At 43.0% G+C, this 576716-nt stretch overlaps 9 protein-coding genes, 2 long non-coding RNA genes and 1 other non-coding gene across 57 annotated transcripts; 6 read left to right on the top strand and 6 right to left on the bottom strand.

The window, feature by feature from the left end:
* The first annotated feature begins 101237 nt into the window (after positions 1-101237).
* Positions 101238-108644, top strand: ATP5PO (ATP synthase peripheral stalk subunit OSCP). Its single transcript, XM_081572960.1, has 7 exons — positions 101238-101290; positions 102588-102638; positions 103597-103707; positions 105920-106049; positions 106726-106838; positions 108079-108165; positions 108463-108644. The coding sequence occupies exons 1-7, from the start codon at positions 101255-101257 to the stop codon at positions 108574-108576; spliced, it is 642 nt and encodes a 213-aa protein (XP_081429086.1). The 5' UTR covers positions 101238-101254; the 3' UTR covers positions 108577-108644.
* A 13921-nt stretch (positions 108645-122565) lies between these two features.
* On the bottom strand, positions 122566-359792 carry ITSN1 (intersectin 1). 8 transcript variants are annotated; one of them, XM_081572901.1, is made up of 40 exons: positions 358873-359090; positions 293078-293137; positions 290836-290928; positions 289996-290059; positions 277390-277550; positions 266533-266712; positions 264684-264780; positions 261103-261203; positions 254974-255037; positions 252173-252310; positions 250498-250613; positions 246266-246528; positions 243870-244019; positions 243644-243784; positions 234484-234571; positions 234222-234361; positions 217433-217560; positions 213212-213441; positions 212078-212199; positions 210401-210415; positions 201084-201331; positions 199191-199350; positions 195283-195488; positions 193963-194045; positions 189640-189806; positions 185557-185602; positions 183036-183157; positions 179901-180018; positions 177498-177689; positions 154959-155080; positions 153051-153157; positions 146361-146544; positions 144279-144377; positions 138510-138677; positions 133778-133990; positions 131662-131783; positions 130560-130642; positions 130153-130236; positions 127769-127942; positions 122566-123092 (listed from the first exon to the last, which is right to left on the bottom strand). In XM_081572901.1, the coding sequence occupies exons 2-40, from the start codon at positions 293103-293105 to the stop codon at positions 122944-122946; spliced, it is 5166 nt and encodes a 1721-aa protein (XP_081429027.1). In that variant the 5' UTR covers positions 293106-293137; positions 358873-359090; the 3' UTR covers positions 122566-122943. The 8 variants fall into 8 exon arrangements, with proteins under 8 accessions (XP_081429027.1, XP_081429026.1, XP_081429028.1 ...); XM_081572900.1 differs by lacking the exon at positions 210401-210415; XM_081572902.1 differs by lacking the exons at positions 185557-185602; positions 189640-189806; positions 210401-210415.
* Positions 359416-392590, top strand: CRYZL1 (crystallin zeta like 1). Of its 11 annotated transcripts, XM_081572942.1 has the most exons (14): positions 359955-360003; positions 360247-360311; positions 368206-368277; positions 369874-369951; positions 370477-370549; positions 373770-373814; positions 375750-375818; positions 382301-382434; positions 383575-383686; positions 386090-386188; positions 388137-388258; positions 389125-389222; positions 391426-391485; positions 392023-392590. In XM_081572942.1, exons 3-14 carry the CDS (start codon positions 368212-368214, stop codon positions 392120-392122), a joined length of 1056 nt encoding a protein of 351 aa, XP_081429068.1. In that variant the 5' UTR covers positions 359955-360003; positions 360247-360311; positions 368206-368211; the 3' UTR covers positions 392123-392590. The 11 variants fall into 11 exon arrangements, with proteins under 11 accessions (XP_081429074.1, XP_081429067.1, XP_081429071.1 ...); XM_081572948.1 differs by lacking the exons at positions 359955-360003; positions 360247-360311 and adding an exon at positions 359416-359624 and having other exon boundaries at positions 391436-391485; XM_081572941.1 differs by lacking the exons at positions 359955-360003; positions 360247-360311 and adding an exon at positions 359416-359624.
* A 507-nt stretch (positions 392591-393097) lies between these two features.
* Positions 393098-407053, top strand: DONSON (DNA replication fork stabilization factor DONSON). Of its 3 annotated transcripts, none has more exons than XM_081572921.1 (11): positions 393098-393470; positions 394201-394281; positions 395376-395579; positions 396548-396684; positions 397893-398071; positions 398710-398791; positions 398900-399004; positions 399831-400029; positions 401182-401394; positions 402301-402446; positions 406852-407053. In XM_081572921.1, the coding sequence occupies exons 1-10, from the start codon at positions 393159-393161 to the stop codon at positions 402436-402438; spliced, it is 1650 nt and encodes a 549-aa protein (XP_081429047.1). In that variant the 5' UTR covers positions 393098-393158; the 3' UTR covers positions 402439-402446; positions 406852-407053. The 3 variants fall into 3 exon arrangements, with proteins under 3 accessions (XP_081429047.1, XP_081429046.1, XP_081429048.1); XM_081572920.1 differs by having other exon boundaries at positions 396506-396684; XM_081572922.1 differs by lacking the exon at positions 393098-393470 and adding an exon at positions 393507-393744 and having other exon boundaries at positions 396506-396684.
* On the bottom strand, positions 403167-434218 carry SON (SON DNA and RNA binding protein). 12 transcript variants are annotated; one of them, XR_014077655.1, is made up of 14 exons: positions 434108-434218; positions 430893-431059; positions 423404-429298; positions 421951-422111; positions 419879-420025; positions 419518-419706; positions 412204-412314; positions 410075-411128; positions 409882-409989; positions 407543-407622; positions 406769-406916; positions 404996-405067; positions 404780-404895; positions 403167-404244 (listed from the first exon to the last, which is right to left on the bottom strand). XR_014077655.1 is itself a non-coding variant. In XM_081572897.1 (12 exons), the coding sequence occupies exons 1-12, from the start codon at positions 434182-434184 to the stop codon at positions 404238-404240; spliced, it is 7260 nt and encodes a 2419-aa protein (XP_081429023.1). In that variant the 5' UTR covers positions 434185-434218; the 3' UTR covers positions 403167-404237. The 12 variants fall into 12 exon arrangements, 4 of the variants coding, with proteins under 4 accessions (XP_081429023.1, XP_081429022.1, XP_081429025.1 ...); XR_014077654.1 differs by having other exon boundaries at positions 403167-404297; positions 409886-409989; XR_014077653.1 differs by having other exon boundaries at positions 409886-409989.
* A 214-nt stretch (positions 434219-434432) lies between these two features.
* GART (phosphoribosylglycinamide formyltransferase, phosphoribosylglycinamide synthetase, phosphoribosylaminoimidazole synthetase) lies at positions 434433-465271 on the top strand. Of its 12 annotated transcripts, XR_014077660.1 has the most exons (26): positions 434433-434472; positions 434770-434867; positions 437962-438147; positions 440176-440271; positions 440741-440915; positions 443893-444004; positions 444989-445057; positions 445551-445676; positions 446470-446557; positions 446752-446837; positions 446996-447164; positions 448994-449225; positions 451201-451295; positions 451586-451695; positions 452035-452233; positions 453270-453521; positions 453781-453933; positions 455396-455602; positions 456070-456207; positions 457198-457328; positions 457570-457711; positions 458361-458476; positions 458558-458789; positions 459169-459285; positions 462471-462541; positions 465132-465271. XR_014077660.1 is itself a non-coding variant. In XM_081572910.1 (24 exons), the coding sequence occupies exons 3-23, from the start codon at positions 438003-438005 to the stop codon at positions 458747-458749; spliced, it is 3033 nt and encodes a 1010-aa protein (XP_081429036.1). In that variant the 5' UTR covers positions 434433-434472; positions 434770-434867; positions 437962-438002; the 3' UTR covers positions 458750-458789; positions 459169-459575. The 12 variants fall into 12 exon arrangements, 10 of the variants coding, with proteins under 10 accessions (XP_081429036.1, XP_081429042.1, XP_081429041.1 ...); XR_014077661.1 differs by lacking the exons at positions 462471-462541; positions 465132-465271 and having other exon boundaries at positions 434433-434493; positions 458558-458900; positions 459169-459575; XM_081572910.1 differs by lacking the exons at positions 462471-462541; positions 465132-465271 and having other exon boundaries at positions 459169-459575.
* On the bottom strand, positions 461201-471997 carry LOC145539241 (uncharacterized). The gene is made up of 4 exons (XR_014077662.1): positions 471861-471997; positions 468440-468536; positions 466405-466466; positions 461201-461589 (listed from the first exon to the last, which is right to left on the bottom strand). It is a non-coding gene; the product is annotated as an uncharacterized LOC145539241 (long non-coding RNA).
* Positions 471998-472348: 351 nt separating this feature from the next.
* DNAJC28 (DnaJ heat shock protein family (Hsp40) member C28) lies at positions 472349-476029 on the top strand. The gene is made up of 2 exons (XM_081572936.1): positions 472349-472436; positions 473365-476029. The coding sequence occupies exon 2, from the start codon at positions 473415-473417 to the stop codon at positions 474555-474557; it is 1143 nt and encodes a 380-aa protein (XP_081429062.1). The 5' UTR covers positions 472349-472436; positions 473365-473414; the 3' UTR covers positions 474558-476029.
* Positions 476030-489168: 13139 nt separating this feature from the next.
* On the top strand, positions 489169-526363 carry TMEM50B (transmembrane protein 50B). Of its 4 annotated transcripts, XM_081572956.1 has the most exons (9): positions 489290-489636; positions 490859-491021; positions 494329-494436; positions 506365-506504; positions 508163-508275; positions 509466-509533; positions 518379-518471; positions 521243-521300; positions 524880-526363. In XM_081572956.1, the coding sequence occupies exons 4-9, from the start codon at positions 506406-506408 to the stop codon at positions 524923-524925; spliced, it is 477 nt and encodes a 158-aa protein (XP_081429082.1). In that variant the 5' UTR covers positions 489290-489636; positions 490859-491021; positions 494329-494436; positions 506365-506405; the 3' UTR covers positions 524926-526363. The 4 variants fall into 4 exon arrangements, with proteins under 4 accessions (XP_081429081.1, XP_081429084.1, XP_081429082.1 ...); XM_081572957.1 differs by lacking the exon at positions 494329-494436; XM_081572955.1 differs by lacking the exons at positions 490859-491021; positions 494329-494436 and having other exon boundaries at positions 489169-489326.
* Positions 526364-533755: 7392 nt separating this feature from the next.
* LOC145540044 (small nucleolar RNA SNORA20) lies at positions 533756-533873 on the bottom strand. Its single transcript, XR_014078170.1, has one exon. It is a non-coding gene; the product is annotated as a small nucleolar RNA SNORA20 (small nucleolar RNA).
* A 2604-nt stretch (positions 533874-536477) lies between these two features.
* Positions 536478-543035, bottom strand: LOC145539245 (uncharacterized). Its single transcript, XR_014077666.1, has 2 exons — positions 542819-543035; positions 536478-540179 (listed from the first exon to the last, which is right to left on the bottom strand). It is a non-coding gene; the product is annotated as an uncharacterized LOC145539245 (long non-coding RNA).
* Positions 543036-543124: 89 nt separating this feature from the next.
* IFNGR2 (interferon gamma receptor 2) lies at positions 543125-576382 on the bottom strand. 2 transcript variants are annotated; one of them, XM_081572937.1, is made up of 7 exons: positions 576126-576382; positions 565000-565132; positions 557505-557713; positions 553055-553200; positions 548918-549077; positions 548033-548190; positions 543125-544146 (listed from the first exon to the last, which is right to left on the bottom strand). In XM_081572937.1, exons 1-7 carry the CDS (start codon positions 576202-576204, stop codon positions 543964-543966), a joined length of 1068 nt encoding a protein of 355 aa, XP_081429063.1. In that variant the 5' UTR covers positions 576205-576382; the 3' UTR covers positions 543125-543963. The 2 variants fall into 2 exon arrangements, with proteins under 2 accessions (XP_081429063.1, XP_081429064.1); XM_081572938.1 differs by having other exon boundaries at positions 557505-557710.
* Positions 576383-576716: the final 334 nt, after the last annotated feature.

Here is a 576716-nt window from a genome sequence, read left to right as displayed (position 1 = left end):
AGCCTCATCTCCACAACGTCTGCTTACCTCACATTGGCTGCAACTGTCCCCAACCCTGTCTGGCTGAAAGTATAGAATCTTAGCTGATTCCAAACCTACAGAAAGATGGTGCTCTGCTGCAACTTCCATTGTTTCTCTAGCAAACCCCCTTTGCCAGCATTGGTGAGGCACTATGAATTCTTTAAGATTAAAAAAGTCACGTAGTATCACTGGAGCATTTCTGTAAGCGTGCAGTATGGTTATGTCACAGAGAAGCTCTTACTTATCAGCTGAAGGAAATACTGAACTTCTTCAGAATGACTGATTGGCCCCATGAGGAACAAGGTGCCAAGAACAGCCCATCTGTCAAAATTCATCCACTGATTTCCCAAAGCATAGCCCAAGGCTCTGGGTTTTCACAAAGGGGGCAGGCACAATTCATCCAGGCTCACCGCACCAACCCCTTAAGAGCTGGAAGAACTTCTTTCTTTTTCTTCTTGGAAAGAAGACTCCTCCCCTTTGAAAAAGAGACTAAGAGGAATTTATGCTTCCAGGGAAACAAGATGCTCTTAAATCAGTTCCATGTGTATCTGGAGGGTTGACTCTAATGTGTTTAAGGCTTGATGATAACATCTTGCATTTGGGTGGTCCCTTTATTACAATTTATGAGTCAATGTTGATATATCATTATTAACTGAATTTCATAGTTTACACGAGGGCTCATTCTTTATCTGTACTTTCTGTGCGTTTGGACAAATGTATAATGATACGTATTCACCATTGTAGTACCATACAAAGTAGTCTTTTCAAGGTTCTAAAAATCCTCTTGTGAGCCATATACCATTTTACCCCACACTTTCCCTAGCCCTTGAATACCACTGACTTATTTACTATCTCCATAGTCTTGCCTTTTCCTGAATGTCACACCATTGGAATCAAATAGAATGTAGCCAATAGAATGTAGCTTTTTCAGATTGGCTTCTTCCACTTAGTGATCCGCATTTAGGGTTCCTCTATGTCTTTTCATGGTTTGGTAGCTCCTTTCCTCTTACTGTGGAATAATATTCTATTGTCTGGATGTACCAAGCTATTTATCCATTCACCAACTGAAGGACTTCTTGGTTGATTCCACTTTGGGGCAATTAATGAATAAAGCTGCTATAAACCTACCTGTGCAGGTTTTTTGTGTGGACATAAGTTTCTAATTCCTTGGAGTAAGTATGAAGAAGTGGTACTGCCGGATTGTATGCTAAGAGCATGTTAAGTTTTGTAAGAAACTGTCAAACTGACTTCCCAAGTGGCTGTACCATTTCACGTTCCCATCAGCAATCAGTGAGTGTTTATTTTGCTACAAATCCTCCCCAGCACTTGCTGTTGTCAGTGTCTTGAATTTTAACCACTTCAGTATTTTTAAATTCATTCATTCAATAAATATTTAATGTGCACCTACTCAGCATCATACATTAGAGAGAATCCTCTCTTCAGGTGCTCAGAGCTCAAAACGCCTTTAGTTTTAAGGCTGAAAGTTTGGGAGACTCCTGCATCTTTTTGATCAATGGTTTCTAAGCTTTATCTGGCATCTGAATCACTTAGAGAGCTTGTTAAAACATAGATTGTAATGGACAGGGGCAGGAGGCAAGGCGTACATCCAGGGTGTCTGATTCAGTAGGTCTGGGATGGGACCCAAGAATTTATGTTTCTAACAAGTTCCTAGAGGCTTCTGATGCTATTGGTCCAGGAGCCACATCTTGAGATCACTAATCTAGATGCTTCTTGAGTTAAAGAAAAACATCACGTGGGACAACCGCAGCCTCCATAGTAAGCTCTATTTTAAGACTTTGGAGACACACCTGGTCCCAGGGAAAGTTCATGACATCTATGCTTCACCTGCCCCTAAAAGTTCTCAAGATTCTCTGAAGCACCTTAGTTTAAATACTGTTTTCCTTCCAGAACAGGAAACATTTGATAGGCTCATCATCACTGTCAGGAGAAGCAGCTCTGCGGTGGAAAACCCGAGCATGAAGATTCCTCCTGGAACATCAAGCATACACTGACATCGGAGGCTATGTTAATGCATTCTGATAAGCATAAATCACAGAGATGGGCGTGGGAGAAAGTGGTAGCAGCTGTCTCAAAAACAGTGTCATCTGCAGGACAGACCTTACTGTGACCCCAGGAGTCAGCCTGTTCTGCAGCCTCTACTTGGACTCTGCCTTTACAGCCTGTTTTAATCACAGCCTCATTTGCATCTCTGTCCTACGAATCAGCATCACTCTCAAGGTGATGCTGCCTCCAGAGGGAATCCAGTTTTCATTGTCATTCAGCTCGCCAGCATTTGTTGTTCCTGACTGTGCCAGACACTGTGCCAGGCACTCCACATGCCTTCTGCTGAATCTTCCCAAAGGTCTCTAAAGGTGGGTCCTATTGGCATCACCATCCCCAGTTTACAGATGAAGAAACCAAGGTGCAGTACAGTTTAGACACAGGCTCCAGGCTACATGGCTAATAAGTGACAGAACCAGAATTTAAACTCAGCTCAGGCTGATATAACAGACTATAATGTAGAAGGGCAGATAAGGGCCAAGCTACTAAGATATGGACCTAGAAGATAGGAGGTAAAGTCTAGAATCAAGAATAGAGACTTCTGTGAAATGGATCTCCAATTGGAAATTGCCTTTCACCTCCCGGTTGCTGTGGAACTCTATGCATACCCATGGACAGTACTTCTCTTGGGCCATGTAGTAATAGAATTATTCACTCTTCATTTGTCTCTTCTGCTCTGGAGTCTTGTCCAAAGATGGCACTGGGATGGGTATATGCTTAAGAAATGGATGGATGGATGAAGAGTGGTCAAACTGAGCACATCTAGCACTGATATCTTGGTTTCTAAAGCTGTTCTCCAATATAAGGATCCAAGGCTCCTTAGAGAAATGGCTGACTCTAGGACTACAGCAGGAAATATACAAGATGAGCCTAACACGGGATGCAGTACCAGAAAGTAAGTATGAGCAGATAGGGTAGGGAGTCCCTGGAAAGAGAAATGGGAATAGCTTTTTTGACAGAAGAGAAGCCATTTTTGCCTGAAGCCATTTTGTGATCTAAGCTTGACCACAATGCTTGCCTTGAACAGGTCTCAGTAATTACTAATCAAAGAGGAACAAAAGAATACAGAAATAAAACTACTGGTTTCAGGCAAGAGAAATAACAATAGCAAAGATAAAGTATCAGCTGTAAAGATTCTCTGGCTTCCCAAGTGGCTCAGTGGTAAAGAATCCACCTGCCAATGCAGGAGACCCAGGCTCAATCCCTGTGTCAGGAAGATCCCATGGAGAAGGAAATGGCTACGCACTGAAGTATTCTTGGAAATCCCATGGACAGAGGAGCCTGGTGGGCTACAGTCCATGGGGTTGCAAAAATAGTTAGGCATGATTCAGTAACTAAATAACGACAAAAACTCCCAGTTCTGTTTCAATGCTAAATATTAGCCTGAAGGCCCAACCACCAGATCAGCTGGAACCTAAGGGATGATGGTGTTGGCCTTTACTGACCCTCACGACTTCAATCCACTAAAGCTTGAACTCTGTCAACAGCCCAAGCCTGTTCATGAATATGCATGTACCCTTAGCTTAAATGGAGAAGGGAATGGCTACTCACTCCAGTATTCTTGCCTGGAGAATCTCATGGACAGAGAAGCCTGGAGGGCTACAGTCCATGGGGTTGCAAAGAGTCAGACTCAATTGAGCAGCTAACACTTAGCTTAAAACTTCCCCAGTTTTCTGTTCAGGGAGACAATGCTTTGGGAAAGATCTTCAGTGTTTCCCTTACTTACTGCAAGTAATAATAAATCCTTCTTTGTCCTGATCTTTGGTTTGGTTATGTTTTTTGGCCAAACACCCATGAAGAGGTAAATTCAATTTTGGGGTAACATGGGGAGGAGGGGTTCAGTACAGAAAAAGGAAAGCATTTGCAGTTCACAACATGAATATTTTCCCATGAAGGATTCATGTTACAGATGGATCGTTGCTCTAATAGTTGCTATATTTTCCTGACCATATTACTTCAGTATAGCTAAATAGGATAAGTTAGTACAACTATCCAAAGGCAAACACCTTTCCTTGGAAAGAACCAGTATGGCTTAATAAAGAGTCTCCATCCCAGATTCACAATCCCTGAGCAGAGGAGGATCTCTGAAAGTTGTGGTCTTTTTCTTAGAGGCCCTAGTTCCATTTTTAACCTCTATCAGAACCACCACACTGCCCCAGGCAGCCACAACAGGTAGATGCCAAGTACCGTGGTTATTCCATGCAGTGGGTAAAGGTCTGCATTTGCTTTGTCTGTACTGATGATCATGGCATATCGCACTCAAGCCAATAAACAATTCAGAAGGAGAGTTACCCTACTGTGGCTGGTCAAGATGCTGGGCCAGAGTTCTAACAGTTCAATGAATACCATGTTTGACAGCAAGGAGTCACTCCTGCCGTATTCCCAGCAGAGTGACGCGTCCATCCACTCCTCCTTCCCCTGTATTGATCATATGGAAACTAACCTCTGTCGATTGTGTTTTCCAGGCTTCCTGGTGCAACTGGCTGAAGGACAGAATTGGAAAGACACAGAGGAGAAGGAGGAAGGGAGAACCCAGGGTGCCACTCTCTTTCTCTCTTTGCTTCACAGGCTCCCTCAGCAGCTGCTGCAACTCAGCATGGCTCCAGCTCCCACCAGACATGCCCACCGTGGGTGCTGGGTGACTCAGCTCCTAACTCTTCTAACACCCCTCCTTCCTCTGAGTCCCCAGCCTAGGGGACTGGAGGCCTCCTGCTCTTGCTGATTTTTGGATTCCTTCATTTCCCTTTGCTTGGCTTCTCGGAACTTTCATCAGCTGTGTAATCAATTTCCTGTATTAAATATACTCTGTGTTAAATAGTTAAGAGTGGGACTTCTCTGGTTGTGCAGTGGTTAAGAATCTGCCTGCTAATGCAAGGGGATATGGGTTCGATCCTGGTCTGGGAGGATCCCATATGCCGCAGGGCAGCTTAAGCTCGTGTTACACAACTACTGAGCCCACGCCCTATAGCCTGTTAAGCCTCAATGACTGAGCCCACGTGCTGCAACTACTGAAGCCCGAGAACCCTAGAGCCCGTGCTCTGCAACAAGAGAAGCCACTGCAATGAAAAGCCCGTGCACCGTAACTAGAGAGTAGCTACAGCTCATAGCAACTAGAGAGAGCCCACATGCAGGAACAAAGACCCAGCACGGCCATAAATAAATAAAACTTTTAATAAATAAATTTTTAAAAAAGACTCAGAGTAGATTCTGATTTCCTGATTAAACTTTGCAATGTCCAAGACCTGATATTTTTCATTTTCATCCAGATCAAGAAAAGGAAACACATACATTTTGAGATCACTTTCATCAACCCTCGATACTTTATATCACTTATTTCATAACAGTGTTTATTGGAACGAGGTGGATCCCCATCACTGTGATGGAGTAATAAGAGGACCTGAGAGAAGGGTCCAGAGAAGCATGGCTGGACTTTATAGAACCTCTTGGCCCAACAACTCCAGCAAAATCAATGTATCTCCTCTAAAACTAATAAATTTGTGGGCTATACACTTTCAAGGGCTTCTCTGGTGGCTCAGATAGTAAAGAATCCGCCTGCAATGTGGGAGACCCAGGTTCAATCCCTGGGTCAGGAAGATAACCTGGAGGAGGGCATGGCAACCCACTCCAGTATTCTTGCCTGGAGAATCCCATGGACAGAGAAGCCTGGCGGGCTACAGTCCATGGGGTGGCAAAGAGTCGGACACGACTGAGCGGCTAAGCACAGCATAGCACATGCTTTCAGGGCTCTCCAAAGTCGCACAGTGAAGGAAGCAACATTCTTCTTTGCTTGCTAGGTTGTCCAGGACACCACCTTGGTGTTTCTAGGTTAACTAGACAAACTACAAAGAGCTCCTTGATGGCTAAAAGATTCCTTCATTCATAAGAAGAAAGATGTGGTTTTGTCTTATTGACTCCATGTGGCCGGTCCCTAGATGATATGGCTGGGGGTCTGTTAGAGAAACTAGAGTGGTTTTGCAGTAATTAAGGACTATTTGGTTGAAGATACATTTGTTACTTTGTGGGGGAAGGGTTGTCATTTGTTTCCATTACTGTCTAATGTAATAGGCTTTGCCTAAGGTAACCAGATAGATTAAAACCAAATTTTTCCTACCATAAGCGATGCAGATAGGGCTTCCCAGGTGGCACAGTGGTAAAGAATCTGCCTACCAATGTAGGAGACACAAGAGATGCAGGTTCAACCCCTGGGTAAGGAAGATCCCCTGGAGGAGAAAACAGCAACCCACTCCAGTATTCTTGCCTAGGAAACCTCATGGACAGAGGAGCCTGGTGGGTTACAATCCATGGAGTCACAAAGAGTTGAACACGACTGAGCAACTGAGCACAACGCACACACACACACACAAGCAATTCAGATCATCCAAACTTTATCAAAAAATTTTCGACTCCCTGCTACATTGATCTCACATCAGCGTCCTTTCACCAAATGTCATTCTAGATTCAGGTATAGTGCAAATTCCAAAAATCATGCTTTTTGAGGGCCAGGCAACTCAGACTCTTGGATGATTATATGTGCAAGGATCTGCATATGTATACGCAGGCCCATATCCCTCCTATCATTAAGCTCCTGAACAGTAAGTTTCACTAAATTGCTTTTTTATCACTTGAAAACTGCTTGCTTCAGAAAAATGAGAAACTCAACAAAACAGTTTTATTATCTTTCTTTTGCTTTTATCAACATGTTGCAATCACATATACTGAAGGACAAATTCTTTCCAGAAGACGCACATAAACAACTTCTTAGAAACACTGTATTTGGGCAGATGGTGAGCCATAGCTGAGAAAGGACAAGATACACATATTAGTCAGCAAAAACAAAGACTCAGAAGGATCCCTGTCTTCAAACTTTCCCATCAACGGACACACAAGTTCAAAACGAAACCAATCTCATTCTCTTTACATCCGTGGCTCACAAACTTCAGGGTATATCAGGATCACCTGTGGATTGGCACAGTGCAAATTTTTGGCTCCAGTTCTCACATACTTGGTAATTAGGAGCCCTCAAATCTGTAACTGAAACAGATCCCCAGGTTCTGATGCAGGAGGGTCTCAAGAACATGCTTTGAGAAATGCTGAATGAGGCACCCCTCGGAAGACACAGCCCCAATCCCTGAACATAATGTACTTTTACCTTAAAGTGAATTTCAATTTTAATTGACAGGTGCCACCAGCTGTGCACGCATGCTCAGTCACCAAGTTGAGTCCTACTCTTTGCAACCCCACGGATGGTAGCCCACCAGGCTCCTCTGTCCATGGGATTTCCCAGGCAAGAACACTGGAGTGGGTTGCCATTTCCTTCTTGGGGGATCTTCCTGACCAGGGATCCAACCCATGTCTCCCGCATTGGCAGGCGGATTCTTTACCACTGTGCCGCCTGGGAAGCCCCTGCCACCTGCTGTGCTGTAGTTGAATTAGCTGATGAGGACAGGTATGCTAGGAATCGGACAAAACCTTCTTCACTCGGTTCATGGACAGAGGGTCCTTCCTCTTGTCTGAAACTCTTGTGGGGACACCAGAGGTACACCGTGTGCTTTCACCCCGTGTGCTCTCTCCCAAGCGGGAAGAGGTCATTTGAAGAGCAAACCACTTACCCTCCTCAACCGGATTTCCTCGGGAGACTCGGCAAGTATTTTTTTAGAGCGTGGCTCTCTGCCCAGATCCAGAGGTCCTCTCCTAATCAGTGCCTGGACAAGGTCTGACAGCCTGGGCCAAATTTGGAACAGGTTTCTGAAAGCCAATATTGGAGTGTCTGTGATTGAGACCTGCCAACTCGTGTGTCAGGAATGTCTAGTTCCTTCCCTGTGAAGAGTGACAGTGTTTAATGAAAAAACACAGCTCTGAAAATTGAGACATTCCCTGCATTATCCATATTCATTAAAACTGGAACAAATCCCCAGGAGACGCAGATACCTCCTGTCATCAACACCTCACATTTTTCCAGTGGTTATTTAATATAAATGCCACGGAAACTATTCTACAAGGACACACCACGTGGCAGCATCTGCCAGGCTGCTGTTCCCTTTCTTCTTGTCCAACCTGATCCTGGGAGGTGGCAGGAAGGGGAGGTGCAAATTAAATGAAAACTTTAAGAACAAGATTCTGGCTGGGACCATCTACTGCACAGATTACCCAGGGTATAGGCATTTCATTTGCTAAGTGAAAGGGCTAGTTTTATATCTTCCCTGGATCATTTTCTAACCTAACCGCAGTGAAAACATTCTCAGAAAGAAAGACTCACTTGTCCGCTTGCCCTTTATATCGCCACTGGTCATCCCACTCGTGGAACTTGGGCAGGGATCCACTGGGTCTGCTCGCAGACCCGGCCAGCAAACTCCTCCAGAAGGTGACTGACAGCAGCATCTCATTGTATCACAGTCAACCCAGAAGCCCTCAGCAGCGTCATGTGTGAGGGTAGATGGCGTTCCAAGCCCATCTTTCATGGAGGGACAGGGTTTGTTTCTCTGGCTCCTCTAGACAAGGAATCACAACTAACCCAAGCTGGGCAAATTCTATAGACTGGGTTTTTTGCTTGCTGGTTTGAGGCTTTGTTTTTGCTATTAAGCATCTAGCAGTTTTCCTCTGAAAGAATCCATGAAAAGATGGTTTCCCTATATAGCACAGAGAACTATACTCAGTATCTTATGATAAACCATAATGGAAAAGAACATTTAAAAAAGAATGTATATATATATATATATATGTATGTATGTATAACTGAATCACTTTACTGTACAGCAGACATTAACACAACATTGTAAATCAACTATGAAAGTGAAAGTGCGAGTTGCTCACCCATTTCCGACCCTTTGTGACCCCAGGGACTGTAGCCCACCAGGCTCCTCTGTCCATGGAATTCTCCAGACAAGAATGCTGGAGTGCGTTGCCATGCCCTTCTCCAGGGGATCTTCCTGACCCAGGGATTGAACCCAGGTCTCCTGCATTGCAGGCAGATTCTTAACCGTCTGCACCACCAACTATATTTCAATAAAAAATGAACAAAAACACAGAAGCAAACAACAAAACAAAATGAACAAAAAATAAAGAAAAGATGGCACTCCAAGAACCACAGCAAATCCCCTGCACCTGGTTCGTGGTAGGAACATCCAGGCTTCCTTCTCAGAATAAAAGCAAGGGAGTGGGCGTGGTCAGTGTCTGTCTCTCTCCGAGTCTGATCTGACTCGCCCCTTCTACTTTCCTGCTTCTTCCTCTGACAGCAGCTGAGTGGCAAAAAGAGACCAACCCTAGAAGGCGTTTGCATCCCAGCCCTCCAACCCACATGACTGTTGGCCTATTTCCGAGCTGTTCTGAGCCACCTTGCCTCAACTGATAAAATCAGTGCGGGTAATCCTTCAAAGGATTGGGGAATGAATTCAGTGAGCTAGGGAATTAAAAAAAAGGGACTGAAAGGATGGGTCTTTCTTTCTGTTTTGTCTCTTTTCCATGGGAGGAGAATAAGATTTGAGGGTGGGAGGAAACTGTGGTTGTTCATGGGGTCCTTGGAAAATCTCTTCCTTGCTGACGCATTGGGGTGTCTCTGTTCCAACCACACTACTGTAGTGATGCTTTGGTCATGTCTCTGCAGAGACCTGCCCATCTAGATCCAAATGCACTACACACAGTGTCCAGGGGGGCTTTCCATACAGCCTCTTTGATGATGACGATGAAGAAACACTTTCCTGCCTGGAGGAACACAGTAAAGCTTCTCACTAAAAATGATCTCATTTCACAGGAACATTCTTAGTGTGTATGTTGAGTGTAAATGGAAAACAACCTTTAAAACAGTCATTTTAGAGTTACATAGCTGAGGCTTTAAGGAGTCTTCATCTGTGAAATTATATGAATGTTTATGTGTACTGTGAATAGAATGAAATTTCCAAAGAGAAACCCTACAGCTGTACTTCCAGTGAAAATATACTGTGAGCCGTGTGTGTGTATGTGTGTGTTAGTTGCCCAATCTTTGCAACCCCATAGACTGTAGCCTGCCAGGCTCCTCGGTCCATGGAATTCTCCAGGCAAGAAAACTGGAATGGTTAGCCATGCCCTCCAGGGGATCTTCCCAACCCAGGGATCAAACCCAAGTCTCCTGCATTGCAGCCTGATTCTTTACCGTCTGAGCCACCAGGGTAACCTAATGTGAGCCAAACAGGTAGTTTAAAATTTTCTAGTAACCATGTTAAATAAATAATTCAATCAATTCTAATACATTTTCTTTAACCCAATATATCCAATGTATTATCATTTGAACATGTCACCAATACAAAAAAGTTGTTAGCGAGATTTTACTTATTTCTCTCTTTTTTTCTTTTTACAACAGTTCACATCCTCGTGTGTGTCTCAGTTCAGACTAGATCTATTTCAGGTGCTCTACAGTCATATGTGGCTCTCATACTGGACAGGGCATCTCTATACTTTTTTTCAGCTTTTTACATCCCATTGCTAACAGAGAGCATCACAACACAGCAGTCAACAGCAAAGGATTATGACTGAAAACTCCGAAACTGAATTCTTGGTGGTCCCAGTAACAATTTACATTTCTCCTTACGACCTCAAAAGGGCTTTCAGATAAATGATCTCATCAGATCCTCATAACAACCGATGACATGAACAAGGAAGATGTCATTTCCTCATATTACAGCTGAGAAAACTAAAGCCGTAAAAATATTAAATAACTGGCCCAAGCTCAAAGAACTAGAGGTTGGTGAGTTAGGAACTTGAACTGAGTCTTGTGATTTTAAATCCCCAGGTCTGGCTGAGAAAGAGGCAGCCGCCTCCCTCTGTCATCACACTTCTGTGGAAGGGTCGTCTGTTTGCATCCGTGTCCTAAATTAAGGTCCAAGAGAGCAGGAACTGATAGACTCTCTGTCCGCAGTGCCTGGCATGAAGCAGGCACACAGATCATATACCTGAATTAAATCCAACTGAACCTTAGAGTCTCTTGGACTGCAAGGAGATCCAACCAGTCCATCCTAAAGGAGATCAGTCCTGGGTGTTCAATGGTAGGACTGATATTGAAGCTGAAACTCCAATACTTTGGCCACCTGATGTGAAGAGCTGACTCATTTGAAAAGACCCTGATGCTGGGAAAGATTGAGGGCAGGAGGAGAAGGGGACGACAGAGGACGAGATGGTTGGATGGCATCACCAACTCAATGGACATGGGTTTGGGTGGACTCCGGGAGTTGGTGATGGACAGGGAGGCCTGGCATGCTGCGGTTCATGGGGTCGCAAAGAGTCGGACACGACTGAGCGACTGAACTGAAGTGAACCAAAAGAGTCATCCACACCAGACCCCTCATAGACATCACCCAAATCACTCCATCTCTGGAAATTTGGGTGGAGCCCCAACCACAAAAACCACCTACATGCTAAGGTCCTGAATTGACTTTATTCACCCTGTGATGCCCCTTTATTTTCCAACACACAAAACATGGGGATTTTTTTTTTCTGGGCTTCATGTGGCTCTGTTTTAATTCTCACTTTGTACTTTTAAATGGAAATTTACATCTCTAGTGGAAAACACACCTTGAAAGTAGATTCAAGGTTTCTTAAAAAACTAAAAATAGAAAGAACTACCATATGACTCAGCAATCCCACTCCTGTGCATATATCCAGAGAAAACAGTACCTCAAAAAGATATATGCACCCAACGTTCATTGCAGCACTATTAACGACAGCCAAGTCATGGAAGCAATCTGCATGTACATTGACAGGGGAATGCATAAGAAAATGTGGCACATATATACGATGGAATATTACTCAGACATAAAAAGAAATGAAATAATGCCACTTGCAGCAACGTAGATGGATCTAACGACTACCATACTAAGTGACGTAAGTTTGGAAAAGACATATATCATATGATACCATTTATATGTGGAATCTAAAAAGATTATACAAATGAAATGATTTACAACACAGAAACAGGTTCACAGATTTTGAAAACAAATTTAGGATTACCAAAGAGGAAAGGTTGGAGGGAGTGATAAATTAGAAGTTTGAGATTAACATATACACACTACTAAATATATAATAGATAACCAACAAGAACCTACTATATAGCACAGGGAACTCAACACAACTCTCTGTAACAACATATATAGGAAGAGAATTTGAAAACAAATTGATATCTGTATATGTATAACAGAATCACTTTGCTGTACACGTGAAACTAACACAAAATTGTAAATATACTCCAATAGAAATTTTTTTTTTAATTTTAAAAGAAAGATTAAGTCTGACTTGTGATTTGGATGCCAATCTCTACCCACCCAAGACCACCTGGAGGGACCACCCGTGAGCCTGGTGAGACACAGCACAAAGGAAACACCTCATTGCCCCTCCACATTGCCAGCGGAGCTGGGTTGACTCACACACATTCAGGAGAGTGGTAGAACCGCTGACAAGCACCGTCAGAGGATGGCTTGAAACCGTGGTGGAGACATGAGTCTGTCCCCAGCAGCCTCCGGCACAATCTCCAGCTGGCCCCTGGCTCACATCTATGCCTCTGTCAGCACCAGCCCCCTTCACTGAAGGTCTCTTGCCTGCCTGTGCAGCAGCCTGGCATTTTGGGTGACTGTGCCAGGGTTTCACGGAGACCCTGATCCAGGTGCTGAGAGCTACTATCTTCCCCAAGGTGTTAGGATGTCAGAACGTGGCAGAGATCCAGGATTGACCCTGTCTGCCCCACGCCTTCATCAGCTGCTTCTTGCCAGCTTGCCACTGGGCATGAGAGAGGAACTTAGAGGAGGAGGGTACAAGCAAAAGCTTATTCTGAACTTTGTGTGAGCTCCTTAAATCAGACAGGCAAGCATTCCATAGCTCAGGACCTCACATTCGCCCCTACAAATGCAAACTGGGATCCAACTGAATCCCATACTATTTCTGTCAAATGAGTCTTATTTTTGTAACGCTTCTCCATGAACTAGTTTTCCTGGAAAACGCCCAAAATCATGTTCACATTTGGTTGAAATAATAATTTTTGAAAAGCTTTGTTAAATGAGCAAACCGAGCAAAGTGCACTGAAAGAGTCGTGGTTAATTCCATCAACATCTGAGTACTGTTTGTCAAAGTTGCAGGGACTAGAGAGACCGAGATCATTAAACCATAGAGTCTCTTGTGAAGATTATAATCTAGTGGGGGGGGGCAGACAAAAATAAGAAAACATATCAATAAGATCACTGTAATGGTCATACACCCCATGAAGACAGCAAAACAGGGTAATGGGGCATAGGACCACGCTGGGATGGAGAAGACCACTTAGAAGGGTGCTCTGAGAAAGGTTTTCAGAGAAGGTGGCACTCAGGCTGTGGAATGAACTACTAGGGACAGACAGCCACACGAAGATCTGGGGAGGAGTGTGTTGCACAGAGGGAACAGCCAAGGCAGGAGTGAGCTTGGAGCCCTGGGAGAGGCCAAGGTGGCCAGAGTAGGGTGAAGAATGGAGAAAGTTGTGAAGACTAATGTTGGAGGCTTACTGGGGGCCCCATGATGACAAGTATGGATTCTACTATAAGCAGCAAGCAAAGTCATTGGAAAACACCAAGCAGGGGAGCGATGCAGGCTCACTCAGGCTTCCTGAGATCCACCCCAGCTGCCACTGGGGATGAACGAGGAAGGGGCCAGAAGGAAAGCAGAGAGTGCTGGTGGCTTCCCTGGAGGACATTTCAGTCTAGAGAAGGAACCGGCCCAACATACCGAGAACTCAGGTCAGGGTGAGTTGAGTTTTACAAGAGAACGTTGAGCCAAGTCTGAGAAAGCAGCCAGTGAGAAAAAAGCCATTCCAGCTGAGGAGATGGAGGATTCAGTGGAGTGGCAGCAGGGGCCAAGCCTGACACAGCAGGGAGAACACAGCATGGGTTGATCCCCCTACTGATGTGAATGTCTCAGTTTCTGCATGATATTAGTCTGCTATCAAATGATCATTCTCAATTTCTCCATCCCCACGGAGGGCACAATTAGTGTCTTCTAGAGCCTGATGGAAACAGTGACAGACCTTATTTTCTTGGGCTCCAAAATCACTGTGGATGGTGACTGCAGCCATGAAATTAAAAGATGCTTGCTCCTTGGAAGAAAAGCAGTGACAAACCTAGATGGCAAATTAAAAAGCAGACACATTACTTTGCCGACAAAGGCCCATATAGTCAAAACTATGGTTTTTTTCCACTAGTCATGTATGGATGTGAGAGTTGGACTATAAAGAAAGCTGAGCACCAAAGAATTGATGCCTTCAAACTGATGCTGTAAGACTCTTGAGAGTCCCTTGGACAGCAAAAAGATCAAGCCAGTCAATCCTAAAGGAAATCAACCCTGAATAGTCATTGAAAGGACTGAGGCTGAAGCTGAAACTCCAATACTCTGGCCACCTGATGGGAAGAGACGACTCACTGGAAAAGACCCAGGCGCTGGGAAAGATTGACGGCAGGAGGAGAAGGGGTTGGCAGAGGATGAGATGGTTGGATAGTGTCACCAACTCAATGGACATGAGTTTGAACAAGCTCCAGGAGTTGGTAAAGGACAGGAAAGCCTGGCGCGCTGCAGTCCACGGGGTCGCAAAGAGTCAACACGACTGAGCGACTCAACAACAACAAAGAGCTGATACCCCAGTCACGCGGTAGAGAGTCAACCTTTCCATAGGAACAGTACAGTCGCTTCCATGTGAGTAAGAGCAACAGAAAGACATCTTTGTCTTTCTTTGATGCGGGGAATTCATAAGATGCTGGAAGCCACAAAGGGCATGGCCTTATTTCCTGGTTAGATACTAAGACACATCCTGGGTGGAGCTCACTTTGGTGAGACTGTGAAGCCCTCCCTATCTGCAGGGATCAGACTGTGACACTTGCTCTCCACAGTCCCCTGGATTTTCAGCTTACCAATCCACCCTGAAGATTTTGCACTTCCCAGCCTTCAAAATCACATGAGTCAAGTCTTTATAATAAATCTTTTAAAAGTTCCTTACAATAAGTATAAATATATACACATATAAATCATATAAGATTTAGATAAATCTTCTACTGAGTGAGATATATAAATGTATCCTATAAACTAGTGTGTTAGTCGCTCAGTCGTGTCCAACTCTTTGTGACCCCCATGGCTCCTCTGTTCATCGGGATTTCCCAGGCAAGAATGCTGGAGTGGCATGTTTATCTTAACTTATACAAATCTTATACTTCCTTACTATGTGTAGAATACATGTAAAGGTACACATATATGCATATAAAGATAATGTATATAATTAAATATATAATAAGGATAGTATATATGTATCCTTTCTCTGGCCAAACGAATAGAGCATGGTTGAAGAGTATTCTCCTGTGGTTCCCACTCCTGCCACAAAGGAGCATTCACACAAACCATTACCTGTCTCATTCAGAGTCAACTGAATGGAGATAGGAAACCCCAATTCTAGGAAACAAAAGAAAAACCAGGGACAGCAGTCAGTGTCATTCTAGGAGGATAAAGTAGGAAAAACTGTTCGACTTCTGCTCTTTCCTACAATTGCTTGGAGCAATCAATAGCTGCTCTCCTCCTTCAGAAATTAATAGTAATAGCCCAGACTGCTGGTCTAGGAGCAAAACTGAAGCAAAAAACAAAAAACAGCTCAAAAGTCCTGTTCCAGTGAAGTGTTTCTGAACACAAGTGAAAGTTGAGCAGACTCTGCATTCCGTGCTCTCGCAACCCTGGGAGAACGTTGAGCCAAATCTGAGAAAGCAGATTGGCTGGGATGATCATCTCTGAGTTCCTCTTTCCAGGGCTGCCTCTACCTCAGAATCTGAAGGGGAAGACTGGGGCTCGAGAGTTGCTTAGTGGATTATACCAAATATGAGTGTCTTATCTGGGGCTTTCTCCTGGACTTCCCCCTTTTCTTTTCTTGTTTATGAGAACAAAGTGATAAAAAGCAAAAGTATGGGGAAATATAAGGTATGAAAATTAAATAATGGGAATAAATAACACAGTAAGTCTTCTACGTGGTTAAATGGATACAGCTGGAGAATGAATTAGTGAATTGGAATATTAGATGAGATGTCTCCAGAAAGAAAATAGGGGAAGATTCAGAAATAGAAAGTATAAGAGAATAGTTAAGAAATTTGTAGAAGCACCAGTATCCAGAAAATAGGAGTCATGGAATAGAAGAAAAAAATAAAATAGAAATGGAGAGAAGGAAATATTTGAGGAATTAATGGAGATAAAAGTCCTCAGAATTAAGGAAGACAAAAAAACTTCAAATTAAAAGGGTGTATAGAATTCCAAAAGGAGAGAGAAGTAAAATCCAACACTTACACACACTAGAATGAAATTTAAGAATACCACACTCAAAGAGAAAATTCTGAACACTCTCCAAAAGAGCACATCAACCACAAATGAAAAACAATCAAATGAACATCACATTTTTTAACCACAGTGTTGAATGAGAAAAGATGATAGAGTATCAGCTTGAAAGCACTGGAAAAGATGCTTTGAACTAGAATTCCATTCCTGTCAAGGTTGTCATTCAAATATAAGAATGTAATAAAAATATTATCCAACATACAGGCTTGAGGAAATCAGCCATGCTAGGAGTCACATTAAAACTTTTTGAAGGTGCTATACACAGGAAAAACAAATCAGAAGACAGTGCAAGAACTATGTGAAATGAAAGGGATCACACATCCTGGAATTTTTGTTGTTGTGGATATTAACATGGGGAAAATGTTCAAAGGATGTGAAAGCATGTTTAAGCTATAAAAGATACAGATATGAAAATGTCTAAATAACAGAAGCAGAAACCTTCTATTTTTAATCTTTTTACTGAACTTAAAATTAAGAAGACAGACACATCAAAAAATTAAATAAATATAAATTGTCTAAATTTTCCAATTAAAAAACATAAATTTTTAGATCAGATTTTAAAAACAAAATTCACATATGTACTATTTGTGAGATATATCTAAAGCATTAAAACATGAAAAAGTTAAGAATTAAATAATTTTTTAAAGGTAGCAGACATATATTAGATAAAACATACTTCAAAAGAAAAGGCATAATTAGGACTTGAGGATCACTCAGTAGTGATGAAAGAGTTCTCCAAAAAGACACAGCAATTCAAAATATGATTGCATCTAATTAACTAGCTTCAAAATATAAAGAGAGAGAGAATAGAAATGCAAGGGAAAATTGGCAAATCCACTACATCATAGAGGGAGATTTCAACTATTGATAGGTCTCAATTATTTAAAAGTTGGGGAGACAAAAATCAACAACACAATTAACAAGCTTGACCTAATAACCACAAACAGAATTCTGTACCCAATAATTAGAAAATGCACAGCCTTCTCACACACGCATGAAACACTTTTTTTTTTTAATTTTCCAATAATCAATGAAGGATTCAGTTGAGTTCATAGAAACTCAGAAAAAAAAACTACATTTCCTAGCTTCACTACATACGGTCACACGACTAACAGCAAGTGGGGTATGACCAAAGTGAGATATGTGACTTCCCCAGGAGGCCCTTAAATGGTATCCTACTGCCTGGCTCCAGAAACAACCAAGAGGTATCTTAGATCATGCAAAGGCAGCAAAGCAATAAGACAGAAGGATCCTGGGTTCCTGGACACTGAGGGCTGCTAGACTGCTTATACTCGGGATATTTCGGGAGAAGGAAAGAAAATTCGATCAAGTTGAAATCTCCTCTTGCAGTGGGATGAGGTGCTTTCAGTTTTGTCTCCCTCAGGACCTCTAGCACCGAGTATGTGTTGGAACAGACAAATGTAAAGCAAAGCACACCAAACTCACTCCAGAAAGAGAAGGCATTGATGAGGACGGTAGACAGGAAACCAGTCTTTGCCTTGCAGCAAAAACTTAGATGCTGGTGGAGATTTTGAAGGGGGATCTCCACATGAGATCAGAATCTTTCACCAGTCAGTTCTGGGACACCATCAGACAAGCAGGGCCTGGTGAGAGGAGTCCTGCCCACCCTCATTCCCACAGAGGGGAAGGGCAGAGGGATAAAGAGGAAGGAAGGGAGGAAACACGTGAAGGAAGTGACAGCGACTGGTACGGGAGGGCCACTGTTACTTAAGAGGAGGCAGGCTCGTTATGCCATAACCAAATTTGTTTTGAGGTTGGATTGCAGGAAGGGGTGCTCCTTTATAAAATAAAATAGTTTCTGAATGCAACAGGAAAACGGGGAGGCGGGTGGTAAGCGTAGGCCACAGTGAAAAAATACACCCCTTCATCACAAATCGCTGAAGACGGGTGGACACAAGACTGAAGAGAACTGAAGACGGTGAACGACTCTGAGGAGAAAAACTCTCTGTGGTAGGCTTGGAGTCACGTGATAGGGGGCAGCTCAAGCTTAAAGTCCCGGCAGAGAGCCCCAGTCCTCTCCGTGGTCACGGGGAGGATGTACCAGGAACTCCAGAATCACAGGTCAACTCATGAGGTGAAAAAGTAGCCATCTTTGATGGATGAGCCGTCTTTTCTTTCCAAGGATTTCCTTAGCCGGCTGACGTGTCTCACCCACCACCGGAAACGCGGAGAGGCTGAAGATAAGCCCGCTCCCAGATGCGGGGGCTGGGCATGCGCAGCAAAACCCTAGCAACTGGAGGTATCTTAAGCGCCCTCTCCTCTCCCTTCTGGAACCCCTTCCTACCACCTAGACCTTCTCTACCTAGACCTTCTCTACCTTGTCCCCTTCTTCCTCACCTCAACACACCCAACCCCTTCCAGAACATTCTTTCAGAGCCCTCTCCTGAATGCTCATGCTCCATACCATAAAGCCACATGAATCCTACTGTGTGTCTGGGAAGGCAGCCATGGAAAATCCAGAGCAGCACTACCCTCCAGGGCTATTTACAATTTAAAAAAGAACCCTATAGAACACCTCTTGAGAGGCCCTTGGACAGCAAGGAGATCCAACCAGTCCATCCTAAAGGAAATCAGTCTTGAATATTCATTGGAAGGACTGATGCTGAAGCTGAAACTCCAATCCTTTGGCCACCTGATGCGAAGAACTGACTCATTGGAAAAGACCCTGATGCTGAGAAAGATTGAATTCGAGAGGAGAAGGGGATGACAGAGGATGAGATGGTAGCAGGGCATCACTGACTCAATGGGCATGAGTTTTAGTGAACTCCGGGAGTTGGTGATGGACAGGGAGGCCTGGCGTGCTGCAGTCCATGGGGTCGCAAAGAGTCGGACACGACTTAGTGACTGAACTGAGCTGGAACTGATAGAACACCAGTGGGTGCGTGCCTGCCAAGTCACTTCAGTTGTGTCCAACTCTGTGTGACCCTATGGACTGCAGCCCGCCAGGCTCCTCTGTCCATGGGATTCTCCAGGCAAGAATACTGAAGTGGGTTGCCATTTCCTTCTCCAGGGGATGTTCCCCAACCAGGGATCCAACCCGAGTCTCTCAAGTCTCCTGCATTGGCAGGCGGGTTCTAGCACCACTTGAGAAGTCCCATAGAACACCCATGAGCCTTCAAGTGGGTACCTCAGCCCAGGTGAGCTATCTGAATCCCTGTGGAACCTTACAAAGTACACATTTTGGATGGCCACTCCTCATCTGGGGAAACAGAATATCCAGAAAAGGGGGTAGGAGGGAACGTGCAGTTTTCAGTCATTTGTGGGAGGGATTCTGATGTCTGCCAAGGCTGAGAGCCAGGGGTGGAGGCAGTATCAGAGAGACTTTGGTACTTTGTAGCCCCACCTTCACTGGCTCACAGGGGCTAGAAGGTTAAAAAGAGATTGAAGATGTACCAAGACCTACAGAGAGTCTTCCAACTGTTGTTCTTGCCTATTAAGGGACTTAATTGGCTTGCTAATAGACATTCTCTGTTTAAGGACATGATCCTGAACAATCACACAGACGTAATCAACTTCAAATGCCATTTTCGTTGAGTTACTCGTTGAACTCGACTGTGATCCCGCATCATGTCTGAAGTTAAATTAAAACCAGATTTCCCACGAAGGCTCTCCACCATCAGCCCTCCCCTGCTTAAAAACCTTCTTCTTGTGTCTCTCTCCCCTAATGGATTTCTTCCATTCCCTCTTCCTGGAATCTTCTCCTCACTGTCCTACCACAAGCTCTCCTTCATCCTTTAGGAGGGACACCTACACCTCCACCTTCTCTTTCTAGGAAGCCTTCTATGTCTTTTCCAGCAGGTTTGCATCTTCTTCCTCCAAGCCTGCCTCTACCAGAGCTCAGATATGTTGTCCTGGGATATCTACACCTCCATCCTCCCAAACTTTGAACTCTACAAGTGCTGGAAATGGGGCTTGATCATCACTGTGTCCCCAGTGTCCTGCACAAAACCTGTCTATAGTAAACAGTCAATAATAAAGGCTGGAGAAGTTGAATGAAAGTACAAATGAAAAAAGCCCACTTGAAGCTCACGTACCCAATGCTCACTCTCTCTTCCATCTTCCTTAAAATTTCATTCTTTCGGCATGGAATAACCTGAAAACCACACACCTACCATGCGGGCAGTGATGGTGTCTCCTCTATTCTCCCTCGTATTCTCGGTGCCTAGGACCAGGCTTGGCACATTGTAGAAGCTCAAGAGCTCTCCGTTAACTAGGAGTCAATCCTTCAGACCTATTGCTCTAAATCCACCGCCTCTACCCAACTCTCACCACCCCCTCCCAGCACAGTCCCCAGCGGTACCCTCCTCTTGCTGCCATATCTTCATGGGCGTGACTGAGTCAAACACACCCATGCCTGAGTAAATCAAACATTTCAGGAGCTTCCTGCCCCAAAGCAGACATGATCTGATAATCCACTCACGTACCACTCAAGCAAAGAGGACAGTAAGTGTCATAATGAAAAGCCACCTTCTGTAAATCTCCATCCGTCTTACCATTCTGTCTCCATCTAGAATTATGGTACAAATATACTGATTTGGAGCCTAGGTAAATTTTTTTCCAAGGTGATGCAATCCAGAAATTGACTATGTACTCATTTTCCCCTAGGTACAAAAAAAGAGTCCGTTGTGCAGACTTTATAGGTAGCTATTAGTTATTATTAATAGTCGGGTAACTGTTTGAGTAGGTGGAAGAACGGAGTATTCTGCTCTGTTAAACATGGTAGTGGATTGAAAATTGCTGTTTCCATCTTTCATTCCCTAAGTTTCCAAGAATTAGAACATAATGAAATACACTTCCCAGTAAAAACCTATTGAACATGAGCCAATCTTTCTTCATTGGCTTCTGGACCTATGTGATCCCAGGATCACTCTGAGTGGCCTTATCTTTTTACAAAAGGTACAGAAGTCCTGTGGTTAAAGGACCCATTTGAAAGGGTGCTGTGTGCTTTGGCTGGGCACACACCACCCCCTCCATACACACTGGGTCTGTCTGTGCCTTGGCGCTCACCCTGTAACAGTTTCATGTCAATAAACTCCAGTGACTCCTTGTACTGTCCTGTTTGCTAATGAAATCAGCCACTGACCTCCCCTTCTGGCTCTTGAACTCCCAGGCTTCAGCTTCTTGCATATTCTAATGGGAAGCTCAGTTGTTTTACTTTATACTACTTTTTCAGTTTCCTCCTCCTGACATTTGTATTTGCACTTTGGGTACACCCAACAAGCCATAGCTTTTACGAAACAGCGCTAAAGGGCCCCGTACCACAGGATAAAACAGCAAGAAAAACCCTATGCTTTGAGCTTAGGGTAATCCTTATGGCAGAAAATGAAGAGGAACTAAAAAGCCTCTTGATGAAAGTGAAAGAGGAGAGTGAAAAAGTTGGCTTAAAGCTCAACATTCAGAAAACTAAGATCATGGCATCTGGTCCCATCACTTCATGGCAAATAGATGGGGAAACAGTGGAAACAGTGGTAGACTTTAATTTTTTTATTATTTTTTTTACTTCACAATATTGTATTGGTTTTGCCATACATTGACATGAATCCGCCATGGGTGTACATGTGTTCCCCATCCAGAACACCCCTCCCACCTCTCTCCCCATCCCATCCCTCTGGGTCATCCCAGTGCACCAGCCCCGAGCACCCTGTATCATGCATCGAAACTGGACTGGCGATTCGTTTCACATATGACAATTTACATGCTTCAGTGCCATTCTCCCATATCATCCCGCCCTCGCCCTCTCCCATTGAGTCCAAAAGACTGTTCTATACATCTGTGTCTCTTTTGCTGTCTCGCATACAGAGGGGACTCCAAAATCACTGCAGATGGTGACTGCAGCCGTGAAATTAAAAGACGCTTACTCCTTGGAAGGAAAGTTATGACCAACCTAGACAGCATATTAAAAAGCAGGGACATTACTTTACCAACAAAGGTCCGTCTAGTCAAGGCTATGGTTTTTCCAGTAGTCATATATGGATGTGAGAGTTGGACTGTGAAGAAAGCTGAGTGCTGAAGAATTGATTCTTTTGAACTGTGGTGTTGGAGAAGACTCTTGAGAGTCCCTTGGACTGCAAGGAGATCCAACCAGTCCTTCCTAAGGGAGATCAGTCCTGGGTGTTCATTGGAAGGACTGATGTTGAAGCTGAAACTCCAATACTTTGGCCACCTCATGCGAAGAGTTGATTCATTGGAAAAGACCCTAATGCTGGGAAGGATTGGGGGCAGGAGGAGAAGGGGACGACAGAGGATGAGATGGTTGGATGCCATAACTGACTCGATGGACATGAGTTTGGGTAAACTCCGGGAATTGGTGAAGGACAGAGAGGCCTGGCGTGCTGCGGTTCATGGGGTCACAAAGAGTCGGAGACAACTGAGTGACTGAACTGAACTGAACTGAATCCTTTTTATTAAAACACCTGCGTTTTGATGGCTGTCCCTTTGAGATGAGAAAGTTGAGTTGACCACCTGCGTCCGGAGACACTGGTGAAAAATCTGGAAGAATGATCTAACGAGACCTTGTCATTAAGCCTGGAGTCCATGACAGATGAGTCACCGCATGGCTCTCCTGATATTTCTAATAACATCAATAATGATAATAATAACGGCTACCATTTTATGAGGTAGGTATTATTATTCCCTTTTTACAGGTGGGAAAACTGAGGCTTAGACTGTAAAAAGCCAGGATCGAGAGCTCATAAGAGAGGCTGCTGATACTCTGACCCATCTGTGTGATGCTAAAGCTCATTCTCTTCGCTACTCTGCAACGAGAGGTCATTGCCATGCCCGTCCTGTGTGTGTGTGTGCGTGCACACACACATCCCATCATTAGAGAGTGTCTGTGATTGTTTTGGTTCCCCAGCATCCCTGCATTTGGGGATCCTTCATCCTGTGGATGCATCTGGTGGGAGGCAAGGTCAAGAATGTCCTTGTACAGAAGCTGCACACATGAACTACTTACTACTCCCATTCCTGCTAAAGTTGCCGTGAGGACCCAAGCCCATGGCCCAGGCTCAGCCCATCCAGGATCTGCCTCAGGAGTGATGATGAGGAGAAGCAGGGACCACAGGAAGCCATCCCAGTGAAGCCACAGAGGCCTCCATGCTGCAGGGCAGGGCTGAGAGCCAGTGCTCAGAGTGTCTGTGTGGGCTCCTGGCTACGGTCTTGGCTTCCTTCTCTCCTGTCCACCCTCTTCTGTTTTGCTTTATGAGCTTGGCTTGGAATCAGAGTGGGTTCACAAACGAAGACCAAGCATCTCAACACTGAGGGTATCAATGCCAACCAAGTATGTCACGAGGATTCCTGGGGGTGGAGAGGGGCTGAACAGTCAGCGAGGCCCTCCAGCCCCCACCACGTGACTCTTTAACTCCACACGTGGCCAAAAGTGGGAATAGTGCTAGACAGCCTTTCCAAGCAGAGCAATCCCTTTAACAGTCTGCTTGGGCTGCCATAGACTAGACAGCTTAAACAACAGACCTTTACTGTTCCAAAGCTCTGGAGGCTGGAAGTCCAAGATCAAGGTGCCAGGAGGGTTGGTTTCTCCCAAGGCCTCTTGCTTGGTTTGTGGATGGCCGTCTTCTGGCTGTATTCTCATATGGCCATTCCTCTGTGCCTTTCTGTGTCTTAATCTCTTTTCATAGGACACAAGTCTTATTGGATTAGGGTCCCCCCCCCTTATGGCCTTATTTTAACTTAATCACTTTTTGAAAGTCTTCCATCTGCAAATATAGTCACATTCTGAGTTACTGGGGGTTAGGACCTCCACATAAAGATTTGGACAGGAAACACAATTCGGTCCATTGCAGTGTCAAATACTTTCATTTGTCTTCATTATACTTTTGTGTTTGTGTGTTAGTCGCTCAGTCATGTCTGACTCTTTGTGACCCCATAGACCACAGCCCAGGCTTTGCAGGTGGTGCTAGTGATAAAGAATCCACCTGCCAATGCAGGAGATGTAAGAGATGCAGGTTCAATCCCTGGGTTGGGAAGATCTCCTGGAGAAGGGAATGGCAACCCACTCCAGTATTCTTGCCTGGAGAATCCCATCGACGGAGGAGCCTGGAGGGCTACAGTTCATAGCGTCACAAAGAGTTGGGCACGACTAAAGCAACTTAGTACACAGACTGTAACCCACCAGGCTCCCCTGTTCAGTCATGTCTGACTCTTTGCAACCCCGTGGACTGTAGCCCACCAGGCTCCTCCATCCATGGGATTCTCCAGCCCAGAATACTGGAGTGGGTTGCCATTTCCTTCTCCAGGGGATCTTCCCCACCCATGGATCAAACCCGCATTTCTCAAGTCTCCTGAATTGGCAGGCAGGTTCTTTACCACTAGTGCCACCCGGGAAGGCCATCTATTGAATAGGGGTACGTTAATAAAACATTGAAATTGGTATTTCATTCATCACTGGGACTTGAAATTTGAATTTGAGAAAGTGGGAGACACATTAGTCTTTAGACAACAACGGTGCACAGTCTGGGTCAGCCCCTCACAATGTTCTCAGGTCCCAGGATCTGACACCCAGCGGCTGGGACCTGGTGTCCAGCCAGGGTGATGGTCCAAAATCCTAGCTGGCTGCTGCAGCAAGGAGGCTTCACAGGAACAGCACTCCCTCCCAGCCTGCCTGTCTGGTCATCCTGTGTGTCTCCAGCTTCTTACTGATCACCTGGGGTCTGTAGGCTTGGACTCTGTGCTCTCAGCCCCACATCCATCTTGAGGTCATCAGTTGCTTGGACCCAGACTCCGCCTTGCTCCCTGAAGATGTCACATGGCAGAAACACTCACCTGTCACCAGGCTGGGTCCTCAGCCGCCAAAGTGTCTTACCTGCCACATGAGCCTGCGTTTAAGTGGAAAGAAGTGATTACCAAAAGGGTTTTGCTTTCAGCTTAGGCTAAACAGCACCTGTGGGACTTCCCTTGTGGTCCAGTGGTGGAGACACCACACTGCCAATCCAGGTAGTGTGGATTCGATCCTTGGTCAGGGAACTAAGATCCCACATGCTGTGCAACACTGCCAAAAGATTTAAAAAAAAAAAAAATTTTTTTTTTAATCCACTGTTAAAAAAAAAAAAGTGTTCAAAAGAGATTGAAGGGAGAACTGGTGTGTCCTTAGCTGAATGAGTTACCCACTACCATGAGTCTTGTCTTTCTTCTTTGTTTTAAATGTAATCCACAAATCCTCTCCTCCAAGCTTGAACAGTAGACCCCATCTTTTCCCCCAGAAAAAATGGCTCTTGAGAGAATTGCAGACCCTCCAGGGAACACTGACGCTCTTAGCAACACCCACCCCACCCCTTCCCCTCTCTTTTTTCAGATCAAGCAGCCTCCATGGAGAGTCTTCTCCAAGGATATCTTCCTCTCTGAAAGAGCTGCCTCCATCCAGAGGCCATGTCAGGCTGGGGGAGACCTGGGCTGGATTTCAGAAGAGAGAAGCTTAGTCTCACTTGAAGCTTACTGACTCGGGGACCTTAGGCAAGTCATGGCAGACTCTTTTCCCCAGCTCTAAAAATGGCAACAACAGGATGGCCCAGTCCACCCAGGAAGCTCTTTGAGGAAGCAGACAAGATAACACACCAGAAAGTGTCTGGGAACCACACAGAGCTCTTTAAACGCTTACCCCTTCCCCTATTCTGTCTGCCAAGGTCCTGCCCATCCTACAAGGCCCACATTTGCCTGCAGGTGGGGGGTGGTGGGAGACCTGGGGGCCTGAGATTTTGCTATGGGAACGATCCTAGAGGCTAGAGCCAGCATGACCTGCAGGCACAGCTGCAGATCACTTGCCTCCAAGAATTAGAGGGATGTATGTGGGAATCCTGCCTTGGACGTGCTATGATTTAGAGGGGGATTGAGACATGGGACAGCAAAGGGTGTTCTCACAGAGCCCCGAATCCAGAATGGACTGAGTCTAGCTTGGCTTCATCTTCTGGGTTTACTTGCATTAATTGACACTCACCCAGGCTACCAGGAGAATCTTGCTGAGGGAGGAGAGCTTAGAGGAGAATTGGTTCTGTTGGCCTCAATGACTGGGTTTGCGCTCCAATGGAGAGAAAGCTACAAGAGTTTCTATTTTTGAATAAATGAGGTAAATATGTGACAGTGGGTCTTTTAGTCTCTCTGGACTGCTGTAACAAAATACCATTGGTGGGGCAGCTTATAAACAACAGAATTTCTTTTCTAACAGTTATGGAAGTGGAAGTCCAAGCTCAGAGTGCTAGTGTGGTCAGGTGAGGGCTCTCTTCTGGGTTACAGACCACTCACTGTGCCCTCATACAGTAGAAGGGCCAGTGAGCTCGCCAGGATCTCTGTTGTAAGGGCATTAATCCCATTCATGAGGGCTCCACCCTTAGGGTCTAATCACCTCTTGACACCATCACATTGAGCACTAAGATTTCAACATAAGAATTTGGAGGGTGGCACTAACATTCATTCTCCAACTGAATGCAGAGTTCCAGAGAATAGCAAGGAGAGATAAGAAGGCCCTGATGGCTTCATGGTAAAGTATCTGCCTGCCAATGCAGGAGATGTGGGTTCCATCCCTGGGCTGGGAAGATCCCCTGGAGTAGGAAATGGCAACCCACTCCAGTATTCTTGCATGGAAAATTCCATGGACAGAGGAGCCTGGTGGGCTACAGTCCATGGGGTCACAAAGAGTTGGACACGACTAAACACATACACTTGCCCCAAAGTATCTGCTGCCACTCTTACATGAACATTTTAAAGAGGTTTAGGAAAACAACAGAGTGGAAGGGACAAGGGATCTCTTCAGCAGAACTGGCGATGTCAAGGGAACATTTCATGCAAGGATGGGCATGATAAAGGACAGAAACAGTAAGGACCTAACAGAAGCATAAGATATTAAGAAGAGGTGGCAAGAATACTAAGAATACACAGAAGAACTATACAAAATAAGGTCTTAATAACCTGGATAACCATGATAGTATGGTCACTCACCTAGAGCAGACATCCTGGGCTATGAAGTCAAGTGGACCTTACGAAGCATCACCAAGAACAAAGCTAGTGGAGGTGATGGAATTCCAGCTGAGCTATTTCAAATCCTAAAGATGATGCTGTTAAAGTGATGCACTCAATATGCCAGCAAATTCGAAAAACTCAGCAATGGCCATAGGAAAGGAAAAGGTCAGTTTTCATCCCAATCCCAAAGAAGGACAATGCCCAAGAATGTTCAAACTACTAAACAGTTGCACTCATCCCACATGTTAGTAAGGAAATCCTTAAAGCTGGCTTCAGCAGTACATGGACCAAGAACTTTCAGATGTGCAAGCTGGGTGTAGCAAAAGCAGAGGAACCAGAGATCAAATCCTTTGGATCATAGAGAAAGCAAAGGAATTCCAGAAAAAATATCCACTTCTGCTTCATTGACTACACTAAAGCCTTTGACTCTGTGGATCACAACAAGCTGTGGAAAATTCTTGGAGAGATGAGAATACCAAACCATCTTATCTGTCTCCTGATAAAACTGTATGCAGGACAAGAAGCAACATTTAGAACCGGACATGGAACAACTAACTGGTTCAAAATTGGGAAAGGAGTATGACAAGGCTGTACATTGCCACCTTGCTTATTTAACTTAAATGCAGAGTGCATCATGCAAAATGCTGGGCTGGATGAATCACAAGCTGGAATCAAGATTGCCAGGAGAAATATCAACAACTTCAGATATGCAGATGATACAACTCTAATGGCAGAAAGTGAAGAGGAACTAAAGAGCCTCTTGATGAGGGTGAAAGAGGAGAGTGAAAAAGCTGGCTTGGAACTCAACATTAAAGACACTAAGAACATGGCATCCAATCTCATCACTTTATGACAAAAAGAAGGGGAAAAAGTCAAAGCAGTGAAAAATTTTATTTTCTTGGGCTCCAAAATCACTGCAGATGGTTACCGCAGCCATGAAATTAAAAGACACTCGTCCCTTGGAAGGAAAGTTATGACAAAACTAGACAACTTATTATGAAGCAGAGACATCATTATGCTGACAAAGTTGCATATAGTCAAAGCTATGGTTTTTCCAGTAGTCACGTATGGATGTGAGAGTTGGACCACAAAGAAGGTTGAGCACCAAAGAATTGATGCTTTCGAACTGTGGTGCTGGAGAAGACTCTTGAGAGTACCTTGGACAACAAGGAGATCAAACCAGTCAATCTTCAAGGAAATCAACTCTGAATATTCATTGGAAGGACTGACACCGAAACTGAATCTCCAATACTTTGGCCACCTGATGTGAAGAGCTGACTCATTGGAAAAGACCCTGATGCTGGGAAAGACTGAAGGCAGGAAGAGGAAGGGGCAACAGAGGATGAGATGGTTAGATAGCATCACTGACTCAGTGGACATAAATTTGAGCAAACTCTGGGAGATAGTGAAGGACAGAGGAGCCTGGCATGTTGCAGTTCATGAGGTCACAAAGAGTTGGAAATGATTTAACAACTGAACATTAGCAAACAAAGATTAAGGAAAAGTAAGAGAGTTAGATGTGGTGTGATGTGAGGTGTGTGTGTGTATGGTATGGGTACGTGTGTGATGCGGTGTGTGTGTGTGGTATGGAGGGGTGCATTGGGTATGTGTGTGTGTAGGGGGTACTGGGTATATGATGTATGTGTGTGTGTGAGATGTGTGTTTGGTGTGGGGGTGGTATTGGGAGTGTGTGTGTGGTGTGATGTACGTGTGGTGTGTGTATATATGTGTGTGGTGTTGGTTTAGTGGTGTGGTGTAGGGAGTTGGTATGTGTGTGGCATGATGTGATGTGTACGTAGAGGGTATTAGGTATGTGTGGTGTGATTGTTTGTGTAGGGGTGTGTGTTTGGTATGATGTGTGTGTGTGTAGGGTGTGTGTGTGTGTGTGGTGTGATGTGTCTGTGTCAGGGATGTGTGTGTGGTGTTATGTATGTGTTGGGTTTGTGTTTGTTGTGTGATGTGTGTGTGTAGGGGTGTGTGTGTGGTGTGACGTGTGAGTCGGGGTGTGTGTGGTGTGATGTGTGTGTAGGGGTGTGTGTGTGGTGTGATGTGGGGGGGAGGGGTGTGCGTGTGATGTGATGTGTGTGTGGTGTGATGTAGGGGGGGTTGTGTGTGTGTGTGATGTGTGTGTGTAGGAGTGTGTGTGGGGGTTGTGTGTGTGTATGATGTGTGTGTGTAGGAGTGTGTGTGGTGTGATGTGTGTGTGGGTTGTGTGTGTATGTGTGTAGGAGTGTGTGTGGTGTGATGTGTGTGGAGGTTGTGTGTGTGTGTGATGTGTGTGTGTAGGAGTGTGTGCGGTGTGATGTGTGTGTAGGAGTGTGTGTGTGTGGTGTGATGTGTGTGTGGTGTGATGTGTGTGTAGGGGTGTGCGTGTGGTGTGATGTGTGTGTGGTGTGATGTGTGTGGGTTGTGTGTGTGTGTGATGTGTGTGTGTAGAAGTGTGTGTGGTGTGATGTGTGTATAGGGGTGTGGTGTGATATGTGTGTAGGGGTGTGTGTGTGGTGTGATGTGTGTGTGGTGTGGTGTGTGTATGGTGTGATGTGTGTGGGGGTTGTGTGTGTGGTGTGATGTGTGTGGGGGTTGTGTGTGTGGTGTGATGTGGGGGGGGGTTTGTGTGTGTGTATGATGTGTGTGTGTAGGAGTGTGTGTGGTGTGATGTGTGTGTGTGATGTGTGTGTGTAGGTGTGTGTGTGGTGTGATGTGTGTGTAGGGGTGTGCGTGTGGTGTGATGTGTGTGTAGGGGTGTGTGTGTGGTGTGATGTGTGTGTGGTGTGATGTGTGTATGGTGTGATGTGTGGGGGGTTGTGTGTGTGGTGTGATGCGTGTGGGGGTTGTGTGTGTCGTGTGATGTGTGTGTGTAGGGTGTGTGTGTGTGGTGTGATGTGTGTGTGTGGTGTGATGTGTGTGTGTGTGTAGGAGTGTGTGTGGTGTGATGTGTGTGTAGGAGTGTGCGTGTGGTGTGATGTGTGTGTAGGGGTGTGTGTGTGGTGTGATGTGTGTGTGGTATGATGTGTGTATGGTGTGATGTGTGTGGGGGTTGTGTGTGTGGTGTGATGTGTGTGGGGGTTGTGTGTGTGTGTGATGTGTGTGTGTAGGAGTGTGTGTGGTGTGATGTGTATGTGTAGGGTGTGTGTGTGTGGTGTGGTGTGTGTGTGTGGTGTGGTGTGATGTGTGTGTGTTGTGATGTGTGTGTGTAGGAGTGTGTGTGGTGTGATGTGTGTGTGTAGGGTGTGTGTGTGTGGTGTGATGTGTGTGTGTAGGGTGTGTGTGTATGGTGTGATGTGTGTGTGGTGTGATGTGTGTATGGTGTGATGTGTGTGGGGCTTGTGTGTGTGGTGTGATGTGTGTGGGGGTTGTGTGTGTGTGTGATGTGTGTGTGGGGTGTGATGTGTGTGTGTGTGTAGGAGTGTGTGTGATGTGATGTGTGTGTGTAGGGTGTGTGTGTGTGGTGTGGTGTGTGTTCTGGGGGGAGCAGGAGCAGGGAGGCGCCCTGGTAGCAGGAGGAACTGGTAGGAGCCACAGGCTCCCCTCCAGCCCCTCTTCCCGCGCCCCCCCCGCCCCCCCCCCACCGCCCGCAGGCTCCTTCTCTTCCCCTTCACATCAGCCCAGCGCAGGGAAGCGAAGAGGGAGCAGGAAAGGCACACACCAGTCCTTCCAAGATGCCCCTCCATTTCCTCCTCTCCTCCTGCCCCTGAGACCCTGTGCCCAGCCTCAGCCTGGAGAACAGAGGTGAGCCGACACTTTCTTAGCAAGCAGTTCAGTTCTGGGCCCTGCAACACAAAACAGACCTCTGTCTTCTTCTTTGGCTACGAGGAAAAAAAAAAGTTGGCAAAACAAAAGCGCGCGCGCGCGCACACACACACACACACACACACACACACACACGCACGCACAAAGTAAAAGCAGAAGATGCCAATGACCCTTCCACAGTTGATGTCGCTTGCCTCCCCAGATGAGTTATCTCCAAATATAAAGTACTGTGCAAACTCCACGTCCGGCCTCCGGCACAGCGTGGGAGACGGGACCGGACTCACGGGGGACAGGAAGCGCACACACTGGGGGGCCATGAACGACACCGGCCACGTGTCCGCTGCCTGTGGAATCCTGAGTCCCGCACAGACACCCCCACCCGCCCTGGAGGTGAGGCCAAGGCCAAGAGCCAGGCCTGGAGGCTGAGTCCTGAACACACAGCCGGGCTCTCACCAGAGCCGCGGAGCAGGGGCCCGCGAAAATTATGCGACCTCATGTGTCCAGCGGGGCGGCTCATGCGCCTGCATATTTTGGACCTTCCCTCGGCCAGTGGGGATGGTTTGTGCAGAGTGACCGGGTGCTGCAGGGCCAGGGGCAACTTTGTTTTTTTTGCAAACATCGTTTCCCGTAATAGCTTGGGAAGAACTGAAAACCAAAGTGAAATGCATCCAGGCGCCAGAAACACTCTCCTGCTGCATTCTCCAGACTGAGACGGTTCTCTCCTGGGACGTTACCACCTTCTCAAACTTCCTCCTGCGGCTGCTTCCGGTCAGGCCTCCCTTCACTTCCAGAATGTTCTTCAAAGGACATCCCAGCAGGAACATACAGCAGGCTGTTTGGTCATCCAAGAAAAAAAAAAGCATGGTCAGAAATGGCTCCAAGGACTTCACTGGTGGTGGTCCAGTGGTTCAGACTCCACACTTCCAATGCAGGGGACACAGGTTGGATCCCTGGTCTGGGAACTAAGATCCTACAGGCCATTTGGTGCAGCCCAAAAGGAAAAAAGACATGGCTCCAATCCATCCAGGAAATTAGAAGGCTGCCATGTGAAAGGATTGTTCTCATCGACTCCCTCATGGTGCCCTGGGGGCGTGGTTCCATGAGGGGTTTATCCCCATACAAGAGGAGAAGTGGAGGGGTGACCGGTTCACACTGTCAGACCAAGGGATCCTTTGACCCCACAGTCTTTGCATCCCTCTAGAATACTGAGCATAAATAATACATTTACCTACATAACTCAACCCATTTGGTTGTATATCAATGTTATTGTGAGTTCCCTGTGAGTTGTTATGAGTTCATGGTGTGTGTCTGAATCTAAACTGAGATGCCTTGGGAGGGAGGTGGGAGGGGGGTTCAGGATGGGGAACACAGGTATACCCATGGCTGATTCATGTCAATGTATGGCAAAAACCACTACAATATTGTAAAGTAATTAGCCTCCAATTAAAATAAATACATTAATTTAAATAAAATTTAAAAATTTTTTTAAATAAAACAAAAAAATAAACTGAAATGCCTTTTCTGCTCCCCTAAGAGACAGTAGAATGTTCTTTGAGGATCAAAGAGCTGTAAGAGCCAGCCCATGGTTCACTGGAAGAATAAGGGGCTGGAGTAGAGAGGGCAGGAGAAGAAAGTGTCCAGGACAAGAGGTAACCTGAAGGGGCCAGCCAACTCATTACATCAGAGTAAGGAGTTGTCGGGAGATTTAGACTGGGGGTGAACAGATCCCCTAAGCTTGACTCTTCAGCCAGCAGGGCCAGCCAGGAAGAGGGACTAGATTAAGATCAAGTCCAAGACCAGGGGACTATCACATGCTGGACAGGCCTGTCTTCTGCCCCTCTGAGTACTGCAGAGGTTCTAGTCGGCTGCACCCATATCCTCACTCTAGGATCAGCTCTCTGGTTCTGGAAGATCTGCATGAATGATGGCCGTGAGTGACCTACCAGGAGAGTTCCCCGAGGGGACCAGAGGACGGGTACCCCCCAGGGCCTCCAATCACAGCAGGAAAGACAGAGAAAAACAAGCAACTGGCTTGTCTAGGAGGCATTATTGTGTTTAACAAACCAGATGTTCAGACATTATCTGGAAGAAATTGAAATCCTTATACCTGCTGATGGAAGTGCAAAATGATGCAGACTGCCAGAACAGTCTGGCAGTTCCACCACAAATTAAACATATATACATGCCAGCCGCTCAGTCCTGTCCGAATCTTTGTGGCCCCAAGGACTGTAGCTTGCCAGACTCCTCTCTCCATGGGATTTTCCAGGCAGGAATACTGGAGTGGTTGCCATTTCCTCTTCCAGGGGATCTTCCCGATCCAGGGATCGAACCTGTGTCTCTTGTGTCTCCTGCATTGGCAGGTGGGTTCTTTACCACTAGTGCCACCTGGGAAGCCCCAAAAGAAGGATGCCTACCAACATTGTTTCCGCCCTTATGAGAATCCCATGTGACCCAACAATTCCACTCCTAGGTGTGTACCCAAAAGACCTTGAAAGCAAGTGTTCCAACAAAAATGTATATAGGAATGTTTGTAGAAGCAGTACTCATAAGAGCCGAAAGGTAGAACAATCCAAAGGTCCATCAGCAAATGAACAGATAAGCAAAATGTAGCATATATACACAATGGAATATTATTCAACCATTTAAAATGAAACACACACGCTACAACATGAGTGAGTCTTGGAACCATTATGCTATGGAAAAGAAGCCAGACCCAAAAAGCCACATGTTGGGTGCATCCATTTAAAGGAAATGTCCAGGATAGGTAAATCCATAGATGCAGAAAGCAGATTTGTGATTGCCAGGGGCAGGGGATGGGGCTGAGCAGAAATGGTGAGTTACTGCTTGGCAGAAACAAGGCTTCTGTTTGGGATGACAAAATATTCTGGAACTAGAATGTACTTAATGCCACTGAATCGTACATTTTGAAAATGGTTAAAAAGATAAAGTTTCTGCTATGTCTATTTTACTACAATTGGAGAGGATAAGGAAGGCTAGGAAAAAAAAAAAGTTATCCAGCCATTTTTCCAGTTCGCAAAATTTGATTTATTGGAAAGAAACTTGATCCACGACAGATGAGATGCTAAGTGTCAGGCTTTTAGTCATGCTATGATGTCAGGTTTACTTCATCTGGAAACAACTTTTTGCAGAGTGCGTGCTGAGTCCAGGGCTCAGATTTCCACTCATCCTCATGGTGACACCGAGAGAGAGATGGGGTCGTGGTCATTTCCTTTCTGCAGAAGGAGCTGGGGTCCAAGGGGAGCAGAAACAGTGACTTGCTGAAGGTCACGCAGCCTCGGGGTGGCAGCCGTAGCCTCTGGGTCCAGGGCTCCTTCCCCCACAGTCTCCTTGCTGCCTCTTCCTGTGGCATCTCAGGCCTGACACTTGAAATTCCTGGCAGAAAACCTCTACCTGAAACTCAAGAAACTCCTCAGTGGGTTGCCTGAGCTCACTATGACATCAGAGAAGTTTGTGTTCTTCTCCTGCCCAAATTCTGCCCATGGGGAGGCAGCCACTCCACCCAAAGGCATGAGGGTCATAAAACCAATAAAGGGATTTTTTTTTTCTTTTTTCCTCCCCAAGATCAGTCTCCTGTCTGTGTCCTTCATTTTTTTTTTTTTCCGCTTTTGTTTTTGGCTGCGCTGGGTCTTCATTGCTATGCACGGGCTTTCTCTAATTGCAGCGAAATTTCTCTAGTTTCTCTAGTTGCAAGGCGTGGGCTTCTCCTTGAGGAAGCTTCTCTTTTGCGGAGAACGGGCTGTAGGGCTTGCCAGCTTCAGGAGCTGTGGTGCATGGTCTTAGCTGCCCCGCAGCACGTGGGATCTTCCTGGACCAGGGATTGAGCCTGTCCCCTGTACTGGCAGGTGCATTCTTAACTGCTGGACCACCAGGGAAGTCCTGGCTGTGTCTTTTAAAAAAAAAAACATCTTGAGAACTCAGGCACGCTTCGATCAACCCACGTGACCTCTGTGTGTGCAAGTGTCGTGGGTAGAACGGTGTGTCCCAAAAGGTGTGTTGAAGTTCTCAGCCCAGTGCCTGCGAGTGTGGCCTTGTTTGGAAATCAGGTCTTTGGGTCACACTGGATGAGAAGGGGCCTAATCCAATGACTTGTGTCCTTCTAAGATCACGGTGACACCGAGACACCAGGGAGAAGGCGTGTGAGAACAGAACCCGAGACGGGAGTGAGGCAATTATCAGCCAAAGGATGCTCAAGATCGGGCATCAGAAGCCGAAGAGAAGCGAGCAGGGTCCTCCTGTGGACTTGCTGACACCTCCATTTCAGACTTACATGTTCTAAAATGATGAGAGAACAGATGTTACATTTATGCAGGTTGTGGTCATTTGTTACAGCAGCCTTAGGACATTAACACAGTGAGGAAAACAAGGCTAGACATCAGCCATTTCACATGAAAGTGTTAAGTCGCTCAGTCGTGTCTGACACTTTGCGACCCCATGGACTGTAGCCCATCAGTCTCCTCTGTCCACGGGATTCTCCAGGCAAGAATACTACAGTGAGTAGCCATGCCCTTCTCCTGGGGATCTTCCCGGCCCAGGGATCGAACCTGGGTCTCCTGCACTGCAGGCGGATTCTTTACCGTCTGAGTGCCTTTTGTGGACACTCTGACCTCAGCCATCCAGAAGATGCTAAGTAGGCTTGAATGCAGGAAGTGAGCACCCCTGGCCTTATGGGCCCATGGACATTGCCGTGTTGGTCCCCTGGACTCCCAGGGGCAGTGGCTGACCCTTGACAGGCACTGCCCAGGCCTCAGCCCTTGCCCCTCTTCTCTGTCTTCCCTCTCTCACTCACTCTCTAGGCCAACAACGTAGCCACGGATGATATATCAGCCAATGGACACAGCTGGATACCTAGAAAAATTTATTGGTGAACACTGCCATTTGAATTTCATACAATTTTCATGTGTCAAAAAGTTGATTCTTTTCAACACTTTTTTTTTTCTAACATTCAAAAATGTAAAAACAGCTCTTAGCTAGTAGCCCTTGGTACAAAAAGAGGCAGCAGGCTGGATTTGGCTCAAGGGTGGTAGTTTGCTGACCCCTGACCTAGACAATCTCATTGGGTCCCATGTGGTTTGGGAGATTGCAGATGCCTCAGGGCGACTAAGCCCATGTACCACAACTACCAAACCGGCAAGCTCTAAAGTCGAACAAGAGTAGCCACTGCAAAGGAGAAGCTAAATATCTATCAGTTCAGTTCAGTTCAGTCGCTCAGTCATGTCCGACTCTTTGTGACCCCATGGACTGCGGCATGCCAGGCCTCCCTGTCCATCACCAACTCCCAGAGTTTACTCAAACTCATGTCCATCGATTCAGTGATGCCATCCAACCATTTCATCCTCTGTCATCCCCTTCTCCTCCTGCCCTCAATCTTTCTCAGCATCAGGGTCTTTTCAAATGAGTCAGTTCTTCTCATCAGGTGGCCAAAGTATTGGAGTTTCAGCTTCAGCATCAGTCCTTCCAATGAACACCCACAAATCTAATCCCTATCTTTACCCAGCCTTCTCTCTGGGCTTTAAAGGCCTCAATCCATGCCCTCTTGGATGTCTAACATGCATCAGACTTCCCAAATGTAACATTCTAGATGCAAATTTTTATTTGCATTTCACGTGACTCCCCACTTGAAACTTATCTCCTCCCTCTGGCCCCGTCTCAGTTACTGGGGTTACCACTGCCTATCAGGCCAAAAACCTGTAGTCATCCATGACTCCTTTCTTTTTCTCAGACTCCATGTTCAATTGATCTGCAAAACCTGTCAACTCTGTACTACCTTCACAGTATACCCAGATCTGACAACTTCTCCCCACCTCCTCTGTGATCATCCCCATCCAAGCTATCAGCACCTCCCAATTCATCTCTGGAGTCTCCTACCATCTAATTTGCCACACAGCAGCCAATGAGATCCTTTTGAACTTGAGCATCCTGTTCACCTACCCTCAATCCTGCCTCTCATCCTCCCAATGCTCCCTACCACCCTTAGAATAAAATCCAACACCTGAATATCAAAGCCCCAATGAAATACTACCTCACACCACTTAAGAGGGCGAAAGAGCATCTATACTGTTTTCTAGATTCCAAGTATGTGCATTAATATATGATATTTGTTTTTCTCTCTCTGACTTACGTCACTCTGTGTGACAGTCTCTGGGTCCATCCACGTCTCTACAAATGACTCAATTTCGTTCCCTTTTATAGCTGAGTAATATTCCATTGTCTATATGTGCCGCATCTTCTTTATTGGTTCCTCTGTTGATGGACATTTAGGTTGCTTCCATATTCTGGCTAACGTAAATGTTTGCAAAACAGAAATAGAGACATAGAGAACAAACATATGGACATCAAAGGGGAAAGGGGAGGTGGGATGAACTGGAGGCTGGGATTGACATATATACTCTACTGACACTATGCGTAAAATAGGTAAGTAATGAGAACCTACTGTACAGCTCGGGGAACCTTACTCAATGCTCCTTTTTCATGCTTTCATCAGTTGGCAATGCAAAAACAGTACAAAAAAAAAATTCTCCCCAAGAGTAAACCACAATGACTTATGACTTGTTAAACCTAGATGTCATGGGGGAGGGGAGGAAATGCAGAGGAAAAGGGAAATTTACTGATTCTTGGAAAAGAAGAAGCTTCAACTCAAAACCGCATTATTCACGGTAATATCATTCATCATGACAAGCTGCTGTGTTTTTCATGAGGGTGGAAGATGTGATTCCTCAGGCGAATCAGATGGTATGAGGATAGTGGAGTCCCCTCTCAATGAAAATGGAATAAACTCTATTTTCAGGGTGGCCAGGAGTGGGTCTCAAGGGAGGGATACAGAGGGTGACGCTGTTCTGGGAGCAGTGCCTGGGACTGGACGTAGAGTGCCCCTGACTAGGAGGGTGGGGGACTCCTGGTGCTGGACCCCTCCCCGCAACCTCCCAGCCGACTCCCATCCATTGAGGTGAAACAGGAAGTGGGCGGGCAGGCCAGGCGCTCGGCTTGGGGGTTGGGAGGAGGGCAGCGGGGACTTCCACAGCGAGGCTGTAGGAAATTTACCAAGTGGAACCCGGGGAGGGAAAGAGTGCTTGTGCTTTCCCCAAGAAAAGCCCGGAGGCACTTAGGCCAAAAACAGGTGAGTGAGCATGTGTGTATGTGTGTGTGTGTGTGCATGTGTGAGAGAGTGTGTGTGTGAGAATGTGTGTGCATGTGAGAGTGTGTATGCGTGTGTGCGCGCATGTGTGAGAGTGTGTGTGCCTCTGTGTGTGTGCATGTGTGTGAGAGTGTATGTGTGAGCGTGTGTGTGTGCGTGTGAGAGAGTGTGTGTGTGAGAATGTGTGAGTGTGTGCGTGTGTGTGTCTGTGCACGTGTGAGAGTGTGTGCCTGTGTGTGAATGTATGTGCATGTATGTGTGAGTGTGTGTATGTGTGTGTGAGAGTGTGTGTGCACGCATGTGTGAGAGAGTCTGTGTGTGAGTGTGTGTGTGCACGTGTGTGTGTCAAGTTCTGGTCGTGTACAAAGCAGGCTCTGTAGCTCTCCCGTCCCTAATCCTCCCACCCCCAGCCCTACCCCCGCGCCCCCCACCTCCACCTCTCGGGTGTTCCACGTGTCTGAGCATGCCTGGCAGCGTGTGAGGTGACATTCCACACCCCCACCTGCCGCACCCCCTCCCAGAAGCTAATCTGCAGTGTACCAAGCTGTCAAGTGAGTAACCTGAAAGGAACGGAAAGTTAGGCTGAAAAGCTGGGCTGAAGGCTGAAAAAAACAACTGTCATCAGGGAGCAGGAGGGGCTTTTGTATTTACAGTCTACTCTGATCCCTACCACCAGAATGCATCCCCGTGGGAGGTAGCCAGAGGAATGCAAGTGAGTATCACAGGAGTTGTTTTACCCAAAATATTAAAAAGCCAACCCGAGCAACTTAGGGGCCCACCACTGGCACCCCACCCTCATCACAGTTGCACAGAGAGCCCAGCCCCGCAGGTTTCTGAGAACCTCAGCAGATGAGGAGTCGCTCTGGCCCTCCGAGCATACCTTGGTGTTCCGGCAAAATAAGCAAGAGAAGCATTGGTTGTGTGGGGAAGGGGCAATGAACTGTGGGAGGCAACTTTCACTGAAGGCAAAAATGAGATGATTTCACCCAGCTCTGCAGACCTTGAATGCAACTGAACAGGAGAGGAAGACCACGTGGAACACTGTGGAACGGTGGACAGGTTACCTTCACGAACCCTTGCTGTAGGCCCTCTGGGCATGCCCAGGAAAAAACTGGAACTGGTTATATTCCAAGGCAACCAGGCATACAAGAAAACGTGACACCATGAGTGAAAGCCAACAGACGAGAGAAACACAAAGATTTCAGATACTTGAATTACTAGATACAGACTCAGTCTATTCTGTCAAAGAAATAATCAACAAGATTGAAAAATTTAGCAAAAAACTGAAAACTATATATATAAAAAAAATCCTTCTCCAGGGGATCTTCGTAACCCAGGGATCGAACCCGGGTCTCCTGCGTACCAGGCAGATTCTTTCTTGTCTAAGCCACCAAGGAAGCCCCAAAAGAGTCACAATTGATATTAAAAAGAATTTCTAGAAGTGAAAAATACATTAGTTAAAGTTAAAGACCTACAGGATGACTTTTTTACTCATTTTTGTGAAGATTACTCACCTGAGGCAAATTTTTTAATTTTTAATTTTTGGCCATATCAAGCAGCATGCAGAATCTTAGTTCCCTGACCAGGGATTGAACCCAAGTCCCTTGCAGTGGACCAGAGAGTCTTAACCACTGGACCACCAGGGAAGTCCCCTACTGGATGATTTTAACCACACCTTTAGACACAACTGCAGAATTTGTTTCCCAAAACTACAGCAGAAAAAACTATCAAGATTATATTCTGGAATTACAAAAAGATTAAAAAGTTCAGGTCAGTTCAGTTCAGTTGTTCTGTCATGTCCGATTCTTTGCAATCCCATGGACTGCAGCATGCCAGGCCTTCCTGTCTATCACCAACTCCTGGAGTTTACTCAAGCTCATGTCCATTGAGTCAGTGATGCCATCCAACCAGCTCATCCTCTGTCATTCCCTTCTCCTCCTGCCTTCAATCTTTCCCAGCATAAGGGTCTTTTCCAATGAGTCAGTTCTTTGCATCAGGTGGCCAAAGTATTGGAGTTTCAGCTTCAGCATCAGTCCTTCCAATGAATATTCAGGACTGATTTCCTTTAGGATGGACTGGTTGGATCCCCTAGCTGTTCAAGGGACTTTCAAGAGTCTTCTCCAACACCACAGTTCAAAAGCATCAATTCTTAGGCATTTAGCTTTCTTCATAGTCCAACTGTCACATCCATACGTGACTACTGGAAAAATCATAGCTTTGACTAGACAGACCTTTGTTGGCAAAGTAATGTCTCTGCTTTTTAATATGCTCTCTAGGTTGGTCATAACTTTTCTTCCAAGGAGTAAGCATCTTTTAATTTCATGGCTGCAGTCACCATCTGCAGTGATTTTGGAACCCAAAAGAATAAAGTCTGCCACTGTTTCCACTGTCAGGTATTCCCATCTCTTGAAGAATTTTCCACAGTTTGTTGTGATCCGCACAGTCAAAGGCTTTGGCATAGTCAACAAAGCAGAAGTAGATGTTTTTCTGAAACTCTCTTGCTTTTTCGATCATCCAGTGGATGTTGGCAATTTGATCTCTGGTTCCTCTGCCTTTTCTAAAACCAGCTTGAACATTTGAAAGTTCACAGTTCACGTACTGTTGAAGCCTGGCTTGGAGAATTTTGAGCATTACTTTACTAATATGTGAGATGAGTGCAATTGTGCAGTAGTTTGAGCATTCTTTGGCATTGCCTTTCTTTGGGATTGGAATGAAAACTTACCTTTTCCAGTCCTGTGGCCACTGCTGAGTTTTCCAAATTTGCTGGCATATTGAGTGCAGCACTTTCACAGCATCATCTTTGAGGATTTGAAATAGCTCAACTGGAATTCCATCACCTCCACTAGCTTTGACTGTAGTGATGCTTCCTAATGCCCACTCCACTTTGCACTCCAAGATGTCTGACTCTAGGTGAGTGATCACACCATCGTGATTATCTGGGTCATGAAGATCTTTTTCGTATAGTTCTTCTGTGTATTCTGAGGTTACTGCTGAGTTTTCCAAATCTGCTGCCGTATTGTCTCAAGGCAGGAATACTGAAGTGGTTTGCCATTCCCTTCTCCAGTGAACCACGTTTTGTCAGTACTCTCCACCATGACCCATCCATCTTGGGTGGCCCTACATGGCATGGCTCATAGTTTCATTGAATTAGACAGGTCTAACTCAACTGAATTAGACAAGGCTGCTGCTGCTGCTAAGTCACTTCAGTCGTGTCTGACTCTGTGCAACCCCGTAGATGGCAGCCCACCAGGCTCCCCTGCCGTCCCCGGGATCCTCCAGGCAAGGACACCGGAGTGGGTTGCCATTTCCTTCTCCAATGCATGAAAGTGAAAAGTGAAAGTAAAGTCACTCAGTCGTGTCCAAGTCTTAGTGACCCCATGGACTGCAGCCTACCAGGCTCCTCCGTCCATGGGATTTTCCAGGCAAGAGTACTGGAGTGGGGTGCCATTGCCTTCTCCTAGACAAGGCTAACTGGGAGAAATGTCAATAACCTCAGATATACAGATGACACCACCCTTATGGCAGAAAGCAAAGAAGAACTAAAGAGCCTCTTGATGAAAGTGAAAGAGGAGAGTGAAAAAGTTGGCTTAAAGCTCAACATTCAGAAAACTAAGATCATGGCATCTGGTCCCATCACTTCATGGGAAATAGATGGGGAAACAGTGCAAACAGTGGCAGACTTTATTCTTTTAGGCTCCAAAATTACTGCAGATGGTGACTGCAGCCATGAAATTAAAAGATGCTTACTCCCTGGAAGAAAAGTTATGACCAACCTAGAGAGCATATTAAAAAGCAGAGACATTACTTTGCCAACAAAGGTCCGTCTAGGCAAAGCTATGGTTTTTCCAGTGGTCATGTATGGATGTGAGAGTTGGACTATAAAGAAAGCTGAGCGCTGAAAAATTGATGCTTCTGAACTGTGGTGTTGGAGAAGACTCTTAAGAGTCCCTTGGAATGCAAGGAGATCCAACCAGTCCGTCCTAAAGGAAATCAGTCCTGAATATTCATTGGAAGGACTGATGCTGAAGCTGAAACTCCCATACTTTGGCCACCTGATGCAAAGAACTGACTCATTTGAAAAGACCCTAATGCTGGGAAAGATTCAAGACGGGAGGAGAAGGGGACAACAAAGGATGAGATGGTTGGATGGCATCACCAACTCAATGGACATGAGCTTGAGTAAACTCCGGGAGTTGGTGATGGACAGGGAGGCCTGACGTGCTGCAGTCCCTGGGGTCGCAAAGAGTCGGACATGACTGAGCGACTGAACTGAACTGAACTCTGTGTATTCTTGCCACCTCTTCTTAATATTTTCTGCTTCTGTTAGGTCCATATCATTTCTGTCCTTTATTGTGTCCATCTTTGTATGAAATGTTCCCTTGGTATCTCTCATTTTCTTAAAGCGATCTCTGGTCTTTCACTGTGAGTAGATTTAATAAACATTTAATGTAAGTATCAGTAGAAGTAAAAAGAGAGAAAGGCACAGAAAGAAATATTTAAATATAGGCTGATAGATGATTATCCCAAACTGATGACACTCACCCACAGAATCAAGACCAATGAACTCCCAGCAATAAAAAAGATATCCTTATATTCGGAAAAGAGAAAAAGAGAGAGAGGGGAAAAGAAAATCTTAAAGCAGCCTGAGATAACAGGAGACTGCCTTTAAAGAAGTCATCCGTAATTCCATAATTGCACTGCTATAACACAACCACTGCAAGTAATTAAATGTATTCCCCTCCCCTAATCTAAGGAAGAGAAAAATCATTAAAAGGAGCAAGTGTGAAAGTGTTAATCGCTTAGTCGTGAGCCCACTCTTTGTGACCCATGGACTGTTAGCCTACCAGGCTCCTCTGTCCATGGGATTCTCCAGGCAAAAATACTGGAGTGGGTAGCCATTCCCTTCTCCAGGGCATCTCCCCAGTCCAGGGATTGAACCTGGGTCTCCTGCATTGCAGGCAGATTCTTCATCTGAGTCATCAGGATAAACATTCAACTGACTCCTCAAAACACAATGAAAGCTAGAACACTATGGTATGATGTCTTTGATTTACCAAGAGAAAAACCTAAATCCTCTACCCATGGAAAATATCCATCAAGAATTAAAGTGAAATTCAGACATTTGGGAATAAGGGGAAAAAAAGGCAAAAAAGCATTCACCACCGGCAGACCAACATCTGAAAGGAAAAGGAAAATAACTCCACATGGAAGGTTTAAAGTGCAAGAAAGAATGAGAATTAAAGAATGATGAACACCTTCTTGTGAAAAAGTGACTGGATTGTCATCAAATCAGAAATGTACTTGCAACAACCTAAGCTTGGGTTCCATAGCATGTGAGTCACTGACTTCGAAGAGCCTTGTGTGCATGTGTGCGTGTGTTTAGATGCTTCATTCCTGTTCAACTCTTTGCGACCTCACGGACTGTAGTCCTCCAGGCTCCTCTGTCCATGTGATTTTCCTGGCAAGAACATTGGAGTGGGTTACCATGCCCTCCTCCAGGGCATCTTCCTGACCCAGGGATCAAACTCGCATCTCCCACATCTCCTGCGTTGCCAGAGGATTCTTTTCCAATGAGCCACCAGGAGAGCCCCAAGGAGCCTTGGGCAGACCGCAGAGAAATCAGGCCTGCAGCCATCCTCAGCTGAAGCTGAGCTAGCAGGAGCCGCCTGGTGACTGATCAGGAGAGGCATGTCATGTCCACTGAGATTCAGAGAAAGCAAAGTGGGTGTTCTAACATGAACCAGAAATGGAAAGTCACAAGGACATTTGCCATGGGTAGGTGCTTGTTTGCAACAACACTGATTCTCTTATGACACTCTTCAGTGTGCCCCAGGGTGAGAAACCTCAAGGGTCTGTTTATTCAGGCTTGGTTAATGATCACCCAATCTCTCCAGTAATCAATGAAAAAAACTACACCCAGGGTTAGAGGAAAAATCTGTGTGGTCATGTAAGTTGGAGGGGACTTCCCCGGTGGCTCCGAGGTAAAGAATCTGCCTGTGATGCAGGAGACGCCAGTTTGATCCCTGGATCAGGAGGATCCCCTGGAGGGAGGCATGGCAATCCACTCCAGTATTCTTGCCTGGAGAATCCCACGGACAGAGGAGTCTGGCGGGCTCCAGTTCATAAGGTCAGAAAGAGTTGGACACGACTGAAGTGACTGAGCACGGCACACCAGCTCGCAAGTTGGAGATGACACTGGCTTGGAGTGGAGTGGTGGCCATGCAGGTGGAATATGAAACGTGTTTTGGAGGGATACGAAATCTGGGGTGGGGACCAAGGATCACTCAAAAAACTGAAGAGACCGGGGGTGACTCTGACTGAGATGAGAAAGACACAGAAAAGTACACTTTGTAAATTTTGGGGACAAGAGTCAGGAGAAAGCAGGTTCAAATTTTCCATTTTAGACTTTTACATTGATAACATCTGTGAGACCGCCAAGTGGAAGACATCACTTTTGCAATCGGAGCCCAGAGGAGGGGTTTAGGCTACAGATATAAACCTTCGAATTATTAGCACATTATAGACGGGATTTAAAGCCAGGGATATGGAGAAAATTCATCTGACAAAAATGTGTACGATTTTAAAATACACATAATTTTTAGAAAGAAAGTAAAAATCATCTATCGTCTATGAACAGATATCATCTATAAATGATCTAACCACCTAATTATAAATTTATATAATTTTTTATTGTCCACATACAAGTATATGTATCACAAGGAAGATAATGTTATTGATATTTCATTGGCCTTAGCCACAGTTTCCTTGTACCCATGGCCCCCTCTTCTTGCCTAAAATCTTTATGGGGAGCAGTTGAGCCATCTGAGGATCATTGCCTCAGCAAAAGGATGTGATATTAGACTGTCTTCTAGTTTCTAAGTTTCCAAAGGTTCCCTGGTGATTCAGATGGTTAAGAATCTGCCTGCAATGAAGGAGACCCGGGTTCAATCCCTGGGTCAGAAAGATCCCTGGAGAAGGGAATGACCACCCACTCCAGTATTCTTGCCTGGAGAATCCCATGGACAGAGAAGCCTGGTGGGCTGTAGTCCATTGGGTTGTAAAGAGATGGGTACAACTGAGCAACTATCTAACACAAGCGACATGGAAAGGACCAAGATCGCCATTAGGTGACAGGTTGGGAAGAGTGCCCAGAGAACACGTGTTCCAGGTTAAGTGGAGTTCCTCTAGAATGAGAGGAGAAGGAGGACCACTGGGAAGCAATGGGTCTCAAGGGCTGGTGGGTCCCAATGAGAAGGACCCTCTATCGCCACCCCAAGGCAAGTGCTGGACTGACCTCCATGTGGATCTGATAACAGGGGAGTCCTGTGCCTCTTTGCTCAGGTAGCACCCAGCAAGCAGGGCCTAGACCCCAAAGAGGGAAAAATTGCCAGGTGAAGGGGCCTTGGCCCCCACCATAAGGGAGAAGCAGGGGAGGTTACTGTGCACCCAGGGGTGGATGGCAAACACAGAGCTTCTGGCAGGGGAGGGATCCTTGGCAACCTATGTGGACCCGTGACCATGCGCAACTCCATGGACATTGAGCAAGGACTGGAGGGAACCCCAGGTGTATCTCGGCATCTCAAAGCCTCTTGGGACATATATAACCCCAGAGAAAACATGGAACCCTAAGATGACATGGAATCATGGGGGCTCGAGACAGGAGTTAAATTCTGCTAGGGAAGAATTTCTAAAAGTCATACTTCCTGTGGTGTGTCAATAAACTACTGAAGATGGCCTTTGCAGAGAGGTTGGAGATTCTGCAAGAGCAGGAACAGGCAAAAGTGGAAGAAACACCATCCATTCCTACTTACAATATAGCATCGTATTCCCCAGGGTGATGCGGCTTGGGAAGAGAGGCAGAGAGGAAGGGAAGGATGGAAGGAGGGAGGGAGGCAAGACAGTGGAAGGAGGGAGGAGAGAGAGCTAAGACAGAAGGCGAGCCCTCTCCAGTACCTATGGCACAGATGGTGAGCCTGGGGAGAACGCCAATCACACCTGCTTCACCCATCACTGGCCCAACACCTCGCTCAGTCTTCAGTTCAGTTTAGTTCAGTCACTCCGTTGTGTCCGACTCTCTGCGACCTCATGGACTGCAGCACGCAAGGCTTCCCTGTCCTTCACCATCTCCCAGAGTTTACTCAAACCCATGTCCATTGAGTCAGTGACGCCATCCAGCCATCTCATCCTCTGTCATCCCCTTCTCCTCCCGCCTTCAATCTTTCCCAGCATCAGGGTCTTTCCCAATGAGTCAGTTCTTCACATCAGGTGGCCAAAGTATGCGAGTTTCAGCTTCAGCATCAGTCCTTCCAATGAATATTCAGGACTGATTTCCTTTAGGATGGATTAAGCCTCTAATAAATATTTGTGGAATGACTGAATGGTAGGAACACAATTAATATTTGTTGAATAAACACACATATCATTTATGTGAGATACAGAGTTTGTTGAAGCAACTTATTCATGAGATTGTTGGGTAACAAAAACAGAAGAAAAAACAATCAGTCTCATTTAAATCCATCATCCTCCGAAATCAAAGCATTAACATTTTTGGTACTCCCTCCTGCTGTGTTCTGGATTAAGGTGGAATCAGAACATCAAGCCATGATTATTTTTCAGAAAAAGTTTTCCTTCTCTTGCAATGAGCATTTGCAGTTGCAGCCATTAGCCTCCTAGAGGCAGGAGTTTCATGCCCAAGTCCCTGCTGTCAGCGTGAAGGGCTGGACCTCACGCATTTTGTCTATGCCTTGCAGTCTCCTAGCCCGGTGGTCCTGAGGGCAGAGGCAGGTGATAGGAGAGCCTGACCCAACCTGAGCAGCAGGTGGATCCCATTATGGTCCTGACACTGGCACTGCCATCCCTCCATCAGCAGTCCCAGCTTCTCTTCCTCATTTGAGTGGTTGATCTTAAAGATGACTTTCAGCTTAAATGTTTGATGATTCTCAGCTTCTTTGGTTAAAGCAGCTGATTGTCATGGGGGATTGATTCCAAACCTGTGTGTCAGCACTGAAGCTGTCATATGAAGAAACCTGGACCTCCCCAGGACGGGAATCCCAGGCATGAAGAATGTTCTCCTGACTGTTCCATGAGCAAAGCTTAAGAGATATCTGGAGTAACAGGGAAGTTTGGTCTTGGAGTAGAAAATTAAGTAAGGCAAAGCTAACAGGGTTTTGCCAAGAGAATGCACTGGTCATAGCAAACACCCTCTTCCAACAACACAAGAGAAGACTCTATACATGGACATCACCAGATGGTCAATATAGAAATCTGATTGGTTATATTCTCTGCAGCTGATTGGTTATATTCTTATACAGTCAGCAAAAACAAGACTGGGAGCTGACTGTGGCTCAGATCATGAACTCCTTATTGCAAAATTCAGGCTTAAATTGAAGAAAGTAGGGGAAAACACTAGACCATTCAGGTATGACCTAGATCAAATCCCTTATGATTATACAGTGGAAGTGAAAAATAGATTCAAGGGATTAGATCTGATAGACAGAGTGCCTGAAGAACTATGGATGGAGGTTCATAACACTGTACAGGAAGCAGTGATCTAAATCATCCCCAAGAAAAAGAAATGCAAAAAGGCAAAATGGTTGTCTGGGGAGGCCTTACAAATAGCTGAAAAGAGAAGCGAAAGGCAAAGGAGAAAAGGAAAGATATATCCATCTGAATGCAGAGTTCCAGAGAAAGAGAGATAAGAAAGTCTTCTTAAGTGAACAATGTGAAGAAATAGAGGAAAACAATAGAATGGGAAAGACTAGAGATCTCTTCAAGAAAATTGAAGATACCAGGGGAACATTTCATGCAAAGATGGGCTCAATAAAGGACAGAAATGGTAAGGACATAACAGAAGCAGAAGAAATCAAGAAGAGGTGGCAAGAATACACAGAAGAACTATACAAAAAGGTCTCAATGATGGTGTGGTCACTCACACAGAGCCAGACATCCTGGAGTATGAAGTCAAGTGGGCCTTAGGAAGCATTACTACTAACAAAGCTAGTGGAGGTGATGGAATTCCAGCTGAGTTATTTCAAATCCTAAAAGACGACGCTGTTAAAGTGTTACACTCGTTATACCTGCAACTTTGAAAAACTCAGCAAAGGCCACAGGACTGGAAAAGGTCAGTTTTCATCCCAGTCCCAAAGAAAGGCAATGCCAAATAATGTTCAAGCTACCATACAATCGCACTCGTTTCACATGCTAACAAAATAATGCTCAAAATCCTTCAAGCTAGACTTCAACAGTATGTGAACCAAGAACTTCCAGATATTCAAGTTGGATTTAGAAAAGACAGCGATCAAATTGCCAACGTCCACTGAATCATAAAAAAGCAAGAGAATTCCAGAAAAACAGCTACTTCTGCTTTGTTGACTATACTAAAGCCTTTAACTGTGTGGATCACAACAAACTGTGGAAAATTCTTCAAGAGATGGGAATACCAGACCACCTTACCTGCCTCCTGAGAAACCTGTATGTGGGTCAAGAAGCAACAGTTAGAACTGGACATGGAACAACAGACTGGTTCCAAATTGGGAAAGGAGTATGTCAAGGCTGTGTATTTAACATATTTAAGTTATTTAATATAAGTTATTACATTAAATAATACATTATTTATATAATATATTAAACTGCTTATTTAAACCTGTTTATTTAACTTACATGCAGAGTACATCATGAAAAATGCCTGGCTGGATGAAGCACAAGCTGAAATCAAGATTGCCAGGAGAAATATCAATAACCTCAGATATGTAAATGATACCACCCTAGTGGCAGAAAGTGAAGAGGAGCTAAAGAGCCTCTTGATGAAGGTGAAAGAGGAGAGTGAAAAAGTTGGCTTAAAACTCAACATTCAAAAAAAGAAGATCGTGGCATCCAGCCCCATCATTTCATGGCAAATAGATGGGGAAACAGTGACAGACTTTCTTTTCTTGGGCTCCAAAATCACTGCAGATGGTGACTGCAGCCGTGAAATTAAAAGACACTTGCTCCTTTGAAGAAAAGCTATGACAAACCTAGACAGCGTATTAAAAAGCAGAGACATCAATTTGTTGACAAAGGTCGATATAGTCAAAGCTATGGTTTTTCCAGCAGTCACATGTGGATGTGAGAGACGGACCATCAAGAAGGCTGAGCACCAAAGAATTGACACTTTTGAACTCTGGTGCTGGAGAAGACTCTTGAGTCCCTTGGACAGCAAAGAGATCAAACCAGTCAATCCTCAAGAAAATCAACTCTGAATATCCATCGGAAGGACTGATACTGAAACTGAAGCTTCAATACTTTGAGCACCTGATGCAAAGAGCCAACTCATTAGAAAAGACCCTGTTGCTGGGAAAGATTGAGGGTAGGAGGAGAAGGGGACGACAGTGGATGAGATGGTTGGATGGCATCACCAACTCAATGGCCATGAGTTTGAGCAAACTCAGGGAGATAGTGAAGGACAGGGAAGCCTGGTGTGCTGCAGTCCATGGGGTCGCAAAGAGTTGGACACGACTTAGCAACTGAATGACAACAAAAAAACAATACAAAATAAAAAATGTTAAAGAAAGAAAAATGTCACATCTGATTATTATCATGTTGAGCTTAGAACCAGAAAAAATTTGCATTTGTGAGTTTAAAAAAAAAAAAACAAGAGCTTGCCTAAGGCTGAAATGCAATGAGAAGTTTATAAATGTAGGTTTTAAACAAGTGATGGATGAGATGTGATTTATACTCTAAGACCAGGTACTCCTGAGAAGAGCAAGCATCTGAGGCAAGTTAGAGCAGAGGTGAGTTCTGTGGTTTTCCCTGTGGTGCTGGTAACAAAGAAGGAAAGGATTAGGTCAACCTGGCAGGCGTTTCAGAGCTGTCATGGACCAGACCTGCTGGTGGTTGAGAGGTGGCGGGTGAGTGTTCAGGGAGCAGCCCTGGAGCCCTCTCCGCTAGGCCTCTCGGGCTCAGCATTTCCGGTTCCAGCCAGTCTGTCTTATTTCTTCATCCTCATCCTTCCAGGCTTGGCCCTGACCTCTCCCCACCTTCTGACACCTGACTTTGAACTCCTTTTCCTATGTTTGTCTCTTAACACCCAGTTCTGCTAGAAGCATCTGTGTGTGTCTCATCTCCAGGAGGACAGGAGAACCTCTTTTCTCCGAGGTTCTCAGAGAGTCCTTCCCCCTTGTGTCCTATGCACCTCTGACGACGCCCACGTGAGCATCTCCCGCTTGGACCCCACCCCCTGACTCCAAAATTCATATCTCCAGCTGCCCCCTCGGTGCCTCTGTTGGAACAGCGAAGGGGCATCTCAGACAAAGCCTGTTCAAGACTGAGCTCCTCAGATGCCCCCAAACTGTCCTTCCCCACTTACTTCTGCTCTGGGTTGATGGCATCTTTCGTCTCATTATTCAGGCCAAGAAGCTTGAAGTCAGCTTTGTTCCCTTCTGATGCTTCTCCCTTCGGGCTCTGCTCTCCAAAGGCATCCTCAGCCTGACCACTTCTCACCATCTCCCCATCCCTGCCTGCTTCAAGCTACCAGCATCTGCCATGTGGATAATGGCCATGGATGGCCTCAGATGGAATCTTTCAAAGTCTTCTCTTCTCTGACATCACCTGGTACTGCTCTGCCCCGCTGACTCCCCTCCCACCGTATGTTCTTCCTTTGCCACAGGGAGGTTGCTGCCCCGATCAGAGCCTCTGTTTGCTGTTCCCTTTGCCTGGAAGTCTTTCCCCTACATACCTGCTTGGAGCATCCCTTGTCTCCTTGCACAAATCCCCCTTCTTGGCGAGGTCTTTCCTGATCATCCTAATGAAAATAGAAAATAACCGCCTTCCCTGAGCCCCCTACCCCACTCTCCTGATCTGTGTCCCCCATAGCATGGATGATCTACTATTCTATATGTTTTTATTTAGGGGAAACTTACTAGTTTCATTTTGTTCTCTTTTATGTATTGTCTCCCTCCTCTTGCTGGAATGTAACTCCACAAGGGTAGGAGTGTTTGTTTATGTTGTCACCATTGTGTTCCTGGCTCCTGAAACACTTCCAGCAGAGCCAGCTTGCGTGCAGCCTTGTTGCCCTTGTGCTCAGAGGGCCCTGCACTTGGTTTAAATACTCTGCTGTTCATATCTTGGAATCCTTAATACATTCTGAATAAACCCTCCCCCCCTATTTTTATTTCACATGGAAATTATCCTGCCAGGCATACAGTGGGCACGCCATAGATGATTCGTCCCTCGGCCAGGTGGAGTCCCTTTTTAAGTCATCTCTGAAGAATGAGAGGCAGGGCTCCACCAAGAAGGACTTTATTTATAAACAATAAGGATGACTTTATTTATTCTTGGCCTCACCACACAGCATGCGGGATCTTAGTTCCCTGACCAGGGACTGAATCCGTGCTCCCTGCAGTGGGAGTGTGGAGTCTTAACGACTGGACCCACAGGGAAGTCCCCACCAAGAAGGGCTTTTAAACTTCAGGAAGCAAGTGGTGAGGCCCTGGAATAGGTGGGGACCCCAAAGCCCTGAAGTTACCCCTGAATGTGTCCACACACATGAGGGATGGCCCCAGAGAAAAGAAATGGAAAGATAGTCTTACTTGGGGCCAGAGTCTAGAAAGCTGTGAAAAGCTAGGGAAATCCATTCTGAGTAACACCTTTGAAGAAGAAGAGAAAATGAAAGTGGTTAATCATAGGATGAGCTTTGTTAGACAAAAATGGCAATTCAGGTAGAAAGATACATTTACAGACTCTGAAGCACGCACAGCTGACATCTCATGGGGGTGGGGGTCTGGTGATTAAGTCAGAAGCTACCATCTGCATCCCTGGGAACTTACAAGCTAAAAATGGGGACTAGACCTTATTTATGAAATGCACAGAAAACCATGCTACAGGAGGCAGATGAAAAGATGGCAGTTCAAAATATTTCAGGCTGGTATTTGTGGTTTCATCTGAAAACAGAGTATGCCTGAAATTCTCATAATTTATAAAATTTATGAAACATATAATAATATGATATAGACTGTAAATGTGAAAATAATCAATAAATATATAAACATATCCTCTACATAAGTATAAATACAGTGGTGATTGTTGTTTAGATCACTAAGTCATGTCCGACTCTTTGTGACTGTAGCCCACCAGGCTCCTCTGTCCATGGGATTTCCCAGATAAGAATACTGGAGTGGATTGCCATTTCCTTCCTCAGGGGATCTTCCTACCCCAGGGATTGAACCCATGTCTCCTGCATTGGCAGGTAGATGTTCTACCGCTGAGCCACCAGGGAAGCCCTTATAACTACAGTAAATAATAATAAGTTCCATATATAATGTTATGTAAGAATAAAGATACAAGAAATACATATAAAGATATAAGTATTGAAATTGTGAGCTTGCTTTTTGCACTCAGACCCACTTCCCTATTGTATTAGGAGGCTTTAATTGGCAAATAAGAAAAAGCGAACCCGGCCCAGCTTAGGACAAAGGGAGATTTTACTTATTAATGTAGTATTTCTGCTCGGGGATGAGCAGGGTTGGGAATTTGTCCACCACCCCTTGGCCCCTGAAGCTTGGTCCTCCCAGGCATCATTCCTTCCGGCTTTGGCTGCAGATACTGGGTCCTCAGCCAGAGAAACCTGATGCCTCCCTCCCAGGTCTTCATGGCCTGATGCCTAGAGGGGCAAAGGGAGCATCTCTCTCTCTCCCAGCAGGGACATGTGAATTGTGGACGAGCTGGACGGCTCTGCTTGGTCACATGTCCTTCCCTTGCCCTTGCAGGTTGGCAGGAGCCGTGGGGGCCCCTGATTGGCCAGAGCTGCACCATTGTCACCACCTCTTCAGGGGCACAGAGGCTCAGAACCACACCAGCTTGGGGAGCAGCAGCTTCTCAAAGGAACAGGGAAGGGGAACAGCAATCATAACCTCAGCCCTTTTTCACCATGCTAACAAAAGACATTTTCTCTCCATAACGTTCTTTAAAAGGAACGTTTATGAAACCTTTTCTCCTGGATATTTCCATAAACCAGGTGTTTTGCATTCCGGTCAAAGACTTGGATGAAAAATTCCCCAACCTAAAGATCAACTTATTTCTTATTTTGGGAGCAGTTGATAAAATGTGGGCTCTGACAGTAAACTGAAAAACTTCTGCCCAGCAAAGGAAACCATCAACAAAATGAGAAGGCAACCTACTGAATGGGAGAAGATATTTGCAAATCTTACATCTGATCAGGGGCTAATATCTGAAATATATGAAGAACTCATACATATCAATAGCAAGCAATCTGATTTTAGAAATGGGCCTAGGATATGAAGAGACAATTTTTTCAAAGACAATATACAGATGACTGAGACATAGAAGAAAAGATGCTCAATATCAGTAATCATCAGGGAAATGCAGATCAAACCACAATGAGATGCCATCTCACACCTGTTAGAATGGTTATTATATTGTAAAAAAAAAAAGACAAGAAATAACAAATGTTGTCCAGGGTATGGAGAAAGGGGACACTCTTGCACTGCTGGTGGGACTATAGATTGGTGCAGCCACTAGGGAAGACAATATGCAGGTTCCTCAAAAAAATTAAAAATATAACTATTTTTAATAGTTCCAGCAATTCCACTCCTGGATATTTACCTAAACAGAATGAAAACACTAATTTGAAAAGGTATTTGCACTCCCATGTTCACTGTAGCATTATTTACAATAGCCAAGACATGCAAACAAACTAAGTATCCACCAACAGATGAGTGCATATAGAAAACATTTACATATATACAACCTCATATTTTCTCTATATGTACATAATTAAATATTACTCAGCCATAAAAAAGAATGAAATATTGCCACTGAGGGCATTATGGTGAATGAAATAAGTCAGAGAAAGGCAAATATCACATGATCTCATATGTGGAATCTGAAGAAAACAACAATAGAACAAAGAGAAGATTGGTAGTTGCCAGAGGCAGGGAGGGGAGGCAGCTGGGTGAAATAGCTGAAGGGGATCAAAAGGTACAAATTTCCAGTTTTAACATAAGTCATGGTGACGGATATAATGTGCAGCATGGTGACTCTAGTTAATAATCTTGTATTATATAGTTGAAAGATGTTAAGACAGTAGATTAGAAGTTTTCATCACAAGAAAAAAGTTTCTAACTACAGATGGTGATGGATGTTAACTAGACTTATTATGGCGGTCGTTCTGCAATATATAAAAATATTGAATCATTATGTTGTATATCTGAAACAAGTATAATGTTACATGTTAAATAGACCTCAATTAAAAATGGAACAAAACAAACAACAACAAAACATGGGCTCTGAAGTCAGAGAAACCTAGATTTAAATCTTGTTTCTGCTCTGGAGTGTAGCAACTTGGGAGCATTACTTAGGTTGTGTTGGCCTCACTTTCCTTGTCTGTAAAATGGGGTAAAATTACACCCCTCTTCGTTTTATGATAAAGATTAGATAAGATTACATGTGTTACGAAATATCACAGGGTCTCAGCAGATGTTCTTTTATTTACCTTCCCCCTTCAAGTACTAAATGGGTAGTTCTTTACCCCTTGGGAAGTCTTAACAAAAGTTGATTTCTTTCCCATGAAAGAGTCAGCAGTTCAGGCCTGTTTGGTCAGCTTACTTCCTCTATGGCTACTGGACCATCTCTGTGTTCTAAGGAGCCTGCTCCAATGCCTGTCATCTCCCTCCAGCAAAGGAAAGGTGGAAAGGACTGGGAATGGGGAGGGGATTATCCTTCCAATTCTTTGAGGGCCAGGTCAAGAAACGACTCCCTAGTCACATGACCAAGCCCGCTGCAAAGGAGCCTGGGAAACGCAGTCTTTAGCCAGATGGCCATGTTGCCAGCTACAATGTTACAGCGTGAAAGGATAGAAGAACTGAAATTGGGGGACCATCAGCTGCCTACCATAGCCTCTCAGGACCTCATTAAAAAGGCTGGAGTGATCATTACCTTTCGAGAGGGCTTTTGCTGGATTCTCGCAGCAGCAGGGCATGATACAAAGCCAAACTCCCCACGAAACAGAAGGGAATTTAGGAAATGATTCAAGCTCCCTGGGTGACTCATATATTGAACATCCTGGAGAGAAAAGTAGCCATACACCCATTTGAGGCTTGGGGTTTAGTTTATAATAATAATAATGACTTTGGCACAGAAAACTTCCTGAGGGTTAATGAATGACTGGCTTCGATTAATAGCCCAAATCACTGCCTGAAGTCTATCAACTCCCTCCAGCTTCATTTAATCTACAGGAAATTCTTTGTACACCCAGCTATTACTGCTTCAATCTCACAAAATAAAAATGAATGGATGCTTCATTGGAACTTGGGGGAAAAAGAAAACTTGGTCCCCATTGTGTGTGGCCTCCAGGCTATTATTACTTTTTTTCAGGCACATTTCCTGCTTTTTTTTTCGTTCTCTTTCTGGCTTCCATTTGCTTCAGTGGCAGCAACAGCAGCAGCAGCTGGCCCTCTAGATTAGCTTTAATCCCCTTGCTATTTATAGCACACTCTGTAAACCTCATCATACTTGTGATTCCCTATTTAAACGTGTCTTCCTCACTAGATTGGGAGCTCCGTGAGGTCAGAGGTAAAGAGTAGACTCTGGACTCGGCACGGCCTGGCCACAGCCTGGCTCAGTAACCACCTGTTGACTTTAACCAAGCAGAGTAGTTACTGAATTTTGAACAACTTGCCGCCAGTCCCAGTGCATGCCTCCAAGCCAACCTGGGAATCTCTGCATTTAGCTGGATTTAAGATAGTGCACTTTTAGCCCATCAAAATTTAATCAGAGTTTCCCAAAAGAACAACTTGAAACAGAAAGGCAAGTTTGTAGAAATCGTTGTAGAAGATGATGTCTAATGCCATCAAGCTGTCAACTGTGAAGAGAAACCAGGGACATGCTGATGTAACTGGTGATTCTTCCCACCTGTAGGGATGCCCACTTCTTCCCTGGCCTTGAATTCTCTGCCAGTAGATGTCATTGACAAAATAAGTGTGTTTCCCACGGCAAAGTCCTCTGGTTCAGGCAATTAGAGTTGGGGGTGCCACTAGATTTCCTCTACCATGGTATTTAAACTCCTACCTTCCTTTTTTTAAAAACATGATTTATTTATTTATGGCTGTGCTGCGTCTTTGTTGCTGTGCATGGGATTTCTCTGGTTGTGGAGAATGGGAGCTACTGTCTAGTTCCAGCATTCAGGCTTCTCGTTGCAGTGACTTCTCTTGCGGAACACAGACTCTAGGTGCATGGGCTTCAGTAGTTGCAAGTCTCAGGCTCTGGAGCTGTGGTGCACGGGCTTAGTTGTCCATGTGGGATCTTCCCAGACCAGGGATTGAACCTGTGTCCCTTGCATTGACAGGCAGATTCTTAACCACTGGACCACCAGGGAAGTCCCTACAGTCTTGTCTGGCATGCAGTTGGCATCCATGAGGACCTGCTAAGTGAAAGATGAAGGCCCCGAGCAAAGATATCCCCAGCACATCTTTCCGTTGTCGCTTGGTGAGCTAAGCAAATACAGTGGTATTGGTAGGACCTTGTCTCAGTGGAGGATGGCCACCCAAGTCAGCCATAATCTACCTTGATTCCACACTGGTCCCTCAAAGTGAGCTCCAAACAGCTCTCCACCTCAATCTTCTACTTAAAACAAGTTGGGACTTCCCTGGTGGTCCAGTGGTTAAAACTCCTCATTCCCAATGCAGGGGCCCCAAGTTGGATCCCTGTTCAGGGGACTAGATCCCACATGCTGTAACGAGGACCTGGCACAACCAAATTAAACAATAACAACAACAAAAAAGCCAAGCGAGTCCCAGCTACAGAAAATTCCTGGCAACAGAGGAGGTGTTGGTGGCTTTAAAACCAGCAGTGGAGATTGAGTTAAAGAAACAGGAAGCCTGGCACAGTCAGCCGGGGAGGTTAGGTGGGAATAGGATTAGGGTTTAGAAAATGTGTGTTTCCTTCTGTTGTCCTCTCCAGAGCTGATAAGGGGATTTCAGAGTTTTCGAGGTGGAGGGAGCCTTGGAAAAGAATGAGGGCACTTAATCAACTAAAGAAACCTTCCCAACTTACCTTGCTCAGTGTTTGTTACACGGTATATTTCCCCAAGTTAAAGGTGCCAAAAATAGAAATCAAAGCCCATCACATTATGCTTTGACATGCTGTCACCTTCTGGCTAGGGGTCTTTGACTTTTGTTTTTCTCTACAACCCAGGACATGAAGTGTACTGTGATCTCTCAGATAATACTATGACACTGTGTCCAAGTAATATGCATCCTAGACAGAGAAATCTGGTGTGGTATAGTCCATGGGTCACAAAGAGTTGGACACAACTGAGCAACTGAACAACAACAATAAGCATGTAAATAGACATCATTTGTACATAAACATACAGATTATTAAAGCTAGGTGAGGTCAAAATTTCTGTATCAAAGAGAGTAGGATGTAGTGACGTTTTCATATGTAAAAATTATTGACAGCTCAGCAAGACTTTCCTGATAAATTGCTTTCTCAGATGATGAACCAAGAACAGATAGTTGATTCTTCCATGGAGAGCTTTCAGAAAGACAGAGAAGCTTTCCCCATTCCTTCTGGTAAGCACTGGAGACATTCCTTCACCTCTCTGGGTCTCAGAGTCCTTGTTAATTTAAATGAGATAACTTTCTCAGCCTACCCTTCCTGGGTTTTCAGAAGAGCTACAAATGAAAGAGAAAATTCAACAATGTCAGGTGAACAGGCGTCAAGGCTGGGCTCTGGCACAAAGGTGACCAACATCTATTCATGGATCTGCTTGCCTTCTCATCTCCTTCAGGAAAGGCAAACGTTGAAGCTCAGGACCCCCAAATTGCAGCCTTGGCTGCAATCCCATACTACTCACATTCTGTTATTTAGCAGGACTCTCAAGGATCTTTGCTTTCTTGCAAACCTTTCTTTAAGTCCACTGCCGGAAGTGAGCACATGGGATCCAGAAGGCCATCACGTTATATCACGATACGAAAACTGCACTGTGGGCAGAGAAAAACAAAGCCCAAACCTGAGCTTAATGACACGTTTTAAAAGCTATTGGTCCTAGTCACATTTTTATTTGGTGCTTCTCAATTTTCTATTGGCTATAGTTTGAGGAATGAATGCAATTCAGTGATATGCTCTCTTTCAGATGCTTCCCTCTCCTCCTGTTAGTGGCCTGCATGCCTGTGTGCACGCAAGCACACACACACACACACACACACACGCTCAGTTGTTTCAGTCGTGTCCAACTCTGTGCGAGTCCGTGGACTGTAGCCCACCAGGCTCCTCTGTCCATGGGGATTCTCCAGGCAAGAACACTGGAGTGGGTTGCCATTTCCTATTCCAGGGGGATCTTCCCAACCCAGGGATCGAACCTGTGTTTCCTGCATTGCAGGCAGATTCCTTGCCACTGAGCCACTGGGGAAGCCACACACACACATTTGCATGCTTACTTAATTTATCTGTTTTCCAATTATTGCACCTAAACTGCTGCAGTCTCAGAAGCAGCGTGAAATAGCAGAAAGAATGTGAGGCTTAGAATCAAAAGGCCAGAGTGTGAATTCCAGCTCCACTTACCTGCTGGGTGGCTCAAAGCGACTGGAAGTAAAGCTCTCTGTTTACTCATTTTGTTAGTTTCCTATTGCTGTACATTACCACAAACGCAGGCTTAAAATAAGACTCATTTGTCCTCTTAGAATTCTGGAGATCAGAAGTTCTGCAATTGACTTCACTAGGCTGAAGTGCTCTGTTGGCAGGCCCGTGGTCCTTCTGGGGGCTCTGGCGGGGAGTCCGTTTCTTTGCTTCCTCCGGTTTCGAATGCCATATTTCCTGCATTTCATGGTTTTTGCCTCTCTCCTCCATCTTCAAAGCCAGCAGCTTAACATCTTGCTTCAGCAGTCACATTGTCTTCTTTCCTGTTGAATCTCCTTCTACCTACCTTTTTTTTTTTTCTTTCTGGCCATGCCCTGCGGTATGCGGGATCTTAGACCCCTGATCAAGGATCGAACCCGTGCCCCCTGCAGTGGAAGCCTGGAGTCTTAACAACTGGACCACCAGTAAAGTCCCTCCCTCCACCTTCCTTTTATAAGAAGATTTGTGATGGTACTTACTGCCCATCTGGATAATCCAGGATAATAACTTCAAGATCTTTAACTTGATCACATCTGCAACAGCTCTTTTTCCACGTAAGGTAATAGTCACAGAGTCCAGGAATGAGGGCATGGACATCTTTGGGGGCCATTTCAGTCTTCCATACTCATTTATTAAGATAGTAACTCCTATCCTAAAGGACACAAAAGATCGTTTTTATTTAGCTTTTTATTTTCAGCTGTGCTAGTTCTTAGTTGCGGCACTTGGGCTCTTCCTTGTGGTGTGTGGGCCTTCTCTAGTTGTGGCACGCAGGTTTTAGTTTCTCTGCATCATGTGGGATCTTAGTTCCCCACCCATGAATTGAACCCACGTGCCCTGCATTGGAAGGTGGAATCTTAGCCACCGGACTAGGGAAGTGGGAAGTCCCACTAGGGAAGTCCCAGGACACAAACATTTAAAAAGGCGAATGCACCTAGTAGAAGTCAATAAGTACCATTGAGTTTAGAACCTGAATATTCACTGGAAGGACTGATGCTGAAACTGAAGCTCCAATACTTTGGTGAGCTGATGCGAAGAGCTGACTCATTAGAAAAGACCCTGATGCTGGGAAAGATTGAGGGCGGAGGAAAAGGGGGCAACAGAAAATGAGATGGTTGGATGGCATTACTGACTCAATGGACCTGAGTTTCAGCAAACTCAGGGAGATGGTGAAAGACAGGGAAGCCTGGCATGCTGCCGTCCAGGGGGTCACAAAGAGTTGGATACAACTTAGTGACTGAACAACAACAATGTTAAAGGGTGCAAAAGCATGAAAAAAAAATTTTTTTTTCTAGGACACGTATATAAAGTTATAAAAAAAGAAAAGCTATTTTCACAAGCCCAATTTATCTTCTAAACATACAATGCTACTCTCCTTACCATGGCAGTTAGTATGACAACATTTTTAATGTCTCTCACCCCTATTTACTAATGTTTTGGTCTTTGTTATGGGGTTTTTGGTTGTTTTGTTTTGTTTCATTTGTTTGTAATTTGATTAACAGAAATATATTTATATCTACAAAAAAAAAGGATGACAGAACCAGGACTGATGTGGACTGGGGAGTGTTCAAGGGCTGAGTTGACCATAGATGCCAGTGATCTTGGCCACAGAATGACTCCAGGAGCAAAGTTCAGAGGAAGGCAGAAGATGCTTCAAGAAAGAGACCCAGGGGTTGGTTTCCTTGGTGGTCCAGTGGTTAGGACTTGAGGCTCTCACTGCCGTCGGGTTGGGTTCAATCCATGATTGGGGACCTAAGATCCCATCAGATCCCACAAGCCATGGGCTACCCCCCCCCAAATAAGATAGCTAGATGCTCATGACTATTAAGGTTTTCTGACCTTGTTTGACCTTGATGTGGATTCATTTCTCCCAAGTGGGAAGATTATTATTTCTACTGACTAGAGATCTGCTAGTGCTTTCTTGGTGGCTCAGTGGTAAAGAATCCTCCTGCCAAGGCAGGAGACACAGAAGACGTGGGAAGATCCCCAGGAGAAGGAAATGGTAACTCACTCCAGTATTCTTGCCTGGAAATCCCATGGACAGAGGAGGCTGGCAGGCTACAGTCCATGGGGGGCTCACAAAGAATTGGACACGACTGAGCACACGCACTTGTAGTACCTGGTTATCCTATGATGCTGGGAGGTGTCAGGTTGAAAACTACCATCAAGAAGAGTCTTCATGCATTTGAGGATCCAGCTCCAGCCACATCAGCAAACATCTTCTTCCTTTTCCTTGAGCTGGATGTTCACCAGGCAGCTGTGATGTTATTATACAGGAAGAGAAGACATACAAACATCTTTTGTTCTGCAGAAGGCAGTGTGGTCATGTGGCCAGTGGGCTATTAATTCTTACTTAATCCCTCTTCCCCAGGAAGCTTTATTATCCTGGGGAATTTGAGAACTCCTTAGGCAGCATCCTTAGGGCAGGGGGCTGGGCCAGTGGGTGCAGCCACTCCCCTGGAATTCTAATTGTTGCCATCTTTCTGGCCTCTGGGGCAGAGCTGTCAGTGCTCAGAGACGGAGGTGTGTTGGGAATTCCATGGGAGCGGCCAGGAAGAATGGGATCACAGGCCTATGGTCGGGAGAGGGGGCAAGGCCTGGTGAGGAGCTCCCGTAGGGAACACGTGGGTCCCCCAGGTGCAGTCATGAGATGAGGGGCTGCCATTGGGCTCCCGCCCAAGGCACCTGTGATTTCTGATCACAAGAGCTTGATGCATTTATCGTTTGATGAATTGCCTGAGCCTGACTGATACTGTTTCAGTCTCTGTAAGGAAGAAGGGCTTCCCAGGTGGTGCTAGTGGTAAAGAACCCACTTGCCAATGCAGGAGACAACATGGGTTCGATCCCTGGGTCGGGAAGATCCCCTGGAGAAGGGAATGGCTACCCACTCCAGTACTCTTGCCTGGAGAATCCCATGGACAGAGGAGCCGGGCGGGCTACAGCCCATGGGGTCGCGAAGTCGAGTCAACTGAAGCGACTTAACAGGCACACAGTCGAGGGAGTGAAATGAGGCCCCTGTGTGGCTCTTCCTCCCTTTCCAGGTGCTTCTCCAGACTTCCCTCCGTGGACCCTTCTGGTAACTCAGCAGGTGACTGCGATGCAACGTCAGAGGTCTCGTTCTTTGTTCTTCACTCCGCAGGAACTGGGCTCAGAGAGCTTGAGCGGTTTCTCAGGGTCACACAGCTTTATACAGTCAGCGGAAACAAGACCCAGAGCTGACTGTGGCTCAGATCATGAACTCCTTATTGCCAATTCAGACTTAAATTGAAGAAAATAGAGAAAACCACTAGACCATTCAGGTATGACCTAAATCAAATCCCTGATGATTATACAGTGGAACTGACAAATAAATTCAAGGGATTAGATTTAATAGAGAGTGCATGAAGAACCATGGACGGAGGTTCATGACATTGTACAGGAGGCAGTGATCAAGAGCATCCCCAAGAAAAAGAAATGCCAAAAGGCAAAATGGTTATCTGAGGAGTTCTTACAAATAGCTGAAAAAAGAAGAGAAGCAAAAGGCAAAGGAGAAAAGGAAAGATATACCCATTTGAATGCAGATTTCCAAAGAATAGCAAGGAGAGATAAGAAAGCCTTCCTCAGTGATCAATGCAAAGAAATAGAGGAAAACAATAGAGTGGGAGAGACTAGAGATCTCTTCAAGAAAATTAGAGATACCAAGGGAACATTTCATGCAAAGATGGGCTCGATAAAGGACAGAAATGGTATGGACCTAACAGAAGAAGAAGATATTAAGAAGAGGTGGGAAGAATACACAGAAGAACTATACAAAAAAGATCTTCATGACCCAGATAACCACGAAGATGTGCTCATTCACCTAGAGCCAGACATCCTGGAATGTGAAATCAAGTGGGCCTTAGGAAGCGTCACTACAAACAAAGCTAATGGTGGTGGTGGAATTCCAGTTGAGCTATTTCAAATCCTGAAAGATGATGCCATGAAAGTGCTGCACTCAATATGCCAGCAAATTTGGAAAACTCAGCAGTGGCCACAGGACTGGAAAAGATCAGTTTTCATTCCAGTCCCCAAAAAAGGCAATGTCAAAGAATGTTCAAACTACCGCACAATTGTACTCATCTCATATGCTAGCAATGGAGAAGGAAATGGCAACTCACTCCAGTATTCTTGCCTGGAGAATCCCAGGGACGGGGGAGCCTGGTGGGCTGCTGTCTATGGGGTCGCACAGAGTCGGACATGACTGAAGTGACTTAGCAGTAGCAGACCACTTCTGTCTTTCCATTTGAGAGTGTTTACCTATGGGCCTGGTTCTAATAACTATTTACGATATATACTTAAAGTATTTGTCTGATGATTGCAACATCTGGGCCATCTCAGGATCGGCATCATTAATTGCCTTTTCCTTGGAGAAACGGTGTCATTTTCCTGGTTCTTTGTATGTCAAGTAAGTTTGCACTGTATCCTGGACATTTTGAATATTATGCTGTAAAACTCTAATCCTGTTTAAAACAAGCAAAAAACTTCCATGGAATGCTGACTTTTCTTCTGTTGTGTTTATTCTGTTTACACAGGCAGCCAACCCATTTGGGTTCAGATCATAAGTGCTGTCTTATATTCTGTTTCTGGGGTTCCATTGTCAGGTCAGTGGTCAAAACCTTTGCAGCACTGGACATTCTGCCAGTGTCTGCCCTGGACATTCGCAACTCTGGGCCAAGCTCAAGATTTGCATGGGTTCACACATAGAATTATCCAACTCTCTCCTCCTACTTTCTAGCTCTCTGGACTCCCTTTTCTTAGTCTTCTGGCCAGAAGGTAAGATTTTTTTTCTCAGAATTTATGACCACAGCTAGGCTGCCTTCTAATCAAAGTTGGGACATGAAAGGGAGAAAAATGAGAAATTTACCCCTGAATGAGTCATTCTTCAAGTTTTGTCTCCCCTCCCCAATCTGATTGCTGTTACCTGAGAGTGCTCTAGTAGTGACTCATTTTGTCCGGTGTTTTGGCTGTAATTGTTGCAGGAAGGGGGACCCCTTCCAGGGCCCGAAACTGGGCTCTTGTCTAACACTCGGGAATGAATTGTCCGAGAAGACACATGGGCTGACAAAGCAAGAGATTTTATTAGGAAAGGGCACCCGGGTGGAGAGCAGTAGGGTAAGGGAACCCAGGAGAACAGCTCTGTCACATGGCATGCAAGGAGATCCAACCAGTCCATCCTAAGGGAGATCAGTCCTGGGTGTTCATTGGAAGGACTGATGTTGAAGCTGAAACTCCAATACTTTGGCCACCTCATGAGAAGAGTTGACTCATTGGAAAAGACCCTGATGCTGGGAAGGACTGGGGACAGGAGGAGAAGGGGATGACAGAGGATGAGATGGCTGGATGGCATCACCAACTCGATGGACATGAGTTTGGGTAGACTTTGGGAGTTGGTGATGGACAGGGAGGACTGGCGTGCTGCAATTCATGGGGTCGCAAAGAGTCGGACATGACTGAGTGACTGAACTGAACTGAAATGAGCATTCACCCTTGTAATAACAGCAATTTAGTTTGAAACTGTTGGCTCCCCTCAGAGATGAAATAGACAGGGGCCAAACAGGAGACCTAAGAGGATGGTCATCACTGGCCCCCAGAAACAGGAGGCAACATTTGGGGTGAGGGCTACAGGGTTTGTGACTTTTTTTTTTTGATTGGTTGGCGGTGAAACAGCAGAGCTGTGCTCCAGGAATCTTGTGTTTAGTCTGAAGTTACCATCCTCCACCGGGGTCGGGGCTCCAGTTCTGTAGAAGAACTCAAAGACATTGTTATGCATATTTCTTTGAGTAGGAACCAGGAGCCTGTCTGGAGGTTGTACCACCATTCGATTTTTTTCTCCTCTGTTTCTGCCTCTTCCCTGATTAGCAATTGTTTGAATCCACCCTTTGGAACTCAGGGAAGGTCAAGGAGGCTGAATGAAGCCTATATCCTACAGACAAGAAATGGAGAACACAGAACAGATCTGTACTCCAGAGCCCCAGAGTTCTGCTCAGTTTTAATTTAGGGAACTAGGCAATTATGATTGTGATAACTTCCTGTCAAAATGGGGCATAGGACTGCCTCAGCTTGGGGAATAGACACTGAATTGGAAGTATTCTTGAGTTCCAAGTTCTAGATCTGAATCTTACATGATTAAAATCTCAATTCCTTTGTCTGCCATTTTGGTGTAACAGACCCAGTTAGAAGTATTTGGAGGAGTGATAACTGGAATTTTAATAGACAAAATAAATCTCAATTTTTTTTTTAGAAGAATAGACCTGAAACCCAGTCTGGACTTGGCACTTCAGGGAGACTTGTAGCCAGGTAGCCAGTTGCCTAGTTTTATAAAAAGTAAGGTTGCAGTTACTAGCTTCCAGCAGACATTGTTTTGAGAATGGTGGCATCCAAGCCTGACACGACTCAGAAAACTCAAGTGTTTAGTAATACAAGGTCTAGTCTGAAATTACACCCATAGTATCACCTAGTTATTTCCCAGGATGTCTGAACCATAGCTACTCTATTTTGACTTTTAATTGTAAAATTTTCCTTAATAGCCAAGGCAGATGTCACCATTAATGATGTCAGTGTTTCTCTAGGTATGAGAAGATGCAAGAATTAGGACTCATAAAATCTTCTCCTGAAAAGATCTAACTATCTGAAGGTCTGTTCTGCCAGTTTTTCCCAGAGCACAGAGTGCCTCATTCCTGATTTTCACCCTGAACTCCTTTCAGGGGAGTTGAAGGTCAGCAGTTGCAGTGGCCATGATTTAATCTTTGTAGACATAGATGGCAAGTGTCAGTTTTCAGTTGGCAGAGCCCCCTTTCCCTCATAAACTTGACCATGATTTTGGGGGGGGGGGCATTTCATGACCATTTTATCCCATGGTGCTGAGAATGTCCATTCTCAGGTTTGGCAAAGATTTTGTTGACAGGCCACTCAATGCACTGTTACTGGACTAGGCCATAAAACAGTATCCAAAATTCTCTGAAACACCTCTTACTAGCCTCTTGGTCCAGGAAAACATTCCCTCTTGCTGCTTCTTTTCATATCTAGAGTTATACTGTTACCATCATCTATCTCACATGGAAGTATATATTATTTTATCAGAGGCCTCAGTCACACATTTGGCAGTGTAAGAAACAGCAGTTTTGTAAAACAGGTGAAATACAAAGAACATAGCCAGCAGTGTTAGTAAAGTCACAAGTAAGACTTAAGAGCTTCCATTAGATGTAGCCCAGTATATTCCAAGTCATTTGACTTACTCTACTCTGTAGAATCTTTATCTTCCAGGGAAATTATATATTGGCACTGTCTATAAGGCATATAGCCCAGTTTTCTAGTGTTACTAGACTGATTATCCTTAGTATGATTTAATTGTTTCCATAACAGAGGAAATTTTAAACCTAAATTACTATAGCCTGGTGTTATCTATATAAATCCATCCCATAACTGTGGGAGATTTTTTTCCTCACTTGCTGAAATTCGCCTGTTGCTCTGATTGAGCTTGAATAATAGAAGAAAGCTCAAATTTATGGCCAGAGTCAGAGCAGGCATTATTAATTGGCCCGGTGAGGGGATCCCATCTAGTAACATCACAGTGACCTGAATAAGACTATAATTTTTTTTTTAGGTAAAATTTCTCAGGGCCAACCAGTTAGAGTCTTGTAGTAGGGAAATTTACCAAGACAACCCAGAACTAGACACAGGTAATTGGCCACAAACCCAATAATTGGATTGATTTCTAAAACTAGCATAGGATCAGGCCTATGATAGAAAAGCATTTGATTTATATGCAAAGGTCTAAGAAGTCAAGAAAACATTATAAATGATCATAGGAATCAGGTCCAGCGTCTTGGGCAAGCTGTCTACCTCTGATGTCGTCGTCTTCTCATCCTGGTGTAGGGTAGTTTCTCCTCTGTTTGAGCATCATTTTAAGGTGAGATCAGGTCAGCTGTCTTCTCTATAGACCAACCCAGTGTGGGGGCCTTTGGAAGTGGGAATTAATCGAAGAGTTAATTTCCCTTCAGTTTCACTGTGCATGAGCTAGTTAAGAGTACCTGATAAAAAGTCTTTCCATCCAGGTTGGAGACAGTCCCTTAAATTATGTCTTTTTCCAGTCCTGGTTGCAGGTCATGAGGCATCTGATCTTCATCCAAAGATAGATTACTGAGATAAGCTTCAGAAACAAACTTAGGGTGTTCTTTAAGAATTCAATTAAATTTTACATTAATATCATATAATAGCAAAGAACTAGCCAAGAAATGAGTCTTACTAGATGCAGACCTCCATTAACAAACTGGGATTTAACATTTATTGAAACATCTTTTTCTCCCTAAAATTACCCTCATTTTTATCAAATATAACCAAATTAAGGCTAGTTTGTTTGCAAAATAGGTCTGTTTTCACTAATTTGGGTCTGACTACTTATATAACTATAATTGATAATAGACTTTTTATTTTGCTGAAACAGTTATAGAGTCTCAGACTGAACTTTTACAATAAAACAGGGCTGGGAAACTCACACCAAAAGCTTATCACAGATTTTACCAAACAAATCTAGGTGAATTCTTCTCTTTTTAAGGTCTCAAAAATTCCTTGAGATTTTTGTACCTGTTAGTGAGATAACTTTCCTAATTCATTTGATAAACTTACTGGAAACCTAAGAGTTTCCAATTTCTGGAGGAGTCAGATAGAGAGAAAATATAATTGTTTTGTTTATAATGTATAATTTTACTAAAGTATTGTCATAATTAGTTTGAGAGGAAGGTTTTCCCTACTCCCAGGAAACATAAGATTCAAATTCATAATTTTTCAGACAGAAACCATAAAAGTTATAAGCATATTTGCTGGTTCATTCAGTCCTTTTGCTAACTTTTGTGAAGTCATCAGGTTTTCCATTAGAATACCAAGACATATCAGAATGTTAAGAACTCCATATAATTTCTAGGATATCTGTATTATTAATTTTACCATACATTATAACATGAGTGGATTTATTACTCAGTTGATAATCTTTTTCATGTAATTTAACCAACCAAATAATCACAGTTTAATATCTCTCTTTGAGATGTTTCAGGGGCCCTCTGAGGCACCCCAAAGTTAGCTAGAGGTCAAAAGAACTTCAAAAGAATTTGATTTAGGAAGTTTTATTGAAAAGATCAATTAAAAGTGTTTAGAACATTTGGTCAGATTTAGTCAATGTTGATGGGTATATCATTTAGCTTGTTGATATGTCACAATGGGCATAAATACCAAGGCTCAAGGTCTAGTGAAAGTCAGCTCGCCATCTTGGACCTAGTTGGCTCTAACCAGTTTTCTATGGCTGTGTCATTCCTAACAAAATCCATTTATCTAACTAATTGTAATCCAGTTTTAGAAAATCCTGATCACGCATAACTCTTCTTAGTATTTTTTTGTACCTTTTTTTTTTTTTTTTTTTACTGAAAAACACTTCCTACTTTTCTTTAGGAACCAAGAACTAACTTTTATATTAGCATTTTACAGATTGGTGAGCATAAATACCAGTGATAATTTCTAAAACCCTTGCTTTCTTAGGATGTTTTAGGATGGTACCAAACATTATTCATTTATAGTCCCAAATCTCTTTGTTTCTCTGTAAAAGGAAATTAGTGTTTAGTAGTAAATGTTTCAAAATCTTATTTTATTTGGAAATGACTTAACTATTCAATAGACTTCCAACACTTTGTTTAGCACAACCCTTAGAAATTCAAGTTACGCCCATCTGGAGAGACTATTTTAGACAGATATTTCTAAGGAATATTCTTAATAGAGCTTATCCAAAAGCTCATATCTCATTTATTTTTTTTTTTTTAGAGGTTTCTTCACTCGAGGTAGTTTCCTTGTTGACAAACTTGTAACAGATATGATAATATTTAACTTATATTAAACCTAGGTACAATGAAAATATTTAGTGTTAATTACTCTAAAACATGTCTATATTAGATAGGTCAACAAACAAACATTAACATCAGGCATTTAATACTGAATATTTCCCAGTTCACATGAACCTGGAATTTATTGTTTAATTTAGAATTATTTGATTTGTAAGTGCTTATTTTTCTTTAAGCCAATTAAATAAATCTCATTTACAAATTAACCTCAAAAATATTACCCAGAGACAAAGACATACCAAGACATATTTAGTCAGACACAGAGCAAGATCTAGCTTCATTTTCTAAGCTTAGTCATGAATTACATATTACAAAAAACAATTGGAATAAATAAAATTTTTTAAGGCTTTTTCCCATTCTTCCTCAGTCTCAGGAGTTAGAGATGGTCTAGATAAGCGTTCCTGAGAGCCCTGGTCTCAAAGCACAGGGAAAGTCAAGTTCTAACAAAATGGCGGCAGGTCTAAACCAAATGGTGGCCAGACAAAGCAAAATGGCCATCAAAAATCACAATACAGAACACAGAGTTAAAACACACGTAGAGACCTGGGAGTCCTCATCAGACACTCCCTTATATACAAGAATACAGTCTCTCAGAAAACCTCCTATAAAGACACAGAACTTCAGATTCAAGTACTAACAGAGCAAATGAAAATATCTCAGGTCTTCAAACATTTCAAAGGGAGGAAAGGAAGCCAGGTTGAAAGAAGAAGGGGGAGGAGGCGGGAGAGGGGGGTGAAAGGGGTGGCCTTACAGATGTCTCCTGCCGCTTGCAGATACCCAGGCGTTATGGGACTTTACCCTGGGCCTCCAGAGAAGGGAGGGCTGGAACTCGGCCCTACCAGAAACCAGACCAGAACAGAACCAGAATTCAAGTTCTCTGCCAAGAGGAGGTGATCAGTCTCCAATCCTCCGTTCAGGCTGAGGCCCTTCAACCAGATTCCTGTGTCCAGGACTGGGGGACTAGAAAAAGGGGAAGGATAGGAAAGGTTAAGGAGAAGAAAGAGAGAGACAGGGAGAGAGGTCAATAAAGTCTCTTGTTCCTTACCGGTCGGGGCACTCTGGCCAGTTGTCCACATCAGGAGGAGACCAGGGACAAAAGGGTCCCAGTTGCAGCCACTGGGTCTGGTCCACTGGCAGGCAAGCTGGCCCCTGAGTACCCCGAGTGGTCAGGATGTCAGTCACAGCAAAGAAGAGTCCCGCCAGAGTCACCATTTGTTGCAGGAAGGGGGACCCCTTCCAGGGCCCGAAACTGGGCTCTTGTCTAACACTCGGAAATGAATTGTCTGAGGAGACACACGTGCTGACAAAGCAAGAGATTTCATTAGGAAAGGGCACCCGGGTGGAGAGCAGTAGGGTAAGGGAACCCAGGAGAACAGCTCTGCCATGTGGCTCTCAGTCTTGGGTTTTATGGTGATGGGATTAGTTTCTGGGTTGTCTTTAGCCAATCATTCTGACTCAGAGTCCTTCCTGGTGGTTCATGCCTTGTTCAGCCAAGATGGATGCCAGCAAGAAGGATTCTGGGAGGTGTTTGGACATGTGGTGTCTCCTTTTGACTTTTCTTGAACTCTTCCGGTTGGTGGAGGCTTATTAGTTCTGTGCTCCTTACCAGAACCTCCTGTCATAAAACAACCCATGCAAATGGTTACTATGGTGCCTGGCCAGGGTGGGTGGTTTCCATCAGTGTGCTTCAGCACTGGACATTCTGCCAGTGTCTGCCCTGGACATTCACAACTCTGGGCCAAGCTCAAGATTTGCATGGGTTCACACAAAGACTTATCCAACTCTCTCCTCCTACTTCCTAACTCTCTGGACTCCCTTTTCTTAGTCTTCTGGCCAGAAGGTAAGATTTTTCTCAGCATTTATGATCACAGCTAGGCTGCCTTCTGATCAAAGTTGGGACATGAAAGGGAGAAAAATGAGAAATTTACCCCTGAATGAGTCATTCTTCAAGTTTTGTCTCCCCTCCCCAATCTGATTGCTGTTACCTGAGAGTGCTCTAGTAGTGACTCGTTTTGTCCAGCGTTTTGGCTGTAATCAGTGGGAGAGATAGACTTAAGAGGGTACACTCCAGGAGAGAAATCTGCACCAGGAGAGGAAGCTGATGTTTCTTGCATTGAAGTTATTTTTAAAAGCACTTCAAATACTGTTGGATATACCTAATATATCCTTCTCTCATCCCCTTTTCCTCCTTTCATGTCCAGAAAAACACCAGCTTGAACTTGGAGTTTATTGCTTCCATGTATTTCATGCTTTTAATATGTAGAACACAAAGATTGTGTAGTATAGCCTTACAACTTTTTAAACATTATATAAAATGGCCTCATAATGTAAATGCCTAATATATAGTCAACTTCTATTAATGTTCCATAGTTGCTTAGAAAGAACATATATGCTCTATTGTTGAGTGTAGAATTACATGTATGATTTTCGCTCAAGCTGCTTCATTGTATGGGCCTCGCAGGTGTGCACTGCCTGCCAATGCAGGAGACGTAAGAGACCCAGGTTTGATCCCTGGGTAGGGAAGATCCCCGGGAGAAGGGAATGACTACCTACTCCAGTATTCTTGCCTGGAGAATTTCACAGACAGTGGAGCCTGTTGGGCTACAGTCCATTCGGTGGCAAAGAGTTGGACATGACTGAAGCAACTTGGCACACACACAGGCTTTCATCGCATTGTTCAAATCTCCTAAAATCTTACTAATTTTCTGTCCTCCTGCTTTATTGATTACTATGAAAGATATGTTAAAATCCCCCACCATGGCCATGAATTTGCCAATATTCCCCTGCAATTACGTAAGTTTCGGCAATATATACTCTAAGGTGACCTTGTTAGGTGCAATCCAGGGGGATGTATCTTGTGTGTGTGTGTGTTTATGTGTGTGTGTGTGTCAGTCGCTCATTCATGTCCGACTCTTTGAGATCCCATGCACTGTAGCCCACCAGGCTCTTCTGTCCATGGAGTTCTCCAGGCAAGAATACGGAGTGGGCTGCCATTCTTTTCTTTAAATTTATCTGCTTATTTTCGGCTGCCCTGGGTCTTTGTTGTTGCGCGCACGCCCGCTTTCTCTAAATGCGATATGCGGGGGCTACTCTAGTTGCGGGGCTCGGGCTTCTCACCGCCCGTGGTTTCTCTTGTTGCAGAGCACAGGCTCCGGGGCACATGGGCTTCAGTAGTTGTGGCACATGGGCTCAGCCACTCTGCAGCATGTGGAATCTTCCCAGATCAGGGGTCGAACCCATGTCCACTGCATTGGCAGGTAGATTCTTTATCACTGAGACACTAGGGAAGTCCCAGGGGGATTGATGTTAACGAATTGTTTCTTTTATCATATGTGGTGAGTATTTTTCTCCTCAATAGTGCTTTTATACTTAAAGACTATTTTGTCTCATATTATTGTAGCTACACTAGCTTTCTTTTGATGTGTATTCTATTGGTGGATGTTTTCTCACTATTTTATTTGCTCTTGAGTAATGTATTCTATATATAATACTTACAATGATTACTCATATATTTAAGCTTATTACTATTGCTTTATTTTGTACTTTTCTCCTTCCCCTACGTTTTCTTTTTCTTTTCTCTTTTTCTCCTTCTATTGGGTTGTTGAGTTTTCTTGATTTTTCTTTCCATTTACACTACAGATATATATTTTTAAAATTCTGCTCAGAACTTATTGGGCTTCTTGATCTCTTAGGATTCAAGTCTTTAATAAATTCTAAAAAAATTTTAGCCATTTTCACTTTGAGAACTGCTTCTTCCTCATGATCTGTCTTCTTACTCTTTGCAAATCCCATTATACATGTACTGAAAATCTCTTCCCGTCCTACTTGTCTCTTCAGCTCGGCTCAGCTCAGTCACTCAGTCATGTCTGACTCTTTGCGACCCCATGGACTGCAGCACGGCCAGGCCTCCCTGTCCATTACCAACTCCTGGAGTTTGCTCACATTCATGTCCATTGAGTCAGTGATGCCATCCAACCAGCTCATCCTCCTTCTCCTCCTGCCTTCAATCTTTCCCAGCATCAGGGTCTTTTCAAATGAGTCAGTTCTTCACATCAGGTGGCCAAAGGATTGGAGTTTCAGCTTCAGCATCAGTCCTTCCAATGAATATTCAGGACTGATCTCCTTTAGGATGGACTGGTCTTAACCTTTCATATTTCCCATCTCTTAGTCTCTCTGAGCTGCTTTCTGTGAAATATCCTCTACTCTAAGTTCCCGTTTCCTGATTCTCCTTCAGCTTTGCGTGACGTGTCCACTGACTCTTTGATGACTATATACTTTCCATTTTTTATTAGTGCTATTAGATTCCTTTTTCAGAACTGCCTCATTCTTTTTAATAATGTCTAATTCTCTTTATATATGTTTAATATCTTCTTTTAAGTCTTACTCATTTTAAACATATTTATTTTATAATTTATTTGATGGTCCTATTAGCTTAAGTTGTTGGGATCTAATCTCACAGAGGCTCATCTGCTGCCCCCAGCTCATGTTGGATTGCAGTCTGGGTTTGTGAAATCATATTTAGTGTGCTTCTATTGTAGCAATCTCGAGCTCCCTGGATGGAGGGCATATTCTCCAAGGAGGTTTTTTATTTGCTTCTAACAGGCATTGCAGGGATATTATTACTGCTTGGAAACAGTTTTATATTAATTTCTCAGCTTGGGAATTCCCAGACCAAATATGCAGTGTACATTTAAACCCTGAACCTACATGAGGAATTTACAGTAATATCAATAAAACATCAAATACCTAGGCATTAATGTAATGAAAGTTGTACAAGAGCTTTGCTGTGTTCATACATTAGAAGATTCAAAATTATAAAGACATAAACACTCTACAATTTGATATATTTAGAGTTTTCAAAGTAATCATAATTTTCTAAAAATCCCAGAAGGTGTAGTGAAATCAAAAAGTTGATTTCCATGCATATGGAAATCAAAAAGCTGATTCTAAACTGTACATGTAAATGCAAAGTATCAAGAAGAACCAAGACAAGCTTGAAGAAGTTGGAAGACTCTCTCTACCTGATATCAAGATTCATTATAAAGCTAGGTAATGATATACAATATGATATTGTCACAAGGGTAAACAAATTGATTGCTGCTGCTGCTGTTAAGTTGCTTCAGTCATGTCCGACTCTGTGCGACCCCATAGATGGCAGCCCACCAGGCTCTGCTGTCCCTGAGATTCTCCAGGCAAGAACACTGGAGTGGGTCGCCATTTCCTTCTCCAGTGCATGAAAGTGAAAAGTGAAAGTGAAGTCACTCAGTCGTGTCTGACTCTTCGCGACCCCATGGATTGCAGCCTACCAGGCTCTTCTGTCCATGGGATTTTCCAGGCAAGAGTACTGGAGTGGGGTGCCGTTGCCTTCTCCAACAAATTGATTAGAGGAGGAGAATTCAGAAACTGATCAATGTGTATATGGTCACTTGATTTATGGCAAAGATGACAATGTAGTACAAGGGAGGAAAGAATACAATTTTTAATTAAATGTTGGAATCAACTGGATAACTAGATGGGGAAAAGTAATACCAACCTCTATATATACAAAAAAAATCTATATAAAAAATGAATTCCAGATGGATTATAGATATAAACATGAAAGACAATAAAGCTTCTAAAAGAAAACATAGGAAATATCTTTATTACTTTGTAGAAAAACAAGCATTTCTTAAATAGGTCATATAAAGCAAGTGCTATGAAGAAAAGCCTGATAATTGGACTTTATATTAAACTCAGGGACATCTGTTCATCAAAAAAAATCACCAGGAGAGTGAAAAAGCAAGTCATGGGAAATGATATTTGCAATATATATACCTGACAAAGATCTGTATTTTAAGTATATAAAGAATAATAAATCAAGTAAGAAAGAACAGAAAAATTAACAAAATACTTGAACAGACATTTCATAAAAGCATATACAAAATTACCAAAATACTTATGAAAAAGTATTCATTCTCATTAGTCATCAGGGAATCACAAATTTAGCCAGAATGGCTCAAATGAGGCAGAGAGGAAAAGACAATATCAACTGTTGAGGAGAATATGGAGCAACTGGAGTGCTCATGCACTGGGAATTTAAAATGGTCAACCACCTTGAAAAACTGTATAGAAGTGTCCTCCAAATGTGAGTTTATGAATACCTAAGGTCCAATAATTTTTCTCTTAGATATTTGTCCAACAGAAATATCTTATGTTCAATCAAAATTAATGTACTAGAATATTTAAAGCAGCAGTATTCACAATCTCCCCAAACTGGAAGCTAACACAAATGTCATGGATGAACCTTCAAACCCAAGTGCCTTGATTACCAAAACCAGTATACCTGACTCCCACCCCCTGGGTTACCCCTGCTTCTGTCATGTGCTTGATGTTGTAGTTTGCTACTCCCTCTTCATTTGGCCGCTGGGGATTTCTTTTACTTCCTTATGATCTCATATCTTCACTTAAAAGGCTGTACCTGACAGCTCATCCAGAGCATCAGGTGGATTTGCAACAGAAATGTCACCAGGCTACATAGATCATAACATGCCCTTTCCATGTCCCTACCAACACATGAAGTCTTCCTGACACTGTTTTTACAGTCTACATGTGATGTTTGATTGTAAAGGAAGAGGAGAGAGGAGAAAGCAAGAGAGAACATACTTTCACTTAACAAAAAAGAGACTGGAGAGCATAGTGGGGGAAGCACCTCTTCCTGCATGTCCTCTGCTAAGAGGACCAGGTGTAATACATTCTACATCCTTGCTGCCCCATCTGGCCAGACACCAACTGCTTGACAGCTCTCAGGACCCATCTCTGGTCCCATGGGTTTGGCAGCTATTAGTGGAGCCTCCATCACTCAGATGAGCAACTATTCACCTCCATAAGACCCCAGGGTTCTGTGATCTGGGCTGGAATTTAGGCTGCCAAGCCCTGCTGACAGGTGTGCAAAGAGGGTAGATGCGAGAACAGTCACTCTCACCTTCTGCTCCACCTCCACGGTCCTTGTGAAATCCCCTTCAAGGTCACACCCTCGTGATGGAAGAACAGATTTAGTACCTGGGTGCAGCTTTCACTTCTTGTATCCTAATTTTCAACAGCCCATAAGGCCCCAGTGCTAGGTCCTCAGGTCACCAAAAAGAAGAAAACTGTTGGCAAGCTGGGGAAAGAGTAGTTCCTCCCAGGGAGCTAGACTGGGCCCCAGAGGCCATGATTGTGAGCTTTCTGCAAACCACTTCTCTGTGGTTGAGTGGAAGTTGTTCAGTTGCTCAGTCATGTCTGACTCTTTGTGACCCCATGGACTGCAGCATGCCAGGCTTCCCTGTCCTTCACCATCTCCTGGAGCTTGCTCAAACTCATGTCCATTGAGTCAGTGAAGCCATCCAACCATCTCATCCTCTGTCGTCCCCTTCTCCTCCTGCCTTCCATCTTTCCCAGCATCAGGGTCTTTTCTAATGAGTCAGCCCTCCACATCACGTGGCCAAGGTATTGGAGCTTCAGCATCAAAGGCTTTCATACTTTGAGGTAGAATTGGGGCCTCTTACAATCCACTGTCACTTCTAACTCATAGCAAAAGAAAACATGTGGGTAAACAGCTTCTTTTCCAGAGAGATGCTTAGGCCATAACAACAACAAATGAGAGTTAAAAGTTCTGGAGTATTCTGTGTGCCAGACACTGTCCCAAGAACCTCATTTGTCTCAAAATAATCCAAAAGGTATGTATTATTATCTCCCACTTTTCCTGATGAAGAAATTGAGGCTCAAAAAGGTTAAATAAATAACTTGCTGGAGGTGACACAGACAAGTGACAAAGCCTGGACAGAAAGCAAGTAAGTCTGGCTCATGTTCCTTGACCAGATTTCTAGCTTTGAATATTTTGTCATTGATCCTGGCCTCTATGTCACCTCTACTGCACAAAGTGTCCTGCCTTTGGAGGAATCTTTTCTACCTCTTCATGGTTTGGAGCTCCAAAGCACCCTTGGGTGGGGATGAGAGCAGCAGAGACCCTCCCTGGTAGGACTCCCAAGAGCCCTTCCTCACCCATTTCCTCTGCCTGGCCACCAGGGCAGCCCTCCCCCCCATCCTGATAACCAGGGTCTCCCAGATGCCCAGGCCCACCTGTCTCCTTTGAATTTACTTTGCTCATTAGTCTTCTCCCTCGACTCTGACCTGGAGTAAACCTAGACTGATCCCTTGTTCCTCTTCCCAGGCTCCAAAAAAGGAGTGGCTGCCCCACGAACCGTGGGACGAGGCTGCCTCAAGCTAGTGCTGGGGGGGTGGGGGGGGTAGTCTGTTTGGCTCTTCCTTGTCTGGAAACACCAGATCAGGAAAGCCCCAACTTTCCTTCAAGGGGAGTAGTTTCTCTAAGTGAATGGTTTGGATTCTTGAGGGTGAGAGCTGGAGTCTTTAAATGTAAAAACAAAAAAAAAATCAGAATTTTTGGTAATAACTGAGGAGGACTTACTGGCACTAACCATCTTCAGTGGTTGTGGTTTAAAAGCTAAAATTAGAAAGTCACGTTCAGATAAGGCATCCCACATATTTTCTGTTTAAGAGATCAGCCTCAATGGGGCATTAGACATAGCTTTAATGGCTTCAGAGCAGAGGGAACATAAAGTTTGCCAGAGCTGTTGGAGGAAAACCCAACAAAGTCATCCTCCCAGGTTCCCAGGGAACACCCTTCAGTTTTATTAGACCTCTATCAAATTCCAGGTCTTGACCACCACCAAGATCTCACAGTCAACCAAAGGTTCCTGCCGGCCAACATTGTTCAGTTTTATAAGGAAGAACATTGGTCCAATGTAAGGTCCCCAAAGCCAAGAGAAAACTTTAAGGAAGGTGATAGACATCATACTCAACCCAATCACTAAGTATCAACCTTGGCAATTCAGCTGGATCCTGTCCTGATTATCTACTGGAAAAAGTAGGCGAAATACAATTCCTTGTTGGGCTAAACCAGATGACACCTTAAATTCCTTTTCCACTGAGAATCATCTGTGATTCACTCAATCCTTGTAATTGTTGTTGTGTTGTTCAGTCACCAAATCGTGTCCTACTCTTTGCAACCCCATGGACTGCAGCACACCGGGCTCCTCTGTCCTCCACTATCTCCTGGAGTTTGCTCAAATTCATGTCCATTGAGTCGATGATGCTATCTAACCATCTCATCCTCTGCCACCCCCTTCTCCTTTTGCCTTCAATCTTTCCCAGCATCAGGATCTTTTCCAGTGGGTCAGCTCTTCACATCAGGTGGTCAAAGTATTGGCAGTTTAGCTTCAGTATCAGTCCTTCCAATGAATATTCAGGGTTGATTTCCTTTAGTTTGATCTTCTTGAAGTTCAAAGGACTCTCAATCCTTGTAATATCTGCCCCTTAATAAACCCTGGGGGCCAGAAATATTAATGCATTGACATACTCAACCCTCCCAAAAACCCAGTGCGGTGGTTTTTATTAACATCTTTTTCAGAAACGGGGAGAGAAACTTGCCAGGATGCCAGAGCTGGTTGGAGATGAGAAAGGATTTGAATGTAGATCTGTCTCACCCCAAAGCTGATACTCTTCCTGTCCATCCCTCTGCCTCTAGCATTTAATCAGCTTATTCAGCCTGCTGCCTCTCAAAGGAAGTAAAAGATACAGACAGCTGGGGCCCAGGTGGAGACCCCACCCAGAAAAATGGGCACTTCCGGAGCAAAGCTGCCAGGCGATAGGTCTTGGAATCGGCACCCTCCAACTGTTAAGCACAGTGCTGTCTCCCATGTAGAAAGAGGCTCCCTTTGTCCACACAGCCCTACGCACAAACAATAGCTTTATCACCCAGGAGACCACAGAACAAAGGGAGGGAGATAGGTATGGACAGAACAGGGTATAAATAAGATGCGGTATGGGCAGAGAGAGAAAAAAAAAATGATTTAAAGACAGAACACACCAGGATATTTGACATGCAGGCTTTTAAATTATGCCTACACTCTTTATGTGTAGAGCATACACAAATGAGCCTGTATTTTCAACTACGTCACATGCCTTGCTTTGCAACCAAAAACAATATTTGCGCTTCATGTGCTGCACTGTGGTGTTTTATCCACAGAATCACCTGGCACAGGTCCTGTACCCTAGATGCAAATTAATGCTTTTGTGGGGGAGGGGTGGGAGGGACGGAGGTGGGGGGTGGGGTGGGGTGGGGGTGGGGGCGTGTTCTGGAAGCCACACTGGCTCGCTGACATTGCTGGGCATGATGGATGCTGCCAGCACTGTTGCTTAGCAACCCAGTACCCTTCAAGAAAATCCAGCGGTCTCGCTGGCTCCAAGAAGCAAGCAGGGTTGGTTCAGCATAGCACCGGACATGGAAAGATAATAATGGTTCTGTTCCAGTTATTAATAATCATTGTTTCTGATTTCCTGTGTAGGTCAACATACCTGAGGACACGCAGAGCCCTGCACTAGACAGGAGCTGAAAAAAGCCTAGGGTTCTTCAATGACTTCCAAATCGGCTTCGGAGAGTAGTGGAATTTTACTGGCTGGTCCCATGATGCTCCCTCAATCCTGGTCTTTTCCACAACATAAAGGCAGATCTCCACGCCGTGACTCACCAGCATACCTCCAGATAGTTGTTTGTCAGCCCTGTCATGAGTCATGCTTTCTTCAGCTTTCTTTTTTCTCAAAACTGAAACACTTGACATTTTAGAATAAGGTTGGGGGAAGGTTTTGATTTGTTTTTTTTTTTTCCTGTAAGTCAGTCTGTGGCTTTGTGTGCAAGGTGGGGCGGGGCGGGGGGGGGGGAGGTGAGTAATGGCTGCGAGAACAGGTAAACAGGAGCGAGGTTCTCCAAGCCTCCTGGAAAGCCACCGAGGGAAGGATGCTGTCATCTGTATCACACAGGGACGGAACACCCCTGGGCTGTATTCTAGCAGGAATGGTACCCTCGGCGGCAGCCTGCCCTCCACCCGTTCCTTTCCAGGAGCAGACTGCTCCCTGCATCCCAGACAAAGAGGATGGCTTCACTTAGTGCAGCGTAGATGACAGCGTCACTCTAAGGCTGTTAGCAAAATCCTGCCCGAGTTCTAAGGAACACAGGAAATTGGGATTTTTCAGATGAAAAAGGCGAAGCTCAACTGCCACCTAGAAACTGTGCTGGACGGAACAGACAGCAGAATTCCAGGGTTCTCGTTCTGACACTCACTGGGAATGGAATGAACTTCCATATATTTTGCCTGGCCCAGCACAAGTCTCTCCTCCTCTGTGAAGCCCTCAACCTCGTAGATTTATTCACTTAGTACACCCCCCGGGTGTGACCACCTCAAGGTCAGGCAGTATTTTGTATGTATCGTGTCAGTCCAGCCCCATATCAAGATGTATACAAGGTGTTCAGTGCATGCTTCTTGTTTGGAGGATAGATAACAAAAGAATTAATTAACCAGTCCAATAACTAAATCCAGTTAACCTCTGGCAACCTTTATTTGTTCCCATGCTTAACAATATCCAGTGTACTTACAGAAAAGAAATAACGGTCTAGGAGTAGCAAATGGAAGCATTTTGAACATTACATAACACCATGTTATTACAAAGCATCATTAGGAAAAAAAAAATGATGATCAAAAGTGTCCTCAAAGGTAGGAATCAGGTTCAATTCTGCACCTGATCGCTAGAGTAGGGAAGGAGAAAGTTCAAGTTAATACAAAATACTTCTCCTATCACGTTGGGGTAATGCCTGAAGTTTCCAAAGTATTTCCTTCTTTGGGTTAAGACATTGCAGATCTTTGTTTAAAATGTAAATGCTGGACTTTCCTAGCAGTCCAGTGGTTAAGATCCACTGCAGGGGGCACAGGTTCGATCCCTGGTCAGGGAACTAAGATTCCACATGCCACGTGGCCAAAAAAAAGTAAATTCTCTCTCACAACAATCACATATTAATCCACTATTAGCCTCCGGTGTTGTAGTGATAACGTATTAAATCCACTTGCAGAGAGTAAAGGACATGAGACAGGAAATTAGTTTTTACTCTTCATTATGAAAATATTCAAACATACAAAACTAGAGGCAACCAGTCTAATAAGTCCTTTTTGTGTTCATCAGCCAACTTTAACAACTGTCATCCTAAAACTGATCTTGTTTCATTCATCTACTGCCCAAATTGGAATTATTTAGAAGAAAATCCAAAACCTCCTAGTAGTTCATTTATACATGTTTCAGTATAGAGCTCTAAATATAAGCACTCCTTTCAACATAACCACAAAATCAGTATTATACCCAAGGCAATAAAAATAATAATTCCTTGTGTGTGCATGTGTGTACTCAGCTGTGTCCAACTCTTTTGCAACCCCATGGACTGTAGCCCACCAGGCTCCTCTGTCCTTGGGATTATCCTGGCATGAACACTGGAGTGGGTTGCCATTTCCTCCTCCAGGGGATCATCCTGATGCAAGGACTGAACTCCTGTCTCCCGCGTCTCCTTCAGGCAGCTTCTTTACCACTGAGGAGCCACCTGGTAAGCCCTAATAATTCCCTAACATCATCAAATATCTGGTGAGTAATCGGTGCTCAGAAGTTTCCCTAATAGAACAGTTCAGTAAAAGTAACACTACATTCAGAACATGGCAGAGACTGAACCCAGGGCTGGTCTTACCCAGGGGGAGAAGACATGAATTTCATTACTTTCACTGTGTTGCTTTGTTTTTCAGTTTCACAGTTGCTGAGAGCACTCCACACATAAGGAAAGACATGAATATGTAAACCAAAATATGAATTACTCTCCCTACTGCCAATGGCATTCACCAGATGTTATAAAAATAATAGAGTTAAGTTTCCCTAACCTGGCAGTAGTAGCACTTGATTACTTAATCCTCTTGTCAGCTTCACCTGGTCATAGGTAAGTCAGAGGTTACTTCCTGAGCCTCAGTTTCCTTGTACAATGGAGGTAATAGTAGGACCTACCCCAGAGGACTCTTAAGAGCATTAAAGAACATAATGTATGTAAAGCACTTAGGAAAGCTCTTGGCACAGTAAACCTGTAATGAACATGAACCATCGTGTTGTTATTTCCCAGTCTCCTTGGAAACCAAAGTTTGGGCAAGCTGATGCTTGATGAGGAATATCCTAATGGCCTTCTCTTGGTGGCCTCGTCTGCTTGACAAAATACTGCACCTGAAATATTTTAAGCTAGTGTTCCTCAAAGTGTACTTTTCAGACCACCTGCATCTAAATCACTCTGAACATGTATTTAAAATGTGGATCACCATGCCCAGAGGATGAGATGGTTGGATGGCATCACCAACTCAGTGGACATGAGTTTGAGCAAACTCCAGGAGGTAAAGGACAGGGGAGCCTGGTGTGCTGCAGTCCATGGGGTCTCAAAGAGTTGGACACAACTAAGTGACTGAACAACAACAAGACCCTAGGCAATTCTTAAGAGCACTAAAGTCTGAGAGGGTCTGCTTTCAATTTATGGGCTTCCCATAAATTGATCCCATAGGTGGCGCTAGCTTGAGTTCTTGTAGAATGACTTTCCCAACCAGAGAGGAAATGGAGTGTCTGAAAGAACATGGAGATAGCAGAAGGGACCTGAGATCAGTGGAACTTGCCATATCTCCCTAATGGAGCCACAGAGGGAGCCAAATGGGACCTGGAGAATGGGAAAATATTTTCCATTAACCAACTGATGTATGATGTTACTCGTATTTTTATCCCAATTCCAAGAATCTAAATATAGAATTCCTATTTGGTGCTTCCAAAAGAAGACCACATGGTCTAATGATGTTTGTGACAAAGGACATCATTCATGAGAGTCTCATCCATTCATTCATTAACAAATATTTGTTAAGCGTCAATTCTTTGCCAAGGACTGCGCTGGCATAAATCAGTAAAAGAGCAGTAACATCCCCTGCCTTCTGGAGCACATAGAGGGCTTCAAAGTAACCAAGGACAAAGAAGGGACAAGGAGAAACTTGACACTCACAAGAGCCCGGAGCTAGGAAAGGACCTTAATGGACACAGTCCCTTCACTGACCTGGTGAGAAGACAAAGACTCAAAAAGATGGAAGAGTCCCGTGCCACCAAGTGAGGTGGGGGCTACAAAGGCACTGGTTCCTTAGTTCGTAGAACTCTTTCTGTCTGTTTCACGCCTTCCTGCACCAAGAAAAGCAAAGGAGTAAAACAAATATTGAGTTGCCTTTTCTCCATGTTGTTAGAGTGAGTCATTTGAGCTGAAGGCGACAAAATTCTTCCCACTTAATGCAATGCTTTTAAATGTTCATTTTCATTCAATTTTAAAATGGCTTACAACACAGCATGCAGAGTGGGATCTTGTTCTTGTAAACAGTCTATCTGTGGTGCATATGTGTGCAGAGAAAAATGGCTGTACAAATCAAAGGTTATCAATAGATATTCCTCAGGGGGCTAGGATTAGGGGTGCTTTTATATTTTCTCCTTTATATTCCTAGAACTTTCTCAGAATTTTCCAAATCTTCTACAATGAACACAAATTACTTCTGTAATGAGTAAAAAGGTTATTTCAACAATAATGTTTGGTTCTGTTTTTAAGTCACAAGGTTTGCCTTTTTGGGACTAAACTGATTCTCATGAAGGGTTTCCAGAATCTTTTTGTCCAGAAAACAACTAAAAATTAAACTCATTGTTGGTATCCCAACAGAAGAGACGAGGCACATATTGGTCACATATTGACAGAACTCCTCTGGGCTATTCCTTGGATATGTCTGGGCAAAGATTCAGTGTATGTAGTCTTGAATGCATTCAACTCTTCCATGAGTATTTCCTGAGCCCTCTCAAGTTCAAAGAACTGCACTGTGCCCTGTGCATAAAATGCATAAGACATGATCCCAGTCTTCAAGAAACTCAGGGGTTAGCTGAGGAAGGAAGGCATAAATGTATACAAAGTTTAGTAACAAAACATGAACAACCAAGCGATATTGGAAAGTACACTGTGTGTGTGTGTTGTTTTATAACACACTTTTTTTTAAGTAGTTTTTTTTTTTTTTTTTTATTGTTGGCCGTGCTGGGTCTTTGTTGCTGCGTGGTCTTTTCTATAGTTGTGTTTTTTCTCTAGAGCAGGGGCCGCTCTCTAGCTTCAGAGCAAGGACTTCTCATTGCAGTGGCTTCTCTTGTTGTGGAGCATGGACTCTAGGGCAGAAGCTCAACAGTTGTGGTGCGTGGGCTTAGTTGCTCTGCAGCGTGTGGAATCTTCCCAGATCAGGGATCGAACCCATGTCTCCTTCATTGGCAGGTGGATTCTTTCCCACTGAGCCATCAGGGAAGCCCTACACTGTGTGTTGAACCAAGAGGGCAGTTTCTTTCAGAAGCCAAGTGGCAGAGAGGAGAAGAAGGACAATGGGAAGCCGTGGTGGATTTTTAGCAGGGAGGTGGCATAAGATCTGTGTTTCGGGAATACTAAGGTCTGTGCAAGGCACAACCATTTTTGAGTGGGGAGACTGAGGAGAGGGAAGAAAACAAAAGCAAAAGCGGTCAAGTGAAAAGAAGGCTGGGTTTGGGGATTCAGCCTCTAAAAAGGCAACCTTGAACGTGTCACTTTACTAACTTCCTCACCTGCCAAGCGAGACAGCAGGACTCAACTCTCCAAGGTCCTTTGCAGCTGTCAACATTCTTTAGTTCCACCATTCAGGCAAGAATGATAAAGGCCCGAATGAGGGTGTTTCTGTGGTGAGGGCATGAACAGTTTTACTCCAGCAAATGCCTCACAAAGGGATGGGCTAGTTCATCTTCAGCACAGACACCAGGAAAAAAAAAAAGATCAGATTTTTTCCCCCTTACCCTTGTTTTTAACCCCTTGGGAAGTCTGGCAACAAACCTTCTCTTTTTACTTTTTTTTAAAAAAATCCGAGATATAATTCATATACTATGAAATTCACTATTTATTTTAAAGGATACAATTTAGTGGGCTTCAGTATATTCACAAAGTTGTGTGCAACTACCACCACTATCTAATTTCCAGAACATTTTCATCACCTGCAAAGAAGATATCCTGAGACTTCCTTGGTGGTCCAGTGGTTAAGAATCCGCCTTGCCATGCAGGGGACGTGGGTTTGATCCCTGATCAGGGAACTGAGAGCCGACATGCGGTGGGGCAACTAAGCCCATGTGCCCCACAGCTACTGAACCCACATGCTCTGGAGCCTGAGAGTCACAACTGGACAGCCAGCTGTGCGCTACAATGAAAGATCACGACACAGCAAGATTCCAAGTGCAGCAACTAAGACCCAACACAGCCAAAGAAAGAAAGAATGACTTCCCTGGCGGTCCAGTGGTCAAGATTCTGCGCTCCCATTGCAGGGGGCATGGGTTCGATCCCTGGTTGGGAACTAAGATCTGCACAGCACGCCTAAAAGGAAAGAAAGAAATACCATATTCATCAGCAGTCACACCCCATTTACTCCCCCCCAGACCCTAGCAACCACCAAGCTGCCTTCTGTCTCTATGGATTTGCCTCTTCGTGGACATTTCACATAAATGGAATCATACAATCTGTGACCTGTCGTGTCTGGCTTCTTTCACTCAGCATGCTGCTTTCAAGGCCTCTCTGTGTGGTAGCACATGTCAGTACTTCACTGCCTTTTTATGGCTGAATACTATTTTGTTGTCGGGAGATGCTACATTTTATTTATCTGTTCATCCACCAGCGGACATCTGGGTTGTTTCCACTTTTCAGCAGTGCACTGAATCATATATCCCCTTGTTTATCAGAGGTAAATCTGTCACATAAACTTCCACTATTTGAATTTTAAAAGAAGTGGAAATTTTGATGGAGGGAGCAGAGTCAGTTCTGGACGTTGACAAGACCCACTTCATCTGCAGTAACCGTTGTAGACGCCACTCTGACAAGCTTTTCCATAGATACTGCAGGGGTAAACAACATATTTGTATCTCCAAAGAGGGTGTGACTTCAAGTGAAAATTTTTGAGCAGCAAAGCCATTCCATGGATTTAAAAATGCCGTAGGATTAGGGGATAATCTTTAGCTTTCATGCTCTGCCAATGAGAAGGCATTGAGTTTGGACCTCCCCAGGCATGACAGAAGCCGAGTCTCAGCCTAGGTGTGACCCACTCTTCGCCCTGTAAATAGCCAATCCAGACCCTTGCCTATCCGAGTTTCAACATAACTTCTCCCTTCCCAGAGTCCAAGTTTCCTCACTGTATCTTTATGAGCCAGAAAAACATGAACTGTCACTGAACCGTCAATGTTCGTGTCACATTACAAGACCCAAGATATCTTTGTCTTTTCCTAAATCAAATTGAATTTTTAAAAGTCCAACAAAACATTCATCAGGTTGGCATGAGATCTCTGAGTTCAGGCCTTCATAAATGGGATGGAGAGGGTGCTGGGGGGTGAGGGGGGAGAGCTGCACATTCTCTTCCTCGGTCACTTACTACAATTTTTAAATTATCACATGGGACACCCCTTCAAGAAAAAGAATGGAGAGTCTTAAGGTTGACAGCTTTATCCTCAAGGAAAAAAGAAAATTTACTGAGCACCTACTTTGTGCCAGGAAGAGTGGTAAGTTCCACAGTCTCTTGTAATCCTGTTGAAAAGAGAAAACCATTTAAAAAATCACCATAATTTGCCAGAGGCTGATGGGTACAGAGAATGGGGAGGTATTGCTAAAGGGAATGGAGTTTCTTTTCTGGCCAAGCGAAAATGTTCCTAGATCAGATACAGTAGTGATAGATGCTCAGAGGTAAAGCATCCGCCTGCAATGCAAGAGACTCAGGAGACACAGGTTCGATGCCTGGGTCTGAAAGATCCCCTGGAGAAGGAAATGGCAACCCACTCCAGTATTCTTGCCTGGAAAATCCCATGGACAGAGGAGCCTGGCAGGCTACAATCCACGGGGTCGCAAAAAGTCGGACACAACTAAGCACGCGTCTGATCTGTGAATATACTAAAAAACACTCGTGTGTATATTTTAAAAGGGTACATGAATTTTATCGTATTTAAACTATATTTCAATAAAATTAAAAACTGAGATAATAATAATGCCCCACCATTGTATTACAAACAAGACTGAAAAAAAACATGCCTGGGGGTAGAAGAGAACATAGGTTTTCTTCTAAATGTGAGTTTTGCTACTGAGCAAAAACTGTAGAAAATTTCTCTGCATCCTTGTCAACTGCCAAAATTGCCCAAAGCCCTCCTCTAGCTGTTTCCGCTCCAGGGGGCTGACCTCCCCCAATCCCCAACTTGCCCTGGTTCAGTGGACACCCCTGTCCACAGACTTTGGTGGAAGTTCTCTTAACTGCCTTGCACCCAAGAATGTCTTGAGAGAAGGCTGCCTGACTTACAAAGTGATTTGGAAATATGCTGCTGGCTGTGTTTTATGCATTGTATCAAGTGTTTCTAACTTTGTACTGGCTGGGACCATGAAAGGCACAGTTTTCAAAGGTTGAAGTTAATAATTTCACACTAGAAAATGATCCACCAGGACCGCGGGCTGCCTGAGTTGCGATATTCCTGAGCCCTGGAGGCAGCCTTGCCTCTAGAGGTTACACAGTGGCCACTGGTCGACTTTGAGGCTGGTTGATATAGTAGTTGAGCCCAGGGTTTCTTGGAGACAAGCTAACTGACTGGCCACATAATCTCAGGGATGTTAATTAAGCTCTCTAAAACCTCAGTTTCCTCATCTGTAAAATGGGGTAGATAACCTATGGGTTTTTGAGAAGACTCAATAAAATGCCTGGGCTTCCCAGGTGGCGCTAGTGGTAAAGAACTCGCTTGCCAATGCAGGAGACAGAAGAGACACTGGTTCGATCCCTGGGTCTGGAAGATCCTCTGGAGGAGGGAATGGCAACCCACTGCAGTATTCTTGCCTGGAGCATCCCATGGACACAGGAGCCTGGTCAGAAAGAGTTGGACACAACTGAAGTAACATAACACACACACACACACACACACACACACACACACTAAAATGCTTAGACAAGTGCCCGATGGGCACTCACCACTAACTAAGTGGTGACTGCCAACAGAGCTGCCATGACTTCCCGCAGTGTTGCTCTTCGACTGTCCTACAGGAAGGCATGCATTCGCCTCATCTGAGGACCCTCAAGGAGGCTGGCAACCCGGCTGGGTATATTCTGACTGTCATCCCATCTAGACATGTCACATTCTAAAACAAGGCAGCTAAGGAGCATGGGTCCTTGGACGTCCTGGGGGACCTCAGTCGACATTCCACAATGGAACCAACATACCAGGTTTCCACATTCGCCATTTGGGCTTCCCTGATAGCTCAGTTGGTAAAGAATCTACCTGCAATGCAGGAGACCCCAGTTCAATTCCTGGGTCAGGAAGATTCACTGGAGAAGAGATAGACTACCCACTCCGGTATTCTTGGGCTTCCTTTGTGGCTCAGCTGGTAAAGAATCCGTCCGGGAGACCTGGGTTCGATTCCTGGGTTGGGAAGATCCCCTGAAGAAGGGAAAGGCTACCCATTCCAGTATCCTGGGCTGGAGAATTCCATGGACTGTGTAGTCCATGGGGTCACAAAGAGTCAGACAGGACTGAGTGACTTTCACTCACTTTACTTAGACTTGAAGCTATTTAAGCTCAAGGGTCCACTCCTCCCAGGTTCTCAAAGGGTGGTACCAGAGAGTCTGTCAGAACCCGATGGAGTGTTTGTTTAACAAAGGCCGTTCCCAGGCTCTCCCCAGATCTACTTCACCATCGCCTCCGGGGAGGGAACAGGCCTGACAACAAGCTCCTCACAGCCTCTTCTGCATGCTGGATTTGAGAATACTGAGCTTCTGTCGTCCAAGTGCCTACAACTGTCAATATTTAGCACACAGCAAGTGCTTAAGACATTTCTTCTTAATAAATAGAAAGTGAAAGCGTTAGTTGCTCAGTTGTGTCCGACTCTTTGTGACCCCATGCACTGTAGCCCACCAGGCTCCTCTGTCCATGGGATTCTCCAGGCAAGAATACTGGAATGGGTTGCCATTTCCTTCTCCAGGGGAATCTTCCTGACTCAGGGATCAAACCCGGTCTGCAGCACTGCAGGCAGATTCTTTACCATCTGAGCCACGAGGGAAGCAATAACATTAAATAATATTAATAGAAAAAAGTTAAAGGCTAAGTAGAAATCGTGAATAAGTGAATGAATGAGACAGTCATGTGTATCTAGTTTCTGTGCTTCTTCTCACTACATTGTCCCTAATGGGGAAACCACCAACATTTATTGAAGGAATTTTCCCCCAATGCAAAAGCAATATATGATTGATGCTTAAAACTTAGAAAATAAGAAAAGCACCAAAGAAAAGACGAACAGTGATTATCACCTTGGGTGCATTTGTGTGAGTCCTTCTGTTTTTTTTTTTTTTTTAATAATTTTATTTAGTTAGTTATTTTTGGTTATACTGGGTCTTCATTGCTGTGTGCAGGCTTTCTTTAGTTGCAATGCTCAGGCTTCTCGTTATGGTGGCTTCTCACCTTGGAGACCACAGGCTCTAGGTGCTCAGGCTTCAGTAGCTGTGGCATGAGCATAGTTGCCCCACAGCATGTGGGGTCTTCCTGGACCATGGATCGCACTGGTGTCCCTTGCATTGCAAGGCAGACTCTTAACCACTGGATCACCAGGGAAGTCCTTTTCTGGCTTTTTGTATGATGTATATAAGTGTGTGTTTAACAAAAGTATCATCATGTTGTACACTGAATACTCTTTTCAGCCTGCTTTTTTTTAACTTAGCAATGCATTATGAATATGTTCTCAGCTCAGGGATTCTTCCTCACCATAATGTTAAATGGCAGCAAGGTATTCTTTCAAACTGTGGTGCTGGGGAAGACGCTTGAGAGTCCCTTGGACTGCAAGGAGATCAAACCAGTCAGTCCTAAAGGAAATCAACCCTGAATATTCATTAGAAGGAATAATGCTGAAGCTGAAGCTCCAATACTTTGGCCACCTGATGTGAAGAGCTGACTCATTGGAAAAGACTCTGATGCTGGGAAAGATTGAGGGCAGGAGGGAAAGGGGGCGACAGAGGATGAGATGGTTGGATGGCATCACCGACTCAATGGACATGAGTTTGAGCAAACTCCAGGAGATAATGAAGGACAGAGAAGCCTGGCGTGCTGCTGTCCATGGGATTGTGAAGATCTGGACATGATTTAGTGACTGAACAATAAAATAATTTTAAATGGCAGTGAGGTATTCTATCTAGACATACTACAGTTCATGAAATTCCTATCTAGTCATTGAACATTCTGGCTCAATAATTAATTTAAAATAAAATGTACATGAATATCCTAATTCACATGTCTTCAGTGGACATCTGTACTTTTCTAAATTCCACAACTGATTTCAATCAGCAGCCAGGACTGATGGCTACCACCATGAAAGGCTATTTCTAGGATGTTCTCTCAGGAAACCTCTGGAGTTGTAACATAAATAAGGAAAATTTCCATGCCTCAAGAATGTCAGCAAACCTGGATTAGAAGAATTCTGTTAATTCCAGGAGGCAGTGTCACAGATCACAAGAAGAAAGAACCTTTGTCTTCTTGTCATCATCAAAAGTGGACCAGTTTGATCCAGTGCCACCAAGAGGGTATCAGATTTATTTCTGGTAAACAACCACTTTGAGAAATATACAGAGATGCTCTGCCAACTGGAATGATTTATTTTTATCATTTCTTTCCCCTTCGTTACTTCGGTTAGTTGCCAAGATATGATAGGAGGAGCTTGCTGCCTCTTAGGAGCTTAGATATAGAAGGGAATGCCTACAGATGTAAAGATCTAAAGATTAAAGAAAGCCCAGAGTTTATAAAATCATGTTGCAATTCAGTTAATTTGATTTTTAGCCCAATACCCATATCAATTTCTTCTCCAGTATGTATAACAAAAGTGAAAGTGAAGCCACTCAGTCGTATCCGACTCTTCGCAACCCCATGGACTGTAGCCTATCAGGCTCCTCCGTCCATGGGGTTGCTCCAGGCAAGAGTACTGGAGTGGGTTGCCATTTCCTTCTCCAGGGGATCTTCCCAACCCAGGGTTCGAATCCCAGTCTCCCGCAACGCAGGCAGATAGATGCTTTACCTTCTGAGGCACCAGGGAAGCCCCATGTATAACAAAGGGAAGGTCATTTTTAAAAAGTTAAAACCTGGGAGTTCCTGGGTGGCCTAGTGGTTAGGATTCAGCGCTTTCATTGCTGTGGCCTGGGTTCAGTTCCTGGTTGGGGAACTGAGAACCAGCGAGCCACACAGCACGGCCAAAACTCTTTCAGAAATAAAAATAAAAAGCAAAAAACTGATTCAAAAGGAACTGGCAAGCTCCTTGGCGGCAGAGTCTGTCTTGGTTGCTTCATTCCCTGCAGGATCTATTCATATCTTGATCTCTAACATGCGGCTAATGTTTGTTAAATGAATTAATGCCTGAAAGAATGAATGAAGGCATGGTCTTCTTCAAGCTATACAGTATAAATGATCGAAAGTACTCAGTGTTCCTGGAGATCGGCCTTAATCTCCAAAGACCACCCAGCAATAACTCCCCCACGGCTGAAAACTCAGAAAAACTAGTGTTTTTATTCACTTCACAATTCAAAGGACAGAATCAAAAACCCACACAAATATGTCACCAGTCCCCTTCCCACCCCAGGAGGTACTGTCAATTGATATAATAATAATAATAATAATAATAATAATAATGCGAGATGCTGCAAATAAGAAAGACTTTAGTTGTGGTCTTATGAACTGCAATTCAGGGGGCTACCCTAGTGACTTAGTGGTAAAGAATCTACCTACCAATGCAGGAGACATGGGTTCGATCCCTGGTCCAGGAAGATCCCAAGTGCCTCAGAGCAACTAACCCCATGTACCACAACTACTAGAGCCTGTGCTCTAGAGCCTAGGAGCCACAGCTACTGAGCCCAGGCGCTACAATTACTAAAGCCTGCTCGCCTTAGAGCCCGTGTTGCCCAATAAGAGAAACCACTGCAATAAGAAGCCATGCACCACAACTAGAGAAAGCCCATGTAGCAGCAAGGAGGACCCACTATAGCCAAAAACAAAGAAATAAATACTTAAAAAAAAATAACTGCAATTCAGGAGTCACAGATTCAGGTTACTAAGAAAGCGTTCTGGGGAACAAAGTCAGGGGCTTATAAAGCCAAAAATCACAGGGTTGTTACAAAGTTCCCTGGAGAGAATTATGATTGATTCTGAGGCAAATCAGAAAACATCTGTCCTTAAGGAATCACAATCTGTTTTAGGGTAGGGGTCTGAGAGCACTTCCTTGGTGGCTCAGACAGTAAAGAATCTGCCTGCAGTGCGGGAGACCTGGGCTCGATCTCTGCGTGGGGAAGATCCCCTGGAGGAGGGCCTGGCAACCCACTCCAGCATTCTTGCCTGGAGACTCCCCATGGACAGAGGAGCCTGGCGGGCTACAGTCCACGGGGTCGCAGAGAGTCAGACACGACTGAGCGACTAAGCACAGCGCAGAGGTCTGATAAGTAGACAGGCTGCCATAAGCTTTGGGTGGATGTTCTGGTTGACTTGATTACGTCAAAGGTCAGATTCCCTCCAGGGTGAGACGTCCACAGGTCACCCTGTTCGGTGGCCTCCCGTTCCATTTCAAAGAGCTCTCTTAGCAATAGCAACTTCATTTTGATCTTCCTTTCCCAGTACCTAATTAGCCAAATGAAAAGTCTCGGTATTCCTTATCACTTTTGGGTCACAAGGGCCATCTGCAAGGTCACACTAATTCATTTGCTACAGAGACGGTGGCTGTCTTTAAACTCGGAGGTTGGGGGGGAAAGCCTCCTTTATTCCCAAGTCACATCGTCCGTGCCGTTCCCAGGCGCTCAGCTCCATGAGATTGGCTGCAACCACTGGGCTGACCACTGATCTCCATTTTCCTTCACTAAAATGCACCGCCCCAAACAGAGCTCCAGCCTGACTTATCAGGAACCTCAAGGCAAGCATTCTTCCCTGTGTGCCTCTTTATTGATAAAAACGACAGAGTGGTTGGTCTGCCACCAGGGCTCATCTCCACTTTCTTGGGAGGTGCATCCCACTGTGGGATCCCGGATAATCCCATCTCTCTACCGGGCATTTCAAAATCTGACTACATCACACACTGACCCATGTTCTGGGAGAGCTTCTCCTCCTGTCTGTATACATTTCATTCCCTGATTTTATTTGTCCTTTTCCTATGTTTATTTTTCCTTTTATGATCACCGTGTTAATCGCTCAGTCATGTCCGACTCTCTGCGACCCCATGGACTGTAGCTCGCCAGGTTCCTCTGTCCGTGGAGTTCTCCAGGCAAGAACACTGGAGTGGGTTGCCATTTCCTTCTCCAGGGGATCTTCCCAACCCAGGAATCGAAAACTGGATCTCCTGCATTGCAGGCAGATTCTTTACCATCTGAGCTACAAGTAATTGTGGTGAGAAAAAAAAAAAAAAAATATATATATATATATAATCTTTTTCTTTATCATATCATTTCTTTTTCACACCAAACTCCTACAAAGCCTTCACTGTTCTCACATTTTTACTCGCACCAAATATACATACTCCTTTTTTTAAAAGTAAGCAGTGTTCAGTGCTTTCTTGTTTACCAGTATATCCTGAGAGTTGACTGTTCTAAAACCACAAATCTGGCTTCTCTGTGACCTCCTAGATGAGGAGACAGGTTGAGACACACCAGCTGTGGCCCCTCCCTCTGCAGGCCAGCTCCTTCGAAAAGGGCCTGGTTTTGACAAGAATTGTTTCCCAGCTTTCAGAAGCCATGACAAAGCTCTGCTCTGCTCTATGTTCTGGGCCACCACTCAAGAAGGAGATGAAAATAAGAACTAAAATCCCATAATGAAGAATGACCCAGCTTGGGACTTCCTGGAGCTCCAATGGTTGAGAATCTGCCTTCCAACGCAGGGGCCGCAGGTTCAATCCCTGGTCAGGGAACTAAGATTCCACATCCTTCAGGGACAACCAAGCCTGAATACCACACTGGAGAAGCCACAGTGAAGACTCAGTACAGCCAAAAAAACAAACAAACAAAAAAGAATGACTCGGGTTTGTGCTCCTCCTGCCTCTGCAGAAAGATTACATTTAGAGAAATGATCCTGAGAAAGAAAGGAACAGCTCAAATTCATGGCACACTGCCTTGATGCCAGCACATGGTCAAATCCTCCTCAGGCTTTCAGTCACATGACCTGTATGGTTCCTGCCCCCATTCTCCAGGTGAGGAAACTGAGGCACGGAGCTGGTGAGTGGCAGGGCTGGGATGCCAGCCCCAGGCAGTGGGGCTGCAGAGCGCGACACCACCATCACAGCCCCAGCAGATAACAACCAAACCACAGGGACCCAAGGGACACCTCCCCCCTCACCTCTACCCCCCCACCCCCATCCTGCCCCAGACCCCACCCTCCCCCACCACCCTAGTCCCCAAAGCCCCCCCTCCTCGCAGGATCACCAAACAGAAGCAAGCAGGGAGCTGCAGATTGCCTCCTTACATCCAAAAGGCCCCCAAATATATACTGTTTACTGTGGTCACTGCTCTCCTCAATTTACAGTCGGCATTTTTATCTAATTAACAAACAGAAGAATGCTTTGCATTGATCATTTGCTCGTTTCTTCCGTCATTACCATCTCCCAGAACAGGGCACACACTGAATGTTATAACCTGTCTCTGAACCGACCCAGACCCAGAAAGAAAAAGGGACTTTGAAAAGAAAGACTTAGGTGGGGCCATCCTTGGTGGTCTCATGGTTAGTTCTCCACACTTCCCAGCGCAGGGGAAATGAGTTTGAGCCCTGGTCGGGGAACTAAGATCTCATGCCACCCAGCATCGCCCAAAATACTAAATAAATAAATTATCTATTTATTTATTAAAAAAAAAAAAAGACAAAGATCCGCTCTAGCCCAGAGGTGATGTTCTGGATCTGCAGCGGCAAATGCCAAACCTGCCTGGGGAAGCGTCAGGGCTGAGAAGGAACCAGGGCCAGCTCCAAAGAACACTGCGGGGGGCGGGGGGGGGCGGCGCCGGTGGTCTCTAGGGGATCCTGAGACTGGCTTCCCCCCTGAGGCTCTGTGACAAGAACAAGAAACTATACCTGTCTAAGCCCCGAAACACAAGGAGCCTGGATTAGAGCATCTCTCAGAAGTCAGTTCGTTAGTCAATCTCATAATACTCTGATTCATGCTTGCTTTTGTGAGCGGTGACACGGAGGTTTGAATGGCGAAAGCTCTAGAAAGAAAGTGATGCCAAGGCCAGAGGCGAAATTGACAACATGAGGAGATGGCGCCCCCCAGTGTCCAGATGATGCTTCGGAAACCTAGATCGGGCCGAGCATGACCCGCGACCTTGAGCGCTGAGTAGGTGATGCTTCAAGAGAGGCGCAACCAACCGCGGTGCCTGGGGAAGCCCAGGGGAAAGTGCCTGTGCCAGGGAGGGGGACCGCTTCTCGCAGTACCTGCTTGTCCCTCTGTCACCGTCCAGATTGTGTGCTGCGGACCCACCTAAAGCACCTTTCTCCAAAAACTCGAAAATACCACCAAGCCATGTTTATGGGTTGTTCTTTTTTTTATGGTTTTTGCCATACATTCACATGAGTCAGCCATGGGTGTACATGAGTTCCCCATCCTGACCCTCCCTCCCACCTCATTTTCTCTGTAGTAGATGCATCGGATCCTGAGGATAAAAAATTTAAAATCATATGGTCGCAGCACCTAGGGTCCCATTGTCCATTTTCTGCAACCCTTTTTCTTGCCCAAAGCCAAGTCAATTCCAGCCCAGGGGCCTCTGCCAATCGGCAGGACTCCTCTCAGACCCCCTTTAATGCCATAGGCATGTGTAGAGAGCTGCCAGAGGCGCATTCCCATTCTCAAGGTTTAAGTGGAAAAACAAGCTACATGTGGAGTTCTAAATTGGGGCTGCCAACCTGGGTCCCCAAGACAGCAAGTGGCTCTGGTCAGCTGTCAAGGATCCTTGTACAGTTCTCAAAATAAACTCGGAGGGGAAAAGAACTAAAAGAAAGAGAAAACTGATGCAAAATTCAGTCCAAGATAAACATCCGAACGATGCAAACATTTCCTAGGTTCTTTCGGTGTAACAAAATGCATGGGGACAATCTTGACACCCTTTGCTCTGAAGATACCATCCTTAGATACATTGTGCGAAGCTGAAGAACATGTTCCCTGGGCTGGGGAGTCTAGTTGAAGCTAATCTTGGGAAGAAAACTTAGAAATCCTTTGGTCTAACTTTGGAGCCTGGTCCTGGGTGGAACTCATCAACTTGAAGCGTCACCCTACAGGCCAGAAGCTGAGCCTTGTCAGAAACTAGAGTGGGTGGGTCTCTCCTTCATGGGGCAGATCGTTAAGGGATAGGATCGTGGTGTCCCCCCTCTTTTTTCCTTCTGATTATGATAGCAACACATGCTCATTATAGAAAAAGCAGAGAATGTAGTTTGGAATTTTTCTCTCAGTGTCATTAAATATTTTTCTATGCCACTAAATACTTTTTGAAAATCTCGTGGTAATGGTTGTACAGTGTTCCATTTTAAAAACCATCCTCTTATGCTCAGACATTTGTTTCCAATTTTTTGTCATTTTAAACAGCTCAGTGAACGTGTTGCCCATTAACCTTCATCCAGATTTCTGAGTTTTAGAAGGTTCTTTCTTGGGTCAAGGGGGAAAAATCACTTCATTTTTTTTTTTACACATGTGCAATTGAGGGTCTCGTGACACCATGCTGCTGTCTTTCATGCCAGCATATGGTGCCTTTGCAGAGAAAATAAAATGGTGAGAAATATTTGTTTTGAATTGAAAGTCAGCATGAAACAAAAAAGCTGAGATTTGATGTCTGGGTTTCACTACTGCTAGAGCCCCGGACTGTGGCCTTGGGCAAGTCCCTTTAACTTCATCAGCCTCAGCTGTTAAAATAACTATTTTAAATTTAAGTTTGTACAGGAGGAAAGCAGCCTAAAAGTAAAGTACTAAGTCGTTTCCCTTCTTCTATGGGACAAAATTCTTTTCTTCTTTCAAAGCCTCTACTCTTGCATAGAAGAAGGTTTGACAGTGCCACAGCTGGGAAATTGCTGTCGGGTGGTACCTGGTGGGGACTTCCCAGGTGGTGCTATTGGTAAAGAACCCGCCTGCCAATGCAGGAGATGTAAGAGACTCGAGTTTGATCCCTGGGTTGGGAAGAGCCCTTGGAGATGGGCATTGCAACCCACCCCAGTATTCTTGCCTGGAGAATCCCATGGACAGAGGAGCCTGGCGGGTTACAGTCCAGAGGGATCGCAAAGCAACGGACACAACTGAAGAGACTTAGCACACGTGGTACCTGGTGAGAATTTGCTTCTGGGGCCCTGGTCAGTCATTGCTGGGCTTTGCCTGCTGTGAGAATTCGGCAGACGCCCAGGAATCTAAGAGCAGCGTAGGGCGGTTTGACTGCAGAGGCATCAGGTTCAGAGTTCTTTCCGTGTTTCTCCACTTGTCCACATCACAAAGATGGAAGCAGGATACACTGGCATCAAAATCCCATGCTGAGACTGGGACTTCCCTGGCGGTCCAGGGGTTGGGACTCCAAGCTTCCAATGCAGAGGGTGTGGGTTTGATCCCTGGTTGGGGAACTAAGATCCCACATGCTTCACATGGCCAAAAAAAATCCCATGCCCAGAAGTACATCCTGAGACCCAGAGCTGCCATTTCCTAGACAAGCTGCCTAAACAGGATCCAGGAAGTTTCAGCACATATAAAGCAGGGGAGGAGTACCAGACTTCCTTCATCTTAGAGTTATCCTGAACCTCAAAACAAAAATGAAACCATACATGTGCAGCCACTTGATAAACCCTTAAATTCAAACGACCACAAACTACTATTTTAGCAGCATGCAAAGGGCTGAAATGAGATGGGGATAAATGGAAAGGAGACAGAGGGAATCTCTCTGCTGCTATGCAACCTTACAGCTTACTTCTAATTAATTACCAATGCCATAATTTAGAGTTTTCCAAGTATAGTTAGCCCTAGAACTTTTGACTTGAAGTACATCTAATAAGACCCACACATTAGAAAACATGGGCTTGGGGTTTGGTTCGAGGTAGAACATAAGACCTGTGAAGGCAAGGACTCTGTCCTGTACCCTGCTGTACCTCCAGGCATAAGAGCTGCCTGCACTTAACGTTGCTGTTGTTGAGTCTCTCAGTCATATCCGACTCTTTGTGGCCGCATGGACTGTAGCCCACCAGGCTCCTCTGTCCATGGGATTCTTCAGCAAGAATACTGGAGTGGATTGCTATTTTCTTCTGCAGGGGATTTTCCTGACCTGGGAATCGAACTCGTGTCTCCTGCATGGGCAGGCGGATTCTTTACCGCTGAGCCATAGGCGCTCAATAAAACGTTCTGCATAATGTATACACCTTCCTTTAGACTTATTTGAAAACAGCCTCCCAGAAGAATTTGCAGAGGGAAGTAAAACAAGGGTTTTTATGCACTGCTAGTGCAAGTGTAAAGTGGTTAAAAGTTTTGAAAAGAGCATGCCCTCATTCATCAAAGACTTTTTAAATTATTTACTTACTTATTATTTGGATGCATCAGGTCTTAGTTGCAGCATGCAGGATCTTTGGCCTGGGGGACTAGTTGAGGCATTCGAACTCTTAGCTGCTGCACATGGGATCTAGTACCTTGGTCAATTCCAGGACCGCTGCCTCAAGAGTGCAGAGTCCTAGCCATTGGACCACCAGGAAATTCCCTCATCAAAGACTTTTAAAGTGTTCATACCCTCTCACCAACTTGTGCCATCTCTGGAAATCTACTTGGAAGTTATCCTAAGCATGAAGAAAAAAAAAAGTTTGCGTCTAAAGATGCTCAGGAGATGAATTAGAAAAGTTTGGAAGCACTGATTACCTCTTCATTGATATTCCTCTTCTGTAATGTAAAATAGTCCTGTATAAAGCATTTTGGCAGTGTTACACTTAAACGGCAAGCACTATATTACAACTCCTGTTTTTATGTGGATTTTACACTAAAAAATGCAAGTAACATTTTCTTACTTGCAATGGACAGCTCCCAGGAAAATGTAAACTTTTGCTTTATGATATTTCCTTTGTATAATGTTAGACATGGAATAATTTTAGATCAAGAATTTCTTTGAGTTGAGTAAAATGAAGGAGAACCTCTTACATGTTTTTAAGGAAACCCTGCACACAGATCACGTGTGGGCGTGTTCCTTGTCTTCCAATGTGTTTTCTCAGCCTTGGCTTCCTTATATAACCTGTTCATATTTGTGTGTGGGGTGGTGGGAGTTGTGTGTTGATTTTCCATTGGCCTGGTTGCAGGCTCCTCAAAGGTATAGTATTTTGAGTTTTCTGTCATTGTGCTATTTCTCTTCAAGGCCAGTTGGTTGTAGTGTTTTGGTAGGATTCTCATAAATGGTGATCAATAAAATATGGCATTTTTTCTAATAAAAAAAAAAATAAAGATGCTCAGGAGATGAAGTATTGTTTAAAAAGGGGGGAAAAAAGGCAACGATCTGAATTATGTTCAAAAGTTATTGAATGATTACATCACAGAGTATCTACTTGATGGGTGACTCTGAACATTAAAATTATGTTTATAAAAATCTTATAACTAAGAAATATGATTATATCATACTGTAAACATGTATTTATGAGTCATATATAATTTAGTACACTTTTCTTGTATTAAGGAAAAAGGCAAGATACTAAATTACGTACAGATTGTGAGTCTGTATATGTGATAAAAACAAAAACAAAATAAGGAGCATTATCAAGTGCCAGTCGGTCAGAAAATTGTTCTATATCTTGTTCATTTTCCCTAACAGCCTGTAAGGTAGGTGCTATTATAATACTCATAGATAACAACACTGAAACACAGAGAAATTATATAATTGGGTCAAGGTCAATGAAAGGACCGGGATTCAAGCCTGGGCAGTTCAGCCTACTCTCTGAAAAAATAATGGGAGACAACACACTAAAATATTGACAATGGCTGCCCTCAGGTGGTCCACAAGAGGGCAATTACATTCCTCTACTTTTCTGCATTTTAACAAGTTTTTTGTAATGATGAGAAAACCGCACTCATCATTAAAATTAATGACTTTTAATGTAAATTAATGACTTAATTTGTGTTCCTATAATAGAACTGAGCAGAACACCTTAATTGACCATAGGGCCTCATTACTGCAACCCGGCAACTCCAACCATGCTCCAGCTGCAAACTCTCTTCCCTACAGAAGAGAAAAATGACCAGTCCAAGTTCAATGCATGAAACAGGGCGCTCGAAGCCGCTGCACTGGGACAACCCAGAGGGATGGGATGGGAAGGAGGTGGGAGGGGGGGTCAGGATGGGGGACACGTGTACACCTATGGCTGATTCACGTCAATGTGGGGCAAAACCACCACAATATTGTAAAGTAATTAGCCTCCAAATAAAATAAATTAATTTAAAAAATTACTGTTCTATTTATGGGAAAAATGGGTTGAAAATAAGTTGTTTTTATGAAAACAGAGAAACTAGCCAAAGCTAGTGTTGGGTTCTCAGTTTCAATGTCACACTTTACTCAAACACCAGTTCTATTTTTAGGTCTGCTCCTCAGCTAATTACTCTGCCCTACCCAGAAGGAAGTATTTAATCACCAGAACCTCACGCGTCCGCACAAACCAAGGGGGTCAGTGCTGTACTCAGGAAAGATGGGATGGAGGGGGGATCACGGTCTGCAGGAGCAGTCACGGTCCAAATACTAGGCCTGTAGGGTCCGCTGCTGGAGCTGCTGCTGCTGCTAAGTTGCTTCAGTCGTGTCCGACTCTGTGCGACCCCATAGACGGCAGCCCACAGGCTCCCCCGTCCCTGGGATTCTCCAGGCAAGAACACTGGAGTGGGTTGCCATTTCCTTCTCCAATGCATGAAAGGGAAAAGTGAAAGTGAAGTCGCTCAGTCGTATCCGACTCTTAGCGACCCTATGGACTGTAGCCTTCCTACCAGGCTCCTCCGTCCATGGGATTTTCCAGGCAAGAGTACTGGAGTGGGGTGCCATTGCCTTCTCCGGCTGCTGGAGCTGCAAAGGGGCATATACAGCATATTCACAAAGAGAGCAAGGACCTGCGCTTGATACACACTTTGGCGTGGTAGGAAGAAAGAGTAAACATGCTAATTATGCTAGTGATGAATGTGAAATAGAACAAATGCCACCCTACTTATCTAAATGGAAAGTTAAAGAACTCTATTCTACACTAAGGGCCACTAAGTAACTCAGCAATCTCATTTCCAGGGGCTATCCGAGCCAGCTAGACCCCACCCCCGGCTCTGTGGGTCCCACCCCGACCGCTCGCTTCTGAGGACTACAACTCCCAGCCTGAGGGAGATCCCCGCGCATGCGGCCTGACGACCTACGCCTACATTTCCCAGCAGGCCGAGCGGCTACGCTGACGCACGCGTGCGCTCTCGGTTTCGCTCGCCGACTCGGGTTTGACCTACAGCCGCCAGGAGAAGATGGCCGCGCCAGCAGTGTCCCGGCTGTCCCAGCAGGTGAGAGGACGGAGGTCCTGAAAGCCAGCGGGTAGAGCCCTCCTGGAGTGACCAGCACTGAACCGCCAAGTCCCACAGTTCCAGGCCACACCTGGGGAGCGTAGCGGCCGTTCAAGGTCGTGAAGCCGGGAGAGTGAGGGGTGACGCGGGGCGGCCCTGTTTCCCCCCAACCCCTCCTTTCCCCGGGATGCGCGCGGGACACAGTGGACGCTGGGCGCGCGTTTCTGACCTTGGCGTCCTCCGAGCGCAGCCCCGGGAAGCAGCTGGTTGAGAGACCCAGGAGAAGGGGGATTTATCTTTGTTGTTGTGATCAAACTACTACTAGTATTACTGGGGTTTTGACTGAGTAAGGGGTAGAACTGAGATTCGAACCCACAGAGTCACAGAAAAATTTGTGCTCTTTATGTAATACGATGCTTTATGTATATCATAACACCTTGCAGCTTCCGTAAGTTTTCCATGTTATAGAAAGTCTTTTAACCTTCTCAGCCGTATAGTACACTTTGGTATTATTTGAAGGTGACCTATGCCCTTGCGGGTGCTTTTTAAACTCTGGATTCCGACTCTTGATAGACAAGATACCATTTCAACAATATCAAGGTTAGTATCTTGGTAGGCAACATACTGGGGCCTGTTCTCACATCAGACTGCTGGGGTAGCCAAAGAATTCATCTTTATATTCAGATAGATTTTGGAGTCTTAAGAAGGTACCTCTCTTGCAGATAATGCCTGGAATCCTCCCACTTGTTATTAGAATCATGCTCCAAGGTGGTAACATAAATGCTGAAAATCTTGTCAAATTTTTTTTTTTTAAAGACCTACTGCTTGAAATTTGGGCTTCCTGGTGGCTCAGTAGTAAAGAACCTGCCTGCCAATGCAGGAGACATGGGTTCCATCCCTGGGTGGGGAAGATCCCCTGGAGAAGGGAATGGCTACCCACTCCAGTATTCTCACAGTGGGGGAAATCCCAGGGACAGAGGAGCCTGGTGGGCTGCAGTCCATGGGGTCGCAGAAGAGTCACACACAACTGAGCAACTAAACAACATTTCCTCAAACTTAGTGTTTCCTCTCCCATACTCGTGTGCTAGCCTCATAGTGGGAAGGCAGCTTTCCCACGCAGCCTGGAATGACTCTTCAGTGGGGAAATTTACTCCTAAGTGAAGAGCAGCTCAGCCTCATGTAATCTATGTGATGATACAAGGAAACATAAGAAGTGAATCATTTAGTATTTTTTACTATTAGTGTAAATGCAGAAATCCTTCAGTAATCTCATTCAGTGTCTCTTTTTGTGTTAAAGGTGCGATGCTTCAGTACATCTGTGGTCAGGCCGTTTGCCAAGCTTGTGAGGGTATGTCAGCTTATTTTTCCGTAATTGTAAAGCAAATAAATGTATGTGGTTTCAGATAGCAATATACTTAGACATGAATTTTGTATAGTTAACACTTAAATCTTTCTGCATGATTTGTGGTTCCCCAGATAGGCTGGGGAGTCAGGGGGCTAGGGAACAGAATAGTGTTGAATGCCTGCCGTGGAACAGGCCCACGAAAAAACCTTTTAAGTTGGAGAATTTCTTAAAACACAGTAGCAGTGATGGGAGGTAGCCGGTCTTCTCATTTTGCAAAAGGGGAGGGGTTATTCAGCTTAGTCTTCGAGCTGGACAGAAACTAAATCTTGCTCATTCAAAACCTAAGCTTTTCCAGTACCATCACACAGTACCACTAAGCATATGTAGTCATGCATTGATGATAATGTGATTTTAAAAGCCTTTGGTTCACTGTAAAAAAATAATTCAAGCATCAGGTACTTAGTAAATTGCTAAAGGGCTCCATTAAACTGAACATTTATGGAGATACTCTGTAAGGGAAATTTGCAGTATTGCTATGAAATGTATAAAATTATGCTTGTGTATGTATCATAAACACCTGTTTTCCTGGCTCTAACATGTTCAAAACTGCCTTCTATCAGTTTTTAACACCTCCTAAACTTGGAACTAAGTAGTTACTGAATTCAGAGGAATCCTAAGTTCATCTCAAAATTAGCACAGTTGAATTATCTGCAGAACGGAAAGGGACTTTAGACACCGTGTTTTCTAAGAAGAAAACATTTTAAGAAGAAGAATTGAAAGCTCATAGACGGAGTGACATGGCCAAGGAAACATCCCTTACTTGTTTGAGAATTGTCATTTGGGGTAGCATTTTATAATAATTTTAAAATTATAAATATTTCTGCTCTTGATACCATGATATTGTCTTAACTGATTTTCCTTTTCTCTTCTTCCCCTACTCCACCCTTTTTTTTTTTTTAAGCCACCTGTTCAGATATATGGCATCGAAGGTCGCTATGCCACAGCTCTTTATTCTGCTGCATCTAAACAGAATAAACTGGAGCAAGTAGAAAAGGAATTGTTGAGAGTAGGAGTAAGTAGCTTTCCTGTTCATTGCTTGCTAAGTTCTCATTGTATATTTTTTCCTTAGATCTTTGACTCTGCATCCCTAATGAAGTACATCCTAAGAGGAAAAGAACTGCAAAAAAAGGAAAAGAAAAAACATATTTCCTGTAATCATGTTGATAGTGATAATACTGGGTAGAATTGTTCTGAACCTGTTTGTAATAGGCACATATGAGACTATTAATGTTAGGAACCGAGATTTGGGGCTTCAGAGAAGAAATAGAAAATCTAAATTTAAGAATCAACTGCCATTTCAAAGGAGGGCTAAAAATTACCTTGAGAATTGATGCTTGTATTTCTCGGTATTTCCAAAATAGGCTTTAGGATATATTATGATCTTGTTTTACTGGGAATTTATTTTCCTTTTGAAGTCTTTTCCTCAGTGTCAGTTATTATTTTATTCCCAAGATGTGAGGGAAAGTGAGCAGAGCCCACTGGGCAGCACATTAGTGAAGGTGCCTGAGCTGCAGGACGATAACAGAGAACCGATGAAGGAAGACCGTGAGACTGCAGCGGAAGTTGATTTTTACGTTGTTGTTTTTTTAAACATGAAGAGTACGTGAACTGAGTTAACAGAAGCCTGCAGTGTGACTTAAACAGGAGACTTTAAAGTGCAGGTGCCCTGAGTTGTCTCGTTCAAAAGTTGCTCCAGGTTTTGTCGCTTCCCTTCTCCTTTTACTTTCTAGTCGCCACCTCAAGTTTGTTTTTGTTTGTTTGTGCGTTTCTAATCTTATAAGGGGGGAAAACCCTCACAGACTAGCTGTATAGAACAATGCGTAAGTGTTCTGTGCATTTTTTCATGTTGAGCTTTCGTGGGAGCCTTTGTCCTAAGGGACAATAGCTATAGCTCTGTATTCTTCCCTCTGTCCAGTTATCTAGTGCAATTGGTCTTCGTTGGTGCCGTCACCTATTAGGATCCTCACAGACCCAGCGGCCTGACTTGGAGATACCTGTGGCCTGGGGTAGCTGGAGTCATCAGGGTCACACAGGCTTTTGGGGAGGTGATGGTTCCTGCCCTCTACTGTCGCACACACCCATTGTAAACCCGTGGTGTTCACCACGAGACAGTGCCTGGCTTGGGGGCCTTAGAATGGGGTTAATTAAAACTGAAGTCAGTTAAGATGTGGAGACATACGAAGGAGGCAACCTTAAGACTCTTTACGAAACAAAGTCAGCCATTTTTCAGCACCAAGAGGGAAGCGTGATGCTGCCCAGGTGTTGCTAACTGTCCGTGGATGGTGCAGCAGAAACAGTTAAAAAGAGACGTGAAACTGGGATAGCGCCAACTCCAGAATGCTTGTCGTTTGTATGAACTAGCAGCTTGTAGGGGAAAACGTTGTTTTGGGGGGTCACTTGAGTTGAAGTTTTAACATTAGATGGCAATGTAGGCACGTAGCTAGGATCAGAGGCAGAAATTGTTCAGGAGCCCAGGAGAGGGTACTAACACAACGATCGAAAGGTTAGTGGAGGTGTGCAACTGAGACGTGGCCACATGGAAACAGCGGTTGGTTTGCTGGAGCTCTGGCCTGACGCTGAGGGGAGCAGAGTGCTGGAAGCTGCCCATGGTCACTGACCTGACGTTTGTGATGTAATAGGCTGGAGACAGTCGTCTCCTTGTGGTCATGGCACTCTGATTTTTTTGGCCGTTTTTCCTCCCAGGCCCAACTGCCTTGGAAGCAGCCGAGTTCCCGCCCAGCACTCGGTTGGTTTTCCCGAACTCTGTGAGTGTCCAGAATCCAGATCAGCCTCAGAGGGAGAGGCCCCTCCAAGGGAAAGGCTAAGGGGCCTCCTGCACTCAGTACGTCTCGTTAGGTCTGTGTTGGTGTGTGGGCATCAGTGGCATCGCCTTACGAGGGGAAGAACCAGAGTAATACCCATAGTAGATACATTACAGTGTGCCGCAGATTGAGTCTCATAGCTGCTTAGTTTTTTTTTAAATCTCTCCTGAAAAGCAAAAATAAACTTAAGAAACTTCATTAGAGTGGTCTTAAATATTTTCACAAAATACTGTATCCTGTGTAAAATCATGTGTGGTGCATTCTTAAAGGCAAAAATTTATTTGACGAAACTTTTCTAATTTTATTCGTGAAATACATGATTCATCAAAAAGTGTGTGTACAGCAGCTGGGATCATTTATGTTCTAAAGAGTCTGAAGAAATTATCTTTTTGGTTCTTTCAGCAAATCTTGAAGGAACCCAAAATGGCTGCTTCTCTTATGAATCCCTATGTAAAGCGTTCCATTAAAATGAAAAGCCTAAATGACATGACAGCGAAAGAGAAGTTCTCTCCCCTCACGTCCAACCTGATCAGTAAGTATTAGCTCTTTTATCGAAGTCTGTGAAAATTGTGCTCCTGAAACCGTGATCCCTAGACCAGGAACACCAGGCTTTGGCAGTGTAGAATCCGCTAAATCAGAATCGGCATCTTCACTCACTGCTCGAGTGAGTTGCTTACACCTTATAGTTTGAGGAGCACTGTCTGAAGGATATTAAGATGCAGGAAAGTCTCAATGCATAGTTTTACCCCGTGGAGGAGGCCAGTGGGATTCCTACCAAGAAAATGGTTTATAGCCAGTGGCTGTGTCTCTGTCCTTAAAGACATTTACATTCTTTGGTACATTTGAATTGTTTTTCAAATCCTTTGATCACTTAGAATCCAAAGAAAATGTATAGTGAATATAAGATAATGTGTTAATTTGGGGATTTGTGGCATAAACCTGAAAGTCAGATTTCAAGCTATGATGAAGAAATCTATTGCAGATTCGTTTAAGACACATACCCCTTTACAAATTCAAGCCCTTGTTGATGCAGTCTTTTAAAAAAAAAAAAAAAGTTGAATATTCTTTTTAGATAACAGGTTGCAGCTTCTCCATCCACATTCTTAAGTGACATTGAATATAGTATTTTAAGGCCACATCAGTTTACATTTGAGGTGAATATACTGCTTCATGAACATGATTTAAGTGAAAAATGTTCACTCTCCCAGATTTGCTTGCTGAAAATGGTCGTTTGAATAATACCCCTGCAGTCATTTCCGCATTTTCTACCATGATGAGTGTCCACCGTGGAGAAGTACCATGCACAGTTACCACTGCATCTGTAAGTAATGAGTTGTTGCCACTGCATTTGTCTTGACTTTCCATTTTGTAGAACAAAAAGAAAAAGGCTAAAATCAAGAAATCAGGGGAGCCTGGCATGCTGCAGTCCATGGGGTTGCAGAGTCGGACAAGACTGAGCAACTGAACTGAACTGACTTGTCAGTTGGGAGGTCTCTTCATTTATACCATCTTCTGTGAACATGGCACCCCACTCCAGTACTCTTGCCTGGAAAATCCCATGGACGGAGGAGCCTGGTAGGCTACAGTCCATGGGGTCGCTAAGAGTTGGACGCGACTGAGCCGCTTTACTTCACTTCACTTCTCTGAACCTCCTCTTTGCAAGACCCGGCAGGTGTCTCCCTGGCGCATCCCTAATCAGTGGTTATTCGTAAAGACTGTAGGTTGGGTTAAAATGTGTCAGGAAATACTGGTTTATATTCCAGTACAGATTTGAATTATTTTTTAAACATAATGCTAAGTAGTTTACTGAAATGTAATCTGTTAATCTTTCGTGGTGATGAAGCGGAGAGTATAATGTGAATGGGCCCCACTGGTCTTATGGACTTGCTGAAGTAGAGCATAGTAATAGTCACCATTTATTGAAACACACAATATGCTGGGCACTTTATAATTATTTTACGTAATATCAAAGGTCTGTGTGAAGCAGAGGTGTTGTTTCCTTTATTTTACTAGTGAGGAAACAAGCCCAGGGAAAGTAAGTTGGTTGCTGGAGGTCACAGAAGATGGAGCTGGGATTTGAACCACAGTCCTATCTCCCAGAAGTCGATGTTTCTCAAGTGGCGCTACCTCCCTGGAATTATTTTCATTGTTGTCCAGTGTACAGTGGAATACACTGTATTTCCATTGTATTCTCTTTGCACTGTAGTTCATTGTAGGAGAACAGTCTGTGGGGCTGAGTTACCTACCGAGCATGGTTGAGTTACTTGGGGTACACAGCACCTGTCCTTACCTAGGTGAGTATTTCTAGTGTTTAAGAGATTCTAACTCTCCAAAAGAGCATAACCGGTGCTCTGGTGAGGCAGGCCTTCGCACACCCCGAGAGCAGCGCTGATGAGTGACTCTCGGGGTGCAACTCCAGAATGGGTCCCCAGATACCGAACACAGGAGTTCACACGGCCTGTCTTGGTGAAATGTTCCCAGAGGGGTATTTTTCTCTCCTTCTACTGGAGTAACTTTTGTTTAACTTTATCTGAATTTAAGGATGTTTTGTCCTTTTTCAGCCTTTAGATGAAGCCACTCTTACTGAATTGAAAACAGTCCTGAAGAGCTTCCTAAGTAAAGGCCAGGTTTTGAAATTGGAAGTTAAGGTAGGTTTTTAATTGTGTACAGTACATTTCTTCAGGTTGTTTGACACTTCAAATGGCTATAGAAAGTGGAAAGTGAGATCTACTTATGTAAAACCTTGCCTATAGTAGAACCTTTATGTTTATTTCCAACATAAATGATTACTGAGTCCATCACAATTTAACTTCTTTTTCTAGATGTAATTATTACATGTTACAATTACATAGCACATAGACTTTTCAGAGCAATTTTTTTATCTTGCTTTTTCATTAATGAAATGTCAGGGTATTTTCACATTTCCAACCTATTTTCTTTCCTAGATCGATCCATCAATCATGGGTGGAATGATTGTCCGTATTGGAGAGAAATACGTTGATATGTCTGCAAAAACCAAGATTCAGAAGCTGAGCAGAGCAATGCGGGCGATTCTGTAAAAGTATTGATTTTCTAAAAGTGAAAGTTCTTAAACTTGGAGCAACAATAAAATGCTTCCTGAACAGGATACACTGTGTTTACTGTCTTTTAAAGTGGAAATACAGGGAGCCTTATTTTTTATATCTTTCTCTCAGGATCTTCTTAAAAGTTAAAAGGCCCTTTGAAATTTAGTTTTTTGTCTATTATTCTTAGAAATTGGAAGCTTATATCCCTTAGGAAAAAATAGCCTTCATACCAGGCGCTGTTAAGTACTTCACTATCTTACCTCATTCCTTTGTCTCAGAGCCCAGAGCCTGGGCAGGGGCTGAGCCTGCAGGTGAAGTTAAGGTCGTCGTCTCTTGAGTTTTTCAGCCGTTGGTTTCATCTCGAGTCAGATGCTGGAAGTGGCCTCAGCCCACGCTGGTCAAACGCCGGCCGCTGCTCCTGCTCTGGCGCTTCTCGCTTCTTACAGCTTCCGCAGCACGTGGGCTGACCCCCACGGCCATGCCCCCAAGACCCTGTGTCAGCCACGTGACCGGGCTGCTTCGCACCCTCAAAACAGGGCCAGTTTGTGCTCACCTGAGTACTGTGACAGGTCCGTTTGTCCAGCCTGTGCGTTCTGACTTGAGCCAAAAGTGATCTGCCCTGCTCTCCACTCTCCATGTAATTCTAAGTTTAGAGCCAGTGATGTCTATAAAAGCCTCCAGAGAGATTCTGGCCAAAAACACAGCTCTCTTCTGAAATCAAGAAAATCTACCTAAAAGCAGTGACTGCTAACACCGGGGCAGAGGTCCAGATCAGAGCCGAGCACTCGGCAGGTGGCAGGTTTCTCAGCTTGCTGGGCACCACAGACCCCTAGAGTGTCCTCAGAACCACGGGTGGCCGGGAAGGTCAGCCCGGGATAGAATCTGGGTTTTTTTCCCCTCTTGGGAGCACCAGTCCAATGGGAGGTACACTGATGGTTAGAAGGCACTACTCTTTGGTTGAGCTTCTGCCCGTTGGTGTGTGTGTGAGTCGCTCAGTCATGTCCGACTCTTTGTGACCCCATGGACTGTAGTCTGCCAGGCTCCTAGGTCCATGCAGTTCTCCAGGCAAGAATACTGGAGTGGGTTGCCATTTCCTCCTCCAGGGGGTCTTCCCCACTCAGGGATTGAACCCAGGTCTCCAGCGTTGCAGGCGGATTCTTTACCATCTGAGTGGTTCTGCCAATTAAGGCCTTTCCAGCCGGGCTGGGGGAGCCAAGCACAAAGCAAACCTTGCTTCTCTGATAGTTACAGTTACCCTGAAGTTGCCAGAAGAGAAGACCTCAGAGACTTAACCTGGTACACACTCGGTCACTGCACTTCAGGTTATAAAACATCCTGACAGGACTAGAAGGCTTGCAGCCACAGTAATGTGTTCCTTCGCTTGGATAGTAACCCTCTCCCAGACTGAAAGTGACCTCGCCGGGAGTAGTAATAAGCACTCTACAGAAACATTCGGCAGGAGGTTCCATAAGGGGATATGACACGCCATCCGCAGTGCGTCCCCTGGCCAGACTGTCCTCTCCTCAGCAGTAGGCGTGAGGGTTAAGGATGCATCTTAGAGCCATCTAGGGGGTGTACATGCCGACCTCTGCTGTTTGAACCCCTGAAGCCTCCTGCTTTCAAGGCTCGGCTTCCGCCCTTGCACGTAGCAGCCGTAACATCCCCTTGCCGAGTAGCTGCTACGAGAGTGAAGCAAGATTATGACGAGCTCAGTACTGGGTCTCCCAGACGTAAAGATGTCAGTGAACGGTGTTGGTCACTGGCCTGACAGCCTCTGACTTCTCTGGGCTATCTGACCCCAGGGATCGACTGACTGGCTTCACACAGCACCTGACAGGAAGTAGTCACTTGACCAAGTCCATCTAGAATCGCCTGCCAAAATCTCCCATCTTTAAGGACCTGTTCAGAAATCCTGGTTTCTAATGGATCATCAGGGTGACTGACTCGATCAGTCCTCCAAGAAAAGCTCCCCAGTAAAATGCCCTTAATTTTGACCTAACACCCCCAAACTGAAGGCTGCTCTGTAGTTTCCAAGACTGCTTCATGTTATGTCTTATTTAAGCTTCAGGTGGCTCAGACAGGAAAGAATCTGCCTGCAACGCAGGAGATGCGAGTTTGATTCCTGGGTCAGGAAGATCCCCTGGAGAAGGAAATGGCAGTCCACTCCAGTATTCTTGCCTGAAGAATCCCACGGACAGGAGCCTGGTGGCTTACAGTCCATGGAGATAGCCAAGAGTTGAACACGACTGAGCAACTTAACAGCTTTGTGGTCCAAGCAAGACAGACATCACTCTGCAAGTGAGGGAAGAGATGGAGATTTGCTCAGGGTCCCCTCCCCCAACCTACCCTGTTTTGTGTTTGTTCCCGCTTGCCTCTGGCCACTCCCTGGCACAGGGTCCCCCCGCACTGGAGCCAACAGGCAACGCTAACCTTAGGTGAATCTCTGGGCCCCCTGGCACTTTGTCCCTAAGATACTCTCGATTCACCCTTTAAGCCAGGTCAGCTCTTCCCTACGCTTGCCCTCCTACTGGCCCCAGAGCAAAGAGAGCTATCCGGAGAGCAGCCACCTCAGGTGCCCTTTCCTTGGTCACCCTCCAAGTGTTTGGACAGTGAACAGATTCCCTTCCCAGAACCACCCTTCCATGGGCAGAGGCAGGGCTGTGGCACCTCGGAATTCCTCCAGGGTACTGAGGGAGCCAGGGCCACCCCCTGTGCCCTTGGGCTGGGACCAGTGTGCCCTCCACCTGCCATGACATTGCCCTTCTGGCTGTCATGGCGCTGAAACTAACTTCCTCCTGGTAAAGCAGCTCCACCATCACCATCTGCAATGGACAAACCACTGTGGGCCTCTCGGGCCTCTCCCAGGAGCCAGGAGCGCTCAGGCTGGCGTGCGGCCCCAGTATCCAGTCACCTAGCTGCGGACTACATTTGCCACCCTCCCTGGTGATCCCTGATGCTGGGGCTACCAAGTTCCGGCAGATGAAAAGAGAGGAGAAGTGTCCCTTCCCAAGTGGCCTCATGAGTTCCAGGTCCCTGTCCCTCTAGCTAGATGCGGACACAGTGGAAAGTGAAGCTTTTACCTCTTTACTTCAAGGTAAAAGTCAAATGATTGCAAGGCCCTGCTAGGCCTGACCTCAGACCTCTGGGCTGTTAACGTGAGGGAGAATAAACCTCTCATCGAAGCCGTGGGAGGGTGGGTCTCTAAAGGCTCAGCAGCTGGGTCTGTAACGCGACCAACACTCCTGGTTCCCCAAGACCATCTGTCTTCCTCCCAGCTTGCCTCCTGATGGGCATCGCACACTGCACATGCTAGGCAAACCACAAGCTTTGAAGACATGTAACAGCTGATGAAATATCTTTGCGGGTAATACTGCGTGATCCAGAATCCAACTCAACAACCTCCTTGTTGATTAAGCGCATAGAAACGGGGGGAGGGAAGTGATGAAATGCTTCAAACACTGCCTTGTGTGGTCATCAGAGATGAACCCAGAGATCTATGTACAGGGATAGTCTTCATGGCACTTTTTTTTATCTAGATAAAAATTTTAAAGCAGCCTCAACATGTAACCATTCAGGATTCTTTTAAAAAATTCGGGTAAATATATTCAAGCAATGGGATACTATGCAGTTCTTAAAAATCAAGGTGTTCAAAGACAGATAGATAGATGATAGATACAGCTGTATAGTGGAGGAGAAAATGGCAACTCACTCCAGTATTCTTGCCTGGAGAATCCCATGGACAAAGGAGCCTGGTGGGCCACAGTCCATGGGGTCACAAAGAGTCGGACCTGACTTAGCGACTGAACAACCAAACAGTCTGCTCAGAAAGGAAGTGGGGCAGAAAGAACCCAAAGCAATCCATTGTAACAAGGTTGGTTTTTCTCCTTTTATTCATGAACTATGTGAATTTAAACCGTACAGGTCAAAATGACCAAAGAATTGTTTGGAAGAGATTGTTATTTTTAGATTCCAGATACACAGAAATAGCCATCTGTGTTGATGTTGCTACTGGTTTAAAGAAAACAAAAGTCAGTTACCATAATCTTGATTGGTCAAATTTAACATTTCTTACATAATAAGGTGCCAAAGGAATGCTCAGAGAGCAAACCTAACCTCAGCTTCTTTTAAACAGAAAAGAAACCTAATGTTTTGGCCCTGCTTCATCAAACCTTAGACAAATACAGAATTCTACAATTTATAATAGTGTCTAGTAATTTTTGGAACTCCATTGACATTACACACCAAACAATATAGTCTCCCTTTGATGGGAAATTAAACAGTAGTGTTATTTGGCAACAGAAGTATATTACAGTCAACAGGGTGTCCATCGGGGAGGTGGGGTGGGTTATCCCATCCCCCGGGCAGGGCTGTGAGGGAAGCAACATGTCACCAGCACTGTGACCCATCTGTCGCTGGAAACACAAGGGACTCATGTCAGGACTGATACATTCTTTTCTAAATAGGTGAAGGCTAACTGGAATGGCTTGCAAGTGGTCACTGCTGAGCAGGACCCCATGTTCTCTGGCTTTTCTTGACCCCAGACTTTTTTGGAACAAGCAGGACCCAAGGGGCGGTTGACCAGCTGACTCATCTCCACTTACAGCCCTCTTGCCATGCCAGCCATGAGGACTTGGTGCCAAGGAAGGAGGGCAGGACTTACTCTGGGTAGGTCAACGGGAGCTTGTCCACTTCTGCTGGCTAGCTTTAGACAGCCTTCCCAGGCCGCCTTGGACAAAAAGGTCCCTAAACAGTTCTATGTTTGGAAATGAAGTCACTCACACCCACCCAGACAGTTCCTCAAGGTGATTTTCAGATCACTCCTATGATAACAGATTCCAGGAAGCTCCCAGAAATCACAGCTCCCTGCACCCCCTGAACCCTGAATTCCAGGAGGTCACTTGAATGCCAGCATTTGCCAATTTCAGGTGTATCAAAAAAGGACTTGGACTGTTGGTTGACAGCATTGGGAAGCATACAGCTCGTTGAAAGAAATGTTGAAAACCTAAGGCACACATTCCCCTTACGCCCTTTCGAGCCAGGGCCCTCAATGTTCCACAAACAGCGATCTGTATGCAACACCAGGGGCTCACCAGGAACTTGGCCGTTTTCACTGCTCCATCATTCCCAGCCTGATGAGGGAGGCGGATCTCACAGGACTGCCTCCTCCTGGAAGGACCTCTAAATGCACCTCCTGGGGGCTTGCATCTTGAGTTTCATAGGATTTTGCATTGTATCCATGCCTAGGTGGCCTGTGGGGACATTTCTGGTGGCAAAGGATAAGAAGTCTGTGCCCAAGAAGCAGCCTGAACCTCTGACCCTTTTCTGGGACAGGGAAAAAGAGGAAGGCCTCTTGCCTTGAGGTCTCCATCATGGACACAAGCAACTAGAAGACTGCTCTTCAGTGCCTGTTCTTAACCCAGAAAGCCCCAAACTTCATCCTTCACCCCACAGTGGAGATAGTGAGGACGCCTCCAGGAAATTAAAATGCAAACACCAAAGGGAGGCATTGAATCTATTCAGAAAGAGAACTGCAAAGGGTGACCTGGAAGTTAGGATGTTCAGAACTTTCTAGAAGGATGGTTGGGTCCACCCAAGATTCCTGGCCCAGCCTCTGGAACCCATGGAAGCTTCCAGAGCACATCACACAGATCTGATGGGAACCAGACTCTGAAGCCTCCCATCCCTCCTGACACAAGCACCTTCCCGAACATGTTACCTGTTTAATGAAACACGGGTCTCACCCAAGGTCATGGCTAGAGGACACCCATCATCTTATAACACCACCCATTGCATTCAGCTTCACATTTTCTATGCCTCTCCAAAATGACTTCTTTGAATTTCTAACATATGCAACTCGGGTTTTCTTTTTAATATATGAAATTTAGTTGGGTTGAACCCAAGTAATCTGATTAAGCACTCTCTACTCTTGGAATATGTTTTTTAACCTTTGTTCTATAGTTTTATGCACTTAAATTAGATTCCTAAAATACTTTCATATACATACAGAAAAATAATCTCTCAATGACAAATCACATTTTACAATAACAAGTTAATTATTTATAACTACAGAATCTGCATTAGTTTATGCAACACTTAACAGCATAACCTCTTACACACCATATGTACATTGAGTCATAGACATTCCCATAAACTTACAGCAGAGATTTCTGGACAACCATTGAAAGAGCATAACCTTTTCACTTTATGTAGTGGAATTCTGCATTTTTCTTAGCTGGAAACTATATAAAATGCAGAAAACCAGGAGCTGAGGACTGCTTATCATACACAGGACATTCTGTTGCAGACTCTCATCTGTATACATGTATTTACACATATGCTGACCATCTATAGATGTGAAGGTATACGCTGATGTAGCTAAGGCAACAGGACATGAATTATGAGATCACCAACTTCTCTATCTAGGTAGGACTATGAAAGGGTAGAAGAAAGGGCCCAAAGAGTACAGATCTCAGCCTGCTTGGGCTTCAGCAAAGAAGATCTGAAGTTGGTTTTACAGTTTAAAGACACTCGGGCTATTGGCAATGTATGTTTTAAATGCATGTGTTAAAATAAATATCATTACCAAAGATCTTGCTAGAATATCTACTGTCTGATAGTGAATATTTACCAGACAACATTTTAAGGATGTTGATTTGTAAAATGTACAACAAAACATTCACTCGTGAAAACTAACACTGACACAATATTAATTAAATGCCTCTAGAAAACACTTTCTGAACTTTCAGTAGCCCGGAGGATTGCAATACAAGTAGAAACAAAGCTATAATTTGTTATTTCATTCAAAATGACACAATCAAACCCATGCAAGATGAATTTGATATCTCTATTCAACTTTCTGTCAGTATTTTTACTTAGCAAACTTTATAATTCCAGACAGAATCGGGAAACATAGACGGGATTATTGCTCTGTGTAGGTAGATGTGAAACTGATTCGCAAAGGTCAAGCAAAGGTTTTGGAGCTTCCTGCTGAGTACTAGAAAATGCTAGTGAAAGAAAGTAACAACAAGCATACAGCAGGAGGGGAGACTCCCGTGTCAGCTGCCTGCCTGGCATGTGGTCTTCTAGAACCCGAGGCTACACGCACAGTGGGGTCTCTCCTCCCATCACCCCACTCATAGGTAGGATCCTATGTTGGAGCACCCAGCTGGGAAGTTGCTGCGTCTCAGAAGCAGGTGCTTCCAGACACCTGTGTACCAAGCATCCAGTCCGGGCAGACAGGCAGCTGGCTTCACTCTCTCCAGGAAAAGGAGATGGAGGAACAGCGTCCAGCCCCGTGGAAGGGGCACCGGGCACCACCCACCCCTGCCAGCTCCCTGCTTCTTGTTGCCATCACTCAGATGGTCACTTGGAAGGCAGAGGCCAGAGGAGCCTGTCTGACCTACCAGCAAAGAGGAGAAAAGCCCCTGGTGGATGACTAACGACTAAAAGGACGGGTTTTATTTCCAATCAGTAGGTTAAATGGTAAAGACTTGGAGGCCTCTCAGCACCCTTGGCCCGCCCTGGACTGGGAGACCAGAGACCAGGTTCATCTGTCAACTTGCGGCTTGAGTCCTACACCCTCTGACTGATCCAGATCATTTGTGCTTTTATAAGCAGACAATTTGAAAAGTGTTACCAGCCCAGTTCTCCACAACCTGCCAGGGAGACTTTGCAAAGTAAGAAGCAGAAGGTGAAGCCCCACCTGATTCAGAAACCAACTGAAAAGACAGTGTGACCAGGACCAGCTTCGTGGGCGTCTGACCTCTACAGTCACAGGGGACCCTGTGCTTAGGAGGGCCCTCTCCTGGTTTCATTCTCTGCTGTCATCACCTTGAAATTCTTCACAATTCTGAACAAGGGGCCTCAGCGTTTCATTTTGCACTCAGCCCACAAATTATGCAGCAGATCCTGACCTTGACTGCAGGAAGAGTCAGACCAACCTGTTGACATATCCACTCGTTTCCCCTGGTGCACACTCAAACACACACACACGTGCACACACACACCATGCAATGATCTGCATTGCCCCCATCAGTTCCTTTACATCTGAAATCCCGGATGTCATAGTCTCCACCTAGAAACTCTGCGATCCAGTCCAAGCAGAGGGGACCTGACTTCTCCAACCCTTCTTGGGGACAGGGTGCCTCCTCCTCATGGACCCACCCTGGTTGGCCCAGCAGTAGGGGGAACACCTCCAACTTAACACCTGAGGCCCCTGCAGGGGTGAATCTCAAAGGGACCTTCACCAAAGCAGATGCAGAAAAAGCAAGAAGGCTGAGGACCCGTTATAACCCCAGCCCCAGCAGCAGAGAAAGGCAAGGTGTCACCAGGTACCCCAGGAGTGCTGAGTTCGGGTTCCAGGCTCACCGCTAAGTTGCCTCCCCCACTATCTGACCCAGACCTAGCAAGCTGTTTCTGATGTGCACGTGAGCAATGCCCGGGAAGCTGCAGTAGGTGGAGCCAGCGCCCTGAGAGCCGCCAGTGGGACTGGCTAGTTTCCAACGCGGGGGGTGCGCTCCCTAGCGGTGACAGTAGGTAAAACGGCAGGGGCTGGCTCCTCATCCAGACTTCAGCAAAGCCTCCATCCCCCTACCTCTGGTTCCTGCATCACCCTCTCTGCCCCAGGCCCCCAATCTGTTTAGACGGAGAAACAGGAGGAAATCAAGGCTTTGAGTATGAGAGGGGAAAATGCAAAGGAATATAGCTTTAGAAATAGCCGCACAGGAATGTTCTTTTTTAGTGAAAAAAGTACAAAACCAGAGTTCCTAGAAGAAAAATATGCATTCTTTCCACTGCATAAAAAGAAACCCTGGTTACTGGGTAAGTTCTCAGTAAATATCAGAGAAAGAAGAGCTCGATTTTTTTCAAGGCTGACCACATATGCCCACTTCTGAACAGGTTTATTTGGTGGGCTTTGAATCCTAAAAATAGTCACACATTTCCGATGATTTGAACAATATAGGCTGGTATAGAAAGTAAAACGAAATCCTTTTTAAAAAAACGACTCACAAAACACCCTGACATATACTAGGGGCAAATTTACCCTGAAATCTGACAACCACACATAGTGTTGAAAAAAATTATTATGTGGGCGTTATCTGGTTCCCCAAGGCCAGATTAAAGAGGGTTCCTTTCAGTGCATGAACTAATTGAAACGGCATCTCACTGAGATAAATTTTGGAGGTGGAGGTGAGTTTTTACAAGCACTGGGTGTTATTCAAATGACTTAAAATTAGATCTATAATGAGGCTGTGAAAGCCACAAAGCAGGCCCCCTCCTCACCACCTCCCAGCCCCTTGGATGTTGGTTGGACCCAGGAAAGGGGACTCCCTGAATGAACAATGTACTATTAACATTACTGACGGTGTTACCAAGAGGTCACAACCCAGGGATAAGACTTGCCAGCTGTTGGCATCTGAGTTTTAACACTCCCAAGACAGAGTGCTGTTAGAGGTTTTCTATCTTTCATGTGGAATGAATTTTCCAGGCTTATTAGGAATAGATTTTGGCTCCCAAAGGTAGCAGATTATGCACCTTAGTTGAGCCTGGAGACCTACAAAGATATTTCTGGATCTGACACAATGCAGGGTGAGGAAGTGAAACTTCTAGAATGTTCCTCTCCTCTAGCTCAAAGAAATGGCTGCTTTCCAAGTGCAATAAACATCCCAACCATATTGACACAATACTGAAAGGCCCCCATAAAACATGGCTCCAGGCACTGCCAGCTGAGTCTTGGCAGCTGACCTGAGCCATTCCCTGCAGCCAGGAGAAGCCCCTGGGTGCAAAGAGAAGACAGTTTTCATATAACCAAATACCCCTTAGGGTGACTCAGACCACTCTTCACTGCGGGCTTCACTGTGTCCCCAGTTCACCAATCATGCTTCTGCTGGGTAAGAGTTAAAGTCCTAATCCTAAAAGCCCATCAAGAATATCCAGACTCGTCCGTTGTCACTGCCTCACTTTCCTGCGCAGGAGGCTCTGAACTTGCAAAGCTAGTGCACCTGGAGCAGGCAGACCCCTCGCTAAGCTCACACTAACCTCACGTCTGAAACGACCCTGCCACCTCGAAAGCGCGCAGGCGTCCGTTTCTACATGCTAGTGTCCGTGGTAAAGCTCGTCTCCAGCCCCAAAGAGAAGGGAAAATACGATGAACTGACACAGAATGAAAATCTACTTGCTGTTTCCAATGGAAATTCTTCACACTGTTCCATGCACAGAACAAACATTCTTTCTATGAACCAAAAAAGCCCAGCCAGCTGGGGAAAAAACCATTTGGAGTAGAGAGAGAAGTCTTTTTCTGCTCATCAAGGTACAGGCAGGTGGTGCTAGTGGTAAAGAATCTTCCTGCAATGCAGGAGACCCAGGTTTGATCCCTGGGTTGGGATGATCCCCTGGAGAAAGAAATGGCAACCCACTCTAGTATTCCTGCCTGGAGAATTCCATGGCCAGAGGAGCCTGGCGGGCTACAGTCCATGAGGTCACAGAGTCGGACACGATTGAGTGACTTTCACTTTCACAGTATTGGCAAAACTCTAAACTAGACTCCCAGGTCTCCTTCCGGATAAAACCAGAAGCATTTCACTCACTCCCTTTGCTTTGTTCTCCAGCCCCACTGGATTCTAGAACGCCCCCGCTCCACTGTAGTCAGCGGCTTTATGCTTGCCCCAGTCTACTGGAGAGACAGGAGTTTGGGGTACCAGGTCATCAAGACAACGCAAATGGTAATTTACTCGTTTCTGGGTAGAGATTTTTCCAGTTAAGTTCAATAGTACTAACCAGCTGAAATCAGTTACTTTCCTAGACTTAGGTCATGCTTAAATTGTTCCAAACACAAAGAGCAGAAATAATTCCCCTTTAAACATGAACATTCCTTGGAAGCATAGCTCTCTCCTCTGCCATCAGAGGTCAGGGACATGTAGGATGCCTGGCCCCAGTCTCTCAAGCACGTCTGGAGACCCCAGCCTAGAAAGATCTGTGTGTGTGTGTGGGTGTGTGTGTCAGGCCAGCCCTGGATCTGAATGAACCACATCCTCAGGCTCTGGGGGGTGGGGGGCAGGTCACAGCTGCTCTGGTTCCAGGAGACATGCTGCCCACCTGCCTGCCAGAAAGACCCTGTCCCAGAGGGACTGGGATGTGGGTTGTCCCTTCGGGAGAGCTGGTTGACAAAGGAGCCCCAGCCCCAAGGGCTCCTGTCCTCAGGGCACGGCTCCATGAGCAGTTCCCTTGCTGGGCTCAGACGAGGTCAGGGCAGCTAAGAGAAGGAGGAAACTTGCAAGGGTGTCTGGAGGGCTGGAGTCGATGCCAGAAGGCAGTGGCCGGGGGAAACCCTGTGTGTGGAAAGCAGAGGGCTAGGACACAGAAGGTTATTGGCAAGGGACGTTTCATCTCTATGAAATGCGGTCCAGGCCGCCCAAAAGGTAGATGCGAAGGACTAGTCTCAAAGAATTGGAGACTCCATGCGTCATCCACGTTCCTGAGTCACAGCTGGATCTCATCTGTGAGGAGGATCAGTCACCTTACAGATCACCCTGGTGAGTACAAGGGCACTCATCTAGAATCGCTACCCTGGAGGAGCATCGCAAGGGTCCTCAGTACAGTCACCTGGGAGAAAAGACTCACATATTGCTTCTTCATGCGACATTAATTCCGATAATGGGACTCTGCATGGGTGGGTGAGCTGGTGGACCTAAAGGCAAGATGTTTGTCACTGAGCACATCACATCCACCCTACATGAACAGTGATGCCCAACATTCACACGCAAAGAAAGCCAATGAAGAAAAGGGAGAAAGAAAGGGACTGGAATGGTGACCCAGTATGACTCCGTGTACACAGGTGACCCTTCTTTTTCTACCATAGTCACATGTCCTTCATAAACACACTGAACAAACTGTATTGGGAATAGAAATAGGAAAGCGTGATTGGTAGGTCTATTCATAGATTTCATTTAAAACAGTTTCCCAGCAGCATGGAAACATACATATACACTTAAAGTATCTGAACCGTGCTTGCTTCTGGGAGGCGGTAAATGAACGCATCCTGAAGTTGAACTTGGTCTCCCAGGTCTTCAGCTGAGAGTTACTAACTAAAGGGTAGATCTGTTAGTTCCAAAAAATATTTATGTCTGTTGTTCTTGATACAAAAGTCTACACTATCTTTAATAAATAAATAATAAAGTGTATCCTAAAAGTATGAAATGTAAACTTTGTTGCCCCTTCTGACACACACATTTTAAAAATTGCTTGACTGATGACAGGGCTCGTATGGGAAAGGATGACATGACATATTCGGTTCCCAGCGAAGTGGGTAGTTCACTGTCTTTTTTTTTCCCCCTCTTTTTTGGCCATACCACGTGGCATGCAGGATCTTAGTTTCCCAGCCAGGGCTGGAACCTGCACCCCCAGCAATGGAAGCAGACTTAACCACTGGAACCACCAGGGAAGTGCCAATGCTACCTTTAGAATGCATTTCTACAATCCTAATTAAATTCTAAGGACCTACAATCAAAGAGAACCCTATCTCACCCAGGAAAGCTAGATTCCAGGCCTGAGAGAACAGACAATGGACATTTCACGAAAAAAAGACAAACTGGGGCTATGGGAGCATTAACATGCAAACAAAGTACGATCCACGCTTGTCATGAGCAAATCAAGTTCTTACCTAGTCAACCAGCCTATCTCCTGGCATTTAAGGAGAAAAACTCAAAGAACTCAAACTAGTATTACTCAGCCACAAAAAGGAACGAAGCTGCGGCCATTTGCAGAGATGTGGATGGACCTAGAGACTGTCAGACAGAGTGAAGTAAGTCAGAAAGAGAAAAACAAATATCACATATTAGCATATATATATATACGTGGAATCTAGAAAAATGGTATAGATGATCTTATGTGATAAAGACACAGAGAACAGATGGGTGGATACCCAGGGAGAAGGAGGCGGGGGGATGGATTGGGAGACTGGGATTGACGTATATACACTACCATGGATAAAGTGGATGACTAATGAGAACCTAGTGTATACCACCAGGAACTCCACTCAGTGCTCTGTGGTGACCTACATGGGAAGGAAATCCAGAGAAGAGGGGACATATGAACATGCATCGACGATTCACTTTGCTGTACAGCAGAAACTGACACCGCAGTGTAAACCAACTATACTCCACTAAAAATTTAAAAAATAAAAAAGAACTCAAACCGAACTCGGCACATGGTCGTACGCTCCTGATTCTGGCAACACACCATGGGTTCTTCCATTACTGAGAGGCTGGCTGTGTACGGCGGGGTTTGGGAAGGAGTCTCAGGTCTTCTTCCCCGGAACCGAGGGGCTTGCCTGCTCCTAGCGTCCCTCCCCCACCACAGTAATAGATTTTCTCCACGGATTGTCACGTTTCCTCTGCACACCTTGGGGACACCTTTGGGAGGAAGGTACCAAACACATGTGCTGAAACTGCCCATGACAAGCAGGCAGGAAGGGGCTCTGTGCTGGTCACCAGCAACCACTCTAGTCGTGAAACATAGGGCTTCCAAGCGGAAAGGGAATTTCCAACAAGGCTGGAGATGGGGACCCAATAACATTGTCAAGTAGCCTTTCAGGTGACCTAAAGTGATCTAGTCCTGCAGAGTATAACTAGGCAGACAATCTCTCTTAACCATCTTCCAAGGGTGCTGGAAACCAGAATCAGGCCACCTGATAGTAGCCAGTGATGGTTTTCATTGACAGCTACCAGTAAAAAGACCTGGAGGAAACTGGAAAAACCCTAACAACACGCCTGCTGGAATCTTCCATGGATTAGACCAGGATCTGATCGGAAGACCATCTCCCCGAGTGATCAGACCCAGGGCAGCACTTCCAATGAGGTCCCAGTGGGGAAATGAGATTCTGAAGCAATGACATGATCAGTGTGATCATTTCTAAACACACCAAGGGCTAGGCATCCTGGAGGGCCTGCTTGGAGGTTGGTGGAGGTAAGAAACAGGAGGGCCTCATGAGTTCTCCAAAAATACAGACACCGCATTTATGAACCTATTTTACAGTAACCAGACTCAAGCCTCAGGCCCAGGGATGGGCCAGACACCCCACCAAACGTAGCTGGGGGTGATGGGACTTCAAAGACCCTAGAAGCCACGATGAGCCCCGCAGTGAGGACAAAGGAAAACACAGTCCTGTTTCCTAAAATGGGAAATGATTTAGGGGGAAGGATTGTCGGAAGTATTCCCAGAAGCTTGGAGGGGCCTGTCTTCTCCGTCCTGTTGCCCTGTGGCTGAACACCAAACGCTGCTCCTCGAAAAGCCATGCTATTTCCAGACAGACAGCATCTGCTGCCTCGGGCTGGAGTTCTGCCAAGCACGCCCTGGGTGGGCTCCCTATGGCTCATCAAACAACTGCAGGTCCAAGCGGACCACGATCTCTCCCGTGGGAACTTCGTGCAGCAGGAGACACTTCGTAACTGGACCCTTGGAGCCCTGGTCCTTCTTGATGTCGGCCACGCGGATCTCCGTCCGACCCAAAAAATCTGAAAGGAGAGACACATAGACCCTCCTCAGAGAGGATTCCTTCTCTTCAGTGCAGGCACCTGGCATATTGGGAGTGTCCCATCGAGGTGTTACCCTCTCTTTCTTCAAAAGGGAGTTAGTTTCTGGGAATCCAGGGACTACAGTGACAGTATCATTTTTAAATGGAGTGAAAACAAAAAGGTACTGTGCTGGGGATGAAGAAGAATCTAGAAGAAGCTCAAAATATAGATTTTTTTCCTTGCACCCAGGGGGCCCCTAAAGGGCTGGGAGCTTGCTGGGAGGCAAGGCAAAACCGGGTATCGTATCCACTGCGCAATTTGCAATATATATGAAATTTAAAGAAACCTCCCAGAAGAAAGTCAGCTGTTTCTTTTTTCCTCTCTCTTCACTTACTTATTTGGTGGGGAGGAGGTGACAGCTCAGGAGCTGCAGGCTTCCAGCCACGCTCCCAGGACAATCTCAATACCACTATCTTTTTTTTTTTTTTGGCTACACCATGCAGCATGTGGGATCTTTGTTCCTCGACCAGGGACCAAATCCACACCCCCTGCATTTTTTTTTAATTTGTTTATTTTAATTGAAGGCTAATTACTTTACAATATTGCAGTGGTTTTTGCCATACACTGACATGAATCAGCCATGGGTGTACATATGTCCCCCATCCTGAACCCCCCTCCCACCTCCCTCCGCATCCCATCTCTCTGGGTCATCCCATTGCACCACCCCTGAGCACTTGTCTCATGCATTGAACCTGGACAGGCGTTCTGTTTCACATATGATAATATACATGTTTCAATGCTATTCTCTCAGATCGGCCCACCCTCACCTTCTCCCACAGTCCACAGTGTCCAAAAGACTGTTCTATGCATCTCTGTCTCTTTTGCTGTCTTGCATACAGGGTTACCATTACCATCTTTCTAAATTCCATATATATACATTAGTATACTGTATTGGTGTTTTTCTTTCTGGCTTACTTCACTCTGTATAATGGGCTCCAGTTTCATCCACCTCATTAGAACTGATTCAAATACATTCTTTTTAATGGCTGAGTAATATTCCATTGTGTATATGTACCACAGCTTTTTTATCCATTTGTCTGCTGATGGACATCTAGGTTGCTTCCATGTCCTGGCTATTATAAACAGTGCTGCAATGAACACTGGGGTACACATGTCTCTTTCAATTCTGGTTTCCGTGTATGCCCAGCAGTGGGATTGCTGTGTCATATGGCCGTTCTATTCCCAGTTTTTAAAGGAATCTCCACACTGTTCTCCATAGTGGCTGTACTAGTTTGCATTCCCACCAACAGTGTAAGGGGGTTCCCTTTTCTCCACACCCTCTCCAGCATTCATTGTTTGTAGATTTTTGGATAGCAGCCATTCTGACTGGTGTGAAATGGTACCTCATTGTGGTTTTGATTTGCATTTCTCTGATAATGAGTGGTGTTGAGCATCTTTTCATACGTTTGTTAGCCATCTGTATGTCTTCTTTGGAGAAATGTCTGTTTAGTTGTTTGGCCCATTTTTTGATTGGGTCATTTATTTCACACCCCCTGCATTTGAAGTCCAGAGTCTTAACCACTGGACCTCCAGCAAAGTCCTTCAACACCACTTTTTGTCAAATACTGATTGTCAGGGACTTCCCAGGCTGTCCTGTGGTTAGGATGCAGAGCTTCCACTACAGAAGGCACAGGCTGATCTTTTGTCTGGGAACTAAGATCCTGCATGCCGCATGGCAGGACCAAAAAAAAATTATATATATATATAGACAGAGAGAGAGTCAGTAATGGGCATGAGAATGTTTGAAATTTTTTTAATGCTATGCATTAAAATGATGGTACCAAATGGGCTTCCAGACCATTAATTCCTTCATTTTCTCATGCAGCAATTCAACAATTGGCAGTATACGATGATCCAGGCACTCTTGTGCAGGAAATAGCTTTTCTTCAAGCTTTAAAACCTGGGAATTTTTTCTGGTGGACGATACCAGTGCATGTTGCCCCTGGTGCATTTCAGGAATAATCTCTGAAATAAGAGCAACACTAGGATTTGAAACAGAAACTCCAGTGGCGCTGCCACTGTGTCATGATATTTCACTATTTTAATAAAAAATCCAACCTCAAGTCTTTATTTATCAGAATAATAATTGCCAGTGAAGCACCGTGGTTAAGAGTCCAGACTTCAGTCACATTGTTCTCAGTCAGTTCAGTTCAGTTGCTCAGTCATGTCCGACTCTTTGTGACCCCATGGACTGCAGCACAACCAGGCCTCCTTGTCCATCACCAACTCCCGGAGTTTACTCAAGCTCATGTCCATTGAGTTGGTGATGCCATCCAACCATCTCATCCTCTGTTGTCCCCTTCTCCTCCCATCTTGAATCTTTCCCAGTATCAGGGTCTTTTCAAATGAGTCAACTCTTCACATCAGGTGGCCAAAGTATTGGAGTTTCAGCTTCATCATTAGTCCTTCCAATGAATATTCAGGACTGATTTCCTTTAGTATTGACCAGTTGGATCTCCTTGCAGTCCAAGGGATTCTCAAGAGTCTCCTCCAACCACCACAGTTCAAAAGCATCAATTCTTCTGCACTCAGCTTTCTTTATAGTCCAACTCTCACATGCATACATGACTACTGGAAAACTCATAGCCTTGACTAGACAGACCTTTGTCGGCAAAGTAATGTCTCTGCTTTTTAATATGCTGTATAGGTTGGCCATAGCTTTTCTTCCAAGGAGTAAGCGTCTTTTAATTTCATGGCTGTAGTCACCATCTGCAGTGATTTTGGACCCAAGAAAATAAAGTCTCTCACTGTTTACATTGTTTCCCCATCTACTTGCCATGAAGTGATGGGACCGAATGCCGTGATCTTAGTTTTCTGAATGTTGAGCTTCAAGCCAACTTTTTCACTCTCCTCTTTCACTTTCATCAAGAGGCTCTTAGTTCTTCTTCACTTTCTGCCACAAGGGTGGTGTCATCTGCATATCTGAGGTTATTGATATTTCTCCTGGCAATCCTGATTCCAGCTTGTGCTTCATCCAGCCCGGCATTTTGCATGATGTCCTCTGCATATAAGTTAAATAAGCAGGGTGACAGTATACAGCCTTGAGGTACTCCTTTTCCTGTTTGGAACCAGTCTGTTGTTCCATATCCAGTTCCAACTGTTGCTTCCTGAACTGCAAACAGATTTTTCAGGAGGTAGGTCAGGTGGTCTGGTATTTCCATCTCTTGAAGAATTTTCCACAGTTTGTTGTGATCCACACAAAGGCTTTGGCATAGTCAATAAAGCAGAAGTAGATGCTTTTCTGGAACTCTTGCTTTTTCAATGATCCACCGGACGTTGGCAATTTAATCTCAGGTTCTTCTGCCTTTTCTAAATCCAGCTTGAACATCTGGAAGTTCACAGTTCATGTACTATTGAAGCCTGGCTTAGAGCATTTTGAGCATTACTATACTAGCATGTGAGATGAGGGCAATTGTGTGGTAGTTTGAACATTCTTTGGCATTGCCTTTCTTTGGGATTGGAATGAAAACTGACATTTCCAGTCCTGTGGCCACTGCTGAGTTTTCTAAATTTGCTGGCATATTGAGTGCAGCACTTTCACAACATCATCTTTTTAGGATTTGAAATAGCTCAACTGGAATTCCATCACCTCCACTAGCTTTATTTGTAGTGATGCTTCCTAAGGCCCACTTGACTTCATATTCCAGGATGTCTGGCTCTAGGTGAGTGATCACACCATCATGATTATCTGGGTTGTGAAGATATTTTTTGAACAGTTCTTCTGTGTGTTCTTGCCACCTCATCTTAATCTCTTCTGCTTCTGTTAGGTCCATAACATTTCTGTCCTTTATTGTGCCCATCTTTGTGTGAAACTTTTCCTGGTTGATTGTTCTTGTCATGCTCTAACATTTAGCCAGCTATGTGACCATCTCTGGGCCATGATTAATAGTAACTAACTCACAATGAAATAATTCATATGAAAGTACTATAAAAGACAAAAGCCATGTGGGACAGTTTAAGCCTTGCACAGATCATGTCTGCATTGGACCCTCACTCCTAGCCATCAGTTACCCTCCCTTGACTATCATCAAGTTGAGGACATAATCTGTAAACTTACTCTCTTATTTTTATTGGATTGAGGAAGATAGAGACAAGTGTCTTGGAATCGTTGGCCAGACTCATTTTTTTTCCAGCTTCAACAGGAAATTGATTGAAGGAATGATGCACCCCACATAATTTCATTCCTCTGATTAAGCTGAAATGTCGCCCAAAGGGCATTGATTAATTCTGTCACATTGTTTGTGGACTAATTCTCTTCTTGCTCAACTGGCTAGTTTTATCCATTTTCACCAAAGCTTTTAGCCAAGGACTAAAGAATTAGGCTGAGGCTTTGGGGGTGCAGCCCTCTCTGCAGTTATCTGCTTTAGAGATGCACAGGACCGTGATCTTTGTCCTAGAGCAGCTGGACCATTCTAGACCAAGCACGCTTTGTCCACCTCCTCTGAGATGCTCCGGCATCAGTAAAGCCCTCTTCCCAGGGGAGGCCAATCTCATCTCTCTGGCAGGAAGCCCAGGAAATTCTGCACACCAAGGTTTTCCCCAGGTAGAAAACGCCTACCTGTGAAAGCCACGGGGCAGGGAAAGGGGCAGGGTGCCCAGGGCTGCCGTCTACTCACCATCTGGCGAGAACTGGTCCCTCTCAAACACGGTAATACACAGCACCTCCTGCTCCAGGTCTCTGATGAAGAACTGGCAGTTGGAATTCCACTTGGGATTCAGCGTGTCCTGGATCGTCTTGGTGATGTGGCACTGGGAGCCCATGGTCACCTCGCAGTATGGGTTACTCTTTCCTGGAGGGAACAGAGCCTGCTCGACCCCCGCCATCCGCCTGGCTCTCCTGGGCGCCTGTGGCCGGGTCACAGCCCCGGGGTAACCCTCCCCTCTACAGCCCTCAGTCCGACCACCCTCCAATGCCATGCTTAATACGCAGCATAAGATAGAGAAGCCAGAGGAAAACTCACATAGTCCAGCATCCTACTTAAACTATAATATTAATACTTAAATACTGATCACACTTTATTACATGAGTGGGCTTCAAAACTAAATCTTTCCTGTCTCCTCACTTTAGCTTAGATTGTGACAAATCTACAATCACCCCTCAGCATCTACAGGGACTGGATCCCCACCCCACAGATACACAAACCCTCAGATGATCAAGTCCCTTATATAAAATGGCCTGGCATAAACCTGCCCACATCCTTCATCTACTTCAAATCATCTCCAGGTTATATATAATACCTAATACAGTGTAGGGCTGGGCTAAGTCGCTCAGTCGTGTCCGACCCTGTACAACCCTGTGGACGATAGCCCACCAGGTTCCTCTGTCCATGGGATTCTCCAGGGAAGAATACTGGAATGGACTGCCATGCTTCATCTCCAGGACATCTTCCTGACCCAGGGAGTGAACCCATGTCTCTTCTGTCTCCTGCACCGGCAGGCAGGTTCTTTACCACTAGCACCACCTGGGAAGCCCATGGACAGTGGAGCCTGGAGGGCTACAGTCCGTGGGGTTGCAAAGAATTGACATGATTGAGCGACTGAGCACACACATTGGAGAAGGAAATGGCAACCCACCCCAGTCTTCTTGCCTGGAGAATCCCAGGGACGGGGGAGCCTGGTGGGCTGCTGTCCATAGGGCCGCACAGAGTCAGACACAACTGAAGCGACTTAGCCTGCACGCATGCATTAGAGAAGGAAATGGCAACCCACCCCAGTCTTCTTGCCTGGAGAATCCCAGGGACGGGGGAGCCTGGTGGGCTGCTGTCCATAGGGTCGCACAGAGTCAGACACGACTGAAGCGACTTAGCCTGCACGCATGCATTAGAGAAGGAAATGGCAACCCACCCCAGTCTTCTTGCCTGGAGAATCCCAGGGATGGAGGAGCCTGGTGGGCTGCCGCCTATGGGGTCGCACAGAGTCGGACACGACTGAAGCGACTTGGCAGAGGCAGCAGCACACACACAGATAATTGCTTTACAATGTTATGTTAGTTTCTACTGTTCAGCAAAGTGAATCAGTTATATGTATACATATATCCCCTCTTCTTTGGATTTCCTTCCCACTTAGCTTACCACAGAGCATTGAGTCCACCTGGCTTTAAAATAAATTGGTCTATAATCCTAAATTTCCTTCCAGACCAGGTTGCTCCCATCCACCGTTTTGCTTTCCAGAGAGATCTGAGTGGCTGCCTTTCACAACACTGTCAACCCTTCTGTATGTATAGATTCCACACCTGCAGATTCAACTAACTGCAGAGTGAAAATATTTGAAAAATGGAAATACAGGGAAACTACTATGTAAATAGTTGCTGGTGTGTGGCAAATTCAAGTTTTGCTGTTTTGAAATTTCAAAAATGTTTTCAGATATTTTCGTTCTGCAGTTAGTTGAATCTGCAGGTGTGGAATCCACAGATAACAGAGGGGCTGACAGTGTTGTGAAAGGCAGCCACTCAGATCTCTCTGGAAAGCAAAACGGTGGATGGGAATAACCCAGTCTGGAATGAAATTTAGGATTAGGGGCCAATTTGTTTTAAAGCCAGGTGGACTCAGCGCTCTGTGGTACCCTAAATGGGAAGGAAATCCAAAGAAGAGGGGATAAAGGAATTCATATAACTAATTCACTTTGCTGTACAGTAGAAACTAGCATAACATTGTAAAGCAGTCGTGTGTGTGTGCTCAGTCACTCAGTCACGTCCAACTCTTTGCAACCCCATGGACTGTGGCCCTCCAGGCTCCTCTGTCCATGGGATTTCCCAGGCAAGAATATTGGGTTACCATTTCCTTCTCCAGGGGATCTTCCCGACCCAGGGATTGAGCCCAAATTTCCTGTGTCTCCTGCATTAGCTGGTGGATTCTTTACCACTGAGCCACCTGGGAAGCCCCTAAAGCAACTACCCTCCAGTAAAAATTGATTTTAGAAAATAAAGTAAAGCCAAGTGGGAGGGATGCAGAAAAGGCTTCCACCACTCATACGTGCTGGAGGGGGCTTCTAGGGCCCTTACCATGTGACCGACAAGGTTTCAGCTCAATGCCTTCAACCACGTTCACCATCAACCTTCCGATGCCTGTGGCCCTTTGGGAGCGGACTGTGATGGCAGGAAAAACAACACAAAATTGCTCCTGTGTAGCGTTCGCTGTATTTCCAGTTTGCCTCCTGATTTATTTTATGCCCCTCTTTGAGAACAAGTCTCCTCTTCCTCCCTTGAACTCTTGCTTCCTGCATCCTGGAATCTGCCCTCCACCCCTCACCCCATACCCTGCCCTCCCTTTTCCGCTTGCCTCCACCCTCAGGCTCTGCTCTACCCCCAGGTCCACCTTCCAGCTCTAAGGGTTCTGGGCCCAACCGGATGGCTCTCTGCCCCGCAACTTTGCGGGATTCTCAGGGCCCCGCTCTCCAGCGATACATTACCCAGGTAGGCCTTTTCCCGCTTCTTCTTCTCCGTCTCTATGTAGAGTTCAGAAGCTGCTTTGATTTTCTGCACCCAGGCAGTCCTTGGAAAGAAACAGACAGAACGCTGCCAGACAAAACTCAGGCGTCAGGTCGGTACCAATTCAGTTTCCAGGACTCTGCTTCATTCGTTTGATTTTTACAACAAAGGCTCAGCGTAGAAAATCTGGTCTTATGTCACATGGCCCTAAGGATTATTTCTACCAGTCATAACAAAGGCACGAGTGACTTTTTTATTGATTTGCTCCAAACTTGTGCTTGTGTCCCCATGGAAGGAAATCTATAATGATAGACGCTGTTGTTGTCTTGCTCACAACAGCTCCTCTTCTTTCCTTACTGAAAAACATCACAAATTTGCCTAATCCGAGAAGGCTAGAAGGATCTCTCTCACTAAACCATCCAAAGAAAGAAACAATTTCCCAGATAAGCAACCACTTTCTCTGAAGAAGCAAACATACACTGGGAAAGCATCTTGGCATGATTTTTTCCTTTTCCATTTCTCTGAGAACCATATGCATGATAACTTTAGCCAATTTCTTGCTTGGCACAAATGCTCTTGGAATGTTGTTGGTCTTGTGTCAAGTTCACCCTTCAGAAAAATAATGTGTTTCATTCGGCTCCAGGGCAGAGCCCTGATTAAGGCAAAAATGCCCACAGCTTCTAGGATCCAGGATGTCTGTCCAAGGGAGCCAGACATCAAGGGGGTCAGGGTTGGGAGATCCTTTAACCCCCAAATCGTTTTCCTATTGGTTTCTGCCCCCTGGGAAACCTTGGGAAATGGGAGAGCCTCCATTATCTCAAAGAATACTGAAAATTGCTGTTCAAAAAAATTCTCATGCCAGATTCATTTCAATGTATTTCCTTTTGAAAAGTCAACTTTTGAAAGATGCTGGAAAAATGAACTAAGACCACTTCACTGCATGCCCCACCCCCACCTCCAGCCAGAGGGGATGGCATTGCAAGTGAGGGGATGTTGGCACCCGCTGATTAATTAACTGTCCCGCATCTGTCCTACACCTGGTGGAACCCAGGGGCCCAGGGCCAGGGAGGAGGCGGGTCTTACCTTTCGTTTATGCTTTCTGCTCGGAGGGTGTAGACTCGGTCGATGTGGGAAATGTGGAAGATGGGTTCATCCCCAGAAGGGTCAGTGGGCAACTTTACTAGAACCTCATTTAGGAAAATAGGCTGAAAAATAATGCACGGGCATTACAAGACCAGACTGGGGGCCTGTGCGTTCCAGTGAACTATGACGACGTGTGTGCGCTTAGGTGCACGTGATCCAGTAAACTAAACTGAAGGTGGGGGGGGGGGCATGTTTGTGTCTGGAGGGGGGTGGTTTCAGTAAGCCACACTGAAACAACGAGTTTGTTTGGAATAATAAGGGACTCATTGGAAAAGATCTTGATGCTGGGAAAGATTGAGGGCAGGGGGAGAAGGGGATGACAGAGGATGAGATGGTTGGATGGCATCACCAACTCAGTGGACATGAATTTGAGCAAGCTCCGGGAGTTGGTGAAGGACAGGGAGGCCTGGTGTGCTGCAGTCCATGGGGTCACAAAGAGTCGGACAGGACTGAGTGACTGAGCTGAACTGAATAAGTGTTAATATCAATTTTCAGATAAATGAAAATTATAAATATGGATTCCACCCCCCTCCACTTTGCAGGTACTTTTTGTCCCTCATCATCTGGCTAAGGTATTATTTCCCAGGTTTCTACTTCCCCACTTTTCATACTGAAGTTTTTAGAAGGAAGTCACTATGGGCAGCAGCCCACACGTAAGGAGTGCTCTGCTATAAACATCGGCATACAGGGTTTTATGCAAAGATAAGTTTTCCAATGAGTTGGAGAAGTACTAGAGTGATCAGTAGGCCGGATGGTATTGCAGGTATTTCTAAAGTCCTCCAGAACAAGAACTTATGGGTTTGTTTTTTCCATAGTATATCCTAGTCAGCAAACAGTCTCCATCAACTCTAGATGTATTATGTATTTACAAAGTGTTAGTTGTTCATTTGCGTCCGACTCTTTGTGACCCCATGGACTGCAGCACACCAGGCCTCCTGTCCATCACCAACTACCAGAGCTTGCTCACACTCATGTCCATTGAGTTGGTGATGCCATCCAACCATCTCATCCTCTGTCATCCCCATAGCCTGCCAGGCTCCGTCCATGGGATTCTCCAGGCAAGAATACTGGAGTGGGTAGCTATTCCTTTCGCCAAGGGATCTTCCTAAACCAGGAATGGAATCCAGGTCTCCTGCATTGCAGGTGGATTCTTTACCATCTCAGCCACAACGGAAGCCCCCATCAACTCTACCTCCAAGAAATTCCCTCCAAGTTGTTCATACAAAGCTGCTAGTGACAATCTATGTAAGTACATTGCTCTTTTTCCCAAAAGAAGGCTAACTGCTGCTTCAGAGAAAATTCTTTGTGAAAACACCCCCACAGAGACAAATTTAGAAAAACAATAGCCTATGACATGAAAACACACAAACACAGCCATACACATAGAAGCAGACCAAATAAACAGCTCACGAAAACTGTCTACACATGGACTATTTATATTGGCTTTTGTTGGAAAAGATGAGGGACACAGATGTTCCAAGCCATCTTGAGAAGTTTGGAGGGGGATCTGGGAATGTTTGGGAAGTGGACACTGGAGTCCTAGCTCGAGCTTTCCCACGCCTGCCTCATCGGTACACTGGACTGTGAACCCCATCAAGACAGGACATACCTTAGTCACATCCAAGAGGACCCACAGCAGCCACTTGGCAGCTAATAGATGTTTGTCAACTGAATTGAGTATTGTTATTTTTCTGATGGGTTTCCACAGTGGCTCAGTGGTAAAGAATCCACCTGCCAAGCAGGAGACATGGGTTCCATCCCTGGGTCGGGAAGATCCTCTGGAGAAGGAAGTGGCAACCCACTCCAGTATTCTTTTCTGGGAAATCCCATAGACAGAGGAGCCTGGCAGGCTACAGTTCATTAGATCTGAGTTGGACACAACTGAGCAACTGATCACGCACACACCTTTGCTGATACTGCTGGACCCGTGCTTGTGGTCCCCCTAAATCCTGGCTCACCTCCTCTGTGCCACAGACCCCAAACCCTGCTCAAACGTTGACTCACATTCTCCTCCCCTCAACATCAACCCTGATGTTGCAGCTAGAGTCGGACTTACTGTTTTGTACATTTTATACTGCAGGTTTGATTTGGGGCTGAAGACTTTGTCGGTGCCAGAGGAGCCCAGGGGTTTGATGATCTGGGTCAGCAGCAGGAAGTCGTTGAAAAGGAAGCCATAGAGCTCCTTGTTGCTCTTGGCCTTGTAGAGCTTCCCGCTGTGCAGAAACTTGCGCGGCCCCAAGCAGTTGGTCACGGAATTGAACACAAGTTGCTGAAGAAGGGAAACAAAACCCAAAGAAGACACGATGGAGTGAGGTCGTTTTCTTGTTGTGGTTGTTTTTTTGTTTGTTTGTTTTTCTGCATCTGCAAGTGTGGGCTCTATCAGAATCTGAGGCCCGTATCTTAGGCTCAAACCAAGGACAGCTTTGAAGACCTCAGGCAGGGGCTTTGGGAGCCAAGAAAAAGGTGTGGTTCGGGAGATTGCATGTGTCAGGATGAACCCTGGGTGTGATTCCTAATGCGCTTCCTTGAGGTCTAGAGTCTCAGGGTGACTTTTCTCCCTTTTATTTATCGGGGAAACAGGCCAGCAGGAAGAAAACTCTCTGTCCTCTCCCTCCTTGAAGGGTACATGCTGTGTGCAGGCTGGTCCGCCGGAGGTGGCATGAACCAGCCCCAGCGACGGCCCCACACAGGCTCCGAAAGTCGTGCCTGCTTCTGGAAACAGCGGCCCCTCTCTCTGCACAATTCCACAGGACAAATGGCACTTTCCAGGGTGCAGCGTGAGTCCAGACCCCTACCGCGTGGGTGCACTGCCAAACACGGGGGTGCTGACGGATGCCTCAGAGCCAAGCAGAACGGAAACTGTACTGGTACACATTAGATCTCACCCAGCTCACTGCTCCTGAAGAGGTGAAGGGGACAGCTCTCTTCCTGCCACTTCCCAAACCTTGGAGCCAGCTCTAAGTGCTGAAATGCAGCTCTATTGTTCACCCCTGGGCTCTATGATCTCACACTCTATCAGCCCCCGGGCTCTATCATCTCTTGGTCTGTCACCCACCTGGGCTCTATCACCTTATGCTCTATCATCCCTCTGGCCTCTATCATCTCTTGGTCTGTCACCCTGCTAGGCTCTATCATCTCACATTCTACCCCCCCGGCTCTATCATCTTTTGCTCTGTCACCCACCCTGGGCTCTATCATCTTATGCTCTATCATCCCTCTGGGCTCTATCATCTCATCTTCTCTCTCTCTCTCTCTCTCTCTCACACACACACACACACACTCACCTGGTTCTATTATCTCATGCTCTAACATCCCCCCCGGCTCTATCATCTCATGTTCTATCATTCCCCCCTCCCCTAGGCTCTATCATCTCATGCTTTATCATCCCTCTGGGCTCTATCATCTCGTTCTTTCATACACACACACACACGCACACACGCACACACGGTTCTATCATCTCATGCTCTATCACACCCCCCTGGGCTTTTCACCTCATGCTCTACAGTCCCTCTGGGCTCTATCATATCATGCTCTATCGTCCCCTCTTGGCTCTATCATCTCATGTTCTATCACTCCCCCGGGCTTTTCATCTCATGCTCTATAATCGCTCTGGGCTCTATCATCTCATTCTTTCACACACACACACACACACACACACACACACACACAGTTCTATCATCTCATGCTCTATCATCCCCCCTTGGCTCTGTCATCTCATGTTCTATCATACCCGCTGGGTTCTATCATTTCCTGTGAGCAGGTTCTAAAGGGGCAGAGGGAGACTGTAGAGGATATGACCTCACTAAGGCCCCTCTTTTGGATAGCAGAGGAGAGACTGAGGGAGGGGAAGGCCACAGCTGTGCCTCAGAAGCAATATGATCGAGGCAGGAGTCAGACCTTCAGGGTTTCCACCTGCTCACACTTGGGCCCCAAGGGTACACTCCATCCAGCAACCTTCAAGGCTGAGGCTCTCCACAGCTATGAACCCTACACATCTTCTGAAGAGAGTATTAATGAAGAAGTGACAGAGTTCGCAACACACGTCCCCCAGGAGATGTTGCTGGCTACCTGTCTGCCTCTAGTGTGGAAGAAAGAATCAGCAGCGCCTCTATGACCAGAGACCTACAGGCCTCAAAGGAGAGTGGCCACTCCAGTCCACTCTCAGGCACAAGGAGGACTGAGTGCCAACAACCTCCCACCAAGGTTCTGAGGGAGCCCCAACAACTGAAGATGACACCCCAAAGGGAGCCTTCCAAGAGCGTTCCTCTGAACAAGAGCCTGGGGGTCAATCTAGTCCTTTTTATTTGCCAAGAGGGAGTTCAAGCCACTTGGGGCAATGAATCCAGTGAGTCACTTGGATGATGCAGAGGTGGTGTGGTTTATTCTTACTCAAAGGTCAGAGCCTCCAGTTATTCAGGCTGACACTGAACATATGTGAATTGGAAACCGTCTTTATAGTTCTTGATCTTAAGACAAGAATGTCAAAGACAGCATTTATGTGAAACTTAATCACTGGTGTATGCTTAGATCTGGGCCAGGAAATGGAAACCAATGTGTCTCGTTCCTATGACCATGACCCTTGACCATACAGACAAAACAGACCATACAGAAAGCTGCTGTACAATAGTCAGGAAGGACTGGTCGCTTAAGAAGCACAACAGTCTATTTCAAAGAGGGTATATACACCACAGAAAGCAGATGACAAGAGTTTATTTTATTCTTAAGGTTTTGTGGGGGGCGTTGGCTGTGCCTCAAGGCGTGTAGGAATCTTAGTCCTCCTAAACCAGTGTCCCCTGCAGTGGAAGCATGGAGTCCTAACCACTGGCCTTCCAGGGAAGTCCCTGTTCTTAATGTCTTATAATGAAGACTCAGGCCTCACTGAGTCCTGTGACTGCAGCCATGAGACTCAGGGAAGGGCCCCTTTAAAAGTACACAGCACGGGGAATTCCCCAGCAGTCCAGTGGTTAGGGCTTTGCACTTTCACTGCTGGGGTGGAGTTGGCTCCCTGGTTGGGGAACTAAGATCCTACATTCCGCATGGTGCAGCCGAAAAAAAAACAGAGAGAGAAAAAGAAAAAGATAAGACAACATTTTTTAAAAAAGAAAAAGTGCACAGTGGCCCTTCAGCTCAGCAGATCCAGGAGCAGTTCAAGTCCATCATCTTCAGGATCAACTTTGTGCTCCTTAGAATGATACACAGTCCTACTTTGCCCTGCCTTCAACTTGCCTTAAAGCCTATCACCTGTGACCTTACATTCCTCACCCACGCCCCACTCAGGCTGAGGCCTCCACTGAAATGCCCTCCCCTGGATTCTTTCCTGGGGCGAGATCTTCATCCTTGAACACCTAGCCAAGTGTCACCTTCTCCAACCTGCCCCTGAATCCCCCATGACTGTTCCTGCCTCCTCATCAAGTGTCCAACAGCACTTGGCACCTGAATCTGCCTCATCATTTCTCATATTGCATTGTAAATATTGGACCTCTAAGTGATCCGGGACTGTAGACTTCTTGAGAGGGGGTAGGTCACATCTCATTGATTTTCATGTCCTCAGTGTTTAGTACTGAGCAAGGCACATGGGCCAGGTGCTCAGTAAATGCTTATTGAATAAATGAATGAATGAGCCAACCAACCAGTGACTACCCCTGGATTGCATATCAACACAGTTCCAAACTAGGAAACCACATCCATCACCTTGGTTGCCATATGGCTACTTCCATAACTTTGCTTATCCCACACCTACGCTGAAAGGGGACAGGAGGCAGGGCAGGGAGGCAACAGTTGGGTAACTTCCTCAGGCAGGGAACATCCTTGATGCTTGTAAGAAGAAAAGAGTCACAGGAAGTGTGGGTGAGGGAGACGGTCTGCCTGGGCATTTTGGTAAATCCTAGTGAATTGTGTAAGTACATGAATGTGTGTGTGTGTGTGTGTGTGTGTGTGTGTACAGAGACAAAGAGAGAGAATAGCAGAGTAAGTGAGACTAAAGGAAAGATTAGGGTAAAGAAGAGAATCAAATACTACAAGAGACTATTTCTGGCAGTATTGTGGACTAAAGACTCTCACTCAACCAATGAAAAATGTTCAAGTGGAATAAAAAAATATAGAACTGTACTTTTAAACACAAGTAAGCTGGTAAAAATAAAAATAAAAGCAAAAACAATTTGCAGAATCAGAAAATGGCATGAAAATGTGAACCCTGGAAGATAAACAAGCACCAAAGCTGGGTTTAGCTTTGAGAGTCTTTCTTAAATCTGGTGACCCTGAGCTTCCATTTTAAAGGCTATTGGGGGGTGAAGGAGACAGGAGATATAACTAGTGTCCGCATGAGGTGAAGGACATAACAGGAGATCCCAGAAAGCTAGATCACAGAGCAAGAATGATGAGTAAACTCAGTACAGATGGGAACAGCAAGAAAATGTGCTTGTTTTTGAACTTGGTGTAACCAACCAACCACAAGGTTGGTTGTGATTACTGAGAATTTGTAACCACAATGCAGCTCTCATACAAGTCTAAAAATGGCCATTTGCGAAAGGAACAAGACAAGAAAAACCAGTAGGTTAGAGAAATAACTAGAACTGCTGGAAAGGTAAAAGAAAATTTGAGAAAAAAATAAAGAAAATAATTGAAATTAAAAACTCAGTAGATGGATTAAACAATGGATTAGATGCAGCTGGAGTGAGATTAGTAAACTGGAGGTCACAGAAGAGGATGATTCATGGTATTTCTCGTCTTCCTTCCCGCCGGCTGCCGAGACTCAGTAGAGTCGGCCCAGGTCCCACCTAAGGCATTACCTCCGACAGGCCTTCACACTGCACATGGGCCTGGATCCACTCCAGTCGGTCCGAGTTCTCCTTCTCCCGCACCCCTTCGTTCACCTGGGAGCACAGCTCCTCTGCCTTCTCCAGGGCATGCTTCAGGTGGCTGTGGTCCGGGTGGTTTTCGGGAGTGTTTTCCAGGATCTACATCAGTGAACAGAAGACAGTAGCCTTAGGCGGTGAGTGGGTCCAGGGTTCACTGTTCTGGAAGGCTCGCCCCAGCAGAGACAGGGCTCAGCACAGACCTTTCCTAGACGGTGCCCACGTGTTTACAGCTGCAGCTCTGAGCACCCACCTTGGCAACAACGTGCAGGGAGATGGCCACTCTTTATTGGCATGGGACCCTTATGGGGGCAGGGGCTGCCAGATTATCTCTATTTGGGGTATGAGGAGGGCAGTGGCTGCAGCAAGGGCAGTATCACATCCAATATGGGTTCCTCCTGGGAGAATGGTTCTTCCCGGAGTCCAAGCACAGCTGCAGGCATCTATGTACCTATGGAACTTCATGCTAATGGGTGCATCAGAGCAAAGGTGCATTTTTCTGAATAAATCATTCCAGACCAGCAATCAAGAGTTCCAGTTCTAGAGCAAGACCTCCTGGATTAAAATCCCTGCTCTGCCACTGACAAGCCATGATATGGGTCAGTCACATAAATGTTATGAGCCTCATTTTCTTCATACGAAAAATAGGGATACTAATAGCACCTCCTTTGGGCTTCCCTGGTAGCTCAGCTGGTAAAGAATCTGCCTGAAATGCAGGAAACCCCAGTTCGATTCCTGAGTCAGGAAGATCCACTGGAGAAGGATACTCCAGTATCCTTCTACTACCCACTCCAGTATTACCCACGCCAATATTCTTAGAATTCCCTGGTAGCTAAGACGGTCAAGAATCTGCCTACAATGTGGGACACCTGGGTTTGATCCTTGGGTTGGGAAGATCGCCTGGAGGAGGTCATGGCAACCCACTCCGGGGTTCTTGCCTGGAAACTCCTCAAGGACAGAGGAGCCTGGCAGGCTACAGTCCACGGGGTCACAAAGAGTCAGACACGACTGAGCGACTAAGCACAGCACACAGCACCTCCTTTATAAAGTTGTTGGGAGGACTGCATGGCTTGATGCAAGTAAAGCACTTTGCAGAGTACTGGCCCTTTGATGGTGCTCCCATCAGCTTCTCAAAGGAATCTGAAGACACTGAAAACAGTCATCATGGGGAAAGACACTAAAAATGAAGAAAGATGCTGAGTCCCTTTGCAATGTACCAGGGGTATGTTGAGCACGCACTTGCCCACGCCTTGTCCACATACGGGCTTCCCTGATAGTTCAGATGATAAAGAATCTGCCTGCAAAGCAGGAGACGTAAGAGATTCAGGTTCAATCCCTGGGTTAGGAAGAACCCCTGAGGAGGAAATGGCCAACCTATTCCAGTACTCTTGCCTGGAGAATCCCCATGGACAGAGGAGCCCGGTGGGCTACAGTCCATGGGGTCACAAAGAGTGGGACACGACTGAGTGATTAACACTGTCTACATATAAATAATTCAAGTGGGTTTTACTCTGAATAAGATCTCATCCTCAAGGTATACTTTGGTTTAAGGTCCTAAGTAGGCACTTGATTTGGGAAAAATGTCCAATCTAGGTATTGCGTGTCCCCCAACTTCCCTTGTGGCTCAGCTGGTAAAGAATCCACCTGCAATGTGGGAGACCTGGGTTCAATCTCTGGGTCGGGAAGATCCCCTGGAGAAGGGCATGGCTACCCACTCCAGTATTCTGGCCTGGAGGATTCCATGGATTGTACAGACCATGGGGTCGCAAAGAGTCAGATATGACTGAGTGACTTTCACAATCATTTCCAAACCACAGCCTGAGCTCTGGATGGATCCTGGCTGTACATTCAAATCCCTTTGAAAAGTCCTGACCTCCACTCTGACCATATCAGAATCCCCCGGGGTGGGACTCAGGCATTGGAATTTTCTAGAGCTTCCCAGGTAATTCTAGCGTACGACCGAGTCTGAGGACCACCGCTCTAGACCAGAAGCCCACAGAGCAGATTGTGTGAATTCATTTTTTTAAAAAAAACGAAAATAGGTATATTGCTTTTTCTCACTGTAAAACCACTATGGCATAATGTATGAAATTTAGAAAATTTACAAAGTTATAAAGAGCCTAAAAAACACCTGTAATTGTGCCATCTGGTAATAACCTGTCTTTCCTATTCCCTGACTTCCCAGGTGGCGCTAGTGGTAATGAATCCTCCTGCCAACGCAGGAGACAAAAAAGACACACGTTCAGTCCCTGGGTTGGGAAGATCCCCTGGAGAAGGGAATGGCAACCTCCTCCAGTCTTCTTGCCGGGACAATCCCATGGACAAAGGAACCGAACAGGCTACAGTCAATGAAGACACAGAGATTTGGACACACCTGAGTGACGAAGCACACGTGGAATCCTATGTGTTAACACTGTCTGCCTAGATACACATACATATAATTTTTAAAAAATAAAAATTGGATACACCACCATACTACACTACCATTTTGTACTTGCTTTTTCGCCACTTCATGGCGGTTATAGCATGTCATTTAATCTATATGAATTATAGATCATCATATGATGATCACTTCACATGAATCTAGGTCATTTTTTAAATTTTCTACTGATGTATATTTGTCATCATTTTTAAGGCTTCTATAATATGTCATTGTAAAGATGAGCCACAATGCATAAAACTTCACATTTTTCAGTATTTCTCTGATTATTTCTTTAGAATAAATTCCTAGAGATGGAAATTCTGAGCCAAAGAGAACATGGAGTTTGATGTATACGTCACCCTCCAAAGGCTGAACCTGTCTACCTTTCACGAGCAAACCTGCCAACACTGTGGACTCACAATCCTTTCAATATATGCCTATCTGGCAAGCCAAAGGCAAAGTATTTCCTTGTTTAGTTATGCATTTCTTTCATTATCAGAAAATTTGAATTTTGTGTACATTTAGTGCATAAGTACACTAAATGATAAAGCTAACATTTATGTTAGCTTAGTATGAGCCAGACAGACATATATCCACTCACTTAATTTCTCAGAACACCATGCAGTAGGTACTATTAATGTCTCTATTTTACAGATAAAGGAATTGAGGACCAGAGAGGTAAACTAAGTTGCCCAGGGACACACAGCAGTGGTATGGGAGGTTCAGATCCAAGCAGCCTGGTTCCTAACAATATATTCTTTACTACTATTCTACACCCCTCTCAGAAACATTTAGTTAAAGATTTTACCTATTTTTCTTTTTTATCTTTTTTTAAACCTATTTTTCTATTAGGAAATTTGTCTTTTTCTTTTTGAGCTGTAAGAGTGCTTTAGATACATACATATATACACTGTATATATTTCAGTATCTACGTGCATACAGTTAAAATGTTTATTCAGTTTATATCTGCCATTTGTCTTTTAATGTTCATTATATTTTGTTACACAGAATTTGTTAAGAAAAATGTTTATGCAAATAATACTGTTCTTGATATACAAGATTCAAATAATACAGAATATTGAGAACAGCTGTGCCGTCTCCCTTTTGCTTTCCTGACTCAGAGATAAACATGCCCAGAGAAAAGGGCATCCCTTTAGTTCACTTTAGGTGCTCCACATACATTTAATACTTGTACAAAGTTTTTCCAAAATAGACCCTGCTGGAGGATGGCGTGTAAGAGGTTTGGTCTGTTTGTTTGTTTTACTTAATAGCATTTTCTAGACATCATTCCAACTAATACATAAAAGTCTCTTTCATAGTACAGATTCGCCACTTTAACTACTCTCCTTAATGAACATGTAGTTGTTCCCAGAAGAAAGTATTTTTTTTCAAGTTGCTACAACTCTAAATCCTTTAAAGCTCTGTCTTTGGTGCCATGCTAAGAATTCCTTTCTCCATCTTAGTATTATCAAGAATATTTCATTTCAGTGCTTTTACAGATTTCCATCTGTGTCTTATAACTACCACCTTTTAAAATTCTGTTCTTAGTTTTGCTAGTTTTCCGTTCATTCTTTTGGGTTCTCGAGGGGGTAGAAATCATGTTTCTGCAAAGAATGATAATTTGTTTTTTCCTTTTTAATATCTATGCCTCTCAGTTCTTTCTTGTTTTTGTTTTTCTTCCCATTGACTAGATCTAGAACGCCTATTTTAAAAACTTGTTTCCAACATCAATTTACAACTAAACATTGTGGGAAGTAAACAAAGTTTTGAGTTAGTTTAACAGTAACCATATGTTGGAGAAAAGGAAAGGGTAGATTGAAAGCATCTTTCAAAACTAATTATTTAACTCAGCCAATGTGACCACAGTGTATTCTGTGGGGTGGAACTGGGGTTGGACTGAGGAGATGCTTACATGAGAGAGAAACTTGTGACGTATAAGGGGATTCAGCAAATAAGTAAATACACTGAGGATAATGCGAGCAGGGCTTCTCATAGAGAAGGGAGTTATATACATAGAAAGGGGGAAGGCTAGAATAAAATCTGTCATATCAGATCAGAACAGCAAGTATTGGTGTGAACTCATGGCTTCTAACACATACATTATGTGATCTTAAATATATGTTTATAAATTATGTGTATGTAACTGTGTGTATGGATGTATACACACATATATGTTTCCCAACTCTGCCACTGAGAAAGTCAAGGGGCAACAACACCCCAGAAGCAGTGAGCACACCAGGGTACAGATGTGGGTTTCTAAATTCTCCATCGAAAGGAACCAGATCTAAAAGCCATCCCCCCTCTGCTTATAGAATCACAGGCTCATAGGATGTCTAAGTCTGTTCACTCACTTTAAGGATGGGCACACTGAAACCCTAATTTCTTCTTTTCTTTTGGCATTGGCTTTCTTAAAATGACAGGAGAACAACAATCATCTAATATCAACACAGAGGGTTCTCATGATGGCTTTCTGAGGACAGGTGGTGGAAACTGTATTCCTTACTGTATTCCTCTCTCTCTTTCTTAGAGCTTCCCTGGTGGCTCAGACGGTAAAGCATCTGCGTGCTATGAGGGAGACCTGAGTTTGATCCCCGGGTTGGGAAGATCCTCTAGAGAAGGAAATGGCAACCCACTCCAGTATTCTTGCTTGGAAAATTCCATGGATGGAGGAGCCTGATAGGCTACAGTCCATGGGGTCCCAAAGAGTGGGACACGATTGAGCGACTTCACTTTCTTTTCACTTTTCTCTCTTTCTTATTAGGAAAACCAAGGCATCAAGACTCTGCCTGTATTAGGAAAAGAAGTGAGCTCTCATGTACTGACTTACAAGGTGGAAGCCATGTGTTTGCACAGCTGAAGTGTGTATTATTAGCTCTGTTCACAATAAACCTTTCTGGGGCTTCCCTGCTGGCTCAGACTGTAAAGACTGCCTGCAATGCAGGAGACCCAGGTTCAGTCCCTGGGTTGGGAAGATGCCCTGGAGAAGGGACTGGTTACCTGCTCCAGTATTCTTGCCTGGAGAATTCCACTGACAGAGGAGCCCAGTGGGCCACAGTCCATGGGGGTCACAAAGAGTCAGACACAACTGAGCGACTAACACTTTCACAGTAATTCAGCTTTTCTTTCCGAGTTACCATGCAGACACCTCCTACAGCCTATTGGTATACGGTTTCTACACAACAGATACCAGGTGTGTTGGCTGGGGAACCTGCCCATGACCCCAGATACTGGACCTGCTGAGATAACATTCCTCTGCTTGAAAAGGCAAGGCAGTTGCTTACATTTTTAATGATCAGTGGGTATCTCGTTACTCGTTGCATGGGCTTCAGTATAAAACTAGACAGGGGCATTCCCTTACAGCGTGGGTCCATGGCCAGTCTCTGAAAAAAAAAAAGAGATTTTTTTAATGTACTTAAGAAATCTGCAAAATCCGGTCAGTGACATCACACCGATGTTATTCACGACTCCCCACCCATCACATTGTCTCATTTATCTGGACGACAACTGGGAAGCCTGGAGCTGCAAGGGCCGGGCTGGTTGTCCAGGGCCAGGCGGAGGCATGTTCCAGATGGAGAGTGAGAGCTGACGGTGGGTTGACTCAGTGGCAGGGTTAACCCCTGGTCCCAGCTCCCACAGACCTTCCAGGGGCTACTCGGCTCCTAACTTTCAGAGATGAGATTCTAGCTTTACAGAGAATATCTCCTCTGGATACCTGCCAAAACTCTACAGCATTCCTAGGAACAAGAAGAGTCGCAAAACTCTAGGATCAGAAAAAAGAATGCCCTTGAGTGACAGAGATACCGCAAGTCCCAAATCTCACGGCACCCACAGGTGGGAGCCCCAGGCAGGGTGGGGATGGCGAAGCTGAGACATGATGCTCAGGCCCTTGGGACTTTGGTTGTCTCCACTCTGGACTCCCTCGCCTCTTTCTTTCCACTTTTGTCAACTGGACTGGAGGACAAGAGTCCTTCCACACCAAAAAGGTGACTCCTTATTCTACAAGTCACAGGGGTTATATGGTGACAGCTCTCTGGTCAGGCTTAATGCCTTAGGAACGGGTTTAACACCATGACCTGGGCCCCAAGCCCTAGGGCCTGTCAGCTCCTGAACCCGCTCCACCCATGGATACCCTTATTCCAGGAACTCTTTGCAGCTGCCAAAGGCATGACAAAGTCCCACAGGGATGAGGCAGGGAGAGGTGATGAGGCGAGGCATGAGCAGGGGAGGGGCAGTAGGGCCCCTCCCTGGGCTGAGGTCAGCATTTCCCTGAAGTTCAAATGTGTCCAGTGATGGACTCATTCTGCCTGCGCCCAGGGGAGACCCTAGGCCCTTGGGGGGAACCCCAGGTGGCCCGTGGTACCCATCAGCCCAGCACTACCTCCAGTCTCCAGCCCACTCTAGGCCTACTTCTTAGCAGTGTTTCTCCTTTAGAATGACTTTAGATGTTCCATTCATTGGATAGCAAATCCAAGCATTTAATATTAGAAACAAAGGGAGAAAGAATAAATGAGAACATGTGATGCTATAGCCCAGAAGAGGCGGCACGTTCACCTCTCAGTGATGACGCCACAAACACGGTTACAGGGAAGGTGGGAAAGCCCTGTCCCCCCAAATCCAGGAGGCACAAAGATAAGCTTGTCATTAGTACGATGACTCTGCTGCCCACTCATCAAAATGTGCCCGCTTAGCACAAGTCATTTTAGTCTCCTTTCTCCCCTCTGGGAGAGGTGGGGACTGATGGTGTGGGCTGGCCCGGCCAGCAGGGACCCATCCCTACCAAGGCCGAGTCCCAGGGCAGCAGACCCAAAGCCCGAGGCCTCCAGCAGCACAGGGCCCCCCCTCCCCACAATGTCCTTTGGTGGCACACGACTCTCCAGACCCTGGTTATCCTACAAAGCAGAGGTCCTGTCATCTCACACTCACCTCCGCTGACTTCCTAGGGCTTGAGCTCCCCGAAAAGAACCAACTAGGGGGGGAAATTAAAGAGTCTGTTGGGATTCCCTTTGTCAGCAAAGGGCAGAGAGCAGCAGAGAAATGAGGATACTCAGATTAAACAGACTAGGAGACCTGAAACTTGCTAGTCCTCCTAGGCCTGAAAATGAGACAAAGGATTTAAACCGGTATTGCAATAATACCACTTGCAGCTGGACTGCAGATTGGAGTTTCCAGGTCAGGGCTGGTCCCTCCCTGCCAAGCCCACCCCCATGGCCCCAGTCACACCCTGCCAGTGAGGGACACCCCCTGCTCCTGTGCAGCTGAGACCTCGCCCTTGTTGGCCTTCAGTGCACATGTGATCGCACACCCAGCTGCCTGGAGATGGCCCCTGGGGGGGGCAGGGACTCGGCTGAGCCGGGACTCCTCACTTTGACAAACTCCTTGAAGTCCGGGGCCTCATCAGTCTTCTGCTGGATCAAGGCGGCCCCATTGAGCTGGCAGCTGCAGAAGCGGATGTAGGGCTGCATGTGTGGCAGCTGGGCCGTCAGGATGTCTCCGATCATCTTCACGGGCATCTTCTCCCCAGACATCTTCTTGCGGACCCGCAGCGCTCTGCACGGAAACGCAGCAAGTGAGCACCCCACCTTTGTGCTCTCTGATGGGAACATGGCACACTTCTAGGTGGCACAGAAATGTGTGTGAGGGGCACAAACCCAGGGCCACTAAGCATCTACGTGGGAGACAAGGAACAGAAAAAGAAATGAGTCTAGTGCTACAGAGAGGTATCCCTGGGGCATTTTTGGGGGGCGGCATGATGGTTGTTGGCAGGCTCTTAGAAAGAAAGACTTTAAAAAAAATTGCCAAACATGTCAGTATAAAAGACAATATTTTCTTGTGGAAATACATAGAATCCTTTTAAAAAAAAAAAAAAATTCGGACATGATCCCTGGGTGGATGTCTCGTTTGATGGATGGTCCATCCAGGCTGGTCTGGCCCCAGCCCTGAATCCGTTTCCAGGACCAGTGCTGCCACCCAAGGGAAGCTGTTGTGGCCAACGGCCGCAGAGGCTCAATTTCAGATCAAACAAAACATAATAATGATGGCAAATCAACTGCCACAGGAAAATAATCCCATTATGTTCATGAAAAGCTTAAACGATGGTCTGAACTATCTGTGCTTCACAGCTTCACTCCTCTGGCTAACTTGGAGTTGACTGGATTAAGAGAGTTCTGAAGAGACAAGGCTATTCATGTGATAATGGGGCAATGGACCCAAACAACGTATGTCCTGGAAGTCAAGAGTGGACCAGAGGGACCGGAAAGTGTTCAGGAGTTCACTGCAGTCTGAGTGCTCAGGGCCATGGGAGCCAGCATGGTGCATCTCACCCTCCTAACTTGTATGGCAACTTGTAACCAACATCGATAAGAAGGGCGTGGTACTGAGCTTCTGCACAGCAAGGACAGCAATATACTAGCAGGCGAGGCCCACAACATGTGAGGCCATGGACGTGTTCTGCTTACCCTAGTGATTATGGATGATCAATGGATGGATGGATAGAACAGAATGGTGTAATGCATGATTTCAACATAAGTGTGGGAGGATGTTACTATGAATTCCTCTGGTTGCCTTCATGATTATGGGTAGGGCTATATGATTCCCCAAAGGTGCTACAGTCTTAGTAGTAAAAACTTCAGATTACTTTCTTTCTCCCACCTCTTTGGTTAAAGAAAACATTTAAAAAATCTTTGGACTGGGCAAGCAAGCTAACGAAAGAAACTTTAGGGACAGTGTGTTATATGGTCTAAACAATGAGCGATCCCCCTTCAAGCACATGCCCTTGTGGGTAGAGCTGCTGGTCATTGCTGGTTGGCTGGGGTATGAGGAAGGGCAGGTTGGTACCCCCAGGATGACCAGGTGGCGACTGCCCATTGGGGGGCTGGTGTGGAATCTCTCCCAACATGTAGAAATTTGCTCAAGGGCAACATCGTCACCAATTCTGGGGGACGAGTGAGGTGAATAACCAGGTTATTACTACAAACTTGGGAAGATGGAAACAGGAAGAAATTCCATCATTCCATGATTTTCCAGTGAGGAGTAACACAATCTTTCTGCAAGGGAATCAAAGTGTTTTTACCTGTCCCCCCTCCTTTTTTTTCAATGGTGAAAAAGTGAGAGTTGCTCAGTTGCGTCCAACTCTTTGTGACCCCATGGACTGTGTAGTCCATGGAATTCTCCAGGCCAGAATACTGGAGTGGGTAGCCTTTCCCTTCTCCAGGGGATCTTCCCAATCCAGGGATCGAACCCAGGTCTCCCACATTGTAGGCAGATTCTTTACCAGCTGAGCCACAAGGGAAGCCCTTTCACGGTGTGTGTGTGTTTAAATGATGAGGAGACAAGAAAAAGGGAAAAGGAAAAAGATGACATGCAGATCATCACTGTGTTGAGGAAGTTAAGCCGGTTCCCAGGTTTTGGAGGCCCACACTTGTAGGCTTGAGTTGATGTTGCCAGGGCAGGGGGCAGACCTAGAATCAGGCCCCTGAAATAGACCACCTGTTAGGTTTAGCTGCGGGCCTCCTTCTGGGATGTTCTACTGCACAGGCAAGGCTTTTGAGGACTGGGCTTCAGTGGGTTGAAACAGGGGCTGTCACCAGGCTCAGGGATCACATGACTGCTGGAGCCACAGTCCCGCCCCTTGGGGAGCTGATCTGTAATCTCATAGAAAGCGCTACACAGGCAAGGTCTTGAACTGTGACAGAAATCAGATCAGTCAGTGAATGCATAGGAGTGCTCGCTGTTTGCTGAGCGAATGAGTAACCCTTTGAAGTTCGCGGATCAAGGGAACGGGCAAGAGAGTTGGCTTTCATAAATGTGTCCTAGGTGTCAAATACTGTTTCTTTAACATAGATGACTTACTGGGTTGGCCAAAAATTTCGTTCAGGTTTCTCCATAAGATGGTACGAAAAATCCATTGTGAACCTTTCAGCCAACCCAACAGTTTCCCTCTTGACTGCTGGGGAAACTGAGGCACGTGGAAATCGAGTGACTTGACCAGAGTCACACAGCTCACGGGTGACAGGAAACCCTGGAACTCAGGGGTGGGGGGGTGGAATCTGACTCCAGAGCCCATAGATTATAAGCACCAAGAGCAGCCCCACCTCCACTCAAGCTGCCCTGGGCTCCAGGCCTGTCCTCGCTCTGGAAGCAGCTCCTGCCATGCTGCCAAGAGGGTCTACCCCAGCCCCTCTGCTCTGTCCTCCCTGCCGGCCTTCCTCTCCCCTCCTCCAAGGCACTCCCACCTCCCCTCTCACCCTGTCTAAGCCCAGCCAAAGTCCTTCCTTCCTTCTCTCCATCCTGTCTTTACCCACCAAGGTATCTTTTTTTGGCATATACCTTGGAGTATAGTATACCTTGGGCTTCCCTCGTGGCTCAGACGGTAAAGTGTCTGCCTGCTAGGCAGGAGACCTGGGTTCGATCCCTGGGTCGGGAAGATCCCCTAGAGAAGGAAATGGCAACCCACTCCAGTACTCTTGCCTGGAAAATCCCATGGATGGATGAGCCTGGTAGGCTACAGTCCATAGGGTCGCAAAGCGTCGGACACGACTGAGCGACTTCTCTCTCTCTGGAATATAGTTGCTTTACAATGTCGTGTTAATTTCTGCTGTACAGCGACGTGAATCAGCTGTAAGTATACATATATCCCTTCCCTCTCGAGCCTCCCTCCCCACCACCATCCCACCCCTCTAGGTCATCGCAAAGCACGGAGCTGAACTCCCTGAGCTATATAGCAGGTTCCCACTAGCTAGATAGCTAGTTCAAGGTATGTTTTCTACTTCTAATTCATTTTTCTTTTTCTGCCTTAAAGAAAATCGTGTCTTCTTCTTCTTCTTAAATTATTCTTGTTATCTTCTTCTCATCATACTTAAGTTGAAAAGAAAACTGAATACTTAAAATTTCAGAAGACTTTTTTTTGGAGAAGCTCTTTCATTTGTTTTTATTTCTTCAAGCAAGGAGACAGGAAAAGATCTCGATAAAAACAGTTGCCAGCACTTGGCTCTACACACCCTATCTTACTTCTGCATCCTTTATCCTATCTCTTCTAATAGCCACTACTAAAGGTCTGCATCTAGCTCTTAATTATATGTTCTAGATTCTTCTGTCCTACTCTGCTTTTGAAGGCAAATTTCTAGCTCTCTGCTCACAGGTAAGAGAGCCCAGAAGCAGCATTAGTAAGAAGTCTGAGCACCTCAGGTAGCTCTCTTTTATGTTCATTATGTTTGTTTCTTATTTATCTGTTTGATAAACCCTATGTTCCCCTTTAAGTACAAGTTGTCGCTGGCCCTTGGATCAGGAGTGGCACATATGTGACAGTCCACTGCAGCCCTCCAGGGAATGAAAGTGAAAGTGTTAGTTGCTCAGTTGTGTCCGACTCTTTTCGAACCCATGGACTGTAGCCCACCAGGCTCCTCCGTCCATGGAATTCTCCAGGCAAGAACACGGAGTGGGTATCCATTCCCTCCTGGTGGCTCAGAGGGTAAAGAGTCTGCCTGCAATGCAGGAGACCCGGGTTTGATCCCTGGATCAGGAAGATCCCCTGGAGAAGGAAATGGCAACCCACTCCAGCATTCTTGCCTGGAGAATCCCCATGGACAGAGGAGCCTGGCAGGCTACAGTCCATGGGGTCGCAGAGTCGGACACGACTGAGCAACTTCACTTTCTCCAGAGGATTTTCCCAATCCAGGGATCGAAACTGGGTCTACCGCATTGAAGGTAGAGTCTTTACTATCTGAGCCACTGCCTTAAATTCTCTTCATCCTCAAATGCCTCCCCTAAATCTTCCCATTGCTGGGATTAGTCTTGTGCACAAAGAAGTTAAGTCTATGCAGTGAAATTGTATAATCTACAATATGGGCGCTCACCATACAATTCTTTCCACTTTTCCTGGTATGTTTGAAAATTTTTCATAATAAGATGCTGAAAAGGGAAAAAAGAAGAGAAAGAAAGAAATCAGGTCCCCAGAAAGCTCTTGCTAAATACAAGTATTAATATTTTATCTGGAAGATGAAAAGCTTAGCCAAGCTAACCACACAGGTCATCAGAGATGGTAGAAGGTGGTGCCCAGTGGTGCCATGATTGGCAGGGTACCAGCTGTACACCTGATCTACTTGCTCCTCGGGATAACCTTGCATGCTAGACCGGGCAGGTGCCCTGACTGCAATCCTACAGCTTCTGAAACAAAGGGTTGCGGAGTTATCTGCCTGAGATAACTGCCCAAAATGAATTAGAAGGTGCTGGAGCCCAGATGAAAAATTGAGATGCCTGCCTCCTGGTTTCACCTGCTTTCCAGCAAGGGCAGGACCAGATGGAACCCCTAGTAGGGCCCTGAGTGTCATCCACAGAGCAGCCCGGGGCCCAGATCACCTTCTGTGTGACCTTGGACAAGTCACTCAACCTCTCTGAGCCTTGTTTCCACAGCAGCAAGAGTGCTCTTGATTCCTACCTCTGGGGCTGTGGAGCCCATCGGCGCTAACAGGAGGAAGGAACACATGGGCCTGGCCTTGACAGAGCTCAAGACAGGGGCTTCTGGTTCCCCGTCAGGAGCAGGAGGGAGGGTTAAAGTACGAAGACGACAGAAAAGCAAGGGGATCGCTGAGGTGGGGGTGAGGGGCTCTCCGGAACATCAGACGCATCTCCCCCATCCCCACCCACTCCCACACCCACCCAAGGAGAGCGGTGTTAACGTGTAGGTGTGTTTTCAACAGAAGGTCTTTGTGTGTGTTTCAAAACAACTCGTCCCCAACCCTTTAGGTTTAGTACTTGTAGGTTCAGGGATTAATGAGCCCACCTGCCCCCAAGTGACAAGGCAGCCTCTCTCCAAAGACAAGAGTGGATACTCAGCTCACCCCAAGGCCCAGGCACTTACTCTGGACCAGGCACTTGGTGTCTAAATGCTCCTTAATGAGAACCCTATGTGGTGGTTACTACCCCACTTTACAGATGAGGACACTGAGGCTCAGAGAGCACAGGTGACGATCAGAGCAGGTAGGCAACGGCAAGGGTGTGAGCCCAAGAATCTGACTCAGATCTATGCTAGAAGACTCTGCAGCATCTTTCTCGAGGGAGATTAATGGAAATACCTTCTCTAAACCATCCTCATTCCATCATCTTTGATTATTTGTCTTCTAGAATGTACACAGAGAGGATGTTATGCTTTTGCTTCATGTCCACTTTGCCGCACCTCTCTGTTCATCCCTTCATCCACCCCCAAACACACTCACAGTGGAGACCTGAAATCACTTTAGCAAATCCCAGGGACCACATCCAGGAAAGAGCTGCTTCCCATTTACAGGAGATCAGGAGGAACCATCAGTTCCCAGGGCCTGGGTGCTGCCTCTGGGATCCCAGGATCACCGTGGACCTAATCTGTGTTCTGGCAAGTGATGTTATATGGAGGGCCTGGCAGACACAGATTTGGAAGTTTTTTTTTAGGGATTAGATGATACAATCCAATCCCTTCCTTTTACAGGTGGGAAACTGAGGAAGGGTGGTGAGTTGGGCTCCAAGCTCAGGTCTCGAGACTCCTGGCCCAGTGTTTCTCCCTGGCCCCGCAGCTGTGACTGGGAACTAAAATATGAATAAAATACCCACTGCTTCAGGCCAGCATCTCAGAGGGACATCCTGAGAACCGCCGTGGATCATGGTCATGAACGGTCCCACTGATTCCCGTCTTCAGGAGGCAAGAAAGTCCCAAGAGACCTACGTGTCCCCCTGTGGATCCTGGGTCTGAGAAAAGGCATGGGGGCTGCCCCCCACCCCAGATGGGGCCGGTCAGGGATCAGGGCCCAGGGTCAGCCCTTCTCTGTTCATTCTAGAACCACGGTAAAAGCAGGAACTGGGAGACCTGAGCAGTCCACCCTCCCCAGGGAGAAACTGGGACTGTGTTTTCTAGAAAGCATCACGGCGAGAAAGAGTGATGGTGCCTGTGAGCGGAAATGAGGAAGAGAGGTAGGAAGACACGCAGGGGGTGGCATGCACGGAGAGGACACACGCGTGAAGCCACACAGCGGGGTGCTAGTGTGTGAGCGCGAAGCCAGGCTGGGGGTTAGAGAGGAGAGGCTTACTTCAGTAGTTTGATATTACACATAATCAGCTCCTTCCAGTTAACAAAAATCATAGCACCCTCTTTTTCTGTCAGCAGCTCAGACTCCATCAGGGGTTTCTGAAAGATCTACAGATGCAGAAAACGAAGCAGTTCAGAAAGCAAACAGTTAGCTTGAAATTCAAACACACGCAACGCACCGATCTGTTTGGAGCAACGGGAAGGCCCGAAGCATCTGCAGCCCTGCTTGGAGGCTCAGAACCACCGAGTTTCTGAAGCAGGTGGTCCTCCCTCTGCCTTGGGAGTGTGGGGGGGCGGGCCGGGGTTCCCCATCAGGTCCACACACTGGTTTAGAAGGAGGCCCACTAAACTCTGGAGGACGGGCCTGAACTCGGCCAGGACTCAGCCGGGGGGTCTGGACAAAGGCACTCAAGCTCTCACCAGCTGGCCACGGGCAAGATGTGGGGGCTGAGAGACGCACTGGGGTTGGTAGCGGTGGGGGGCGGCTCCCGCATTCCTGCCCCCAGCATCGGCGGCCCAGACAAGCCTCGGGAGCTCCTGGGGAGCAGGGCTTCCACCCAGCAGCCTCAGGGACAGGATGGACCTCACTGCCCTGCCCACAGCCGGGGCTGGACCTAGGGCAGAGCCAGGGTGTGCAGGCCTAGTCCCGAGGGGGCGTGGCTCCTCTCCTGGGCTCTAGGAAATACAGATGCCTGCCCGAGCCCTGTAGGGGTGAGCCACTCGAGTACATCACGGATCTCAGCTGAGCCCCACATGGAGAGCCCCTTGCCTAGAGAGAGGTGGTTGCTATCCCTGGAGGCAGGCCGCTCACTGGAAGGTTCCTTGGGGACCTAGTTTATTAGGGACCTTAGTTTATTTTAGCCTGTCTTTGAAATAAACTTGGCTGGGCTGAGGCTGGTCCCCGGGAGCCCCTACCCTTCACGGGTCCTTAAGCTGATGTTGAACCGGGCCTCCACCAGGCCACGCACAACGTTCCACATTTAAGGGCATGACACTCACATCCTCGACATCCAAGACTGTTAGTGAGAGTCCCGTGTCTTGAGAAATGGGTGCTTTTTCATCCCAGTGCTTCCTAAGCACTCATGATGGCCTTGAGGGCCATCAACCCACCCTGTGTCCGGGACTCCTCAATACTGGGGGCAGCGAGACTTGTCTTCCTAGGTTCGTTAGGAGAAGATGATCAGAGGAGACGGTTTCATGACTGTTGGGGGTGGGAGTGGGTTCCCACGCTCTCACAGTACTTTGCAGACTACGGGGGGATCCAGACACCTAGCTCGGCAAACCCCTGACCCCTAACACGGCAATGTCCCACGTGTCTGGACCAAAAGCTTCCCGACAAGCAGGGGTTCCCAACTCTGCATCTTCTCATCCGTCTGCACCAGGCGGCCAAGGCCCGTCAAGAGCTCCCTGGGAGAAAAGCCAAAATGAGGCATCTTCCCGGGTGGCAGACGGGGGTGTGTGCACGGGGCCCCGGGGAGGAACTGTCTTCATTCCCTTTAACAGACTTTTCTCGGGAGTGATAGGTGCATAAGGAATAATTCAAGCTATCAGCTCCACTGGCCGCCATTTTGAAATGCCTCCACCCAGGGCCAGGGAGGAGACACTCCGTGGCGTCAGGTAGCTGGTGGCAAGTTCTCTGAGCGGGGCCCCGACTCCCACCTCACCGCCCCAGGCACTCCTCACGGGCTTGTCCGTCCCTAGCTTGAGTGACCTCTGCCCTCTCTGTGGACAGGACTCCCAGTTGGCCGTGGATGAGAAGGAAACCTCTTCTCTCGGGAAAGCGTCTCCTACATGACGTCCCGTCCAGAGGCTCCCACACACCAGAGAGCTTCTCAGACTGGGAAGCAGGACCCCGCCTCCTTGACAGAGGCCGCAGCCACCCCAGCCCGGGACCCCCAGCTGCCCTCACCTCTGTGACCAGCTGCAGGTCATTCACGTAGTTCTCCTCCGTGACAATGAGCTCGTGGATGTATCCCTGTCGCTTTCTCTCAGTTGGGGTCAGCATATCCAAGAGGTGTAAGTCTGAACACCCTGCAAAACACAACCATGGGGACCATTTAGTCCAGGCCTGCGGAAGCCCACGGAGCTTCACGGGGAAGGTTCCCCCAGGTCCTCAGGTCACTGAGCTCTGTAGTCTCGCTCCAGTGGGACAGTCGTTGTCCCCTAAACAGATGGGTCCAAGTCCTACGCCAGCACTTTGTGAAGGTGAGCTTATTTGGAAATAGGGCCTCCAGATGCAATCGAATTAAGATGGAGTCATACTCGGGACTCCACAGGGAGGGCCAGTGGTTAAGACTGTGTACTTCCATTGCAGGGGGCCTGGGTTCAATCCCTGGCTGGGGAACTAAGATCGGTGCATGCCATGTGGCGTGACCAAAAAATATTAATATTAAAAAAAAAAGAAGTCATACTCATTTGGGGAAGGACCTAAGTCAATTTGACTGTTGTTCTTATAGGAAGATGACACAGAGACAGACAAGGAACACCACGGGACAACAGAGGCAGAGACTAGAGTGATGCATCTACAAGCCAAGGAATGCCAGGGATTGCTGGCAGCATCAGAAGCTCAGGGAAAGGCATGGAACAAACTCTCCTCTGAAGCCTTCAAAGGAACATGGCCCTGCCCAAGCCTTTACTTTGGACGTCTCACCTCTAGAACTAGCAGAAAATTAATTTCTGTTGTTTTAAGCCTGCTCAGTTTGTGGGCATCTCTTTTTGCCTTTTCATACTGTTCATGAGGTTAGAAAAGACCCTGATGCTGGGAAAGATTGAGGGCAGGAGGGGAAGGGGGCGACAGAGGATGAGATGGTTGGATGGCATCACGGACTCCACGGACATAAGTTTGAGCAAACTCTGGGAGACAGTGAAGGACCGGGAGGCCTGGCGTGCTGCAGTCCATGGGGTCGCAAGAGTCAGACATGACTGAGTGAGTGAACAATAACTTTGTGGTCATCTGTTACAGCAGCTGCAGGAAACTAACACAGGTGGTGCATGCCTGCTTCAGCAGAACTGCTGAGCATGTTGAGAGTGAGAAGCTGCAGTGACAGCTGGCTGACGTTCCCCGAGGGCTCACACCATGCCAGGTGCTGTCCCAGGAGCTGGATCCTGACAGCTATGTTTAAGTCTCACTTAGACCCTGTAATTATTTCCATTTTACAGACAGGGAAACTGAGGCTTTGAGAGGTTGCCTCACCCAAACTCTGTCAGCAGGGTGATGATGGTGAAGCCAAGACGGGACCCTGGCAGTATGACCAGAGCCTGGTCTCCTACCTCAGATCACTGCTGTTGGGTCCCAGCTACATTAGTGGGGCAGACAGTTATCTCAAGTTTGGTTTTTGGAGGATGAGGTGGCTATGCCAAGGTTCCCAAGGGGCCTGGGGACAGGGCCGATGTGTGCACATCCAGACACTGCTGGGCAAACTCTCCTGGACCAGGCTGCAGCCCTGCACCTACGGGACCTGGGCGGCTAGCATGCAGACAGACTGGAAACCCCAACAGGTGCAGCTGGACGCAACTGTGGCTGCGGGTCCCCAGGGAGTGGGTTCTGTGGCCCTGCAGGGGTGTGGGGTGGGCATGCACAGCAGGTGATGCCTGCCCTGGCTTCTACTCACTTAGCTGGTTATTTGGGGTTTGTCTGCTTTGAATGTTCTCAGGTTACAGTCAGAGGCTGCCCCTAATTTGGGCACACTGGAATGTGGGGTAGGGAAGCTCGATTCTCAGAGGTACCCCCCCATGCAGGTCTGGACCCACCTCTTCCAGGTCAGGGTTCCCCCACCCCCCTTCTTTTTATCAAGGGTTTCTTTTTTCAATCACAGAAACCAGATTTGTAAAGAAGACTGGGAGGTGTCTTGTATGTAGGTGGGGGTGAGGGCACGGAATCCCATTCACTCACTGTTCTCATCCCTCTTTCTCCCACAAGGGGGCACCATGGAGGACAGTGTAAAACCTCCCTACTGGACACCAGTGGTTCTCAAAGTGGGGTCCCCAGGCCAGGAGCATCAGTAGCACCTAGGTGCTTACTAGAAATGCAGATTCTCAGGCTTCTGCTGAATCAACTGTGGAATTGGGGCCCAGGAATCTGATTTAAGAAGCTCTCCAGGTGACTTTTTAGGGACACTAGTTTGAGAGGGCTTCCCTGGCAGCTCAGACTGTAAAAAATCTGCCAGTGATGTGGGAGACCCAGGTTCGATCCCCAGGTTGGGAAAAACCCCCAGAGAAGGTAATGACAACCCACTTCAGTATGCTTGCCAAGAGAAGCCCATGGACAGAGGAGCCTGGTGAGCTACAGTCCATGGGGCTGTTGGACATGACTGAATAACTAACACACACATGGTTTGAGAAGCCTGCTCTGAACTCTGGTTCCTCAGCTTCCATCTTCCCCTGAGGGAGTTTCTAGGTTCATGACTGATCTAGTCTATATGCTGGAAGTTTCTGCAAAAAGAATGATCCTTCTGGGGCGAATGACATCATAGACTTCTTAGTAAACGCTTCACCATGCCCGAGATTGACTCCAAGCTTGGAGTCAATCTCGGGCACTTCCAGCCTTCAGTTTTGTCCCCTCCCCTGGCCAACTTCCCTTTCTAGAATTCTAGAGCATCTCTTCCTAGGATAAGACAATTCCAGGGTGGGCAGATTGATGCTGGGAAAGCCTCATGGATGAGCCATCATCATGTTAACACCTTCCATGCCCTTCCACCCGAGACCTCATTCAAAGCCACCACAGTGCACCCAAGCTACAGTTCCACAGGGCCACGGGCTGACTATGAACCTTTGCTTAGGTCTGCAGATGCTTCTGGACCTTGAGCCCTCTGCTCAGCCACCAGCTCAGCCCAGCTGTCCTTCCTGCCTCAGCGTGTCGTTATTTATTTAAACAGTTGCATCGACAGTGAATTCTCAGGAAGGAAGCAAGTCATGACTACTCCCTTGCTGGGCTCAGCCGCCCTCTGCTAAGCTGCTACATAAACCCCAGCTTACAGGGAGCTGAGTGATATCATCAGTTTCTTTTTCATTAAGAAAGCCACCCAAGAAACATTCCTGAGTTTGGGAATCTCCCAAATATTTATCTCCCTCCTGTCCTCTTCTCACCAAACTTTCCTGTTAGTGAGTCCAAGTGCCCAGCTTCAAAGGTTGTTTCTTGTTAAGGGTAGAATACTGCCCTTGCACTACAGAGACATGTATGAACTTGGGGGAACAGTCTCCTCTGCAATTCTCAGGACATTTCTTTCTGCAAGGGTATCAGGATAATGGTAGAGATCAGTAGTCTAAAGCTCAGCTCACACCCACTGTGCAATGCCGTCTGTAGGGATACAGACATCAGCCTAGTAGTGGACACTGGTTAGACCAACATCCCTGTAGGTCACAATTTCCCTTGGAGAATCTGGTGGATGCTAAGAATCCTTACCCCCGCAGAAAACATATGGATACAAGGAGCACAATATACAGACCCATTCTGCACACAGTTTTACAGGATTCACAGACATTCTTGAAGCTTGTTCATGGATTTCATTCCCTCATTCATCTGACAAATATTTACTGATATCCTAACACAGGTCTGGCACTAACTGTGCTGGGTGCTGGGAATTCAAGATGGAAGAGAAGAAACGCCTGACCCTCAGAACATACGGCCATGAACTCAGGGTCTTCAGCTAAGGGTAGTGCCCTCCCCAGGCTGAAGAGGTACTCTCCCCAACAGGCTGAACACGGTACTGCCCCCACAGGCTGAAGGTGGTCCTGCCCCCCCTACGGCTGAAACTGGTACTGCCCCCCACAGGCTGAAGATGGTACTGCCCCCCCACGCTAAAGATGGTACTGCCCCCCCATAGGCTAAAGATGGTACTGCCCCACCAGGCTAAAGATGGTACTGCCCCCAATAGGCTAACGATGGTACTGCTCTCCCATAGGCTAAAGATGTTACTGCCCCACCAGGCTGAAGATGGTACTGCCCCCCACTAAACTGAAGGTGGTACTGCCCCCCATAGGCTGAAGATGGTACTGCCCCACCAGGTTGAAGGTGGTACAGGCTGAAGATTGTACTGCTCCCCAGACTGAAATTGGTACTGCCCCCCACAGGTTGAAGATGGTACTACCCCCCCACAGGCTGAAACTGGTACTGCCCTCGACAGGCTGAAGGTAGTATTGCTCCCCATCAGGTTGAGAGTTGCACTGCACCCACCCCCCAACTCCAGGCTGAGAGTGAATTCTTGGTTGTCATAATGACTGGACTGAACTAGGGCAGATGACCGGCAATATATGGGACAGAGAAGGGCTCACCTCAAATGTCAATAGCATCCCACTGAGAAATGATGGCATTCCTAGAAACTGACAATTCTGCAGCAAGAATGGGGCACATGACCTGAGATACACAGAATGACTGAGGAACCAGACATAACAACCTGTAAGGAAAGATGACAGGAACTGGCTTGCTTTGGATTTCAGCAATTCATTCTTCTGAGTCATCAAGTTTTACACAGTGTGGTTTGGAAGAAGCTCAGAGCCAGAGAAATAGCAGAAAGTCCAGGGTGGATTTGGGCCATTGAATCCCAGCTGCCGGGGCCAGTTCAGGGTGAACTGACCATCTCCTACTCATGGGGTCAGAGGGCAAGAAAAGGCTGTATAGCCTCCTACTCCAGGCAGCTCCAGCCTTCAGTCAATCTACCCAACAGGCCAAGGAGTTTGGGAGGTCAGTGCTGTGTGAGTCTGGTCTGTTGGCCCCAACAAACTCCACCCCTCACTGGCCCCCTTACCAGCCTGCCTGGAGAGAGAGGGATGGTCCAGATGACCTCTCTAGGACCCAGAACACAATGAAAAGTAAAGATTTGGGGGTGGGTGGAGATTGATCTCAGCATCATGTGCCAACAATGCTGGCTTGGAACAGTCTTTTCAGCTACTGAACCAACCCATAGGATACTCTTTTAAAAATTCTTGCTGGTGAATGCCAGACCAAGAAAACCATTTAAGACTTGAAACAGGCGCTTTGAACTCAAAAATATCCTTCCTTTGAAATTTTAATATTTAGAAAAACAAGAGAGCCTAAAAAGCAAGCCATTATTCAGAGTAGGGTAAGTGGAAAGGACATTTCAAATGAGAGGGTTTTCTTTAGGGGTGGAGGGACGTGGTCCTTCTCTCTTTGGGGAACCAGAATAAACATTCTGTCCTGACTTCCTTTCCCAGTGAAAAATGAGAGGGTAAAACACAGCAAATAAATTTCACGGACATCTCAGTGTGATGGAGGGATTCTTACAACTAACTAGAATCCACTTGCAGCTGAAATAATATTGCAAATGACTTCAGGCAGTTAGAAATGATCCCCAATTACAACCCAATCATTAGGAATTAATGATAAAATTCCTAATCTATGTGCCGTCCCTTATAGCTTCATGTAGTTACACACATTTGCAGAACAGAGAGAACCATGATGCTCCCCCCTCCTCCGGAAAGGATTTAAGTCTGGGCCACTAGAGAAAAGTATCTTACCCCAAAAGATCATCTTGTCCCCTCAATGGGACATTGTTCACAGGGACAGCATAATCTAAATAAATTGCTTTGGTACAAAAGTAATCCATGAATATACGCTTATTGTAAACAGTTCAAAAGACACAGAAGGGTAAAAAGCGAGAGTTGCTCTCTCCAGAACCCAAATTATTCTACTTCCTTTTCCAACAGGGACCAGAATTTTTAAAACCAAACCAGGCCCCACAGCAAGCTGGCCACAGAGCAAAGCAAACAAACAGGCCTCGTTCCTGTTACCAATGGGCCAAAATATACTATGAGACGGTCAATAAATACACATTAAATTCCCCCTGAAGTCCAAGAGACACAGAAATAAGCAAGGCAATGTCCTTGTCCTCAAGGTAACTCACAGTTTCCTGGGGGAAACTTGATGTGAAAATTAAATATAAAATAGCAAGCAATAAAGAATGGCCTGCGGGCTGTGCTGATGGTGGAGGCTGCAGGAACTCAGAAAAGTAGATGCTCTCTGTCCTGTTGGAGGTAGGTTCTATGAGGACCTGATCATACTTGTGCCAGGTTTCTATATAGCTGGGGAGGAGGGGGGCATTATGCTGGGGCATGGGGCCAGAGGGCCAGGTAGATGCAGAGATGCTGCAGAAGATAAGCAGGGGGCAGGGGGAGGGGAGGAAGTAGATGAAGTGGGAAGTGGATTAAAGAGGTCATGATGCCAGAGGGATCAAGCAAAGAGCAACATGGAAGCTTGGGCCCTGGTTTTTCATCTTTAAGGGAAAGGATCTACCGATATCAATGAAGACCTTCAGCCCAAATCCTCTGGCTAAATGGCCCCAAGGAACTTCCCTGGTGGTCCAGTGGTTAAGACTTTGTGCTTCCAATGCAGGGTGTGTGGGTTTGATGCCTGGTTGGGGAACTAAGATCCCACATGCCACGCAACAAAGCCAACAAACTTTTTAAAACAACACCAATAATAAATAAATAATAAATAAATAAATAAAATGCTATTTGTGACCCCACGGCAGCCTGCCAGGCTCCTCTGTCCATGGGATTCTCCAGGCAAGAATACCAGAGTGGGTAGCTCTTCCCTTCTCCAGGGGATCTTCCCAATCCAGGGCTTGAACCCAGGTCTCCCACAATGCACGTGGATACTTTACCATCTGAGCTACCAGGGAAGCCCACCCACTCCCCCACTTTAAAAAATTAATTAATTAAAAAGATAAATAAATGGCCCCAAGGTCAGGAGGATCCATGTTAACCCAGTTCCTGGAGCTGTCATCTACACAGAAGGCTTCTCCAGGGTTGGCCTGAGTATAGGAAGTGGAAACTTTGTGGCCCTGGTATCTCCTGCCAGGTGAGCTTACTCCCCTCAAGGCTACCCTGGATCCTCCTGGGAAAATGAATCTAATCTAATGTCCTCCACCTCCAGGGCACAGTGGCATGTGTGAGGCAGCCTGTCATGTAGGAAAGGTAGATGAAGCCCACAGTGGATGGGTCGAAAAAAGACTCGGTGGTCAAAGACATTTTTCCTCACCCTGCAGCTGATGTCTGCACCCCCTCCTTTCTAACCCACATTCTTATATGTATGTGTTCAGTCACTAAGTCATGTTCGACAATTTGTGACCCCATGGACTGCAGCACGCCAGGCTTCCCTGTCTGTCACTATCTCTCAGAGCTTGCTCAAATTCATGTCCACTGAGTGAGTGATGCTATCCAACCATCACATCCTCTGTCGTCCCCTTCTCCTTTTGCCTTCAATCTTTCCCAACATCAAGGTCTTTTCCAATGAGTCGGCTGTTGGAATCAGGTAGCCAAAGTATTGGAGCTTCAGCGTCAGTCCTTCCAATGAATATTCAGGCCTGATTTCCTTTAGGATGGACTGGTTGGCTCTCCTTGCAGTTCAAGGGACGCTCAAAAGTCTTCTCCAGCACCACAGATCGAAAGCATCAATTCTTTGGCGCTCAGCTTTCTTTATGGTCCAACTCTCACATTTCCGTATATGACTACTAGAAAAACCATAGCTGTGACTGCATTTATGCATTCACGCTATGACTGTAACTGTGCTTGATGCTGGGATTCAGTGATGAAGGAAGTAAGACAGGTGTTCGTCCTGTGGGAGTCTTGGTCCACTAGCAGCTGAGCCATCTCATCCACACTCTGATCTTTGCCAATGTGCAATCTCTTTGTCGAGGGCACCATGAACCTTGTCATCCACGCCTGAGACCTCATAGGTGCAAACCCCTAAGACTGGATTTTTATGGGAGGTTTAGAGATGCCAGGTGGGTATGGAGGCCTGTAGTGATAGTTGGGGAAAATTCCACCCAATAGCACCAAAGCCCCCCGGGATATGTCTAACTGAGATCAGGCACCCCTCTCCAGCCTGTCCTGGGTATCCCCCAGGGCCTTCAACTCAGCTGCGCTCAGTCACAGCCCAGAATCTTAAAAGTCCCAACGTGGTTTCCAGATAAGCTTAATTCTCTCCCAAGAAGGAGAATCCAGCTCCATGGGCTGCTAGGCAGTTTCATGACTGTTGAGAAGCGGTGAAAATCAAATTACTCTCAGGGATAAGTCATCTTTTTATTTTGCATCAAGAAGAACTTTAGTAATTTTTTTTTTAATCAAAGGCATATCAGTCATGGCTTTATAACTAATGCTGGAATTTCTGGCACACCGTCAAGCGCCCCATGGTCTGCATTTGTTAGCTCATTCCTGGCCCCTTTAATGTCACCATCCTTGTTTTTCTTTCTTTCTGAGTTCCTTCTTTCAATGTGCGCCATCATGCAGATGGGGTCATCATTTTAGGGGTCCTTGGTGTTGTCATTGTTTAGTTGTTAAGTCGAGTCTTACCCTTTTGTGACCCCATGGATGGTAGCCAGCCAGGCTCCTCTGTCCCTGGGATTTTTCAGGCAAGAATACTGGGGTAGGTTGCCATTTCCTCCCTCAGGCATCTTCCTGACCCTAGGATCGAACCCACGTCTCCTGCCTCTCCTGCACTGGCAGGTGGATTCTTTACCACTGAGCCACCTGGGAAGCCCCTTAGGGGTCCTTACTAGCCACCTTAAATAAATCCTTTGGGTACACAAGGCAGATTAAGGTATTGGAAGTATAAACACATTTTTATTGCAGTATGATGGAGGAGGCTGTGGTTTTGCTTAGAGGGATCTAGGAATATTTTTCAGAGGAGGAGGAATTCAAATTGGGCTTCATTGGGCAAAAAGGCGGGTGGGTAGGCGTGAGGGAATGCAGAGAGGGAGCCGTCAGAGAAAACAGGGGTAAGCGTGGGGTGGTGGGGCCCGGAGGCAGGTGAGGAAGAGGGAAGCAGAGGCTGGGATACCAAGAAGGAAGGAGAGTTAGCATGGATGCTACTCTGAGCAACACGGTTCCAAGCACAATTCATGGATTCAACGGAATCTTCCCCAATAATCCTATGTGGTAGCTACGGCTGGTATTCCCCATTGAAAAGACAGGGAAACGGAGGCACAGAGAAGTTAAGGAACTTGCCAGAGCCTCTGTTAATAAAAGGCAGAGGGACTCAGACCCCCGTGTTCTTGGTCCTGATCACTCTGCCTCTCGCCATGGTGGAGGGGTGATGCGTCAGTCAGCCGGACTGCTGGGACAACGACTGGGTGGCTTAGACAACAGACATGTGTTATCTCACAAGTCTGGAGGCTGGAAGTCCAAGATCAAGATGTGATCAAGTCTTGGCCAGCCGTGTGTCCTCCCATGGACTTTCCTCTGTGTGCCCTCATCCCTGGTGACTCTTTGTGCCCAAAAGTCCTCTTCTTAAGGACACCAGTCAGATTGGATAAGGGCCCATGCTGATGGCCGCATCTTAATGACCCTTTAAAGGCCCCATCTCCAAATACAGTTATATTCTGAGGCATGAAAAATAAGGGTACAAGCTTCAACACAGGAATTTGGGAGACACATGTCAGCCCCTAATAAGCAGGGAAGTACGGTCCAGGGGGCTTTGAATGACAGAGTGAGGCGTCTGCATTTTGTCGGCAGGGGGGTTGCTGTGCTGGGTCTCTGTTTCCACGCAGGCTCTCTCTAGTTGCGGCGAGCTTCCTCTCCATTGTGATGCACACGCCTCTTGTTGCCCTGGCTTCTCTGGCAGAGCACGGTCTCTAGGGTGTGAAGGCTCAGTAGCTGTGGCACACGGGCTCAGTTTCTCCATGGCGTGTGAGATCGTCCTGGATAATCAAACTCATGTCTCCTGCATTGGCAGGTCGATTCTTAACCACTGGACCACCAGGGAAGCCCAGTGTCTGCATTTTCGTCTTTGGTTGGGGAGCTCAGGAAGGTCTGGCTGTATTTTGGGAGGGTCACTGCAGCAGCTGCATGAAGGATGGAGGGGGGTTGTCGCTCTTGAGTTTGGCTGCACATCAGAATCACCGAAGAGGTGAAAGTGAAAGTCACTCAGTTGTGTCCGACTCTTTTCAACCTCATGGACTGAGGCCCGCCAGGCTCCTCTGTCCATGGCATTCTCCAGGCCAAAATACTGGAGTGGGTGGCCATTCCCTTATCCAGGGGATCTTCCCAACCCAGGAATCGAACCAGGGTCTCCTGCATGGCAGGCAGATTCTTTACCAACTGAGCTATCAGGGAAGCTCAGAACCACCTAAGGAGACTTTAAAAAGCCCAGTGTCCCTGCTGTACCCCAGATCCATCAAATCCTACTGGATGGGGTGCCGCCCAGGTGTCCATAACTTGCGAAGCTTTCAAGTGGTTCTGATGTGCAGCCAAGAGTGAGGACCATGCCACGAGAGGGAAGCTTGCCTGGAAACAGGGCACCTGATGTGGAAAGGGAGCGAGATTCAGAAACCAGATCTGTCCAGGCACATGCAGGATGAGGGTGGCCACAATCGCTGAACTGAATGCAGCCCAAGGCAGGTCACTTGGGGCACTTTGTCCAAGGAGACATGATGGCCGTGACCACAGAATGCCATCTTTTGAGGCCATCCACACGCTGGAGTCCAGAGAACTTCTGATGCTTCTTTCCCGGAGACCACACTGCCACTGCCTGACTCCATCGCCAGGGCTAGAGCTTGAAAGGTCACTCTGCTTGATGCCCTCATTTTATGGATGGGACAGTGGAGTCCAGAGACGGATGAAGATCAGGAATAAAACTTCTGCCATCAGGAATAAAACTTTTTGCTCTTGCTGTCTTGGGAAATGCAGACTCACCAGGAAATCATGAGCTTGTAAAAGAGCCGGTTTGAGGATGGTCCATAACCCGTGGCTCTCCTAGTCCATTCCCAGATAGCCCAGTTGAGAGGACACTCCAGTCCTTGGAGCTGGAGACTTCTGGGAGCCAGTGGCAGCCAGGCTGGGTCAAGGCAGCTGGTCTCCTCTGCAAATGGCCTTGGTTGACCAGTCCCAGGTTGACCAATCCCAGGGAAACCCCAGGCCAGGGGCAGCTCTGGACACCAGACCAGATCAGGGTGCTCCACGGACAGGTGGGGACTTCTCACTGCAACGGAACTTTCTTCACAAGGGTCTAAGAACAGCCTGGTCCCCTGCGGTCTCTCCTAACTTGGCCAACTGACCCCGCCAGGATACAAGAGACCACCTGAGCCCGTGACATCTCTTGCTCATTTGTCAGCAACGGCAGAGAGGCACCCAGGTCCCTGCTTTCATGGAGCTTCCATTCTAGCGGAGGGGAGACAGAAAACCAAACACAGAATCAATACATAGTATTCAGGATGGTGTAAGACTGATGAGTAATAAGTCTCACGATTAAGCAGCTCATTGCCTGGTCGAGGGTCTTCTCCTGCGGGTTTATCCTTTCGACAGTGGTGCCTCCCCAGACACAGCGGGTGCACTGTTCTCAGCCACGTGCGGCAGGAACACTGGACATTGGAGAGGAGGGTTTCCTTTCCTTCCAGCGTTGCTGGGGAGGACGGAGTGAGGCTGCGGAACAACAGGGTGCAAATGGGACTGTTCACCCTGGACACTTCCTAAGCAAGGCACCCTGGGTGATACCCAGGTGGAGAGGTAGGTCCCACCCTCGTTTCTAAGCTGACAGGGAGGACTTGGTGTCACGCAATACTAAATTGAAAGGCAGGTACCATTGCTATTTATTCCTGTTTGTAGGTCTTCATGGGATAGGACCTGGCTCCCGAGAAGCTCAAAGTCTAAGGAGGGAGTGTCTGTCTATGTGTCAGTCTCCATCCACTCAGCTTATTAACAAATAAGCGACTGGGATTCAGCAAAGCGCTCAGACCTGGCGGGTGAGTGGAGCTGGCCAAGGCAGCAGAGAAAGAAGGGGTGGAGGCGGGCAAACAGCTGGGGAAGATGGGGTGTGGGCAGTCAAGCCGAGGCCCACCAGTGGCTTCAGCTTCATGCAAGAATCTCAGAGAACGTGATGATAGAAGGTCTGGTTAGGCGAGACTCAATAGGCAAAAGGAAGGGCCGGATGATGGGAATCCATTGACTCAAGCCTGAGCACCACCTCCCACTGGACATGCAGGCACATGGAGCCCTGGGAGGAAGAAGCAGTTCAGGGAGGTTGACTTGCGCCATCTGCAAGGCAGAGAAAGCCTCTGCATCCATGCCGTCTCCCAGCCAGGATGCCACAGTGGGGACCAGTGATGAAAGCGGACCTCTCCATCATGTAATTTGGAAGTCAGATGAGACAGTTTTCCAGAGAGCCAGCTGGAAATCCACTGGGGCATCAGAAGCCTGGACTTCTGTTTAGGGTTGCTGTGGTGATCCCAAAGGTGGCCGAAAGAGCTAGAAAGAACATTAGACCACGAGGCGGCAGATCAGTCTGAGACTTCACCTCTTTAAGCATCAGCGTCTCTTTCTGGAAGCCAGAGTGGCCACAGCCCCTGCCCCTGAAACCCGTTTTGATGCCAGAAACCTGGAAAGTTTTTAGGTTAACAGCAGCCACCTAATGATGGTCCTGTCAGCAGAACAGAAAGGAAGGCCCTGGTTGGGGAAGGCTGAGCACAAATGGGCAAACAGGCGGGACTAAACGAGGAGAGAGCTGGGCCAGGTAAGGGCTTCACATGGGCGGGAAAAGGAAGCAGGATCAAGCAGGGCCTCACAGACCAAATGCAAGATTTAGGACATCATCCCAGGAGCACTGGGACACCCCTGGGCAATTTTAAGCAAAAACAGTTGCATGCGTGTGTGTGTGTGTGTTCTAATATTTATTTATTTATTTGGCTGCCTCTGGTCTTTGTTGCATCATGCAGGAGTTTTCACTGCTGTGTCTGGACTCTAGTTGCAGCCCCCAGGCTCCGGAGCGCACTAGCTCAGTAGTTGCAACACGTGGGCTAGTTGCTCTGAAGCACTTGAGATCTCAGTTCCCCAAGAAGGGATCGAACCCACAATCCCTACGTTTCAAGGTGGATTCTTAACCACTGGACCACCGGGGCAGTCCCGAGTTGTTGGGTTCTCAAAATAACCCTCTGCCTATGGTATGGAGGGAGAAGGCAATGGCACCCCCACTTCAGTACTCTTGCCTGGAAAATCCCATGGACAGAGGAGCCTGGTAGGCTACAGTCCATGGGGTCGCTAGGAGTCAGACACGACTGAGCGACTTCCCTTTCACTTTTCCCTTTCATGCACTGGAGAAGGAAATGGCAACCCACTCCAGTATTCTTGCCTGGAGAATCCCAGGGATGGCGGAGCCTGGTGGGCTGCCGTCTGTGGGGTCGCACAGAGTCGGACACGACTGAAGTGACTTAGCAGTATGGTATGGAGAAGAGGCTGGAAGACGGGAAGCAGGGAGCAGGTACCAGGTAGAAGACTTGGGCGTCTTTATGGAAGGAGCAGGAGAAATCCATCAGCCCTCAGGGCCTTTGCACCTGCCGTTCCTGGGGCTTCGATCGCGCTCGCCCTTGAGGCTTGCATGCCGACTCTCCATGCCCTCTGATCTTCTGCCGCCTGTCGCCTCTCCAGAGAAGCCACGTGCTACAACCCTGGCCCTCTGGCACGCCCAGCCCACTTCATCCACCACCGGCTGCAGTGATTCTGAAATGAGTCTGCTCCTCCTCCCGTTCCTGCAAGCTTCAGGAGCATGGGCGCCTCGTTGCTGGGGTTCTGCTGAGCCCAGTCTTGTCACCTGGATCTGTATTCCTCAGCCAAAATTCCCCAGGAAGGAGCACAGGAGAGGAGCTGTCTGCTAGAAATCGCAGGCAGGCTGGTCTCACAGGTGGTGTCCTGAGCCTTTGATACAATGGTCGGGAGGGGGCAGAGGACAGACAGATGTCCTTCTGCCCCTTGAGGATGGGGGGGGAGGGGAAGGTTCCTGCCAGAGATCACACCAGCGGAGGATTCAGACTGTGGGGTCCTTCCCACGGGGACCTCAGGACTCCAAGGTAACGCCCCAGAGAGGAGGCGGAGGGGGTCTTCTGGCTGTGCCTCTGCTGCTGGGGCTGACTGTCTGGCTTGCCATCAGCTGGAGGGTCAGTGAACAGGGCAGAGGTTCCCAGGCCCAAAGATCCGGATCCTGAGAAGCACAGGGAGGCAGGAGGGAATTAACCTCCTGTCTTCAAGCGTGCTGGGGGCGGCTGCTCAGGAGACAGTACCGTGGGGAAGCACCCCCTAGGGACACACATTCCTTAGCCAAGCCACATGGTTGCTTTAAAAAAACATCGAGCTTCTGGCACGTTTGTGGGCCGAACGTTCCAGTCTCTCCTGGCAAGAGAACATAAGGCCGCAGAACGCAGTGATGAGAAATAAAGGACCCAGTGACTCAATGCCTATGTGACAGGTTTATTGTGGTGCGCCGCCTGGGCCTGCCAACCGAGTCCACAGATGTGACATTTAAAAGCCGCATGCATTCCACTGGCTCTGTTGGCCTCCCCACTGCCAACCAGCCGTGTGAAATCCGGGGCAGCTTCTCCGCCTCTGCTAGGAGGGCTGCTGAGACTGGGGCCCAGGGCCCGGGTGTCCCTGCACGTTTAGAGAGCATGGGGAGGTGTCTGAAAAAAAAAAAAACTGCTGGCTTTGACACGGGTGGGCCTCCCGCTGACACAGAAGGGGGCCCCCCCCCGCTCTGCACACACATGAATGAGACAGTCTGACAGTTTTCGGGGAAGCTGTCCAAGCTCTTCTCTCTGAAATCCCCATCTGCAAAAGCATGTTTTCTGAAAAGTCTTAAAATGCACACAATCTATGGGCTGCCTGAGTTGAATGCAAGAAAGCGGGAAGTCAGTTAAATGCATTCCGTGATTCTCACCAACCAGGCACAAATGCCTCTCCTCCCAGCAACGGTAACAACGAGGCTAATATCTACCGGGAGCTTAACATCTGCTAGGTGCTATTGTGATCTTTCCATCTGGACATGAGGAAACTGAAGCACAATGAGGGTTAACTAATCTGCCCGCGACCACACAACCCGTATGAGGCAGAGCTGGGATTCGAACACTTGCTCTGACCTGCCATCTTGTACTGCTTCCTAGCCTCTAAAAGGGCCCGGGATACAGTTGTGTGGCTTCCCCATGCTCCCCTCTACTATCTCCCTAGAAGAAAATAAAACGTTCCAGGGAATTCCCTGATGGTGCAGTGGTTAGGGTGGCTCAATGGTAGAGAACCCACCTGCCAATGCAGGAGATGCGTATTCGATCCCTGGGTTGGGAAGTTTCCCTGGAGAAGGAAATGGCAACCCATGCCAGTATTCTAGCCTGGGAAATCCCATGGACAGAGGAGCCTGGCGGGCTATAGTCAATGGGGTCACCAAAGAGTCAGACACGACTTAGTGACTAATCAATTACAACCAGTGGTTAGGACTCGGTGCTTTGATTGCCGTGGACTGTTTCAATCCCTGTTTGGGGAACTGAGATCCCTTAAGCCGCACAGCACAGCCAAGAGAAAAGAAAAGCAAGTTTTCCAAAATTTTAAAAGAAGTGGAGTCAAATATTTCACTAATCTTGTAGGTAAGTTGTGTTATTATATACGGCAGCCAAGGAATGAAAATTGAGAAGCTAGGTTGGGCACAGAGCAAGGAGAGCAAGGCTGTGTCTTTGGAAAATCTGCCTGCAGTTGGGGTGAGAAGGACTAAAGGTTGAGGAGGCCAGCGGCGTCTCGAGCCTGTGTGTTTTAGGGGTTCGAATCCTTCCCTCCCATGGAGCCCCAGCTGTGGGAGGACCACATGAGAAGGGGAACTGGTTCTCCATCTTTCCACAGATGCAGCCCCTGATGATGAGCAGGCAGGCGGCTCTGAGGGCCTGGCAGAGATGGGGCTTTTCTTTCTCAGAAGCACCACGTGAGAGAGGAGCAGACGGCAATTCCGGGAGCTGCCTCTGAGAATGTCACTGCAGCTCCCGGACCCTCAGCGCCCTCAGCTACAAACTGCAGGCTGGATGCCCAGTGCTCTCCAAGATTTCAACTTCGTCAACTAATCTACCCGCCACCACCCTGGCCCTTTTCCTGTGAGAGGAACCTGGACTGCAACAGAGTGGACTTGTGTGCATGAAAGCATGTGGCAGGGGCCAAGGCGGGAAAGCACAGCTTGGGCCTTGTAAGGGGAGTCACGTTACATGATACTCTGGCGTAGCATCGTCCACGAAAAATGGCAGCTCCTCCTCCTGGGTCTGTTAGAAGAAGCTGCATCTAGAAGATGCTCTCATTTTTAAAAACACTGAGAGGGTAACAGGCAGGAAGGCCAGAGGTTCCCAAGTGGCAGGAGGTAATAAACTGCACGTGGCAGATGTATTTTTTTTTCCCCTTCTCTACACAAGATGAAAAGAGGCTTCTTTTCATTCTGTGTTGAGGACACTTGGTTCTGCCTTGAGCTGACAACCAATGAGGTTTTTCTTATGGAAATGTTTTTAAGCTGTGTTAATGAAACTGTGTATTTGCTTTGCAATTTGCCTTTCTTCAAAATGGTTCCACCTAAGACTAATTTTTTTTTCTTTTCTCAAACCTTGGGCTGCTAATGGCTCAACAAATCAGTATTCCTGTCAGTTGTTTTATGGCCGGGGGATGACACATCTCCGTGCCATCCAATCTCAAAAATGCATATTGTGGGCAAGGGGCCTGGTGAAACTCCTTCAGCCTTGAGGTGTCTCTCTTATCTGATTAATAGCTTGCTAACAGACATAAAAGACCTTGCTAAAAACTAGCAAGGGGGCACTCTTTCTGTCTTCTGACGTCTATGTCAGAAGCTTTCCCTATCTTGATTATATTTTAACAAAACTTTGCTACGCAAAAAGCTCCAAGTAGTCAAGCCTCGTCTCTGACCCCGGATCAAAATCCTCTCCTCCAGAGGTCATGAATCCTGGCGTAACACATGGCTCGCAGCAGCAACCTTTCAACATGATGGGCTGGGTCAAAAGGAAGGGACACTTCCTCTTTTGAGGCTCTGACACTATGTGCCAAGCAGATGTGGGAACAGCAGCCATCAGCCTCTGCCAGAATCTTTGATAAAGTTATACTTCTCTGCTTGCTGGTGGGACTGTGACCAAGCTACTGATGTGGGCATTTAACTTATCTGTAAATCACTGTCTCTCCATCTATCTGTCACACACACACATACACACACACAACCAGCCTGTTGACAACATAAAATAACATTGCTGCTGCTGCTGCTGCTGCTAAGTCGCTTCAGTCGTGTCTGACTCTGTGCGACCCCACAGACAGCAGCCCACCAGGCTCCCCCGTCCCTGGGATTCTCCAGGCAAGAACACTGGAGTGGGTTGCCATTTCCTTCTCCAATGCATGAAAGTGAAAAGTGAAAGTGAAGTCGCTTAGTCGTGTCCGACTCTTAGTGACCCCATGGACCGCAGCCTACCAGGCTCCTCCATCCATGGGATTCTCCAGGCAAGAGTACTGGAGTGGGGTGCCATCACCTTCTCCAAAATAACACTGTAGCATGCTTAACAGGAAGCTGTATTGACACAACAATTTTATGGCTGATTCTCATCTTCTATAAACAACACAAATTTTTGTGACTCAAGTTATATTATCTTTTAAAAAATGCCTGAGGAGTTTTCAATTTAAAGAACAGAACCTTCTTAAGAGGCAATGGAAACTTCTGAAATGGAATTGCCACACACCAGGAAAACATTCTGGAAGTCTGCTTTTTATGTGTGGCGTTTTCTTAAAGAAAGGCCCAACAGAGGTCTGGCTGCAATGAAATATTCACATGAAGCTATCGTGATCCTTGACCTTATTATGTTTCTCTATCCTACCAGATCCAAAATATCAGACATTTCTAAGAAAGGGCTATTTTTCTGGGCAGTTTTGGAACCGTTGGCATTCCATGCAGTTTCCATAAAAAATTCTCTTGGGTATTTTGGGAACGAAAAAGAATGAATAGGATTAACTTATCACTTTGCTAGAAGGGAAAATGAATATTCACTTTCTCTCAGAAGTGATTTTCACCCCACCAGGAAGCAGGACTGACTGCATGTCAGGTCCATTCTCCAGCTGAGACCAGGGCTGGCACAGAGACCAGGCAATGCCCCAGCATCCCTGGTCCTCAGCCTCCAGCACTGACCACTGATGGAGTGGCTTTAGGAGTAGCCCCTCCCAAGGAGACTTTCTCTGGAGAAGCTCACACCTAAGGGGAAGGGAAGGCAGACACAGCATGGTCTCCTCTCCAGGGGGGATGGATTGTGTGAGGAAAACCTGAAGTCAGACCTTTCCTCTGTTTCACTAATCCCTGGACCCACCCATTCAAGAGGCATTCTTGAGCACCTACCATACAGTATGCCTGGTTGTATGAGTGTATTAGGTTGAATCGCATGCAATTACCGTTTTATAGGTAGAAGAATATTGGCAAATGTTTCATTGGGTAAACCACTTCGAGGGTCTTCCTAAACTAGGGCTAGCAGGGTTTTCTTCTGGTGGCACCCGAGAAGGTGGTGGTTGCTGTTGTTCAGTGGCTCAGTCATGTCTGACTCTGTGACCCCATGGACTAAAGCATGCCAGGCTTCCCTGTCCTTCACGATCTCCTGGAGTTTGCTCAGACTCATGTCCATTGAGTCAATGAGGCTGTCTAACCATCTCATCATCTCAACCAGAGAAGAACTCACCAAGCATTTGTCTGTTCACCCACTAACAGGGAATGTGAGCTGGGTCTAGACTGCTGTGAGACAGGTTAGTTTTACCCTACCGATGATGTGCTGTTGCTGTAATCCTGCTCAGTTTGAGAGGAGCTGCAGAGGACCCGTTACCACTTGCTAGGGGATCTGGGCCTGCCCATTTTTCTCCCAGAACAGGGTGGACATGCAATGACATAAAGCTCTGTAACTTTACAAGGGAATGAATCCTCCCTTTAGACTGGCTTCTCCCAGACATTGTTTTAAGCAGAGGCAGCCTGGAGCGTGGGCCACGTGGCCACGTGGCCGCTTTCAGCTCTCTGTGGGTCCTGCTCTGCACAGCAGAGGTAGCCAGACACAGAAAAGCAAGTCAGAATCGCAAAATGAAGGCCTTCTCATGTGGTCCATCTGCCTCTGGGGCAAAACTGTACCCAAAGTTCAGTCGTAAAAATATTCACCCAGAGCCACAAGGGGAATATTGCCCACAGCAGCCAGAGGGATGAGAGAGACCAGGGTTTCTCAACCCTGGTACTGGTGACATGGGACCATGTTCACTGTGGCAGGGGGGGTCGTCCTGTGCATTGCAGGATCTTCAGCAGCAACCCCAACCTCTACCCACCAGATGCTGTAATCTTCCTTCCCTCTGGTTGAGAAGCCCAGGATCAGATGGACACTACGATCAAATGCAAACTGCATGATCTGTGAAGGGGAAACAGCAAGATTCCTGGGGGCAAACCTGTGTCAACAGAGCCTAAGAGGGTTGATCTACAGACAGGGGGATGGAGAGAAAGAGTTGTGGAGAGTATTATCGTGGACTACCCACCTTGACAATTGCATCTCTGCTAGCCAAAACTCAAAGCTGGAAACAATGACTTATACGGGTGAAGGGGGCAGGGTGGGGGTGGCCCTGGACAAGAGACAGGGCTTTGCTGACCAAGGGGGTGGGCTGGGGGACAGTGATGGGGATCTCTCCCTGCACCTTGGGGCCCCTGTGTGACATTTCTGCCTCAAACAGCCCCTTCTCTTCCCAGCTTCATCCGGCTCCTTCTCATCCTTAGGTCTCCCTTCTTTCTGGAAGGGTTCTCTGATCTCTCCCTGCAGCTGCCCTTCCTGCCTGCTGGCTTTGGATGTCCTCCACAGGGTCACCTGGCATCCATGAGCTCTCCTGGCACAGAATGCATCACCTTCTCTCTCTCTCTCTCACACACACCCCTCATATATTCATGCACGTATATGTATGCAGCAGTTGGTTTTCTGCTTGTTCCTCCCGTTAGAAAGTGAACTCCATGAGGACAGGGACCGTCTTCACTGACAGAGCAGCACTCTCTGCCCCAGAATCCAGAGCAGCGTCCACACCCGGTGAGTCTCTCCCTGCAACTATTTGCTGAACTGATGAAGGAACTCACTTTTCCACTGAATGGCAGGGGAGGACCAATAAGCGAGGTTCCTGAATGGAATCAAGCCCGTGGGCTGTCGTAGCCAACAGTTTCATCAGGGTGTACACCAGTCTGTTTCTGCAAATTCAACTGGAGTTTGCAAGGCAGATACAGATGGCAAACAATAGCATGGAAGATGTGGAAGTTTCAGTATTTACTTACATCTGTCCGCTCAACAGACCCTTTTGTGATACACCTTTCAGACAAATGTGTGGTGCTCTGAGTCACATCGCTCACCTGTCAATGTATCAATAGCACATACTGAAAGCCCGATGAGAGAGTTAAGCACAAAGTTGAATCGCAGTCTTTTTCTTTTTTTCCCCTATTTTTGGCTGCACCATGCAGCGTGCAGGATCTTAGTTCCTTGACCAGGGATCGAACCCCTGCCCCTTGCAGTGGCAGTGTGATGTCTTAACCACTGGACCACCAGGAAAGTCCCGGGAGTTCTATTCTTCAAAATCAGTATTAGGAAGGGTAACTGCACGTTGATCAGGGAGGGGTGGGTAGCAGGGTAAGAGCGAGGGTCCCCATGGTATCTGTGTCATAAATGGACATGTGGGCAGCAGGCCACCTGCTCAGGTCTAGTCTGGCTGGTTCCCCGTCACCACTGCCACCTTCCAACATCAAGAACACAGAGACATTTCCATCTAACTTTTATATGAAGAATTTAATTATCTATACACATAACTAATTCAAAAGGTTGTATTACAGTTGTTAAAGCCGCAGGTTTATATATTTATATATTTTACATTCATATCCATGAAAATACTGACGCGCCAGCGAACGAGGCGGTGTCCTCGTTCTCGGCACCATGTGAGTGGAGAAGGACCTCTACACAATGGCCAGCACAGAATCCCCAAGGGGAGAGACGTAAAAACAGAAGATTGCTACTGTTAAAAAGTCATTAGTAGAACCGCTAGGTTGTGCTTGAGGCTCCCTGCCCCCCCACCCCGTTTTCTGTGCTGTCAGCAACGGTGTTTTTATTGAGAGCTTCCAACTAGTGTTTAAAAGACACACATGGCTTCAGCTACAACATCCAACACATCAACGGACCATGAGCTCCATTTCATATTAACCTGTAGAAATTCCACAGTCTAGTTAAAAAATGTAAACATTGGAAATTAATTGCAGGGAGACTCCTATACATTCTTTCTTGTCAAGAAAATTACTTGTTTGAAATATGTCATTCCATGAAGTCACTGGAATAAAACTTGGTGTAACAGAGACTAAGGCGAGATTGTAGATACTGTTGACCGTGACAACCTCAAGGGTATCGTCTACGGATTTATGGTATGAAAATATGCAAAATTAAAAACCCCAAACAGAAAACACCAACTCAACCAGATAAATCTGAGACCAAACAAAAACACACATGCTTTCTCATGGGGCTTACAAGGTCACTGTGCAAAATAAAATTAATGCAATATGATTAGAGCATCATACAAGGTAATAGCTTTTGCCATGGAAAGAACTAATTTCATATGTACAGGATGTATTATTACATGCTCAGCAAGGTACATCTGATACACACAAACAAGCACAAAACACCTTCTGTTTAATTGGCCTCATTCTACACGTCTTTAAAACAGATACACTGAACTCCTCTGCACTTCTACAGTAGGGGGCAACAACCCAAACTACACAATTTAGTTGATAACACTGGACAAAATGAAAAACAAAAAATACATCAAGTCTCAGATTTATGGACATTTGGAACATGTTTTTTAATAGCACATGCAGCATTCCTTGATAGTGGGTCTTTTTGCAAAACCAAAATAGCAAAGAAGTCATTCATCTTTTTTTTTATTAAAAGGCTAAAAGATTTATTGAAAAATAATTTGAAAACTATTGAAAGCACCTGTGCAAAGGTGGGGGGAAGTCAATTTGAGTCACTAGGAAAGCCACAAAAGGACCCACTACCCTGTGTATTTTTGTAATTTTTTGCATCTATCTCTGCAAGTAATAACTCAACATTGTCATCACATGCAACTAAGGTAAAATGAGGTAAACTGCTCTGCAGTGAGTTCTTCTACTCAGAAGGCAGTAGGTGATCATGCTGGAAGTCACATGATCAAGGCTGCATCTCCCATCATCCCTCGGGGCAGTGATATGGGATAGTGGGTCTCTTTGAGGACTTTCAAGCCTGAGGGGGGGGTGGACAACATATGATTCCTAGAAAAAGGAGGAAAACAACACATAAGCAAAACAAAACAATGAGCAAAATTCAAGCTAGGAAAATGAGTCAGGCATGTAAAACAGCATGGTGCCAAAATGATTAAAAAGGAAAAAAAAAAAAGGCAAAAGGGGGGGAGGGGAGGGAGGGGACATGCTACAGAAGGAATGAATTTAAAAAACCAAAAAAAAAAAACACCAACGAAAACCCCACAAGATAAAAGTCTTGCATTACGAGGAAGGTCTTCAAAGAGACTGTTGCGAATGCAGCAATGGTCTAGCTAAGTTCCGCAAACAAAGCTCGGCAGAATCAGAGCAATGCTGCATGTTTCACCGTGAGACGCCAGAGAGGAGAGGCAACCGGGCCGCTGGGGCACTTACATTGCTGGCTGGGGTCCGTGTCCGTGGTCAGCTTCACGTAGTTGGACGGGAAGAGCCCCACTTGCCCGTGGACTTCGCCTTTCCACCAGTCGGGGTCCTCCTTGTTGAGGACGTTGATGACCTGGCCCTTGTTGAAGGCCAGCTCGTCGTCGTTCTGCGCGGTGTAGTCGTACATCCCGATCACCTGGCACACTGCAGGAGACAGGCTCGGTGAGCGGGAGGGGGCGCGGGCAACCTGAGGGTCTCCAGGCCTCCCGTGCCCCGTCTGTGTCCCTTCCCGAAGAGGGCAGAGCTACCTGGAGGGCTCTGAGGGGCTTTGTGTAAGTGTGGGCTGTGGAGGAAGACGGAGGATTGGAAACCAAGACAACAGCAAAAATGGCTGCTGCTGCTGCTGCTAAGTCGCTTCAGTCGTGTCCGACTCTGTGCAACCCCATAGACGGCAGCTCACCAGGTTCCGCCGTCCCTAGGATTCTCCAGGCAAGAATACTGGAGTGGGTTGCCATTTCCTTCTCCAGTGCATGAAAGGGAAAAGTGAAAGTGAAGTCGCTCAGTCGTGTCTGACTCTTAGCGACCTCATGGACTGTAGCCTACCAGGCTCCTCCGTCGATGGGATTTTCCAGGCAAGAGTACTGGAGTGGGGTGCCATTGCCTTCTCCGGCAAAAATGGCAGACCTCGCTTTTAGTTTCCATCCCATCTTCCTCTTTTATGTGTTTCGCTGTCCGCAGAAAATGGGCAGGGATAAGGGAGAGCTTCCAGGGAATCATTTCGGTTTGAGGGTGGTGATGTTCCTTCAGGATGCTGACTGGGAACACTAGCCCAACTGCGCACACACACAGCTGTGGATCATGGGGACTCGACCCCAGCTCTTTTTTTTCTTTCTTATTTTTTGTTGTCTGTTTGTTTTTTTAAGGTGGAAGGTGATTATCAGCTGACCTCCAAAAAGTTTAACTCTTGTGCTCAGCTGTGTCCGACTCTTTGCGACCCCATGGACTGTGGCCTGCCAGACTCCTCTGTCTATGGGATTTTACAGGCCAGAACACTGGATGGAGTGGGTTGCCATTTCCTTCTCCAGGGGAACTTCCCGACCCAGGGATCGAACCCGAGTCTCCTGTCTCTTGCGTCTCCTGCACTGACAGGCAGATTCTTTACCACCAGCGCCATCTGGGAAGCTCTTAGTGAATAGGAAAACCAGTGTCTTATTCTGCTGAACTTTTGTGTCTCAAAATCTTGTCTCCAAGATGCAATTTCCACATTCAAGGACAATTTTCTTTTTCTCATTTTCCCTCAAACCTACAGGAGGTTACACTGTTTTTATTCCCTGGCATTTTTACACTTCAGAGAAGTCTGCCTAGCTAGGTGTTACCCCTGTTCATCTTTCCTGACTAACCTGTATACAGGCTCAGGCTTTAATGATGTTCCAGCTAATCCCATCCCCTCGGCAAACAATTTCTGTGGGTTTTAACCAACCTGATGAAGAGCACGCCACTGGGCCTCCCCAAGGGAGAGGAGATCCAGTGGGCACCACACCCCTCTGCCCACAGGAGGCCACAGCTCAAGCACAGGGGCCCAGCTGGGGTCAGGAATCAGTCACAAAGTTGGCCAGTCTTTTCATTTCTTGCAAAGACTGCCAAGTTTTGATCTGATTTCACTGGGGATGTATAGCACAGACATTTAGCCACAAGGTGCTGGAAGGAAAAGCCTTGTTTTCCACAAATACCACCCAAGATTCCATTTATGGCTTAAAGACCCAAAGCAGAAGTCGGCTTCCCTAACCTCACCCTGTCACATATTACCAAAGCATCTAATTTGGTCTCTTCAATCAGAAAATAGCCAACCATCTCAGCTGCGGGGCTCTCTGTTCCCTCTTGGTCCCTTTAGGAGAGCGTGTATAACATCCTGCCCATTAATCGAAGCCCCTCTGTTCACAGGAAATGTCACAGGGGAGCTATTTCGGTCTTTACTGAGCAGCACATGACAACCAACAGACCCCTATGGCCTCTCGGCTCAATCTCCTGACCCATTTAGACCCTGGCCATTTATTTTTAGGAGGCCCTTTTTGTCTCCCCCCACCCCCCTTCACTGCCGCCCCAGCCCAAATCCCACTTTAAATAGCTGGAAGGAAATCAAGAGAAAAATCTGGCTTCAATAGCACAGCATTCAGGGCCTCTTTAGGAAGCCGGTTCCAACAAGGACTCTGTTGTACCCAGCACAGCAAAGCTGCTTAGATATTTGGTCCTTTTGAACAACATATTCCATATCACATTCGTGGGGTGTCAGCCCCACCAAGTACAAGAAGCTGTTACAGCCGACGTGAAAGACAACCTCTGCCACTCCACGAGAGAACTGAGTGGGAGGGCTACCAGGAAGCAGACCATTTTCCGAGCAGAGTGTAAACCGCTCACCTGCTGGGAATGCCATTGGCTTTGGTGGGTCTGTTGGAGTGATTTTGCTCGTCCCAGGGCTTAAAAGTTTGACGTAATTAGCAGGAAACCAGCCTATCTGGCGCTTTTTCCCACGTGCCTAATAATAATAAAAAAATTACATTAAAATGTTTCAAAGGTTCATCTTCTTTCATGGTATAGTTTGCTTCCAAACATGGTGCACTTATGCCAAGCTTATACGTAACTAAAAAAGAAATAACATCAATGGTAGAATCTATGGATTACTATATTACAAAGCGAAAACACCGTAGCTGAACTTCAAATTGTGGCAGCCGTTGGGCAGCAGAGCCCAGAATGTTTTCACACGGGCTCGATTGTGGATCACAGTCAGAGGACGATGTAGTGCTTCTAGGATAGAAAACTCTGCTCATTGATAGCTCTCAGATGTCAATTTCAGGTCATGTGGAGATTATGGTTTATGCCAATGTTATATATGGATTTTAGGAATAATAATAATACAATAATAATAATAATGGCAGCAACATGTACTGGGAGCTTCTTATGAGCTAGGCCTATGCTAAACATCTATGGTATATGTAGCTACACAACAATTCTAGAAGAATATCATAATCTCAATGTTACAGGCTAGTTAATGGCAAGCCAAGAGTCACTCTCGCATCTATGATCTTATGGACATTAACTGTACATATACAAGATGACGGACATGCGCTATATGCAGGACCCAAGGGGGCTAAGCTTGACCTTCAAAAGCCATCAAGCCTGTGTGATAGATGAGTCATGTTTCCCATGGTCAGCCCTTTCTCCTTCACTTACTTGAATCTAATTCAACACAAAATCCATTCATTGAGAGCTTACATGCTGGGAGTTCCTGGAAATGGATAGTATATGACTTGAAGGAACTTATAATAAAGTTGGTGAACCAAGACTTGTAATCCTGACATAATTCTAAGAGACAAAGACTCTAATTAGGGATGGTGAGTGTTGTAACTACTCTTCTGCACGCCACCAGGAGCAGGGAATTCAAAACAATTTACAGGGCACACACGCACACCTACCCTCTACCTACTGCCAAAATAAGAAAATAAAATTCAGAGAAAAGGAAGCTTCCCACACCTTACCCGACCCTCTTATCTGATTCAATTTGTCATGAAGGATACTTCTGGGTTACTTTTAGAACGCAGATCAGATTTCACTTTCTTTGTGGTCTGACAGATTTCATGTGCTTGGCTCAAGGAGTAAAGCTTTTATCTTCACACTGAACCCACCCATGGTTGAAGGCACTTCTTTAAAAGTTCCCCCATGTTCATCTATCTGGTATACACTGCCGTGGGGCTCACAGCAACGCCACCATTTCCTGCATTTGTGCAGTTTCCCAAGGGCAGAACACAGAACTCACTGGCAACGTCTTTTTTTCTTTTAAAAATAATTTCTGTTATTTTTTGGCCGTGCCTCGTAGCACGCAGGATCTTAGTTCCCTGACCAGGGATTGAACCCACGTCACCTACAGAGGAGGTGCGGAGTCTTAACCATTGGACCACCAGATGACGTTCCCAATTTCTTCAGCCGTGTAGTCACAGTAGACAAAGTCTGATGAGAGCACCAGAAGCCCTCCTGGGCAGGACGACTGAGGGTTGTAAGAACCCACTCCAGACTCTTTCGTGTAAGGTACTAGGAGGCAGAGGATGAAAAAATACGGTTTCTGCCCTCAAAGAGTTGATAACCTACATGAAGAAGAAAGAAACATGCATGGGAAGCTCAGTAACAGTACTGGCACCAACACTAAACGCCGAGAGAGGCTCAGGCGCTGGGGCCACCGTGGTTCATGGGAAGATGTCGCCTCGGGTAGGACGGTCATAGAAAGCTTCTGGAAGAAGTGGGATCTGGCCAGCTCTTGGGGAGGTGGGGGGTGGGGAGGGAGGAGGCAGGGAGGACCCCGTGGGGAGATGCTATGAGCAGGAAGGCATCGGGGTCTGAGGGCTGCTGCTTGTTTTTCAAGAGAGTAGATCACCGAATGAGGCTGCAGCAGAGACGTCACTGTGAGAGTCAGACCGGCCAGGCGCAGGGAAGGGCAACAGGGCGCACGTGTGAGCAGGCTGAGGAGGAGGCCAGTGGGGACCCCCTTAAGTCCTCAGAACAGGGGAGTCACCTACGGACGGGAAGCCCACTAGGCAACAACTCTCTACAGGAAACGAGACCCTCAAGGCCTCCCCTACCCAATGAAGGAAGAGACATGTCACAAAGGGGAGGGAGGGAAGCCCCTGGCAGTCCAGTGGCTAGGACACAGTGCTTTCACTGCCACGACCCTGGTTCAATCCCTGGTTGGGGAGCTAAGATCCCACAAGTCCTGCGGCACAGTCAAAAAAAAATCAGTAAATTAAAAAAAAAAAAAATTTTTTTTAAACGATGAGGGGAGTCGATTCCAGGACCCCAGTGGAATCCTGAGCCAATAAACTGTATCTTGTCCGCCTCGCTGCCCACCAGCGAGCTCCCAGGGGAAGTTCTGCCTTTGGCTACTCCAGGCTGTACCTTTTATTCCAGCCAAGATACCTTTCTTTAGTCCACCAGCTCACTCTTCACTCTCTGGCACTTTAGTTTCTAATCTTAACCTGCCCCATATGCACAGAAAGCGCTGTATTTCTTTATTTCACCACAATGTAGATCTTTACCTTCTTGATCAAGGTTTATTTACCTTGACAGACTGATGAACTGAGGACGGGCAGACACACACACACATACACACAGGAACTAAAGCTGTTGAGCCACACAGATGTGGCTCTGCCTACAAAGGCATCACACCTTACAGCACCGTGGAGGGGAAGCTCTGCTCCTGTACTGCTGTGACACTAAAGGATGAGAGACTCCATCATGAGCTCTCACCACTCACTGTCTCAACACAAGAATCCTACAGATACATATACATCTTCAGAAGAATCCTCAGCTCTCACATTTCTGTTCCTGGCTCCCCAAATCTTAGGAACAAAATGGCTTTAGATAACGTGGCATCTCTCGTTACACAAATGCAGGATTCAGACAGTGTGGGGGGTATCTGCACTTTGCCATGAAATAGCATCCCTTTGAAATCTTGCATACTGAAATCTAGGCAGAGTATTTTAAACAAATGGAAAAGACACTAACCTGTAGCTCTCCTTCCCACCATCCACCTGGGTTCTTTTTCCGGATCAGGATCAGCTGACCGGGGGCCAGGGTAAGCTGTTCAGGACCCGTAGCTGTGTAGGAGGCAATGACTTGCGCGATTTCTGGAAAACAAGACCAAACATGGTATAGTGCATCGTTAAGAGTCAGGAGAAGGAGAGCCAAGACACAGCCACCTCCCAGGTTCCCAGGTAAACATCCTCAAAGCCAGTGCACAGGGCCGGTTTTCTACTCAGTGACGAAGACTCAGTGGGCCCCCATTCCCTGCAAGGCAAATGCAGCGCTCAGGGACTGGCCTCGCCTTCTGCTTCTGCCTGGTTTGCCCTCATCTCGTGGAACCCACCAGCTTGCCTCCACAAACTACCCACCCTCCCCCTCCGCCTCAGGATGCCAACAGCTGGGCCTCATTCATCCCCACCCGCCTTTGGCACCCACACAGGGCTTATTATCACATGGTCCACGGAAGGATGGTTGAGTGAATCAAGGAACTCAAGTGAAGCCATTCCACCTGCCAGGTACAGTAGAAAAGACAAATTCTGTGTTCTTGAGAAACCACCAGGAGCAGGCACTAGCTTGACTTCTAAACTATGACTTTCTTCAGCCTCTCTTTTCCATCCACAAGACCATTTCCTCTGTGGCTGACATTTTAAGGGTGATCCCTGAATATCAGCTAGGGATCACATCAATGGAAGTTTACTTCTTTTTATGGCAAGTTAAAGGAGGATCCTAGAGTCAAGAGGGGGATTTTAAGCAAAATAGCAATTCAGCACAGAAAAAAAAAAACATAAACAGTTCTGTACTTTTCCTGACTGAACAGTCTCACGGGAAAAAGTCCAGCAGCACCACAGACCAGGCTCTGAAAAGTACACTTCTCCTGGCACAGGCGGTTGACTACGAAAGGACAAAATCCTTCTCTGACTGAATTCTGGCGCATCCTCAGGGACTGCCTTGTGAACTTCTAGAAGCAAGACGGAACAGACTGTTCCATCCCTCTACACTCTCTCCCCATCATAACTGCTCTCGGAAGAAAGAGATGAAGACACAAGGAATGAAGTAAGACAGAGAGAAGGAAAGAAGTAAGAGGCCCATCTCTGACAGCATTTCCTGCGTTAAGGAACATAACCCGCCCCCTCCCCCCACCGCCGACACTGTTCTGTAATCAGCGGCCACCACGCTAGGAGCACGGGGACGTCCTGGTGCAGGCTGGCCCTGTCAGACATGTCCCAGAACTCATAGAAGCAAGAAAGAGCCCAGCTCACACATGTCTGGGCTCCCCTGAGAGCCCAAGGTGGGAAATCTGTGCTGGGGACAAGAATTCTCCCCCAGCACACCAAGGATTAGCTCTAGACTCCAAAGAGTTTTCAATTCGGAAAACATCCAAATTATTATCCTATTTGGCCCCTGGTGTTCCCGCTCCTCAAAGGACCTGGCCTGGGTAGCTGGTGACCTCCCTCAATACTCTTTTCTGTTTTTTTTTTTTGAGCAGCTCGCTGGTTTCAGTGCGATGTTAAGCACCTCTGGACCCTTTGGAATGACCATTTAAAACGTATAGGGTTGGCCAAAACGTTCATCCAGGTTAGTCTGTAAGATGTGATGGAAAAACCCAAACAAACTTTTTGGCCGACCCCATAGCATACTCAGGGTTAAAACAGAGATTTGACTGGGGTGGTCTGATATCTTGAGTCGGTCTGAAATCCTACAGCTACCAGAAAACCCACTTTTCCTTGTCAGGTGAGCCTGTCTGGAGACTGAGCACCGGGCACAGATACACAAGTCCCTCTCTCAGCGCTGTGGTGACCCTCAACATGTAATTTCTTAAGGCTGTAATAGCCAAAGGGCTCAAATGACCTAGATGAGGAAGACAGGCCATACCAACCGTATGATTTCCCTGCTGCTTCTTTCTTCCCTCATTCATGTTTCTATTAGTAGAACATGTGATTTTTGTTTAAATAAACTGAAACACTTTTGAGTTCAGGGGGATGACTATAATTTTGTGCCTTCACTGTGTACCTGAGGAAAACTACTCAAGCTTCTAAATTCATAGGCCCCACTGTCTGATGATACGTGTGGCTCCTCTAATCTCCTCCACTATTTACATCCTGGGACTGAATATGCTTTCAGGAAAGGAAAAAGTACTGAACCTAATGAGAGGAGGATTAAGTAGCAGCTGACCTCAAATCCTACAGCTTCAAGAGTGACAATGTCCTACCATCTTGCCTGAATTATTTCTGCACATCCCAAGAGAACATTCTGTCTGGTAACGTCCCTAACACCCCATGTGTGAAGCAACAGCCATTATTTCATAACCATGGATACACATTATTAATGGATTCCAAGGAAAGGATCTATTCCAACCACTTTTAGAACAGATTCTTTAGTCTTTACTTTTTTTCCTTTCTTTCTTTTTTTTTCAAAAAGGTTTCTGGCCCTAATAAAACATTGGGAGCAACTATCAATTACATTAAAAACATTGAAAAAATAATCATCAGGGTTTGTCACTTACCAGGTTTTTTTCCTAAACTCCCTGTTTTCCCAGCAGTTCCAGAACCCTTGAAACAGAGCAGAAGGTCTCATTTGCATACTGAAGAGTTTTGGTCAAGCAACTTAAAAAACGATGAATGATGTCACGAACCCGCTTGAGCCCCTAAATTCCTTTTTTTCACTCTGGAGAAACACAGCAGCATTTTATCTCCTGACATTACAGTGTGTACCAAGGAAAACACGGGGCAAAATAAGTACTGTAAAGCACACAGCCTTTACTCTCTTCTTGAGAGAAAAATAAGCAAAGTGAGTGGCAATGTACAGATCCCCGAGGGCTCGGGTATTGACTGTGTGTAACACGAGTGTGGCCTGTCCCTGTGTCAAATCAAACAGGGGCTGCCCTGCCAGGAAGACTGTCGGTCTACATCCTAAACACTAAGCTCATGTTTGATGTCCAAATGGTTAATTATTAAACATTTCGCAGACAAAAAAGTACAGAGATTACAGTAGACATCCATGGGCTCAACACCCTGATTTAGTACGTGAATATATTAATATTTTGGTACGCTTTAGGGCTTTCTTTTTTTTTTTTTTAAAGAAGGAAAACAGGACAGCAGCAATTCAAACACCCCTGTCCCCCATTCTATTATCCAAAGAGGTGGCCACTCTCTCCTGTGAGTCCCTTCTATCCAAACTTTACACTGTTTAAACGCTAAAATTTCTCTTTTAATGCTGGACACACAGCACATAGAAGCAGACCATTTTTTCCCCAACTACTCAGTGTTCCAAAAGTGCTCTAGGGTTGAATTCCTTCATGAATACTCATGGAATTTTAAACTAGCTGAGCAAGCCAAGCCGGCAGAGACTTGGCTGGGACAGGGGCCAGGCCGTAAGCTGTCGTTACAAAGTGCTTTATTCCAAATTAATTTTCACTCATGTGTCACTATCTTCCAGTAAATTAAGTATTCCAATTAAAACAGAACAAAATGACAGGCTTAATTAACTAAATGAGAGTAACTGTAAAATAAAAATATGTAATTTATCTACCAAGAACACAACTTCTCATTGTCCCTTTATTTATACTGAAATTCAATAACCATCTAGCAGGGACAGTTTGAATTAAAATGTTTACTCTGATTATGCTTTCTGTATTAACAAAGATATATAATACCCATCTCCCTTGGAATTTTCATAGGCTACGTATCAACATGAAGGCACACTAACGCTACAAAATTCCAAACAGCCAGTTACTTTCCCATTGCAGGCTTATAATATACTCTCTCTATTCCATAAAAAGAACAAAGCGATTGGCAACCCAGTGATGGAGTTCTAGCCACTTTAATGTGCTCCCTTTTAAATACCGCAGCCAGCACTTAAGCTGAGACAGACTCAGATGGCCACGTTTGGTTCTGGCATTTCTCAAGAATGCAGTAGAAAAGCTGATTCAGGCGACATGCCCCAGCCCTGCTCACGCAGAGAAGGGAAGTAGGCTTAGGACAAACTCCTCTCTGCATCCACGGGTCAATTCCGGCATCTGAGGCTCAGTCTGGTTTTTAAGTTTGGCAGGATATTGCCTTATGCACTGAACTCTATGTCCAAGTAGGATGAAAGATTTTTTTCGGTTTTTTCATTATTATGAAATAATGTAGCTAAATGTTTGCCCCAAAATCGTTAGCACTGCTAGTTCTTCGGTGGCTGCTAATTTAAGACGGCAGTTAAAAAAGCACTTTACAACTCAACTTACCTTTAGAAAATGTCACAGTGCGTTTTTCTAAACTTACTGACTTGTGATGGTTTGGGTAGAAAACTCAAGTTTATTAAAGGATAATACAAGTAATGGCTTTGGTGTTTAATTGATCTCAAAGATAAAGCCACTTTAAGAGTTTATGCATGGGAGCAGGAATTGAGTTTAGTTTATAATGTTTTCCCTCTGCTCTCCTAAAATATCATCTCCATGGTTCTTACTGGATCTAACTAACTGGTCTGGAGAAGAGTTGAATTTTCCCTCTCCAGGTCTTCAGAGGACAATGCAATGACTGTCTTACAGAAAAGAAGTAATTTCATTCCAGCTTCTGCCAAATTCTCCAAGGGGAAGCAGACTTATGCAAACCCCTCCGGGGGAATTTCAAGCTGCTCTCAAGACCAAAGCAAGGGAAAACAAAAAGCCCCCCCAAAACAACAATAATACGCCCTAAAAAAAGAAAAACAAAACAAAACTAAAACAAATAAAAATCTCAAGCAAATATAACTACTTCAGGGAATTGCAGGGAAGCAGAGAAGGCAATGGCAGCCCACTCCAGTACTCTTGCCTGGAAAATCCCATGTATGGAGGAGCCTGGTAGGCTGCAGTCCATGGGGTCATGAAGAGTCGGACAGGACTGAGCGACTTCACTTTCACTTTTCACTTTCATGCATTGGAGAAGGAAATGGCAACCCACTCCAGTGTTCTTGCCTGGAGAATCCCAGGGATGGCAGAGCCTGGTGGGCTGCCGTCTATGGGGTCACACAGAGTCGGACACGACTGAAGTGACTTAGCAGCAGCAGCAGAGAAGGCAAACTGAAGGTGGAATCACCACAGTTTATCACCAGGCCCAGCCTTGCTCCCCAAGCAGCTATGGGTCTGTTAAATGGCTACATTTATAACCTGAAATTCCCACTAACTTGAAATTTGCCACTAGGAGATGGGCTCCCATATGCCAGTAGGCCCGTGCCACTATCTCACTAATTCTGTATCATCTCAGGACTACATTTCATGCAAGTGAATTTTTAGGGCCCCATTAACAACAGTTGGGAGCCACTTCCAATTTGTAAGCACTGAAAATAAACTGAGTTTCTGCTCAATCTCTGATCAGGAGATACTAAGGCCTGGCCAAAGGCCTTAGTGAAATCTTGTGTCTTGCTATTGTGTAGGTAAAAATATAAATTCTAGCAGTAAACATCATTTATATACAAATTGTAAATTTATCCAACTAACTTTTTGAAATAATTCCAACGAATTGGAGCTGCTAGGAACAAGGATATCCAAAATTTATAGTTCTGAGTCCAACCTATAATAGATTTCCCCCTACTATATAGACGGGTGGCTTCCCTGATAGCTCAGTTGGTATAGAATCTGCCTGCAATGCAGAAAGATCCCAGTTCGATTCCTGGATCCGGAAGATCCCCTGGAGAATGGAAAGGCTACCCACTCCAGTATTCTGGCCTGGACAATTCCATGGACTGTATAGTCCAGGAAGTCGCAAAGAGCTGGACACGACTGAGCAACTTTCACTTTCATTTTTCATATAGACGGGATTTCATCAGTCTTGTATTTATGTGGGTATGTTTCCTAAAACTCTACAAATGTTATTAATGCATTTTTAACCTCTGGTAATATGATATTACAAAGCAGTTGTTTTTCTTCTGGTACTGTTCAGCTCAGTCATCTTCAGAAATGCTTAATCCTCATTATCACTTGTGTTTTTTCATTTTCTTCTGTCTTCCCTTCCCCTAGATATATCACTGTGTTTGTTACAGATTTCTAAGAACTCATTTATGACTAAGGATGTTAACCACCTGTTATGCAATGCAAATGAGATACCATATTTTATTGCTTTCGATTCACTATGGTGTTCTATATTTTGGCTGTGTATTCAAGTATAATCATGTTGTGTTTCATGAAAGATAAATAAATTCTAAAAACTCTCTACTGCCCAATATTCTGGGGCTAGCATCACCAAAATACATTTGTTTACATGGGGGAAATACTGCTGTGTATCTTTCTTGGGGTATCCCAGATCAGTGACCATGGAGACTTAATCAAGAATATTTACTCTAAATCCTAAGTCAGTTACATCCAGGAACAGAGAGGAATCCTGAACATTATCCCAGCTGATGTAGACCAGCCTCCACCGAGCCCCGGGGGGTTCTTTTGCTTCTGGAAAGCCAAGGCTGACCCTGCAACACCACTAGGCAAGTTCAAACAATGACACGTCACACTGTATTTGCCGTCACGTTCCAGACCTTAGCAAAACCCAATAACGATGTTCCACCAGCAAACCTCATGACTCCCTGAAAAGAGAATCACTGCACAGAAGGGAAGAGGAAACAGTTAATGTGGGTTTACCTCTGAATCTTTAAGCCTCACATAGTTAGAAGGGAAGACGCCGGACTTGTCGCCCACTGTTCCTGTCCACCAGTCACCATCTTTCTTGGTAACCAAAATCACATCCCCTTGCTGAAAGGTTAAATCTCCTTGCTCAGAACTCTCGTAAGTGTACATGGCAATAAATTCTGGTGGGGAGAAATATTGAGATACGAAGAGAGCTTGATTGTTTACAGAAATCCCAGACAACTTTGCAAAAGCAAGTTTATGAATAAAGGACATTAGGATAAGGTCCAGTCAAGAGAAAGCCTAGTCACAGATTAAAATACAGAGTTGCAGAAACCCCTGGGCTCCAAATTCACCAACCTGCACATAAAATTCAGTAATTGCAGCCAGGGAGACAATTCCTGTGAAGACCCAGCCCCAGAAACAACAACAACAGCAACAAAAACCCTGCATGTCCACCAATAACAGTACAGAGAGTGATCTCCAACTTAATGCCATGTTTTCTTTTTACGTGGCATTTTTATATTTATTTATTTTTTCTTCCGGATTTTTAAAAAAATAAAGTGCAGTTGATTTACAATGTTGTTAATTCGTGCTGTACAACACAGTGATTTGGTTATACATATATACACCTTTTTTAAAATGTTTACTTTGAATTAGCATTTACTGAGTGCCTAGGTTGTGCTGAGCACAGTGTTAGAGGCACTGACATGCAGGCTCTCGGTAAGCTCATCAAATATCTGTAATTCACTTTTTGAAAGTACCAAGTCACCATTTTAGAAAACTTTTAGATGTGGTATATCCTTTATGTAATTAAATAAGACGTTTTTCAAAGTGCCTCGGTGAAAACCTAAGTCCTTTTGTGCCATATTACACAGATGGCAGAAGCTGTTAGAACACACAATTTTAAATATATATTATTTAGCTAAAAATGGACATCTACTTGTCATTCAAATAGGAACAGGTAAAATGGGCTGCTGATAAAAGTAGTATCTACCCAATCCCAGAAAATAATCATGCCTTTCTGAACAAGAGGAAAAGACAAATCACAGTTTCTTACATGTTATTATTCATGTAATTTAGTCTTAAAGGATCAGAATTAAAGTTCTTTACTGTCTTGAAGGTGAAGGCTATGCATTCCAGAGGAAATTTTTCTTCTATAAATCCCTGATTTCACTAAGGCTTAGAAACCAAGTCATAATCTCAGACTTCACACAAAATTCTAGACACTATACTATGTACAGAATAAAAGATTTCTAGAAAGATGAACATACATGTCCTGTTTCCACTTTTTCTCCATTTTATCCCAGGCTTTTGTATATTTTTTAAAAAGCAATTAAAAAGCAACAAAGTTTACCCAAAATGTTTGTTTTATGATAGATGGTGTGTTTCTAAATTTCTTATGATAGTCCTTAAATGCAGAGCTTAATGTCAATTAATAGGCAGAGATTTAGTCTGGAGGACTCCACCGGCTAATTCTAAGAGCCTTTGCAGGAGGCACTAATGGAAACTAAAATAAACACTAGCAAACACAAACTATCCTGATGCTTATGCTAATGTGGGCAGCTCTCCAAGGGGCCACTTCAACCTCAGCTGAGGCCAGCAGACCCCCGACATACAAGGTCATCCAAATGTGCTAGGGAGAACTGAAGCCTCTCTTTCCTTAGCCCTCCAGCACCGGTGACCCACACCTCCACCGTTAAAACTGGCAAAAGGATTTCCCGCACAAGGAAATCAAAGTCTGGCAGCTTGAATAAGGACATTGCTTTTTCATTAATATATTCCTTTTTCTGGTTTCTCAGTATTTTGACCCTTCCCTTTTTATTTTGTTCTGTTACTTGTTCCTTAGCTCATGTTTGGCCATTTAAGATTGGATCTTTGGCCATCAGTCCTTTTCCTAGTGATTCCGGCACTTAAAAGTCACTTTTTAAAAAATGGATCCAAATTTTGAAGTCACTTTTGAAAAACTTAGGAAACTTCAGAAGCATGAACTCTGGCTGAACTTCACACTGCAGTAGAAGATACCAAGGAGACTGGAAAGACTGTGGCTTTACAAGCCCTGTGTGTACACAGGCATCTGTGAGGACCTTCAGGATTCCATGAAAATGGGGAGACATGAGGACGGATATGGGGGGCTCCTCACCACTCAGACCCTCCTCATCAGACATGTAACACAGGGCACTGGCTATTCCCAAGCCCATATTTTAAAAGCTACCCAAACTGACCATCGATTTAATTTGGTTTCTGGTGGCTCAGCTGGTAAAGAATCTGCCTGCAATGCGGGAGACCTGGGTTCAATCCCTTGGTTGGGAAGATGCACTGGAGATGGGAAAGGCTACCCACTCCCATGGGTATTCCGGGTATTCCAGCCTGAAGAATTCCACAGACTATATAGTCCAAGGGGTCGCAAAGAGTCGGACACAACTAGTTGCCTGAATCACTGGTTACTTTCAATCTGATTGCATTTAATACAGTATTTATAAACCCTTTCCTAATATATGTAAGTGCCTTTTCCTAGAATATCAGATGCCATCGTCCTCCCACACCCTTCCAGAGAGCCAGCAATCTTTCCTAATATTTCTAATAGTGAAATCATTGTAAAATGGATGTAATAAATGAGATTAGACATATAACCCTCTGCTGTTGCCCAAGTTAAGGATGTGGGTGGTTCATCTGTGACCTACTTATTGAGGCCTCAAGCGTGGAGGCCTCTACATGCTTCAAAACAAAGTGACATTCACCAGCACTGTTGTCAGATGAGAAACTCACTGCTCTAAGTGGCTCCATCAATAATCTAGGAGCTGAAGCAAAAAAGGAAATACAAGTAGCAGACACTTCCTGACCTTTAAATTCTAAAAGCTTACACTATTGTCTCATGATTCCCATAATAATTTGCTACCTCAAGTGGTGATTATTACATTCCTTTTACAGATGAGAGAGTTGAGGCATGACTAAAATTATACGGTCATTAGGTGAGAAAGCCAGGATGCAAACTTTGGTACACCGCAGAGACTTAGCGGGTGTAACCCACTGAATCTGGGCAGGGGGTAAGGGAGGTACCATAATCTGCCTGTCACAATACTGACTACATGTGCTGTGTTTAAAAGATCTTTTGCCTTGTTCTCCTAACCATGGCTATAAAAAGTCATTAGGATGACAAAAATGTATGAAGAGAACTATCCTAATGATTGTTTTGGTGGTAATGGCAAAAACTGGATACAATAAAAATACTGGATTTATTTAGTGATGATGAAGTTTTTTATAGCTATACCTATAAACTAAAAAATTTTTTATACTTCTGAAATTTCTCCTGAAAAAGTAACTTGGTCACTATTTGAAACATCGTTAAACCTTAACCCTTGCTTTAATAATTCTATTTTTCATAAAGCAAAGTTTCTAAAGAATAGAAGTCTCATAATGGCAAACAAACTAAAGATTCTACAAGTATTCAAGGAAACAATGAAACACTACTACCAAACAGGTTAGACATCTGTTCTCAACAAACACTGTTTCGACTTTCAACACACAAAGCCTGTCTGACTCCAGTCATGCTCTCTCTTCAATTAGGACTCTGGTAATGGCTAGACCAGATGTAGGAAAGACCTGAGATTTCTCACCACTAGAGACTGAATTATGCAGGTTTTGTTCATTGTTAAACTTATGCCATATACTGGCATATATTGGGTAGGCCAAAAAGTTCATTCAGATTTTTCCATATGCTCTTAAAAAAACCCAAACAAACTTTTTGGCCAACTCAATATAATCCAAAAGATGATGTCACGAAGTAAAGATGGGGGAAACAAAGCAATTAATTACTTGTATAAGAAACACTCAAAATAAAATTTTTAGGCCTAAATAATCTGGTGTGGTTATTTCCATGGAACACAGAAATGACACTTCTGTTTCACCTGGGTACAAACGGCACTGAGACTACTGTGACAGCTTTATTGAACTGCCCAGTTATGGTCTTAAACCAAGATACTTACCTGTAAGTCAGAAAAATAGCAAGCATCACAAATAGGCTACAGAGATGCTCAGAGACCTTGATCCTTAGTGACTTTGATGGGCCTCTTTCAAGAGTCAAAGGACTTTTAATTGAACATCATCAAAACATTCGGTTTTTATGAGCAATATACTGATCGTATTTTGAAAAGTCCCTGTAAAGTACTGTGACTTTGTAAGGAGCTAAACCGCATTTTACCTTCAGGTTTAATATAATGAACATAAATTAAGACAGATTCTTTAAACATGAAACCCAACCTCGTTTTCAACGTTCACTGTTTATATTACATAATTGCCGCCATTATCTAAAGACCCTAATTTCACTCAGGTTCTCACCTTCTCCCGACACGGCTGGCTTGGCTGCTGGGGAAGCTACCCTCTTCAGACTTGCGGGACTTTCTGAGGAACCAGAATCCATGCTGGAAGAGGGGGGAAAGTATTTGAATTTTACTTTTCATCCTCAAAGAAAACAGTACCAATAACAATGATACTTTCTTTTTAAAACTGCTTAACATTTATAATTATTTAAAAAAAAAATATTTATTTGTCCAGGTTTTGGTTGTAGCATGTGGGATCTAGTTCCCTGACTAGGGATCACACCTGGGCCCCCTGCATCGGGAGTCTGGAGTCTTGGTCAATGGACCAACAAGGAAGTCCCTGCCTCACATTTAAAACATTGATAATCTACAGCTGAAACAGATGCGCTTTGCTAAGTCAAAACACATCACAAAGGGCCATGGCGGCCCCATTCTAAGCTCACATCCTTGTCTTTCAGCACTTTGCTTTGCTAGATACATAGCCAAAGCACTGGTCTATTTCAAAGTATGACAGACAAGTTCATTCAGTATTTTTGAAGAGCTTTTCTTCTTGAAGCTCTTAATTTATTTTGACCATCTATTTGGTTAGAACAATGAAACAATAACCTTCAGAGTAAGGTTCCACACCATAAGGTTCTTAACGAAAAAGATAATTCACTCTTCTAATAATTCCCCCAATTCTTTGGGCTTCCAAAGATTTGTGGATATCTGTCACAGTACTGAAAGTGAAGTGAAAGTGAAAGTCGCTCAGTTGTGTCCGATTCTTTGCGACCCCATGGACTATGCAGTCCATGGAATTCTCTAGGCCAGAATACTGGAGTGGGTAGCCTTTCCCTTCTCCAGGGAATCTTCCCAACCCAGGGATCAAACCCAGGTCTCCCACATTGCAGGCAGATTCTTTACCAGCTGAGCCACAAGGGAAGCCCAGGAATACTGGAGTGGGTAGCCTATCCCTTCTCCAGCGGATCTTCCTGACCCAGGAACCGAACTGGGGTCTCCTGCATTGCAGGCGGATTCTTTACCAACTGAGCTATACTAAGCATGATGAGGAACAGAATCTCCAACAAACCCACCAGACTGTCCCAGGTCTCAGGGTAGAATTCCCTCTTGCACAAGTCAATGAAAAGCAAGATGCAAGGCTTCTGAGTGAGGAGCAAATGACCATCATCTGCAAGAGGCTCTCTTCTATTGACACATACCCTAACTTCTGCTGTGAAAAGACCCAGAAGACGAAATGATCCAGCAACTCCTATCTATGAATCCTAACTAGTGCAAACAACGGTCAGTTCTGGGCTGAACATGGCATTCACCCAGTGGAAGCAGATGAACACAAACATACCTTGTCGATTTCCTTATGGGCCCTGAAATGAGTTTCACGTAGGACTTGGGGAACCAACCCTTCTGGCCTTGAACTTCTCCAAACCACCACATGTCTTGCTGCTCCAGTACGGTGATGACATCGTTTTTGTTAAAATTTAAATGGTTGTCTTTCTTGGCTCTCCAAGGATACAGGGCTTGCGCCTGTAGCCCCTCCACCTTTTCACCCTTGTGTGGAAGAACATAAAGGACCTCTTGTGACTTTGTGATCTGTTAATCAGTTCAGGTGATGCGAACACCGTCACCTCCCCTCCGATGGGTGCATGCGGTCGCATATGCAACCACAGAAGACACCCCCCTGCCTCCCCCCCCCCACCTTCCCTCCCCGCCCCCCCTCCACGCTGCAGTGCAGCATGGCTGCCACTTGCCCCCTGGTTCTCAATAGCTGTTTCCTTCCCAAAGTGGAGGTGAAAACCTGCCAGCCTGTTCACAAAGCCATCGCCGGGCCATCTAGAAGTCTCTATTTAAACAAGCGAGGAGATCATCTTTATTCTGTTGCACCTGGCTGAATGCCTTTTCTATTTTGGTTCTATTTTTAACTCTCAAGTTGCCCAGGGCAATCCCACTCCCGCCAGTTTCCAACTGGATCTGGATGTTTAGTGAAGGATTAATACTGGAGCAGAAACCTTCTGAAACCTCAGAAGGTAAGCCACTCATATCTTAGTTTAGGTGGACACAGGGAAACAAGTCTTGGGTTAGGTTGGGCTTGTCCTAGTTCCTTTTTAGAGAAACAGGGGCTGGGCAAGCATAAACCCTCTGTAATCCCCATGTACTATACAGCTATATGCAAACTCTGTATGAAGATGAATGCCATCTCTGCCTCCCCAGAATAATCCAGGTCAAAATACTTTATTAAGCAGAAAGCACAATAAAAATGGGCAGTAGGACATGACCAAGGAACTCATAATTAATGAAGAAGAAAGAGATACAAACAACTATGTCTACCACCAGGCAGAAGGAAATATGCTAAAAAGAGGTTGCAAATATTCACTGTGGGAACAGAGAAAAACGAGGGATGAAAGTTGCCTGCAGGCAACAGGGCGAGTTTCACAGAGGTGGCCGTGTTTGAGCCAGGCCTTGAAGGACAAGAAGGATTTTGATAGCTAGGGCTTCGGGGGGAGCAAACTCCAGGTGGAGGGCACGACCGTGAGATGCTTTCCTGCCACAGTTCGAGGAGGAGGAGCAGGATCCGGGGGTGCGTGTGGCCTAGTCTCATGGAGGGGTGCAATAGGAGATGAGGCTGGAAAAGGCAGGGGGAGGCATTTATTATCTTTTAAAAGACTATCACATAAAACTATCACAGTATCTTAAGACAATACTATTATAAAAAAATATGCCAACTTTCAATTATATATGTATTCATAAATGGACAAGAAAAAGGGATAAGGCCCAAAGACAGCTCATTCAGAACCCACCTGGACTTGCCTTCAGAAGATATTTATTTTCATAATGACATTTAACTATGATTATGCCTGATAAGCAGAGAGTTTATGATAGATCAAAGAGTTTCGGCTTTCATGCTGGCAACTTCCAAATCCTGGTCTCCGTGGGTTCTCGACTTCTGAGACCCATGACATCCCCATTTCCTTCCATCTCAACTGTCCATTTGGTCCAGTCTTCAGAACAGAGGAGGGTTCTCTGGATTGCAAACACCCCTAGGACCACTGCATCTCCACCTCCCGCTTCTCCGGTCGTGTTCACAGGGCACCTCCCGCCTGAGCCGGGGAGCTCATCGCTTCTGTGTCCCCTAATCCTCTCTGTCATTTGCATTTGGTCTCTGCCATTTCACCTGGGCCCTCGCTGGTATCTCATAACCTCTCACCCTGAGACATCTTCGCTGCACCTGCCCTGTCCCCATCTTCCCACATGGAGAGCCTGGAAGCAGGCAGAACACCGACTCCGGGTTCAGATCCCAAGTCTGTCCCTTACTAACTGTGTGACCTGAAACAACTGTTCAACTTCTCAGTTTCAGGCCTCTCAGTTCATTCCTCTCAACTGTCCAGTCTCTCAGTTGAGGCCTCAGTTTCTGCATCTCTAAAACACAGACACTTTCTTCAAGAAAATTTAATAAGCTCTATCTGCAGAGTTGCTATGAGAGTAATCATTATAACAGGAGTAGCTTATATTACTATCAGTTCTTCCAAACTATACAGTATTGCTGGAGAAAGCCAAGACAATGTGTGATGACAAGTCACAGACTCAGGTTAAATTCAGCCAAGTCACGTTTCATCCTTTGCTCAATTCCTCTTCTGCATGCCCTGCAGGCCCTGGGGGCCCCTCCTGAGAAAGCTGCCAGGAAGCACAACCTCAACTTCTTCCCCTGTTTTTCCAACCTCTCTTCACCCTTTCTCTCCCAGAAAAAAAAAAAAAAAGCAGCCTGTGTTTTCTCTGGCTTTAATGCTGTTTCCCCTTAGATGCTCGACTTTTAAGTCTCTTTTTCCACTGGCCACATGGCTGCTGCTTGTCCTTCTTCTATGCAGCTCCTTGTCGATCGTTTCAGCGAAGCTTTCCACTTTCCCACCTTTCCTTTTCTCTGTATCACTTTGCAATCTGGAGTATCCTCCTCTTTCTCGGATCACAAATAACGTCATCCTGCCTCTTTGCCTGGACTACCGCCTTTAATAATATAAGAACCACCACCATCCACTGTTGTCCTGGTCCTGCGCTCTCCTCCTCCACCGGACTCACCACCCTGAGCGTGACATGTGTGCTACCTGCCGAGCCGGACAGATGCAAAGGCAAAGAGCACAGCTCCTGTCCAGAGCCGCCCGTCTTTCCAGGTCAGAGAAGACACACCCTGCGTGCAGCTTCCCTCCTGCCCCTGCACTCTCGCTCCTCTGAAGCGCTCACTTCATTTCCTTAGATCTGATCTGTGTTCCCATTCCCCAGACAGGAAGGCCTGACTGTCTCACTCCCCCCTGGCAATCAACACGTCTAAAACCCAACTCCTTCCTCTCACTAAAAGTCAATTTCTCTTTCTGCCTGACTTGTTCCCCCTTAAGGTCAAATCTCTCCTCCATCTTTTCCTTTCCTACTCCCACAGGCGTTGGGGTTCCACCCCTTTTAACTGTTGTCACTTCCCCCTACGTCCCCACGTCGAATCTTTCTGCATACCTCCACGTGAGTCTTCCCAGAGCCTGTGTTCAAGCTGCTTGTTCCCAGAGCAGAAACTGTCCTTGACCCCCAAATGCCTGCCAGATGGGCAATTTCTCTGCTTGATTACTTATAGAAATGTCATTTCTTTTATCACGTTAAGTAGAAATATTATCCTTTCAGCAATTACTTTCTTAATGAGGCACTTAAGAGCTTCCCATTTAATCTGCAGTCAGTCTCTCTTCTCTGATAAATACTCAGTGGTCTAGCCACCTGGATGGACTCCATGACTTTCCCGAATCCCACTCTGGCCTCCTAACGAAAGCCTCTCTCCTCTGGGCAGTTTCTGTCTGCATGCCAGCCCTCTCCACTTTCTAATCAGCTCTTACCCACTGTTCGAGATGGAGTTCAAATGCCATGTCATCAATGAAGCTTCCTTGAACAATCCAGGAGGGAATCCAGTTTACCCTCCTCTGAATAGTCACAACTCCCTCAACTGGGAAAACGTGAACTGGATCCTCGCCTGCCAGCCAACCCAGATGCATATAATGAGGCTTACATTTTTTTTTTTTTTGCCACACTACATGGCTTGTGGGATCTTCGTTCCCCGACTGGGCATCGAACACAAGCCCTCTGCAGTGAAACTGGAGTCCTAACCACTGGACTGCCAGGGAATTCCCAAGGCTTACTCCCAAATGACAATGACGACAAGCATTGGCTGAATCTTTCTGTCTCATACAGCACGCGAGGGCCTCCTGCTCCCAGCGACACTGTTACCTGGCCTAAAACAGGAGACGGAGATGAGCCCGTGGCTGTGGCTGGAGTGAAGGCCGATCTCTGCCTCAACTGCCCGGCGCTTGGCACGGTGAGGGAGGGCTGGGTTGCCCATGCGTCCCAGTTGTCAGTTTCCGGTTTCTCATTCGTGCTGGTGGGCCACCTGGAGGGGACGGCGCAACGCTGTGAGTGGTAGGGACTTACCTCCCACAGCAGACACACACCCGGGATGTGCGTGGGGCTAGTTCAAGAGCAAGGAGGGGGGAAGCGCGCCGGACTTGGGTTTGGGTCCGAGCCTCACATACTAGCAATGGGTCTCAGGCAAATGACAGTAGTTTCTCTGAATTTTGATTTCCTTGTTGATCAAATGGGAACAGTATTGCGCAGGGTGACATGAAATCCTACGTAGGGAAATAACTTGAAGGGAAGTAACTTGAAGGCACCAGAGAAATACCCTCATGTGATCATTATCTTCATTTACAACAACAATGCTAAATCAGCAAAAAAGGAGTTTCACGTCACATAGGAAATCCTGCCAGGCTGGCAGCTGGTGCCTCATAATACCATCTCTCTGTCCCAGCACCACACAGCAGGCACCAGGCCACAAGCCTGGACACCCTGGTAACCCTACAGGTAGTATCCTTAGAGCAACCTGTTGGGCGCAGCTCGGGAACAGTTTTAATTTTGTGATTTTATAATTGCAAATAAAACACATCTGTGCAAGTTGCTGACTGAAATGCAACGGGCTTTTTAGAATCTTTATGAGAGATAAACAAATTTGCAAATCAAAATATTTCCTTTGATAGATGGCAGGCACATCCTGATTCCGGGTTTAGAAATAAGATACCCAGGCATATATATATATATATATATATATACATATATGTGAATCACTTTGCTGTATACCTGAAACTAAAAATCAACTATATTTCAATTTTAAAAAAAGATCAAGAGAGAATTTCAACGTGGTTTCAGTCACGCTAATGGAACACTACTTTTTAGCAGAGATGAGACAGGGAGGACCTTCTTTAGCACTTTCAATCTTTTACGTGAAAATACAAGTATGAAAACTATTGCTGTTCATTGTATCTTTCCCTCTACTTTTTCCTGCTCTCGGTCATTACACGCCTTCTTTGCTCTATTTGATCCACTTTCTCCAGCATTATGCCTCAACTCCTTGCCTTCTATTTGTTTTTGCTGAAAGATGATTAGACTTTAAAACAAATTTAAAACATTTCTTACATCACTTTTTACTTGAAGGGCAGTGTAAAATACTTTTAGACCAACAGCACAGCTGGACCAATCCTATAAGTGGGAGCGTGGCAGCCCTCCATCTGTCCTTTCAAACCTCTGCTTACACACTGTTTTTAATGCCGTTTCCTGATGACCAAGGGCACAGCCCCAGTAGCTGCCAAGCACACACATCTCTCTGCCCTGCTGTCTGCTTATCCAGGACTGATAAAAGAGGAAAACCTCAGAGGAAACAGCCTTCTATCTTACTCAAAACCACATGACAAAATTCAATTTCTGTTTCTGTCCAGCAAAAAAAAAACCAGTGCTATTTCCATGCAGGAAATGACTCTAAATATTTGCTGACATAGGTATCAAGCAAATTATTAGGAAACTGTGTTTCTCCATTTCTTCCACAATAATGAAAGATACAGACAAATGAGTGAATGAAACAAGGGTAATAGGCTTTACTTTATCCTAGGGAAAAATCATTGTTGAGCCATGATATAATTAAATCCAGTTCAGAGAATACAATCCACAAATTGCCAAAAGACCAGTCAGAGAAGAGGCCATGAACAGTACTCAAGAGGTACAACCCAAGGACTGAAACAGCACTTAAAAGATCACTAATGTGGGATTTCCAAAATCATGGCATCCAACACGTACGTGGAGCTGAAGTCAGCCCAGTTGTTAGGGGTCTCGGAGGGCTCTGCGGGGGTTGCAGCCGAAGGGGCGGGGGTCTCACGCACAGCCACTTTGGGTGTAGGGGTGGAGGCCACCTCAGTCGCTGGTTTGACTGGGGCGGGAACCTCGTTTTCTGGGATTTTCTCTGCATAGTTTGCAGGGAACCATCCGGTCTTTCCTTTTAATTCTCCTCCAAGCCATCCCGGTTCTCCAGTTTGGCTTTCGTCCACCTGCGGGAAAGTCATAAAGTTTAATTTAAGTGGAACTAAATCAACCCCTAAAGACACTGAACACTCTTAACAGAACAAAGCCCGCACTTCTGACCCGGTCAGACCAACACACAGCACAGACCTTTCTTCTCCTTATTCTTAGTCTGAGAGCCTGGAAAAATGGTCTCTAAACATTAACTCTAAAGAAACAGTAGGTGCTATAATTCAAGTTCTTACTCTTTTGTGCCTGTTTATCTTTTTCTTTTTCTCCTAATAATAGCAGCTAGGATAAAGTGTCTGGAGTCTTACGAAGTCCCATAATTTAAATATTTTGAGTTACTCTGAATTATAAAGTGATGTGACAGACTTCATCACTCAGGAACTCAAGTAATTATTAAAAAATAATTTGACTTAGGTTTATTATTTAAAATGTAAAGCAAAGGGTACAATCAATAAAAATGTAGCCCTCTAAAAGTCTCTAATAACTAAGCAGTCCTTATTCAGCACACAGACAAGAGAGACAGAAAACACAGTCTTAGATGTTTCTACAGGCAATAAAACTGGCTGCTGTGTGTAGTCTTTTGAAAGTTCCACACATACATGAAGAGAAAATTAAAGAAATGATTATTTGGAGCAACGATTAATTTTATTAAAGTCCTATCGCTTTCTTTTGCATAAATTTTACTGTAACATTCACGAATGTGCACAGGAGAAGACAGGATTCTGCTCTTTAAAAATTTCAGAGGCACTTTATTACAACTGGGCTTTTAATGTTTGCATTTTATCTTAATTATGACTCAGAAGGATTAGTCAGAATCACCAGAATGACTCTAATACTTATCTTTCCAAGTTACCCTCACTATTTTTGAGCAACAGGAGATCAATTTGAAGATAATTACATTCCCTAGTAGAAAACTATTTTCATTACAATAAGTCAAATAAAATTCTGTCAGAGATCTTATTTTATCCCGTAAAACACTGCCTCAGGAGGTAATGCACTGAACACTTCATAGGACCTGAATATTGCTCTTTTGAAATCACAGAAATGAGTGCTAGGGTTTCAACAATGACTTTGGAAAAAAGTGGCAAAAAATCCAGTTTTCTAACCCATTCAAATATTCAGTAAAACAAAACAGAGGGAAGGGACATTTGTATACCTACAGCTAATTCATGTTGATGTTTGGCAGAAACCAAAGCAATATTGTAAAGCAATTATCCTTCAATTAAAAATAAACAAATTAAAAAAAACAGAAACAAAAAACACAAAATAAATAACTATGGAACCACATATTTATTTGTATTCTGTGTAGAGTAATATGGTATGATGTTTATTAGCTTATTTGAATTAAAAAAAGAAAAAAACAAAACCCTGGGATAGGCAGGGAGAAAGTAGACTTCACGGCTTACTGAATTATTTCTACATGTTGGTTATAAAATAATCTGTAGGAGAGCTTCCTTGCTGCTCTACTTCAGGGAAGCCTTACTGGCACGGGTAAAAGCAACTTTTAAAGCTGAGAATTCTCCAAAAGGGAGTTACCCAGAGATAAGGCGCAACACTGCTTCCAAAAGTTCTATTTTTGGCTTTAGAGTTCCCGTACGAACACCCCCACATTGTCTTCTTTCTTCCTCTTCTGGGCAGCTCCACGTGTTTCATGAGATGAGGATTTAAGGTGACATTTTCCCCACTTGGATTTTATTTTCTGCTAAACATAAATGGCTAGATGCCCTTCCTCGCTGGTTGATATTTACTGGTGACACTATGACACACTGTAACTTGCTAGCTGCTTTGTGCTGGAAACATAGCTGTTCGTAGGCCACGCTCTGCCAGGGCCTCCTCAACTTCTCATCAGGTTCAACAGACAAGCTCCTAGCCTTTCCGTGTGTCCCAGGACCAAGGCGAAGACAGCCAGCAGTGAGTGAGGAGCTGGAGTCAGAAACACAAGCACTTTGCCTCAAGACTGCAAAGCATCATGATCAAGGGTAGGGCTCTGTGATCAGACTGCCTCAGTTTTAGTGTTTTGGCTGGGTCTTTGTTGCTGTGAGGGCTTTCTCTAGGTGCAGCCAGTGGAGGCCACTCTTTGTGGCGGTGCACAGGCTTTTCATTGTGGCACACAGGCTTAGTTGCCCTGTGGCATGTGGGATCCTCCTGGAACAGGGATCGAACCCATGTCTCCTGCATTGGTGGGCAGACTCTTCACCATGGAGCCACCAGAGAAGCCCCTTGTTGTTGTTGTTCAGTTGCTCAGTCGTGTCTTGACTCTTTGTGAGCCCACGGACTGCAGCCCACCAGGCTTCTCTGTCCTTCATGATCTCCCAGAGTTTGCTCAGACTCGTCCATCAAGTCAGTGATGCCATCCAACGAGCTCATCCTCTGCTGCCCCCTTCTCCTCCTGCAGCCCCTGCTTCGGTTTTAGGACCACTGCTACAATTTATTAGCTGGCGACTTTGGGCAAGTTTAATCTCTTGGTGCCTTGGTTTCCTTATCTATAAAATGGAGGATAATAATAACAGTACCTGTTTTATAACAGTTATTGTAAGAAGAATCTAGAACACTGCCTGGCATCTGAGATGTGCTTGATGACAGATTTTCTTCTTCTTCTTTTCTTTTTTAAAGATTTTTCTTGATACAGACTATTTTTAAAGTCTTTATTGAATTTCTTACAATATTGTTTCTGTTTTATATTTTGGTTTTTTGGCCACGAGGAATGTGGGATCTTAGTTCCCTGAGACCCTGCACTCAGACCCACACCTCCTGCACTGGAAGGTGAAGTTGTAACCACTGGACCGCCAGGGCAGTCCGACAGACGTTCTAAAGCCATCTCTCCTGTTGCCCAGCTCTGACTCTACTGCAGTTCTCTTTTGTCCTGTAAAAGCCTGGGCTCTGTCTGACCCTGGTTACTTTAGGTAACCAGAGATTTGGGTTTTCTATGGGGAGGTCCCTGCTCTAGAAACCTGTCTGGTACCCTAGGCCCTCTGGGCTGGCCTTCCTGGCTTCCTGTAGGGGCTGGAATGTGATCCCAGATCCCAGCCTATCTGAAACCCCTTACTGGTCTGTACCTAGTTAGACGTCCTTGAATACCAGCTGCTTTACTTAATGATGTCCTATGACCCGCTGTCATTCCCTTGAGACACGGGTCTTACTTGGTTAACCAGACTTTTGGCTGACACCTGGAATTTGATCTGAAGCCCTGAGGGAATGTTCCATCCCGTGGGAAGGTCGAGCTCACATCCTAGTTAATTGCACCCAGCCCTGCCCCAAAGATGACAAAAAACGAGCATCACCACTGAGATGTGCCTGTGTGTACTTAGGAAGAGGAGAGGGTGCCATGCCAGCCCCTTATCCTTGCAGACAAGAGCTTCTGCTACCCTTCAGGGCAATAATGAAACCAGCTTGTCACTTGTCACCAAGGAAATCCATCACTTTTAACCAAGGAAATTGTTTGCTAATTGAACAATCAACAGTCTCAATGAGTTTAATTTATTCTTATAGAAATCCACTAATTTGAACGACCAATTAAATTTTAAGGTTCAAAGGATAAAATAAAAATTCACATTTAACATTAAATTAAATTAACCACTTAGAGAGAGTATAAAGGGTCTTGTACGAAAATGAGAAATATTTTCTCCTGGAGTTGAAAAGCTTTACTCAAAATGCCAACCAATTGTGAAAAAATGTTATATATAGTTAGGACAGAATAAGCACAAACACATAGACTTCTTTGTAAACGTCTATGGCTGGCTATAACGTGAACTTATATGTACATGGGGTAGATTTTTCTATCTGTGGCATGTATCACGTACAAGTGAGGGGATTTTTATGTTAACAATATTGGTCTTAGTACAATTTCGCTTAGCCACCCCACCACAACACCTCAGAGCATCTGGGGTCATTCTAGTGAAATGTCAAAGTGGGAAGCACAAACCCCAAACATTGCTTAAATGTCTGGGAATATGTTAGAGACCTAGTCTACAAACTGTTAATAATTAGGCACTGCATACTAGAGGGCACCGAGATGACAGTATAATGAAGACAGCATTATCAGGTTCAATGACTGAACCCCAGTATCCAATAATATCAGATCTCTTTTCTCTGTGTTTATGGATTCATGACTGCCATCTTTGTTAGGTGACACTAAGATTTCTAATGTCTCTGACCTTGTCACAAAGAAGGGTAACAGAGGTTCTCTCTCTCCTCACAAGCAGAACAAAGACTGTGGACAGTAAACATGTGTAAACTGTGTACTGACTTAGACCTGCTGATGCAGCTGCATGGGATATGCTGGGGAGTGTGGAGACAAGCACGTGCTTCACGCATTTGCCAGTTTGGAAATAAAAGGGTCACCTCTAAACTCTTGGATGAAGATATTAAGACGCAGCCCTAGAGAATGGACTCGTGAACACAGTAGGGGAAAGAGAAGGTGGGCTGAATTGAGCGAGTAGCATGGAAACATATACATTATCTGACGTGTAAATCACTTGGTCAGTGGGAATTTGCTGTATGACGCAGGGAGCCCAACCGGGTACTCTCACAGCCCAGAGGGGTGGGTAGGGTGGGAGACGGGAGAGGGGTTTAAGAGGGAGAAGATGTGTATATACCTATGGCTGATTCATGTTGACATATGGCAGGAGCCAACACAATATTGTAAAACAATTATTCTCCACTAAAAAATAAATAAAATTTAAAAACATCAAAACAAAACAAACAAACAAAAAAACACCTGTTTTCTAAAGTGCTAATCTAGAGGTCAGCCAAAAAAAATTTTTTTTAATATTTATTTGACTGTGTCTGGTCTGAGTTGTGGCATACAGGATCTCCAGCTGAGGCACGTCATGCAGGATCTCTAGCTGAGGCACGTGAACTCTTAGTTGCAGCATGTGGAATCTAGTTCTTGAACCAGGGGCTGAACCCCAGGCCCCCTGCACTGAGAGCTTGGATTCTTAGCCACTGGACCACCAAGGAAGTCCCCTTAACTTTCACAAGGACTCAAGCCTGCAATTGTAGCACAAAAGCAGCTGTAGGCAATATGGAAATGAACGTGCCTGAATGTGTGCCAGTAAAACTTTATTACAAAACAGGCATGGGCTGGATTAGGCTCACTCTTGGAATCAGTGTATACCGGTCCCTCAAAACAGCAACAGCTCAGATGTTAAGGTTACGGAAGTCTAAGAAAGGCAGGAAAGAAACGGTATTGACTACATTAAAAAAAAAATCCTCCATCAAAAGAAGAGAAAAAATGAGTTTAGATTGTTATAAGAGTAACACTAAATTAAAAGATAAATAATTTTCTGAATGAAAGGACTGGTTGATGGCTAAGAACCCCTAAAGAAGTCTCTCTCTTTTTTTTTTGGATGGTTCTAAGAAAATGATATTTTTCAGAATGACTTGGGATTAGTTCTGACAGAAAAGAGATTAGGCTAGATCAGTGGTACCCAAAACTCCCTGACAGAACCACCGGAAAAGATTTTGAATTCTTGTTGAATAAGTGTTAATATCAATTTTCAGATAAATGGAAATTATAAATATGGATTCCACCCCCCTCCACTTTGCAGGTACTTTTTGTCCCTCATCATCTGGCTAAGGTATTATTTCCCAGGTTTCTACTTCCCCACTTTTCATACTGAAGTCTTTAGAAGGAAGTCACTATGGGCAGCAGCCCACACTTAAGGAGCGCTCTGCTATAAACATCGGCATATAGGGTTTTATGCAAAGAGAAGTTTTCCAATGAGTTGGAGAAGTACAAGCGTGATCAGTAGGCCGGATGGTATTGCAGGTATTTCTAAAGTCCTCCAGAATAAGAACTTATGGGTTTGTTTTTTCCATAGTATATCCTAGTCAGCAGTCTCCATCAACTCTAGATGTATTATGTATTTACAAAGTGTTATGTATGTTACAAAGTTGCTCAGTCGTGTCCGACTCTTTGTGACCCCGTGGACTGCAGTACACCAGGCTTCCCTGTCCATCACCAACTACCGGAGCTTGTTCAAACTCATGTCCATTGAGTTGGTGATGCCATCCAACCTTCTCATCCTCTGTTGCCCTCTTCTCCTCCTGCCTTCGATCTTTCCCAGCATCAGGGGCTTTTCCAATGAGTTGGCTCTTCACATCAGGTGGCCAAAGTATTGTAGCTTCAGCTTCAGCAACAGTCCTTTCAATGAGTACTTGGGTTTGATCTCTTTAGGACTGACTGGTTTGATCTCCCTGCTGTTTAAGGGACTCTGAAGAGTTTTCTCCAGTACCACAATTTGAAAGCATCAATTCTTCAGCGCTTAGCCTTCTTTTTGAATCCTAAATATGGATTAAAAGTTCCCAGAGTCTCCAGAAGTGAGTCCTGGATTGGTTTATGTGTGTGTGTGTTTAAGATCCCTGAGCAGGACTGATGCATTCAGCCTTGCACCATTTAAAGCCAGCTGAGATAGATGATCAGCCTGTGTTCTTAAGATAAACTTCAACAAAATGGCAGTGAGCAGCATTGTTCTAACTTCTCATGCTATCATTCCAATACATTGTGGATGTCAAATTGGGCTTTTTCACCCTCCAGGTAATGGGGCCTCCATATCAGAAGACAGGCCATAGATTTTCAAAGTATCTAAGCCTTAGTCGTCAAGGTCAACTCAACTAAGATGCCTCCATTCAGAAGTCTTCCCAGAGCACATCCATTCACTCTGATTCTTTTTCTCTTTTATATTCCTAGCAGCAGTAGTGAGCATGCATTGGGAACTTCATCACACACTGGCTTTTTCATGTGTTTCTCCCTATTTTTCTAAAAAGATTTTAAACATCTGAATGGTAGATGTTACCTTATATTTCTCTGTATTACCAACAAAAGTTAGAAGAGGACTATATATGAAATACCACCTAATTTTTGTTAATCATGAAAAAATACTTTTGGAGAAAACTGAGCTGATAATCAAGATTTTAAAAAGCAAAATATTTTTTAAAGTCTCTTGCAAGACTGCCTGCATTAAAACAGGAAACAGGTTGCTAGATCTCTAAAATATAATACGTATAGTTAGCTATTTTTCAAAGTTTGAGAAATATGACAATCTAATGATGACTATGCCTGCAAAAATAAGTGAACTCCTGATTACTCAACCAAGAGAGATTGCTAAAGATGTTCTACTGTATATTTTTCACAATGGTGTTTCTTAACTACAAAATTCATGAAATGAAAAAAATTGTTACTCTCACAAGTCAATTTCCACTTTGGGTGTCCAATTGTTAGCCTCACAAAGATAACACAGTTGAATGCCACTTGGGGTGTCTTGTTGCGTTCTTTGATAAAAAATGAAGACACCACTCCAGTCCCTTCAACAAGAGAATACAGGATGCCTCACAACAAAGTCCCTTCATTACATATTTGGGATGTCAGAGATAAAGTAAACAATAACCCGGGCCTGGGTAGACACTCTCTGTTATATTTGTCAAAGTCAGATTTATCTTTAGTGTTTTATTAAAAATTACAAATGTTGATACAGTTGTAAATATGAATATAGTGGTGGTGGTTTAGTCGCTAAGCTGTATCCGACTCATTGCAACCCCATGGACAATAGCCCGCCAGGGATCCCAATCCATGGGATTTCCCAGGCAAGAATACTGGAATGGGTTGCCATTTCCTTCTTCAGGGGATCTTCCTGACCCAGGGATTGAACTGGGGTCTCTTGCATACAGGTGGTATAGAAGTACATAAAACTAAAAACAACCACCCCCCCACTACTGCCAAGTAGTAAGCACTATTAACAGGTTGATGCCTACACTGCGAGACTGTAAACTATATACATATAAACATTTACATACACACATACCTGGTTTTTTATTAGCCCCAATGCAATTATACTCTACATATTGTTTCTGCTTTTTTACTGGCGAGTTTATCCGTATCAGGTTGACCAGATCGTACAGAAAAACCCAAACGAACTTCGGGACCAATCCAATATGTGTAAGTCTGTGTAATTTTCGAAAACATCTTTATTATCTTCATTGTTTAGCTGTATTGTAATTTATTTAAACCATCTCCTTACTGATGGATACAGGGCTGTTCCCTTTTTGCTTTTACCAGCAGTGCTGCAGTGAATATCCATGGACACACTTATTTGTGCACTTGCCAAAAACAGCCTATAGAAGGGAGAATAACAGAGTTCCTGGGTCAAGGGGAATGAGAATTTTAAGTCTGAATAAGCATTGCCAAATTGCCTTTCAACTACCTTAGCCAATTCACATGACAATGCTCATGATGTGTGTTATACTCACTTTCCTACGCTCTTGCTGCTGCTGCTGCTGCTAAGTCGCTTTAGTCGTGGCCGACTCTGTGCGACCCCATAGATGGCAGCCTACCAGGCTCCTCCGTCCCTGGGATTCTCCAGGCAAGAACACCTACACTCTTGACAAAGCTGGATATTATCAAACTCGTAAACTTGCTCAGCTGAGAGATGAAAAATGTTATCTCACCTTTAACATTTCCATTTTCCTGATCACCAAAGAAAGAAGCATCTTTTTGTATATTTTAAAAATCATTTATTTTTCTTTATCTGTGCATGTATTTCTTTAAAGCTGTAGGTTTCTTTCATATTAACTTTTCAGTCTTTATGTATCATGGATGGTGACCCTTTATCTCTCATATATTTTGCAATCTAGAGGATTTAATTTTGTAATATTGTCAAATCTTTCCATGTTGGTCATTGATGGCCTCCAGTTTTAACCCAGAAAGTTTTCTTAGACAGAAAATTATTCCAATACGCTTTTTTTTTTTTTTCCAATAATTTTTAAAAAAGAATTTTATCTTTTAAGTTTAACCTACTTGGAACTTATTTTTGCCCATGATCTGAGAGACTTGACCTGATAATTTGCCAATACAGAGCCTTCAAGTTAGTCCTTACATGGAAGCTAGCAATCAGAAACCTGGTACGCAGACTTTTACACCTTTCTTTTCTCCTTTTTCTTTTTTAAGCACAGCCTACTACACAAACTCAAAACATCTTTTTACTGCCACGACAACATCCAAAGATATGTGTACTTAACACAGAATTAAAGTGATTTAAAAGAACAAAACATTCAATAAGATACAGACTTCCTGACAGTGAGAAGGCACTCACCCATTCCCCTTTAACCTCCAGGAAAGCACAGGTTTGAAAGCAAGGCAAAACACATGTTTAATGAGATGTTTCATTCTTACGGTATATCTACACTTTATTCTTCCCAAGGGGCTGGGGCTTAACTAGTCAACTTAAGGAAAAAGGACTCAACATCACTGTAACAGGACTATGTTTCCCTCAAAAACAGCAATATTTACTCATTAAAATATAGATCATCTGTAACATGTCCTGATCGTCACACTTGGTTAACACTTCCTTATCTCAAGAAGAGAATATTACTTTTTCTGCACTTTGTGCTGCAACAAAATCCAGTTTTAAAAATGTTAGGCTTTTTTTTTTTCTTTTGAAAGCAGTGTAAAAAAAAAAATCAACCTTGTAATAAGGTTCTATCTGCTATGGCATTATACCTTCATACTATTTAGATTCCTGCTATTGATTGGTATTTAGATAACTTACAATTCATCTGCTTTAAAAGGCAGCCTGAGGCCATCAGGACAGAGGAGATGGGGAAGAAGCTGAGAAAACCCTCTCTGCCTTGGGTCACCATTCTTGTGTAGGTTGTTCTGTGCAGAATAAGTGAGGCTGGCGCCCAGGCAGTCAAATCTCAGGTTCCATTACTGTTAAGGAAATGTTGATTTTGAAAGGTTCTGGATCAGTAGATGTAACCTCCTTATTTCCAGCCCAAAAGAACTAGAGAAAAAGCTATCAGAAAATAAGGGGGAAGGGGATCGGCTTCTCTGAGAACCAAACACATTGTTCCTTCTAAATATTTTGACCGGTGAAACATCACATACTCTAGATACAGATATGATGCATAAATGCAAAATGAATGTATGAGTAATTATTGTGGCTACATGACATCCTTTATATTTCAATGACATAGGGTCCCAGTATGGGAAGTGTGTTTGCCTCAATTATTAATTTTCACAGTTCCTTGAAAATTCTGAACCATTTCCATCTTAAAAAAAAAAAAAAAGCCAGCAGTGATGCAAAGTTTGACTGCTTCTAAGACTTACATTAACTGGATTGAGGAACTACTGTTTTCTTTTAGGAAAGAATTTAGGTCAACCACATTCCTTTATTCTTTCTCAAAGTGGTTACTATAGCTTTAGTTACAATTACAAGATTATATTTAATTATTGTATTTAAAGAAACAAGCTATAACAAGCAAAATTCTAAACTCTTTCATCTGTTCATTTACAGAGGAGGAAAGCAGATTAACTGTATTTAGTTCATTACTCGTCACACAATTCAAAGTTTACATGAGTAAAGGGGAAAAAAAGATGCTTTGACCCAAAGATACAAAAGTTATCACTGGCAACTGTGATCGAATATTTTGCCTTTAAAACTATTTCTGAAAGACTACTTATAGTATCTAAGTAGGACTCTAAACTCTGAAATAACCAGAGCTTTATAGATTTGAAAATATACAAGGCTGTGTCAGGAACCCATTTTTCTTTAGCAGTTCTATTTTAAGGTGACGCAGGATACATTTTTAAATGCTGTCTCTCATTCAAATAGAAAAGGAAGAAGACTGAGTCAATACTTCAAAAACTCAAATGCTGGATTATTGGATTTCACACTCGCCCACAATTTTACAACTGTCAAATAAAGTACAAGAAGAGGACAGATGCTAACCATCAACAGAAACCACACTTTCGCTGGAGGCTTTCTTACCATGACTATATCTCCCGGCTGGATCGTGATTTCATCGTGACTCCTGGACTCAAAGGGATAGAGTGCTCGGTAATACACCACTTTTACATTCTCCTGTGCAGAAATCGTAAGTGGGCCTTTTTCTGTTTATAAGGAAAGGAGGGGAAGGGGACAAAAATGAAATGTTACGTGGAACAGAAATGCATGACACAAGCCAAATGACTGACATCCCTCTCCTCTGTTGTCTATCTTAACATCTGAACCATTTCCATCTACTCAAGGAATTTCTGGAAGACATTCAGTGAGGATGTGTCTGGTTCTGAAACCAAAGGAGAGCCAAATCTGAAGTCAGCAGCTCCATCCCATCTGAGAGGTCATTAGTGGACGTGAAACAAAGGTCACTGCCGTGCTAACGCCCCGGTTCTCGGCCTCCTGGCTTAGACGCCAGCAGCGCACGTCTGTAAGGTGTCAAGACCTCTCTCCCCCGACGCAGTGTCTAGCAGGATGCAGTGGCTCGAATATGACGTAAATCTCAAACCAGTCAACTCACATGGGAGGGCCAAGAAGCACAACTTTAACTTCCCCCAGTAAGCGATATGGAAATGTTGACGCTGCAGGCCCCAGATGTGGCCATATAAAAGGTAAGTTAGGAGGCCACTTGTGTTCAAAGGGCAAAAAAACATTTCAAAAGGTAAGACCACAACTGGACGCAGTGCAGACCAAGGACAGTGAATGCCACGTGAGTACAGGCTAGGAGAAGAAATGCCACTTCCTGCTGCTGAGACAGCTCCGAAATTCCCAGAGAAAATAACACACTGGAGAAGCAGCAGATTCCTCTTTGGCAGGAAGGGTTATGATCTCCATGTGGAATACAGCTGTAGGAATGGCACTTGGCAATGAAACTTCATGCCACTGCTGTCTGCAAACGACTTCTGGATGCCAGTGTAACAGGGCCAAGGGTTGCCATGGTGCGGGGAGAACTAAAAAGACCTCTAAAATGATGCTAGAGAATGAACATCTGCACTGTCCAAAAAAGGACTGACCTTCTCATGGCTATGAACGTAGCCAAGATAGAGCCTGATCAGATATGGCTACTTCCCAGAAGGACCTGGGAGGAGAGCGCTTATCTGCTAGCCTAATTCTGGTCTCTCATACCTGCAGTGGACCAGGGAGCCTGGACAGCGGGCTTAGCTGGTTCTTGATGCTGATGGAAAAGCCGACTCAGCTTGTCTTGCATTTCCGGTTTGCCCTTCTCCTCACTGTCCTTCTTTTTGACGCTCTCTTCCCTTTTGAGCTTCTCCTCCTCGTGGGCTTTTCTCAGCCGCTGCTGCTCATCCTCCTGGTGCACGCGCTCCAGCCACTGCTGGTCCCTTTCCTGAGCTCGTCTGTCAACAAAACGCCTGGTTACAGCACGGAAGCAACTCCATGTTAACACTGCCGTGAGGTCTCTTTGCACAAAGAGCTCCGTCTAGTCAATGGGATGCTAAGCACCAAGGGATGCTGTTTGTTCTTCAGGTGGAAGATCTGAATCAGTGAAACAGGGGCTCTCAGGGCTCCCCTTCTGGGTAAGACGAGATCACGTGATTTAGAAAGACACAGAAAGAAAATTCCTGATGTCGCTTATAAAGGGATTAGAGAACTCAGGAAAATACTCCTCCATTTAAAAACTGGTATATAACTGCAAAGAAAAATAAAAGACATAAAACACACAGGAATATGACTTCCATGGACAGGAAGTATACCCAACACTGCAAGTGAAAGATTGCTTAGAGAAGTCCATGAACAATTAGATCACGGAGGGCACGTGCCACATTTATGTAGCAGATGAGTAGATCCCCAGAACTGAGACAGAAACCAAGAGGTTATTCTGAACACTGGAGGTAGTAACCATCCCTCACTAAGCAACAGTTTCTATATGTTTTACTGAATTTGACTACTTTGTTCTTCAAAGTAGCCGACACAAAGAGATAAAGTGCAATTAAATCTAGGCCTTGAAAATATGATGACCTCAGTATATGATGACCTCAGTATGAAATCTGGAGAAGGCAATGGCACCCCACTCCAGTACTCTCGCCTGGCAAATCCCATGGACAGAGGAGCCTGGTAGGCTACAGTCCATGGGGTCGCTAAGAGTCGGATACGACTGAGCAACTTCACTTTCACTTTTCCCTTTCATGCACTGGAGAAGGAAATGGCAACCCACTCCAGTATTCTTGCCTGGAGAATCCCAGGGACGGTGGAGCCTGGTAGGCTGCCATCTATGGGGTCGCACAGAGTCGGACACGACTGAAGCAACTTAGCAGCAGCAGCTGCAGTATGAAATCCATAGGAAAACACTAGGAATGATATGTATATATTTTTTTTTACTAGGAATGATTTTTCCTGCATTCCACAACATTTTACAAAATCAGAAAACTCCTTAATCGATCATAATTTATTTATTTTTGTCTGCAGAGTGGCTTGTGGGATCTCAGTTCCCAAACCAGGGATTGAAAGCAGACCACGGCAGTAAAAGCACTGAATCCTAACCACTAGACCACCGGGGGACTCCCTAAATGATCACACTTTACTTTCTTTTGGCCACTGCATGGCATGTTGGATCTTAGTTCCCTGACCAGGGATTGAATGTGTGGCCTCTGCACTGGAAGTGTGGAATCTTAACCACAGGACTACCAGGGAAGTCCCAATGATCACACTTTGAATGAAACTAATGTGCAATAATAAATGATACCATGTTAATAATAATTAGTCTACCACATTTTTAAAAAATATTTATTTTTATTTATGTGGCTGTACTGGGTCTTCCCTGGTGGCTCAGATGATTAAGAATATGCCTGCAATGCAGGAGACCTGGTTTCAATCCCTGGGTCAGAAAGATCCCCTGGAGAAGGGAATGGCTACCCACTCCACTATTCTTGGGCTTCCCTGGTGGCTCAGAGGGCAAAGAATCCGCCTGTAATGCAGGACATCTGGGTTCGACCCATGGGTCAGGAAGATCCCCTGGAGAAGGGAATGGCTACCCACTCCAGTATTCATGCCTGGAGAACTCCATGGACAGATGAGTTTGGGAGGCTCCAGTTCATGGGGTCGCAAAGAGTGGGACACGACTGAGCGACTAACACTTTCACTCTCACTTCACCAGGTCTTAGTTTCAGGATGCAGGATCTGGTTCCCTGACGAGGTAACAAACCTGGGCCCCCTGGATTGGGAGCATGGAGTCTTAGCCACTGGACCACCAAGGAAGTCTCCACATTTGTTACCTACTTTATCTCTCTCACCAGGTGCTCAGTCACTCAGTCTGTCCAGCTCTTTGGGACCCTGTGGACGATGGCCCGTCAAGCTTCCCTGTCCATGGGGTTTTTCAGGCAAGAATACTGGAGTGGGTTGCCATGCCCTCCTCCAGGAGTTCTCCTTGACCCAGGGATCAAACCCAGGTCTCCTGCCTTGGAAGGTGGATTCTTTACCACTGAGCCACCCGGGAAGCCCACCAGGTAGGCAGGTCCTAATCATTCACATTTTACAGATGAGGAAAATGAAGCAGAGGGAGTGAAGGACTTGGCCAAGGTCACACAGCCATACAGGCCCGAGGATTGATCCAGGCCACTCAGTTCCGAAGTTCACAACCTGAATTGCCAGCCTGTGACACAGCCAAGGCACAAAGGTCATTTTGTGGAATCAGGAAACAGCCAAGGGAACATAGCATAAACAAAGAGGACTTTTATTCTCCATTTAAAAATATTATATTTATTTCTACTCAAATAATCATGAAGATTCAGTAGAGTAGAATTCTTGTTAAGTTAAGTGTTAAGCATTTCACTTACAATTTTCAAAACATCTTTTAAGAAAGCATAAAAAACATTTTTTGGAGGGGTAAGAATGTTAATCGTTATTCATAACACACACACAAAAAAACCACAATAAAATTTGCTTCATATATTTCACTAACAAAGGGAGCCATGTGGACACAGTGAGGGAGGAAGATGCTGGGAGGAATTGAGAGAGTATCACAGAAACATACATATTACCATATGTAAAACAGATAATTACCATATGTAAAACAGGGGGAATTTGCTGTATGACACAGGGAGATCAACCCAGTGCTCTGTGACAACCTAGAGGGGTGGATGGGGTAGGGGGTGGGAGAGGGGTTCAGGAGGGAGGGGACATATGAATACCTGTGGCTGATTCATGTTGATGTATGGCAGAAACCAACACAATATTGTAAAGCAAATATCTTCCAATAAAAAATTCAAAATAAAGTAAAGTATATAACCATGTAATTTCTGAAGTTAAATGCTGGGCACTATTTATCATACAATTGTACACAGAAAATTTAAACTTTCCATATGATGACACTGTATCTTTATTTCTACTCTGTAGGGATATAAAATTTTGGTCCAGCATGTTACAAATAATTAACTTTATAGATAAGAGAAGAATGGAGCTAATCAACACATCCAACGGGATAGGTCTAGGGGTATAATCCTACACCTAGCCCCAAGAAAACCATAAAATAGTCCTCTAAATTGGTTTGAGACCCTACCTACTTACCCACTGGCATGTAAAAACAAAACCAAAAACACCAGGTGCAATATATTACTATTTTACTAGTAATTTACCAGATGCAAAATATTACTAGCAGATAGAATCAAAAGACCACAGACACAAATATTCAAACAGAAACTAACAAAAATGTGTCTGGATCTTAAGTAGCAGCAACAGCAAATTTTCTCCTTTGACCTCAAATTTCATTTGCTGTTGAAAAAAGGAAGATGGTGATGCACCCTATTCGCCCCATTGGAGAAACCCTGTGTGGCCAGTGAGATCAGGGACTTTGATTTCAAACCCAAGACTCTGATGGCTACTGTTATTAAAAGGCTGTGAACTGGAAATGTATCTTGGTCACTGGCATGCAAATCGGCATATCAACTGGCCCCAGTCCTTGTGTAATTCCATTTATCTACATAATCATAGCCTGAGAGAGCTCTGGGCACCAACCGAAAACTTCAGAGGTTACTTATATATGCAAAGATTTATATGAATATGTGCTTTTGCTTGTTTTGTGTTTAGCCGTTAAGTCGTGTCTGATGCTTCTGCAACCCCACAGACTATAGCCCACCAGGCTCCACTGTCCACAGGATTTCCCAGGCAAGAATACTGGAGTGGGTAGCCACTTCCTTCTTCAGGGGATCTTCCCGACCCAGGGATCGAACCTGTGTTTCCTGCACTGGCAGGTGGGTTCTTTACTACTGAGCCACACACATTAAAAACCGAGGGCTCTTTCTGGTGCAGTAAGAACTTGGAGAAGTTCAGCAAAGAGTAATGAGCACCTACGATTCCTTCCAGATGGGTTCACAATCCACTGAAAAGACTCACCTTTGGGCCTCTTCTTTTTGTTTTTCTAATTCCAGGATCTTTCGTTCTTGTTCCTTCTGTTTCAGTCGTTCAGCCTCTATGGACTTCTGTTTCTGGAGTTGCTGCTTATTATGTATTTCTCTAAGTTCCTACAAATAATTAAGAAACAGTTCATGTAGCAACATGTGTTCGGAGACATTTCTACTGCTTATCAGCAGGCAACATTTCATAGTGGAGAAGCCTGAACACGTAGGAGATAATGCTTCAGGTTTGAAAGACGTCAACCTGGAAAACTAAAGTCACTCCACACTGACATGACTGATCTCCAGAAGCTGCTCGAGGTCGTATTTTAGGGAGCCATAACACACTGCCCCAAGTCCATGAGGTGCTTTAGAAGGAGCTTACTAGGGATGAGCATTAGAGAAACTATACTGCTCAAGACATAGCAACAATAATAGAACGCAACCAACTTTAAGATACGGTGATGATTATGAATGGAACCTTAAGATTCTTTTGATAATAATCAACACCGACCTTCACTGGCTTGGAAGATACACACACTTCTTCACACATTCCCTCCATCAAACCATGACAAGCTCATCTCCTTCTTATGATACGCTGCTTTAAAACAAAGGGACATCCCTCTCCTCTACAACCTTGAGTCTCCCCCCAGGGTCTATTTTGCTTCAAATCAGACATCTTCCAGAGCATCTTTTCTTACTAAAACCATGTGTGAAATTGTCAGCTGCCCCAAACTAAACCAGCAGTCAGGTGGAAGGTAAAAACCTATAATTTGACCATTCCTTTGGATCTGATTTCCTCATGTGACACTAACACAGGAATAACAGTAATTTCCTCAGAAGGCTAGTGAAAATAAAGTGTATGTTACAATATTGAAACGACTCAGGTCAGAAGTTGAAATATCCAAAAATATGGAGAACAAAGAAATGCCTGTTGGTGAGGGAAAATTCTCTGATTCTATAGGAATCAAATGGTCACTAACAGATTCAGTCACCAAATCTCTTCTTACTTGTGTCAATAAAAAATCAGACATGTCCAAGTGTCCAGTAGAACCAAGAGTAAAGTTTCAGTTGACCTGGTCTGGCCAACGATGCAGGGTGGCCCTGGGCTCTATTTAGTGAGATTTAAGAACGAAGGCCTGCACTGTCTTCTCTTGCTTTGCTCACAGGTAAGTGCATTAGAGGAGGTTTCTTCTGGCCTTATTTCTACCTTTAGATTTCATTCACAGCTCGGACATCAAAGGTAGAAAAGCTCTCTGGAGAAGATCAGTGTAAAATGCATTTATTCCTAGAGTGAGGTAACCTTTTTCCACTAGCTAAACTGTTCTTAAGATAAAGTTAAACTGTATGTACAAGCATGCAGTATACCATAAGTGACAATGAGAAGTCCTAAAAGGGATCCATGGGATATGGAGAAAAAGTTTAGCTGGCAATCAGGAGGTTAGGGGGAGCACATACTGGGGGAGGAGGGAGGGATGGAGAGGAGGAGGCACTCCAGAAAAGGGGAAGGATGGAAAAGAAGGAAGGGGCTTCACTGGAGAACCCAGAGGATGAGCCAGGAAATAACCAGGCAGGATGAGCAGGAAGATGCAACTTTGTAAGGAGGTCAATATTCCTTAGGGCAACAGCCATGGGCATGTGACTTCCAAATTATGACGGGTATCTGGGACAGGGGACTTGCTTCCCCAGTGGCTCTGTGGTAAAGAATCTGCCTGCCAATGCAGGAGACACAAGTTTGATCCCAAGGTCAGAAAGATCCCCTGGAGAAGGAAATGGCAACCCATTCCAGTATTCTTGCCTGCGAAATCTCATGGACAGCCTGACAAGCTACAGCCCATGGGGTTGCAAAAGAGTGAGATACAACTTAACAACTAAAGAACAGCAACCTGGGTCAAGAGTTTAGCTATGGAGGGGCCATAGAAGGCCAAGAGTGGAGACTAGATAGTGATGATGAAGTCTCGCTCTGTGTACAGTTCTAAGAGAAGAAAATCAGCACCAGAAAAAAAGAATTCCATTTTTCACCTTCTTTCTCACGGCCGTACTATGGGATATAACACTTCAGTGTGCTCAAAGTTCAGCAGTATTGCTTTTCATAGCAATTCTGAATCAAGCATAAATAGTAATCTCTAAAAATATGAATGAAAAACCTGGTTAATATTTGGGATTTGATATTTCAGAGACAAGTGGAAAATAAGGGTTAATTCCTGTTAGAGTTATTTGCACTCTCAGTTCAAGTTAATATCTCTACGAGGAAAGGAAAAACTGCAGTGGAGTGCTATTAATTGAAACTCTATATGTCCTAAGAGAAGAATCCAAAAGTCAGCATACAGAAGCAGAAGATATTAAGAAGAGGTGGCAAGAATATACAGAACTATACAAAAAAGTCTTAATGACCCAGATAACCACGATGGTGTGATCACTCACCTAGAGCCAGACATCTTAGAATGCAAAGTCAAGTGGGCCTTAGGAAGCATCACTATAAACAAAGCTAGGGGAGGTGACGGAATTCTAGTTGAGCCATTTCAAATCCTAAAAGATGATGCTGTGAAAGTGCTACACCTAATATGCCAGAAAATTTGGAAAACTCAGCAGTGGCCACAGGACTGGAAAAGGTCAGTTTTCATTCCAATCCCAAAGAAAGGTAATGTCAAAGAATGCTCAAACTACCGCACAATGGCACTCATCTCACACACTAGCAGTAATGCTGAAAATTCTCCAAGCTAGGCTTCAACAGTATGTGAACAGAGAACTTACAGATGTTCAGGCTGGAGTTAGAAAAGGCAGAGGAACCAGAGATCAAATTGTCAACAACTGCTGGATCACAGAAAAAGCAAGAGAGTTCCAGAAAAACATCTACTTCTGCTTATTGACTATGTCAAAGCCTTTGACTATGTGGATTACAACACACTGTGGAAAATTCTTGAACAGATAGGAATACCAGACGACCTTATCTGCCTCCTGAGAAATCTCTATGCAGGTCAAGAAGCAACAGTTAGAACCAAACACGCAACAATGGACTGGTTCCAAATTGGGAAAGGGGTATGTCAAGGCCGTATACTGTCACCCTGCTTATTTAACTTATATGCAGAGTATATCATGCGAAATGCCAGGCAGGATGAAGCACAAGCTGCAATCAAGACTGCCAGGAGAAATATCAATAACCTCAGATATGCACATGATACCACCCTTAGGGCAGAAAGCTAAGAGGAACTAAAGAGCCTCTTGATGAAACTGAAAGAGGAGAGTGAAAAAGCTGGCTTGAAGCTCAACATTCAAGGACTAGAGGTTTACCACAGGGCTTCCCTGGAGGGTGGCCAGCACCTGAAAAATTAATTCTGGAAAGATGGGTCCCCAAAGGCTCAATTTCAGCCCACATGGAAGGGCCCCTACCCTGGAATAGTTTATACCCCCACAGCAGTCAAGGTACCAGGACAAGCCTCCTGGATTCACTACTCTTGAGTCAAGCTGTGGAAGAAAACAGAAGAGGACACTCAATACCCCTGTGAGCCCCTGGGAGGCCTGATACCCATTCAGGACTACAAATGGGTGCCATTCTAATGAACACCCCAAAATTAAGTTTCGGGAACAAGATTTCTCACGATAGCTCTAAAGAGCCAATACAGCTTGGCAGGGGTTGTACTCCAAAACAGACAGAAGATAGATCTCCTCAACCCTGAACAAGGAGGGACTTGAGCCGTCATGTTGTTTCGGGGTACATACCTCCAGCCAAGTTGAAGAAAGTCTCACAGTCCTCAAGAAAAACACTGAGATCCTATGGGATCTCAAAGAACAAGATGGAGAGTTCTCAGGGTGACTACAATCTCTCTTTGGGGGATCCTTCTCCTGGCGAGGGGGGATTTGGAGTTGGCTAACGCCCCTACTAATACCTGTTATCACCATATGGATGATGCTTGTGACTGCTCCCTGTATTATCAATTGTCTAACCCGTTTTGTCTCTGCCCATGTCAACAAGCTACAACATGCAGTGCCAGTTCAACAAGGGTATATAAAACTACACCTGACCACAGAAAATATCACTCACGCGTGGACACCGCTATAACGACTCTGAGGGCTGAGACTAGCAAGAGGGGAGGCCCAATGCCCCTCACCATCCCAGCTCAGCAGGAAGTAGCCAGAGAGACCTCCATGCCCCTATTCCCAAAGAATTGGGCCTCCCATCTCCTGAGGGGTGAATGTTAGGTAGTTAGAACAGGAAAAAGGAGTCCAAAATGGTGGTGGCTAAAAGAGAAAAGCCCACGAAAATGGAACAAAAGAAAATCCACGGACCAAAGTGAGAACTTTAGGTGAAACAAACATGCCCCCTTCTTGGCCAGCCCAATTTGCATAGGGCAGGCTCAAAGGCAGGGGGAGAGAAGACAAATGTATAAAAGGAGGAAGCCAAGATGGATTGAGGTCAGCCTTTGGGGTCAGCCTGCCATCACGCCTCGAGGGTGTACTATCCTTTGTTTGCCGGATAAAACTCTGGGCTGTAACCGACTTGCTAAAAAAAACAACTCAACATTCAAAAAACAAAAATACTGGCATCCAGTCCCATCACTTCATGGCAAATAGATGGGGAAACAATGGAAACAGTGACAGACTTTATTTTCTTGGGCTCCAAAATCACTGCACATGGTGACTGCAGCCATGAAATTAAAAGACGCTTGCTCCTTGGAAGAAGAGCTATGACCAACCTAGACAGCATATTAAAAGGCAGACATTATTTTGCTGACAAAAGTCCGTCTAGTCAAAGCTCTGCTTTTTCCAGTAGTCATGTGCAGATGTGAGATTTTGACCATAAAGAAAGCTGAGCGCAAAGAACTGATGATTTTGAACTTTGGTGTTGGAGAAGACTCTTGAGAGTCCCTTGGACTGCAAGGAGATCAAACCAGTCAATCCTAAAGGAAATCAGTCCTGAATATTCACTGGAAGGACTGATGCTGAAGCTGAAACTCCAATACTTTGACCACCTGATGCGAAGAACTGACTCATTGGAAAAGACCCTGATGCTGGGAAAGATTGAAGGCGGGAGGAGAAGGGGACCACAGAGAATGAGATGGCTGGATGGCATCACTGACTCGATGGAAATGAGTTTGAGTAAGCTTCAGGAGTTGGTGATGGGCAGGGAAGCCTGGTGTGCTGCAATCCATGGGGTTGCAAAGAGTCAGGGACACGACTAAGTGACTGAACTGAACTGAACACAGACAGGGATGGCCTGCCATCTCACTGGCCCAATGGCTGAGACCCTTTAAAAGGAAGGGTAAGAGGTGATGAAAAACAGAATTTTATCCTATTTTCAAAGTTCATTTTCATTGCACAAAATTGTCAAAAAGGTTCAGAAAAAATTGTTTATGGCGTGCATGCTCAGTCATTAAGTCATGTCCAATTCTTTGCAACCCCATGAACTGCAGCCTGCCAGGCTCCTCTGTCCATGGGATTTTCCAGGCAAGAATACTGGAGTGGGTTGCCATTTACTTCTCCAGGGGATCAAACCTGTGTCTCCTGCATTGCCAGGCAGATTCTTTACCACTGAGCTACCAGGGAAGCCTGGGAACGAAGATACCAGGATTTTATTCTCAGGTCCCTGATGTGGGCCAGCAGCTGAAGCAGAGTTGATGATCTTTAGGGTTCTTTTTTGTTTGTTTATTTTGTAGTTTTAAGAACTATTAAATTCTTAGATACTGTTCATCACCATAAAAATGTATTCTTCGTTTATCTCAATGTCTCTTTTATTTATGATTTTATTTTTATGGTATAAGCTAAACATGCATAACTAGGAAGCAAAATAATTCTGAGCTGAAATAAAACACAGAAGAGTAAAAAATGACAGAGGAGGAATAACATTTTAGTTTGATGTTTAGGAATCTGACTGTATATTAAAACAGAAAAGCTCTTATTTCATTCAGGAAAAAAGTACTTTAGGCATAGTGATATTCAGAACATTTAACACGTAAACACTGCAGAGGAGAAGGCAATGGTACCCCACTCCAGCACTCTTGCCTGGAAAATCCTATGGACGGAGGAGCCTGGTAGGCTGCAGTCCATGGGGTCGCTAAGAGTCGGACACGACTGAGCGACTTCACTCTCCCTTTTCACTTTCATGCATTGCAGAAGGAAATGGCAGCCCACTCCAGTGTTCTTGCCTGGAGAATCCCAGGGATGGGGGAGCCTGGTGGGCTGCCGTCTATGGGGTCGCACAGAGTCGGACACAACTGAAGCAAATTAGCAGCAGCAGCAGCAGCAGCAAACACTGCATAAGCAATAGCCAATTAGGATGGACTCCAGCCATGATGTACCAATCCACAAGGTAGACCATAGGCACTAATGAAGATTTTTCATTTTACTAAAGAATTATACTGGTCATTTCTATACTGGGCTCTAGTAATTGGAGATCTGTTAATTTACGGATCAAGAATTACCAAATACAAAGTCAAGACAGATGGGAATAAAGCTAGGAGCATATTATAAGTCATTATAAAATGAAATATGTATTATATAAAATGAAAAACAATCAGAAATACATTTAAAGAATCGATAGGAGAAAAATCACTCTAATGAAACAGTTTGAAAACAATTTTTAAATGTATCAAATACTCGGAAGATATTTAAAAAAATCTTAAAGCACATTTATTTTTGAGTATAAGAGAATTAGAGGACAAGCTGAATCTATCTTTGGAACTGTCTAAGTAAGTTGCAACTTCAAGCACCTCCAAGGAAATGCAGCTTGCAGGAGCCATAAAATAACAGATGTCAAATAAGGTAACAGAAGGCTCTGACATCTTATGATCCAGATTTGAAGACTGCAAAGTTTTTCTGTCATTTCCTTCACCCGAGTCAAATACTGCTGAGATACACAATCAAATGTAAGAAAATCAAGATGCTATGAATAGGAAGCCGTTCTAGATCTTCCTCTTTTTCTTGGACTTGGAAGTTTAAGAAGGCATGAACCAAAACAAGCAGAAAATGAATGATTCTTAAGCTGATTACGTTCTTAAAAGTTGAACTTCTGAGAAAGCAACCTATAGAATGAAGAAATATGAACTAAAAACTAACAATGACTCGCCTTTCCAGGCGTGACAAGGAGCAATGGGTCCTTTCACATGGGAGCAGACGGCTGCCCTGATCATTCATTCTTTCTCAATACTGTTTCAGAAACTCAAGCATAAGTACTATTACTTTACAAGTTGCCTTTTAATTCTTTCTGGGAAAACATTTTCCAGGTGGCAGATCTCATGTCATTACATTCTTGCTTTCCTTAGGAAATGAGAAAGCTACTGGGAAAAGTAGCTAAGAAAAACTTCCCCACACAAATCATATCAGCTATCGGGTGATTAGCCTGGTGTAAGTGATCTTGTAAATTCTATTAAATCTTGTCAGAGTTATTTCTCTATTATAACTAAGATAAATAGAACAAATCAGAAATTACTATGAATCAAAACTCATATCTCACTTGTAGTTCATCCTCAAATTAACCTACTTTTTATCACTTTTTTCTACAATCATGTTTATTTATTGACTGATATTTATCTAGCAGTATCGCTGTATGTGTACAACTTATTTGATCTTTCTTCTGTGTCCTACTCAAAGGTGTATGTTTAACGCTAGATATAGTGATCAATAGCCTAATATTAACTCCTAATAAAGTATGGAGACTTTATTAATAAATAAGAAATGATTAAGTAGCCATTCAACAAGTTCTAACTACGAACAAATATATGGGAAAAAGAAAACTCCAATAAAATCTGTAGTATATGTAAATTAAGATTTTTTTTTCACCAGTAATATCTCCAGAATCCTAAGAGAGAGAGGAGTTTCTTATCCGATGTCTATAAATGAGCTTTGGATCTGTGAACATTATAAGATTACACGCAAACTAGGGTGTATGGGCATTTTTCTTGCTGAAAAGGCACATAGCTGCTTTTATTTGGTTCTCAAAGGGGTGTTGGATCAAGCACAGATATAAATCACAATAAGCAAATGACTGGCAAATAAAGACTGTCTTGTGTTAGTTAAGATAAATGAAAATCAGGTTGCCTCTTTCTTCTTTCAATTAAGGGGGAAAAGTCACTTATTTCCCCTAAGGAATGAAGATATTTGCACCAAAAAACATCTTTGGACATCCTGTGGCAGACAGCCAAAGTATTTCAAAAGCAATATGCTTCACAAATTGAATACTCAAGAAGATCCAATTTTTTGCCCAGAGAAATATGGCTCAATTTCAAGTTCACTAAAGACAGTTGTCCTATTGATATGCAAGTGGCACAGAATCACTGGATTAAAAAACTGTGACTGTTTCTCCTTCATTTAGTATTAGAGACTCTCAAAAATAAATGTATTATGTGACCTGACATTACATGAGATATAGAGAAGTATATACCTATATAATATGAATGGTCTTTCTTTTCATAAACATGACTTTGCATAAAAGTTTGTGAATAGAGGAGGGGAATGAAGTAGCAACAGGGAGCCTATGAAAGACTAGCTGTTTATGGAAATACATTGCTATTTGGTCATCTAACTCTTGAAGGATTAGCCTGCTTCTGTGTTTGTTTGTTTTTTCTCAGACTATCTCTTGCAACAGAAAGACAAAAGCAACTGATTAATTAATAGAAATTCACGGGCTTCCCTGGTGGCTGAGATGGTAAAGAATCTGCCTGCAATGCAGAAGACCTGGGGGGTTCGATCCCTGGGTTAGGAAGATCCCCTGGAGGAGAGCATGGCAACCCACTCTAGCATTCTTGCCTAGAGAATTCCATGAACAGAGGAGCCTGCCAGGCTACTTGCATGGAGTCTTGAAGGCTATACAACTGAGTGACTAACACTTTCACTTTCACGAACTGAACACTACAAATCAACATAAATTGTGGAGGAAACATTTCTTACAACAATCTTGGTGCTGTCAACAATGTATTGACCACAGACTTATTCATATATCTTTTGTTATTCGAACGTTACTGACCACAAATGTTTCAAATATTCAGTTACATAACACATCAGGCATTAGTCTGCAAAAATCACCCAATCAATTATGTGTTAATATTTAATGGACCACATAGGAAACTGATCTAGGTACCAGCATCAGAAATTGCAGGTGTTTGTTTCGTCTAGACCTAATACTTACAGAAAGCTAGAAGTGCTTTTTATTTTTTTTCTCCACACTCTACCCAAGACACTCAGCTTGAGTCTTTTCTGGCTTCCACAGAAAACTTCAATGCATGCCAGAAATCTCAAAGTCTCCAGACCTTCCCTGTCCTTGGGAATCAGCTTAGTAATGGACAGTACAATTGGCAGGTCCTTCTCTAAGCCTCTGTTACTCACCTACAGCAAAGAGAAGGTGCTACAAAGAGCAAACAAATGAATCCACATGGAAAGAAATGCCTTGTAAACTGTCCCATTTCTATACAAATGTTGGGAGGGGGTGTTTTACAGATTTCACAGCTAGGCGTGCTTTTGTATAAATAAACACCACTTTATTTCTCACCCAAGGACACTGTGTAACAGACAAAATCAGAATTTTCAAAAGGATTTGGGGTCTTAAAATACGGTAACTTATCCCAATTAAGTGGTTGTAAAACAAATGGAAAACCATTAAAGAAAGCCAACCAACAAACCTAATGAAGACTAAGGAACTTCTACCGGTGTGGAAAAATCAGAATAATCACTATTTCAAAACAGAAGTTTTACTCAAATCAAGATAAACTGATATTCCATTTCCTGCAAAATTATAAAATGTATTCATTCTTGATGCATGAAAAGCAGGGAATATAAAAAAAATATTGATTGGAAATATATGTTGAGAGAGATAAATAGATTGGTTACTTGAATTCTGAGAACATGCTTAAATATTATTTCTAAGTCTGTGGTCAACATTCAACCAAATAGACAGTTCAACTCCCCACTCCCCACAGCACAAGTTGGCAGTCGATGTGTCATAGTGCCATGGGAGAGTCAAAGAGGGATGAATGGGGGCGTGTGTGTGCGTGTGTATGCATGTGTGCACATGTGTGTGTGTTTGTAAAGGGATGAGAGGACAGATGAACAAAAAAGGAGAAGAGCTATTAATAGAAAACCCTGTCTTTTCTGCAGTAGATATAGCTAACTAAGAATCTTCTCCCATGTCTCCCAAGAGTCTTTGCTAGGTATCCTTATGCTCCCAGAAAGAGAAAACTGACTCTATTTTGTCCTAAAAATCTGAGTTTTCCCCAAACGTCTCAGCTTTATCTATAAAGCAAAACCCCATTATTTTAAAATGCATGTCACTCTTAAGGATCAAATTGTCAAGGAGTTTGGCTAAAAAAGAGAATAAAAAAAAATTTTTTTTCCAAAAAACTGAGTTCTGTGTTTTTTTCCCCTCCCCCAAAACACCTTTTGTTAATTACTTTTTTAAAACCTCAAAAGAAAAATCTCCACTATTACTAAAATACTCAACCAATCAAGCAACAAGCCTACTGGTATGGCACAGAATCTAACACACAACATTTGTTAATTATTTCGAGTCTTGGGAGTGTTTAATTACTTTTCTACATGGAAGGAATCTGTCTCAAGTTTCCATAATCACAAGTACACTGAATGAGAGTTACAGCATTTTATTATTTCTGTGCAAAAAAAGTTTTTTCAAAAGGATCACACAGGTAAAAATAAAATTTAATCTTGAACAAGCCATGAAACAGCCAAACATGATTCTACTAATATGAGAAAACGACACGGTTATTTGAATTCACACCGATTCTCTTGCTGTCTCTGCATCTCCTCTTTCTGGATCTTTTTCTCTCCATCCTTGTTTCCCTGCACATGCATTTTTTCCTGACATCTCGTTCTGCTCTGCAGTTCCTCCTCCAGCTCTTTTCTTCTCTCCCCTGGTTGCTAGACATCGTGCCTTTCACTGCCTTCATAATGAACGGGCCTGCCATGAAAGCAAGTGTCTGAGACCAAGAGCATAAAAGCCTCGGTAAAGCCAAGAACCTTATTTCCTATAACTGGCATTCTCATTTCAACAACAATTCAGTCCCCAGGAGCAATTTTTAGAACAGGTAGCATTATAGGCAGAGTTTATATTTCTAATAGCATCTTGTGTCTAATTTACAAAGCCTGGATTTCCCAAGTATATTAAGGAATGTAATTCTTAACCCCGAATCAGTCCTAAATACTCACATTTTTCTGAGAAATAAAAGATTACCCATTTTTAGAATAGTATACTGACTATACTATCTGCTGATGAAAATATGTATATTGACCCAAATAATGATCAAGTATGGTCTTTCAAATTTTTGCAGAAACATGGCAAATTCAATGATCTAAAGTATGCCTGGTATAAAGACTATAGTATATAGTACCTTATCCATCTCGTAGTTCAGAGCTTCCATCACACACCCACACCGACACACACACCATTTGTCAAGAGGAGAGATTCACTCATACTCCACGATTTATAACAATTAATCATTATTAACTTTTACAAAGAAGGCTTATCAGCACTTCACGGTAAATGCTGCATGGGGGAGACTGAAGCACACAGCTAGAGACGGTTCACCATTCTTAGTCTGAGAGAGATGTGCATTGCCTGAGTAGGGCAGGGAAACCTTTAGAAAGAAGTCTAAGTGGATGACGCAGCCCAGGAGAACCGCCAGGCGCTGAAACACTGCCTCCTCCATTGCCACTGACTGGAGGAAACAAATGCTCTAATATAAACGCCATTCATGTTAGAACTCGGCCAGCACACGGTGCCTAGACGGGGACCAACAAGGACTCGACTTTTCAGCACAAAACACAACATCTAGACACTTTGTATGGACTCTGTTTTGGCTTACAGTAGAGTCCTGAAAACTAGCAGCTGCACTTTATGTTGCTGTTCTGTATCATAGTGAGGATATTAAAATATGGAACTTTAACCTATAAGGGCCAAAGAAAACTATGACAGTAACTACTAACATTGCCAGAGGCAATGTGAGGTCAAGTGCTGCTGTCTAAAAAGTTCCTATTCGTAATGGTATCTGACACTTGCTAGAACCATGATTTTACACCTACAGCTAGGCAATGTAGGTAAGAAAAATAATGATCAGAATGATTCTAAGTGCCCTTAAGGCAAATAGATCCCCCCCCCAAATTGCTTTGATTTTCCTGCAAAATGAGATAAAAAGAGAAAAGTCAAACATAATTGAATTTTAAATTGAGGTTTCGAGAACATGAATATGAGATTATTGATTCCTAAGCATGATAAAATAGTTGCTGCATACAGAATACATTTTAAAAGCAGAAAATTTGATAGATAAATTTGGTCCACTGAAATTTACTGTTCACACAAAAGGCAGTAAGAATAAAAGGCTATCAGTTGGGAATTCGAGCACAAAAGCTTTAATATCAGAGTACTATCATTTCCTCCCTTTTTGATAGACCTACAAAAGCCAAGTTTATTCATTCTTTTTCCTTTTTAAAGTAATTCTTTTGGGTGATAAATTAGAAAGACATTTCTGTTTTGGGATTATTTCTGGAAAACATAAATATCATATCTATAAGGTAGCCGTCTACTACAAAAGGATGCAAAAATGTATGCTCAGTCGCTCAGTCGTGCCTGACTCTTTGTGGCCCTGTGGACTGCAGCCCTCCAGGCTCCTCTCCTGTTCATGGTATTCTCTGGGCAAGCGTACTGGAGTGGGTTTCCACTTCCTTCTCCGGGGGACCTTCCTGACCCAGGGATCCAACTCGTGTCTCCTGCACTGGCAGGCAGATTCTTTACCACTAGCGTTACCTGGGAAACCCACATGGAAAAGTAGTCTTTTCTAAAATGAAAAAAATGAGTCCTCAATTTCCATTAGGTAAAATAGAAATGGAAAGGTCCAAGATTCTAGAGGCCATATGATCCATAGCTCTGACCAGTTCTTGGCCAGAACTGTAAGTATGGTTTATATTTTTAGTAGATTGCTACCAATCTGAAACAAATATCTGTTAATCTAACTGTAAAAGTAATTGATTTCCTTTTTAATTAATGATTTGAGTATTTCCATCATTGGTTATCAGAAACTGGGTGAGGAGGCATAAATGTAATTCTTGCTTAACTGAAGAAAAAAAGGAGAGATTCTCAAAAGAATTAATCTGAACTAGATAGCTGGCAGACAGGACTAAACCAGATTGCATATTAAAAAGAAAGAAAGAAAGGCAAAGGAAACAGCATACCTACCCTCTAAACACTTTCTCATTCAAGAAACTAAACACAATTATACTTCCTGAACACAGTCTTATGCTTGAGAATCCGGGCTAAAACAGGGTACTACTGTTCCCTGTGCTACGTACTGTGCTCAGTCACTCTTTTAGACCCCATGGACTGTAGCCCACCAGGCTTCTCGGTCAATGGGTTTTCCAGGCAAGAATACTGGAGTGCGTTGCCACTTCCTTCTCTAGGGGATTTCTTCTCGACCCAGTGATTGAAACTGCACCTTCCGCATTGGCAGGTAGATTCTTTACCTCTATGTTATTGTTCCCTGCATGCCCTTACGGTAAGGAACTGGACATGACTGTGAGTGTGCGTCAAAAGAAGTGAACGGCTTATTGCAAGTAGTTTTGTACCAAAGAAACTAGGAGAGTTGGATTTTGCTAAATGGAACCCTCATTTATGGGGCTAGAAACTGAATACAGGTTTTAATGTTCTGATCAACGACTTCTTTTTTTGGCCACGCCCCACACCATGTGGCATCCTTGTTTATGGACCATGGATCTAACCCAAGTCCCCTGCACTGGAAGCTCAGTCTTAACCACTGGATGACCAGGAAAGTCCCCTTTGATGAACTACTTTTAAAAGTCTACACTCTGTAGGCATTTCTCCAGTGTCACCATACTAGTTGACAATGAGTGAACTGAACTTTCTTTCTCTGGATGAACAATTTATACGCATATAAAACAAAGCTAAGTCCTAATTTCTTTTCTATACTTTCCAGGCTGGTTTCCCCTGGGGAGAGGAAGGTTTAGGATAGAGCAAATTCACACCATCAAATTTGACATGTGGAATTACTGGACAGTTGAAGTGTTTCGGCAAGGTAGAAGTAATTTTTGCCAACATTAGTGAGGATGCTGCAAAGGTTCTATTGTATCAAGGGATGCATGGAAGAAATCCCAAAGAGTCAGAATGCTGGCTGGCCTAGTTCATCTCATCTTATAAGAAATTATAACTGCTAGTGGTAACAAATTTGCTTGCCAATGCAAGAGACACAGATCCAATCCCTGAGTCGGGAAATTCCCCTGGAGAAGAAAACAGCAACCCACTCCAGTATTCTTGCCTAGGAAATCCCATGGACAAAGCAGCCTAGTGGACGACAGTGCATGGGATCACAAGAGAGTCAGACACGACTTAGTGACTAAATACCAACAACAAAGTGAACAAGCTCTAAAGTAAAAAAAAAAAAGTAAAAAGCTTCACATTCGCCAATGTGATTATAACAAAGAAAACAGACAGGAGATACTCAAGAGGATAAAATCTTAAATCTGCCTCTGAGCTGTCTCAATCAAATTATACATCTTTTTTTTTTGCAGAAGAAGGAAAGAGCGGCTTCACTTCTTTGCCAGGCAAAGGGCTATGGCCTCAAGAACTGTTCCCCTCAAATTATAAATCTTTTGATCTTCAGTGTACCTGTTTCTGTTTTGATCTCACCAGGTTGGCGAGGAATACTAGAAATAACAACTGTCAGAAACATAATACAGTCGGTCACTAAGTCCTCCAAACTCAAAACTTATTTGTTTTAAATAACAAGACAATGTAGCTACATACTGGCTTGTGATTTTTTTTTTTTTAACTCTCTACACTCCACACTGACTTAAATTTGAAGTAATAATGGAAAACTAAAAGAAAAGTTACAACAGAAAGAAATATTTAAAAACAAGTATATTCAGGTTTCCCTGGTGGCTCAAATGGTAAAGAATCTGTCTGTAGCGTGGGAGACCCAGGTTTGATCCCTGGGTCGGAAAGATCCTTTAGAGAAGGAAATGGCGACTCACTGCAGTATTCTTGCCTGGAGAAGTCCATGGATAGAGGAGCCTGGTTGGCTACAGTCCATGGGGTCACAAAGAGTCAGTCACAACTGAGCGATAAACACACATATTTGGAAAAAGGGCCAGTAGAATAAAGGTCTAAAAACTCTCTTAACACTGAAGTCAGCATTAGTCAACTAAACAGTGAGAGTGACTCACATCACATTTTCAGGGGGTTCTCTTTAGCAATGACAACAGTACAACAGCAAAAAGAATCTGCAAATTATCCAGGCATTATCAAAAACCGCCGACGAGAGCCATCTTCTGACATGTGAGCCTTGCCTGGGGCCTAACTTTTAGACAAAGGAAACTTAAGATCAAGGCATAAATCTGGAGTACTGCCTGGGTCAGAACACACCTGAATACTTAAGTTTATATTCCAAGAGGCTATTAAAAAGGACTACAAGGTTGCCACAGCGCCATATTCTTTTTGCTTGAAATAGTGACAGGTAATAGTGAGAGGTAATGTCAGTGTTTCCATTTATTCTAGAGAAGGAGAACTGACAGCTGTAATTCCAATACTTATATAAGATACATAATCATATATGTACACATACCGAAAATATATAGAGCGCACATACACACATACACAAACACATATTCAGTGTAAGCATGAGAGCAATATTGAAAATAAACTCACAACAGTAAGTTGGCTCAAATAATATTTCCCCTAAGATCATCTTCCTGGAATTGCATAATTGTGAAAACCTCATTACTTATTACTCTGAAAACACAGTGCAAATACCTCAAACTCAAATGTCTAGACAAGCTGGCCTAGAATCAAAATTCTAAAGTCAACTAAAAATCTCAAATACGCTTTCAAATTTGTTTTTTGTATTTCTAATAATGAAAAATAGAATAATGAAGAAAAATACTTGAACTTTTTCTAAGTATCAGAAGCTAAACTGGCCAGAAGCAAGTATAAAGGATTTTAGGTTGGAAACAAAAAATACTTGAGAAAAAAAAAAAAGTGTAAAATCCAACTTTTTAAAAGAACATAATTGATTAAAAACTTCAATATCTACTTAAATCTAAAGTATGTGATTGCTGTTAATAGGAAATAAGCTGTTTGAATTTCAAGATATATTATTACAGGATAATAATCATTCTTAGGATGATAAAGCTGTCACGTTAAACCAAAAGCACCAAATCAGAAAAAGGCTGTGATTTCACCACCTGTATCTTCCCTGGGAGCTTTGGCATTTTCCTGAATTATTCTGTGAAAATATAGCAAAACCATGCACCACTTCCACCACAGAGACAAAGGTAATTACTCCACTATACCATAATATTTTAAAGTGTGAGGTCACAAAATAAAGATCTATCTATATTCAAGGACAATCCTGAAGATAAGAAGAGGCAAAAAATGTCTTAGCTGTCAAAGAGAACACAGTTCCTTTTCAATCTTCTTCAAAGAACATAAGAAAGATGTAGCTTTTCGAGCCCAGCTTTTAGCAATTCAACTTGATGGAGTTCTCAACAGACACAAGGATGGAGATGTGCAAAAATGTATTCATGTAAAAGACAGATGTCAAGTTGGGGCCATTTACTCAGCTCTTTATTTAAAGAGGTCAAATTCATTTTTATTTTTTAAAGGGCAAAAATTCAACTTAGATTATTTAATGTTCATCTATAAATGTGAGGGCTTTTATGATGGCTGACAAACCAGCAGAATAAATTTTTCTGCCTGGAGGTCAAATATCAACTAACCATCACGGCCACTTAGAAAAATTAACAAAGGAAGACATACATGTAGGCACACACAGAATAGGTACCTTCAGCTGATTGTTGAAAATATCAATCTCCTGTAATTTTGATCTAGTTTCTTTCTCCACTTCATCCAGTTGGTCTCGTAGCTGCTGCCGAGCCAGTTCTTTCGCTTCTAAGGCTCTTTTGAGTGTGAGAAGTGAATCCCCTATTTTAGAAAAACATGGCAAGATAAGAAAAACAAACTGGCAGTGAGGAAAAATGGTTTTCAGGTTCTCATTTCTTGCCAGTGAGGAAGGAAAATGTCAACTTTAAAAAGAAAACACCTACTGTGCAAACTGTTTTGCTGAACTTGTTTCAATTGGTCATTGAGTATCTGTTTTTCTGGAATAAGTCTTCCAAGCATTTGCTGGGACTCCTAGGAGAGAAAGAGAACACAGCAATGAGTGGTGGAGAAAACTACCATGTTTAGACCCACAGTCCTGGCAGGCAGCGGTCAATTTTCTGCTCCCTCAAAGATTCTCCTAACCTCATCCCAAATCGTCTACAGTGAAACTGCATTTAATCACTAGTCGGGGTTGTTGTTCTTGTTTTCTCGCCAAGAAATTAATTGTTTGCCAAATGCTTTTCACTGAAATAAAGTTTAAATAAGACAGTTATAGCTCCCTTGATATTTCTTACATTTTTACTGACTTATTGCCTATTTATAAGCTTTTAAAAATGAACCACATGTACAACTCAGTGGAGAAAATGGAAAGGAATGATCTCTCAAATTGCACTAGAATCAAATACAAAGGCAGTGACCCTGCTATTTGTAAACTGACTCAGTAGTTTAAACAGGAACCGTTCTGTCCTGAACTTTGATCCTTAATAGGGCTGAACTGAGGGTGACCATACACCTGAAGTCGGAAACAGAATTCAAACCAGGACTTTAATAATTAGAATCTTAGCTGCCGTATGTGGCTCACCACTGAGGATACAGCCACTGTTTTAAACAGCTGCACAGAAACCTTGAATAGACTATTTTTTAACCGACATCAGTTCAGTTCAGTCGCTCAGTCATGTCTGACTCTTTGTGACCCCATGAACCGTAGCACGTGAGGTCTCCTGTCCATCACCAACTCCCGGAGTCTACCCAAACCCATGTCCATCGAATTGATGATGCCATCCAGCCATCTCATCCTCTGTCATCCCCTTCTCCTCCTGCCCTCAATCTTTCCCAGCATCAGGGTCTTTTCCAATGAGTCAACTCTTCGCATCAGGTGGCCAAAGTATTGGAGTTTCAGCTTCAACATCAGTCCTTCCAATGAACACCCAGGACTGATCTCCTCCATGATGGATTGGTTGGATCTCCTTGCAGTCTAAGGGACTCTCAAGAGTCTTCTTCAACACCACAGTTCAAAAGCATCAATTCTTCTGCACTCAGCTTTCTTTATAGTCCAACTCTCACATCCATACATGACCACTGGAAAAACCATAGCCTTGACTAGATGGACCTTTGTTGGCAAAGTAATGTCTCTGCTCTTTAATATGTTGTCTAGGTTGGTCATAACTTTCCTTCCAAGGAGCAAGCATCTTTTAATTTCATGGCTGCAGTCACCATCTGCAGTGATTTTGGAGCCCAGAAAAATAAAGTCAGCCACTGTTTCCACTGTTTCCCCATCTATCTGCCATGAAGTGATGGGACCTGATGCCATGATCTTAGTTTTCTGAATGTTAAGCTTTAAGCCAACTTTTTCACTCTCCTCTTTCACTTTCATCAAGAGGCTCTTTAGTTCTTCTTCACTTTCTGCCATAAGGGTGGTGTCATCTGGATATCTGAGATTATTGATATTTCTCCCGGCAATCTTGATTCCAGCTTGTGCTTCCATAGATAAAAGCTAAACCACATTGTACAGGACTGTGAGGAGTTTTCACGGGTGACTTGAGAAGCAACTGTATTTGCCTAAGTTCAGCTTAAATTATTCAATGTAGTTTCTACATATATTACGAAAAAAGACAGCTTTTGTAGCCTTTATTAAGGAATATTTGACTTTTGTGGCTTCCCCAGTGGCTCAGTGGTAAATAATTCGCCTGTAACGCAAACCCAGGTTCAATCCTTAGGTTGGGAAGATCCCCTGGAGGAGGGTATGGGAGCCACTCAAGCATTCTTGCCTGGAGTATCCCATGGACAGAGGTCTGGTGGGCAACAGTCCGTGGGGTCACAAAGAGTAAGATATGACTAAAGTGACTTAGTATGCATGCATGAATGCATTTGACTTTCTTTTTTACTCTGACTTGAGAAAAATAAATCTCTGTGTATTAACTTTTCCTTTGAAAAAGTAAAAATGTCTTCATGAAAAATTTTCACCAGAGGCTAAAAACCAGTCCTTTCTGGAACAACCACCTTTAGATACTGACTGGCTTGTATGTAAGAAATCTTTGTGTACTATACGTCCCAACTGTAGGGCAATGCAGCTCAGTGGAGAACATTTGGAAGCATCTTCTCACATGAATAAGCCACACAAACAAAAGTACTCTCCCCAGTCCTGCCCAATTTAGACAAAACAGAAGACACAGATCAGACTGTTTCCCCAAAAAGCATAGCCAGCTGAGCTTCTCCTCCTATTTGCCTCACTAAACCAAGGCCACGCCTCTGACCCAACCCCACATTCTCTTTGCTGAAACGGGCAAACAAGGAAGTATCAATATGAAGCCTGGCTCAAAATCACTGAGACGTGGAATCTTAACCAGTGGACCACCAGGGAAGTCCCAACAGTACTTCTAAATGTACAACCTAACTTTCTAATATAGGTCAAGTCAGTATGAAGCGCTACTTGACTCATCTGCATAGCAAGAATCTGCTAATACTTATAAAGAAAGAAAACCAATATATCATTGCCTGCTATGTACTTGGTTTTCTTTAAACCATGCATTATTTTTAATTTCACTGCTTTTTCAGGAACCTTGACTTGTATTTTTTTTTCAAAAACTAAACACACTAAGCATCAATTGTAAACATATGTTTGGATACACAGGATTCAGTGAGATAATAAATAAACCTATGGTTTTCAGTCCTAAATTTTCCAAGGGCATATTTTATGAAACTTCTCATAGTCAGTGAAAGACACAGAGAGTTAACATAGAAAAGAATGTACTTGTGCATGCATTTTAAAATATTTTCAAATAATTTCTAGCAGTGAACTTCTGATACTATTTACATTTTTTGTCATATCCTAATATTTCAAATCTCAAATTGATTAGGATTTCTGTGATAATCAGGAAGCACACTGAAGATATGAACAACATTAAGAACCAACTTGATCGACTTACATTTGTGGGACACCCAACCCAGCTTCAACAAAGTACACATCCTTCACAAGTGACATGGAACATTCACCAAGACAGATCACATGCTGAGCCGTAACATAAGTCTCAATAAACTTAAAAAGATTAAAATCACACAAACTGTGCTTACAGATCATACCATAGTTCAGTTCAGTCGCTCAGTCGTGTCCGACTCTTTGTGACCCCATGAATTGCAGCATGCCAGGCCTCTCTGTCCATCACCAACTCCCAGAGTCTACCCAAACCCATGACCATCGAGTCGGTGATGCCATCCAACCATCTCATCCTCTGTCGCCCCCTTCTCCTCCCGCCCCCAATCCTACCCAGCATTAGGGTCTTTTCCAATGAGTCAACACTTCGCATGAGGTGGCCAAAGTGTTGGAGTTTCAGCTTCAACATCAGACCTTCCAATGAACACCCAGGATTGATCTCTTTTAGGATGGATTGATTGGATCTCCTTGCAGTCCAAGGGACTCTCAAGAGTCTTCTCCAACACCACAGTTCAAAAGCATCAATTCTGCGGTGCTCAGCTTTCTTCACTGTCCAACTCTCACATCCATACATGACCACTGGAAAAACCATAGCCTTGACTAGACGGACTTTTGTTGGCAAAGTAATGTCTCTGCTTTTAAACATGCTATCTAGGTTGGCCATAACCTTCCTTCCAAGGAGTAAGCGTCTTTTAATTTCATGGCTGCAGTCACCATCAGCAGTGATTTTGGAGCCCAAAAAAATAAAGTCTGACACTGTTTCCACTGTTTCCCCAACTATTTCCCATGGAGTGATGGGACCAGATGCCATACCATAAATAAACCAGAAATCAATCAGACAGCTGAAAAAAAAAATCCAAGTATTTGGAAACTAAACTGCATAATTCTAAATAACCCTTCAAAGAAATGACAAAGGAAATAAAAAGCAGGTTCTGAATGGAATGAATATAAAAATACAACATATTAAAATTTGTACTAATATGGCTATGACAATGCTTGGAAGGAAATTTACAGCTTAATATATTTATACATTAGCAGAAATCAAGAAAGGTCCAAATTCAATAATCTAAGCTTCTTAATAGGTTAGACAAAAGCAAATGAAACCTGAAATTAGTAAATGGAAGGAAATAATAAGGAGCCTAGGTAAATGAAATAGAAAACAGACATAGCATAGAGGAAAAAACAATAAAATAAAACATTTATTAAAAAAGAAATCAATAAAGCCTATTAGTTCCTAGCTAGACTATTGGAGAAAAGAGGGAGGTGGAAGAGAAAGGAGAGAACAAAGAGGAGAAGGAGAGTAGGACCTGGGGTGGGAGGTAAATGACACAAATTCCCAACATCAGCCTGCAACATCACTACAGACACTATAGACTTGCAAAGAATAATAAGAGAATATTGTAAACAATTTTATACAAATAAATTTGTTAACTTAGATGAAATAGACAAATTCACTGAAACATACAAATTATCAAAAGAGAATACAGCACAAATAGAAAACTGGAATAGCCCTGAATCTACTAAACAAATTTTGCAATAATAAGTCCTACCACAGTGAAATGTCCAGGTCCATAAGGCTTCACTAGTCAATGCTACCAAAAATTTAAGCAAGAAACAGTAATGCCTTGGTATCCATGAGGTACTGGTTTCAGGAGCTCCACAATAAAAAAACCCAAGGATGTTCAAGTCCCTTACATAAAACAGCTAAGTATGACTGGCATTCTGAATCCTAGGGTTGGTTGAATCCACACAGATGGCCAACTGTACTGAGACTGGACTCTGATAATTGGACTCCGGTATGAAAGGTGGTAAGAGAAAGTTCGTTAGAAATATTTAGGGTTATAATCTTCCCTGGTGGCTCAGATGGTAAAGAATCTGCCTGCAATGCAGGAAACTCGGGTCCAATCCCTGGGTCAGGAAGATCCCCTGGAGAAGGGAATGGCTACCCACTTCAGTATTCTTGCCCAGAGAATCCCATGGACAGAAGAGCATGGTGGGCTACAGTCCATGGGGTCACAAAGAGTCAGACACGACTGAGCAACGAACATTTTCATACAGGATTTTAAGAGAGAAGCTTAAGAAGATTTTAAGAGAGAAGGGGTTAGCTAGCGAGGCAGGGTGGTATCAAGTTAAGAAGGAAAGTGCTGAAGTAACATAAACCAGGTTAAATTTGGATTCTTGTTGCCCAGCTAGAAACTGATTCCGAAACAGAATATTCCTTTTTAGAATCTTCACTTTCCCACTTATGAGAGTCATGATACTGCCATTACCAGGGTATCGTGTAATTCTATTTAATATTCCCATTAAGCTCTTCACATGCCAGGCCTTCAATAAGCAGTAGCTACAACTACAGATAGTCTACCATCCAGTCAATCTGGATTCAACAAGCCTAGGATCAAATTTCAATCCAAGTATGCAGACACAAAGAGACTATCATACTATCCATTTTACATAAAGAACTTGACCATCCATGGATTTTGGTATCCTCAGTTAGCTTGGAACCAGGGCCCCATGGATATCAAGGGAGGACTACCATTTCATATAATTCTTAGAAAATAAAAAAGAATACACCTTATTTACTTACTTATTACCCTGATACCAAAGCTAGATGAGGACATTATGAGAAATGAAACTAATATCCCCCATGAATTTAAATAAAAAGACCCATAATAATAGGAAATTGAATCTAAACAATAATTTTTTAAAACAATAATATACCATGACTAAGGGCAGTTTCATTCAGTTGGACAAGGCTGTGGTCCATGTGATTAGATTGGTTAGTTGTCTGTGATTGTGGTTTTCAGTGTGCCTGCCCTCTGATGGAGAAGGATAAGAGGCTTATGGAAGCTTCCTGATGGGAGAGACTGACTGAGGGGGAAACTATTTCTTGGGGCTCCAAAATCACTGCAGATGGTGACTGCAGCCATGAACTTAAAAGACACTTACTCCTTGGAAGAAAAGTTATGACCAACCTAGACAGCATATTCAAAAGCAGAAATATTACTTCGCCAACAAAGGTCCGTCTAGTCAAGACTATGGTTTTTCCAGTGGTCATGTATGGATGTGAGAGTTGGACTATAAAGAGAGCTGAGCACCGAAGAATTAATGCTTTTGAACTGTGGTATTGGAAGACTCTTGAGAGTCCACTGGACTACAAGAAGATATAAAACCAGTCCACCCTAAAGGAAATCAGTCCTGAATATTTATTGGCAGGACTAATGCTGAAGCTGAAACTCCAATACTCTGGCCACCTGATGGGAAGAACTGACTCATTTGAAAAGACCCTGATGCTGGGAAAGATTGAGGGCGGGAGAAGGGAATGACAGAGGATGAGATGGTTGGATGGCATCACCAACTCAATGGACATGAGTTTGAGTAAACTCTGGGAGTTGGTGATGGACAGGGAGGCCTGGCACACTGCAGTCAATGAGGTCATAAAGAGTCTGACAGGACTGAGCGACTGAACTGAACTGAAGGGCAGTTTACCCCAAGAATGGAAAGTTGGTTTAATATGTAAATTTAAATCAAGGTAAAGCACCATATTAACAAAATAAAGGAGGAAAAAATACTTTAAAATTTCCATAGTTGCAGGTCAACAAAGGGAAATACCGGTAAAAGGATAGATGTAGATCAATGGAACAAAAGATAGTCTAGAAAAGATTTTTACAAATGTGGTCAGCTGATTATCAACAAGCTACTAAGGTTTTTAATAAACACTGATAGAACAAACTGGGTGTCGGTATGGAAAAAAATGACTCTCACTCCCTTACCTTGCATTTCACGTAAAAATCAATCAAAAATGGATCACAGAACTAAATAAGTTAGATAAAAGTGTAAAACTTCTGGAAGAAAACATAAGGGAAAACATCTTCAACCTTGGGATAGTCAAAGCTTTCTCAGATAGAACAGAAAAATCCATAAAAGAAAAAATTAATAAATTGAACTTTATCAAAATTTAAAACATCTGCCCTTTAAAAAACACCATTACAAAATGAAAAGGCAAGCCAGAGACTAGGTGAAAATATTTGCAAAACACCTGACAAAGGACTTCTTATAAGACTATATAAAGAACTTTGATAATAAGATAAACAACCCAATAAAGGACGAGTTACGATTTGTTCACAAAACACACACAGAAGATGCATGTTAATACACATAAGAACCAACACCCACCAGCATTTAGCCTTTAGGGAAATGCAAATTAAAGTTACATGAGATATTGCTACCCACCCACCAGAGATGCTAAAAATAATGACAAAAGGAAGTGTTGGCAAGAGTGAGGAGCAACTGAAGGACTCATACACCGCTGGTGAGACTGTAAAATGATACAACCACTTTAGAAACAGTTTGATAGACTCTGACATGGTTAAGCACATACTTATATAACACAGGAATTCTCCTCCTAAAATTTAACCAAGAGAAATAAAATATATTTCCACATAAAAACATATAAGTAAATACTCATTGCAACTTTAGTCATAAAGTCCCAAACTGGAAAAAACCTAAATGTCCCTCAGCAGGTGATGGGATAAATAAGGAAATACTACTCAGTGATGAAAAAGAAGAAAAGCTATGACCAACCTAGACAGCATATTTAAAAGCAGAGACATTACTTTGCCAACAAAGGTTCGTCTAGTCAAAGCTCTGCTTTTTCCAGTAGTCATGTATGAATGTGAGAGTTGGACTATAAAGAAAGCTGAGCGCTGAAGAATTGATGATTTTGAACTGTGATGTTGGAAACTCTTGAGAGTCCCTTGGATGGCAAGGAGATCCAACCAGTCCATCCTAAAGGAAATCAGTCCTGAATATTCATTGGAAGGACTGATGCTGAAGCTGAAGTTTCAGTACTTTGGCCATCTGATGTGAAGAACCGACTCACTGGTAAAGGAGGAGAAGGGGACGACAGAGGATGAGATGGTTGGGTGGCATCAACCAACTTGATGGACATGAGTTTGAGCAAGCTCCCGGAGTTGGTGATAGACAGGGAGACCTGACGTGCCACAGTCCATGGGGTCACAAAAGAGTTGAACACAACTGAGCGACTAAACTGACTGAACCGATGAAAAGGAACAAAGGACTGATTTACTCAACAATACGGATAAATCTCAAAACCATCAGGCTGAGAAAAAGAAGCTGAAATCAGAGTCACAGTGTCCAAAACTGATCACCTTTTAGGATGGTATGCAGAACAGTATCTACATGAATTGGATGCCCCCCTTAACTCAACACTTGAAACCAAATCAGATGAAATCTTAACAACTTGGTGGTGAAGGCTGAATAGGTAATAAAATGAAAGCAGAACTGCTTAGAGTACTCCATTGTGTCTCCAACTATTCTCTGGAACTCCCCCTGATAAACTTAACTGCACTTCTTTATTGTGGTTATCATGGTAAAGCCAAAGCCTCAGGAGTGGACTACAGGTCCTGCATGATCCAGCCCCCAACTGCTCCAACCATAGCTGTCTTGATGCTGTAACTGGCATCCCAGAGACCAGCTTACAGCCTCAGGTCTTCTGCACAACTGTTGCCCTACCTAGAGCTTGTTCTGCTAGATATCCATCTGGCTCAGCCGTTCACCTCTTTCATGTTTTTGCCCCAACATCATACTCACAGAGATGCCTGACCTGACCACATTACTTAAAATCACAGGCCTCTCTGCTAGAGACTCTCTTCCCTACTCGCTCTCCAGAGCAACTTTCCCTCTTCTAATAGAGAACACGCTTGTCTTATATCCTGAGTCCTTGTCTACCCTGCAAACAGAAGGTAAGCTCCACGAGGACAGGGTTTCTGTCTCTGCTATCCACTGCTGGATCCTCAGTGCTTACCGGTGCTTGCACTAGTTGGCATGCAGCAGTCCCAGCAAGTGTGCTGAATTACCAGACAGCCTACTTTCAGAGGATGAGCTGATTGGATGTCATCACCAACTCAATGGACGTGAGTCTGAGCAAATTCCGGGAGATAGTGAAGGACAGCAAAGCCTGGTGCGGTACGGTCCATGGGGTCACAGAGTCCGGCACGACTTAGCAACTGAACAATAACTACTTTCAGGCAAGTACCCTGCCTACTTCATCTTGGCCTGCTAGATGCTTGATGTTTGCTGAGTGAATAAATGAATGAAATGAATCAAAGAAAGGCACAGAAGCGAAAAGGCTTTCAAGGGACATGTTTTCTCACCTGTAATTGCTGTTGTAGGTGGGTGATTTCTGCAATTCTCAACTCTCTAGATTTGTTTGTGCTCTCAATTTCTTGCCTTTGGGTTGTCAATCGACATCTGATATCCTGAAGTTTTCCTTCTAGTTGATGTTTTTTATCATTCTTAAACAAGTGAAAAATAATAAGAATCATTAGCATTTAACAATTCAATGCAAGTAGGTTCCCAAAGCACAATCAAACTACTCACTAGAGCTTCTAATTCAAATTCCAAAGTCTTTTTCTTTGCTTTCAGCACAACTATGTCTTCTTGTTCTTTGTTTCTTTGATTTAATAGTTCTTGCCTTCGATTCCGTTCCCATTCAAGCTGTCTTTGCCTTTCAAGCTCCCGTTTCGCAGCCTGTGACATACACAAACAGGCAATTTACTAGCCATTCAGTTCTTACACTCTTCAATGTCTCTTAATAAACGTTACATCTAGTAAGTCTTTTCTTTTAGGGATGAAATGGTATTAAACATGATAAGTGACTTTCATTATAAAACAGCACAAAATTTCATACAAGTATGTTATTACTTCCATGTGAAAAAAGCGAATATTCAGAAAGGCTCTTACAGTCACACGGGTTGAGAACAAAGGACTACTGGACCACTGACATTCAATTCCTTAGGCCTTTAAGAACGCTTGGTGTGCTAAGTAAACCTGCTTCCTTATTTACTGACTCAAAAGAAAACAAGGAAAATTATGGGACTTCCCTGGTGGCTAGGACTCCAAGATCCCAATGCAGGATGCCCGGGTTCGATCCCTGGTCAAGCAACTAGATACCACATGTGTCAACTAAAGATCCCACATGCCGCAACTAAGACCTAGAGCAGCCAAGTAAATACAACAAAATTATCTTTTCAAAAAAGGCAAATTAACCTGGGAAAAACCCGAGAACAAAAATACAAAACAAAAAAACCCTTTCTTCCATCAAACGAGTAATTATTATTTCTTCTGTCACAGGAGAAATTATTATTTATCTCAAGCTTTAAAAGTCTGTGACTTTGTCACTTGTCATGTTTAATGTCCTTAATCATTTGTTTCCTTGTTAGCACACAAGGTTCTGTAATTTTTCCAGCAACGTCAGCTCTCTTCAACCCTGACTCTGATGGCTGCGAGGCAGAGGATGTGTCAGGGGCCCCCAGAACTCTTCATTGTATCATAATTGCTTCTTACATACTTGCGTTCCAGCTATACTGTAAGGGCCTGAAGGACAGGTGGGTACCTAGTCGCCACAACATCTCCAGGGACTTAATCAATGCCTGGCACACTGTAAATGCCAATTATATAGTTCAGAACAAACACTCTGATCCCTCATCTTTAAAAGACATTGCATCCACACAAAAGAATCATGGCATTGCTTCTGTCACAACATACTAAAACTGGAAAGACAGACAAGAGATTGGCTTGGCCCATATCCAGGTATGGCACCAAATTTAGGAAGCCTTCCATAAAATACAGTAATGATTACTAAACTTGTTTTCTAAAGTGGAAAAAGATGCCAAACAATTTAACTATTTAGTGTGGTACCATTACAGTGGTTTAAAAAAACAATTTCACTAAACCCTCAGCCTCTCCACCATATGAACCTTTCTATTTCTATATGTGTATATGAATGCAGAAAAAAAGACTAAAGAATACTTAATTGATAGCAATAGTTTGCTATAAGACTCAGTTATCAAAAACTGGTACATGAATGTTCACAGCAACATTATTCAAAATACCCAAAAGTAGAAACAACCCAAATGTCCACAAGTTGATGAGTGGATAAATAAAATGTTGTCTATCCATGTAATGGAATATTACTCAGTTATAAAAAAGGAATAAGTATTGATTCAATCTATACATTGGATGAACCTTGAAATCTATGCTAAGTGAAAGCCAGACACAAAAAGCCACATATCCTATGGCTCTGTTTATTCAAAATGTCCAGAATAGGCAAAGGTATAGAGACAGAAAGTAAACCTGTCGTTGTTAAGGGCAGGGCAGAATGGGAAAGGGAAGTAGTAACTCGTTATGGTTAAGCAATTTCTTTTCAGGGTGATGAATCAGTGGTGATGGTCGCACAACTTTGTGAATAACTAAAACTACTGAACTGTAAAAAGAAAAAAACACGACTGTGTTAATATATTATTGTCGTGTTATGCTCAGTCACTCGTCTCTGACTCTTTGGGACCCCATGGACTGTAACCCGCCAGGCTCCTCTGTCCACAGGATTTTCCAGACAAGAATACTGGAGTGGGTTGCCATTTCCTTCTCCAGCGGATTTTCCCACTCCAGGGATCAAACCCGCATCTCCTGCACTGGCAGGCAGATTCTTTACCACTGAGCCATCAGGGAAGGCCATATTTTTACACTTTCTTAAAATTTTGTTTCTTCAAATTTATTTACTTTTTTTGGCTGTGCCACATGCCATGTGGGCTTCCTGGGTAGCTCAGCTGGCAAAGAACCTGACCAGGGATCGGACCTGTGTCTCCTGCCATCTCCTGCATTGCAGGTGGATTCTTTACCTGCTGAGCCGTCAGGGAAGCCCTGATACACTGCTGATACTTAAACGACTCTAGAAGAGCACCCGAGTCAATGACGGGACTGTTCCCGCCGCTCACCTCCCGCCTCTCGATTTCCTTTCTGCGCTCCTCCTCCCTCTGCCGCTCCAGCTCCCGCTGCTTCTCTAGCTGCTTTTCCAGCTCCAGCTGTCGTTTGCGCTCCTGCTCCTGGCGCTCCCGCTCCTTCCTCTCCTGCTCTGCCCGCTCCAGCTGGGCCAGGCGCTCCTGCTCTTTACGCTGCTGCTCCAAGAGTGCTTGTCTCCGTTTCTCCAGCTCCAGGTTGCCCCGTTCAAAGTTCTCCCGCTTCTTATCTTCAAAGGTTACTTTCAGACAAGAGACAGGATGGTTATGAAAAGCCATATGATGTTCAACAAACATTTTCAAAGGAAAAACTCCACGGCACATCGGCAATGAGTAACGGACCTGCAGACTTGAACTCCCTAGGCTTCCCGCCTGCCTCTGCCCTCACGGATAAGCACCAGGTACAGGCCCTTTCACTCAGGGCCTTGTTTACATACCCTCCCCTGTAGATGAACCACATCACAGCGTTCAAAATGCCCAAAACGTGGTTTCTGGAATAACCTTTCAACAGAACTTCTGCATCACCACCCTTTCTCCATACCGTCCCTGTTACTCTATCCTTTCCCTTTTCTATGACCTTGATTCAGCAACTGACCCACTCTCTTCTCTATACCACAAACTTCTCCCTTTCTGCCTCTTTTTCTTTGGCCACCAGGCATGAGATATCTTAGTTCCCCAACCAGGGATCGAACCCTAGCTCCCTGCATTGGGAGCCCAGAGTCTTAACCACTGGACCACCAGGAAAGTCCTTCCTTTTCTACCTCTTTTTCCTTTGCATAAAACTGTGCCATTCTGTTTTCAATTTTAACAAACAGAACAGTTTCTGAAAATAGAGGTAAGATGATACGTCTCCTCCTGGGTTTCACACTGAAGAGCAGGTTGCGCCCTAATCACTATGCAGAGGACACCCAGTAAACTAGTTTTTCCAACCTATTTTTCAGTTTCCTTCTTTGAAGAATACCAAGGTAATGAATTTTAGACTATCCTCAGGTCAACAATTTTTTTTCTCTGATCCTTGCTAACACTGCGTCCATTTTATTTTACTTAAAAAAAATTTTCCATGCTCCATGTCCCTTCTGTGTTTTCAGCATTGTCTACTTAGTTTTGTGTTTGCCTCACACGCTTCTCCTGGGAGCCAACCCCAGACAGTGGAAGCTCTTGCTGCCAGCCTGTGCAACACGTCATTCCCATTGTTCCCAATCTATTTCAAGAACTGTCACTTCACACTTTGTCTTGAGATACGTAGCTGTGAGCATCCTTTCTTGGCTTCTTCCCACATTCCTGCCTGCCCTCCACTGAAGACAGACTTTCCTTATACACGGCAGTTAGATGAGAGATCAGAAATGGTAAGCAAGTTTTGTTTTCTTGTTCTTTTTGCTCCTTTAGTGGTTTCAGAAGAGGCAACACTCATTTCACTCTGCCACTTGAAAACTTCAAGTCCTCGCAGCCAGAGAAAGGAATGAAGTAATGATACATGCAAACCTAGACAGCATATTAAAACGTAGAGACATCACTTTACCAACAAAGATCCATATAGTCAAAGCTATGTTTTTCCAGTAGTCATGTACGGATTTGAGAAAAGTCAAAGTGAAAAACGCTCAGTCATGTCCGGCTCTTTGCAACCCCATGGACTATACAGTCCATGGAATTCTGCAGGCCAGGATACTGGAGTGGGTAGCTGCTCCCTTCTCCAGGGGATCTTGGACCATAAAGAAGGCTGAGCACTAAAGAATTGATGCTTTTGAACTGTGGTGTTGGAGAAGACTCTTGAGAGTCCCTAGGACTGCAAGGAGATCAAACCAGTCAATCATAAAGGAAATCAGCCCTGAATATTCATTGGAAGGACTGATGCTGAAGCTGAAGGTTCAATACTTTGGCTACCTGATGCAAAGAGCCGACTCACTGGAAAAGACCCTGATGCTGGGAAAGATTAGGGCAGGAGGAGAGGGGGTGACAGAGGATGAGATGGTTGGATGGCATCGCTGACTCACGACATGATTTTGAGCAAACTCCAGGAGATGGTGAAAGACAGGGAAGCCTGGCATGCTGCAGTCCATGGGGCTGCAAAGAGTAGGACATGACTTAGCAACTGTACAACACTGTGGATAAAATCTCAAAACTACTATGCTAAGTGAAAGAAGCCAGACATAAAAGAACACCCACTGCATAATACTGTTTCTATGAAATATTCAGAGAAGGTAAATCCAAAGACACAGATAGCAGACTGATGATTACTAGAGACTGGGGAAAAGGGAGAATGTTGAGTAACTAGCTATGGCCATTGTTTTGGACTGAGTGTTTTCTACCCTATCAATTCACATGTGGACACAGTAACCTCCAGTGGGCTGGGATTTGGAGATGGGACCTCTATACTTCGGGTTAAGATAAAGTCATGACTATGGGGCCTTCGTTATGAATTAGTGGTCTTATAAGAAAAGGGAAAGTCATCTTTCTCTTTTCATGTACACACACACAGAAAAGGCCAAGTGAGGACCTGCTGAGAGTGCAGCCATCTGCAAGTCAGGAAGAGCGCCCCTACCAGGAATGGAATTGGATGGCATCCTGATCATAGACTTTTCTATCCTCCAGAACTGTGAGAAATAAATTTCTGCTGTTTAAGCCACGCAGACTAGCTGACTTAGAATGATCAAAGTTATGTTAAGTAAATTTTACCTCAATTAAAAAAAAACAAACTGAAAGTCCCTGTATACCTTTTTAATTCCAAAATCTGGGCCCATTTCTGATACACAGAGGCACATATACATAGCTGTTGAAAGAAAGAATGCATTAACCAAAAACTCTAATAATGTCACATCCTGTTCAAAACTTGAAATGTCGGACTCCCCTGGTGGCACAGTAGACAGGAATCCACCTGCCAGTGCAGGGGACATGGGTTCAATCCCTGGTCCAGGAAGACTCCACACATCGAAGGACAGCTAAGCCTGAGAGCTCCAGTTACTGAAGTCAGCTCGTCCAGAGCCTCCACTCAGCAACAGAGAGAAGCCACTGCAATGAGCAGCCCGCATACCATAATGTAGAGTTGACCCAGCTGGCCCCAACTATAGAAAGCCCTTGCATGGCAATGAAGACCCAACGCAGCCAAGTAAAAATTAAATATCTTCCACCAACAGAAAAAGAAAATTCCCAATTCTAAGGATTCCTGCCCTTATTTGCTTGAAGACTTTATTCCCATGATTATTAACCTGAAATGTTCCTCCTTCCCACCCCTGTAATGACCCTATTAATCTTCAAATCTCAACTCCACTATGACCTCTTCCACAGAGATTTAACTGCCAGGATATTTGCCAGTCTGCGCTAACCAACCACAAGTAAGCTCTGCTGTGTATCCATACTTCTGCCTTCAGGAACTTATCACAGTTATGCATTGCTTTGATGGCTTTTTATATGGATGTCTTAAATCCTCAGTTGTAGCATAACCTTCTAGAGGGCATGGACCATGTATTATTAATGGTTAGATTCTTCACTCGACTCAACACACTTCCACAAAGAACATTTTCAGGAACCACTTTATCAGTGAACAAAAAGTAATTGAGTTAAGAGGAGAGCGGGAGAGCTAGTAGTGTCCTGAGCAGGTCGATTACCCCCTGAGCACTTGAAATGCAGCAAAACGGCAGTGACAGAGTATTTACCATGAAGAGACTCCATAATAAATTTCATTAGGGCGTCTTAGTATCAATTATCATTTCATATTAATAATTCATAACCACCAGGGAATATTTTAATTGCATGATGAATTTCTCATTGTAAATGAGGATAATTTAAATTAGGTTCCTATTAAACTTAAAATAGCTTCTTGTTATCAAGGAGCTTTCGATTCTGTAACAACATGAGAAAACAACAGTAGGCAACTTTAGATTCTATTTCTGTACTGGTGGTATTAAGCCATCATCTTAAAGGCTTATCAATTTTCAGTGCTTTATAGATAAGATTTATAAAATTTCTGGTAAGTGTTAAATAGATTTCAATTTAAGAGCTAGAACAAAGGTGCATCAGCAGAGTACATAATGTTCTTCATTCTACACATATATTAAAATCCAAAAAGCATATGAAAAGTGTCTCCTTTCTGACTAAGGTCAGTTAAAGAAACACAGCAATAATGTCATTAGCTAAATATATTTTACCTCCATCTTGGCCTTAGAGACAGAAAATCTCTAATAGGCTATAAAATTCAAATATAAAGACTGTCTTACCAGGTAGTTTCTTTTCTAGTTGTTGCTGTTCATCTTCCAAAACTGGCTCCTCTGGTAACCTCTGATCCACCGAAGTTGAACTTATGACAGATATACCACTACCAGATCGAACTCTTCTGCAATTGTGGAAAAAAGAAAATGGCTTCACGTCTAGTTGCCAAGATTGAATTGAGCAAACCGTGAAAAACAACCTTTTAAAGATTATGCCATAGAAAATGGAGCAGATGTCATTTTTGGTGAGGAAAAGATAAAGATGTGCTCTTCTCCACTTATATAAAGAGTTTTTAAAAAATGAATATCTGAACATCATCAGACTCTGAATGTCAAGTTCGTTTAAATATTTAGAACCATCACAAAATTAGGACAGTTTCAAAGGATTAAATCAGTTAATAATCATCAAGTGATTAGAGTAGTGTCTGAGACACAGTTTCCTTCCTATGGAATATTAAATTCTTCCAAGGGAAGACTAACAACTTGGCTAATTGTGAGCATCTCCTTTCCCTTTACAGAATCTCTACATTTGCTCTCTTAATAAACACATGAAATGCCTACACTTAATAGTCCTTAAAACAAATCACTTAGTTTATTGGCTAGTTTCACTTTCCCCCATTCTCTCGCTCTTTTAAACCAGTCTACCTAACTTCTTTCTATGCTTTTTTATGTCAGCTTCCACCTTGCAGCTCAGATGGTAAAGAGTCTGCCTGCAATGCAGGAGACCCGGCTTTGATCCCTAGGTTGGGAAGATTCCCTGGAGGAGGGCATGGCAAGCCACTTCACTATTCTTGCCTGGAGAATCCCCATGGACAGAGGAGCCTAGAGATGGACACGACTGAGCGACTAACACACACACGTACACACAAACATACCCACCAGTGTTAAGTGTCTCTTGTGATTCTTGCAGCTGTGAGATTTTATGAACAAACTGTCCAGCTACTGGTTTCTTCCCACACAGTGTTCTCAGCTTCCCCGTACTTCACATGTGCTGACAGGAATGGTTCCATGTCTCATACTTTTATGGAGACTTTGCCCCTAATCTTTCCCGACACTGGAGGAATTGGGACAGAAATTCTTATCTGGGCTTCTTTTGTTCTTCTTTGCACTTGTAAGAGCTCAAATTTATCTTTTGAGTTAGAGCTTTGAGAGGCAGTTTTCTGAGAGGGCTATGCATACACGGCTGTGTGTGGGTGGGGTCCTCCCAACTGGACTCTGAATTACCCTCTTGACCTCTCCATTGAGACTGTATTTCAGACCAGGATAATTTCCTTTCATTATTTTGCTGATTATAATTTCTACATTGCCAGCATTTTGTTACCTCTGGAATGTGCAGAATTCATAGGCAGAATCTCCGTGATTTATTTTCTATGTGCAGGCTGACGTTGTTTCACTTTAACTGCTAAAGTTATTTGGTGAGTTTTGATTACATGGATTGTCTCAAAAGCACCAATTTTGTGATGTTATACTTGATTGTTTTATTAACAGTCTATTTAAGTACTTTAAAGAACGGAACAGGCAAAGATTAACACAAAAGCTGCCTCAAAAGATTCAGTTCAATACGTGGAGATTTCATTCACTTGCCAAGAAGAAAAAATGACTATAAGACATACAGCCAACAAAGCCAAGTTTGAAACTAACATACCTAGCACACAATTTCTTATGAGAACCAAATATTCCTTACCTAAAGGAAGGTGGAATGTATTCTGGAGGCAGGACCGGTGGCAGTGGTTGACCAGACATAGCTACATCAATGAGGTGCATAGCCAGGATAAATTCTTCCGCTGTGAGTTTTCCATCTTGATCAATGTCAGAAAGATTCCTATTCAACAGAAAGTTCATTGTATTCTAGTTTCTTGAAAATGCATGCTCGTTACTATTCACGAGTGATTTCAATGATCCGTTTTCTCATTCTGACTCTATGCCAGTTGAGTCCCTCTGTACCCCCGTTTATAAAAATTGTACCGACTTCATACCACTGGTACAAAGACAAAATGAGACAACCCACCTCGCTGGGATGGTGTTCAGCATTCAACAGATGTTAACTGTGATTATAATTACACCCTTCTCAGTCCTTGCACCCATTTAAAATATGTCATACTCACATTTCACGTGCGTTTAAACACCACGCTCCACAGACTATCAGGTCAGATACTAAATGTTTAAGCTTTGCAGAACACACAATCTCTATCACACTGAATCCTGCTGCTCCAGCAGGAAACTAGCCACAGACAGTATACAAAGACATGAATGGCACAGCTGTCTTTACAACAAAACTTCACCTACAAAATCAGCTGCAGACCAGATTTAGCTCACTGGACCAACCCCTTATCTAGGACTCCAAGGGTGGATCTTCATGGCCTCCAACCAGAGGCAAGGTGTTTTCTGTTCCTTAACCTCAGGATTTAATCGCCACTGTTTTTTGTAATCCTAATTAATTTAGGATTAGCTAATTAAACAGACTTTCCCCAAGCAAGTCCAAGAATGTGATTTTTAAAAAAAACAACTGGACACCAAAAAGAGAATGCAAGACAACAAAGCTGTTCACTAAAAGGTCAACAAGACAGATGCTACACTGAGCAACTAACTGGGCTTTGCTGATGCCATAAATCAAGAAACTCCTCCAAAGTCTGAAATTTCCTCAAGTGGCATAAACTCTTTTTGTTTTTAAGGTACAACTTCCATAATATCCACCCGTTTTATAGACTACGGTTCTGTGAGTTTTGACAAACACAATCTGTTGTATGGCTACTACAATATACAGAACAGTTTCATCACTGCCCAAATTTCCCTGTCTCTTTACAGTCACCCCTACCAGCCTCCAGAGTTCGGTAAACACATTTCATTATACGCTAGTGTCATGAAAATAACCATCCTCCATAAATGTGAGGTCTTCAGCTTTTATTTCAAAGGGCCCTAGGATACTGGTACACACCCAGACTTCAAGAGGTTTGGATGTGTCACAGAGATAAGATATTTCCTAACTGGTCTATTATTACTCTATTGCAAAAGGTAGACCCTTTAATACAAAATAGAAAGGACCAGGCTGGGCTTGACCTAGAGCTTGACCACTTATGAAACAACCAAATCAACGAGCCTGCAGCAAAATCAGGAACCTAGCAGGTAAACGGTGCAGACTGGGTTTATCTTACCGGCAGAAACAATGAATAATGCATAACTGAGAGAGAAACACTCCTGAAGAAACCATTCTAGTTAATATTTAAGTTTAAAGAATCCTACTGAATTTAGGCAATGTTCATCAATAGCTACTAAAAATCATTACAGAGAATCCCCTGGTGGTCCAGTGGATAGGACTCTGCATTACCGTTGCAGGGGGTATAGGTTTGATCCCTGGTTGGAGAACTAAGCTCTCGTAGGCCACGCAGCACCGCCAAAAAAAAAAATTAATTACAAAATAGACAGAGAGACATTTGTGTGCCTCCTGATAAAAGTACCCAGTATCATCTCTGATGTACTTTGCAAAAAAAGAAAAAAAATCAAATTTGAATCTGACAAGTGGTTCTCCTCAGATCTGCATCAGTGGTTCTCAAACACTGATTGATTTGGTACTGCAAAGAACATCTGTCACTGTCTGGAGACATTTCTGATTGTCACATGTGGGGGGTGGGGATCATACTACCGGAGCTGGCAGAGGCCAGAGACACTACTTAACCAGCAAAGAGTTATCATGCCAAAAATGTCAACAGCACTGAGGTGGAGAAACTCTACCTTAGATCTAATTTCCAATCTACAGGAAATACAAGAATGAATTAACATCACAAGGGTGCGATCAGCTCAAGGTGGGCTGTAAGAAAGCATAGGACAAATGATCTGGGTTTTGTTTTGGTGGGGGTGGGTAAGGGAAAGGGGAGAATAAGACCAGGGGAAATTGATAGGTTAAAGGAGACTTAAAGGTGTATCAACCAACTGTTATAAAATATAGATTTACTTTAGTCCTGATTTGAACAAATCAACTATAAAAAATTATGAGACAATCTAAGGAATTTAAACACCATCTGATTAACTTAATGATAAGAATTCCTATCAACCGTTTTAAGTGGACTTTCAGTATTATGGTCATGTAGAAAAAAAATTCCTATGTCTTTTGAAGATACAGGCTGAAATATTTGCAGATGGAAATGATATAATGACTGAGATTTGGCTTAAAATAATTGAAAGGAGGAGGGGAGCGGGACTAGCCATGAGGAGACATTTATTTAGGCTGTGTTATGAGTTCTTGAGAATTCATTATATTAATCTCTCTGCTTCTGTATTTTTAAAAACCAAAAGGGGGGAAGTAAAAGGGACAACTTTAAATCATTTTAACTTCTGAATCACTGTGAGTTAAAACTCACTGAAAAATTAAGCATACTCCATATATCCCCCTTATAAATAAGGGTGTCAATCTAAAGACTCATGAGGCCCTATCTATTTAAGAAATAAAATTTCCACTTTATATAAACCAAGGAACTTTTCATTCCTTACCATATTGAAGCCAGCTGAGCCTGTGGTAAACTTGATTGCATAAGAATAGTTCTTGCTTGGGGACCTAAATGAAAGCCAGGAAAAAAAAATAAAGATGAATCAGCAAATCTTCACTGTCTAGGAAGATCAGTGTTCTGCACACAGGTACTATGCAATCTCACGCAATCACAGTGCTTTAAACAGTATTTGCTATTACCCAATGGGCTTTTCAATAAGGAAATTAAGTCCCAGTGAAAAAGGGAAAAAACACAAAGCATAGCACCTGGCACACTGCCAATAAACTTTTGTTAAATAGACGTTTAATGAGGAATGAGTATGTAAAAAATTAGAGTTTCAATATATAACCTGCCCTTTGGTCCAGGTGACCATCTCTATTTGTATCTAGTTTTTATTCACAAAGCTGAAATGTGTCCTCTCTAAATGGCTTCCCTGGTGGCTCAGATGGTAAAGCATCTGCCTGCAACATGGGAGACCTGGGTTCAATCCCTGGGTCAGGAAGATCCCCTGGAGAAGGAAATGGCAACCCACTCCAGTACTCTTGCCTGGAAATTTTTCATGGACTGAGGAGCCTGGTAGGCTACAGCCCACGGGGTCGCAAAGAGTTGGACACGACTGAGCAACTTCATTTCACTTTCACTTCACTAAATGCAGTATCATTTGCCATCCCCTGCCACCTCCATCATGATGACTATCAAATTTAGACAAGATTCAGAAAATTTCAGAAGAGGAAGGGACCTTACAGAGAATTCTTCTACCCATTTCATTATACAGACTTAAACAAAAAAAAAGATTTGCTCATGGTTGCATAAATGGCCAATATCACAGCCATTTCCTAGGTTTGTGATAAAGAATTATTCCTGGAATTTCAACTTTCCTCTCAAAATTAGCTTTCATTTCTTAAAATACTTGTGTATATATCTTCATTTCTGGCATGAAACTAGCTTTAGATACCAGGAAGGCTACAATGGAAGATTTTGAATGTTTAAATAAACTAGTGTTAAGAATAGAGAGACAAATGTCTTATGTCCTTTACTGATTTCTGAGGGGTAGGCCCAGGATGACAGGTAATAGGTCAAGGAATGCAAAGTGGTAGCAATTATGCTGGGAAGATTACCACGTATAATATTTTGCTTGGATTTTGGTATACTGGAAAGAGGAAAGTTCACCGATCGTTTTATTTAGTCTCTAACACTGTATTTAGAGGGCTTCCCTGGTGGCTGAAACAGTGCCTGCAATACAGGAGACTGGGGTTCTATTCCTGAGTCGGAAAGATCCCCTAGAGAAGGGAATGGCTACCCACTCCAGTATTCTTGCTTGCAGAATTCCAGGGATAGAGGAGCCTGGCAGGCTACAGTCCACGGGGTTGCAAAGAGTCAGACATGACTAAGCGACTAAAACTCTTTCACTGCATTTAGAATACTGGCAATATTAAACTAGAATCAGCAGAAGTTTAGTGAAAGCTTTCATTCATACTTGTAACAACACTGTGCCCAGTACAGAACTATACAAAAGAAAGTTCATATTTCATTTACTTAACAAAAAATGCAACAATAAATTTAAAAAACTAGTCCTGGACTTGGATACCAGGAGATATGGATTCCACTCTTGACTCTTCTCCTCTCTAATGACATGTGACATTAACAAAATCACTGTCCCTCTCTAAGAGGAAGTTCTTTCGTCTCTGAAATGAGGGAAATGATCTACAACACGGATTGGCAAACCACAGTCCATAGGCGTTCTCTGGTCCTCCAGCTGTTTTTGTAAATAAAGTTTCACTGAAACATAGCCATGCCCATTCGTTTAAACATATTATGGCTGCTTTCATACTGCAATGGCAAAGCTGGATAGTTACAACAGTGTGTGACTGCAAGCCTAAAACATTTAGTATTTTGCTCTTTACAGAAAAGTCTGTGGATCCCTATTGTCTTTTGCAATTCTAATATGGGATTCTGTTAAATCTTAAGGCCAGGTTAAGAAATATTAAACTAGATCAGCAACAGTGAAGACAGTCTCTTAGCATAACAGAGCAACCTCCCGTGGAAGCCTACATTCATGAAAAGAGTACTGGCTTATAAGAAAATATTAAGGATATAAATAAAATCTCAAGTTCACAAAGCCTACAATGGGTATCCACGATTGGGCAGGGCAGCAGGAATGTAAAGGACAGAGATAATTCAGTGAAGTCAAAGGTTTAGTTCAAAAAATGACTAAGACTTTTTAGCTTCTGAGATTAGCATATGAATAACCAAATAACAGTCCCAGTTTCAGAATGCAAGGGGATAATAAAATACCTCTTTGAGAAAAGGACTAGCAAGAATAGCATTTCCAGAATTCTGTGTGTGTATCTTAGTCACTCAGTCGTGTCCAACTCTATGCAAACGCATGGACTGTAGCCCACCAGGCTTCTCTGTTCATGGGATTCTCCACGCAAGAAAACTGGAGTGGATTGCCATGCCCTCCTCCAGGGGATCTTCCTGACCCAGAGATCAAACCCAGGTCTCCTGCATTGCAGGCAGACTCTTTAACATCTGAGCCACAAAGGAAGCCTAGAATTCTAGAGCTACTTATATCAGTTTGATTAAAGAAGAACTCTTTTTTTTTTATAAGAGTGTCTCTTTTAAGAGTATGCAATAGTATATATATCAAGTTGGGAAGGAACAGGGGGGTACCCACCTAAGGAGGTGTATCAGTTAAATCAACTCAGGGAATCATCACCAACTCAATGGACATGAGTTTGAGGAAGCTCCAGGAGTTGGTGATGGACAGGGGAGCCTGGCGTGCTGCAGTCCATGGGGTCACAAAGAGTTGGACACGACTGAGCAACTGAACTGAACTGAATCAGTGGGGTGACCTGTGCCACTGCTCAATATCTCACCTGTGCCTTTTGCCATTCTGAGAACTCTTCTCAGCTGTCTTGATACTCCTCTTACTCTTACCCAGTTCTTAAGCGGAACTGAGTAACTGCTTTGGGGGGTGACGTTATCATGACAACAATCCTTCTATGTCGTCCGTCTCAGCAAACCTCCTCTGCTCCCATGCACAGTCTCATTTAGCTTAAAACACACTCTATACGTGACTCCTCACAAAGGGAAAACAGACTAAATTTCTTTGATTTACTCCTATTTAAAAATTTACTGTAACAAATTATTTTTCATGACTATACAAGGATCTGGTTTGAAAATGAAATTCCGACCTCAAATGTTTTCCAGGACAAAATAGTACTAAGTAGTCCATGGGGTTGTAAAGAGTTGGGCACAACTGAGCAATTAACACTTTCAGTTTTTCACTTTCATACAGATAAACAGTAGCAAAAATCTGCTCATCTAGTGTATTTCAATTTTACTTTCTGTCTCAGATATTAAAAATTCTGAATATTGAAGTACCTCTGTCATACATCTTTTACCTGATATGATACTTCCATCATAAAACACATATCCTACCAAGAAAAGAGAATTTGGGCATCAATGTTGCATCTGAATACTATTTTAAGTAATTCCCAGGAAACACCAACAATGCTGTGAAGAAATGCTTTCAAATTCACAGACTATGCAGGTCTGGGTCTGTATGACACACTGGGGTGAATCTGGTTAAACAGTACTTAAAATGATACCACTGAATATTGGACACTGAAGAAATATGAAAAACCGTACTATGAGAGCTGCTGTTGTAGCAGAGTGAGAGAGGCAGAGAGAGACTTTGTGTATACTTATAATTTGCTATTTCAGATACAAATATACGCTTATTTGAAATGACCACTGAGATTTTTTCATTGGGACAGGGTTCAAGATTAGACCAGAATTCTTCAAAGTCTCACTCAATCCTGACATTTTTTAAACAAGGATGAATTTTTCTTTTGAAGTAAAACTTGCAATTTTAAGTAATAGCAAAAAAAAAAAAGTTAAAATAAGAAGCTTAAAATGTCTTGTATGTTAAATATGAGTGCTTCTCTACCCCAGAAAAATGAACCCATATTCCCCTCCTTTCATATTTGTTAAAGATCAGTTACATTTTTCCCCCTTTTATATGTAATGTTTGTATTGGAGGTCTCTATTTTCCTTTATTAAAATTACACATTTCTTTATAACTCTCTAATCAACTTGATGTGTTTAACCCCTTAGTATTGTCACCCTGCTTATCTAACTTATATGCAGAGTACATCATGCAAAATGCTAGGATAGATGAAGCTCAAGCTGGAATCAAGATTGTAGGGAGAACTATCAATAACCTCAGACATGCAGATGACTGTTTAAAGGGTTCTCAAGGCAACAATACATCATGAGAAATGCTGGGCTGGATGAAGCACAAGCTGGAATCAAGATTGCTGGGAGAAATATCAATAACCTCGTATATGCAGATGACACCACCCTTATGGCAGAAAGCAAAGAAGAACTAAAGAGCCTCTTGATGAAAGTGAAAGAGGAGAGTGAAAAAGTTGGCTTAAGGTTCAACATTCAGAAAACTAAGATCATGGCATCTGGTCCCATCACTTCGTGGCAAATAGATGGGGAAACAGTAGCAGACTTTATTTTTTTGAGCTCCAAAATCACTACAGGTGGTGACTGCAGCCATGAAATTAAAAGACACTTACTCCTTGGAAGGAAAGTTATGACCAACCGAGATAGCATATTAAAAAGCAGAGACATTACTTTGCCAACAAAGGTTTGGCTAGTCAAGGCTATGGTTTTTGCAGTAGTCATGTACGGATGTGAGAGCTGGACTATAAAGAAAGCTGAGTACCAAAGAATTGATGCTTTTGAACTGTGGTGTTGGAGAAGACTCTTGAGAGTTCCTTGGACTGCAAGGAGATCCAACCAGTTCATGCTAAAGGAGATCAGTCCTGAGTGTTCATTGGAAGGACTGATGCTGAAGCTGAAACTCCAATACTTTGGCCACCTGATTCGAAGTGCTGACTTATTGGAAAAGCCCCTGATGCTGGGAAAGATTGAAGGTGGGAGGAGAAGGGGACAACAGAGGATGAGATGGTTGGATGGCATCACCAATTCAATGGACATGAGTTTGAGTAAACTCTGGAAGTTGGTGATGGACAGGGAGGCCTGGCGTGCCACAGTCCATGGGGTCACAAAGAGTCAGACAAGACTGAGCGACTGAACTGACTGATGCAGTGCTGAAGAACTGACGTTTTCAAATTGTGGTGCTGGAGAAGACTCTTAAGAGTCCACTGGACAGCAAGGAGATAAAACCAGACAATCCTAAAAGAAACCAACCTTGAATATTCACTGCAAGGACTGATGCTGAAGCTGAAGCTCAAATACTCAAACCACCTGATGCGAAGAGCCAACTCACTGGAAAAGACCCTGATGCTGGGAAAGATTGTGGGCAGAAGAAGGGGGCAACAGAGGATGAGATGGTTGGATGGCATCACCAACTCATGAACATGAGTTTGAGCAAACTCCAGAAGTGGTGAAGGACAGGGAAGCCTGGTGTGCTGTGTCCATGGGGTCGCAAAGAGTCAGACATGACTGAGGGACTGAACAACAACAACAACCCCTTATTAGAAAGATTTCTGGATAGCATCATAAAATCCTTTGAGTCCTTCTGATGTAGACAACAGAACTTTTTTTTTAAATCCACAGAGACCATGTAACTTAACTCTGGCCTTTTATACATGAAGAAATAAGATCCAAGTAGGTAAATTGACCTCCAGCTGGTAAGTGGCAAGGCCAGGTTCCCAACTCCCCAGTCATTCCCCTTTCACCCTGCCGCGGCCGTCATCCCTGATCCTTTGAGTAGGCAGTTTCAAGTTGACCTACGAAGCTGGACTTCAGAAGGTGAATCAGGTTTTGTTCACAGCAGTGTTCCTTTGCTAGTGCTCTGATTTGCATACTAGTGGCATTTGGGGTGCTGGGGGATTCGTGGTGTGGTCTAGGTTCTATTTTCCAAGAAGCAAAAGCCTGAGGCAGTAGAGAATGAAGTAACTATGGCCTTATCAGTTGATGAGAACTTATCAGTCAATCAGTGATGAGATAAAAGGAACAATGAAAACCCTGTTTAGAAAGAAGTACAGGTAAATAGAAGAAAGTCTGGAAAATCTTTGGTCCAATATCTAGAAACAATTTACATTTAGAATGGAGACCATATTTCACTAAATTAATTCTTGTGTGTAAATACCTGTTAGGTGTCCACTCATGGTTTTGTCGTGACTATTGAAGAGCTGTCTGTATTTCAGCCTGGATGACTGAGGAACGGCCCACTCAGCTGCAGGAGGGACACTGTGGGCGGAAAGACAGGAAAAAAGGGTGAACAGGAAGGACCTGCACATTTTAGATCTTAAAAAACTAAGAACTTTCTAGAAAACTAGCTTTAACATTCTATTCCCTTTCTGATCACTATTTCAGAATTTTCCATCATGATTTTTTTCATTTCTTAGGTTACAAACCTTTCTCTGCATACAGATAAGCTCATTATTTTGAGCTTCCCATTACTTTGAGTAAACAGGACAGACCCAGTGGCTGGTTCAAGTTATACATACAATTAAACTAATTTAAAGGTTCTACAAAAGGATGGAAAATCTCCTCGGAACTTAGGTGATCACAGTAACATCTAGTCTTTTGGTTTAAAAGGCCATGTGGACAGCAAACAAAAGCAACTGCCTTCAAAGGTATTAATTTTTTAAAATGTTTAATGATCTTACACCAAAATACAGGATGGATTTCTTAATGAAGGGAAGTTATTTCATTCTGAGAATTTAAATGCCCACACGTGGAGTTTCCAAGAGAGAATAGAACACTTCTCAGCAGTGTTGAAAGGAAGGAGTTCTGCTTCTGACTGCAACCCAGGGCTGGTCTTTCCTGCCAATGTGTAGCGCCCCTGACCTCAAGAAACCCCTTACCAGCAGCCAGCTTGGGTGTAGATCTCCCTGATGATCAGTTCCTTAGATCAGTTCCCACACAGTATCACGCTGGTTGTACCCACAGTTTGTTAAGAGCCCGCTGTTTGTGTCGGGCAATTTAAACATGATGATTGAGCTGACAGTAAAAAAAAAAAAAAGGCATTCCACTTCCAGGACAGATTACAACTAAGGCCCCATGTGCAACGTCCTTTCAACAAAAATATCTATTTCTCACATGTTAAAGTGAACTTTTAATCCTCATTTATGTACTTTATCTGTGTCCTTATTCTTACTATGTACACTGCTTAAAGCACAGAAACTGCTCCCAAACGCTTCAAAAGTACTTATAAAAATTTACCGTTTCAAGTTTTATGTACTTCTCATTAAAATCATTCACCGGGGTCTATTCTGCTACGCCTATTTCTGCAAGAAATCTCTCGTTTTAAACTAATATTGTGCAGATTTCAACTCTTCCCAATTTGTCAAGAAGTCAATTATCTCTCCCCTCCACCCCAGGAATGTAGGATATAAAACACAAAGTGCCCAAGACTACACTTATCAAACCGTAGTTTTCTGCCAAATTCCCGAGAACGTAAACAGGTCTAAAAATGCATTATCCAAAAAGTTAGATGCTACATCGTACAAACTTTCTAGAAACTTAAGATATTGAAGGGTAACTATTAAAAAAAAAAAAACAAAAAACCAAAACAGTGTTTTTATAACCAAGCAGGACACTGTAGGGTCTTCCGAGGACAGACCTCTCCCCTCATGTTCTCTGCCTCTCTCTCTCTTTTTCCCCTCTGCCTGTCTCTTGTTTGTAGAAAAGCTGTGGTCTCCCAGGCCTCGCTTGAGTCACAAAAGTCTGGCTCAAGAATTAATGATAGAAAGGATGTGAACATGTAGTGACAAAAGTCGCAGTTGGGCCAGGAGAACTGGTAACAATTTAAACAGCAAATGTGCCATATGGCAGTCACAGAATCCTTAGTTCCTCCCTGAAGTACCTAGATAACAGGGTCTGATGCACATTCCTGACTTGTTTTACAGATGCTAAAACTCCACCAAGGGAAGCTGGAGTTTAAAGATTGATAACATCAACCCTTGTTGCTGTTCAGTCGCTAAGTGGTATCTGACTCTTTGTGACCCCATGGACTGCAACACACCAAGCTCCCCTGTCCTTCACTAGCTCCCTGAGTTTGCTCAGACTCATGTCTGTTGAGTCAGTGATGCTATCCAACAACCTCATCCTCTGCCATTCCCTTCTCCTTTTGCCCTCAATCTTTCCCAGGATCAGGGTCTTTTCCAATGTGTGGCTCTTCACATCAGGTAGCCAAAATATCAGAGCTTCAGCTTCGGCATCAACCCCTATGGCATTGCCCTGGCACCTCACCATCAATCAGAGAGGTGTGCAGAAGTTGATTAAACACTCTGTGACTCCCTTCCTTCACCTGGCCTTTAAAAATGCTCCCTTGTTGGGAGTTTGGGGTTTCTGAGCGTTAGCTTCCCCAGACTCCGTATCTGATGCCTTACAACCTATATTCAACAATTAACCAAAGTTACTAGGGCAAATTTTAAGAACATTTGCCTTAAAATCAGAAAGACCTCAGTTCAGTACTTGGCCCTATCATTTACGAGTTACCTTGAGCAAGTCACTTACTCTCTGAGCCTCCTCATCCATAACACAGAGATAATCACAGTCATCTTCTCGAGAAGATGGTGAGCATTAAAAGGGTTACTGTGCATAAAGCATTTGACACAGTGCTTTGCAGCTTATGGATTTTCTTTATATTAATTTTTAAAAGGTAATGAATTTTTGAGTTATATTCAACATGCTCTTCTCTTTAAAGAGGAAACATGACTTGATTCACTTAGGAAAGATTCGTAAAGAGGACTGAAACAAGAAAAGATGCAATCATGTTCATCTACATCTTCTCACTTCAAAAGTTTTGAGACAGTTTATCAAGAGACTTAATTTTTCATTTTAGTGCACCATTATGCAAGGGGAAAATATGGGTAAAATAAAAATCTAAAAGATAATGGGAACCAAGTCTGGCCAAAATACAAGGCAGCAGGTCATGTAAGCTTTAACAAAATCGAGCCACATATCCAGTTAATAAGAGCTCTTCACTAACTTGAATAACTCATTTCATAAAAACTGATCTGAAGTTTTACTAACAATCCACACAGGCTTCACAAGATGATTTGAGATAAAATTACAGCCAGTTTTGACTCTAAGTTTCATATAAAATATTTTATACATAAACCTTTTTATTTTACAGCGTGAGGTGCTTCAAGCGATAGTACTTACTCTATGGCACACGGGCTTAGTCGACCCGAGGCGCGTGGGATTGAACCGCTGTCCCTTTCACTGGCAGGTGATTCTTAACCACTGGACCACCAAGGGAGACCCGATACATAAACTTTCAAATGACTGACACAAAATAGCTAACCATGGACTGCTGCTGCTGCTGCTGCTAAGTCGCTTCAGTCGTGTCCGACTCTGTGCGACCCCATAGACGGCAGCCCACCAGGCTCCCCCGTCCCTGGGATTCTCCAGGCAAGAACACTGGAGTGGGTTGCCATTTCCTTCTCCAACCATGGACTACTACATATTTATCATCCTCATGGAAAAAAAAAAAAACCTAAGTTTTTTTAAGGAAAGTAGTGTTTCTGATTCTGTCATTGCTACAACAAACAAATAATAAAATCTAGAACATTATCCAGAATTAAGACAAATAATATTAGCATGCTACAAAATAAAAGAAGATAAGTAAAGAACACATAGCTAATTCATTTTCAAATTTATGAGTCAATCAGACAACAGTTTCAACCAAACCACCCATTTGAAAACATGCAAACTTACCTGGCCACGTCAAATGATTGTGCCTTCTGTAATTTCGTGTTTAACTGCGACCCTGGGCCAGATCTACTAAAGGAAGAACTCTTTGGCAATGTGGCAGCTGTAAAAATAAATAAATGTTGAATGAATTTAACTCTACAAAAATAAGAAATGTTTCCCTTTGACAAAAATCAAAATGCATAGTTATCAAAATTTTTTTCATCAAATAATTTCTAAGGCAGAAATTATTCCTCCATTCTGACCATTCTAGACTCAAAAACAGTCATTCCCTCCTTGCTTCCTGCCCTCTAACCAAAAATGTTTTACTTGTTCCTCATAAAACTACCTTACTAGGTAGTAATGTTTACATCCAGAAAGTTGGGCTCTTCATTAAACATTTAGTATCACATTTTATAGTATCTGTTCCTACAGTTGAAGAAGTAACAGCTTAAATAGACAGCTGGCATATTCTTAACTGCACTGAAGCAGCTGAAGTATCAGTTCCAGATGTCAGAGCCAAGAAGTCACAGGCCTGTCTCGGCCAGATGACATGTGATGCCAGGAAGGGCCAGCTTTTGCATCTGAGTCTTATTCAGGCTGCGTGTCGGGAGAAAAACTCTGAGCTTTAACCAACATTTCCCCCAACCTTGCCTACAGTCTTGCAACAACTGCCATTCGACACAAAAGAAAAGAAGACACAGTGTGTGGATTCACTGCTACCACTGGAAAAATAATCACAAGCACTTTCTCAGCCGCCATCACACCTACAGTCATGGTCACCTATGAAAGACAAGCTACCTGTGACAAGAATATCTTAAAAACCAAAGGTCCATTTAGATTCTATGACTATAACATAGAGACACATCCTGACAGATGTAATAAATGCAGGGGTGTAGGCAGATTCACATATTAGGCTCAAACCCACACTGTCAATCATGATTGAATGTACAGACTCATCTGAAGTACTTAAAAAATAAAACAAGAAAAAAATTTCCATATTGATATGCACCCACTCAGATTCGTTAGACTACGGCTATCTACATCTACACTTTATGCTTTTCTCTGTTGTCACTGTTTAGTTGCTAAGTCACGTCCAACTCTTTTGCGAGTCCATGACCTGTAGACCACCAGGCTCCTCTGTCTATGGGATTTTCCAGGCAAGAATACTGGAGTGGGTTGCCATTTCCTCTTCTGGGGGATCTTCCTGACCCAAGGACCAAACTTGAGTCTCCTATAGGCAGGTGGACTCCTTACTACTAAGCCTCCTTTTCTTTAAAGGGAAAAAAAGACTTTGAATAAAGTCTCAAAGTGCAATTAGCTAGGCCAGACACTTTGTAATCCTTTGTTCAAGTAAGCAAGCATGGAATACTATAACCTTAATATAGTCATTCATTAGATTTCCTTCCCCCTCTTTGCCTGATTCACTACACCTCTTGAAAAAAAAAAAAAAAGGCAATGTTCTTTTTCATCTCCCACATAATTCTACTCCTAAGGGATTGGCTTGTTTATTAGCAGTTCATGGCAGCTGAAGAAAAGTAGTAAGTGATACATGGAACTAAAAAGTGCTAAATGCTGTTCAAACTTGAGCTGCTCTCATCAAGCCCTTGAAAGGAAATTATGCTCTTGATTTTAGCTGTTGAGTTCACCTTTGTGCATAATGGCAGCCAAGGGTACATAATTTCATGCCCTCTCTCTAGCCTAGCTCTTCCCCAAAATGAGACATTAGGTGGAAAAAAAAGAAAAGAAAAGATTATTTCTTCTGGAATAAAATACTATGTAAATATAATCCGAGTGTGAAAACAGAAGCCTTAGTAAGAATGACGAGTAAAATACATATAGAACTTCAGCCTGTGGCTTTAGCAGGTTCACATACCAGGATGAGCAAATGCAGGCAGAGGCTGTATGACCGGGGGTGCCCCGTTAGCCAGGGGGGGCACCCCTGCTGCAGGAACAGATGATACTAGAGGGGGAGACATCCCGACAACAGGAATGGAACCCATTGGCACAGGAGCAACAGCGGTCAGTGGCGGCATGCTGGCGATACCTCCCATACCTATGAAGGGAAAATCCCAACAAAATTCACATGGAACCACATTTCAACATTCAACAATAATTAATCCAGGAATGCATGGAGAGGGAAACCCTTTCCCAGTCATAATATACTCCTATTTAAAATTTGAATTCAGATGAATCCTTTTGAAAAGTATTAAACATTGTGAATGATTGGATGGAAAGGGCTCAAGACCCTGACTTAAAGACAGATCTACTGGCCGATGTTGAGGACCAATAAGAATAATAACCACAGTGGACTGAAAGCCACCAAAGAGAAATCAATTCATAAATTCACAGTGAAGTACTTTTTGTAAAAAATTCCTAATTGGTCACCACAGGAAATCAATTTATTTTGAAAACTAATAAATAAAGGCAGAAAATAAACATTTAATCCACCTTCCCTTTACATACTGAACCTCAGAGTAATCAAACATTTGATGAGAAAGTTTCTCTTTATAGAAGTATTCTAACCAAAAAAAAAAAAAAAAAAAAAAATGAAGAAATGATAGAACTAAATTAAATGTCTCTATTCTTTTTCATTTTTCTACCCTAACTTGTGATACTGTGACATTTTAAGAAATATAGATCTGATCTTTGGCCCCAGGTCCTTATTCTTTACAGAGCTCTGACGTGCATGTGTGGTTGCTCAGCCATGTCCGACTCTTTGCGACCCCATGGACTGTAGCCCACCAGGCTCCTCAGTCCACGGGATCCTCCAGGAAAGAATACTGGAGTGGGTTGCCACATCCTTCTCCAGGAGATCTTTCCGACCCAGGAGTCGAACTGGCATCTCCTATATTGCAGGCGAATTCTTTACCGCTGAGCCATCGGGGAAGCCAGAAGAATTCCTAAAATCCTTTTAATTTCCTGACTGATAGAACATCTTCTGCCAAAATATTTGATCTTAGTTGCTGGTTCATGACACAAGAGCTTTTAAGATCCTTGGAATCTCTGGAGTGGGAAGACTGTCATCTTGTGTTTGATGAGACATCAGGGGAGAATAGACAGGGGAAAGTGAGCTAATCAAAGGCTGATGATTTCATCAATGAAGCCTCTGTTATGAAACTCCCATAACAACTCCTACACGATGGACCTCATTTCTGTACTGTAGTGGTTATCACATTCGCCTCACAACTCCTACACAACAAGGTATGGAGAACTTCCAGGCTCCTGGACAACAGAAGCTCCTGCATTCAGGATTCCTTGGGACCTCACCCTACATACCTCTCCATCTTCCTGTTCATCTGTATCCTTTATAGAAAACCAGCAAATGTAAATACAAGTTTCCCAAAGTTTTGGGAGCTATTCCAGGAAATTTAAAAAGTGGGAGAAGGGTTTGCAGGAGCCTCTGACTTGAGTCAATCTGAAAGGATATCAACCCTGAATATTCATTGGAAGAACTGATGCTGACGCTGAAGCTCCAATACTTTGGCCACCTGATGCAAAGAACTGACTCATTGGAAAAGACCCTGATGCTGGGAAAGATTGAAGGCAGGAGGAGAAGGGGGTGACAGGATGAGATGGTTGGATGGCATCATCGACTCAATGGACATAAGTTTGAGCAAACTCTGGGAGATAGTGAAGGACAGGGAACCCTGGCGTGCTGCCGTCCAAGGGGTCGCAGAGAGTCGGACATGACTTAGAGACCAAACAAGAACTGACTCTGTAGTCAAGTCAGACAGTACTAGGGCCCAGTACTTGTGACTCAAGTCTAAAGTGAGGGCAGTCTTGTGGGACTGAGCCCTTAAGCCCACGGACTCTAACACTAATGACCAGAGTGAGCGTCAGAATTGAATTTACTTGTAAGATGTAAAGTCAGTGTCCACAGGGTTAGAAAGTTGGTTGGTGTGGTTTTTCTGGACACAAAATTCTTGGGTGATTCCTTCGTTGCAAATCTTAAATATGTCACTCCATTTCCTTCTGGCAGGATGAAAAGTCAGAAGATGCTCTAATTTCTTTTTTTTTTTTAGTTTATTTTCTATTTTTTAACTTTACAATATTGTATTTGTTTTGCCATACATTGACATGAATCCACCTTGGGTGTACATCTTTTCCCCTTCCAGAACCCCCCTTCCACCTCCCTCCCCATCCCATCCCTCCAGGTCATCCCAGTGCACCAGCCCCGAGCACCCTGTATCATGCATTGAACCTGGACTGGCGATTCGTTTCACATATGATAATTTACATGCTTCCATGCCATTCTCCTATATCATCCCGCCCTCACCCTCTCCCATAGAGTTCATAATCCTGTTCTATTTATCTGTGTCTCTTTTGATGTCTAATTTCTTTCTTGTGAGCCATGTGCTTTCTTTTTGCTTGTGCCCAAGTGATTTTCTTGTTTTACTAGACTGGATCTTAGTCTTGATCTCTCCAGGTCGATATTCCTAGGCACATGCTGTATTTGTTCAAATTCAGTTTCACACCTGCCGTGTCAAGAAAGCTGTCTTGAAGTAGCTTTTCTCATTTGCTCCCTTCCCTTGCTCTGGTATTCTTCTTCAGAGGCCCCAACTAACCAGCTAGTCAATTCTCTTCACCTTCATCATTTGGCATTTGTTCTCAAATTCTTTTCGTCTCTTTTGTCATTTCCTTTTAATGCTCGAAACTGTCTTCTTTTTTTTTTTTGCTCTCTGTTTCTCTTCACTCTCTCTTGTGCTGCCTCTGGTTCACTCTTCATTTCTGAAACAACTTTTTCTTTTATGTCTGATTCTTTGCCGTGTGGTCACCTGATTTCTGGAGTTTTAAAATATTCTGATCAGTCATTCATGACTTGCATCATTTTCTTAGTGCCTCTCGGCTTGTTTTGAAACAGCAGGTCACTGGTGTGCGGTCATCACCCACGGGGGCGTTGCTCATCTCTTCATCCTCTTTTTTCTAATAATAACTTTGTGTGGGATTTGACCCTGCCTGATACTGCCTGTTGCTCCTTTTGATGTGTGAGCCTGGCTTCCTGGGCGGGTTCGATCTCCTCCCCCACTTAGGTCTGGACCTTCTCATCCTCCTGTCTCTGTGTCCCTGCCCTGTTTAATCTTTATTCCACTCCCAGTCATTTCTCCTTGGTGTGGGATCCAGTCATCAAAGGCAGCCTTGTCGGTCAGTTTGAAGAATCCATAGGGACCAGATCTTGCAAGTCTTCTAATCCAGGGACAACCCTCATCATTATTCTCTTAACACCATGATTTGTCCATTTCAGTTACCTATTCAGCTTTTAAATTGTCCCTCTTACCAAGTGACCACTTCTTCTGAATGAATGGCATTTTCTGGATACCTCTAAACAAACACATCCCCCAGAGGCAAGGTTTTAGATGCCATCTCTCTTGACGGTGCTAAGTCTCCATTCATGAAATTTTCCACTCTCTCCTCAACCACTGAGTTTTCCACTTGACTCTAAAAACATGGGAGCCTTTTCCAACCATCAACACGCTATCCTTTAGCTGACAGGCTCCCACTCACGGTTAAACTCTCCGCCCTCCCAGGCCTCCAGCAGGCTTTTGTCCCTACCACTCCAAGGAAACTGCTCATCAAAGTGAAAGTGAAAGTGTAAGTTGCTCAGTAGTGCCTTTGCAACCCCATGGACTGTAGCCAGTCAGGTTCCTCTGTCCATGGGATTTCCCAGGCAAGAATACCAGAGTGGGTTGCCTTTCCTTTCTCCAGGGGATCTTCCTGACCCAGGGATTGAACCCAGGTCTCCCACATTGCAGGCAGATTCTTTACTGTCTGAACCACTAGGGACGCCCAAGATCAGGCCCAAACCCATCTTATCAAATGTCAAATCCAATCACTCTTGCATCCTATTCTTACTCAGTCCCTCAGAAGCAACTCTTCCCTGGTAGCTCAGCTGGTAAAGAATCTACCTGCAATACAGGAGACCCCCCCCGGTTAGATTACTAGGTTGGGAAGATCCCCTGGAGAAGGGATAGGCTACCCACTCCAGTATTCTTGGGCTTCCCTGGTGGCTCAGATGGTAAAGAATCTGCCTGCAATGCGAAAGAGTTGGGTTCAGTTCCTGAGTTGGGAAGATCCCCTGGAGGAGGGCATGGCAACCCACTCCACTATTCTTGCCCAGAGAATCCCCATGGACAGAGGAGCCTGGTGGGCTACAGTCCATGGGGTCACAAAGAGTCATACACAACTGAGTAGCTAAGTACAGCACAGAAGCAACTCAAACATGGAGCACCCCCCCACCCCCCGCTTGAAACAAGGTGTGATCTTAAATGTTCTGCCTACTCCAGCTACACTCTGTCAACCTAAACAAAGAGGAACACTGAATCACCAGAAGTTGAGCTTATGCAGGAATAGCAGAAGAAGTGCAATTCTGATGTCTTTCTTTTTTTTGTCTCTCTTGGTTGGGAGGCATGTGGGATCTTAGTTCCCCAACTACAGATCAAACCCGTGCCCCCTGCATTGGAAGTGCTGAGTCTTAACCACTGGACCACGAGGGAAGTCCCAAGAATTGCAATTCTAGACACACCAACTGTAGTAAGCTACAAGTGAGTCCTTTGAGGGTTTGGAGTGAGCTGGATTTATGGGTAAGGATCATAAAGATGGGGGAATTCAGTTAGAATCCAAGCAGTAAGTTCACTGGCTTGAGGAAGAGGAGAGACTCTTGGTGGAGGTTCATCAGTCAACAGATCAGTTTCAGTTTTCTGTAATGCCTGATCAGTAGTACCTCTGTTCTTAAGTTTCATTTTCCTGAGGATTCATGCATAAGATTCTCCACTGTATATCCTCTGGTTCCATTTAAGATTGAAATCCTCTCACAACTTTCTCTCTAAGATCCTGTATCCAGTCCCAGGGCTTTCAATGCCATCCGTATTCAAACTCAGCAGAGCTGAGAATCCCTCCTGTGTTGCAGACATACAGATTTATCTGCCTCCCTAACATCTCGACTTCGAAATCAGCAAGACCCTTCAAACCTAGTATGGTCAAAATCTGATTTACTTTTCCTCCATAATACAGGATATGATGAAACTAATTCTAAGCTCTTTTCCACATTGATTATCACTGGCCAGATCTAAATTACCATAATCTCTTGCCTATGGAAACAGCCTCCTTACTGATGTCCCTGATTTTACGCTTGTCCCCTGTAATCCAGTCTTCAGATAACACAAATGACAAAACAACAACAACAAAAAAAACCCACACAAAAAAACTAAAACCATCTTCAGATAACATAGATTATATTTTTCTAAATGTCTATCAACCATTCACACCTTGTTCAAATGCTTTCAACTGAAGTTACTTAGAAAAAAATGCTAGCTCTTTAGTGGTTTCAGAGGTAAAGAATCCGCCTGCAATGTGGGAGCCCTGGGTTCGATCCCAGTGTCAGGAAGATCCCCTGGAGGAGGAAATGGCAACCCACTCCAGTATTCTTGCCTGGAGAATCCCATGGACAGAGGAACCTGGCAGGCTACAGTCTATGGGGCCACAAAGAATTGGACATGACTAAGCGAATTTCAGTTCACTTAGTGGTTTTATTAGGTCCCAAGCCACCTGGCTCCTACTTCACCTCCCCGACCTGAAGCCCTAAGGATGTCAGGTGCAAGTCTCTCATTATTATGAGAAATAATAAGCTCTGACACACCAAGCTTTGCCTTAGGACCTGTTGTTTTTGCCAGGAGGGTTCTCTCCCCCTAAACCTAAGCCTGCTCAAAAGTTATTGCCTGGGTAAATTCTCCCTAACAACCTGTCTCAGGAGAAATAACAATAACCTCAGATATGCAGGTGCAGATCTGCCACAGGCACCCTTATGGTAGAAAGCAAAGACAAATTAAAGAGCCTTTTGATGAAGGTAAAAGAGGGGAGAGAAAGAGCAGGCTTAAAATTCAACATTCAAAAAATGAAGATCATGGCATTTGGTCCCATCACTTCATGGCAAATAGATAGGGAAATAATGGAAACAATGACAGACTTTATATTCTTGGGCTCCAAAATCACGGTAGATTGCAGCCATGAAATTAAGACACTTGTTCCTTGGAAGTAAAGCTATGACAAACCTAGACAACATATTAAAAACCAGAGACATTACTACATTACTATGCCTACAAAGGTCCGTCTAGTCAAAGCTATGGTTTTTCCAGCAGTCATGTATGGATGTGAGAGCTGGACAATAAAAAAGGCTAAGTGCCGAAGAATTGATGCCTTTGAACTGTGGTGCTGGAGAAGACTCTTGAGAGTCTCTTGAACTGCAAGGAGATCAAACCAGTCAATCGTAAAGGAAATCAACCCTGAGTATTCATTGGAAGGACTGATGCTGAAGCTGAAGCTCTAATACTTCGGCCAACTGATGCAAAGAGCCAACTCACTGGAAAAGACTCTGATACTGGGAAAGACTGAAGGCAGGAGGAGAAAGAGATGAAAGAGGATGAGATGGTTGGAGGGCATCACCGACTCAATGGACATGAGTTTGAGCAAACTCTGGGAGATGCTGCAGTCCATGGGGTCACAAAGAGTCAGACACAACTGAGCGACTGAACAACCACCGCCTGGTCCTCTCTGTGTCTCTCCTGAGTGTATGTGTGCCAAGTGGCTTTAGTCTCTGACTCTTTTCAACCCTATGGACTGTAGCACGCCAGGCTCCCTTGTTCACGGGATGCTCCAGGCAAGAATACTGAAATGGGTTGCCATGCCCTCCTCCAGGGGATCCTGACCCAGGGATGGAACGCAGGTAAGTTCTTTACCACTACTTCCACCTGGGAAGCCCTGGTCTCTATCATATCACCCTGTTTCACAGAACTATTTGTCTATTTGTTTTCTTCCCCTAACTTGCCAACAAGTTCCATAGCAACTGGAGTCATGATGTCTTACCACCCCATTCCCAGCAACTAGGACACACAGTCAGGGCTTAAAAATATTGATTGGTTTGACCCAGTAAAACTATGGACTCTGGCAAAAAACAGAAACAATCACAACAACCTCTCCCTGAAACAGCTGAGTCCAGAGTCAAAGAAGAATGATGGTTTGTGCAAACACACTGAAGAGAGAAGATATGAGGCATATTCGCAGAATGTCCTAGAATATGGCCGGGCACCCTTAAGCAAATCACAGTATCACTGCACCCCATTTTCCTCCAAAATGACTATTCAACCTCTAGCCAGCCTAAATTTCACAGTGCGATAACATTTGCATTAACCTTGGGAGAGTGATGAAGCCCTGTGTTACTCTGATGATCTGGTGATAATGAAGGTGGGAAGAGAGAAGGAAAAGAGGAAACCAAAGTCCTTGAGGAAAACCGAGTTTGAAGAGTCTCTGCCTCCCTTTCAGAAACATGAAAGAAAGTGTTACTCATTAGTTGTGTTTGACTCTTTGCAACTTCATGGGCTATAACCCTTCAGGCTCCATGAGATTCTCCAAGCAAGAATACTGGATTGGGTAGCCCTTCCCTTCTCCAGGGAATCTTCCCAACCCAGCGACTGAACCTGGGTCTCCCACACTGCAGGCAGACTCTTTATCGACTGAGTCACCAGGGGAGCCCCTTGAAACAGGCTTATGTGTTCAACTTCTTGGCATCTCAGTTCTCGCCTTTGCATCACAGGATCAACAATCCCTTGCACACTTTTAGTGTTACTGTTGTGACCAAAGAACATGCTACATATGAAGACAGACCACAGGGCTAGAAAAACCCATGGTGAGATAAAGTCTCACACTAATCAGGAAATACTGATAATAGTAATAAGTTATGTTTTCAAGTAGCCAGAAGATTCATAAGAAAGAAATTACTTTGGCAAAGGCCAGATTTTTTGAGTAAACTTGGGCAAAAGTGGATTGGGACCGTGTACTTTTAACTTCTCCTTATCATCTGTTATTCCCTCACGATTAATCCTCTGGAAAAAGAGTTTCCTGAGCAGGTCGATGTGACGAGAATGATGAGAGGAACAGCAGTGGAGAAGCCAAGGGGAAGAGCTAAGGTCTGAGCGGCAGGAGGGCAGCTAAGAATTTCCAGCTTCCCAGGGACTTCCCTCGGGGTTCAGTGGTTAAGACCACACTTCCACTACCAGGGGCATGGGTGTGATCCCTGGTCGGGGAACTAAGATTCTGTATGCTGCGAGGCATGGCCAAAAACATTTTTAAAAGCCTTTTTTTTTTTTTTAAGTTAAAAAAAAAAATCCTCCATATGTATACCTGTGGCTGATTCATGTTGATGTTTGGCAGAAACCAACAATATTCTGTAAAGCGATTATCCTTCAATTAAAAAAAAAAAATTCTGGCTTCCTTTAGAGGCTGGGCAGGTTACTTAAGTGACTATAAAACCTTCTGTACAATGATGGCACTGCTCCTGAAAAGAAATCAGCAATATCCCTAGAGCTGAAATTCCTACAGCAGAATGGAATAAGAGAAGACATATCACGTGTCAGAGGAAGAATTACCGACACCTGGGTTTGAGGGAAAAAGAGGAAATGGGATGCCTGTGGTTATCTGACCCTTTCTCCATGCCAAGGTTTCTTCTTGCAGCCCCGGAAGGGAGGCCAAAAGCAAACCAAACACCCTTTAGTGGTTTTAGCTATAAGCACCGTCAGGGATTCAGAGCAACCTCCACTTTGAAATAAGCTTGTTAACGAAGGGCTCAGAACTGGGAATACGTGGTGGAAGATGGCCAGGGAGGGCGCTGGTCCCTTGGAGCAGCCCACGGCACTCTCACCTCTGCCCTTCCACCCTTAGCTGTCATGTGACTTTGAGTTTTTCCTCCTTCTCTTGGATCACCGTCCTATTTGCCTAACCCAAAACCTGGACCTTTCCCCTTAAAATACCCAGACTTGTGGCACAAACTAACCAAAAGACAGGCAATGCATATTAAAAGGCATGCTTTTAATAGTGAACCTCTTAAGTACACCATTTATTTATCTCAGCTTATCATTAACTGTGGGCTTCCCAGGTGGCTCAGTGGTGAAGAACCCGCCTGTGGATACAGGAGACGCAGGAGATGCCGAGTTCAATCCTTGGGTTGGGAAGATCCCTTGGAAGAGGAAATGGCAAACCACTCCAGTATTCTTGCCTGCAAAATCCCATGGACAGAGGAGCCTGGCGGATTACGGTCCATGGGGTTGCAAAGAGTCAGACACGACTGAGTGACTGAGCATACACACATGGTTAACTGTATCGGGGACAACCTGAACGACTACGATTGCTCCCTCCCAAACCTCCTTCACTACATCACCTGTCATCAGATATATTAGGATGAAGGGAGAGAGCGAAACTCTATCCACCATTTTTCTGTTTTGTTTAAACTGTCTAAGAACTTTCCCAAGAATCACATGTTGGATCTTATTACTGTAATCTTTAAATCAAGCTAAATAATTAAAGCCTAGGGTGAGAACAGAGAAGAAATCAGAACTGTTGGGGACTTCCCTCATGATCTAGCAGTTAAGACTCTGCTAGCTTCCACTTCCCTGGTGGCTCAATTGGTAAAGAATCCGCCTACAGTGCGGGAGACCTGGGTTTGATCCCTGGGTTGGGAAGATTCCTTGGAGCAGGGCATAGCAACCCATGCCAGAATTCTTGCTTAGAGAATGCCCATGGACAGAGGAGCCCAGCAGGCTGCAGTCCATGGGGTCGCAAAGAGTTGGACACGATTGAGCAACTAAGCACAGCACAGTACAGCTTCCACTTCAGGGGGCACAGGGTCAATCCCCGGTCAGGGAACTCAGATCCGACATGCCATACAATAAGGCTCAAAAAAACAAAAAAGGAAAAGAAAAAGAAAGCAGGGTTGACTGTGATCTTAGTTAACTAATTATCATTTAATTGTCTTTTTTTTTCTTTTTTTTTTTGGCCATATCATAGGGCATGTGGTATCTAGTTCCCTGACCAAGAATCGAACCCATGCTTTCTGCATTGGAAGCTCGAAGTTTTAACCACTGGACCACCAGGGACATGCCTACCAATTAATTTTTAAGAACAACATCTGACTAAAAGACTGCATTTTATGGAATTATGTTTTAAATTGGGATAACTCCCCCCTCCCCCCCCCCGTGGCATTTTGTGCTAAGAAGTAACATAATGTAACCAAGTGCCTCAACTATTATTAAAAAAAATACATTTTTCTTGATACTATAAACAAAAGCAGCACAAGGAAACAAAATGATGCTCTAGAAAACAAAAACCCAAAGGGAAGTATGTGAAGATGTGAAGAAGGGTCAAGAATCCAACAGGAGCAGGGAAAGAGACAGAAGATGCAACAGACACTGCAAGTTTACTCCTTTTTCCCTGACAATCTACACCTTTGCTTTCATTTCTTTTTTTTTTTTTTTTGCTTTCATTTCGATTACTCTCATCCTAGGGTTAGAATGAGACCATGCGTCTCCCCTTCCATCACTATCTTTCTGCACAGGGCCATCATTTTTCAGACTGAATGTCTACTAGAATTTCAGTGCTACAAACTGAGATGGCAGGGAGAGGGAAATATTTATTTTAAAAACATACAATGAACACGGGGCGCGGCCGGAAAGGCGGCCGCCCCCTCGCCCGTCACGCACCGCACGTTCGTGGGGCACCTGGCGCTAAACCATTCGTAGACGACCTGCTTCTGGGTCGGGGTTTCGTACGTAGCAGAGCAGCTCCCTCGCTGCGATCTATTGAAAGTCAGCCCTCGACACAAGGGTTTTTTTTTTTTTTAATTTAAAAAAATAAATAAATAAATAAAAACATACAATGAGATATAGGAACCGATTCCTTTTAGACTCACCAAACGCTGGGGCACTAGAAATAGCAACTGGTTGCTGTTTCATGACAGGGGGAAGTGCAGACGGGAGCTGATATCCTTGGAGCTTCAGCTTGATGAGTTTCATAGCAATGGAAAACTCCACTTGATCCATCCTTCCATCGTTATTCATATCAGCGAGCGCCCTGCAGAACAACAGCATGGGCTCAGAATGACCGTGACCTTAAAAGAACCCTTCCCAAACCACCAGTCCCACCCACGCAAAAACTAAAGAGTCAGCTCCCTTGGTCCCAGAGAAAACAAAACAAAACTTGTTTACCAAGCTGTAGGGAAAAACTGACAAGGCTTTACATAACTATGAATTATGTTTTACTGTGTTAGTCTTTACTCAGATGCATGCATTACTTATATGATATACAAGGTAATTTTCAGTCTGAATGTCAGGACATATACTATCGACATCAAACAGAGCTTGTTTTTGGAGTGATAAAATGTTCTCAATTGGACAGTGGGGATGGTTACACAATCCTGAATGGACTAAAAAACCACTGAACTGTACACTTTAAAACTGCGAATTTTGTAATATGAATTATGTGACAATAAAGCTATTACAGGGGAAACAAAGGTATTTGGAAACAAGAGTTTATTTCTAGATTCTTGATTAGATTGCATCAACCCATCTGTGAGGTTCTACAAACCTCACCAAGGGAATGTGACATGCTATGCTCTACTATAACGTAATACTGGCATACTTTTAAAGCCGTGAAAATTAATTAGATGAGCTTACAAACATGCTTACTACTTGAAAGCAGCACTCAAACAGAAATGGTCAAGTGCAACTTTCAACAAGCTGTTATATAAAGTATATTTCTCAACGAAGAGTAACCAAATGGAAGAACAGAGTTTAGACTTGCAACCGGAAACTACATTTTGGCAAACTGAAACTGCATGTGACTTAACCTCTTCTGCACAAAAAATGGTCCTTCGTATTTCATTTGTTGAAGTCTAGATATCAAAGGCCTAAGGATTTATTTTTTTAAACAAAATTTTTATTTGAAACTTCAAATGTTAAGACCAGTTACTCCAATTAAAATGCTTAATCCTTAGCCGTCTTTTAAATGAGACACACACAATGAGATTGTATCCACAAAAGAAAATTACATTACATAGAAAATAACCCTACATGGCTGGAGTTAATGCAAAGTAGTAAAACATGAGGCACCGAGAAAAGTGTCATAAAAAGATTACAAACCTTTAAAAATGTGAAAAATTCTAAAAGTCAACACTATCTCTCAGGAAAATTTTTAAGGCTCATAAAATCATAAAGGAAACACTATGGCCACAGGAACCATCCTTCTGCCTCAGATAGGAGCTCCCCTGCCAGCAATGAGCCCTGCAGCAAACTGCACCATGGAACCTGAATTCCTCTCACTGCTAGCGGGCTTCAGCATCGCTTGCCATGTTTCTTGAGCATTTGGACTCATGCTTCTATGAATTGCTCATTCATATCCTTTGCCAAGTTTTCTGATGGATTGCATGTCTTTTGCTTGTCAGTTTAAAAGAGCTCATTGTACACTACATATCAACTGTTTATCTCTCAGTTGCTGAAATAATTTTTTAAACTTTGTCCATTTTGTGTAATTCTTCAGCATACAGAAATTCTACTTTTTTTATACATGTAAAATATTTCTTTGATCATATAGCTTGCTTTTCTAAGACTGTATTACTTTATTACATTTCAACCTTTAAACCGATTGTAATTGCATATATGTGTGGTATGTTACCCCAGCGTTCAACCAGATTTCCATCAGGTAGATGGATACCTAACTTTCCCAGCAATATTTAGGAACCAATCCATCCTTTTCTCACTGAAGCAGAAAAATATTTTTGTGGTTTATTAAATGTTTGTATGAAATGAGATCTATTTTTGGATTATCTACTCTGAATAATTTCCAGGTCAACGTGACAATAATCTGATTGCACTGACTCTGGTATCTGGCAAAGCTTATTTTTAAAAAACTTGTGTTGATGTTTGGCAGAAACCAACACAAACCTTTCAATTAAAAACATAAATAAATTTAAAAAAAAAACTTGCTGGATGAACCTAGAGATTGTCATACTGAGTAAAGTAAGTCAGAGAAAGATGAATATCACATGACATTGTTTATATGTAAAACAACAACAACAACAAGAATACAAATGAACTTATCTACAAAACAGAAATAGAGTTACAGATGTAGAAAACAAACTTATGGTTACCAGGGGGTAAGGCAGGGAGATATAAATTGGAAGACTGGGGTAGACATACACACACTACTATGTATAAAACAGATAACTAACAAGGACCTACAGTATAGCACAGGGAATTCTACCCAATACCCTGTAATGGCCTATATGGGAAAAGAATCTAAAACAGAGTAGATATATGTGTATGTATAACTGATTCCCTTCACTATACAGCAGAAACTAACACAACATTGTAAATCCCAATAAATTTTTTTTAAAAAACTTGCTTGGCTATTCAGACATTTCTTTTTCCCTGTGGACTTTAAGATAATTTATCTATTCTACACACAAGTCTCTTGAAATCCAAGATGAAACTGCATTAGATATATTAATTTTTATAGAATTGACATATTTATGATAGTTTGTCCAAAGAAAACAGTACATTCAGTTCTCCTAATGTTTCCTTTAAAAAGATTACATCACTTTCTCCATATAAGTAATTACTATTCTCGTTAAATGGGGTCTGAGGAATTTTATCATTTCTGTCACTCAAACAGAACATGTTCCTCATTTCCATATTTAGATGCTTATTTCAAGCACAGAGAAAAATTTTGCTTTTAATAATCATTTCTGCTGGCTGATCAACCTTACCAAACTTCTGTGAAACTTACACAATCACATAACCAGCAAAAGAGTTAGCTTTCGTTTACTATAGTTATACCATTCCTCTTTTTCACAGTTCTTACTGTTTCCATCACGTTACTGAGTGAGCATTCCAGCTTAGTTCTGAGTTTAAGTTAAATGGCTGCAGTGTTTCACTGTTTAGTGTAATATTTGGTACTGATTTTTAGAAAGTAATCTGACATATTTAAGCGGTTCCCTTTTCTACTTATTAGAAATGCTTGCCATACATTTTATCAAATGTCTAATCAGCATCTGATGACCTGATCACACACATCTTCTTTTTCTTTTTATCTGCTGATATAATATGGGCTTCCCTGGTGGCTCAGACGATAAAGAATCAGACTGCAATTCAGGAGACCTGGGTTCAATCCTTGGGTCGGGAAGATCTCCTGGAGCAGGGAATGGCTACCCACTTCAGTGTTCTTGCCTGGAGAATTCCATGGACAGAGGAACCTGGCAGGGTACAGTCCATGGGGTCGAAAAGAGTCAGACATGACTGAGTGAAATAACGTTGAGAGAATTCCTTGATCTTGAACTAATCTTGCACTCCTGGGATAAACTCAAGTTGGTCATAGTTTTGTACATTGTAGAATTCCATTTGCTAAGATTTTGTTTTCATTTGTCTGTGTCTATGATCATAAATGAGATTGGTCTTGGTTGCTTTATTTTTAGGCTGTTTTTCAGGTTTCATAAAGTAAGTTGAATCAATAAAATGAAATGGTAAGCTTCCTTTTACCAATTTTTCTTTTTTTGGTGACACTGTGCAGTACACGGGATCACAGTTCCCTGACCAGGGATCGAACCTGTTGCCCCGCATGCAGTACAAGCATGGAGTCTTAACCACTAGACGGCCACAGAAGTCCCTCGAATATTTTTTAAAAGACATTTAAGTATTTCAAATGGTTTTCATGGATATAGTAAAGGTTCCCAACAATCAATACTGATATGCATACTTTACAAAGCAAAAAAAAATAGGCAGATAGATTCCCACTTTCTATTCCCCACACTACTGCTCCCAAAACACATTTTCTAGAGAGAAACAAAAATATCTAGTGTGGGATAATGAGTGGGTTAGGGGAAAAAGACTTTCTAGTAATGACATAATTAGCAAAAGCCTCCATGGGAGAGGAGAGGAAACATGTAATGCTCAGGTTCTAAACATCCACTAAAATCCCAAAACATTTGTAACAATTTTGTGTAATCTTTTTAAAAAAGTTCTTCTGCTCAACTAACATAACATAGCTGTTGGGATTCCTTAGTAGTAAAAATTCAAAGGTCTTTTTAGAATTATAGAAGTTACTCCTACAAAGCTCAACTCTCTCCAATCCCTCCTAAGATACTGGAAAAGAGTCGGAATTCTATTTCTCAAATTTTCTCTGCAAAAAATGATTTCAGCTCTGCTATCTACTTCATCTCCTGTGTGTGTGCACGCTCAATCACTTAATCTGACTCTTTGCAACCCCAAGGACTGTAGCCCACCAGGCTCCTCTGTCGATGGAATTCTCCAGGCAAGAATACTGGAATGGGTTGTCATGCCCTCCTCCAGGGGACCTTCTTGTACCAGGGACTGAACCCCTATCTCCTGCATTGAAACGTGGATTCTTTACCACTGAGCCACCTGGGAAGCCCACTTCACGTATTTATAGTTATTTCTCAGTTTACTCAGTTCTAATAATCACCCCAGAAGACTAACTAAAAGCCTGAGAATCCTGAAATTAAATTCACACAACTTCCAAAGTTAAAAAAAGTATGATAAAAATATTTTAATAAAAAGTAAGTGAAACATTATTTATGACTCTTGAATAAAAACTGATCTTAAACACGATGTTTAATCTGATATTAGTATCTATATATAACAACAGGCGTGGTCAAGATGAGAAAGGGTCCACAAGTATATTGAATACCAAGGGTAAGTTTTTTGTTTGGTTTGTATAAATAAACCACACATTGCTCATATCCTTTGGGAAAAAGTGCTTCAACTTCAAGTGTAGGAAAATCTGGCAACACCTGCAGAACTACATATGGATTTCCTCTTTGATGCAGCAATTCAATCCTATGAATTTACCCTGAAGGTACACCTCCAACAATACAAAAACACATGCTTTTGCTCATTCTTTGCTGCTTTATTTGTAACTGTAAAATATTAGAAATAACCCAAATGCAGAAAACATAGGAGACTGGTTGAATAAACTATGGTATACCATCCACAATAAGTATTACATAACTATAAAAAGAAAATAAAGATCTCTATGCAATGATATGAGTGATTTCTAGGATATGCTGTTAAGTGAGAAGAGAAAAGAACAAAAGAACATTTACAGGAGGTTCCTTTCAAAGTAGAAGGAAGAGGAAATAATTTAAATATAAATTCTCATACATATAATGGACATGCTTTTTCCCACAGAAATAAATAACGAAAGGATAATAAGCTTTTGGAACCTTGTCAATGTGTTACATATTCAAAAAATAAAATGAAGTCCACAAAGATGAGAGCAGATCCCTAAACTGAATAAAAACTAAACCAAATAAACCTGGGGTCGGCGGGGGGCGGGTAAGCTGGTAGATTGGGATTGACATATACACACTACGATATATGTAACAGATAACTAATAAGGACCTGTTGTATATCACAGAGAACTCTACTCCGTACTCTGTAATGACCTATATGGGAATAGAATCTTAAAAAGAGTGGATGTATGTTTATATATTAACTGGTTCACTTTGCTGTATAGCAGAAACTAACACAACACTGTAAATCAACTATATTTCAATAAAAATTAATTAAAAACAAAACAACAACAATAACAAAAATATAAATAAACCTAGTAGCATTTTGAATGAGTACACGTCCACAGAGGAGGAAAAAAACTTATTCAAGTAACTTCTGAACACAGTAGTTCACACATCCTCAGTCTGTAAACAAAAGAACTATGACATAACCTTGAACGCCACTGAATAGCGTTGGGGTTTGTGGCGGACAGGCATATAGCCCTTCTGAAACTTACCTTGTCTGTATCACAGGATTCGGGGGAAAGAAGGGCCTGACTCCGATCCATCTTATTCACTGCTTCAGACAGTTCCTTTAGGAGGCCACCTCATCCACAAAGGCTCATCGCAGGCTGCTCACCTCCCCCATCCAGATTAATCTGGTCCAGTCACTCACCATCTCTTTGCTTATTCACCCAACAACAACAAAAAATTTTGGCCTCGCAGCATAGCTTGTGGGATCTTAGTTCCCCAGCTAGGGACTGAACTCGGGTCACTGCAGTGAAAGTGCACAGTCCTAACCACTAGATGGCCAGGGAATTTTCAAAAAAATATTTTTTGAAAAGATCACTTACTAAGGTCTCCATTCAGGAACTGGGCTTACAACTAAGGTAAAGACAGGCAAAGTTCCTGCCCTTGTTTCAGTGTAAGCAGACACTCCACAAGAAAACCAGTCAGATTACTCCACATATTGCTAAGTGCTATTAAGAAATAAAGCCAGGGGACTTCCCTGGCGGTCCAGCAGTTAGGACCTTGCCTTTCAAGATAGTGGGTGTAGGTTCGATACCTGGCTAAGATTCCACATACCTCGTGGCCAAAAAATCCACCAAAACATAAAACAGAAGCAATATTGGAACAAATTCAATAAAGACTGGCTCACATCAAAAAATCTTTAAAAAAGAAAGAAAAGAAATAAAGCAAAGAATTGGGAAAGAGAAGATGCTGGCAGGAACAGGTGGGGAGAGGGAACCATTTTATTTGTTTACCTTTTTAACTTTTTATTTTGTATCGGGGTATAGCTGATTCAGTAACAATGTTGTGATAGTTTCAGGTGACCAGCCAAGGAACTCAGCCATGCATATACATGTATCCGTTCTTCCCCAAACTCGCCTCCCATCCAGGCTGACACATCCCACTGAGCAGGCTTCTCTGTGCTATACAGTAGGTCCTTGCTGGTTGTCCATTTTAAGTGCAGCCCTGTGTACATGTCCATCCAAAACTGAGAGGGAAGTACTTTAGACAAGTGCTCAGGAAGCCCTTCTCAGGGAAGGTGACCCATGAATCGAAACCTGATGGTAATCAGCCAGAGATGCAAGGATCTAGAAGAGCTGTATGATAGGAAGAGGAGATGCCAAGTGCAATGACCCTGAGGCGTTTAGAGAACAAAAAGAAGGTCAGTAAAACCGGAGTGCAAAAAATTAAGACGGAAATAGTACAAAATAAGAGAAGAAGGAAACAGCCAAGAGCCCAGTTCACATGGGCCTATGGCTTTGGTAATGACTTTGGGTTTTCTTGTCAATGAAGAGTTTTCAATGGATTTACCTTTTTTTTGGGGGGGGGGGATTTACTTTTTTGAAAGATTGTTGCGTTGCTGCTTGGAGAATGGAATCTAAAGGGACAAGTGTGAAAGAGAGTCGCCAGTCAGGACGGTCAGATCCTGGGCACAGTTATTCGGCCCACTGTGACAAATTAGGATGGCAGCAAAGGAGACAGAAAGTCAGGGGCCAGATTGGGGATACAGTCTGTAATGGGGTCAAAAGTATACGCTGATAGACTCGTTGTGCAGGGTAACGAAAGGAGAGCAATCAGGCATGGCTCCCACCAGCTGGAGAGAGGCTCATGGCCATGAACTGAGATGGTGAAGACTTAGGAATGTCCTCGATGACTTTTGGGAGGGCCAGGGACATTAGCAAACTGATCTTGCTGGGGGCTGAAGGCCCTCCCGACATATGCTTAGAGGTTCCTAACATGGTATCCTAAAGGGTATTTGCCCTGATCCCCGCCACTAATTTCTGCCTCTGGCTTCCTCCTCCTCTCTCGGGGCCCGTTTCCAAGCAGTGCTCCCTCTCTTCCCCTCATTTCGCTCCTTAACAGCTTCTACCCCCCCTTTCCATGGCCCTTACCACCTCTGATTCCAAAGCCCTCATTCAGTCTCTTTGTCCTCTACCTTCCTTCTGTTCAAGGCTCTTGTCCATTGTTCTCTGCTTTGTTCTTTCCTGTCTCTGCACCAGCCTAACGTTGGAATGATGTTAAGCATTTAAGTTGCCAAAAAGATAAGAGGATGTTGGTGGCTTTCCTTTCAGCTCCTTAGTAGTAAGGCAATTTCTAGGGAGATGAATCATCTTTGCTAACTGTTATAATTTGGCTTTAAACACAGTGACTTGATTCCGTCCTCTGAGGGGGAATTCAGGATTTCCTGTATTCTTAATTAGCAACTGGACTGGATGGATACGTATCTCCAAACAATTAGTAGGTTATAGTTCCAAAGCTCATAAATAAATTAACTGGAGTACAGTTTCTACATGAATTCTAAGAGATATTCCCCAGCAGTCCCCATCACCTCTACATTCCAACTGTGGTCTAGAGCCAAGAAAGAAAGGCGCAAAGAGAAAGAGAAACTAGAAAAAGTTCCTAATTCTCAATCCAAAAATTTTCTTCTCCAGAGGAGTGGCACAGGGACTGCCTAAAACTCTAGACTCAAAGCCACTCCTCTACCAAAAGGGGGGGGTGCCTTCCCCTTGACCCCATCAGAAAAACCCTGTGAGAACACAAGATTCGTATCAAAGATAGGGAGGAAAACCTACTTCATCAGGTCAACTGTTATTTATAAACTTAAAAACCGAAATATGAAGAGCTGAAGTACTGCTCAGGCTTACAAAGGGAATAAGCATTTTTACTGTGTATGATCAGTTGCTCAGTTGTGTCTTGACTCTTTGCAATCCCATGGACTGTAGCCCGCCAGGCTCCTCTGTCCATGGGATTCTCCAGGCAAGAATACTGGAGTGGGTTGCCATTTCCTCCTCCAGGGGATCTTCACGACCCAGGAATCAAACTTGCGTATCCTGAGTCTCCTGCATTGGCAGGTGGATTCTTTACCCACTGAGCCACCTGGGAAGCCCTGAAGAAGCCGGTGCTGAAAGACAGATCTTCCTCATACTCTGCATCACACCATTCCAGCAGCTTAGCAGGACATCTGTGACTCATAAAATTTATAATGACCTTTCAAAGATATTTCTTTTGGGAAAAGACACTTAGAGGTGTGTTTTTTGGGTTTTTGTTTGGCCAGGAGGGGTCTTAGTTGCAGCATGTGGGCTCCAGTTCCCCAACCAGGGATCAAGCCCCAGCCCCCTGCGTTGACAACGTGGAATCTTAGCCACTGGACCACCATGGAAGACCCAGTAGGTGTGTAAGTGTGTTTTGTTTTGTTTCTTCCCTCTAGTAGTAATTCTTGATGAAACTAAAATAGGCCATCACAAATTGAACAAAATGTCAGAAAAGAAACTAAAGATAAAAAACATTCTGTATTTAACCTAAGTCTGCCAACTCATTATCTTCACTGTTAATACAATTTTTCACAATGAAAAGAAAAAGTTGGCAAAAATTGAGCGACTGAACTGAACTGACCTGACTCTGGTAAACAAAACAGAAACAGAAAAAAACAGTTTTGTTTTGTTCTTTTTTTTTTTTGGCTTGTGGCACCTCAGTCCCCTGTTCAGTTCAGTTCAGCCGTTCAGTTGTGTCCAACTCTTTGTGACCCCATGGATCGAGGCACACCAGGCCTCCCTGTCCATCATCAACTCCGGTAGCCCACCCACACCCATGTCCATCGAGTTGGTGATGCCATCCAACCATCTCATCCTCTGTCGTCCCATTCTCCTCCTGCCCCCAATCCTACCCAGCATTAGGGTCTTTTCCAATGAGTCAACTCTTTGCATGAGGTGGCCAAAGTATTGGAGTTTCAGCTTCAACATCAGTCCTTCCAATGAACACCCAGGACTGATCTCCTTTAGGATGGACTGGTTGGATCTCCTTGCAGTCCAAGGGACTCTCAAGAGTCTTCTCCAACACCACAGTTCAAAAGCATCAATTCTGCGGTGCTCAGCTTTCTTCACCGTCCAACTCTCACATCCATACATGACCACTGGAAAAACCATAGCCTTGACTAGACAGACCTTTGTTGGCAAAGTAATGTCTCTGCTTTTTAATATGCTATCTAGGTTGCTCAAAACTTTCCTTCCAAGGAGTAAGCGTCTTTTAATTTTATGGCTACAATCACCATCTGCAGTGATTTTGGAGCCCCCAAAAATAAAGTCTGACACTGTTTCCACTGTTTCCCTATCTATTTCCCATGAAGTGATGGGACCGGATGCCATGATCTTAGTTTTCTGAATGTTGAGCTTCAAGCCAAAATTTTCACTCTCCTCTTTCACTTTCATCAAGAGGCTTTTTAGTTCCTCTTCACTTTCTGCCATAAGGGTGGTGTCATCTGCATATCTGAGGTTATTGATATTTTTCCTGGCAATCTTGATTTCAGCTTGTGCTTCTTCCAGTCCAGCATTTCTCATGATGTACTCTGCATTTAAGTTAAATAAGCAGGGTGACAATATACAGCCTTGATGTACTCCTTTTCCTATTTGGAACCAGTCTGTTGTTCCATGTCCAGTTCTAACTGTTGCTTCCTGACCTGCATACAGGTTTCCCAAGAGACAGATTAGGTGGTCTGGTATTCCCACCTCTTTCAGAATTTTCCACAGTTTATTGTGATCCACACAATCAAAGGCTTTGGCATAGTCAATAAAGCAGAAATAGATGTTTTTCTGGAGCTCTCTTGCTTTTTCGATGATCCAGTGGATGTTGGCAATTTGATCTTTGGTTCCTCTGCCTTTTCTAAAAGCACCTTGAACATCTGGAAGTGACCAGGAATCAAATCCAGGCCCCCAGAAGTGGAAGTGCAGAGTTGTAAGCTCTGGACTTCCAGGGAATTCCTCCATGTCCCACCCCAATCCCTCCACCAAAAAAAAAAGTTTGGAAAACTAACTGTCTTAATTGAAAGAAGTGAAATTTATTAAATAATGCTTTGTTTTTCTCCATTACACTTATTAACATGTGACACTTTTTATGCTGTTATTGACCATCTCCTTCCACTGGATTACAATCTCTAGGAAAGCATAAATTGTGTCACTTTTGTTCACAGCTATGTTCCCAGCACTTGCAACAGTCATTGGTCCACAGTAGACATCTGAGAGATACTTTTCCACTGCTGAGTGAACAAATGTTAAGTGAGATCTCCTTGCAGAAGAGTATTCATCACAAGCCTGCTTCTTGAATGAACCTTCACAGATTGTAAATACAGTATAGAAGCAGAATTCAACGAAAGAAATTAAATCTGGAAAAAGAAGAGTCTAGTGAGTGATCTTGGCTGATGGTATGAAATGCAACCACCAGAAAGAACACAGAGCAGAAGTTTAACGTGGACGTCACAAGTCTGTCGCATTTAGACTTAGGCACTTAGCAGGGTTGCCAGTGCAGGAGACAAGAGATGCAGGTTCGATCCCTGGGTTGGGAAGATCCCTTGGAGGGGAGCATGACAATTAACTCCAGTATTCTTGCCTGGAGCATCCCATGGACAGAAGAATCTGGCGGGCTACAGTTCATAGGGTCGCAAAGAGTTGGACACGACTGAAGTAACTCAGCACATTTTACCAACATGTCAGTGACCCTGTGTTCACACATACATGAGTGTTCTGTCTGTCTACCTCTCTTTGTGTGTTTTTCTCTCTACTTGTTACTTTACTTCATTTCAAAAACCTTGTTTGATTTTTCTGCTTCAAATAGATGAGAACTTAGTACAAGAAGGGTATAATGGTTAAAAAGGACAGTCTGGCAGCCAATATGCTGACAACCAGGAAAAAGAAAAAAAGGAGACACCCAAAAAAGGACAGGAATCTGGGTATCATTTAGTTTCAATTCAAGTATATCCACACAGAAATAATACATAATTTCCCATGTAAGTTTTGTTATGTCAGAGCACAGTAAATCATGTTCATACTGATGATACTTATAATCAGGCTTATGTATTGTAGACTCCACTTAAAGGCAATAAGGAACTACATCAACTTCATAAATTTCCATAAAATTAAAAATATTTTAAAGTTAATTAACTAAGGGGCCAAGCAATTAGTTGGATAATTCAGTCAACGTGGAACACCCAATCCCTGATGATGACAGCAGGTACCTTACTGAAGTTTTGTTTTGAGGACCAGCAATGTGCCAGGGCCCACACTAAGGTCTTTGTATACAGTTTCTCGGCTAAACCACTACATACTCCTATCAATAAATATGCATCTTCCCATTTTCTAGATTTGAAAACTGAGACTGACAGGGAGAGAATAAATACATGTTCCAAACTTTGCCATTCTTTTTCATTCACTCTCTTTCCTATAGTTTCAAAAGACTGAGTGCTTATTTGTGCCAGTTAATCAAGGGATTCACCAATATGTATTATGTGCTCACCTTGTACAACATTGTAATAAATACTGGGTTTTTTCATTCTTTCATTGGTTATTTCCCTATTCAGCCTCAAATATTTTCTTTGCATTTTATTCAATGAAAGATACAATACCATCACATTATAAACCAAGAAATGTGGGCCACTCAATTGAGTATGGGTGATGTGAAAGAAGCCAAAAAAATTGGTGAGAAAATATCAAAATGTAGATTTCTCAACTGGGAAGTCAAATTTACAACAGTGTTATCTTGCAAATGTCACCACTTTTTCTTTTTTAAGTTCCATATCAGAAAGATACTTTTCGGAAGTATTTCTCTGGGGAGGTGGGAGCATATTTCCGACTAGAGATACATGTTTTCCTTTTATAATTTAAGAAATTAAGATTAGATATTACTGAACTATTTTTTTTTTTTATAACCTTCTGTATATATGAAGCTCCAACTTACCATATCTGTGCTAAAACAGGTTGAGGTAACCCAGATTGAAAAAAAAAGTTTCTAGCTTGATCACCTGCAAATTAAATGGATAAAGTTTTAGAAGAAAATAGTGGATGACAGAAATCTCCTGTGTCAAAATTACAAAAATGAAAGACGCTAATAATCTAGTAAATAAGAAACTTAATACATTTTAAAAGCCAGATGGTAAGTTTATAAGTAACAATAAAATGAATACATCGGCATTGACTTTAGAACGTAACACTTAAAAAAAAAGTGTCTACCATTACGTAAGGGTAGACTGTCTATGTTAATAAACCTACTAGTAATTAAAATGGTAACAGCTACATATTATGACAAAGTATACCTACAGGAATCCCCAAGAAACTGATGACCCATACTTCTACTTTACAAAAGAGTTCTTTTGTTATTCCCATTTACCTACACTTCAAATATTTGGTACTGATAACATATTAATGGAGAATGAGTAACAACGATTATTAAATGTTCATATCTCTTAATTTACTCAAGTTTCTCAAGCCAAGTTCAAGGAAGTGTTGTTACTCAAGGACCCACTCCAATGCTACAATTACTTAAAGAATGTGATCCATTAATTTAACCAATTCCCACCAGTGGTATGTCTAAAACAGTGACTTGGCATCCATTAAAAATTGCAGAAAGGCTTGAGTGCATTGGAGGAAAAGTAACTGTGAAAATACAGAATCCAGGTTAAGTTAAAATAAGTAAAGTATACTCTTGGTCACAGATGCCCACCTTCACTCTGCATAATAGATTTTCCATAGATATATGCACTATGGTAAGTAAAAATGTAAAAATACTGACTCCAATTACCAGTAATAAATCCAGATATTGGCTTTAAACTATGGAACTGTTGATCATGCTTTGCTCTTTCCTCTACAGTTATGGCCCAAATATCCAGGCTACCTACAAGCCAAAGAAAAGACAAAGGAATTATTCAATGGAAAAAGAAAAACAACGTGCTCACACACAGTTTCCACAGCACTTATATGGTCAGTATATTATAAACCATTTGAAAAATTACCATCTGTTTGTCCTTGGAAGTTGTGAACATAAAGTGAGAAAACAAAGAGTAGATATATACATGGCACCACATGTATAATAGACAATAATAAGAACTATACGGCACTGGAAACTCTACTCAATACTCTGGAATGTCCTATACGGGAAAAGAATCTAGAAAAGAGTAGATATAAGTATATGTGTAACTGATTCACTTTGTTGTACAGCAGAAACTAACACAACACTGTAAATCAACTATATTGCAATAAGATAACTTTTTAAAGAAAAAAAAGAGAAAAGTAAAGAGTAAAGCAAGAAAAAAAAAGATATTAACACACATTCTTTGTGAAAGTTATGGAAAAATTGAGTTTCACTAAATTTGTATTCTAGTTGATTCCATGAAAATCTTTTTGGAGTGATAAAAATACTCAAATACTAGACTGTAGTAACTTTTACAGAATGTAGATTATAACTCATGGAAGCTGATTTTAAAAATGGGAAATGGGTATCCTACAAAAAAAAAAGAAACAATGACGAACCAGAGGAAACAGGGTTAAGTTCTTCAGTTTCAACTCTTGGACTGACCAGATGGCCCCTCATTTATGAGACTGTCCTCACTTTAGGGCTCCACCGGGCTCCTCTGTCCATGGGATTCTCCAGGCAACGATACTGGAGTGGGTAGCCATTCCCTTCTCCAGGGGATCTGCCCAATCGAGGGATCAAACCCACGTCTCCTGGATTGGAGGCAGATTCTTTATCATCTGAGCCACGAGGGGAGCCCACTTTAGTACGAGGTCTCCTCACAAGAATTCACCAAAATAACTCTCGATTACATAGGAAAAAGGCTTTCAGAAGTTCAGACGTTTTCCCAAATAGTAGGAACAGACAATATGTAAAGGTGCAGGTCTGGTATGACAGTGATAGTCAGAGCAGCAATTCACTCCGCCACTGGAAATGTACTTGCTGAATGTCTTGTATGCGCCAGGCACTGTGATAGATATCAGGGATGAGAGGGTGACCCAGACAGATCCCTCACAGATCCCAGACCCCTCACAGGTCCTACAGTCCTCAACATCTGGGGCCCTGTCAAAACTCATTAAGTAAAGGCAAACTCCAACAAACAAACAAACCAAAAATGTGCTCAGTGATTAAGAAGGGGGGCAAAGACAAAACAAAAAATAAAATAGCAACACAAATGGTTTTGAAAAGATTGCAGATTTCTGCACTTAAGAATCCCACAGAGACTTTTCCTGATGTGATCACAGGAATGAGGCTTTGGGCTGCCTTACTCTCTTCATGGTGACCGGGTGTGACAGCTGCCAAGAGATACTCAGTAATATGGCATGCACTCTTTAAAACAAAATAAAACATGGCCAGTAAGTGAAACCAACATTTGACACTTTCCTAATAATCTTAGGAAAGATTACCTGAAAGACAAATTTTGTGCAGATTGATGTTTCAAATAGATAAACTAAAGTAAAACAAAAATTCCATGCTTCAAATCCGATCTTCCAAACAAAGTACAGAATATAAATGACCCTGTCACCTAAACAAATAAATTGCAGGGGAAAAAAAAAGAGAGATGAGGGGGTTCACTAACAAAGCAACTAAGGAGACACATGAACTAATTTTACTATGTGTTGTTCAGATCCTGAGTTGAACCAACCAGCTGTAACAAAAAAAATAATACCTAAGGAATATCAGGGCAATTTTTAACAGTGACTTGACAGTTGAGGACATTATGGAATTACTATAAGTTTCACAGGAGTGGTAACAGTATTGTAGTTATATCTTTAAAAGTGTTACCTTTTAGAAACGTCCACTAAACCATTTGTGGATGAAATGATGTGATATCTATGCGAGGTGCTCAAAAGAATCCAGGTGAAACAATACTGACCGTAAGTTGACTGATAATCACTAAAACTATGTGACAGGTTGATTATACTACTCCCTCTACTTATGTGAATATTTGAAATCTGCCGTAATACTAAGTTTTTAAAAATACAGTTCCAAAGTACGTTAAAAAAAAAAGGAAAAATCTTTGAAAACTTACCACCAAAAGGTGTGGGAAATTGAGCCATGGTTCTGTTACTTTCACCTTGCTAATCGACGCCTGTAATTGAAACGCAACATTTAAGTTTATGAAAACTTCACTTCTAGGTACTTACAAACACACTAACAGGCTAACTTTAATGAACTGAAGACTGACGCTGGAGTTAGGGGATAACACTGCAAATGAAGGTTACAACTAAGGGTTCATTCATTCATTCCTTCTCTGTACATTTCTTAGTTCCAGGTGCAGTGATGAGCACTAAGGAATGTGGATGAAAGCCTCTAGGGCAACAAGAAAGTTTCAGTCTGGTGAATGTTCCCATACTATTACCCCACTCATTGCATTGTTATATTTGCTATTTTTTAAATCTATCTTTTCCCTAACCATCACATATACTAGCCCATCTGCTTGATGGTTACAACAACTGCTCTTTTTTATTAACACTAGTACATGAAGTGCACTGTCTTATCTTCTCTTTTTTTGGTGACTCTGCGACCCCATGAACTGTTATCATCAGCAACAAATCCTGGCAGTCATTTTTCCTGAAGCAGTAGGCCCACTTCATTTTTGAGAACACACACACACAGGATGTTCTCAGTCCTGTCTGACTCTTTGCGACCTCATGGACTGTAGCCCACCAGGCTCCTCTGTCTGTGCAATATTCCAGTTAAGAATACTGGAGTGGCTTGCCATTTCCTCCTTCAGGGGATACTGCCGACCCAGGGATCAAATCCACGACTCCTACACTGGCAGGCAGATTCTTTACCACTGAGTTACCTGGGAAGCCCAAGTACATGCTGTGAGGAGTGAGGGGAAAAAAAAAAAAAACCTAAAACAAAAAAATCTGAACACAAACTATTAAAGAAGTTCCATTTTTAGGACTTCCCTGATGGTACAGTGGATAGGAATCCAGCTGCCAATGCAGGGGACACAGGTTAGATCTTGGTCTGGGAAGATTTCACATGCCTTGGAGCAAATAAGCCTGGGCACCACAACTTTTGAGCCCTGGTGCTTAGAGCCTGCGCTCTGAAACAGGAGAAGCCATCGTAATGAGAGGCCTGTGTGCCACACTGAACAGTAGCCCCTGCTCACCTCAACTAGAGAGTGGCCCCGCTCATTACAACTAGAGAAAAGCCTGCGCAGCAATGAAGACCCAGCATTGTCATGAATAAATAAATAAAGAGAACTTAATGGAACATTTGCGAAGTAGTTAGCCTGGAAAACTAACCAGAGTGAAGCTGGGGGGGTGGGTGTACTGTCCCAAACAATAAACGCACTGGTAGACAAAAAAGACCACAGAAGGGAAACCAGCGGGTTTGTTGTTTTAAAGTGTCAAAGCAGACCACAAGGAAACTGAATGTGGGGAATAAGCTCAACAGAATTTTGCAGATAAGTCCAAAAAGCTTTTATTTTTGTACAAAAAAGTCAAGTGTAAGCATTTACCAAATGGAAGTTGAAAGTCTTATATTCAAAAAAAAAAAAAAAACTAACAGTGTGGTTTAAAAACACAAAAAAGGAGTGAGTGAAGGCAGAAGTTCAACCCATACAATGGGATTTCAGCAGCTAAGGTGAGCTATCTATAACAGGGGTTATACAGCTATCTATAATCCCTCAGCCAAAGACTGATACTGTGAGCAGTGGGCAAGCAAGCCAAGCTTCATCTGTATTCACAGCCACTCCCCATCACTCATATTACGGCTTGAGATCGCAAATGACCGTGGCCTTAGAGGTATGTTTGAGACAACTTGAACTCTCCACATGTTCTGGATTGAAGTCAAGGCAGAATATCCTGAAATTGCCATAAAAGCACTGAAAAGCCTGCTTCCATTTCCAGCATCCTATCTTTGTGAAGCACGAGATTATGGAGTAGACGAGACATAAGCAAGGACACTTCAGATGTCACTGTCTCTCATTATCCCCAGATGGGACCATCTAGTTGCAGGAAAACAAGCTCAGGGCTCCCACTGAGTCTGCATTATGGTGAGTGGGATAATCATTTCATTATATATCACAATGTAATAATAAAAGAAGTAAGAATTATCCTGAAACTATTTCCCTCTGTGGAAAAACTGTCTTCCATGAAACTGGTCCCTGGTGTCAAGGTTGGGGACTGCTGATCTACAATGAAAACACACAGGAACGTAGGCATCTACATAAAGGAAATCAGGGATGGGTGTTCTTCTCCCTAAGGAAGCAGGGATGCAGGGCCATTGTCTCAGAACAAGTGCAGAAAGCTCACCAGCTGATGCAATACTTCTGGGGAAGATCTGTCCTTCATCAGAGAAGGCAGGACCATGACACAAGTCTGTCCGCCCAACTTTATTAATACTTAGCATTTCTATTTCCTGTAGCCTTTTCTCTATAAATATAAACTGTTTCCTTCTCTTGCACACTTTACATTATAATACATACTTTCCCCAAGTTGGGCTTCCCTGGTAGCTCAGCTGGTATAAAGAATCCTGTCCAATGCAGGAGACCCCGGTTCGATTCCTGGGTTGGGAAGTTCCACTAGAGAAGGGATAGGTTACCCACTCCAGTATTCTTGGGCTTCCCTGGTGGCTCAACTGGTAAAAAAATCCCCCTGCAATCCAGGAGACCTGGGCTCAATCCGTGGGTTGGGAAGATCCCCTGGAGAAGGGAATGGCTAGCCACTCCAGTATTCTGGCCTGGACAATTCCATTGCAAAGAGTTGGACATGACTGAGCAACTTTCACTTCCCCAAGTTATTAAAAATCTTTCAAAAACACATGGCTGGTCTTACTTATATTTTTTTAAAGTGAGGCAAACATTCCTATATTTACATATAAAAAATAGAAAAACACTCGGAGTAAATATTGAGCAATCAAGAAATAGTAAATAGTAGTTTGAAAAGTTTGGCTAAATGTTAGAATATTTAAGCCAAAAGCTAAAACATGTTTGAGAAAAGTCTTTAACCTTTCTTCATTTCAGCTTCAGAAAGGGGAGCTAATCACAGAAAGTTACAAAATAAATATGATTCTGAATTTCAATATTTACATTAAATTCAAATTTTAATGTATTTAAAGTAGAAGATACTTCTGTAAATGTATATTTATAAAAGTGGTAGGTCATCCTTAAAACAGTATTTATTAAAATGTCATTTTGCATAAAAACTGTTAAAATATATTTATTATTTGATTCAGTATTTTGCTATCATAAGGGGAGATTACTCAAAAAATATTAAATGACTTCAAAAAACAAAATACAAAACATGCATAATTGGTCTCTAGCACACTAAAATACTAAAAAAAAAAAAGGTAAAATTAATCATGAGGAATAAAAGTTCTAAACTCAATCACTGGCATAATTTAAAACTTTTAACTTTATATTAAATAAACTTTGTAAAACATCTTTAAAAATAGGTATGTCATAAAATTCTTCCTAACTTCCTGGAGGTTTGCAAATTTTCTAACATGTTATAAAATTAAAGGGGGGGAATAGGTAAATATAAAAACAAGTATTGAGATGAGTTAATTCAAATGTATACTCATTCACAGAAAAAGAAATCCTCACAATTACACAATTCCAGTAATTAGCACAATTCTAATCACCAAACCAGGACTTAGTTAAGGATTAGTGATCGAAAGACCAAAATGAGATTATGAACATACAATATCTGTTTTTACACTTAATTAATGCCCACGCTCTCACAAAATCTTAGAATCATCTTATATTAAGAAGCAAAACGGGTGAGAGGACTTGGGAGACTGGGGTTGTACATATACACTATTCAACTATGCATAAAATAGATAACTGATGAGAATATACTGTATAGCACAGGGAACTCCACAGGACTGGAAAAGGTCAGTTTTCGTTCCAATCCCAAAGAAAGGCAATGCCAAAGAATGCTCAAACTACCGCACATTTGCACTCATCTCACATGCTAGTAAAGTAATGCTCAAAATTCTCCAAGCCAGGCTTCAGCAATACGTGAACCGTGAACTTCCAGATGTTCAAGCTGGTTTTAGAAAAGGCAGGGGAACCAGAGATCAAATTGCCAACGTCCGCTGGATCATCGAAAAAGCAAGAGAGTTCCATAAAAACATCTATTTCTGCTTTATTGACTACGCCAAAGCCTTTGACTGCGTGGATCACAATACACTGTGGAAAATTCTGAAAGAGATGGGAATACCAGACCACCTGACCTGCCTCTTGAGAAACCTGTATGCAGGTCAGGAAGCAACAGTTAGATCTGGACATGGAACAACACACTGGTTCCAAATAGGAAAAGGAGTACGTCAAGGCTGTATATTGTCACCCTGCTTATTTAACTTATATGCAGAGTACATCATGAGAAATGCTGGGCTGGAAGAAACACAAGCTGGAATCAAGATTGCCGGGAGAAATATCAATAACCTCAGATATGCGGATGACACCACCCTTATGGCAGAAAGTGAAGAAGAACTAAAGAGTCTCTTGATGAAAGTGAAAGAGGAGAGTGAAAAAGTTGGCTTAAAGCTCAACGTTCAGGAAACTAAGATCATGGCATCTGGTCCCATCACTTCATGGGAAATAGATAGGGAAACAGTGGAAACAGTGTCAGACTTCATTTTTTTGGGCTCCAAAATCACTGCTGATGGTGACTGCAGCCATGAAATTAAAAGACGTTTACTCCTTGGAAGGAAGGTTATGGCCAACCTAGATAGCATATTTAAAAGCAGAGACATTACTCTGCCAACAAAAGTCCGTCTAGTCAAGGCTATGGTTTTTCCAGTGGTCATGTACGGATGTGAGAGTTGGACAGTGAAGAAAGCTGAGCACCCCAGAATTGATGCTTTTGAACTGTGGTGTTGGAGAAGACTCTTGAGCGTCCCTTGGACTGCAAGGAGATCCAATCAATCCATCCTAAAAGAGATCAATCCTGGGTGTTCATTGGAAGGACTGATGTTGAAGCTGAAACTCCAATACTTTGGCCACCTGATTCGAAGAGTTGACTCATTGGAAAAGACCCTGATGCTTGGTAGGATTGGGGGCAGGAGGAGAAGGGGACGACAGAGGATGAGATGGTTGGATGGCATCACTGACTCGACGGACATGGGTTTGGGTGGACTCCGGGAGTTGGTGATGGACAGAGAGGCCTGGTGTGCTGCAATTCATGGGGTCGCAAAGAGTTGGACACGACTGAGTGACTGAACTGAACTGAACAGGGAACTTTACTTAATGCACTGCGGTGACCTGAGTGGGAATGAAGTCCAAACGGGAGGGGATACATGTATATGTATGGCTGATTCATTTTGTTGTACAGTAGAGACTAACAGGGGCTTCCCTGGTAGCTCAACTAGTAAAGAATCCACCTGCAATGCAGGAGACCCTGGTTCTATTCCTGGGTTGGGAAGATCCCCTGGAGAAGGGATAGGCTACCCACTCCAGTATTCTTGGGCTTGCCTGGTGGCTCAGACGATAAAGAATCTGCCCACATGCAAGAGACCTAGGTTCAATCCCTGGAGGAGGGTTGGGAAGATCCCCTGGAGGAGGAAATGGTGACCCACTCCAGTATTCTTGCCTGAAGAATCCTATGGACAGAGGAGACTGGTGGGTGGGGTCGCCAAGAGGAGTCTGGTCCACGGGGTCGCAAAGAGTTGGACACGATGAAGCACAGCACAGCAAAGAAACTAACAGAACACTGTAAAGCAACCACACTCCAATAAAAATTATTCTTTTTTTAAAGCAAGAAGGAAAAGTCCCAACAACTAGACAAGCAAAGCCTACAGAAGAGGCAGAGACTTGAACTATGCTGTGAACACACCACTGACCTATGTTGGTTGCTACATTCCTAACCAGAGAATACTTGGTATAGAGAAGGTATTTTAGGTACTATGGAACATTTATAAGCAAATTGGCTTATATTCTCCCTACTATTCTTTTTGTTGTTGTTTTTGTTGTTTAGTCACTAAGTCCAGTCCAATTCTTTGAGACTCCATGGACTGTAGCCCGCCAGGCTCCTCTGTCCATGAAATTTTCCAGGCAAGAATACTGGAGTGGGTTGCCATTCCCTCTTCCAGGGGATCTTCCCAAGTCAGGGATCACACTCTCATCTCCTGCAGTGGCAGGTGGATTCTCTACCAAACACCAAGTCTTAACCAAATCACTGAGCTTTACCAAACACTGAGCCAAAGAGTGATTCTTTACCAAACCAAGGGAGCCTTAAATTTACAGTATTCCAACAGTTCTAGATTGCAGGCAACTACTTATGCTGCCAGAGAAAGGCAAGCTGGCTGGAAGGTATCAGAAGCCACAGAGGTAAGGAAACAAGAGACCTATTCTTCCTCATATTTAAAATAACTTTATCGCTGGCCTGCATTTTCACAGGTCTATTGCCTACATGCAGTTCACAGTGTCCTTTTCCAATATTCAGGCTAATTTATTTGAAATAGAGTTTCATGGCACTAAGGCAATAAATTTTAAATTCATTTCTTATAAAAAATTATTTTTAAAATTCTGTTGTAAAGTTGCTCAAAAGGCTTAGTTTTATGTTAAAGGATCTACAGGACAGCAAGTTACGGAAGAGAAATTTTAAATTTCTGGAAATTTGACATCAATGAAACATTGAGAAAGAAAGGAAAGGAAAACTGTCAAAATGTGAGACAAAAATGAAAGTATAAGCATCAATAAAATATCTTGTAAGGTACAAAAATATTCTCAAGAATACACAGAAGTACATAATATATCATGATATTATCTGGTATTTGAGAGTTGTGATGGTCTGGTTTTAGGCACTGTTCTACTCATACTCAACCACTACCACCACCACTATCCCACCCCATCCCACTCCCACATTCTAGAATAAAAATGGAAAGGAATCACAAAAGTTAAAATTAAAACAAAAACTACTCCCCCCATATCTCTTACTTTTGGAGGCCATTATATCTCTAAGAATTCAAAATTAGAAAACCTTAATAAAATGAAATCTCTATTATTTAAAAAAAATAAAAGTCTGCAATGAACAGAAAACAACTAGAAGAGTCTATAACCCTGCATTTTAAGCAAGCGTTACACCAAATTCCACTCCTGTGAAGAACGAGCAAGAGACGAACAAAAGGCAGAAAGTTGCCCTGTAAGATTACACATAAAGGCAGGATGTACACAAAGGTCTTTTGAAATAGAGAGAAAAGGTACCGAAAGCCACACAATACGTGGACAAAGGAACTGACAAATCCCAAACATACAGCCAACCTGATCAATGCCGAATTGTCATGTCTGAAGTCATGGGCCTCAAATGCAGCTTCTAAATGTGCCACTGTTTGAAGTTGAACAAGATGGCCTGTAAGGGATGTGCAGCTTGTTCACGAGTAAGAGAAGAACCCAATAAAAGAGAGAACTGAGTTCAAAGAGACAATGTCAGTGTTCTACCTGAAAAGCTGGAGTGAATATTCAAGCTGTCCTCTCAAAAGAGAACAGGCATGCCTCCCAGATTTCCGTTGTTGGGGGAAGGGGTGGTGGCAGGGGACCGAGGTGAGAAGGGGACGGGTCAGGAGCGACCAGTGGTCAGCAATCACTGTCAGGCCCAGCTGTCAGCACATCTCTTGGCAACACACACTGGCATTTCAGACGACGCGTCCATTCACTCCTGCTTACGTTCCACAAAGAGAAATGCCAAGGAATCTTGCCTGTGGAGCTCATGGAGCAGGTTTTAACCTTAGTGCTCCTAAATCACCCTTATTTTAATATTTGCAATAGGAGAGAATTCAGCAGGGAGCAACAAAACCAAAGCATAGCTACAAGGTTGAAAAATGAGGGACAGAAAGCAAAAAGACAGGATAAAGGCATTCTTGTTTTAAGAGAGAAATGGAAATTAACCAGCCCCTCTTTGAAGCTTATTGGCACCTCCAGACCACCAACCAGCTGCCAAGTCACATCTGAAAAGTAAGTCATTAACTTACAGCTTGTCTAATGTTTTTAAGAAATCAGATTCTAGAACACTAAGCTGCAGATAGGATAACCATTCACAAAGTTTCCATAAGTGAGGGACTTTATTTCTTCCAGAAGGTCCCATTTTCAAGAGGGTTATTAAGAATCAAACAGTTATCACTGAAAAAAAAAAGAAACCAGTATCACTGAAAGGCACTAAAAGCTGAAAAAGTAATTCCTGGAAGAAAGCAGATTACCCCAAATCAAACATCATAATCTTAAGAATCAATGAGTGGATATGTATATATATAGCTGATTCACACTACTGTAGAGCAGATACTAACAAAACACTGCAAAGCAATTATATGCCAATTAAAAAAATAATTTAAAACATAAAATTAAAAACTATACTAAGATACCATCAAAAAAAAATCAATGAGTGGGAGACAGGCATTTCAGACTAAATTTTCTTTTAAACATAGATCTTTTGGAATTTCAAGATTACCTGCCAATTTAATGAGATTATATAAATTTAACCTATTATCAACTCACTTTTCAGTTTCTTCCCAAATAAAAATAAGTGACAAAAAATTGAAAATTTCACAGGTAACTGTACACACTTATCACATGGGGGAAAAAAAAAACTAATAAACTTGGTAATGGGAGAACAAAACGTTGTCCTCTGTGTCATGTGGATAAATCCGGTCACTAAGAAGAGACGATCTAAAGCTTTTCTTCCAAATAAAAACTGAATTCTCAACATATGCCAAGGCACAAGCACATTTAAAAGAAAATATTAATAATAAAATAACCTTCCATGTTGTATCACCAGAAATGATATCACCCTGTCTTAAATCAACACATTGTACTGGTTAGCTACTCTCACCTTTATCACTAAGGTAATTAACCTATAAACCTCTAAATACAAGCAGCAACCAGGAAGGGTCTTATCAGTTCTGCTTCAGGAACAGTGATCAAAGCTAGGTAGAGAAAAGTCTTAGAGGAAGTCTCAGTTTTGGAAAAGAAGTCAAGAAACTATCCAGAAAGCATCAATTGTGCAAAACAGTGCTGTAACACTGAAAAGAGCAAGAAAGCAGAAAGGCCTCCTGCCAGATTTTTAAGCCTCATTCCACAAAAATAGTGCAACAGCTGCAATCAGATAAATTAAATATGAGTTTATAGAGCACAGTAAAAGAAGAAATGAAACATACGCATGCTGTACAAAAAACAACCATGTGTTAGTATTGCTAAACAGCTCTACATCTGAATATACTCATCAAAATGAAGTTTGGCTACATGGAAGCCTTGATAGGGCTTTCTTGGTGGCTCAGTGGTAAGGAATCTACCCGTCAATGCAGAAGACTCGGGTTCAATTGCTGGGGTCGAGAAGATCCCATGGAGAAGGAAATGGCAACCCACTCCAGTATCCTTGCCTGGAGAATTCCATGGACAGAAGGGCCTGGTGGGCTACAGTCCATGGGGTTCGCAAAAGTCAGACATGACCTAGTAGCTGAGCATGAGCACAAAGCTTTAATAATGAAGCCAGGGAGCACTTCACATCTTTGATATCTGCACAGATGCAGTGCACAACACCTAGACCAACTAACTGTCCTGATGCCAGCAAGTGGAAAACTACAGGGCGATTTGTTTTAATCTCTTATTAGAGTCTTTGCTAAGGACTGGTAAGTGTTTACCCAATCAGGAGATTAAGGAAATCTATTGGACAACGCATTAATAATCTCATCCATGCATAGATGCTGGCTGGCTCCTGCTATAGCTGAACATTATTTACCAATGGGTAAAGAACAGCCATGAAATTAAAAGATGCTTGCTCCTTGAAAGAAAAGCTATGACCAACCTAGACAGCATATTAAAAAGGAGAGACGTTACTTTGCTGACAAAGGTCTGTCTAGTCAAAGCTATAGTTTTGTATGGATGTCCATCTAGTCAAAGCTAGTCATGTATGGATGTGAGAGCTGGACCATAAAGAAAGCGGAGCACCAAAGAATTGATGCTTTTGAACTGTGGTGTTGGAGAAGACTCCTGAGAGTCCCTTGGACTGTAAGGAGAGCAAACCAGTCAGTCCTAAAGGAAATCGGTCCTGAATATTCATTGGAAGGACTGACGCTGAAGTTGAAGCTTCAATACTTTGACCATCTGATGCGAAGAACTGACTCACTGGAAAAGACCCTGATGCTGGGAAAGACTGAAGGCAGGAGGAGAAGGGGATGACAGAGGATAAGATGACGGGATGGCATCACTGACTCGATGGATAGGAGTTTGAGCAAGTTCCAGGAACTGGTGATGGACAGGGAAGCCTGACATGCTGCAGTCCATGGGGTCGCAAAGAGTCAGAAACAACTGAGCAACTGAACTGAACTGAAAGGACGAGCGATGCCCAAAGGAAAAGCCTTACTGCAACATCAATGAAAAGTGACTGAGTGTCATGAATGAAAGTAAAGGACAATACAGTCATTAACAAAAGCCAACTGCGCCCTGGTAGGTGACCTAAAGGACGTCTATGCAGGACAAGATTTATGACACAAGGAACTTTTAGGACTAAAAAACTGTTCAGTGACATTAGCATCACTAAACACTCAGCAGACTGCAGCGAAGAGAAAACCAGAGTGTTTCAGGAGACAACAGATACATGATTCAAATCTTTTAATTTCACTTTATTGACTGAATTACACTGAAATATATTTAAGCCTGAGGGAAAAAAGACAAAAGCTGAAAAGAACTCTGCTCATCATTTACTAAGGATTTCACTCAATTTAAGTGGAGGTGGCTAGCTGTACCATTAAAGTACAGAAAAGAAACTTAGAAGTTTCTGTTAAAAATCACAATTACACTGTGCTCTGGAATAAAATTGAAAAAGAAGAAAATTCCAAGTTTTCTCAATTTCATACTTTCTTTAAAAAGGTTCAACTTCTCATAATACGAAAAACCTTAGAGAAGCCACTTTTATTCTCAAAATGCGAATTCCAGTTCAGTTTATCCAGAATTACAATTTAAGCATGTTTCCACATGTAAAGTTGACTGCATTTGATTTAAATGTTGTGGAATCCAGTAGAGCTATTTATAATTCCAAATAACATTCAAAAGATTTTGAAAAGATAACTATTGTTACTGAAGGGAAGAAAAGTTAATTTATCCAATATGCAGTTCACTGATTAACATTCATCTGTGTGGACATTATTAAACTAACCCTTTTATTTCCTCTCTGACAAAGCTTTTCTTATTTCCTTTACACCCCAACCTTTAAAATGGACCTTACAAAGTTTTTGTCAAATGGAAATTTTACTTGAGAATTTGAGCCAACTTAATTAAGGTCAATCCAGCTTGAAAAGTTCACCACAAAAGAATGAAGTAAAACTTCAAAATAAGTAAATTTATTGTTGCAGATTTTCAATATTAATAACAACTAGAGCCCCCTATCCCACTGCTGGTGGGAGGACGAACTGTTATAACTTCTTTGGAAAGCAATGTGACAATAATGTTCCAAGAGTGAAAAAAATGTTCTTTACCCATGTAACCAATAATTCAACTCCTGGGAATGTGCCCTAAGAAAATAATTGAAATGCAAAGATCTATGTCCAAAGCTGTTTACTGTGACCAGTTTACTGTGGTCCAGTGGTTGAGAATCTGCCTGCCAGTGCAGGGGACATGGGTTCGATCCCTGGTCTGGGAGGATCCCTCACGCCATGGAGCAACTAAGCCCAGGTGCCACAGCTACTGAGGCCACGCTCTGCAAAAAGAGAAGCCGTCACACAATTAGAGAGCAGTCCCCGCTTGCCGCAACTAGAGAAAGCCTGCATGCAGCAACGAAGAGCTAGGGCAGCCAAATATAGGGAAACAAAACTTTTGATAAACTGAAAAATTATCTTTTATGTTCAGAACATCTGAACATTAATGTTTTCTCCCTTCTATGGCTGTATTTCAATAGGTGAGATACAGGAATTTGACTGAAGAATGTTATTCTGCTGTGTATAGAAAAACAGAATTGTATATAGATAGATAAATGGTCACACCATCTATCTGGAATTCTAATAAAGCTGCTAACATTTAAATCTACCTCCTTCTTGCCTCCTGAGTATGTTGCTGCAGTGGGATTCATGGCCCTTACAACAGCGCTGGCAGCAGCAAGGCCAGGAGTGATTCTCAAAGAGAGGCAGATTTCTACTGACTGTCAGAGTAGGTTAGCAAGAATTAACTGAGCCATCACAGGCACAGTCCAGTTCAGAAAAGGATCACCAGCTTCAGGTCTTCAGATGGAAAGCATCCAGCTCTGGTACCTACTGGCCGTGGACCTTGTGGAAGTTATTTAGACTATTTCTAAGCTTTAGAGTCTTTATCTATAAAATACAGATAATAACAGTACCTAGTTTATTGATTAAAAAAAAAATCATCATGGCAAAGACTCTCTCCCTGATCAAACTTTAATCAGGCTCCTCTGAGCCCTCTTCTGGATGAGGGATCTGCCTTCACCCTGTCCTGTCCTCTCTCCCTAGATCAGTTTTAGCAAGAATCCTCTAGTCAGTTTAACAGAGCATCCCTACCCCTGATATCTGATTACATCTGATAACTGATCAAGTCCCTCAACTCCACCTTTTGATGTACCAGTCCTGGGCTTGCCTTTTGCAACATTCCTGTTAGGTCAACATAGCAAGAATCCCCCTACCCATGAATGTCTCCTCTTAATAAATTTCCATCCACTGACCTCCCTTCATCCTGCCCCTTGACTACAGATCCACACTCATCTTTGTTGTACTCAGAGTTGAGTTGCAACTCTCTCCTCTGTTGCAATAGTCTTCAATAAAGTCTTCCTTGCAATTTTAACAAGTGTCAGAATAAGCTTTTGTTTAACAAGGGGAAATCAGTGTGAATGTAAATAAAATGATTGGAACATTAACTTACGCACTTTTGTTCAGTCATGATTATCACCCAGTAACTATAAAAGACTAACTTAATGTTTAAACGCTAAACTGTTCAGCTTAAACCAAGTAATAGCTACTTATTACACAACGGTTTTTACTTTTTTTGGCTGTGCTGTGTGGCATCAGGGATCTTAGTTCTCCAACCAGGGATTGAACCCGTGCCCCCTGCAATGGAAGTTCAGAGTCTTAACCACTGGACCTCCAGAGAAGTCCCACAAAACCGTTATTGTGATAAACATAAAGATCCATAGAGACCAACATCTAGGTGCTGCCTCAGAAAGCTCAAACTTAGAACAGGAACAGAGAATCACTCTGAGCATGCTTCATACAACAATGGACGGCAGGTCAGGGTACAAACTCAGGAGAGAAGAGAAACGGATGAACTGAATGTAGTGGAAAGGTCACCAGACAGGCTCTGAAGGAGGAACACAAGTTGCAGAATCACTATCAAGGTGGAAGATGAACACTCAAGAGGAAGGAAGCCACCCCAAGGGCAAAGGTGTAAACGTGGAGCTGAGACTAGACTATGCCCCACTGGCAACACCTGGGCAAGGGAGCTAATGAAAGATTTAGCAGGAGCGAGCCAGGATCAGATTTACCTTTTCCAATTTACTTTTTCCGGTTTGTGCCCCTCTGGCAACTAAGAAGTGGGATTGGGGAAATGGCAGTTGGAATCCAAATAAATGCATACTATGGAATTGGCAAGAAAATGTAGACACTGCCCACTAACAAGAACAAAACTGACAAGGAAAAAAAAAACTGAGCACAGACACAGTTTGTAGAAATGCACCATGGGAAAAAAGATCAAAATTAATACGTAATCATTAGGCATCCTTAAGGATTTTACTTGTGGTACAGCTATTATAGACCGGTAACTATTAAATACTGAACTATTCTTACAAAAGAACTGAATTTATCCCCTGCAGAACTCTACCCACACAACCTCTCTGTCTTCCCTTCTTGACCTGGCTTATTCTTCTTGATATTCTAAACTCGGGCCACATGCCCTGTTTGAAAGTTAGAATGGTTTAAGTGGACTTCCTCTATTGTTCCTGAATGCTCTAAGCTTAGGACTAAATCCACTGTAAACTGTTTGTTTAGTGTGTGTTCCTTAGACAAGACTTTGGTCCCTTGAAAACAAGAACCTGTTTCTGCATTTCTGGCCCTGTTACATGGTTCTAGCCATGTAATGACACGGATGACACACAATGTATACTGAATGAACGGGTCTTAGAACAAATGAATAAAGACTGAGAACTCCATGGCGTCACTCTTCCACCTTCAGTGGTCACCTGCATAAATTGAGAACTAAACAAGGAGTCTTTCTGCAGTCAGATTCCTGATATACTGAATAATCCTGCAACTCTTAGGAATCAAACTAATTTCAATTCTCCAAAGTGCATAAAGAAAGCTGAGTGCAGAAGAATTGATGCTTTTGAACTGTGGTGTTGGAGAAGACTCTTGAGAGTCCCTTGGACTGCAAAGAGATCAAACCAGTCCATCCTAAAGGAAGTAAGTCCTGAATATTCAGTGGAAGGACTGATGCTGAAGTCGAAGCTCCAATACTTTGGCCACCTGATGCGAAGAACTGACTCCTTGGAAAAGACCCTGATGCTGGGCAAGATTGAGGGCAACAGAAGTGGGCAGCAGAGGATGAGATGGTTGGATGGCATCAGCTTAATGGACATGAGTTTGGGCAAACTCCAGGAGAGAGCAAAGGACAAGCAAAGCCTGGTGTGCTGCAGTCCATAGGGTTGCCAAGAGTCAGACACGACTTAGTGACTGAACAACAACAATAAAGCAAAAACCAAATACTGATTTCAAAAGTTTCAAGGAATACAAAATATTCTAAGAAAGACAACAGAAATGAACTTGTTCCCTAAATTTAACAGTACTACATTAGTCACTCTAATTTTCAAATCAATTATCTGAAATTAAAACAAAATCACATAAAACATATTCCAACTAATGAAGCTGACGCTTAAACATATGCCTTTTCAAGAAAAAAATAAAGCTATGAATGAAAACACTGATGACTTTTTACTTTTTTTTAACTTAATATTTTAAGAGAGGTGAAGCAGCTTCTTCTTCTTCTTTATTAAATAAAACAGGCAACCATGCTCTAGAAACTTGCTATTTTGGAAGCAACAATCAAAATGCTCCCGAGGTTTCTCTTTATCTGCTCAGAGCACAAGTTTCTCTTAGAAAGTCTACATTGATTCGGCCCTAAAATCAAATAAATTCAGCTTAACATCAGAGGCTTCCTCTGCTTATTTTATTTACTCAGTAGCAAAGTACATTGTCGCTGCTTTTTAAGGACCTTTTCAAAGCCAGGCAGTTGTCACAGGATGCAGACAATTCAAGTTGTAGGACACAGTGAGGGCCACTGACAACCACCCTGTCTATACACTTATGCCTCCTGAGCAACTCTTCTCACTTGTTCTCAGAAGTTAATTCATTTCCAAATGAAATTAAAAGACGCTTGCTCCTTGGAAGAAAAGTTATGACCAACTTAGCATATTAAAAAACAGAGACATTACTTTGCCAACAAAGGACTGTCTAGTCAAAGCTATGATTTTTCCAGTAGTCATGTATGGATGTGAGAGTTGGATTATAAAGAAAGCTGAGCACCAAAGGATTGATGCTTTTGAACTGTGGTGTTGGAGAAGACTCTTGAGAGTCCCTTGGACTGCAAGGAGATCCAACCAGTCCATCCTAAAGGAGATCAGTCCTGAATATTCATTGGAAAGACTGATGCTGAAGCTGAAACTCCAATTCTCCAATACCCTGAAGAGCAAGATATAAAATATAAGGTGAGGGGAGGGAAGAAGACACACATTGCATTCAAGATTGCCAGGCAGCAGGCACCCTGATTGAGACTCCCCAGTCCCAGACGAGACTGGAACTGTAAACAGTAACTCTACCCTGAAAGGGGAGAGGCTGGAGGATACTGACGTGGGCACTTGGTGCAGTTCAACTGCCTGGCCATTAACCAAGCCATCTATCCACACTCGTCACTGTGCACTAAAAACAGGACACAAGATGGCTTTTATGGTATCCCCAGCTGCTAAAAATGTTAAGAGAACCAATTTCAAAACACGCAGCAGAACCTGTATACCAGGAAGAAAGAAAAAGCAATATGTGCATCTAGTGTCAAAAACACAAATCAAGAAAGATGTTCATAATAACACCTCACTTTTATATAGCTCTGATCTGTGAAGCAGCTCAAATATTCTTGCAAATTAAAGAAAAAAAATCAAATTATAGGACTTCTAACCACATCCCTGTGAAATAGGTGGAATGCAAATATAATTACTTCTGTTTGGCTACTGAAGACAAGTAGACACATATTTAATCACACGCAAGTCATACTCCTGATCGAACTCAGTCCAGGACTTTCAGCATCCCATACAGCCAAGTTACCAATAACTTGAGGGATCTTAATAAAGTAAAATATAAAAGTGAAACCCACAGTTTTCTATGCTCAAGAACTAAACTCTAAGAAATCACAATTAAGTCAAAATTGGTTTTAGTTTTAGAAGGAAAACAGTTCAAGAATTCTATTTAACCTGTTGAATCTACTTTTTAAAACTTTCTTTGCATCTCCTTTTTTAGGAGTCAAGAAACATTATGATAATGATTACTAAAGCCATTTAAATTTAGAAATCATAGAGAAAAGTGAAAACTCAAGTTTCTCATACTCACCAATATAAACGTAACAGTTTTACGCCTCCTTCAAAGGACAAAAGGTATTCAGTTTAAAGTGCAACGTCAAAGTATACAAAAAGACTTGCTGGCCTGGGAAACCAATAGGTTTAACAACAAAAGATGAGTCAACCAATACTTGCAGATCTCAGGGTACTTGAAAGAATATTTTATTTTGACCCAGGAAAGGAATTAAATTATCCCACTGATGGCTAGGAAAAGAGATCAACTCTAAGTGTTTCATTTGCGCTTTTTTAAAAGCTATTATTATGAGGTGCTTTTAAAAGCTAGTATATTATTACAGCATTAAGGGGCACTTCCTAAATATATCCAATACAGCTAACTCCTCTCCAAGCCAACTCCTGGTGAAATAATTCTTTCTTCCCTCCAATACTGTTTAGATAAGGCACAGACAAGGCAGTACAGGATAACTAAACCTGAACTTGTTACAGGAATTTCCAAACAGATAAGAACTTAAGAACTTTGCAAATACCTGCCTATTTGAAAGACAAGAGAAACTTGAAGAAAGTATCCAGTGAAAATATGAGCTCCTTTCTCACAAGGTAAGCTCGTCAATGTCGAGTCTGTCTCCTTATAAATTCTGTTCAGCCCTGAGAGACTATGCCAGTGCCAAGAAGGAAATGGCTTCCACTGTCCCTATCAAAAGCAATTCACTTTAATGAAATGATATGATGTCTAGAATCTATTTCAAGATAATCTAGAGTTGGGATGGTGGGAAAGATGAAACAACACTGACCAAGAACTAACACTTACTGAAGCCTGATAACAGGGGTGTACTACTTACCCCCACTTCTTTAGTGGTTGGAATTTTTCATAATAAAAGGTCAAACAGAGAAACAGAAGAAAGCTAGCTTTAGAAAGCAAATACCTCTCAGCTAACCTATTTGTGTAAGACCAGCGTATAGAAATGCATAACTGAGAACTGAAAAGGAATATATTATGTCAAAAAATTATTTAAATTCTTTGTAGTTATAAAACAATTAGGATGACCTATGGTTTTTCTATTATTCACACAAGTGTTAAAGGATGAATTAAGAAATTACCTGTTTCTACATTGCTATGTTTTCTCCTTTATGTCACTGCAGTTAAGCCTGATTACAAAGAATGACTGATCTTTTTTTCTCTTCATTCTGACAAAAGATGCTCTAAAATGAAGGCAATTGAGATACCCTGGGGAAACTGTTTCTACCCCCAATATAGACTTTTAACAAAGCTCATCAAATTTTAAACTATCCTTCACATCAGTTTCTAGGAGTTAAGCTACAACTAAATTAAGCTGATTTTTAACATATTACTTTAATCTTGATAAATATTCTCATAAATCGTGTTAGCACATATTTGGAAATTTTCATTCTTTTAAGTTCTGCTCAAAATTGCAACACAAAAGAGACCAAAGGCCTGATGTCTTTTATTCAACAGAATCAGTACTCTACGATGAGTGCCATCAATTCCACTTTCGCCTCCAGAGTTGATTTCAGACACTTGACAACCAAGATTAATGTCTGACCTGTGAGCTGACCTTAATAATGGACACTTTCTATGTTTTTTAAGGAGATAAATGTTAGATAAATAATCACATGGAAACTCAAAGTTATCACTGAATCCTCTTTCTTTAAGAAGTTATCAGCACTCTCTTCATACCAAATTTACCAGGATACCTTAATAGATACCTTAATACCTTAATAGAATGGAAAATTAAACTCTAGGATGAGAACCCAAGAATCACTTGCAGGGCTCACATTCCTCTCCAGCAGGTGTCACGTGGAGCTTCATTCTCCTGCTCTTCCCTCTTTGCTCCTTTGGATCTGGAAGCCTGACTTAGAGGCATCTGCTTCAACAGCAAACATTCAGATTATTTAAACTGCCCCTCTCCAAACATTCCTAACTTATCTGGTGGAGCAGGCATTTCAAAACTAAACAGCTGTGAAAATTAAAACAGAACAATTCACCAAAATTCAAAAACTGGTCACTGACCTCCCTGAGGCTACATTTGGTATTTCAAAATATTTGCAAATTACATCAAGTACAGGAAGTTTGGAATCATGTCATCTATATGGTAACTTTAACAGGCCTGATCAGATCCCTATGTAAAATGGACACAAACAGTATCTTTTAGTTAACATATAAGGAATTCGGTCCACACATTTCAAGAGACAAACCTGACCTCAGATCTATACTGAGACAACAAATATTTCATGCATGTACCTCAGCAGGGTGGATCACCAGCACTGTGAAGGGCCAGATGACTCAGGACTCAGCCATGTTTCCAAAGCTTGGACGGAAGATGATTAATGATACTGAAGAACAAGCCATGGTGAACTTTTACAATGGGTTGCTTACAAAAGCTCAGTTGCTAACTAAGTGCTTTGACCTCAGATAAAGAGGGTACTCAACACAGAGGTTCAAGCAGGGGCTACATTCTGGAATGACTCACATTAAACTTATCTAGTACATTACAAAAAGATAACAGGACTCAAATCAACTTATTAGCAAGTTTTGACTTTTCAAAAGATTGTGAAAACGTCAAGCTATGAAAAAGTTATTTCATAGTAAACGAAAAAAAAAAGAAAAGATTAAAAAAGAAAACAAGCCTGATGCTCCAGAAACTGACAATCTGATCTTTGAACCACCTTCCCACCAAATTTTCCAGGCCTCTGGTCTACTTTTCACCATTCTTCTGCTCATTTCCATGCTTGCCTCATGTGAGAGAGAAAAGGAACAAGATGTAACTTTATTGAGTGAATAGTTCATGTGGATGAAAGCAGAAAAGGGAAAGCTATAATTAATTTTATGACTCCTTTATTTTATCTATGACCCTTCCAATTGTTAATTCATGACCGCTGCTGCTGCTGCTAAGTCGCTTCAGTCGTGTCCGACTCTGTGCGACCCCATAGACAGCAGCCCACCAGGCTCCGCCGTCCCTGGGATTCTCCAGGCAAGAACACTGGAGTGGGTTGCCATTTCCTTCTCCAGTGCATGAAAGGGAAAAGCGAAAGTGAAGTCACTCAGTCATGTCCGACTCTCAGCGACCCCATGGACTGTAGCCTACCAGGCTCCTCCGTCCATGGGATTTTCCAGGCAAGAGTACTGGAGTGGGGTGCCATTGACACTATGTGTTAAACAAGAGATACTGCAAAAAGCAGAATAAGCGATCACACTATGACTATAAATATGGACAATGTTCAAACACCACATGGAGAAAGAAAGGAGGCAAAGGAAACACAGTGCAATATACAATAAGCATTATCAGCTGTGGTCCTGAGCTCCCAGACAGGAGACAGTCCTTTCCTCAGTTGCATTTAATATAAATTTTGTATAATGGACATGTGGGTGATTAAAAAGCAATTTCTTTTATGGTAAAAATGACCCCTGAAGAATCATTTTTCATATAATAAACAACAGGCATAGCTAAGCTGCAAAAGGCACTAAAGATAATGAAAAGTATGGCTTTCCTATTATTGTTAGAAGTCATTGTCCACTAATCCAACAAATGTTTACTGAGCTGTTATCATGTATTAAATCCAGGGTCTACTGAGATCCCCAAAATGGTAATTAAGATCGACAATTCACACTATTAAGGTGCTTGAAAATACAGGTTGCAAACCTTCCTTCCCCACCTCGAAAAAAATACCCTTAAAAAAACAACAACCCTAGGAGACTTCCTTGTAAAGTCACTACATCCAAAACTACACTGCAACAGATAGGGTGATGATCAAAATATTTGCTGTCCTTCCCTTGCCAAAGGCTTCCCTGGTGGCTCAAAAGGTAAAGTGTCTGCCTGCAATGCAGGAGACACGGGTTTGATGCCTGGGTTGGGAAGATCCCCTGGAGAAGGAAATGGCAAATCCACTCCAGTGTTCTTGCCTGGAGAATCCCATGTACAGAGGAACCTGGTGGGCTACAGCCCATAGGGTCACAAAGAGACACGACTGAGTGACTTAACCCAATCCTCGCCAAATCCTTCCCTACCTGCTCATCCCTGGACGGCATTACACTTCTTGGACCCTGAGGCCATGTTTGACCACATGACTTGCTTTGGCCAATGAAATATGAGTTCACTTCAGTTCACTTCAGTCCCTCAGTCTGTGCGACTCACTCTTTGCCACACCCTGCCTGTGGCATGCCAAGGGCATTAATATGAGAAATAAACTTTTGTTATTGGGAACTCTGGGGATTGTTACAACATAATTTAGCCAAAGTTGACTAATTCATATATTCCTAACTAAACTCGGATACATTAAAGGCATACCAATGGGCAGGAGGAAGAAATAAGTAACCTATAATTTCCAACTTAATCTTGCAAGAAGTAGATAAGATGTGGCCCCCAACCATGTAATCACTACCATACTGCATGTTTTGTTTTCATTTGTTTTCTTCCAAAAGTCTGGAAAGGCCAACCTGTTGTACTTCAAGCATTTGCAGGGACTTGCCTGGTGGTCCAGTGGTTAAGAGGTCACACTTCCAATGCAGGCGGCAAGGGTTCGATCCCTGGTAAGGGAACTAGGATCCCAAATGCCACATGATGTGGTCAAGGAAAAAAAAGCATTTGCAGTTCTTCTCTCATTCAACACTTCAGAAATGTACGAAATTCCCTTCCCTGAAGAAAACCCTCAAAATACGATACAATGAGAATATTCCACAGGACACAGAGAACAAGAAATGTCCAGAAGAATGAAATCTACTACTTTTCTTTGAAACAAATTAAATATAAGAATCATTGCTGTACACCTGGAACTCACATAATCTTATATATAGGTCAATTATATCTTGATTTAAAAAAACTTAAAACATGGCCCACTGCAGAAGGCAACGGCAAACCACTTCAGTATTCTTTGAGAACCCCATGAAGAGTATGAAAAGGCAAAAAGATATGACACTGAAAGATCAACTCTCCAGGTCGGTAGATGCCCGATATGCTACTGGAGAAGAGTGCAGAAATAACTCCAGAAAGAATGAAGAGATAGAGCCAAAGCAAACAAAACACCCATTGTGGATATGACTGGTGAGGGAAGTAAAGTATGAGGCTGTAAAGAACAATACTGCATAGGAACCTGGAATGTTAAGTCCATCAATCAAGGTAAACTGGAAGTGGTCAAACAGGAGATGGCAAGAGTGAACATCGACATTTTAGGAATCAGTGAGGTAAAATGGACTGGAATAGGCGAATTTAATTCAGATGACCATTACATCTACTACTGTGGCCAAGAATCCCTTAGAAGAAATGGAGTAGCCCTTATAGTCAACAAAAAAGTCAGAAATGCAGTACTTGGGTGCAGTCTCAAAAACGACAGAATGATCTCCATTTGTTTCCAAGGCAAACCATTCAATAACACAGTAATCCAAGTCTATGTCCCGACCAGTAATGCTGGAGAAGCTGAAGTTGAATAGTTCTATGAAGACTTACAAGACCTTCTGGAACTAACACCCAAAAAACATGTCCTTTTCATTATAGGGGACTGGAATGCAAAAGTAGAAAGTCAAGAGATACGTGGAGTAACAAGCAAGTTGGGCCTTGGAGTACAAAATGAAGCAGGGCAAAGGCTAACAGAGTTTGGCCAAGAGAACGCACTGGTCATAGCAAACACCCTCTTCCAACAACACAAGAAAAAACTCCACAGATGGCCATCACCAGATGGTCAATATCAAAATCAAACTGACTATATTCTTTGCAACCAAATATGGAGAAGCTCTATACAGTCAGTAAAAACAAGACCGGGAGCTGACTGTGGCTCAGATCATGAACTCCTTATTGCCAAATTCAGACTGAATTGAAGAAAGTAGGGAAAACCACTAGACCATTCAGGAATGACCTAAATCAAATCCCTTATGATTTTAGAGTCTAAGTGACAAATAGATTCAAGGGATTAGATATGATAGAGTGTCTGAAGAACTATGGACTGTGGTTCATAACATTGTACAGGAGGCAGTGATCAAGACCATCCCCAAGAAAAAGAAATGTAAAAAGGCAAAATGGTTGTCTGAGGAGCCTTGCAAATAGCTTTGAAAAGAAGAGAAGCTAAAGGTAAAGGAGAGAAGGAAAGATATACCCATTTGAATGCAGAGTTCCAAAGAATAGCAAGGAGAGATAAGTAAGACTTCCTCAGCAATCAATGCAAAGAAATAGAGGAAAACAACAGAATGGGAAAGACTAGAGATCTCTTCAAGAAAATTAAAGATACCAAGGGAACATTTCATGCAAAGCTGGGCTCAATAAAGGACAGAAATGGTATGTACCTAACAGAAGAAGAAGATATTAAGAAGAGGTGGCAAGAATACACAGAAGAACTATACAAAAAAAGATCTTCACAACCCAGATAATCACGAAGGTGCGAACACTCACACTCATCTAGACCTGGACATTCTGGAATGTGAAGTCATATAAAATAAAATATACATCTTCCCTACCTCTACTACTACTACTGGCTATTAGTTCAGTTCAGTTCAGTTCAGTCACTGAGTTGTGTCCGACTCTTTGCGACCCCACTGATCGCGGCACGCCAGGCCTCCCTGTCCATCACCAACTCCCGGAGCCCACCCAAACTCAAGTCCATTGAGTCGGTGATGCCATCCAGCCATTCCATCCTCTGTCATCCCCTTCTGCTCCTGCCCCTAATCCTTCCCAGCATCAGGGTCTTTTCCAATGAGTCAACTCTTCGCATGAGTATTGGAGTATGGCCAAAGTATTGGAGTTTAGCTTCAACATCAGTCCTTCCAAGAACACCCAGGACTGATCTCCTTTAGGATGGACTGGTTGGATCTCCTTGCAGTCCAAGGGACTCTCAAGAGTCTTCTCCAACACCACAGTTCAAAAGCATCAATTCTTCGGCGCTCAGCTTTCTTCACCGTCCACCTCTCACATCCATACATGACCACTGGAAAAACCATAGCCTTGACTAGATGGACCTTTGTTGGCAAAGTAATGTCTCTGCTTTTTAACATGCTATCTAGGTTGGTCATAACATTCCTTCCAAGGAGTAAGCGTCTTTTAATTTCACGGCTGCAATCACCATCTGCAGTGATTGTGGAGCCCCAAAAATAAAGTCTGACACTGTTTCCACTGTTTCCCCATCTATTTCCCATGGAGTGATGGGACCAGATGCCATGATCTTAGTTTTCTGAATGTTGAGCTTTAAGCCAACTTTTTCACTCTCCTCTCTCACTTTCATCAAGAGGCTTTTTAGTTCCTCTTCACTTTCTGCCATAAGGGTAATGTCAGCTGCATATCTGAGGGTATTGATATTTCTCCCGGCAATCTTGATTCCAGCTTGTGCTTCTTCCAGCCCAGCGTTTCTCATGATGTACTCTGCATATAAGTTAAATAAGCAGGGTGACAACATACAGCCTTGACGTACTCCTTTTCCTATTTGGAACCAGTCTGTTGTTCCATGTCCAGATCTAACTGTTGCTTCCTGACCTGCATACAGGTTTCTCAAGAGGCAGGTCAGGTGGTCTGGTATTCCGATCTCTTTCAGAATTTTCCAGTTTATTGTGATCCACACAGTCAAAGGCTTTGGCGTAGTCAATAAAGCAGAAATAGATGTTTTTCTGGAACTCTCTTGCTTTTTCGATGATCCAGCGGATGTTGGCAATTTGATCTCTGGTTCCTCTGCCTTTTCTAAATCCAGCTCGAACATCTGGAAGTTCACGGTTCACATACTGCTGAAGCCTGGCTTGGAGAATTTTGAGCATTACTTTACTAGCGTGTGAGATGAGTGCCACTGTGCGGTAGTTTGAGCATTCTTTGGCATTGCCTTTCTTTGGGATTGGAATGAAAACTGACCTTTTCCAGTCCTGTGGTCACTGCTGAGTTTTCCAAATTTGCTCGCATATTGAGTGCAGCACTTTCACAGCATCATCTTTCAGGATTTGAAATAGCTCAACTGGAATTCCATTCACCTCCACTAGCTTTGTTCATAGTGATGCTTTTTAAGGCCCACTTGAATTCATATTCCAGGATGTCTGGCTCTAGGTGAGTGATCACACCATCGTGATTATCTGGGTCATGAAGATCTTTTTTGTACAGTTCTTCTGTGTATTCTTGCCACACACAAATTACTCAGCCATTAAAAAGGATGAAATAATGCTCTTTGCAGCAACATGGATAAACTTAGAGATTGTCACTGAGTGAAATAAGTCAGGCAGAGAAAGAGAAATATTGTATGCTATCTCTTATAAGCGAAAGTGTTAATCACTCAGTCTTGTCTGACTCTTTGCAACCTCCATGGGCTGTAGTCCATTGTAGCCCACAAGGCTCCTCTGTCCATGAGATTTCCCAGGCAAGAATACTGGAGTGCGTTGCCATTCTTTTCTTCATGGGATCTTCCCGACCTATGGATCAAACCTAGGTCTCCTGCACTGCAGGCAGATTCTTTACCACCTGAGCCACCAGGGAAGCCCCCTTATCTTACATGTGGAACCTAAAATGAAATGATACAAATGAACTTACAAAACAGAAAGAGACTCACAGACATAGAGAACACACTTATGGCTGCCAAGGGGAAGGGAGTTTGGGATGGACATGTACACACTGGTATATTTAAAATGAATAACAAACAACGACCTACTGTATATAGCACATGGGACTCTGCTCAGTGTGATGTGGCAGCCTGGATGGTATGGGGCGGGTGGGGGAAAATGGATACATGTGTGTGTATGGCTGAGTTCCTTCACTGTTCACCTGAAACTATCACAACATTGTTAATTGGTTATACTCTAATACAAAATAAAGAAAAAAAATTCTTAAAAAAAGGGAAGAGTTACTGAATTTAATATAGTATCATTTCAAGAAAAAAACTACGTGATAAAAAAATAATTTTTTATTTTCATACAGTGTATAATCAACGATGAAAACAATAGTAATAAAACTTTACACCCCCAATGCTATAACATGAAAACACATAAGGCAAAAACAAAAGGTAATCTCTTTGAAATTACTGGTTAAAATGTGGCAGGCAGTAACATAAAACACAATTGATATGAGTTTGCAATTAACAAGAATAGACAGAAACTAAAATACTGAAATTGTCACAGGACAACTGTTACAAAAATCAACTAATATTTAGGGAGTAGCCACCTGGTACAGAGTATACAGTGAGGAGTTAAACAGGAAGTCCAGAAGTCATAAAGTATACAACCATATAGATATAGGTCAAGGAGAAGATATGTTTATATGTATGAATAACACACCCAGAAAATAAATATTTACACAGTAAAGCTGTACAAATGCTTTGGCTTGAGATTCAGGAAGCACTCTTTTAAAAGGGTAAATATAAGATTATACAATATCATAATCATCCTAATTATAGGATTAAAAACAATCTACGCTAAATAAATTTTTTTAAAATCTATGGTATGCAATTCAGTATGTAAAGAAAAAGTACCCTCAAGCAGGAAATGTTTAAAATCAAGCTGTACTCATACCTGGCCTTCAGCCCAAAAACGTCAGGAACCTTATCACCAATATACTTAGGAAGTGACTGCAACACTGACAGAAATGTCAAATTAAAACCTCTTCTTTCTATACATCTTCAGAGCAAAGTCCAATCTTCTAAGGAAATTATCTTCAAACTTCTGTTAACCAAGAAAACTTTTTGTAAATGAAGCCTCACCAGCTTGAGATTGAAAAGCTAGGCTGCTCTGATTCAAGTGTGAGTAAGGAAAGGCCACTGGACCATTCAGGTATGACCTAAGTCAAACCCTTTACAATTACACGGTGGAAGTGACAAATAGATCCAAGGGATTAGATCTGATAGACAGAGTGCCTGATGAACTATGGACGGAGGTTCGTGACATTGTACAGGAGGCAGGGATCAAGACCACCCCCAAGAAAAAGAAGTGCAGAAAGGCAAAATGGTTGTCTGAGGAGGCCTTAGAAATAGCCGAGAAAAAAAAGAGAAGCTAAAGGCAAAGGAGAGAAGCAAAGATATACCCATTTGAATGCAGAGTTCCAAAGAATAGCAAGGAGAGATAAGAAAAGCTCCCTCAGCAATCAATGCAAAGAAATAGAGGAAAATAATAGAATGGGAAAGACTAGAGATTTCTTCATGAAAATTAGAGCTACCAAGGGAACATTTCATGCAAAGCTGGGCTCAATAAAGGACAGAAATGCTATGGACCTAACAGAAGCAGAAGATATTAAGAAGAGGTGGCAAGAATACACAGAAGAACTATACAAAAAAGATCTTCATGACCCAGATGACCACAATGATGTGATCACTCACGTAGAGCCACACATCATGGAATGGGAAGTACAGTGGGCCTTAGGAAGCATCACTACGAACAAAGCTAGTGGAGGTGATAGAATTCCAGCTGAGCTATTTCAAATCCTAAAAAATGATGCTGTGAAAGTGCTTGACTCAATATGCCAGCAAATTTGGAAAACTCAGCAGTGGCCACAGGACTGGAAAAGGTCAGTTTTCATTCCAATCCCAAAGAAAGGCAATACCAAAGAATGCTCAAACTACCGCACAGTTGCACTCATCTCACACGCTAGTAAAGTAATGCTCAAAGTGTCCAAGCCAGGCTTCAGCAATACGTGAACCGTGAACTTCCAGATGTTCAAGCTGGATTTAGAAAAGGCAGAGGAACCAGAGATCAAATTGCCAACATCCCTTGGATCATCAAAAAAGCAAGAGCTCCAGAAAAATATCTACTTCTGCTTTATTGACTATGCCAAAGCCTTTGACTGTGTGGATCACAATAAACTGTGGAAAATTCTGAAAGAGATAGGAATACCAGATGATGCTCCCTGCCTCCTGAGAAATCTGTACGCAGGTCAAGAAACAATAGTTAGAACTGGTGTGGAACAACAGACTGGTTCCAAATAGGAAAAGGAGTACATCAAGGCTGTATATTGTCATCCTGCTTATTTAATTTATATGCAGAGTATATCACACGGAATGCCAGGCTGGATGAAGCACAAGCTGGAATCAAGATTGCTGGGAGAAAAATCAATAAACTCACATATGCAGATGACACCACCCTTAGGGCAGAAAGTGAAGAAGAACTAAAGAGCCTCTTGATGAAAGTGAAAAGAGGAGAATGAAAAAGTTGGCTTAAAACTCAACATTCAGAAAACAAAGATCATGGCATCCAGTCCCATCACTTCATGGGAAATAGATGGGGAAACAATGGAAACAGTGAGAGACTTTATTTTGGGGGGCTCCAAAATCACTGCAGATTATGACTGCAGCCAGGAAATTAAAAGATGCTTGCTCCTTGGAAGAAAAGCTATGATCAACCTAGATAGCATATTAAAAAGCAGAGACGTTACTTGGCCTACAAAGGTCCATCTAGTCAAAGCTATGGTTTCTCCAGTAGTCATGTATGGATGTGAAAGTTGGACTATAAAGAAAGCTGAGCACCGAAGAACTGATGCTTTTAAACTGTGGTGTTAGAGAAGACTCTTGAGAGTCCCTTGGACTGCAAGGAGATCCAACCAGTCTGTCTTAAAGGAAATCAGTCCTGAATATTCATTGGAAAGACTGATGCTGAAGCTGAAACTCCAATACTTTGGCCACCTGATGCGAAGAACTGACTCACTGGAAAAGACCCCGATGCTGAGAAAGATTGAAGACAGGAGGAGAAGGGGATGACAGAGGATGAGACGGTTGGATGGCATCATTGACTCGATGGACATGAGTTTGAGCAAGCTCCGGGAGTTGGTGATGGACAGGTAAGCCTGGTGTGCTACAGCCCACAAAGTCACAAAGAGTTGGACCCAACTGAGCGACTGAACTGACTGACTGAAGGCAAGGCCACAGGCTGGGAGTGGATTCACAAACGGCTACGTCCCACCAGGAAGGAGCACAATGAGCCAGGCCCTGGACCAAGCACAGGGAATCGGAAACAAAACAGAGTCTCTGACCCCAGGGAGCTTACACCCAAGAATGGCAAGTAAGCTAACAAGGAAAATAAAACATATGACCATTTCACACATAGAGAACCACTCCAAAGAAAATGAGGTAGGGGAACAAGGCTGATGATGCCTGGAGGTGGTATGTGGGATTTCTTTGTGTGCTTGGGTAGTCAAGCGGAACCTCTCTTAAAGGAACTGGGGTCGTTTCTGAGAAGGTTCAGTCAGTGCAAAGATCCATGGAAGGAAAAGAACCTATCCAAGGAATAGAAAGAGGCCAGTCCAGCTGGAGCAAAGGGAACCAAAGGAGCATAGAAACAGAAGAAATTGGAAAGGCAACGGAGGCCAGAATACAAGCATCTCCTAAAGCGAGGCTTGGATTTAAGTGTAATGGGAAGGCTTTGAAAGGCTTTGAGCAAGGGAACAACTTGACCTCATTTACAGTGCAGAAGCTGCTGTGTGGAACAGATTCCACACAGGCAGAATGGAATCAAGAAAACTAGCGAGGAGACCATGGCAGATATTCATCTGAGAGGCAGTGGTGGCCAGGAGTAACATTTTAACAGTGGAAACAAGAGGTGTGGTTGGATTCGGGATATATTTTAAACAGAAAGCCCACAGAAATTAACAATGGAATAGATATATAGAGTACATAGAAAACAGAGGAATCAAGGAGAGCTGTGATGTTTCTGGGTGTATAACGGGGTGGATGAGGGCACCATTTACAGCACAGAAAGGTCTAGAATGTACAGATTAGACTGGGGACAGCATCAAGAATTCTGTTTTTACAGATGGTCAGTAGGCATATAAAAGATGCTCAACATTTCTATTTATTAAAGAAATGCAAATCAAAACCACAATAAGGTACCACCTCACACCAATCAGAATGGGCATTATTTAAAAGTCTACAAATGACAAAAATGAAGAGGATGTGGAGAAACGGGAACCCTCCTACACTGTTGGTAAGGATGTAACTTGGTGCAGCCACTATGCAAAACAGTATGGAGGTTCCTTAAAAACCTAAAAATAGAGCTACCACATATCCAGCAATCCCACTCCTGAGCATTTATCTAGACGAAAAGATATTTGTACCGCAGTGCTCACAGCAACACTACTTACAATAGCCAAGACATGGAAACAACTTAAACATCCATCAGCAGAAGAATGAAAATGTGGTATCTTTATGCAATGGAATATCACTCGGCCATAAGAATGAAATGCTGATTTGCAGCATGGGTGCAACTAGAGATTATCATAGCAGTGAAGCCAGGAAGACAAATACCACATTACATCACTTACACGTAGAATTTAAAATATGACACAAAAGAACTTATCTACAAAACAGAAACAGACTCACAGACATACAGTACAGACTTGTGGTTGCCAGGGGATGAGGGGAGGGAAGGATAGATTGGGAGTTTGGGATTAGCAGATGCAAACTATCATATATGTATATAACTGAATCATTGTGCTGAACACCAGAAACTAACACAATGCTGTAAACCAGCTATATCTCAATAAAATGAATTTTTAAAAAAAAGAACTCTGTTTTGACCATGTTAATTTTAAAGAGCCTGTAATTAGGTGCCCAAGAAGATCTGCCCAATAGGTACCTCGTTGGCCATTGACGTCTGTATATTTTGGGGAGAAGTTGGAGCTGGAAATACTCACATACCTCTATTCCTATGGCAAAGACTTCAAGTCTTCTCTGAAATCCCAGTGCTCCACAGAGCAGTATGAAAACTCAATGCTCACCTCCAACTTAACCTCAATTTGACTAACTTTGCATAGTGTGGCCAAAAAATCAAATGAAGAAAATGTAAAATGCATTTGCCCACACTAGAATTTGTTGACACCAAAACAAATTACAGATAGGTTAAAGATTCTAGTGGAAAAAAAAAAAAGAAACCATGAAAGTATGCAAGAAGAAAATACAGGTTAACATTTATAAAATCTAAGTGAGAGAGGGCTTCCTTATTTGACCAAGGGCAGAAATTCTTAATGTATAATTAAGACAATGGCAGATTGAGGGGAGAGAGGTTTAAATACTTCTAGAAAAGAAAATATCACAAATTTTAAAAGGAAATGAAAAACTGGGAATAAGGAAATATCCTTGCATATTTATATAAGAAATTAAGAAAAAAAAGATTAACCCCAAAAAGAAACTGTGAGAAGCAAAAGAGAAAATTCAAAAGAGAAGAAATATAAGTGAACAATTAACACATAGAAAAAAAGTGCTAAACTTCTTATCAGTAGAAGGAATTAAAACAAGGAGACAGTATTTTTCACCTATCAAGCTCATAAATATTAAAATAGCAATGAGTGTAGACTTGGAGTCTGGACAGTAATTACTAAACTCTTTGTGAAGACAACTTGGTAAGTGAAGTCACTCAGTTGTGTCGAATCTTTGTGACCCCAAGGACTGTATCCTACCAGGCTCCTCTGTTCATGAAATTTTCCAGACAAGAGTACTGGAGTGGTTACCATTTCCTTCTCCAAGCGATCTTCCTGACCCACGGATCGAACCCGGGTTTCCTGCATTGCAGGCAGATGCTTTACCATCTGAGTCACCAGAGAAGCCTTAGATTTTACATGCTCTTTGATCTACCAGTTCCACTTCAGGGAATTCATCCAAAAGGCAGGGGTATCGGAGGGTTGATGGGAAAGATTTAGGCACAAATTATATTTATCAGATGCTTATCACATCTAATGACATGAAAAGATATTGCACCTTAAATATGGGTTTTAAAATCATATGGTCAGAATAATACATAGCAATAAGAATATTCATATAAAGAAATCACTAACGATAAATTATAGGAAATTAACACTGGTTGTGTCTAGAAAACTTACATGCTCTTTACGATCTTTTTCTTTCATTACAATGAGCATATAGCTTTCAAAAATAAAAGCTTTGTAGTTTGGGGGGAAAACAAAACTAAAAACCCTATGTGTAAAAGATAAATTCAATAAAAATTACCAAAAAATTAATAGGAGATATTTTCAAATGATAAAATATAATTTGGGGAAAATTTTCCTCCCTTCTAGAATAGAAAATTCTCTGTATTTACATACGTTTCATTATGAACATGCACTACTCTTATTTTTTTTAAAAAGTAAAGTAACCAAAAATGATTTTCCAATCTTTTGTTATCTGAAGTTAAATAATCATTACAACTATCACACAGTATTTTAAAGGGTTTATGTCCTTTTTCTTCATGTACCAAAACCACTTTTTCTTTGTAATTCCAACTAGCTTAGAGGGCACAAAGGGATTCTCCTGAAATATGAAATACACTGCATCTCATACCTCCTACCCAGTTATTACCTTTAGTGGACTTCAAAGCCTCAGCTCCATGGCTCTCAAAGTCTGGTCCTAGACCTGCAGCTCCACCATAAACAGGGAGCTGGTAAATGCAGATTCTTAGGCCCACATCAGACCTAGAGAATACGAAATAGGGTAGGGGGCTTCCCTGGTGATTCAGTGGTAAAGAATCTGCCTGCTAATGCAGGAGGCACGGATCTGATCCCTGGTCCCGGAAGATCCCACATACCACGGAGCTACAAATCCCATGAGCCACAATTATTGAGCCTGTGCTCTAGAGCCCACGTACTGCAACTACTGAAGCCCACCCTCCAGAGCCCTTGAGCCACAACCAGAGAAGCCACCACAATGAGAAGCCCGTGCTCTGCAATGAAGACACAGCACAGCCATAAATAAATAAAATTTTAAAAAAAGAAACAGGCTAGGACTCAACAATGTGCTTTATCAAGATCCTCCCACTGACTCTGATGTGTGGTCAAATTGGAGACTCAGTTTCAGCCCGTACTGCTTTGGGCCTTCAGCACGCAGAAACTGTCCTGTGTGTGTTGCTTGCTCAGTGGCTCAGCGGTCTCCGACTCTTTGACCTCATAGACTGCAGCCCACCAGGCTCCTCTATCCACGGAAGTGTCTATGCAAGAGTACTGGAGTGGGTTGCCATTTCCTCCTCCAGGAGATCTTCCCGACCCAGGGATCGAACCTGCGTCTCCTGCATTGGTGGGCTGATTCTTTACCACCCGGGAAGCCCTCCAGAAACTCTCCCAAACACAGTCAAATAATTTTTCAAATTTACATCTTTCGGAATCCTAATGGTAACACGTTAAATCATTCAAGAGGACTGAGCTGCTAGAGCTCAAATCTTAACAGCTGGAAACATTTAAGAAAAATAAAAAGATAAAAAGCAAAGAAAACCATACCTGTAGAGATGCCTTAAAGGAACCAGTGAGTCCTAGAGACATCACTTCAAGCCTTCAACAGCCTTTGAGGTAAACACACTAGGCCTCCTCAAGGAACACACTAAATTCAAACTCATTTAATTATACGTGTCAGTCAGGGCCTCACAATCAATCAACCAGACTCCTGCGTAATAACAACACTGAAGCCATACCTAGACATAAATACAACAATCAGGTGTGCCAAAAATATGCGAAACATTGATACTTGAATTGACTGATGAGCCCACCTGGGGCAAGATCTATTGGCATTTGATATGAACAAATGTTAATATAGTTGCTTATCTGTGATGGAGCATGATAGAAATGAGACAAAGTCTAACCACAGCCCAAGGAAGTACCAAGTTTTTTGCCACATTCATCAGTTCAGAGAGTCAGGTAGTAAGCCAGTGCCAGAGACAAAATCGTGTCTAAAATAGCCCTCCTGCCCTCCAGAGGCCTGCGGTCCACTTGGAGATTGGTAAGGACTAGACTGCAACCTCCACTCACCCTAGGACAGAAACGTCACATACCTTACCTCTAATACTTGCGGTTAAGTCACTTGGTCAAGGCCACCCAACTCCCCACGAGTCCATGCTCTGCTCTGGCTTCTCCATACACGTATAATGTCAGCGCCAAAGAGATATGAGTATGCACTATCGCATGTTACATGAGATTGTGCTAAGAACAGAGCTTTCCAGGTGGTGCTAGTGGTAAAGAACCCACCTGCCAATGCAGGAGATGCAAGACAGGAGATGTGGGTTCGATCCGAGTCAGGAAGATTCCCTGGAGGAGGGCATGGCAACCCACTCCAGTATTCTTGCCTGGAGAACGCCATGGATAGAGGAGCCAGGCGGGCTACAGTCCATGGGGTCACAAAGAGTAGGACATGACTGAAGTAACTTATGCACATGCTAAGAATAAAGCCAAGAATAAAAATGATTTTGTTGCTACTAAAAAAGAGACATCCAAGTTCAGTAAAATCAAGTAGCGTCAAGCCAAGTAAAACAGTTTATAAATGATACTGTTTTTGAATGGGAAAAATTACCCATAGAAGAACAACCAAGGGCAAGGCCAATATGGAACAAAATATCAATACTAATTATAGTGAATGCAGAGATTATAGGCAATTACTGTCTCAATTTAAAGTTCTTTTATAATGCAAATTATTTTTTAAAATGATCATCCAACATTAAAAAAAAAATGTTTTGGTTTTTTTTTTTAACCCAGCCAAGATTCCATTAATCAGCAGTTCTCAATAAGTATGTTCCGCTCCTCGGGAGATGTTCAGAAATATGCGGGGGTATTTTTGGTTGTCACATTCACTGGGAGGCACTACTGGCATTTAACAAGCTACTCAGAACAGTCTCATACAAGGAACCGTCCCAAGTGACTCAAATGTCTGTCTAGACATTCCTGTAGGGGGAAAAAATCCATTTATAACTATCTGGGCCTAGAACCAAACTCCATTTTACATATAAAGACAAAAGACATTTTGCAAGTTTTTACTATACACCCTAACTCTAGTAGGGTACTAGTAGTGTAAAATACTTTGATTTCTTCTTTAGAAAAAGTTGGGCAACACGTTGAGAGATTTGAAACTATGTGTATGTTATTGATGAATTTAACTTGATGAAAATAAAGTTGTTGTTTAGGCACTAAGTTGTGTCCAACTCTTTGCGACCCCATTGACTATAGCTCCCCAGGCTCCCCTATCCATGGGATTGCCCAGGCAAGAATACTGGAATGAGTTGCCATCCCCGTCTCCAAGGGATCTTCCTGACCCAGGGATAGAACTCCTGTCTCTTGCTTTGCAGGAAGATTCTTTAGCATTGAGTCACTTGGGGAGAATAAAGGAAGCATTACAAAAAGGGAATGCTGGGTCTGACAAGGTTGAGAGCTTGCTGTGATGACCCAGGGAATATGTACGCAGTGAGGAGAATCCAGCTGACTTCTATTAAGCCAGACATAGAAAAGATCTGCACAAATGCAGAACTAGGCCATCCTCCTCACTACAATTCTTTGTTGTGAAAAATAGAGTTATTCTCATTAAAGAGTTATTTATACTAACTTCATTGAGTTTTAAATGAATAAAAATGTTAAAAACAGGTAAATTTTCAGTTTCAATCTTAACATGGGAACATCAATAAAGAGAACAACCATAAGCAAAAGCTCTCTGATAGCCTTTGGTACATTTTATGTGCATGCAGGGATTTAAGATGAAAATGTTTGAAAACTGTTGCGCTTATAGAAAAAGATAAGGAAGAAGGGCTTAGCTGGCTGGAGAGATACCAGGTCACAGACCACAGCAGTGGCTGGGTAGAGTGGGGAAACTTGGAGAATGAAACCAGATCAATAGGGCTGGATTGCAAGCGGTGAAAGGAGAGAGGAATTCCGGATGAGCCAGAAGCCTCGATTCAGGCAGCTGAACACACTGCCCAGATAGATTTTAACATCATAAATATTTTGTGTGTCATAAAAACAACTTTTCAGTAGAAACTAACCCACAAACATAAAAGTTTAAATGAAAAAAAAAAACCCAGCACAAACAGCCCTTTTCCATCCACATGCAAAAATAGTCAAAAATACCTTCTTCTCTCCCTGCTTCTGATACATGTAAACAAACCAGAACGTTTGGACTCTAGTCATGAATCTGAGTCCACTCCTGGGTATCAAGGGTGGAACCGGGCAGTGTCCGCCCCCATCCCTGCCCCGGCCAGCATCTCCCCACCTCCACCCCCACCAGACCTCCTTCAGCCAGCATCTTCAAGGAGTCCACCCACTATTTCTTTAAGGATCCAGCTTAAAAAGCCTTTTAAAGCAGAGATGTTCAAAGAAGCAGGTACGAGGGACCACCTGCGGCCCCATGGCAGGTTTCTGCAGGAACTCCTGGGCAGGCTGGGCCTCTCACTGGCCCCCCAAGGACTGTGCTGTCCCTCTCAGGGCTCCGGACTGAGGAACGGATGTGGCCACGCAGCAAAGAAAGTCCCTTAAGGAAATGTCCAATCACACCCAATTTTTAACACTCATGGAGCCTTCCCGTCACATGAGCTGCCTGGAAGATCCTCAGGCCCCACCCTACTTCCCACATCACCCCGGTATGGATGTTGGACCTGGAAAGGGATCCCGGGCCACGGGACTGAGAGTAGGGAAGAGAAAATGGGAGGAGGTGGGAGGACACACCCTTGAGCCCCTGGGGAATTCTCTTGGCGACGTTCCCCTCCTAACCCGGAGCGGGAGGCCTGGGTTATTCTGCCTCTCCCAGCCCCAAGATGACAAGCCTGGAGAAGCCCCAGCAAGGTAGGTGACATTCTCAGAAGCTAAAGGCTTTTATTTTATTTGAATCCCAAGGACCCCCACCACCACTAATAGCTATACCGCCTATTTCCAAGTTTCTTTTTCAAAGGTTTTCCTAGGGATTCCCTGGTAGCTCAGATGGTAAAGCCTCTGCCTGCAACACGGGAGACCCAGGCTCAATCCCTGGGTTGGGAAGATCCCCTGGAGAAGGATATGGCAACCCACTCCAGTACTCTTGCCTGGAAAATCCCATGGATGGAGGAGCCTGGTAGGCTACAGTCCTTGTGGTCACAAAGAGTCCTATACAACTGAGTGACCTCATTTTCACTAAGGATCCCTACCACTACTAATAGCTATACCATCTATTTCCAAATTTCTTTTTCAAAGTTATCTTTAACACCCTCCCCCACCACAATCGTTTCTCTCGTTTCTAGCTGGTAGTAAAAAGCCTCTGAATAATTCGAATGGAGTAAATGCAGGACTCCATGACAGAGATTAGGAGAAAACTGTGAAAAATCTAAGTTATTTCAAAGAACTGCAGAAAAGGGGAGAGACGCCCCTGTAAGCCATAATCTGAGGCAATCCCTAGGAAGGAAACATCCAGCTAGAAAACTGGACCAGGGGTGTTTAGGGGAGAAAGGATACATGTATACATATAATTGAGTCTCTTCGCTGTTCACCTGAAACTATCACAACACTGTCAATCGGTTATACCCCAATATACAATAAAAAGTTAAAAAAAACAAAACTGGACCAGAGGCATCCTGGGGCAAGGAGTCTGGCCCCCTACAGTTCCCCATCCTCCTATCCAGGCTCCCCACATATCAGCAAACCACATCTTTGCTGGAGCCTCTGCCCGAGGCACTAGATCCAGGCTTCCCAACCCCACTACCGCCCTCACACAGTACTACAATAAGGGGGAAGTGTGGGCAGGCCTTCCAAGTGGGAACTGTCTATGTATAGTCCCAGAGAGCTTTTATTATACAGTATGCACACACAGACATAGTATACAGTGCTAACAGTGCAGATTTTGGAGTCAGATGGCATAGGTCCTAATACAAGATTAGCAGCTTACCAGTTCTGGGATCACAGGTTAGTTACTTCACCATTATAACAGTACTTTCTCTGCAGAAAGTGGGGAGGATGAGATGAGTTATCACATGGGGAAACACCTAGAACACTGCCAACACATAGCAGGCACTCAGGAAACATCAGCTGTGATATAAGCATATAAACCATTAGCCACTAAAGGAACAATGTCATCAAGTGCATACAGCTACTGGAAAACTACACTGAACACAGGAAGAATGAGAGTAAAAAAGGGAAATCAAATCTTAACTATCATTACAAAAATAATCTGAACTTACAGACCCTCTGAAAGGGTCTCAAGGAACCCCAGGGCATCCACACTCCACTTTGAGAAGCCCTACACTAAGGAATCCTGGAATATGAAGTCAAGTGGGCCTTAGAAAGCATCACTACGAACAAAGCTGGTGGAGGTGATGGAATTCCAGTTGAGCTATTTCAAATCCTGAAAGATGATGCTGTGCAAGTGCTGCACTCGATATGCCAGCAAATCTGGAAAACTCAGTAGTGGCCACAGGACTGGAAAAGGTCAGTTTTCATTCCAATCCCAAAGAAAGGCAATGCCAAAGAATGCTCCAACTACCGCACAATTGCACTCATCTCACACACTAGTAAAGTAATGCTCAAAATTCTCCAAGCCAGGCTTCAGCAATACGTGAACCGTGAACTTCCAGATGTTCAAGCTGGTTTTAGAAAAGGCAGAGGAACCAGAGATCAAATTGCCAACATCCGCTGGATCATCGAAAAAGCAAGAGAGTTCCAGAAAAACATCTATTTCTGCTTTATTGACTATGCCAAAGCCTTTGACTGTGTGGATCACAATGAACTGTGGAAAATTCTAAAAGAGATGGGAATGCCAGACCATTTGACCTGTCTCTTGAGAAACCTGTATTCAGTTAGAACTGGACATGGAACAACAGACTGGTTCCAAATAGAAAAAGGAGTACGTCAAGGCTGTATATTGTCACCCTGCTTATTTAACTTATATGCAGAGTACATCATGAGAAACGCTGGGCTGGAAGAAACACAAGCTGGAATCAAGATTGCTGGGAGAAATATCAATAACCTCAGATATGCAGATGACAGCACCCTTATGGCAGAAAGTGAAGAACTAAAGAGCCTCTTGATGAAAGTGAAAGAGGAGAGTGAAAAAGTTGGCTTAAAGCTCAACGTTCGGAAAACTAAGATCATGGTCCCATCACTTCATGGGAAATAGATGGGGAAACAGTGGCAACAGTGTCAGACTTTATTTTGGGGGGCTCCAAAATCACTGCAGATGGTGATTGCAGCCATGAAATTAAAAGACGCTTACTCGTTGGAAGGAAGGTTATGACCTAGATAGCATATTTAAAAGCAGAGACATTGCTTTGCCAACAAAGGTCCGTCTAGTCAAGGCTATGGTTTTTCCAGTGGTCATGTATGGATGTGAGAGTTGGACAGTGAAGAAAGCTGAGCACTGCAGAATTAATGCTTTTGAATTGTGGTGTTGGAGAAGACTTTTTTTTTTTTTTTAAGTAATTTTATTTATTTATTTTTTGACTGTGCTGGGTCTTCGTTGCTGCATGGGGTTTTCTCCAGTTGCAGTGAGTAGGGGCTACTCTCTCATTGAAGTGCACGGGTTTCTCGTTGAGGTCATTTCTCTTGTTGCTGAGCACAGGCTCTAGGGTGCTCAGGCTTCAGTAGTTGCAGTAAGTGGGCTCAGTAGTTGTGGTTCTTGGGCTCTAGAGCACAGGCTCAATAGTTGTGGTGCACGAGCCCAGTTGTTCTGTGTGGAGAAGACTCTTGAGAGTCCCTTGGACTGCAAGGAGATCCAACCAGTCCATCCTAAAGGAGATCAGTCCTGGGTGTTCATTGGAAGGACTGATGTTGAAGCTGAAACTCCAATACTTTGGCCACCTCATGTGAAGAGTTGACTCATTGGAAAAGACCCTAATGCTGGGAAGGATTGGGGGCAGGAGGAGAAGGGGACGACAGAGGATGAGATGGTTGGATGGCATCACCGACTCGATGGACATGGGTTTGGGTAAACTCCGGGAGTTGGTGATGGACAGGGAGGCCCGGCCTGCTGTGATTCATGGGGTCGCAATGAGTTGGACACGACTGAGCAACTGAACTGAACCGAACTGAACTGACACTAAGGAAAGAACAAGCATCAAAATTCTCATCGCTTTCATTTTCTAACTTTTCTAGCTCTACAAGAGAATAATTATGATACATTTTACTGAACTATATATGAAATGAAAATGATCACATTCTAAAATCACCAAAAAATCATTCAATATTCTGACAAAATTGCCACTAGGTAAGCTAAAATGCTATTTTTTTTTCCTTTTTTAAAAACAGAAAACTTACCATTTAAATCATCTTAAAATGGACAATTCACTGACATGTAAAACATTCACAACGTTGTGCACCAACACTTGGTTCTAGAACATTTCACCATCTCCGAAAGGAACCCCATATCCAGCCCCTAGCAACAATCAATATTAACCTGCTTTCAGTAGATTTGCTGGTTCTGAGAATTTCATACAAATGGATCTTATGGTACATGCATGGCCTTTTCTGTCTGGCTTCTTTCACTTGGCATGTTTTCAAGGTTCACCCATTTGTGGCAGGCACCACTGACTCTGCTTTATAGCTGAATAATATTCCATTATAAGAATATACCACATTTTGTTTGTCCACTGACAGACAAAAGTTGATGGACGTGAGTATTTCCACATTTTGGCTGCTGTGAATAGTGCTGCTATAAAAATTTCAGGTACATTTTGGTGTAAACACCTGTTTTCAATTCTTTTGGGTCTTTTCATACCCAGGAATGGAATTGCTAGGCCATGTGACTGTGTATTTAGCTTACCAAGGAAGAGCAGTAGCACAATTTCACATGCCTACTAGCAATTCCAATTTTTTCACATCTTTGACAAAGCTCTATTTTCTGTTACTGTTGCTTTTTAACAGCCATTCTAATGAGAGTGAAGTGGCAGCTCATGCTGTATATTTCCATTTCCTCTAAAAACACTTAACATTTCCTCATGTGCTTGTTGGGCATCTTCTTTGCAGAAATGCCTAGTCACGTCTCTTGCCCATTTTTTAAATCAGGTTATCTCTTTTTCTTCTAGGATTTTAAGAGTTCTTATTTTTTTTGTCAGTAGATGAGAGCACTTTAAACCTACCATGCTTAAGAGGTCCTTTCCTCTCTACCAGGCTTAAGACAAATGCCAACCTTCCAGATGATGGAAAGAGCAACTGAGAAGTTACAAGAGGTCACAGAATCAATTGTCGATAATACCTTCATTTCCGTCTTAAAATGTGAGTCCAGGATTGGATCACAGATGATGATAAAATAATAACAGTCATTTCTCAAAAAGTGCTTATTATTTAATGAGACACCATCCCAAGTGCTTTAACACCCTCACAGCAACCCCACAAGAACTGTGACCTACCTCATTTTATAAATGAGGAAATAAGTACAGAAAAGTTAAATAGCTGGCTTATGGTCATACAATCAGTAGCTGGGGCAGGCTGCCTTCAGAATTTGTGCTCTTAATCCCTTTGCTATACTGCCTCTCAACCATGAAATAACACGCCTTGCCTGGATGCCTAACTGAAGACTTTTTTAGAAGCTGCTAGTAGCTACATTTTTGATCTGTCACTTTCAAGTTCTAACCTCCAATGCCTGCACAAATCTGGGTTCCAGAATTCTTTCACTGGGTTTAAGGAATGTCACAAAGAAGGAAGCCAAAAGCCAGAGGGGTGAGTGTCATTTTATCATTCCAATTTAGATCTTTTCTAAGATTTTTGAATCCGACAAAGCCTATTCATAGGATAAATGTGCCAATAGACTATTTCCAAGAGCATCTGGCCTGCATCTTGACTGTGATTATCAGAGGTTTCAGTTACTACAAAGCCAGGGCTGAAAGGTCCATCTAACTCAAACCCATAATTTGCAGTATAATTATATAGCTGTAAATGGGTTTGTAAACTGAATCTCAAACTTGGGAAGAAATCTAAAAGGTAATTAATATGTTTCATAATAAAATCAATACGAACACAATGCCGGAGTTAACAGATTTCATTTTCTGAGCAATAATTACAGGCATCACTGCCTGATACTTCCAGCATTGCTGCAACTGCCTGAAGTTGTGGGACCTCAGGATTTGAAAGAACTTTACGGCATATCTAAAATAATCCATCATGAACAATTACTGTTTCCTCTAGAATTAAAAGCTGGACTAAAGCCCTGAAGTGTGCCTATCTGATAAATGGTCGTGTCATAATGTTACTCTCCTATTTACTTCCGTGGTAACTCAAGAATTTTTTAAGTTCAGCTACCCAATACGCCATTTGTAAATATTTTCATGACTACAAAGGGTAGTAAATGTGAGGTTCTGTTTTCTCATCTGCAACATAGGTATTTATCATCTATTTACCACTTACCTCACTGAAGGGCTTCCCCTGTGGCTCAGCTGGTCAAGAATCCACCTGCAATGCAGGAGACCTGGGTTCGATCCCTGGGTTGGGAAGATCCCCTAGAGAAGGGAAAGGCTACCCCACTCCAGTATTCTGGCCTGGAGAATTCCATGGACTGTATAGTCCATGGGGTCGCAAAGAGTAGGACACGACCGAGCGACTTTCACTTCACTTCACTTTTTCACAGTACGGTGGGAAACACATTTTAGATGGGATATGTGAAAGTGCCTAGCAAAATCCCAGAGCAGAAACAGGTGCTCAGTAAACACTCCTCTGCGTGTATGTGTGTGTGTGTGCGTGCACGTACACACACGGGTGGGGTGGTAGGGGGTGAGGGGTGTGTGCATCAGGGGTGGGGCGGGGATGGGTGTAGGTCAGATCACCAGAAGTCTTCCAAAGCATACTAGCATACTTTACATAAGCTAAACACAACTCAGATAACTTATCTAAAGATCACTTATCTGACGAACTTAGCTATGGTTCAGTTAGTTCAGTTCAGTCCCTAAGTTGTGTCCCCATGGACTGCAGGCTTCCCTGTCCTTCACCATCTCCCAGAGTTTGCTCAAATTCATATCAACTGAGTTGGTGATGCCATCCAATCATCTCATCTTCTGTCATCCTCTTCTCCTCCTGAACTTAGCTGTATATAACCCCAAATCTACATGATGCCAAAAGACCTTACCATTTAATAATGAGGAAAATGGTGATCGTTTCTGTAGTTATTAAAGGAAATCAGATTATTCATTGGGCAGGGCAGTCTATCATACCATTTCTGATAGAGCAGAAGGCGCTAAACAAATATCTCACCACCTGGTTACTCAAATGTTTCTCTGAATTAGGGCTAAGAAGGTTCAACATGCAAAACAGCAGGCATGAACAAAGCTTAAATCACAAGAGGGATGTTTCCTTGTTATGATGGCATTGTGAAGAACTGTAAATCCAAGGCGTCCCTGGCGGCTCAGTGGTAAAGAATCTGCCTGCCAGTGCAGGGCACACGGGTTCAATTTCTGCTCCAGGAGGATCCCACACGCTGCTGGGAGCTCCGGTGCCACAGCTATTGAGCTTGTGCTCCAGAGCGCGTGCTCCACAACAAGAGAAGCTACCGCAATGAGAAGCCGCAGCACCACAACTAGAGAGTAACCCCAACCGCTGCAACTAGACAAAGCCTACGCACAGCAACAATAACTCAGCACAGCCCCAAATAAACTTTAAAAATAGCCTACATCAAAAAAAAAAAGTCTTAAAAAAAATTGTAAATAGAGGGATCTAGGGAATAGATGGAAAGGGTCAAAATTTGGGAAGTGGGATGGGAATCAGAAGACGACTAACAGCTGGGGTAGGACCTTCTACTTCAGGGAGACCCAGCAGGCCCAGAAGGGTATCAACCAGAGGGGGGGAGGCAGAGGGGAAAGGAACATTCTGGGTTGGGGGAAATGAAATGTCAAGGCAAGTGCCTGTGACAAAAGGACCACTTTGTGAGATGCAGGTGGCCGGAGTCAGGGAAGGTGAGGTACAGCTGGAGAAAAGGAAAAATCAGAAAAATCAACAGGGACAGAGCACAGAGCACTCTTGAGACCCTGCGTAAAGGTTTAGACTTTATCCTGTGAGGTAACAATCGGTGTGGTCCGGGGAATCCCTGGAGTTCCCAAGCCCCTATCAGGGATTCAGGTCAAAATCATCATAGCACTCAGACATCACTTTCCCTTTTCACCGTATTTATGTCTGCACTGATACAAAAGCAGGGGGGAGAGAGGACCACAGCCACCTTAACAGAGGCACCGAACTGAACTAGCAGTCACTGTATTCTTTACTCCCACACAATCACATTTAAATAAATTTTCTAAACATTTAAAGACAGAATGTTCATGTCAGAACATCCAATGAGTTATTAAAAACATTATTATATTAAACCTTGGTCCTTGAGCATGCGTGTTTAATATCAGTGCGAATAAAGGGCAGGAGTCATGAAGCATTTCTTTTATTTCTGTAATTTGTGGAATGTTAAGCTTCCCGAACAAGGACTGAACCACTGCCCTTGGCAGTGAAAGCAGAGTCCTAACCCTTGGATCGCCACTTCTACAGCACACCAAGAAACACACTTATGCAAATGAGTTACAAGCTGAACTAGCCACTTTTTTTCATGAAACACAATGTTTATTTGGCAGAATGACAACAGAAAAACTACGGTTATTCACACTTGAGTACTTGGCAGATAGTTTCTCAAAAATGAGAGCTTCGCAGGTGACTCAGTGATAAAGAACCCTCCTGCCAATGCAGGAGATACGGGTTTGATCCCTCGGTTGGGAAGATCACCTGGAGAAGGAAATGGCCATCCACCAGTATTCTTGCCTGGAAAATTCTATGGACAGAGGAGCCTGGAGGGCTCAGTCCACAGGGTCGCAAAGAGTCAGACAAGACTGAGCACATCCTGTGTGTGTGTGTGTGTGTGTGTGTGTGTGTTCTCAAAAATGAAGTGGGCCTGCTGCTTCAAGAAAAATGACTGGCAGTATTTGATGCTGATGATAAAAGTTAAGCTTCGCGTAAAAATTTAAAACTTGGAAAACCAGTATCTCCCATTGTGAGTCAGACAGCTTTCCCCAAATTTAGAGAATTTTCTAATAAGATGGGCAGTAAAGTTAACCAATGGGCTTTCGTGATATTGCTTAATGAAACATATCCACATTTGGAAGATCCATATTACTAAGTGAAGCAACATTTTCCAAATGACCAACACGTGATGGTACAAAATCACAGAGGAGTAAAACAGCCGTTCAGATTGCAAGACAGATCAACAGATTTTATTGTAACAAAATATGAAGAGTTTACTAACATAACTTCAGATTCCACGCAACCACTAACCCTTAAAAATCCACCATTGCTAAAAATTTGGTATAGTATCAAAGAATAACCACAGTTTTCTGGAAGTGACATTAAAAGACTCCTGCTTTCTCCAACTGCGTATCTATGTTAAAAACAGACTTCCATCAACTACTTCAACCAAAACAACATTTCACAACATTCCTCTACAGAGCAGATACGAGAAGCCAGCTGTCTTCTATTTAGTGAAACATTAAAGAGATTTACAAAAACGTAAAATGGTGTCACTCTTCTCACTAAATTTTTGTTTAAACTGCTTTTGTAAAACAATTTTCATAAAAATCTGTTTTTTATGTTAAGTGTGTAATGGATTTATGACAGATATTTTCATTAAGTAAATTAGTATTTTTAACATTCTCAGTTTTAATCACTAACCTGACAAAGAGGGATAAAACTCATGTAAAGAAAAGCTCCTTGGGGTCTTCAGTAACTTCTAAAGAGTATACAAAAGCATTTGTTGTTCACTCACTAAGTCATGTCCGACTCTTTGTGACCTCGTGGACTGCAGCACGCCAGGCTTCTCTGTCTTTCACCATCTCCTGGAGTTTGCTCAAACTCATGTCCATTGAGTCAGTGATGCCATCCAACCATCTCATCCTCAGTCGCCCCTTTCTCCTGCCCTCAATCTTTCCCAGCATCAGAGTATATAAAAGTATACATCCCAGTATACTACAGCACAAGTTTGAAACCCATCCCTGTAAGAGATGAAACCCCAGGGGAGCAGCATGTGTACCAATACACTTCTCTGGCAGCCTCGTGCAGGTGAGACCCAGTGGATAAGGGAAGCCAGACCAGTCAGGAGGTGGCAGGCAGTAAGAGCAAAGCAGTGGAGGGAAGAATGCTAACTGCCAGGACTAAGACAACAGTGGAAATAAGAGAGAAAAGGGTGAATTCAAAAGATATTGCGAAGGCAGAATCAACAAAATCTAGCAACTTCAGAAGCAGAAAGAGACTTGGCTGCTGCTTGCATGGCTGGATTGTAACTGACTGTCCACCTATCTGGCTTAGGGATAGGTACTAAGTCTATGCCAAATACAGTCAACCCTCCACATCCATGGGACCCTGAGCTATGGATTCAACCACGCTTTAGGTGGAAAATTTCCAGAGAATTCCCAAAAGCAAAATTCAAATTTGCTGAGCACCAACAACTATTTGTGTAGCATTTATACTGTATTAGGTGTGTGTATGCCTATTCGCTAAGTCATGTCCAACTCTTTTGTGATCCCATTGACTGTAGCTCACCAGGCTCCTCTGTCCATGGGATTCTCCAGGCAAGAATGCTGGAATGGGTTTCCATGCCCTCCTCCAGAGGATCTTCCCTACCCAGGGATCAAACCTGTTTCTTTTACATCTCCTGCATCATCAGGCAAATTCTTTACCATTGCACCATCTGGGAAGCCCATGTATTAGGTATTATAAGTAAACTGGAGATGATTTGAAGTATTCAGGAGGTTGTGCATAGGTTTTATGCAAACACTATGCCATTTTATATGAAAGACTTGACTATCCAGGAGTTCTGGTATATGTGCAGGCCGTGAAACCAATTCCACCACCATGCAGATACTGAAGGACAACTGTATAGATATCTACAGAGACTATGGTCCAGATATGTGTGCTAATGACAGTTCTCTAACACCAACTGGGTTTCATACAATTCAATTTAGGCAGACCCCACAGATTCCCTGGAGGCTCAGATGGTAAAGAATCTGCCTGCAACATGGGAGACCCAAGTTCAATCCCCGGATTGTGAAGATCCCCTGGAGAAGGGAATGGCAACCCACTCCAGTATTCTTGCCTGGAGAATTCCATGCACAGAGAATCCATGGGGTCACAAAGAGTGGGATACAACTGAGCAAGTAACACTTCCCACAGATTAAGGGCTCAGTCCCACCTCAGATGCCCAAGTCTCAAGGATCCCCAAGCTACCAGCACTTCTGCCAGGCAAGCTACAAGTTCACAGGGTCCCACAACCACACCCAGCCCTGTTTCCCCAGGTTCAGTAATTCACAACTCACACGACTGAGGAAATCGCCATACTGGTGATTACAGTTTTATTATAAAGGATATGACTCAGGAACAACCACTTGGGCTAAGAGGGTAGAGTGTGGGGGAAAGGAGGTGCAGAGACTCCACACCCTCTCCTCCTCCATGGAACACAGGGGACCACGTTCCCACACAGCTCAGTGGTCTCCAAACCAGAAGCTCCCTGAACCTCATCATTCTAGGAATCCTGGATGGGATTCCGTCACACTGGCATGACTGACTAAACACCTGGCCATGAGACTGAACTCAGTCTCCAGTTTGTCCCTTCCTCTTCCTCGGAGGAAGTGGTGGTGGTAGTGGGGAGCTGAAAGGCACTGCATTAACACAAATTCAGGTTAAGGTCCAAAAAGTTTCTTTTTAAGATTTTTTTTTTCACATGGGCCACTTTTTTAAAGTCTTCATTGAATTTGTTCCACTATAGCTTCTGTTTTATGTTTTGGTTTTTTGGCGGTGAGGCATGTGGGATCTTGGCTCCCCTACCCTGGATGGAACCTGCATCCTCCTCCACTGCATTGGAAGGTCAAGTCTTAACCACTGGACCTCCAAGGAAGGTGTTCATTTTGAATAACAAAAGGCATTCCTAGCAACTCAGGGACGTCCAAAGGTTGTAGGAGCTCTGGAACCAGAAACAAAAACTATCTTTTTCTTTTTTTTTATTATACTAGAGCATGGTTGTTGATATATGGCAGGTACTCAATAAACAATTGCTAAGGAATGAACAATAGGACAGATAGCAGCATCATTCACCAGAATGGGAAATACAGGCAGAGAAAAAGGTTGTCAGAAGAAAGGCAGTGGTGGGCTCTGAGTTGGACCCTCTGTGTTGGAAGCCCCCAAAGATCACAGGCGGAACTCAGATAAAGGGTTAGACCTTAGAAGAAAGGTCAGAGCTCCAGGTATGAACATGCAGAGATAAAGGGACTTAGTCTTGGCAGCCAGAACTGAGTGGCGATATGACCATTACAGAGGACAGTTCAGTTCAGTTCAGTTGCTCAGTTGTGTCCAACTCTTTGCGACCCCATGGACTGCAGCATGCCAGGTCTCCCTGTCCATCACCAACTCCCAGAGCTTGCTCAAACTCACGTCCATCGAGTCGGTGATGCCATCCAACCATCTCATCCTCTGCCGTCCCCTTTTCCTCCCGCCTTCAATCTTTCCCAGCATCAGGGTCTTTTCAAATGAGTCAGTTCTTCACATCAGGTAGCCAAAGTATTGGAGTTTCAGCTTCAGCACCAGTCCTTCCAATGAATATTCAGGACTGATTTCCTCTAGGATTGACTGGTTGGATTTCCTTTCTGTCCAAGGGCCTCTCAAGAGTCTTCTCCAACACCACAGTTCAAAAGCATCAATTCTTCGGCGCTCAGCTTTCTTTATAGTCCAACTCTCACATCCATACATGACTACTGGAAAACCATAGCTTTGACTAGACGGATCTTTGTTGGCAGAGTAATGTCACTGCTTTTTAATATGCTGTGTAGGTTGGTCATAGCTTTTCTTCCAAGGAGCAAGTGTCTTTTACTTTCATGGCTGCAGTCACCATCTGCAGTGATTTTGGACCCAAGAAAATAAAATCTGCCACTGTTTCCATTGTTTTCCCTATTTGTCATGAAGTGATGGGACCAGATGCCATGATCTTAGTTTTCTGAATGCTGAGTTTTAAGCCAAATTTTTCACTCTCCTCTTTCACTTTCATCAAGAGGTTCTTTAGTTCTTTTTCACCTAGAGGACAGGGTAGGACCAAAGAGGGTAGAGAAAACAGCCTTGGGGACAATAAGGTTAAGATAAAGAGCCCTCAGAGGAGACTAAGAAGTCCTAGATGTAAGAGACGAGAACACACAGAACAGAAGATAGAGAAAGGCAAGGCAGAAAAGTGTTCCTGCAGAACATGCTGAATGTCACGGAAAGATCGAGAAACAAACTGACAGAAGACGGTGCAAGGAAACAAGATACAGGAGGCAGAGGCAGAACCAGACTGCAAGACTGCAACACGCAAACAGGAACAAGGCAGACACCCAGCACGGACCACAGCTGTGAGAGAAGACAGAGAAGAGAGATGCCAACAAGGCAGCATTGAGGGGTCAAAGCTAAGCGGGTGTGAAGGAGGGAGCAGAGGACCGGAGGGCATAGAGGACCCAGGAGGCAGAGAACAAGCAAGATTCAGATTGGGACTCCCAGATGACCCTTCTGTACATGTCTGCAAGGCCCTGTGTGGTCTGACCTCACCTCCCTCTCCAGCATTCCCCACTGCAACCACAGTGGCCTTCTACTCATATACACTGTGCCCCTTTATGCCACAGGCTCTGTCATGCGCTGGTCCCTCAGCCCAACAACTTCTTTCCTTCCCTGATGACCTCCTAGACATCCTTCAGATGCCAAGTAAATGTCACATCTTCCCTACACTGTAGGACTACGTTAGGTCCTCTTGGACACTTTCATCACAGCATTTCAAACAGTGAGGAATCACTTCTCTCTGTGACTGTGGGGGCGGGGGGGTATGTATGTCTGTCCTAATTAAAGACTGATGACAGCAACCTGTCACTGCTGTCCCCCTAGCTACTACCACAGCATCTGCACACAGCGGTCACACACGATGGGGTTCTGGCACTAATGAGGGGACTTCCAAGCACCAGCGTGAGATAGAGTCTCCGAGGAAACCAAAGACGACAGCATCTAGAACCTGGGGAAGGGAAGGCGACATCTGCCTCTTCCTTTGCTCTCTTAAGAGGCAAAGTGTGGATCAGACAGATTTACAAGATCTGCCTGGGAAGCGGGCACCTGGACCAGACAGGAGGAAGAGCCTCGAAGGTTCTGAGACATCCGGGGAGGGGTGGGGAGGCCTGAGGAAAGGGGCAGGTCTGGAACAACGTCTACGAGGAAAGGAAAGAAAGGTGAGGAAGAAACCTATTTGCAGGGAAGGAACAGAGACACAGATGTGGGGAGTGGACTTGTGAACATGGGGTGGGAAGGGGAGGGTAGGACAAACTAGGAGACTGGAACTGATGAATATACTCTACGGTGGCAGGGGGTGGGGGGGTGGCAGTAGGGGCATGGTGCTTCCCTGGTGACTCAGATGGTAAAGAATCTGCTTGCAGTGCAGAAGACCTGGGTTCAATCCCTGGGTCAGGAAGATCCCCTGGAGGAGGGAATGACAACCCCCTCCAGGATTCTTGCCTGGAGAGTTGCATGGACAGAGAAGCCTGGCAAAGAGTCAGATATGACTGAGTGACTAACACACACATGTGTAAAACAGCTAGTGGGAAGCTGCTGTATAACATAGGGAGCTCAGCTCGGTGCGGGTACATGTATACATACAGCTGATTCACATTGTTGTACGGCAACAGTGTGAAATGAACACAACATTGCTGCTGCTGCTGCTAAGTCACTTCAGTAGTGTCCAATTCTGTGCGATCCCATAGACGGCAGCCCACCAGGCTCCGCCGTCCCTGGGATTCTCCAAGCAAGAACACTGGTGTGGGTTGCCATTTCCTTCTCCAGTGCATGAAAGTGAAAAGTGAAAGTGAAGTTGCTCAGTCATATCCGACTCCTAGCGACCCCATGGACTGTAGCCTACCAGGCTCCTCCGTCCATGGGATTTTCCAGGCAAGAGTACTGGAGTGGGTGCCATTGCCTTCTCCATTAAAAATATATATATATGTGTGTGTGTGTGTGTGTGTGTGTGTGTATATATATATATATATATATATATACACAATATTGAGAGTGAAGAGGAAAAAAAGAGTTCTTAGCAGTATACAAGCTGAGGAAGAATAAAGCTAAATGGGTAAAGACAAAGTCTGCAAGTTTTGTATGGTCTTCTTTGGCTGATTTTCTTTTTTTTTTAAATTAATTTATTTTTTATCGAAGAATAATTGCTTTACATGGCTGATTTTTAATATCACAAATACAGGAAACAGAACCCAGAGAGTTGAGCTGGTCGAGTGAAGGAGGTCGGCAGGTTAGAAGTGACAGAAGGACAACGGGGTAAGGAACTAGCTGGGGTGACCCACTCTGAGGTCCCAGCTGCAGGCGGTAGGAAATGAGACTAGGAGGAAACCGACATCTGAGATTAAAGGAAGAAGGTCCAGGAACCAGTTTTTGAGTGGAGTTGTTGTAATCAGAATGTGGGAAATAAATTACACTGCAGATACATAATTTAAAAAACAAGTGCAACTTTTCTCAAGGTACCATAAGCTCTTACTACCTACTGTCATCAGTCTCATAGGACAAAACAAAACAATTGTCAAAAAACAGGCCTGTGCCCTTCTGAAAAAGGTCAGGTTGCTATCTTCCTTGGAGTCTAATCTAAAAAAGCAGACACTTTACGAAATAATACCCCTTTCCAGCTCCAGCTTTTTCCCAGTATACACATTTCCCTGGCAGTTCCAGACAAATCATAAGTTAGAAAGCCTTCAGATATGAGCCAAGAGAATGCTAACCTACCTTCAGGCATGGAAAAAAAAATCTGTCATTATAGTAGTAGTCGAACTGATAAAATAATGCCCACAGTTCTAAACCAAAAGTGATCTAGCTACATTATAGATAAGCCGCCCAAACTTCATTCTATCTAGAGCAATCACTGGAGAGGAAAATATATTTCATTTTAAAATGAATGAACAATACAAATTCTTGGGCAGCACAGTCAGCATTTAAATTTAAAAAGTAAACTTTATTGAGAGAAAAGTTCATGCATACATTGGGTTGCTTTGATGTCTTTGTATTATAGTTTTACTAAAGACTATCATTCAAGGGGGAAGATCCTCTGGAGGAGAGCCTAGCAACCCACTCCGGTATTCTTGCCTAGAGAATCCCGTGAACAGAGGAGCCTAGTGGGCTACAGTCTATAGTGTCACAAAGAGTCAGACACGACTGAAGCAACTTAGCAGCACACCATTCAAAAGGGAAAAAAAAAGAACACCATCAGGCCCTTTCCGTCCGATCCCTGTATGTGATGAATGTGTTAGGTATGCATTTAGCCTGCCCAGCATTCTTTCTTCTTGTAATTGATCCACTTTCCCTCCTTCTGCTAATTCCAGGAGTCTAGCTACTGACTTTACTAGCTACTCTACTTTATACTGGTACAAAAGGTGGACCCAAAAGCCCAGGATAGCCAATGAGAGTCTTGCATTCCCTTGGCCATGGTGACTGGTCCAGGCATGGGATCATGCCAGGACAATCAGAACCCTTGGACCTAACAGACAGATACGTAACTCTATAGCTGTTGTTCATTCGCTAAGTTGTGTCCGATTCTCTGCAACCCCATGGACTACAACACGCCAGGCTTCTCTGTCCTTCACCAACCCCCCCGGAGTTTGCTCAAACTCATGTTCATCGAGTCGATGAGGCCATCTAATCATCTCATCCTCTGTCGTCCCCTTCTCCTGCCCTCCATCGGTCCCAGCATCAGGGGGTCAATACATTTCCCTTTTTCACTTAAGACAGTTTGGGCTTCTTCCACTTGCAAATGAAAAAATTCAGACAAATACAATTATGATTAAGGAGAATTACAGCACTGAGTTAGCTTTCTTCTACTACAATTTTTTCTTACTCTTTCTAGCATTCTTTTTTTATACATATTTAATTTATTTATTTGGCTGCACTGGGTCTTAGTTGCAGCATGTGGGATCTAGTTCCCTGACAAGGGATCAAACCCGGGACCCCTGCATTGGGAACATGCAGTCTTAGGTCACTGGACCACCAGGGAAGTCTCTATCATTCCTTTTTTTTCCCCCTTCCCATCCAACTTCTTCATGATAGCAGACTACTTAAATTTAGCACTGAGTACTTATGACGTGGCTGAAACAAAAAGCTAATTTAAGAATAAGCCTAGCCCCAGGTAAATTCTTTACCATCTGAGCCACCAGGGAAGTGGTAGCTCAGACATTAAGAATCTGCCTGCAATGCAGGAGACCTGGGTTCAATCACTGGGTCAGGAAGATCCCCTGGAGAAGGAAACAGCAACCCACTCCAGTTTTGTTGCCTGGAGAATGCCATGGACAAAGGAGCCTGACAGGCTACAGTCCATGGAGTCGCAAAGAATCAGACACAACTGAGGGACTAACACTACCACCCACCAGGTAAATTACACTGTGATTCAATTTCTTGATATTTAGGCACCCCACTCCAGTACTCTTGCCTGGAAAATCCCATGGACAGAGGAGCCTGGTAGGCTACAGTCCATGGGGTCGCTAAGAGTCGGACACGACTGAGCAACTTCACTTTCACTTTTCCCTTTCATGCACTGGAGAAGGAAATGGCAACCCACTCCAGTATTCTTGCCTGGAGAATCCCGGGGACGACGGAGCCTGGTGGGCTGCCGTCTACGGGGTCGCACAGAGTCGGACACGACTGAAGCGACTTAGCAGCAGCAGATAGTAAAGTTAAGAGTCTTCTTTCAGTTTCTGGAAGAGTACATGCTTAAACAGATGCAGTATCATTTCTTTCATGAGGTCAAAATGTTATATGTATATGAAGGGAAATTACTCCACTGAAATTCTAGGACATTTGGAAATAAATTCAAAATCTCTTCCTTTTTGTTTTTCTTCACAAGAGATCTGAACTGACTTAAGAAAGGTCACCAACCACATGTGCAAAATGGGCTTTCTAATAAAATTGTAACTGTGTGAATTAGCTTAAATTTGTGCACTTCTGCTTCTCTTACTAGCCTTAGTTTTTTAATTTAACTTTTATGTTATACTGGAATATGGCTGATTTACAATACTGTGCTGGTTTCAGGTGTACAGTCAAGTGATTCAGTTATACATATACATACACTCAATCTTCTTCAGATTCTTTTCCCATATAGGTTATTACAGAATACTGAGTCGAGTTCCCTGTGCTATACAGTAGGCTCTTGTTGATTATCTATTTTATATATACTAGTATATCCTTAATTTTTGATGTTGCCGTTATATGGAGAAAATAGTAATAAATGCACAGCTTCCTCAGATGATAGTCAAGAGATACAAGAGATAAGGTAGGATTATAGAAAGAATATAGGTCTGAAAATGAAGAGAAGGCTTAAACAACCCAACCTCAGCTGGCTTCAGCTAAAAGGTGTATTGAGGGTGGGGGTAAGGGGGGGGGGCACTGTTAATATTAAGAATACAGGAGGACTTCACAGAACTTCACAGACTTCCCAGAACAGGAAAACACCCAGCCCCAGAAAGGACTGGAGGAGAAGGTTTAAAGTTATCTCAGGTAGTATTCTCTCTTCCTGCTTCTCTATACTTATTTTAATCTCTCCATCCATAAATCACCTTTCTCTGTCCCCAGACACAACAGCAGAACACAACGGCCTAGAACTCCCAAGTTTTTACGTTAGGCCCTGTGAACGCAGTGAGGTCGAACCCTCTCTTGGGCCCAGTGTCAAATTTCCGAGAAAGGGACACTGATTGGACTAGCTTGGGTCAGGACTGAACTAAACCTGGTTCAATCCTCTGTGTCTTCTGTGGGAAGGAAGAAGTATGCAGGGGAGTGGATGTCTAGGTCTGAGGACAGTTAAGGGATTTGTGTTGAGTTAGACAGACACTTCAGAAGTTCCCATTACACAGTCCCAGCACTGTACCCTGGTTTTCTCATCATCACAATAAAGGAACTGCTCACCAAAGTCCACTTGTGACTTTTTGTAGCAGAGTTTAATAGAACTCAAGAGAATTAATGGAATTTAAGAAATTAGAGGCTGACTAGCATCCACCACTGTGTTTCTTTTTTTTTGGGGGGGGCGGATTTCATGTTAACAAGAAATAAAAGCCAAAAAATTATAAATTCTGGAAATAAAAATTATCTTTTATAAATATGATGGTCAATATGATAAACACAAGAGAAATAAAAAAAATCACGAGGTCTTGGAGAGCTGAGACCGCTCTCATGGTTCAAGGCTGCACAGCCAGAGCAATGCCAGGCACAGAGCCCATGCTCAAACATTCCCACTGACCAAAATCAGAACTTCTCAACCGTAGTTCTTTAACATGGGTTACAGGTATGCTCCAGGTACCAGTGTCCTCAGGTTTGGGGGATGACACCTGCCATGAGTACTATTTACTGGGACTAATGGGGTGCAAATATTATATAATATTACAAAAGTTGAGATGCACTGAATAAATGACCAAAATACTACTGGAACTCAGAGTTCTAGCAAGGTGGCTAGTTACCAAGTAAATCTGAGAAAGGTCAATAAACGTTTAATCAATGTTCAACTCATTTTTGCTGTGCAGTCGCTAAGTCATGTCTGACTCTACGATCGCATGGACTGTAGCCCACCAGGCTTCTTCTGTTCATAGGATTTCCCAGGCAAGAATACTGAAGTGTGTGGCCATTCCTCCTGCAGGGGAGCTTCCTGACCCAGGGATTGAACCTGAGTCTCCTGCATTGCAGGCAGATTCTTTACCACGGAGCCACTGGAAGCCGCCAGGAAACCCAGCAACTCAGTAACTGTACCAAAAAAATGCAAGTTAAAACAAACAAAACCGGCTAGGATTTTTTTTTTTTTTTTGAGATGGCTTTACCCAATGCTAGTAAGGAAACAGGAGATTGGAACACACTGCCAAGGCAGCATACCCTTAAGGCTTGGGAGTATACTCCAATATACTGAGAGAGTTGGAATAGAGATTGCCAGGAGAAATATCAATAACCTCAGATATGCAGATGACACCACACTTATGGCAGAAAGTGAAGAGTAAATAAAGAGCCTCTTGATGAAAGAGGAGAGTGAAAAACGTGGCTTAAAACTCAACATTCAAAAAACAAAGATCATGGCATCCAGTCGCATCACTTCATGGCAAATAGATGGGGAAACAAGGGAAACAGTGAAAGATTTTATTTTCTTGGGCTCCAAAATCACTGCAGATGGTGACTTCAGCCAGGAAAGTAAAAGACGCTTGCTCCTTGGAAGGAAAGCTATGACCAACCTAGACAGCATGTTAAAAAGCAGAGACATAACTTTGCCACCAAAGGTCTGTCTTGTCAAAGCTACTGTTTTTCTAGCAGTCACATATGGAGGTAAGAGTTGGACCATAAAGAAGGCTGAGTGCCGAAGAACTGATGCTTTTGAACTGTGGTGTTGGAGAAAATTCGTGAGAGTCCCTTGGACTGCAAGGAGATCAAACCAGTGGATCCTAAAGGAAATGAGTCCTGAATATTCATTGGAAGGACTGATGCTGAAGCTGAAACTCCAATACTTTGGCCACCTGATGTGAATGGCTGATTCATTAGAAAAGACCCTGATGCTGGGAAAGATTGAAGGCAGTAGAAGAAGGGGACAACAGAGGATGAGATGGTTGGATGGCATCACTGACTCAATGGACATGAGTTTGAGCAAGCTCTGGGAGTTGGTGATGGGCAGGGAGGCCTGGCATGCTGCAGTCCATGGGGTCGTAAAGAGTGGGACACGACTGAGCGACTGAACTGAACTGATAATGAGAGAGAAACACAGGCTACACAACTATATGTACCTGAGGTTATAAGCTGGCAAGGCAACAAAGACTGAATGCAGCCCTAAGGTCTGCTCTGCTTGAATCCCAATGTGTTTGAGGCTCACATAAAAATTGGAGATTTCACATTAAATCCATATTTCTAAATTTTCAACTTCTCTTAAAGACCTAGAAGGTGTAGCAGCACCAAGACACATGCTCCCAGGGCCACGAATGTGTGGGCTGACTGACCCTGCCCAGCCCCACCAGGTCCCAGAGTCCCAAACAGGCCTGCGTGTCTCCCAGACTGAATACACCTAAGCTTCTAGGCGATTTGAGCAAGCTGACCCCTCCCAGTGTATGGACAGGCATCATTTCCGGCCAGGGAGATATGGGGTATGCTTTTTTACTCCCTTATCTGTATTTTCCAAAGCTGTCTTCAATAAACATGTATCATTTTGGTAATAAGAAAAAAAATGTTATTTTTTTAAATTCCCAAATCACAACTGCAATATCACTTCATCTAACGAGATCACAACAACTAAAGATAACAGATAATGACTATGGTTTAAAACTAATTGAACTAAGGGAGTAACGTAAGGTTACAATTACGGCAGTATTTCCCTTCCTTTGATACTGATTAAAACACCAGATTGGACAGACAATATTAGCACTTTACAAACTGGATCTTCCTCTGAGTGCATAGCTTCTATAGACACTCAATTCACAAAACCCTATTCTAAGGATTCGTTTCCGTATATTAAGTTTCTTTCACCAAAAAATGCAAACAGAAAAATCTGTCCTACCAGAAATCTATAGCTATAACCTCAACTAAATTAATGGTTAAAAAGTTAAATAATTCCCGATCTTTATTTTACACCGTTTTGTTTTATTTGATCCATAAGAATAGTGATTTTACGGGGTTCTCTTTTCCTCAGAGAACTTCGAAAAGCTTATACAAATCGCCATTCATCTCACCCCATCAAAAAGTAAATCACACTACCCCCATGGTAAAGAAAAAGTACAAGGACAGGTAGAAATGTCAACTTTCAGGTAACTGACAGTGGGGGGGGGGTGCGGGGGGGAGGTGTTAATTCAACATTTCCCTTTCACTTTCCTCCAAGCCACTCCCACATAACATCCAGAGGGATCTAGTCAAACAAAAGGGTCTTGCCTGCTTAAAACTGACATCAGCATCCTACCTCCTTGCACTCTGAATAAAACCCAAGCCAGCACCTGTCTGCTTTATCCCTCACCTGTCTCTCCAGTGCTCACCTCACCCAGGTGACTTAGGTGTCCAGGTAAACAGAGCCTCAAACACTAATCTATTCAGTATGCCAGCACATGACTGTTGAGTGTCCACCGTACACTGGACCCTGTTCCAGGTCATGAGGACAACCCTTCCTCTCTCGTGGAACTCACCCCTTACTCAACCCCTCTACCAAGTTCTCCTCCTCCTCAGTTTCTCTGAGCATCTTTTTTTAATTTCTTTTTTTTGTTTTGAGAGCGCTTACATTTGTTTATAACTTGATTTATGTATCCATTTTCAGCCATGCTTGGTCTTTGTGGCTCAGAGGGCATTTCTCTAGTTGCAAAGAGCAGGGGCTACTCTCCTGCTGCGGAGCACAGGCTCTAGGGCGTGGAGGTGTCAGTAGCTGTGGTACGTGGGCTCAGCAGTAGCGGCTGCCAGGCTCCAGAGCACAGGCACAGAGTTGTGGCACACAGGCTTAGCTGCCCCATGGCACGTGGGATCTTCCCAGATCAGGGATCGAACACATGTATCCTGCGCTGACAGGAGGATTCTTCAGAATACTAAAACAGCAATTTTATTAACTATCTCAAGGTATCTGAAAATAAGCAGTACTACCTATAATAGACTTATTATTATTGACTGACTTCATTTAACAATATTTCTTGTAAGTGAAGAAGAGAGGAGGAGGGAATTTTAATCATTGAAGCCTGGTATATATACCAGGAATATACCACTAATTTTTTGGTCAACTTTTCAAGGTTTCTCTAATTACTAGCTGTACGGCTTTTATATGTCAATGATCCAAATGGGATACTCCAATTCTGTAAGAATGGAGCAGTTGACTTTCAAATGATTCCAGAAACTGAAAGGCTACTTGCTTCTAAAATCTATTATCTTAAGATTACAGGAGAAATGAATTGATTTTTATAAAATACTGGATGCACAACAAATACTCTTATAGACAATGCACAGGAATGGGTACATGTGGGTGTTTATTCAATGGCTTATAATACAACACGGAGAAGGCAATGGCACCCCACTCCAGTACTCTTGCCTGGAAAATCCCATGGACGGAGGAGCCTGGTAGGCTACAGTCCATGGGGTCGCTAAGAGTCGGACGCAACTGAGCAACTTCACTTTCACTTTTCCCTTTCATGCACTGGAGAAGGAAATGGCAACCCACTCCAGTGTTCTTGCCTGGAGAATCCCAGGGACGGGGGAGCCTGGTGGGCTGCCGTCTATGGGGTCGCACAGAGTCGGACACGACTGAAGCGACTTAGCAGCAGCAGCATAATACAACACATTACCCTTGTTATAGGGTTTCCCTGGAGGCTCAGTGGTAAAGAATCTGCCTGCAATGCGGGAGATGTGGGTTCAATCCTTGGATAGGGAAGATCCCCTGGAGAGGGAATGGCAACATACTCGAGTATTCTTGCCTGGAGAATCCCATGGACAGAGGAGCCTGGTGGGATCGCAAAAAGTCAGACACAACTGAGCAATTAACGCTTTTACTTTCACCCTTGTTAGAACAAAGCTGCTCAGAAAATTTGCCTCAGAGAGGTGAGTAGGCCTCTACACAAACACAACAAATGGCTCTAATGGCATCTTGTCCCCAAGCTTTTATCACAAGAATCAGTGTCCTCCTTAACCAGGCTGGTGAAAACATGGCAGAAAAGCCAGTTGGCTTCGCCCATTTCCTGCAGCTGTATCCACTGGTCACCAGGGGGACCTGCAGACACAATGCAGGGATGAACATAACCATCCCTGAGAGAGAAACCAGTCAAAATGCTCCCCAAGGCACAGAGGATCCAAAGCTGGCCCTCCTGCATGAAGGAGAGGATGTTTAATTTTAACCACCAAGAATAAAAAAAAAAAAAATCTGACCAACTGCTGTGACCTTGTAATTTTCACATTCAAATTCAGGTGAGTCTGAAACTATCACATCCCTCCGTTCAGCTCCTGGCTCCACCACTGGATGAGGAGTTAAGGGGCCTCAGGACCACTCCCACCTGGTTGGGTGGAGCCCTGGCCCACAAAATGCTGAGAACGGGTTTTGATGACCAGCCTAACACTGAGCCGGGGCGGTCCTGCCTCGCTCAGCAGCCTAAACTCAGGCCAGAGAGCTGAAGCCAAAACGATTTCACCAACCCTCTCTCTGGGAGATAAGCTGGCAAAGTAATCTGCCAATCATTAATCCTACTAGAAAAACGGTGAAGAGAGCGATGGTGAATTCAAACAGATTCAGTTCAGTTCAGTCACTCAGTCGTGTCCGACTCTTTGTGACCCCACGGACTGCAGCACGCCAGGCTTCCTTGTCCATCACCAAGTCCCGGAGTTTACTCAAACTCATGTCCATTGAGTCGGTGATGCCATCCAACCATCTCATCTTCCATCGTCCCTTTCTCCTTCCGCCTTCAATCTTTCCCAGCATCAGGGTCTTTTCCAAGGAGTGAGTTCTTCGCATCAGGTGGCCAAAGTATCAAACAGATTAGCTTACTGGAAATTCACCTTGTTAGCAGGCTAGGTGAAGAAGGCAATGGCACCCCACACCAGTACTCTTGCCTGGAAAATCCCATGGACGGAGGAGCCTGGTAGGCTACCGTCCATGGGGTCGCTAAGAGTCGGACATGACTGAAGTGACTTAGCAGCAGCAGCAGCAGCAGGCTAGTCATTAGCAAGAAAACTTCAATCATCTTCTACCATCACACTTAAGAATAGCAGGGTTTTTTAAAAAAAACAATCTCCCAGTGGATGGGTGACATCTCTCTATAGACAGTAAGGCCTTCGCATTCCTGAACTGAAGTTCCACCAGACACTTCAAATCTCCAACCAGGCTGACGTGGAAATGTTTGTACAGGCTCCGGCTGCCTCCCTAAGCCCACTTCTGTCCCTAAGCCCACTTGTCTTGTGTTTCCAAGGTAAGTCCACACCAAGTAAACTGCCTCTTCCAACTGTGCTAGTCTCCTCTGTCACTCTGATCCATTTCTCATATGGAGGTGTTTTAGGAAAACTACTACAGAGTAAAGAGTAGCATACTGCTTTCAAAGGTAAATGCTAGACAGGACAGGAGGCTTATTTGTGAGCTAAGTTATGAGACTAACTCCTCACAGAGAGGGCTTTGAATCTGTGTGCCACCTACTTTATAAATGAATACATGCCAGGAAACTGCTAGGTTATTCTCAAACAGAAATCAGGAATGCAAAAAGTACCCCAACACCCGTACAACATTTGCAGGCAAGAGGCAGTCCAGCGCTGTGGAATTTGGGCTCTAGAGTAACCATTCTGCAGAGTCACTTGCTGGCTCTTGTGACTTAACAGAGGGTATTTTGGTTTTCAAGTCACATTCATCTAAAAAACTGAGAATTTGTCAAAATTAAGCGAGTTTATGCTTACAAAATGCTGTAAATGGACTTGTTAAGTGTTAGCTGTTATTCTTACAGGTGTATGAATTTCTAGTTTCCAGATCACATCACCAACATGGTCACAATAACAACCCATTCTTCTTTCTAAAGATAAAACAATTCCCTAGGTTGGTCACTTATTAAGTCATTCCTCAAAAAAAGGAAGGGGGAGGGAAATGGAACTCTCATACAACATGCTGAGTGTAAATTGCTACAACCTTTCTAAATGACTAACTGAAAGGATGTATCAAAAACCCTTAAACCATACATGTACTTTGATCTTACAATCACACCTCTAGAAATTTATCCTAAAGGGAAAAATAAAAAACTCAAAGGTATATATAGAAACGCATGGAGGACAGTTATTGTGGAGACAACGATAATAGCAGTGGGAGAAAAATAACGTTTAATAAAAACAAATCGGCTGGGGACGTTCCCTGGTGGTCCAGAGGTAAAAACCCACCTTCCAATTCAAAGGATGCGGGTTCAATCCCTGGTCAGGGAACCAAGGTCCCACATGCCTTGAGCAACGGAGGCTGTATACCACAATGAAGACCCGATGCAGCCAAATAAATAAATAAATAAATAATCATAGATCCGTAAAATGGAATATTATTCAGTCAATATTACAACTGACTACATAGAGAAGATTCATAATGAGATGTTAAGAAGCACAGGTTATGAAACAACCATATGTATACCAGGATCCCATATTTGCTACCCAAAATTATATATATTGACAAATAGCACAGAGAAAAAATGGTTTGGAGAGAAATGTATTCAGGTTGTAGACCTCTAAGTATTTTGTGGTTTTCTACTCTTTACTTTCCTGTATTTCAATTGTTCTACCACAAACATGCAATTCTGTAAAATACAAGGGATCATCTAAACTGATTAACAGATTCTTTCTGAAATAGTACTATTAAGCTGAGAGGGATGACAGGCTTATCTTTACTTAAAAAAAATCTGCATAGAACCTGATGTTTTATTACATACTTTTAATGTTTAGTTATTATTGTAATTTTAAAATTGTACATATTCAGTGCCAGGAAATTAGCAAGAGACTTCTTTTTAAGCAATGGATTTCTACTTACTACCATAAAGTGCTGCTGCTGCTGCTAAGTCACTTCAGTTGTGTCCGACTCCGTGCGACCCCATAGACGGCAACCCACCAGGCTCATCATCATAACATTTATTAAATGAATGTGTCTCAAGAACTTAAGTGAGAACTTAGAAGTATTAAGTTTTTTAAATAATTTCCTTTTTTGAATTTACTTTTTAAAATTTTGGCTGTGCTGGGTCTTCCGTGCTGCTTTCTTTAGTTGCGTGAGCAGGCGCAACCAGGGCGTCCCAGGTGGCTCCAATGGTACAGGGTTAGGGCTAGGATTAAAGCACAGCACAGCACTGCACAACTGTAGTTGTGGTGCGTGGGCTTCTTTTTGCAGAGGCTTCTCTTCTTGCAGAGAACAGGCACTAGGGCATGTGCGCTCAGCCGCTGCGTCACACTGGGCTTAGCTGTGCCGTGGCATGTGGAATCTTTCCGGACCAGGGATCGAACCCATGTCCACGGCATTGACAGGTGGATTCTTAACCACTGGACCCCCACGGAAGTCCTAGAAGTATTACATTTTACTACAACAATTCCCATTTTCAGCTGAGAAAACTGAGGCACTGAGAGGTCAGGTGACTAGATCAAAGTCACAGACCATGCTGTGTGGTGCTTAGTCACTCAGTCGTGTCTGACTCTTTGTGTGATCTCATGGACTGTAGCCCTCCAGGCTCCTTTGTCCATGGGGATTCTCCAGGCAAGAATGCTGCAGTGGGCTGCCACGCCCTCCTCCAGGGGATCTTCCTGACCCAGGGATCCAACCCAGGGATCCTGCATTACAGGCGGATTTTTTTTTTTACCATCTGAGCCACCAGGGAAGCCCAAGAATATCGGAGTGGCGTAGCCTATCCTTTTTCCAGGGGATCTTCCCCACTCAGGAACCCAACTGGGGTCTCCTGCATTGCAGGCGGATTCTTTACCAGCTTAGCTACTAGGGAAACCCCAGGTCACAGACTATGTGTGGTCAAACCCAATATTCTCTAGAGGTTACACTCTTAACTATCCATACTCTCAACTACACAGCAGAAGCTGTTATTTATGGGGCCTATGCTGGGCTCTGACAGAAAGGTGTGAAAGTCATATATTAGGAGCATAAAAATAAAATTGGAAAATTACCAATTTATTTTGGGAAAAAACAATTTTTACTGCATTATGTTGGACTTATCATAGGTTATAAAATGGCATTCTGATGTACTGATAGCAAATAATTTACCATTACACTGTGACTTAAATTTACATTTTGAGTCTAAGCAAACATTTTGCTCGGAGAAGGCAATGGCACCCCACTCCAGTGTTCTTGCCTGGAGAATCCCAGGGACAGGGGAGCCTGGTGGGCTGCAGTCTATGGGGTCGCACAGAGTCGGACACAACTGAAGTGACTTAGCAGCTTAGCAAACATTTTGCTAGGAGCCTTCTTTCCAGCTTATCATCTTGAGTAGTTATGCTTGGGAAAGGTTCTCTCCTTTCAGAGCCAACCAAACTTACAGAAATGACTGGGGTGTGGTACTTATGGCTCCCAGTTTATAAAGTGACTATGAAGTGATAAGATTAACTTTACAAGTAAAGGTTTAAAGGCGTGGCCTCACTGTGATGTAATTCACTCAAATATTTCATAGAGTTCCTCCAGGCACTACTCTAGGAGGTACAGTGATCTCTGCCCTTCTGAGATGTATTATTACAGGTGCCTTACATATCTGAAGGTCATGGTTTTTTATTAGATGTCCAAGGTATGAAAGTTATTCTGTCACTTGAAAAACATGCCATCCTCTTCAGGACATGGCCTGGCGACACACTCAGTGAGAAGGAGGCACAATGCCAGTGGTTCTCCAATGCTACTGTGTAAGAAAACTTCCTGGAGAACTTGTTGGAAATCAGATTCCAGGAGTCTCTACTTTTACTGAGAACTTCAGGTTATGTTGATGTAAGTGATCTGAGGTCTAGACGTTGAGAAACCTGCCGGTAAGTGGAACCATTCAGAAGAGAAAGATCATTCACAAGAGAAGAGCCCTGCGGCAGTGGAACGTAATATAAACCCGACCGACCTGTAATTAATTCCCTATAATTCACAAATCCACATTAAAAAGCTGAGTAATAGTAGAGGGATTTAAAGGCACCTCCTCCTTAACCACCTTTATGGAGATTTGAGTTTGCCTCAATCTAGTTATTTGGAGAAAACATTAAGCAGAGTTTTATTTCTTTTATTTATTTATAATAGGGATAAGCATTAAGAAAAAGGAAATTGCTAGTCAATCGCAAAAAAAAAATAGCTAAGAGAGACAAACATTTCACGGAACTAACTTGCTACCACTCATTTTATGCCCTATTTCACAATGCTTAGTATCTGAACAATTCACAGGGTTCCAAAGTACATCAAAAATGTGTTCATTTCCTCTCTTACTCAGGCAGAATAATAATAGACTTTTGTGAAGGTACCATGTGCCTCAGAAATTTCAATAGATAAATTCTTAAATAAATAGCCTTCAAAACAATTCTATCAGAAATTCACCCTACTGGAGCTACTTATAGAAGTCTTAAATAGCTTTTGGACCATCACTAAATTAGTGTCCTTCATTTCTGAATTTGGATTACCTAAAGTTTTTGGGTTCTTTACAACTGTCCTACAGAAAGAACTCAATATTGAAAAATGTTTTTCTTCTTTTGTTATAAGTAAACAATCATAAAAATAACATAAATGTTTCAGGTGAACTATTAAACATTTAAAAACAAAACATAGCATTTTGTTTTTAAGAACTAGAAATCATAAGTTTAGGGGGAGTACTAAGCTTCTGCACCTTAAGTCATATAAAAATAAAGATAGCCCAACAAATATACTCCTATTTCAGACGGTAAGAGTAGCACTACATAAACCAGCCGGCCTGTTGGCTCCATGGTCCCAGTTCCTACCCTCAGATCCTATCCACTACATAAACTCTGAGCCTGGTCTTCATCCTTTCAAAGGGATTAGTAAAAACTGCCTCCCCGATGACAGAATTGAGATTTTCCAGATGCATTTTTGGCACGGTACTTGTTTTTTATTATCTATACTTTTTACTGCACTTGTTTTTATTATTTGGAAGTCCCGACCACGTAAACATTAACAGCAGGATGCCAGCAGATAAAGCACAAAGAAACGCATCTATTCGGAGTCGCATCTATTTAAATTTTCAGGCTGGTGCTGCCTCCAGCACAACACTGAGGATGGCAAAGTTCTAAAGGAAACTTTCATATTAAGGGCTATCAAAAAAATCTCCAGAGCCTCCAACTCAACACAGAAGCCCCTAATTGTTTTCTTCAAAAGCAAAACCTTTAGTATGAATCACAACAAAAGATGCCCATAGGAAATGTAATCTACGAAGGTGCTTCCTAATCCAAAAGGCAAACAAGAAGTAAGAGGGAAAGGCGCAACCCCATTCCTCGTCGATTTCCTTTTCCTGGGGATTCTGATTGCATTTTCCTCGGTCAAGCCAGAGCCTGGTAACTGTGCCTTCGGTCCACACCGTAAAACCGTGTCAGCGCGTAAAGAAGGGGAAAGGCAAGCGGCCGACACCAGGGACGCGCTCCCCCCTTGAAAAGGAAGAGCCGCTTTCTGTGAAATACCACCGGAGTCAAGTCAGTCCCAGTAGGGACGCGGGGCCGAAACGGCATTGACTGCCCTTCACTGACAGGGTTGCTGGGTTTTGTTTTTTTTTTTTTTGCGGGCGGAGGAGAGAGAAGAAGGGATGAGCCGAGGAGGAGAGGCCGGCATTCCCGATCTCCGGCAGGCTGGCGGGGCGGCCCGCCCCACTCAGGCGACCGCGGGCAGCGAGGTCAGCCCTGCAAGAGACCCCACCGCCCCGCATGCCCCTGGAGAAAGGACGGAACCTCCCCCCGCTCGGCCGGCCACGGCGACCGATGCCCATTCAACCCCCCGAAGCCCGTCCCGCGGCCGCCGCCCACCCCCCAGCCTCGGCCTCCCGGCGCGTGCCAGCCGGCCGCCACCACCACCACCCACCCACCCAGCCGCCCCCGGCGGCCCGGGAGGATGAGAAGGACGAGGCACAGGGGCGCCTCCCGGGCGCGCGGCTCAGGGTGAAGGGCGCCGGGAGGGACGCGCACACCGGCCCCGGGGTCGGGGGTGGGGGGGATGGACGGGCGTCCCGGGCGGCCATCGCGCCCACCCTCGCCCCCGCCGCCTGCCCAGTGCAAGGCAGGCCGACGCGGTCCAGCCCTCTCCTCACCTCATCTCCAGGCGGGTCCACGCTGCCGCCTCAGGGGGACAAAAAAAAATCAGTGCAGCTCAGTCGCCGCGGGAAGGGGACGCAGGAGCCGCAGCCCCGCACACCATCCCCGCCCGCCTCTCGGGGCGTCCCGGAGTCCGCCCGGGATTCTCCCTTGCGAGCCGCCGTACTACCGAGCAACCAAGCTGCGCGCCCTCCCGTCTCCACCTTAGCTCTCTGCCTCCCTTCGCTCCCCTCCCTCGGTCCCTCGCTCCCGCCTATCTCCTCATCTCCCCGGGGACCTGCCTCCCCCGCGCCCTCTCCGCCCCTTCGTCTCCGCCCACGGGGGGTGGGTGGGGACAATGAAAAAACAACCAATCAGAAGAAAGGGTTCACACCTCCTCCCGCCCCCTCCCTCTAGCCCCGCCCACCGCGGGGGAAACTCAACTGGAAAAAAAAAAAATCTGGAAGAGGAAGGACTGGCAGCCGGATCGGCAAATCAGCAAGCTAAGAGGGGGCGGGACCTGGCTGCCCCACCCACCCAGCCGCCCCGCCCCCTTTCCCGAAGCAGGCGTCTGGCGTAGGGTTTCCCGACGTGCCTAGAGGCGTCCAGTGTGGGGCTTTGGCACGTTTTGTTCCACGGTCTCGGTGCCATCTGGCCGTTGCTGTGCGAGGCGAGGTACAACTTAGGACGCCTTCAACTAACTAACGGCAGATGTCACAGGAGAGAACAATGTGGAGGCACAAGGAGAGCGTGGCACAGTCCCAGGAAGGTGATGGGGATACGGTTGGAATGAGGAAGGGTGTGGTCTTGAACAAATTTACATAAAGCTGAATCCATCGGCCCCTAGGACTTGGCGAATTGATAGGTAGCCCCAGGCGCGTCGCCTTGGAGCATGCCGGGAGATGTAGTTCCGCGTTCGGTTGCTATGGCGTTCCGCGCATTAATTGGTAGCCCCAGGCGCGTCGCATTAGAGCATGCCGGGAGATGTAGTTCCGCGTTCGGTTGCTATGGCGGTCTCTAGAGTCCGAGACTGACGAGCGGCCTGACCAATGGGAACAGGCCCTGGCGCTTAGGGGGCGGGTCCTCTGCTCAGGGGCTCGAAGGTGGCGGAGGTGAAGCTGCAGGCCGTTGGAGCCGCTCCGAGGCTGGTGAGTACTGAGAGACGCGCTACGTGTCTTGGGAAACCGGGCTTTGGACGGCAGCTCGGGAGACGCCACGCGGGACCGTCCAGCCCTTGGGCGCAGGGTGGTTTCCGTCGCACCCCAACCTTATTAACACCTCTCGGGCTCAGGCCTAGCTGGCTTAGCTGAGGCCGCTGAGGGGCAGGAGAGACTTGATTTGCCTGACGATTTCCTGGTTTTTACTGGTTTTGATGGTGGTTGTTATTTCAGTTTGCATCTTCCTCCACTTTCATGGAAGCAAAAGTCTGGAAGTTCCCTTCCACCGAGACTCCCAGGTTGGATTTTACCCGCTCCCGCGTCTTGTTGTTTCTATACTTTGAGATTCTTTTTCTTTCTGCCTTACTGTTTCTATACTACTGCTTTCTCCTCCGTCACTGTTTTTTTCCCCCGGTGAACAATTACTTAAAGCAGGGGAATTCGGGTTTATGGAACTCTAGGGCCAGATTTGCTCTCCAGATTATGCTAAACGGAGGAATACTCTGGAGCAACGCGTGAGAATCACCTCAGAACCGTTTTGAAGTGCAGACGATGATGCTGTGGGTGTGGGCGGGTCCTGAGACTCTCCATTTCTGACAAGCTCTCAGGTGCTGCTAGTCCAGGTTATGGGCAGCAAGGTTTTGCAGATTTAATGGGAGCCACTTTTTAAATAAAAAAAAAATGAAGAGAAATATGTGAAATTAATGCTAGAGTTTTATTTAACCCGGTATATCTAAAATATTATCATATCAGTACGTGATCAACTGTTTAAAAATCGAGATTTTGTACATTCTCTCATTCTCACGTTTGAAGAAACCTGATGGACGTCTTATGCTAACAGTACATCTCAGTTCTGACTAGGCACAGTTCAAGGGCTACTGGATGATACAACTCATTGCAGAAATTAAAAGATGTTAAATCTTAGGTTGCCCCTGACAAAACCCCTTACTGCTCTGTGAGATGGACTTTGGAAGTACTTTACCCTTTACCAGGTCTCCACTCAATGTACAGAAATAATTGTAAAAATAGCCAGCATTTATTCAACACTTCCTTTGTGCCAGGTATTGTACTGAGTGCTTTGCCTGTATTATTTAAGCCTTACTGTTACTATTCCTGTTTTACAGGTGTGGAATTTAAGGTCCAGATGGTTAAAATTATGTAGTGTGTGTAGGTCATACACTCAATAAGTAGAAAAGCCAGGATTCAGAGTAGGGTCACTTAGGACTTCTAAATCCTATCCATCAATCACCGCAGTGTATAATTATTACATTTTGTCACTAGTTTCAATTCATTGATGCCTCTGCTCTAGTTCATGGCTAATCCTGAGACATTCAGATTTCAAACAGAGGGAGTTCACCATACAAGGCAAAGTTCCCTCAGTTGTAGTGAAATATTTTGGTAGTCTTACAACTCTCTGTGCTGTCCATTCAATATAAAAGTTCTAAATTGAAGAAGAGTGTTCCAAACCTCAAGGAGATATATTGGCTTTTGAACCAGTACTATACGCTGGACAGTAGTGTGTCTTCGTTCATCTGTGTACCGCCTTGAAGGAGGAAAGTGGGAAGGCTTGGAAATTCTTAAAATGTTTCACCTTGCAATCACAATGTTTTGAGGGTTTGTTTTTGGTGAAATCTTTCATTCATTGATAAAAGTGAATCTTTTCTTGCTCATGTGAACTTCACTTAAAATAGTTCAAATACATCTTTATTTAGTATTTTTGCAAAATGATTTTCTTTTTGTCCATTGTAAAGATGACATCTCGTGAAATTATTTTCCCTTGATGGTGAATTTATTAGTAAATATTTAATCAAAAGTACAGTTCCTACTTTGCATCTGAAGTAAGTAATGATTAAAGACCCTATAGTGATTTAGAGAATTAAATAAATGTTGACAGACTGCAATAACATTGGTCTATGGAGAAGAAGATCCCTTAAGTCAGTTGGAGAGGAGGGAGAATGTAGTAAAAATGTAGGGAGGCTCCCTCGGTTTATCTTCCTCATCCCTTGCCTTGTCCCCGTGTCACATGATTAAGCCAGCAGGAAGGGAAGACTGGCATTCATGGCGCCATTGGCTCCATTGTTCCCCAATAGTACAATATGGAAAAATAGGGTGCTAACTCAGAAATATAAATGAAAGTTAAGTTTCTGTCGTTCTGAATCTTAGTGTATCAAATGGCCCTACATCAAATAGAAACTGGAGCAATGGCTTCTAATCTGTGAATTAATGACCATCCCACTTTCCCAAACCACCCACTGCCCACTCCCCAGCAGTACTGGCAAGGGGGTCCACTAGTAAGAATTCTTAAGTGAAAAGGTATTTTGTAAATCAGCAAATAACACAAGTTAAGCTCTGTTGGAGGGAGGAGAATTAATCAAAAATTCTTTTGAGATTCAGAAGAGGTCATTGTTGGAAGCCACTTGTTGCATGGATAGGCAACAGTTTGACACAGCTGATTAAATGCCTCTTGCTTCCACCTAAAGCCTTTATCAAAAAATTATTTTCCTTTCCTATTTCTTCACTTATCTTTAAATCTCAGGTTACGTGAGATGTAAAGAGGATGCCACACTCGTATAAAAATTCAGTCAAGTATGTCTTGATAATATCTATATAAATCTAGACTCTCATAATCAGAAGAGACTTTGATATGGTCATCTCATCCCTGTCCCCCCAACTGATGCTTTAGTCTCTTTTATGATGCTGCTGTAAATGTGTATCCAGACTCTAGTTTAAATCCATCTAATAATAGGGACCATGTCACTTCATGCATTTTCCTAAGTTTTAAACTGTATACCTAAAATGTGAAAGTAAAAAGTTCTTATGATGTGTGCTACTCGCTAGAAATGCTTTCCAGAGTTTAGCTAGGTGTGAGCCACTGCCACAGTGTTTCCCATGCCCATCTTGTCACAGGCATAGGAGAGCAGTACCGTGTATAACGCCAGTGTATTCATTGTTTATGTCAAGTGTCCTTGGAACTTACGGATTTCTGGAGACTGTCTCCAGCACAATGTAGAGACGTCCCTCCCTCTTTAAGAAGCAGAGCTGGCCTGTCCAGTTAGGACTACCAGTCTCCTCTGCAGCCTGCAAAGTATATGATATTTGAACCAGACCTCCAGCTAGTTACTGTGATTTTGCTGACCATAATAGGTTTTATGGGTACATGGTTTAATATTCTTTATCGGATATGTGGATATGTATGAAAAGTCCCACAGGTGGGTAAGAACATGGTTAAAACTTAAGCACCTCTTCAATATAACTGAAGATTTACCCCTAACAATCCGCTATTATTGTAATGCTGTCCACTCAGCCCGGCAAGATGATGAGCATATAGGGCCACATTTCAGAGCTGACTTCATGTGTGTTTTTTTTTTTTTTTCAGTAGCCCAACTGCTTGACAGTTTGCTTTCCTTAAAATAAAAATGAGGGTGGGTGAAGCATAATACTTCACCGTATTATGAAGTTTGTGTTGAGAATAATGAAAATTTGAACACATAAGAAGAGTCTGGACTTAGAAGTTGTCCACAGGTGTGTTGTCCACAGGGAGAGAAAGAAGCCGTGCAGCAGCCTGTGGCCGTAGCCCAGGCCTCAGGCATCACAATTTTGGCCTATCATTGTGCTAACATCTAAGATGAGCACTTAAGCCAGGAGATTGTAAAGGAAAAGGAAGCCTAGAGGAGGGAATTACGAGAGATTCTAAGATATCCTCGATGGCTGAAGTTGGCACAACAAAATCTTGTTTGGGGGCAGGAAAAGTGAGTCTAGTTTTATGACTGTTGAATTCGAGATTGAGCTGATACCCAGAACACTTTTGGTCCAAAAGTATGGATAAGAATTGATCTGTAAAAAAAAAAAAAAAAAAAAAGAATTGATCTGTAGAGGTTTTACTTACAATTATTAATAGATGAGCTCCTTGGTGGGGGGGGGTAAATATAGCAGAGGAAGAGCAAGTGAGGTTCGTGTTGTTACAACTAAGATGAAACCATTTGAAATGTCTTCCCGTTGATTTTTTTTTTAAGAAATCCTTTAAAAGATTAGTACTTTCATTAACTGCTTTCTTGGTATTATTTATGGTAAGTGTTTAATTTATGCAAAGTCCTTAATCTGCTTTATACCAAAAATTATTTAAAACAGGTATCTTAATTTTTGTTTCTCCAGGTCTATAATAGGTTTAATATGTTGATATTATAAAAACTTAAAATATTATAAACATAGTCTTCAATTTGTGGACTTATGTCAAATATATTTAAAATTGGATGTACCTGAAGAATTTAAAATTTTTATGCTTTTTATGGGGCTTTTTAGGGCTCTTTACATCAACCTACATTTTTTAAACAGGTTTATTTTCATGTAAAAGTTTTATGTAGGACTTTTCTGATAAAGGCAAGGTTATAGTAGAATATATAATTTTGAGGTTAACGACATTCATTTGTGGAAATAGCATGATAAATAATATATATTTCATTTATGTTTTTATTTTATGAGGTATTCAGTTATTTTATTTCCTGTGTGCAAATATCTTTATGTTCAATAAAAATTTTATTAAATAACGGATTAAGTGTTCCGTTTAATCTGGACCACTGCCTAAGAAATTAAGTGGGTGTTGAATACCATTCATTGTACCATTTTCTCTGTGTTAAGAACTCAGTACTCCTTTTTGGGCTTGCAAAACAAATAATATTTCCTCAATTTTCTTCTGGTCACTTTTATAAAAATACTTCTTTTTCTTCACTTTGTAACTTTGAGAGGTGGTTTTTGTTCCCACATGGTTCCTTATTGAACCAACAACTAAATGTTACTTTTTTCTACCAGCCAGGCTGATTGTAACCTAGTTTGGAGGAACTATTTAGATGATCTGACCAAAAATATGGGCATCATTATGTATATAATAGTCATCTTAAGGAACCCTACGGGTACATACAAACAGCTTCCTGGATCTTTGAAGTCGGGGTGCATACAGTATGAGATTCTTGTGACTGCTGATCTGAGAGACATGCCTTATGTTTCAGATGCAATGGACAGAGAAGACAGTGGCTTCCAGAGTTACAAAGGGGTTGAAATCAAGGTGTTGATGTGTAATTATTTCATTTCTCAAAAAGGCAATTCTAGTAGCTCCAGACTGAGTAGAAGCAGAGTTTTATTTATTCAATAATAATGGATATTGATTCTTCGAAGCTGGGAAAACCCACTAGTTGAGTGAATAAAGCAAGGTTTTACTTGTCAGTATGTAATGAAGTCTAGAAGTGTGGCACAGATGGAGTAGATGGCGTGTCACTGGGAGATGATTTCAGAGAGGGAGTAGGACTTGAGCTTTGTTTACTTCGCAGACTCTGTAGAGTAAGTACAGCACAGTCTCAGAGAGCAAGCAGGGCCTGGAGCCTGGAGACAGCAGTGGCCATATGGTATGAAGTCACACTGGGCTTCCCAGGTGGCACAGTGGTAAAGAATCTGCCTGCCAATGCAGGAGACGCAGACCCTGGGTTGGGAAGATCCCCTGGAGAAGGAAGTGGCAACCCACTCCTGTACCCTTGCCTAGAGAATCGCGTGGACAGAGGAGCCTGGCAGGCTGCAGTCATGGGATCACAACGAGTCAGACATGACTGAGCACACGTGCACGCATACTGCCTAGATCAGACGGGTGTGTTGGACAAATGAAGGAGTAAGGTAAACTAGCGACGGTGGGTATGCATTTTAGATGGCCTTGACAGCGAGGAAGAAGAAGTTAAATTTCCGTCAAAGGTAATATATAGCTGCTGTTCTATGCTTAGGCTCTTTCCCTCTCCTCTACCACCCTGACAAACTTATTGATGTATGTACACACACACACACACACACACACACACACTCACACTCACACACACACACACACACACACACACACACAGACCTTCCTTCACCAGAAGGCTAGAGTTACTCCTTAGCAGAAGGCTAGAGACACATAAATTCTCTATGTGTCTGGAATGTGTACTCGTTTCTGTTAGTTCCAGCACTTGATTACTACCTTCTGGAAAGTAGCAACCATTACTGAACTGCTCAGTAAAAACTCTTTATAAAGATCCTTTAGATTCACTAAGATTCAGCTTACAGGGCCAGCTTCACGAGCACAGGACCTCTGCAGTCATACTGGACCCCACAGTCAGAAGGCACTCATACTTGGTTTGATGCTTGGCTGTCACCATCCTGAAATTTTAATAATTTCTGAACAAAGTTCCCCACATTTTCATTTTGCAATGAGCCCTGCAAATTATGTTGCTAGTTCTGTCAACAAACACTAATTATCAGTTCAGTTCAGTCGCTCAGTCATGTCTGACTCTTTGCGACCCCATGGACTGCAGCACACCAAGCCTCCCTGTCCATCACCAACTCCTGGAGTTTACTCAGACTCACGTCCATTGAGTCGGTGATGCCATCCAACCATCTCATCCTCTGTCGTCCCCTTCTCCTCCTGCCTTCAATCTTTCCCAGCATCAGGGTCTTTTCCAGTGAGGCAGTTCTTCACATCAGGTGGACAAAGCAGTGGAGTTTCAGTTCAGCGTGAGTCCTTAAAATGAATATTCAGGACTGATCTCCTTTAGGATGGACTGGCTGGATCTCCTTGCAGTCCAAGGGACTCTCAAGAGTCTTCTCCAGCACCACAGTTCAAAAGCATCAATTCTTCGGCGCTCAGCTTTCTTTATAGTCCAACTCTCGCATCCATACATGACTACTGGAAAAACCGTAGCTTTGACTAGATGGACCTTTGTTGGCAAAGTAATGTCTCTGCTTTTTAATATGCTGTCCAGGTTGTCAATCCTGAACTAAAGGAGATAGGGTTCTAGTTTCATATCTAATGTTAGCAGCTCAGTAGAAACCATTAAGTATAACAGTTAAGATAGATGACTTTGGAGTTGGTAGCATCTGATTTGTCTCAGCTCTGGCCCAGCTGGTACTTTGAGACCCTAGGAATGTGCCTCTGTAAGTCTCAGTTTCCTCGTTCATAAAATAAATTCAATAATACTATAGTACTTTCATCAAAAAATATGTATAAGAATGTTCTTAGCAGGATAATTTGTAAAAGTGTTAAACTGGAAGCCATTGGATGTCTGTCTTTAGTGCAACGGACATTTAGTAATTCATACAGTGGAATACTATGTAACTGAATGAAATAAATACAACTGCAGGCAACAGCATGAGTGAAACTTATGAACATAATACTGAAAGAAAGAAGGAGCATAATCCATTTATGTAAAGTCAAAAACAGACAAAGCCAGTCTCCGCTTGATTATCAGGATATTGAGTATCCTTAGAAGGGGAACAGGGAGCTTCTGGAATTCTAGTGACGTGTTTCCTGCTATGACATGACCATGTTCACTTTGTAAAGTTCAGCAAGCTATATACTTAGGATCTGTGAACTTTTCTCTGATTTTATACAGTACTTCTATAAAATTTACGTTAAAAAATAGTCTTGTCATACAATTACTATGGAAATGAAAGAAACAACTGTGGAATTCTTAGAGATGCTTCAAGATGTCCACAGAATACAGGTTTAATTGAAGGCAGGAGGAGACGGGAATGACAGAGGAGGTGGTTGGATGGCATCACAGACTCGATGGACATGAGTTTGAGCAAGTTCTGGGAAATGGTGAAGGACGGGGAAGTCTGGTGTCCTGCAGTCCATGGGGTCGCAAAGAGTTGAACACGACTGAGCAGTTGAACAATGACAACAAATGTCTTATAAATGGATACAGAGGAATTAGGGACACAGAGGAATTAGGGACACAGTTTCAACAACTGTCTTGATTGTCCACCTTTTCCTGTCTAATGGACTTTTTTAAGACTCCGAAAGCCCTTTAAATGACACTTCTGGTTATTAAAATTGAGCCCTTTGGCCTGTACAGTTTTTTTTTTTTTTTCAGGTACATCTCATCATAATTTTTGTTAAATAGTGAGATGAAGTTAAGCACAGGCTCACCTTGGTGTGAAAGGCTGAACTATAATCCCATTCTCAAATGCATACCTGAAGTTATTGCATATTCTCTGTTTGATTGCTTTCCAGAACTATTACCTAAATTCATTTGAAGACTACACTTATAGTTGTCATTTTATTTAGAACTTTTTTTTTTTATTTAGAACTATTTTTCAATTTATGCTTTCACTTGATCTGGCATACGTTTTGTTGGTTAGTATATTTCATGTCTGTTTTTTCTTTTATTGTTTTAGGTGACTATGAAAGGCTTATATTTTCAGCAGAGTTCTACAAGTGAAGAAATAACATTTGTGTTCCAAGAAAGGGTAAGAAAAATGGCTTAATCTTTAGATGGAACAAGATAGTGTATTTTACGAATATGACAGACCTAGTTTTAAATGCCCTGTTACAAATTATTTTTGAATGGCACCCTATAAATTTACTTTAATCTTATGTGAAAACAGTGGTCAATATTTATAACTATATTTTTAAAAGAGTTGCTACAAAAGAGTTTTTAGTTCCTCAGTGTGGTAGTACAAAACATATAAGAAACTGAACAAGTTTAGTAGTCTTATGTGTTGCAAAATTAACCCAATTTATTCTGAGTACCACAATAAAATGAGTTTTTAGATTGTAGCCATATTTCAGAAAATACTTTCATATTGTGAAATGAAAGAGGTGGAAAAGCATTGTTTTTCACAGTAACTTCTGAGTGTTACAAAGTTACTTCATGCACTAAGCTTTACAGGTTTTCAGTTTTTTACCACTTTAAGGATAGAGAGTAGAATTGTTATCTATTAGTGATTGAAAGGTTTGTGGCAGGCCAAAGTCATTCCACTGTTGGTTTAGGGACAAAAACTAAATGCTGTATGTATTTCATAGTGTATGTGTATTTCATAGTAGTAATAACTTCTGGATCATGAACACAATTCACTTTTTCTGTTTCATCTTTCAACAGCTCCAAAATCATTTAGATTAGGAGACTAATCAGACAGCTTGGTTTCTACCATTGGGTCAGGATGGAGGTCTAGGAGGTTTGATTGGCTCTCGGAAACAGTTATCGTCAGGTTCACACAATCATGAGTATAAAATTATCGATATTGCTGAATATCTTTGTATAATCACCAAATATTATCAAATCTGAGTTTTAAAAAGGGATATCCCAGAATACTGTGTTCATGTCAGATACAGTGATCACTTTGATAGAACACAGGAGACACTGTGCAGGTAGCTGTTCTAGCCAACTAGCCAACTCTTCATCTAATTTGGGGGCATATCAAGGATTGAAGAAAGCATTTTAATTACTGGTGTCATTGGTGGATGACACTAAATACCTCAGCTTGAAATATCTTTGCCTTTGAAGTTATATCTAGCTATGGAATATGAGGGGTAAATTAAGTTCCATTAAGTTTGTATTTCAACCTCAGAGTCCCATGGGGCACGCTGAAATGTCCAAGACAGATGTTAAAGAAGGTAGAGATCAACAGATGACACTAACAAACTCTATATAAAGCATTAAGAAAATTCCATAATCAGTACAGTGTATCTATTATGAATATATGTGTTTAAGGACATCCCCACATGAAGGTTTGATGCTTTGAGATTATTTAAATTGAACTGATGCTTACACAGTATTGATTGCTCTACTTTGTTATCCTGTGTTCATTGCCTACACATATATTCTTGTCCATAGCTTGGAAGTACATTTTCAAAGTGGTACCCTAAGACTTTTGAAATTTTTTTTTACCCCCAAATTCCTTACATTCTTTTATATTATGTATTATAAAGTAATTGTTTGTAGCTTTTTCACTTAGGTGTAAGATTTCAAGTCTTTTTGATTTTGTTCAGTTATATGAAAATATTTGCAACATGAAGGCAGTATTCTCAAAGGAATGTGTAATTATTTTATCATTTGACTCTAGGAAAGTCTTCCTGTTACAGAAGATAACTATGTGAAACTTCAAGTTAAAGCTTGTGCTCTGAGCCAGATAAATACAAAGGTATGAATACTAAAATATTGGTGCTTTGATTTGGCCAAAAGTCAAATATATTTGGTATACAAAAATTATAATAATAATAACTGACTTCTGAGTACCAAGAAATTATTCCTAGAAGAATAGAACAGCTAGGAAAAAAACTTATTGTGTATTTCTATATTAATGTAAATTGTCAATCTAATTGAACTCATGTATTTTATAATATTATATGAAAATATTTTATATGGAATTGTGTTAGATGGTAAGTTTACAGATATAAGTATCTGTATTTTCTAAGATAATGGAAATTAAATGGTAGCTAATTGATTTGCTGACACATTAAAATTATACATATCAACTAATCCCTTAGCAAACCTGGTTTCCTACTCCACAGAGGAACCTATTTTGTGAAGATACTTGCTATTTGATGCCAAAAATGGAGTCGTATTTGCTTTATCTGTGGTTTGATTTTTGCTCCTGCTTTTCTCCTGTATGAATAGAGGTTAGAATTTATTCTTGACAATAAGTTCAAGCCCTGTCATTATTTAGCTTCTAGCAGAAATGAAGATGGAGAAGGAATTCTTTCCTGTTGGGAGAGAAGTTGCTGGAATTGTGTTAGATGGTAAGTTTACAGATAGAAGTATCTGTATTTTTTTTCTAAGATGATGGAAATTAAATGGTAGCTAATTGTTTTACTGACACATTAAAATTATACACACTTCTTCAATACAAAGAAACTGCACAGAAATGTTTTTCCTTTTTTAATTAAAAAGAAAAATAGAGCTTAATGGTAATTTGTAATTGAAGAGCTTATTACAGTTTAGTAAATAAATATTTAGAGATTATGTATTTAAATCCATGAGTAAGCTGGTTTTAGAAAAGGCAGAGAAACCAGAGATCAAATTGCCAACATTCACTGGATCATCGAAAAAGTAAGAGAGTTCCAGAAAAACATCTATTTCTGCTTTATTGACGATGCCAAAGCCTTTGACTGTGTAAATCACAATAAACTGTGGAAAATATTGAAAGAGATGGGAATATCAGGCCACCTGACCTGCCTCTTGAGAAACCTGTATTCAGGTCGGGAAGAAACAGTTAGAACCGGACATGGAACAACAGACTGGTTCCAAATAGGAAAAAGAGTACGTCAAGGCTGTATATTGTCACCCTGCTTATTTAACTTATATGCAGAGTACATCATGAGAAATGCTGGGCTGGAGGAAGCACAAGCTGGAATAAACATTGCTGGGAGAAATATCAATAACCTCAGATATGCAGATGACACCACCCTGTGGCAGAAAGTGGAGAAGAACTAAAGAGCCTCTTGATGAAAGTGAAAGAGGAGAGTGAAAAAGTTGACTTAAAGCTCAGCATTCGGAAAACTAAGATCATGGCATCTGGTCCCATCAGTTCATGGAAAATAGATGGGGAAACAGCGGAAGCAGTGGCTGACTTTTTTTTTTTGGCTCCAACATCACTGCAGATGGTGATTGCAGCCATGAAATAAAAAGACATCTACTCCTTGGAAGGAAACTTATAACCAACCTAGACAGCATATTAAAAAGCAGAGACATTACTTTGTCAACAAAGGTCCATCTAGTCAAGGCTATGGTTTTCCCAGTAGTCATGTATGGATGCGAGAGTTGGACTATAAAGAAAGCTGAGTGCCGAAGAATTGATGCTTTTGAACTGTGGTGTTGGAGAAGACTCTTGAGAGTCCCTTGGACTGCAAGGAGATCCAACCAGTCCATCCTAGGGGAGATCAGTCCTGGGTGTTCATTGGAAGGACTGATGTTGAAGCTGAAACTCCAATACTTTGGCCACCTCATGCGAAGAGTTGACTCATTGGAAAAGACCCTGATGCTGGGAAGGATTGGGGGCAGGAGGAGAAGGGGATAACAGAGGATGAGATGGTTGGATGGCATCACCAACTCAATGGACATGAGTTTGGGTGAACTCCAAGAGTTGGTGATGGACAGGGAGGCCTGGCATGCTGCGGTTCATGGGGTCACAAGGAGTCGGACATGACTGAGCGACTGAACTGAACTGAATCATTTTGAATATTTTAACCAGTATTGTCCTTTTTATGATGTCTACAAACCAGCATAAATTACTTGTGTAACTTGGCTTTGGGTCAAAATTTACATAGTGGTCAGTAACTGCACTCACATTAAATTTTTAAGGTGTGCCTAAAATTGAGTATTTAAAAGGTAAATAGGGACTTACTTCCCTGCCAATCCAGTGGTTAAGACTCCAAGCTTCCACTGCTGGGGACACAGGTTTGATCCCTGATGGGGAAACTGAGACCCTGCGTAAAGTTCTGGGCAAGAGTCATAGTCAGGATACTTGGCAGAAGAAAAAAAAAGTTTGTCAAGAAAATTCTCCTTCAAAAATTGCAGAATAAAAGATATCTAACAAAATCTTTTAATGATGATATGAACACTGATTCCTTCCCCCGCCTCCCAAAAAACGAGGCGGGAGGATAGGCAAGGGCCAGATCATGTTGAGTCTCACCTCTCAGATTGGGTTGTAGAGAACATATTAGGGTGGCCATATGAAGAGTGGATTTGAGGCAGACCAGGCTGTAGGCAAGAGCACTATTTGAGCCATAGACCCAACAAGCAAAAAATGACCAAGTCCATAACCTAGACAGAGGTGGCAGAGGTAGTGGATACAGTCAAGACATACTAGGAAAGTCGGATCAGCAGAACTTAATAATTGACTGGAACAGGAGAATTCAAAACAAGTCAAGACAGGAAATGATTTACAAGATTCTCGTTATATTTGAAAGTTGTCAGCTTATCGGTTGTGTTTGAAATCATAGAATGGTGATGAGCTCGTGCAGGGAGAGAAAGGAAATGAAGGAGACACACAGATTGCATGGAACCCTTGGCAATGCCACTGTTTGAAGGACAATCATTAATAAAAGGAGTATGGAGGACACCATGAAGAAAGGATCAGGATGATTTCAGGAAGATAAGAATCTGCAGCAGGAAGGAAAGAGAAAAGCACAGAAAGCAAAAATATTAGGGGATGGTGGCACAGGCAGGATCCAGAGACGCAGCAGATGGGGACCCTTCCACAGACAGAGCCAGCTAGAAGCGCCACTCCCAGATTGCAGGCTTGTGCCTTACTTCTCTGCTGCACCTCAGTTTCCTTGTCTGTTAAACAGGCCTAATAATACCTATTTAATGGGTGTGCCCTGAAAATTAAATGTGAAAACACACTAAAATGCTGGGCACAGGTAGGCATTCAATGAGGTTTGGGTTTTTTCCTGTATCCTCTTGTAACTATTAGAAGAAAAATATTCTACAGAATTGACTGATGGTGGAAGCCTCTTCTCTACGTAAGGGGAAGTGTAACTTATCACTTCTGTATAGTCCTCAAATTTCTTGGCCCCATTCTGAATTTATTTCCATAATCCCAAATCAAAGTAACTGCATATATAACTCTAGCCAGAATTCCCATTGCGTGTCTGCGATTCTGCAGCTAAAATCATGACAGATTGGACTGGCCACAGGAGGAGGGGAACCCAGTGTACCCAGTGTAATCATCGTAAGAGCTGTGAAATGGATTATTTTTCTTTATGCCTTCATCCTTAGCTAAATAGAGAGACATCTCGCTTCATGATATCAACATCTGCACGGCCCAGATTTTGCAGAGTATCCACATTTGAAGTGTTACATCCTATGGTCCCTTGCAGACTGTCAAAATGTCCTAAAAGTTCTTGACCTTTTCTCTGAGTCAGTGACTTTTTATCAATCTATGGCTTTTGAATTTTAATTATTAGATTATATTTAATAACTTCATAATAATGATTATTAATTTTCTCCACTTTTTAGTTGGAAGCAAGGTATCATTCTTTCAACCAGATGATGAAGTAGTAGGTAAGTTACAGGTCATAGTCTTATTTCAAGTCGTCTGCCTTACTGTTGTCTCTTCTTTCTTCTGTACAATTGCTAATGTTTACTGTGACCTTGCTTCATATACAAGTACTTACCTAAGTTTTGGAATTTACTCTCAAGTATCCATTGATGAAGAGGATTGGCAGTTTGATCTCAAAAGCAGAACATTTAAAACTTTTCAGTATTTGGCTGTAGATAGATAGGATGGAAAGAGATTTCCCTGGTGGCTCAGACAGTAAACAATCTGCCTGCAATGCAGGAGACCCAGGTTTGATCCCTGGGTCAGGAAGATCCCCTGGAGAAGGAAATGGCTACCTACTCCAGTAGTCTTGCCTAAAAAATCCCATGGACAGAGGAGCCTGGCGGGCTGTACTTCATGGGGTCACAGAGTCAGACGTGACTGAGTGACTGATACTTAAGGGCTTCCCTGGTGGTTCAGATGGTAAAGAATCCGCCTGCAGTCCAGGAGACCTGGGTTTGATCCCTAGGTTGAGAGGATCCCCTGGAGTAGGGCATGACAACCCACTCCAGTATTCTTGCCTGGAGAATCCCATGGACAGAGGAGCCTGGCTGGCTACAGTCCATGGGATCACAAAGAATCGGATACAACTGAGCAACTAAGCTCACAGAGGATAGAAAGATGGCCACAGTTGTTGTTATCCTTGGTGCAGCCCTTCCGTGGCAGGACCTCAGTCTATAATTAGACTGACGACTCCAGAGAAAGGAAAAGTCACAGTCCATCTATGTGAAGACTATGACTAACTTGGCTATGCAGATGCTCTTCTGTCCACATCTGAATGAATTGTATGTAGCTGCTCCCTTACTGCCCTCATAAAACCAAAAATTTGCTGGAGACATTTATTCTTTTTAGTCTATGGTTAATACCATTTTGCAAATACATTTCTTTATACTGTGTCCTAGATATTGCTACAAACAACTATAAAGTAGCTAAGAAGTAGCTTTTGAAGTTGCCATTTCTCTGTAGAAAGTATTGATAGGAGACAGTCTTATAAACTCAGAAGATATATAGCTTTACAGCATGCTTGAAGCTGTTAAGAATAAATATGTAGGAAAGTTTTCATCAGCTTTTAACAGAATTGCCTTTGATTTGGGTATTTTCTTTGAGAATTTATTATTTCTATCTTTATTGTCTGCCCAAGAAGTCAGGTAAGGGGCTTCCCTGGGGGTCCCATGGATAAGACTGCACCTTGCAGTACAGGGGACAGCAGTCTGATCCCTGGTCTGGGAAGATCCCGCACTCCGAGGGGCAGCTGGGCCCAACTGCCACGACTACTGAACCCTCACTGTAGAGCCCGCAAGCTGCAGCTCCAGAGGCCCATGCACCGCAACTGAGGAGTAGCCCCTACTCACCGCAGCTAGAGCAAGCGCACGCATAGCGGTGAAGACCAGTGCAGCCATAGATAAATAAAATTTTAAAAAGAACAATGAAGTCAGATGACATTGTATTATTCAAGATTCTGTTTGTAAGAGACCAAAAATTAAATCCAAGTAGCTCAGGAGAAAATGGGATTTTATTGGAAGCGTACTGAGGAATCCTATAGAACCAAACTCTGGGAAGGTTAGCCATACGTCAGGGGCCAGTTTAATGAGGAGCCCAGATGCCCCCGACTCTGACTTGGCCCTGTATGTCAGCCATCATCTCTATCATCATTCACGTGAAAGAGGAAGAAGAAAAAGAAAGAGGTGGTATAGATATTACAGTGCTCATATCAGAAAATAAACTATCCACTCTGCTTCCTTATTTCTGAAATCTCTCCTTAGTAGTACTGGAACCTTCCTCAAAATTCCACTGAGGAAAATTTAGACTAATGCTTAGTCTAAATGAGAGACTAACTCTCATTAGGAGTGAGTTCACTTTTAGATAGTTGTCCTTAGGTTTCTCGTTTTAATTTTCAGGAATTCTGCCCCTGGATTCTGAAGACTCTGGACTTTGTGAAGCTGTTCGAGTCCATGAGCATTACTTGGGTATGTGGTTGTGCAGTGTTTTGGAGCTCATAAGTCTTACTTCCCAGGTGTGGTTTTTATTAACAACATGATTGCTTTGCATCTGCCGTGAGTGTACCTAGGAAATAACTATTGGGTAGTCATTTGACTACTTCTAGCTTAAATTTTATATCTATAAACTTTATTTTGAAACTGAACTGTGTTCCTACCTCTACATTTCCCTTACACTGTTCATGGTAAGAGGTCTCTGAAATTACATCAGTAAATCAGAATTTGTGTACTTCTTTTTCTTGGTTATTAAAATTTTCAGATGTATAAAATCTAGATAATACCTGTAGAGTCTGAGTCAGGAAAGACTCAAAACACTTATTCTTGGTTTCTGTTGCTAATATCCTTTGGCCGATATTCAATTTAACTCAAGTGCTAATTTTAAAATTTTCTTATCAAGTGGCCAAAGTATTAGAGTTTCAACTTCAGCATCAGTCCTCATTGGAAGGAGGAGTCCTCATTGGAAGGACTGATGCTGAAGCTGAAACTCCAGTACTTTCGCCACCTGATGCAAAGAAATGACTCATTGGAAAAGACCCTCATGCTGGGAAAGATTGAAGGTGGGAGGAGAAGGGGATGACAGAGGATGAGATGGTTGGATGGTATCACCAACTCGATGGACATGAGCTTGAGCAAGCATCGAGAGTTGGTGAAGGACAAGGAAGCCTGGCGTGCCGCAGTCCCTGGGGTCGAAAAGAATTGGACACAACCGAGCGACTGAACTGAACTGAATTTACTTCTTAAATATTTAAATTAAAGTGAATAAATTATATAGACACACAACATGCTGCATCTCCTTAAGAATCAGGGGAAAGCACATTAAAACCACTGTTACGCATCCTTGAGCCTGACAAAGTCATCAGGTTTGACCATCCCAAGTGCTGGCGAGGATGAGGAGCCACAGAATCTTTTGAGCACTGGGAGTATAAATTACTACAAATGCTTTAGAAAAATAACTTGATCTGATCTAATAAAGATGACAATGTATTAACAGCTCAAACCTGGTAACTCTGCTGGTACTTTTCATGCCCTGGAGAGGCCTGATGTGCACCAGTAGACATGCACAGGAGTCCATATGGTAGCATGGTTTGTCACGGTGGAATAAAAAGAGAAGCAGCGCAAATGTTCATCTCCAGGAAAATGGATAACCAAAGATATTTCTAATTAACTCATCAGTAAAAGTGTATAAATAACAGTCAAATATATCAAGATGGATGAACCTCACAAACTGTGCTGAGTGAGAAAAGTTGCAGAAGTATACGATAGTGTGACACTATTTTATTTCTATAAAGTTCAAAACTGCAAAATTTAATGAGGCATGTCTCATTTAAGGATATAAGGAACATGTAGGGAAAAAGTCATGTGGAAGTTACCTTTGTGGGCGAGATCCAGGGGCCTGCAGTGGTGCTGCCAGTCTTGTTTCTTACGCTAGGATTCATGTTTTCTTCATAACTTACCTATAAGTCATCATACATTCTTTTGTATTCTTGAACTATTTCATGAAATTTTTTCCTAAGTTCTTTCTTGAATAATATAACTGGTAATCAGACCATGTGGGGCCAATTTTGGACTCTTAAATTTGGATTCTGGACTATTAAAAATAGTAAATTTATACACCTCCTACCAAGTCTGTTCTTCCACCAAATCAAAAAACTAGGTTCCAAACAACTGCCTGAAGATGTCTTATTAATCCTGTTGCAGAATATTGAGCATAGAGATAAAAAGTGAGTAAATTCTTACAGCTCTTATGTGCTTTCAATCCTCAAGCCATTTAAAACATAAAAATTTTATTTTTTATACAAACAGTTCATGCAGCTCAATATAAAAAAAGAAAAGCCCAATCAAAAAAATGGCCAGAAGATCTAAATATACATTTCTCTGGAGAAGACACACAGATAGCCAAAAAGCACATGAAAAGATGCTCAACATTGCTGATTGTTAGAGAAATGCAGATCAAAACTACAGTGAGGTATCACCTCACACCAGTTCAAATGGCCATCATTAAAAAGTCTACAAACAGTAAATGCTGGTGACAGTGTAGAAAAAAGGCAGCCCTCCTACATTGTTGGTGGGAATAAAGTTAGTAAAACCACTATGTAGAAGAATATGGAGGCTCCTTAAAAAACTAAAAATGGAACTACTCTATGATCCAGCAATCCCACTTCTGGGCATATATCCAGAGAAAACCATAATTCGAAAAGATGCATGCACCCAATATACTTTGCAGCACTATTTACAGTAGCCAGGACATGGAATCAACCTACATGTCCATCAACAGAGTAAGTGATAAAGAAGTTGTGGTACATATATGTGATGAAATATTTCTCAGCCATAAAAAAGAATGAAATAATGCCATTTGCAGCAGTGTAGATGGACCTAGAGATTATCATACTAAGTGAAGTAAGTCACACAGTATTAAGACATAATATTATGTCACTTACACGTGGAGTTTGAAAAAGCAGACTCACAGACTTAGAAAAAAACTTATGGTTACCAAAGGGGAAAGAAAGATAGGGGGGTGAAATACATGAGGAGTTTGGGATTAACATATGCACACTGGTGGTGGTGGTGGTTTCATCGCTAAGTCATGTCTGACTCTTGTGACCCCATGGACTGTAGCCTGCCAGGGTCATCTGTCCATGGGATTTTCCAGGCGAGAATACTCGAGTGAGTTGCCATTTCCTTCTCCAGAGGATCTTCCCGACCCAGGAATCAAACCTGGGTCTCCTGCATGGCAGGCAAATTCTTTTACCAACTGAGCTATGAGGGAAGTCCATCATATGTGCACACTACTACATATAAAATAGATGATCAGAGAGAGACCTACTGTATAGTAAAGGGAACTCGTTCAGTATTCTCTGGTGACCTATATGGGGAAAGAATCTGAACAAGAATGGATATGTGTATATTTATAATTGAATTCCTTTACTGTACAAACTAGCACAATGTTTGAGTCAAATATACTCCAGGATAAAATAAAAATTAAATTAAAAAAAAATTGGCACATATTTTCAGCATTATTCCCTTGGACTTGTAGTAGAAAGAATTGAAATGATAATTACGAAGAATTGTAACTGTAGCACTGTTATTATTGATCCATATATGGCTCTCTTAATAATTTTCTTAGTTTTTATAACACAATAAGTACTTGTGGACCACTTAATACAAAAGCAAGGATCTCAACATTAAACCACATCTAACCGTGTAATTTTAAAGCCTCTGCAATCTTAAATGTAGTTTTATTACTGTTAGCATTATTTTTATCTGATAAAGCTTCTTAAATTTATTTTTAATTGGAGGATAATTGCTTTACAATGTTGTGTTGGTCTCTGTCATACAACAGCGTGAATCAGCCACAGGTATACATATGTGTCCCCTCCCGCTGGAACCTCCCAGCCCTCCCGTCCAGGCTGTCACAGAGTCCCCGGTTGAGGTCCCTGTGTTATATAGCAACTTCCCACTAGTTACCTGTTTTACATACAGTAATGAATATGTTTCAGTGCTAGTCTCTAAATTTGTCCCACCCTCGCCTTCCCCGTGTCCCCAAATCTCTTCTCTATGTCTGCGTCTGTATCCCTGCCCTGCCATTTTTTAAGCACTAAAGTTTTTATTTCTTAATGAAAGTGTAGGTAGTACCAATTCTTATAATGGAAGATAATCTCAAAAATATAAGTAAGTTGTACATAGATTGAACATGCACTGTTAGAGTAGATGGGCTTTAGAGTCAGACTTTCAAACTTGAGACATCAGATAAATTATTACCCTGAATGCCATTTTATAATCAGTAAAATTGGGAAAATTGCCGTCTCAAATTTGGTAAGGATTGAAGTACTGTGTGAGATATCCCCTCGTGCTTCATATGTTTTACTGCTTTAATGCCTTGCTTGTCTGTCTGAACGTTTTCATCATGTGCTTGGATGCTTTGTGTCCCCACTAGATGGCACTAGTTAGTCAATTTAATGCTAACTGTCCAACCCATCTGAAGCGTTTGCTTTAAGAGGAAAAATACTTATGTTAAGTATTTTCTTCAGTAAGACTATTGAAAGTGTTATACTTATGTAAGTATTTTCTTCAGTAAGACTGTTGAAAGTGTTATAAACTCGATTTCAGGTACAATTAGAAAGGATTACCTATACTGTGGAAAAAGTCATATTCAGTATACACATTCGTAAAAACAAAATAATTGAACATACTAAAGAACAGCTAATGGTCAGAAAATACAGAGCTAGTATGGCTTAAACTATACTAGCAGGTTACATTTTGTTCCAAAGTACAATAGAAAACCATTGATGAATTTTAAGCAAAGAAATGTGAGGATGTTATTTATGTTTTTAAAAGATCATTCTGACACTGCTGTGTTTCAAAGATACCACTAAAGAGATTGAAAAGAGATGCCATAAAGTTGAATATAATATTTATAACACATGAGCAAGCAAATGACTTAGCTAAAATATGTTATGAATTCCTGCAAATAAATAAGAAAAAAGACAACAACAGTAGAAAAACTGGTAAAACACCTGAACAGTCACTTCACAAAAGGAATTCTAGGGCTTTCCCGATGGCTCAGTGGTAAAGAAATCACCTGCCAGTTCAGGGGACGCGGGTTCGATCCTTGGTCCAGGAAGATCTCACATGCCAAGGAGCAGCTAAGCCCAGGTGCAAAACTATTGAGCTTGTGCTCTAGAGCCCAGGAACCACAACTGCTGAGCCCATGTGCTGCAACTACTGAAGCCCGGGTGCCCTAAAGCCCGTGCTCAGCCACAGGAGAGGCCACCACAGTGAGAAGCCCACTGGCTGCATCTAGACAATAGCCTGTGCAGCACCAAAGACCCAGCACAACCAAAAATAAATAATAGAGAAATAAAATAATTTTTTAAAAAGGAATTCTGTATGGCCTGCAAACATGGAAAGGTGCTCAACTTCATTAGTAGGTTGGGGAAAACAAATTAAAATCACAGTAAGAAACTATGACACATCCATATCATGGGCAAAAATGTGTAATACCAGGGTTGACAAGGATGTTCACAGCAGCAGCTGTGGGAGAGTCAATTCATATGCCACTGTAGAAATGTTCAGTGACATCGAAGGCAGAATTCCATTCCTCAGTAAATACCCTGTAGAAAACCTGTGTACCGGCACAAGAGTACTTCTCTACATGAGCATTCTTAGTTAAGAATACTTAACTACCAAAAAATGGGGGAAAAGAGAGATGTTCCTTGACTCGAGAGTGGATAACGAATCCATTCTATTAAACTAAATGTCGCCATAAGACATCAAAATGAAAAGCACTATAGCCTAGTAGGTTTTCCCCTGCTCAGTGGTAAAGAATTCACATGCAGTGCAAGAGCGACAGGAGACACAGGTTCGATCCCTGGGCCAGGAAGATCCCCTGGAGAAGGAAATGGCAACCCATTCCAGTATTCTTGCCTGGAAAATCCCATGGACAGAGGAGCCTGGCAGGCTACAGTCCATGGGGTCCCAAAGAGTTGGATACAACTGAAGCAACTTAGCATGCGTGCATAGCCACAAGTACCAAAAAAAGATGGGTCTTAAAAAATGATGAGCCAAAAAAGAAGATAGAAAAAAATGTGTATAGTACAGTTCCATTTAGATAAAGTTCAGAAACAGGCAAAACAAAATTATGTTGTTTAGGAATGGATATGCTGAATTGATGCTTTTGAACTGTGGTGTTGGACTACAAGGAAATCAAACCAGCCAATCCTAAAGGAAATCAACCCTGAATATTCATTGGAAGTACTGATGCTGAAGCTGAAGCTCCTATACTTTGACCACCTGATGCAAAGAGCCAACTTATTGGAAAAGACTCTGGCTGATGCTGGTAAAGATTGAAAGCAGGAGGAGAAGGGGGCAAAAGAGGATGAGATGGTTGGATGGCATCACTGACTCAATGGACGTGAGTTTGAGTTAACTTAGGGAGAGAGTGAAGGACAGGGAAGCCTGGCGTGCTGCAGTCCATGGGGTTGCAAAAAGTCGGACACAACTTGGTGATTGAACAACAACTTGAGTTTGTTAAACTAGAATGGTTGTGACCTCTGATGTCAATTATACCTCAATTTTTTAAAAATGCCTTTGGTGGGAGAGGCAAGTCTGTCGACATAAGGGCTGTGTTCTCTTTTTCAACCAGGATGGTAGTTACTCATGTACTTGCTTTATATTTATTCACCCAGCTATACTTTGTTTCATGTTCTTTTCTGCATATGTTTTACTTAAACCATAAAACATGTAAAAAAAAATGCACACACTGACTCCTGAATTCAGAGTGGAGTGTGCATGGGCAAAAATGGCAGTAGAGAAACCATAATATAGGTGAAAGATACTGGGAGTAGAGGCTTGGACCAGTGCCATGGTGGGAGCAGAGATGGAAGCAAACAGATCCAGGAGGCAGGTCTAATGGGCCTTGCTAACAGATTGTTTCCTCTTGTTTTTTGTGATAGTTCACAAACCAGAAAAAGTCACATGGACAGAAGCTGCTGGAACCATCCGGGATGGATTACGAGCCTATACAGCCCTGCATTATCTTTCTCATCTCTCTCCTGGAAAATCCGTGCTGATAATGGACGGAGCAAGTGTAGGTGCTAATAGTTTTGTTAACAAACAGACCATCGTGTCAATGTATGGCAAAAACCACTACAATACTGTAAAGTAATTAGCCTCCAACTAAAATAAATAAATAAATTTTTAAGAAAAAAGACCAAAATAGGATAAACTTAGGAGATTGAGAAACGGGCCATCCACTTACTAATACATTGTATTGCCAATTGACTTATTCACTGATTTCCTATACCAGACTCCCATTTTCTAAAATAAGCAACTTTTATCAATAGAAGATAAAAGTGTTTAGTTTCTTACTGCTTTGAATCTAGTACTTTAAAAAAGCAGACAAGCCATTTTTATTCATGCCTGTTACACAAAATTTGAAATAGCTCCTAATCTTTGAAGCTAGACCCCAGGTCTCCCTGCCAATTTTGTGTCATATCTCTCATACTTACACTTATGTGATTAAGGTGTTTCATTTATAGATATATCACACAAGACCAAAACTGTACCAATTTAAACATGTTACATACATGTAGTGATATATAAACATCATGTTTATACATGATATGTAAACATCAAAATATAAAGACACTGAAAGATTACATAAAAATATAATTTAAAAATGTTATAGATTTTATGTTATATCTGTTGATGAAAATGCTTTTTCTTTGGAAAAAAAAAGGCACAACTGTTTTCGTTCGCTTCAGCCCTGTGTCCAACATCAAGATAGTGGTTATTTCCCTGAACTTACCCACAGGTCAGCAAAAGGATGGAACTTTTGAAATGCTTTGATTTTCAAAGAGAGGTTGCTAGACTTGTATATATACTATGTAATTAGCTTAGTACATTATGCTGACAAGGCCCTTAATGGCCCATTTTTCTCGTTCCAAGGCCGTGTTCTGACTTCCGCCTGCCTCTGTCCTTGAGATTATGCGCTACAGTCAGACTGGCTGGGAGCCTGTAGTGCACACAGCCTTTCCTTGAGGCAGAGTCTATCAGATGTTTCCCTTTCTAATAAGCTTGTATTTTTTTTCTTTGTATCAGACAACATTTTAAACTATACTGAAGTAGCACTAAACTGTTACTCTTTATTAAAAAACAACCTAGAGGATGAATTAGACACAGCCTCCACCCTCTATCTGTAAGCCCATTGTGTATTTCTCCCACACAGGCACTTGGAACAATAGCTATTCAGTTAGCACACCACAGAGGAGCCAAAGTGATTTCAACAGCAGGCAGCCTTGAAGACAAGCAGTTTCTTGAAAGATTTAGGCCTCCTATAGGTGAGTAATAGTACTCAACAAGACTTTAATACATAAAATTTTGAAGAGATATCATATCACCTTGAAAACTCCACTTGTAAAACAAACTGCAAAATGCCAAATGCGTGTCATTTTTAAAATGCACTAAGTTCCTGTGCTAAGTCCAAGATTACTTAAGTTTAAATTGTAATTATTTGGGTTTTTCTGTTGTTGTTTTCTTTTGGCCACAGTGTGGCATGTGGGATCTTAGTTCCCTGACCAGGGAGAGAACCCACGCCCCTCTGCCATGCGAGCACTAGACCCCTAGGGAAGTCCCAGTTATTTTTCAGAGTTTCTTCTTCTTTGCCTGGTTGTTATCAATTTAGTCAAGTTTGAATTAGGTGAAACTTGGACACAGTTCAGAAACACCTGATATCTCTTTGGTTTTAGTCAGTAAGTCATTATATTTTTGGAGAAGGAAATGGCAACCCACTCCAGTGTTCTTGCCTGGAGAATCCCAGGGACGGGGGAGCCTGGTGGGCTGCCGTCTATGGGGTCGCACAGAGTCGGACACGACTGAAGCGACTTAGCAGCAGCAGCAGAAGCATTATATTTTTGTATCCCTTTTTATGTTTCTCAACCTCTTTTACCTGGTGACATGTACCTAAATGGGCCCACAGAGAATGAGATGGTTGGATGGCATCACCAACTCAATGGACATGAGTTTGAGGAAACTCTAGGAGATGGTAAAGGTTAGGGAAGCCAGGCATGCTGCAGTCCGTGGGGTTGCAAAGAGTTGCATACAACTTAGCGACTGCACAACAAATGTCCCTAAAGTTGCCTGTTTCCTGTGATTCACTGGGACGAGAGATGAGCCACTTAAACAGAAACCCAGGTCAGATATAGTTTAGGATAAACAGGACATGGCAGAGGCTGGGGAGCTCATGAAAGGACTGAACCTATCCCAAAAGCAATGAACACGGGAAAGAGAAAGAAAACAGACTGACAAAATAGAATGGAGAGATAGGAATGGAACTTAGTAGACTGGAGTTAACAGATGAAGAGAAGAGCAGAGTGTAAGTGAAGGGCCGGTGGGAAAGAAAGTAAGATTCACTGAGTGTTAATATGAATGATAGTTCCTTAAATCCTCAACAACCCTGTGTCAAGTAACTGAGAAACAGCATCTCAGAATTTAGCTTGTCCAAGGATGTGCCAGGGTGTGTACCACTAGGCCTGGAATGGGATTTGCACCCAGCCCTGTCTAACAGTAAAGCCTGGGTTATTTCCATGGTTATGTTATGCTTTGGGCAGATAACCAAGAAATGGAAAGAAGGTTGAAACAGGGATTGAGAAAGCAGGGAGATAAGGAAAAAGGAAAAAAAGAAGAGATTGAAAATGGAGGGGAGGAGCATAAATAGTACTGGGACAAGGAGCAGTTAGTTTCCTCTTGGATAACCCTGCCCCTCCCTCCTGTCTCCCCACCCCCACGCCCAAGGCTTCAGTCAGTACTGGACTACACCTTGATTCTGAGCAGCTCTGAGCAGAATTCTCTGTAATGAGAAGGTATTCAAAGATAGAAAAATGAAATTGAAACATATCTTCATTTTCCAATTCAAATTCTGAGATTTTTTAAAATATATTTATTATATTTGGTTGCATCAGCTCTTAGTTGCAGCATGTGGGATCTAACTAGATTCCTGACCAGGGATTGAACCTGGTCTCTCTGCTTTGGGAGCAGTAGTCTAGCCACAGGACCACCAGGGAAGTCCCCAAATTTTGAGATCTTTTAGTTCTCATTGGCTTGTTCTCTTAATATAGTACTTTAAAACAACCAGTTAAAGTTAGTTTTATTTTCACTAACTCTGCTTAGAATAATCCTGTTTTGTTTTGTTTTTTCACCTTCAGGATTTTTTGTTTTGTTTTGTTTTGGAGGGCAAGTCAGGGGATGCCATTATGGGTTGAGATTTCTGTGACTGAGAAAGGATAAAACTGCCTCTAATAGAAAAGTACCAAACCCATAATAGATCTTTGTACTTTTGAGCTCTGAACTCTATTAAATCTGAACATACTTAAGAAATTGTTTAATCTTTCAGTTCACATCTGAATATATAGGTACATTTGCAGTTTAGAGAGTCTCAGTTCTGGCAAAACACCTTTTAGCTATAAAGAACAGTCCTCTGTGTCAACAGATCAACCTTGGAATATGTTATCTATAGAATGCTCATATTTTAATTTATTGACTATACCAGTTTCTTCGTTTAACTTGATCCTTACCAACACTGGGTTAGATGAATGAAAAACACAGTAATTCGGATTCAATAACTGCTTCAACCATTTAAATCATTTCAGAGACGAGATATTTATTTGCTTTTCTTTCTCTTCTTCTGGGAGCTGTGTTGATCACATAGAGAACAGTACAATCGCCTGACTTCCTGTCCTTTGCAGCTCGAGTGATCGATGTGTCTAATGGGAAAGCCCATGTGGCTGAAAGCTGTTTAGAAGAAACAGGTGGCCTCGGAGTGGACATTGTCCTAGATGCTGGAGGTGGGTACTTTACTAAATCAGAGGTCTCTGTCATGTTTTTATTGTGATGGGTAAATTTCTGGGAAAAAATATCACCAGGAAGTAATTACTTATATATTTATTAAGTTGAGGTCAAGAGTTTTTTAAATTTTTTATCTTTTTGAATTGGAGCATCTTCATTTTATTCCCATTTTAAGCACTGTCAGGAGAGAACACGCTTACCTTTTTAAAAAGTACGCATGCGTGCTTAGTTGCTTCAGTCATGTCCGACTCTGTGACCCTATCGACTGTGGTCCACCAAGCTCCTCTGTCCATGGGATTCTCCAGGCAGGAATATTGGAGTGAGTTCTTAGGCCCTCCTCCAGGGGATCTTCCCAACTCCGGGACTAAATGCTTGTCTCACGTCTCCTACATTAGCAGGCCGGTTCTTTACCGCTGGGGGGCTTCCCTGGTGGGCTCAGTTGGTGAAGAATCTGCCTGAAATGTGGGAGATTTGGGTTCAGTCCCTGGGTTGGGAAGATCCTCTGGAGAAGGGAATGGCTACCCACTCCAGTATGCTGGCCTGGAGAATTCCGTGGACTGTATATAGTCCATGGGGTCTCAAAGAGACTGAGCGACTTTCATTTTCACTTTTTTACCGATGGTGCCACCTGGGAAGCCCTTCAGAGTCTAGGCATGGGAATTTAAGTATCTCTACAAGAAATCTGGGGCCTCCCTGGTTGGTGCTTGTGGTTGCTGTGCTCACTCCCTCGGTCGTGTCCAGCTCTTTGTGAGCCAACGGCCTGCAGCCCACCACCCTCCTCTGTCCACGGTATTTTCCAGGCAAAAGTACTGGAGTGGATTGCTATTTCCCAGAGGGCTCTTCCTGACCTAGGGATTGAACCCGCGTCGCCTGTATTGGCAGGTGGCTTCTTCATGGGTTCAGAAGTTCTTGGATTAGTTCAGGTCTCAATGGCAAGCCACTCCAGTCCTCTTGCCTGGAGAATCCTGTGGATGGAGGAGCCTGGCAGGCTGCAGTCCATGGGGTCGCTAAGAGTTGGACATGACTAAGCGACTTCACTTTCACTTTTCACTTTCATGCACTGGAGAAGGAAATGGCAGCCCACTCCAGTGTTCTTGCCTGGAGAATCCCAGGGATGGGGGAGCCTGGTGGGCCGCCGTCTATGGGGTCACGCAGAGTCAGACATGACTGAAGCGAGTTAGCAGCAGCAGCCAGTCGCTTGTTCAGTCACTTGTATGGCTGCCCTCTGTGGGATGGTGAGCTTCTGCAGTTCCTTTTTGGAAAATGCACAGAATTTTTTTGCATTTTACCTTCCTTGAACTTTTGTGGTTTAACCAATAGCTATTTAACACCTAATCTCTACACACTTAGGTAGTGCCACTGCACCTTAAGAATGGGTTTCACAAGCCTGCCAAGGGATTCTATTTATATTTTGTTAGAATTTATCTTCTAAGATCATAACAAATGGAGCTATGGCCGTAGCTGTTTCTTTTAGCCAGTATTTTCAAGATTTGAAATTAACTCAGAAAAATCTTTCAGTGGAAGTGAATGTATATTTCGTTAACTTTTCAAACAGATATTTCAATAATTATGTCAAAGTATGACATTCTTGAATCTAGAGTTCCTTACTCAGAAGTCAACTTTTCCCCAAGTATTAAGCTATCAATGGCGTGATTAAAACGGTCAGACTTAGTTGTGTGTTATCTTGTCTGATTTTCAAATTAAAATAGACGTTTTTATCTTTAGTTACCTCATTTATAATTAAATCTAAAGTAAATTTTATAAAGTTTTAATGCAGAAGTGTATTTTAAGGTGTCTGAATACATCGTATGCTACCTTGTTCTAAGAAAAATGCCTCCTTATTACATTAAAAGTAAAGACAACTAGTTTGAAGAATAAATTTTTATCAGACTACTATAAAATATATGTTCTCTCCCTCTCTTTCTTTTTAAACAATTCCTCTGTAAGTGAGATTATATAGTAAAGATGACGAACCAGCTGAAAAATTACAGCTACTACCACATAAACATGATATCATCACCCTTCTTGGTGTTGGAGGCCATTGGGTAACAACAGAAGAAAACCTGCAGGTATTGTCAGAAACAATAAAGCATTACTGTTCCACCAATAGGATATAATTAACAAGGAATAATGCCTAAGTCTTTTAGCATGGTGTGGCTAAATTTGTATAAATTTTTAATTTTTTCCTATTTTTAAAGAAATACAGCTTTTATTTTTTTTTAACTTTAGCTGTTGGCCAAGATGTTCAGATATAGTTGAAATATAGCAGAGGAGTTCATTTAACTTTTATTTAGTGGCTTGGAAATAATGACTTCTAAATTTTTTAATAGTATTTCAGATAAGATTTTTTTTCCCTAGTAACAAACATTCATGTTGACATATACTTAGCAAAATATTTCTATATAAAATGAAAATTTCTTAATTATTCAAATTAGAATTTACTATGTGTGTGTGTGTGTGTGGATAGTCTTCCAAAGTTATATTTCTTAGCAAAATTCAAGGTTTTTTTATTATGGTTGATATTCACATACCAGAATTCTCATGTTCCACTCTTCGATGATTTTCTAACATCCTCATGAAAAACGACTGGTGAGTAGCAGCTAGAAATCCGTCTCACACACACAATGGTGAGTAGCAGCTAGAAATCTCACAGACACACGCACACACACACATACACACACACACACACCCCTAATACCACTTCATCACCTCTGGATTGGCCTTGCATTTTGACCTTGCTGTTTCATAATTTCGGACAATGAATTAGAAAAGAAAACATTACAGTGTACATACTGTTACTAAAGTCTGTGTGCCTGAGTACCTGCGATTTGGGTGTTATTTACTTTGTGTAAAAATTTTTCTGATCTAAGATACCAATCATTCTCCTGCTATTAAACTCATAGTAACTGAGCGTTCTTTGTGCATTTTATCCAAGCTGGATCCTCCAGATAGCCATTGCCTTTTCCTCAAGGGAGCAGCAGTGGCTTTCCTTAATGATGAAGTTTGGAATCTGTCAAATGTACAACAGGGAAAGTATCTTTATATCCTTTTTTTCTACCAATTTGAATTTCTGGCTTGAAATGTACCTTGTATTCTCATCTTTAAATTCTTTAATAATGATAATAGTCAATAATAATAGCAGCTAACTTTCATTGAACATGCCAAAGTTCCAAGTGCTTTATAGATATTTATTTACATATGAAAACAGCCCTGTGAAATTTAAGTACTATTATTATCCCTCTGTCACAAGTAAAGAAACAGAAGGATAGAAAGGTTAATACACACCCAAGGATACAGCTGGCAAGTGGCAGGACAGGAATCACACCCAGGCTGTCTTGCTTGTTTCTGAATGAGAAATCAAACTATAGGAGACGTGGAAGAATTTACTTCATTTTAATATGGCCTCGAGAAAATCAGAGGTCACCTTAAGAGGCTACATCCATACTCCTATGGCAGCACCACTGCGCAAAACATTTCAGAATAGTCATCTAAATTAAAGAGTTGGGGGGGGTGTTTTTAAGAATATCAGTGCTAGGAAATCTATCAAAGAAAGATGGATTTGATTATTTTTAATGGAAGTGATTCAGTAACAAATCGAGTATAAAATTGAATCATTCCATTTTAGTAAAAGTAATCAAGTTTTCTTGAGACTCTGAAAGCAGTTCTGAAAGAAAAGTCCAAACCTCTTTAGAACAGGGTCAATTTAAGAATAAACATTTTGTTTCTGAGATGCCTGTCTTAAAGGCAGCTGTACTTGGTAAAAATGTTAATATTAATATATTGGATAAATATTAATATGTTCTCATTACTTAATAGAGTATAACTGTGCATGAAGAGACTTGCATAACTGTATGTCTCACTGAATATCATTATTTTTATCAAATGAGCATTGTTATGTATGCATGCTATGTACAAAGGCCAGCCGCCTTTAAAATCTATGGCAAACTTATTTCAGAGCTTTCAAATAGTAGTATAATTATTAATTAGTATGTTGCATATTTTGAGTTTGAGAGAATTCATTTCAAAACCAGAACATCCCCTTAATGTAGTGAATGTGTGTGTTTAAAGTATTTTTGATTAAATATTTTCCTATTAAATTTGGAAAATAAACTTAATTTTTAACTTTCTAAAAGAATTATTTAAATTTCAGCTTTAAATAATGAAATGTCTAATAACACTGTAATTCTCAAGAATACCATGGTATGTTAATTATAGAGATACTGTATTAAAAGTAACACAAGTTAGCATGTTTTGAATCTTACACGTCAGAAGGCAAGCTGGTGGCTCTGCCTGCATTACTTAATTCTTTCAACTGCTCTCCTTTCCTCCACACCATAAGAAGCTTTTAACCTATCTGACAAACTCATGGACCAATTTGAAATATGACCTGTTCATAAGAAATGTTAAATTTTCAAAAAGCAGAAATACACATTTTTATATATATACATATATATATACACACACTTACACATACCATTGGCAATTTCATTAACAGAAAAAGAAAGCGAATTTGCAGTAACAGAGTGAATCAGTATTTAGGTCCTTTTAAAAATATCTTTAAAGTAGCTTATGTTTGTATTTTCTCCCTTACATTTCCTAAAGTCCTGAATCAAACTTTAGTCCTCACTTGTGCAAATCCCCCTCAATTGTATCACACATGAGCCAGTTGATGCTTAGACGATTTATATAGAGATCGCCTTCCAATTGTGTGATTATACATCATAAATAATTCTCCTGTAGTAGCAGTTATATAGACTGTCAGCTCTAATATTATCATTTCAATTAAATGACTAGTTTTAAATTTTATACTGTTCGTTTAATTCTTAGCTGCATATATTAGACACAGACTATTAACTTTCTTGCATACATATATGATCAGCTAGCTTAATAAATGTGCACCTAAAGTAAGAAATGTAAGTATTAAAGTTTTTAACTAAAAATACCATATGTAGCGTTAAGAGGAAACCCTGACCCTTTCCATTATTAATACCGTCCACTTGGGATTACACTAGTTATTACTTAAGGAGAAACATTAGGCTTCTTTCATCACTTGTCATTTGAAGTTTATGCTCTATTATGCCACCATCTCTCTCAAATCACTTCCTCCATTTTCCTGGTTTAGAGGTAGACTTGGACAGCTTACAAAATTTCTGTTACAAAAATAGGTGACCTGCCTAGCATCCTCTGCTTATCAGATAGTTTTATTTACTCCTCCTTTATGTTGTCACCTTAACAGTCTTTTCCAGCTACGTATCTTAAAAGATGTGATGGAGAAGTTATCAACTGGTGTTTTTAGGTATGCTGAACAACAAATGATTGTTGTTGTTGATTTTTCTATTCTCCAAGAGATAAAATGGGCATTCCCATTTTTGTTTCAGCTTTCTCAGTACACTTGTTGCCACCATATGTTACATTTTGCTTAGATAAACAGCTGCTCCTTAATATTTCTAAAGTGTATCCTGTGATACACCAGTGAGTATTCCCTAAGATCAGAGTGGTTCATGAGTTTTCTTTACTCCATTCCATACTATACCTCCCCCTTCGCTTATCCACATCACCCAAAGCAATTTGAAATAACCCACAGGTAGACAGGAGGGAAAAGTACAATTTTTTTTCAGCTGAATCTGTTTATCAAAAAAGGAATTTTTAAAAAAAGGAATGGAGAGAATCAGTATTTTCCCCTTTCAAAATCTAACCACTTTTAATAGTGCAAATATTAATGGACAAATTTTATTTAAAGAAATAGAGTTGAACTACAGCAATTGTCAACTACCCTGCTGTGTACTCTAGTCATCCTTAACTAGACATTTCTAATAATTTCATTCTTCCTCAGACCTCAGTTGGATGAACCCATTCCACTATACGAGGCAAAAGTTACCATGGAAGTTGTTCAGAAAAATCAAGGAAGAAAGAAGCAAGTTGTTCAGTTTTAATGTTCTCTCTCAGACCTCAGTTGGATGAACCAGTACCAGTATTTGAAGCCAGAGCTTCCTTGGAAATTGTTCATAAAAGTCAAGGAACCTAAAAGCAATTTTTTGTGTTTTTAAGCATATTTTCCTGCTGAAACAAGATGCTCATTTTACTTGAAGTATTTGAAAAGTATCTGAAAAAAATTATCGTACAGACGGTCGAGACAGTTGTAAAATTTAACATCTAAAGGGAATATGCTGAAAGCCTTTTAAATTATTGTCCCTATATATTTGCCTCTTATAAATTCTTTACATGAAGAAAAACTGCTGTCATCGGAATCCACACTATGTCGACAAAGCTGTTGGGAGTCTTGCTGTGTCAAAATACCGTTATTACTTTTCTAATCGGCTCCCTTCTCAATACCTACCTTCTTTAAACATCCTTTGCTGTCGTAATTTAATACTTGGAATACATTTTCAAGTCTCAAAGGATCTAGCCCAGAGAAAGCTAAATTTTTTTTTCTTCAAATATTCATTCACTCCAGGGTTTCCTGAGGATGGAACCAGAGCATCACGGTAACGCGCCCGTGACCGCTGCAGTGTTTGCGTGGAAGGCTGCAGCGGCGATGCCGGCTGGGGCCGCGGGCGGGAGGCGGCGTGCCGTTTTAGCGGGGGGGTCGGGAGGGGAGGCCCAGGCCCCTCTCTGCAGCCCTGGACGTCGCCGCTGAGCTCCGGAAGGGGACCGAAGCGGCAGCTCTAGTGTGACGTTTCCTTTCTTCCTGGCGCCTCGCTGCGGATTTAAATAGCACTCAGCTCTCCCGGCGTGCTTCCCAGCCCTAGCACCGAGAGGTCAGGCTGGCGCGCCAAGGGAACGTCCTGGGACACACGCGACAGCAGCGCAAGTCCCGCCGCGGGAGGAACACGGTGGGGGCGGGGCCGCGCGAGCGCCCCACCGCGCACGCGCCGTGAGCGGCTCGGGGGCGGGGCTACGGCGAAGGCGGAGCCCGGGCGCGCGGGAAGGGCCTGCCGGGCCGGCCCCCCTCGGCCTCCGCCGCGCGTCATGGCCCTGTCGGTGCCCAGCTACTCGCCCAGTTTCAAAAGGCCGCCCGAGACACTCCGGCTCCGACGGAAAAGGGGTCGGAGCCTCGGCGCCACCTCGGCGCCCGCGGAGCGGCCCGAGCCGGCCACCCGCCGCGCCGCCCGAGCGGCCGGGCTGCCCCTCCGCCCGTTCCCGGCGGCGGGCAGAGGCGACGGCGGCAGCGGCCCGGCCGGGGCCCGAAGGAACCCCTTCGCCCGCTTGGACAACCGGCCGCGGGGCGCCGCCGAGCCTCCTGAGGGCCCGCCCCGCGGCCAGCAGGAGGCGCCGGGACCGGTGAGTGTCCTCGCGCCTGGGAACCGAGGGGCTCTCATAACAGTCCGGGGGTCGATTCGGCCGTGAAGTAGGGTTGACGGGCTCTCGCGTCCCGAGAGGGAAATGGGCGCCAAGTTGAAGCCTCCCGGGGGTGGGGGGCGGCGTGAAGTGCGCTCCGCGAGCGGCCGCGGGGCGTGCGGGGCCGGCTGGTCCCGAGGAGCGGACCCTGCATCTCCCGCGCCCCCGTCCGGTGCCCGGCCTGCGGAGCCTGGGCGGCCGCCGTCGGATGAAAAGGGTGAGAGGTCAGTGGGCAGGTGGCTCCGAGTCGTCCTTGAGCCACCCGGGGAAGGCCCCCGTTTGAGGGGAAGAATACAGGAAGGACCCACTTCCCTGCGGCATTCAGTGCCTCCCTTCTCCCGCCCTCCAAATTATTCTGGGTTTGGAGGAATGGTAAGGATTCATCACGGGGTCAGAATTTACCCCGTGAATGATTTGTCTTACTCCCAAACCTTTTGGATCTTTTGAGTTGAGATTATTGAGTTATCAGTTGTGCAGACCACCTGCCTTCTTCCCCGTGCATTTTGATGGTTAAAGTTCAGACACAAAGCTGAAGTAACACACTCCACACTGATTTGGGCCCCTGTGAATTCCTGGGCTTATTGAGAAACTTGTACGCCAGGTGAAGCTCTGCAGGTTTAAAGCGAACTCCAGCATCATTTAGAATTTAAAAGGAACATTTTTTTCACCTCAGTTTTTAGATTCTAATCAAGAAAATGATTTGCCCTGGGAAGAGAAGGTTCCTGAAAGAACAGCCATTATTGAATTACACCAGGTAATACTTTTGAAATGTCATTAGAATGTGTATTTTTATAAATTCAGACTGCTGAGAAGCGTTTTACTTGGAAAATCGTTTACCAGAGAGCCCTGTGTGATCATTTCTACTAGACTTGAAAGGACGGCTGGCATCAGCCTTGGTAAAGGACTTTGTATGTAGTAGTAATAGTTTATCATGGCACCAGTGCTAAAGCAGGTGTAGAGGGGAGGTTTCTTTTTCATTCTTTGATAGGTAGTGACAAGTCCAACACATCACTCAGAACCAGTGCCTCCAGGCTTATCCCACCCTGAATCTTAAAACCAAATCCCCAGATTAGTTCCACAGCTGGTGGCATATCACTGAACCTCCGTCCTCCCCTCTCAACACCACACACTCCACTCGACTCCATTCCTCAGCTACTTCCTTGGTGATAGTTTGTCCAGAGGGGAGCAGGCTAGAAGAGTTCCCCCAAGACCCAGTCTCCTTTCCTTGCAAGTAAATGGCCTTCAGGTCCCTTGGAAATAGTCCCCCTTCCCTATTATTTTTAAATAACATCACTTAAAAGAATCATTGTAATATGGAGAATAGTGACTTGACAGCAGACAGTTGGGGAGGAATTTTTGAGGTCAGCAAATGCTTCTTAAATCAGCCTTAGAGGCCAGGTTACCTGCAAGGAGGAGCTTAGCCCTGGTTCCAGAGTTTTGGAAGCTAAAAAGTGCTTTTGAAAAAATGCTTGGAAGATTTATGCTTTGACAGCAGTATCAATAGCTGATTTCTTTTTTAATTATTATCATGAAAATAGTATTTCTCTTGTGACTAAACTATGTAGAACTATAATAAAAGGTGAAAACTGCCTTTCCAACACTACCACCACCTCCCACAGCAACAAATTTCCACTTTCCAGAGATAACATCACTGTTAATGGTTTAGTGTACCTCTTTCTGGATGTTTTCACAGTATGTAATTAATTTTCAGTGTTATTTATTGTACAGTTCATACCATTTTGAGATTTCAGTAATCATGAGCATGTTTAGTAAATGACGTCTGTAGATTTTTTAAGGGTTTTTTTCCTTGGTACTCTACTAATTTTTGTGTTCTTTGTTTTCTAAAAGACTCCTCCTGTATCATTCTCTGAATCTGATGTTCCACCCTCAGAAAGTACTGAGTTACCTGTGGACTGGAGCGTTAAAACACGACTCCTTTTCACCTCTTCTCAACCCTTTACCTGGGCAGATCACTTGAAAGCCCAGGAAGAGGCTCAAGGTATCATCCAGCATTGCAGGGCAACAGAAGTTACTTTGCCTCAAAGTATACAGGTAATCCTGTGAGAAAATAGCTATGCTTTAAAGTAACAAATGAAATATAAAAAGTACTTCTCTGCAAATGGTCAGCAATATTTCCTTCCATTAAGTTTTTCTTTGGACATTTAAAGACACAGAGGCGTGGGAAATTTTTTTATTTTCCAAATGCTGCATTCATATACTTTTTAAAATCATACTGAGTAACTGTCCGTTAAACTTACAGACCTGTCCTGAGAATTACTCATTGTTGCAGGCAAGAATTGTCTGAACTAAACTATTCTTTTTAAGGCCTTTTGTGAAAAAAAATAGAAGGAAATGAAAAGCAATTGAGGAATAGAATTGCCAAGACAGATTTTACTGGTTTCCTCATATAATGTATACTGTGTTTTTTAAATGCGCTAACTCTTACCCACTTGGGCGACAGTCTGTTGTAAATTTAGTAGAGATAATGAGTTCTAGAAAGGCTTTCAAGAGTGTAATTACCATTACTTTCAAGGAGCTCATCAACTCAAATTAAGTTAAAAGAGATTATCTTGGTTACCTCTTTTTTAATCAATAGATCCTGGTGATTTGTGATTATCAGTTTTTTACTGGCTACTTTTGAAAGAGTTTTGAGGCAAAGGAGTTGAATATAGTGTTACCTACACACACACAACCCTGCCCCGGTGGTAAAAAATGATCGTCATTGTTCTCAAGGATGGTAGAGACAGGCGAATGTTCCTGTCTATGTCCAGGTGTCCTTTCTGATATGTGAGTTAACAGACTGTAATTGCTGGCAAGGAAGGTTTTCACAAACAATAATAAACTACACTTTAGCCTCTGTAACTGTTATTAACACTTTCTTACAGAAGAATAAATGTTTGGTATATTCAGTGTGTTTTTAATTAAACTCTGTGTTTCTAATGGGGCAAAAACTGTCCAATATCATCTTTGGATTTTAGGATCCCAAACTCTCCACTGAGCTCCGCTGTGCTTTCCAGCAGAGCCTCATCTATTGGCTCCACCCTGCCTTGTCTTGGCTACCATTGTTCCCTCGTATCGGAGCTGACAGAAAAATGGCTGGAAAGACAACTCCATGGTCAAATGATGAGACCCTGCAACACATGTTAATGAGTGACTGGTAAGATGAATAAAAATCTGTGAATCCCATAGTGAATTTTCATTTTAGGAGTATTCTTTCCTCATTTATGATGTGTAATTGGGCATTAGTAGATGGATTTCTCTGTCCTTCTGAATTATTTTATTAAAATGTTAATGATTAACTGCTGGAGAAGACTCTTGAGAGTCTGTTGAACAGCACAGAGATCAAACCAGTCAATCCTAAAGGAAATCAACCCTGAATATTCATGGGATGGACTAGTACTGAAGCTCCAGTACTTCGGCCACCTGATGCTGAGAGCCGGCTCATTGGCAAAGACCCTGATGCTGGGAAAGACTGAAGGCATAAGAAGGGAGCAGCAGAGGATGAATTGGTTAGATAGCATCGCTGACTCAATGGATGTGAATTTGAGTAAACTCCTGAAGATAGTGAAGGACAGGGCAACCTGGCATGCATAGTCCATGGGGTCACAGAGTCAGACATGACTTAGCGACTGTAAAACAACAGCCATGACTGGCAATTGAAACTGATTTAAATTGTTTACTTTCGGGGAATTCCTTGGCAGTCCACTGGTTAGGACTCATAGCCCAAGTTCAGTCCTGGTCAGGGAACTGAAATCCTGCATTTTCTGTGGTGCAGGCCACTCCCCACCAAAATTTCTTTTTCTTAAATTGTTTACTTGTTTAGCTCTTATTCACTCCTTTTTTTTCCCCTCTGGCTGCATTGCAAGGCTTGTGGGATCTTAGTTCCCCAACCAGGGTTAGAACCCATGCACCCTGCAGTGGAAGCAAGGAGTACTAACCACTAGGCTGACAGGGAATTCCCAGCTCTTATTCTCTCTTTATGTAGTTATGGAATGTATATAAGTGTTTGATGAATATATAGAGACATAATTCTTTAATGTTACTTCTTGTTAATGGCTGTGTCCCTTCTCATCAGTAGAAGCTGCTTATTAAATGTCAGCAACCTGATATCAGCTGTTTTGTCTCAAGAAAAAATGGCAAGCATTTAAATGTTAAACGCTACTTGTTAAAATATTTAGAATTCATCAGTGAGTCCCATGACCAATTTCAGTCCTTTAAAAAGCCAAGTTCTATGTCATGGGAAAAATTCAGACCATTACCTGTAATCATTGTGTTTAAAATCAGGTGAGGATCAAGTGATATAAAAATTTTCGACATTGAGTTGACATTTTAATAATGCCTAAAGAAAAATATTTTTCTTCATAGGTCTGTGAGCTTTACTTCTCTATATAACCTGCTGAAGACAAAACTTTGCCCCTATTTCTACGTTTGTACCTATCAATTTACTATCCTGTTCCGTGCAGCAGGATTAGCAGGAGATGATGTTATCACGGCTCTCATATCTCCTACAACTAGAGGTATAAGAGAAGCTATGAAAAACGAAGGTAAAACTATACCTTTAAAGTGAAAATACCAAACTGTATAGTAAACACCTTAAAAGTTAAAATTTGAACTGTCTTCTAACAGTTGAATTATCTTTTACCACTTTTATTTTGTTACTTTAAGAATTACTTCATTTCTTCACTTCTTTTGATTTTTTTTTCTTAGCATTGAATTGTCATCCATTGTACATAGCTTTAAGTTACATTCCCTTCTCTAGTCTCTAAACATATGTCAAGCTGGAAAGTCCCAATCTGAATATACTCCCATAGAATTTCTTTTATAGTACAAATTATCTACACTCTTCTAATAACTTGATTTTTAAACTTTGTCAACACGCTAGTAGATCATGAAGTCTGTTCAGTGGGCTTATTCAATGCACTTTTTAAAAAAAAAATGAAATAGAGTAGTATATACTTGATGAAAAATTACGAAGTGTAGTAAGAATATGTACTGTCCTGAACCATTTGTTTCAAGGAGATATATGTGTGTTGTGAGCTGCTGTCAAGAAAGCATAGAAAACACTGCTTTAAAGATCAAGTGTAGAAACTCATTTTCAAATACTCTCTACAAGTCAACAAGACTGTTAAATTCTTTCAGAGTATATTAAATAAAACAGTTACATTTTTCTTTTCTCATGTAGGTATTGAGTTTTCTCTGCCTTTAATAAAAGAAAATGGCCATGAGAAGAGGAAAGCATCTGGAACAGGCTTGGGACACAGGGAGTATGTGATTAAGATAACCTTTTACATCATCCATGTGACTTACAGATTCAGTGTAAAGGAAACAGCTTTATGAAATGTGAACCCTAACTAACTGTAGCAATGTCCTAGGGAGCAAGCTGTCAGTGATGAGGATGAAGAAGAAAGTTTTTCCTGGCTGGAAGAGATGGGTGTGCAAGATAAAATTAAAAAACCAGACGTACTTTCTATCAAGCTGTATCCTTTCAGTTACTGTTAACTCGAATTGATTTTCATTGAATTCAGTTAGTGAGCAATGTAATTTTTTTGTCTGTTTTTTGGATAAGGATGTAGAATCTTAGTTCTCTGATCAGGGATTGAACCTATGCCCCCTGCAGTGGAAGGTCAAAGTTCTAACCGCTGGACTGCAGGGAATTCTCTTGAGCAATGTAATATTGACTGGTAGTTTTCTTTTACTATAATCTTAAATTATCCTTAAGATCATATTCAAACTGATTTCCCACATGACATTAAAAAGCAAACCCTTAAGAGCAGTAAAACAAAAATTAAAGTTTAAGTAAAAATTCTCCATTTTAGTTAAATTTGGGGAGGGGAATGGAATGGAGTTTTGACCAGAGAAGAATTTTGTTTTTCCCAGGAATTAATTTCTAGCAAATTCAGATGGTCATAAAGAAATGATTTTGCTTATTGGGATGCCTTATAATTGCAAGGGCTCCCCTGGTGGCTCAGATGGTCAAGAATATGCCTGTAGTCAGGAGACTTGGGTTCAATCCCTGGGTCAGGAAGATTCCCTTGGAGAAGGAGATGGCCACCCACTCTAATACTCTTGCCTGGTGAATCCCATGGACAGCGTAGCTGGCAGGCTACAGTCCATGGGGTCGCAAAGAGTCAGACCTGACTGAGCAGCTAACACTTTAACTTCACTTTCATGGTTGCAGTGAAGAGAATTAGCAAGAGCATTTCATTTGGAGTAGGGAAAAGGGTTCCTGGTGAGTCATAAGATAACCACTGTTACTGTTTGTATGGGATTTGCATTTGTAATTTCCTTGATTGTCATGTTCAGGCGTAAAGAGATACGTGAAGTACAAATGGATCACAGACCAGAGTCTGTTGTGTTGGTGAAGGGAATGAATACCTTTACACTGCTGAATTTTTTGATCAACTGTAAGAGTTTAATTGCTACCTCAGGTCCACAGGCAGGACTTCCACCAACCCTCTTATCTCCAGTAGCTTTCCGAGGTGCCACAATGCAAATGCTTAAGGTAATAAAAAGGAAAGAAATTCTGTACTGATTGCCATCACCTAACTTCTAAAGACATATTTTCCCCTTTTTTGATAGGATAAATTCTTGGTTGTTTTAATAGCTCAACTTCTGTACAGGGGCTTTCCTGGTAGCTCAGTGGTAAAGAATCTGCCTGCAATGCAGGAGACACGGGTTTCAATCCTTGGGTGAGGAAGATCCCCTGGAGGAGGAAATGGCAACCCACTACAGTATTCTTGCCTGAAGAATCCCATGGACAGAGGAGCCTGGAGGGGTCGTAAAGAGTCAGACACAACTGAGTGACTAAACCACAACTCTTTTACATGGTGCACATTTTCTTTCCTGCGAGTAAAAAAATTCCTTGATATAAAGTTGTTTAAAAGGAATTGTATGAACTATAATAATTATTTGAAATGTTGTATTTGAATTGTTGCCATAGGAAAAGTTGCTTAATTTCATCTTTCTGAACCGCTGAAAGAACAGAGCCAAGAATGTTAGGTTCAATTACATTGTTGTTGTTTAGTCACTAAGTTGTGTCCAGCTCTTTGTGACCTCGTGGACTGTAGCCTCACCAAGCTCCTCTTTCCATGGGATTTTTCCAGGTAAGTATACTGAAGTTGGTTGCCATTTCCTTCTCCAGGGGATCTTCCCAACCTAGGGATCTAACCGACATCTGCCTTGGCAGGTGCACTGAGCCATGGGGTAAGCCCCGTGTTCAAATTATAGGAGGTCTCAAAAACTGGATCATGGTTAAGTGAAAAGAATCTCTCTCCATATTGTTGAAGAATTACACATGCAGTTTTGCTTTGAATTACATGGTGAATGTAACAGCAACAGAATCTTAATTTTCATTTTCCTAATATTATGCATTGAATGTGCATTAATAAATCACAAAGGATACCATTACTAGAAGTTATTTTCCCTAGAACTGGTACTTCCATTGACAATCTCATAATTTGGAGGAGATAATGCTGGAAGCTGAGAATTTCTGAACAGGTTTACTCACGAAACTTTCTTGTGGTGGACCTTATGAACTACTTTTGTTCCCTGTTAAAGAGAGGAATGCCCAAATGAGAAGTTATTGATCACATTTTTAGCTGGGGACAAAAGCTTGAGAGATGGTACCATAACTTTCTTTAAAATTTTCTTGAAGGCTCGAAGTGTGAATGTGAAGACACAAGCTCTTTCTGGATACAGAGATCAGTTTAGCTTGGAGATTACAGGCCCCATTATGCCTCATTCTCTACACTCTGTGACGATGCTACTCCAGTCTTCACAGAATGGGTCGTTTTCTGCAGGACTGTATACACATGAGCCAACTGCTGTATTTAATATCTGCCCACCAAAGGATAAAGTCCTGGATAAGGTAAGTAGACAGCTGGTAAACATTTAGTTGTAGTCTTCTCAAACTACGTAAAAGTGAAAGTCGCTCAGTCGTGTCTGACTCCTTGTGACCCCATGGACTATACAGTCCATGGAATTTTCCAGGCCAGAATACTGGAGTAGGTAGCCTTTCCCTTCTCCAGGGGATCTTCCCAACCCAGGGATCGAACCCAGGTCTCCTGTGTTGCAGGCGGATTCTTTACCACCTGAGCTATCCCTCAAACTACATGGATGGAAGAAATCAGTCATTTGTGATGAGCCAAACTGGTGTTCTAAGTTATTAAACTGTACTAATTAATTAGCAAGAGGAAGGGAAAAATGACTTTTTAAAGTTTTTTTGAGAAGATAAAGTCTATGAATTCACGCTGTTGTAGGAAACATTTACTAAAGAACTTCCCTAACAAAAGGCACGTTATTTTCGTTGTCCTTTCGGATACAGAACTGAATAGTACCTGATTCCTTTTATAAATTATTATTGGAAGAGTAATAATTTTGGATGTTATCTAACCCCCATGCCTTTTTTCTAAGTTTTTCTTAGATGCAAGGGGGAAGAGCTACTTGGTAAGTTTCAGGTGATACAGACGTTTCTAGATATGTATCCACACTTTTTAAAAACAAGTATATTTGCCTTTAATTTTGAACATGTAGATTTTTATTTATGAGACCTTTTAAACTTTTTATCTGTTTGCCAGACTTATAAAAATAACCGAAATTAGTATTTGGGGATGCTGTCATTGTGTAGAAATTCTCAGGGTGAGCTTCTATTGATCATGATAAATTTGCCTTTATAATCATGCATGAGGCATCTGTGAAAGATCCCATGGTAATTTAAAAAACTCATCAGTGTTTAGACTCATGCTTTTTACTGATTCCTCACAAATTTTCACAGGAGGCTGTTCACGAGGAGCTTGCCAACTGTGGATTGCACCCTACAACTCTGGACCACCTTTGTCAAACACCGATACTGGGAAAATTGTCCTTACGGCATGTGGAAATGAGGGACTACATTTATAATTGGAGATCCTGAACACCAAAGTAAGCCTAAAAGGAATCTGTGAGGAAAAAAGCCTTCTAGCAAGGAAATTCAAGATTCTTATACCTTTGGCTTTTAAAGTTCACTTTGGAAGTTACCCAAATGTTTACAAGTATTAACCTTTCACAGTAACTTTTTATTACATGCACTAAGCATAAAAGTAGGATTAAGGTTTTAAAATCAGTATTTTTACTTTTGATTGGCTATTCAGATATGAAGATAAAACTTTTTTTTAAAATTTGAATGAAAATTCTACATCCATTAATCCAATTATATACTGGGTAGAAAAATGAGTGTTTCATTGCAAATGGAAATTGAGGCTTAGTATCAATTATCTTGAGACATTGTGAGTTAACAGCATCAGGGCAAAATAGTTGACTGAGGAGACAGCTTATCTACTGAGCTGATTGATGGTGCTTCCACCTCAGTTGTTTTCCTGTTTATAATTCCTCTGTTCTCAAATACTTGTTTTAATGCATGTTCATTCCGATTAGGGTATTTTGTATTCCATATAGAATAGGGTCAAGAGTTGTGAAGTTCGCTCAGCTGTCATGACAAAGCAGTATTTAATATGTTCTTGTAGGTTATTTGTGTGTGTATATACATATATAATTCAAATTTTCTTAAATAAAAGTGCTTAGAAATCAAAAGCATTGGGTAAAGAAGTAACAGCAGTGAAGGAGTATGTGTTCACTTTGTAATCCAGAAAATAAAACACCACATTTATTCCAGAGAAGTTTATATTTGGGCCTTAAGCTTTTGAAAATAAAGTTTAGAGACATAGCATATGAATACCACTGTAATACACATGAAATATTCTATCAGACCCTAAAAATTAACATAAACTTAAACTTTCTCATAGTCAACAAAATAGTGGCTGGGTGCCAATTTTATTAGATAAGTTGGTTACAGCATTTTAATTATCATTTTACGTCTATCTAGGTGTAGCTGAAATTCAAAATGCACATCAAAGTAAAACTATATCACAACTCAATGCCATACTAAATGTACTTGGCCTCTGCAGTAAAATTCTAGTCAGACTTCATTTTGACTCCCTTCTCATTCATGGCCCAAGTGGCTTTGACAGAAACGCAGGACTTAGTGCTGATCATCACACAACATACCACTGTCTTTTTTTTTTTTATAACCTCTACAAAATTTGGAAGGGGAGGTGGTGGCATTAGCCCTGTGGAACAGATCTTGCTTAACTCAATAACACTGGCCCAGTATCTGTCCAGCAGAACCCATTGTGAACTAGTACAAGGTGCACAGCCCTTCACTGATTACAGGCAAGTGTTACAGCAGCCTAGCCATAAGGAAGGGGAGTTACATCATAGTACAAAATACAGTATAAAAGCGTTATTTTTAACATTCCACACTGAAGATTACGGATGCCTTCAAACAATCGTTTGGATGTTAGCCACTTAAACAAATACATCACTAAGGTAAACAATATAAACATACCAAAACCCTGTATGGTTAAATACAATTTCCATGGTACAAAAATCAAAGCCTGGAGATGTTTGTACAGATTGCTTTTTTACACAATGTCTTAAATTGCCAAATATTTACAACATTAAAGAGGAAATACATTTTGATGCAGAGTAAAATTATCTGAAATGATTAATATAAAACCTCAATCTATCTACGTGAGGCACTCCTGAAGCAAGTGGCATTAGCCATGAGGTCCTTTGGTACAAGGCCCATTGCTTGAAGAACCACAGTAGCTGCTGTGGCTTTAGCATGCTTCTTATTAGGGCTGGCAAAGCTGGGCTGGTAAGCGCTTCCATTTATCAATACCTATTCAAGAAAAACATACAATTGGGCTGGTAAGGGCTTCCATTTCTCAATACCTATTCAAGAAAAACATACAATAAGAACAGCATCAAACTTTAATATCTATTAGCTTTGTATTTTTTTCACTAAATGCTAGAAAAATAACTTACAAAGATATAAAACCCATACTATGTGAGTCAAATTAATCTCAACCCCAAAAGAAGCAAATCATTTGGGAAAACAGACTGCAAATTTAAGAGCAGGTCTCCAAATTGAAGGGAAAGAAAAACTCTGATTAAAAACTACTTAATTCCCCACGTTCCACTAGAAAAGGTCAACAAATTGTTCACCAGATTGTGCCCGCATCTTTCCCTCCAATATTGAAAAAATAGGGAAGCATACTTAAATGTTTAAAACTTCTACCACTCTACCCACACATATTCACACTCCCAGCCCACAAACATTAACCCTGTGATCACAGAATGCTGATCCCTCACCCTCTAACATTAAGTTATCAAATTAATCGATGTATACAATTAATGCAAAAATTCATATTTACCCTAAAGAGAAAATGTTTGCGATGGTCAGGGCCACTATCATGGACCAAGAGAAATTCAGGTGGTTGCCACCTTCTCTTATTACAGATTTCCATCAAGGCAGACACAGGATGTTTGCCTGAAGAGAAAAAAATAAACAATTATCTCCACAGCTGTGGCAACAAATTATGAATTGAAGGGGAGGGTGGGACAAGAGGAATTCAAAATCGTACTCTCACCTGATAGATCTTTCATTGCAGCAGAGAAGTTTCCAGACCTCTTTTGTGCTCTTTCTCCTACTGCAACAAGACCTTTAAAAAAAAAAAAAAATCAAGGATCACTGAATAAATTTCAAAACATTTAAAATTATAATATGGCAAAACAACTACTCCCTCTGTAGGAAACTTAATCTCAATCCATGCCCTCAAATAAAATATTCAACAGACACTCCCTACTCTAGATTTCTATATAAATCTGTTTTGACATTTCTATACATATATCCAAACTTCGTTTATCTTATTGGAAGCTGTATAAAAATGTTCAGAAAAAACAATATGTGAATACATATATAAATTGCCATAATTAACAACCACTCTAGATCTGTTTAAAAACTAGTGGCAAAAAAAAAAAAGTGGCTATTTGCAAATGATTTCTGAAGGTTTCTCATCCCTTAAAAAATGATGCTCAGTTTAAGTATGCTCCCCCAAATTCAAGGATTTTAGGCCAAAACAAAGAGGTAAAACTGAAAAAGGCTCTCCATTTCTTTTTCCAGCAAACAAGCCCTTTCTGACTTTAAATGTGAGATGTACTCAAGATGCCAGCCTCGGCCTCCCTTTCCAAAAGGGGCTTAGCTATATTACTATCTAAAATCAATGCTTTCCATTTAGCCTAGGGAGAATTCTTCACAAACTCTGCCACTATGCTTTCCCAAAACTAGGCCATGCTGCACAATTCCGAAGGACTATTCCCTAGAATTATGCAATGTACCCACAGATGCTTTCTACCAATAAACTACCCTCTGTTAACAAAGAATCTATTCAACTTGTATAAAAGCAGTACAATGTCAGTGTGACATTCAATTTCTCTTTGTAAATTAATGTTTGCACTAGTACTACATGATAGGATTGTGTTATTTCTAGCCTATTTTTGAGTAACAATATTACAATAAATTCACTCCAATATGGAACAAAATGCCAACATAATTATCTTTTGGATGACAATGTAGAGATTCTGATACAGAACATTTTTATTTCTATTTTCTTTTTCACAAAACACTTTTTAAAATATATAATTTGGTCAGAGCCAGTTGGTTTCCAAATTCATTAGCATGACAATTTAACTGCATTAAATAACCTCAACTTAAACTATCTGATCACGAAGATAAGAAAAATAAATTTCAGTTTTAAATTTTCCAGTTTTTAAAAATCTGGTTTAAACAACATCTCATTTAGGTGGCAGCCCCACATGATTCTACAATGGACATTATTCCAAGTATAAAAATGCAGTGTTAAAGAGGTAACACTTGTCAGCAGGTGGTCTATTCTCCAGCCTCAACACTCAATTACTGAGTTTGATAAAAAGGGACATGCAAAAGGGTTTACAAAGTGAGGACTAAACAGAACTCGAATAGGAAATGAGAAGAATAATGTGGAATAAAAATCTTAGAAATAATAAATTCTAGAAACAGAATAAATCCTAGCAGCATATGTTCCCTGTCAAAAGAACAAAAAAAGGAAATCCTACTTTCTAAATATGAAATCTAATTAAAAACCTAATCATGTATTACACGTAACAAAGGCTGCCTTTTACCCTCAAATTAGTGTCTCCACCTATTATGTCTACCAAGCTTTCAAAATAGGTTAAACATTTTTTTCCTAACTCTGCATATGTAAAGTGCCTCCAGTTCAGGGTCACAGACATCAGAAGAGTTTATGAATTTATAATAGTAATGAAACCGTAAATGTTAAAGGAGGTATAATAAGCATTCTACAAAAAAAAAAAATCAATCTTACCTTTTCGATCTGTCTTAAAATCAACTAGGATAGGTTCCTTATTTCCTTCTTTGTTTTTTCCTAATCCTTCTCCTTCTTTCCAGCCCATTTTTCTCATCAAAACGGCTCCCATCCCTCCAGTTACTGGGGCTGCTCTTAAGAACTGATCCTATCCAAAGAAAGAAAGGTAAAATATCCCCATTTTACAGTTAGAATTTGACTACAAACTCAGTGTAACTTTTTAAAGAAAGAAAGCTTACTTTACTTCTAGATCTGTTATAGCAATTAAATGCTTCTATACTTATATACATACTGTAGTGTGTATGTTCTAATTATTTTCACATAAACAGCAGTATTTTAAAAGTCAAATAAGTCAAATGGCAGTTTTAGAACAGTGGCCCTTGTGCCCCCCTCCAAAAAAAAAAAAAAAAAAATAGAACACTCCTGTTTTCGTCCACTATTTAGGTTCACTGGTATCTCTTCTTAGCTTGCAAAATAAAAAGAAGGCAATGTTAAAACAGTCAATAATATTAATTGTCCCAGGTGTACCTAGTTAATGAATAAAGCCCAGCAATCATTTAGAAATAGTTTGAACACTGAAGAATCATACTGTTATCATCCAAAGCTTTTTCCCAAATTCTACCGTAAGTATAAATATTTTACTTAGAAAATCCCTATGAAGCAAAAAGATAACACATACAATACCCTGTAATTAAACCAAACTGAATTTGAATTCTTTTAAAACCTAGCTTGATGTTAAAAGACTTTTAAAAAACTCCTTAAACGTTTACATACCTAGGCCTCGGTAGCAGCAGTGTTGTGAATAGTAGGGCTGGCACTGACCGGGGCAAGAAGACAGCTACAAGGATTTGGCCCTGAAACAAGTTTCCATACAGAGGGGTGAAAGTTCACAGGTTATTCTGTGAACAATCATCTCTCTTGTATCCAACCCACTGAACCATAATTTCCATCAAAGCAGCAAACCACTTAATGTCATAAGATGCACAACACTATATACATTAGCATGGTCAACAGTCAATTGTTTTCACACATTAAGAAGTAAGTGATGCCTCTTTTTAAAGGCATCTGAATGAATGCCTTTTTAAAGGCAACGACTGAATTCTGTTGATCTTTATGATCATTTTTTAAAGATTTAAAATATAATCTCCAAATCATGTCTTGTTTCCCCTTGTTATTAAGTATTTTACATTTACATTCTCTAGCAAATGTCAGCAAAAGTCATTTAACTTATCAACAGAGGGAGTCAAAAATTTTGGTAGCTCTGGACACAGTATAATCACTTCCTTTACTGATAAGTTACTACTAAATTTTTAATTTTGGTTTTACACAGTAGTAAAACTGTATACTTTCTTTTTTTCCCCCAGCTATTTAATTACAAGCTGGGGAGAAAACACGCCAATGGTATGACATGCCAATGGTATCTGACTAGACATTAAGTTCAACAAGGTGCTCTGATGGAAGGAGGCAGCTGTGGAGGTAAAAACATAGCCCTGGTTCAGTTCCTTATGTGGTGCAGGCCATGCAGTGTTGATGTATAGAGAGAAAAGTTAGCTGATGCTTGGGTACCAACTGCCTTGTTTCTACACACCTAGGATGACTTTTACTTACTTTCAGGTTCATCCGCCCCTCTTTTCCAGGAAACACTCCTAAAAAAAAGGGCAACTGTGCAGAGTATAACACAAATCCCCAAATAACGCAGGTTTCCGATTCTGTTTCCGTTCTCTAGTATCTTCAAATGTTTCTTTATACCAGGGTGTATATACAGTTCAACAAAAAGCTAACTAATCTAGTAAGACTACAATAGTAAACAATATTCATCAGGGCATGTCCAAATCATTTCAGAAAATAAAGGTTCTTTCAAATCAATAACCATTCGAATTTTTTCTTACTACTAATAAAACTCATTCCTTTTCAACCAAGAGTATACTGCAGCAAACTAAACAAGAATATAGAGAATGCTGGCATTCCCTGTAGTCCTCAACATTAAGAGCGTGTTGCCCTACAGCAAGGCAAGGAACACCATATGAATGAACATTTGAAAAAGTTTTCTAAATGAAACAAGTAGTTTGTGATATTTGACCACAAACATGAATATTATAGTTGCCTAATGACTCTGTCCATGTTTTTGCTCATTTTCCTGAGTAAAATGTTCCTGCCTTAATTGATATTAGCAGCATGTATTTTTCAGCAACACACAAATAGAAGTTTCCTGAAAGCACCTTCTGAAATTATTCAAAAATTTGGTGTGAGGAATGAACACATCTTTATCTTGTGATAACTTATCAAATATGATTTACAGCTACATTTTAAATGATGTAAATTATTTAAAATCTGCCAACTGTCTACAAGGACTAGCAATCAAAAAGAAAAAGGAAAGTTTATGAGGAACCCAATTTAATCATTTTTAAAAGTTATGTGATGTTTAGAAGTCTTTAGCAATATATATGTATCAGAACTTCAATGTACAAATGAAAACCAGCACTTTGCAATGGAATCACATTCTTAATTTTCTACCTAGTAATGTTCATGACTATTTAATTATGTGCCTAAACACACACAAAAGCTTCAAGTCTAACTTTCTGAAACATGGAGTATTCAGCTTCACCATTAGATAGTATTAAATTAAAATTGTTAAAGAAATGTATGTACATTTATAATTATTCCCAATGAGATGAAAGCCATTTTTCAAGCACTACATGAATCACTTTCATATTTTAAATACTGTAACTAGTCCAAAATTAATTTTGCTAATTTTCTTTTTCCAACACCAACCCCTAGTAAACTACATTCATTTTTTAACCAATCTGACTATGTACTCACAGTATATCATACATAATTAGTGTAACTATTCTGCCACTCCAAAAAAGGGGGGCAGGCAAAGTAAAGGTATGCTTCATATTAATTTGTTAATAAGATCACCAGAGATAATGCTATCAAAATTGAAAAATGTTATGAGATTAAAAGGTCCAAAGCAACCAAAAATCTGATTTTTCAGAAAAAACCAGCTCATTCACTGGCACTCAGCAGTTTTCTATTACCCATGACATTACATCGATCACCACCCCACGAGGCAGTTAAGAAGGCACTTGGAAACTGAAATTCCAAGTAATTACTTGCCACGATCACAACAGGAGTCAGGAGTACAGCACGATTAAGAAACCTTCCCAATCCGTTAGACCAGGCAGCCTCCCTGTTTCAGCACTGCTATGCTGCCAGTACTCCTGAAACAAAGTTCCCCATCACCCATCCAACCAAGCCACATCCCTTCGCCAGAACCCGTTTCTTCAGAAAGCCCTTGGTAACCACCTAAGACTCCCCCAACAATGAGGCAGCCGTAGGTGGAGTTCACACGTCTCACTGCAGGAATCTGAAACCAGGAGCACCTACATCTTCACAGCACGAGGCGTCCGTCCTCTCCCTTGCATTTACGTCTTACATATCCTGTTTTTTCACAGAATCAGTAGTTCTCAAACTGAACCTGTGGATCACCAGAGGCCACCAGGGCCTAAATGGTGGTCCACAGATAGTATTCTCCACCCCCATCCCACCCAATTTCGCCACCCTTCAGCACCACCCACCCAACACTTCAGCCATCCTCCCCCATCCTTCTAGTCCCCTGGCAAGATCACCACATGCAGTGCTAACAGGGGGGCCTCCCAACCACTTGCTGTAACCAAGAGCTGATAACCACATGGACCTGGGGCTGGAGATCACAACAGGAATGAGGACTAGGGGCCAAGTGGGCGCTTACAGGAGGGCACGGGCACTAAGGAAGGGGGAAAGAAGGGCAAAGGAATAAATGAATGGAAAACCAAGTGGCAGAAGGTTCTTGGGGGCAGTGATTCACCAAAAATGAACCTGTAATAAAGTATCCCATGATGAGAAAAAATCTGAGAACCACTGCTTTGAAATCATAAGATCAGTTGTCCAACAGGAACTGTAGAGTATTTTGAACAGCAGCTGAGATACACTGTTAACATTCAAAACAGTTTAAAAACCACCCCCACAAAACCCAGGAGCAGCAGGATATAAACTGAGTGGCTCTTGAGCCGTATTTATACATTAGCCATTGTCTCAGGGATCAATCCATCTTCAGTGTCCATCCTGGAGTATATACACACAGCAAATTTACTCATGAACTTTAGTTAAATTCACTGGCTTCTTTGTGCATTTTTAATAAAACATTTTCTTAAAAATTTTAACTTTGTACATGGACACTTTTGTATGTGCATATGTTGTGTACCTTTTTAATCCAGGCTTGGGCACCAGTATTGGCCAACTGTTCTTGTGTCAAAACCTGTACTCCTGTACTTCCTGTGAACTGGCCGGGAATAGAGTTCAGCTGAGCCCAGGCATCAATCTGAAGAAAAAAAGCCTCAATTAAGTAAAATTACTTCTCTAGTTAAAATGCCACTGGTATTAATTCTCTAAATGAAATGGTTTATTTGGTTCCCAAAGACTAAATAACAGACTTAAATATTTAACTTGAAATATATATATATACTGAATTTACATATATCTTTAAAACTGTTTTCTTAAACATTCCAAAGCAGCTCAATAACTGTTCAGTGGATCCCATTAATAACAACAAAATTTAAAATATATATCTAACAACTGAAAAGCATGGCTATGATACTTATTCTTCAAAATATCACAGATACATGAACATATACAGAAAATTGTTCACATGGTCAAGAATCCTCGCGCTCCTTACACATCTCATAAATGCATGATAATAAATGTTGATAGCCTCAATTTTTAATTACTTTCTCGAAGTGTTATAAATCAAGAATCAATTCAAGATACATGCTTAAAACATAATATAGGAAACTGGTCCCTCAAACACTATGATGGTTAAAGAATTAGTTGTCGTTCATTCAAAGTCTATTTACTGAACACCTGGAACTGTCAGGCAGTATTTTCTATTTGTCTGAACATGTACTTACTGTCCCCATGTATTTACCATAGAAAGAGATGTATGGAGCAGCTGTCCACTGTTAAAAACACGGACTGAATTCAGACTGTCTAGGTTCAGATCCCAGTTCCCGACTAATTTTGTGACCTTGGGCCTCACTTAGCCACTCTTTCTAAATGCAAACTCAAATGTCTCACAAGACTATTTTGGGCACTTAGCTACTATTTTTATATATCTGATTACAAACTCTATGAGGGCAGGTAATTTTTTCTATTTTTATTCTCTCAAATAGTTCTGCCCCATAGTACATGACATTTACTGAATAATCAAGCCCCAAATCACTTTCACTTAAAGAAAGCTTGCTATACAAATGATTTTCAAAGACCTACATGTCACCAGCATGCCACAGTTTACTTATGTCACAACCCCCTAGTTAGTGAAATATCATTTAGACATTAAAACCACTACATACCCGTTCCCCTAAGTGAAATATCATTTAGACATTAAAACCACTACATACCCGTTCCTGAGCACGATTTAACATGCTCATAGCTTCAAGGTCAAATGCATTCTCGCTGAGTCTTTTCTGAGCAAGTGCCCGTTCACTCATTGCTGTAGAGATGTCCACAGGCTAAGGAAGAAAACATAGATAATTATCTCAAATAACCAAAGACTCCCTACATTGTGAAAAATGCTCACATCTTTAGTTGCTTCATGTCAAAAACAAAAGTGTTATATAGAATTCTGTACATACAAATATATAAAAATGTGTATATATATAATTTTGTAAAGCAGGGAGAAGACTCTAAAAGGTAAAATAACCTTGGAAAATAGATACAGATTGTTTGAGGTAAGTTACAAAGGCAGCAGATGAACTCAATCCAAAATCCAACTGCTTTCTTATTTTCTACTACATCAAACTACAATCATAGGAAGTTTCATGAAGAACTTAAAAATCTCTCGCCTTCACTAACGAAATAATCATTGGAGTTTTCATTTTATCCTGCTTCTCAGCACAGCCCTCAGAGGCAATAAGCAAGGTTCTTAAATAAGCAAGCAGAAAGCCACTGCCATGTCAAAGACTGTTCCTTTACTGATGTCTGCCCTTTTTCACCTACTTGTGGTTGTTCATTAAGTCTGATACAAAGAACTCAGCTTCTTCAAAGAATATATTCATTATATACGGTTTTCAATTCATGAATATGTACACTGATGATCGAAGTTAGAATATTTCTGTAGGGATACACAATTATTAAATTGGAACACTTAAAGTATGTTTGAAATGCCTTAAGTCCTCCTTTTCAGTGCTCATGTTCTACCTGTTAAAAGCTTATGCTAAGCAAATGCGACTTAAACTTTTTAAGAAGTTTCATAATATCCAGGAAAACTTCAAGGATTATCTTTAGACCAAATATCCTATCTGCCAAATTTGAGGAAGGCTCAACCATAGAAGGAAAAAAAATCAAGTATTTGATGCTTTTTAGTTTTAACATTAAGAGCTCAGGATGATTTCTGTCAACTCACCAATTCTTAATACTTGTTTTTCTTCTAAGACTACTAAACCCATTAATATTTTCTAGTATCTCACCCAAGAAAATTCATTTTTGGAAAATGGTTAACTGACATGGGAGGATTTTCCTAAATTCATATAAAAAGAATAACTAGTAGTAACTACATAGATGTGACAAATATAAGGAAGTCAGTTACAATAAGTTAACAAATAAAAGCTTTTTTAAAAAGCCAACTAAGGCAACCTGTAATTTGACTATATAGTTGAATATGAAATATTTCTTTTAAAAATAAGACCTATAAAATTAAGAGTAAATGACTATTAGAGAATAATTCTATCATGCATAACGATTACTAACCTTTTTTCCTATCTTCACTATTCTTAGTTATCTTGCTGAATCACCTAGTTAACATTCCTTTAGCAAAATTAAAGTTTTCTTCCACAAGATACCAACAAGTACAGGTTTCTATATATCTGCCTTCTTAAAATGAAAGCAGAATTAAACTGAATTCATTCTGTAAACAGACTGCTCACAGATCTCATTAATAAAAGGTTTTAATTTCTTAGTTAACTTAGTAAATTATCCACACTAACTGAAATATTTCTAGGGCTACAGGTAAAATCAGATTGAAACACTAAAAAACACAGTATGTTCACTTTTTCACTTCTATTACAACTGTGAGCACCTGCTGTGACTTTTTAAGTGGGAATCCAGATATTTTAGATCAGAATCACATTCTTTTTTGGCCTCTGATATTTCATAAACCTGTCAGGTAAGACATAGATATTTCATAAACCTGTCAGGTAAGATGATGAAGTAATTTTTGGAGGTCCATTAAATATGTGTGAAATACTATTCTTTAACTCTCCCAGAACTACTGTGGGTTTCATATTCATCTACAAATCTAAGCATTAGGGTATTTAGGTATAAATAATAGGTTTTTATTCTAAAAAGTTGAAATTCAGAGGAGATACTAGGGAAAATGTACCTACCCACCACCAAGCCAAGCTCTGATCCCCCAATTTCTAACTGTAAATTAGTCATAAAAATGTAGTTAAGATGGCTCTGAAAATCCAACTTTTCTAAAATAAAATTACTTCTTCCCAAATGGAAAGCAAATTAACATACCTATCTGTGACTTCATCCTTCTGAAGACACTTTATATAATTTCATACCTTTTTCTCTTTTAACCTTTATTAAGCAAGCAGGTAACCTAAATACCTCATCATTTATCCTCAGGATGAACTTCATTCAAATCTCAGTATTTTATGTTAAATTCACATCTCACTCTGAAAGGAACTTTTATTTATTTAAATAGTATTTAATATAGCAACATTGAGATTTAATATAAATTTAAATAAAATTACTAGTTTTTTTCCTAAGGTAATACAACTTCATTTATTCTTCAACAGGCTTACCAAGTGAGTTGTTAAGTTCATGTCAAAACTTTATTAATAGTAATTTGACTATTCATTTCATATTCATACTTTTTAATGTGAAGAAACATACCCAAAATAGGATCAATCAGGATTAGCTTAATCTCTTAAGAATCCTCAAGAGTTTTGTATCAAAAAGCACATATCCAAGTTGCCAGGGTAACTCAGGATATGCAATAAAAAACCAACTATAATTCTCAAAACATTAAGTCAAAGATTAGACCAAAGTTCTGAATCAGTATTAAAAGACTCATAAAACACCACAGCTATCCTTTAGAACAGCACTGTCCAACAGAACTTTTACAGTGAAAGCTAATGAGCACTTGAAATGTGCGTAGTGCAATTAAAGAACTGATTTCTCAGTGGCTCAATGACTACTGTATTGGACCGCATAGGATTTGTATGTGTATATATAAAGCATATAATAGATATACTACTGGAGAAGGAAAATGGCAACCCACTGCTGTATTCTTGCCTGGGAAGTTCCATGGACAGAGGAGGCTGGCAATGTGCAGTCCATGGGGTCGTTAAGAGTCATACACAACTGTACCACCACTACCAGACTATAATATAATACATAGCCGAGTTTGAGTCTTGACTTAAAGTTGCTCAAAAACAGTCAAGTGTGAAAGGTACCAAAATGATGCTAGAAGTTTTAGAATGCTAAAAAGTCAGGGGCGGGGCAGCAATTATCTTAAACCCTGCAGAACATTATTATCAAGCTATCATCAACAAGGCAGATTTATTTCCACTAATACACAATAGACCTTCTGTGTAATGTGCAGTAATATTCTAGGTGTCATGATAGGGGGAAATGTTTTATTTCCTTCTCCCTAGGGCTTGTTCTAAAAGGTGAAATCCACATAAAAAGAGTATCCTGAATTATTATTCCAGTTCTCACATCAATAAAAACCTGTCCAAGTTATCTCACCCCTCTACTTCAGCAACACAGCAGATTACTATTTCTGTAACCTAAAATGTTGTCAGGACTAATAAAACACTAATGTAACTGACACTGTAATATGCATTTCACAACCAAAGTTATTAACTGTGCATCTTCATCTTCCTTATTTTAAAAATCCTTCTAAGTCAATTTACTTTCCCCCTGTGTTAACCCAAATGTTTATATAAATAGAACAATTATCTTAAATAATTCTTAAAAAGTCAATGAAAGGCTATAAAAGAACTAATGAGAATTATTAAAGGTGGTCATTCAGGTAAGGAAAAAATAGTACCTGTAAAAGGCAAATTACTTTCTACACAAGAAATTGCAGGTATCTCCAATTAAAAGATGATATAAAAGGAAATTTTTAAGAGAGTTAAAGAAAAAGCACCTAGCCTGCATACAAAACATGATTATATTTAGCAAAAATTCATAAAATACAAAGTAAATGACAGCTATATATACAAAAGCCACACTCAATATAGAATGCCTCAGGAGTTATGTGGCTTGGTTTTAAAAACTGATTTATGAGTCTTTTTATTATTTCACATAAAATTCTCTAATGAATTTTTAGTTTATTACATTTAAATGAATTACAGTAATTGGAGGATTAGATAAACCATTAAATGGTAAAGAAATTCCATGTTAATAACCTGGGAGAATCTAAAGAGAGAAGAATGAATAAAAAAGCTGTACTTAACACATTCTAGCACTGCCAAGACCTACCTGTGTGTTTCATTTTCAACTAAAATTTTCATTTTACCACAAGAACTCAGTTTTCTTAAACTTCAAAAATACAGAGTTCCTAACCATAAGGGAATTTTAGCTCCACTGGGCCATGAAGTATGGAAATTTTATGCCAGAGACTACACTTATATCTACTACCCAGTAAGGCTTTGCTATCTTTATTACCGAGAATTAATGCCCCCAAAGGACAAGTTTTAAAATGTTTTCCAACACTTTTGGTTTCATTGTTTATAAATCAAAATTCACACAAATATGATCAAGGTTCTGCAGTCACTCTTTACTGAGGATGACGCTGGTTGGCTTCTGGGTAGGAAGACGATGCTATGGCAGCAGAGCCCACAGTGTGATGAGTTGGTATTTCCATAAGATACGGATTTATGTTGATCCATCCACGTCTATCCACTCTTACTTATGTCAAAGAGCACTCATGTGCACAATTGGTGGGATTAAGGATCATATAGCAAAGCTGAGATCAAATCTGTGATCTTTGCCTGAATGTTTTATGCTCAAAACTAAAGAACCACAAATTCCAATTATATTTATTAAAATGAAAAAATAACAGGTAGAAAAATTCAAAGCACTATTCAATTAAAATATTGACCATTTAAAAAGAACTTTCCTTTTCTATATAAAATCTTTATTTCAACCCCTGACAGGGAATCAAGACTCAATGCTCCCATAAAATGTCACCAATAGTATTCTACAAACATTAGAATATAGAACATTAATCTAATATATTTGTAAGATACAGCTAAATAACTAGAACTAAACATTTCATACAGTGAACACTTCCTTTATATGTTTAATATTACTTCTAGGTAAAAGGACACAGACCTGAAAACAAAAGCAAATTTCTGTCCCTTCCTAAAATTTTGGGATTGTTTTACTTGAAATTAAAGTTAACACATACATGAAAACAAAAGCAAATTTCTGTCCCTTCCTAAAATTTTGGGATTGTTTTACTTGAAATTAAAGTTAACACATACATATTTTTTAGTCTAATTGTCTAAGAAACTAACTTAGAGTTCTGATATCAATAGTTGTATATAATCTCCCCCAAAGGAGAAATCTGCTTCATGAATAGAACTTTTCTTGTCTCCTGCTTTTTAATAAAAGGCTCCTTTACTTATTATAAAATCTTAATACTCACCTACTCCCCCCTCCCAGATGTCTTTGGAGTAATTCCCCCAACTTTTCATTCAAATTTGACAACCACTATTGATGACAGACAATGTAAGGCACCACAGTTTCAGTGTTAAGACTGAAAATGGCTAAATACTGCAATATATATATACACACCCATGTTTATATATAAACTCTTAATCAACAAGAACCGTAATCACCAGGAATTCACTAAGCATCCTCCCCATGTTCCACTGAAGTTAAATAGTTATAGTCACTTATCTTCCCAGGAAAAGCATTTGGAATTATGCAATATTTATAGGGCTTCACCACGTTGGGAAAATTTTTCACATAAATGTCTCATGTTTTTTTCTAACTCTGCTAAACGCTTAATGTTTAAGAAATTACCAAAAGCATGTGTATTAGAATTTCTAAGTCAGTCAGTTCAGCCCTCTTACCATGGTTTATACTCAGCTACTACTAGATTCAAGACAGCTATAAATGTCAGTTAACCTTTCCCTCTTGAGATGTGCAGTAGCCTGATATGGGAATCAGCAACTGAACTACTCAACTGGCTTCACTAAAAACTGTCCAAATAAGCTATCTCTCTCCTTCACTGGTGATGGCATACCTTGCTTCAGTTGTTGAACCTCATGTAAATATCAACAGTGACTGTAAGTTGCACTGGCTAGTTATGTCCAGTGTCATTGTACAGAACGTGCTCTCTTTTCCAAATACCACAGGTCAAAAACAAACAAAAAAAAGCAATGTCTCCTGTGAATACCTCAGGGGAAAAAAATACTACCAAAGTTTCTGATTTGGGTTCTGTTCACTTTTAACTTCATAAACAGAATTCGTTTAGTTGTATTATCAGAGGTGTTTATTGGATGATGATGATATGGCCAGTAAGGGGAACCTGTAGGTGAAGAGTACAGGTCTCTCTGGATCCACATATCCCAGAATGGCAAGGATAGGAACTGGGGAAGAATCCCTACACTGTACGGGCATCAGATATCTAGTCCAGTCCTTGGACAAATGTCTGGGTTTTGGAAACCAAGGGCAAGAGGTGATGACTAGTCTACTGTATCATTTAAAACTCCCACCCCCCTAGTAAGTCTCCACCCTCCCAGATCCCCCAAGCGTGATTTTGCACAACAAGTTAAATAAAAGTAAACTGTTTATTAAAAGATACAGCAAAGGTACAGATACAGAGATACATACAAAGATACAGATATATATATATATTTACATATATATACAGTCTTGCTGTTTTCATGTGCACTATATTTAGCAGCACATTATTTAATTAAGCGGCATTTTAATGGGGCTGTTTTGACACTTGGCATTATTACTGCGTCATTTTGACAAGATACAACTATAGCCTCCTGGAAATTTCAAGGTGTGAATTCCACTTCTCCAACTTTTAATAGTAGCAAAAAGGGGAAGGAGAAGGGAAATGGAGTACTAAGGCTGAGCATTAGGTTAAACACAAGAATTCAAAAAGGACCAAGGTAGCACACAGAAGGGGAAAATGATTAAAATTAAAGGCTATCTGACAAACAACCCAGAGAAATATAGTAAGAAACCATTATTTAAAGGGGAACAGGCTATGTATCCGAGATGCTCACATCAGCCTACAGGGACCTTTTCCAATCCAGTTCTTGTGTTGAACCTGAGGATCTGCCTCTCTCTGCTCAAATCCCTCCACCCAATAAATTTGCTACCACCAAAATCTAGAGCTATAGAGCCTTGAAGCAAAACGGGAAGCTAAATAGTTGTACCTTGGGCTACCTTCCCACAAGTGCAAGGAGGGCCCAATGTTGGGTAGGGATGTGATAACACTGTTCTCTGCAATTCGATGCTTTTCACTTTGTGGCTTGGTTCCACAAAGTGAATTGCATCGAGTTACTGTCAAATGAGAAGCTGCGGGTTGTTTCATCTGTCGTCTAACCCGGCCCTGCCGTTTAACCCGGCCCTAAGAAGAGTGAAACAGAATCCAAATCAGATATAAAATAACAATGAAATGCAGATTCAGGTATATAAAAGGAAAAATACATAATAGTCCTCTTACTTACCTCAGAGGGCAAATTGCTGCTGAAAACATTATCATCATCTTTGTTTTCTTCACCGTTTTTCTCTACAGGGACCCACTCTCCATAAACACTATCTGCTTCTTTTTTCCGATGTTGGGATCCAGATGATACAGGGAATTCTTTTGTTAATGTTACCTGGCTTTTTGGTGGAGTTGGCTTTGCTGCAGCAATCTAAAAACATAGTGTTTTTCTTAATTAAAAGTCAACAGATTTTCAACATAATCTGAAAATGACTATTTCCCACAATATTTAACCTAAATTAAAAACTAAATACTATTTCAGTTTTACTTAAATAGTTCTACAAGTTGTGCTGTTTCACCAGTTCAAAAACACTAATACTCACATTCAGATTGAAAAAAATGGGTTTGGGTTCACTGAGTTTAAAGGGATGATGATAAAAAGGAGGTTCTTCTTCCTCTTCATCCGAAACATGAGGCTTATTCACTATTACATCATCATCTTCTTTACTCTGTGCAATCTGTTTGCATTTCTTAAAAAGTAAAAACAAACAAAAGATAAATCTTACGCTTTATGTAGAATAACACGTAATTTCTTAAATTCAAAACCACATAAAATCAACTTTCAAAAGTAAAACAAGATTAGTGATACATTACAGCTGGGTAACTTAGCTCACTACTTATTTAAACACACTCTAGCTGGTCAGTCAGTTAACAACATTTATTGAGCACCTACTATGTGCAGAGCACTGTACTGGGCACTGTCCAGGGAATACAAAAAAATAAAGTAAAAGACATGGTCCCTGCTCTCAAGGAGCTTACAATCTAGTTCAAAAGACGGAATACATACACATGAGATAATTGAGGAACGCTTTTACAGAGCAACACAGTTAACAAGTGCAAACTGATATAATACAAACTGAGTACATAAGTGCTCAAAGAACAAAAGCTTAAGAGAACAGAATCAGGCAGAATCTGATAATCAAGGAATATTCCTTGAAAGTTCTAAGCCAGATTTTCATAGTTAAGAAAAAGGATTAGCAGGAAGAGGAAAAGAAAGTCACTCTAGACAGGTAGTGGTAAAGAAGTGAGAGAAAACTTATTAAAAGGGATAAGAGGGCTGAAGATGAGGCTAAAATATATAGGGAATCACTAAGTGTTCGTAAGGTTTTGGATAAGGAGCTTGGATTTGATAAGCAAGCAATAGAAGCCTTCACTAGGTCCTTAAACATAAAAAAAAAGTTGTAATTCATAGTGTAGTAAATCTAAGTAAGGAAATAGATTAAGAAACTATGCAATCCCCAAATGTATGGCTAAATAAAATTTGAAACACTTGCAACTGGGCTAGATAATAGCATGTCTTTCCATAAATGTTTTATAGGTTGAGTCTCTAAAGTAACAGAACTCAAGGATGGAATATAAGGCATGATGGAGAGGGTGCAATGATGAGGTCTGACACATAAAGCAAAGTCAATTCCTCCTTGAGAAGCAAAGGAACAGACTCCCATTACCTGGCTTTATAAAAAGGTCAGAGTAAATTTGGGTGGACTTGTCTCTATACAAGCAGTAGAATTTATCATATCCCTTATCAATTGAAAATATTTTAATAGGATAAAAAGCTCATTTAGCCAAAAACACAGAGTATACCAAGCCTGTAACCAAGGGGAACAGAATATATTGACACTGGCAGGCTGGCATAAGGCTAGCCAATAACAAGTTTCAATATCTGAAACAGTGTGGTATTTCTGGATCCTAGCAGCAATATTTCAGCGTCCTCCAAAAAAAAAAAAAAAAAAACAAATTTTAATAAAACAAAGCCAAAAGACAAAATAAAAGCCTCAATTGAAAAGATAAAATTCTTAAAAACAAAAATAATTGTGTTTAAAATATATATGTTACTGCCAAAACCCGAACCGCAGGAAGAACTGATAATGGCCGGCCATTATCACCAATGGCTGGTACCAAACAGCCAAAACCCGAAATGTTGATGCGAAAGAAGTTCCTTTCAGGCAATGGCCAGCTATTCTCATTAATTTCCAAGCTCCGGTGGCAAAAGATCATTTCTGAAGATTGTCTGTGTCTTTGCGTATATGCAGTACACTCGTGGCGATCAGTGAACGCGTCGTGAATGGAAACGAAACTGTAGGCGAGCTTCTGCGTGTTGCTCACTCAACACCTCCTCCATTCAAACGAACCGTCCCACTCCTCAGTCAGTTTGGCTTCTAAAACTGGAAAGCAAAAGTAATGGGAAGTAACTTTTAGCTAGCGGAGCTTAGCCATCCCGGATAATGGCCTGCTAAACAGAGCTTCTGCCGCTGCCACATCTGTATTTCGGGTTTTGGCCACTCGGTGCCAGCCATTATCAGTTCAGCCCACAATTCAGGTTTTTGGCACGCTCCAGAGTCAACATCACTGGAGTAATCCACTTAAGAATGAAAACAAATTCTGTCTAGCTTACCTCAGTTAGTTCTTCTATAGTAGCTCCTCCCGACTTTTTAGCAACTTTCTCTTCTATTGTAGGTGGAGGTGCAGGCTTTAGATTTGGTGGTAAAGGAACACCAGCCTTAGCACACATGGCAGCTGCATTAGCTTTGGCTATTTCAAGCAACTGAGCCTTATCTGCAAGAGGAAAAATACAAAAAGCAGTTTTCCTGAAAGGCTATACATTTTATATTATCTAATGTTTTACATGCTAAAAAAATTAAAGGCATCAATTTTCTGCCCAAACTTACAGCTGTGATGAAATCACTCTTTGGCTCAAAGATTTAAAGAAATAAAGAAAATGCCCCATATTTAAAAAGGAATTAAGTCCGTATTTAGCTTCCCACTCAAACACTATACGAAACAGCTAAACTACACAACTATAATAATCACCCTGCTACACACGCTAAGTCACACACCTGCCAAAGCCTACTTTATTTTCCAAAACTATGGTGCCTCTTATATTACTCTCCTTCTAAATCTCTTAGTAACATTTTAAATCACTCTCTGAGCCCAATTTCAAAACTGCCAACGTTTCAAAATAACAAGTCTTAGGTCAGAATTTAACATTCTTCTCCACCGAGCTCCCAAAGTACCTAATCTGTACCAGTAATTACAGCAATCATCACATTCTGCTCTCAGGCAGTTTCACTACTTGGTAAAAAGAGACATATATGCATTTTATCTGTGTCTCTTCTACTAGCTTGTAATCTTTATGTTTTTTAATGAAAAAGAACTCAAAAACCATCTGTTGAACTGAATCATTCTCCCTTAGGGTTCTGTCAAGGGCTTTTTCTTTAGACTACTCTGACCTGGAAATGTCCAATCTACTGGGATAATGACAAATTGTCCATTATTATTAACAGTAGTCATACATTATCCATCAAGTTTTAGTCACCTCTGCACACTTAAAAAACCAGGAGATATTAGAACACTTCATTTTGTAGAAGTAAGGCAGACTGAAATCACTAACTCCCCACATGCAAAATTCCCTACTCACTTAAATTACCCATTATACCAATCAGAATTATCTTCACAACCATTTAACAGTTCTATACGCCATTTTAAGACATATAACTATTTAAAAAAGAAATGTTTGATTTTAGGCTTATTTGCAAGAACCTATGTTGGAATAATTACAGTAACAACACTTAACTGAACTTCTACTTGCCATTTTTAGTTATGGTATATGGTTCAAGCAGAAAGAAAACATTAAAGTATGGAAATACTTTAGTTCTAATATACTCCAAAGCAAATCTTTTAAAAGCTAATTATAAATGTACTTATTCCCACATTTTCTAAACAGAAGCTAATTACAAAAACTTAGAAATATTTATCCTAAACCAATAATCCCTGATACTTCATTAAACTCAGAAAAAAATTCAGATTCAAATCATTCTTTAATACCATTAAATTTTTAAATGACTCACTCAAATCTGTGAGACGTTTAGGTGATCTGCCTCTTTCTGAAGACCTGGATCGTTTGCGACGGATTGGAGACCTGCTAAACCTTCTTCTCAAGGGTGTTCGTGATCGCCGTAATCTGACTGGTGATATACTGAAGCTTCGTCTTCTTACTACAGATCTTGATCTTCTCCGACGGCTCGGGGTACGGCTCCGTCGACTCGGGGTACGGCTCCGTCTGCTAGGGGTGCGGCTCCGTCTGCTAGGGGTGCGGCTCCGTCGGCTTGGGGTGCGGCTCCGTCGGCTTGGGGTGCGGCTCCGTCGGCTTGGGGAAATGCTAAAGCTTCTTCTGCCCCCAGATCTGGATCTTCTCCTACGACTCGGAGTGTGACTCCGGCTCCGACGACTTGGGGTACGACTTCGAGCTCTACCTGTTTTCCGGTTATCCCTGGAGCTTGATCTTTTTCTTTTTCTTTCCCTGGACTTGGATCTGTGCTTTGGAGATCTTTTGCGCTTCTCTTTTGATACAGATCGCCTTCCTCTAGACTTTGATCTTGACCTGCTGCTCCTCCTCCTGCGTCTTGATCGTGACCGCGAACGTGTTTGAGAGCGATGAGACTTGGACTTAGATGATCTCTTCCTTGCCCTAGAACGAGATTCACTGGTGCGCTTTCGCGATTTGTGTTCAGAAGACTTGGAACGTTTACTTCTTGACCTTAATGAAGAGTCTCTTTTCTTCTCCTTCTCGCCTTTGTCACGGTTCTTATTTTTCTTGCTTTTTTCATGTGTGTCCTTAACTTTTACAAAAATTTCATAATCATCTTTTTCCTCTGAAGACGACTCTGAAGCTCTTTCTGGTATACTAATTACAACTGGACTGGCAGCAGATTTGTCCCGTTCCACCTCACTCGAAAGTAAAGTTCCTTCAATACCAGCTCTAAGGCTTGTAAGACGTTCCATGTCCTTAGGAAGCAATGGTCTCACTAAATCAGCTTCATTAATATCATCAATGCTGGCAGGAAATCCTGAATCAGACAATATCTCTTTAGTAGAGAGAGATACTTCTTTATCTTCTCCACTACTTTCTTTAGGACTGACAGCAGCTGCTAATGTCTGGTCACTCTCCTGTACAGGTAATGATCCTTCTACATCCTTATTGATAAAATTATTAGATAAATCAGGGTGAATGTCTTTAGCAGGCAAAGGTCCCTCTATGTCAGCTTCACTACCACCACTGGGGCTGGTGGAAATTACCATGTCATGTTCAGTATCTTGAGTAGTTAAAGATACTTCAACATCATATTTACTAACTGAACTGAGAGCAGATGCTGTGCCAAATTCAAGATCCTTACCAGTTCCCACTGCTTCAGGTTCAAGGACAAGGGGACCAACAGAAGACAGAGTTCCTCCTAGCTCAGTTTCACTAATACTAGGACAGGTATCCAATACTGTGCACTGTTTAGTCTCACTGGTAGGCAAAATTGTCTCTTCACCAACAGCAGCAGTGCTGGCAGCAGACACTGTGCTATATTCCACCTCTTGAGCAATTAAGTGATTATTTATATTAAGGTCTGTATTTATACAAGTTTCAGTTTCATTAGTGCCACTCTTCAGGTGTCCTTCAGCACGTGGCTCTTCATCTGAATGCATGGCTATCTCCTGCATGCCAATCTCTGAAGCAATATTTTGATCACCAGATAGTAAATTCATTCCTTTTATAACACTAGACTCTAATATTACTGGTGTAGACTCTACAACTGTCTCAGTTGGTATTACTTGAGTCTGCTCTGAGACAGTGACAGGAGGCTCTGCAATTGTCACAGTGGACCCTTGGACACAACTAGATGGTTCCGAAACAATCACATTAGGTTGAAGGATGGACACCACTGATTCCAGGATAGGCACAGTAGGCTCCAGGGCAGAAACAACTGGCACAGGAACGGTAACATGCTCTGGCTCAGACAAGGCCAGGAGCTCTGGGACAGCCTCAACTGGTGGGTCCAGGACAGCCGCAGCTGGAGGGTCTAGGACAGCTTCAGCCTGTGGCTCTGGGACATCCATGGTTGATGTCTCTGAAATAGTCCCAGCTGGGTGCTCTGGAACAGCCACAGATGGCGGCTCTGAGACAGCCATAGCTGGCAGATCTACAGTGCTCTGTGATGGCTCTGCAATAGGTACTGCTGGCTCCAGCAGGGACACAGATACTTCTGAGGCAGTCTGTCCTGAGGCCCTCATGGAGTCATAAGTTTCTGCTGTCTCTGACATAAAGGAAGGCTCTGATGTTAACACAGTTGGTTCAGCTGATGTTGTGGGAGTTTCAGACACCATGTAAGTCACTGGTCTCTCTGCAACAATTTCATGCTCTTCTGCTACAACAGCAGACTCTACAGGTGTTGACATAACTGAAGACTCTGGCTCTAGCGGTGGATCTGGAACAGTCACGGCAGCCTCTGATGCTAACACTGAAGGCTCTGATACTGACACTGAATAATTAGCAGTCACTGCCAAAGGCTCCGCAATCTCACTTTGACTCACAGGAGGTTCAGGCAGCGATACAGACTCTTCAGGAGGTAATGCTGGCACCTCAGCAGACCATGTACTTTCAGCTGTTAATGCTGACTGCTCAGTGGCTAACGCTGGACCCTCTGGTGGTTCCTCAGGAGGCAATGGTGGTGTCATTGGTGGCTCTTCAGGTGGCAATGGTGGCATTGTTGGAGGCTCTTCAGGAGGCAAAGGTGGCACCATATATGCCTCCGTGTATGTATCAGTATAAGAATCGGTGTAAGAATCAGCTGCCATAGACATCATTGAACGATCAGCAGTATAAGATGACATCATAGATCGGTCAGCTGCAGAGTACGATGACATCATAGACCGGTCAGCAGCAGAGTATGACGACATCATAGACCGGTCAGCACCCATGGACATCATAGATCGGTCAGCCATTGGGGACATCATGGAGCGCTCGTAGGCTGACATCATAGAGCGTTCATAAGCTGACATCATAGAGCGCTCAGCCATAGGGGACATCATAGAGCGCTCATAGGCTGACATCATAGAGCGCTCGTAGGCTGACATCATAGAGCGCTCAGCCATAGGGGACATCATAGACCGCTCATAAGACATCATAGAGCGTTCATAAGATGACATCATGGAACGTTCTGCAGCATAGGACATCATCATAGAACGTCTAGATGCTAACATTAGGGGTCTAGGTGCTAACCTATATGGCCTGGGAGCTATTCTATAGGACCTGGGTGCTATCCTATAGGGTCTAGGTGACATCCTATAGGGATCAGGAGTTAGTCTGTAGGGATCATGGCCTAATCTATAGGGGTCCTGCCCTAACCTGTAGGCATCATGACCTAGCCTGTACGGGTCATGACCTAACCTATACGGATCCTGAGCTAACCTGTAAGGATCCTGAGCTAACCTGTAGGGATCAGGAGATTTTGAACCCAACATAGCAGAATCTTGGGTACTAGACGCTAACATCTGGGCATCCATGGTACCAGACGCTAACATCTGAGCATCCATGGAGCCAGAAGCTAACATCTGAGAGTCCATAGTGCCAGATGCTAACATCTGGGAGTCCATAGAGCTAGTGGCTAACATCTGGGAGTCCATGGTGCTGGTTGCTAACATCTGGGAGTCCATGGAGCTGGTGGCTAACATCTGGGAGTCCATGGAGCTGGTGGCTAACATCTGGGAGTCCATGGAGCTGGTGGCTAACATCTGGGAGTCCATGGAGCTGGTTGCTAACATCTGAGAGTCCATGGAGCTGGTTGCTAACATCTGGGAGTCCATGGAGCTGGTTGCTAACATCTGGGAGTCCATGGAGCTGGTGGCTAACATCTGGGAGTCCATGGAGCTGGTGGCTAACATCTGGGAGTCCATGGTGCTAGAGGCTAACATCTGGGAGTCCATGGTGTTGGATGCTAGCATTTGAGAGTCCATGGTGTTGGACGCTAGCATTTGGGAGTCCATGGTGTTGGATGCTAACATATGGGTCTCCATGGTGTTAGAAGCTAACATATGGGATTCTTGGGCCATCAAGGGATCCACTCCTACTGTTACAGAAGTCTCCCCCACTAATGTAGTAGGCAGCTCCTGTGCTACCGTATTATAGGACTCCAGCGCTGTCGTCGAGGGCACCTCCAGGGACTGCGACACGGTCATCGTTGACAGCTCCGTTGTCACCACAGACTGAACAGAGATCTCCAGCGCCACAGTTGCCACAGGCTGCCCAGGCAACTCTGGCGCCCCAGGTTGCCCTGGCAACTCCAGCACCCCTGTTGCCAAAGGCTGCCCCAGAAGCTCCAGTGCTCCAGCTGCCCCAGACTGCCCCGAGAACTCCAGTGCCCCAGCTGCCATGAGCTGCCCAGGCAACTCCAGTGCCCCAGTTGCCACAGGCTGCCCTGACAACTCCAGTGCCCTAGTTGCCGAAGGCAGCCCTGGCAACTCTGGCACCCCAGTCACCGAAGGCTGCCCTGACAACTCCAGCGCTGTTGTTGCCACCGGCTGTCCTGGCAACTCCAGCACCATTGCTGCCTCAGGCTGCCCCAGCAACCCTGTTGCCGTTGTCACCTCAGGCTGCCCAGGATGTTCCACCGCTGTCATCCCCACAGGCTGCTCCAACTCTGTCGTCGTCACAGGTTGTTCGGTCAACTCCATTGCTACTGTTACCACAGGCTGCCCTGGCAACTCTACTGCTGTTGTCACCGCAGGCAGCCCTGGCAACTCCTGTGCCATCACAGGTGGCTCTGGTACCTCCTGTGGTGGCTCCAACCCCATGGATGGTGCTGGAAGCCCTGACAATTCCTGTGACAACTGTGGCACTGATGTCACAGAGGGCCCCGCCAACTCAGGCACTGCTGTCGCAGGGGGCCCTAGCAACTCAGGCACTGGGGTAGAAAGGGGCCCTGGCAACTCTGGCGCCGGGGTAGCAGAGGGCCCAGGTAACTCCAGCACCGGAGTCACAGGGGGCCCCTGCAACTCCGGCATGGAGGTCGCAGGTGGCCCCGGCAACTCCATCACTGAGGCCACCGACGACTCCTGCAGCTCCAACGCAGTGGTCTTGGGCAGCTCCAGCATCTCCTGCGGTCGTGTCATGGATGAATCTGCAATCTCTGATGGTCCTTCTACAGGTTGCTCTGGCAATCTTAGCACTTCAGTTGCTGACGACTCTGGAAAATCCATTGTTGTTGACGTGCTTGGCTCAGGGTGCACCTCAGTAGGTGTCTCTGATGACACAAGAGTTTCTGATAGCTCTAGCACTTTTGCTACTGGAGGCTCTAGCAACATGATCTTTGATGGCTCTGGAGGTGTGCTCTCCAAAGATTTCTGCACAGATTTCACCTGACACTCCATTGACATTGTTACCACTGGCTCAGATGACTTTAGCACTACTGTTGTAGTAGGCACTGGTGTTGTTGCAAAGGAATCCAGAATCTTTGTTGTGGATGGTTCCAGCATTACTGCCACAGACTGCTCTGACTGCACTGAGACTACTGATGTAGATGCAACTGACAGTTCTGTATGTTTTGTAGCTGGCTTCAGAGTTTCTAAGGTGTGTGGCTCTGAGACCTCCATTGAAACTACAGGAGGTTCAAGCACACCTGCGGGAGATTCACTGGTGTCAGATAGGCCAAATGCTCTTACAGAATGCTCCAGTGCCATCTCTGAAGGTTCAGAATCAAACTTCAAAAAGGAATCCGATTCTATGTTCCCATCGTGATGTGATTTCGGCTTTGACTCGGATTCTTCTGACTGTCTTTTATACTTTTTCTCCTTTTCTTTCTTCTTTTTCTTCTTTTTATTTTTGTGCTTTTTATGCTTCTTCGACTTTTTGGTAGGAATTTCATCAGTAGGATCTGTTTGTACAGACACACATCTACTTTTTCTGGATGCCTCCTTCAAGTCTGAAATCAAGGAAAATTAATTATGTCAAATATCCCCCAAGATAGATTTAGATAAATCATATAAACAATACCTTACATTCCATGTTAAGACACCATAAAACATCTCCTGTTAAATAATTTTCCATAAACCAGCTATCTGAAGACTGGCACCTTTGCAACACTTCTACAACTAAAGCCAGGGTTAAAAACAAGTTAATTTATTACAAAAGTTTTTAGAATTACATAAAAATGTATTTTTCCTAAATTCATTTAAAACTATTATTTTCTCTAGCTCTTAATATACAAGTTACTTCTAAACTACACTTACAGATAAATATCTTTCATGTTATTAACTATTAGAATTCCTAAAACTACATATGTTAAATAATTTTTGTGACTATTTCATAACCCCTATTTACTTATACAAGAAGCAATGTGGCACTGGCTTTGGAACAAACTGTCTGCTTTTGCATACTGAATCAATGCACCACTCAATTGCTGACACTGTCTTTCAGAGGCAGAGGACAAACTGAGTTTAAACATGCAAAGTACACTGAATAACGTCTAGCATCAAGTGAATCCTCAGCAAATGCTAGGGAATGCTTTTATAAAGAACGCAAAGGTCTGAGCAACAAATGCAAAACATGGAACCTAAATTTTCACTCATGCTGCATTCTAATAAACACCTCTTCCTTTCATTACTCTTCTAAAGTTATTAAGAAGTTAACTTATAACCCTTAAGAGATTAAGAACATTTCAATCTGCATATCTAAGCAAAAAAATGGCTTATACTTTATTACTAGATGAGATTTACTCTAATGCCAATATCAAATCTGATAAACCTTAGTGATCTCAGAAAAAGATCATCAGAAATCCAAGTCATCAAGATTATGGACAAAGTGAATCAACACATGACAAGACCTGTTTCAAAGCAAAACTAATCATTTTCTACTAATTGCTTACATTATGTACCCAATCTACATTATACTTCAAAAAAAGTTGCTCAAGTCATGAATCTAAGCATGGCCAGTCTATGCTGTTTTTTTAAACCATACTCTATACTTAAAAAAAAAAACAAACCATAATGTCTCCCCCATTTCCAAAACTAAAACATGGTTGATCATAAGTCATTTCTAAGCACCAATTATTTAATCAATTCCCCAAATGCTCAATATCCAGCAATGCTTCCTCCCCATTATTGCACCTTTAAAAGTAGATGCAAAAACAAGGTAATCTCTAAGCGTGAGCTTTAAAATAAAACTTTCCAGGGTTTTAAATTCATAACAATTTGGTCCAGACTCCTGTACCTTCCAAAACTTAACATTTACACAATTTTTCAATGAAAATCCATATTCAAAATCCTGGCACTGAGGCACTGCAAGACTGAACCAAATACAGTTACATTCCACCAGTAAAGCAAACAAGTGCAACTGTATTTTCAAAAAATGGACATAAAAACAGTCTTCAGTAAATCAGTTAAATTAAAAATTCAACTTACTGACGTTTTAGAACTAATGAACATCTTAAATACCCTGCAATCAAGAAATACTATTATTTAACTATTCACTATTTTTAAAAATTTAGCTTTCAAGACAGATAATTATCTCCAACTTACCTGGCTTATACCGTAATTCTGTATCTAAGACCCCAGAAAGTACTTCCTCTATCTTCTGAACTATGTCTTCATTTGGTAGGCTCCTGGCAGAGGCAGCTGCATCACCTGCCTGGTTTCCTTCAATAGGTGTGTTTGTTTCACCATTGAGCTGTCCTTCACTCCTTCCACTTGACAAGAAAAGTTACCAAAATTCGTTAATAATTCTATCGAGACATATAAATATTTGTAACTCAACTTATTAAAAAAACCTATTATTCATATGTTTCACCATTTTATATTTAATTTTGGATGATATTCTCAACTTCCCCATCAACGGTGCTTCCTTAACACTACTTATAGCTGGCACATTTTTATTTTCACACGATTTCTTAAAGTTTTCAGAGGTGTTAAAGTTAAAATCTTTAAAACAGGTTTCCAAGCTCTTTAAAAAAAAAAATACTCCCCAACCAGCATATTTCTCTCAGGGGAAAAAAATTACTAAGATCACAATCACAAAACCGAAGAAAAACACATTACCTAACATTATGGTAAATGCTATAGTGACAATAAAGCTACACCTTTGGATGGATCACAATCACCATCAGCAATATGAAGGAACACAAATTTAGCCACAGACATTTAATCAAAAGTATAACTGGTAGCTTCAGATCAGGTTGAGACTGTTCAGTTACTGAAATGCCACGATGAAAAGAAAAAATACACTTGTATAATTTTCACCCAGTTACCAAAAATCATGTAAACCAATTCATTTATGTTAACAGTAAATGAATGAATCATTTAACATATTTTCAATTCACAGGAACAGAAAATCTTGACAGAGGATACATTTTTATGTATCATTTATTTTTATCATTTGTCACTTGTACTATTTTGTACAAACTTTAACAAAATTGTTCTGAAAAATACTTTCACAACAGCATGTCTGACTTAATGTAACTTAAGTTTTAACTACAAAATGGGTCAACAATTATGCTCCACAACCTGATGAAAGTCTACATGGTCAAAGAACAAAAAAATTCAGTAGCTTTCCATGTTATTAAATATTCGGTTTTCTCATACAATGAATCACACAATAAATATTAGTTAACATTTATTAACTATTAATTAGGTTCACATGGTTCTACATTTCTAAACTCATTTATCCCCACAAACTCTGAAATCAGCACTATTATTCTGATTTTTCAATGAGGAAAATGAGGCCCAGAGAAGACAAAAAAAAAAAACCTAGCTGAAGGTTATGCATCTATTAAGCAGTAAAGCTGGCATTCAAACCCAGAGCTCTTACTCCTAACCATCTATATATAAAAACTTAAAACTATTGAAGTATCAGTCTCCTCACTCAAACCAATATACATAAAAAAATAAATGAGAAAAAAAAACTACAGCTCGCTAAAACAGCAAATAATCTTGACACTGATAATGTATAACGTTACTTGAAAAGAAGCTGAATATTCCTCTAGTAACACACTGCTTTATCTAATTTTCTTTTTAGACTTTCTTTCTGGACTTTCTTTCCATTTTTCCTAAGCACTTACACTGTGTTTACCTTACTAAAAAATCCACGGATTTAAAAATCAGAAAAGTAGGGATTAAAAAATACAAAACCAGTCAGTCTATAAGAAAGTAATCATCTTAAAGCTACCGGGATGTTCATTCAACTACTGAAAAAGGGTGGAAACTTCAAGGCACCTAAATATCAATTCAGTCCTACAATAAACAGAATTCTATGGAGCCTGGAAAAATGTTCCAAAGCCTACTGAAACCATGATAAAAGTTCACAATATACAGGTGAAGAAACCAACCAACACAAAACAAGATGATCACATTTCACAAAACACGTGCATCTGTATGCACAAGAAAAAAAAAATGAAAGAACATAAAGATCAATAACCATGTGTTTTAAAATTCGTTTCTCTATTTTTTCTAAACATTCCACAACAATAAAACGTCTAATACAAAATCTAATTTTTAAAAAGTACAGAAACAAGACATTACAACTAGCAAACACAACTACTTATTGCACGCAACTATTAAAAAGTTTCCAGGAAAATTCTATTCCCTTAGCTCAGGTCGTTTCTCACCATCCTAAAAATAACTAGCATATAACAAAATTTCAGAAAGCAACTAAATCAACGAACAGATATATTTCCCACTTAAAAAACAATGTATCACGCAAAGAGTTCCAGCAAATCTATATCATTGCCCCATAACCTTATGTTAATTGGAGCGTTCAGTTTACAACTGCGTTTCTGGCTAATTTTCAAATTCACCTCACGTCTGATTCTAGCTCTCAACTTTTATAACACAACTAACAATGCATTTGAACTCGGAACAAATGTTTACGTTATACAAAGTAAAAATACAAAAAGACAACCATTAAATAACAACATGACACACGCGATTTTCCCTTCTGAGTAAGCAATTATTTCTTTGAAAGTCTCTTGAACCAAGGGTAAACTAGTAGCGATGACAAAAATAGCGTGTTGGTCAAATATGTCAATTGGGGCAGAGGGAGCAAGAATATTTAGACCAACACACGAACTCCACTTTCCGCTTGCTAAACTTAGTAATTACTAGTAATTCAAAGTTTCCTTGCATCCTCGCCTTGAATAGTCTGTCAAAATAGCTAACGCTAACTTGAACTGTTTTAATTTAAATTTCTAATCTACCAGACTATTTAGAATGCTACCTGGTGGAAGCCACAGGACATTAGGACCCAAATAATCTTCTCAAAGGATCCCGACTCTCAAATGGTCCAAATCTTGAAATAATAAAGCGTATTTAAGATTACTCAAGAAACGGCCGTTAGACCCCTTTCCGGTCAAAGACACCGGCCGGCGAAATCCGCGGAGGCGGAGAGGGGGAGGGGAAGCGCGGCAGCAGAGCTGAGGAAAGAACTAGGCCCATCCCTGGTGGACAAGCAGGCCTACAGTAGCTAGACGGTAAGGGATGACCAAACAGAACAGAAGCCTGAGCATCTTAAGTCGGTTCTAGAAGAGAAAGCCTGGGATTACCTCGGAAAGGGCGAAGTTCCTCGCCGGGAAGGGAGGGAGCGGATGGGGGTGGGGGGGGCCGGAAAATGGATCCCAGGCCCAGGCGGGGCTGTAGCCGGGCCTGAGACGAGGAACGACAGCGTCTCTGAAGAAAGGTTCCATGGAAGGGCCCGTGGGGTCCCAGCGGCCCTTTGGGAGCAGAAGAATCTGGGGAACGCTTACCTTGAAAGCTCCTGTTGAATTTCCCGGAATTTACTGACCACGAAAGACCTAAAAATCTGCTCGATGTTGGTCGCCATGGCGTCCGCTCCGTTCTCTCAACTCCTCCTCACTAGTCCTCCAGGCTCCCAGCATGCCTCGGGAGGAGGCGCAGCGGCCAATTCCGTCTCTCGCCGTCCTGATTGGCTCCTGTGGGAGAGCCCAGGCCCGCACGCTCCGCCTCCGAACCTATCAGCGAGCACGGCCCCGCTCTCCTCCGCTGTTTCTGAGCGTCTGGGGTAGAGCTGCTGACGTTTGCGCCGCGCACGACTGTGTCCGCCATGTTAGTGACTGACGCAGGCGCCATTACAGGAGAAGTCGCTTTCGAGGTGGCTGTGTCAGCTTCAGTTGTCAGTCTTCAACAGCGTTCGGGGGAGGGGGCGCTTTAAGAGGCTTGTTTTAGTCACTAACTACCCGAGATTAAATTCCGTGAGGAAAGGGAGCGGGGAGGGCAACAGGGTGCTCCAGCATTCCTGGATGTCTCCGCGTTTCGGCAGGGGAGATTCATCCGGGAAAGCACATTATCAGCGCCTGCCCACAGTACGAAGAATAACGTTTTCATCCCCCCCTCCCCCGTCTCTCTGCCATAGCATCCTATAATCGGCTTTTTTTTTTTCCCATTTTAGCATTGGGTCAAAGGTCACGAGCCAACCGAGCTCAAACCCTGGTGCATTCTAATCTCGTCAGGAGCCAGGCGCGTCACGAGACTTTTGCACAGTAGCCGGTCAGTTCTGATTCCTAAGCAACACACAAGTAGCTGAACATGGGTTTAGCATTCTGGCGCTCCCCACCCTCCTCAGAACTCAGGAGGTTCTGGGGGGAAAGAATAGAGATTTTATGTGGCATCTGGTACCACAGAATTAAACACTGTAAACGAGTAGGGTTTTAAGAGATTTGCTCCGGAGGGGAGGTTCAGGCCGCGCCCGAGAGCGGGAGGGAATCGCTCTTGATTACCTCGGGGTGGGGACCACGGGCCGCGCCAGCCAATGGGGAGGCGAAGCCAGTCGAGGGCGGGGGGCGGGGGCCGCGTGCGCGCCGGATTCCGCGCGCCCAACTTCCGGCGCGCGTGGCGGGCGTTCAGATCCAGAGCTCTAGGCGAGGGTCTACGCGTGTACCCTGAGGTCGCCCTGTGTCGCCAGGTGAGTTTCCTCCGCCTCTCAGCGAGGTTGCTTTACGGTTTGGTTTAGCAGAGTTACTCTCAGGCATGAGATGAAACTGTCTGAACCGGTTTGGCTGTCGGAATTTTCATCTTATTTCCACATGCCATGGGTGAAGGTTGGCCATGTGCTTTTTCAGTTTTAACTGAGATTTACAACGGGTCTGTCGTTTTCTCTGCTTTAGATGTCAGGGCTCTTTTTGTACCTTTATGCTTTTTTTTATGTCATGCACAAGAATTGCATATTTTCTTGTTAATTCTGTCCTTTGTCTCTAGCAGGTTATTTAACCCCATTTTGTGGTTGGTTTCTATTTTGTGTTATTCGCCAAGTCTTTTGAAATGGCTTTTCTTGGCTCTCTAATTCTCTGTTATGTTATCCACTTAGAGACGACTGAGGCCCAAGAAGGTTAAGTCCCTCCATGTTTCCCAGCTAGTAAGTCTTAACCCAATCCCAGGTCCTCTGACTGAAGGGCTCCTAGCCACTCCTGGATGTACATTCCCTCACTCTGAGTCCTAAAACTATTTCAGAGATCTACTGCAATAATCCCCTCACTGCCCCTGTAATTCACACTAATGTCTTCTCTAGACTGAAAGGTATATTTATTTCAAATATTTCAATACACATGGCAAGTCTGTGTTTTCCATTAGCCATTTTCCTCTCTGAGATAACTTAGTAACTTTTTTCCCTCTTCATATTTTCAATTCTACCTGAAGCAAAATTGCTTCTGTTGGAATCTCACCCTCTGATCTGTGTGACCTGCAGCAAGTTACTTAACCTAACTGAACCTCAAGTATGTTTATCAGCAAAGTGGGCATGGTAATCCTATCTACCTCATAGAATTTCAAAATTAAAAGCATTTAGAGTACCATCAGCAAGAAGTGCTCAAGAAGTGTTTTTATATTATCAACTTAGAGTATTCCTAATATTTCATAAGTAATTGATTTCAGTTTTTCCTCTTATCAGTTTGTGTTCTATGTAATTAGATGTCTTCTGAAAATTAGTAAATAAATATGACAGATTATTCATTCTTTTGGCTTTGTAGAATTTCTATCCCCGAAGCATCAGTTTAGACAAAAGGAATCAAATGTAGCATGTTAGCATTCTTTTACTACTGAGTGTATGTAATTGTACTAATTACTTATAAATAAATGGCATTTCAATTCTCACTGGCCTCATAAGGCACATTCTTAATTCCACCTTGTAAGATGCAAATTGAATTGCAGATGGTAAGAGCTTAACCAAGGTCACATGCTAACTTGAGCAAAGAGATAGTTGCCCATCCTGCTCAGGATCAGATGCCAGAACTAAGGGAGATGTGTTTTTGCCTTCTCCACCAATTTCCTTTGGGAGGAAGGGGCTGCTGCATCCCCTGGGCTTAGCTGCCCCTTGGCACTTGGGATATTGCCCAACCAGGAATGGAACATGCATCCCCAGCATTGGAAGGCAGATTCTTCACCCTTGGACCACCAAGGAAGTCCCTTTGCCAGTTTTCTAGCATATTGCACTTTTTTTTTTTAAGATTTACTTACCTATTTGTATCTTTGGCTGCACTGAATCTTTTTTGCTTTGCTTTTGCTTTCTCTAGTTGCAGAGAGAGCAGGGTCTACTCTTTGTTGTAGTGCATGGGCCTTTCATCGTGGTGGCTTCTCTTGTTGTGGGGAAGGGGCTCTAGGGTGAGGGGGCCCAGAAGTGCTCCCAGTCTCTAGAACGCTAGCTCAGTGGTTGTGACACACACGCTTAGTTACTCCGAGGCATGTGGTATCTTCCCATACCAGGGATCGAACCTGTGTCTCTTGCATTGGCAGGTAGATTCTTAACCGCTACACCACCAGGGAAGCCCTGCACCAGCTTCTTAAATGGGGATCAGCAGACTATAGCTCTTGGTGCCAGTGCTTCCTACTATCTGTTTTTGTACAGTTCACTAAATAAGAATAATTTTTATGTTGTTAAATGGTTAGGGGAAAAAAGGAAAAGTGATGTTTCTATGACAGTTATGTAAAATTCAAATTGCTATGTTCATAAATAAAGTTTTATTGAAACATAGCCACACTTAATTCTTTATAAACCTCTTATAGCTTCTTGTTGCTTAGAACAGAAATAGGCAAACTATGACCTACAGCCTATGCCTGTTCTGTGTAAGTTTTTGCTGAGCATAACTGGACCACATTTGTCTCTTATCCAAGGCTGCTCTTTGTGCTGTAATGGCAGAGTTCAGTAATTGCAACAGCGACTATATGGCCATCAGAATTTATTTATTTGGCTCCATCCGGTCTTCTTTGTGGTGCACAGGCTTCTCTCTAGCGTGTCGCGTGAGCTGCAGCACCGTAGTATATTGTGCACGTGAGCTGCACGGCATGTGGTGTCTTAGTTCCCTGGCCAGGGATCAAACCCATGTCCCCTGCGTTGGAAGATGGATTCTTAACCACTGGAAACAACATTAAGACTCATTTTTAACTGAGGTTTGATGATTATTAAATCTTCTGAAAGTGAAGCCCTAGAAAGGGTGATTGTTCATAGTTTTTTGTTTGTTTTTTTAAATCAAGCTCTCTATGCCAGTCTGCCTTATTTCTAAAGTACCACGCTAATCCTTAAGAGTACAGTCATATTTCTTAAATGATGAATCCCAGTTTAAAACGGTCAACTGTGGTTTTCTTTCTGCAGCTTTCATCTTCCTGCTGAGTTCCTGCTTTGTGGATAGCCCAATGGCAGCCCGAGTGCTTGTCATTGGCAGCGGGGGACGGGAGCACACTCTGGCCTGGAAACTTGCACAGTCCACTCATGTCAGACAAGTGCTGGTTACCCCGGGAAATGCAGGCACCGCCTGCTCTGAGAAGATTGCAAATGCTGGTAATCACTTTTTTTTAAGTAAAAGTGAACAATTGCAAATGATAAACTGTCGACCACATCTGTTCTTTGTAAGGGTCAATCGCTGTTCAGATTTGAATGCTTTGCTTAACCCAAAAATGTATGTGGTAATTTGAATAATTGCCATATGTCATAAATTTAAGGTATTCTGTTGTTCAGATTATAGCACTTCCTTACCTTAAATTAGTTTAAACCTTTAAAACATGTCTAATAAGAAAGTCACAAAGCAGTACCTAATACAGATTAAAGGTATTTGGGTATATATTTTGGGGAATGAAAAATTGAGCAGTGCTATTAAATGTGAGTTCTGCTAATTCTTACTCCATAAGAGATCTCAGCCTTTATCTCTTCCACTGGTAAATATAAGAAGGTGATCAATTCTTATGCTGCATTAAACTCTCCAGTAACTTCTCATAGTAATTAGCATAAAACTCAAACTCCTTACTGTTGCTTACAAAACTTGTTGTGATCTGCCCCTCTCTGCCTTTCCGCCTGATCTTTTGTATTCTTTGTTTTCTTTTCACGGTGCTCTATCCATGTGGTCCTGGCAGTTTCCCAAACAGAGCTGCCTTGCACTTTGTTCTCACCCCCAGCACGACTGGCTCCTCATCATTCAGGTCTCAACTTACGTTACCTCCTCAAAGAGGACTTTCCTAAAGTGAACTGTTACCTGTGTCTTCTTTTATTTTTCTCGTCTGTCTCTTATCTTCACTTCCCTCCTAGAACAGAAGCTCTAAAATGTAAACTGCATGAGGGCAAGGAACTCACCTGTCTGATTTTGCACTGTGTACACTGTGCCTAGTACTCTGCGTGGCATATAATATTTACGGGGAGAACATAGATCCGGTGAGCCACAAACTGGGAGAAGATAATTGTACACGAGACCACAAATAAGAGATGAATGAGAAACTATCTGCTTCCCTGGGATCTTAGCTTTGGGACTGAGGTTTTTTTGTTTTTTTTTTTTAAGAATTGGCACATTTTGTCTAGCTGCAGTTGATGTTACACAGACCAGCCCATGAAAATCTCCCAAGATTGTCATGAGACTTCCATCACTTGTATTGACAGATTAGGTGTGTCACCTTCCTTTGCTGTGCTGAGGTACTTGGCTCTGCTCAGCCCAGTTGTGTTTGCACCTACTAACCCAGAGTTCATGGTACTCCATCCTTATCCTACTCAGGCAGTTTCTGTACGTTGAGATCTCTACCTTTTCTGCGCTTACTCCCTACACATCACAAACACCACATACATGCAGAGTAATTCGAGACTTCAGCCAGATTAGGAATGGTGGCCCAGATACAGTGAAGTGAAAGAGTGCCTATAAAACCAACTCATACCCAGTATATGGTTGATACCACTACTACTTAGAACTCCATTGAGATTTACCTTGTTGGTAGGTTGGGAAAGTGAGGAAGGTCATAAAATCACCATTCTGTTCTTAGCTTAAACATCTTTGCACAAAGAGCCCCTGCCTCCCAATTTACTTCACATCAGATTTGCCTAACTTTATTAGTTTGCTTGGATGGTCATAACCCAGCATTCCCATAGTGAAATATAAGTATTCTAAGTGTAGGGACCCTGTTTGTGTGTACATCTTAACTCAGTGACTAGGACAGTTATCTAGCACATAGTAATTTTTAGTAAATCTTGAATGAATGACATTTCAAAGGCCAGTTTCTGAGTATATTCTCTGGTACAATGTTTTGTTTATAATCAACACTAGTGACGTGAACACTACAGTCAAAAGAGTACAGCTCTTGGGAAACTTAGACTCAGTTTTCTGTCACTGTGGTGATAACAAAATAGAGAACTCAGCTTTGTTGGTTAGCCTAATGTACTCTGCTCTGAATTTCTCATGGTGAAACTCTACTGCACCAGTAAAAGAAAATCAACAATTAATAGGCATACCAGAGTATAGTACTTAGACTTCAGCAAGACACTTATTTATTATACCTTAAACAAGTATGTTTATATAAACAAGATGGGTGTGTTTCTTTTCTCTTTTCACAGACATCTCAATCAGTGATCACACGGCCCTTGCTCAGTTCTGCAAAGATGAGAAAATTGAATTCGTAGTTGTTGGACCAGAGGCACCTCTGGCTGCTGGTAAAGTTCATTTCTATTTATTGTGACGATATATATACTGTGCCAACAGGATCTTAGAGATCATCTAATCTGATACATTTTACAGATGAGGTTTCCTGATATATTGGAAAAAGTTTTCGCCCTCTTGAAATTTATGGATTCTAGGATTTTTTTTCTCCCAAGCATTACTATTGTGGATAATATAAATAATAATATGAGTAAATTTGAATGAGAGATCAAATTTGCAGCCATAAGAAATATTTTGTTTTTATTCTGCTCTATCCATATATTTGAATATAACGTAAATTTTTGTTGTACTTGAACCATGTGCAAGTAGCATTTTGCTATATCCTGTAGAAAACATGAAAAATGTTCACGTGTCCTACTCTCTGCCATCTGCCTTATCTCAGTGTAGCTTTAGTCAACCCTAATTCTTCAGAATGAAAAGGCCCCGCAGAGACCTGACTTGGCTGCTTGTTTCCATCACTAGGAATTGTTGGGAACCTGAACTCTGTGGGAGTTCGGTGCTTTGGCCCCACAGCAGAAGCAGCTCAATTAGAGTCCAGCAAGAGATTTGCCAAAGAGTTTATGGACCGACACGGAATCCCAACTGCAAGATGGAGAGCTTTCACTAAACCTGAAGAAGCCTGTGACTTCATTATGAGGTAGATAGAAGACAGCCTGTGAAGGGCAGTTGTCTTGTTATCTTGTTATGATATTGGAATGTATGAGTCACTGTTACAAGTTTATACTAAGGTAATTCTAGGGGAAAACTCATAGAATATAGATTGCCTTTTTCCAACATCAAAATAAAATGAGGTTCACTCCTGTGGCCTTGCAGAACGATAAGCTTTTTAACAATTCTGCTGGAAAGTTTATGGGGGGAAACGATGTATCTGGTTCTGTAGTCGTGCACTGTCAGCCAGATTGACACAGTGGCCTCTTACAACGTAAAGGGTATGGATTTTTTTTTCATAAATAATTAACTAGAGAGAAGAATCATCACTTGGCCTTCTGCCACCACTGTTCAATCCTAAATCTTGAATTAAACATCCTGTTCTTTATTATATGGAAAACATTGAGCAATAAATAAATGTTGGAAGATACATGACTTTGCCCTTTTTTGTTGACACATCTAGCTACATGGTATGTTTTCGTGTTCAGTGTAGTCGCTCAGTCATGTCCAACTCTTTGCGACCCCATGAACAGCAACATGCCAGGCCTCCCTGTCCATCACCAACTCCCAGAGTTTACTCAAACTCATGTTCATTCAGTCGGTGATGCCATCCAACGATCTCATCCTCTGTTGTCCCCTTCTCCCACCTTCATTTCTTTCCCCGCATCAGGGTCTTTTCAAATGAGTCAGTTCTTCTCAGGTGGCCAAAGTATTGGAGTTTCAGCTTCAGGATCAGTCCTTCCAATGAGTATTCAGGACTGATTTCCTTTCGAATGGATTGGTTGGATCTCCTTGCTGTCCAAGGAACTCTCAAGAGTCTTCTCCAATACCACAGGTCAAAAGCATCAATTCTTCAGTGCTCAGCTTTCTTTATAGTCCAACTCGCACATCCATTCATGACTACTGGAAAGACCATAGCTTTGACTAGATGGACCTTTCTTGGCAAAGTAATGTCTCTGCTTTTTAATATGCTGCCTAGGTTGATCATAAAATTTCTTCTAAGGAGTAAGCATCTTTTAATTTCATGGCTGTAGTCACCATCTGCAGTGATTTTGGAGCCCAAGAAAATAAAGTCTCTCACCGTTCCCAGTGTTTCCCCATCTATTTGCCATGAAGTGATGGGACCGGATGCCGTGATCTTAGTTTTCTGAATGTTGAGCTTTAAGCCAACTTTTTCACTCTCCTCTTTCACCTTCATCAAGAGGCTCTTTAGTTCTTCTTCACTTTCTGCCATAAGGGTGGTGTCATCTCCTTATCTGAGGTTATTGATATTTCTTCCGGCAATCTTGATTCCAACTTGTGCTTCATCCAGCCCAGTGTTTCTCATGATGTACTCTGCATATAAGTTAAATAAGCATGGTGACAGTATGCATCCTTGATGTACTCCTTTCCCAATTTGGAACCAGTCTGTTGTTCCATGTCCAGTTCTAACTGTTGCTTCCTGATCTGCATACAGATTTCTCAAGAGGCAGGTCAGGTGGTCTGGTATTCCCTTCTCTTTAAGAATTTTCCATAGTTTGTTGTGATCCACACAGTCAAAGGCTTTGGCATAGTCAATAAAGCAGAAGTAGATGTTTTTCTGGAACTCGCTTGCTTTTTCGATGATCCAGCAAATGTTGGCAATTTGATCTCTGGTTCCTCTACCTTTTCTAAATCCAGCTTGAACATCTAGAAGTTCACGGTTCACTTACTGTTGAAGCCTGTCTTGGAGAATTTTGAGCATTACTTTGCTAGAGTGTGAGATGAGTGCAGTTGTGCGGTAGTTTGAGCATTCTTTGGCATTGCCTTTCTTTGGGATTGGAATGAAAACTGACCTTTTCCAGTCCTGTGGCTACTGCTGAGTTTTCCGAATTTGCTCGCATATTGAGTGCAGCACTTTCACAGCATCATCTTTTAAGATTTGGAATAGCTCCACTGGAATTCCATCACCTCTACTAGCTTTGTCCATGATGATGCTTCCTAAGACCCACTTGACTTTGCATTCCAGGATGTCTGGCTCTAGGTGAGTGATCACACCATCAGGATTATCTAGGTCGTGAAGATCTTTTTGTATAGTTCTTTTGTGTATTCTTGCCACTTCTTAATATCTTCTGCTTCTGTTAGGTCCATACCATTTCTGTCCTTTATTGTGCCCGTCTTTGCATGAAATGTTCCCTTGGTATCTCTGATTTTCTTGAAGAGATCTCTAGTCTTTCCCATTTGATTGTTTTCCTCTATTTCTTTGCATTGATCACTGAGGAAGGCTTATCTCTCCTTGCTATTCTTTGGAAGTGCATTCAAATGGGTATATCTTTCCTTTTCTCCTTTGCCTTTCGCTTCTCTTCTTTTCATAGCTATTTGTAAGGCCTCCTCAGACAACCATTTTGCCTTTTTGCGTTTCTTTTTCTTGGGGGTGGTCTTGATCCCTGCCTCCTGTACAATGTCACAAACTTCAGATCCATAGTTTTCATTTCAGTTATTCTTATTTATTCTTTATCCTACATTGAAGTTTATTGTTTCCTAGTAGCCAGATTCCTTGGACGTAACAATTTAGTTAGTTACTTTGGGTAAGTCTCCTAGATCTCGAGGTCTACTCAACAGAAAAAACTACCAACAACAGTTTCTTACGTGTACTTGGAGAAATTATGTATCCGTGCTTATATTGGTCTATGAGTCACTACTTTGTATCTTAAAGATCATTCCTTATCCATGCTATACTGCTGCTATTTTTCCCCCAAGGTTTGTTGATAATGCTCTCAGGGTAGGTGAGAAAAGCAAAATTGTATGTACCATATGATCACAGTTAACTACAGAGGAATACAGAAGAAAAGAATCCTGACAGGAAGTACATCAAAATGGTGTTAGCTGTTTTTTTTCTTCCTGCTTTTTAGTTGTTGCTATAGCATATCATCACAAAATCTGAAAGTGTTTTAAACTTTTGACTCGTAAGGATTTACTGAATATTGAAATTTCCTCTGTCTTCACAGTGCAGACTTCCCTGCTTTGGTTGTGAAAGCCAGTGGTCTTGCAGCTGGGAAAGGGGTAATTGTTGCCAAGAGCAAAGAGGAGGCCTGTGAAGCTGCCAGGGAGATTATGCAGGTAAGTTGATCCTCCTGAAAAAAGTTCATAATTTTCAAGTCACACTGGATAACTACTCCCAATTTGGCAAATACTTACAGATTCTTATCCTCAAGATGAGGAAAATGCATAGTAGTTACTGTTCATAATACTATGCATTATAATCCATTTCTGTAAAAAAAAAAGAAAAAGTATCTGTTCTTGGTGTCTCAGGTCTTAAGAAAAGTGAAACAATGTTAACATATATTGCTTTTTATTTTATTATGTTTTGCTTTTTTTTTTTTTAAGAAAAAAAAGGTTTTATTTTTGGCTGCGCTGGGTCTTCACTGCCATGCACAGGCTTTGACGGTTGGCAAGTGGCCCCTCCTCACTGTGGGGCCCGGGCCTCTTACTGCAGTGGCCTCTCCTGCTGCAGAGCACAGACTGCAGGCGCATGGGCTTCAGCAGTTGCCGCACGTGGGCTCAGTAGTTACAGCATGGGGGCTTAGCTGCTCTGTGGCGTGCAGAACTCTGCCAGACCAGGAATTGAACCCCGGGACCCCCACACTGGCAAGCAGATTCCCAATCACTGGACCACCAGGGAAGCCCCTAATGTTTTGGCTTTTATGATCCATCTTGGTTGTTTTGGGTTTCTCCATCTTTTGGAAATCTGCTTTCACAGACAGTATGGTATAATTACTATAACCAAACATAATTGTAATCGGAAATAAGAGTTAAGTAATGATGAAAACATCTGTTTCCCTGTTGCCTTATTGAACCTGGAAAGGTGGCTCCCCAGGAGGGTTCTAATGATGTATTCATTACTTCTGTACCAGTGCTAACTCTACATTGTTGTCACTTTAAAAATAGAAGACATTCATATATATGTTCCTATGCAGCTTTCAGAAAGGGAAAGAGAAATTATAAACTAGTGCGTTGGTTCATCATACAAATGGTACAGAATGATAGCAGCCGATTAAGTAATGAAAGCTTATAATTTCTCTTTGTTTTTTATCTCCCAATAAGGGTAAAGCTTTCGGAGAAGCGGGAGAAACAGTTGTCATTGAAGAACTTCTTGAAGGAGAAGAGGTGTCTGTATGTATATCCATCTTTTGAACTTGTATAGAGTATACACTGTGTTATCTGATCTATGATCCCCAAACAAAGCTTGATTTATTCTGGTTGCTTCATCCAAGAGCATAAACTGAGCAATACGAAGGAATTTATATGTGTTTAGTATTTTGGATACAAGTGAAAAAGTAATTTATCTTCTTTTAATCACCCCTAGTGTATCAGTAGGGGAACTGGACTTATATCACACGTTATTTAAAGAGGGGGAGGTTGAAATATTTTACATTTGGGAGTAGCTTGACCCACCCCTTGACCAACCTAGCTCAAAAATTACAGATCCTTCAGAAGTGAATATACAAAATCTTTTTGATACTTGATCTACAAAAGTTATTTATGTTTTAAATCATTTTACTTAAAAAAAAACTCTCTTTCTCTAATTGGAGTTAAGGTACGTATAGTTCTCCTTATTAAATTTTTTTTTTTAACTTTTTGGTTAAGTGGACTGTTTTTTCTGCAGTGTCTGTGCTTCACTGATGGAAGGACTGTGGCCCCCATGCCGCCAGCACAGGACCATAAGCGATTGCTGGAGGGTGATCAGGGCCCCAACACGGGGGGAATGGGAGCCTACTGTCCAGCCCCTCAGGTAGTCATCCTTTGGTCTTTGCAAAGAACTCTTAGACACTTTTCCTTATTCTGGTTTGTTTTTGTTTTTTTCCTGTAAATGACATTACTAATCATCAAATTGGTTTTCCTGGTAAATGAAAAATATCTTTTATGGTCTCACTCTAAAACTAACCTTTTCTAAAAGCCTTTGAGGAACTAACTTAGATGGGGATTAAACAGATCCTTCCAGCCCCTCCTTTCTACACCCTGTTTTTACCCCTTGAGCCAGTTATAATCTGGAATTATCTCTTATGCATCTTTGGATATCCAGGGCCCAACAATAAGTGCTCAGTAAGAGTGGGTGTGTTGTATCAAGAAGCAAGTCAGACTGTCACATTTGTTCTTCTCTTTCTACTATAGTGGATAAAGTATGTTTCCACACAATTCTTGGACAGTTTTATGAAAAATCTGCATTGAGCATATTATAAATAGCACTTAGAAACTCACACTTCCTTTCACTGATGATAGTTATAATTGTTTGTGCTAATAACGTGGTGCCTTTTTGATATTTTTCTTAATTAAAAGATTAAAAAACAAACATGGTTTACTTTAGACTTTATGTATTAAAACTACCATTTGGTGAAAATGATTTTAATATAAGAACTAACTCTAGCTCTGATTTCTATAATTAATTTTATAAACTCTAGATTTTCAACTTACAGGCTTACGAGGTGTGCAGGCTATATTGGAAGTATACAAAGGAGCCTTATTGTGGGTGAGGACGTTTTTAGTTTAATGCCAATTACATTTAAATATTTCTCTGTATTCCCCAGGTTTCTAAGGATTTGTTGCTAAAAATTAAAAATACCATTCTTCAGAGGACAGTGAATGGCATGCAGGAGGAGGGTATGCCATACACGGGTAAGCACATGGATGTCATTGTGGACATGATTCATGGAGGAAGTTTACAGCATTTTCTCTTTTTTTAAACCACCTTTTTATTGACCACTTTGGTAACATTGGTTATGATCATTCCAAAACATTGAGTCTATATTCTAAATTTCATAGTCACAATACAATGTCTTCATTAAAGTTTTTTTTTTTTTTAAATGAAGGTGTCCTCTATGCTGGTATAATGCTAACCAAGAACGGCCCAAAAGTTCTGGAGTTTAATTGCCGTTTTGGTGATCCAGAGTGCCAAGTGAGTAAAAAAGATGTGTGCTATTTTAATATTAGGATTTTTCAGCCTTGAAATAATTACCTTTGAGAAATATAATGCAAGTTCTGCTATCTCAGTGAATAAAATATCCCAGGAGAATTGAAATTTCTCAGTTGTCACATTGATTGTGTTTTATCCAGGTGATCCTCCCACTTCTTAAAAGTGATCTTTATGAAGTGATTCAGTCTACCTTAGATGGCCTGCTCTGCACATCTCTGCCTGTTTGGCTGGACAACTGTGCTGCCGTAACTGTGGTCATGGCAAGTAAAGGTTATCCAGGAGACTACACCAAGGGTATAGAGATAACAGGTGAACATCAGAGAATGCAAGGTTGAAAGACAATGTGAACAGTACCACAGTAGGCCTTTGTCCCATGCAAAGCTCCCTGTAAGGGTGTGAGGCCATCAGTAACTTTTCAGGGGTTCTTAACATAACTCGTTGCTTGTTGCTTGGATATGGGTGTCCAGATATCTAAAATTGCTGTATTTAGGAACTGCCATCCATTTCCCTTTCTGCACAATGAACACTTAAGTGGGCCTAGCCAAGTTTCTGGAGAATCACCCAGTCCGGCCTTTTTCCTCCATCCTCCAAGAGCCAGGAAGATAATGGGAATATATGAGAGTCAGAGGAACATTAGTATAAACTACATCAAGGATGTTGTAAATTTGAAATGTAAGTTTCAGATTTCAGGGCGTGATCTCTGGTCACAGATTAACCCTTCCCCCAGTTTGCAGTATACCTCGTAGTCACTTTGATGGCAGAATTAAAGCAGTTTCAGAACTATAGCCTTCTCTTCTGTTTCTCTTTATAGGAGGTGAGGCATCTATTAACAGTTAAATGATTGTAACCAATGTATATATAACTCAGTGTTTTAAAATGGTAAATAAGTTCCAGACCGCCTATTTACTGTCTTACCCAGACAGGAAGTCCATTGCCCTGTAAATACCACACATGGTAACTGGGCAGTTAGGAACTGATTGCCTTTTAAAACAAAGAAAGGAAAGGGTTAGAATCAAGATCTTTGTATCAGTGAAATTTCCCTAAAGTTTTAGTGACAAGTGTAATAGTTTCTGATGCCCCAATATTAGATGTTACTGATACCACCAGATATTTGGGTATCCATGACTAAGTGCCCCTATCTTACACAAACACCAGGAGAAGACACAATATTATAAACCACTTTACTTCAGTTAAAAAAACTTTTTTTTTAATTGATACAGAAAAAATTTAACAGATTACCAAATACGGTACTAAAGGAAAAGGACAAACTGAGGATATAAAAAGTTTTCTTAATAGGTTATCTTTGTATGGATTGGCCATTGCAGAATTTAGAAAATACAATTTAATAATATTTAAAAAGGAAAAGCAACCTTATCTAGTTGGCTGTGGAAAAGCAAAAAATTCTTTTACTCTTGAGTAAAAAATGATCAGGATTTATTCATTGATGTTTAAGTTTTTACTTTTCAGGAGAAAATAACTACACTTCTAGTACCAAACTTCAGAGCTTGCCTTTTTTTTCCCTTCATTGAGATAATCATTATTACATGAGATCTGTGTAATAGATCTTGTAATAACACAAGGCTTTAGTGTAATACAGTTGTCATCCTAGAGCAGAACAGGCTGTTCTTAGAGGAAGAGTCGATTTACTGTTATATCACATAATTCCTTTCTGTTAGGATTCTTGTGAAAATTCATTTAAGTGAAATAAAGATTTTATTTTTAAAAAACCCTCTCAATGGAGAAAGAAATGGCAACCCACTCCAGTATTCTTGCCTGGAGAATCCTAGGGACGGCGGAGCCTGGTGAGCTGCCATCTATGGGGTCGCACAGAGTCGGACACGACTGAAGCGACTTAGCATAGCATAGCATAGCATAGTCTTACTTCCCCTCCACCCCAAATACTGCCAGGTGCTGTTGTTTAGTCCTTTCTTTTCCTGTTCAGTTAGGGAGTGGTGCTCAGCTGTGGAATATATTGTGTGTGTTTTGACTTTTAACATTTGGTACATAAATCCTTTATAATAGACAAAGCAAAAAATAAAATACCTGTTCTAAAGAAAAAAAAAAAAACCCTCTCAAAATGAATAAGCCACAGTGTATAATATTATTGTAATTGATGTGTCAAATATGCTCTCTTACAGGGTTTCCTGAGGCTCGGGCTTTAGGACTGGAGGTGTTCCAAGCAGGCACTGCCCTAAAAGATGGCAAGGTGGTGACTAACGGGGGAAGGGTCCTCAGTGTCACAGCCATCAGGGAAAATCTCATCTCAGCCCTTGAAGAAGCCAGGAAAGGACTCACCGCTATAAAGTTTGAGGGAGCTGTTTATAGGAAAGACATCGGTTTTCGAGCCATAGCTTTCCTCCATCAGCCCAGGTAAACTTGCAACCCAGGTGATCACAGCACAGCTTTAGAACTGGCAGGTGGCAATGTAGAAAACTCCACTGAATCTGAACTAAGGCATTCTGTATTTTGAACTCTGAAACTGATCCAATTTTGATTTGCATTTAGTTTGAATCAAAACTACTAGTTATATTCAAATGAAATGGAAAAAACTTCATGGTAGCTCATATTTGAAATGTGCTGTTAAAAGGTTTTTTTCACATTATACATTTTAGGTGTATGCAATCAGCTGTCAATTATTCATCAAGAAAAATAGGGGAAGGGATTTTTATTCCTTGACGTATCATATATTTACATATTACTGTTATATATATCTTAGTTATCCTGATTTTATCAAAAGAATTTGAGATGAAAATATTGGTTATCTTAACTTTATAGCTTTGATTATACTATAAATTTTACCATCTCATTTGGTCACTGCAGTTATATTACTGAAGTGTATTTTATAACTTCACTTATTGTCATATACAGCTATTCCTTTGTAAAATATCAATGAACTATTAACTGCAGATGTGAGTGTCTTGATCTTATCACAGTATGTTCATTGAGTTCATGTATGATAAATACTTGTTTTAGGACAAAATGAGAGACAGTTAGCAACTTAATTCAAGCTGTACTGTTACTGATAGGCAAATAACTTTATATAATTGAATTGTTTTAATTGAACATTAAAATAACATGCTAAAATTTTATTTTTTTAACTTTTAAAATGAGTAGATTCTGGGACTTACCTGGTAGTCCAGTGGTTGAGACTTCACCTTCCAGTGCAATAGGGTGTACAGGGTTGATCCCTGATCAGGAAGCTAAGATCCCACATGCCTTGTGGCCAAAAAAACAAAAACATAAAACAAGCAGTATTGTAGCAAATTCAATAATGACTTTAAAAATGGTCCACATTTTAAAAAAGAAATTCGATCCTATTGAAATGATCTATTTCTAATCAGTAGAACTTCATTTCCTATCCTAGTGTGACCCTAGACTGCCAGCTTTTTTGTAGTTAGCTGCCAAAAGTCTCAAATCTGTTGGTTCCCTGGCATCTTGTTTCTAATAAAACTGGAGGTATTTCTTCCTATATCCCTGAATCCCACTAGGCCAGAGTTGTTGTTTTTGTAAGGCTAGACTACCAAAGTAACAGTGCCATTTAACATGACTGGGCTTCCCCAATGGCTCAGTGGGTAAAGAATCTGCCTGCAATGCAGGAGACATAGAAGGCACTTTCAATCCCTCAGTCAGGAAGATCCTCTGGAGAAGGAAATGGCAACCCATTCTAGTGTTTTTGCCTGGAGAATTCCATGGACAGAGGAGGCTGGTGGACTGTCCATGGTGTTGCAAAGAGTCGGACAGGACTGAGCAAATGAGCACTAAATGGAATGCTCGAGCTTGTTGGCACTATTATAAAGATGGAAATGATGCTTTGAATAATCATTACCTGGTTTTGGTGGGGTTTTGGTGTGGGGTTTTTTGTTTTGTTTTTTTTGAGTTTTTAAAATCATTTCTTATAGTTTTTATAAGAAAACTGATACAGTTCTCTATTACTGCAGTAAGAGTTCAGTTTCATTATTAAGGGATTTCTTTCTAGAGTTCTTATCCTAATTTTCACTTTTTTGACTCAGTTTTAGTACTCTTTTCCTTCCCGTACGAAAATTGAACAGAGAAAGGTTGTGGTCAAATGTTGATATATTTACCTGCCTATGGCAGGTACTTCTGGAAGAAATAGTTAAGTTAGAGAAGTAGTTCCAAATAGTGATTATCAACTGGGGAGGTTGTTTAAACACATTTCGATTCCTAGGACCTGCCCTAGACCAGCCAAATCAAAATCTCTGGATGGGGCCAAACACATTAGGGGATCTGAAAAATGCCTAGTGAATATCTTCTGCTTTAAATAATATTTTAAGGTTAAAATAATATTTCCCTGGTGATGTCTTAGTTTATTTTTTGAACTTTTTAGGGGCCTGACTTATAAGGAATCTGGGGTAGACATTGCAGCTGGTAATATGCTGGTCCAGAAAATTAAACCTTTAGCAAAGGCCACCTCCAGACCAGGTAAGTCAGATCCTGTCCTTTGCTAGTTCATCAACCATAGCAAACATTGTGTATTGATTTGGGGCTTTGTAGTTAACTGAGGAAAATGTTCCAGACTAATGCCAACTTGCTATGTCTTGTCCTCTTTAAGCCAAACTCAGTCTTCTGCTTTCTTATCTCTAATAGTAGGGAAAGCATTTCTTATCCATGATCTTAAACTCAAAAGGATGTGTCTGCCCCTTTAATACCTGCTTTCTTTATCAATCCTTTGCTGTTGAAATGCAGCAAGAAATAAATTTTCTCTCCAACAGGCTGTGATGTTGAACTCGGAGGTTTTGCTGGTCTTTTTGATTTGAAAGCAGCTGGTTTCACTGATCCTCTTCTTGCCTGTGGAACAGATGGCGTTGGAACGAAACTGAAGGTAATCAGACACCTATGTGAATCAAGGCCTTTTGTGAAAGATATGAATTTACTATGTATCAAATATCTTTCTCTTGATATATATGCACTAAAGAGAACCATACCAAATATTATTTTGCTACAATGGCTACATGTTTCTAATAACACAGTGTCTTTGAGAGTATATCTAGGACAAAAGGAAATAATTTGGGACCAAATAGCTTATCAGAATTCAGTGTTCTTTTGTCTTTAGATGTTCACAGCACTAGCCAAAAGTCATTATTTGTCAGCCTTCTCTGATAATTGACAAGATATAGTTTGGAACTTACTCTCTAATGTGGATGTTTTTACTCTTTGGTAGATTGCCCAGCAGTGCAGTAAACATGACACCATTGGTCAAGATTTGGTTGCGATGTGTGTAAATGATATTCTGGCACAAGGAGCAGAGCCGCTCTTTTTCCTTGATTATTTTGCCTGTGGAAAACTTGACCTCCATACGACTGAAGCTGTTATTGCTGGGATTGCCCAAGCTTGTAAAAAGGCTGGATGTGCTCTCCTTGGTATGCTCTTCCATTTTAATCATGCCCCCTTACTGCATTTCAGCCCTGCGTATAAGCCTGATTGGTGACCAGTATAGCTAGCAAAACAAACTGTTTGCCACACAATGAGGCAAACAAAATATAGACGTACCAGCTAAGGAAAACTTAGACCTCGGTGCCCCCAAACCCTCCCCTCGAGGGTTGGTCCCCCAACTCAGACTCACACTTCTATACCAACAGCCAGGGCTTGTCTGCCTCCCTGCTCCTTGGCCACTTTTGACGCCCACGTCTCTCAGTGGCCTCCTAGACAGACAGGGTAGGGGCTTGTTTCCTCCTTATGGCCCTGCAGCCGAGGCAGGTCAGTTCCTGGTATTCTGACTCTTTAAGCCTTAATTTCCTACACAAATGACACTAAGGATAAAATTTACCCAAGATTTATAGAACTATTGCTAGAGTACATATGTGAGGGTTTTAACAAGATAAATTTGTAGGTTGACCAGAGACTAAAACTACCTTTTTTACATCCCCATTTCTGTGGACAGGCCTATCCCAAAAGCCAAAATTGCCTTTCAACCATCTTTTAGAACCATTCCTGATTTACTGCCTGCCTAGACCCTGTATTTATATGATATGGTGGTAATGTGAACTTGATGTATTTTTTAGGCCAGGGCATTTAGAGTTAGGCGGGCCTGATTAAATCACTTCTTCAAGCCTGTACCATTATTGGAACATGGGGTGATTATAAAGATCAAATGTAGGTGAAAGTATTTCTGAAACTAAACTGCTAGAGAAATGGCGTTAAGTCCAACTGAGCGTTCATTCTGTAAAAATAACGTTGTTTGGGGGCTGTATTCACCTTTTGTGGAAATTAGTGCTACTTCCCCTGAAATCATGCTTGGTTGAGAGTTCTGTTAGATAGCCCTTAGAGAACATTTTACTGAATGTTTGCAGAATACAGCTTCTGTTTAATTGTCCATATGAAGAGTAGCTGGTGTCACTACTTCCTAGACAAGTGTATAAACCTTCAATGATTTCTTTGTTTTTTTCTTTCTGCCAGGAGGTGAAACGGCAGAGATGCCTGACATGTACCCTCCTGGAGAGTATGATCTAGCCGGTTTTGCCGTTGGCGCCATGGAGCGGGATCAGAAACTTCCTCACCTGGAAAGAATCACAGAAGGGGACGCTGTTATTGGAGTCGCTTCATCTGGTCTTCACAGCAACGGATTCAGCCTCGTGAGGAAAATTGTAGCAAAATCTTCCCTCCAGTACTCTTCTCCAGCACCTGATGGCTGTGGTGACCAGACCTTAGGTACACATACTCAGGTTTAAACGCTCCTGCTTGGAAATGTCTGAGCAACCAGTCACTGGGGTTAGGCTGCTTTTGTTACTTAAAGTTAGAATGGAACAAATTATAAATACTTACCCTGTGGTTTGGCTGCTTAGACATTGTTATAGAACAGGTGTATCGGACAGGGTCACAGTCATTCTCTATTTCAGAATTGTTTTTTATGTATGCTTTGGTTTCATTTCATAGACTTAAGTTTTTATCTTATCTTCCCAATATACAGGTGACTTACTTCTAACCCCAACCAGAATCTACAGCCACTCACTGTTACCTGTCCTGCGATCAGGACGTGTTAAGGCCATTGCTCACATTACTGGTGGAGGATTACTGGAAAACATTCCCCGAGTCCTCCCTCAGAAACTGGGGGTGAATTTAGGTAAGATCACTAAAAAGAAATTTTGCTCAGAAACCTATTAGAAGAAAAAACACATTATGGAAGGAAACTCTTTGGGTAGTTTAAATACACATAGAATTATACCCAGAAATTATTCATCATTGGGACTTCTTGGGGAAAAAATAGGACTGACCCTTTACTACCTCTTTTCACTTTATTGGCGATGTTTGTAAGGCATACAGCCCTGTGATTGACTTATATCAGATGATATTTTCTAAGCAGATTCTCCAGGGGGTTGGTAAGCTTAAGCTCTGTCAAGATGGAATCAGGAACTTGCTGGGAGGGAAACAGAAGTGGTAGTTATTAAATAGTCCATGTGGCAGATAAAGAGGACCCAAACAAAGGCATCGGGAAGAGAGAAAAATCATTGTGTGCTTAGCATGAAAAAAGAAGTCACAGGTTTCTGGTTTAGTGGGTGCATACGTGGGAACGTGCATAGCACAGGAGGAAGAATAGATTTGAATAGGGAATGAGAATACAGTGTTTTAAGTCTTTGATGTGTTCATTGCAATATTTCTGTGGAAAGTTAAAATTGGTGCTCATATGCCAATAGACACTGGTTAGCAAAGTCAAAAAGCAACTTGAGAGGGTAGATTTCCACCCCCTAGATAATTGGCACGAGGGATTATAGCAGAGATACAGAGACAATGAGTGAAGATTGATGTTTCAAGAAACTTATTGGTTGAGAATTCCCTGGTGATCCAGTGGTTATGAGTCAGCACTTGACTGCGGTGGCCTCGTTTCGGTCCCTGGTCCAGGAACTAAGATCCCGCTAGCCATGCAGTGGGGCCAAAAAAAAAAACAGTTTTTTAAACAGACTTAAGTCTAGCTTGTTTGTTGTTTTTGTTTTATTTTTTGGCCCCACTGTGCAGTTTGCATGATCTTAGTTCCTTAACGGGAATTGAACCTGGCACGTCCTAACCACTTGGACTGACAGGGGTTCCCTAAACTTTAAAATAAATGCAGAGGGGCAGAGTATTGCTCTTAAACATTCTATATAGCATAAGTTTTCTACAGTAGTATCTGCATTTCCAAGTCTGTAAATAAGCCACTAGTTTTGCATCAAACTTAGGGTGCATTTTGGTCGTCATTAAGACCCAACTAGACATTCTCAGAAGGGTAGTATGCCAGCCTTTGCTGGAATTCAGCCCCATCAGAGCATCTGATTCATCAGGGGATTTCTAAGGATCTAGTTAGTTAATTCAGCACAAAACTAATTGAGCAAAAAATTTGCTCAATTGTAAATACTGGCCAAGTGTGACACAAAAGTATTCTTAATGCCTTAGTACAGATAGATACCCAGAAATCTTCTGAAAGGCCAGTTAGTAGTTTCACCTTATATAAAACAGCTGTCCTGGTTTTAATTTCCATAGCTTTGTAAATGTGCGTGGTTTTATACTTTGGGTCAACAGTAGATTAAGGAGCAACTCTTGCCTGCTTGCAGATGCCCAGACCTGGAGGGTCCCCAGGATCTTCTCATGGTTACAGCAGGAAGGCCACCTCTCTGAAGAGGAGATGGCCAGAACATTTAACTGTGGGATTGGGGCTGCCCTCGTGGTATCAGAGGACCTGGTGAAGCAGACTCTGCAGGATATTGAGCAGCACCAGGAAGAAGCCTGGGTGATCGGCAGAGTGGTTGCATGTCCCGAAGGTAACCTGTTCCTTACTCAGTGCCTCTTAGATCTATAACCTTCAATATAACTGTGCCCTGCCTTAGGAGCTCTGCCCACCTTTTATTCCGAGCCATTGCTATAGCAACTATCTTTACACAACTGTCACATGGAAATATCCCACACGTCTCTTCATTTCTGCCTCAGGGTCTGACACGTGTGTGTAGCAATCACACACACAACCACACCCTGCAGGAAGTAACTCTTGATCAGTAGGGTGAGAGGTAATGAGTCAGCACCTATTTGAGAAACAGAAGGAGGGAGTGGTTCTGGCTCAGGCTGTCTGCATGGCTCCTTTGAGGGACCCAGTGGGGTCAAGCCCAAGTTGCCCACAGTGGTGACCAGCTGAATAACACACTCGGTATAGTTTTTAAAACACTTCTCTTTCCATATTATTGTTAATTCACAGTTGTTCTTGATTTACTTATTGGGTGTGTTTGCACCAAAGGTTCTCCTCGTGTGAAAGTCAAGCATCTGATTGAAACCATGCAAATAAATGGAGCAGTATTGGAGAATGGAACCCTGAAAAATCATTTCTCTGTTCAACCGAGAAAGGCAAGAGTAGCTGTCTTAATTTCTGGGACAGGTGAGACGTGGCTCCCTCTTTACTACAGAGCTGTAGAAATGCTCTTCCTTTTCTCCCATTCTTCACCCTAAAAAAACCTCCAACTGTGAGAACACTGTTAGTAAAGTGAGGCTGGATATTATTAAGGAGTGTTAGCTTTTCTGCATCCTCAGTCCTTCTACTTTTCTCAGGCATTTTAGACAGCTTCTAAAAGAAAATTAGAGGGTGTTGGGAAGATGGTTGAAGAGAGAGAAGCTTTTCTAGACAGAATGCAAATTGCAACTTTTTGATTGTAGCTTTATAGTTGAAAAGTTTTAAGACAGTTGAGGCTTTTTATAATTGTCATCAGTAATTTAATACAAAATTTTCATTTGCCTCTTGTGGGCAGAGGGGTAAAGTAATAAGAGTGTTGTTTTCTCTCATGGATGGATACAGCATGATTTTTTGGCTTGTGGGGTTGAACCCAGGCCTTTGGCAGTAAGAGGACAGAGTCCTAACCACTGGACCACCCAGCAGTTCCTGCCACTGTTTTAAGTGACTTTGCTATGAACATTCTTGTAAATATACAACAGGTTCTTAAGCACATAGTGGATTCTTTCTTTAAATTACATTCTCAGAAATATAAATGCTTTACAAGTCCATTTTAAGGTTTCAGTATACTTTAGACCCAAGTTGATGGTAAAGCAAAGAAATGATTGTAAGGGGTCATAGTGGTTTATTCTTGAAAGTGTTGGGGTTTTTTTCTTGTTTGATTAAGCAGCTTGTTCCTCATCCTTCAGTTTTAACATGTGTTAAACTGTTTCTACTGCTATGCTAAATCATATTTTGTGCTCGTGTTTTCATGAGATACTAATCCATTATTCCAAGAGGAAGGAAATGTAAAATCCTCACATATTTTGCCAATCTTTTCCAAGACATTTTTATTCAAAAATCTTTGACCATTCCCTATTTGAAGTATATAAACCTTTTAAAGAAGTATCCCTTCACCTCTGTTTTTCTGCCTTTTTTCAGGATCGAACCTCCAAGCTCTCATAGACAGCACTAGGGAGCCAAGTAGCTTGGCACACATTGTTGTTGTTATCTCCAACAAAGCTGCAGTGGCTGGCTTAAATAAAGCAGAAAAAGCCGGAATTCCCACCAGAGTAAGTTACTTTGAAAAGTATCTTTCCAGATTATTCAAGTTTATAATCTGCTCCTAAGTGTTCTTAAGACATCTGGATTTGGGGTGGCTACTAGGCTTGCCTTTCCATTCTGGTTCATTCCTTCATTCTTGACATCACATGTGTCTTCAGATGGTCAGTGTGGTCTATTTGTAGGTTGGATTTTAAATTATTTTTGGTTAATTTGTTGGAAACAGATGGTACTTACCTGTTTCTCTTCTAGGTAATTAATCATAAATTATATAAAAATCGTGCAGCATTTGACACTGCAGTTGATGAAGTCCTTGAAGAGTTCTCCACAGACATAGTCTGTCTTGCAGGATTCATGAGAATTTTGTCTGGCCCCTTCGTCAGAAAATGGAATGGTAAGCAAAAAACTGATACCACATTGAGAAATCAACTGAAAATGACTCTAGGGTGGTTAACTTACCAAACCATCCCAGTCATGAGAGATCTACTATGACATTTTATTTTGACATACATAATAATTGAATTTCCTTTGCCTTTAGCCCAGAGAATGACCCAATGGTGACTTATCCTCCTTCATCAGTTTTCTTTGGTGTGCTGTAATTATGTTTTCTAAGATAGCTTAGGTTGCTTTCACATTACTACAAATATAATATTTCATCTTCTGGATAAATACCAGGAGGAGACTTTTTTCCTTGTTTAGAAGTGTGAACCATTGCCAGAAAATGGCAAAGAAGGCACTGTGGTCAGATTACACAGGATCTGCTGTTAATGTCAAGAGCCCGCTGAGCCAGAGTAGACCCCTTCCCACCTGGCTTTAAGTCACTGCCGGCACCTGCTCAGAGTCCCTCATTGTATCTTCATCTGTGCAAGGCAGAAACCTGCTGCCAGGGCCTCCTTGGATGAGAACGTGTGTTTCACTTTTCCTCATTTCTGTCTTTGACAGTGAAAACACCCAACCGAGAGAAAGCTTGATCCTGTTGACTCCTGATTCTAGACAGGAAAGTGTACATTGCAGATTCTGACCACGTTTTAATTCATTTCCAGGGAAAATGCTCAATATCCACCCGTCCTTGCTCCCTTCATTTAAGGGTGCAAATGCCCATGAACAGGCCCTGGACGCTGGGGTCAGAGTCAGCGGGTGCACCGTGCACTTTGTAGCTGTGAGTATGGCTCGTGATGAGTATTTCAGTGCCAGCTGCACTGCCAGAGGTAATGTTCAGAACCTCTGCTTTCTTTTCCAGGAGGACGTAGATGCCGGGCAAATTATCTTACAGGAAGCCGTTCCAGTGAAGATGGGTGACACTGTTGAAACTCTCTCTGAGAGAGTAAAATTAGCAGAACATAAAATATTTCCCTCAGCCCTCCAGCTGGTGGCCAGTGGAGCTGTACGGCTTGGAGAAAATGGCAAAATCTGTTGGGTCAAAGAGGAATGAAGCGTCATCACCCAGGAATGGAGACAGCTTTGAGAGCATTGTAGGTGCTGCAGGGTGACTGTTTATCATGGACTCAGCCTAAAAGATATATGAGACATCTATGTCTCTCTCGTTCACTGTAGTCAGCAACTGCCATCACGTGATGTTCTAGGTACATAAGTTCCTATAGGTACCTTTGCTGCAAAAACAGTCAATTGATTTTTTTCTAGTGAGTTCACTCAACATAATTAAGTGCCTACTATGTACATGCCAAACACTGTCCTATGAAGTTTTTTAGAAAGTTGGAAGATACAAAGCAAAATGTTATTAGTTGATAAAATCACATGCTATAATAAAAGCAGAAGCTAGTACCAGGATGTAAATTAGAAAAACCAATCCATTTGTGACTTAAGAAATATAATTTTCCAACCCTTATTTAGACACTGCTGCTGCTACTGCTGCTAAGTCGCTTCAGTCGTGTCCGACTCTGTGCTAATCCCCACAAAAAGGAACCTGGACTCCATGGAAGGCAGCTGATCCAGTATCTTATGAAAAAGGTAGTGCATAGAGGCAATGCATAGAAGGGTGAAAACAAGATGTTAAAATCTTCTGTATATTACCATATGTGAAATAGATCACCAGTCCAGGTTTGATGCATGAGACAGGGTGCTCAGGGCCAGAGCACTGGGATGACCCTGAGGGATGGGATGGGGAGGGAAGTGGGAGGGGGGTTCAGGATGGGGGACACATGTACACCCATGGTGGATTCATGTCAATGTATGGCAAAAACGACTACAATATTATGAAGTAATTAGCCTCCAATTAAAATAAATAACTTGAAAAAAAATCTTTTGTTAACGAAATATGGATGTTTGTCTTCAGTGTCTCTGTTTCTATTTGTGTAAGCAGGATTAAAACAAACAAGCCCCTACATTGTGTTCAGGTATAAAGATATGAGATAGGTAGGGGCAACAGGGTTTTACTTTCAGTTGTGTTGGTTACCCGCAGTAGTCAATGCATTCATTAAGTGTCAGTTCCAACATGTTCAGTAAGCAAGATATTCTAAAGAGGAATGTTATTAAAAATAAGTACAAGGAATCCCCTGGCAGTCCAGTGGTTAGGACTCTTCACTTTTCACTGCCAAGGTCCTAGGTTCAGTCCTTGGTTGGGGAACTGCAATCCCCCAAGTTGTGCTAAGTTAAGTAATGTGCCAAGTTGAGTTAAGTAGCTCAAGTACAGTGTGGCATTTCGTAACTGGTATAGCTAGTCCCTCATTACTTATTGTCACCAGAGTTTTCTTGGCTACTCTCCCATGCTAAGCAGTCAGAACCACAGCCAAACTGTGCCCAGGGAAGACTGGCAAGGATGGATGCCATGGCCAAGGCAGGCTCCCTCGGCCTCGCTTCAGTGAGCACTCACTTTGTCACTGCTTCCACGACTGACATGCACCCTGACTTCCTCTATCTGGGTCACTTGACCAGGCAGGATCATCTGACTGGTCAAGTCTAGGTCACTCACCCTGCTCTAACGGCCTGGGGTAAAGAGACTAGGACACAGCCTTTGGGTTGCCTCACATGATGGTGGATGTCCCGCATGACAAAGGATTCCCATGCTCAGAGGCCCCAATTTGATAAAGGCCCAGCTCCAAAGGTCATGTGACGGATGCAGCTGCAAGAGGTTTGGGAAGGTTAATAACATTCCATTGGTTTTTTGAAGTTTACATTATGCTGACATTTCCTCTTACCTTTTTTATCTGCCTGAACTGCTTTTTACCAATTAATTATCTGATAGGTAATTTTTACCTCCTCCATCCCTACGCTCTTTTAGACAGTCTTTTAGCCATTCTTTCTCAAGCCATGTAAACCTTATATTAACCACAACACAAGGCTGTAACCAGAAATAAGCTAAATGTCCATTAGACAACGAATCAAGCAAATGTAGACTATCCCTACAATGAAATGTTACCCTGCCATAAAAAGGAAATAAGTACTGATTGCAACATGGGTCAACCTTGAAACATACTAAGTGAAAGAAGCCAGTCACATGACTGCACATTTAAGATTCCACTTATGTGGAATGTCTGGAACAAGCAAATCCTTAAGAGACGGAGGAGATGAACAGTCTCCCAGGGCTATGGGAATAGAGGTCTTTGGGGATGATGATCTCTGCAGTGTCTCTTGGGGTACTGAGAACATAGTAAAATCGATTGTGTGAACATGTTGCACCACCTCGTGAACACACAGAAACCACTGAACTGTACTCAAAAATGAATTGTGTGCCATATGAATTATAGTCAATAAAACTATTCTCCCAAAAGATACAACTCCTGTTACCATAAAAAGATGAATTTGTAGTTTTTGGAATAGATCAAGATTACTTTTCATCTTAAAAAAAACATCAAACTTACATATAAAATACTTCCACATAGAGCAAGAAGTCACTTAAATGAGTACAGACAGGACTTGCCATGCTTTGTGACAGGATGCCACCCGCTTTATAATGCCCAAATCTCAGCCTCTGCACCAGTGTCAAAGCAAATCTCAGAGTCTGGGTGAAATAGAAAAGGAGAGCCTTACTGCTCTGCCAGGTAAAGATGGGCACAGAAGGCTCCTGGCTTGAAAAACTATGTGTCCTAACCCAGAAGGATTTGTCGAGTTTTATAAAAACACTTCAAGGGTGGAGTTGCTGACAAGGTTGGGGTGTGTGCGGGGTCACAGGTGGTGGGTCTCCTGGCCTTGATGAGTTTTCCGGTCCCTTTAGTCTTGCCTCAGCTGGTTTCTTGGCTGCTCCTCACTTTGATTAGCAACTGTGCAAATCCACCCTTTGGAACTCAGGGAAGGTCATGGAGGCTGGAGTCTTGCCTACAAGAAATGGGGGACAGAAAAGGTTTCCATGCCCAGGAGCTCACAGGGAGCCCCTGATTTCAAAACCATACCAAAGACTATCCACCTGAATATCAATTCTAACCTAAAATTGTCTGTTAACCTGGTAGTTCCCTGGCTAAGCTTCTTAAAAGTGCCCCACCTGAGCCCCACCTGTATTGTGAGCATTGCAATAAAGCATTGCATGAATACTTCATTACAAATGTGCTCAGTCACTCAGTCATGTCTGACTCTTTGCGAGCCCATGGACTGTATCCTGCCAGGCTCCTCTGTCCATGGAATTTCTCAGGCAAGAATACCGGGAAAAAAAAAAAAAATACCGGAATCGGTTGCCATTTCCTACTCCAGGGGATCTTCCCAACCCAGGGATCAAACCAGCGTCTTTTGCACCTCCTTCATTGGCAAGGTGGATTCTTTACCACTAGCACCACCTGGGAAGCCTAATATTACAAATAGATTTATTTTTTAAAAGGTTCATGAATTGAAATATTTGTGGACACTGAAGTCAAACTGCATTTTAAATGTTTCTGCACCACAAACTTCCAAAATTAATAGGAAGAAAGTTTTCTGGAGCAATATCACTCAATCCCTTGACTGCTGTTATAAGCAAAAACAAAACAAGGTCTATCATTAAAAATCATTTGTAATTAACTATTCAGCTGAGGGACTTCTCTGGCAGTCCAGTGGTTAAGACTCGGTACTCTCAATGTAGGGGGCACAGGTTTAATCCCTGGTTGGGGAACTAAAGATCCGTATGGAGAAAAGATCAGCTGACAAATCTATTAGATTGTGTTGAAAGCCAAGTATTGGAAACCCTCCAATTTTGTAAAGAATTTATTTCCTCTTCTCCACCTCCGCAGCAAATCAGCCTTTTCAACCATGCCTTCATTTGGTGCCCTGAGGGTGTTCACAGCACCCTGTAAGATTTAAGGTAAGTGTTAGGTGTGCCTTTTGCAAAATAAAGGAAGAATAAAGTTCAAAGGGCTTCCCTGGTGGCTCAGCAGTAAAGAATGCACCTGCCAATGCAGGGGACACAGGTTCAATCCCTGGATCAAGAACATCCTCTGGAGGCAAGGGAGAAAGGGGAAGATACCCAACTGCATGCAGACTTGGGTGAAATCTCAAAAACAACAGCGTGATCTTGGTTTGTTTCCAAGACAAACCATTCAATATCACAGTAATCCAAGTCTATCCCCCAGCCACTGATGCCAAAGAAGCTAAAGTTGAACGCTTCTATGATGACCTACAAGACCTTCTAGAACTAACACCAAAAAAAGATGTCCTTTTCATTATAGGGGATTGGAACACAAAAGTAGGAAGTCAAGAGATACCTGGAGTAACAGGCAAGTTTGGCCTTGGAGTACAGAATGAAGCAGGGCAAAGGGTAACAGAGTTTTGTCAAGAGAACACACTGGTCATAGCAAACACCCTCTTCCAGCAACACAAGAGATGACTCTACACATGGACATCACCAGATGGTCAATACTGAAATCAGATTGATGATATTCTTTGCAGCTGAAGATAGAGAAGCTCTATACAGTCGGCAAAAACAAGACCAGGAGCTGACTGTGGCTCAGATCATCAGCTTCTTAATGCAAAATTCAAACTTAAACTGAAGAAAGTAGTGGCCATTCAGGTATGACCTACATCAAATCCCTTATGATTATACAATGGAGGTGATGAACAGATTCAAGGGATTAGATGTGGTAGACAGAATGCCTGAAGAACTATGGACAGAGGTCCATAACACTGTACAGAAGGCAGTGACCAAAACCATCTCAAAGAAAAAGAAATGCAAGAAGGAAACGTGGTTCTCTGAGGAGGACTTACAAACAGCTGAGAAAAGAAGCAAAAGGTAAAGGAGAAATGGAAAGACATTTCCAACTGAATACAGGGTTCCATATAATAGCAAGGAGAGATAAGCATCTTTTAATGTTTTAGTGGTTACTTGTACGTCTTCTTTGGTGAAATGGGCTTCTATGGTGGCTCAGATGGTAAAGAATCTGCCTGCAACACAGGAGACTTGGGTTCAAGCCCTGGATAGGGAAGATACCCTGGAGAAGGGAATGGCTACCCACTCCAGTATTCTTGCCTGGAGAATTCCACAGACAGAAGAGCCTGGAGGGCTACAGTCCCTGGGGTCACAAAGAGTTGGACATGACTGAGTGACTAACACTTTCAATTGGTTGAATGGTATTCAAATCTTTGCTCATTTTAAAACTGAGTTAAATTTCTTTTTATTAATGAACTTTAAGAGTTCTTTATATATTCTGGATATCAGACTCTTATCAGATATGTGATCTGAAAATTGTTTCTCACATTATGTGGTGTGCACTTCCAGTTTCTTAATGGTGTTCTTTGAAGCACAAATATTCTTAACTTTGATGAAGTCCAGTTTTCTATTTTTTATTACTTGTGCTTTTGGTATCATATCTAAGAAACCATTGCCAAATGCAAGGTCACCAAGCTTTACACCTGTTTCCTTCTAAGAGTTTTATATTTTTGTGTGTGAAGTTGCTTCAGTCATGTCCGACTCTCTGCGACCCTATGGACTGCAGCCCTCCAGGCTCCTCTGTCCATGGGATTCTCCAGGCAAGAATACTGAAGTGGGTTGCCATGTCCTCCTCCAGGGGATCTTCCTGACCTGGGGATCAAACTCGTGTCTCTTACGTCTCCTGCGTTGGCAGGGAGGTTCTTTACCACTAGCACCACCTGGGAAGTCCTTTGATCCATCTTGAGTTCATTTTTTAATATAATGTGAAGCAAGGGTTCAACTTCATTCATTTGCAAGTGGATACACAGTTGTTCCAGCACCACATACTAGAAAGTCTATTTTTCCCATTTGTCTTGACACCCTTGTCAAATATCAATTGACCAAAAATGCATGAGTTCATTTCTCGACTTTCCATTACATTTCATTGATATCCTACCTTCATTGTCTATCCTATGCCAGTACCACAAAGTCTTGATTACAGTAGCTTTGTAGTGAGTTTTGAAATAAGGAAGTGTGACTCACTTTTGTTCTTCTTTTTCAAGACTGTTTTTTATATTCTGTGTTCCATTTTATATATATATTTGGCTGCATCAGGTCTTGGTTGTGGCATGTGCAATCCCTGACCAGGGATCAAACCCGGGTCTCCTGCATTGGGAGTGTGGAGTCTAAGCTACTGGACCACCTGGGAAGTCCCTATTCTGTGTACCTTGACTTGCCATGTAAAGTCAGGATTACCTTGTCAACTTTTTTCAAAAAGGCTGAGATTTTGAAAGGAATTTAACTTGTAGATTAATTTGGAGAGTATTGCCACCTGAATAATATTGTCTTCCAATCAATGAATACAGGATGCATTTCCTTTTATTTGGGTCTTCATTTCTTCCAGCAATATTTTATAATTTTTGTGTCTCCTACCTCCTTGGTAACATGTATTCCTAATTGGGTTTTTTATTTTGATACTATTCTATTTAATTTTTTAAAAGCTGATTGATTGTTTTTTTGTCACCCTGCTTATTTAACTTATACGCAGAGTACATCATGTGAAAGGCCAGGCTAGATGAAGCATAAGCTGGAATCAAGACTGCCAGAATTTTCAACAACCTCAGATACGCAGATGATACCACCCTTATGGCAGAAAGTGAACAGGAACTAAAGAGCTTCTTGACAAAAGTGAAAGAGAAGGATGAAAAAGCTGGCCTAAAACTCAACATTCAAAAAACTAAGATCATGGCATCCGGTCCCATCGCTTCATGGCAAATAGATGGGGAAACAGTGGAAACAGTGACAGACTTTATTTTCTTGGGCTCCCAAATCACTGCAGATAGTGACTGCAGCCATGAAATTAAGATACCTGCTCCTTGGAAGAAAAGCTATGACCAACCTAGACAGCATATTAAAAAGCAGAGACATTACTTTGCCAACAAAGGTCCATCTAGTCAAGGCTATGGTTTTTCCAGTAGTCATGTATAGATGTGAGAGTTGGACTATAAAGAAAGTTGAGCGCCGAAGAATTGATGCTTTTGAACTGTGGTGTCGGAGAAGACTCTTGAGAGTCCCTTGGACTGCAAGATCCAACCAGTCCATCTTAAAGGGAATCAGTCCTGAATATTCATTGGAAGGACTGATGCTGAGGCTGAAACTCCAATTCTTTGTGAAGAACTGACTGAATGGAAAAGACCTTAATGCTGGGAGAGGCTGAGGGCAGGAGGATAAGGGGATGACAGAGGATGAGGTGGTTGGATGGCATCACCGACTCCATGGACATGAGGTTTGAGCAAGCTCTGGGAGTTCGTGATGGACAGGGAGGCCTGGCGTGCTGCAGTCCATGGGGTCACAAAGAGTCGGACATGACTGAGCAACTGAACTGAACTGACTGCCCTGGGTCTTTGTTGCTATGAGCAGGCTTTCTCTTCTTGTGGTGATTGAGGGCTACCCTTTCGCTTCTCACTGCTGTGGCTTCTCTTGTTGTAGAGTATGGATTCTATACGTGGGCTTGAGCAGTTTTGGAACATGGGCTCAGTAACTGTAGCACACAGATTTAACTGCTCCACAGCATGTGGGATCTTCCTGGACCAGGGATAGAACCTGTGTCTCCTACATGGGTGGGCAGATTCTTTACCACTGACCTAGTAGGGAAGCCCCACATAGGACTTTAATTGCTGTTGAACAAACTCAATGCATAGGAGAAAAAGAAGATAATGGACCTTAACTCCAGATAAAAGTCTTTTTCCGGCCCCCTGCAGTGGAAGTGCGGAGTCCTAACCACTGAACCACCAGGGAATTCCCTTATTAAAATTCTTTACCTATAAATGAAGTCCTAAGTTTCCCAAGGACTGATGAAGGCTCTCCCTCCTGCAGTTGGAATCTCAAAAAAAGAAAAGGAAAAGATAGCAGTAATCATGTGAGGTGATGATATGTTAATTTGTTAATCAGTGTGATTGTGATGATTTCACACTTGTACATATACCAAATTGCACACTGTAAAGGTAAACAATTTTTGTCAATTACAGATCAATAAAACTGGAAACAAATTTTGAAGGGTGAGAAAAAACAAGAATGGGGACTTCCACGGTGGTCCAGGGGCTAAGACTCTGTGTTCTCAGTGCAGGGGTCCCGGGTTTCATCCTCAGTCAGGGAACCAGATCACACATGCTGTAACTAAAAGATCCCTCATGCAGCAACTAAGACCCAGCGCAGCCAAAGACAGAGATAATTTAAAAAAAAAAAAAAAGAAAGCAAACATAGAATAGCTGTGCTGTAAAACAGTGATTTTGATAAACATGTTGGGTAAATGTTATATGGGCTGAAAACAATTCAAATCTTGATTCTCAGGCTACTGCTGTGCAGTTGTTTTCCCCACTATTAGCCTACAACTGGAAGTATATACATTATTCACTGTTTCAAAGAATAGAAACATTCAGTTCAGCTCAGTCACTCAGTTATGTCTGACTCTTTGCAACCCCATGGACTGCAGCACACCAGGCTTCCCTGTCCAACACCAACTCCCAGAGCTTGCTCAAACTCATGTCCATGGAGCCAGTGATGCTATCCAACCATCTCATCCTCTGTCATCCCTTTCACCTCCCATCTTCAGTTATTCCCAGCATCAGGGTCTTTTCAAATGAGTCAGTTCTTCCCATCAGGTAGCCAAAGTATTGGAGTTTCAGCTTCAGCATCAGTCTTTCCAATGAATATTCAGGACTGATTCCCTTTAAGATGGACTGGCTTGATCTCCTTGCAGTCCAAGGGACTCTCAAGAGTCTTCTCCAACACCACAGTTCAAAAGCATCGATTCTTTGGCACTCAGCTTTCTTTATAGTCCAACTCTCACATCCATACATGACTACTGGAAAAACCATAACTTTAACTAGACGGACCTTTGTTGGTAAAGTAATGTCTCTGGTTTTAAATATGCTGTTTAGGTTGGTCGTAACTTTTCTTCCAAGCAGCAAGCATCTTCCAATGCAGAAAATGCAGGCTCAAAGGACAATAAATCCTTATGTTGATTCAATACCAAAAATGAAAACTGGCATCCTGGGTTGGGGAGGGTAGTTTTTCATTAGCAAATTTCCACAAATCCTGTGTGTGGCCCTTACTGACCACCTTAGGATGTTAGATAACTGATTAACCCACTAGGGAAGATGAAGAATGGAAAAATATTCAAATGAGTGTGAATCTCCTCTTTTTCAGGTTACCTTTTCCCAACCCTTCTAGATTTTCAGTCTTATTATGCTAGTTAATTAAGTTCATCTACTTCTTTCTTTTAAAGTTGACACTATCTACAACAAACACTTCCTTGATTAGAGTAAAAAAGGAACTGATATAACCAAACTAACAATACTGTTCCTCAATTCTATTTCAATAAAATAAACCAAAAACAATGAATTGAGATGGCACCCAGAGGAAAGCAGATTCATGGTGTTTCTGGAAATTGTAGTTTCAGAAGATACAACTCGCAAACATCATTGAACAAAATGTGACTCTAGAATTCAGATGGAACCATCCATCAATCTGCAGGGGGGTGTGATTTTGGTTACTATGGTACCACAACTTACTGGAAATAAATCAACTTCTTTGCAGTTACCACAGAACCAGCAAATGAAACGAAGGAAGGAAGGAAGGAAGAGGGGCCTCTCTGGTGGTCTGGCAGTTAAGAACCCATGTGCCAATGCAAGGGACACAGGTTCGATCCCTGGTCCAGGAAGATCCCCATGCTCCCCTGCAACTAGAGAACTAAATAAAGCCCATGCACAGCAACAAAGACCCAGCATGGCCCAAAATAAATGAATCTTTTTTTAAAAAAAGAAGAAATAGATGGAATTAAAACACAGCCCTCACCTGCTTTAGTCAAAGCCTGAAACTATATCCAAGAACAAAAAACAAGTGTTACTTTTCCAGTGCCAAGCTTCTTGCAGTAGCTCAGTATTTAATGTAACTATAAAGTAGGAAAAAAAAATTTAATAACTTTTTTAAAGTATCACATCTATTTTCCACCCACTCAGAAACACAATTAATGACTAAGTTTAATGCTAATGGAATTCTTGCCAACTCTCTACCCTCCCTGGTTCATGGTGAAATTTGTTTCAAAATGCTCAACTCTATTGTAAGAGTACAGAATTACGAAAAAGATGTTTCAAACTAGGACATGTTACACACATGAAATCCAATAGACTTTAATTTAAAACCAGCCCTTTTGTACAACATCATACCACATTTCAGTTGACAAACTTGAAGTGATTAATTAAGACTTTGTGGAAAAGAACAGACTGAGGTTCAAGCATGTTGATTTGAATTATGACATAACTTTAAAGTAGTTAACAATTTAAACTGAAAATGAACAGGTTTAAAAGTCTATGGAGTTTAAATAAGCAAGGTAGCAGATCACATAAAAAATGATAGTTAACCAGGTGTCCATGGTGGCCCAGTGGTTAGGATTTGGTGCTTTCACCGCCATGGGCCAGGATCAGTCCCTGGTCTCGTGAACTGCCCAAAGAGGCACGATCAAAATTCAAAAAAAGAAAAAAAAAAAAGCTAGTCAACCTATGTTTGGTTCCGACTTTAAATCTGATCCTCTGACCACATCTTATAATCACTAGGACTGTTGACTACAGAGTATGCAGCCACCCTTTAAAAGGAAAAGAACTACAGTTTTCTTTTCTTTTTTAATATTTATTTGGCTGCACCGGGTCTTACTTGAGGCATGCAAGCCCTTGGTTGCAGCATGTGAGGTCTAGCTCCCTGATCATGGATCAAACTCAGGCTCTCTGCATTGGGAGTGTGGAGTTTTAGCCACTGGACTACCAGGGATGTCCCTGCATTTTTCTCTTTAAATGGGAACTATATTTTCGATGGTGAACTCTTTCTGCCCGTAACTAAACTGAGAAATAATGCTTTGGTTTATCATTCATTTGACCTGCTGATTTAAAAGACTATGGGTTGCTCTCACAGACATCATCAGGACAACTGTTGAAACTGGAATACAAAACTGTACATTAAATAATATTTTCTCTATGTTAAATCTGTTGAATTTGTTAACAGAGGTATGACAATATAAGAGAATGCCCTTTCTTTGATGAAACAAATACTGAAGTACTTTGGAGTAAAGGAACATAATACATGCAATTACTTTTAAATGATTCAGAATATATATATGTATATATATATATATATATATATACACACACACACACATATATATATAGAGAGAGAGACAGAGAGAGAATGGTAAAGCACCTCTTGGTAGCTAAACCAATGCCAGAAACTGCCTACCTCCAGGTTTCATATACATAAGAAAAATAATCTCCTAGGTCAGTTAGGTAATTTACACTTTGCAGTTGAGAGTGTGCTTTACTGATTACTCAGCTGACTTCAATTCACTTTCTACATGTAAAGAATCATACCACAAAGCTGACATTCTGAAAAGAGCAATGGACTTAAGAGTCCCAGTAACTTACAAAGTCTAGTCACTTAACCAAATTACTTAACTACTTGGACTAAAGTATAAGTTACTTATAAGATGCAAACATCAAAATCACATTTGTGACTAGTGCATTGTATTGAATAAAATACAAAGTGCTACATAAGTATGGGTGGTTTCTAAAACTGTGTGCTTTCCCCACTTTTACAGCTGTGTTTAAAATACTGACTAGAAGAATTCAAACTTGTAGAAACATTTTCTTTCACACTGGAGTTCTTTTATGTTCATTGTTTGCTTGTAAGGAAATCCCTCTGAATCAGAATTTAAACCATTTTCTGCATACCTAGTAGAAGGTAGCAAATTATAGTCAAAGCTATGGTTTTTCCAGTAGCCACGTACCAACGTGAGAGTTGGACCATAAAGAAGGTTGCACACCAAAGAACTGATGCTTTATCGGTGCTTTCGAACTGTGGTGCCAGAGAAGACTCTTGAGAGTCCCTTGGACTGCCAGGAAATCAACCTTCATTGGAAGAACTGATGCTGAAGCTGAAGCTCTGACACTGTGGCCACCAGACGCAAAGAGCCAACTCACAGGAAAAGACCCTAACGCTGGGAGAGACTGAAGGCAGGAGAAAGGGGCAACAGAGGATGAGATGGCTGGATGGCATCACCGACTCAATGGGCATAAGTTTTAGCAAACTCCGGGAGATGGTGAAGGACAGAGAAGCCTGGGGTACTGCAGTCCATGGAGTCACAAAAAGTTGGACACGACTGAGCAACAATTACTCAGAAGCCTTTCTAGGTTAGTACGTACCTATTTCTGGCTTCTTTCAGGAGACATCGTCATAACAACTACAACAACAAAACTGAACGTGCCAGGCAGACACAATGAGAAGAGGCTTACATACATTGTGTAATTTTCACAAGAAAGCACTGCATTTGATGCAATTATTATTTCATCATAAGTAAAATGGGGGAAACAATAGCGCTTACCTCAGAGGGCTGTTGTAAGGATTTTAAAGGACTATACATAGCGCATTTAGTACTGCTGCTGCTGCTAAGTCGCTTCAGTCGTGTCCGACTTTGTGCGACCCCATAGACGGCAGCCCACCAGGCTCCGCCGTCCCTAGAATTCTCCAGGCAAGAATACTGGAGTGGGTTGCCATTTCCTTCTCCAGTGCATGAAAGGGAAAAGTGAAAGTGAAGTTGCTCAGTCGTGTCCGACTCGTAGCGACCCCATGGACTGTAGCCTACCAGGCTCCTCCATCCATGGGATTTTCTAGGCAAGAGTACTGGAGTGGGGTGCCATTGCCTTCTCCGGTATTTAGTACAGTGCCTGGCAAAAGGAAGGGCTAAATACACGTTTATCATGTGCTGGTACAATCATTTGACAGATAAAAACAGAAACCCAAGTGTAAGCAAAAACGATTTTCAACTCAGGTCTGATTGCCCAAGGTTCTGCCTCTTTCTTTAAAGAAAAAAAATTATCTCCCTGTACAGGAGAGAGAAATAGTAAATCCCCACAACAGTGGCTGAACTTAAAGCCAGGAAACACACCTAATTTAATTTTGTCCTCGACTGTTCTCACCCACTACCGACGCCTGGCTAAATGAGCTGCTCGCTACGTTCCTGAACTAATAAAAAGACCAGCTTTCTAATCTGGGTTAACTAGATCTTTCTGAGGTAGAATTTCCTGAGAAATTTCGGAGAGGGTGTCCCCGGCTGCAAACCCGAAGAGGCTGTCCAGGTCCTGTTCGGGGAAACGGACTGGTCTCCCCCTTCTCCAAACAATTTACTGAGGGGCGTCGCCCTCCAAACCACTCGGACTTCAAAGGTCCCCACCTACACCGGCCACAGGCTACGAGAAGCCCCACACCTCTACAGAGCCGCCACAGCGTCCTTTCCGCCGCCTCATCTCCCCCACCCTCCCTCTTCCCTCCTCCCTCCTCCCGCCTCCCTCTTCCCTCTTCCCTCCTCCCTCCTCCCGCCTCCCTCTTCCCTCTTCCCTCCTCCCTCCTCCCGGAAGCAGTCTTGCGCGCGCCGCACTTCCGGGCGAACTACATCTCCCAGAACCCCCCTCGATCGATCCATCTTCCACTCCCGGTGGGGGCGGAGGCGGAGCTAGTGCCCAGGACGGGGCGGGGCCTCCCAAAAGGTCCTCCTGTCCTCTTGAGAAGACTAGGGCTTCAAGGAGATTCTGGGGTTCCCTGGTAAGGTAGGACATCTGTCCCTATTAGGTATACTGCCCGCCGCACCCGAGGGTTCCCTCTGTGTAGAACGCAGATGGTCTAGTCCAGCGGCGACGCTTGCCGCGGGCCCCCAGCGGAGACGCCTGTAGCGCGAAGGGCAGATGGCACACGCATGCGCAGTGGCGTAGCATGGGGGCTGGAGCCGCTGAGCCGCTGAGCCGTGTCTGAGGTGAGTAGGGGGCGGGGCGGGGCGTGTCCAGCGTCGGGACTGACCGCTCCCCCGCGACGGCCACCGTGGGCACCATCACCGAAGTCCCAGTTAACCCTGGAAGTCCTCGATCATAGCTGTCCAGAAATTGGCGTCCCCGGGAACTCAGTTTTAGCATGTGTACATCAAAGTCCTATTTTCAGTGAAACCATTTCCAGCATTTCATTGCCGTTACCTTCGTACAAGACTGCCTTCCTCTTCTGTACCGTGCCTTTTAAAAATAATAGCTAACGTGTTGAGAGGGCTCACCCTTTCATCTTGGTTTTTTGGCTTGCAGCGAATAGCTCCTTCCTAACAAGCTGCAGAGCTTAAAGTCTTTTTTGGACATTTGATTCTATTCAATTTAGTGTCAGACTAGGTACATACTTTGGTGTGTTCTCTGATTATTTCACATAAATCTCCTCGTGAGAAGACTCCTTGGGACAGTAAAGACAATGATATATTTGCTAACTAAAGAAGTAATGGTGTCGATGAAGTTCATGATCTGCTGGGGATACAGACAGTTAAACAAGAGGCTTATTGGGCCCTAACCCTAACCATTTTGCTTCCACCTTGTTATTGGATTTGGTTATGTTGCTTAACCTTCTGGGTCTACATTTTCTCATAAAACGAGAAGGTTGGATTAGATGATCTCTTGAGAACTTGCCAGCTCTAACATTCTGGGGATAGTTAGTGAGGAGTAGAATCTAGATCATATCGCGATATATCAATGTAAGACATCATCAACTTCCATTTCTCTGCTAACACAAATGAATCGTGGCTCTGAGAATTTTAGCAGCAGCATTAGAAAGAACTGCCCTTATTGTATGCGTAATTTTATCCATATTGCTGAAAATATGAATTTAGCTGATAATACAACTTTCTTCATCCTATATTTGTTGTTTTGTAGATCAGTGCTAGGGAAGAACTCTGGGTGCCATAAGAAACACAACGTATGTGATGATGGCTCAGATCTTAAGATCTCATCTGAGAAGTGCTTCAGTGATTCCTAATCGAATGAAAATGGGTCCGTATCTTGGTGTCATTAGAACTAGAATGATGTCAACTCATAAATCCAAAAGGAATATGAGAGAATATTATGGGCTGTTGAATCTGGATGAAGGCTGTTCTGCAGATGATGTCAGGGAATCTTTTCGTAAGCTTGCCAAGCAATACCATCCGGACGGTGGCTCTAGTACTGCTGATTCTGCAACGTTTATAAGGATCGAAGAAGCTTACAGGAAGGTACTTTCCCACGTGATAGAACAGACAAATGCCAGACGGAGTAAAGTTGAAGACACAGAGGAAGAAGAAGAAAAATTCAAATATAAAACACCCCAACACAGGCATTACTTAAGTTTTGAGGGTATTGGTTTTGGGACTCCGAGTCAACGAGAGAAGCAGTACAGGCAGTTTAGAGCAGACCGTGCAACTGAACAAGTGATGGAATACCAAAAGCAGAAACTACAAAGCCAGTATTTCACTGATAGTGTCACTGTTAAAGATGTAAGACACAGTAAGGAACGAAAGATAACTCAGGCAATAGAGCGTTTGGTGGAGGATCTCATTCAGGAATCAATGGCAAAAGGAGACTTTGACAATCTCAGTGGGAAAGGAAAACCTCTGAAAAAATTTTCTGGCTGTTCATATATTGATCCTATGACTCACAACCTGAACAGAATATTGATAGATAATGGATACCAACCAGAATGGATCCTAATGCAAAAGGAAATAAAGGATACCATTGATCAACTCAGAGAGGGAATTTTAGTGTCGAGGAAAAAACTTGGGAATCCAATGACATCAGCTGAACAGAAACAGTGGAACCAAGTTTGTGAGCAGTTTCAAGAAGACATCAAAAAGCTAAATAAGCGAATTGATGATTTTAATTTAATTGTTCCCCTCCTGACCAGGCAGAAGGTCCATTTTGATGCACAGAAAGAAATTGCCAGAATCCAGGAAATATACAAGACCCTTATAAAAACAAAAGAAGTCAGGGATAAAAACCCAAATAACACTGATCCGGGAGAAGGAGAGAAAACACCTGGAGTTAAGACAGGTTTCTTTAACTGGATGAATGTGTGGAAATTTATTAAAATATGACCATCTCAATGTTCACAGTACTGCCCCAGATAATTTTCAGTAGTATTAACACCACACATAGAGGCTGAGGTTTGTTTCTATAACACAAGAGTCTGAGAACTGTGCACCTCTGTACTTTTCACAAAACAACCCACATCTCCAGTGATGTGTAAGTGAGTGAGAGAGCTGTAAGAAACTGAGTCAGAGAACTATTCAACCAGCTTTGTTCTGAGGACATAGCAAAACGAGGAAACAATACATTTCAGAGCATAAATCTCAGTCATCAGGTGAAGGCAGTTAGGGCAGGAACTCAGGCTGGGAATCAAAGGGTATTCCAAAGTCTTCGTGCAATTTTAAGCTCTAGTAATTAAAAATAGTTGCTGTTTCCCATCTTCAAACAGATACTTCAACAGCAACAACTACAGTGTATTATGAAAAGTCGAAAAATGAAAGAAGTGTGGACTTTAGGCAAGTAAACCCCCAAATGATATATGTTTTTTGCAGGTTTGCTGAATTTATACACTTGAATTTATTAAAGCACAAAACTAGTCAAGACTTTTGGGACATTCTCTATATGGTTGGAAACGTTAAGACAGGAAATTGGTGTAATGGAGTTCTGGCACTCTTCTTTTCTTTTCTTTTTTGTAAAGACCTTCTCTGTGGGTACTGAACAAAGAAACCACCAAACATCTAGGTTGTACTTTGTCCTGTCTAACTTCATGAGCCATTGGCAGCAAAGATCCTTCAGCCAAGCTAACTGATTTAGCAATTCTAGAAATAGACTCCAATGGCCACTTTAAAAAGTTAATTTTCTGACCTCTCAGAGGTGGGTTCAATAGAAACAGTTTCACTTATGGCTTCATCTCTAATCAGAGTCAAAATGTTGGCTTTACATAAACCTATCTGAAGCCTCTCTCTTATGTATCACACGTCTCAGGGGCTTTTTCAGTGAGAGGAATACATCAGTTTACCGTCTTAGGGATCCAGTTACCTGTCTTAGGAACCCTTTAATAAGCAACTACAAGGTGTCAGAATTCTGTGCTCACTTGCAGCTTTGGCAAATGAGAAGAGATTGACATCCATGAGACTGTGTCCCATCCACTCTCAGAATGATCTCACTTTTTAAGGTCTGTGTAATTGCCTTATTCACAGAATCAGGCAACTAGAAGGATATGGAGACTGGTCAAAAGGAGCTGGTCTGTTTCCTTATTTAATTCAGAGTGCTGTACTATGGAAGTGCCTCAGAAGCATGTCACTTGCCCCTCTGATTTTGGAAGAACAAGTTATTTTGTAAAGTGTGTGATAGGTAAAATTACATCTTCAGAAGGAAATTTCAGACCTTTCTGCTTAGATGATAGGGCATTAATTGGTATAATATGTGATTATTTTGTTGAATGAGTTATCACTAGCTTCTGCAATGATACATTACTCTATATGCAATTGTGACCAGTGTGAAATAAGAGCTTTACAATAAAAACTATTGTTCCAAAACATTTTAGAAGATGATGCTTCTATGAATCTTGTTAAATATTAGAATTAGATACATGATACCTAATTATGGGGCTTCCCTGATGGCTCAGTTGGTAAAGAATCCGCCTGCAATGCTGGAGACCCTGGTTTGATTGCTGAGGTGGGAAGATCCACTGGAGTAGGGGCAGGCTACCCACTCCAGTATTCTGTCCTGTAGAATTCCATGGACTGTATAGTTCATGGGGTCACAAAGAGTTGGACACAAGTTAGTGACTTTCACTTTCACTTACCTAATCACATTACCACAACATATATAAAGGAAACCGTTTTTTTTGGTTGTGCTGGGTCTTCATTGCTGCTCGCAGGCTTTCTCCACTTGCGGTGAGCAGGGGCTATTCTTCATTGCGGGGCTCAGGCTTCTCATTGTGGTGACTTCTCTTGTTGCAGAGCACAGGCTCTAGGATGCGTGGACTTTAGTAGTTGTGGTGTGTGGGTTCAGTAGTTGCAGCTAATGGACTCTGGAGTGTATACTCAGTAGTTTTGGTGCACGAGCTTAGATGCTCCATGGTATGTGGAATCTTCCTGGACCAGGAATCGAACCTATGTCCCCTGCATTGGCAGGTGGATTCTTACTGAACCACCAGGGAAGTCCAAGGAAATCATTTTTCGTATTAGCTAATGAAAAGGTAAGGTTATCAGAAAACTCTAGTAATTCCTAATTTCAGCACAGCACTTTATGTTTGTAAATGTCTAAATAAATTTAATCAATAAACTTAATTTTAATGATTATTCAATGGTCCAGTGTTCTCTAAACAACTAACAGTAATAATAAACATGTTTTTGTCTGACCATCTAAATGTTTATCTTCTTACTTGATGATGTCGAAACTGACAGACGTGGACTCTTCTTGCTAAGAAAGCAAGTTCACTATGTACAAACGGAGTCACTTACTGAAGTAACTTCCAGGCCAGAAAAAAAGATTTTGGCCAGTTCATTGGCATTTGTGGAATCGGAATCTGACACTTAGGCTCTGTTTTGATGCAGCATTGACCTTTTTCTGTTGGTTTATTCACTGTGTAACTGTCAGCTTTTCAGATGTAGTCATAATTTTTTGAGATCTCTGAACTCATTAATAGGCACATATCAGACTCTTGTCTGGTTCCCAGCCTTTTCATGGCTCCTTTCTTCAAACTGTAGGATGAGGACCCTGGCCCAGCACCATGAGGCTAGAACCTCCGGATCACAAGTGACTTTTGTCTCTGTGTCCTTGTTCTGTATGCCCGAGGTTTGGCCTCAGTCAGTAGTCTGGTCTCTCAGGACTATAGTTTTAAGTTCCTTGATAGAATGATTGCATTTTTTTTTTCTCTTTGAGTAACTCTGGCCCTTTAATTTGTTAATTTAGTGATAGGCCAGTTACAGTTGTTTCTTTGAAGAACGGAGGTTAATCAAATTTCTCGGTGTAATGTAAACTGAGCAACGAATGCACAAAATCTAACACTCCCACGTAGGGTAATAAAGCCTTTGTTGGGTTTGTTTGTTTAATTGAAGTATAGTTGATTTACAAGGTTGTGTTAATTTCTGCTGCACAGCAAAGTGATTCAGTTATACATATATACACATGCTTTTTAATATTCTTTTCCATTGTGATTTACCCCAGGATATTGAATGTAGTTCTCTGTGCTATACAGTAGGACCTTGTTGTCCATACAACTGCACTGTCATTCATTTTCTTCACTGTGCTCGCAGGCTGTAGCCCTATTCTTGGGGGTTCCCATCCCAGAGATGGGAGTTCCCTGTAGCCTTGACTGTATGACTGGGGCCATACTGCCCTGTTATACTAACCGCCTGGAGAGCCATCCCTGGGTCCCAGCCACCTTCCGGGACATTTCCAATACCTCTCAGGCACAACTCCTGCTTATTTGCCTGTTCCTAGAAGTACTGCCTTTCCTGTTTTCAACAAAGTTCTATTCATTCAACATACAGTTACTGAAGTCATACAAGGTAATCCACCATCCCATCATCCGGATTCTCAGAAATCAGTGACTGGGGTGAGGCGCTGTGAAAGGACCCCTTACCCCCAAAGGTGGATCCCACTGCTACCATCAAAGGGCGAGCGGGGCTTCATTCCTTCTGCAGTTCTAGGGAAGAAGCCGACTCCTGGCCTTTTCCAGCTTCTAGAGGCTGCCTGTGTCCTTGGCTTATAGCCCTTTCTTCTTCAAAGCCAGCAACAGCAGGTGGAGTCCTTCTCATGTCTCATCACTCTGACTCTTCCTCTTCTGCTTTTCAGGACCTTTGTGGTGACCCTGGGCTTCCTAGGTGGTGCCAGCGGTAAAGAACCTGCCTGCCAATACAGGACGATGTAAGAGACTTGGATTCTATCCCTGGGTGGGGAAGATCCCCTGCAGGAGGGCATGGCAACCTACTCCAGTATTGTTGCCTGGAGACAGAGGAGCCTGGAGGGCTACAGTCCATGGGGTCGCACAGAGTTGGACACGACTGAAGGCACGCACGCACATGTTGACCCTGGGCCCATCCAGTTTACCCAACATAATCTCCCCCGTTTTAAAGTCAGTTTAATATACGCACACTAGTGAAAGTGAAAGTGTCAGTCACTCAGTCGTGTCCAACTCTTTGTGATCCCATGGACGGTCACCCACCAGTCTTCTCTGTCCATGTAATTCTCCAGACAAGAAGACTGGAGCAGATAGCCATTCTCTTCTCCAGGAGATCTTCCCAACCGAGGTATCGAACCAAGGCCTCCCCCATAGCAGGCAGATTCTTTCCTGTCTGAGCCACCAGGGAAGCCCATACATACTACTACATATAAAATAATCAACAAGGACCTTCTGTTATATCACAGGGAATTCTACTCAGTGTTAGGTAATAACCTATACGAGAAAAGAATCTGAAAAAACAATGGATATTCATATCTGTACAACTGAATCACGTTGTTGTACACCTGACACTAATAGCATTGTGAAACAACTATACTCCAATATAAAAATTCAAAAGAAAAAAAGTCAGTCAACAGCAATCTTAATTCCACTTGCAAATGTAGTTTTCCTTTGCTGTGTAACATAACATGTTCAGAGATTCTGGGGATTAGGACATATTTGGGGGGGAGCGTTATCCTGCCACCACAATTGTCCAGTTGCTAAGTTGTGTCTGACTCTTTGTGGCGCCATGGACTGCAGCACACCAGGCTTCCCTGTCCTTCACTATCTCCCAGAGTTTGCTCAAACTCATGTCTATTGAGTCAGTGATGCCATCTAACCACAATATCCTTTCAAAAATTTATTTTTAAATTTTTGTCTGTGCTGGGTCTTTGTTGTGCCATGCAGGCCTACTTGCCACGTGGTATGTGACACCTTAGTTCCTCAACCTGTGTCCTTTGCGTTGGAAGGCGAATTCTTAACCATTGGCCCAGCGGGGAAGTCCACTTTGCAAAAAAAATCTGTACATAGTTGACCCTTAAATGACACAGGTTTGAACTGTGCAGGTTCACTTATTTTTTCTAAATTTTGTTTATTTATCTATTTTGGTTGCACTGGGTCTTTGTTGCTGTGTGTGGACTCTCTCTAGTTGTGGCCATGCAGGGGCTATTCTCTGGTTGCAGTGTGAGGGCTTCTGACTGCAGTGGCTTCTCTTGTGGAGTGCAGGCTTGAGTTTCACGGGCTTCAGTAGTTGCAGCACGGGGGCTCAGGAGTTGTGGCACATGGACTTAGTTGCCCTCTGGCCTGTGGGACCTTCCTGGATCAGGGATTGAAACCGTGTCTCCTGCATTGGCAGGTGCGTTCTTTACCACTGAGCCACCAGGGAAGCCCTGTGTAGGTTCACTTATATCTGTTTTGTTTTTTTTTCAATAAATGTGTACTACAGTACTGCCCTAGCCAAGTTGGTTGAGTCTGGGATGTGAAACCAGGATATGTAGGGCCAACTATAAAGGTATGCTTGGATTTTGGACTGAACAGTGGGTCAGCACCCCAACCCCTGAGTTGTTGAAGGGTCAACCATATATGATTTATAGACACACACTGTCTCTCCATTGCTTTCTCAAAAATACACGAATGTGAGCACATTATACATGTTCTTATCTTTGTCTTCACCTGCCTTTTAATGTATCTTCAGCATTTTTCCAAATCAATACATATAGCTCTATCTCATCTGTTAAGCCATCATGAGATTGCGACATGCGCTCATGGAAAGTAAAACTAATCAATACTGAGCAAAGGAAATAAATAGCAGTGCAAGGTGACATAAAGACAGACCACAAGGCATCGAGAGGGCAAATGCAAGCTGAAGTTATCATAAAGCAGGCATGAGATATGGTGTAACAACGAGTCATAAGCTGTGAGCGACAGAGAAGGCGACAGAAGCTCACACTTATTGAACACCTTCCTCGTGTTAACTAACTTAATCTTCACAACAGTCCTACGACACAGGTACTATTATTAACTTTTTTGAGAGATGGAGAAACTAAGGGACAGATTAAATAACCTGGCACACAGCCAGGAAGTGGCAGTGCTGGGGATTTGAATCCAAACTGACTAGAGTTGGTCTGATTTCAGACCCCTGTTCTTATCCACGCACCAAGCGCTGGGGTTGGCAGAGAGGAGACGGAGCAAATCACGTTACTGAGTGAAGATTTTAACATTTAGTTATTTAGGTTGTACCGGGTCTTAGTGGCAACATGTGGGAATCTAGTTCCCTGACCAGGGGTTGAACTCAGGCCCTCTGCATTGGGAGCATGGCGTCTTAGCTACTGGACCACCAGGGAAGTCCCTGAGAGAAGATTCTAGAACTCCATACACTGAGGTTCCCAGGAGCTACCTTGGATTCAATGGGGTTTTTGTTTGTTTTTTTAAAATTTTTATTGGAGTATAGTTGATTTACAATGTGTTAGTTTCTGCTGTACAGCAAACTGAATCAGCTATGCTGCTGCTGCTAAGTCACTTCAGTTGTGTCCGACTCTGTGCGACCACATAGACGGCAGCCCACCAGGATCCCCCATCCCTGGGATTCTCCAGGCAAGAATACTGGAGTGGGTTGCCATTTCCTTCTCCAATGCATGAAAGTGAAAAGTGAAAGTGAAGTTGCTCAGTCGTGTCTGACTCTTAGCGACCCCATGGACTGCAGCCTACCAGGCTCCTCCGTCCAAGGGATTTTCCAGGCAAGAGTACTGGAATCAGCTATACATGAACATAAATCAACTCTTTTATGTTTTATTTAGCCAAATATATAAATATTTGACTGCACTGAGTGTTCTTGCAGCATGCGTGATCTTTAGTTGCAGCATGTGGGATCCAGTTCCCTGACCAGGGATCGAACCCAGAGCCCCTGCATTGGAGCTCAGAGTCTTAGCCATTGGACCACCAGAGAGGTGCGGTATATCAACTCTTTTTTTAGCTTCTTTCTCCATATAGGTCAATATATGTATTGAGTAGAGTTCTCTGTGCTATACAGTAGGTAGGATTCAGTGTGCTTTATAGCTGTATTATTATTCTTGTCCTTTATTTCTCTTGAGGTCCCTGCCTCTCTGACTGCCTCTAATACCAGTGAGCAAGAGAAAATGTGATGTAGGGGAGAGGAAATGAATGCGCTTCGGAGTTCGAGAGACTTGAATTCAGATCCAGGATTTTCCAGTCGCTAGCTATGAGACTTTCCTAGGCATCTGTCTTCTCTTTTAAAATGAGTATCATTAGACTCAACTTGCAAGATAGTTGTAAACCTTTGAGATGATGAACACGAAACCCTGGATGTTTGAGGGGGATGGGCGTGTGAGCGTACCTACGTGCTCAGTCGTGTCTGACTCTTTGAGACCCCATGGGCTGTAGCCCGCCAGGCTCCTTTGTCCATGGGGTTTCCCAGGCAAGAATACTGGAGTGGGTTGCCATTCCTTCGCCAGGGGATCTTCTCTACAGATATTCGACCCTGTTGCTTGCAGGGAGGGTGTGGTCCTCAGCTGTAAATCAGTGGTTCTTGGCAGAGGCATTACGCCCCCCAGAGGACACTTTGGAAAGTTGGGGGAGAATCTTCAGTTGACAAGATGCGAGGCACTGCTTGGACAGCAAGGAGATCCAGCCAGACCATCCTAAAGGAAATCAGTCCTGAATATTCATTGGAAGGACTGATGCTGAAGCTGAAGCTCCAATACTTTGTCCCCCTGATTTGAAGAACTGACTCATTTGAAAAGACCCTGATGCTGGGAAGATTGAAGGCAGGAGAGGGAACGACATAGGATGGGATGGTTGGATGGCATCACTGACTCAATGGGCATGAATTTGAGTAAACTCTGGGGATTGGTGATGGACAGGGAGGCCTGGCGTACTGAAGTCCATGGGGTCACAAAGAGTCGGACACGACTGAGCAACTGAACTGAACTGAACTGAACTGAACAGACAGCCCGTTTGGACCAGTATGTCACGCTATGTGTATTTATGTGTGTGTGCTTAATTGCTAAGTCATGTCTGACTCTGTGATGCCATGCACTGTGGCCTGCCAGGCTCCTGTGTCCATGGGATTTTTCAGGCAAGAATACTGGAATGGGTTGCCATTTTCTTCTCCAGGGGATCTTCCTCACCCAGGGATCAAACCTGAATCTCCTGCATTGGCAGGTGGATTCTTTATGTGACTCAGCTGGTAAAGAATCCGAGCGCAATGCGGGAGACCTGGGTTCGATCCCTGGGTTGGGAAGATCCCCTGAAGAAGGGAATGGCTGCCCATTCCAGTATTCTAGTCTGGAGAATTCCATGGAGTATATAGTCCATGGGGTTACAAAGAGTCAGACATGACTGAGTGACTTTCACTTTCACCTGGGAAGCCCAGTTTGTCATGCTGGCTGGCATCTATTGATTGGTTGATAAGTCCATGCAACCCTAGTTGGTAAATATTTTAAACATCATCCCTGACCACGGGCACTTAAGAGATAGGGCCAGGGACACCGGGTGTTTCACAGTGTACAGGGTACTTGACCAAAATGAGGAACTGTTCCTTGTCCCACTCAGCATTCAAACATCCCACCAGACATTCATGTGGGTGAATACTCTGCTTATAGTCATCGAAGCCTAAAATGGGATTATATTTTACATATAAATATGTCAATTTTGCATGATTTTAAATACACTATTTTTTCCCCCATAAAAGCAACTACTGTGGAAATTGTACTTCATTTTCTTGGGAACTTACCAAGAACTGTACCTCATTTTAGAAAAATGTTACTGATGGCACCATGGCCTGTGACATATGGCTTGCCAATACTATATGTCTATTGGAGTTTGCATTTGTAGTGCTGAAGATAAATATGTACCAGAGGAGATCAGACACCTCCGTTTTTTGTTTTTTTTTTAATTTTTAAATTATTTTTTGAGATCCCTTTTAATTTAGAAGTAAATGTTATTTTAGTAATAATTAATCCAAAATTAAATTAATGGAGATCACAGCCAGCATCCAAGACGACCCCTAAAGATCCCCACTTTCTGATATTCACATTTGTGTGTGTGTGTAGCATTCTCCCACAATTGGCTTCCCAAGTGGCGTTAGTGGTAAAGAACCTACCTGCCATCGAAGGAAATTTAAGAGACATGGGTTCATCCCCTAAGTTGGGAAGATCCCCTGGAGGAAGGCATGGCAATCCACTCCAGTATTCTTGCCTGGAGAATCCCAAGGACAGAGGAGCCTGGAGGGCTACAGTCTGTGGGATCACAAAGAGCCGGACACAACTGAAGCAACTTAGCCCACAAGCACTCCCAAAAGAAGCAAACGTCATGGTATGCTCTGTGTGACCAACAAAATAGAGCAAACGTGCTGGTCTGTCTCTTCTGAGGCCAGAAGCTTCCTGCTGTCTCTCTCAGATCAGTCACTCTGGGTGAAGCCAGTTGCCATGTCTTGAGGCAGCCTTGTGGAGAGGGCGCCCGTATCCAGGAATCCAGGCCACCAGCCACCAGCCAAGTGAGTGAGCTTTATGGGAAGCAGAGCCTTAGGTGAGTATTCAGATGTTTGCAGCACCAGCTGACAGTTGGATTATAATCTCGTGAGGAATCCTGAGCCAGAAACAAGTCAGCTAAACTGGTCTCCGATTCCTGAGTCTTACAATTGTACAAGATAATAAATAAATAAATGTTTTAAGTTGTTAAGTTTTGAGATAATTTAGCAGTAGATAACTAATAAGACATACATGAAACTCAGTAATCTCATTCATTTCATCGATAAGCATTGTTTTAAAAGCATTTCGTATGTGCTAGCCTTCCAGTATAATTAAAGTCAATCTATATTATAAAAATTGGAGAAGGAAATGGCAACCCATTCCTGTATTCTTGCCTGGAGAATCCCATGGACAGAGGAGCCTGGCAGGCTACATACAGTCCATGGGGTCACAAAGAGTCGGACACGACTGAGTGACTAAACAACAAATATTATAAAAATTACACGTTGAAATGATTTATTAATTTTGATGTCACTCTTGTATTGTCTTATACTGTCCCCAGAGGCCTTCTATCTTTTTTTAAAAAAAATATTTATTTCTTTGGCTGCACTGGGTCTTTGTTGAGGCATGCTGAATCTAGTTCCCTGACCAGGGATTGAACTCCGGGCTCCCTGCTTTGGGAGCATGGAGTGTTAGTCACTGGACCACATAGGAAGTCCCCCACCTAACTTCTTTATGGCTTCTTGTACTTTTATAGTACTGTATGTTTTTCTGACTCATTCTTTGTTCCATGGTACACATTGAAGAATTTGTCTCCGTATCAGTATTTTAAACACTGGTGTCTGAATATATCCCTGACATAGAGTACTTGTACTATTTCATCACCACCTTTTACTGTACAGGTGATTATTTTAACATGGCACATAAAAAAGCGTGACTCATTTGTGAGAGTATCATACTTCTCGTTATCTCTATTTTTTAAAAATTGGAGTATAATTGTTTTACAATGTTGTGTTAGTTTCTGCTGTACAACAACATGAATCAGCTGTATGTATACATATATCCCTTCCCTTATGAGCCTCCTTCCCACCTCCCTGACATATCTCTATTTAAACTGAGATCATATCCTCTTTTTTCTGTTCTAAAACTAGTTTTTTTTTTCTTTTTACTATTCTAAAAAGCCAGTTTGAGATTGTTTTTTCTGTTATTTGTAACTGAAAGAAAACCAGCTGATAAATGTATCCAGTGTCATCAGAGTCTAGACTTGAGAAAGAAATGTTTCCTCTTCTGCCTGAATCAAACGATCGCCAAGTTTTGGTATCCTATTTCCGCTCTAAAAGACCATCTTTTCACCTTCAACAGAAACACTGGTTACCACCATGCTTCATGTTGGTACTGATCCTTTAATTGTTGTAGGCAGTAAATGTTCCAGTTTTGTAGACTACAAAAAACAAAAAGGCTGTCTTTTACTCAGATGACTGTCACTGCATATCCATCCTTTCAGAAGAGGGTCACTTGAGGTCCATAGGAATTTGATCTGAATTCTAAGTCCAAATACAACTGTTCTAATGGACTAACTAACATGAAGTCTTTCTGTTTCACAACCCAATAAGCTTATGGTGAAAGACAATATATATATACATATATATTGTTCTTGTTGTTTAGTTGCTCAGTCATGTCTGTGTGAGCTCATGGACTGTAACCTGCCAGGCTCCTCTGTCCATGAGGATTGCCAGGCAAGAATACTGGAGTGGTTTGCCATTTCCTTCTCCAGGGAATCTTCCCAACCCAGGGATTGAACCCGTGTCTCCTGCAAGTCTCTTGCATTGCAGGTGGATTCTTTACCACTGAGCCACTGGGTGAGCCCCAATGTGTGTGTGTGTGTATATATATATATTTTATATTTATTTATTTGCCTGTGTCAGATCTTAGTTGCGGCACATGGGATGTTCTGTTAAGGCACACAGACTCTAATTGCAGCATGCAGCCTAAGTTGCTCTGAGGCATATGAGAGCCTAGTTCCCCAACCAGGTATCAAACCTGGGCCCCTGCATTAGGAGCCTGCAGTCTTAGACATGGGACCACCAGGAAGTCCCAGAAAGACAATAGTTTTAGAAGTCCACTATGTTTTACACAACCTAGCTCCTGCAGTACTCTTTGGTGTATACTTTTAAAAGATGGGAAATGAATGCCATCCATTCAAGTAAATTCATGAAGCAAGTAAATTCAAAAAGTAAAAACAAACCAGAACCCACGGGACCTGGTGTGAAGAACAATCTAGATTGCTCCTTTCTCTTAGTAGGCTTGAACCAACTGGACTAGATTCTACCTGTCTAGGTTTAGGTGGAGTAGGCCTTTTAGAACTTGTCCTGGCCCAAACTTGAAAATGGTTCTGAAGTCACAAAGACTCCAGAATCTAGGAAGGTAATAGAATTTAAGAAAACATATGCTTAGGTAATTGTGGAATTGAATACCACCTGATCAGGGCATAGGTGGAGATTTTTTAAAGCTGATTTGCTACTTTTTTGTTTTTTAGTTGTTCATTGGTGTCTGACTCTTTGTGATCCCAAGCACTCCAGCACTCCAGGCTTCCCTGTCCTTCACAATCTCCTGGAGTTTGCTCAAATTCATTCAACTTTACTAAAGATTTAAATAAGTACATTTGAAATGCAACACTGAAATGTTGACATTAGTAACTTAACCCCAATAGCTTTCAGCTGCCTGTATTTATGAAAGCTCTATACATGTTTGACTTTCTGTGAAGTAAAAGCTTACAGGATGATAGAGAAACAAGCTGCATTAGTGTGAGTACCCTCTCATGTCTGGGAAGGCAGCTCAAAGCATGTGCATCTTAATGGTAGGTCAACAGTAACATCTTCATAGATAAGCGTTTGCTCACAGATATTCCTCTGTAATCAAGTTTAAAAATCTCGAGGAATCTTTTCTTTTTTTTAACATTTATTTATTTGTCTGCTCTGGGTCTTAGTTGCAGCATGCAGGATCTTTAGTAGTGACATGTGGGATCCAGTTCCCCAACTAGAGATCAAACTTGTGCTCCCTGCATTGGAAGCACAGAGTCTTAGCCAATGGACCACTAGGTAAGTCCCTCAGGGAATCTCAAAATACTTAGAAATTTTGACAGTGATGAGACTTGAGACCATGGTAGAAGCTTTTACTTGTCCCCCAATTACTCTTCGTCCGTTTCCCCTCAGTACTGAAACTGCATGTTCTAGCTTCCCCTATAGTTTAGTGTAGCTAGGAGTGTAGCTAGGTGACTAAGTTTTTGCCAGCAGGATGAAAGCAGAAATGGTATATGTAAACTCTGGGAAAGGTTCTTAAAGAGGGTGCATGTTCCCTTTGCCTTCTCATCTGCTGGTAGGAATGTAAGCATAATGGCTAGAGCTCCAGCAGCTCTCTTAGACCATGAGGTGACATTGGGAATGGAGGCTGGTATCTTTCAAATGCCCATGTACTTGATAGCATAAATAAATACATGGGTGACTTTCTTGTCTGGAACAAGGAGGCTGCATCTGTCTCCATGAAGTACCAGAGCAGCTCTAGACTAACTTTGGACTTCTTAAACATGAGAGGGAAATAGCAATTTTTTTTTAAGCAAGTGTTATTTTGTGATTGTTTTCCCCTGCTTCTTTCAGCCAAATCTGATACTAATACAATAATCAAAAAAGAAGCAAGACTTAAAAACATTATAATAATTTGGCCAATTATTTGGCCATAATGCATGGCTTGTGGGATCTTAGTTCCCCAACTAGGGATGGAACTCAAGCTGGCAATGAAAGCACTAAGCCCTAACCATGGGACTGTCAGGGAATTCCCTAAAAACTTGTTTTTAAAAGTCTACTTTCATAGATCAGCAATTCAACTAGTTTTAAGGTTGCTGCTGTTAAGTCTCTTCAGTCGTGTCCGACTCTGTGCGACCACATAGACGGCAGCCCATCAGGCTCCCCCGTCCCTGGGATTCTCCAGGCAAGAACACTGGAGTGGGTTGCCATTTCCTTCTCCAATGCATGAAAGGGAAAAGTGAAAGTGAAGTCGCTCAGTCGTGTCCGACTCTTAGCGACACCATGGACTGCAGCCTACCAGGCTCCTCCGTCCATGGGATTTTCCAGGCAGGAGTACTGGAGTGGGGTGCCATCGCCTTCTCTGGTTTTAAGGTTGCACATATTGTATTGTATTTTATATTCTGTAGGAAATTTAGAGGGACGGAGCTTGCAAAGTCTGTTGAAATTACACTGAAAATTCAAGATGTAACCTCTTTAAAGGAGACAGTAGGAAGAGACCTGACTGTAAGAAAAAGAAAAATCTGGATGGCCGGTTAAAGCATCAGGATAGAATCAGAAGACTAGTCAGTTGTTTTGGTAACCATGGGTAACAGTACCAGTTGGTAGCCTCGGACAAGTAACTTCACCTTTCTAGGCTTCCATTTCTGAGTGGTTGTCGTTGTTCAGAGGCTAAGTCATGTCCGACTCTTTGCGACCCCATGGACTGCAGCACATGTCCTTCCCTGTCCTTCACTGTGTCGAGGAGTTTGCTCAAACTCATGTCCATTGAGTCAGTGATGCCATTCAACCATCTCATCCTCTGTCGTCCCCTTCTCCTCCTGCCTTCAATCTTTCCCAGCATCAGGGTCTTTTCCAATGAGTTGGCTCTTTGCATCAGGCGGCCAAAGTATTGGAGCTTCAGCTTCAGCATCGGTCCTTCCAAAGAATATTCAGGGTTGATTTCCTTTAGGATGGACTGGTTGGATGTCCTTGCTGTCTAAGGCACTCGCAAGAGTCTTCTGCAACACCAGGGTTCAAAAGGATCATTTCTGAGTGGTTGGGATTAGAAAAGGACATCTCTACAGACCCGTAGTTTCCAGAGAATCCTTCAGGACCACGTGCCCTACACTGGACACCTGTGGCCAAAGCCGAAGGGCCTATAGGCAAAGAGAGCCCCTGCCCCCGGGTCCCGGGGTCCCCTCTGCACGCGATCTCATGGATGCTACACTGTGAAGTTCCTGAGCAGAGACTCAGCTGGGCTGCCACCCAGAAGCAGATGGCAGGACCGGCCAGGTCTACTCATCAGCGAATCAGAGGACGCGGAGCCCGGCGGTCGGCGCCCTCGCCCCGCCCCCTGGCGTCCGGGCCCGTCCCCGAGCCCCGCCCCAGAGCCCCGCCCCGCCCCGGCCGGCCACTTGCTGCGCGCGGATTGGCTACCGCGGTACGCACGGCGCCGCGCCCCGCCCCGCCGGCGCCCTCAGCCTAGCGCCGGTCGCCGGCTCCCGAGCGCTTCCCTCCGGGGGCTGAGGTGGCGCGGAGGACGCTGGATCGGCCGCGGCGTGGCCGCCTCCGCCTCTGCGTGCGCGCTTGGGGGGTCGGCGTGGGCGTCGGGGAAGCCTGGTGAGTGCGGACGGCCAGTTCCGGGGCGCGCGAGGGGACCAGCCCCGCCGCCGAGGCGCAGGGAGGCACCCTCGGCCCGCCCGGGGCCTCCCCGGTGCGCGGCGCTGCCTCCGGGCGGAGCGGGGTCCGCGGGGCGTCCGGGCGGCGCCGACCCTCTTCCTCACCAGCCCGTTCCGGCGACCGTGGCCGGCACTCGGGGGTCGGGGTAGGGGAGCGCCGCGGTCTCTCGCCGTCCGGTTGCTTCCTCTGAAAGGTTTCCACCTCGGAGCCGTCGGCTTCCCGGCGCTGCGGGCGGGGAAGGGAGAGAGAGGTGCGCCGGCGCGGGGCCCCTGGCCCCGCGGCCCCTCAGGGGCTTCGTCCCCCGTCTTCGCGTTGGCTCTGAACCCTTCCTTGCTGGGAATGTGGTCCGTGTTGGGTGGACTTTTCCGACTCTCTGAACAGAGGTGTGGCGTGGAGATGGAGGAGGATAGACATTCTTTGGAGGATTGATCGTACAGGGTTGGGTGTCTTTTGAGATACAGAGCAGCCCGTGTCGCAAAGGTAGTTGCACTGGGGACGGCCGTTCTGGTTTTTAAGCAATAAATTGACTCTCGAGTTAATCACGGGAAGGTGCTTAACTTGAAAGATAAGTACGTGACCTTCTAAAGCCAAAGCGGTGATGATGAGAGCCACTGTGCTCGCTCCCGCCCCGCTGCTGACTCTGTGTGTGTTTGCGTTGGGGAAGGATTCAAGCCTCGGTGTGTGTGTGTGTGTGTGTGTGTGTGTGTGTGTTGGGGAATGATTCTAGCCTCTGTGTGTGTATGTGTGTTGGGGAATGATTCAAGCCTCTGTGTGTGTGTGTTGGGGAATGATTCTAGCCTGTGTGTGTGTGTATGTGTGTTGGGGAATGATTCAAGCCTCTGTGTGTGTGTGTGTGTTGGGGAATGATTCAAGCCGTGTGTGTGTGTGTATGTGACAAGGATTCAAGCGTCCGATTGGAGTGAATGTGTCGTCAGCCTTGTGCCTCTCAAAGACCTTGATTTCTCTTTTCGGCATGCCACCTCTTCTCTCAAACTCTTCACCTACCCGCCGTCTAACACCCCTTAGCTTCACAATTCCCAAGCCTCTGACTCTCAGGTTGTCACACTTCTTTTCCATCATCTTCAGACACTTGTCTTCTCTTTTTGCAAACATAAGTTTTCAGACGCAGAACAAACATTTGACTTTTTTTTTTTTTAAGCCGATAATACTGTTGTAAGCCTCTTTGTCCTTAAAAAGAAAATCCGAAGTTATCTTGAGTATCGATGCGGCAGGAAAGGCTGGTTTAATGCGAGCAGGGGGAGGGCGCAGTGTTCCTCTTCCGGAGACACGCCTTCCCCACCTTCATCCTCCTCCGCCCACTAGGATTAGGGCAGCCTTAACTGGCTGGTCATTTCTAAATTCACTTCTGGACTCCAGGGTAAAGAATTTATCTTATTTTATCCTATCGACTCCTTTTAAATGATTACCGTAATACATTCAGGTTGTGAACATTTTTTTTTTTAATGTTACAGAAAAATATCAAGTAAAAAATGGAAACCAGGAAAATCCGTGGCAGTCCAGTGGTTAGAGCTCTGCGCTTCCCCTGCAGGGGGCACGGGTTCTCGTCCTAGTCTAAGAGCTAAGATCCCAAGTGCCAAAAAAAAAGAAACAGCACAGAAGTGTATCAACTAAAAGGTTAGAATAAGTTAGAACTCCTTGTTTCTTTACTTTGCATCCTCAATTCCAGTCCCTAGGAGGGGATGTGCTGTGTTAAGTCACCTCAGGCTTGTCTAACTCTTTGTGAGCCAATGGACCATAGCCTGCCAGGCTCCTCTGTCTGTGGGATTCTCCAGGCAAGAGTACTGGAGTGGGTTGCGCTGCCCTCCTCCAGGGGATCTTCCCAACCCAGGGATTGAACCTGCAACTCTTACATCTCGTGCATTGGCAGGCAGGTTCTTTGCCACTGGTGCCACCTGGGAAGCCCCGGGAGGGGATAGTACCATAATACTGCTGGGCAACCTACTTAATATAAGGACATAATCATATCGGTGTGGACCTACCTCATTTTTAAAATGCTGTATAGCATGCCACTGTTTAGAAGTACTTTAATATATTTCATTGGCCCCTTACTGGTGAATGTTTTGGTTGTTTCTGAGTTTTAGCCATTAAAAGATTTACTATGTGGATATCTTTGGAAATTGTAGGATAAGTCTCAGGTAGATAGTTTAAACAGATTATTGTATTTTAGAGTATAATTTTCATGCTCTTTTCACGCAGAATCTTTTTGTAACTTGAAGGACTTTACAATTTAAAGACAGTAGCTAATTTGTTTGATTTAAAAGCATTTCTTAGTATTTGTGTGTCTTTTAATATTTAGAGACTGGATCAAAAAATTTTTGAGTACCAGGTTAAATTATGGTGAATTTTTTAATCTTGTTACCACTTAGTGGTGTTGACTTTAAGGTTATATTGACTCACTTGATTGGCTTAGCAGGAATGAATAGAGGGCCCTCACCGAAGAGAAAATGTGAACAGGCATGTTGTGTAATACCCTCCTGTGGTAATCCCCCCGGAATATACAACAGTAACTGGAATTCTTGTTCTCTTTTGAAATAACTTCCTTTTGTTGTGAAAGGTATCTCAGGTATGGAGAAGGTTGTGGGGAATAAATACTGTTGCAGTGATCAGCACTGTATCTACACCACATTAAGAAAGGAAACATTTACATCTTTCTTCCAGAGGGAGCCTCTATCCTGATAGAAGTTCATCTTTCTCTTGCTTTATCAAATAAGCATTACACATGAATGCATAAATATACACATATACATATATGTACACACGTGTAAATATTTACATCTTAAACAGTATATTTAGCTTGAGTGAATAGTGTTAAAAACATATTACATACAAATAGCATGTTTCAAAGTTTTATTTTACTGTTACTGAGAGTGCTGCCAAGAATTGGTTTTTTAAGAGCACTTAAGAAACAGATATCTATGTAGTCCCTAGGGAAAGGACTGTGTCAATAAAAGTGCTGAGTTAAATATAATTGGTTAATGTTCCAGAGGGCAACAAAATCATAGTACCTTTGTGATGAATCATTTCTATAAGGCTATAATGATCTGCCGCTGCTGCCGCTGCCAAGTCGCCTCAGTCGTGTCCGACTCTGTGCGACCCCATAGACGGCAGCCCACCAGGCTCCCCCGTCCCTGGGATTCTCCAGGCAAGAACACTGGAGTGGGTTGCCATTTCCTTCTCCAGTGCATGAAAGGGAAAAGTGAAAGTGAAGTCGCTCAGTCGTGTCTGACTCTTAGCGACCCCATGGACTGTAGCCTACCAGGCTCCTCCATCCATGGGATTTTCCAGGCAAGAGTACTGGAGTGGGGTGCCATTGCTCACACCTTATTAATTTCTGCAGTTAAGCACAAACCTTATAGGATGATAAACTGTGTCTTTATTAACTGTGGATTGTTCATTAAATAAACTGGGATAAGGAAATTATTTCCCCCAGAGCACAGATGAGGTCCAAACAGGCTTATTAAAAAATATTCTAGTGCTTTCTCCTTTTGAGATTAAAATTTTGTTTCGTAAATGCAAGCACAATCCTGACCGTGTAAGGAAAGGACGGTATTGTCACTTCGAGATGAAGCCTTCCAGGAGAGATGAGGGAGCAGAATGGCTTCAGCTTCCTTGACTTTTCCTGACAGGGGCCCTTTCTGAAGAGGTCAGTGGGCAGTGTTTTGGGTGAGTCTTGGGAGACGTTCACTACCGTCAGGGGATCTGGGAGGCTCTAGTGTGAACCAAACACTGGACGGACAGCAGAAATACGGTCAGAGGAAGTGGACTGCTCTCTGTGGCCTCCCTGCAGTAACCAGGGTAGGTCAAAGCAGAACCTTCTGTAAGGGAAGTGAGTGTCCTTTGCTGATGCTGGCTGCAGGACTCGGAAGAACAGGAACTGCCTCAGTGTATGACCAGGATCAAGCTGAGCCCAGCTGAGGACAGATTAGTAGGAGTCTGGGCCAGGTTCATGGGGCATTCAGTCCTCAGGTGAAAAAGCTGGCAGAGCAGTGGGACCCTGCTTCATTCCGGCCGGTTGTCCTCGTCGGGGGGCCCAGCGGGGCTCTCGTTAGCTCTCCTGTGTGGGGATCTTTCCTGTATTCTCTTTGTTGCTCTTTCCTCGCTCTGACGGCACTCAGACACCAGTAGTTTCCTGACAAGGAGAGTTATGGTTATGACTCCTGATCCTTTGTACGTGAACCTTTTTTTTGTTTGTTTGTTTTTTAATTTCCGCAGACTGTTTTCTGCTGTGGCTTCAGTGATTTAGGGGTTTCCCCAATGGCTCAGTGGGTGAAGAATCTGCCTGCAGTGGAGGAGATGCAGGTTCGATCCCTGTGTCAGGAAGATCCCCTGGAGAAGGAAGTGGCAACCCACTCTAGTACTCTTGCTTGGAAAATTCTATGGACAGAGGAGCCTGGTGGGCTACAGTCCATAGGATCTCAAAGAATCTGACATGACTGAGCATGCGCACACACATACATTTTCTGCTTTGACTTCAATGATTTGAAATTTAAAATGGTCTGTCTTAGTGTGGGTCTATTTTCATCCATTATTTTGAGTATTTGATGGGCCCTTTAAATCTGAAAATACAGTTCTTCGTATTCTGGAGAAGTTTTCCTGAATATTTTGTTATTTTTCTCCCTCATATTTTCTCTGTAGTTCCTCCTGAAACACCTGTTACTTGGATGTGAGCCTTGTAAAGGTCTCCTCATTTTCTTACCTGTTTTCTGTTTTCTATCTACTTATGGCTAGATTTTCTTAACTTTTACTTCCCAAACTTTATATTTGGATTTAAGAAAACCCCACAGTTATACTTTTAATACTCAAAGGCTATTTTTTAGTCTCTGAATGTTTCTTACAATAACATGCTGTTCTTGCTTTAAGATGCAGTATGTTCTGTTGTTTCTGAGGTTGTAGTGATTTTAAGTTTCCCTTCTCTGCGTAGCTTTCCGACTCCTGTCTGGAAGGGATCTAGCTTCAGTCTCCTGCACCAGAACAGAGGAATGGCAGTCCCTTCTGTCCAGTTTTCAGTGTGATGCCTGAGTCTACCATTGTGCGTGGTATCCCTCAGTCCAGAAGGCCAGATGTAGGGGAAAACCTCAGCCTTCTGTCTGGATACGGACGAGACAGTTGCCAGTCCATGGAGGGCATGACAACCCACTCCAGCATTCTTGCCTGGAGAATCCCCACGGACAGAGGAGCCTGGCGGGCTACAATCCATGGGATCGCAAAGAACCGGACATGACTGAGCACCTGAGCAAAGAGAAAAGGGACAGGTTCTGGACCCTAACTTGTCTTCCTGCCTCCCTCAAGTCTTTACTGTGTTGGTTCTCAGCTTTCCTGGGCATGCTCAGTCAGTGACCATGGTCCATCTGCTCTGCAACTTTCAAAATTTTACTGCTCTTGTCTCCTCTTCTGTTCTCCCTATCATTGTGTTCACAACTCCTTTTACTGATTGCAGTTTTAGTGAAGTTTCAGGAGGGAGCAAAATGAGATGCTTAGGCACATCTTCACCCAAAGATAGTAACAGTTGTTTTTGACTCAGTGGTAATGGCAATACTGCCATAAACAGAGGGCTGTCTTCAAAGCAGTCCTATGTTTGTGATGTTTGCAAACCCTCCTCTTGGTGGGAAGTGGTTGATAGCACTGAGTGAGCCCATGTGCTGAACACTGCCTTTCTTCTTAGTTCTCACTTATCGAGGGATGTGCTGTCATATCCCCAGTTTACACATCAGAAGACCACAGCCTGGGGATATTTAAAGCTTGAACTGTTGTGGACTCCGCAGGGGAAGCAGAGGGTGGGACAAATGGGGAGAGGAGCATTGACATATATACACCTCCATGTTTACAATAGACAGCTGGTGGGAACCCGCTGTATGGCACAGGGAGCTCAGCTTGGTGCTCTGTGATTACCTAGAAGGTGGGCTGGGGCGGGGGAGGTTCAAGAGGGAGGGGTTATATGTGTACTTAGAGCTGATTGCCATTGCCATACAGCAGAAATCAACACAACATTGTAAAACAATTATCCTCCAGTTAAAAAAAGAAGAAAGCCTGACAGTGCCAGTCACATAGCAACTATTCCATTAAAAATGAAATTAAATGAGCCCAGCCAGGTAAGCACAGCTGGGAAGAGGCTGATGTAGGCAAGGGCCCAGGCTGGTGCTAACTCCACAGACTGTACTTTCAGCTGCCTGAGTGGTGGCTGACGCTGGAGGAGGGTAATTGGTATCTAGGCGTCTACTTCTTTGTGCCCTTGGAAACATTGTTACTCAGGTCTTTACCTGCCCATTACTGTTTGCCAGGTGGGTTCCCTTTCACCTACTTGGGTTCAGAGCTGTGACCTGGGGCCAGTTTCCCTGAACTGGGGAGGAGGGCACTTTCTGAGCAATCCCAGAGGACGCAGAGATGCTCAGGCAGGGCTCCTGCGGGGAAACCAGGGGAAAGGTGGCCTCCGAGAGTGAGTGATGTTTTCCTACGGCTAGATCAGCTCTGGGGTTGTGTAGCGGTCATCTTATTTAGGTGGCAGTTCATGATAGTCTGCCGTTCTATTTTTTTCCAGCTTTTTATTTAAAAAAAATTTTAAACATACAGAAAAAGTGAACAGTAGATTTAACATTTTGCCACATTTGCCTCATTTTTTTCTTTTTCTTTGCTGAACCATTTGATCATATGTTGCTGACACTGACACCTCACCCCCAATAGTAAGCAAGCATCTCCTAACAAGGTCCTTTATATAACCACAATTCTGTCATGTTCTCTGACCTGTATTCTGATTTCCCCAGTTGGCCCAGACTGCTTTAAAAGTTGTTTGTGTTTTTTTTTGGAAACCAGGACCAGTAAAGGCTTACACGTTTCCCTTGGTTTGTTAATTGTATGTTTTGTCATAGATGAGTTTAATGATGAAACCTTTTGAACCTTCTAGCTCGTATTGCTTTTGGAGACTACTTCATGACTGGAAAGATGATGGTTCTCAGAATCTTCGCAATGAAAGGACCCTTGATGTCATCTGGTTCAGTTATTTCCAAACTTGGCTGATGTGTGTCCTAAAGGTTGAATTGGGAGTTTGTCTGTAGACAGATGAAGAGCCATTCCAAGGAGACAGATACATAGAAATAGATACAGAAATACATAAGTAAATATATTGAAAATATGTAACAGTTTGCCTAACAGTTGGTGTTCAGTAAGTATTGGCTGCCTTTTCCCTTTTATTTCTTTGTGACTGGAGTGAAGAGTGGCTCAGGGTAGTAGGAGATAAGAAACCTGTATTAGGGGGAGACTGTAAGTATTCTGTGTCATTTGACTTTGTCTCGGGCCGTTGAAAGTTTTAGAATAAAAGGCGTAATCCCACCTGAGTTTGTTTTTAAACTACACTTTTTTTTTTCTTGGCCCTGCCACGCAGCTTATTGGATCTTAATTCCCCACTGAGGGAGCAAACCCATGGCCCCTGCAGTGGAAGCAGGGAGTCTTAACCACTAGGCCTCCAGGGAAGTCCTCCAATCTGAGTTTTAGAAAGTTCTGGCAGAATATGAACATGAGAAAGCACAGAGGATGGTTTTAAGAAATAATATGCTTAAATATATTGTCATGGCAAGATTTTATTTCCTTCACTGAAATAAAGCCTCTTATTACCAGTGTTTACAAATTATCAGTTTAAATAAACCTAGGTATAAAGCTAATGGCACCCCACTCCAGTACTCTTGCCTGGAAAATCCCATGGACGGAGGAGCCTGGTAAGCTACAGTCCATGGGGTCGCTAAGAGTCTGACACGACTGAGCAACTTCACTTTCACTTTTCCCTTTCATGCACTGGAGAAGGAAATGGCAACCCACTCCAGTATTCTTGCCTGGAGAATCCCAGGGACTGCAGAGCCTGGTGGGCTGCTGTCTGTGTGGTCGCACAGAGTCGGACACGACTGAAGTGACTTAGCAGCAGCAGCAGGTATAAAGTAGACTCTTCTTTTTTTTTTGGTGATGGGATAATGAGACATGTATTGCATTTCAGAGTTTGAAAGACAGAATAGTTAGATTCAGTCATTCAGCAAGTATTGGAGTGCCTTCTTTATGGCATGCACTGTGCTAAGCTCTGGAGAACCACAGTGAGCAAAAACGGACGTGGGTGTCCTTTGTGGAGCTTACTTTCTTCAGAGGAAGGTAGGTATTGATCACATAGAAGATTAATACTGAAATGCTAGGGGAATTAGATCTGGCCATGGAGTCAGGAGATCATGGAAGCTGTTATTATCTTCCACTTGGATTATTTCAACAACCTTTTAACTGGTTTCGCTCCTTCCAGTCTTCCACCGGCAGTCTGTTTTCCCCACAACAGCCTAAGGGATCCTTTTAAATATAAGTCAGACTTCTCAGACTCCCTTAGGGCTCCCAGTTTTAATCAGTAAAGACTAAAGTTCTCACAGTATCCTATGAGGCTGCCCCGTTACCTCTCTGGTCTACTTTCCCAGCTCACTCACTCCACTGCAACCTCGCCTGCTTCCATGTTGCTCCTTGAATAACCCGTCCTGCCCGGGGGCCTTCTCCTTGCTCTTGTCCTCCCTGTCTGATACTCACCTGGCTAACTCCACGCCTTCAGGTGTCATCTTTTCGAGGTGGCCTGCCTTGACCACCAGTTTGACATTTCGACTGGCCCCATTATCGTCTGTACTCCCAGTGCCCCTGGTCTGCTTTGTTGTTTCCCGCATGGCATTTATCATTTTCTAACATGGTATATAATTTACTATTTAAATTACATTTATCATGTTGTTTCCCATCTCCCTTCTTTCCCACTGTCAAAGCTCCACATGGCCAGTGCTTTTTACCTGCTCATTGTCGTATCTTAAGTGTCCACAGCAGGGCCTGGCATGTAGCCGGCACTCCGTAAATAAACCTTGAATGAATGAAAGGAAAGCTGATGTTTGAGTGGAGAAGTCACAACTAAGGGGACATCTGGCATTATGAGTAGGAGTTAACCAGATGAGCTGGGGGTGGAAAGGTAGGTATTACGCGGAGGGGGTGTGGTTTATATGGGGTGATTTAGCAAGTATAAGGCACTAAAAGAGAAACGAGGATCACTGGAGGAGAGAGGAGAAAATATTTCAAGAGCAGGTTGAGGAAAATAAGTGCTGGGCCATTCTATAGCATCTTTGTCTTTACAAATAGAAAGACAGTGAAAGGTTTTAAGCAGGAAGGAGATGCCAGCTTTGTGCCTTTTAAAAACAACAACAACATTCTAGCTGTAGTATGGGGAACATATTGATGAGGACAGGAGTGGATGAGGCTGGATCAGTTGGGAACCTGTTGTCATGGGACAGGTGAGAGAGGGACCTCTCTCCATCACTCAGGTGAGGGTGGTGGAAAGGAGACGTGGAGAAGTTAGACTTGAGAGAGTTAAGTGAAAGTTGCTCAGTCGTGGCTGACTCTTGGTGACCCCATGGACTATACAGTGCATGGAATTCTCCAAGCCAGAATACTGGAGGGGGTAGCCTTTCCCTTCTCCAGGGGATCTACCCAACCCAGGGATCGAACCCAGGTCTCCTGCATTGCAGGCAGATTGTTTACCAGCTGAACCACAAAGGAAGCCCTGAGAAAGTTAAAGGGGGCACAAAATCAGGTGAGGGATGTGAGAGGTAAGAAAGAAGTGATGAGGAAGACAACTGCATTTCTGGCTTATGTAATTGAATGACTGGTGCTTCATTAATTGTAGCGAATCCTGGAGTAGGATCAGATTTGGAGGAGGGGACTGTGAATTTGCATATGTGTTTGGATATGCTGATTTGGCAGTGACTTTGAGACAGCCAGATGGTGTCAGGCAAGTAGTTGGATGTGTGGGAAATTAAATCTGCGAATCAACTGCATAGGGAGGCAGTATAGGGAGAGGTTCACCATTTTGAATAATTCATGTTTTGAATAATTAAAAGTTGTTAAGGATATTACTGGGGCAAGTTGTGTAGTTACAGGATTAGAGTTTCCTTAAAAACCTAAGCTCCCTGTCCTTTACTTTGGCTTTTAGTTTTAAATCTTTTACCAAACTTGGCGCTACTTCCAAAATTTTATTCTTGTTAACAGATGATTTATAGGTGAGAAGGCAAAGAAGCATCCTGAGATTAAGTATGTAAAATGTCTTTTCCAAAAGTGCTTTAGCTCTCTTGAATAATTCATACTGTTGGATCTTAAGGCCTATAAAATATTCACACTGTGAGTGCCCAGAAACCAGGTTTATAGCAACCCAAGAAGAGAACTTGTATTCTCCAGACTCGCTTGGCAAGATTTGAATCAACAGTAATCACTACTGTCATTGTGGATCTCCTCGGACGGCTTTCTTCTATTCCTAGGTGGTCACAGGGTTCCTGTAAATTGGGGCCCTTTCTCTTCCATCTTGTTTTTCTTGGTCTCTTCACCACAGGCAGTAGGATAGTAACTTTCTCCCCAAGAAACCAGAAATGAGAGAAATGCTGTGAAACTGTCTGGCATAGTACAGTGTCACGAAACAGGTTTTGGAATCACTGGAATCCTGGCTTCAGTGGAATCCTGGCTCTCCTTCTTGCTAACTGTGTGACCTTGGGCCAGTTCTTCTCTAAACCTTTTTTTTAGTAATACCAGAGAATCATAGTAATTGCCTTAGAGTGTTTGTGAGGAGTCAATGGAATAGTCAGTGAAAAGAGTTCCTCTGAGGATGGAGTGGAGTGGTCTGTAACCTATAGGCACCTTGTAACTAATAGCCAGTAGTAGTAGTAGAGGTAGGGAAGATGTATATTTTATTTTATATAACTCTTATATATTTATTTTGACTGCCTCGTGAAGCTTGTGGGATTTTAGTTCCCCAACCAGGGGTTGAACCCAGGCCCTTGGCATTTGAGAGCACAGAGTCCTAACCACTGGACCACCAGGGAATTCCCATAGATTTTATTTTTGTTTCATTTGAGTCAGCTGTCTGATTATGTAGACCTGCTATCTTGAACAATATTTAAATTTTGTTAATTTCCTGATGGGGGGGTGGATAACAGACTTTTTTTTTTTTTTTTTTTTTACAAATTGTAACTTGATTTAAAAAACATCTCAGTTGATTTCTCTGCCAGTTTGTACATCTCCTGATGATGGGTGCCAAGTTTTATTCATCTTTATTTTTCCCACAGTACCTTGCTTGTAGGACATGTTCTGTAAGTATTCCATACATGTTCTACAGGAGTTTTGTGCTGGTTAAGTTCCATTGTATGCATGAGTCCACTGTAATGCCTGGCGCACGGCAATGCAAGGAAGAAAGGAAGTGAGTCAAAGATGAGCACTGAGTCAGTGCTCAGCCCTCTTCCACGATTTCTCCTCGAGATACCCTAGCTGCGCCCATGACTTCAGCTACCACTTAATTACTACAAACCTCCAACCTCTTTTTCTGTCTTAAATCACTGTTTCATCTGTGTATCTGTCTTTGGTACTTCTCCACCTGCATGTCCTTCATCATTTCAAGCCCATTATGCCCAAACTCTCCTATTCTCCCTTCCCTGTTTTGGTTAGTGGTGTCTCGCCAGGCATTGGGCACCCAAACGTAGTCATTCTTAGCTCTTCCTTGCTTGTGGATAATACCATGCTATTATTTCTCAAACGAAACCCTTTTCTTTAGCCTGTACCAGTCTGGCCTCAGCTCATATCCTTATTCTCTTTCTGTCTAGAAGGTGTCTTTAACATTTTCCTTCAGTCCCTCCTCCATACTGCTGCCCCCAGAATTATCTTTCTAAATCACAGCACTGATCTTGTCACTTCCCTGCTTACAGGCCTCTGGCAGTTCTCTAGTTCTCAAAGCAGGGGCCTGCAGACTCTGAGCTGTGGGCCAAGTCTGGTCTGCTGGCTGCTTTGTAAATTAAATATTATTGGGATACAGGCATGCTCATTTGTTCACATAGTGTCTTTGCTAGTATAACAGCAGAGATGAGTAGTCCTGACGGAGATGGTTTGGACTGCAAAGCCAAAAATGTACATTGTCTGGTTCTTTACAGAAGAAGTTGGCTAATCCCTGGCTTAGAGGGTAGAGGTCAAATTTGCATAGGCTGAAAAATTCTTCATAATCTTGTCCCAAACAGGTTAATTACCACCACTCTTTGAAATACCATAAACTCTACCCTGTTTTCTTGTGTGCCTATATGATTTCACGTATTTTATTCCTTCTTTTTCATCTATCACACTCCTATTGTTGCTTCAAAACTCAGCCAAGTTTATTTTTCCTTTGTCAAACTTCCCTCAACTCTTCCTGGCAACTCTTCAGTAACACTGTTTTTATATTTCTATTATAGCGCTTTTATGTTATGGCCCATAGTTTATGTATATTTATAGCACATTTATTCTTCTGAAAATGTCCCCTAAATTCTTTACGTTGATTGTGGTAATCATTTTTGTATACACAGCACCTAACATCATTTGGCAACTAGTGCAAAGATAGATGAACAAACAGATGGTAGTATGAAAGTTTGGTCAAAGGAAAGAATTTTGAATTTTGAGACTTGGGTGTATATGGAAATTGCTCAGACCATGTTTATATATCATTAAAGTGTGTGTTGTTTTCTCCTCTTGCTTTTTGCACCTGTCCTTTGGTTTCTTAAACTAACTGTTTGGAAATGAAATTTTCACAATACAATCATTTTAAATGCCCTCTAAAAACAGCTCATTTCTGGGAATTCCCTGGTGGTCCAGTAGTTAGGATTCCGAGCTTCCACTTAAGGGGGCGTAGGTTTGATCCCTGGTCAGGGAACTAAGATCCTGTATGCTGCGTGACACAGGCAAAAAAAACAAAGAAGAATCATTTCCTTTTATAAAGAGTTACCTCTATTAAGAGTGGGAATAATGACTGTCTAATGTATTAGAAAACTTCCATTAGTTCAGTTTAATAATCTTGTTTTTTAAAAATTGCTACCAGGATCAGTTTTATGGGAGAACATACCAGTAATTTCCTTGACCTCAAAAAAGTTTGTTTATTAAACATAGTTATAGACATAGTACATCATATAAGAGGTTTTTCAACAGGCAAGAAGAATCAACAATTCATAGTGTTAATTACAGTAATGTTAAAAATCACTTTGCATTAAAAAAGTGTAATTCATGCTCAGTGCAGGAGACTTTGAAAATAGACTAAAAAACACACACCATCTTATCATCCATATGTATAATGATATTATGGAAGTACTGGTGTTTGTCCTTCTAGCATTTTTACGCATGTATGTGTTTATATATACTGCTGATTATTTTTTCTAAAAAGGAAATAATGCAATAGACAGTTTTAATAACCTGCTTCTTTCACTTAGTATTACTCATTACCATTTATTTACTCATGCCATTCAATGTTTTTCAGAAATAAATATAAAAAAAATTTTTTTCACATGGCATGTGGGATATTAGTTCCCCAACTAGAGATTAAACCTGCATCCCTGCATTGGAAGCATGGGGTCTTTACCACTGGACCACCAGGGAAGTCCCTCAAAAATACTTTTTTAAATGTCTGCATTAACGCCAAAGCCTTTGACTGTGTGGATCACAACAAACTGTGGAAAATTCTTCAAGAGATGGGACTACCAGACCACCTTACCTGCTTCCTGAGAAATCTGTATGCAGGTCAAGAAGCAACAGTTAGAACTGGACATGGAACAGTAGACTGGTTCCAAATTGGGAAAGCAGTACATCAAGGCTGTATATTGTCACCCTGCTTGTTTAACTTATATGCAGAGTACATCATGCAAACTGCTGGGCTGGATGAAGCACAAGCTGGAATCAAGATTGCCAGGAAAAAATATCAATAACCTCAGATATGCAGATGACACCACCCTTTGGACAGAAAGTGAAGAAGAACTAAAGAGCCTCTTGATGAAAGTGAAAGAGGAGAGTGAAAAAGTTGGCTTAAAGCTCAACATTCAGAAAAGTAAGATCATGGCATCTGATCCCATCACTTCATGGCAAATAGATGGGAAACAGTGCAAACAGTGACAGACTTTATTTTCTTGGGCTCCAAGATCACTGCAGATGGTGACTGCAGCCATGAAATTAACAGATGCTTGCTCCTTGGAAGAAAAGTTATGACCAACCTAGACAGCTTATTAAAAAACAGAGACATTACTTTGCCCACAAAGTTCTGTCTAGTCAAGGCTATCATTTTTCCAGTGGTCATGTGTGGATGTGAGAGTTGGACTATAAAGAAAGCTGACCACCAAAGAATTGTTGCTTTTGAACTGTGGTGTTGGAGAAGACTCTTGAGAGTCCCTTGGACTGCAAGGAGATCCAACCAGTCCATCCTAAAGGAGATCAGTCCTGGGTGTTCATTGGAAAGTCTGATGTTGAAGCTGAAACTCCAATACTTGGGCCACCTGATGCGAAGAGCTGACTCATTTGAAAAGACCCTGATGCTGGGAAAGATTGAGGGCAGGAGGAGAAGGGGACAACAGAAGATGAGATGGTTGGATGGCATCGCCGACACAATGGACATGAGTTTGGGTAAACTCTGGGAGTTAGTGATGGACAGGGAGGCCTGGCGTGCTGCGGTCCGTGGGGTTGCAAAGAGTCGGACACGACTGAGCGACTGAACTGAACTAAACTGATGCCATTTTATGTAAGGGACTTCAATATCCACATATTTTAGTATCCGACGGGAGTCCCGGAACCAAACCCCCTGTATATACTGAGGGATGACTGTATGTTTTCTGAAATGAATTTAAAAAAAACTGTTTATTTGGCTGTGTCGGGTCTTAGTTGCAGTATGCGGGACCTACAAGATCTTTCATTGTGGTGTGTTCTTTCACTAGCTGTAATTCCACAGGCTGTGGGGCGAATGGGCTCAGTAGTTGCGGCATGCAGGCCTAGTTGCCCTGAGGCATATGGGATCTTAGTTCCCTGACCAGGGCTCAAACCCACATCTTCTGCATTGAGAGGTGGATTCTTAACCCCTGGACCGCCGGCTAAGTCCTGGGAAATGAATTTTACAATAGGAAGTACAACTTTTGTTTTAACCTTGAGACATTGTCTTAAATTCATGGTGACCTTCCCCTAAACTTGTTTTTAACTAGTTAATACTTAATCTTTGATAACAGTTCATCTCTATGTCTGCAGACTGTCTTGATAACGTGTACCCGTAATGCATACAGAGTAAGTCTTTAGTGCAGCTAAAGCATATCTAAATGATAAAATTAAAAAAATTTTTGTGGGTAAAATTTACGTAGTGTAAAATACACAGATCTTAAGTGTACACTTCAGTAACTTTTGATAAATAACATGTACCTGCATAATCAGTATCTCAACCGAGATACAGACCATTTCTATCACCCTCACCCCCAAAAAAAGTTCCCTTGTTGTCAGTTCTCAATCCCTATAGGCAATCACTGTTTTGATTTTTGGGAACATTGGTTAGTTTCACCTCTTAAGCTTCATTTAAATAGCATCATACAGTATATACTCTTTTGTGTCTGCCTTTTTTCACATAAATCAGGTTTTGGGGTTTTTTTTCTGTGTGGTTATATGTATTAGTCATCCTTTTTTGTCACTGAATAATATTCCATTCTATGGATTGATCATAATTTGTTGATCCATTTGTTCTTCTGTTGAGCATTTAGGTTGTTTCAGTTTGGAACCAATATGAATAAACCTGCTATAAACTTCCTTGTTTTTTGTTTTTTGTTTTTTTTTTTTTTAAGTTGCCTCATTTTTTTTTATTGCATATATTGTTATATACATACCCACAAAATTTACATAGCTTATGTCATAACCACTGTAAAAGTCTTTTTGTGTATGTGGACATATGTTTTTACTTCCCTTGGTGAATATTTAGAAATGGATTTGCTAGGTTATAGGAAGGTTTATTTTTAACTTTGTAAGAAATTGCAACCAGAAATGTATAAGATTTCCAGTTGTTCTACCACCAACAGTCAACCTTTTAAAAAAAAATCTTAGCTCTTCTAGTGGATGTGATATTTCTTTAATTTGCATTTCCCTGATGACTAATGATATTGAATGCTTTTTAAGATACTTTTGTTCATTGTATTTTAATTTAATTATTTTTGGCTGCAGTGGGTCATTGTTGCTGTGTGAGGACTTTCTCTAGTTGCAGTGAGGGGTTAGTCATGTATTTAAGAGAGTTTATATTGCAGTGTTTGGGGCTAGCTGTTGGCTGGGCCGCCACCTGGACCTGTGGGCCAGAACACCTATATGTGGACTCCTCACAGTACCGTGGCCTTGGATTTTTCATGAAGGAACCAGGACTCTGGTCCTAGTGTTCCTTACCTTGTATGATCTAGTCTGAGAAGTTACGTGGTATTACTTTCTCTACTTTGTTGGTCAACCCACCTTTGCTGTGCTGTGCTTAGTCACTCAGTCACATCCGACTCTTTGCGACCCCCTGGACTGTATATAGCCTGCCAGGCTTCTCTGCCTGTGGGGATTCCCCAGGCAAGGATACTGGAGTGGGTTGCTGTGCCCTCCTCCAGGGGATCTTCCCAACCCAGGGATCGAACCCAGGTCTCCTGCATTGCGGGCAGATTCTTTACCATCTGAGCCACCAGGGAAGCCCAAGAATACTGGAGTGGGTAGCCTATCCCTTCTCCAGGAGATCTTCCCGACCCAGGAATCGAAGCAGAGTCTTCTGCATTGCAGGTGGATTCTTTACCAGTTGAGCTACCAGGGAAGCCCTCAACCCACCTTTACTGTTGGCCTCAATTCAAAGGAAGGTACATAGATCCACCTCTTCAGTGGGAGAAGTGTCAGAGACTTTGCAGACACGTTTTAAAAACACCCTGCTCGTTTAACAGATACTGTTAGTGAGTGCCCTCTTGTGTCCTAGCACAGTTTTAGGTACATCTCAATAGATAATTCATTGTAGTTCTGAATTTTTCTTCTTACCTATAGGAGATAAAGACCCGAAGTAAGTTCGTGTTTAAAGCTTTAAGTAAGAAAGGAGTAGAATATTTCACTTCTTAAAAATATTTCCTTACTTGGATTTTTTTTTTGTCTTTTTTTTTTTTTGTAGAATATAGTATTTAATGAAAAATCCATGCTTAAGTGGTGAAAATGGCGGGCTTCCTAGATAATTTCCGTTGGCCGGAATGTGAATGCATTGACTGGAGTGAGAGAAGAAATGCGGTGGCTTCTGTGGTTGCAGGTATATTGGTAAGTAAAAAGGCACGGTTGGCGACATTTATGCCTCACCTTTCCCCCTGAAAATCAATCTCAATTCCTTTGAACTGTCAATACCCAAGATAATACAGCTTTTGTAGGCAGTAGTCAAAGATACAAACAAAAATAGAATGGTATAAAGAGTCCCTTCTCACCCCCTGAACTTAATCATTGAGCTTCAGAAAAAATTAAATCATGGACTTCTCTGATGGGCCAGTGGTTAAGACTCCACGATTCCACTGCAGGAGGCATGAGCTCGATCCCTCGTCAGGGAACTAAGATCCCACATGCCACGATGAAAGTGAAAGTGAAGTCGCTCAGTCGTGTCCAACTCTTTGTGAACCCGTAGACTGTAGCCCACCAGGCTCCCCTGTCCACGGGATTCTTCAGGCAAGAATACTGGAGTGGGTTGCCATTTCCTTCTCCAGGGGATCTTCCCAACTCAGGAATCAAACCTCGGTCTCCTGCATTGCAGGCAGACTCTTTACCCTCTGAGCCACTAGGGAAGCCACATGCCACAGGGCACAGCTCCCCCCCACCCCCCAAAAAAATCAGATCATGGCCAATCTTGTGATGGAAATCAAGCATTCCCTGCCCTCATCTAATAAGATACTTGCTGTATTTTACATGTTATTCAAGAGCTTCTTTATGATACTGGCATACTCCATCATGAAGTTTTGCATTAGTTTTCTTGGTCTGAACACTCTTGTAATAAAACTTGTCATTTTGAAGCTAAATGTATTCTGGTGCCTCCAAGGCCTGGAGCGAGTTACGTTCCCTTTCAGGGAGCTCATCATTGAAACCATAACCACCTTGAGCTGGGACCAGAAAGATCCTGTTACACTTAATGTAAATTTCTCTTTTTCAGTGTATAGTTCTACACCTGAAGTCCAATAGAAAAAAAAATAAGTAGAACAAGAACTAAAGATAACTGTGAAGCAGTATGCATGCAGATATCTTTTAGGTGTTTCTTAGTTTTTCTTGCTCTCTGTGGTCATCTCGCCTGCACTTAATTTGCCTATGAAATTCCTTAGTAACTTTTCTACTTTGTCTATTCAGCCTAGTTTACATAGAAACTTTACATTTTACAAACTCATATTTAATCAGTTTTACAGTATTTAATCAAATTGCATATTAATTAAAATCATAGCAAGCTTAGATGTTTTCTTGGAGGCATGGCAACTCATTTGTGGAAGCGAAAGTGCTTGGTCACATTAAAAAGGAATGTCCGAATGCTTTTTAATATGAACAAGAGAGTGAAACCAGGTAATCAGGGAACTGGTTAGTTAAGAGAGCTTTGGTTGTATATGATTTTATGGTGCATTTATGGTGTATTTTATGGTTGTATATAAATTTATGGTGAAAGAAGCAGATAATTCATTCCTAGATAATAAATTTTTCATCTTGCACTGAGAGCAGAACATCAGAATCGTACAGCGATTTGATTAGTTGGATTTACCTCATATGCTATAAAGAAGTAAACAAGGGATTCTTATTGTTTATATTTCAGCATCAAAAACTCAAAGTAGACATATTTCATTGTATGTTTCAATTATATGGTCCATAGAAAACATGAAATGTTAAGGAACAGGTAAGCCAAAGTGTTAGTGTTAGTGCTGTTTTAACGACCTGGGCTCTTTCTCCTTCTCAAGTTTTTTACCGGTTGGTGGATAATGATTGATGCAGCTGTGGTGTATCCAAAGCCAGAACAGCTGAACCATGCCTTTCACACATGTGGTGTGTTTTCCACGTTGGCTTTCTTCATGTAAGTATGAAGTAACTCAATTCAAGATCATTTTTCTAAAAACTTTTTTTTTCTCAAAAGTTTAATGCTATCTGGAATAACTTCAATTGATTCTTTAACATGATAAATATATGTGCATATACCTATATTCCCATTTTATTAAAATATTTTTTAAATAAAAGATGACTGAATTTAGTCAGATAATCTTTTTATCCTCTATAATGATTCAACATGTGATTTTCGATCTTACAGTCTTTGGTATCTTATAATTCATAATTTTTTCCCTTGGCAGCTTAAAAAATAATGGTGCATCTTAAAAATCATCGGCATTTTAGATTTAATGAAGTATGTACATTTGTAGATTTTTTGATAGGGAGTAATCCTTGAATATTCTCATATATTCATCTTTTACCATAGAGCATTATTTAATGTATTACTTGACTGTATTTGCCAGTATTTGGGGGAGGACAGGATTAACCTTAAATGAGATTGATCTATGGCTTTTCTTTTTTATTAAATCATTTTCAGGTTTAGCCATTCTCTCACTTCCTAAGAGTTTGGAAGTTTATCATGGATGTCTTTTAATAATTTAAAAAATATGTTGAACATTAAGATTATGTAATTTTATTATAGTCAGGAGCTTTAAAAACATTTAAATTTGTAGAAGATGGATCTACTTACATTCATTCAGGATGTTGAGTAAAGACAGTTCCTACTGCAAATGAGCCTGCTCTGACAAAAGTGGAAAGAGAGGCTGAATAAAATGGGCCTATTTATTATACATAAACCACATGTTCTCTGAATTTGAGAAATGGATGAGAGAAAGTCACTTGACTTTTAACACAAAGAGAAACTTTTGAGTTCTTGGTTATAGTGAGAGCCTTAAAATGGGGTAACACACAGTACGTCACTCATGTAAAATAGGCATGGAAATCAGAGAACAGGAGTCTCTTTCATAGTCTCTGGAGACAAGTGATAGTAATCCCTGAAAATTAAATCTTTTCTGAGTGTATTTTAGTAAAGTAAGACTACCATTATATTTCTGTCCATTAGGACATTTAAATTAAAAGATACAATCAGTTATTCAGATGTTGACTTTAGTTAGAAAATGTTTCTCTTCTAAATGACTTGTGAAGAAGATATTCCCTTCTAAATATCTGTGACTATTTTAGCAGCCTGAAAGCTTATTGGATGCTTTTGTATTGTTCTAGGATAAACGCTGTGTCCAACGCTCAGGTGAGAGGCGACAGTTACGAGAGTGGCTGTTTAGGAAGAACAGGTAAGGCCCTTTTGAGTGGTTATTGTATGCTGGTGAAAGAGGGATTTTATCAGTAAAAAAAAAACAAAGGCTCTTGTGAGTCTTTATTTAGGAATGGTAATGATTATGTAGAATTTTTAAAATTTTGCTTTTAAAAAAAGTTTTTGTTATTTAAAACTTTAAGGGCGTTGAAGTTCCTGGGTTTTGTCATGTTATATTGCCGATAGTATATAGATAAAATATACCATTCAGAATCAGTGGGTCTTGGCTCCAGGTTGTTCTTCCTGTACTAATGATGCATTTATTCTTATCCCAAATGTTGACAAATAATGTTACTTACAATATGGCTGATCGTGATTATTTAGCAAAGTACAAACACATTAAGAGATCAAACCTAGGGTTACAATGTTTTTCACATTTAGTTCTGATCACCTGAATAACCAACCCATAGACTACAATGAAAGTATGTAGAAGAATCATGCTGTCTACATACACATTTTTTTGTTTGAAATCTTTTGATTTGTCATCCAATAGTATTTTTCTTTTATTCAGACTATAACACATTCTATTAGAATCCAGGGGTTTGTTGTGAGTGGAATTTTCTTGCTGTATATGAAAAGTGCAGGACTAGACATCCTGTTTCCAGCCTTTAAGGATGAAGGAGGGTAACTTGTAATTATAGTCAGGAATGGGAGTACATGGGAAAGGAATTTTGAGGGATGATTAAGAATAATAGCAAGCACTTGTAGAATTCAGTTCAGTTCAGTTGCTCAGTCGTGTCCGACTCTTTGCAACCCCATGGACTGCAGTGCGCCAGGCTTCCCTGTCCATCACCAGCTCTCGGAGTTGCTCAAATTCATGTGCATCGAGTTGGTGATGCCATCCAACTAATCTCATTCTCATCCTCCCATCTTCAGTCTTTCTCAGAATCAGGGTCTTTTCCAGTGAGTCAGTTCTTTGCATCAGGTGGCCAAAGTATTGGAGTTTCAGCTTCAACATCAGTCCTTCCAATGAATATTCAGGACTGATTTCCTTTAGGATGGACTGGTTGGATCTCCTTGCAGTCCAAGGGACTCTCAAGGGTCTTCTCCAACACCACAGTTCAAAAGCATCATTCTTCGGCGCTCAGCTTTCTTTATAGTCCAGCTCTCATATCCATACATGACTCCTGGAGAAACCATAGCTTTGACTAGATGGACCTGTGTGGGCAATGTCTCTGCTCTGCTTTCTAACATGCTGTCTAGGTTGGTCATAACTTTTCTTCCAAGGAGTAAGCGTCTTTAAATTTCATGGCTGCAGTCACCATCTGCAGTGATTTTGAAGCCCAAGAAAATAAAGTCTCTCACTGTTTCCACTGTTACCCCATCTATTTGCCATGAAGTGATGGGACCGGATGCCATGAAGTGATGGGACCGGATGCCATGACCTTCGTTTTCTGAATGTTGAGCTTTAAGCCAACTTTTTCACTCTCCTCTTTCACTTTCATCAAGAGACTCTTTAGTTCTTCTTTGCTTTCTGCCCTAAGGGAGGTGTCATCTGCATATTTTAGGTTATTGATATTTTTCTTGGCAATCTTGATTCCAGCTTGTGCTTCATCCAGCCCGGCATTTCACATGATATTCTCTGCATATAACTTAAATAAGCAAGGTGATAGTATACATCCTTGACGTACTCATTTCCCGATCTGGAACCAGTCTGTTGTTCCATGTCCAGTTCTAACTGTTGCTTCTTGACCTGCATACAGATTTCTCAGGAAGCATGTAAGGTGGTCTGGTATTCCCATCTCTTGAAGAATTTACCACAGTTTATTGTGATCCACACAAAGGCTTTGGCATAGTCAATAAAGCAGCAATAGATGTTTTTCTGGAACTCTCTTGCTTTTTCGATGATCCAGCGAATGTTGGCAATTTGATCTCTGGTTCCTTTGGCTTTTCTAAAGCCAGCTTGAACATTTGGAAGTTCACAGTTCATATACTGTTGAAGCCTGGCTTGGAGAATTTTGAGCACTACTTTACTAGCATGTGAGATGAGTGCAATTGTGCGGTAGTTTGAGCATTCTTTGGCATTGCCTTTCTATGGGATTGGAATGAAAACTGACCTTTTCCAGTCCTGTGACCACTGCTGAGTTTTCCAAATTTGCTGGCATATTGAGTCCAGCACTTTCACAGCATCATCTTTTAGGATGTGAAATAGCTCAACTGGAATTCCATCACCTCTACTAGCTTTGTTCGTAGTGATGCTTCCTAAGGCCCACTTGACTTCACGTTCCAGGATGTCTGGCTCTGGGTGAGTGATCACACCGTCGTGGTTATCTGGGTCATGAAGATCTTTTTTGCATAGTTCTTCCGTGTATTCTTTCCACCTTTTCTTAATATCTTCTGCTTCTGTTAGGTCCATACCATTTCTGTCCTTTATTGAGCCCATCTTTGCATGAAATGTTCCCTTTGTATCTCTTATTTTCTTGAAGAGATTTCTGGTCTTTCCCATTCTGTTGTTTTCCTCTATTTCTTTGCATTGATCACTGAGGAAGGCTTTCTTTCTCTCCTTGGTATTCTTTGAAACTCTGTATTCAGATAGGTTTATCTTTCCTTTTCTCCTTTGCTTTTCACTTCTCTTCTTTTTTCAACTATTTGTAAGGCCTCCCTCAGGCAACTATTTTGCCTTTTTGCATTTCTTTTTCTTGGGGATGGTGTTGATCACCGCCTCCTGTACAATGTCATGAACCTCCGTCCATAGTTCTTCAGGCACTCTGTCTATCAGATCTAACCCCTTGAATCTATTTGTCATTTACACTGTATAGTCGTAAGGGATTTGATTTAGGTCATACCTGAATGGCCTAGTGGTTTTCCCTACTTTCTTCAATTTAAGTCTGAATTTTGCAATACGGAGTTCATGATCTGAGCCACAGTCAGCTCCTGGTCTTGTTTTTGCTGACTGTATAGAGCTTCTCCATCTTTGGTTGCAAAGAATACAATCAATCTGATTTTGGTATTGACTATCTGGTTATGTCCATGTGTAGTCTTCTCTTTTGTTGTTGGAAGAGGGTGTTTGCTATGACCAGGGCATTCTCTTGGCAAAACTCTGTTAGCCTTTGACCTGCTTCGTTTTGTACTCCAAGGCCAAATTTGCTTGTTACTCCAGGTGTCTCTTGACTTCCTACTTTTGCATTCGAGTCCCCTATAATGAAAAGGACATCTTTTTGGGGTGTTAGTTCTAGAAGGTCTTGTAGGTCTTCATAGAACTGTTCAACTTCAGCTTTTTTAGCATTAGTGGTTGGGGCATAGACTTGGATTACTGTGACATTGAATGGTTTGCCTTGGAAACAAACAGAAATCATTCTGTCATTTTGAGATTGCATCCAAGTACTGCATTTTGAACTGTTTTTTTGACTATGATGGCTACTCCATTTCTTCTAAGGGATTCTTGCCCACAGTAATAGATATAATGGTCATCTGAGTTAAATTCATCCATTCCAGTCCATTTTAGTTCAGTGATTCCTAAAATGTTGATGTTCACTCTTGCCATCTCCTGTTTGGCTGCTTCCAATTTACTTGATTCATGGACCTAACATTTCAGGTTCCTATGCAATATTGTTCTTTATAGCATTGGACTTTACTTCCAACACCAGTCTCATCCACAACTGGGTGTTGTTTTTGTTTTGGTTCCATCTCTTTCTGGAATTGTTTCTCCACTGATCTCCAGTAGCATATTGGGCACCTACTGACCTGGGGAGTCCATCTTTCAGTGTCCTATCTTTTTGCCTTTTCATACTGTTCATGAGGTTCTCAAGGCAAGAATACTGAAGTGGTTTGCCATTCTCTTCCTGTAGAATAGTTGGTGTGTACCAAAGACTACCCTGAATTCTCTACATATATTAACTGAGTTAATTTGGCAATAGTCCTTGGAGATAAGTGCTCTTGTCCTCAGTTTTAGATGAAGGAGCTAAGGCACAGAGAGCTCAAGTAACTTGTTCAAAGTCAGAAAGCAAGTGGTGGGGCCGGGATTTGCACACTGACAGGCTGGTTTCAGAGCCCATGCTGTCAGCCACTGTGTCATGCTTGTATTCAGTCGAGAACCATTAAGTTTCCTTGTCTGTTAACGTTTGCCTCAGTGTAATTGAGGATAATTTTATGTGAATAAAAGTTCAGTTTAAGGTGTATAGTTTGAATTTTGACAAATGTACGCAGTTGTGTAACTACATCTAGCATCATGGTATAGAATATTTCCATTACTCCAGAAAGTTTAATCCCCTTTTCCTTACCTGGCCACCACTGATCTGCTTTCTGTCACTATAGTTTGGCCTTTTCTAGAATGTCATGTACCCATTGAATGAGTCCCACTTTCCCTCTTCAGCCCCTGGCAACCACTATTGTATTCTCTGTTCTGTGAGCTTGACTGTCTTAGATACCCCCCATAAAGGGAATGGGCCTGGAAGAAAGAAATCCTGCCGTATGTGACAACAGGGATGAACCTGGAGGACATGATGCTAAGTGGACTGAGCCAGTTATAGGGGGACAAATAAGCTTTCTTTTGCACCTGATGCCTTAAATGCTGATACAGATTTTATGATTTCACTTCCATTGTGATCCTTGAAGGATTGGAGAGACTGGGGATAGTGACAAATGACAGAGAAACCTAAGTTAAGAGTGCATTGCGGGGGCTTCCCTGGTGGCTCCATGTTAAAGAACCCACTGCTGACGCAGGTTCGATCCCTGACCCAGGAAGATCCCACATGCCATGAAGCAATTAAGCCCGTGAGCTGCAGCTACTGAGCCTGTGCTCTAGAACCTCTGAGCCACAACTGCTGAAGCCCACCCACCCTAGAGCCTGTGCTCCGCAATAAGACAAGCCACCACAATGAGAAGCCCCCACACTGCAATTAGAGAGGAGCCCCCACTCGCTGCGACTAGGAAAACGCCCACAGAGCAACAGAGACCCAGCACAACCAAAAATAAAAATAAATAAAAATTATTTTTAAAAGTGCACTGTGTGTGTTTGTGTGTGCACACTCACTTTCATGTCTTGTGCCCCAGCTTTGGCAGGTAATGTCAGGAGTGAATGAGAATGAAGGATAAAAGAGCATGTATTAGCAAGTGAAAATGTTGTACATAGAGCACACATTAATTTATTTGATCATTAAAAGTATATTCCACAGACATTGCTGTGGATTCAGTTCAGTTCAGTTCAGTCTCTCAGTCGTGTCCGACTCTTTGCAACCCCATGAATCACAGCACTCCAGGCCTCCCTGTCCATCACCGACTCCCGGAGTTTACCCAAACCCATGTCCATCGATTAGGTGATGCCATCCAACCATCTCATCCTCTGTCATCCCCTTCTCCTCCTGCCCCCAATCCTTCCAAGCATCAGGGTCTTTTCCAATGAGTCAACTCTTTGCATGAGGTGGCCAAAGTATTGGAGTTTCAGCTTCAACATCAGTCCTTCCAATGAACAACCAGGACTGATCTCCTTTAGGATGGACTGGTTGGATCTCCTTGCAGTCCAAGGGACTCTCAAGAGTCTTCTCCAACACCACAGTTCAAAAGCATCAATTCTTAGGCGCTCAGCTTTCTTCACCGTCCAACTCTCACATCCATACATGACCACTGGAAAAACCATAGCCTTGACTAGACGGACCTTTGTTGGCAAAGTAATGTCTCTGCTTTTAAATATGCTATCTAGGTTGGTCATAACCTTCCTTCCAAGGAGTAAGCATCTTTTAATTTCATGGCTGCAATCACCATCAGCAGTGATTTTGGAGCCCCAAAAAATAAAGTCTGACACTGTTTCCACTGTTTCCCCATCTATTTCCCATGAAATGATGGTTCCAGATGCCATGATCTCAGTTTTCTGAACGCTGAGCTTTAAGCCAACTTTTTCACTCTCCTCTTTCACTTTCATCAAGAGGCTCTTTAGTTCTTCTTCACTTTCTGCCATAAGGGTGGTATCATCTGCATATCTGAGGTTATTGATATTTCTCCCGGCAATCTTGATTCTAGCTTGTGTTTCTTCCAGCCCAGCGTTTCTCATGATGTACTCTGCATATAAGTTAAATAAGCAGGGTAACAATATACAGCCTTGACGTACTCCTTTTCCTACTTGGAACCAGTCTGTTGTTCCATGTCCAGTTCTAACTGTTGCTTCCTGACCTGCATACAGGTTTTTCAAGAGACAGGTCAGATGGTCTGGTATTCCCATCTCTTCCAGAATTTTCCACAGTTTATTGTGATCCACACAGTCAAAGGCTTTGACATAGTCAATAAAGCAGAAATAGATGTTTTTCTGGAACTCTCTTGCTTTTTCAGTGATCCAGCGGATGTTGGCAATTTGATCTCTGGTTCCTCTGCCTTTTCTAAAACCAGCTTGATGGAGAGGGTGTGGAGAAAAGGGAACCCTCTTACACTGTTGGTGGGAATGCAAACTAGTACAGCCACTATGGAGAACAGTGTGGAGATTCCTTAAAAAACTGGGAATAGAACTGCCATATGACCCAGCAATCCCACTGCTGGGCATACACACCAAGGAAACCAAAATTGAAAGAGACGCGTGTACCCCAGTGTTCATCACAGCACTGTTTACAATAGCCAGGACATGGAAGCAACCTAGATGTCCATCATCAGACGAATGGATAAGGAAGCTGTGGTACATATACACAATGGAATATTACTCAGCCATTAAAAAAATACATTTGAATAGGTTCTGTTGAGATGGATGAAACTGGAGCCCATTATACAGAGTGAAGTAAGCCAGAAAGAAAAACACCAATACAGTATACTAATGCATATATATGGAATTTGAAAGATGGTAACGATAACCCTGTATGCGAGACAGAATAAGAGACACAGATGCATAGAACAGTCTTATGGACTCTGAGGGAGAAGGTGAGGGTGGGACGTTCTGGGACAATAGCATTGAAACATGTATATTATCATATGTGAAACAGAACACAATTCCATGTTCAATGCATGAAACAAATGCTCAGGGCTGGGGTAATGGGATGACCCAGAGGGATGGGATGGGGAGGTAGGTGGGAGGGGGGTTCAGGATGGGGAACACATGTAAACCCATGGCTGATTCATGTCAATGTATGGCAAAAACTACTACCATATTGTAAAGTAATTAGCCCCCAACTAAAATAAATAAATTTATTAAAAAAATAAAATAAAACCAGCTTGAACATCTGTGGATTATGTTACTATTATCTATTTTGTACAGAAAATTGCACTGTAACTTACCCACAGATTTTTAACTTAAAGATAGAACTTGCATTTGTCTTGGGTCTGTCTAGTTCCAAAGCCCATACTTTTTACTCTTAGTGACTGTTGCATTTTATTCCATGATTATTCTCTACCCAGTTAAAGTTCATAGTACAGTTTATACATGGTGCCTTTAGTGCAAGTTCTGTCTAGTGCCTCAGAAAATAAGGGCAAACTGTTTTAAAGGTATGCTCAGTTATTGCCACACTTTCATACTACTTTAACAGTTTATTTGTAATTTATTCCTATTTAATTCCCAGAGTAATTTGCAGGAGAGTGTTATCAAAGTAATAAATATTACAACAAATGGAAATGTTAAATAAGAAGGAACAGGAACCAGGTAGAAAGAAGATCTTGTACTTAGAATATAGGACAAGATGGATACTCTTATTAATTGTTTATTAACCTGACTCTGAGTTTCCTTGTAGTCAAAGCAAAAAAGGGAAAATATTTTTTATTTTTTGCTAAACAAAAGCATACTCATTTTTTAAGGGAAGTTTTTTTTTCTTATTCTATCAGAAGAGTTTTGTGTGGTCACATATAAAGGACATGAAGGAAAATAATTACAAGGAGTTTTAGAAAAAAGCTGTGATTGAATTTGGAAGGTGTCTTTCTCCAAGGAGCTAAACATTACTGTATATTTCTGGAGATCTGCTTAGTATTATAATAAAATTGAGATAATCTAGAGACCTGTTTTTCTCAAATATCAGCTGTTCTAGCCATGCTGAGCTTTGAGCTTCCTGCTTATCTGGTGTCCAAAACATATGAATTTCTGTTCACTTAGTAACAGAATATCTGCAATGAAGGCAAATTTAGCTTTCTATTATGGAAATTGGCTTGGGTTTTATTTTCATTCCAGTGGAGTTTTATTCCCCTTCCACAGGGTGACAGGCTGTCAATATACCTGTGATCAGGGTCTGGCACAAATGCTAACTTGCTTTCCTAAAAGTGTGTTAAATCTACTCACGTGTCCAGATGATCACTGTATTGAGATTCTGTGCTGTATAAATTCAAAAATTCTACATAGTGAGGGGTTGAACAGATGCTTTTGTCCTTGAACTTTTTAAGGATACGTGGCACAAGTTGCTGCCTCAGCCATAAGAGAGACTGATATATGGCTGCTGTTAGTAACATATTGAGTAGTAACATGATATTAATACTGATGAAGAGGGGACATACGGTCTTTATTCATTTGCAGTCTCTCATTCCTGTATGGTAATGGCTGTCTGAAATACATTTGTTACTTCTAATAGAACAATTACTTTGATAATATATAACAGGGTAACTTTTTAGTTAGGGTTCAATTAATCAGTTTAGTCAAGTAATTACTTATGAAGCCTGCCTACTTTAATTTACTCAGCTGTTAGTTTTTTTAGCCAGTAGAATGGCAACTTACCCTTTTCCCCTTTCCAAGTATTGCTTTACCCTTTTTAGTTTTAGTTTATTTTTTAAAGTCTTCATTCAGTTAATTGTTAAAGCTGCTAGGTGTATATAACTATGTAACTGTCTTTGAAGGGCATGGTGTTTATTAAGTTATGTGCTCTAGTGTTATGTATTCCTGAGACATAGAGCTGCAGAAATGAGCAAAATCATAAAGCCTGTTTTTCACACAGGTGCTCGAGTTTGGCTCTTCATTGGTTTCATGTTGATGTTTGGGTCACTGATTGCTTCTATGTGGATTCTCTTTGGTGCCTATGTTACCCAGAGTAAGTATTTATTCCTCTTCTCTTTCACAGGAGAGATTCAGATATGTCTTGTCTATTTGGCTTAGTCTGTTATCTCCCCATGGAGTAAAATTTAGTATAATTACCCAGCTTCAAGCTAAGACTCTGTGTAAAGATATAAATTGTTTAATATAACTTCCCTGTGGGGTCATTGAGTGCAGTTGGGTAGACTCGTTGGGAAATCCAAGCCACTGACAAGACCAGGTGACTCTCAACCATCTCTCGAGGTTCTCATTCCTTTCTTACCCCAGGCAGCCAGGCTCTGTACTAGAGGCCTTTTACTCAGTAAAAGGTCATGGTCTTAAAAGTGAGAACCCTGTACAGGGCTACACAGCCCCTTATACACAACACGAAAACCCATGAAGTGCTGAAGGTCAAGAATTTCATAACCAGCTTGGCAGCAAAACCTGACCTAAATTGACCTGGGGCTCATTATTATCTTTATTCGCTTTAATAAGTATTCAAATGTTTTATTAGGGAATGTGGTTGTATTTGATTGTGGGATACTGGTCCAAACCCAGTTGCGGGTGCTATGTAATATTATGCCCTGTGCTATCATTCTTAAATCTGAAAAATTCTGAGTTCTAAAACATGTCTGGCCCCAAGGATTTCAAGGTAAGGTGTTATGGACGCCAGTGTCTTTCTGTGCAACTGATACATCTCCTCTCCAACCCCAGTCTCGAATTTTTCATTCATAGGTACAAGGGGAGTCTTTTAAGTGCACGATAGAAGATGTGTGTAGCCTTCAGGTAGAAGCTGTCGATGCAGTGGAGTGAGCTCTTAGTACACCATTCTCAGTCTTGGGACTGTTTCAGTCACCACAGCTTTTCATCAGGGAGGTGGTGAGAGGTTTTGAAAAGCAGGACGCAGTTGTACCCTGTACTCCTGGAAGCATCAGAAGAACCTTTCACTGGCTCTCTCCCTTCACTCCAAAGACAGCATCAGTTTCCAATAACACTTTATTCATCATCTGATGCCTCTGTCATTGGAATCTCTTTGTCACTCTGCTTAACTGCCACATCTCCTTGTCCTGACCCCCAGCTGACCTTTTAATATTGTGATACGATCCCTTTCATATCATAGATTGATCAGTATTAGATTTTGGAATACCTTCATCTTTCATTTTGTACAAAATAAATAGGTATAAGAGGTCAGTGGTTGACTAATGTTTAAATAATACCACTCACCAAATATATCTAAAACGTGTTATTTTAATTAATAAAAAACACTATGGAGCTTGCGGTTCTAGCACAAAGTGCATGTTGGGCTGCACCATGTAGCTTGCGCCATCTTCGTTCCCCCACCAGTTCAAGTGCAGGATCCTAACCACTGGGCCACCAGGGAATTCCCGTTAGTGATTGTATCTTAATCTTTAAAGATCCAGTACATATTGAGAAATGTCTTGATAATGGATCTCATTTTCATATTCCTACAGCACTGCTCATTACATATACTTAAAGTGTTTTGGCCAAACCACACAGCCTGTAGGATCTTAGTTCCCTGACCAGGGGTTGAACCCCCACTCCCTGCAATGGAAGCTCGGAGGCTTAACCACTGGACCACCAAGGAATTCCCTATGTCTACATCTTAGTTTGCAAACTGAATGTGCGTTTACTTCAGAGAGCATTTCTAACACATATTTCAAGTCTTTTACTGTACAGATTTTCTGAAACTGTTAATAATAGTAGCAGCTAACAGTTATACAGTACTTCATGAGCAAGTACTGTTATGAGTGCTGTGCATAGTCTACACGTCTCACACTCTGTGGGATAGGTGTGGTTACAGTGCCCATTTTACAGATGAGGAAAGTAAAGGATAATGGGTTAAATAATTTGCCCATGATCATACATTTAGTCAGTGGTAGAGTTGGGATTCAGATCCAGGGGTGCAGCTCAAACTTGGAGCTTTTAACCATGTAGCTATGTTGTTTGCTGCAATTTCAAAGGCTACAAATTGAATATTTCTTCATCCTATCTAGTATTTTTAATCAACATTGATTGTTTTATAGAAGTTAAATATCCACAAAAATTTGAGTCATTTCCAATGTTTTCTTCCTTCTTAGAAAGATAGTGACTCTTTTCTCCAGGAGAATATGATGATGAATTATAATGATTCTTTTTCCATATGTGTCAGATTTATGAAATAAAACTCCTAAGTTCATGAAGGAAAATAAGCTGAACAGACAGTTAGATCATCAAAGATGTAATCTGCATCTTTCTAACATTGCGTTATTTCTAACATTGCATATTTCTAACGTTGGGTATTTCTATCATTGTGTACTTCTAACATTGTGTATTTATTGGCCATGGGAGTGACGGATGAGATGCTGCTTCCTCAGCAGTTCAGATGTAGCTGAAACCATACCAAATACTTAAGACAAAGAGAAAATCTAGTAAATTCTTTGTCTTTTATCCAGAATGAAAGTAATCCTTTGTTTTGAGAGAATAAGGTTGGCATTTTCTTATTTCAGTTTCGTTGTACATTTCTTTTTTCTTTTCTGTTTTTGGCTGTACCATGTGGCTTATGGGATCTTAGTTCCATGAATTGGCTGCACCCTGAGATTGAACCCTGAGAGCGAAAGCACGGAGTCCTCGCCACTGGATTGCCAGGAGATTCCCTCATTGTAGATTTCTTAGAGTTAATGAATAATAGTAGTATTTTATAATATACAGAGCATTATAAATGGCATGAATACTTTGTTGCTCACCTTTGCCTTTTGTAATCTTCTGATCTGTTTTACTTTGTATGTGCAGATACTGATGTTTATCCAGGACTAGCTGTGTTTTTTCAAAATGCACTTATATTTTTTAGGTAAGTTGCCTAATTTTTAAACTATATGTGTATGGCATTTACAGAAAAATCATCTTTATTATAAGAGCAGCGTATGTAATGAAACATGTATAAATCTACAATGTATAAAACTACTTTTAAAAAGTGATAGTTCTACTGTTGCATGAAAGCATTTGTAAACCACTTAATTAGGGGCCCTGCTATGTGCCAAGACCTAAGCTAGATGCTTTATGTATGTTACTTTTTAAATTCCTGTGTAATTGTCTTAAGTATGTAAACCAGATAGTGCTCCTATTTTATCAATGAGAAAATAAGACTCAGAGGCTTACTTAAGTTCACTTGATAAGCAAATGAAGAACAGGGATTTGGACCCATCAGACTGCTGTTTCCATAGGCTGTGTTTTGTTAAGAAGCCGTATCATGTGCCTCCAGTTAAAAAAAAAAAAAAATTAGAATTAATACATAATATGCATGTCATGTACAAAACCTGATTGAGGAATTAAATTTTTTTTAGTAAGTTTTTTAAGATAATTTAAGGAAATGGCAACCCACTCCAGTGTTCTTGCCTGGAGAATCCCAGGGGCAGGGGAGCCTGGTGGGCTGCTGTCTGTGGGGTCGCACAGAGTCGGACACAACTGAAGTGACTTTAGCAGCAGTAAGTAAAATAATAAAATGATCAGAAGTGTTTTTTAGGGGTAATCTTCTATGAAGCTTCCAAAATGAAGCCTGTACCCTTTACTTTTTGAGATGAAAATGTCTTTTAGTGTAAAGATAGGTAGGTACTTTAGGCATCATTAATAAAATTACACCCCTTACCCTACACCTCACTCACAGAAGCATTAAGATCTAAGCCTTGAAGAAGTTTATTTTCTTCATTCGTTTTAAGGAATTGGATTATGGAGTGCTATGGTGTTGTTTCCTTCATATTTCTTCTGTTTCGGGTTCACTGAGTTTCTTGGATCTGTGGATTTATAGTTTTCACCATACTTGGAATCTTTTCAGACATTATTTCCTCAAATATTTTTTCTGTCCACCTTGCCCTCCTGGGTTCCAGCTACACACGTACTAAGCTGCTAGATGTCATTCCACGGCTCACTGGTGCTTAGTTCTTTGCGTGCTTTTTTTCCTACCTCTCCATCGCTGCTCTTCTGCCCACCAAGGATTCTCTTTTCTTGTTTTCTCTCTCTGTTTCATTTAGGTTAGTTTTCATTGTTATATCTTTAAATTCACTGATGTCTGCTGCTATCACATCTAATCTGCTGTTACTCCCATCCAGTGTGTTTTTCGTCTCAGATATTGTATTTTTCATCTCTGTTAACTTGATTTGGGCTTTCCCCCCCCACCCCCACCATTTCCATGTCTCTCCCTAACATGCTTATGCTTTTCCTTTGTCTTCTTGTACATATGAAGTATGTTTATAACTATTTCAGTGTCCTTGTCTAATTGTGTCAGTTCTCAGTCTGTTTCTATTGATTACTTCCATTTTCTTTTTTCATTCTGGGTCTCTTCCTCTATTTGCTCTTTGCTGGCGGCTGACTGGGGGCTGGACTTTTGGGTGTTCTTATAAACGTTTTTGAGCTGACTGCAGCTCAGTCATTTGGAAACGGGTTGATCCTTTGGATCTTGCTTTTAAGCTTTGTTGGGCAGGCCCAGAGCAGCTTTAGTCTGGGATTAATATGTTCCCCTTGCTAAGGCAGAGAGCACTTCTGAGTGGTCTTCCTGATGCCGCATGTGTTCCGAGGTGTCCACTCTGCTGAGGTTGTGAGGCATTCCCAGCCCTTTGGGAGCTCTGGGAATGGTTCTTTCCAATGTTTCCTTCCCTTTTCTTTGGTAGTGTCCGCACGTGCATCTCCTGTCAGGACTCAGCAGAAGCCCTTGGGGCCTTCCCCTCTAGCTCTCTGTCCTCCACCCTGCACACTCTAGCTGCCTGGCCTCCCCGACCTCTCCACACTGTCTCCTCACCTCAACAGTCCACTGTGCCTGGGTTCCCTCTTACTGCACTGCAGCTGGGACACTCTTGGCTTTGAAAGGTGTGTGACTGTTTCTGCATCTTGTGATTGTATTTCTTGGCCCATGACTGACAGCCTTCTGGGAATACACTGAATTTGCATAGAGACATCTTAGGCACTGTTTCGAGATCAAATTTAAATTCAGATTCAGCCCTTTGCAGGGGCAGATGAGCATATATAAAGAACAGTTGGATGAACAGAAACGTTATGTGTGTAAAGGCCTGTGCTCACGTGGGCAGTGGCTGCTGCATCAACTGTGTGCTCTGCCCAGAGGCTGGCAAGTTATGCAGCCAGCCACGTGCTTCCTGTGTGCCGGGCCTTTTCTGCGTGCCAGAGTGCAGTTCCTCCTCCTCTGTTTGCTGTGCTTGCGGGTGTGCCACACCCTGGCCACTCACTGTTGAAGTTTCTTAAGGTTCTGCTCTAGGCCTCTTCTTGACTCATTCTTTCTCTCGATGGGGTCCTTTTGGCTGGGGACTTCAGTTAGTACCTGTGTGCCAGGGAACCACAGATGTCTATCTCTGTGTCAGAACCATGTATTGGATTCTTACTTACCTGTCCTGAGTGGCTGATGTTTCAAATCTAACAGAGCCAGTGTACCCAGAGCTCAAACTCCTGTCCCAGAGTGTCCCATCTTTCTGCCCTTTCCTTCTTCCCCTTATACCTTGCTGAGATAATTTCTTTCTTCCTTCCCTCTCTCTCCTCCCTCCCTTCCTTCCTCCTTTCCTTCCTTCCTCCCTCCCTCCCCTGGGTCTTCAGGGCTGTGGGCAGGTTTTCTCTAGTTGTTGAGAGTAGGGGCTGCTCTTGATGGTGGTGTGGGGGCTTCTCACTGCGGTGGCCTCCTTTGTTACGGAGCACAAGCTCTAGGTGTGTGGGCTCAGTAGTTGTGGCCCACAAGCTTAGATGCCCCGTGGTATGTGGGATCTCCCCGGACTGAGGATCGAACCCGTGTCGCTGCATTGGCAGATGGATTCTTAACCACTGGACCACCAGGGAAGTCTCCCACTCCCTTTCTTTTAGATCTCAGTTCAGTCATCACTTCCTTAGGAAAGCCTTGACCTCTAACTAGGTCCGATCCTTGTATTTCTCTTTCTCGGTACCATGTGTATTACTGAGTTGGGGTTTGGTTTCTCCCATTGGTGAGCACATTTGTCTAGTTTTGGCTCACAGTTACATTCCCAGTGCTTAGCCAGGTGCCTCGTGCCCAGCCAATACTCTGTACAGTAACTTTTTGTAAATGAATGAAGAATTGTGTCATGGTCTGTTTTAGGATGCTTTGGTTTTTGTAGCTCAGATATTGTAGAACCCTAGAGATGTGAGTGACCTTATTGCTGGCCACGATGAGAAATGTGCTCTTTCCTTGCCAGTGTCCTATCCAGCAATTTCAGGCTTTAAGAAGATATTAAACTCAGCCATCAGGTCAACAGACTGCTTTGTAAAACAAGCAAATTCAGACCAACACCACCACAGTCTTTAATTTTAGAAATTGATAAAAAGGATCAGTGAGGTACCCATCAAAGTATGTTTAGAAAATGAATTCTCTATTGTGTTTCTCTGTGATTTTACCTCACGATTTATTTTAATATCTTTGCAGCACTCTGATCTACAAATTTGGAAGAACTGAAGAGCTGTGGACCTGAGATCACTTCTCAAATCACATTTTCCTTTTGTTATATTCTATCTGTAGATAAGTTTTTATCTCAGTATAATTTACACATTGCCAAATGGAATAGATTGTGCATTAAATGTTTTGTTTCTTTATACTTTTAGGCCCTGAGCTTTTAAATAGTTTTATGAAATTTTTGTCCTTTTTTTTTTCCATTGAATTAGATTGTTAATATGTACATAGTACAAGAGTATGTAGATGAGATGAGGAGTGTCAGTTTTTTTATTCTTGAAGACTTAAAGCTTAATATGTTCCCTGAGCCAGGATTGTATCATCATGATCATTGTAGCTAACTACTTTGCCTACTTTGCCTGATTTTCAAAGATGTGCAAAAAAATACAGCTCCACATATCTGAAATAAGCACTGAGCCATTAAAAGGGGTATTTTAGCAAGTTGTAATTTATTTTGGCTTAAAAATGAGATTTTTTTTTTAAAGGAAAAATGTTTGTTCTTATGTATAAAAGAAGTGGACTTTTATATGAAGATTTTTTAAAAATGCCTGAAGGACTAGTTTGAAAACCTCTTCCAAAAAACAATTCCTCTAATAAGACTTTATTTGAGAAAGGGTAATACATGATCGGATAAGCTCAGTTTTACATGGCTGATGTAAAAAGACTGTTAGGCAGCTCAACAACATGCTTCTTAACAAAAGCAGCTTAAACGGTTGTCTTTTGATAGCCTACTATTATCTGATGTTACAAAATTCTATATCAAGCAAATTTGAAGACAACTGCAGTTTAAAAGCATGAACCATATAACAAAAAATGGAATAATTAGATTCAGGATAAAAGCACTCCTTCCCAAAGGGTATCATTATGACCTAGTGAAAAATTAGGCATTTCATCCACTCAGTGACTTGACTGCAAATCTGTCTTTGCTCTAGCCCTCAAAGATTTAGGTGAACTCTTCCTGCAAAATACATCTTTAAGCTGAAAGTTCTTACTCCAGTCAAAAGCTTCTTTTGCTGAATATGAAATACTGTATTTGCACTGGGTGTATTCCCCTGAGAGATTTCAAAGGGAGAGCCGGGTCTTTATTTCTACTTTGGCTTTCCTTTGTTTTTTCGTTGCACTTTTTTTCAACAGGTTTTTGTTGTGTTATTGCACTTTTTCCTCCAGAGGGACTTTTCTGGAGCCTTTTGTTGTAAGACAGGATAATATTAGTGATACTATACGCAGCTTCTAACATAAGCCGTGTTTTGCTTAACATCTCTCCTCTTTGAGGTTTTACCGCGCACAGAGTATGAAGCAGTTGTGGAATGCTGTGCCTCTGTCTAGATACCATCTTGTTTAATCACTTTCCCTTTGTTGGTTTTTCCTTCAAAAATACTGTCTTTCTTCCAATGAATTGTAAGACTAATTACATGTTTCCACTCCCTCGTAACTTGTTGCAATAAATATTATTTCTCACACATTGTAATATTGTTAAATCTGTTGGAGAAAACGAACTCTAAAATTTGGTTTGCTGTTCAGTTTTCAGTCATTTCCATTGGACCTGGTCAAAGAAGTGGTTTCCCTTTATAAAATCAATATATGTAATTCTTCTTTTTTCCCTGTTGGGGGCAGGGGACACAACTGTGCAGCTTGTGAGATTCTAGTTCCCTGACCAGGGCTCAAACCCGGGCCCTCGGCAGTGAAAGTGGGGAGTCCCATCCACTGGACTGGCAGTGAATTCCCAGGAGAAATGTATTGTACTCAGATTTGTGAAATGCTAGTGTGAAGGCAATGGCACCCCACTCCAGTACTCTTGCCTGGAAAATCCCATGGACGGAGGAGCCTGGTGGCTACAGTCCACTGGGTCGCGAAGAGTTGGACGACTGAGCGACTTCACTTTCACTTTTCCCTTTAATGCACTGGAGAAGGAAACGGCAACCCACTCCAGTATTCTTGCCTGGAGAATCCCAGGGACGGCGGAGCCTGGTGGGCTGCCGTCTATGGGGTCGCACAGAGTCGGACACGACTGAAGCGACTTAGCAGCAGCAGCAGCAGCAGTGTGAAGGCAATGAAGGGAAGGCTGACTGAAATAGTGGCTGCTTTTTCTATTTTTGACTCTGTCATGAATTTGTTTTTTAATTGGGAGCAAATCACTTAATTTCCCTGTTTCCTCATTAAAAAAAAAAAAAGATACTGTTAGTATCCACTCCTATCAGACACTGTGAGTCAGAATAGAGTCCTTTGTAAACCTTTAAAGGTACATGTGATTCCCTTAAAATCTCCCTGTTAACACAGGTTCAGTGGCTATTGAATCCAAGTGTCTTTTGGTGTTTTGTGTAGGACCAACATTACCAGAGCATTATATTTTATTAATTACACTGTTTCCGAGATCCTCATTGTATACTTTGTGTCGTTGCTGTAGATGTTGCATCTTTCCATTATATAAATTTTTGATGTGTATCAACATAATGAGGTAGCGGAGATTGCAGACTGGAAGATCAGTGCCATATAGCATTTGCTGCTTGTGCAAGAACCCCCGGGGTGTTCGACATGTGTGTTAGTCACTCAGTCATGTCTGACTCCTCGTGACCCTATGGGCTATAGCCTGCCAGACCTCTCTATCTATAGGGTTCTCCAGGCAAGTGTACTGGAGTGGGTAGCCATTCCCTTCTCCAGTGGATCTTCCCGACCCAGGGATCAAACTTTGGTCTCCTGCATTGCAGGAAGATTCTTTCCTGTTTGAGCTACATGGAAGTCCTTTTTTTTTTTAGTGTTTGACACAGATGCATTGAACTCAGGTTCGCTGCAGTTTTCCATGGGTTTTCAAATGTAGTGTTAACTCTGACGCCCCCCCTTTTTTTCCTATTGCTCCACTTTTCTTTTTTTTAAAGCAATTCCATTGCTCTATTTTATATTTAACTGGCTCATATCAAACATCAAATCTCTGCCAACCTTATAGATTTATCCCATTTTTTTTCCTGTACTCTCTTGTCACCACACACTCATTTTGATTCTGTTTAAAGTTTATAAAAACTAAAAACGAGGAGCTACTTTTAGACAGTTTCATCTCAAATAACACCCTGATAAATCCTGAGGGAGAAACATCTGATGCTAATTTTGTCCCTCTCTAACAGTCACATTTGGTTTTAACACCTGTGCTCTTATTTCAGTGCACTCTCTTCACTGTATCATCTATTCAGACTGGGAGGATTGAAGTAGAAATTATTATTTTACTCCCTTTGTTGATCATTTTTCTTATTTCTTTGAAAAGAAAGGAGTAGCCTAACATGGATAGGTTGAATGCTTTTCTGAAAAATTACTGAGGAAAATCAGAATATGCTCATTTAATCCCAGGATAGTTCTTTTTTAAGGGAATTGTGATGCCATCTTTGTTTTCACAGTCCACCCCCATTTTCCTGAAAATAGCCTTTATTATGGTTGCGTTTTATTTAAAATGAACTATATATCCATCCTGGTTCTTTCATACCTAAAGACAGTGAACTCTTCTATTCCCCCCCTGCCCTCAATTTCATTTGGACCAAGCCCAAAATATTTCTCCACCTCTTCTTTGCCCTTCCCCCATCCTTTAAGCTGTCAAGCTTTCCAAATCCAGTCAATTCTCTTGCTTTAAAAATAATTTTTATTTATTCGCTTTCGGCTGTGCTGGGTCTTGGTTGCTGTGTGGGCTTTTTCTACTTGCAGCCAGCGAGGGCTCCTCTCTAGCTGCAGAGCAGGGGCTCTAGGCGTGTGGACTTCACTAGTTGAGGCTCCCAGGCTCTAGAGCACAAGCTCAATAGTTGTGGCACTGGAGCTTTGTTGCTCCATGGCATGTGGGATCTTCCCCGATTACGGATCAAACCCATGTCTGCTGGATTGGCAGGCAGATTCTTTACCCCTGAGCCACCAGAGAAGCCCCAGTCAGTTCTCATTCTTTGCTGTAGGTGAATCGGTAAAGCCTCCCCAAGACCGAATTAGTGAATTCTGAATCTTTGCTTCTGATGGAAATGCTAGGTTAGGTGAACTTTCGGCCACAACATCTTCCTCAGCCATCAATACATAACCTTACTTCATGTGTGTGTCTACTTAAAAACACCTTGTTTAATGTAGTTAATTCACAGCCTTGAGCTCAAAGCAACACTATACCTTATGCCTGAAGGAAGCTTCTAACTAACGCAATTTTTCCTGGAAGGCCCATCCCAGTCTTGGGTGCCATTTTTCACAGTGAAATCAGTAATAAGACACAAAACCGAAAAACGTGGCACAAAATAGGTCACCAAAAGGACAGATATTACAGTATGAGAGCTGAAGCAAGATGCAACGCTTCATCTTATTCCACCTCCGCTGGGAATTTGCAGGTCAGGCAACTCCAATTACCACTTGACACGTGTCCACAAATGACCAGGACATGCCACCAGGATTGACTTGGAAATGACAGATATTTTAAGTGAACTGGCAAATAATGAAGTTCAATTGCAGTTAATAAACACTCTGACTTTATCTTCCTTTGGCTTAGTGATAGTTTCTCACCATCATTTCTATCATGGTCCATTGTTTCTTGCCTCATTCAGTACTCTACCACCAGCTAAATCGTCCCACTGTAGAACTGTGTTTCATTATGTCATTTTTCTGCTCAACACTGATTGCTAACATGTATGGGGTTTCCTTGGTGGCTCAGACTGTAAAGAACCTGCCTGCAATGCAGGAGACCCGGGTTTGATCCCTGGCTTGGGAAGATCTCCTGGGGGAGAGAATGGCAACCCACTCCAATATTCCTTCCTGGAGAATTCCATGGATAGAGGAGCCTGGTGGGCTACAGTTGGTGGAGTTGCAAAGAATTGGACATGACTGAGTGACTAACTCTGATTGCTAGCGTGTGTGGAGAACATTCTATGCCCTGTGTATGGTCTCATTTCATCCTCACAGTTGGAGATAGGAACTTTTATTGGAGAGGTGAAGGGACTTGCCCACAGATCGGAGTCATGGCTCACACCCGTTGTTCCTGTGTTTGAAGTCCTGCTCTCTTCAGCCAGCATTTCTGAGCTGCCCTAGAACCTTGGCATTTCGTTAGCAAAAAATGTACACTGGTCAAAGAAGCTTGGAAGACCTTTGGTTGAACTAGGTTAAAAAAATGTTTTTTTCCTGTAAAGTTTTTTTTCTTAGAACATTTTATAAAATGTGTCCTATATTTTTTTAGGAAGGATCTATCAATTCTATGGGCTTCCCTGGTGGCTTAGTGGTAAAGAATCTGCCTGCCAATGCAGGAGACTCAGGTTCGATCCCTGGGTTGGGCAAATCCCCTGGAGAAGCAAGTAGCAACCCACTCCCTATCCTTAGTGGATAGTCCCATGGACAGAGTAGCCTGGTAGGCTACAGTCTCAGTTCAATTCAGCCGCTCAGTTGTGTGCAACTCTTTGCAGCGCCATGGACTGTAGCATGCCGGGCCTCCCTGTCCATCACCAGCTCCTGGAGTTTACTCAAACTCATGTCCATTGAGTCGGCAATGCCATCCAACCATCTCATCCTCTGTCGTCCCCTTCTCCTCCCGCCTTCAATCTTTCCCAGCATCAGGGTCTTTTCAAATGAGTCAGTTCTTCCCATCAAGAGGCCAAAGTATTGGAGTTTCAGCTTCAGCATCACCCTCAGTCTATGGGGTCACAAAGAGCTGGACATGACTGAGTGACTGAGTACGCACTCCCCCAGTAGCATATTGGACAGCTTCCGACCTGAGGTGGGGCTCATCTCTTGGCGTCATATCTTTTTGCCTTTTCACACTGTTCAAGGGGTTCTCCGGATGAGAATACTGGAGTGGTTTGCCATTCCATCCTCCAGTGGACCATGTTTTGTCATTCAGTTCAGTTCAGTTCAGTCACTCAGTCGTGTCCGACTCTTTGTGACCCCGTGAATCGCAGCACGCCAGGCCTCCCTGTCCATCACCAACTCCCGGAGTCTACCCAAACCCATGTCCATCGAGTCGGTGATGCCATCCAACCATCTCATCCTCTGTCATCCCCTTCTCCTCCTGCCCCCAATCCTTCCCAGCATTAGAGTCTTTTCCAATGAGTCAACTCTTCGCATGAGGTGGTCAAAGTATTGGAGTTTCAGCTTCAACATCAGTCCTTCCAATGAACAACCAGGAGTGATCTCCTTTAGGATGGACTAGTTGGATCTTTTTGCAGTCCAAGGGGCTCTCAAGAGTCTTCTCCAACACCACAGTTCAAAGGCATCAATTCTTCGGCACTCAGCTTTCTTCACCGTCCAACTCTCACATCCATACATGACCACTAGAAAACCATAGCCTTGACTAGACAGACCTTTGTTGGCAAAGTAATGTCTCTGCTTTTAAATATGCTATCTAGGTTGGTCATAACCTTTCTTCCAAGGAGTAAGCATCTTTTAATTTCATGGCTGCAATCACCATCAGCAGTGATTTTGGAGCCCAAAAAAATAAAGTCTGACACTGTTTCCACTGTTTCCCCATCTATCTCCCATGAAGTGATGGGACCAGATGCCACGATCTTAGTTTTCTGAACATTGAGCTTTAAGCCAACTTTTTCACTCTCCTCTCTCACTTACTCTCCACTATAACCCATCTGTCTTTTTTTTTTTTTAATGTTTATTAACACCAAAAACATTTTGCATTGGGTTATAGCTGATTAACAATGTTGTGATAGTTTCAGGTGAACAGTGTAGGGACTCAGCTGTACATACACATGTATTCCATGTCTTGGGTGGCCCTGCACAGTATGGCTCTTAGCTTCACTGAGTTCTGCAAGCCCCTTCGCCACAACAAGGCTGTGATCAATGGAAGGGGGTTTAGATTGCTTTACTTTTCCCTAATTCTGCCACTGCCACTTACTAGCTGTGTGACTCCCACGCTGTTTGTCTTTCTCTAAGTTTGAGAATTAACAGAAGGAAATGCCTCGTGGTGCCTGGAAACAGTAAATGATCAATAAAACTGGGTCCTTCTTTCCCTGGTGGCTTTGCCTGAAGGCATTTTTCCTTTGTCATTTGATGGCTTTTTAGCCTTTGGTCACAAGGTGGCGTGCTACCTTAAAAAAAATTAGGAGATGGTTTTTGTTTTGAGCCTGCCAGTGGTTTTTTTTTCTTTCTTTCTTTCGTAGCAGATTTAACACAGGTTAAGTCATTTTACATAGGGTTTTAGATGCTAGTATATGCCTCTTCAGTTCTTTTTTTGTTTGTTTTTTGGCTGCCTTGGGTCTTGGTTGCTGCCTGCAGAGAGCGGGAAAGTGAAGTCGCTCAGTCGTGTCCGACTCTTTGTGACTCCATGGACTGTAGCCTACCAGGCTGCTCCATCCATGGGGTTTTCCAGGCAAGAATACTGGAGTGGGTTGCCATTTCCTTCTCCAGGGGATCTTCCCCACCCAGGGATCGAACCCAGGTCTCCCGCATTGCAGGCAGATGCTTTACCCTCTGAGCCACCAGGGAAGCCCCAGAGAGCGGGAGCTACTGTCTAATTGCGGTGAATGGGGTTTTTACTGTGGCTTTGCTGGTTGATGAGCCCAGGCTCTAGGGCACGAGGCCTTCAGTAGTTCCTGCCTGTGGGTTCAGTAGTTGCAGTTCCCGGGCTCTCGAGTGCGGGCTCAGTTGTGAGTTGCCCCATGGCAGGTGGGATCCCTGGTCCAGGGATCGAAGCTGTGTCTCTTGCATTGCAAGGCAGATTCTTAACCACTGTTCCACCATGGAAGCCCCCTCTTCAATTCTTTAAGCTTCAGCAAATAGGATATTTTAAATTTCTACAAGTAAGAGTAGCAAGGCAAGCCTTCTGAAACCCTGTGGATTATGTCAGGGCAGAGATCAGCAAATCTTTGACACGGGAGCACCTTGTCCAGGTGACAAAGAGGGATTCAGTATGAGGCAAAGTATATTTACTTCCTGTTATGAAAGTTACAAGTGTAGAGATTGACTGACTTATTTTGAAACAGCTTCAGACTTACAGGAAAGTTACAAAAATAACTCAGAGAATTCCTGTTTAACCTTTGGCTTCGCCAGATGGTAACATTTTACCACAATCGCTTTAGTCTATTTGTTTTCTGAGACATTTGACAGTATGCTGCAGACAAGATGCCTCTTTACTCCTGAATACTTACATGTATATCTGCAAATCACAACTGTTCTACAATACCAGAATCAGGAAGTTAACACTGATATAGCACTAAGCACTTCATTTGAATTTTGTCAAGTGCCCCACTAGTATGCTTTATAGTAAAGAAAAATAAGGTTTTTTTTCCTGTTCCAGAATCCAGTCTGTGATCACACATTGCATTTAGTTGTCATGGCCCTTTAGTGGCTCTTTTAAAAAAAATAATTTTATTTATTTATTTTTGGCTGCACTAGGCCTTCGTTGCTGCGAGGGTTTTCTCTAGTTGCGGAGAGCAGGCTTCTCATTTTGGTAACTTCTCGTTGTGGAGCACGGTCTCTAGAACACCGGCTCAGTCGTTGTGGCGCTCAGGCTTAGTTGTTCTATGGCATGTGGGATCTTCCCGGATCAGGGATCGAATCTGTGTCTACCGCATATGCAGGCAGATTTGTTACCATGAGCCACCAGGGAAGCCCTCTTTTGCTGTGCTATGCTTAGTCGCTCAGTCATGTCCGACTCTTTGCTACCCCATGGACTGTAGCCCACCAGGCTCCTCTGTCCATGGGGATACTCCAGGCAAGAATACTGGAGTGGGTTCCCATTTCGTACTCCAGGGGATCTTCCCAACCCAGGGATCGAGCTCAGGCGGAGTTCGATTGCAGTCAGATTCCTTACCAGCTGAGCCACACGGGAAGCTCCCTTTAGTGGCTATTAACTTGAGACAACTTCAGCCTTTGTCATTCATGACTAAGTTTTTGGTTTTTGGTTTTTGCAATGTCTAGACCATGGGGATGAAATGGTGACTTCACTTCCATTTATAATGGCCCAGTATTATTTTATCCCATGTGTATAACTGCTCATATCACTGAAAGACTAGTATTTTTAAAAATTATTTATTCACTAGTTTTGGCTGCGCTAAGTCTTTCTCTAGCTGGTGTAAGCAGGTGCTACTCTCTAGTTGTGGTGCCTGGACTTCTCATTGCTATGGCTTCTCTTGTTGTGAAGGAAGGGCATGCAGGCTTCAGTAGTTGTGGTGCATTAGCTGAGTTGCCCCCAGGCATGTGGGATCTTCCCACACCAGGGATTGAACCCGTGTCCCTGCAGGATTCTTAACCACTGGACCACCAGGGAAGTCCCTGACTGGGTATTTTTGAAGAATGCAGACCAACTGTTGTGTAGAATGCCCCTCAATTTTGGTTTGTCTGACGTTCCATTGTGATTAAACGCAGGTTATGCATTTTTGGCAGGAATAACACAGATGTTACATTTTCGTGACATCAAAGCAAACATATACATCTGTCCCCTTCCTGGTGGTTTTAACTTTGCTTGCCTGCTCAAGGTGGGGTCCACCAGGTATCTCTACTGTAAAGAAGCTATTTTTCTCCTTTATAATTTTTAAAGTACTTTGTGGGAGGAGAGACTGGTTAAGTCAAATAGAACAAGTTCATTGTACTTTTTACTAACAGCATTAAGTAGACTTGAACTAAAGTGGCCCTGTGATATGACAGAGGAGATAAATAATTTGTATCTAACAAGTTATAATCTTTATAAATGGTACTTGTCTGGTTGAAGAAAAACCAAGATGCAGCAGGGAGAGAGGATTTAACCTCACCCTGAAATCTGCCTGTTTTCCGTCTCTTCCATCCCGGTGTCTCTTGGGCCAGAGCACTGAGCTTTCACTTTATAAAAAAATTCCTGATATTATTTTGTTATAAAAAGAAATATTCTCCAGAAAATGCCTGGAAAACATACAAGTAAAAAGAAGAAATTCACATTACTGTCTGAAGTCTACTAATGGCTTTTGGGTGTGTAATATGTTTTAAATCTGATTTTGCAAGTTAGCATGGAAACACACCATTAATTTTGACAGTTTTTCAAGAAGAAATTCTAAGTCTCAAAGGAACCAAATACATTTGTGTTCTGTGTATGTAAATGGCACCCTTGGGGTTTTGCAGTGCACAATCTATACAAATGTACACATGGCTGAGATTATTGGTGCTATGTTCATCTTTCACTTGTAGCGTGGGGCTGGCCACTTCAGAAGGGTTTGGGTACCTAGAGTTACACACAGTCATACTGAGGTTCTCAGCAACACTTCAGAAAGGAGTCAGTCAAGAAGCATGTCAATTTAATTGATGAATTAAATTTTATGCCAGGCCCTTTACTTGCCTGTTGGCAAGGACTCAGAGTCCTATCTGGGCTCATCAACTCTTGGAGGGCCTAGGTCTTCTCACTTGCTCTCAACTACAAACAGGACGCTTATTATCTGCAGGGATATGATATCAAATAGTTCTTGTCGGGAGCCGCGTTAGGCATTACTGACAAAATGGAGGCACGGCCCCAACCCCTTCTCCTCATCCCGCAGGCACTGTCCCGGGATGAAGGAGTTAGGTCTTGTGATTCTGACTTGTCCTTTCCTTCCTTCGGTTGAGTTGGCTGGAAAGTATGTTAAGGTGCTTATTCTTGCATGAGAAAGCACAAAGCCTTCTGCAGTTGCCCAGGAAATAATCCACAAAGTTACATTTGTTCAAGCACCTTTACAAAGAATGTTCTAGGATGAGCACATAGGCCGCAGCTTGAGGCCATGGGAAACATTGTTATCTGAAACCTGCTTGTAAGGGAAATGTTTATGGCAAAAGCACTTTGCTGAGTTTAGGGGTTAGGAATAATTAAGAATAGTTAGAAGCTAAAAGTTTAAGGTATGTTGTAGTGTTGGCATATTTTACTATAGCTTACAGAAACTAGGAATTTTAGAGATACTAATAGCTAAAAGCCTTTTTAGGAGATGATGAGCTTAAGTTACTAGGGGCTAGCAGGATTTAGAAAGATAAGAAATAAACTGAGGAATGTGGTACACAGCCCAGAGACAAACTTGAGTTACAATGTAATCACAAGGACACTTAAGAGGGAACTCTGAAGGACAACAATGATTTATGGAGACAGTAAATATGGGTGAGGGGAAACTGAAGATGTCATACCTCTGACCTAATGCTTTTGTAAAAGTATAAAAGAAAACCTGATGCTTAAAATAAACATGCAGCCCAGTGCTTTGAGTGAGAGGTTGCATCATTTTTTTCTCTGCCGACCCCGTTCATCCCTTCAGCATTTCCCTGGTTGTCGGAGCTGGACTCTGGCAAGTTCTGTTCACCTGAATGCAAAAATGAAGTAAGTCTAATTTATGTATGTGTGTGTGCTTAGTTGCTCAGTCATGTCCGACTCTTTGCGACCCCATGGATTATAGACCACCAGGCTCCTCTGTCCATGGGGATTCTCCAGGCAAGAATCCTGGAGTGGGTTGCCATGCCTTCCTCCAGGGGATCTTCCCAACCCAGGGATTAAACCCAGGTCTCCAGTATTGCAGGTGGATTCTTTACCATCTGAGCCGCCAGGGAAGCAGTCTAATTCAAGCTCATTATAATTAATTCATACCACTAATTAATTAAAATGTGATATAATTACATTAATTGATTATATTAATTTCACTAGTTAATATCTTTTGCAAGTGATTATGTTTTATTTTTTAACACATTTTGTATTGGGGTGTAGCTGATTGACAATATTGTAAACACTGAAGGGACTCAGCCATACATATGCATGCATCCATTCTCCCCCAAACCACCCTCCCATCCAGGATGGCACATAAAATTGAGCAGAGTTCCATGTGCTTTATAATAGGTCCTTGTTGGTTGTCCATTTTGAATATACTAGTGTGTACATAACCTTCCCAAAGTCCTTAACTATCTCTTCCCCTCCGGTAACCATGAGTTCGTTTTCTGTGAGTCTCTTTCTGTTTCTTAAGTAAGTTCATTTGTATCATTTCTTTTTAGACTCCACATATAAAGGATGTCATGTTACATTTCTCCTTCCCTGTCTGACTTAACTTCACTCAATATGAGACTCTCTAGATCAATCCATGTTGCTGCAAATGGCCTTATTTCATTCTTTTTAACAGCTGAGTAATATTCCATTGGGCAAGAATCCCTTAGAAGAAATGGAGTAGCCATCATAGTCAACAAAAGAGTCCGAAATGCAGTACTTGGATGCAGTCTCAAAATCGACAGAATGATCCCTGTTCATTTCCAAGGAAAACCATTCATTATCACAGTAATCCAAGTCTATGCCCTAACCACTAATGCTAAAGAAGCTGAAGTTGAACAGTTCTACGAAGACCTACAAGACCTTCTAGAGCTAACATCCAAAAAAGATGTCCTTTTCATCATAAGGGACTGGAATGCAAAAGTAGGAAATCAAGAAATATCTGCAGTAACAGGCAAATCTGGCCTTGGGGTACAAAACGAAGCAGGGCAAAGGCTAACAGTTTTGCCAAGAGAACGCACTGGTCATAGCAAACACCCTCTTCCAACAATGCAAGAGAAGACTCCACACATCATCATCACCAGATGGTCAATACTGAAATCAGATTGATCATATTCTTTGCAGCCAAAGATGGAGAAGCTCTATACAGTCAGCAAAAACAAGACCGGGAGTTGACTGTGGCTCAGATCATGAACTCCTTATTGCCAAATTCAGACTTAAATTGAAAAAAGTAGGGAAAACCACTAGACCGTTCAGGTATGACCTAAATCAAATCCCTTACGATTATACAGTAGAAGTGACAAATAGATTCAAGGGATCTGATAGAGTGCCTGAAGAACTATGGGTGGAGGTTCATGACATTGTACAGGAGGCAGTGATCAACACCATCCCCAAGAAAAAGAAATGCAAAAAGGCAAAATGGTTATCTGAAGAGGCCTTACAAATAGCTGAGAAGTGAAAGGCAAAGGAGAAAAGGAAAGATATTCCCATCTGAATGCAGAGTTCCAGAGAATAGCAAGGAGACATAAGAAAGCCTTCTTAAGTGAACAATGCAAAGAAATAGAGGAAAACAATAGAATAGGAAAGACAGAGATCTCTTCAAGAAAACTGGAGATACCAGGGGAACATTTCATGCAAAGATGGGCTCAATAAAGGACAGAAATGGTAAGGACCTAACAGAAGCAGGAGAGATCAAGAAGAGGAGGCAAGAATACACAGAAGAACTATACAAAAAAGGTCTTAATGATGGTGTAGTCATTCACATAGAGCCAGACATCCTGGAGTATGAAGTCAAATGGGCCTTCGGAAGCAACACTACGAACAAAGTTAGTGGAGGTGATGGAATTCCGGTTGAGCTATTTCAAATCCTGAAAGATGATGCTGTGAAAGTGCTGCACTCGATATGCCAGCAAATTTGGAAAACTCAGCAGTGGCCACAGGAGTGGAAAAGGTCAGTTTTCATTCCAATCCCAAAGAAAGGCAATGCCAAAAAATATTCAAACTACTGCACAATTGCACTCATCTCACACGCTAGCAAATTAATGCTCAAAATTCTCCAAGCCAGGCTTCAACAGTACATGAACCGTGAACTTCCAGATGTTCAAGCTGGCTTTAGAAAAGGCAGAGGAACCAGAGATCAAATTGCCAACATCTGCTGGATCATCGAAAAAGCAAGAGTTCCAGAAAAACATCTATTTCTGCTTTACTGACTACGCCAAAAGCCTTTGACTGTGTGGATCACAACACACTGTGGAAAATTCTTCAAGAGATGGAAATACCAGACCACGTTACCTGCCTCCTGAGAAATCTGTATGCAGGTCAAGAAGCAACAGTTAGAACTGGACATAGGACAACAGATTGGTTCCAAATTGAGAAAGGAGTATGTCAAAGCTGCATGTGGTTTAACTGCTTGTTAAACAATGCTTGTTTAACTTATATTCAGAGTACACCACGTGAAATGCCAGCTGGATGAAGCAAAAGCTGGAATCAAGATTGCCAAGAAAAATATCAAGATATGCAGATGACACCACCCTTATGGCAGAAAGTGAAGAAGAACTAAAGAGCCTCATGATGAAAGTGAAAGAGGAGAGTGAAAAAGTTGGCTGAAAACTCAACATTCAGAAAACTAAGATCATGGCATCCAGTCCCATCACTTCATGGCAAATAGATGGGGAAACAATGGGAACAGTGAGATACTGTATTTTTTTGGGCTCCAAAATCACTGCAGATGGTGACTGCAGCCATGAAATTAAAAGACACTTGTCCTTGGAAGAAAAGTGATGACCAACCTAGACAGCATATTTAAAAGCAGAGACATTACTTTGCCAACAAAGGTCCATCTAGTCAAAGCTATGGCTTTTCCAGTAGCCATGTATAGATGTGAGAGTTGGACTATAAAGAAAGCTGAGCACAGAAGAATTGATGCTTTTGAACTGTGGTGTTGGAGAAGACTCTTGAGAGTCCCTTGGACTGCAAGGAGATCCAACCAGTCCATCCTAAAGGAATTCATTGGAAAGACTGATGTTGAAGCTGAAACTCCAATACTTTGACACCTGATGCGAAGAACTGACTCATTGGAAAAGATCCTGATGCTGGGAAAGATTGAAGGCAGGAGGAGAAGGGGACGACAGAGCATGAGATGGTTGGATGGCATCACCGACTCAATGGAGATGAGTTTGATTGAGTAAACTCCGGGAATTGGTGATGGACAGGGAGGCCTGGGGTGCTGCAGTCCATGGGGTTGCAAGGAGTTGGATACGACTGAGCAACTGAACTGAACTGAATATTCCACTGTATATATATACACCACATCTTCTTTATCCATTCCTCTGTCAATGGACATTTAGGTTTCAACTAGATATATCTTTGTAAAGAAACCCTGGGGGTCTACCTTACCCCTTTTCTTTAATAAGTAGGGGAGGGGGCCCGGAGAAGCCCCTCCTGCCTGTATTTTGTTTGCAGGATGAGATTTTAGGCAGCATCCTTCTCAGTCTTCCTAGAGTGCCTGTGAACACTGCCGACCAGCTCCCTCCACCAGCTGGGTGCTGCTCCAGGTACCCTCTCAAACCTGTGGGTCTGCGCCCTCCTGATGCAGCTGGCCATCCTCAGTCACCAGAAACCGGAAGGAAGGAGGAAGAGGTTCTTCCACCGCATTCCCATCAGAGGGCCGGAGGGCTGACTGCTCCACGGGAAGATGCCTGCGTGGATTTGCAGTGTCACCAAACAGTCGGGACGGTTTAGGAGGTTCTTGCCTAAAACACAGGCTTTCTGGCATAAAGCACCTTTATCCTGGAGAGCCCTGGAGCCCCTTAGGGATACACAGTTGTTTTCCGGTAGCCAAAAGCAGTGTAACTTTGTGGCTATGCAGACTTTTAAACACCCTATGAACAGAGATAAATGATGGTGAATGAAATTAAAGGCACAAAGGCAGACGCCCCAAGCACAGGCTAAGACCCGAGCTGATCTCCACGCTGGCAGTTTCTGAGCAAGAGGGCAGCTGTGGTTTCTGCAGTAAGCGAACATCAGTGGGTGACCTACGGATACAGAAAAAGTCTGCCTTCTCTGCCCGTGCCTCACCCCCATGTCCCACCTGGAGTTCTCCCCTCTGCACCCTCATGCCCATCAGCTCCTCATCCTGCTGGCCTTGGTACCACCCAAAGCAAGAGGGGTCTCCCATGGCCTCGAGGTGTACCCCCCCACCCCCACCCCCATCTGCAATCTGCATGCTGAGCACTGCGGGACCCTCAAGGGGCCCTATTCACAATGAAGGCACAGGACATCCTCAGTTCAGTTCAGTCGCTCAGTCGTGTCCGACTCTGCGACCCCATGGACTGCAGCACGCCAGGCCTGTCCATCACCAGCTCCTGGAGTCCACCCAAACTCATGTCCATTGAGTCGGTGATGCCAGGACATCCTATGTTGACTTAAAATCCGTGGCACAAAACAAAGGGCCTTGAGGGACTGGGTCTCTATCTAATGCACATAGCAGTCATGTATGGGCTAACAGTGGCCTTGATCCAACTCTCCAGTCATCTCTGGGTGACCTAGTATTGATCTAGGGTCTACATTTCTCCATTGATCTTCCTACTCCTAAATGACCTCCAGCTTTTCCTAGTACATATTCCATAATGTACTTTATAGAATACATGCAAGCCTCAAATACCCCTCCTCCCATGTAATATATGACCCTTGAATTAAACAGTCTCAGTATCAAATGGGGTGGGATCTTGTAGGGACTTTTCGTAACTGTATGAACTTAAATAATGGGAGTAAGTCTGTTTCCTCCTATACAACGTACACTTCATTGTACAGATCAGAGGTCATCAGACTCTTTCTGTAAGGCTTCAGGTAGCAAATATTTTAGGCTTCGCAGGCAAACAAGCTCTTGCAATGATTCAGTTCTGCCTTGCAGCACAAAAGCAACCACAAACTATACATAAATTGAATGAGTGTCACTGGGTCTCAATAACTGTTTACTTATGGGCTTCCTGGGTGGCTCAGCGGGTAAAGAATCTTCCCGTGATGCGGGAGACCTGGGTTCATTCCCTGGGTTGGGAAGATCCCCTGGAGAAGAGAAAAGCTACCCACTCCAGCATTCTGGCCTGGAGAATTCCACGGACTGTATAGTCCACAGGGTTGCAAAGAGTCGGACACAACTGAGCGATTTTCACTTTTACTTTCACTATGGACGTGTGTGCATGCGTGCTCAGTTGCTCAGTTGTGTCTGACCCTTTGTGACCCCATGGACTGTAGTCCATCAGGCTCCTGTGTCCATGGGATTCTCCAGGCAAGAATCCTGGAGTGGGTTGCCATGCCCTCCTCCAGGGTATCTTCCCGACCCAGGAATCGAACCCTGGGTCTCCTGCACTGCAGGCAGATTCTTTACTGTCTGAGCTGCTGGGAAGGAGTGTCTTAAATAACTTCTGTCCTCTCCTTCTGCATAACAGGCCAGCCCCACGCTTACTGAGGAAGGACGGGGAGGCCCCGAGAGGCCCTCCTGGGTAAACCCAGTTGGGTTGAGTGTAGCCCCTCCCCTACGCGAGCCTGGCCCCTGAGAGGCACCTGGTCAGAGCGCTGGCCCTGCACTTGAACTCTGAGTCTGTCACTCGCTGAAGCTGCCGCCTTCAACCAAGAAGGGCCCTTCCGGGCCTGAACCCCACCCAGTCTGTCCCAGGACGTTGGACTGTCTCCGCCCTGAACCCAGTGCAGCCTCATCAGAATCTAGTCTCCATGACCAGCCTGCCTGCCCCTGACTCACTGGCATCTCCTTTTATGGAGGGTGGCACAGAAGAGCTTATTCCTAACAGAGCATATCTGTCCCCCTTCCTGCTGGACTCACTCTTAACCAGTTTTCTTCCTGCTGTACACACGTCCTCCCCCCACCACCCAGCTGGATCGTATGGCCCAGCAGAGGAAGCGCTCACATCCTCAATTTCCTAAATGGTTTGAGGGCGGTCTTTACAATTGCCCTCTACTGACTCCGGGAGTTGGTGATGGACAGGGAAGCCTGGGATGGACAGGGAAGCCTGGCGTGCTGCAGTCCATGGGGTCGCAGAGATGGGACACGACTGAGCAACTGAATGACAACTCTTTCTCCAACCCTCTCCCAGCTCAAGGTGAACCTGACTGATAAAGTAGACATCTCATAAGGGGACTCCCCTGGGGGGGGGGGGCAGCTGTGGGTGGTTGTCCTTTCCTCTCTTGTCACCCTGGATGGCAGGGGTCACAATGATTGGTTAGAAAGTCAGCCCAAGGGCCAATTCCTCACCAGAGGTACATGGCCCACCCGAGACAGCAGGCGCTTCCATCAACCAGTCCTAGGTACTTCATGGACCTACTACCATCAGCCTCTCTACTTCCCATTGTCAAGATTAGGCTGCCCATGGGGGCTTCTTTCTGAAGCAGAACTTACAGCAACATGTCACTTTCTATGTGTGTTGGAGGGGAGGTGTGAAGCTCCGCATCCATTTCCTAAACCTCAGGAATCAGATAAATGGATTTTTAGCCCATCAATACTTGCCCCATGAGAAGACCAGCAGCCCAGTGGATACACCAGCGGCCACAAGCTCATTCCCTTTACACTCCTTGCTCGACATATGCGACACATCATGTATGAATGCAGTGCTGATGCAGCTTCTGTAAAACCCTCTTCCTAACTTTTCAAGCAATCAAGTGACACAAGTCAGAAGTTCTTGCTGGGAGGCCGTGAGGCCTTTGAGTGAGTCTGCTGGCGTTACCTAAGAAGACAAAACTTTAGATATCGTCATAGCAAAAAGCTGAAACTTTGCAGAAAATAGGCTAAAATAAAGAAAGTGAAGAGGAAAGCTTTCACACAGACTTTCAAATGTTTATTTATTTATTTATATTTTTTGGCCATACTGTGCAGCAATGTGGGATCTTAGTTCCCCGACCAGGGGTTAAACCCACCATCTCTAGCACCAGAAGCACGGAGTCTTAACCACTGGATCACCAGGGATGTCCCTGCACAGGCTTACAAAAAGTTAATCAGTCTTTTATTTCTAGTTTGGAAAAAAAAAAAAAAAGTCCCTTAAATTACAAGAACACTATTTACAGGGTTAATCACATTTTAAGCCAGGAGACTTGGTGTCAAGGACCACTCAGTGTCCCTTGTTGGGAGAGGCTGGGATGGGTTATATGACCTGCCCAAAGGGTCCTTGCCAGAACCAAGGAGAGGACCTCGTCTCCTGACCACCTAGCCCAGGCAACAATGTCCAAAATATCACAGGGGTGTCACAGCCCATTTGCTAACAAATTACATCCTTTTTAGTGTTTAAGCAAAAACTTTTTTGTTTTTTTGGTATGCAGAATCAGTCTAGAAACTTGCAGGATTTAGGCCTTGTGGCTCAGGTGGTAAAGAATCTGTGTGCAATGCAGGAGACCCTGGTTCAATCCTTGGGTTGGGAAGATCCCCTGGAGAAGGGAAAGGCTACCCACTCCAGTATTCTGGCCTGGAGAATTCCATGGACTATATAGTCCCTGGGGTTGCAAAGAGTTGGACACAACTGAATGACTTTCACTCGTTAAAATAAGTTTGTCTCTCCCACAACTGACTTCTTCCCAGGCCCCCCCGGGGTCTTTTTGTGACGAGACTAAGGAGTAAGAGGCTCCATTCAGTCCCGACAGGCACGACGCAGCTTTCTTGGCTCAGAGAACTCCCTCCGTGGGCTGATGGCTTGGATCAGCGCTTTGGTTCAAAGTGCTTTGGAGACTCCCTTCTTGCTCATTCTCTGGAAACGTCACGATGGACACAGAGTCCCAAGTGTCATCCTTTGGCGAGCTGTCCTTGTCCAGGGCATCTAAGATGGGCTGAGCCGGATCCTTTAAATACTTGAAAAATTGAAAACCATCACCATAATTAGTCTGTAAGTTCCAAATACCAGACCTTTTGACTTTAGTTTGAGTTGGCACAATCCTATTTCATTTAGGTATAACTTCCACTTCTGCCTATCAACGAAACAACTTCAAAAACCTGAAATCCCCTCCATGCCCCTCATCTCAGTAGCTTTCACAAGAATCCAAGGGCCAAAGAAGGGGATACTCTGAAGGTGTGTAAGGTGTGTAACTTGGGAAATGAAGTTCTGACTTCCTGCACTGGATGAGGGCTATGGATTTTTCACCTGGAATGTCTCTGGAATTCTAACTTTTCAGGGAAGGAGGAAATGAAGCCTCCTGGTCACCTACAAGGTGAAGGTGAAGAGGGAAAGTTCACGGGCGTTTTCTTCCTCAGCTACCCCACCCACTAGGTGTTTCTGCTTTATATAACGCACGCATGGGTGCGGAGGATCTGCAGTGGGCAGCCATGGGCGAATGAGAACGTGCAGGTCCTTGATGTGACGTGCTGATCCACACCCTTAACGTGCTGTGTCTCTCCTGCCTCTGCTTTGGGCTTAGGCATCAATTACCAAGTTACCAAGGGCTTCCCAGGTGGCTCAGCGGTAAAGAATCCGCCTGCCAAAGCAGGAGACGCAGGTTCGATCCCTGGGTTGGGAAGATCCCCTGGAGGAGGGCATGGCATCCCACTCCGGTCTTCTTGCCTGGAGAATCCCATGGACAGAGGAGCCTGGCGGGCTACAGTCCATGGGGGTTGCAGGGAAGTCGGACACGAAAGAGAGACTGAACAACCACCACCACCACCACCAAGTTACCAAGAACTGACTGCGTGGCTCTTGGAAATGCTGAAAGCTACTGAAGTGCAGTCAGCTTAGAGCTGGCTGGTGAAAAGAGGAACAGCAACGTACCATATCTACTTGCGAAACCTCAAAAATACAAGTGAAAAACATGAGTCACTTCAGTGACCTTTGATACAGACTTTTCACACTTTCCCAGGAAAGCGAATCGAAAGACTCTGTGTTTTAGGTTCAAGCCCTGAAGGAACAAGTAGCAGTAAATTCACTTACTGGGGCCCTGCTGCTAGTTCTACTGAGAGACAGAGTTTTTTCTTTTTTGGTTTTGGTTTTACAGTTTTTTGGCTTCGTCACATGGCATGCGGGAGCTTGGTTCCCTGATCAGGCACTGAACCTGCGCTCCCTGCAGTGAAACCGCAGAGTCTTAACCACTGGACTGCCAGGGAAGTGCCGAGACAGAGATTATTAATGCAAGTAAAACTCTGAGCTGACAGCTGTTCTGTCGTGACAGTATTAGCCGGGAAAATTGGTGGTTGTTGTTGCTGTTATTGTAGTTTTGTGGTAAGAACACCTAACTTGAGTTCTACTCTCTTAACACATTCCGAAGTGCACGCGTGTGCTTGGTCACTCAGTCGTGTCCAACACTCGGCAAGCCCACGGACTGTTGCCCGCCACGCTCTTCTGTCCATAAGATTTCCCAGGCAAGAATACTGGCGTCGGTTGCCATTCCCTTCTCCAGGGGATCTTCCCGACCCAGGGATCGAACCTGAGTCTCCCGTTCCTCCAGCATTGGCAGGTGGATTCTTTACCACTGAGCCACCTGGGAAGCCCCTTTAGGGGCACAAGTACTATTATAGCACGATGTTGCACAGCAGAAACCAGAGCTTATTCATCTTGCATAACTGAAACTTGCTACCATTTGAGAGCAACGCCCTGCTCCCTCCTCCCCTCGCCCCTGGTAACCACTCTGTCACTCTCTGCTTCTAAGAGTTTGACTATTATTCCACGTAGAGTCTTCATAGAAGCAGAATCCTACAGCATCTGTATGCAGGTCCCAACAGGGAGCTCAACATGTACTTCTCATAATGTCTGTGTCCTTTAAACACCTCATGACATACGAAGGAAAACAAGTGCCTACAGCCCTTTCTAGACTTTGTCTTTAAGATGTGGTATAACAATATGAGATTCTGTTTTTAGTACTTTTATTCTGATTTTACTGAAGAATGATCAACCTCCAGAGGCAAACAGTTTTCAGTATTCTTCTCTCAGCTAGCTTCTGATCCCAAGAATGTCTCAATGGTTCTATCTTCAGAGGACCTGGCTGCCTCACTGAGCCTCGGGTTGGGTGGAGGCGGGGGGGGCGTTGCTGGGCAGGAAAACAAGACTTTCTGTAAGACCCACTGGACTACAAAGAAGGCTGAGCACCAAAGAATTGATGCTTTCAAACTGGAGTGCTGGATATAACTTTTGAGAATCCCTTGGACAGCAAGGAGATCAAACCAGTCAATCCTAAAGTTGGAAGGACTGGTGCTGAAGCTGAAGCACCAATATTCTGACCACCTGATGCAAAGAGTCAATTCGTTGGAAAAGACCCTGATACTGGGAAAGACTGAGGGTGAGAGGATAAGCTGGTTGGATGGCATCACCGATTCAATGGACATGAGTTTGAGCAAACTTGAGGAGACAGTGAAGGACAGGGAAGCCTGGTGTGCTGTGGTTCATGGGCCCGCAAAGGGTTGGACGTGACTTAGCAACTGAATAAAAAGGCCCACCCATTCTATTTATCTGCTTAAATTCTTTAAAGTAACATGGCCTGTGCTCTAGGCATGCAAGGCTTTGAGCTCACGGCTCTGGGTGTGTTTACTCTAGAATCCTCCTGCGTGCACACCGTCTGACCCAAAGCTCATGCTCTTGACTGCAGCCTCCACTGGTCCACGTGCTTCATCCAGGCTCCCTGGGGGCAGTCTCCAAAAGCCTGGGATTGATGTGTTGTCTCCACTGGGACCTACCATGGCCGATCTCCTGGCTGGGCCAGACTAGGCCATCTTTTTGCCAACTTTGTGCCATTAAAAAAATTTTTTTTTTTAATTGTGGAAAAGTACATATAACATAGGGGCTTCCCTGGTGGCTCAGTGTAAAGAATCCACCTGCCAATGCAGGAGACACAGGTTCGATCCCTGGGCGGGGAAGATGCCCTGAAGAAGGAAATTGCAACCCACTCCAGTATTGTTGCCTGGAGAATCCCATGGACAGAGGAATCTGGCGAGCTACGGTCCGTGGGGTTGTAAAGAGTCGGACACGACCGAGCGACTAAACAACAACAAATACATAACATAAAATTTACCGTCTTGACCCTTTTCAAGCATGCAGTTAAATAGTGTGAAGTCTATTCACATTGTTGGGCAACCATCACCACCATCTGTCTCTAGAACTTTTTTCATTTTTTTCACAGTAAAACTGAAACTGTCCCCATTAAACATGAACTCCCCATTTCCTCCCTCCCCCCCAGACCCGGGAAACCTCTATCCTACGTTCTGGTTCTGTGAATGTGAGTACTCTTAAGTGCTCAAATATGTGCAATCATGTTGTACTTGTCATTTTGTAACTAGCTTATTTCCCCGATCGTAATGTCCTCAAGGTTCACCCTATCGTAGCATGTCTCAGAATTCCCTTCTTTTTTAAGGCTGAGTAACATTCCATTCATATATATATACATACCACATCTTTCCTTTTCGGTGGGTGGGTGGGGCGAGGGGGTGAACCATGAAGCTTGCAGGAATCTTAGCTCCCTGACCAGGAATGGAACCCCAGGGCCATGGCAGTGAAAGTGCCAAGTCCCAACCGCTGGACTGCCAGGAAATTCCCACCACAGTTTATTTATCCATTCATCTGTCAATGGACATTCGGGGTGTTTCTACCTTCTGGCTCTGGTGAATAATGCTGCTATAAAAATGGGTGTGCAAACAAGCAAGCACCACTTTTAACTCCAATCTCTGTGTCTGTGGCTTTGTCCACTGTCCTACTCTTAAGTGTCACTGGGGGGGCAAGAAAGACTGACAAGTCACCCCTGTGGATGTGTACACACATACCTCTTCTATCTGTGATGGAATGCTTGGTGGAGAGTGAAACCAGTGCTTGACCAGGCCTCTGTATTTCAGAACCAAGAAGAGACAGGACCCGACCACCACTGACAGCACCAAAAAGGTTGTTGCGGCGGCCAGGATGTCTTGTTGAAGCTTGACAGAGGCTAGAGAGACAACAGAAAAGTGAACAAGATGACCCACACACGTTACAAACATCAGGGAATTTCTCATCCACCACTGCATAAATACAGTTGATGTCCCAGGAAAATGAATGGATACTGCCTCTCTTCCACCCAACCCTGTATACTTTAACTCTTGAGAGTCTCTTGGACAGCAAGGAGATCAAACCAGTGAATCCTAAAGGAAATTAACCCTGGATAGTCATTGGAAGGACTGATGCTGAGGCTGAAGCTCCAATATTTTGGCCACCTGATGTGAAGAGCTGACTCACTAGAAAAGACCCTGATGCCGGGAAAGATTGAGGGCAGGAGAAGGGGACGACAGAGGATAAGATGGTTGGAAGGCATCACTGACTCAATGGACATGAGTGTGAGCAAACTCCAAGAGATAGTGAAGGACAGGGAAGCCTGGCATGCTGCAGTCTATGGGGTCGTAAAGAGACTGAACAACAGCAACAACTAAGGCAATCCTAAAACTAAGCAGGTGTTACCTGTCTGGCAGGTGTTACCCGTCAGGTGTTACCCGTTCTTGTTCTGGAGATTCCAGCACAGCCTCATTATATCAACTGTGAATTGCTGTTTTAGCCCGTCCTCTCTGGGTCTCCCTACACTCACCACCAGCCTTCCCCGAATAAGCAATTCCTGATTGCACTATTTTAGGAGTGTTCTGTTCCCAGCTCAGAAAGCAAGCACTTAGGAAAGCATACGTTACCATCTGCTGCTGTTTCGGAGCAAGATATGTTGCTTAAATGTCCAGGTCGAGAGATGTTTTCTTTGACCAAAAACAGTTCTGCCTTGACTTGAAAACAGTATACTCTTAAGGGTTTTAAATCATTCAGTGTGATGAAGTTGCTCCTGAAAGGGCCTGTCACCTGTGTAAAAAGCATCAACAACCGCACATGAAAATTACCCACACAGGTGTGGTCAAGCCCCGTCCGTCTCCTCCAGTGCGTCCCCAAATTCACACAGAATACAATAACCAAAGAATAAGGCAATCCTGCTTTTAAAGAGACAGAATACCAATTTTATACGTATAACGCTTACAGCCAACAAATTTCACACGTGAAAACGGGAGGAGTGTTGGGACACATGCTGATGGCGTTAGAGCTGTGTTTCTGGTTGTGAGAGCTGAAGCCCCATTGCAGCAACAGAGGGTCCAGAGCTGGAACTTAGCAAATCCCAGTTTCCAGGACGAAATTTTCTCCTTTGAAATGAACACTGTCTATTTCATGGTTAGTCTTGTCTACAGCTTCAAGTCAGTCAATGAACAGAGGGGAAAACGGCATTCTAGGAAATAATGTTCCTTGGGTTCTGAATCTGCTTCTGGTTTTCACTTCATTGTGCTGATTCCTTTTATCGTTTTGGTCAACATGGTCTTAGAGAAAAGAGTCGGGTCCCAAATTCTGAGAGGCTCTTGTCTCCTCTCTCCCTCCCTGCTGCTACCCTGCCTCCAGTTTATCACCTCCACATGTTTGGTCAATGGCCACTCTCTCATTCCGGACAAACTGTCACTGTCCCAAAGGGAAATGAGGAAAAGATACCGCATACTATGGCAATGCGGGATTTCTCCTAAAGGACTGCTTTTGTATTGGGAGATACTAGAAAACGCTAGGGCTTCCCTGGTGGTGCTAGTGGTAAGGAACCCGCCTGCCAATGCAGGAGACACAGGAGATGCAGGTTCGATCCCTGGGTCGGGAAGATCACCTGGAGGAGGAAATGGCAACTGACTCGAGTATTCTTGCCTGGGAAATCCCATGGACAGAGGAGCCTGCCAGGCTACAGTCCATGGGGGCTGCAGAGAGTCGGACATGACTGAGCACTCACAAACACACACACTTACACACAGAATACGCCACAACCATTTGAAGTGGTGGCATGTAACACATGCTCCAGAATGTGGAGATAAAACGGCTTATTATATATGTTGACTGAAGAAAAGGCAGATCATTCAACAGTATATAGGACGTGATCTTATTTTTAAAAATACAAATGATCATACTATATTTGAACAGTAGGATTACAGATGATTCAAAACTTTTTTTCCCTCCTGTTTAACAATGTTGACTGCCAGGGCAGAGAAGACCAATGTTTACTCATGACACTACGTAAAGCAATTTCAGGGGAATTCCGTGGTAGCCCAGTGGTTTAGGACTTGGTGCTTTCACTGTCACGGCCTGGGTTCAATCCATGGTTGAGGAACTAAGTTCCTGCAAGCTGTGTGGCACAGCCAAAAATTTTTTTTAAATAAAAAATAATTTTTTTTAAAAAGGTAATTTTAAGGACAATATGCTTTTCTTAAAAAAAAAAAATTATCTATTTATTTGGCTGTGTTGGGTCTTAGCTGCAGCACATGGGATCTTAGTTCCCTGACCTGGAATCGAGCCCAGGTTCCCTGCCTTGGAAGGCCGATTCTTAAGCACTGGACCACCAGGGGAGTCCCAACACTATTCTTTTTTGAGTTTATTTCAGCAGCCAGTTGGCTTTTCCAGAAGAATCACAGACTACAGAGAAGAGCCACTGTTCAGGCCTGAGACTGCTGTCCTTAGAAAGGTCTTGTCTGCAAGGTTGACCCAAGGCTGGCATCTGGGAACTTGGCTTTGAGGAGCGTCCCACCGATTTCTAAGTGATAAGGGTGTTTTAATGTATAAATGATGCTTCTGATGCTGAATGCCTGCTCTCCTTCTGGGAGTCTGGAGCTCTGGTGTCTCTGCTGAGCCGAGGGTGCCCATGTAACGAGCCCCCAGTATGAGCCCTGGGCACTGAGCCTCTCAGGAGCTTCTCCGGGAGATGCGATTTCACATACTTGATCACACTTGTTGGGGGAATTGAGTGTAGCCTCTGTGACGAGGAGAAGACTCCTGGAAGCTTCTGCCTGGACTCCTTCAGGCTCTTCCCTTTCCTTTGCTGACTCTGTTCTGTGTCTTTTCTCTGTAACAAGTCACAGCCTTAAGTACAACCGGACGCTGAATCCCCAAGGATCCTTGGAGCAAATCTAGGGGTTGGGCTTGGGGACCCTTGACATATGGACTCACAGCTGAAATCGAAACCCTATCAGGGGCTTTCAGAGTCACTTTAGCCCCAGAATCTTTTGCTCACAGAAGTCCAAAGCATAGATGCTCTGGTTGAAAGGGGAATCCCTCTTGGATTCTTCCAGACCTCCTCTGTTCCACTTGACCAGACCTTGAACTCGGATTTTGGGAAATGATTATTTCTTTCTTCCCTATTTGCTGAAAGTCTGTCCTTCAGTGAGTTTTGACTTCCTCGGTGTTTTTACACTCACCATAAAGTAACAGGGGCTTCCCTTGTGGCTCAGCTGGTAAAGAGTCCGCCTGCAATGCAGGAGACCTGGGTTCGATCCCTGGGTTGGGAAGATCCCCTGAAGAAGGGAAAGGCTACCCCACTCCAGTGTTCTGGCCTGGAGAATTCCATGGACTGTATAGTCCACGGGGTCGCAAAGAGTCGGACACCACTGAGTGACTTTCACTTTCACTTTCAAAGAAACAGAGCAAGCGCAAACGACAGCAACGTGGGAGAGAAACAGCAGCGAGAGCCGGGGCCCTGAGGCCGGGCGTCTCCTCTGCTAACCCTGGGCAGTCCTCACACTCGCTTTCCCTCTCCGTGAAACTGGCGGGTGGAAAGGTTAAACGAAATGATGTATCCAAAGTGCCCGGCCCGGTGCCGGACACAAAGAAAGCTCCAGATAAACATACAATTCTTAAAATTCTTACAAAAATTAGAGTAATGTTGAACTTAGGAAATCAAGAAGTTCACACACGTAGTGAAACATTAAATGTAGCTTGAAGGGACTTCCCTGGCAGTCTAGCGGTTATGACTCTGGGCTTCCACGGCAGGGGGCACAGGTTCAATCCCTGGCTAAGGAACTAAGACCCATCCCCCCCACCCCTGCTGTCACACAGCGTGGCGAAAAAATAGGAAACAACAATGCAGCTTGGATGATCAGACACTGGAGATGACTAAAAGCCATCAGCTTTTTCTTGTGCTACACCCAGGGCTGACCAGGCCCCTTTGGTCTGACCCCTCCTTTGTCAATCTTACCCTGCCTGAGCCCCTCACATGGCCCCATTTCTTTTTTTTTTTAATTAATTAATTTATTTTTATTTTGGCTGTGCTGGGTCTTTGTTGTGGCGCACGGGCTTGGTTGCCCTGCAGCTTGTGGGAATCTTAGCTCCCTGACCAGGGACTGAACCTGTGTTCCCTGCATTGGAAGGTGAATTCGTAACCACTGGACCACCAGGGGCATCCCAGGCCCACATTTCTGATGGATCCGGGCATGTGCAGCTCTCCGATGTACCCAGCCTTCTCCAACCTCCTGGCCCTTCTCCTTGGAACATGCCCTCTTCGCGCCTTCACTGAGACTTTTCACCTATTCGCATCACCTTCTTTGAAAACCACTCAGATCAGAGATGTCACATAGCTTAACCTTGCAGACTGCAGGAGTAAAAATTCTTTGCTGTGGAAACAGGCCCATGGGACCTCCCCAAACACTGAGTGTGGCAAAGACTCCCTGGGCACCGGCTGAATCCAGACCCAGACCATGGGGACTGTGTGATATGAGGCAGAGAGGGCCCTACAGATGGGTCTTGGCCTCTAAGGGTGCATTGGGATACCCTGGTGTCCTTGGCCATTTTATTTTCCTTTTTTGGGGGGCTGAGTAGTGCAGCTGGGTGGGATCTTAGTTCTCTGACCATGGGTTGAACCCACCAACTGCAATGGGAGCTCAGAGTCTCAAGCACTGGACTGCCAGGGAAATCCCCTTCTTGACCTTTCATTTGCTACCCAGAAACTCCAAAGAAAAGAACATCAAAACCAAAGAAGAACATGCGCTTGCCTGTTTGCCTCCTGCCTTCTCCCAGTAGTAGACATAATACACAAAAAAGGCCTCTGAGGCGGAGACATCGAAGGGAGAAGAAAGTCTGATGATAAGGGAGCCTTCTTCTGGCGTCACCCAGATGTTTTCTGGAGGTCCGATGGTCACTGAAATAGAATTACAAACGAGATCAATCAACCTATGTAGATACATGTGTGTACAGATATGTGTATATATATATACTGTGCAGTGCTGAGTTGCTGTAGTTGTGTCCAACTCTTTGCGACCCCATGGACTATAGAACTAGCCCACCAGGCTCCTCTGTCCATGGGATTCTCCAGGCAAGACTACTGGAGTGGGTTGCTATTTCCTACTCCAGGGGATCTTCTCAACCAGGGAATGAACCTGTGCCTCTTGCCTCTCCTGCACTGGCAGGCGGATTCTTTACCAGAGGTCTTTCTGCCATATGTAATGCTAATAACATGCTTTATACGCCAGCTTTATCAGGTTTCCAGAGAGCTGGAAGGTTAATCAAAGGTCAAATTTTCATGCAGAGAGGGAAAAGATTTTGTTAGCTGTTACCTACTATATATATATTTTTTGTTGTTGTTGTTATTTTCTATATAAATAAAAGTGTTTACAAACTTTTAAATACATTGTCTTTTAGCTTTTTCCAATACGACACTTAAACATAATAACTGAGAAACACTGCTATCATAAGGGCTTCCCCAGTGGCTCAGGGGTAAAGAGCCTGCCTGCAATGTAGGAGACTTGCAGGAGACGTGGGTTTGATCTGTGGGGTCAGGAAGATCCCCTGGAGAAGGAAGTGGCAAGTCACTCCAGCCTGGAAAAACCCACGGACAGAGGAGCCTGGCCGGCTACAGTCTAGGGGATTGAGGACTGAAAGCAACAACAGCTGCTGTTTTTTGACTAAAAAGCAACAACAGCACCATCATAAATCTATTTGTTAAGACTTTTCATGTACTGGAATTCATATCACTGGACAGCTGAGTACTGTGATTCTGGTACACTGTAAAAGAAAGACTATAGCATTTATTAAGGAAGCATCTAAACTGTATAATTAACCAGAGGAACTCAGATTAAAGAACAGGTTGTGTGCTCCAAGTTCTTAGGGGCCTGTTTCTGCACATTTGACACACGCAGATGATTATATCGCTGTGAACAGTCACCTGTTCACGAGAGTGGGGCTGGCTTTCTCTCTCGCTTCCATGCCCCACGCTTGGGCTCTCCCGGGTTGGGGAGGGTTAGGCACGTGGTCTGGCCACCTTTCCCTCTGGGTAAGAGTAACTGGTCCCCGCAAGGCCTGCACCCTTGCCCTCTCACCTCCTTTGTCCTGGTGGAGGAACTAAGTCCAGACAGACACACTGTTGGGCGGGGCCCGTCTCAAGCCCCAGTGCTGTTAGTGGACTGGCCACGAGGAACAGAAAAGGCTTGTATCACACCCGCTCACGGACGCTGGCACGCACATCTTCAAGCTGCCCTTTAGATGGCGAAGTGGCCAGAGCACTGGGCAGCCTGCCTATGTGCAGGGCCAGGCCCCCCTGCTGAGCAGATTCTCTAGACTTTTCTGTGACTTACCCGAGGGAGTGGGTGTGTATGCCTGGATGACTAAATCCCTTCACTACTGAAAGGTCAGTACCCAGGAATCTGATACCAACATGATGAGTCTATCTCTCTAGGGTGGACAGTCTGCCTTCTCTCCAGGCCCAGAAGGAGGACCTGATAGATCTATGCGGTCACTACCGACAGCGGCATCCACAGCCTGAGCGATCGCTCTAAAGCTGGCAACATGAATTTTACATGCGTGTCTGCACGGATCTGCATGTAGCAACCGTGGAAGGCCTCCCCATTTCTCAGAAGGGGCAACTGAAACCCAGAGGGCTATGACTTGCCCAGAGTAACAGCCAGTTAGGGGCAGTGTTGAGATTTGAACCCAGGTTTACGTGATGCTAAAGCCTGCCCCCTTCAGTCACCATCCCAATCCCTCTCCCCTTAAGCCCTCGGTAAAGCATCGTCATGCTGTTGACCCATCCTGACTTGACCACAAGTGCTGAAAGCAGCAATGGGCTCTGCAAACACCACCGGCTCGAAGTGACACTTTGCCAGTAACTTAACCAATGACACGGCCTCCCAACTCTGGCTGGGAAGACAGAGAGCAGCAGCTGGCAGACAGGGGACTGGTGACATCACGACAGGTAGGTCCTGCTTCTGTCGCCACCATTACTTTGCTCCCTACTAATCCCACTGAGGTGATGTTTCACAGCTCAGATGTCTGGCGGTGCTCCATTCAAAGACAAAGGACTGGTCCACAGTAGATGATCAGCTGGCAAGAACCACACTGCCTTCTCATCCCATCCTCAAACCGCTAGCAAAAACCACTGATTTTTTTCCCCCTTAGCTTCTTATTGCAGGAAATTTCAAACACACAGCAAGTAGAGAGAAGACTGTAGCCAAAGCTCACGTACTCATCACCCAATTTTACAGCAACTGTCGAGGCCCAGCCAGTTTTGTTTCTCCTTCACCTTGCGAGGACTACCTTGACCCTCTCACTCTCCGGATGGTTTGGAGCAAATCTCAGACATCACATCGCTGCATCTATAAGATACGTATCTTGAAAAGACCAGACCCCTCTCTTTAAAAAAATGAACAAAATATCACTATAACAACCTACAGTATGTGAACAACAATTGCTTAGTAAGTCATCAACTATCTAGACAGCGATCACATTTCATCAACTGTTTTATACTTCTGTTGAGCTTGAATAAAGGTCCCAAGAAGTTTCATACTTTGCATCTGCATAGATGCGGGAAAATCATCAGGCAAAGCTGACCATGTGAAAAATGAATCACTAAACCTGATGCCAAGAGTCGACTCACTGGAAAAGACCCCGAAGCTGGAAAGATTGAGGGCAGGAGGAGAATGGGACAACAGAGGATGAAATGGTTGGATGGCATCACAGACTCAACAGTGATGAGTTTGAGCCAACTCCAGGAGATGGTGAAGGACAGGGAAGCCTGGTGTGTTGTGGTTCATGGGGTTGCAGGGAGTTGGACACGACTTAGTGACTGAACAACAACAAAAGGAACAATTCTACAAACTAGTGTTTGATGACTCTGATGCCCCCTTCCAATATCCGGGAGCACGTCTGTTCATTCAGTCATTCCACAGGTATTTTTCTGCTATGCGACAGGTACCAGTCAAGGCTGGATTAAGATCTTTCCTGAACATAAAGGAAGTTGTGCCAGGTGACGGTGACCAGTGAAGCCAATATACTATTAAAAGTATCCCACTCAGCAGAGAGGTTGGCCAACTTTCTCAGTCAAGCGCCAGGGTAAACTTAGGCTCTGACAAGTCAGACAGCCCCCAATGTAACTGCTCAGCTGGCCTGTTGCAGCATGGAAGCAGCAACAGGCAGTACATGAATAGATGGGGAAACTGTGTTCTGATAAAACTTTTAAAATTGAAGAATAGTTGATTTACAATACTGTGTTAGATTCAGGTGTATATGTGTGTATATATATATATATATACCTTTGTGTGCATGGTGCTAAGTCACTTCATTCGTGTCCAACTCTGTGTGACCCTATGGACCGTAGCCTGCCAGTCTCCTCTGTCCATGGGATTCTCCAAATGAGAGTACTGCAGTGGGTTGCCATGCCCTCCTCCAGGGGATCTTCCCAACTCAGGGATCGAACCTGTGTCTCTTATGTCTCCTGAAGTATCAGTGGGTTCTTTACCACTAGCATCACCTGGGAAGCCCGTATATATATTCTTTTTCAGATTCTTTTCCATTATAGGTTATTTAAAGTACCCTGTGCTACAGAGTAGATCCTTGCTATTCATCTATTTTATATATAGTAGTGTGTATCTGTTAATCCCACACTCCTCATTTATCTCATTTATCATTTACCTCATTTATCCCCCTTTTCTACTTTGGTAACCTTAAATTTGTTTTCTATGTCTGTGAGTCTGTTTCTGTTTTATAAGTCAGTTCATTTGTATTATAGATTTAAATTCCCCATGTAAGTAATATCATATAATATTTATCTTTCGCTGTCTGGCTTACTTCATTTAGTCTGATAATCTCTAGGTCTACCCACATTGCTGGAAATGGCATTATTCCATTCTTTTTTTATGGCTGAGTAACATTCCATTATGTATGTGTATACACGCACACCACAGTTCTGATAAAACTTTAGTTACAAAAACAGATTGATGGCCATATTTGACCTGCAGGCTGTGGTTTGGCGGCTCCCTAGTGTAGCAAATCACCCTCCCCTAGCCCCAGCCTCTGAGGACAGTACTCTGGTTTGACCATCACACCCATCTGTGTGCTGGTTGTCTAGGCTGAGAGGCAGGACTTAGAGGCATGGAGTCAGTACCACTTAGCAAACAGCAAAGTGAAGAAAACCTGCAAACGTTAAAGGAATTTGTACCCAAGTCCCCTTACCATTCCGATAGTGTTCGAACCAAGGCGCTGTTGCCCAGGCAGAAACGAGGCCCCCCAGCTTAGCTCGAACACGTAAAGAGATGTTGAAGCGCCGTGGGAACCCCTCCGAGAGGCTGTTTGCAGTGAAGTCACACTCTGTCCTGATGAGGTTCGTACAGTCCACCTTGCTATCTTCTTTGTTGACGTCATACCAGTTACTACTGGTGCTGCTGCAAATGGAAAAAAAGATTTCACTTGGCAGAAACCTCTCTTTGATCACATATCACAGTTCCCCCAGGGTTGAGTTTTTAAAACGATTTTTTTGTTGAAATATTCCTCACATACCACACACTGCACTCACTTAAGGGGACAGTTCAATGGCTTTTAGTATATGTGCAGGGTGGTGCAACCCTCCCCACACCTACTTCAGAATATTTTCATCATCCCCTAAACAACCTCAATGCTTAGAGCATCACTCTTGATTTCCCTCAATCCCTAAACCCTAGGCTACCACTGATCTATTTCCTGTCTCTAAGGATTTTCCTGTTCTGGACATTTCGTAGAAATGGGATCATAAACAATGTGATCTTTTGTGATTAGTGCCTTTCCCTTAGCCTGTTTTACTTAGTATGTTTTCAAGCATGATACATGTTGTAGCGTGTATCGGTACTTCATCCCCTTTTATGGCCAAATTAATGTCCCATTGTGTGTACATTCCACACTTAGTTTATCCATTCATGTGCTGATGGACATGTGGGCTGTCTTGGCTATTTGTCTTTTAGCTTATTCACTTTTTGGCTACTGTGAATAAGGCTAAGAATATTCACGTATAAATTTTTGTGTGAAATTATGTTTCCAGTTCTCTGGGGTATATACCCCGAAATGAACTTACCAGGTCATATGGTTACTCTCTTTTTAACTGTTTTCCAAAGCAGCTGCATCATCTCATGTTCCTGGCCACAATGTATCAGGGTTCCAATTTCTCCATATCCTCACCAACACTTGTTCTTATGACTTTTTTATTGAAGCCATTCAAGCATCTGTATTTTCTCTGGTGGCTAATGATGTTGAGTATCTCTTCATGTACTTACTGGCTATTTGCATATCTTCTTTGGAAAACTGTCTACTCAAATCCTGTGTCTCTATTTTAATTCGGTCATTTGCCTTTTTAATTGCTGAGTTGTAAGAGTTTTTTTATATGATATATTCTGGATACAAGTCCCTTATTAGATAAATGGTTTGCAAATATTTTCTCCCATTTTGTTCTACAGACAATGTTAATGCTTCAAATTCAGCCTATGTCTTAGCCTATGTCTTAGGAATAATACTGTGTTCATACAACCACACCCCAGCTTCTCGCTGGTGTCGAGTTTTGTTTTCACCCCATAGCTGCCCATTTAAAAAGAGTCATGGACTTCCCTGGTGGTACAGTGGATAGGAGTCTGCCTGCCAAAGCAGGGGACAAAGGTTCGATCCCTGGTCTGGGGAGATTTCACAGGCTATGGAGCAACTAAGCCTGTGTGTGCCACAGGCTACTGAGCCTGTGCTCTAGAGCCGCCAGTCTCAACTCCTGAGCCCACGTGCTGCAACTACGGAAGTCTGCAAGCCTACAGCCCGTGGTCTCCAACAAGATAAGTGATCACAATGAGAAGCCCACGCAATGCAACCAAGAGTAGCCCACTGCTTGCTGCAACTAGTGAAAGCCTGCACAACAACGAAGAGCCAGTGCAACCAGAAAAGAATAAGTAAACCATTCCTAAAAAATAAAGAGAGTCCTGCCCACAAGAAAACCTTGCTGCCTATAAGGCCATGCATCCTTGTAAGTTGGAATGTACCCCCTGAATTTCGATACCACATGCCCACGCCAGATCCTACTAATAATCCCCGACTCTGAGCTCTGTCCTTAGGTGACAGACTTGAGAAAAGGCAGACAGGTGGCTCCAGAAGCCTCAGTCGGGGGGGGCAGCAGGCAGTGTTCCCCCTCGAGAGACAGGCTGTGCCCTGGACAGCAGCTCTGGTCTACAAAGCAGGGCCAGGGGAGACAGGAGACATGAGGCTGGGGTCACAGCCACCGGCTCTCACACAACACGTGGGCTTCTAAGGGTCTCTCTGACCCAGATTGGAGACTCAGCTTCTGCTAAAGTGGCAGATAACCCGATGAAAGTGATATCAATATGTGTGGCCAAGGCTTCCACGGAAGATGCCCACCAGACTCACACACCAGCATACCCTGGAGTCCTGGGACCTAATTGGGAAAGGGATCACAAACCACAAGTCTGAGCTCCCTCTCAGACTCGGGGCTGCGCTACAGAAGCACGTAAGTGATTTTGTTTTTAAAGTTCTACAGATACTTAAAGGTACTCTAACCTTCTCCCTGCCAATTCCAGCTGTTGAACTAGGGCAAAAGGCCCCCTCTGGGATTAGCTGGGGAACTGACCTACCATGTTCCACCTCCTCCCCTCTCCTCCAAACTCGTCCCTTTCGGATTTACCCCAGGGATGCAAGGATTTTTTCCAGTATCTGCAGGTTAATCAGTGTGATATGCCACATCAACAAACTGAAGAACAAAAACCATACGATCACCTCAATAGATGCAGAAAAAGCTTTTGACAAAATTTAACACCCATTTATGATAAAAAAAAAAAACTCTCCAGAAAGTGGGCATAGAGCGAACATATGGCAACACAATAAAGGCCATTTATGACAAACCTACAGCTAACATCACATTCAGCGGTGAAAAGCTGAAAGCATTTCCTCTAAGATCAGGGACAAGACAAGGATGTCCACTCTCGCCACTTATTAAACACAGTTGTGGAAGTCCTAGCTACAACAATCAGAGAAGAAAAAGAAATAAAAGGAATCCAAATTGGAAAAGAAGAAGTTAAACTGACACTGCTTGTAGATGACATGATATTACACACAGATAATCCTAAAGATGCTACCAGGAAACTACTAGAGCTCATCAATGAACCTGGTAAAGTTGCAGGTTACAAAATTAATATACAGAAATCTGTTGCATTTCTGTATATTCAGAACTACTTTTTAAAAGCGTTTCTTAAAAAAGGGGTTTAAAACGGCACAAACGATCCAAATTTAAATGATAGCTGACACTGTTTGGCTTCCCATCTATTTGCAAAGGGTAAAAATAAATTGCTGTGGGCCCCATTTAAATGTATAATGCAATGAATACAGCCTCACGGCATGACACCACTCAGGCCTGGACCCCCAGCCTCTTGCCCAAGCCTATGATGAATCAGCCAGTCTGAACATTACCAGCAAGTGGTCCTGGCTCCTGGCAGTGTGTTCATATGGACAGCATCTGTCCCCAGATTTGTCTAATTTTGAAAGCAGCCTCAATCATGAGAGGGAGCACAGCCTTGTAATTAAACACATGGACTCTAGAGCCAGATTATCCAGGTTCAAACCCAGTTACTTCACTTCTCTCCTCAGTCTCCTTATCTATAAGATGGGGATGAGCTATAGCATCTGATTCTTAGGGTTGTCTTGAAGGTTGATCTGGTGGACAACAGGAAAATGCCTGGACCAGGGCCTGGGGTGCCTACTCAGTTCAGTTCAGTCACTCAGTCATGTCCGACTCTTTGCGACCCCGTGAACCACAGCACGCCAGGCCTCCCTGTCCATCACCAACTCCCGGAGTTTACCCAAACTCATGTCCATTGAGTCGGTGATGCCATCCAACCATTTCATCCTCTGTCATCCCCTTCTCCTCTCACCTTCAATCTTTCCCAGCATCAGGGTCTTTTCAAATGAAAAGGTAGGGGTGCCTACTAAGCACCATCTAAAAATATTTATTAAACACCTGAGCAACCAATGATTTCTCTGTTCACCTTCTATTACATCATTTCCAGAAATGATTAAGTAAGTCTGTCCCCTGTGAGCCCAGCAAGTCCTCTTCCAGAAATGGATGAAAACAATCATTGATGATTTTGGTTTGAGGACATTACTTATAACGGTCACAAACTGTCAATTACACCACTCGCTGAGTGGAGAAAAGTTAAAAAAAAAATCATGAGTGATACATCATATAACAAAACATAGAATAAAAATGTTCACACTGAAATAATTGTATGAAAAAAATGTTCACAAGCTTAACTACATTAAGTTAAAAGGGGAAAAAAAAAGGAAGCAGGACCCAGACGTGTGACTCCAGTCTTATTTCAGTCTTAAGCAGATGCTGGTATATTTGCAAACAAGTCCATGTATTTAGAAAAAATGTCTAGAGAGAAATACACTAAAGTGAGAATAATCATTTGTCTTGGACCCCAGGTTGTTTTGATTTTGTACTTTTTACTTTCCTGGGTTTTCCAGATTTTCTATAAAGAAAATCTATTGCTATTAAAATAAGAAAAAAGTGAAGTTAAGAAAAAAAGGGTTGGGAAGACTGGGGTGGGCAGGCCCTGGTGTGGCAAGAGGACAGGTGGGGTATGACCTAGAAAGGGCCCCGCTCTCTGCCTGCCTTTTTCAAGAAAAAACAGAAATTCGGTCCTTTTTCTTAAAGTGACATCTCCAGATATGTAAATGTTAACACTAATTAGAAAAACAACAACAACAACAAAAAGCCATTGTGGGCCAAACACAGACTCTAGGCCAGAGGACCTGCAACCTCGGATTTAAACTTAAAAATTTCCCACAATGTGTTCTATGTAATTTTGGCTTTGCTGGCATGACTATCAAAAAACAGAGTGGAAAGTTTAAAGTTCCACGAGCCTCAGAATTAAATTACTTCATGTAACTAAAAGGTCCTAAACGTGTGAAACTATCTAAAAACAGACCAGCAAAAAAAAATCAAAGGCCCTCTTCCACAGTCAAGTCTGTCATTTGAAAAGAAAACATAAAAAGTAGCCTCTGTTTGAGTTTTCATGACCCCTCAGCTTTTCCAAACAGGGATGATGTGTGTCCAGGCTAAGTCGCTCAGTCATGTCCGATTCTTTGTGACACCACGGACTCCAGCCCACCAGGCTCCTCTGACCATGGGATTCTCCAGAAAAGAATACTGGAATGGGTCACCATTTCCTCCTCTAGGGGATCTTCCTGACCCAGGGATCAAAGCCAGATCTCTTAGGTTACCTGCATTGGCAGACGGGTTCTTTACCAGTGGAGCCCTAAACAGGGACATTCACATCCAACTCTGTCTCCTTTACCAAAACCAACCTCTAACCTGAAAAAATATCTTACAAAATGCTTTCCCAATAGAAAACAGAGTGAAACAGGTTAGTCTGTGATGTGAAACTGTCAAAGGCTTTAACCAACACTTCTAGTGTCTAGAGGCACTCTGCCAACTCATAAATGTACTTCCCCAATCAAGGCTAACGAATGCTAGTCAGTAGATCAGTTGTGACTTCCTCTAACTGAAATCTTCTTGCAGGGCTCTAGGAGACTCTGTTAACTGAAGGTTGAGCAGGGCCAGTTTTAGGCATGTGACCTGTGCAGTGGCACAAAGTTGTACTCCTAAGAGGGCACCTGATTTGAAGCTCTGCTGTTGCCATTCTAAATTCCTAAAAGTTTTTGAAGCAGGAGCCCCACGTTTTCATCTGATACTGGGCACAAAATGAAGTAGCTGGTTCTCATGGACTGGTCTGTTTATTACAGATGATCATGTTTGAAATTTATAATTACTTAAGAAGTAGATAGGGATTTCCCTGGAGGTTCAGTGGTTGGGACTTTGCCTTCCAGTGCAGGGGAGGTGGGTTAGATCCCCAGTCCGGGAGCTAAGACCCCCAATGCCTTGAGGCCAAAAAACCAAAACATAAAACAGAAGCAATATTACAACAAATTTAATAAAGATTTTAGAATACTAAAACCACCTTAAAAATCTCTCTAAAAAAATAGAAATAGACAAATGCAATCTAGAGATAGGCCTCAAATCTCAGTTTAGAATTCATTTTTATAACATGCTCAGTCATGTCCGACCCTTTGTGGTCCCGTGGACAGTAGCCTGCCAGGCTTCTCTGGCCATGGAATTTTCCAGGCAAGAATATTGGAGCTGGGTGCCATTTCCTACTCCGGGGATCTTCCCAACACAGGATGTCTTGCATCCCCTGTTCTGGTAGGCAGATTGTTTACCGCTAGTGACACCTAGGAAGGCCATCATTTTTTTAAGCAAATATTATTACACTGAACAGTTAGAGATGAAAAAGAAGTCATCTGGAAACCTACTCCTCTAACAAATTAACTACTTGTAATTTTTCCACATTCCCTACCTGTTCTGACCATATTTTCATTCCAAATTGGATACAGTTGCACCTGCTGTCATATGACACATAATTACCCTTTTCAGTGGCCAAGGGCTCATTCACAAGTTAACTTGACACAATTTGTCAACTTCTAGCCAATGGACATGAATAGACACTTTAACCTACATCTTCATGAATATAAGTTTGGTTTCTTTTTTTCTGACAGAGGAGGTTGTATTGTCCGCCTAGGATAAAAAAGTAGTATGGACATTCCCACAATTCTAAATGAAGAGTAGAATTGACTTTTCAAGAGGGCTGTGCTCATAACATTCTGATTCAGCGTGGATCCACCAGCCACATTCTCACCAGCACTAGGCATTCCCACTCTTAAAACTTTTATTTATTTAGTAATCTAAAAATGACTTAGCCAATATTTTTTGTTTGTTTTGGCTCCACCTCAGGGAAGGTGGGATCAGTTCCCTGACCAGGGATCAAATCTCTGCCCCAAGTATTAGAAGCATGGAGTCCTAAACACTGGACCACAAGGGACGTCTCACAATAATTTTAACTTGGTCTTCACTTAATGCATCTACCAAGGTAAACAAGGACTTGGGTTTTGCCTTTTTTCCTTCCTCTGTGTGTCTATACTGTAAATCAAGTGATGGCCAACTGTAGGAAGGCTTGAACAGGAGGTGAGAGACAGAATGAGGGGCCAGAATAAAATGCAAAATGGATCACCAGCTTAGAAACTGGGAATTAATTGTTCATTAAATGAATAGCTTTCTTATTAGGCCATATTTGGCCCAGAAAGCTAAATAAACCAGATTTTGAAACCTGAAGATGATGAAGAACAAAAGATGCCTCCAGCCGTTTCCAGACAGGAAGCACTTTCATACAATCTCTGCCTTAAACTGATGAATCAACTTCTACCCAACTAAGCTGCCCTGTGGTTAGACAGCTGAGCTCCCTGAAGGTCAACGTCCTTTCAGCCTTTGGATGAGTGGAGGGGTTGGAGGGGAAGTTGTGAAATCTCTATCCTTGGAGATTTAAGAAGTACAAGAGAGGGACTTCCCTGGTGGTCCAGTGGTTAAGATTCTGGGCTTCCAATGCAGAGGGTGTGGTTTTGATCCCTGGGCAGGGAACTAAGATCTCACATGCTGCACAGGGTGTGGCCAAAAAATAAAAAGTTCAAGAGGACCATCTGCTTCTGATGAATTTGCTTACAATCCTGCCAAGGAGCAAGAACAGGCAGCTGGCCTCAGGTTTCATAACAATCCCCGCTCCCAGCTCCCAGGAAGAAGGCCAACAGAAACATCGCTTACTATTTATACTGCACCTGGTAGACCACCGGCCTCAGATCGCTGTCCAGGGACACCGGCTCCCAGCTCAGCGCCTGCTGGGCGTTGTACAGGTGAACCTTCAGGTTTTGAGGAGCAGGCAGCTGGGCTAGGGAGTCTTGAAAGGGACAGAGAATAAGAGAAGCGGGGAGACCAGGGAGAGACAGGGAGGGTCAAGAGGAGAAAAGTCAGTTACAAAAATATGTAATTCATATGGCTGGGGTTTCGATATTATCCGTTCTCCCCACATGTCCCCTATGCCTTTAGCCTTTGACTAAAGACAGCCCTTCACCCCAGATATGGCACATGGGGGTTCCCTTGGCTCTCTTCCCCGGAGACTGTATGAAGGGTCCCCTCAACTCTCTAATCTTGGTTTAACAATCTGTTAATCCCATGATTGATGCTTTCAAACTGTGGTGTTGGAGAAGACTCTTAAGAGTCCCTTGGACTGCAAGGAGCTCTAACCAGTCCATCCTAAAGGAAATCAACCCTGAATATTCATTGGAAGGACTGATCCTGAAGCTGAAGCTCCAATACTTTGGCCACCTGATGCAAAGAGCTGACTTGTTGGAAAAGACCTTGATGCTGGGAAAGATTGAAGACAGGAGGAGAAGGGGACGACAGAGGATGAGATGGCATCACCGACTCAATGGACAGGAGTTTGAGCAAATTCTGGGAGATAGTGAAGGACAGGGGAGCCTGGTGTGTTGCAGTCTATGGGGTCTCAAAGAGTCAGACATGACTGAGTAACAACAACAAAAGACGGCGTGGTTGACACAGTCTGTGGGAAAAAAGGAGCTTCGGGCTGCCTTTCCACCTGCAGGTTCCAGTTCCATATGAGCAAGTCCTAGGTGAGGGGTCTGGCTGAATTAGAAAACCTGTCTACCTTTAGTAGTAGTAGTGTTAGTCACTCAGTCATGTCTCTTTGTGACCCCGGGGACTGCAGCCTGCCAGGCTCCTCTGTCCATGGGATTCTCCAGGCAAGAATACTGGAGTGGGTTGCCATTCCCTTCTCCAGGGGATCTTCCCAACCCAGGGATTGAACCCGGGTCTCCTGCACTGCAGGCAAATTCTTTACCATCTGACCTACAGGGAGGTAGAGGCTGGTATGGTCCCGCAGGGGAGGTTGGTAGGTGGCAGGGGGAGAGGAAGGAGAAAGGCTTCCCTGACCCAGAACTGAACCTGGGGCACAGCAGTGAGACCGCCTATAGTAAGTGGGGGGTAACATAAGAGCTTGGACCTCAGTTTCTGCTTCAGGAATAAGGAATAAACCATAGTACACTGGAGAAGGTTCTGGAGAAGATTAATTTGATGGCTACTGGACAAGCATGAGATCCTGACTTTGATATAAGGAATATTTGGGAAACCTCCACAAATGTGTACACACACACACACACACACACACACACACACACACCCCAAACCAGGTGTGCAAATCCCAAAGACGCCTGGGAGGGTGAGGATTTGTCTTCTGGGCTTCATGTGTTTCTCAAAGACTCCCCCAACATCACAATCACTGAGGCTAAAATACAGATTCCCACGCCCCACCCCAGACCAGGAACTCTGCATATCCAACAAGCTTCTCAGCTAATTCTCGCACACATTAAGATGTCTGAGAACCGCAAATGACAGAACACCTTCTGCAGGGAATCACGGCCAATATTAGAATCCCCTCTCCTTGGGATGACCCGTGATTTACAGGACAGGACTAGAGGCCACCAGCGTGGAAGACTTTTCTCTTGTGAGGAAACACATGGTAATGATAAGACTTGCTCTGAGACTAAAAGATTAATGAGAAACACCCAGAGCTGGAAAGTCTGAAAAACAGGCTGTTCCAGAGTTCCGAGCAGGAAATTCAAACCACACATTTCAGGTAAATGCATCCAGTCTTAAAGAAGGATGCCCATACCAGCTGAGAGCCTGGTCCACTGCGCTTCTGCTGGAAGAAGTTGTGGCCTGGAGTCTGTGGCCCCTTGTTTACTTACAGAATGCCCATTATTTTCACAGCTAAGGCCTGGGGCTGACCTTCATTCCAGATCTTAATTCAACCAGCTACCTTGACACTCTGGCCAACTCATGCCAGGCCTGATGGAAGCCGGCCCAAAGGCGCAGCATGGTGGGAGGCTGGTCTTCTAGACTGGCCCACCCTACTCACCGGGGCTGCTATGGCCCAGTGGATCCCAAAGTGAGCTCAGGAAATGAAGTCCTGCTTCTAGGAAGTGCTATGCAGGGCCTCAGGGGGAGAGGGCTTGGTTAGGGCTGGGCACCTGTCAAAGCATCTCAGAGACTGTCTCTCCTGTCTATGTTGAAGTGAAGTGAAAGTTGCTCAGTCATGTCTGACTCTTTGTGACCCCATGGACTATCCAGTCCATGGAATTCTCCAGGCCAGAATCCTGCAGTGGGTAGCCTTTCTCTTCTACAGTGGATCTTCCCAACCCAGGGATCGAACCCAGGTCTCCCACACTGCAGGCAGGTTCTTTACCAGCTGAGCCACCAGGGAAGCCCAAGAATACTGGAGCAGGTAGCCTATCCCTTCTCCAGGGGATTTTCCCAACCCAGGAATTGAACCGGGGTCTCCTGCATTACAGGCAGATCCTTTACCAACTGAGCTATCAGGGAAGCCCCCATTGCCCTGTCTATGTTAGTTTCCTACTGATGCTGAAATAAATGACCACAAATGTAGTGTCTTAAATTTTATCTGTTTATTTATCTATCTATTTCCTTTCGGCTGTGCTGGGTCTTTCTTGCTCTGCACGGGCTTTTCTCAAGTTGTGGCAAGAGGGGGCTACTCTCTAGTTGTGGTGCCCGGGCTTCTCTCTGTGGTGTCTTCTTTCGTGGTAAAGCACAGGCTCTAGGGTGCCAGGGCTCAGTAGTTGCAGTAGGTGGGTTAAGCGCTCCACAGCATGTGGGACCTTCCTAGAGCAGGGACTGAACCCATGTCCCCTGCAAAGGCAGGCAGATTCTCAACCACGGGACCAGCAGGGAAGTCCAATGTAGTGTCTTAACCCAGATTTATGCTCTTACTGTTCCTACAGGTCTGACAACAGGTCTCACAGGCCAATGTCAAGGTGTTGGCAGGCCCCCTTCCTTCTGGAAGCCAGGGAGAAACAGTTCCTGCCTTTTTCCTTGCTGAGAAGCTGCTCACATTCTTTGGCTCCTGGCCTCCTGCTCCAGCAATGCTGGGCTGAGCCTGTCTTGTGCAGCTGTCTCTTTGGTTCCGACTTCCTCTTCCAGCTTCCAAGGACCCGTGTGATTGCACTGGGCCCACTGAGCCCAATAATCCAGGAAAATCTCCCCAGCTCAGGACCCCTCATTTAATCACATCCGCCAAGTCCCTTTTGCCACATAAGGCAACATGGTCACAGGCTCCGGCAATCAGGCTGTGGACCTCTTTAGGGACCATTATTCTGCCTGCCTCCCCCTCCACCCTTCTCTCTCCACCCCACTCCCTGCCCCCCACCTAGACAGTCAGCTAAGAAGGGGAGCACCAGGGACCATGGATGTCTTCCAGCCCACCAGGCAGGCAGACCAGAAGGCAGCCTTCTCAGTAAAAGTCGGGAGTCTCCATCAGAGCCTTCGGCTTTCTTCACCTTTCATTTCATGGAGGTGTAGCGAGGGGACCTGTAGGCTTGCTCTCATATTTGAGTTTGTTGGCATCCCCTGTTTCACTGCATTCAGAGAAGAAACTGCGTCTCGGGGCTGTGGGTTTCATGGTGAAGCACCAGAAGCTGCCCACTCACTCACACCAGCGGCCTCAACCCCGCCTTGCATGCATCATCTCGGGAGGCTCATCTCGGGAGGCGGTTCCTGCCTGGCCTCCCCTGGCTGCCTCCTTTCTCCAGGGGATCACCGGCGGGGGTTGGGGAGGGCCCTTGCACCTCACCCTGCCCTTCTCTGGAGCCTTCTTTCTCCTTGTGCCACTCTTCTCCCCCACTCCCTTCAGTACTCTGCTTAAGTGCCACCCTATCAAAGCGCTTTCCTGCCTCCCGATCCCCCCTTTCCTTTTCTCCTGGGTTTCGCACCACCTGGGTCCTGTCTTATACCCGGGGCGGGGGGGGGCAGGGGTGGTAGTGAGGAGGACCAGAACTTGACTGCCTGGGTTCAAAGCCCGGCTCTTTGCAGGACCTTAGGCTGCGAAACCTTCTGCTCTTGGCAGAACCTTGTTTCACTTCTCTGTGCCTCGGTCGGCTCATCTGTGAAACAGCAATGATCACCGTGCAGACTTCAAAGGGTTCTTAGGAGGAGAGAGCGGGTTAATTTCATGTGTGCTGCTGAGACCCGCACGAACACCACATGACCGGTTCCTCTTCCTCAGACGCTAGAGTGGGAGCTCCAGGGAGGCTGGGTGTTGCCAGACTTAGGGGCTGTCCCATCCCCAGGGGCTGGAGGAGCAGGCTCCTGGGACCTGGGGAACGACAGGGCTGCAGCCCAGTAACCTGGCTTCTCTCCTTCAGGGACTAAGCAGCCAGTTTCTGCATTTGTCCAGGAGAAACCCAGGCTAAGCTCAAGCTCTCTTTCTTGCTTTATGTGTAAGTCCTGCCTTTTATCTGGTCTCCGAGAGGCTGGGGCAGAGAGTGGGTACAATTCTGCTTGCCGTTGTTCGCTCACTAAGCTGTATCTGACTCTTTGTGACCCCACTGACTGTGGCCGCCAGGCTCCTCTGTCTTCCACTATCTCCTGGACTTTGCTCAAACTCATGTCCGTTGAGTCGGTGATGTCATCCAGCCATCTCATCCTCTGTCGTCCCCTTCTCCTGCCCTCAATCTTTCCCAGCATCAGGGTCTTTGCTGATGAGTTGGTTCTTTCCATCAGGTGGCCAAAGTATTGGGGCTTCAGCTTCAGCATCAGTCCTTTCAGTGAATAATTGGGGTTGATTTCCTTAAGGACTGACTAACTCTGGACTTATCTGGATGGCTCTAAAGGGTCCATATATTTAGGGCCATATCACCTGCAGTCAATGGTGTTAACAAAGGGTTTGTAGGAAGAGAAGAGAATTTCTGGACAAAAGGCTTCAGCTGGAATCCTGATCCTGCCACCAAGAACCATGGAATCCTGCCCCAACACACCTGAGCCTCAGGTGTGAAATGATACCATCTCTCCTAGAGATGGAGTGAGGGGCAAATGCAGGACCACAAATGAAAGGCAAACCAGACACCAAACCATACACTGCTGCCTAAGTGTGATTTTTAAGACGTGCCTGGTGGCTCAGACAGTAAAGAATCTGCCGGTAATGCGGGAGACCCGGGTTCCATCCCTGGGTCAGGAAGATCCCCTGGAGAAGGAACTGGCAACCCACTCCAGTATGCTTGTCTGGAAAATCCCGTGGACAGAGGAGCCTGGTGGACTATAGTCCATGGGGTTGCAGAGAGTCGGACACAACTGAGCGACTCACACACACAGCGTTTCAGGGTGGGACTTCCCAGGTGGCGCAGTATAAAAACCTGCCTGGCAATGCAGGAGATGATGTAAGAGATGCAGGTTTGATCCCCTGGAGAAGGACATGGCAACCCACTCCAGTATTCCTGCCTGGAAAATCCCATGGACAGAGGAGCCTAGTGGGCTACAAGTCTATGGGGTTGCAAGAGTCACACATGACTTGGCAACTAAACAACAACAATTTCAGGGTGTCCTGATGGATGGCTGCAGGTGGTGGGCTGCAACCTGTTGCCCAGACCGAGCCTCCAGTGACCACCAATAGAGGGCTCAGCCCCGTGCTGACCGCTTTATTCAATGGTCTGACCCTGCATGAGGCAGAACGGTGCCCTCCCCCCAAGATGTCTGTGTCTTATGAACATATTAGGTACATGCGGATTGGAGTTGCAGATGAAACTTAGGGTCCTACAGAAGATCTAAAGACAGATTATCCTGGAGCATCGGGGTGGACCCAGTGTCACCACTGTTTCTCTAGGAGCTGGAAAAGGCAAGGAAATGGTTCTCCCGCTAGAATCCTCAGAAAGGAACACACCCCTAGGACACCTTGATTTAGCCCAGCCCGGTCTGCATCTGACCACCGACCTCCAGAACTGTAAGATGCTGAATTCGGTTCTAGGTATCAAGGAAGTGGCAACCCATTCCAGTATTCTTGCTTGGAAAATCCCATGGACAGAGGAACCTGGCAGGCTACAGTCCTTGGGGTCACGAAGAATCAGACACGACTGAGTGACTAACATACATCTTCACTGTAAGCTTCTTTACCACAAGCATTTTCACTGCAAACATTTTCACCGAGTAACTAACGGGCCATAAGGCAATTTAGCTTATGTAAATTATAAGACATAACATTGGACATAATGAAACATGAAAAATAAACAACAAAGTTTAAAAGACTATTGCGAAATGCAAAATATTTGAATACATTTAAAATGTGTGTAGATTCATAGCAATACTGTGCAAAGAACTGATTTTATTTTATGAAGCACTGATCTTCAAAGTCTTTTGTTTGTCATATTATATATACATATATATATATTTTTGCTTATTGATTTGTCTCATGCTTTTTCTTTTTCACTGACATTTCTTCTTTTATTAAGCAAGGTGTCAGCTTTCAAATACTAGGACACATATTTGTAACTGAGCTTTGGACTGTGTGTTTTGGCATACTGTCACATGTCTGCTGATAAATATTTAGTTCTACGGGAAGCATTGGTTCAACTCTGCACCTTTAATGAAGGCCATCGGCCTCTTTCTCTTCCAGGGTAGTGTGTTTCACAATAAGAAAACCAAGTCATCATCATCTGTCAGTTTGAAAAAGCCATCAGCAACTTCACTAAGAAACGCTTTTGCATTTCAACCACTTGAAACCAAGTCAAACCAAGCTGTCAGCCAGTTATTTTATCTATTACGCAAAACTGCCTGATGGCCAATTAGTTATGCAGCAAAAATGTCTGAGGTTGAAAATGCTTGCGGCAAAGGTATCAATGGCAAAGAAACTCACAGCAAAGATGCCAGGCGCAAATAAGTTTGTGCTATATTAAGGCACCAAGTTGGTGGTCATTTGTTACAGCAACAAGAGGAAACTAGTACAGTCCAGGGAAGTGGACACCAGGCTTTTAATGGCACTCTAACTCCTACAAGATAAAGCTCACAGTCCTAAGGAGGGTGTACAAAGCCCCACTCAGCTTCCTTCTCCATGGTCTTTGGGGCAATGGTTCACTAACTGTTAATGGTAAGAAGAGATACCCTGTGGAGATGCCAAATGTATCTTCCGTACAATCACTGTACAATCACGCCTCCTGTTCCACCTTCCTGCCCCAACCTGCAATCTACCCTGGATCCAGGTGTTTGAGATTTTATACATTTTTAAGAACAGGCTCTTCTGGGTCTTAATAGCATAGTTTGATTAACACATATCACACACAGATAATAAAGTACTACTAATATCAGAATCAATCATTTAATCTTGACAATCGAAGACCCCTTCCCATCTGAAGCCCCCTTCCCCCGAAGGGTGACTGACTTGCGTTGTTGTTGTATGGCAGAAACCAACACAACATTGAAGCAATTATCCTCCAATAAAAACATGCAAAAACAAACAAACGAGACCCTTCGGGATCCTTCCATGGATGGGTCATTATGATGAACATCAGTGATCCCATCTCCAGTTAATACCTTGCAGGTGAGGAGAAGTGAAGAACAAAAACAAAAACCTCCCTGAATTCTCACCCATAACCAGGAAGTTGGTCTTGTCTGTAAATACTGGATATCAGCTTATCTACCTAGACCATTTGTCTCTTCCTGAAAAGAATGGTTTGGTTTCCTAGGGAGCAAAATGGGGCTATTATCTACTTCAAAAGAATGGTTGAGAAAATTAGGAGAGATAATGTATATAAAACATTTAACAGCTTGTCTGAGTTAAAAGAGTAGCCCAATAAATGGTGGCCACTGTGGTCCTTTTATAGAGTTTGCCCCCCAACATTCCTGTTATGTATTACTTTCCACTGTTGAGGTTATGGACAAACAGGAGTTACTTAATATACATTAATTTGCAATGGTTTTTTTTTCTGTGGTTGGGGATTTACTGTTTTTCTCAGTGGTCTCTAAGCTCTGAGAAGCTTCGGATATTCAAGTCAGCAAGTCATAGTAAGAGAATTTTGTGGCCTAAGTACATTCAGATCCACTAGAAAATAAGCAGCAACTAGAACCGTTACAAACAGAAGCCTTCATTCTTCAACACTAGGGTAATCAAATTACTAAAAAGTGTGTTGACTTACTGTACTTTAAATGCTATCTAAAGCAAATGACCACCGTTTACTACAAATTGGGTCAGGTCTGATATTTTACATATGTCATCCTTATAACAACTCTTTCTGTTGTTGTTCAGTGACTAAGTTGTGTCTGACTCTTTGTGACCCCATGGACTATAGCATGCCAGACTTCCCTGTCTGTGGAATTCTCCAGACAAGAATACTGGAGTGGGTGGCCATTCTCTTCTCCAGAAGATCTTCCCGACCCAGGGAATCAAACCCAGGTCTCCCACATTGCAGGCATATTCTTTACTGTCTGAGCCACCAGGGAAGCCCATAACAGCTCTAAAGGGTAGATATCACAAGTCTCCTTTAAAAATTTTTCTTTTCAATACTTGTATTTTTCTCCCCTCTGACCATAAATGCGATTACATGCCTACTGAAGGACACAGAATTAAGATACGGAAAGGTCTGGAAAATTTTCTGCTTAACTATCCTTTTACTGTATAATCGCTGTTAATATTTTCACTTTGTGTTTGGGCTAACAAAGAGTTCCTCTTAAAAATATCCCAGTTAGTTTTTAACTGTTTATTATGCAAAATTTCAAACAGACACAAAAAACAGATTAGTATAGCATGGTGCTGCTTTGCAAAAAGATGAAGGACTAGCTTATTTCCAGTGCATCACAGACCCAAAAGTTCGCACAATACAGTAAAAGATAATCACTAGCAAGATGGACCTGGGACTTCCCTGGTGGTCCAGTGGCTAAGACTCTGGGCTCCTAGTACAGAGGGCCCGGGTTTAATCCCTGGTCAGAGAACTGGATCTCACATGCTGTAGTTAAGAGTTGACATGCTGCAATTAAGATCCAGTGCAGCCAAATAAATAAATAAATATTAAAAAGAAAGAAAGATGGACCTGTCTGTGGGTGTTGTGGCAATATTAAATTATAAAGTTTCTAAATACTTCTATCAACCTCTGGACCCGCAGCAGACAAATCACAAACAATTCACAGGCTAGTCAGGAGCAGCACAAGTATAGAGGACCACCCTGGGCAATTACCAACGCCCAAATCTCATCTGAGGGCTTCCCTGAGCTTTCCCTTTACCTTCTCATCTGAGCAGTAAAGAATCTGCCTGCAATGCAGGAGACAGAAGAGACATGGGCTCAATCCCTGGGTTCAATCCCTGGGTTGGGAAGATCCTCTGGAGGAGAGAATGGCTACCCACTCCAGTGTTCTTGCCTAGAGGGTTCCATGGACTGAGGAGCCTGGCAGGCTACAGTCCATGGGGTCACAAAGGGTCAGACACGACTGAGCGGCTAAGCACTAATCTCATCTGAAGGAAGCCCAGGGAAGGAGCAAATGTAGGTTGTTCAAGACTCAAAGCTTGAGGAGCACAGATACAAACCCATCTGTCCAGCTCCCAGGAGAAACAGCCATTTAACTAGAAGCACACAAGGGGACGACAGAGGATGAGATGGTTGGATGGCATCACTGACTCAATGGACATGCGTTTGAGTAAACTCCAGGAGTTGGTGATGGACAGGGAGGCCTGGCGTGCTGCAGTCCACGGGGTCACAGGGAGTTGGACAGACTGAGCAACTGAACTGAACTGAACACACTCCCTTAGTGCTCCCCAGATGGCTTAGCAGTAAAGAACCTGCCTGCAATGCAGGAGACACTACAGTCCAAAAGGTCAAAAAGAGTCGGACACCAGGGAGCGTGCATGTACACACACAGACACACACACAGACACACACTCTCCCTTATGCAATGCTTCCCTTATCCAGGATCTATGGAATTTAAGGGCTTTGCAAGGGATGCTGATAAAAAGAAACAAACCCAAACAACACCTTGAGAATCCAAGGCAGAGGAAACTTCTAAATTTTTGAGACTTTTAAAGTGTTACCCAAACTATGATATCGTTCACTCCATGGCAAAGAAGCCAGCAAAACAAACGCACAGACATGCACAGAGAGAATGTTCTCATACAACCACCTCTGTCATTTCTCTCTGTCTCTCTCTCTCGGTAGTTTGTCTCTGGCTCATAGGTATGGTCAGTCAGTGTAAGAGGTAAGCAGGAGGCTGAGCTTAGGTAAGGGGCTGGCTAGATGGGAAGAGAGTTAGGATTAAAAGTCTGACTCAGCTGACCCCCTGCCCACCGCAAGGCAACATTTCTGGGTCCTACGCCCCCGCCCCACTCCCCTACCTCTGCCGGCCAGTCTATCCGATCCCGGGGGAATGACCATCCGCTAATCAGACACACCCGACCCCAGTTAAGACTGAGGTACAGTCACGATCCCCAGGGACTTCACACCCGCTAATCAGACACACCCGGCCCCAGTTAAGACTGAGGTACAGTCACGATCCCCAGGACAGAGGTCCCTGCCGGTGGCCGGCCTCCCCGGCACGAAGCTGCGAGGAAAGTAGGCCCGGGACCTGGTTCTGGCTGCGGTCCCTCCCAGGGAGGACAGGCCAGGCAGCGCTACATTCAGGCGGTCGGGAAGAGGAATCTGTGGCCGGCGGAAGCGGCCTCTTCTCGAGCCCTGAATCCGGTTTTTCCTCTGCTTATTTGGAGACATTCGGAGTGGAGCCGCGCCAGCTTTGGGGGAAGCGGCGCGGGGGTGGGAAAGAAGGAGCTACAGAATGTCCAGATTCGTGCAGGGGCAGCGCGGCCCGGGGCCCCGCGGCTCCTCCCGCCGCTCCAGCTCCCGGCCCGAGACTGCCTGGAATTCCCCCCCACCCCCACCCCCGCGACCATCCCACACGCTTCGGGCTCCCACGCCCCGCGGAGCCCACCCGATCGGGGCGGACCCCACCCGATCGGAGCAGCCCTGAAGCCCCTCCACTGATCCTGGCTCCCCGCGGACTCCCACCCGCGAGACGCCGCCTCCGGCCGGCCTCAGGGGGTCTCTGGCCCCGCTTACCTGCGGGGGGCGCCGCAGCGCCGAAGCCGCTGAGCAGCAGGAGCAGCGGCGGTAGCAGTGTCTGCGGCGGCGGCCGCATGGCCCAGGGCTCCGGGCGCCGCAGGCTCCGCGGCACTAGGGGCACAGCCCGGCCCCGGCGCGGGGTCGCCGAGCCGTTCACGTCGCCGCCTCGGCGGCCATGGCGACCGCAGGGCGCGCGCGGGGCCCGCCTCTTCCCGAGCAGCGCCGCCGGCGGCGGCTGCAGAGCGTCCCGGGGCGGAGGAGCGCCCCGCGCGGGCGCCGCGCCCGGGCCCGGCCCCTCCCGGCGCGCGCCCCGCCCCTGCACCCCGCCCGCCGCGGGGACTTCCCTGGCGCCCCCTACCCGCGCCGGCGCTCCGGGGAACCGCGGCCCCGGGGGTCCCCGGGCTCCCCGCGGCCCGAGCGGCTCCGCGCAAGCCGGGGTCTCACCGAGGGGCCGGCGTCACCCAGTGAGCGCAGAGCCGGCCGGCCCCGACCTTGGCTCAGAGGAGCCCGGGGGAGAGGGAACCCCGCCACCCGCCGCCTTCGAGGCGGGAGACTGGGGTGGAGGGGCGGCTTGCGATCCTTCTGGAA

The sequence above is a fragment of the Giraffa tippelskirchi genome, chromosome 2, assembly GCF_054371585.1.
Source record: "Giraffa tippelskirchi isolate mGirTip1 chromosome 2, T2T-mGirTip1v1.2.pri, whole genome shotgun sequence".
In the NCBI taxonomy this organism is placed as follows: Eukaryota; Metazoa; Chordata; class Mammalia; order Artiodactyla; family Giraffidae; genus Giraffa; species Giraffa tippelskirchi.
Note: the sequence above shows the minus strand (reverse complement) of the source record. Positions and strands in the feature narration are given on the sequence as shown.

Excerpts from the sequence above, each read along its gene's own strand:
- SON (XM_081572896.1), bottom strand. The coding sequence starts at position 434,184 with ATGGCGACCAACATCGAGCAGATTTTTAGGTCTTTCGTGGTCAGTAAA. Across the intron at positions 420,026-421,950 it reads CTATAGAAGAACTAACTGAG|AAATGCAAACAGATTGCACA; the intron begins GTAAGCTAGACA and ends TTACTTTTTAAG. Across the intron at positions 406,917-411,011 it reads CCCAAGCCTGGATTAAAAAG|GATCAGTTCTTAAGAGCAGC; the intron begins GTACACAACATA and ends TTCTTTGGATAG.
- ATP5PO (XM_081572960.1), top strand. The coding sequence starts at position 101,255 with ATGGCCGCGCCAGCAGTGTCCCGGCTGTCCCAGCAG. Across the intron at positions 101,291-102,587 it reads TGTCCCGGCTGTCCCAGCAG|GTGCGATGCTTCAGTACATC; the intron begins GTGAGAGGACGG and ends TTTGTGTTAAAG. Across the intron at positions 108,166-108,462 it reads TTTTGAAATTGGAAGTTAAG|ATCGATCCATCAATCATGGG; the intron begins GTAGGTTTTTAA and ends TTTCTTTCCTAG.
- CRYZL1 (XM_081572941.1), top strand. The coding sequence starts at position 368,212 with ATGAAAGGCTTATATTTTCAGCAGAGTTCTACAAGTGAAGAAATAACA. Across the intron at positions 368,278-369,873 it reads CATTTGTGTTCCAAGAAAGG|GAAAGTCTTCCTGTTACAGA; the intron begins GTAAGAAAAATG and ends ATTTGACTCTAG. Across the intron at positions 370,550-373,769 it reads TGCTGGAATTGTGTTAGATG|TTGGAAGCAAGGTATCATTC; the intron begins GTAAGTTTACAG and ends TCCACTTTTTAG.
- DNAJC28 (XM_081572936.1), top strand. The coding sequence starts at position 473,415 with ATGATGGCTCAGATCTTAAGATCTCATCTGAGAAGTGCTTCAGTGATT.
- DONSON (XM_081572920.1), top strand. The coding sequence starts at position 393,159 with ATGGCCCTGTCGGTGCCCAGCTACTCGCCCAGTTTCAAAAGGCCGCCC. Across the intron at positions 398,792-398,899 it reads ACAGGCTTGGGACACAGGGA|GGAGCAAGCTGTCAGTGATG; the intron begins GTATGTGATTAA and ends GCAATGTCCTAG. Across the intron at positions 399,005-399,830 it reads GACGTACTTTCTATCAAGCT|GCGTAAAGAGATACGTGAAG; the intron begins GTATCCTTTCAG and ends TGTCATGTTCAG.
- IFNGR2 (XM_081572937.1), bottom strand. The coding sequence starts at position 576,204 with ATGCGGCCGCCGCCGCAGACACTGCTACCGCCGCTGCTCCTGCTGCTC. Across the intron at positions 565,133-576,125 it reads CGCTGCGGCGCCCCCCGCAG|ACTCCCTAGCCCAGCTGCCT; the intron begins GTAAGCGGGGCC and ends GTCCCTTTCAAG. Across the intron at positions 553,201-557,504 it reads GTTCGAACACTATCGGAATG|TGACCATCGGACCTCCAGAA; the intron begins GTAAGGGGACTT and ends ATTCTATTTCAG.
- ITSN1 (XM_081572901.1), bottom strand. The coding sequence starts at position 293,105 with ATGGCTCAATTTCCCACACCTTTTGGTG. Across the intron at positions 261,204-264,683 it reads CAATCATTTGACGTGGCCAG|TGTCCCTCCTGCAGCTGAGT; the intron begins GTAAGTTTGCAT and ends TTCCGCCCACAG. Across the intron at positions 212,200-213,211 it reads GGCTCCCTGGTCCACTGCAG|AAAAAGGCCCACTTACGATT; the intron begins GTATGAGAGACC and ends CCTTATAAACAG.
- GART (XM_081572910.1), top strand. The coding sequence starts at position 438,003 with ATGGCAGCCCGAGTGCTTGTCATTGGCAGCGGGGGACGGGAGCACACT. Across the intron at positions 440,272-440,740 it reads AGAGGCACCTCTGGCTGCTG|GAATTGTTGGGAACCTGAAC; the intron begins GTAAAGTTCATT and ends TTCCATCACTAG. Across the intron at positions 445,677-446,469 it reads CCTACTGTCCAGCCCCTCAG|GTTTCTAAGGATTTGTTGCT; the intron begins GTAGTCATCCTT and ends TGTATTCCCCAG.
- TMEM50B (XM_081572955.1), top strand. The coding sequence starts at position 506,406 with ATGGCGGGCTTCCTAGATAATTTCCGTTGGCCGGAATGTGAATGCATT. Across the intron at positions 508,276-509,465 it reads TCCACGTTGGCTTTCTTCAT|GATAAACGCTGTGTCCAACG; the intron begins GTAAGTATGAAG and ends GTATTGTTCTAG. Across the intron at positions 518,472-521,242 it reads TGGTGCCTATGTTACCCAGA|ATACTGATGTTTATCCAGGA; the intron begins GTAAGTATTTAT and ends TTGTATGTGCAG.